This window comes from Colias eurytheme, chromosome 27 (genome assembly GCF_061535395.1).
Source record: "Colias eurytheme isolate Ceu_HAF_F1 chromosome 27, ilColEury1 Martin Lab GWU primary, whole genome shotgun sequence".
NCBI classification, from domain to species: Eukaryota; Metazoa; Arthropoda; class Insecta; order Lepidoptera; family Pieridae; genus Colias; species Colias eurytheme.
In genome coordinates, this window is record NC_143006.1 from 5058048 (window position 1) to 5572181 (window position 514134).

General features: G+C 33.4%; 20 protein-coding genes, 2 long non-coding RNA genes and 1 other non-coding gene across 39 annotated transcripts; 12 read left to right on the top strand and 11 right to left on the bottom strand.

The window, feature by feature from the left end:
* Nucleotides 1-14870: 14870 nt before the first annotated feature.
* Nucleotides 14871-177283, top strand: LOC149896897 (serine/threonine-protein kinase MARK2-like). Of its 14 annotated transcripts, XM_090117108.1 has the most exons (23): nucleotides 80205-80466; nucleotides 103737-104616; nucleotides 145435-145534; nucleotides 145908-146056; nucleotides 146728-146835; nucleotides 147254-147376; nucleotides 147956-148091; nucleotides 148592-148727; nucleotides 150505-150689; nucleotides 153020-153132; nucleotides 154535-154631; nucleotides 157242-157355; nucleotides 160081-160154; nucleotides 160451-160507; nucleotides 161728-161855; nucleotides 163169-163360; nucleotides 165941-166068; nucleotides 166588-166699; nucleotides 172812-172883; nucleotides 174355-174414; nucleotides 175729-175834; nucleotides 176440-176599; nucleotides 177144-177283. In XM_090117108.1, exons 2-23 carry the CDS (start codon nucleotides 103813-103815, stop codon nucleotides 177200-177202), a joined length of 3213 nt encoding a protein of 1070 aa, XP_089973234.1. In that variant the 5' UTR covers nucleotides 80205-80466; nucleotides 103737-103812; the 3' UTR covers nucleotides 177203-177283. The 14 variants fall into 14 exon arrangements, with proteins under 14 accessions (XP_089973231.1, XP_089973232.1, XP_089973230.1 ...); XM_090117105.1 differs by lacking the exons at nucleotides 80205-80466; nucleotides 103737-104616; nucleotides 163169-163360 and adding exons at nucleotides 14871-15111; nucleotides 64863-65431; XM_090117106.1 differs by lacking the exons at nucleotides 80205-80466; nucleotides 103737-104616; nucleotides 163169-163360 and adding exons at nucleotides 14871-15111; nucleotides 64871-65431.
* LOC149896898 (uncharacterized) lies at nucleotides 31423-37378 on the top strand. The gene has a single exon (XM_090117117.1). The coding sequence runs from the start codon at nucleotides 31771-31773 to the stop codon at nucleotides 32725-32727; it is 957 nt and encodes a 318-aa protein (XP_089973243.1). The 5' UTR covers nucleotides 31423-31770; the 3' UTR covers nucleotides 32728-37378.
* LOC149896899 (E3 SUMO-protein ligase ZBED1-like) lies at nucleotides 52808-55052 on the bottom strand. Its single transcript, XM_090117076.1, has 2 exons — nucleotides 54879-55052; nucleotides 52808-54520 (listed from the first exon to the last, which is right to left on the bottom strand). The coding sequence occupies exons 1-2, from the start codon at nucleotides 55050-55052 to the stop codon at nucleotides 52808-52810; spliced, it is 1887 nt and encodes a 628-aa protein (XP_089973202.1).
* Nucleotides 177284-182316: 5033 nt separating the features above from the next.
* LOC149896900 (uncharacterized) lies at nucleotides 182317-203255 on the bottom strand. The gene is made up of 6 exons (XM_090117093.1): nucleotides 203078-203255; nucleotides 199823-199865; nucleotides 199298-199354; nucleotides 190466-190555; nucleotides 185684-185812; nucleotides 182317-185339 (listed from the first exon to the last, which is right to left on the bottom strand). Exons 2-6 carry the CDS (start codon nucleotides 199823-199825, stop codon nucleotides 182328-182330), a joined length of 3291 nt encoding a protein of 1096 aa, XP_089973219.1. The 5' UTR covers nucleotides 199826-199865; nucleotides 203078-203255; the 3' UTR covers nucleotides 182317-182327.
* Nucleotides 189765-189836, top strand: TRNAA-UGC (transfer RNA alanine (anticodon UGC)). The gene has a single exon. It is a non-coding gene; the product is annotated as a tRNA-Ala (tRNA).
* LOC149896902 (uncharacterized) lies at nucleotides 196106-197210 on the bottom strand. Its single transcript, XM_090117298.1, has one exon. The coding sequence runs from the start codon at nucleotides 196864-196866 to the stop codon at nucleotides 196108-196110; it is 759 nt and encodes a 252-aa protein (XP_089973424.1). The 5' UTR covers nucleotides 196867-197210; the 3' UTR covers nucleotides 196106-196107.
* A 6698-nt stretch (nucleotides 203256-209953) lies between the features above and the next one.
* Nucleotides 209954-210788, bottom strand: LOC149896903 (uncharacterized). The gene is made up of 2 exons (XR_016458281.1): nucleotides 210445-210788; nucleotides 209954-210177 (listed from the first exon to the last, which is right to left on the bottom strand). It is a non-coding gene; the product is annotated as an uncharacterized LOC149896903 (long non-coding RNA).
* Nucleotides 210789-211130: 342 nt separating this feature from the next.
* Nucleotides 211131-212393, top strand: Dhps (Deoxyhypusine synthase). The gene has a single exon (XM_090117299.1). The coding sequence runs from the start codon at nucleotides 211266-211268 to the stop codon at nucleotides 212376-212378; it is 1113 nt and encodes a 370-aa protein (XP_089973425.1). The 5' UTR covers nucleotides 211131-211265; the 3' UTR covers nucleotides 212379-212393.
* Nucleotides 212394-212919: 526 nt separating this feature from the next.
* Nucleotides 212920-257617, top strand: LOC149896905 (uncharacterized). The gene is made up of 3 exons (XR_016458265.1): nucleotides 212920-213159; nucleotides 235698-235724; nucleotides 257552-257617. It is a non-coding gene; the product is annotated as an uncharacterized LOC149896905 (long non-coding RNA).
* Nucleotides 257618-257658: 41 nt separating this feature from the next.
* LOC149896906 (tyrosine-protein kinase-like otk) lies at nucleotides 257659-270320 on the top strand. Its single transcript, XM_090117077.1, has 16 exons — nucleotides 257659-257680; nucleotides 258248-258363; nucleotides 258944-259094; nucleotides 259442-259585; nucleotides 260761-260806; nucleotides 262362-262492; nucleotides 263528-263671; nucleotides 264422-264547; nucleotides 265445-265552; nucleotides 265966-266102; nucleotides 266772-266900; nucleotides 267440-267636; nucleotides 268350-268461; nucleotides 268849-268944; nucleotides 269444-269569; nucleotides 269852-270320. The coding sequence occupies exons 1-16, from the start codon at nucleotides 257659-257661 to the stop codon at nucleotides 269981-269983; spliced, it is 1917 nt and encodes a 638-aa protein (XP_089973203.1). The 3' UTR covers nucleotides 269984-270320.
* Nucleotides 270321-281003: 10683 nt separating this feature from the next.
* On the top strand, nucleotides 281004-281900 carry LOC149896907 (U-megalopygitoxin(8)-Mc8-like). Its single transcript, XM_090117336.1, has one exon. It carries the CDS (start codon nucleotides 281013-281015, stop codon nucleotides 281898-281900), a length of 888 nt encoding a protein of 295 aa, XP_089973462.1. The 5' UTR covers nucleotides 281004-281012.
* Nucleotides 281901-284433: 2533 nt separating this feature from the next.
* LOC149896908 (protein sine oculis-like) lies at nucleotides 284434-315263 on the bottom strand. The gene is made up of 7 exons (XM_090117142.1): nucleotides 315108-315263; nucleotides 304567-305206; nucleotides 295321-295531; nucleotides 294439-294566; nucleotides 292970-293074; nucleotides 290119-290177; nucleotides 284434-285548 (listed from the first exon to the last, which is right to left on the bottom strand). The coding sequence occupies exons 2-7, from the start codon at nucleotides 304669-304671 to the stop codon at nucleotides 285407-285409; spliced, it is 750 nt and encodes a 249-aa protein (XP_089973268.1). The 5' UTR covers nucleotides 304672-305206; nucleotides 315108-315263; the 3' UTR covers nucleotides 284434-285406.
* A 17548-nt stretch (nucleotides 315264-332811) lies between these two features.
* On the top strand, nucleotides 332812-334238 carry LOC149896909 (uncharacterized). The gene is made up of 3 exons (XM_090117313.1): nucleotides 332812-333310; nucleotides 333437-333498; nucleotides 333573-334238. The coding sequence occupies exons 1-3, from the start codon at nucleotides 333036-333038 to the stop codon at nucleotides 333611-333613; spliced, it is 378 nt and encodes a 125-aa protein (XP_089973439.1). The 5' UTR covers nucleotides 332812-333035; the 3' UTR covers nucleotides 333614-334238.
* Nucleotides 334239-335934: 1696 nt separating this feature from the next.
* Nucleotides 335935-354877, top strand: LOC149896910 (regulator of chromosome condensation-like). The gene is made up of 14 exons (XM_090117127.1): nucleotides 335935-336089; nucleotides 336372-336467; nucleotides 340981-341092; nucleotides 341436-341523; nucleotides 342651-342830; nucleotides 343393-343524; nucleotides 344073-344169; nucleotides 345250-345387; nucleotides 345967-346123; nucleotides 346461-346582; nucleotides 347689-347846; nucleotides 349144-349302; nucleotides 351434-351485; nucleotides 352442-354877. The coding sequence occupies exons 2-14, from the start codon at nucleotides 336377-336379 to the stop codon at nucleotides 352732-352734; spliced, it is 1779 nt and encodes a 592-aa protein (XP_089973253.1). The 5' UTR covers nucleotides 335935-336089; nucleotides 336372-336376; the 3' UTR covers nucleotides 352735-354877.
* A 1284-nt stretch (nucleotides 354878-356161) lies between these two features.
* icln (chloride nucleotide-sensitive channel icln) lies at nucleotides 356162-364493 on the bottom strand. Its single transcript, XM_090117185.1, has 6 exons — nucleotides 364187-364493; nucleotides 363764-363904; nucleotides 362931-363026; nucleotides 360974-361104; nucleotides 358885-358998; nucleotides 356162-358064 (listed from the first exon to the last, which is right to left on the bottom strand). The coding sequence occupies exons 1-6, from the start codon at nucleotides 364306-364308 to the stop codon at nucleotides 358033-358035; spliced, it is 636 nt and encodes a 211-aa protein (XP_089973311.1). The 5' UTR covers nucleotides 364309-364493; the 3' UTR covers nucleotides 356162-358032.
* Nucleotides 364494-368275: 3782 nt separating this feature from the next.
* LOC149896912 (catalase-like) lies at nucleotides 368276-371419 on the bottom strand. The gene is made up of 2 exons (XM_090117261.1): nucleotides 371030-371419; nucleotides 368276-369758 (listed from the first exon to the last, which is right to left on the bottom strand). The coding sequence occupies exons 1-2, from the start codon at nucleotides 371162-371164 to the stop codon at nucleotides 368328-368330; spliced, it is 1566 nt and encodes a 521-aa protein (XP_089973387.1). The 5' UTR covers nucleotides 371165-371419; the 3' UTR covers nucleotides 368276-368327.
* Nucleotides 371420-376857: 5438 nt separating this feature from the next.
* LOC149896913 (catalase-A-like) lies at nucleotides 376858-387106 on the bottom strand. The gene is made up of 3 exons (XM_090117114.1): nucleotides 387014-387106; nucleotides 379097-379345; nucleotides 376858-378690 (listed from the first exon to the last, which is right to left on the bottom strand). Exons 2-3 carry the CDS (start codon nucleotides 379232-379234, stop codon nucleotides 377260-377262), a joined length of 1569 nt encoding a protein of 522 aa, XP_089973240.1. The 5' UTR covers nucleotides 379235-379345; nucleotides 387014-387106; the 3' UTR covers nucleotides 376858-377259.
* On the top strand, nucleotides 387069-430342 carry LOC149896914 (uncharacterized). 2 transcript variants are annotated; one of them, XM_090117115.1, is made up of 6 exons: nucleotides 387069-387381; nucleotides 422520-422676; nucleotides 424751-425273; nucleotides 426644-426706; nucleotides 428861-429022; nucleotides 429923-430208. In XM_090117115.1, the coding sequence occupies exons 1-6, from the start codon at nucleotides 387183-387185 to the stop codon at nucleotides 430016-430018; spliced, it is 1200 nt and encodes a 399-aa protein (XP_089973241.1). In that variant the 5' UTR covers nucleotides 387069-387182; the 3' UTR covers nucleotides 430019-430208. The 2 variants fall into 2 exon arrangements, with proteins under 2 accessions (XP_089973241.1, XP_089973242.1); XM_090117116.1 differs by lacking the exon at nucleotides 387069-387381 and adding an exon at nucleotides 410008-410165 and having other exon boundaries at nucleotides 429923-430342.
* LOC149896915 (uncharacterized) lies at nucleotides 405543-408615 on the top strand. Its single transcript, XM_090117330.1, has one exon. The coding sequence runs from the start codon at nucleotides 405548-405550 to the stop codon at nucleotides 407720-407722; it is 2175 nt and encodes a 724-aa protein (XP_089973456.1). The 5' UTR covers nucleotides 405543-405547; the 3' UTR covers nucleotides 407723-408615.
* A 3188-nt stretch (nucleotides 430343-433530) lies between the features above and the next one.
* Nucleotides 433531-440770, bottom strand: Fib (rRNA 2'-O-methyltransferase fibrillarin). The gene is made up of 8 exons (XM_090117259.1): nucleotides 440612-440770; nucleotides 438407-438607; nucleotides 437770-437857; nucleotides 437075-437177; nucleotides 436138-436308; nucleotides 435480-435601; nucleotides 434760-434883; nucleotides 433531-434118 (listed from the first exon to the last, which is right to left on the bottom strand). The coding sequence occupies exons 1-8, from the start codon at nucleotides 440622-440624 to the stop codon at nucleotides 433960-433962; spliced, it is 981 nt and encodes a 326-aa protein (XP_089973385.1). The 5' UTR covers nucleotides 440625-440770; the 3' UTR covers nucleotides 433531-433959.
* Nucleotides 440771-441094: 324 nt separating this feature from the next.
* Nucleotides 441095-443758, bottom strand: LOC149896917 (uncharacterized). The gene is made up of 3 exons (XM_090117149.1): nucleotides 442490-443758; nucleotides 441606-441762; nucleotides 441095-441356 (listed from the first exon to the last, which is right to left on the bottom strand). Exons 1-3 carry the CDS (start codon nucleotides 442688-442690, stop codon nucleotides 441106-441108), a joined length of 609 nt encoding a protein of 202 aa, XP_089973275.1. The 5' UTR covers nucleotides 442691-443758; the 3' UTR covers nucleotides 441095-441105.
* A 156-nt stretch (nucleotides 443759-443914) lies between these two features.
* LOC149896918 (WD repeat-containing protein 43) lies at nucleotides 443915-452964 on the bottom strand. Of its 2 annotated transcripts, XM_090117148.1 has the most exons (12): nucleotides 452755-452964; nucleotides 452282-452590; nucleotides 451143-451309; nucleotides 450358-450609; nucleotides 449604-449754; nucleotides 448897-449067; nucleotides 448053-448177; nucleotides 447282-447410; nucleotides 446290-446412; nucleotides 445538-445653; nucleotides 444447-444525; nucleotides 443915-444352 (listed from the first exon to the last, which is right to left on the bottom strand). In XM_090117148.1, exons 1-12 carry the CDS (start codon nucleotides 452926-452928, stop codon nucleotides 444292-444294), a joined length of 1857 nt encoding a protein of 618 aa, XP_089973274.1. In that variant the 5' UTR covers nucleotides 452929-452964; the 3' UTR covers nucleotides 443915-444291. The 2 variants fall into 2 exon arrangements, with proteins under 2 accessions (XP_089973274.1, XP_089973273.1); XM_090117147.1 differs by lacking the exon at nucleotides 443915-444352 and having other exon boundaries at nucleotides 444400-444525.
* A 509-nt stretch (nucleotides 452965-453473) lies between these two features.
* LOC149896919 (uncharacterized) lies at nucleotides 453474-510465 on the top strand. 2 transcript variants are annotated; one of them, XR_016458264.1, is made up of 10 exons: nucleotides 453474-455544; nucleotides 459141-459214; nucleotides 496488-497655; nucleotides 498927-499110; nucleotides 500018-500222; nucleotides 501879-502111; nucleotides 504636-504850; nucleotides 505430-505532; nucleotides 506486-506554; nucleotides 508881-510465. XR_016458264.1 is itself a non-coding variant. In XM_090117094.1 (9 exons), the coding sequence occupies exons 1-9, from the start codon at nucleotides 453759-453761 to the stop codon at nucleotides 508996-508998; spliced, it is 4086 nt and encodes a 1361-aa protein (XP_089973220.1). In that variant the 5' UTR covers nucleotides 453474-453758; the 3' UTR covers nucleotides 508999-510465. The 2 variants fall into 2 exon arrangements, 1 of the variants encoding a protein (XP_089973220.1); XM_090117094.1 differs by lacking the exon at nucleotides 506486-506554.
* Nucleotides 510466-514134: the final 3669 nt, after the last annotated feature.

The window sequence follows — 514134 nt, forward strand, 5'->3', positions numbered from 1 at the left end:
CGGTATGTAGCAGTACAATTATTCGAGGAAATCGTCGTTTGTCAATTTGAGTTTAAATGGTGCATAAGGTTAAATATTTACGCAACCAGCTGCATCGTATTATGATGAGCGACGTTACCTTGGCGATTACAAAAAGCGGTAAATTGTGGTCCATCGATTACCGAACGTGCAACCGGCGTAACTGTGGTAACTGCATAGTATAAAGAGAGAAGTAGGCCTACTCCCGGCGATAAGGAGCGCACGGTACCTAAACTCGTGAGGCGCTGGGTTGTCACCTTGTCACATTGATATTTCAAATAATTGTATAAACAAACATCGACCGCTCACAGCAAAGGCACAGCCATCACGTGACCGGTACATGAGTAGGAACCGAGCGGCGTTGTGTGCGTGCGTCAAGCTTGCGTACGTACTTGAACGGGCGTGGCAAAGCGCTACGCGTATATTAACGGCGCGATTTACCTTTGTTCGAAGATATCTTACTTTTCTCTCTATACTATGTCTGCGGTAACTGTCAGCGGGCGGCCATCTTGTCCGGTTTCCCGCCAATTGGATGATTGCGCGGGAGAACCGGCCGGCTCGTGTCAAGGTGACGTTTGTATTATTTCGCTTCACCTTTGGGATTTTAAGGACGCATATACAAATTGACGCGCATCAATTTTACGTTTTGAGTCTTACTACTACACGTGCACGGCTCACACACACAGCGAAATGCGAGAAACGACGAAATTATGACTAAACTGACACGACTTGATAATTGAACTTATTTTTATTGCCATGTTTTTTTTTTTAATTTACTTTGATTTGTTTGTAACGTTGAATGGTCACAAAAGTAGATACCATTTACCTAATTTCATTGGACAGTGATTGATTGGTAAACAAGTACTTGCCAAAGTGTACTTCGAAGACGGCTACTGGAACTAATAGACGAGTAGAGCTAGGTATGCCGAGTTTGGGCTCGTTTTGTTAGTTACGTTGAGACCTTACCTCCGGACTTGATGGAGTGACCTGAAGGTGTACTTCGAAGACGGCTACTGGAACTAATAGACGAGTAGAGCTAGGTATGCCGAGTTTGGGCTCGTTTTGTTAGTTACGTTGAGACCTTACCTCCGGACTTGATGGAGTGACCTGAAGGTGTACTTCGAAGACGGCTACTGGAACTAATAGACGAGTAGAGCTAGGTATGCCGAGTTTGGGCTCGTTTTGTTAGTTACGTTGAGACCTTACCTCCGGACTTGATGGAGTGACCTGAAGGTGTACTTCGAAGACGGCTACTGGAACTAACAGACGAGTAGAGCTAGGTGTGCCGAGTTTGGGCTCGTTTTGTTAGTTATGTCGAGACCTTACCTCCGGACTTGATGGAGTGACCTGAAGGTATACTTCGAAGACTGCTACTGGAACTAATATACGAGCTGAGCTAGGTGTGCCGAGTTTGGGCTCGTTTTTTTAGTATATAATTTTGTTGTGGTATCAAATGCAAGTGGGTTTTCGAAAACTAGAAAGAAAATACTTTTATTTGGCACATACATATACTACTGATAGGTACTTGCAAATACTTTTTAAGTTCCAATATACTGAAACATTACTATAAATAAAATGTTGTGTGGTTTTATGAAACCACGGTAAAAGTGAAACTGTTCGAACGGTTCCGAACACTGCTTTGTGTAGCGCATGTCGCGTGCCGAGTAAGTATACCTACTCGGCAGCCGCGATACACGCGACATGCGCTACACAGACCAAAAAGTTTGAGACGATGTAATAAAAGTTTCACTTTAATAAAATCTATCAAAAATCTTATATCATACGTATATAATATGTATCTTTATTTATATCTAACTAGCGACCCGCCCATGCTTCGCATGGGTGCAATGGCACGGCCGCGGCGGCCGGCCGGTACCGCCGCAAACGCTACGTCCCGCAATTTTTAAATCTGTAATATCTTCGAAAATATTCACTTAAATCATACGGTGTAAAGGGCCATATAGATCTATATTAAATGAACAATGTATTTAAGGTATTTAATTGGTTAAGAATTAATGCTGTATTGGTTAAAATCGCTTCGAAAATTAGCCATTATTTGTCGTAAAAAGTAAATGACAAAAAAAAGTAATTGTGGGTTATCCATAAGAGATAGACATATACCATCACGGACTTTTCCGTAGACTTTTTCAATGTGTACAATACTTAGTACATTATTTTGATAGAACTCGTAGGGTTCAGCCTGCGTTTGCAATGTAAGCGGAATAAATGTTATTATTTACGACATCACATTAGAAACCTCAAAAATAACAGTACTTTTCCACTATTTAATGGATGTTATTATACATATAAACCTTCCTCTTGAATCACTCTATCTATTAAAAAAAAAACCACATCAAAATCCGTTGCGTAGTTTCAAATATTTAAGCGTACAAAGGGACATAGGGACAGAGAAAGCGACTTTGTTCTATATGTACTATGTAGTGATGATAGTGATAATATAATGTATCTATCTATTTATAATCAACTAGCGGTCCGCCCTGGCTTCGCCCGTGGTACATATTTCGCAATAAATATAAAACATAGCCTATGTTCTTTCTCAGGGTCTAAAGATTATCTGTGCCAAATTTCATCAAAATCGATCCAGTAGTTTATGCGTGAAAACCATACATACATACAAACCTTTCCTCTTTATAATAATACTAGCGACCCGCCCCGGCTTCGCACGGGTGCAATGCTGATACTAAATACACTACAGAAAAATTGTGAACGTTGTATAGGTATAAAAATATAGCGGCCCGCTCCGGCATCGCAATTCGCACGGGTATAAAATACATAGCCGGGCGGCCGCAAACGCTACGTCCCGCAATTTTTAAATCTGTAATATCTTCGAAAATATTCACTTAAATCATACGGTGTAAAGGGCCATATAGATCTATATTAAATGAACAATGTATTTAAGGTATTTAATTGGTTAAGAATTAATGCTGTATTGGTTAAAATCGCTTCGAAAATTAGCCATTATTTGTCGTAAAAAGTAAATGACAAAAAAAAGTTATTGTGGGTTATCCATAAGAGATAGACATATACCATCGCGGACTTTTCTGTAGACCTTTTCAATGTGTATAACTTACTTAGTACATTATTTTGATAAAACTCGTAGGGTTCAGCCTGCGTTTGCAATGTAAGCGGAATAAATGTAATTTTTTACGACATCACATTAGAAACCTCAAAAATAACAGTACTTCTCCACTACTTAATGGATATTATTATACATATAAACCTTCCTCTTGAATCACTCTATCTATTAAAAAAACCTCATCAAAATCCGTTGCGTAGTTTCAAAGATTTAAGCGTACAAAGGGACATAGGGACATAGGGACATAGGGACAGGGAAAGCGACTTTGTTTTATACTATGTAGTGATGATGCCCCTTTGCGTTGTAATTTTATAACTCAAGAACAGGCTCACCTATCCAAACAAAATGTTTAGGCTTTTTTCAGACTATTAAGTACATGGTTTATGTGAAGTTTGGTAAGGTAGAGTAGTGTATAGTATGGTAGAATAGGGTAAAGTAGTGTAGAGTAGAGTAGTGTAGGGTAGGATAGATAGGGTAGGGTTATGCAGGGTAAAAGACAAAAAAATGGATAAAACTCAAGAAAAACAATTCTTTTTAATTAATTCTTAGTTTTCATTATATTACTATGGCAATTTGATGAATGTTCCTGTAGTTCCATATTTCTTTTGAATCTTGGATCGGTCAATTCTGGAAGGAGGCTGTTCTTATAAAATCGAATTAAATGTGTCTTCATGTTCTCCTTCAAAAATTGATCGTCATATCTTTCCGGTTGCCCTTCGGGTGTATCATCACGACTACCTTCACGTAGCTCTAATCGTCTATTAGTCCCAGTAGCCGTCTTCGAAGTACACCTTCAGGTCACTCCATCAAGTCCGGAGGTAAGGTCTCAACGTAACTAACAAAACGAGCCCAAACTCGGCATACCTAGCTCTACTCGTCTATTAGTCCCAGTAGCCGTCTTCGAAGTACACCTGCAGGTCACTCCATCAAGTCTGGAGGTAAGGTCTCAACATAACTAACAAAATGAGCCTAAACTCGGCATACCTAGCTCTACTCGTCTATTAGTTTCAGTAGCCGTCTTCGAAGTACACCTTCAGGTCACTCCATCAAGTCCGGAGGTAAGGTCTCAACGTAACTAACAAAACGAGCCCAAACTCGGCATACCTAGCTCTACTCGTCTATTAGTTCCAGTAGCCGTCTTCGAAGTACACCTTCAGGTCACTCCATCAAGTCCGGAGGTAAGGTCTCAACGTAACTAACAAAACGAGCCCAAACTCGGCATACTTAGCTCTACTCGTCTATTAGTTCCAGTAGCCGTCTTCGAAGTACACATTCAGGTCACTCCATCAAGTCCGGAGGTAAGGTCTCAACGTAACTAACAAAACGAGCCCAAACTCGGCATACCTAGCTCTACTCGTCTATTAGTTCCAGTAGCCGTCTTCGAAGTACACCTTCAGGTCACTCCATCAAGTCCGGAGGTAAGGTCTCAACGTAACTAACAAAACGAGCCCAAACTCGGCATACCTAGCTCTACTCGTCTATTAGTTCCAGTAGCCGTCTTCGAAGTACACCTTCAGGTCACTCCATCAAGTCCGGAGGTAAGGTCTCAACATAACTAACAAAACGAGCCCAAACTCGGCATACCTAGCTCTACTCGTCTATTAGTTCCAGTAGCCGTCTTCGAAGTACACCTTCAGGTCACTCCATCAAGTCCGGAGGTAAGGTCTCAACATAACTAACAAAACGAGCCCAAACTCGGCATACCTAGCTCTACTCGTCTATTAGTTCCAGTAGCCGTCTTCGAAGTACACCTTCAGGTCACTCCATCAAGTCCGGAGGTAAGGTCTCAACATAACTAACAAAACGAGCCCAAACTCGGCATACCTAGCTCTAATCGTTTATTAGTTCCAGTAGCAGTCTTCGAAGTACACGTTCAGGTCACTCCATCAAGTCAGAAACTAAATATGAAATTTATAATCCCATAAGTATAAAATCTATAAATAAAATAAATGCGTGAAGGATCAAGTTTATTAGGTGAAATATTTTGTATTCGTACAGTGATCTTTTCGTAAACGAGGAGCTGCTTACAAGCGTCACAGTGTCTACTCACAACGGCGGCTGAGCGCAGACTAATCACTAAATTACTATAGTCCTTTTCATTTAGGATGATTCCTGTGACACTTCATCGTGTTCCGAATTACGTATTTTATGTTTAAAAAGTCAAAATAATTTTAGTGCATAATATTTTTATTTTATGGCGGCATTATTACCAAAAATATAAAAATGAAACATCTTAAGCTTATAAATCAAAAACAGTATTGTTTAGTTTAATATAATGAAAAATAAAATAAAATAACACAAAAATATAATACCTACGCAATTCGTGTACATGAAATGGATCGTTGAAAAATCATAGAGTTGGAAAATCATATAATCGGCGCCCATCTTGTGATCGTTTGTCAATCGAGTCAATCGTCTGTACGAGTACGTCAGCCTTGTATACAAGTTGCATTTTTATATTGATACTTTACGTGGTATTCTGTTATTTTTACTAATTGTTATTGCTGACTTTTTGTTGCTGTTGTTTGCTAAGCTTCCTTAGTTAATTGTTGACGAAATGCCGAAAAAACTAATTTTGGTACTTTATTCAAATCGATTTCATTTCCATATAGAATATTATCGATTATCGGAAACAATTGATACGATTTCAGTAACCGACATCTCTACACGTGTCAAAAATCGATGTGTCACAGAAATCATCTTAGGTGGAAAGGACTATAAAATATTTCATTACAAATTGTGTTGCAATAATTCAAGGTAGTGACAAATAAAATAACCCTTATTTCAATGCAATAAGTATCACGCGTTACAGCTAAATATGTGAAAAAATAAGATTTGATTTTAATTTTTTTCTCAGCCTATTTGTAATATTTTGATAGTTTTATCTAGTACCTTTTTGAGTTAGACATGTCTACTTACTTAAAATATTTTTAAATAAATCAATTTGTTTTATTAAATACAAGAAAAATGTTCGTTTATTCAGCACGATATTGTCAATTTTGGGTGAAGAGGCAACGGAAATTATTTTTTTCAATATTATAAACCAAAATTTTCGACTAAAAATATAGTACCATTTAAAGATTAAGGAGTAATCTATTTATGGTAATTATTAGTTAAATTTGGTTTTGTACTATTTCGCCGCAAAATGCACCGAAAAACTGCGTATTTTTGTCAGATTCGTAAACGCGTCCTTAACGTTGATTGTTATGGTATGTGTGTACTGTGTAGTGGAGAATGTTAATTTTTATTGTTATTGTGTCTAGTACTTGTATACTTACCGGCCGTTTGATTGTCAATTGATATAATAAAACCAGTTAAACTTGAACTTGTTAAGGTTTGGTTTGCATTTGGTTTGAATTAGTTAAGCCGGAACTTATGTTATTTGTAGTAAGCATTTGTAATTTAATTAATGAAATCATGTACATTCTTCCTCATAAATTTTTACGTTTATTTACGTATGTATGTACGTACTTAGAATAACCTAACTGTGCATCGATACGCCTAAATGTTTTATCAACAATACATTTTATGTACATTCATTCATATTTATTTCCCCGATCCTTAGAGAGCCGAAGAGCCGATATAAACACGTAGGGCTCAAGTTAAATCGATTATGTTTAACGTCTGAGGGAACCCAGCTACGTTGGAACGGCGGTAATCGAATGTAGGGCTGCGAAAATGGTATGTTAAATTTTATGAGGTTGCTTGAGGTGTATTTGATAAGAAATACTTTCTGTTTAGGAAAAAAAATAATTTCAATTTAGTAATTTCGGATTTATTCCGAGTCATTTCTGTTGACTCTAAGTCTTACTACAAGTTGTCTTAAAATAAAAAATACACGTTTCGTTCATTACGTCATAAGGTTTAGTTTTTACTTTTTATTTATTTTTAATCTTTATTGCATACAATAAATACAAATTTTACAAAAAGCAGGACATTTGATGCAAAAGGTGGTTTTATTGCTTATAAACAATTTCTTCCCAACAACCTTTTATAGTTAATTAAAAAATTTAATCATATATCGGTAAGTTTAACCCTTTAACGCGACAACCATAATTGTTATACACACATACCTACTCATTTCACCTTTGATCATACAGAAACCCTGATTGAGTAGCGCGTAAACTAATTCCTCTCAGTTTCGATTCGACATTCCCTTTGATGTTTAATCGATACTTAAAACTTCTGGATAATTGTTTAGGTGGAATTTGTGTTTAATGATAGTCCTAGTTTAGTTATTGTGTTATAATTTTAAACCTAAACATTTAATTTTTTTAGAAATTGGAGATTTTAACGGATTTTAAACGCGATTTATTCATTATGTATATTATTATCACGATGTTTCGCACACTTTGCAGCGAGTGTGGTCACGGGGAGACTAAGATGTTATACGTCTTATTATACGTTTTTTTTTTCAACTAGGTATGCTCATTTTGGAATTGACTTGCAATCATTGTTCTCTATAGCATTTGGATACCAATACTATATACCTACTTAATTGAGAAAAAATATGACGCAATCATAAAGGTATTATACTTCTTTAACCGTATTGCTTTACTCAAATAAATTATTCAATAATAAATTCATACTGACCGGTTACAGTCTTATTTTGGAAGTCGGCATATAAGCAAGTAAAAATATGTAGTAACTAGTAAGGTATGCGAAACTGAGAGAATCTCAATGAAATTTCATGTGAGTAATGTATACTGTAATTATTCGTTATTACGTAAATCGCATATTTCCTCCATACACGGTGAACACGTGTGCCAACATGATCGCATTGGCCTATATATGGGTTACCATAAATGCGTGATTCTTTAATTCCTGACACTAGATGGTGTTGAATATCATTTTTAATTTACTTTGAGCTTCTACTATTTATTGCGTTCCACCAAAACCAAATTGTAGTCCTATTTCTATATGCATAGAAAACGAATTCTGCCGGTGTTGTAGTTGAACAAAGTGTTCAGTGAAAGAGCAAGTATCAACTTTACGGATTACTAATTTGATGACATTATTACAGAATTTAAAAAAATTAAAGCCAACCCTTCAAGAAAGCAAGAATCAGCATTTATGTCATCTCATATATCTCAGAAACTTTCTTCCTTGTGCAGTTTAAATTACTGCCTCAAAAAATTCCGCCTACAGTCAATTGTTACTATCACGGCATAAAGGAAATCACACTAGCGCATAAACATCGTTAGATGAACACTTATCGTTGACAATGTTGACACCCCATGTTCTATTCGTGGACGTGGACCCTCCTTAACCTTGAGGCTCGTTAACGGGTTAACTGGATGGATGAACTTATATAAGCCCGGTAGTGAGATGATATGGTTATGAGGAGATTTGTTTGTGTGGTTTATGATCTCTGGTTGCATTGTAACTGTTTGATACAGTTCACCCAGAATACAGGTAAAGGTGTGGAATGTGGATGATATGTCTAACCTGTGCAAGAAAAAAATACTATACTTATACAATTTGGCTTATGGAAGGTACAAGGTATTTCTTTTTCTTTCAAGGCATAATATGTTGATATGGAGTTTGTGTTTTAGAGAAGTTACTTATTAAATCGTGGCATGATGAAGCGAAGCAAATAGATAATAATGTGCTTCATTCAAAAAGCTTTTGTATTCGTATATAATGAGTACTAAAATGATATAAAAATCTAATTAAGATGATGAATAGTAGGTAATACATGCTTTGATCATGGAAATGTATTTATAAGGAATCAAAGAGTAACGAATCAAATATATTTTTGACTCTGGAATGAATTGTATGACATAAAAGGTTATGAAAAAATTCAAAAAATTGCTTATTAATAAAGCGATGCCACTCAAGTTATAACACAGAAGCTATGGAACATGAAAGCAATGCAACATCGGCGAATAGAATTTTAATTAACGGAATATTTTTCAGGCGTATGCTTTAAACGACGGAGGTGAAGCATTCTTCGCTTTTTTGTGTTCGAGCTCTATGAGAATCTGGCGGCGGATATTGACTGGGTAGTGTAGTAAAGGCAAATACAGTAAAAGCAATATAAAAGGGGATAGTATGATGTATCTTCGTACTTGTCAGTATGTAGATTAAACTCGAGAAACGAGACGAGATAAAACTGATACTGTCTGGTGAACTGAAATAGTATGTATCTTGTGATCACATGATAATTTCGGGTTATCCCTTCTCGATAAGAAAGAAATATTATTGTATATTTGCACTATTCATATTATTGTATCTCTTTTATGTTCTTTGCAAAGAAAAAGTAATGCCCAGCGTTCAATTACCGTATCACTTCGTCTTCATTCATTTGTAAAACTTACAAATCAATCTAAATACTACAAAGTTACGTTTTACCCGCATGTTCATATTGCCATATTGACTAGTCGATATTTAATTAACCGTAGCTAGTAGGAAGTGGGAATGAATTTTGAAGGCTCCGCTCTGTTGTGCTTGGCACTCGACCAAATTGCTTTCGGATCATATTTGATACGATGCTAGCGGAACTGTCCTCGAGGTATCGGAAATAATGAGGGCACAAAAATTACGGGAATATAATGTAGCAGTTGGTGTCAGAAGTGGGATGGTAATGGGGATTTTAGTATAAATTTTGTGTATGGTAGAAGTATCACAGTAAAGGATGGTGTGCCAGATATAGTGGTGAAATGATAGTAGTTCTATGTTTATGTTAATGAGCAAAATATTTGAAATATATCACACTTGCAGGATAATTTTTACAATTACAGCAAGATCAGATAAATACTATTTAAAGTCTTTTGAAGCATGTCTTTAATACCTAATACTTTTTATCAGGGGTCTATTCTCCGTAAAAGGTCAGAATGATTTAAAACAGTACTATGACAAAGAACCGTTTAGATCTAAGATGTACGACGTCTAGGTATTTTAATATTCCGTAAAGGAGCACAACATTATTCCACCTGACGTTCGCAACGAAGACAAATATTTTGATACGCGACCAACTTCACGCCGGTCGCGTATTCTTATCACGTTGCAGTTGAATCGTGCCAGACAAATGCAGTTTCGAATTGTTTGCTAGTCTGGTGAAAAGATTGGAATGGCAAGGATTTGAAGACGTGGAATTGATTTGAGCTTCTTGTTTCGGATTATGTACGGTTGAGTTTACATGTCTAGTTCTTCTTATATTTAAATTTCGTAAATAAATATGTTCTATTTATAAATTACATTTTACAAAAATGTTTCGAAACATCACCTATACCTATAGGTTATCTACCTATAGGTATAGGTATAGGTACCTAGTGGATCTAATGCGGTAATTTGTATTTCAGAAGCGTCGATGTGATTATATTATTATGTTTTAAGGGTAAGGTGTATTGATATACTGTTGGATTCTTCAGTTACATTAATGTAAAGAAAATTAATACAGCGTACCTAATGCGATCACACTATACCTGTTTGAGTGTGAACTAAACGCAAAGGCTTCAGCGGAGGTAGTGAGGCGGTTCTGAAATATCGATGAAAGAATATGGTAACTTTATCGCTTCGAAGTTAGTGCGATCAATCCGTCGTTATCCAACTGGTGGTCAAATTATTTCGATGAATGAGTAGGTACCTATCGCTGCAAAGTTAGATCGATCCATCTGTCCTTCTCTATAGCCTATCCTCTCGACTCGTTGCAAAATTCAGAGTGGTCAATTTGACGTGAACTGTAAACAGCGCGAAGGTCGGAGACAGGATGGCTCCAATTATTCACTGGAGTGGCTTGATGGGGTGCCGATTGGATATCTAACTAGCGTTGCGTAAAGGATGGATTTGTTTTTGTTGTTTTGTTTGTTTATGTATTGATGTAATCGGGTGATTAATGCTGGTTCTATATAATAAGTATTCATAAACAGCTAATATGTAGAAAGATTTAAGAAATTGTTTGGTAATATGTTAGACCAAAATGGGTATGTTCCTAAAGGAAACTACAGCTTATACATGTGTTTATTGTATTATTATGTATTATCAGAGGAACTTGACAGATTGATACAGATTGCTCTAAATGTTGAAAATAATTCATCTTTCTAAATTACTTATCCACCACTAAAAGCATTAATATAATTGTAAATTCCTCGACACAGTAAAATGTTAAAGTGACGCGACGCCCTTTTGTTATTTGCTCTCGGAGCTTTTTAATTTATGTAACGAAGACAAATGAAGCTCAGCATTATGGCACAGTCGGCTACTGTCCATTAAGATGATTGAGCTGTGTGTTAAGTAATGATTTGTTGTACCTAAGATGTATTTATGATCGTTTACTTGGGTCTTAGCTAAAGCTATATGAGTGTGCTATATGAGGTAGGGAATTTAGTTGCTATTTAATACGCGTAGTGAGTTAGTGATCTCGAAGGACCAAAGTTGACAAACTATAAAATTAAAAAAACATATTTTAATGACGTAGATATTTCATTTTATTGAGGTAGATATATTGAAGTAGGTATGTAATAAGAAATTTTTGAATGTGATATATTAATATTTGGTGGATATAAAAATATTATTGTCGTTTTTAATAAAAGTAATATATAAATCAATGAAATGATTGTTATAATTATTATGAAATTAACTTTCAAAGAATTTATACAATAATAGCGTGTATGAATTTATTAAATTAATTATTCAAGTGATATTAAACTTCAATTGTTTAACTAATATGGCTTAGGGCCGATTTTTCAATGCTTGGATAAAACTTATTCGTCGAATAATGTATAAAACTACCACTTTAAAAACGTATTATAATTGCCCGTATTTGACAGTTTACGTGACATTTTAATATTATCGTGTAATACATACTTAATTGGACGGATAAGTTTTATCCAAGCATTGATAAATCGGCCCTTAATATAATAGATAATTATTACCTATTAAATAATGTATAGGGTACATAATCGATTTAAATATGAGGTAATGCGAGTTTTATTACAATTAAAAGAAATGAATTTAAAAAAGAAAGTAGTGTAGCGCGGACGTGCGAGCAATCGTGACTTCCGATACAATTGCGTGTTTTAAATTAATCATGCTAAAAACGTAAATGAAATATTTTTATGTTCCAGTACAATTTGTACTAGAACCGAAATTTAAAAGTGTCTTTAGCATAAAACAATTTAACTTGAGGATTAACACGACAGCGGAATGTTTTTCACTTGTACTGTGCAATAAATTTCGACTCGAATAATAACAGTGATGAACACGTCATTATGTACCTTCTAAGTAGACTGGCTAATAATCTACGTAATTTCCTCTATTGTCATCACAATCAAATACCTATATTTTTTCCCATTTTCGCAACATTTTTCATTGATTTTCATATTTGTTGTAGCGTAATTGCCGATTGGTAATGTCTTTTCAATTCGTACATTGCAATTGTCTTTCTTGGGATTAACGTACAAACAAAAATTTCAACTTTATAAGTATGTATAAGTATTAAGTATAGATTCTCAAAGCCTGTGTGAACGTTGAACACGATATAAGTAGACATCCAACGAAGCGAACGCAAGCAAATTGGATGAGCATCACAAAATGTCAGCAATTAACGCGCGCTCGTTTGTGCTGACTCGATTATACGTGTTTGGTGATTCGATTGTGATGAAATTTTATTTTTATTTTAATGTTGTTAAGGTGGTGATGTTAATAAGTACCTTTTGTATAGAGAAGGTTCTGGAGAATGTATGGAAGGAGAGAAGAGGTTTTTATAGGTCGATGTTTTGTGAAGGAGAAATGTTGTTCTATATGTTATTTGTTTATTTCTGTTAATATAAAATGTTATTACTAATTAAGTTAATACGAAGAGCTACTACTGATCATACTTACTTACTAGAGTGGCGCAGGGACCCAAAGTGAGTCTTGGCCTCCGACAATAAGAGCCTCCATTTGACTCTATCCTGCGCCATCTCTGCATTTCTAACATTTTTCGAATAAGTTAAGCTATATTATGATAGCACTCAACCGAAGAGGAACCGGGGCGATTGACTTGTGTCATGACCTTCTACAAATCTAAATTATTTGTTTAAACAAATTGAATTTAAGAATATAATATAGCGAGAAGAATGCTTTTTCATTTGTCTAATGGAATCACGTACATTTTAATACAAGCTTTAAAGTTTTTCATACGTGATATGCTAACATATATTTCAAAGAATACCTATATTCATTATTCAAATTACTTTCATATGTATTAAGAAAACTTCACATATAAAGTGCCTACCGTTCAATCTTTTCTTGATATTATATTAAAAGAGTAAAAGTGTTTCTTATCAATAATATTGGACGCAGGCAACTGTACATGTAAACAAGTAATGTAAACAAACAAACGATTAGCTGATATATCGTCCGATAGCAGACGGGTTTGACGCCGCCCGTTTATATCTCTGGTCGATGTGTAAATATACTGGCTGTGTCTCGCGGTTTTACATGTATAAGCCCTATTGGTCTTAACGTGATGGTATATAGGCTATAGCCTTCCTCAACTATCTAACAGTGAAATAATTTTCAAATCGGTCCCGTGGTTTCTGAGAATAGCGCGTTCGTATGAAAAAACTTCTGCTTTATATTGTTATTGCTTAGTATAAATATAAAGACGGGATCGATGTCTGTACATTGAAGGTGAACTAAAGTATTCATATAAATGTTATTAGTGTTATGTCGGTTCGTGTAACTTTGCCAGAGACATGATGATGATTGATTTATTATACGAAAAGGGTACACTATACATACCTACTATGGATATAATTGAAGTAAAAATAAATGTTTTGTTTTGAACAAATTCTAGGTTTGAGTGCTAATCGAAATTTTGATTGAGCTTTCACAGTTTTGTATTGCAGCTGCATAAAAATATGACGCGAGTTTTATAAAAATGCGCTATAGTAGAGCAAATTCTGTTTGATCTCTATTCCATTACATTGCTATATGAGACAGAGGTCATATTATATTTGTCACGTTTAAAACGAAGTGAAGCAAGAATATAATAATATACAAGTGAGATGTATGATTATAATTTTATTACTGGCTTTTCGTATCTTTCAAATTCAACCAATTATATACTAAACTTCATCGAGAATCACTATATCTTTTAGATAAATCGCATCAAAATTCATAGCGTAGTTTCAAAGATCTATTATACTTAGGGACAGAAAGACAGCGGGAAGCGACTTTGCTTTATATTATCAATTATGTAGTGATTTGCAGTAGCAATATTGCGACCGTTAAGCATACGTGATATAATTACGTGCAGACTGGTAAGATAAATATTTCTATATTACATACGAACGGATATAGAGATATATGTACCTACATGAAATTAGAGAATTACACAAAGGAACATGTTGTAAGGAAAATGTAATGTATGCTTCATTTATAAGACATTTTGTATGACAAAATCAACATACGATCGTATTCTGAGATCCAATACCTACTCTTGGTTGTTTAAAGACAATGAATTCGAATCAGTAAAAGTACATATCTTCAAAATATGTATGATAGCAATAACGTGGGGGCGCCCTCTTTAAGAATATTTAGAGGAACGATTCAAGAAAATGTAAGCTTTTGCAATTTCATTTTAAACTTTAATAATATTATCGATATGCTTTCCTAAAGGCAAGCTTGCACACGGAGTTTGGTGAACAATATTTGAATGGAAATAGCTCGTAACTTAAGAGCAACGAGATCTAAACACTGGGGCGTGGCATTCAATGTTTGGTACGGAATTCGGGCGTGTGCCGCACGGACCTTCCGCGCGCCAGCAGCGTCAGTCGCGTACTGAGGCGTTGGCGTGTTGCACGCGCGTTCCATACTCGCGATTTCAAATTTCGAACACGTGCTTCTGAAAAAAAGTGTTGTGAGTGCAGACTGTGGAATCCGTTCGAACTGAGTTCGATCTGTTTATTTTTTTTATGACAGTGAAGTGTAGTGTCCTTCCGACCAGTCTTTCATGAAGACCGACTCGAGAGTTTTAATATACAAGTGTTAAAAAAATATAGTTTGTGGTTTGTATTACATTTGTATCGTTGCGATCCTGTCGGACCGGTTCGTGCGGTTGTTATTTATTCGTACACGGATTAACGCGTAATGAAATTATATTTCATCTTTTAAAATCGAATGTTACTAGCGTGCGATGCGTTTCGTTTCATTGAGTTTCATTTATTGACGAAAAGGTCTACCTTATTTGGTATTTGCTCACTGTATCTTATCAACGACGTAATGTCTGTATTATCTCTGGTTTATGTGTACACAAATATTTGTCTATGGCATGTCCTGATAACAGCTATAAATGGTAATATTTTGATCTTGAATCAATATGATTTGTTGTATTTTTTAAGGTTATTTTCCGGGATATGTATGAAAACACGATTAAATGGGAAATTTCATATTTATTTGTCGTTATATTACTGTAACTTTGCTTAAATAACTGAGCCTATTATATAAAAGTGTTAGCATTAAATTTTACATCGAAAATTTTCTTTCATCTCGCTGAATCAACGAATCTTTATATTTATTTTATAGTTGAACTTTTATAAGTTTAATTAAAAATTCATTTTGCAGGGAAATCGTTGCGAATTATAAAGCTCTTTCATAAGCTGTTCAAGGCATTTCCCATTTAGATAACTTTAAATTATTCTCAATTAAGTTGATTAATAAGAGGCTATACGAGAAGCACGTGGAAATTAATAAGCAAACGTTTAGTCATTAATTACTTGTGTACTTAGACTTACTTAACTGTGCTAATTGGTTATATGCACATACATACACACAAACATACATGCATACGTATATGCATGTGTGCATGTGGGTACCTCGGCCTAGTTGGAAATTGAATTAAGTAGTATGTTTTGCATTGAAAGTAGATCGATTATGATTTAGATATGTGTAGTGATAATTATAGATATACTGGATTATCTAGTCTAGATATTGGTTTAAATGAGGGAACGTGATCAGTGGGTAGGATTGATATAGAAAATTGCTACGATTATTATTAATATCAAGAAGGAGAAATTTAAAAATAGACTTTTCAAATCTATTATTCAATGAGAGGTCACTTCCTGCTGCTGTATTATTTTACTGTATAATTACCAACGGTTAAACGTAGGTCTAAGGGGTAGGTAGGTATACTATCTTTACCAAAAATAACAAACTAAAAATGAATACAAAAACAGAGTATTAAATTAATTAAAGGAATGTTTTGAAAATAATACCAACATACCAGCTCGCAAAACGTATTATAATGTACCTATTGAGCTGTGAAAAAAGTTGTGCAGAAAACAGAAATCAATAAGTGACATATCACACTAGCGGATTGCGAGCGGTTTCAAAGCGGAGCGGGTGCGCAACGAATACGTTGCGGGCGCGCAACGAACACGCCGCGGTTGCGCAGCGAATTCGTTGCGGACGCGTGGCAGATGCGCAACGTTTACGTCGCAGTCATGTACACTCATTAACAAAATGGAATCCGTGCTGGTTGTTACTTATAACTTGTGATAGTATAATAATTATGAGATCATTATTTTTTACGAGTTTCATAACATGTTAATGTTTAGGGTATTGTTTTATCTATTAAATCTTGGTCGAAATGCAATCAGATAACTTAATTGCTCATTAAGAAAGTTCATTAGTGAAATAAATGTTAAAGCTCCTTAACTAAAACAGGGCTATCTTATTATTAGATAATTAATAGCAGTGAATAGAAAATTTTATCAAGCAACCAGCAACTCACTATCACTTTGCTCATAATTAGGTTCACAAAATCTCTTTATAACATACGTTGCTATGGGATAGATTATACTGGTCAGTCGTTACATACTTTTGGAATGTATGGTACATTCTAAAAGTCCTAGTAATTCAATTTTATAGCACCTTTTTTTAACAACTCCAGTTGTTATTACATCTTTAGTTAAGTAAGTGCATTTCCACAGTACGGTTAAAAAATTGAGTGCTACAGAAACGATGGAAATATTGAATGGAAGTTAGGCAAGGCGGAAGGGCTGGCTTTTGTGCGAGAGTATACAAAATGACGCGTCCGCAACGAATTCGCTGCGCAACCGCGGCGTGTTCGTTGCGCGCCCGCAACGTATTCGTTGCGCACCCGCTCCGCTTTGAAACCGCTCGCAATCCGCTAGTGTGATATGTCACTAATAGTTTGATATACAATGGAAATCGAATGGTCTGAACTCCAAAACAGAAATTAGTTGAGTAACTAAAGCGCTAAATTCAAAAGGACATTATGCAGAAATTCTGCGGAACGCGGTGCAATTGGGTTTTCCTTTCCCTATTTCTAATAGGCAATAATTTGTAAACTTTGTAATGTGAAGTTTGGGAATAATTAACACTAACTTTTGCTCGTGGCATCGTCTATAAAATAAGTATCTACATATGTATATTAATAAATGATCATAAGTATGTGTAATGTGTATCTAAATACATTAATTAAAGATGCGCAAGGCTTGTAAGGAAAAAAAACACGCATGTGCTTATTTTAATTGGAATAATAGTATGTGCGCAATCAATGCAATAGGCTATGTTTTATCGTTTATTTAAGTAAAAAGAAAAATGTGAGCTTAATATAGACTAGCAGGTACGTATACAACAACGTCGTGGAACAAATAAGATTTGTTTTCGGCGCGGCGGTCATAATAAGATTTCCTTTTGAAGGTGGAAAATAAGGAAAATGTTTTATACAATAAACAGTTATCTCTATCTCGATTATTCTAGAGCAAATGTTGTGGTTTAAAGTTAGAAAGAAAGAATCGGACAAAACTCGAACAAGTCAATAGAAAAGAATTGTGTAGTTGAGAAACGTTTGTAGTTGGAGGGATTTATTTTGTTTCGTTTGTACAAAGCTAAGGTACAAAAGCTCACGTGTACTAGTTTGAAATTTATAGAGAAATGTTTATTTTGAGAGAACTGAGGGGCTTTTATAGTTTTCTTTGCGAATTATTAGCACAGAGGCGTGTTAATTTGAATGATTGTTTTGCTGAAATAAGACTTCAGAATTAGGGTAATGTATACATATAAAACATGTTTTAAAGAGAAAAAAAAACGGTGCAAGGAATTTTGGACTTTATCAATGACTAGCTGCGCTTCGCGGTTTCATCCTCACCCGTTTAGCTCCGCTCCTGTTGATCTTAGCTTAATGATATAATATAGCCTATAAGCCTTTCTCGATAAATGGGCTATCTAACACCGAAAGAATTTTTCAAATCGGATTAGTAGTTCCTGAGATTAGCGCGTTCAAACAAACAAACTATTCAGCTTTATAATATTACTAGCTTTCCGCCCGCGGCTTCGCCCGCGTTTTCAAAGAAAAACCCGTTCCCGTAGGATTTCCGGGATAAAACCTATCCTATGTCCTTTCTCGGGTATCAAAATATCTCTATACCAAATTTCATGCAAATTGGTTCAGTAGTTAAGGCGTGATTGAGTAACAGACAGACAGAGTTACTTTCGCATTTATAATATTAATAGTATGGATAAATAATATCAATATATCAATGATTTCTTATTATCAGTTCAATGTTCACAATTATTGTATTGGCGATAAATATGACATTAAAAAAATAAATTATTTAATAACTGTACACCAGTCCGGAATACCAGGAACACATGAATGTATAAGGATCGCATGTTTATATCTTGATCAATATTTATCGTGATGATCGGCGTCTAATTCTGTATGTGCTATATGGTCGTATGCCGTACATGGAGGACGCATTAGGTATGCTAAGCGGCACCTCCTAATGCCCGTGGCGGCCATTTTGAATTACAATTGAGGGTTTTAGTGACTGCGTTTGTGCTAGCGTTAAGTGTGAATATGATTGATATTTTTGATTAATCTATGATAGGGTAATCAATTGGTAATTTATTTGCAAGGTTTTGCGTTTGCTATAGGTATATTTTGAATGATGTGGTTTCTGCTATGGATGATATACTAGCTGTGCCCTGCGGTATAAAACGCAGTGCTCCACTCCTGTTGATCTTATCGTGATGATATATAGCCTTATAGCCTTCCTCGATATATGGGCTATCTAACACCGAAAGAATTTTTCAAATCGGACCAGTAGTTCCCGAGATTAGCGCGTTCAAACAAACAAACTCTTCAGCTTTATAATATTAGTATAGATTTCATAGTAGGTATGTATAGATACAATTCGGTCGAATGTTATAATGTAGTTTTTTAGCAATTGAGTCTTTATAGTGACAAGGTCGAATTTACAGAATATCCTAGAAATAATGGATTCAAGTCAAATAAGTTTAAGCGTGCATTGTCAAGGCAAGGTAATTGATAACATGTTTAAATTAAATATGCCGACACAAGAGAAACATAATGATTGATGATATACAAACATAAACGTTATGTTTGTCCAATATAAGTGAACATATTTCCTCTGGAATAATATTATAAATGGCGCGAATAAAGTCGACGTCGCGGTTGGTATGTTGAGTTTAAAACATTTTTAGTCAGTACAAAAAACTAATCATTTTGGATACGAATACGCGCGCCTATATTCGATCTTTGCTGAGACAATAAGCTAGATTTTCATTCATAGTTCTAGTTTCATTTCTAAAGAAAATCTGGAACAAATTACATGATATAGTTTTAATCAGAAAGTCTGTGAGATAATTGAATTGAGGGGTAGGGGAGAGGTTATTTTGTAGCAAACTCGGGAGTCGGGAGGCGAAATGAAAAGCCTTGTCAGAACTCAGAATACAAAGTGTCAACTGTGTATGGTTATAACTTCGGCGTTTTCAACAGATTGTATGTATGGTTTTTAACACGCTTTTATTAGCTTCACCTGTATGTTTGTATGTAACCGACTCCTTTAGACTCGATTTTAACCCACTTTAAATTTCTAAACAGACATATTTAATTCAAACTTTGTACACTTATTAAGGATCGGTGACTATACAATAATTTCACGATTTTAAGCGTGTTTTTTTAGTTTTTTATGCAATATAAATTATTAATAAAGCTTTTATAATTATTAACAACTTCGTGGGATAAAAATTAAAAAGGTATAGTGACGATTAAACTAGTTAGTTACTATGTGCGGGGGTTATTGACCTTCATTTTTTTGACGATAATAAACATTTGCATAATGTGTGAACAAAAGATTATATTATGTTTATTTGTTACGTGAGGTAAATATTACTACCTATAATTAAGAATATGGGATTTAGGTAAATGAAAATGTTAGATACATATTTTTCTTCTTACTGGTAACTATACGTTATCTATACTTAATAATATATTATAGGAGAAGAGAAAGAAGAGTTTGTTTGAACACGCTAATCTCAGGAACGATTTAAAAAATAAATAATAATTAATTAATTATTTAATTTTTTTTATGGTCCGATTTAAAAAATTCTTTCGGTGTTAGATAGCCCATTCATCGAGGAAGGCTATATGTATAGACTATATTATGTATATCATCACGCTAAGAGGAACAGGAGCAGAGCTCTGCAGGTATGAGGTAAAACCGCGGGGAACAACATGTTCAAAACTTGTAATTCATTAGGGATAATGTACCTGTGTATAAAACTAACGTAATACTTGATTTAAAGTAAATATTTATAAGCTACGATACATATTATACAGTAGAGTTAAAAACACATAAACAAACAAGCCACTACTACGATATCTCATATTCTAATACGTTATTCAATACGGTCCTATAAACGTGCGATCGCGTATTAATTATCGAATTACGTAGTTAATAATTTAATATTGTTGTAATTAATGGTTGGCGCTATAAGCACCTATATATACATTATACGTGTATATATACAGCTTAGGTAATTGAATGCTTAACGTAGGTGTTCGGTGGTGTTAGGTGTTTTACACACTACGCTTGCTGGGAATATTAATGGGCAGGTAATATTATGTGGAATGTGTAAATGCCTTATGAAGGTCGTTGAGGCTTTGTATGTGAATTTGAACTTTGTGGGCGGATTATGAATGTAGATGAGTTAAAAAGAAGATTGTCAGATGCAGGTGCAGTTATAGTGTTAGTGGTAGATAGATCGTGTATTTGGTGAAATGATATTTTCAAAACTTATATGTCAGGCGTTACGTATGGGCTTTACCATTCGCTTTTAAGTAATAGATATGGTTTAAAGATTTTGATGTGTAGTGTAAGTATAATATGCTGTTGCTTCGCTTCGCTGTCTTTAATTTAATCAGACTAATGAATTTCGATGAAATCGTAAGAAAATACACACCTAATATGTACCTACATATATTATTTTCACAAATAACATAAATAATTTGTCACAATTACAGTTTTAGTATTTTTGGTTCCTAATAATACGTTGTTTACTAATTATACGTCCGTCTGTAATCAGCCTATCGCAAATAATAATAGGTACATTGAGGTCGTTAGATTTAATTGCGTCCTACGAGCGCTTACGTCACAGCATTGAGATTCAGCACCCATACATATTTTGTACTTGTCATTTGTAATATTATACACTGTGTTTACATGCAGCTTTGGTTTTGTTTTATTTTGTTCTGCTGTGCAGATCGCGTTTGCTTCTTTTTTGAATTATTCAACGTTATAAGTTATAATGTTGTTATGAATTAAACCGGTTCATATGGGAATATTCTGTTAATTTTATGTTTTATTCTTATGAAGATAATGTGAGATCATGATATTTATTATTTTTATCATGTAGATATTGTTCGGGTTAAATTAAATCAAAAATTCGTTAAATTAGTAATTTACGGAGGAATGATATTTATATTTGATACTCACACTGACTTTATTGAATTGTTTTAACAATAATTACTTATCTCTTTGTTAGAAACTGACGAGATTATATAATAGAGCCTCTACAACATATTCCTAAACGGTGCCAATCATTTATTGAAACCTTGATACATATAGTTAACGTTGCATGTTTTTAAAGTTTATTCGGCAAAATAACACTGCGCTTTTTCGATTAAAGCGAGCACGAAATTTTAAAAGGTCGCTTTTATATCTCAAGGCCTATGGCGTGGCTGATAGCATGCGGTTTTCAACGGGTGCCCTGGAGCGGTTAGTTCGCGAAATGGGTCGGTACTAGGGAGCCAAGTGTGTAGGTTTTGTATGATGATGGAGTGTAATGTATGTATGTTGGTAGTATGTTTGGAAGACGTTGGAAGAAAGGCAATGGAAATATATATAGTATTTTAAGGAAGATGTACCTGCCTACCTACGTATAGGTACACGTTGTTAGTTTTGCTCATCAATTTGGATCCTGTATTATTCGTTATTAGTTGGTTGTTCTGAAAGAAGGTTTACTAAGCGTAAACTTCAGTTTAGGTAACATAATAGGTACACATTAATAAATAATAAATATATTTTACTTTGTACGCAGTAAGTACGTACTTACGTACCTAGCGATTGAAAGATTAGTAGGACGATGTTATGATAGTTATAAGTTTTTTTACTTGATGTAAGATGAGGGATGTTTTTAAACATACATTAATTAACCGACTTCAAAAAAAAGGAGGAGGTTATCAATTCGGCCGGTATGTTTTTTTTTTTTATGTATGTACACCGATTACTCCGTGGTTTCTGAACCGATTTACGTGATTCTTTTTTTGTTCGATGCGGGATGGTGTCGAATTGGTCCCATAAAAATTTTATTCGGATAGGCTCAGTAGTTTTTATTTTATGAGCATTTTTGTCTGTATTTGTAAATGTTGCAAGTGCAAGTTTGAAGTCGGTTGTTTTTAACGCAGTTATTGACTTGTTATTTATGAAGTATTTGTTGAATAACATGATCGCTCTTATAGCGATTCTTAAAATAACGTAGTAGGTAATAAATTAAATTTACTTTTTATGCAGACAAAAAACAGTGTGTTAATGTTTAACTTCCTTGGTATATTAAAAAACAATGGTCTTGCTCATTCACTCAGTCATGAAAAACTATTGAATTGACCTTGTTTTAAATAAAAGGGATATATAGTTTAAATGTTAGGTATATAGCTAAAATGCGGTTCTGTCTGAGTATTAGAAAAATGGGAAAAAATTAATACCTATACGTTGAAGGTGTTTTTCTTAGTTTATTTTAATAACAGTAAAAACAAAGTTGTGATTATAATCAAATTCACATTTATGAGTGCTTTTATTTTATTAAATCTCACTGTTTTTTTTTCCGGAATTTGAATTGAGTAGAGTTAAAATAGAAATACATTCAGTACATTATTTTCAAAATTGAACACACGAGCGATGTCGCGTGTCACAGCCACTATACAAATACAGTCGTAAAGACACATGACCCACATTCGCCGTGCCCAGCAGCAGATGAATATTAAACTGGTTCTATTAACTCAATTATGCCATTCATTCCATCGTCGCGTCGCGGTCGTGTCGATAGCTGCATTGTGTACGGATGTTTCCGCGTTCACGACTGGTCGCGTGTGTTGTAGGTGTGTGGAGAAAATGTACTTTTATAGGGTTACTAGTTACTAGTAAAGAAACATTGCTTAGAGCAACGTAATACGCCTTCAAAGGTACAGCTGTAGGTATACCATACCAATACCATTTGGCGTTGAATTTGTAGTTTCTATTACGTTGCAAGATGAGATTGCACGGAATATAAAATAACATGTTGATATTACGATCAGACAACAATTTGGATAAAAGCTTAGTTTGTAAAGTTTTGTTTAGAAATATATAAATTAATAATAATAATAGTGGAGCTGTTGAGTTTCGTCTTGCAATGAAAGTCAACAACGGTTATGACTATTAATGAACCAATGAATTCTGAATGTCATTCAATTAAGTTTTGATTGAATAACATAGCGTAGTGTTATAATTTTGTTGATTATTCAACAATACTAATACGATTAATTAACAGATTTAATTGGTGGTCTGTCTGTTAATGGACTTTAGTGTGTTGTGGGAAATTGTAATTAGGTGCATGGTTTTGTAGCGTGGAATATTCATTTTCGAGCTTTATATTGCACTAGCTGCTCCGCGCGTTTTCACCCCCGTGGCTCCACCCCTGTTGGTCGTAGCGCGATGATATATAGCGCGTAGCCTATAACCTTCCTCGATAAATGGGCTATCTAACACCGAAAGAATTTTTTAAATCGGACCAGTAGTTCCCGAGATTAGCGCGTTCAAACAAACAAACAAACAAACTCTTCAGCTTTATAATATTAGTATAGATATTTGTTACAAGTGTACTTTGCAAATTCAAACACTTTTTTATTGATATTATTTTGATATTTTCGTAAAATTGTGTATATTTTAATTCATATAATCTTTCGATTCAAACTTACACTTGTTTATAATACTTATTTATATTTCATTTACATTTATACATTCCAAAACTAATTAATAATTTAAAGCTTAGAATACGTTCAGAACTTAGTCGTTCTCAACGGTTAATTAACATCAATTTCAACTCTCCCTGCAGACACATTAAAACAAACAACGGTTCATATTACACTAGAATCGACACATTAGCCGTAACATGATCTAGCACGTGTCAGTATCTCTCTTGTTATGTTCTTGTTTTACGCTGACACACAGAAGTTTTGTTTTGATTGTGAATGTTCAATGGAGTTGTAAAGACACAATTATAATATTGTCGGTCGGTTAGTAGAATTCATATAGTGAAGTTAATGTATAGTAACGGTGCTGAGTCATTGGTTTGTAGGAAATTTTAAACGATATGAATGTTTACATTATAATGTGGGTTTTCCACTAGGTATACAATTTATTTTGATATTTTGCTTTTTTGAGAGCTAAATTAGTGGGATGTGGGCCAATGGATTAAATTGATTTTATAAACCGAGCTTATCCTGTAAGCATGCCATTATTGAATATAATAGAAGAATCTTTGACAAACTTACTCTCCAGTAATTTAAGAAAGAACGATTTTAAAATCTTATCTCCAAATAAATCTTGCCTGCTTAGGGAATAAGGAAAAAAATACGCAGGGAAGGCATTGGAGGTATATACCTCACTGTTAATTTACCAATTTATGATACCACATATTTAACAACAAAATGCCTGGACTGTAAATAGCCTCGTCTAAGTTGAACTAATTACGCAGTATTTCTACAAAATAAATATACCATAACGACCTTTAGCGTCCCAGCTAAAATACCGTCTGTAAGCATTCACTAATCGCCTCGTAAAAAATCTGCTAAAAGTGTTTTTCCTACTTTTAAGTTTTGTGAGTCATAGCGAATACGTGATGAGATTTAGCTTTGTAATTGTTTATTTGTATGCATATTTAATTCATATGATGTTGTGTTTGTTCATAAAAATGTTCGCCTATGTATGTAGGTACATGGGTATGTCAACCTAATTGCTTGAAATCAAATTATTATATTTAGTATAGGTACCTATACACACAACAATGGGTCTAATCCTAGAAAATCGTATAAGGTACTTCAGTAAAGAAGGGTATGAAAACTCGAGATGTTTATTCGTTTTCTTCTAGAATGGTCAGGAGCTTTAAATATCAAAGGAAAAAGTCCTGAAGAACTTTTATGATTTAGTCGTCGAGTGCTCTAAAAGGTCTAGACTCCTTATTTCTTTATTACCACTTGAGTTCATCTTAACTACTTCTTAGTTCTTACCTCTAATAAAATACGGATAAGAAATGATAAAGGATATCTCTGTATTATATTTATTATAAAGAATTAAATATAAAGCCTTAAATAATGCTTATTACTTTTAGGAATATTCAAAGCAAATGGTTTCTGATGGAATTTTCATAAAAAAGAAGTACAAATTCTAAGTCGAGCTGTAAACAGCTTTCCCGTAAAAATGATTAAAAGTGTAAAAGCTTATTTTTAGAAGATTCCTAAAGAAATGATCAAGTTTTTCAAAGCTTATAATTAAAATAAGGTCTTTGTCACCCAGGACCAACGCGCAGCCGTTAATTAAAAAGTTGTTTTCCTAAACTCTTTGTTGCGTCCATTTCACTTATTAACTGGTCGATGACGCTCCTCCAGGGCGAGGGTGAACAGCTAGAATATTAATAGAACATGTAATTTGTAATTACTAGGAAAATTATTACTCTGTCGAGACGTTCGACGGTGAAATGTCCTTTCAAGTATGGAAATGTGCTCAATGTAGTCGAATATAATGATCTGATGGTACGTATTTGACTATGAATGTAAGTTATACATTTTCAACATTCATTCGTTGCTCAATATGAGAATATAATACACGCATAGGAATAGCTTAATCCGAAAAAATTTGCGACGCTCGAGAAGCTTTTTGTGAACGACATGGTCCTTCGAGACCGTTTATGTTTTATAATTTAACTTTAGCAATATAAAAGCGCTTACAGTATTGTACTACGTGGTCGGTACGAAGCGACGTCCGTAAAGCTATTTTACAATTTAAAAACTGCATAAATCCAGTAAGTATTTCAATTTTCATCGTTACACAAAATACGGGCGTAATGTTTGGCCATTGTTCGCGGAGCGTATTCAACGGGGACTGAAATGTTTTGCGGGCGAGTTGCGGAGATTTTTAAGCTAAACAAAATAAAACTGAAACGGGATTTAAATGAGTCGCAACTACTGCGCAAACAGACATTGCAGTTTTGTACATGTTTATACATAGATGAGTTTGTTTGGTTTGTTATAGTTTGCGTAATTTGTAGATGTAGTTGTAATGAAATTGGGATGGATTTCGTGGAATGCTTTTTAACAAGCTCGTTGATTACATCACATGTTAAAGCTAGTAATAGTGTTTATGCTAGCGTGTATGCATTCAAAGATTAGATATCCGTAGTTCGTTATGTCCTGTATCAATTTTGAAAAAGTTCATTTCTCGAATGATATACAAACATCTAATCATACTGAAGGTAAATTCTTTCTGCTACTGATAAACAATTTGATATTTAGAAAATAATTGTATACACTGTTATCTTGTAAAGTACAGGTACACAACATGTTTTATAGATGTACATAGAATCTACCCTGGAAATAGAAAAGCTTACGCCCGTTCGCCTATTTAGCTACAATGGCCAATGATATGGATAAATAGATATTCCCCACGAGTCCCCACTAGACGCATCCGTAGCCTTTGTTATTTTATCGTGGCTGGACGATACTATTTTACCCCTATAGCCTATGGCCATTGCCGGAAAATGTATTTGGTACAGCCAATAAGTTGTATTAGTGTAAGTTAGATCCGTTTTGGGAACAAGGAATTCTTTTTTATTTTTCGTTACAAGGAACAATGTATAATGTATGCCGATGGTTGATTGAATTATCAATTACATTCTGTAAGCTAATTAAATTGAATGTATTTCGCCTCTTATAAAAGTAGGGAATAGAAAGGTGTAAACTATATAGGTTATATTTAGAAAAGGTAAAACAAGGAACAATGTATCCACTTAGTTAAAAATGAGTAGGTATATTATTAGCAAAACACGAGATATTTACGATACGAAAAGTTTATTTCTAGATGTGATTTCTCATTCCTTTAGCTTCGGGCAAAGGTAGAAATTTAGATCAACGTTGTATACCTTAATTAGTTTATGGAGCAAGATATCATCTGTCAAATTAGTAAGTTCTAGACGTCGGTTAACTTTGCCATTGCGAAGTTAACGTTTGTCGACTATGATCGTTGCGTTGCGAAGTTCGTCTCAGTTAATAATATCATGTCTGATCTGAAAGGTTATTGGTTTAAACTTTAGGGTTGAACGGGGTTTCTAGAAATGTTCTAATTGAATGAATACAGCTTTGAAGTTGGTAATGAGGATGGAGGATGAGAATTTCTAATGAATGGGTATTGTTTTTGTGTACAGAATGTTTCAAAATATCGACATATTTCATGGCAAGTAATCAACCACGAGTCGACTTAGTTATCTAAAATCTGAAATCGATAATCATTTCACGATTCTTCCTTAATCCGTCTTTATGCGACACAGAATTTTCTCTTTTTGCTCACATAAGAGAGATATTTTATGTCGTCTACATTCCCTTCAATAAAGTACTTGTAACAATGAAAAAAATACATAATCCATACTAATATTATAAATGCGAAAGTAACTCTGTCTGTCTGTCTGTTACTCAATCACGCCTTAACTACTGAACCAATTTGCATGAAATTTGGTATAGAGATATTTTGATACCCGAGAAAGGACCATAGGACAGGTTTTATCCTGGAAATCCTACGGGAACGGGTTTTCCTTTGAAAACGCGGGCGAAGCCGCGGGCGGAAAGCTAGTACCAAATAAACAGTTAATGCACACGTTGAATATAATGCTTGCACAACATACGATGTTTCGCTATATCAACCTATAACGATTTTCAAACGATTAAAATGTTTGCAAACGTTGCGTTACGAAATATTCCACTGACAATAAATGAATAAATATCCTTATCTCAGTAATGCGTACATAAGTAATTTGTATAGCTACGCGCGCTTGCAATAAATATCACGAGGCGTACGTTTGTTCAGCTAAATTGGACGTTGTACGCTTCTTGTGAAAAGCCTTCATAATTCGGATGATTTAGGTTCATATTTTGTTTTTTTTGGTGTTATTAAAATGCAGAAGTCGACAGGAATATAACCGAATTTTAAAGTAATACGTTAAACGGTATGCTTTTTATGGTATGTGTTATTTGATTTCATGTTAAAATGAGGCATATTGGATATTTGCTATTATTTTAATCATCACTAAAAGCTTTCGCTTTTCAAAAAGACGTTTTTACAATGTTTATTATCATTATTTCATCACGAAAGCTACATTTTGAAATCGCTAATGCTACGTTTACCTTTTTATAGCGTAATCTGATTATACGCAATTTTGCACGATCTGTCGATGTGTAAGTTCAAAGAATGAGCTTATCAACACATTATACGTTGCGTTTATTTACCATTTTCTTTTTTATAGAATAGCAGATGAATTTGTCTGATTACATGATTGTTGCTACGAACGAGGAAACAGAAACTACTTTTTTTACTAGGGTTTCAGTTGATAAATTTCAAATTCAAATGATTAATTTGCAAATCTGATTACAAAGATTTCCAAATTATATGATTGATTTTTTATTTGATTTAGACTTTACATTTTTTTCAGCAATAATAATATTGTAATTATTGTGTGAATACAGTTGCAAATATTATGATACAAATATTCCTTAAGAGAAAAGACGAAGTTACATGAATCAACCTGTGTTACAATAAAACTTCCATTTATTCTTGTAAGTCCGATCGTCTTGTTACTACAACAATGTTATGAAAATCATCGTTTTTTGTTCGGTTCTCATTCCACAAGGTCACAAACCAGTTTCCATGGTATTTGAACCGACCTCACCACTTTTTATTTTATCGTAGCTATAAATTAACATAATATGAAAAATAGGTAGGTGTACACGTGAGCTTTTTTTAAGATAAAGCGTTCTATCGTTTATAGAATACATAAAGAAGTTAGTTTTGATTGAGGAAAGTTGAAGTATTAGGTATATTTTATGAAGTCACAGTTTATCGTCTATGTTTCCTCAATGTTTAATTAGATATGATACAAAATTGGGTCTTCAAGTTTTGGAATTTCCAATCCTATTATTTCAGTTCTTTTCTAGTAATCAATATTTAAAACGATGACACGACATGACACGAGTACATCGGGTTATCTACGCCTCGAATTCAATAGAAATTCTTATTTGATTATAGTACCTACCTACAATATTTTGTCCGCTGTCCAAACATTTCTCATGTACAATCTATCGTTAGCTTAATGACCATATATCAGGGTCCAGTTTGTAACTATTTAATAAATATCTTACCTCCCCAAATTCTAAACATTGTTAGCGTCATTCTTGCGTCCAACGCTGACCTGTGTCAACTTGTCGTGTTTTTCGACGAGGGTACGAATGTGGGTATTTGCTATTTTCGCCTGATATTGTGTCCAACTAACTGACAGTTATGATATCCGTCGATGTTGTATGAAATGGTTTGATATCAGACGTGGGATGACGTGATGTGATTGAATGCGTGATATCGCGAAGTTTGGATGTTGGATTTGTTGGACTAATAATTATGTTGTGAAGAATAGGGGTGTTATGTTGTTGGTTGTTAGTTATTAGTTGTGAAGTAATGTTGGAAAGTATGTGGTAGTGTGGTTATTGATTGATGTTGGCTCTGTGTTTGTTCTAATTAGTCAGGTACTTGGTAACTCATTATTATACGCGTAAGGTTTGATCGCAGGAATAACTCATTGATATGGTAGATGTATCGTTATTGTTATGTTGCATTTGTTTTTCCTCTAACAGGTTTCATTTATACAAGATATTTTGAAATTGTTTTTAGTCAGGGACAGATTTATAGTGAGGTGAAATGGATGTCTGTTTCCTTTGTTTCTTTAAACATTGAACTGAAAAATTATGCTTTATTCTAAAGTATCAGCTTGATCCTTCAGTATTATACAAGACATTCTATTTAAATCTATGGAGATTGCCTGTCAGTTCTTTTCGTATAAAAAAGAGATGTAAGCGCTTGAAATTTCTCTTTGCAATGTAAATGGTATTGTAAATTCTAATTACGCAATAATCTTTTGTCGTCTTTGAGACACAGGAGGCGTCTTTTGTCTGTCTGTTGTATCTATAATTTGTTAAGACATAGCTTTTAGTAAAAGACATTAAAGTTGATTGATCTCAAACGCATTGGTTCAGTAGTATTTGCGTGAAAAAGTGACAAACAACATACACATACATCCACCCTCACAAACTTTTGCGTCTATAATAATACTAGCTAACCGCCCGCGGCTTCGCCCGCTTTCTCTAAAACGATTTGAGATTTAAACTATCCTATCTCTCAAGTTGGATCGAACTGCACATGGTGTGCGAATTTTATTATAATCGGTTAAAGTGGTTTAGGAGTCCATTGAGGACAAACATTGTGATACGAGATTTATATACAGGGTGTAATCGTTAAGTGTGCACAGGCGATTTTTCCGTAAGTATTACAGATAACAAAAAACTTTAAACTGATATCGAAAGTAAATGGAAAATGACTGGAAAATATCCGGAAAATGCGACATTTTCACGCATTTTCCGGATATTTTCCAGGCATTTTCCGAGCATTTTCCACGCTTCTCCCGGACATTTTCACGCATTTTCCGGATATTTTCCGGACATTTTCACGCATTTTCCGGATATTTTCCGGACATTTTCACGCATTTTCCGGATATTTTCACGCATTTTCCGGATATTTTCCGGACATTTTCACGCATTTTCCGGATATTTTCCAGACATTTTCACGCATTTTCCGGATATTTTCCGGACATTTTCACGCATTTTCCGGATATTCTATAGTCTGTGGTCGTGACAGTTGGAGTGTCAGTTTAAGCTCCGTAAATTTTATATTATAAAAAGTATTTTATCATAGCTAGAAAGTTCTAAATGTGTATTTGAGTGATAATCTAACCTACTATTTAATAACGAACCGTATAAAACTTTAATTTATATACTGCATTAGTGTAAAAACGTTAAAAAGTGCCAACTGTCAAACAGCCGTGAGCCGATTTAAAATTCTCAACCGAACATCTGAAAGTGTGCTAAGTGCTAAGTACGATTTGAAGTCATTTATACACAATTTATATACAAAACGTTATAATCTGGGCCATCACGTTAATATTTTACATAATTAATCGTTCCTTCATCATAAATCGAAGCTTGAATAAACATGGCAAACAAATGCAACAGTTGTGGAAAGTTCTTCGGGGCGTCAGATAGCACAAAATGTAATAAATGCAATATAACTTACCACAGGCAGTGTAATCATATAAGCCCGTCGTCCCGTAATAATAACAAGTGGATTTGCAAAATATGTACTACTAAAACAACCTCTAAAACTGTTGATGATACTCAGCCTGAAAGCCAAGAATCGGATAACTTTGAAGATGTCAGCACCTCCCCACAGGGCTCAACATCTCTAATACAAGAGATCAAGCTTCTACGGTCCGAGTTATCCAGCTTCCGTTTAGAGATATCTCGTCTATCCACTCTGGTCTCCAATTTTGGCTCAAGGTTGGATAGTATAGAGGAACGCGTATCACATCTTGAATCTGAACCATGCATCGAGATCGGCCAGAAACAAGTTCAACAGAATCAGGAATCGATTGAGTCCCTAAAGGGAAAGCTGAACGACTCCGAACAAGAGAAACTACTATATGACGTTGAGATTACTGGTATACCTGAATCTAATGGAGAGAATCTACTGCACACCACTATCACACTTGCACAAAAAATTGGTCTAACCCTAGATGAGCGAGATATAGCGAACGCGCACCGGCGTGGGCCTAAGCGTCTGCCCGAGTCCAGCTCGCAACCACGTCCCATAATAGTACGTCTCACCCGCAGACCCTTGCGTGATAAACTACTACAGGCGGCGCGCGTGCGACGCAGCGCCGATACCAGCGGGACGGGGCTAAGCGGGGATCCATGCCGTTTCTACCTAAACGAACATCTTACATACGAAAACCGTAATCTTTTTTATCTCACACGGGAGAAGCTGGGACGCACCAAAAATTGGCGTTTTATATGGACTCGTGGGGGCCGAATTTACGCTAGGCAGGACAATAAATCTAAAGTTATCAATATACGTACGGAAGACGATCTAGATAAGGTTTTTCATATGTGAACTATTTTGATGTATGTTTTCTATCATTAATATCTATTTTTAATACAAGTCTAAGCTTTTATAGGTTTGTTTATTACTACCATAGTCTAATTAATGTATTTTTATTGTATAAACTTAACACAAAAGCTAAAATAACTTCTCTTAAACATGTTTACCGCTTACCTAGATATAAATATAATTGCACATATTATGTGACTCATTATCTGAGTTTAATTCTATTTTATGTTATAATTTCATTGTTTTCTTTAATAGTGTTATGTGGCAGTGATGTTTATTACTACCATAGTCTAATTATTGTATTTTTATTGTATAAACTCATCACAAAAGCTAAAATAACTTCTCTTAAACATGCTTACCGCTTACCCAGATATAAATATAATTGCACATATTATGTGACTTATTATCTAAGTTTAATTCTATTTTATGTTATAATTTCATTGTTTTCTTTAATAGTGTTATGTGACAGTGATGTTTATTACTACCATAGTCTAATTAATGTATTTTTATTGTATAAACTTAACACAAAAGCTAAAATAACTTCTCTTAAACATGTTTACCGCTTACCTAGATATAAATATAATTGCACATATTATGTGACTCATCATCTAAGTTTAATTCTATTTTATGTTATAATTTCATTGTTTTCTTTAATAGTGTTATGTGGCAGTGATGTTTATTACTACCATAGTCTAATTAATGTATTTTTATTGTATAAACTTAACACAAAAGCTAAAATAACTTCTCTTAAACATGTTTACCGCTTACCTAGATATAAATATAATTGCACATATTATGTGACTCATTATCTAAGTTTAATTCTATTTTATGTTATAATTTCATTGTTTTCTTTAATAGGGTTATGTGGCAGTGATGTTTATTACTACCATAGTCTAATTATTGTATTTTTATTGTATAAACTCAACACAAAAGCTAAAATAACTCCTCTTAAACATGTTTACCGCTTACCTAGATATAAATATAATTGCACATATTATGTGACTCATTATCTAAGTTTAATTCTATTTTATGTTATAATCTCATTGTTTTCTTTAAAAGTGTTATGTGGCAGTGTTGTTGACTTTGACTCTAGTTTCCTCAGTAATAAAAGCAAAAACAAGTTTCTGTATGCATGTTTGTATGGATACTCACATAAGGTAATGATTAATTTTTCCCTAAAAATAATTTCCATAATATTTATATTCTATGTATGTATTACTGCATTCTTATATTATCATCCTAATCTATATAGTATATTTACTTATTATTCTATACACCTACCCTATTTTATTTTTATTTTTTTCTCATTTAAAGATAATAATTGGTCTTCAATTGTAAACATAATCTGAAATTTGGTTTTTTAAATCCCGGATCTCTGGGTAATAGGCACGACGAGTTCCTCGTGGCGATGCAGCGCCATTCTGTTGATATAATGGCTATAAACGAAACATGGCTGAGGGCTGGTGAGGAGGGACGTGCTCCTGTTGTCCCGGGATACCGGCTGCATCATGTACCTCGACCAACCAGTGTGCGGACCCGCGGAGGTGGGGTAGGCTTCTATTTGAAAAAAGGGCTTCAAGTGCGTATTTTATCTAATCCCTCTCCATCTACCGTTGAACAAATGTGGCTCAAGCTTGTAGTACGAGGTAAAAATTTAGTTATAGGAACTGCATATCGTCCACCATGGTTGGATGCTGGAATATTTTTTGAAGCTCTGTCAGAATCTATCGGATCTTTTATCTGGTGCGACTATATGGTACTACTAGGAGACTTCAACATAAATATCTTCAACCCCTGTCACCCGAATTTTATGAAATTGGACTGTTTTTTAAATACCTACAAACTACAACAACATATATCTGAGCCCACGCATTTCACAGCCGAAACGGAAACATTGTTGGATTTAGTCTGTACAAACACACCCGTCTCACATGTCACAGTTGATTATATTGAGGCACTCAGCAATCATGCTTTTGTAACATGTGTCCTCAACATAACCAAAGAAAAAATGCAACCCAAACATTTTACATACAGACCGATCAAAGACATCGACAAGGAAGTCTTCCAACAATCTTTGAATAACATTATTTGGGATAACCTATTACAAATTAATGACGTCGATAATGCTGTTATTACTCTTACCAGTTACATTTTATCCTTATTTGATTTTTTTGCTCCAAAACGAACCATCTATATCAAGGACAAGCAATATCCATGGATTACATACAATTTGAAAATGATGATGAAAAGTCGTGATGAAGCTCATGTTACAGCGCGCAAGAGTAAACTTGATGTACACAAAAAGTTCTACACGGATCTAAAAAATTATGTTAAATTTGCAATTCATAGAGAAAAACAGGCATATTTCAATTCATATATAAATAACAACATAAATAAACCAAAATTCATGTGGAAACATCTTAAACAACATTTAAACCCCAACAAGAACTGCATCCTTCCAACACATCTTAATAACCCTCATAATATAAATAGTCATTTTCTAAATATCCCAGGCACTACTCAAGTTGATATATCAACCATCTCATTTTACAATCTTAATAGATATGGTGATGCTGTATTTGATTTTCAATTTGTCAATGAAGATATAGTCCACAAACATATAAAAGAACTCAAATCTCAAGCTGTAGGGATAGATGACATACAACTAGATATGTTACTACTTACCTTACCAAATACATTACCAGTGATAACACATATAATTAATAGATCCATTCAGACGTGCACCTTCCCGGAGTTATGGCGGCATGCCCTGGTAATTCCTAAACCTAAAATAAATAATCCTGAAAACCTACATGATCTACGTCCCATAAGTCTCCTCCCCTGTATATCCAAAATTATCGAGAAAATAGTTCATAAACAATTATTAGAATTCCTGGAGAGGAACAACATACTCCCTGATCACCAGTCCGGTTTTCGGAAAAAAAGAAGTACCACCACTGCACTCTTGGATGTAGTTGACTCTGTGATAGGAGCGCAGGATGAAGGAAAGGGAACTCTACTACTGCTACTTGATTTTTCACGTGCATTCGATACTATAGATATTACTTTGCTTCTCTCCAAACTAGCCTACTACGGATTAAGTGATAATAGCATCAAGTGGTTTAAAAGCTACTTAAGTAATAGAATGCAAACTGTGATGGTCACAAAAGAGGATGGAAGCAGGTTGTTCTCAGAATGTACCAGCATAGGAAGAGGAGTTCCGCAAGGATCAATATTAGGGCCACTTTTATTTATTTTGTACAGCGCAGATATTATAAACAACATTAAACACTGCAGTTACCAGATATATGCGGATGATGTACAACTCTATCTCTCATTCTATCCTAGTGAAACTATACAAGCACTTGACCACATGAATTCTGACATTAAGCGAATTGACTCTTGGGCACAAAAAAACTCCTTGATTCTGAATCCCCTCAAAACCAAGTACCTTATATTAGGAAATCCCAAAGTAATTGGAAAAATAGCTAACCACGATCCTGTCATAACAATAAATTCAAGAAAAATTGACCGTGTGCATGAGGCACGTAACTTGGGACTAATTTTTGACGAACACCTTAGGTTTGAAAAACACATTAACAAAACAATCTCCACCTCATTCTACAAATTAAAAATGCTTTATAGAATAAGAAATTATATCGAAACACCTCTACGCATTCAACTATGTGATGCTCTTATCCTCTCCAGATTCAATTACGCCGACACTGTTTATGGCCCCAGACTTCTTTCTCGCACACAAACAGCGATACAGCGTGTACAAAATGCGTGTGCGCGTTTTTGCTGGGACATCCCTTCAAGAAGTCATGTGAGCCCCTACCTTAATACCGCAAACGTCCTAAATATGAAAAAAAGACGCCAGGTACACTTTGCCACTTTACTTTTTGGATTGATGCAGTCGAAAATACCCACATATCTCTACGAAAAACTCGCATGGGTAGGTGAACGAAGTGCCTTAAACTACCTAACTAGGTCTGCAAACTGTAAACTATCCATACCCAAGCACCACTCAGCTGCATTCAAGGGTAGCTTTCGATACAATGCCACTAAGTGTTGGAACAACATCCCACCACCATTAACCAGTTTGACAAATATTAATAATTTTCGTTTTCAATACCGGAAACATATTTTAAAATCCTGTTCTAACACTTAGTGCATTTGTATCGAATTACACATTAAATATCTATTTTATAACATAATATTATATACGCATTTATTCTCTGCCTATCTATCGTTATAATTATTATTAACATTGTATACATAATTTCATTTTATTTATTTACATTATATACATAATTACATACTGATATTATATATATATTATATCTATCATATTAATAGAAATATATCCTTCACATAATATACTCATGTTAAATTTTCATTACATGTAATTCTAGACTGAAACTCCAATAGTCACTTGGGGTCACTGAAAATCAGTGGTGGTAAGGTATTAATCACCTTGCCATCATAAACTGAGTTGGCTCCATTTGTCAGGTCACTCACTGCCACATTACCTACTGTTTCTTAGGAATAAGCTTCTTCTTATTCTTATTATTTTTCTTTTATTTGTTTTTCCTTTGTAAATCAATTTGTAATCATGATGTGATTCTGACAATAAATGTGTTTATTATTATTATTATTATTATTATATTTTCCTGACATTTTCACGCATTTTCCGGATATTTTCACGCATTTTCCGGATATTTTCACGCATTTTCCGGATATTATCCGGATATTTTCACGCATTTTCCGGATATTTTCCGGACATTTTCACGCATTTTCCGGACATTTCCACGCATTTTCCAGACATTTTCACGCATTTTCCGGATATTTTCCAGGCATTTTCCGGATATTTTCCAGGAATTTTCCGGGAATTTCCCAGGCATTTTCCGAGCATTTTCCAGGCTTCTCCCGGACATTTTCACGCATTTTCCACGGTTTTTCCGGAAATTTCCACGCATTTTCCGGATATTTTCCAGACATTTCCCAGGCATTTTCCGGTTATTTTCCGGGAATTTCCTAGGCATTTTCCGGACATTTTGCGAGCATTTCCCGGGGATTTTCCAGACATTTACAGGCTATGTCAGGGAAATGTCCGGAAAATGCCTGGTAAATATCTGGAAAATACCCGGAAAATGCGTGAAAATGTCCGGAAAATGCGTGGAAATGCCTGGAATATCCCCGGAAAATGCCTGGGAAATGTCCGGAAAATGACTGGAAAATATCCGGAAAATACGTGAAAATGTCCGGAAAAACGTGGAAAATGTCACTTCAAATTTGCGAAGTAATTAAAGCAGAAAACAAAAAAAAAGAAAAAGAAAGCTAAAATTTTTCATATTAAATGTATATGGGATATTCATATTTCATACTTAATGTATGGGAGGGCTTAAAGATAATTTTTTTTATATTTCTCGATTTATTTTAAAAAAATTTATTACGGCCATTTTGCTCATTAGGTTAAGTACTTTCGATATCGGTTTAAAGTTTTTTGTTATCTGTAATACTTACGGAAAAATCGCCTGTGCACACTTAACGATTACACCCTGTATATTAAGATAATAAAGTAGGATAGTACTGTGTGTTATATTGTCCTCTTATGTTGATATATGATGTCATTATATTAATGATTGTTCAGCACATAGCGTGCTTCTTTGTTTAATATATGTTGTATGATTATAAGATAACTATTTGAGTAATGTATTGTTTCGAATAATACTAGTGATTAACTATGGGTTTACTTGTACAGTGATGTAAGAATGTTATTTGTAGGTATGGAAAAGTTTTTTTAAGGATTTGTCGTGCATTGAGAATAATCGTCATAAGTCAAGCATCTATTAATGGTAGTTTTAGGTTGAGTGTACTTTTATCATATAATAGACTATTTGGAAAATAATAAAAGCATTTATCTTACATAATATTTAATCAACGAAAACTACACAAAGTGATGAAAGTATCCAATTTTATAGTCATAATAATTTCATAGCAGACTTCAGCGTTTTCAAAGCAAATTACATATTTTCTCGTAAACATGTTGTTAGGCATTTTAATTAGCGTTTCAGTATTAGTCTATCAAAATTTGTCTGAAATTACATATTCACACAAAGGACGCGTTATCTTTTAAATTCAGGCGTTATTTCGTTTAACATGTACGTACGTAAGGGATGGTTTCGCTTGAATATTATTATTAAATATCAAGTGATATTATAAGAAATACTGTGAACCGTGATAGGGGAATTTCAACCGAGCGCGCGTCGAATTAAATTGCAAATATGTATTTCGATACGAAATGCTTGCTGGAGAACATCCAGCTAGCCTTTATGTTATGAACGTAATCATTAATTTATTTTAAACCAAAAAATGTATAAAAAATACTAAGGTACAAGGTTAAGGTGACGTGATAGTTTTCTTACTACATATAATCAAATATTTTAAGATATTTGAAGACTAAAACTATCTGGGTACCTATTTCCACATCAAGAATTATTATGTACATTGTTCAATATTGATCTCGAACATTCCATTCATTCTCATGGAAAATTTACTATAACCATACCATAGCATTCGAAATGCAGGCCAGTGATGTAATACAAGCATATAACCATAACTTGGGCGTGTAACCGTTTCGGTACATTCCGAGACGGGTGGAATCGTTCAAATATTTACGATTAGGGTACTTCTTGGTTATAAACTAGAAGTGCTCGTAAAGTATAGCTACGGTGGTGCTAGCGAACCTTATTTATAGCTCAGCCCAGTTGTGGGTTGCAGGTTTTATGTACGAGATATGATCGTTGAGGTATGATCGATTCGTGTTAGTGAATTGCCTTATAAAAAATGAGGGTAGGAAATATTTGATACGGTACAGGTTGATGTGGGTAGTGTAGATGTTTGAGAGGTTCTGGATTGATTACGGATGGTAAATAATGATCTCTTTCTAATAGGATATCAAAGGTGGATTACCTGATTAGTAATTCGACCCATAAAGGTAGCCAAAACATGTGAAATATCGACCACAAGGAGGCTATTTTTATAAACTGGAATATTCAATTGGACAATTTGTTATAATAGGTAACTCATATTATATCATTTAAATAGGTATCCATTATCGAGATACATTTGTTCATCATAACTTTTCTACATTTGAGCGGCGCTTAACTCAGCCTGCTTACCTTACACATAAAAAATCGGTAAAAATAACCTCGCACGTATTCCCCCTGCACTCAATGCCACTTCACAATTCACAATACGTGCCGTTTATTTAATTAAGAGCACCGAAATAAAACCTTCCCCGTGCTCTCGTGAATGTGGACCTTCAGCCGGACGCATAAATTCATATTTAGCGGGCCCGCTTCGTCCGGCCCGTCGTGTGACGTCACGATTCCAATGACCGTTGTTAAAAATGGCACTAATTTTTAAATTGTCAACGGACTCCGGAGCATTGAAGGATGGTGTGTTGGGGTTCCTTGATAATGGTTGATATTGGATTATAAAATTAAAAATACATTCTAGGTGGTAATATTTTATACTGGGTTGGAAGAAATGATATTTGTTCGTTTATGTCTTGCCACCCTATGTGTATTATTTAGGAAATGAATAAATACTTACGACCAGGTTAGTTCTAAAAGTTTCATTTAAAAATAATCATAATTCCGATTTTAAAGATGTGATTACATTGATGAACATCTTGAAAAGACTGAAACGGCGACGACGACGACGACATTGACGAACATTTTACGTTATAAAAAGGTATCATAAATACTGCCTTTAGCACAGTATCTTGTTGCACTTTGAAGTGACAATAATCTTTTTATCCAGAAAACCACAAAACGAATACAAACTAAGACACAAATACGTTTTCAACATCACGTGGATCGCACATAAGCAATCAACGTCTCCATTCACGGTGACGATATCGCATCTCGGAATAGCACTAGCTATTGTTAAACCATTTCCCCATTTAGATGTGCATTGTGACTTGTTGTATCACAATTGGTGCACTGTTGCTTGCTATACTATGTTTGTATGAAGCTTGAAGTCTGGTAGTTTTAACTAGGCAAGAAGGTTAGGTTATGTGATATCCATATAGTCCATATACCAAACCATATTTCTAATGTCAATGATTGAAACTTTAGCATGTGTGATATGAAAAAGATTATATTTTTTAAACGTGGATGATGATTTTAAAATGATACATATAATGTATGGTTTAAACAAGCTTTGAGTAAGAACTAATAAATATTGAAGGCTACTAATGTAAGACAATGTGTGAAATATTAAGATTTAACTTTGCCTCTTTGTTTGCACGTGGGATACCAATGCCTTCTTGTATGTTTAGTGCACAGTCACTTTCGCGTCAATAATAGTATTATAATGAGTGGGTATTCTATAATTGTATACTACAAAGGATTAAAATATTTCATAGTTTATAGACTCAAGCGGAAATACGCGTCAAGGGCGCGCACACACACACCAAGTTTTTGCACATGACAAATCAATTTCATAATGACTAATTGGGCTAAACGTTTTATTTTGACGGGCTCGAAAGTTTCTATTTTTGCCGTTGCGTGGGTAAAGAGTGCTATTTTCGTGTGCAGAAATTACGTCAAATGTGTGTATGTGTGTGTGTTGCGTGATAAGATTGAACTAGATGATACCGCGGTATTACTCGTGGTGGAATGGATATGGGTTTTAAATGGTAATTGGCAATGACTGTATTGATAATCGATAGATAGGTAGTATTTGCAATTGGTGACTTGCTGTTGCATTCAGATATTGTTTTTAAATTAATGAAATTGCGTTTTGTAAACATAGAATATTTAGGTTCATAAATGGTCAGTGCTCAATCGAAATGGATGTAGTTTTGGGTAATAAATGTTAATTGGAAATATTTGATGGTTAGTGTATTGATATGCATATAATGCCTTGCTAAATGCTGTTGCTTTAAATAATCTTTTTTAAATGTATAAAATGGCGTATTATAAGTATAGAATATTTAGTGCATAAATGGTCAATTAATGACCTAAGTCGAAATGGATATTACCTATATATCTATAGGTAATAAATGGTAAATTGAAATGATGGCTGAAGTGTATGCTATTTGCAAATGGTGCAATTGCAGGTAGATTATTGTTGTTAAACGTATAGGTAACTGAGTGTTATAAATCTAGTCTAATCTCTTATAAATCTGTATTTAGGTTCACAAATGCCCATTCAAACAAATTGTTGATGGTTTTGAAATAAGTGTTTCATTCAGCACGAAGGTCAGAGTCGTTACTCCGCCTTCCTCATTCCTATTTCGTAAGTTTCCCTTGTTTGTTGTTGTTGGTATAGGGCAATAATGTAATGATTGGAATAATATATATAAAAAATATTTTTCGCATACAATACATACTATCATACACGTTATCCATTTAAGAATATAACTTAAGTTTTTAAGGTGCAATGATGCACTGCTTTGAGCATAGTCAAGTGATTGTCTTGAACACATTATGAAGTTTACATGCAATTACACAGGTTCGATGTGTAATAAGAATAATATATTGGTACCTAAAGTAATGTACCTATTTTGTAACATTCCTCTAAGAGTGAATGAGACGAAGCAGCGATTAGTTTGATCACAGATTAAACAGTAATTAGCTATGCCCACATAGCATTACAAAGTATATGTCTCTACGCATTGCTATATTTCTGGCAGTCGATCATTCGCTAGTGATGAAGGATCTCAAAGGTCGAATGAAAGCGAATTCATCTTATGTGACGTCATTGTGTTATTTGCGATTTGGCCAAACTATTGTATATAATGGATAATTTGTTTCTGGCATAGTGAGAAAGTTGGAAGGAAATTAAGTGATTAGGAGTTGTCGGTATTATGTATACTTATTTAAATTACTTTATAAGCTTTAGGGTGACAAATCAACATCGAGCTATGCTGCGCTGTACTGCGCTGTGCTGTGCTGTGTTTCTTAAGCTACGTTTTTTTAACAATTAAACGATGCTGCGCTGTACTGCGCTGTGCTGTGCTGTGTTTCTTAAGCTATGTTTTTTAACCTTCCTATACTCGCGCGTTGGTCTGTGAGACCGACGAAACACATTTTCGTAATTATTTTTATGCAGGTAAATCCTGTGAAGTCGAGTTCCTTGCTAGTTTCCGGATTTGGGGCTAACTTCATTTTAGTGTAGGTCGCGTGGTCGGCAAAAGTTCACGTGTACGCGTGTATACGCGAGTATAGGTGCAAGTTTTTGTGTAAGTATTAATATTATATATTTTGTACATTTATATATTTTTTAAGACTTTGAATACTTTATGAAGTATGTATAGTAAAATATATGTATGAATGTTGCTCTAAATTACATTTTGACCAATTTTTTAGGCCATACTTCATGATCGATCGAACGATGATCAAATCAGATTGTTGCTGGAAGAAACAAGTTCTGGTTCTGCTATGAAGACGAAAATGACAGTGAGGTGGAAGACAACGTGGAGGTACAAGAAAAGACATACGACACCGAGCAAGACGATGACAATGAAGAGATATCTGAAGTTCCCGTGATTTTTACTTGGGAAAAGATGGACAGACAAGGCTCAAAACTAAGCCAAACATAGATAAATATGTGCTTTGATATGTTTATTATTATAACTTAGAAGTTTATTTTGTTTTGAAAAAGAAGTTCTGTTTTTAAAGTGAAACTTTTATTACATCGTCTCAAATAAATGTAATTTTTTACGACATCACATTAGAGACCTCAAAAATAACAGTACTTCTCCACTATTTAATGGATGTTATTATACATATAAACCTTCCTCTTGAATCACTCTATCTATTAATAAATAACCGGCCAAGTGCGAGTCGGACTCGCGCACCGAGGGTTCCGTACAAATAAGTTTAAAATTATTAAAAAAAAATATTATGTGATGTAACTAAAAATTTATGGTTTTCGTAATTTTTCCTTTATCTATGCTATAAGACGTTGCTTCGTACCAAATTTCAAGATTCTGAGTTCACGGGAAGCACCCTGTAGGTTTTGATTCCCTTGCAAGTGTTGAAAATTTGCGGCATAAACGGCTGTATCTTTTGATTGCGTTGGCTTAGAAGTTTGATTTTTTCACAGCTTCAAGGGACAGTAGACCTATAAATTTCAGTAATTGATATAAATTTCAAGTATAAATTTAAGGGTCTTGACATACGGACGGACGGACAGACGGACAACAAAGTGATCCTATAAGGGTTCCGTTTTTTCCTTTTGAGGTACGGAAGTCGGAACCCTAAAAAAAACTGCATCAAAATCCGTTGCGTAGTTTCAAAGATTTAAGCGTACAAAGGGACATAGGGACAGAGAAAGCGACTTTGTTTTATACTATGTAGTGATAAGCTCGACACAGCGCAGCATGGCAGAGCTCCATAAAAACATAGCACAGTTCGGCACAGCGCGGCTCAGCATGGCGGGTAGCGCCCCTCGCTCGAGACTGCTGCGTTTTTAAACAGAGCGTAGCCTCACACAGCGCAGCACAGCATGGTTTGTTTGTATCCTCATTAAAATATTAGACGAGCGAGTTGACCAAACACAGCACAGCGCAGTACAGCGCAGCATAGCTCGATGTTGATTTGTCACCCTTAGAACTACAAAAATGACAGTTAAATGATAAGTTTTATACGCAAGCAAAAATTTAAAACCCGTCTGAAAACCTAGTTAAATTAAAATTTCATGTAATGTTTACAGGGATGATAATATTCCCAAGAATTTTGCCGTTTCACGTTCAATGTGTCGTTTCACGTTATAGCAAACAGGCGATAAAACTCTCAAAGTTATTGTTTTTGTATTACAAAAATTCTTTAATAACAATGATCTGGGATTATTAACTATAATATGTTTATTATCTAATTCATTGTGTTATTTCACCACTCTTTAGTCTATTTAGCCATAAAAGACTCTTTTACCCAACGTTTCGAACAGAGCAGGCTCTTTCATCTATTCTATTCTGGTATAATCGAAGAAGAAACATCAAAGCTCCCATCAACAATGGCATTCGCTTCAGCACATTCTCGTTATCAATACAGTTTTTGTGCGCGACAGACTTCACGCTCGAGTTGAGACCTCTGATTGGAGGCCGGCACTCGCTTTGTGAGTGACGATTGGTTGTTACTTTTACGATTACGATTTATGTTTTTGTGTCGCCTTTTTGTGGTAATTATTGCTCTGGTGCAGTGGGTTTCCGTGCGTGAAGTAGGTAGATATTTAGAGGTTGAGAAAAATTATTGTGTGATTTTGAGAAGGATTATTGGAGTATTGGCAAATGTTTTCGGGGTGTGATAGGGAATATTCTGATAAACTATGTAGATTAGATGCGTTGTATTCTGTTTTATAGATATTTAGAGGTAAAGAACAAGTATTGCAGTTGAAAAAGGGTTGATTTTGATTTCTGCGGAACTGAAAGAATTATTTTATTTTAGGTGTGCAAAATAGAATAGGATATAGATGTAATTAGTGTTTAAAACTTTTATTACAAATTGCATTTCAATATCGAATTACAATCGGCGCGTGCGTGATTTTTCTATGTATTACAAAACAAAATAACGCAGTTCGCAGTTTAGAGCCATTTCGACACAGATGACAAACGGAGCGTAAAGTTTATAGGTATATGCTATAGGCATACTCAATAGCCTATGCCTATTTTTACTATATAATATTGTAAATACAAAGTGTGTTTGTTTGTCTTTCACGTCGTAATGGAGCGATTAAATAATATGATTTTGCTGTCTGTAGATTGTTAGATAGATATTTTACCGCAGTAAAATATCTCATTCCCATGCAATGGGATGACTACGCGTGCGAAGCCGCGGGCGGAAAGCTGTCTATGTACCTACTGTGATTGTATACAGGTATTCTAAATGCTCATTTACACTGTGTACCGAAACGGAATTGGGCTCTTCAAGGGAATTAAGGGATCGCTCCGCAGTGCGTTGATTAAATTATTTGTACGCAAACAGAAAAAGGATAGGATGCTAATTTTGCGAAAATTTTATAACGTTTTTCCTCGTTTCAGGCGGTAACTCATTCGCTTGCTTGGGAAATTGTAAATGCTATTTAGCTTTATGATAGACTTATATTTTATTTATGATGCAACCGCTTTTTTATTAATAATCCTTTGTGAAATAGAGCATGCTTGTACACAACGCATGTCGTGAGTCATTACTGGCAGTATACACATATTATTGCATTTTGTTACGATATAATATAATGTTCTGTTTGGACTTTAGATCATAATACTACAACTAAATGAGGCATAGTACGTCACACGTGGTTTACCTTTTAGGTTCTACAACATGCCTATTTTAACATGAAACCACTGAATTGCTTCAGCTCAGTGGTGCGATTATTACGCCCCATATTCATGGTATATGTTTACAATTTACAATCGTTACAATATTGAAATCATTGAAATAACGTCTCATATTGGTTGGGATGATTGTTTATTAATTCCGAAACAGAAGAAATTCGATTGCTCAGTCGGCGTCACGTATGGCCGAGATTGTAGGCGAAAGACGCGAGTTCGAATCCCGTCTCGCGATCGAATTCTCATTTTTAGCAGCAAAGTTGAATCAACATGTTGCATGGCAACATGCTAGTGTTGTTGTAACTTGTAGTCTGTTTTGAATGATGTCTCGCGAGAAGAGTCCACACTAAAAAGGAAACAACAATTTTAAGCAACATTGTTGATCAACTGTTGCTTAAAAAATACATTGAATTTTTTTGGCTCGGCTTTGGCTTTACTACAGCTTCAAAAAAGCTTATAATTCAATAATAAAATACGCTGTCAATTACCCAATTGTAAAGGCAGTAAAACGTTCGTATATTATGTAGTGTAAGTATGTATGTATGGTGATGAATGTTACGAAAAGTGATCATATTATTACAACTACAAGCGACCACTTTACCGCTCATTATTCAATTCCGTTTGCAAATTGTCCGAATTGTCGTGACATATCGCTCTTGGGAAGAATAAATGGGTATTTTTTTGTACGTTTATCCCACGGATGTATGAAGGGAATAATGTAATTTATTGTTATTTGTTAGTATATACCTACATACAATAGTAATGGTGTAAAAGCTTGATTAATAAAGAGTTGCTGTACACAGGTTAAGGTCTTTGATAGCAAATGTTTTAATCATTGTGCACTGTTTTACAGTATATTGTTACTTTATATTTGAAGGGCTTTAAATGTTTTGTTCATAACAACAAAAATATGATATGTATTTAAAAATGATAGCGTCTGGCATCACGTGAGGTCTTCAAAACAATATTAATCTCGAAGTCTGCAATACAATTTACGACACAAAAGTAATAAAAACTAGAAGTGAAAGTTTATGTACCTTTTTGTGTTGAATATAAATTGTATTGTTTATTATCTACATATTCATAAATTTTAGTTCTTTATTAAGCTATAAAAATTAAATATTACAAAACGTGCTTGCTTACATCTTAATATATATAAATCTCGTGTCACAATGACTCTCCTCAATGGACTCCTAAACCACTTAACCGATTATAATAAAATTCGCACACCATGTGCAGTTCGATCCAACTTGAGAGATAGGATAGTTTAAACATGTAGGTACCACGGGCGAAGCCGGGGCGGACCGCTAGTTTATATTATATAGACAGGTAATTATAATAGCTCTCGGTACCTAAGCATAAGTTCCTAGGAAGTATTTTAACAATTGCGACATCTAAAAATAAACTCATCAAGGCATTGTCGAGAGGCAATCATCGCTCAGTTTAGAGAATGAATAACGTCTATGACTTTGCACATTGTTATACCTACCTGTCTCTGTGTACTTACATGTTAGTCTATTTTATATGTTAGTGAACTTAGCAGATCATTTTTAGCAGATCAAAAAAAAAATGTGAGTTCTTATCGCGTGCATTTGAGTTCTACAGTTCCTGATACTTTTTAGAAATAGTTCTGGCGTTTTTACCTTAAAAAACGACATTTGAAAAAATGATCTGCCAACTTCCCGTAGCAGATCATTTTTAGCAGATAAAAAAAAAAAAAAATTGTGAGTTCTTATCGCGTGCAGTTGAGTTCTACAGTTCCTGATACTTTTTAGAAATAGTTCTGGCGTTTTTACCTTAAAAAACGACATTTGAAAAAATGATCTGCCAACTTCCCGTAGTAGATTATTTTTAGCAGATCAAAAAAAAAATGTGAGTTCTTAATATCGCGTGCAGTTGAGTTCTACAGTTCCTGATACTTTTTAGAAATAATTCTGGCGTTTTTACCTTAAAAAACGACATTTGAAAAAATTTATCTGCCAACTTCCCGTAGCAGATCATTTTTAGCAGATCAAAAAAAAATGTGAGTTCTTATCGCGTGCAGTTGAGTTCTACAGTTCCTGATACTTTTTAGAAATACTCGCGTAAAATGAAACACTAGAAAATTTATTTATGCCATATTTCATCACGCCGTAGCACCATGCCGTAGCAGCATGCCGTAGCATCACGCCGTAGCATCACGCCGTAGTATCATGCCGTAGCATTATGCCGTAGCTTCATGCCGTAGCATCATGCCGTAGCATCATGCCGTAGCACGATGCCGTAGCAGCATGCCGTAGCATCATGCCGTAGCATCACGCCGTAGTATCATGCCGTAGCATCATGCCGTAGCTTCATGCCGTAGCATCATGCCGTAGTATCATGCCGTAGCATCATGCCGTAGCATCATGCCGTAGCATCATGCCGTAGCATCACGCCGTAGCATCATGCCGTAGCATCACGCCGTAGCACGACGCCGTAGCATCATGCCGTAGCATCACGCCGTAGCATCACATCGTAGCATCACACCGTAGCATCACGCCGTAGCATCACAGCGTAGCATCACGCCGTAACACATGCCGTAGCATTACGCCGTAGCATCACAGCGTAGCATCACGCCGTAGCATCAAGTCGTAGCATTACGTCTTAGCATCACGTTAAGCCGGGTCCAGGTCGGGTTTTTTCAAATGTCGTTTGTTAAGGTAAAAACGCCAGAACTATTTCTAAAAAGTATCAGGAACTGTAGAACTCAACTGCACGCGATAAGAACTCAAATTTTTGTTTTGATCTGCTAAAAATGATCTGCTAAGTTCACTAACATCTATTTTATGTTGTGTGCTGAAATTTTGTATTCATTTAAACATTATAAAAAGCGAGTTTGTTTGGTTTAGGATACATAGTTTTGATACGGTAGTTTACGAGTCATTAATTAGAAATTTCGTAACTGTTAAGTAATATATTGTATATTCTATAGGCAATGAATAGGAATTAGGAACGTACTGATATAGGTTTGAATTATTTATTGGAAAACGTATGTATTTGCTGGTTATATTCGATAGTAGAATCGCGTTTTATAATATGTAATTCTTTCTACACGATTTATATTTTACTTTTAGGGCAGAATTCATATGTTCACATGTTCGTCGTTTTCCTCATATTCATTGAAAACATCCAAGGTTGGGTATTGTTTGTAAAAATAGCCCTTAATACAATGTTTCGATTATATGCTATTATTATTGAAATGATAAGGTACGTAGGCAATAGGCATGTCATTGATAGGGCTTGGCATACAGCCAGATTTTACGGTTTTCCTCTTATTTGTATTTAAATGAGTATGTATCGAAAGTATTTAGTTTTTCGTAGGGATGTGACCTCGATTCAGAAAAATCGATTACTCAATAATCGATTTTTTTTGTTTAGAAATAAATCGATTTGTGAAAAATCGATTAAAAAAAAAATAATCGATTTTTTTTCACCTCGACTTTTTATGCGAAAAAACCGAGGTACCGATGTAAGATAAAAGCCCCAATACTGGACCATGTACCAGTACCGGAACACTCCATGCATTTGTATATATTTGTGAATATAGATATACAAATATATGGAGTGTTCCGGTACTGGTACATGGTCCGGTATTGGGGCTTTTACCTTATTAGTGTAAATATATCATAAATATATTTAATTTAAATTTAATTCAAGTAAAAATTATTCAATATAATAAGTATCAAAAAATAGCCAAATGAGCTATTCTCAGATTTTATTAAATATTAACCCATTGACCACCGAGCGGCCCAATTCTCATTGGGCCGCTCGGTGGTCACATTAGATTTTCTATTGTGTCTGTGATTCCGGGGGCTAAGGGATTAAATCAGATTCGAATCTTCTCATACAAACTTTTAATACTCTTAATAACCTTAATACAGTAAAAAAAGTATTTAACAATAAGAGTAAAAAATGTAACAATTTTTTAGTCTCAAAACTAAAATACAAAGCACATCACTTGCAATATTCATTGTCTAAACTTACATTAAATGTAAGTTTAGACAATGAAAAAAAACGAATATTAATTGTTATTATCACAAATGATCAGTAGGTACGTAGTTTAACATTTGACTAAATTAATAATGAAATTAGCTGGTAAATATTAATAATAAATTAAACAAAATCTTGTTTAGTCTTAAAACTAAAAAATACTATAAACTTTTAGTTTAAATAATAAACCTAAAATAAATAATTGCCACAAATTCTTAGTATTACTTAACATTTGACTATAATCGTGGTAAAATAAAAATAAACCGATTAGTTTAAGTAGTAAATAAAACGACAATTGTTAAATATTAGTTAAAAATAAAAAAAAAGCTTATTCCAATCTTTGAGCTTCAATAATAAAAAAACTAAAATAAATAATAGCCACAAATGTTTAGTAGTCCATTGAATGAGTCCCTCCAAGGGGGGTCTAGAGTGCGTGAGTTAGTAACGTAAGATGTTTCTTCGGAAACATGTCAAGAGTCCCTAGGTAATAAACATACTAAAACCCCGGGCCACTAGGAGGAGCCCCGGAGTGGAGGGAGGGGGGAAATGGGTCCATTTTTTCATTTTTCGCTTAAATCTCAAAAACGGTACATGTTAGAGAAAAACTTTCAAGGAAAAATTGAAAGGCCATAAAATTATCTACAAGTTGTACCTGAATCATTTTTTCCTATATCCTACCGTTTCTGAGTTATACGCAGTAAAACATGATTTTGGCTCAAACAATTTCAACATCAATCGATCAAAAAATATTTATTTCTTCCAAAAAACTCAAATGTGCAACTTGTGACCAGTACTGATAGATTGCTCTTAATTAGTTCTATAATTGGTAAAATAAACACATTCCTCCATGGAAGCCTTTAGGAGGAATCGATTGTCAAAATATTATATTAGGGCAGTTTGAGTTACTGAACTTGATCTTTTTATTTTTTTCTTCCAAAAAACTCAAAAGTGCAACTTGTGACCGGTACAGATAGATTGCTCATAATTAGGTCTATCATTGCTAAAAATACTAGATTCCACCACGGAGGCGTTTACGGGGAATTGAATTTTATCAGGGTAGTTACGATACATGAACTTTTTATTTTTTTTCTTCCAAAAAGCTCAAAAGTGCAACTTGTGACCGGTACAGATAGATTGCTCATAATTAGGTCTATAATTGATAAAAATACCAGATTCCACCATGGAGGCGTTTACGGGGAATTGAATTTTATTAGGGTAGTTAGTTAAAAAGTTCATGTATCGTAACTACCCTAATAAAATTCAATACCTCCTAAAGGCCTCCATGGTGGAATCTGGTTTTTTTATCAATGATAGACCTAATTATGAGCAATCTATCGGTACCAGTCACAAGTTGCACTTTTGAGTTTTTTTGGAAGAAAAAAAATAAAAAGTTCAAGTATCGTATCTACCCTAATAAAATTCAATTCCCCGTAAACGCCTCCATGGTGGAATCGCGTATTTTTATCAATGATAGACCTAATTATGAGCAATCTATCTGTACCGGTCACAAGTTGCACTTTTGAGTTTTTTGGAAGAAAAAAATAAAAAGATCAAGTTCAGTAACTCGAAACTACCCTAATATAGTATTTTGACAATCGATTCCTCCTAAAGGCTTCCATGGAGGAATGTGTTTATTTTACCAATTATAGACCTAATTAAGAGCAATCTAACAGTACCAGTCACAAGTTGCACTTTTGAGTTTTTTGGAAGAAAAAAATAAAAAGATCAAGTTCAGTAACTCAAACTACCCTAATATAGTATTTTGAAAATCGATTCCTCCTAAAGGCTTCCATGGAGGAATGTGTTTATTTTACTAATTATAGACCTAATTAAGAGCAATCTATCAGTATCGGTCACAAGTTGCACTTTTGAGTTTTTTTGGAGAAAAAAAATAAAAAGTTCAAGTATCGTAACTACCCTAATAAAGTTCAATTCCCCGTAAACGCCTCCGTGTTGGAATCTGGTATTTTTATCAATGATAGACCCAATTATGAGCAATCTATCTGTACCGGTCACAAGTTGCACTTATGAGTTTTTTGGAAGAAAAAATAAAAAGATCAAGTTCAGTAACTCAAACTACCATAATATAATATTTTGACAATCGATTCCTCCTAAAGGCTTCCATGGAGGAATGTGTTTATTTTACTAATTATAGACCTAATTAAGAGCAATCTATCAGTACCGGTCACAAGTTGCACTTTTGAGTTTTTTGGAAGAAAGAAATATTTTTTGATCGATTGATGTGGAAATTGTTTGAGCCAAAATCATGTTTTACTGCGTATAACTCAGAAACGGTAGGATATAGGAAAAAATGATTCAGGTACAACTTGTAGATAATTTTATGGCCTTTCAACTTTTCCTTGAAAGTTTTTCTCTAACATGTACCGTTTTTGAGATTTAAGCGAAAAATGAAAAAATGGACCCATTTTCCCCCTCCCCCCACTCCGGGGCTCCTCCTAGTGGCCCGGGGTTTTAGTATGTTTATTACCTAGGGACTCTTGACATGTTTCCGAAGAAACATCTTACGTTACTAACTCACGCACTCTAGAACTTTTTATTCAATGGACTATAGTGTCACTTAAGATTTGACTAGAATTGAAGTAAAATAAACCGATTAGTTTAAGTAGTAAATAAAACGATAACTGTTCAATATCAACATAAAAAACGAAAACATAACTTTCTTCGAAGTTTGAATCAAATATATAAAAAAAAAACTTCAATAAATTATTGCCATAAGTCTTCTGTTAAAGAGTTTAACAATAATAATTTTGGTAATCGCTTTCCTAAAATACGATTTCGAGTTTTCCTCACAATATTCCCAGCCTTAGAAAACAACCTTTCAGCTGGTGCAGAAGTGGCCATCACTGAGAGGTGTTTCAGAGCCAAATCTGTTAACTTTGGAAAAGTTCCTTCAGAACTTTTCCATACATTGAGTGGGTCTACATTAAGATTAGATAATGGTGCCGCAATATATAAGTCCAGTTCTGTATTTTTGGTTGTTGACATGTTTGCTTCCATTATTTTTTCATGGTGTACCTGCCATATATCTTGTCTGTTGACAGTCACTTCTGATGAAACAGACGATTCAGAATTGGTCACCGCTAGAACATCATTTCTGATGTTCAAACTCAAACATCGGTTAGTGTAATTAATGGTTTTTGACAAGGATAACGGCTCATCTAAGTAAATTTTTTTAAATCTAGGATCCAAAAACGTTGCGACAGAGAAAAGGTGAACCTTTTGAATGTTTTCAAATCTTTTGATCAATTCCGTTTGCAGTGTAAATTTTAATTGAATAGCCAAATTACTATTTACCGTTGTTGCATCTAATACAGTTCTCAAACACTTGATAATAGGTATGGCTTTACTGGCTGTCACATATTTTTCGGCGCTCATTTCTTCAGTCACATTGTGAAAAGGTCTTAAAACTTTTTCTACTTCTTTGAGCACAACAATTTCGTTGGCTTGAAGCATTTGGGGTGCATTTGGATGTTTTAATAAAATAGTTCCTATTGCACTACTCATTATTACAAAACGTTCGATCATAAATAATTGTGAATTCCACCTGGTGGATACGTCTCCAATTAAATGCTTCAATTTTCCTTCGGGAACTTTTTGTTGTATTTGCAACTGTCGCAGCTCTTCAGCGCCGACGCCGCTTTGGTGAAACCAAGTCACGATTTTTCGAGCTTTATCTAAAAATACTTTCACTTCAGTACAGTTCACTGAATTTTCAACTACTAAATTCAGTGTATGTGCTACACATCGAATATGTTTTGCCCGACCAAAACTAATTTCAATAGCCTTAACTATGTTACTGCCATTATCAGTAGTGACACTTACAATTTTGTCATTAGGCAAATCCCAATCTTCACATACTTTGAGAATCATCTCCGATAAGTAGTCTCCGGTATGGTTCTCATGCAGCGGTTCACATGCGATGCTCATAGATTTCATTTCATAGTTTTCTACGAAGTGCACTGTCACACCTAAAAAACTTCTTAACTGCATGTCTTTCCATTCATCTATTGTGAGACAGACATTCTTAATAGATCTTAATTTTTGTTTGATGATGGCTTTCTTTTCTTCATACTTAGTGTCGATGAGATCTGTGATTGTTTTTCGACATGGAACCGTGTACAAAGGAACCACAGTCTTCATTAACTTTTTGAATCCTGTTCCTTCTACCATACTGTAAGGAAGACTGTCCCGACAAATCATTTCTGCGATAGTTTGAGTTATTTGTTTATTTTTATCGCCATTTGGAGCGTATGCTGAAACTCTCGAAAAAGCAGCTCCAATACTCGATTCAGCTCGTTTTGGCGTTGAAAATAAAGCTTCACTTTCTGTTGAGAAAGTTATTGATGGAATTTGCTGCACTCGTGAATTGTTATTTTCCAAGTTGCTAGTATCCTGAATAGCAACTTCACGTGAATTCTGTAGTAATAAAAATAAAAATTAAATTAAATAAAATTTTTTTCATTATTGCATAAAAATTACTGTCTATATCAATGTTTAAAAAATGAGTGATAGCTAAAAAATATATTTATAATAATATGCATTCTCGATTTCAGAATCAAATAAAGAATATTATAATAACAAATGCGTTGTTAATCTTTAAAAAGACAAGCTATTGTAGAGTAAGAAAAAGAAAATAAAATTTTAATTTAATTTAGGTTAAATGTTTGCAACTAGAACATATTAATTTAACTCATTATCTGAATTTTATAATTTGCTGTCGTAAGGGCTTTAATAACGAATAAATAATAATTTTACATTGAATGATTAGTGTTACCTTGTCAGCTTGTAAAACAGCGGAATGTTTCCGTTCCATATGCTGTTTCAAGTTTGTAGTGTTACTACAGGTTTTAAGTGTTTTTGGACAATATCTACATTGGGCAGTAGCATTATCTTTATTTATCTCAAAATAATTTCGCCAGCAACTATATGTTTTAGTAGTGGAAGACATTTTTTGATTTTTATGGTTAACGACCATTAACGACAATTATTTTGACAATTGACACTTCAAAACTTCAAAGATAAAAATCACAGATAAAAATAAAAACAAAAAAGATCACAACTAATTACTTATATTAGTATATACAGATGGCGCTGATTTTTTTATCTACTTGTTCAGTAAACTTACTTACCCATTTTTTCATAATACTGAAGTTTATCTGAAGTTAATTTTAAAGGAGATTGGTTACTATGGCACTTGGTATCGCAATCAAACTTATTGTGTCAAGATGAAATATAGCTCAATTTAAAGCTTGATGTTAGTACGTTTAGAAACGATTAAAGTTTTTATGTAAATGAGCCGCAGTTCGCGACAATATAAATAAAACAATAGTGTTATTCAACACTTTAAAAAAATACTTTATCGAGTTTAAACTAACGATGAACGTTAAGTTTTACATTTATTACATAGATAATATTTTAATTTACAAGATAAATGTGAAAAGTAAATCGTAATAAACATTATTTCAAAATAAATAACGTCGAACAATGCGTCAAACACAATGACAGATGACGCAGGACGCTTGCAAGAGAGATAGATATATGTAATATGTGTCAAAACAAAAACTTTTACTTTTATTTCTATTTATTCGGTATAATTACGACTTAATAGTGATAAATATGATCATTATAAATACAAATAGGAATTAACAATATCACGAATACGTGGCACAACTAAAATTTTACCGATACCACCCGTGGTCATTCTCCATTTTTATCACAAATCAATTACAGTAAAAAATGCTTCTAAAAATTTTCATTTGTACCTAATTTTTATTAATTTTCACATGTGAAATTTTTGAATTAAATTTTTTTTATAATAATTTAATTGCCATTAAATTTCATGAATATTTTTAGTCTGTCAACTTTAGTGTCATATTTTGTCATCCATCACACAGATAGCACTATTTACAAAAATCGATTTAAAATGTGTAATTCTTATACTTAATCGATTTATTAAAAATCGATGTTTACCATTAATAAAATCGATTATAAAAAATCGACAATGGAAAAAAAATAATCGATTAAAGTAATAATCGATTATTTATTCACTTCCCTAGTTTTTCGATTTCAGATTGCATACCTTTTTTCAATTAAACCAAACTTTTTCGAAATTTACAGTGAACAGAAAATATACGAAAATGTTATTTTTCTCGATAATAAAAATTCTATCTCTTCAGTTTCCTGCAGGTAGATCATTAAAATCCATTTTGAAGTACCTACCTACGTATCTAGATTGTGTTTTGTTTTTTTACAAACAATATTTCTCTACGCTTTTGTTTCAACGGGTACCTAGGTGTATTCTGTATAGCTAGAGGGCAGCAATTGAAGGGAAAATGATGTGTATTCAAGTGTATGTACCTATGTGTACAATGGAGGGTCCGCCACCCCGGGACGGACAAGTATAGTCGAGCGAGTCGTAGATATTAATAGGTAAAGTAGTGAAGGTTAGACCGGGAGATACTGACACAAAATTTCGAGTCATTTGTAACAGGATGGCGGTTCTACAGGGTTCTTAGTACGCAATGACAAAAAGAAAAATGATGGTGTGAACGCTGGTACTGGCGGCTTAGTCGCGTGGGCGTTAGTCGAACTCGTCGGAAAATAGCGAAAGTCAAACGATTTGTAACAGTATGGCACTTATTTTTCCTGTAAGTTTGAGGATCAAAGAATATAAATACAAAATTTCAAAGATCTAGGTGTTGGAAATCTTCACTTATATAAATTAATAATAAATTTATTTTTCAAGTATGACAGCACTTTTTCCCCCTACTAGAAGTATGGCAAATATAATAATGGTCACATTTTATCAAATACTCTCCAAAAAGCCAAATGCAATACTGGTACAAAAAGATAGGCGAAATAAAAAAATTTTGCAGATTTTCGGCGGTATGGCGACCATTTGGAATCGTCCGAAAAGTATGGCATGGCGATTTTCGTAAATGGCTGCACGACGATGGTTACCTGTGCAAAAGTTAGCTTGGTACAAATGGTTGAATAATTGTTTTTTTTAAATCAACACATTCGCGTCGGTATGGCGGGCTGTAAGTCATACCGGAAAAGTATGGCATGACACTACCGCCTACTTCTTTTTTATGGGCTATCGGTAAATTCTAAAATTTTTGTGTTACAAATCGTTTGACTTTCGCTATTTTTCCGACGAGTTCGACTAACGCCCACGCGACTAACCCACCAGTACCAGCGTTCACACCATCATTTTTCTTTTTGTCATTGCGTACTAAGACCCCTGTAGAACCGCCATCCTGTTACAAATGACTCGAAATTTTGTGTCAGTATCTCCCGGTCTAGGTAGGTAGGTAGGTGCGTTTGTAGGCGCGGGTGACGGGACAATACGAGAAAAACGTGTATGTAGATAAACTTATGTTGTATTGTATAAAAATTGAACTAAGGGTCCGGTTTAAAAATAAATCTTTCCGTGTTTGATTGCCCATTTATCGAGGAAGGCTATATATATATATATACCAACAGGCAACAGGAGCGGAGCCACGCGGGTGAAACCGCGAAGCGCAGCTGGTTAGGTATATTAGGAATATAATATATATTATTATTTTCATGGATTTACAAGTCTGAAATTACGTAAAATTACACACAGGTACACGCCTGGCGCTTTCAACAAAGTTAAGTCCATTATATTTTAAATGTGAATTTTTAGCGTGAATTTTTTAACCAAAGTTATTTTGTCATTCCGCGAATATCTCTGAGTTTTAAACTATATCGTGTGTTGTACAATTTTAATGAGTTAAAGTCGACTCACTGTTGACTATGTGTGTGTGTGAGTACGCACACAAACGATTAGTAGTGTGCGCGTAATAAGTCATTAAGCCTTTTGCTGTATTCCCTTTTTCTTTGAATGTAAAGTCTGCGACATTTTTTAGGGTTCCGTAGCCAAAATGGCAAAAACGGAACCCTTATAGTTTCGTCATGTCCGTCTGTCCGTCTGTCCGTCTGTCCGTCTGTCACAGCCGATTTACTCGGAAACTATAAGTACTACAGTGATGAAATTTGATGGGAATATGTGTTGTATGAACCGCTACAAAAATATGACACTAAATAGTAAAAAAAAGAATTGGGGGTGGGGCCCCCCATACATGTAACTGAGGGATGAAATTTTTTTTTTTCGATGTACATACCCGTGTGGGGTATCAATGGAAAGGTCTTTTAAAATGATATAAAGTTTTCTAAAAAACATTTTTCTTAAAGTGAACGGTTTTTGAGATATCAGCTCTCAAAGTCGTAAAAAGTATGTCCCCCCCCCTCTATTTTTATAACTACGGGGTATAAAATTCTAAAAAAAATAGAGGTGATGCATGCTAATTAACTCTTTCAACGATTTTTGGTTTGATCAAAGTATCTCTTATAGTTTTTGAGATAGGTTGATTTAACTGTAATTTATTATATTTGCTGCTACGGAACCCTTTGTGCGCGAGCCCGACTCGCACTTGGCCGGTTTTTTTTATTTTTTTTCTCTAGTAATGTCGTGCGCGGTTGTTAGTTGTTACTCTTTAGTTTTGTATTAACTGCTTTGTTTCTTTTATTTTACGGTTAGGTTAGAAGATGTTAGCTTTTTATGGAAGTAATGTGTGTAGGCTAATTTAAGGTGGTTCGTAGTAGTTTTATAGTCATTTTGGGCACTATAAATGTCGATAGATTACAACACATTAATCAAATTATGTTATATGTAGGTATACAACTTGTAGTTACTAGGTAGGTTTCCAATTTTCATAGTATGCATAGTAAATTAATCCAATAAACGCTTTGTAATTTGGGGAAATAGGAAACCCACTCTAATTACATAATGCATACTTAATTAATTAAATTCGGTTCCATTAAAAGGTACGTTGAAAGCATTATAGATATAGCGTTATCTCTTGATTTAATAAACTGCTATTTATAAAATAAAATCGTCAGAAGTAGACAATTTTCATTCATCAGGGTTAATTTCAAAGAATTCCACTCAACGGAAACAATATTGGAGTTTCCTTGCAAATTTTATCCCGTTATACGAACTAATCGCATTTAATTTGCATATTGTAATTGCTGACCCGGTAAAAAGTTTTATTATCCCTCCTCTCCATATACAGGGTGTTACACAAACATCGCTCTGTGTAAATATTGAAGTTTGGACTTTGGACTTTGCGAACATGGTTAGCAAAAGGTACACCCTTTATCGTGGATTAGATATTAATTAACGTGTGCGAGCTTTGAAGTGTATGCGTGATTTGGAATTGAGAAGGTTAAGGTAATGGAATAGTTTTCGATTGATAGACCACGACCTCTGTGGTTCGTAGCTTTAATTGAGTTGTTTGATTGTAGACTCTATGACGTAGGGGTTACGTTTGCTTATGAATAAACAGATAAAACTTTATAAAGTGACCTGGCTTTGATGATTTATAATTACTCCGCTCCTATTGGTCTTCACCTATGCTTGTGTATAATATTTTTGGAATACTCATCTCTTTTTACAAATAGTGTTTATGGCAATTAAATTGAGGTAATAGAATGAGTGTAATTTCATAGCAGTGTACACATTTATTTATTATTCAAACAGTAATCAATCATAATCCAAAGACAAATACCATAGTGCTACCCACTTAATAGTTTTCTGACATTTATGGTTTATTAATAAAGTACCGGACAAACTGTTATACGAGGTATTTATACCCGAAATAACGAACAAAGCTATTAAACATATATAGTCTATATGTTGTATTGTATTGTATAGTGTCTACTGTCTACACGCAATACAAATCTACTCTATATGTATTACTAGCTTTCCGCCCGCAGCTTTGTCCGCTTTGTCTAAAACCTGATAAATTATGCTACTAAAACTTACCTCTTGAAACACTATCTATTTAAAAACCGCATCTAAATCCGTTGCGTAGTTTTAAAGATTTAAATACATAGGGACACAGGAACAGAGAGATATATATAGGGACAGAGAAAGCTTTGTTTTATTCTAATATAGTGATGTAGGTACTCATTTGACGGTGTTATCACTTATCGCACATTGCCGAAACGTAAGTTCCGAGCGGAAACTGTAAGGTGGAAGCTATTTATTCTTCGGTAGAGGGACGCTATCTTAACGGGCCGCGGCGTTGGGTGGAGAAAATGATGCGGGATGCTGAACTACTTGAGCGTTTTTGTAGGCTTATCGAGTGGGGATGGAAATGTGTTACTTTTTTATAAGTACATAAACGTTTAAAGACTAAAGTATTCGTTTTAATATATGTTACATGTTGATTATTTAGATCTACCAGCTAGGAAGGTTTCGTTGGTTCATATAATATGAATTGGTATGAATTTGATTACGCATACGTAATTTTGGCTTGATACTTCTAGACATTAAATTCATACATATAAACAAAATATACATTTTATTAATGTTATTCTAATTAGTTTTATTTTAAATTGTTAGTCATAACTCATAGTTATCTAAACAGAGTGTACCGTGTACGTAGGTATGTGCTTTTTTAATAAATAAACATTAACGCCTTGACGACTATTTATTTAATAAAACCCGCACATTTAGCTAAAATCTTTTGCGCGTATACTTCTTACTTGAATAATAATAATATTTTCAACTGACAAGGTTATATTGTGTTTAATGAAGTAAATTATATTTCCTCAATTAATATACAATAACGATAATATTCAGAAGTGAACTTTTGTGCTTATTGCATTCATTTTTATTTACACACAAACAAATTATTATTATACAAGAATCTTATGATTTTCTTTAATTAAACTTTAATTTGTATATTTATATTTTACTAGCTTTCAGCCCGCGGCTTCGTCCGCTTTGTCTAAAACCTAATAAATTATATATTAAAACCTTCCTCTTGAATCACTCTATCTATTAATTATATAAAAAAACCGTATTCAAATCCGTTGCGCAGTTTTAAAGATTAAAGCATACATACAAGCGGACATAGGGAGTAGGGACAGAGAAAGTGACTTTGTTTTATACTATGTAGTGATACATTACATGAATGTAATTTATTTAATTTTTTTATTTTGTTAATCGTATCAATCACCTATAAAATTTAAGATTAATCCATAATAATGCACAACCAAAGGATATTGCGCAAACATATTTGCATTATAATCAATAATTGCATATCCGATTTGTTTCGTATTGCCCAATAGAGCAGTTCGAAGGTCGTATCGAATTAATTTAATAGTATAAAGCTTATGACTTTGTTCGTTTGTTTGTTTGAACGCACTGATATCAGGAATTACTGGACCGATTTAAAATACTATTCTTTCACCGTTGGATATGTACGTACGATTGTACGTGGTCCCTGATTACTACAGGGCCTATTGGCTACATAATATGTACCATAAGCAAAGCCAGGGCAGACAGCTAGTTGCCTTATAGGTAACAGGCAGATTTGAAGGTAGAATCGAATCAATACATATAATCATTCGCATGGGAAATGTGTTTTGCGTTTGAATCTTGATGTTATTGTTCCGTTCCCAGTATTTTGGTGTTTTGATTATTAATTGAGATTTGTTATTGTTTATTGTGTATGTATGATGATATAATATGGGTTTGATTTGTTTTGGATACTGGTTGATTGCTCTGTCAAGATGGAAAAGTCAGGCGTAGATTATACGAAGAGTATCATTTGTGCGATACTTAAAATCGATAGAAATCATGTAAGATATTCACAAAAAAATTGCATTATCGAATATCGTCAATATTTTCAGTATTTATTAATTTCCATAAATCACCTATTAATGAGAAAATTCTAAATGCATACGTATAATTAAATGTTATATCAATTAGGTAGCTATTCCTCCTTACTATATATAAATAATCCTACATAGGTATATCAGTAATAGCTAGATTGGTATATTATTAGACCTAGATAGGTACATGAATGAAACAAAACTAGGTCCACACATATAGCTCTAGCCGTGATTCATTGCGATATCAGTTGCGGCCCTCCACTTTCACTCAATTTCACTGCACTCGATTGATTCTTATATTGTATTGTAGATATAATAATAATATATTGGTTTGGTGATGATTGCTGTAATGTAGATGTGGGTAATGGTGTGATGAGTGTGGTCGAGGAATGGTTGGATGGTTGTGTAGAAAAGTAACTTGTACTAAATAATATATTGAGTTATAGAAGTGAAATTTAACCAATATATTTGTGAAAACCGTTTTGTATTTATAAGTGTTGTAATACTTAAAAAGCAGCTTGCAGCAGCATTATTATGTCAACTAAATAATTAAACATGTACATGTACATAAGTTTAAAATGATTGCATTATTTATTGATTCATAATCTATCGTCTATTCACCTCAACGAATCCTATCTTGTTGACATTCTTGGAGATTAACAAATTCATAAAGATTGATAAACGTAGGTATTGTTATCAGTAGTTTTAACTTCATGAAAACAATGAAATTATGTATGAATTTCAAATAGTTATTAGGTAGGTACCTACTCAGATACATAGAACTTATAGGCTACATTTTATCACCGTATAGTTACCGCCGTGGGCTTGAAATAGTAGCAGTAATTATTTCGGTACCAACATTAATTGGGTAAAAACTCACAAAACACCTCGCTAACATCTCACCACTACATTTACACAAGCAATAATAGGAAAAAGCTCAACAATAGGCCAAGTGAAGGTATTATTACGCGATGTGACTCATCAGCTGTGAATTGACCATTCGAACGGAACCAGTGCTTTGTTAAACGTTAGCTAACCGGTTGATTCATTTTGCTACCGGTTATACGATAGTTTAAAGATATGGAAACTTACTCATTACTACCTTTTCGGCTACGCATTCAAAGGAAAATGGAAAAAGGAGCGTATGCCACTCTCTAGCTTCATAAATGCCTTGGAGTCACGTAACTGTAATGGAAAATGAGTCAATTCTTTTGAATAATCTACAATATATTTAGGAATTAAGAATGATGATTTATCAGATGTAATTTCATAAAATTCCTTCTGTATTTTGCAATTGTAGAAAGATATGGTTTCCTATTTGCTTTAGTTTTTTTTATCAACGTCTATTTTAAACATATCGTCTAATTAATTAAGTCGACTTTAATTGATAGCTAATTGACGTTGAATCGTTTACACACATATTGTGTAGTATAATATCGTGTCTGTAGGTTATGTAACTCGCTTGAACAGGTTTTGGGTGGCGTTGCGCACGCGCCGCGTTTATACTGAATTGTGAATTATCTCTGTGTCAAATTTGACCTGTATTTTTTTGATTTCCTGCCATTTGTATGTGTTGGATTTTACTTTGAATAAAATGCAATGAAGGGTAATGTATAAGCATTATTTGATAACGAAAGAAATGCTTATCTAGATGATTTTTCAAAAGTCCTTTTTGTGAATATTTTTTTTAATTTCAATTCTTTTTGGTTTTATGTTTTTGTTCGTATCTACGACTACATCTTGACGTAAAGCGGATAAATATTTGTCCGCTATAACCTCTATGTAAGTACGATGACTAGTGCAGTTATAAAAAAAACGTAAACATTCTTTATCCATAAACCATTAGATTACTAATACCGGAAACAATCTATTAATATGTACGCGAATACATGGAAAATTGGAATGGAAATTTTTTGAGGTTTTTTCAGATGTTGTATGCAATACTTACATTTGTATGTGTATCATTTTAATACATTTATTATGAGTTATAACTAAATACTTTTAATAATATATTTATTATGATTACTTAATAGACTGATGTCTATGAATGAAAATCATTAGGTTTCAGTAAGTTTTTCCTTCGCAAATATGAATTAATAGGTATGTAACTATGTAGATTGTAGGTACCTGATGTAGACATATGTAATATAATAAATATATACCTACTTCTTTTCTATTACTATTAACAACCTACGAACATTCCTAACTAGATATATATTAGTATTCGATTTCTGTAAGCGTTAAATTTGTTGAATACCAAGCGATATTTCCGCAAGTATCAATGGAGGCGAGATAAAAGGGATTTTTGGAACAATTCGCCAAAAACAATATTAAGAACATTTTTGTCCCCTCGCTATTATGTAGGGACTAGGGAAATTCGTGTTATCGCGTTTTACAAAGGAAATACCGCGGGTCGCGCTCCAAAGAGGTATTCGTTTAAAATTCCTTCGACCCCGCCCCGCGTTTGTGATAAAATGAGGACGGATTGTTTTTTTAACAATATTAAGAGTAAAAAAATAACTTTAGGCGCAGCTCTACGTTATTTTTTACATAACTATAGGCTGTGTACTATGTCGGTCGGTTATGGACGTAGTAATAGGTATAGGAACAGGTAATAGAAAATGCAGTAGAAAACAACAAACGCGCTCATTGCTCATTCCGTTCCTCTATTACGCAAATTACGCTTAACCATGCTCAAGTGATTAATTGCTAAGACGTCAATCCGTAAGTGCGGCATTATCGTTTCAATAAAGATGACTTCACCGAAACATTGACCTTTCGCGGTAAGTCGGATCGCCCACGACTCGACACGCATCCTCTCTTATCATTCATACATCATTGTGATTCTCTATTCTAATGTCGCTGCGAATGTGTTAGTGTGTCGACGACGCTCGCACCGAATGGACGTGCGCACCTCGATCTAGATAAATAACAATAAATAACAACCATCTTGCGACTATTCGTTATTGTTTTTGCCGTATCCGAGCGATGTTTTAATTTCTTTTTCCACAACCGGTCCGACTCGAATAAGCGTTTTCGTAACAACCAGGATTGCAGTGACACAAGTGAATGGAAATAAAAATGGGTGTATAAACTGTGAATAGCAAACTAAACAAGTACCAGGCGAGCAGGAATTTCGAAGAATTCGGGATGTACGAGGTATCGTGCGTCGCCGGGAACAAAGTAGACGCTGCGTACGCAGTCAAAAGCTTATCCAACGTGATACCGCAGGGCATGGGGCACACGGTGTCCGTGCAGCGTCACCATGCGCACTCCCAGTCGTACAAGCACAAACCCGAACCGCCGCCGGTCAGCAAACCGGACGCGATCAAATCTCATGTGATGAGATTGTTGAAGCGTTCGAAGAGCCACACGCCCGCTACCAGGGCGGCAGAGAATCAAGTCGATCCGCGTGCTTTCGATCGACGCACGGTATTCTCGAAGCCGGTAGCGGATGAGCAACGACGAAGGCGGAATTCGGCGGAGCGGAGACGCAGTGCTGACAAAAGAGTTATGGTCACAATTGTCGATGGTCTCCCAGTTGTTGTGACCGGCCAAAATCCGCAAACTCAGCACCCGCCGCCCGTGACACACCATAGACACTCGCACAGAGACAAGGTAAGGATTTACATGTAATTTCAAAGACAAACACGTACGTTATCTGCAGGGCTGTGTGTACGCGTGATACGCGATTGTATTCAGAATGTTTGTTTATCAAGCGAAGCGTGTTTCTTTGCGTAATTATTTCTTAGTAGCGATCCAGTGACGAGTATAGCGTTGTAAGTCGTAAGGATGTATCGTATTGCATGTAGTGGTATGTACCAGTTAATGGTTGTTAGGCGTATATCAAGAGTTAATATGAATAGTGACATTTTGATGAAGGCCTATATATAATAAGACTGTTATAAATGAAACTGGATGTGTTTGTAAACAATAACACTACTTGAGTGCAAAATAATGGAAGTTGTTCTTCTATTTTCAACTCGAGCAACAATACGGGTAAATACTAACTCTAAGTAGGATTCAATTTGATCTTTATCAAAAGACTCGAAGCGCTCGTCTAAAAATAAAATACGAGAAAGATTACATATCATTTCGTTTAGTTTATTTGCATTCGTGTTTCGTTGTCTTTAAAGTGAATCGTCAATGCTGGAACTATTTATCAGGTAAATTGAATTTTTCAATGGCTCCCTGACACGACTTTAATTTTGATCTTAATACGTTACGTTTGAACCGGTATTGATGGTGTATTTATGGTGAATACGGATCGAACTTGTTTGGTTTTTTTTTTGTATTCATTGTACCATACTGGTTTTGTCGTAACTTGAAGTTGTTGTAATGTTTAGGATAGAAAATTTTATAGCAGTGGTGGTGTGCCGTGTGCCGTGTGATAGATTTTATACGGATCTAGTTAACTAGATTTTATAATGCAAATAAGTTCCGGTTCCGATTTTATATATCTATAATATAATAGTCCGGGATACATCGCCCATTTTTGCAAGTGATTACTATCAAGCTAATTTTTCGTGAGTAGCTTTATTTTGATGAGATGCCCAATAATTTCATGTACAAAACTCTCGATTGTGGTAGCTACCAGAGGAAACAAGGATAAAATATTTTGATTTGATGGTTCTCAAATATTAATTACTAACTGAATGTTTTTTTTTGTTCAGTCTCAAGATAATTATCTAAATTATTCGAAAAAATATTTGTCCTACAAAATCTATGGTTTGATCAAAGAGTCCCCCTTTCCAATGTGTATCGATAACGAAGTCATCATAAATGATTACTAACCAGCTGATTTTTTATTTTCACTTATTTAAATACTTATATAATTCAACAGACATATTGTCCTACAAATTGCGTAATAAATATTTGAGAACCGTCAAATCAAAAATTTTTATCCTTGTTACCTCTGTAAGCTACCACAATCGAGAGTTTCGTACATGAAATTATTGGGCATCTCATCAAAATAAAGCTACTCACGAAAAATTAGCTTGATAGTAATCACTTGCAAAAATGGGCGATGTATCCCGGACTATAAAAGTCGGAACAAGAAACGTTTCAGTTTTAATACGAGTGACGATAACTTGTAGAATAGTCATTTAAGGGCCGATTTTTCAATCCTTGGTTAAAACTTATTCGTCGAACAACGTATTAAACTACCATTTCAAAAATGTATTCTACTTGCTCGTATTTGACAGTTTACAGGTGACATTTTATTTATTGGACGGATAAATTTAACCAAGGATTGAAAAATCGGCCCTTATTTAAATAAAATATACAGAAATAAGTTTACAAGCAATCCTACCAAGAAATTACGACAAAAGGGTATCGAATATGATATCAATAAAATATAACAAATTATTATCTCTTCAACTTGGAAGTTTTAAGTTTTAAGTACAATATCTCAAAGTACTCAATCGTCACTCGGTTACGCGTAAATTTTTATCTCCATATCTAAATAAACGGTAATATTATACACACGTGATATCCATGTAATAAAAATAATATTAAAGAGCAGATGGTATATCGTTAAATTGTTGTTATCTCTATAAGATGAGTTTATATTTACACAAATATAAGCTAGTAAATAGTGTGAACTTTCTTCAAATATTGTACGTAATGTGTTTGACTTTGTTTATAATTATTAATTACTGTCTTTAGCGCTTCGTTAAGTGCAGATTAGACATATTTAAATGAATCTGTAGTTAATGTATCAAGCGGAGTTTTTGTAATTTTGTTTGATTTAGTCGACTTGGTGTTTATTTCATAAACTCATAGATAATGGCTGTTTTGTTCGTCTAGTAGGTAATTTTTGTATCGTCAATTAGTAAATCTATTTGGAAGTTTTTAGTAAATCAATAGGACATGTGTTGTTCGTATTATAACGATAGGCTTCTTAGTTCTTAGTGATACATATATGAAGCTTATCTAACTAGGAATGGTGATATATCACATGTACATACTTCTTATTATAAAGGGACTACATATACTGATATTATGTTCAGTTTATATGAGTTGGTATTTACGTAGTATTAAATCTGCCTTACATTACAACAAAATAACAATTTATTAAAAATACTAGTGTGATCGATTTTTAAGGTACTTAGCTACTTGTAGCAAAGTTGGTTCTGCGTTGTTTCATAAGCTTTTAGCGAAACTTTTGGTGCAAAAGTTTTGACTGGTGACATTGTGATGGGTGTTGGAAAATGTCTATAGAAATTCCGTATACCTTCCTATTTATATATTTACCCGTTCTTTTATATTCAATACTCTCGTTATTTTATATACCAACCTTTTTAAAATGCTTGCCTCGTACTGTATGATATGTGAATACTTTATAATTTTTTGTTGCTTTCTTTACCTATAATAATTATGTTCTCTCGTCCTGCACATGTAAAAATATATTTATATCAGCCAATTTTAAACGGCATCAAAAAACGACATATAACTAAAACGTATTTAACCTCAATGTGTAATATATAAAATGGTGCACATTTCGACCGTTTGTTCACAAATTGCCGTCGAAAATTTTTGTACGAATCGAGCGCACGGAACGTTGGACGCAGGCAAGCGAAATTCGCTTTGGTCAAAAGTGATAGTGTGAATAATTGATTGGCGGTTAGGGTTGTCACTTGTGAGATATTAATTAAAACGTTTCCTTATCTATATATTTATTTGTAACCTTTAACATATTATGAAACGTGATTTGCATGAATTTTGTTCATTTCATCGCTGAAGATATGCCTGAAATAAATGATAAAATAAGTACCCAACACAGCTTACAATAAATAGTATAAAACAGCTCAACTTTAAAACATGTATCAGCGCATATACATACATTGTAGTAATCAAAGTAAATACCCTTCAACTTAACTCACCATATTAAAATTAATAGCTTAGCTGCCTACGGGATACTTAAATTATTCTCCCATCCGGCAGCCCTGGCGGCAATCGCCTATTAATTCAGATTATATTGAGGAAGCATTCAGCCAACATTTTCGTTTTCAATACAGCCTCTCTGTTAATTGCACTGATTTCAAGTGATTTATTAACTTTGTGAGTTAAAAATATTGGCGCGCCAATTTGATTTCGTTTGACGAAATATTTGCGGAAGGATTTTTTTTTAATTGAGGTTTTTTGTGGAGTGGTGTAAAGTTGAATGGTATATGGAAGTTTTATGGCATTTCGTTTATTAAATTGACAACTTCTGTTGTGAATTTTAAACTGAATATATGTGATCAATTGTTTCACTGATCGATTTTCTTTAGGGACAAGTAGGTGATCAGCTTTCTGTGTCCTGCCAGACCGAGACATTTTTTTTTTCTTCGTCTCCACCGGGAAACGAACCCAGGACCCCTCGGTTCTACGCTCAAGTGCCAACCACTGTACCAAGGAGGCGGTCAAAATTTCAAATACACCTACTATAGATTTAGGTTATCATTGATTTCCACTAATTCCTCTTCAACTTATCGTCTAGGTATGTGTTGGTCGACTGGATATATCTAACGCGATTAGTAATACGACACTACCGGTACAAACAGCTGTGCGGCTTGATGCATCACGACCACACTAAGATGGTTCATTGATAAGCTGGACCGTGGACTTGACAGAATGACCAAGGTCATATACCTAGTAGTTTTCAATCTGCGGGCGCATGGTTATAGAAAATGAACAGTAATTGTCATATAGGACACATTTTTAATATGGTGAACTGTTGGAAATTATAAATTTAGGAGTGATTCAAATGCGTATCAAATTCAAATTATATTTATTTGCAAGTATGTAGGTACAAATTGATTTTGACTTTGAAATTGATTGACAAATTGATTGATGACTAAAATATTGTGTGGCTACTGGCAAGTGCATTCTACCTATTGATTCGGATTGAATATCGTAGTACATAGTAATTTTTAATGTCTAGTAGAGAAATTATTATTATCTACATCTTACCTACTAGAAAGTTTAAGGAAGATTTATAAAAGTTGTTTCTTCATCGTTTAGAAGAAATTTTGATACGATATAAAACTCACATTAAAAGATAATTTTTACCTACCCCCTATTTGTCGACTACAATGTGCTACAGTGAAGCGTGGCAGTATAAACAATATCATTGTTCATTAAAGAGTTCGGAAGTAAGAGTTACATGGCTATAATCTATTATTAAAGAAAAGTTAAGATCAATAGATTCGATCGTTCAGATCAAAGGGTGCGGTTAACAATTGAGTCACGATGCCGAAGGGGGGGGGGGGGATACACGCAATGCCTTTGTTGAGTTTGAGTACGACTTGTTGACTTGGTATCTACGGAGAAATGATAGCAGTACCTACTGCTGCTTCAAGGAAAGTTTGTTTGGTAAATTAATGTGTATCAATATTGGCGACGGTTTTTCTTAGAAATAAAATTTTGCAAAAAGTTTATTCCGAAATGTTTTTATTACTTATTAGTTTACTAAAATAATTATTTATAATTCGTTGTTAATCGAAACAAACTATTTTACATGTGAGCAGTGATAATAATGAGCACGAAAACGAAGATTAGGTGCAAAGTGCAAACATTTATGTTTTTCGTTATAAATAACTTAATCGAAAGTTAATCCCACATTTCAATCGGCCATGCACCACTATGCCCTAATTAATGCTAACATCCAGAATAGGTAACAGGAAACGTCTAAATATAACACGACACGTGCCGAAACGTATCGGTGCAAGGAACTTGGATGTTTGTTTGTTGAAAGTTGAAACTCTTAACTTTGTGTGTGGTTTAGCTATCTGGGTATGTAAGTGGGCCGCGCGGTTTCACCCGCAGACGTACCCGCGGGGAATATGAAGTATGGCTATAGCTCATGTATTTTCTAATCTACAATTTATATATTAATTACTGTGAGTCCAGTAGCTTTTCGTGAGAGTGTAACAAAAAATAATCAATGACAAACTTTTATTAGGAGGTAGGATTGTGTTCTTATTCCTAATTATTAATGAACAAGACCAAATGATTCACGTTTTAATCATTTTCCTGATCTTTTATTGACTGTATTTTTTTCATGCTGAGATGGTAAATAAGTTATCTCTTAATATTACGGTATTTCTATATACTAAAGAGTTGTTATTATTTTTTTACGTATTTTCCGCATACACAAAAGTAATTATGATACGCGATCATCGAAATAAATCACAGTTGCATAATCAAAGCGAAAATATAAATATACTCGACTTGATCCATTTTAGTTCGGTTTATATTTAGTCGACCGACTTGGTGTGTGTGTATGTGTGGGTGTGGAGGTGTGTATTGAATTATATATAGGCAATAGTGTGGGTATTGTTTTTATTGGGTTTCAATTATAGACCGGGAGATACTGACACAAAATTTCGAGTCATTTGTAACAGGATGGCGGTTCTACAGGGTTCTTAGTACGCAATGACAAAAAGAAAAATGATGGTGTGAACGCTGGTACCGGCGGCTTAGTCGCGTGGGCGTTAGTCGAACTCATCGGAAAATAGCGAAAGTCAAACGATTTGTAACAGTATGGCACTTATTTTTCCTGTAAGTTTGAGGATCAACGAATATAAATACAAAATTTCAAAGATCTAGGTGTTGGAAATCTTCACTTATATAAATTAATAATAAATTTATTTTTCAAGTATGACAGCACTTTTTCCCCCTACTAGAAGTATGGCAAATATATTAATGGTCACATTTTATCAAATACTCTCCAAAAAGCCAAATGCAATACTGGTACAAAAAGATAGGCGAAATAAAAAAATTTTGCAGATTTTCGGCGGTATGGCGACTATTTGGAATCGTCCGAAAAGTATGGCATGGCGATTTTCGTAAATGGCTGCACGACGATGGTTACCTGTGCAAAAGTTAGCTTGGTACAAATGGTTGAATAATTGTTTTTTTTAAATCAACACATTCGCGTCGGTATGGCGGGCTGTAAGTCATACCGGAAAAGTATGGCATGACACTACCGCCTACTTCTTTTTTATGGGCTATCGGTAAATTCTAAAATTTTTGTGTTACAAATCGTTTGACTTTCGCTATTTTTCTGACGAGTTCGACTAACGCCCACGCGACTAACCCACCGGTACCAGCGTTCACACCATCATTTTTCTTTTTGTCATTGCGTACTAAGACCCCTGTAGAACCGCCATCCTGTTACAAATGACTCGAAATTTTGTGTCAGTATCTCCCGGTCTATTATAGATTGTGTTTGGTATCGTTTTATATAACACTCTGGTGGCATTTTAATGTGTTAATTAAAAAATGTATAGGTTAGGTTGCTACTCGTATATATACATATAGTCTGTTAGAAACCGTTTGAGGTTTTTGCTTTGATCATTATTTGATATAAAAAAATTCTTGAAATATGATTATGTTTAATAACTTAACTGCATGATGCATCAACATAGAGTTTACACAGTTTGAAAGACATATTTACAACGTGTCCAATCTTTAAAATTACTTAGTTTGCTTTTATAGAAAATATCTTATATATAAAATTCTCGTGTCACAATGTTAGTCTGCATACTCCTCCGAAACGGGTGGACCGATTCTCATGAAATTTTCTGTGCATATCGGGTAAGTCTGAGAATCGGCCAACATCTATTTTTCATATGTACCACGGGCGAAGCCGGGGCGGGCCGCTAGTATAATATATAATTGTAACTTATTAGATGTCATATGACTGTTACTTTGTAGCAGGTACATCGTACAGTCGAATCTATGTGAATAAATATTGGAAAAAATCATCACGAGTTAAAATAAAGTACAGTTCTCGCCTGCTTTGTTTTCATTTGTTTTTGTCGTTTATCTTAACTGTTAAATATCCATTTTCATATCAGATGTTTTATAATATCTTATCGTATTGAGATGAAGATTGAAACCAAAAGATACCTTATGGAAAAGTTACCTTGATTAACTATGGTTTTTTTACTATCTTCCGTATCTTTGTTGGCGTTTATATCATTGATATATTATACTGAATTCAATGTTTAATGTTAAATAAAAATAATGTAGGCACCTATATAGAAATATAAAAATATATACCTAACTCAAAGGTGATCGACTGACGAACATACTGTCAGTGTACCTACAGTCTAGGAATCAACGCACAGCCCAAACCACTGGACGGATCGGGCTAAAGTTTGGCGTGCAGGTAGATGTTAGGACGTTGGCACTTGGCATTCGCCTAGAGAGGATTTTGAGAGGGTATAAAATGGGGAATGAAAGTTAGTACCATGAAAATTTATCTTTTCCACGCAGGCGAAGCTGCGGGCAACGACTAGTATAATTTATTACTTGATTCAAGTTTAACACGCGACCACGCGACCCAAATATAAGATCAATATAAACAAATTTTCAAAGGCGTGATAAAAGATTTCCTCTTATGGCAAATTTTATTTATTGTATTTGTATATCTTCTGTTATACGAGAGATAAGATTAGCAATTTCACAATAATAAGGATATTATTATATTATGTCGTTTAACATTACTTAATTTTATTTTATGTTACGAAAAAACTCAAAATATAAAGAATAACACACATTCTTCCTTTTTATTTATTGACCTTCGAATGAACGTCGAATTAATGGAACTTATTTCATAATTAGGTATACACTAGTATGTATGGAAAACTTAATATTAAGCTTATTTGTATACATTATTTTTCACGTGGTATAAAATAGATTGAGAGATTATTTGCATCCACTAGTAGCAATATTTACACGTGCAAAAGTTAGTAATACAGGTGTCGCCATCTAGCGGGCAATAGCGAGACTAATATACATGCAGTGGAGCGAGACAGGATAGCCATGTCTTTTAGATTGCAGACTCGTAGTAAATTTGTTTGTTAGGTAATAAGAATGGTACATAATACTTTGATATATAGGTTGGATAACTTGTAAACTATTAAAATATAAATGAAATAGGTATATAACGATTCTAATAATAAAGTAAAATAAAATAATATTTGTTGATATTTTAATTTGAATAATTATGGTATAAACTACTTATACAATATACATGTAACTAGAAAAGATGTTCATCTATCTTGAAATGAATTACAATGCAAATAAAAAATATATTAAATACATCTTATCTGTATTTAGTTGAGTTACTGCCCGCTAGGTGGCACTGGCTGTATCTTCCAATGTTCGTACAATATATTTTAACCACTTCTAATAAATACACATTTGATATTTGTGTTTAACTATTAACATATTTTTGTGATTATCTAGAATCTAGACGAAATAATTTTTCAGTACGCACATGCGTACGTTAATTTTTAACGTTTTTTTTGTACGTAACATGATTTGTTATAAAATGTTGTGTTATGATATAATAACAAACATGATTTGTTATCTTGTGTATTTATTATTTACATATTACATAATGTTAAATAAATACTTCAACACTACAAAATACAATTAATCTGCGTTCAACGTGGTTCAACTCTTAGTTGTTTAACTTCAAAACTAGATGGCGCTGTATGTATAAGGAACGGTATTGAAAATATATATTTTATGTTTTTTTTTATTAGCTGCCATGCTACTACACTTCCAAAGAGGCATAGTTTATAGATAGCAGTCTATATATATAGATAGCTGCAGGCATCTCTTAAATATATATATCGTAATATTATCAGCTCTTTGATTTTTTCTTGTCATGGAAAAATATATTTTTTCCCGGGAAGGCTCTTCCGATATAACTTCCTTCGTGCACTTGACAGGTAATTCAGATATATTGACATTTTGTGAAGAATTATCTTGTTAGAACGATAACACTAGAATAAAACGTGTGTTTAATCTTGTGATGGTATTTTTTTTAATAAAAATAAATTAATTTCCGGCGATGTTATGAGTTATGACAGAGAAAGCGACTTTGTTTTATACTATGTAGTGAAGGTAAAAGTTGTTTATAAGTTTGATTTCTAATTCGTACAGAAAAATTATTAACAATTAAATAAACATAATGGTCTAATAACGGACGAAATGAAACACGATTTATTCACGATGACCTCTTTCAAATGGCCACTCCTACATCTAAAAGGTTTTTTTAAAATCATTACTTTTAATTCGTTTAATTACACACACGGATATATGACGCTTTTGTGTTAGTAAAAAAATCCTTTATATGTATGTTCTCGTATTGTAGTGACAAGTGCCTTAAGGCATTAATAAGGTATAATATATTTGGCAACTCTTAAACGTGTTTCGGGATCTAGTTTTTGCCGACTTCCATATACGAATCACCCACATCCAGGTATGGGTTCAATGACACTCATTATGTATTGTACGTTATACATATCGATTATAGGCTTTATCAATTACAGAATAGAGTACTTTTTGCTGTGGGTATGGATGAGATAATAGTTTGTTATGGCTATCTTTAGATCGTTATATTAAATTGTATAACGTGACTTAAATTGCAGTTTTTTACGACTTTATGGGGCACTTGTCGTATTTTTTAGAGTAGGTATTATTTGATTGATTCGTGTGTATTATTATAGTGCCTATTTCTATGTCTGCTTCTCTGTACTATTTTACATTACTATAGTATATATGTATAATGGTCTACATGTTGTCTTCACATCCTAAACATAGTTAAGTGAAATTGAGCTCTAGATTACTCCAAGTGTCATCTATGTAATTATGGATCCAATTATTACAAATAGTTTTCAAACTCAAACTCAAACTCAAACATTCATTTATTCAATTAGACTACTATTTAGTAGCACTTTCGAATCGTCATTACATAGTATTTTTAACATTTACCACCGATTCGGAAAGCAGTATCTATGGAGAAGAATCGGCAAGAAACTCCATAGTTGCTCTTTTAAAATAATGTCAATAAATTTACATAATATGTAACTTATATCTAACTTCATAATATGCCAAAGAACTGTCCTGTGGTTTTTACGCGACAACCCTCCATGGGTCTTTATCGTCCATATATTCCTGAATACTGTAGTACGCTCTCTGAACTAGTACATTTTTTATGTAAGTTTTAAATTTAGAACTACTAAACTCTTTAATATTGTGAGGAATTCTATTGTATAAGCGTATACCTTGACCCATAAATGAATTTTTAACTTTAGCTAATCGGAAGCATATGCAGCAGAACTGAGCTTACCTGCAGCGGTATTGACATGGGCTCCCCACTGTAGTTTCTCGTCCAATGTTAACCCTAGAAATACAGTAGACTCAGTAGGATGCAATACCTCCCCGTTCAAGGTAATACCTCTGTTCAACTTTTTTACATAATAATAATCATTCGTCGTCAATCATCGTTTTTGTAATATTCATCGAGATATCGTGAACCTAATGATGTCTATTGTATTTTTTGTATCTGATCAATTTTTTAGTTCATTCCAAGTCTTATATATAACATTTTATTATATTGTACGTAGGTATAATCAGTTGACTGTGCGAACGATTTCAAATGTAAACATAACAAAAGCAAACAAACAGATTGATAAAAGCGAATGCATTGTCCAGATTGCGAGAGCAATTAGTGTTATCTGTACGTTTTGTTTTCTTATTTTGTGGTATACGTTCGTTTTATATTGGCGCCATTTTGTTTTCGTATGCCTTGTTTAGGTATACGGTTTTCGTTATTATACTATGCTATAGGTCGTACTTTTGGGATAAGTAGGTATATTAGCATAAATTATGTTTTTGGTAATCTTATATTTTTCCAAGTATGTATCTACATAATTTAGTTTAACAATATAAGGAAAAAAGATACTTATGTAGAGAAGGTTATCAAGTTGGGATTTACGATGTTTAATGTTAAATTTTATCTATTTATATTGACGGAAAAGATTTGAGTTTCTCATATCACCATCATCATTATAAATAATTGTATACCTAAACTAAAACTTTAGCTGGGAAGCGTGTTTTTGTCAAACGGTATTTTTTTTTTCAAATAGGTATAAAAACTCACTAAAATATCTCTATTCCTCTACTATAATATCTCTCCTATATTAAATTAAATCTTATAAGAACACTGTACCGAGTCACGGGGTAACAGAGACCGGTGCCCGCGATTCGGTATAACATTACCTGCGCCTGCGTCGCTCGGTGACTCATCTGTGCAGCTCCATTGGCGAATACGACACGAGAATATCGCACAAAACTTGTAACACGAGTGCTGTATGCTTTATAGGCAGAAGAAGTTGTTATAAATTATGTGTAAGTTTTTGTATCTACATTGAGAAGTTGTTTAGTGTAATTCAATATCGTATAAGGTATATTCATACTTTACATAATTTTTGATTTGTGTAATTTAGGGCCGATTTTTCAATGCTTGGATAAAATTTATCCGTCCAATAAAGTATTACACGATAATATTAAAATGTCACGTAAACTGTCAAATACGCGCAATTAGAATACGTTTTTAAAATGGTAGTTTTATACATAATTCGACGAATAAGTTTTATCCAAGCATTGAAAAATCGGCCGTTAAAGCAAACAAAGAACAAACTGACAACTAAATGGATTATATGTATCTTATGCGTTCGTACATAAATCATAATATCTGTTAAATAAACTTTTAAATTGTGCAAGGATAAATGTTCATTGTAGGATATTTTATAAAGTAATTTCACTCACACGAATAATAATAATTGATACATTAATTATATTAATTAAAACGATTTAATTACAAGCATAATAATCGTTAATTAAGAGTAATTGTTTCAGCCTTGGAACGTTCACTGTGTGGCCTCTCAAATAATTTTTATAATTTAGCTCAATTATGAAAAATAATAACGATGAAAAAGACACGTGGAAGTCAGTTATGAATTAGATACGTATATTTTCATTGAAATAAAATTTATTGTTGAAGCGTCACGTCGATTCGCAATAAAATCTATTGACTATCAATCGACATCGAGTGGGTTGAAGATTGACAACTGAGTTTTATTCGATTGTGAGAAATATGCATTATCAAGCTATAAAGTAATGGTGCATTGAATTTCTGTGAATAAGAAAAAAATATTATCAAAATTAGTCATTCAAGTAAGTACATTCTTATTTCGTACTACTGAGAGCGTAAGTTTCTTAGGATAATAATCTATTGTATGTTTTTAGGAAAAAATTCTCTTTTAGAACGGCTGATCGTATTTTGATGTGAATTTGATATTTTAACCGGAATAAGCGTATAGTTAGTTACCTATTCATTGTGTATAGGCTACATTTTTTATACCACGTGAAGTCATGAGCTAAATCTAAAAAAAATACAATTAATCTTGTCGGTTCTATTATAATGGGAATACGCTTTATTCATGGTCACGTGATCCTACGCTCAACAACCTAACCTAGATGTGCACTAAGAAATGAGACCTGTTTTTGTTTTAGCTATAATATGTAGTAAGTTTGAATCAGAGGTTGCTATCGTTTTTATCTTATTATTATTTTCTTAACAGTTTATGAATAATATTGATGTATTTTTAATCTCTTGTTTTTTATTGTAGTAGTGTTTTGATACTATTTTTAAAACATAGTTTTATGATATACGTTTATAAACATAATATATTTGTATGTTGAAGACCCACTAAAGAGTTGGACAGATTTTGGTGATGTTATAACTTTTTAAAATATTATTTGCATCCGATATTGTGACGTTGCCACACAATATTATTTTATTTCTGATATAATCCGAGTTTTTGTTAAAGTGAATAAAGATGATTTTCATTTTCGAAATGCGGTTTTCATTTAATAGATGCTGATTGCAGATAGTGTAAGAGCCTGTTTAAGATGTGTTGTAAACATAAGATTAAACAAAATAAAACGACACCGCCAGTTGTTATAGCTAATTTATAAAACACTACGTATAGGTACAATGTTCCAGGTAGTAGCTGATAATTAAAATGCACAATCTATGGACGCAAAAACCGGCTCCATTGTAAATTATAATAAAACATGAGTCAATGGCGATGCTCTTAGTGGTGTAAACGGATCTAAAATGTATATATTGATGTGAATATACAGGGTGTCCCACTATTGGTATACTAAGCGCGAAGGGACTTATAGTTTTGCATACACTGATGATGTAAAAAATACTTAAACAACAAAATTACGTAAAAAAATTTTTGCTAAATTTTTCCTGAAAATCCATGTTTTCTTCTCTAGCTTCACGCAGCCGGCATATACCGCTTCTCTAATGTGAGCATTTTGTCTATGAAAACATAATCTTAAACGATAGCTCACGTGCTGGTGGCAAAGTTGGGTGGATTGCTTGTTAAGGGTGTACGCATAGAGTTTTAAGAATTCATCTATCTGAAAAAAAAATGCGTCTAGAATTTTATAAGTATTTTTTTACGTACTCGGCGTATGCAAAACTATAACCTCCTTTGGGCTTAGTATACCAACAGTGGGACACCCTGTATAGTATCTAGTTTTTAGCTAGATTGTTTTTTGTATTGGGTAAACGAGATATAGTGGTACATTGTAGGCTAGCCGGTGATTTATTTCTGATGAAATGTGAGCAAGAGAAGACGCTTATTATTTATTAGATAAGTAAAATGTGAAATTAGGTAATGGTAGGTATATCGAGGTATGATGCTTGGAGGAATTAGATGATAGATCTTTGTGGTAACTGACTTCATACGATGCACATATTATTATAATTGTGTAAACTGAAGAAATGCTTTCATTATCGGTTAACAACTAGAATCCTGATTACAAAAAAAGTTTCTGGACAAATATTTCAGGACAAAAAGGAAGTTAACTTTTTATTGTATTTTATCTTCACATGAAGCAGGGTTCAACGATGTATCAGTCAAACCGTCAAAACAATCTTTTTTACCTTTTCACTTGTACGAACGTACATTAATTTAATTCCAACACTCGTCAGGCGTAACGTGCGAATGTTCTCATATAGTGTATGTATAAACAATGCAATGGGACCCATCAGATACCATTTCCCTTCCTAAAACTGCATGAGAACACGAAATGTTTTAATGTTATAATTTAATGGTTAAATTAATAGAACGAAGTACGTATGGTAAGAAGAAATGCGCAATGTTATGATAACATTTTTTTGTTTAAAGGCGATATGTTACCTGTCTTATTTTAATAAAGTAAGGTAAGGTAACTTCTCTATTAATATACGAGAAATAAATGTAACATTACATTCATGTAAAGTAATTTGTTTCAATTTAGTACGTCGTTAAAATATTTATTAACATCGCTTACACGATAATGACTATCGAAACCAACTTAACTGTTAATATATCGCTCTTCCTAGAGACCTACAATTTCGGCTTATCTTCACGTCATATGTGGACTTTTCTTTCGCGCCCCTCACCCCTTTCCCCCGAAGGCTGATAACCGGGTAGGCGCGGCGGCGCGGGCGCAACTACCTTCAGTCTCCCCACGGACGTGACGCGGAGCGCACGTCTCTCGTTAACGAGAATTTTTATTCCATCTCAAAAGTGTTGTGTTTCATAGTGAATGTGACCGCAGTTGCAAAGTGCAAAGGATTTCAGTTGTTCCAGTGATAAATATATAGTTTTCTGTGTATGTTCATTGTGTCGATACCGTTGCGTCTCGCTCCAGCGATTCGGTTAATAACTTAGATCTACAGTGACTGTGTAATAGCTTGACTAAGATTTAATACCGTGAAAAGGTCACTTACCTTGATCGTATGTAATTGAAGGGTATTATTGGTGACAGTTTCTGGTTTTGCTCAGGTATCCAGAGACACTACATCTGGGCATGTGTCTATACGATTGGCTATCAGTCTTTGTTTCAGGTTTTAGTAACGTTACTTGTTCAAAGTATTCAGTATGTTTTTAAACTCTTCATTTGATGAGAAATAGGTACATGTGTCGCAAAAGCAATGTTGGTACCTATCAAGAACAGTTATATTGACTCGCGAATTCAACTTGATCAATAGCGAATGAGTCATGTTCGATCATCTTGTCGAAGTATTGCGGCTATCGAGTTTTTTTCTATATAATTCATGCTTGAAAGATTTCGATTCGGCGCTCGTTGGAAGGTTTTGTTTCGGCCGAGTGAAACGGCAGCAATTGGACCTTGATATCCGGAGTTACAGTAACGAGCACAATGCCTGTTTGGCTGTTGGATTTAAATGTGCAATTTGTATCTACCTTGTAATGTTACCTACCTTAGGTAATATTGAGGTTTGAGGTAGATCGGTAAAGGTAATTTTAACTTTGGGAGTGTGGATTGCTTACCTTTGCAATGGATAGCATTGAACTTAGAAGTTGGAAACAAAGGCTAGCTCAATAGGACAAATGACTTTGGTAACAAATGGTATACCTATTACTAATGTTATTAACAATACTACATAAAGTAAAAAGTAAAACTGTCAGATTCAGCATTTAGTATAAACAAGATAAATCCAAGCGGATCGAGGTCACTATCCACCCTGCCCCTCGGGAAGAGCCTTCACAGTTGTATGGTTAAAGTGAAAATTCCCTCAACTTGCGCTCGCTGTATACGATCTGACCCAGATACCCGACTCGGACCGCGTCTCGACTCGCTGTCTGTCGGGGAAACTGGCTGTTATACTACCCCTTTATGTAGACACTCGTTGTGTACGTGCTTGATGTGCTGTCAGACACTTTTCTATTTGTTTGCACTATAGGCTATAGCAAAGGCTTAGCCTGAATTTTAGCGTGTAGAATGCAAACTTGCTTAAAATTTACAAGAAAGTGCTCTAGAAAATGAATGTTAGCATTGTGCGCGTTATTTGAATCATTCTCATTTCACCTGTTCACATATCTGCATTATCTACGTATGCACATGTATATAAATTTGTCCTATTTACCGAGCAAACATCACTTATTCTTTAAATGAAAGCGTTAAAGTTTACAATGGCGCGGACCTGATAATCACGTCTAAAAAAGTAACCACTTGTTTTCTTATCGTGCCGTTAAAGGATTTATCAGTCTTTGAAGCGATAACACCTGATAGTGATAGTGTGATAAGGTCCGTGTTTCATGGTGATGTCACTCTTTGGAAATTAACGTGAATTGATTTTAAGTTTCATATCTGTAACAACTTAAAAAAACGAGTCCAAATTCGTACCCTTGAAGCACTCCGGTTAAGTTGCGGAATATTGTTTAGACATTTACGGCACAAGTGATAAAATTAAATGAGTTTTTAAGCATTTGCCGATGATAAAATTTAAACGATGTTTTGTTAATGCTACAGCCAATACTATTCTAGATTTTATTATGCTTGCAGATGTTCGCCCAGTATTGTACTTAAAAGTAGAGAGCTTAAAATATGGTCTCGAATAAGTCCTCGCTCTGAGGTCAAGTTGACCTTAACACCGATAAGCTGCACGATATTATACTATTTATCCGATTTATTGTGGCAACGTTCAGCTTTTTTGCAAAGTATAATTCTTTCAGGCGTTTCATGGGATCTCTTCGATCGAAGGAATGCACAGGAAATGTTAGACTTCTAGGAAGACACGGAAAGGTTATTAATTAGAATATTCTACGGAAAAAATGTAAATCAATGACTATTGGCTTGATTCGTTTGGAATTTAAAGATTTTCCGTCATTAAAAAATCTAGTCTCATTTCAACTATGCGTCTATAAAGTTTTATTACTACAATCAATCAGGCATTTCTATCAATAATGGATTGTCTATAGAGTCTAGTTCTTCTGGTTTACACATGCTAGTGATAAATATTGAACATGTGTGATACAAACGTGATTTAATCGTCGACCTCGACTCTTGCACTTGATATTTTTTCGTCCATTCACTTAATAATTGGTCTCGGAAAATCTGTTTAGTGACGCTCGACTCTTGAGTCATGTTCGCCTCGTGACGATGTGATTCTTTGCGCACATTCTGTAACTGTTAAAACTGGTTTTAATGATGTGGAGGCAGATGTATACCTAATGTTTGGGGTACTAGAATTTAATTTTTAAAATTTTGTGTTGAAAGGTTTTTGAAATTATGGCGTACATGGAAATGGTAAAGAGATTATGATTGTGTGTTATAAAAAAATACATTAAACGAAGTTAAAATAGTAATATTCATAACTTCTGTTCACCATAGGACGTACATTATGCTTCTAAAGCCATAAACTTTGAAACTATGTACAATTTATTTGTGCCAATTTGCACACGAAATGTAATAGTCTAGTCTACGTCTTGGGCCGCCCTGTCGACACGTATTTGCGAACGAGACTCGAATTCAAATCAAGTCCATTATCAATAATTATATGCACGTTTAGTATGCTTTATTGTGGTGCTGACGGAAACTTGTAGAATGCAATTGTAATGCCACTGAATGAATGGCATGGCATAGCGGTGTGCGTTGTTGGTCAGTTTGAATGGTCCAGGTCATTGGTATGGATTGAGGCTTGGGAGGTATGTTGGACTTTGATTTGTTTGAATTTTCCGAGTGAGGGATTTTGAATGTTGATTGTGTTATCTTGAGCAAATAAATAATTGGTTAAGAAAAAAGTTCAATGATTGAGTTTGGTATACTGGAATTATTTCAATATTTCATGAATTTTTTATAGTATTTTCGTGGAGCTTAGTTTCTGAATACTGCTTTATTTTAATAACTAGGTAGGTAAACATTGCCTTTGTTGTATTTCTAAGTTCTAAATTCCAATATTGTGAGTAATTATGAAATAATTTGATTACATATGGTAGAGCTTTATTACAGTGCCTTATACCATCCTGTATTGTGCAAGGCACATACCTCTTCATCATTTAAATTGAATACATTTTAACAAACGCCAGGATTAGAACAGTTAATGTCCATGAAAACGAATCCGTAGCCGCTTTGCGGGTGTTTATTGCTCTCTTATCGAAGCGCTTATCTGATAAGGATGTGGAGTGATATACGCTATGTTGTTTTTGCTTTGTGTTATATTGTGTGGAGCAGGTGTTTTAATTCTCTTTATATATAAGAAAGTAAGATCTTTGAAAGGTGGATCTGGAATCACTTCATCACTATTTAGCACTATGGTACTAGCTATATTTAACTTGGTCCAGAATTTTATACTGAATTTTATCAAGCTTTAGGGTCTGTTATTATATGAGCTACTATAAAAAGTAGCTGTAACAGAATAAGGCAATCTAATAAGAAACTTTTGCGAAGTAACTCACAGCTGATCCTAACAATTTTATTGAATACTCAGAAGTGACAATAACTCGGCAAAGTTATAAAGTTGGTTATCGACGATCAAACGGCCTGAACATCTGTGACCTGCCCCCGTACCATGATGTCTTAGAGCAGTATTATTTCCAGTATGGAAACATGACAGCGCTATATAGATCGTCTAGTATCACTTTCTCATTCTGGAAATAATAATGCTATAAGACATCATGGTTATGTTCGTAATAAAAATATCGATATCTAGACGAATAACACTTTCACCGATAATTCTGAAGTATCATGAAAGTTTTATACAATACGTTCCGCTCTTTCGCAACACTTTAATGATGTCCTGCTCTAACACAACCAATTTTCGATGTGTCAAAGCGAGATGGTAGATAGGATTATTTTCTGCTCGATAGTTCGTTTCTTAACGGAAGGAGGCTGCGTGGCGGAAAATTGGCTTGTCAGCTTTTTTATTTTGTCACTTTAGATGTGTATAGGAAAATTTTTGGAATATTTTTCGTTATTTTATTTTATACTAGTGGTCCGCCCCGGCTTCGCCCGTGGTACATATTTCGCAATAAAAGGTAGCCTATGTCCTTTCTCGGGTATCAAAATATCTCCATACCAAATTTCATGCAAATTGGTTCTGTAGTTTAGGCGTGATTGAGTAACAGACAGACAGACAGAGTTACTTTCGCATTTATAATATTAGTATGGATGATTCATTTGCATGTACATATTGCCATAAACTTTTTTTTGAGTATGCAAATTAAGAAATAAGTCATTTCTGGACTTATTCATTCATCAATTTGATCAAAATTAACACGCGCGCAACAACAAGCTTCTTTAACTACAATTTATTAAGGAAGGATCGTTTAAGTTTCTGCTTGAGTTTTCAAACTTCTATCATAGTATTTAAAATAATTCGTATTTATTATTTACATACAATATATTACACAAGACTCGTATATTTTTCGTTGGTCAACATTTCGGTAATACGATACGCCACTTCGTTGGAATGCGTTTTGCGGTTCTCGACCATTTTATATTATTATATGTAAGTATAGATTATTAAAAAACCTATGATATACATTCGTTTCAGTTTACATTGCGGTCGTTGATATGCGCATTTGTATTATGTTATCTGCATTTTTTATTTGGTTCTTGTGTTACTTGCCAAGTGTGGTTGGGAATACTTGTATTTGAAATTTATGAAGTAGGTATATTGAATTAGATATTAACTAAATTTTGATAAATTATGTACTTAAATATTCCTCGAGAATTACTCTATCCACTGGGGAAAACAGAATTAAAATTGATGCAATAGTTTTTGAGTTTATCGCGATCATATAAACAGATGATTTTGTTGTAAAATATGTAGTTCTCTCTGTATTATTTGTCTATTATCCGAAGTATAAAATCAAACTTGAGAAAGTCATATACTGGCTTGTTTACGACATTATTTGGATTGATACTTCGTTAGCACTTTTACTAGGTTTAAGTTGGAACATGTTTTCCATTGGCCAATGATAAGCGTGGAAAATGACGAGCGCACTTTTACCGACCATGGACTATGGAGCCGATTAGAAAGAAAGCTGTTGTTACTCAGCACTATAATCTATATCAATTTTCTAAGTAATTATTTTATGCAGGTTAATGGCTAAGTTTCTCATAGTATAGACGCCTACAAACAATGCTTTTGATGTTGTGATGTTGGGCTGTAGGCGTAACGGTATTGTGATTTGTGACCCGTAGTATGGTTACATTTTAATTTGAAACGTAATTTTATGCATGTAATTAAAAGTTACGGTTTTAATGTGTTGTATGTTGGAGGTTTTTATAGTAAGTAATGGATAAAATTGTAATTGTATTCAATAAATAATTTGAGCATTAACGTGGTTTTAAGATTTTGTGCATAACTGCATGCAGCTAACGTCTAGTCTGTTAAAGAAGGATTTGTTAAGTCATCAACACTTGAAACAAAAACGAACTTGACAAAATTACAGTTTTTATTTATTTCTTTAGTCGTATTAAATTAAATCTCAAGCATTCAACGAATGAAATACATTTCCTTATCTCGCGAAGCAACGGTAACAGATTGTAACGGTATATTTTCGGTCGAGATTAATTGTAAACGATTCGCGACTCTTGATGGACGGTAAATGGCGGGTTTTTTATACCCAAAAGAAATGGCAGACTCTTGAGTTGGACAATTATTTTAGTATTGTACGAGTTTTTGCGGAATTTCGCGGTGAAACTGTTGTACTAAATACGAGTGTAATTACTTTGGTCTGCGGTATAATATTTTCCATTATTTGTGAAGATCATTTTATTTATGAATTATCGACTAGTCTTATAAAGGAACATTCTATATACAACAGCAATAAAACAAGAATAAATAATAATAAATATTTCAGGACAATTTTCACACACGGCACGATCTGATCCCATACTAAGCTTTCGCTTGTGTTATGGAAACCAGATGGCTGATAATCATACATATATAATTTTAAATAAATACTTATATAGATATTATGTAACACCCAGACACAGAGCAAACATCTATGTTCATCACACAAATATTTGCCCCGGGTGGGAATCGAACCCACGATCTCTGGCTTGGCTTGGAAGGCAGGGCCACTACCAACCAAGCCAACCGGTCAGTCAGAATAAATTTGCTGTTATAATATGTAATTAACTAATCAATCATGTAAATGGACGCACATACATACATACATAAGTGTTTTATATTATCATCACGACTCGCACACAATCTCAAGAACCAGTGGCCGTTACAAATAGTTTCTAATATCGATCTCGATTGCGTTTAACATTATTTTCATACCATATATAGTGAAGAATCTTTGAATATTATATAAGTAAATACGTGCATGTAATGGGTGAACAGTTTTATAATTGTTGGAAGAAGTGAGGGTAGTTAATATTAAATTTTAACTTGGTAGTTATTGGTAACCTTTACAGTTTACGTTGTCATACTTGGATGGTTGTATGATAGGGATGTCGGGATGTAGTTTTATTTATTACAACAGTTAAAAGCTAGAGAGCATTATTACAATAACAATCGAGTTTCTGAAAATTACGAATTGTATGTGCCTACTAAAGTAATACGAAAAGTTAGCAAATTTTTAACATATAGGTAAGGAATTGATGATAATTACTCAACATTTTTTTTCTTTTAATCCAGAAAAATTTTGGTATTATTTGTATTAAATATCAAATGTGATCAGTTATCAATCAGTCGTTTTTAAGAATTTAAGTAATGACAGCCCTAACACACATTGACACTCACGCGTTTATTGAATGTGCAGTTAGCGGCCGGTCGCAGCTTTCTATTTCGTTATGGTAATACTGGATCTCCTGCAGTTTCTAGTTTTTTTTTAACTAGCAATAATAGCCTGCCTGGATGTTTGTCTGGTGTGGATGCAGTCGTGGAAGTAAATAGGGCTGTGCTGAAAGTGAAATTTATATTTAAGAATACAGATTTTTTATAGAGGTTATAATATTATTGCATAGATATCATTTTTTGAAATATAAAACACGTTTTTGAAAACATACCGGTCATGAAGATTAGATTTAGAGTACCTATCTACTTTTATGAGGACTGAAAAGCTAGCTTTTTTATATATTTATTAGGTATGGTATAAGGAAAAATCAAATCATGACAATGATTTACTTGCTGACCGTTAACAAGCTGCTAAAACAGAGTAAATATGTACGTTTGTATGTGAATTCGCACCTAATTGTGAAACAGGGTAAATAATTAATGCCAAATATAAACTTTAGGCTGGTTACTCTATTAATAGCACGAAACCAATATATTGTAGAAAAATAAGACTTTAGAAATATTCGTATCGGTCATAAAAACATCTATCCTGTCATTACGGGAACAAGGCCTTACCTTGGTGAATAAAGTAAAACGAATGTCTAAATTAATGTTTAAAAAATTCAGATCTCGTCCATGCAGTCAGAATAGACAGTAATTAAAGAAATGAGGCGGGAGCAATCATGAAAATGAGGTAAATTACACTGAATGCGAACTTGGAAATACTTACCATTGTTTGAAGGCTTCGTTTATTATATAGAGTTGTATGTAGAAATATGTATAGGGCTGTGAAAGTGTAGGGAAGTTGTTTGTCGCATTAAGTACCTAGGTATTTGTAATTTGTATGCTGTGTGTTTCAATTTGGGGAAATACACGAGGTTAGAATGATTTGTGAAGATTGAGGTTAGAAAATGTGTTAGAATTTTTAATTATTTTGTTAATTGCGATTATTTATGATAATGTGATGAACATTTAGGAAATTAAGATGAACTTCGGGCTTGCAAATGAACGTTCTTTCTGTAACAAATATTGAGGGAAGGGACATTAAAATGATTATAAAGAATGTTGTGAACTTAAATACTTAAGTATAGGTATACAGAGTAATAAAAAGTTTGATAAAAAGCTCATAAACAGTTGAACATGGCCGCTGAAGCGAAACGCGCAAATTCTTTGTTATTTGTTACTTCTCGTAACAACAATGATTCCTTGGAACTCGAAACTTATCCAGGTGTCGCGTGAGCAAAGATGGTCGAAGTCTAACTTGACACAAAACAATGTTACGAACTTTCTAAGCCAGCTCCGTGGGCGAGTGTCCCACATATGCGATAGTATAGTGTGTGCTGCGGTTTTGTCGTTTTTGTATATCTAAATAAGCTGGATAGTTGAATGGAGTGGAGAGTGTATAGGTAATGTTTGTGGTCTGAACATCTTATGGGTACGATATTGTACAATCTTAATCGAAGTGTAGGTATGGGAGTGTATATTTGCAGATTTTATTTATTATTTATTTTTGCAGATATTATTATCTTAATCGAAAAGCATGAAAATAACTATTTTTAGATGTCATGTGAATTGCTAAAAATATGTTTGGTTATTCATATAATTATTCATGCTGTTTTTACTCGATTTAAATCTTAATCCAAGGAGTAATCATCCCTTTTGCTGTTTAAAACTTATCCAAATTTTCGTCATTCTTGTAAAATCACTTCAACATAAACAATAGGTACTACATTAGCTAATTACATCAATTTTGTAAACGATATGCTCAAATCCTCAAAATGTTACCTTTATATATTCGTTGGACGCTAATTACTCGTATGAAGAGCTTGATTGATTATTCAAACGGCGACGGGCGTTCAGGAAATCCTCTGTCATCCCTTCGTTAGCGGAATCCTCTGATAATCCTGTATGTAGGTACTTTTGTTAATTGAAAATATATCAGAGGTAATTATGGATAAGTGCGTAATATAATCATTAAACGTGTTAAAGATTATATTTTTTTATTAAACAAAGCATCTGTAGGTATTGCACGTTAGTTTTAATTAGGGTTACCAAAAAGAAGAACATTCAAGATATAAGCAATGGCGTATTTAAGCATTTGAATTCCTATCAAATATTCTGAAAAATTTATCTTTCATATGGCATATCAATAACAAATCTTATTAGGCATTGCGAAACAAAGCATAACATGGAAATCAATACAGATACACATAAAACTTCATTCAACGCGAGTAAAAGTGATGAAAAATAAATGAATGTGCACACACAGTGGCATATTATGTGATCTTCGAAGCATTGTTGTCGAAATGGGCTAAGTGTGCATAATGTGTACATACACTGTATACTGTATAGTAAATAGTAATGCTAATTGGGAGTTACACGAAATTTCCTGTCGACAATTATTGTGAACATTTTGGACGATTATTATAGTGATGTTGATGATGATGTGTCATGTAGGACTTAATTGTTAATGAAGGTAGTTTTTAGTGAAGGAAATTTTGTTTAGAGAAATGTGTAGTTTGCTATCGGTTGCTGTAAAATATGTGTTCATAAGATGACTTTTTAATAAAAGATAATTAATTTATAAGGTATTTATTTGTGGCTGGCCGCTGGGATGTAATTAAGAATTCACATTTCTATTCACAATTTTTCATTTTAGATAAACTTTTAATTTTAAATAAGATAGAGAGAATTACTGTCGCTTTCACAATGAAGGAAGGAATAAATATTAAACATGAATCGGTAATATAATATCGATAATAATCGATAATAAAATGAAATAATTGAATAACTCGCGCGTAATGTGCGTCACTTGTCCATTCCAATAATTGTTTTTTATCTCTATTTACACCAGGAAAATATTATACTTTCTAATCAATAAATTTCAAACATTGATTATTATTATTGTGCCAAAATTAATTGCATACACCGTTGCTACATTATTTAATCTAGTCAACTTTCACAAATTGAGATTTTTTATTGTGTCAGTTCTACGGCTTGGAGATTTAAATGAAGCTATGAAAGAAAGACATACATCTTCTGTATTATTAGCCATTATTTTAAATTATACTAGCTGTTGCCCGCGACTTCGTCCGCGATTTCGTCGTTTTAGGTCATTCGTCGTTTAAAAAAAATACGTGACACTTTATTTTTGAATGTTCTTAATTGTCTCTTATAAAATTTAACTACATTAAAATTGAACACTCTGAAAATCTTAAAATCGGAGAAAATTGAAAATCTGAGGAAAACATGAAGGAATGTGATTTAAATTCTACATTACTTAGTATTTCAAATAATAATCTAAATTAAATGTAGATTAACAGTTTGAGCGCACCGTTATAGAATATGTACCTAAGTATTAAATTACGTTAGTTTACATAGTAACAAAACAAAAACACGATGACTTTCTTTCGCGCTCGGTACCACAAACTAAGCATGTTAATGGTACGTGGCCCGCGTCACTTGACCCCCCGCGAGTTCCCCTCCTTTGCTATGCGAAAATACATTCGTCGCCCTGCTGTAGGAAAAATTGTAATACTGTGGCCTGGGCGTTATACACGCCCAGGGAGTTCCTGAGTGCCGATAGACGTCCGTCTATCGGCATTTATAACAAATATCACCATCTTGAGGAAAAGCTTCTAATGTCGATTTAAAACTGCATACATACGAATTAACCTGATGAAACATGTTCTAAAATTGTGAAATGAGTTCAGTTTTAAATTCGAGAAATATTGATAATTCTTGTATTCGACTATTCGTTGTAGTCGAATACAAAATATATTTAAAGAAACTTAGGTTGGCCTTCAGGCAAAAGGGATCCTATCAAATGGTAAACTTGACCTGGTATCTTAAAAGTAAGCATGAAAGGACCTTCTGATAATTGTTGAGCACCAAAGGATCATTTGAAACGCACTACTATAAGAGCGAATATTGTCTAAGAACTGTTTAGATTGCACGTCATGTTCCTCTAAAAGTAGTGATTTCAAAGGTTCCGGTGTCTTCAAACGAAAGCCGACTCCTTACTCCACTTTAAAGCATTACAAAAATAACATACTACGTTAATATCGCCTATACAGAAGATGATCTGTAATCAATTGTGAGGTTATAAGAAAACCCACTTTTATATTTGTCGGACCCCACCACCGAATTCGTAGATTGATCTTCTATGTTTACCTCTAAGTCATTAAGACTATGCGAAATCTGTCTGCAGTAAGAGGGGCCTCTCGCTATTCGTCCGTTTCCAGAGACCGAATAGTTTCAATTCTTAATCTTTCATTAAACAAACTTAATAATCGTTTTTGTCTCAATTAATTGTAATATTCGCGTCCCTACTCTAGTCATTGCTTATGCTCATGTTCATCTTCAAGAGATCGAATAATATTATGGTGCACCCTATCATTTGTCAAACGGTCTTCATATTGAGTAAAAGTTTCAGATTCTCGAGATAAAATGTGACGGCCGTGATCAGCTGTGAGACGTTATACCCTCTCAGTGAAGGTTTCGGTCTCACGGGATAGTACATGCCGTTCGCGGTCAGCTGTGAGCCGCAATTCTCGTTGTGAAGCGGTTTCAGGTTCTCGGCATAACACGTGTTGTTTTCGGCCTAGAGTATACCTCTAACGATTCTTGAGAACTCTTATTTCTCATTTTCTTAGCTTTGCTCGAATTTCGAGATAAAGATTTTTTAGGTGGCACTGATGCATGAAAATAAAAATTGAGTTAAAACGGACTGAGAGTGTTATAGACAAATATAATCAGAAAGCTTCGAACTCCTAAGCTATCGGAAGTTACACGTGTTATTGTGAGTCAACCATAAAAGATAGACATTTATGATGTCGGGAGATATTTTTTATATAATAAGGAGAACATTTCTTTCATACATGATTTCTGTGTAGCTTTAACCATTAAGGTTGCACACGCGACGAAAGCTTAAAAAGGGAGTTACTGCTCTGCTCAGGAATATGAAAAATAATTGTACCAAGTTTCGTTTAAATCCGTCGAGTAGTTTTTGTTTCTATACCGGTTATACGGACAAAAATTTTACTGTTTGCTTCTTTGGCATCAGTGTCGATCCCTAATCACCCCGTGATAGTTATTTAGGAAATATATTTCATGTACAGATTTAATATACCTAAGTATACATAATATATTTAGATTCCAATTTCCATGTAACGTTAAATTCGACTATACAATAACTAACAGACAACGCAGGTTACTCTCGTTTCCGTAAGTTGAGGCGGCTACATATTCGGTCCTCATAACATCACTTTTAGTGAACGAAACGACAGCGCGGTTTAATTCGATGCCAACACCATCAGAAAAAAGGAAATATTTTTAATTGTGAAAAAATATTATGATTTACACTATTTTAATATAAAATATATGGCTGTGAGTGTGTAAAAATAAATCCAGCTAGTTTCACATCACACTTATGTTTATAATTAGCTATACGACATGAAAATATACATATTAATTACCAAGCAATAATCATACAGGTAAATACTGAACAAAAGTATTAACAGTCAAAGTTTATTTTTACTAACATTTAACAACACCCATGTAAATGATGAAGAAATGATAATTATCAACGAACTAACCTTTTCTATAATACTTAACACAGCACATTTTTTAAATTATCTTACTCAACTCTGCTCAAAAATTTGAGGGTATTGTTGGAACTGTAATATGTCAAAACTATGATATATCTAAACTACGATACAACTTGCATGCGGAAATGCTCATTACAATCAGTGAATTTAAAGAATAACTAACAACAACTATTCAATTTTATTGAGCTGATGAATATCTTTTGCCTGGAAGAGATCACCGCCGCCTAATAAATATACTGTGTTTTCTTATAAAATCGTAACATAATTTCTTTTATCTACTAAATTTTAATAAATAAGTTCTTTTTGTTATTTTTATCTAAAAATGATCTTGAGCTTATATTAGGCAAAAGTATACATTAACTTTTTATAATTTCAGGACCGCACCTTAAATGGGGTGCTCGGAAAATATGCCTACGGATTATTAATAGAGAAATGATACCTACACAACAAAGTTATGTTGGTTCCATTTTATTTATAAAATATAATGAAAATGGGCAAATATAAAACATATTATGTAAAATGATTAAAAATAAATAAATGAAGCAACTACGATTCAAAGAAAACATCTTTTTCAGTGTGAAAATGCTCTAAGCAATCCTGGATGATGAGTAGGTATAATATCATGTACTCTCATCCCAGTACGGTCGGTACCTCGATAGCCATAACGATAAATATTATAATCAGATAACAGCAAAGTCAGAATAAAAATCATAACTTGTACAGTTGTGAGTGCAAAATTTATGTTTCATTTGGCAATAACATTTTTTTCGGTACTAAAACGTAGTAGTTTGATATGTGGTTGGCTGCCCCTCCTCTCCTTCCTGAAAAATATCCTCCAAAATTACCCGAGATACTTCCAATGATTGAACCATACGTTGGACATTAACTTCAGTCAAAAATTGACGAAGCGGATGATTACTAATTTCCACTTTATCCTTGCTGCCACTATCTTCATCATCAAATCATCAATTTTCAAGTGGTGTTGTAAAATTGTCAGCAGAAATAGTCTTCCAAAGGCGATATAATTTTATGAACATTGAATCTGTAAATAAAAAAATCAAACGTTAATAATTGTAAATCAATAAAAAAAGCTACTTACAAATAAAATTTTATCAACAAACTACTGTTCCCAACGCACCTCAAAATCTTGTAAAAGTCAAAAAGAATTCATCATTTTATTATTTCATTCTAAAAGTGTAATATAAAACCATTATAAAACCAATAAAAAACATGAATTGCTATCATTATAAAAATAAATACCTATAAAAGTAACAACTTACCTTTTGTGGGAACGCATGGTGAAAATTCACAAAACACGAAGATTGAATTTGATATTTTTGGTTTTATGACATTTATTTTAATTTTATTTATTTATTTATTCAAATGCTTTATAAATATAAATTTATAAATAATAAATTTATAAAGAATAGAAACATTCGATCACGAAATTATGTGGGTTCGAGTCCCGCCTCGTGATCGAATTTTTTCTGTTCTTTATAAATTTATAAAACACGAAGATTAAAAATGTAACCAATGAACACAATCAATATTAGATTAATTGTAATGGTGTCTAGTTTGACTTAAAATAATAAACATCTACCCTCACTTTTAAAAATGTAGTATATTCACACGAAATATAAGCGCACCTTATAGGGAAGGGAAGATATGGGTTAAAGAGTTAAATAAATAACATGATTATATTTAAATTATTAATTTTCAACAGTTGTTCAGTAGTGATAACATGTAAATTGATTTGATTTTTACGAAATCTCATAGATGGCGCTGTTTCAAATTTGTCTTTATACTACTAAATTCATTAAACTGTTTCTCTGCCCAAATTACGTAAATGACATAGTTTTTATTTTGTAAAGCTAGATAATAGCATGGCTTACTTGAAACCAACATTTAAACATGAGTCTTTAGATTGTACGCTGTCGTAGTACACGGAATATGTAAGAAAAATAAAGGTTCACAGCTCCTCCCGCGAAGGTGATATCATGATAATATGTTTAAACTATCCTCACCCGACCTCTTAGGAATATTCATGCAAAATTTGAAGTAAATCTATGCAGTACTTTCTGAGATTAGCCCGGAAATACATACAGACAAACAGACAAACAGACAAACCGACAAACAGACAAAAATTCTAAAAACTATATTTTTGGCTTCTATATCGATTATAGATCATGGATCAAGTATTCTTTTAAAAAAATATTCAATGTACAGTTTTGACTTTCCTACGATTTTATTATATGTATAGACAATGATATATTTTACATAAATGAATAATGGATTCTAATGGTAATTTAGACACTTGTTATCTTAAACATCAATTGTCTGATGTATCTTTTGAGTTTTGTGGTTCGTATGCATTATGTTAACGAAGTAAAATATGTACTAGCATTTTAATAGGAGCTTTTTTTATTATGATATGAGTATTGTATGTTGGTAGCATCGCGATCGTATACAAATATTGAGAAGACTCAATTTAATTATAAAAGTATATTTACTATCATACATTACGTCATATTACACGAGTTTTTCTTTTCAAAAACGTAACAATCAAACTAAAAAAAATAAAACGTCCAATTTCCCAGTTAAATTGTATGTTCGCGCTCTGTTTGCCGCAAGAGCGAGAGAGGTGCGTGCGAGCGAGATAGGTGTAGTGTCGCTTCGATGCGCGTGAGTCATGGTGGTTGCACCGGCCGCGGCCGGGCCGGCCGCGGCGCTTGCGCAGATTTATTGTATAGGGCGCATTTTGTACTGGGAAATGGTTGTAATGACGTTTAATAGGTAGTAGGTACAATAGGATTTAAAAAAAAACTCGTTTATTTGTTCTAAGTACTATAAATTTAGAAGTGCGTCGAGATATGGAAATGATATCAAATTTAGTTACTGAACTATCATAGATCTTATATTAATCGTAGTTGTGTGTTTTCTTATATTATGTAAACCTTGTGACTTTTCGTTCGTTTTATGTTACAAGAATGATTCGACAATTTAGGAAATACGAAAGTTTTATAAACGTAACTCGCTTCAATTTGCACGAGACTCGGATAATCTCGGATCGAGATGACTGCTCGAAATGTGTAAACGTGCCTCCTAACTTGTGTGTGAGTCATGCTGACAAGACGTACGTACTACGTATATGACTTGGAGTTAACAGTGGTAGTTGACGAAGTTAGTATTTTTATTATTAAGCTATTGCATAGCTTCTATCGCGGGCCTTGAGCGCGGGGACCGAATCGAGAAATTCCGTAACGAAAAAACCTCACGCTCCCCACTCCGACGGGCTCGGAGGTGTGGCTTGAAGGCATAGCATGCAATAGCTTTACTTTAATTAACCGATTTTAGAGATATGTTCCCGAAATAAGAGAATTTTTAAGTCTGTTTTCTCGAGTGAATTGTCACATTTCAAAAAGCCATGTTCAACATTATATATAGCATTTTCGTACATTTATGTACAAAAATATATGAGATCTATGTCCATTTACATGTAATTACCATAATGTACAAATTTGAAATTTTATACCGAAAGCGTGTAGTAATGAGTCATACATACAGACTAGACTGCTAAATAATTGTACGTTTGCGATACCCGAGCTTTACCGCCTACGCATTCATTGAAATGCCATTATAGGATCTATTACGCCGCGAAATGGTTAAAGCACAGTGTGTATGTTTTATTTTTTTACGTAGAGCAAGTTTTAATGATTATTATGATATAATTGCACTATAGGATGCGTCTATAGGTTTTTTGTTTTTACTTTTTACTTAATTGGTAGGTTGCGTTTGTTTTTTATATGGTTGGAAATTGAATGATAGAGAAGGAATGTTGTTTTTATGTGCCTAAAGATAAAGACACTTTTACATAAAGAAGGGATTAAGCTCACTGTAGTTTTTTAAAGTCAGACCAAACAAAACGAAAAAGGAAGAATATCGTAATGTGCCGGAAAGCATTTAATCCAAAACGCCAAGGAGAAATGACAAGATTTTTAAACCATTTAACATATTTAATGTGGCCAAAATAATCGCGAATTTGTTCCCACCGATTGAGCTTAAAGTCTGTACTAAATGACTCGGCCCCGGTAACGAGAGACGCGGCTTTTTGCTGCAAAAAGTATGAGAACTGGTTTTGTGAAGCTTTTAAAAAACGTACCTACTACGATGCTGTTGGTCCACAGAGCGTTTTAGTGTTGAATATGATTTTTGAAGTGAAACTTCTTTGGCATGGCAATATCGTCACGTTATGAAGTACGGCGACGATTTTGGTATCTTTGAATCTTGCCAAAGATAACTAACTTGTTTGCATCGATAACTTCCTACGATATTTCGTTTTAAATTATAAGTAGGTCAACTAATTTTTTTTATCGATCTTGCTCTGTAGAAGCATTATAATATAATACATATCCTTAGCTTGTAATGAATATATCACGTTCGAAATCACTTTTAAATATGTATCAAATTAAACGGCCAATTTGAATGCTCCATTTATAGCGTTCGCTAATTTGTGTGGGCGACAGATTATACGTGTAATCTATATTAATCTTAAATGGTTGGTCTATTCGCTTTTGTTATAAATAACCTATAGGTTTGTTGTAAGTGCTTTGATACCGCCCACGCTCAGCGTGGTGATGGTTCACTTATGATGATTTTTGAAGTGATTTTTTTTATAGTAAAATATTATGTATTTTCTTTGAAATTCCCTTTTTTAAATGTTTTTGAACAATGAGTGGTATTTTGACTGATATTATGTAGAAATTTCTTTGAAGTTCCCTTTTTTGAATCGTGCTTTAAAAAATTTATTTATTGAAACGTAATTTATGTAGTATCTGCAGCTATTAGTCAGATGTTAGAAGTATATTATTGATATTATTTTTCATACTTATTGATATTGTTCGTTTACGTTTATAACAACAATTAGTCACTAATGAGAGCATTGTTAAGTTTTTACCGTGTTTATTTCCATAACGTGTTGTTGTTACATGTCTCTCTACATTATACTTTTGATTTGTTCACGTTGTTGTAACTTTCGTGTTTATTGCTGCTAGTATTAACAACTTTCCCAAAAGGGAATTCAGTGACATGTTTATTATTTGACCTTTTTTCTCTTTAAATATTCTGTTAATTTAATAGTTTTTTTTTCATAAATTTAATGATCATAACGTGTTGTAAAAATATGTTGAAACATTAACAGTATCAAAAATAATTACTAAAATAGACCACTTGCAAAACGTTTTGTTCCGTTAGTTTGAATTTGAAAGTGGCTTACCTTGCCGCGAGAGTAATAAATTCAACAACAATTTCAACAGTTTAAATCTGCTTAACGGTAACGCTAACGCTTTTGCTACATTTGTGTCAATATTTAATGCGATAATTCCAAACAACATTATGTACATATTCACCTCCGTGCTAATTCTGAATGTCATCAAAACTATACACGTAAATCGCAAGAGAAATTTCAATTTTAACGACTAGGAATTAGGTCGCAATTCGTTTGAATAGATAAAGTATGAACCGTGCTCAAAATGGATTTTTTCTCTTTACGATTTCATGCAAGCAGACACCGCTGCCACGGCGGATACCTGCGGTCTGTTGTATTATAATATAAAATGAGTTTTATGCCATTGTAATAAGGTGCATAATTGCGTGCGTATAAATTTGCACGATTTTCTACAGCACGGAAGGCTTGAATTACCATTGGCTACTTTAAGTGGAATATGAGACGCGAGCGAGAGGTTATCAAAGTTGTTTTAGTGCCGGTTTTATTGTGTTGCTTTGCTAAAATTTATTTAGTTGCCTCATTTCATTCAGATTGCATTTATTGCTTTTAATTATACTGACTGGATTTTGTATGACTAGATTCTGGTCGATGTTTTGTAAAACATCATTCACTTCGGTAGATTTCGTCTCAAATAAAAAAAGTAGGTACATAGTTAGAATGAATCTGATTGATGAGTAGATACTAAATATTACATGTTCATTACGAGATTCATTCATAAGTAAAAACAGTTTACCTAAGTATACTGTACAAGAAGTTACATAACTATGTACTACAAATACTAAAATAAACGAAGTAAAAGACGTTTAGGTATGTACGTTTACTCAAAGAAACCATGAAATATTCGTAAAGTAGGTACGTTAAGATCAATAACTCTGACGACATTTCATTTACATAGAAACGTAAAAACGTCGCCATTACCTTGGCATTGGTAAATAAAACAAGTAAATAAAATAGCGAATGCCCCACTGACCTTACAAAATTAGAAATCTCTGAATATTATTTGACGATTTCCGCGCAGCGCTAAGTCACGCGAACTCAGATTAAACGGTTGAACTATAAAAAATATAAAAATAGACGTTAATTATCGCGAACGGCTCCAAAAATAATGTACCACGTGAGGAGGATTATATTTAGATGCTGTGAGCGGTGTTTGTTTTTATTATCGTCTAAGGAAAACTGTCTGTTTGAAGATTTTCCGTGCGTTGCTGCGGAGCCTCCCCAATTTGAGTATTAGGGTGCCTCCAGGGATTATTCTATCAACGATGTCTGATATTTCAAATCCTTTGTTCCGAAATGTTTTGCTGTGTACGGAATATACAGTTGTATATTAATCGCTTACATATTTACGTTTTTGTTCTAAGCATTAGGAGTTTTAGGACCATCTTATAGTTGGTTTAATGATGTCACCTAAAATAACTTTTAAAATACCTGATCAAGATGCTATACAAATTCCTACCAGTAAAACCTTATCACTGATACATTTATTTTCACTAAATCATTCCACTTATTACTTATCTGCTCACGGCATCATCTAAATGTTACGTTATTCAAATTTTCACAAATCCATTCGTGACTCACACCACTTGTTTACCACCTGTCGTTTCAAGGTCTCACACCTTAATATTTACCATATTACCTGTATCAGTCATCTGCTGTCTTTTTTGCGTTGGGAGAAGGTAGATTTTTTTATTTTGGTTAGCAGGGTTCAACATCTTTGTGACAAATTGTATTAAAGTTCCATGGGTATTGGAGATAAAACAAACGCAAATAATGCAAAAATTTCAATTGTTTTAAAGTTTAATATCCTCTTATGTTATAGTCATTGTGATTAAAAATTGGTATGTAAGATAGAAATGAGGTGTAAAAAATATCTAAAGGCTTCATAATAATAACTAACTGATTACCATTATACTACTAGTAGGCAGTCGTTCATTAATACATTATTTACTCTGTTCGTTAAATTTTCGTACTATAACATCGATTACAAAGCATATTATCTATAATATTTAGATTATTAATATCACGTGGTATCTTCACTATCTATTTTAGGGAATTGATAAGCTTATGAGTTTCTGATTACGAGAGCGCTATTGTTAAATTGATATTGGCTATTTGGATGTATTTTAGGCATTTTAATTTACTCAACTAGTCAATACATAGTTAGGTTATTTTTACGTTATTGCAGTAAATCAGTAATGAACACGAGGTAAAATATTTTTATTAGAATCCTTTCTTATAATATGTACTTCATAACTTTATACTGATTTAAACTTTATATACATATTGTATACATTATCTATCTTGTCGACAAGTGACTCCACACTATAATTAGTATTTCTATACATTTGACACTCGTGCTTAAGATACATTTTAATTAATATTCAAGTACACGATATCTACAACTAAAAACAATTTACAAAATTTACATACTCAAACGTCTCAAGTGTATTGGAACATTGTTTTGTGTCGCTTATTGTTTGTGCGTCCGTCCTTATTGGTTCAAGTGTCGTGGTGTTGGTACTCGTCCGTTACAGGTTCTACGGCTTTGTGTGCAGCTACTGTGGGTACACGGTGATTGGCTGGATCCCCTTTACTAACTATGCCCTGTCTCTCTCTTTCCAGATGTCCGGACGCTGGTGTCTCACTCCCGCCCTGCACTCCAGGAATGTCTATGCTTGTACCGTTCACATTTCGATTTCGATTCTTCATAATTTCCAATTCTTCTAATGTGCTATTGATGTTTACAGTTTCGAACGATTCTAATGCCAAGGTCGCGGCGGCTATTAGTCAGACATTATTTTCGAATATTCTTTTCACATTCGTCAAGGAAGTTGTCGTGTTGTGAAATGATGAATTGTGTATACGTAGATAAATTAAAAAAAAAATGCTGTAGTTAGTTTTTCAAGTTAATCAATTCGATTACCCAGGAGGAATATAATTCTAGAAGTGTATAAAGAAATGTATTAGTTTAGCTTACGGCTGTTTCTTGTAATGATTCGGATAACTTTTGTTTATTTTTTTCCTAACATTTGATTCCCGAGACTCGATTCTTATCGAATTACTTCTCGTTACGGTCCAATCGTTAGTTTACTCTTTGGTATATTTTTTGCCCTCTCACTGATTTGATTATATTGTTGCTAATACAAAATATTCCGTAATAATAGTTTATATTGTCAAATTATTTATGATAGACTACAAGCCCGCATATGAAAAAAATATGGGTCAAATGAACCACCACGGGACATATCTAGTACGAAAGAAGAGCAAAAAATAATAAGATTCATCACTATGCCGTCACTTGTAAGCTGTCCAACTGAGTGAAGATGAGAATTGAAAAGTACAGGTAGACTCGGTAAATTTTGGTCATATATTTTTGTACGGCATTCTTAACCATCGATAGATCCATTAAAAATAATAAGAAACCGCTTAGTGCCGTACAAAAATGTGGGTCCACCAAGTCGGAATTTTTATTTAATTTCCGAGAGTTACCGGGGGTAAATTTGGTCATTTGACCATGTACGGCATCTGTGTCATACTATTGCTATACTGCTTTTAATCCATTATTCCGCAACGCCGTACAAAAATCATGGGGACAAGGGGAAAAAATCGAGAGTTGTAATCCCCTCTCTTTCCCCACTCCAGGGGGTCATTTGACACAACACGAAATAAATTTATTTTTAAAGTATTTTATGCATAGATAATATTTTTTCATGTGCCGTACATTTTCGTTGGTTCAAAGGGGAAAAATCTGAAAAAGAAAAAATCCATATAACGAAATGTTTGCTTTATATTTTTCTTATAAAATATAAATATACATTAATATTAAGAAGCTCGAGGTGGTTAATTATCACCTTGGAAAGTCGGAGTCAAGTGGAATGGACTCCGTTAAATTGATGAACTAATAAAAAAGCTATGAACGAAAAGATGTGAATTATATTCAATCAGCCCATGAATACAGGTAAAGTCACAAGCAAATGCTAGTAATATATACATATTCAAAATGTACAAGTAAAGCGCTTTCAAATGATACCAAACACGGCATATTTATCTTAACTTTATTTTTTTACTCTGTATGTTTTGTCCGCTAGAGGGCGCCACATTTGTGAAACCCCATATAGCCTTTAGCTAGCTGGTCACTGATTATCCAGTGAACAATTCAGACGCTTCTAATGATATGTCATTTGTCGAATTCTGATAAGTAGTATAGAAGTTACGAGGGAATAGATGAACATACATACATGACCTGTCAAAACCATAACCCTCCTTTTGCTTTGCCGTAGTTGGGTACAAATATGTTAATGCCGTACTGTATCAAATGGCCATAAAGCACCCTTAAAATTGTAGCTTTCGTCGCTTTCATCAGCCTAAAAGATGTGGTCTGCACAAAAATGTACGGCATCGTTTTTTCCTAATTTATCTATGTTAATACTATTTAAAACAACGAATAAAGTGTAGAAAACTATTATATTTCATTAATCTACGATGTTTAAACTTTAACAAAATTTCTGGGTTTGCATTTCTCTATAACTTTTTTTAGAACGGTTTCTTTTGAACGGCAATACTATACAACAATTGAATTTTACAATATCATGTTAAAAAAAAAGTTCCCGTACAGGGTCAAATGACCTTACAGCTCTTTATATCAAGAATTCGATGAAATTAAGATGATTATTGGTATACATTTAAAAGAACAATTATTTTTTGACGGCATTGCTTTTAATAGTACTTTTGAGTGCTAGATAATGTTTTGGAACCGAAGCCGTACTTAGTCAAATGACCCCCTGGAGTGGGGAAAGAGAGGGGATTGCAACTCTCGATTTTTTCCCCTTGTCCCCATGATTTTTGTACGGCGTTGCGGAATAATGGATTAAAAGCAGTATAGCAATAGTATGACACAGATGCCGTACATGGTCAAATGACCAAATTTACCCCCGGTAACTCTCGGAAATTAAATGAAAATTCCGACTTGGTGGACCCACATTTTTGTACGGCACTAAGCGGTTTCTTATTATTTTTAATGGATCTATCGATGGTTAAGAATGCCGTACAAAAATATATGACCAAAATTTACCGAGTCTACCTGTACTTTTCAATTCTCATCTGCACTCAGTTGGACAGCTTACAAGTGACGGCATAGTGATGAATCTTATTATTTTTTGCTCTTCTTTCGTACTAGATATGTCCCGTGGTGGTTCATTTGACCCATATTTTTTTCATATGCGGGCTTGTAGTCTATGACAAATAACAGTCACTACAATTGCTCGTTAGCCACATCTGCAGCCATTGTCGCTGAATTTTTAATAAACTATTGATTAGATATCGCATATACAATGGTATCGAAGCAGTATGAACTCGTGCGTCAACAGAATTTTTGATGTATTAGTCTTATATGACGTCAGAGCTGGCCTGTAGTTTTCTGATGCCGCTGTTACCCATTGTGGTGTATTCTAAATGAGTTGTGTTTCGTATCGATCGCTAGGATATCTATCGATTAATACAAGCCGGTCACGTTTCTGATAGCCAATCGTATATTCATATCACCGACCTTGTGTTATTACATAAACCGTTCTTTTATAGGTGTACATATTATGAACAGTGATGAAAGTTTCATACATTGAACTAAAGTGATAATTATAATGGTATACTGACGAACATGGAGCGGAAGTTGACTCGAGAGGACTTTATGAGGAAGAGCTTCCGAGCTCCCCGGGTGTCGCCGGCCGCTGAAGGCCAGGCCACGGTTAATGGAGCTCCCCCACCCTCTCCTGTGTCTTTAGCCATGTTGGAAAGGACGCCACAACCACAACGCGCTCAGTACGAAGTTACAACTACGGGAATTGCTCCCAAGCGTTTGGAACTCAACAGAGCACATCCCATACACCTCAAATCTTTTCAACCAGAATCCGATGAAACCGGCCCCACTCCACCGTCAGACGATGTGCTCAGAAAACTCGAGCGGCAAATCGGTGAAATGGAACGCGGGCTGGAAAGAGCACAGAATGGAAACGTAGAAGTGGACGAAAGAGTGCGTTACGCCGAACACGAGAATCTTCTACGCACTGGAGTGTCTTCCGTCGGTGGCGGAGGATACTTACCAGCAGATTCTGATACAGAACACGATGTGGTACAGTTCAATAGGAATGAAACGACGCGTAGCAGTACAGGTGCGACTGCACCCGCGCCCAGACCTGGTACGAGATTAGCTCGAACGAATTCCGATACGCAACAGCATTCAGTTGCTGCTACCGCTCGATTGATGCGTAAACTGGCCGATGGAGGCACGAAAGACGAGAAAACTAAAGTGATGTCGAGGAAGGCGATTCAAGCAAGGATGGAGCAAGTTAAACGCTCCGTGGTTGGCACTAAACATGAGCACAGAGTGTTGGCCGAAGCGAGGGCGGAGCCTGCGGCCAGTAAGACGCCCACGTCGCCAGTCTCCACGCGTTCTACCACGCAGGTAATTTTGTGAATGTCCATTTGTGTTCGAGTAGGAAGTGCGGAATATTGTTTGATGAACTTTGAGATTTATTTGTAGGGATTATCTTTGTCAACATGTTGTGTTGATTGTTAGGTAATAAATAGGACATAATGTATAATCATGTTGTATACGAATTTGTGATATTGGAATAAAAGATAGTATGTATTCTAAATATACCTAGCTATTTACGGCTATTAGTAGAACATTAAAGTTTCTTCGTCACAAGTAAATTACTAATACGTCATAGTCATTATTATTACGTCAGTGAAGTTAGTTTAACATACGTATTTATTTGTTTATTTAAATATTAACGGTGATCGTGAACCAGGTAAAGAACCTATCATAAAAAATACAGCTATCTCACACAGTATAATACTCAAAAGTTTTATGATGTCCCTTATAGGTACGGTACGGTCGGTGTCGTGTTTCGTAATTTTACGACAAATATTATATGATTCCGTTTTATTTAGTGTTATTGTAGGCAGAGCCATGTGTGCTTGCGTCACTGTATGATGACTTATCGGTTACGAAAGACAAACAGCTAGGGGTCAAGTGTGACGATCCGTGTTATATGGTATTCGAATAATATAAGATTATTATGTTATGAAGTATTTTGTTTAGTTATGAATGAAATCTAGTATCTACGCATCTCGGTAGGTGTAGTGTTAAGTATGGATAGCGCTTGATAGACAAACATTTTGTATTTTTACTTGATAAGAAATGATTAGCAATAACTAATAAGCAGTTTTTGGTATTTTGTAAGGTTGTTTAAGAACTTCACAATTTCAACTTTTGCATACTTGATTAAATTTTAAAATCATACATTGTAAAAGAATATAACAGGTTGAATGAAACACACACACACACTTTCAAATTTATTCATTACTTATAATATTAGTTTATTTTATTAAATTTTTTAAGGATTAATAATTGAACATAATGATTTCGTGGTAGAATGAGTAGAATTCATACGGAACTGCTTATTTATATTTTTTTCCGTACAGAACCCTAAATAATGATTAATAGACACTCACATTTCAAAGAGACACACCGAACGGCTGGTCCGTAGTTAATGTAATTGATTGAGTGTGAACGCGACCTAATGGACGCGGGTTTGGTTCCCGGCGGGAGATAAAATTAAGTGCAGTGTGCTAGAGTGTGTGAATTTTGTATCGAATGTAGATATATTTTTATTTCTAAATAATTATATCTACACTAAAATTTGTTTCTATTTCATATCAATGGGATAAGACTATACTTATCTGATTTTCAATATTAATTCGCAAGTACCTATAAAAGTTACGTTATTCTGAGGGATTTAAAAATTAGAGAAAACACATAATATACCAGCTAGCTTATAATAATAATTTGATGCAAGAGAAATGAATGCACATAGATTTATTCAAGATTTAGATAAGCATTAAAGGTAGATTTAAAATTTAGATAATTAACCATAATTATTCAAAAAACACACAAGCACAGTTTTAAAATTTTATTCATATTGATTGACTTTGATCTCCTTGTGGTTTTTATTTCACTCGATATGCATATTAATTGAGTATTTATTTTCCTTTGCAGGTAAGAAGCTGTGGTTATTTCCATAAGTTTTATTTTTTATCTGTGGTAAGATGGAACACGTATGCACGCTCGTTAACAGGTAATGGCTATGTTTATTTTGAGAAACTTTATAATTGTGATAAGTGGAAAGATAATAAATCTATTTTCAAGTGTATCAAACATTTGCAGAAAGATTAGCAGATAAATGTGACTAAAAATTTTGTGATATTTCGTTTTATTATGAATATGCAAATTAATTGGAATAGCATCTTTTTTAAATAATTTAGGGTTAGAATAATTTGAAGCCTTAAAAAAATGGTTGCTCTTATAAATGTTCGAAAGGTTATTATTAGAAGATCTCAATTTATAGTTCTTAAAGTGATGATTGTCCATTTGTTTGTCAATAATATTCGGCGAACCCTCTTGGAATAAGTGGATGCTGCGGTCGATCCACTTTATAGTAGCGATAACAAATATAAAGATAAATTAAAAACAATATTTCAAACTATATAATAATAAGAAAACTTTTTAAATATAACCTACGTCACGGGGTAAAAATGTAGCTTTAAAAATATGCTTTAAAGTTTCAGGAATGTGTAAAATTTGTATAAATCATAAATAACTCTCTTCCCTTCATAATGTTAAGTAACAAGATGTAAGATAGATAAAATTAATACGTCCAAGATGTCCATGTTTAAAATCCACAATTCCCCATATACGGGCGCGTGGTGGCCGGCCATTTGCTGCGACCTTGATGACGTCACCGTCACACCCGGCTCATTATAACCGGTCCACGCGACGAGTGGTGTTTGACAAGAATGCGTATTATAATTTGTAGTGGACACGATGTAGTTAGGTTTTTAAAAGAAAGTAGATAGTCTGGTGAAGTTGGATGTGTAATTTCATTAGTCATTACTCATTATGGTGGTTTGTTTAGTAGTCTATATTAAGGTTAGATAATTTTCAGTAAATTTACGATTTGAAAGGTGTGAATCTCGAATACGAAAGTTTGGTTTGTTTTTAAGAGGGGAAATAGTAATTAATATAAGACAGAATTATGAATTCGAAGCGTGTTTGTATCTATTAATATAATGTAAGAAATTAATTCCAAATTTACAGAAATAGAAGAATCATTTTCTGATCTATTCAGAAGAATTAGGTATACCAAAACTATATGATGGATTTCGATGGCCTCTCAAATTTTCATTGTAAGGACCTTAACCAAATACATCATACTGTCATACTCATACACCCTTGATAAAGATAAACATTGAATGAACAGATCCAAAATAAGATTAGGTCTACGTAACGTACGCGCTGTCACGTACACGACGTGTCAAACTTAACTGGTTTATTTATTTATCCAATATACGGTATACCATATACATACATATAACAAGCGGCTAAACAACTCAGATATTTCGCAGAAAACGCCGAGAAGCGAGGGCGGCTCTAACCCATATTTATGGCTACATACTGCCGTAATATTATTATGGTATTCACGAATACTCTTGACGTAAGCGAAGCCTAGGAAACCCTACCAGTTGAAGTCGTTACGCTGTTACAAGCAGTGGCAGTGTGAAATGTAATAGAGCGAATGTGAGATTTCATACAGATTATATATTGTATATAGGGAGGGATAAGTGCGTGTGTAATCCGTTATGGTAATCCAATGCCAGTTTTGTGTGGCCGTGGGCAGAAGGCGATGGTTGGAGCCGGCATGGAAACGCAAAATGGTAAAGTGAACGACTTTGAATGTAACATACGTAGCACTGATTTTTCTTCATTACATACCTAGTAGTGTGAAATGTCCTATTTTGATGCGGTTTTTTTAATAGATAGAATGATTTAAGGCTGCAGTCTAGCAAAATTGCGTTTTCAACAAGTTATTTGACAATTTTTTCCCGGCTAATGAAATGATAAACTGAATTTTTTTTTCTTGTTTATCAATTAGTGTTATATACGCAATGCGCGTGAATTTTTTCACATTTATAAAGTTACTTTATGTTACCTTAATCAGGCCTTCAAGATAAGTCTCTTTCCCCCAAAGACATTTCGAGCTAAGTTTGTGCACTCACTACGTTGCAACCGATTACAATTTATACAATCTGATCAGCGCATTATTATCCTTATATAGTCGTTATTAAAAACTGCTGAATACAATTGCCGAAAAACTTATGATTTTCCTAATTAGAACGTTATAAATTCATTAAATTTCCCATTTTTTGCCTTACAAAATCTATTGATAAATACTGCTAAAAGTTATTTTTTCCATTAATTTATTCGAGTTGGTTGAAGACCAATGAGTATTAATCCTTTAAAAAAATTTTTTTTGAATTTTGATAATTCTTTAAATATTAAAAAAATATTTAAAATAATTAGGAAAAATCCTAGCGAATTTCTTTAGTCGCGCTCCTTGGGCCGGAGCGTTCTGACGTGTGCTCTACGCTCGATTTTCCTTCATACCGAAGTGAAAGTTGCTCTACTTCATTAAATTTAATATTTTTGTTAATTGATTATTTTTATCTTAGTTTTGTGCAAATATTCGTATTTTTAAACATTTGATTTCGATATGGAAAATAAACGAAAAAAATACGCGTGTAACTACTACAAAAAAATTTATCTTCGAACATAAAGTTAATGAAACCAAATAGATTGCAAAGGTGATTGGCAACAATTTCTTTATTTTACGGGGTGTCAGTAAAGGGATGTATATTTCTTTAAAACTAAAGTAAGCTCATAAATTTTCTTATAATATATTTTTTTTTTGAAGTTCCAAAAATGTTTATTTTTCGTTTGAGAAATACGAAATATAATATAAACTTGTATTGAGAACTTGAACTTCCCAAGTTCATCCGGGGAAATCCCCATACGGGGAAAATGATTTGTTTACTCCAAAAGGTGCCGTCGTTGCCGAGGTGTTTTAATTTTTTCTTCTAGTTATTTTCAACGTAGCGGCATGTTGTTTGATTATTAATTTTGTAACTTAAATACAGGATGTTGGTTTTATATTCTGATCTTACAGACGCGCTGACAAATTTAGTCCGCCATTTCTAGTTTAGTCCACCAACTCTAAGTACCAATATTAAAACGAATGGATTATCATCACATCATCAAAACTCAGATGTAATGGAAGATCACCATAACATAGAAAATTCAGTGGGTGTTGAGAACTAAACAAACACAAGTAACAGAGACGCGAAGAATAAAAAAAGAGGACGAAAACGATAATTCGTTGATGCTTTCCCTTTTCGACGTATTGTTAGGGTACATCACCAATCTGCAAAAAACAAAACTGATGATTCCCAATTGCTGATTAAAAATGAAAAACAAATAATCGACAACAGTGGTGAAAATTTGCTGATCACAATGAAACATCCTTCAGTGGTAGCAGATTTACTCATTTAAAATGTATCGGTGAACAGCGTAAAGGAGAGGAGGACAGGAAAACATTATGAATGTGGATGGTGGATTGTATACAGGGTGTAATCGTTAAGTATGTGCAGGCGATTATGACGTTATTATTGCAGGTATCAAAAAACTTAAAACTGATATCGAAATTACTTTACCTAATGAGCAAAATGACAATAATAACTTTTTAAAAGTATAACGAGAAATATCTAAAAAATTTACTGTATACACTCCCATATCAAAAAGGGAAAATGGGTTATGGGACTAGTAGAAGTTAAATGTCTAATTCCGGCAAAAGACATGAATGCGGAAGATGCGGTTAAAAATAAAAAAATTAATATTTGAAATACAATGCAAAAAATAACACTTTTGAAATACAAATAAGCAGACTTAATAAGCAGGCAACTAAACGTTGCAGAAGCAGAAGTCTGCTTATTTGCTGTTTGGACTGGAGTGAATCATTCGTTAAAAATAGAATATATAAAAAATTATGTAACGTTTAGGCAAAATAAAATGATGGACCATTATCAAGATTTTACATAAATTGCCTACTGTCAGAATTGATTGATTCGAGACTTCAGCATTCGATGCCCATCAAGGACCCATCCTATATCATTCAAGCGATTGAAAAAAAAAAAGAGATAAATCCAGTGCAACCGATAAAGCATCAGAATGCTAGCAAAAGATTTATTAGGTTTATCAATATAAATCTATATATTATACATAATATAATAAATCTGTAGAAGACGCGAAGACCGACATCCGCGCGGACGGAGTCGCAGGCGGAAGCTAGTCAGAAATAAATATCTTTTGTTTTCATTTGCGTATTTTTCTATTTTATAATTTTTTAACACAAACATTACATTTTTTTTATTATATACAAAATTTGTTTATCCGTTTTATTAGTTAAACTGAACAACTTTCACTAAGAAACTTAGGTCGAAAAAAATGTATAGAGTTATGCATTTTGTATGGAAAGCTTATTTTTTTTTATATTTCGTCCAAATTTCTTTGTAAAAGTTGATCAGTTATATAAACATGAAGTTGAAGATATCAATAGAAAGTATTCGCAAATTTTGTGTAATGATAAAAAAAATCACCCGGTGTAATTTTCACGAAAATTGTTTCAAATTGTCATTTTTGGTACTTATTACGAATATTAAATTATGCATACGAATGATTTAATTTTTAAAAATTAAGTGGAGCAACTTTCCCTTAGTACATTTGTATTATTTACATATAGGATGACAGGATGCATTTGTTTGCACTACTAGACCAAGCCCTTAAGAGGAAGGTTTTACTATATAAAATAATTGTTAGGTTTTAGACAAAGCGGGCGAAGCTGCGGGTGGAAAGTAATACATAGTTTAAAGTGTGGTGTGTTTAGAGCGATGTATTTATTGTCGTCAGATGATATAAGATGTTATTAAAATTAATGTTTATGAGAAGAATTTTTATATATTAAGTTTGGTAAGATTTGCGCAGATTTGTTATGAAGACAATTTCACTGCGTATTATCTTGTTTTATTCCATTATTTAAGATGAATTTTGTACAATTAATAGAAAAACGATATTATCGATTAGCAAAAAATATAATAAAGAATGTGAAAAAAGAAAGTAGCATTTCAATTAAAAAGTTGTTATAAAATTGCAGGAAAAGATTTATATTTCTTTTCCGTTACGTAAGTATTGTCTAAGTTGCAGATTGTAGAAGTTGGATAAAATATATTTAATCCAGTCTGTAGGTATTTATGCTCTACAAAAGGTGGCGTAGAAAATGTTTTGAAACGATATTGTTTAGGTATGAAAGGTTAATCAAAATCCAAGTTTTCGACCTTGACGGACCCAGGCGCTAGCCGCCATCTTGAATTAAAGGTGCTAAAATTAGGTATATTTTAAATAACTTCTCAATTGTTTACTAAATCACAAAAGTGTCTATGAGGGGTTCAAAGAAGACAAAATTACCTACATTTTTTTCATACATGATTATTCTGTAAGTCTTAAAGGTAAAAAGTTACAAGCGACGGAAATAATAATATTTACAGAAATCATATAATTTTAATTTTGTTTAAAAATTGTACAGCTATCATTTTTTAATTCTCTTTGATGGCCCGGGCTGGTTAATGGTGGCTTAATCTTCATTATCGTCGCTGAAATTTTCTGTTTCATTGTCTGTATTTTTAGTTTCCAACCATGAAATTTCGTCATCATGACCAGAAGAAATCGAAGACGCTGGAGCACGCTTTCTAGTAACTTTTTACGGAGGGGACATGGATAAGGAATCCTTAGAAGATATCCGATATGAACGATTCATAAAGTTATCAATAAAAAGTAAATTTAATCGACGAAATTTCATGGTTGGAAACTAAAAATACAGTCAATGAAACAGAAAATTTCAGCGACGATAATGAAGAAGCCACCATTAACCAGCCCGGGCCATCAAAAAGAATAAAAAAAGATTGCTGCACAATTTTTAAAGAAAATTAAAATTATATGATTTCTGTAAATATTATTATTTCCGTCGCTTGTAACTTTTTACCTTTAAGACTTACAGAATAATCATGTATGAAAAAAATGTAGGTAATTTTGTCTTCTTTGAACCCCTCATAGACACTTTTGTGATTTAGTAAACAATTGAGAAGTTATTTAAAATATACCTAATTTTAGCACCTTTAATTCAAGATGGCGGCTAGCGCCTGGGTCCGTCAAGGTCGAAAACTTAGATTTTTATTAACCTTTCATACCTAAACAATATTGTTTCAAAACATTTTGCTACGCCACCTTTTGTAGAGCAAAGGCTTTTACATTTCCCCACAGACTGGTTTAATTATGTATATTGTTTTGCAGTAAGTTTGACAGTTATCTCGCTCGCCAGTGATTTACAATTGATGGTAGCGGCTATTGTGATCGATTGTTGACCCGAATTAGTTAGGAGTAGAGGTTATATTGAATATAGATACATTTAAAGGTTATTGAAGTGAAACTTCTTTATCGGGGTTGGAAAAAAATGTAGTGTAACATTTTTTGATTTTTCGTTACGCGTGACATTTTTCCGTTACGCGCCATCTTTTTCTTTTCCTACCACGCGTGATTCGACATATTTCTGTAAAGTTGCATATAGTTAATTATTTTTTGAAAAATAAGGTCATAAAGAAGTTTCACTTCTTACGTGTGTACACTATTATAGTACACGCACACATTTTTTTTTATAATATTGGTTTGCCGTTCGGAGAGGTCTGTAAAGACAAAAATATTATGATGATTCAAAAGAGCTTCTAAAGTTGTTTATAGGTTTAAAAACATTTTTTGTTAAAAAGCACTCATAAATTAAGTGATTAAATTTAAATATAAATGGAAATAAAATCATCCATTCGAATAAGATAAGTGAGATATAATTTCCATTAACACACACACAATAAACTTTTCGTAATTGCTAAAGGTGAAAAGTAAAATCTTTTTATAATTTAATTGTACCTACGATAGAAATGCCGACATTTAAGATTGCAACATAACTGTTTAGTCGTTGGCGAATCTCCGTGATTGTATTGTACTAGCTGTGTCTTGCAGTTTTACCTGCATTCTAAATATATTTTAATTGCTGCTCTGTTCCTATTTGTCGTAGTGTGATGTTATATAGCGTTATAATATAACCGTTTTCGATAAATCCACTATTCTAAATAGAAATAAATTTCTATTCAAACCAGCATTTACGGATATTAGCTTCTTGACACAAATAATCTCTGCAGCTTTAACAATAAAATAATACCATTATAAACTACATTAAATTTATACTGGGAAGTGGTTTTGTATGTACATATACATATTTGGTATGCGGCTCCATTGAATTCGTAGAACTAATAATTCGGACACTCAGAAATGTATAGTATACACTACATTATATTATAGGGACTGTAATATAACAGTATCCCTAGAGGGAGGAGTGTGTTGATGCGCAAACCGGGTAAATAGGTCACTGTGAAGAGTTTTGTTAATTCAATTTAGAAAAAAGAAAGAAAGAAAGAAAGAAACATTTATTTGACTCCACAATATAAAATTTAAATTAATAATAAAAACACAGATAACAAGCAGTTTCAAACAAATAAAACTGTTAAATAAACGATAAACAAGTAAACAATTAAAATAACAATAGGTAACAAATTAACAATCTTATTAATACAATAAAATAAAATAAATGTGAGGAAAAGTAAGTGGAGCCAAACCAGGTAGCCACTCAGTATATGTTGCGACACAGTTGCAACACTGATTTTCAGTGGCCCCTCTCTGTAGTGATTGGAGCGGCAGTACGTTCGCAAATATATATTTTAATTAGAACATGTAAATAAAAAACACACGATATACATACACATAAATAAAATTCACATTTTTCAACAATAACAATACACAATAAATTAATTAATATCCAGATAAAATGATAATATACCTACATAATATAAAATACGTTAAGACCTAATGAGAAATACGCAACTAAGGTTGGATTTTGAACTCCTGTAACAGGTATTTTTTATATTTAATTTTAAAAGAGTTTAATGTGTTGGAGTTTAATATAGGTGGTGGAAGATTGTTCCAACACTTAGTTGCGGAGTATTTGAAACTTCCCCTGAAGGCAATTGTGAAACTCCTTGGCATGGCAAGTTTACGAAATGAGGAACGGGTGTCATAGGCGCTGCCCTCCCCCATCCAGGTTAGTTTATCGTATAGATATTTCGGGGCTTTCGTTATGTAATTTACTATATACTTTACTTAGAAGCTGTCTCAAACATAAGTACTTGATAAAATGTTCGGAAGAAAGTCTCTCTCAAAGTAATTTAGTAATAAGTCTAAGTATTAATAGACTTGATTTCAGAGGACGTTGACCTTATCAGTTAAAGTGAAATCTTCCAATCTTTACTAAAAAAAAACCGAAGAGTCTGTTTGTTTGCTGGAATGCGTTAATCTCGAGAACTGGTATGCTAGTCGCATTGAAAATTTATTTCAGTGTTAGATAGCCTATGGGCTATGCCTGGCTATGGCTAGGCCTGGATATATGTATCCAGGAAGGCCTTTATATCATCATGCTAAGACCAATAGGAGCTGATAAAACCGCGGGGCACAGCTTGTTTTTAAATCATATAAATTACAAAGCCAAGCAATAACTTATACGTGAATAAAATGAATTAATGTGCATTACCTTCTCATTTTGTGATTGCCCTTTACGATAGTTTTAAGATGACTTAAAGGTCAAGAAAGGAAAGCTTCAGCTTATAAGCTGGTAGCAGAGCTTCTCGATATATCACCGGGTTACGTAAGAAAGGGATCATAGGTGTATTGCCGGTGGGATTATAGTCAGGATTTAAAACCGTTGTTTTTACGACGGGAAAGGTTATGACAGGAATTTTTATCTAGTATCGGATATACGCTTGTAAAACGTTATTAAAAGTTGCAGATTTGATGACAATTCAAACTAAATATAGTCGATTGATATATGAAATAGAATATGTACTTAGATTGTTTGTAGAATTAAAATAGAGAATGAATGTCCAAATGTTAGTTAAAGAAGCTTAGCTGCATGATAAAATGTTTGAATTTGACTAAAAATTGTAGCTTGCTCCGTAAACCCTTCAACGGGAGAGATTATCACGACGTTTTCATGTCAATTCCGGCTACATTCGTAATATAATTGAATACAGCAGCGAACAAAAGAATCGGATTTTTAACCTTTATACAAACATAGGATTCTAACCCCTAAATGTTTGGTATTTGAGTGTATTTTCGTATGCTAGCTAACGCAGAGTTGGGACGTTTTACATTTGTTTTGCCGTTTTCAACCCCCTCGGTTCCGCAGTATCATTTCGGCTGTCGGGGGGTGTGCACGCGTTTTTTTGTAGCTCTTCCATTGTGATTATGGTGTTTGTGTGAAGTGCCATGGCTAAGAAACGGGTAAGCCTGGAACGGCTCTATGTGATTAAAGTGTTTAAAGCTATGTGTAATGCTAAATGGTTTTTTGAGTATTGTTGTTACGGATGTAAAGTTTCTTAATAATCTATTGGTCAAGCTAATGTATCAAAAACTAAAAAGTATTATTATAATGGCTAAATTTGAATGAATATATTTCATGACGCAAGATGCTTAACCAAACTGTAATCATTAACTACTGACATAACCTCACTGAAATTATTAAAATATAGCAGATTAATAATTAAATTATACGCAAAAACAATGTAAACATAGTTGTTTATATAATATTATGCGATACACGCAATATTTGACTAAATCTCAACGGCCCTTCCGTGTATTTTATGACGCCATAATGTGAAAAAATTAAAGCAGTCGACTGAATATTTTTATTACAAGGGTTGATAGGCTGAGATTAGGGTGGATTAGCATATTGTAGTGCTCTAAGAAAAACTGCTTGCGAAGTAAAAAGCGCACTTTATTAGCATAAAAGTGTTTTGGATAAAAGTGCATTAGAGCTATTTATAGTGAGTAGAGAAGTCATTGTATGGATGACTTAAGCTATCAAATAAAATTATAGATTAGCAAAAAATTGGAAGGACTTAGTCAAATTAGTGAGGCATTCTTTGAATTAACAATCCTTATTAATATAAAGTAGGTATTACATTGTCTGTTCGGTATTTTAGAAGGTAATTTAGATCCATTTTATATAGATGTAGACATGGAACATTTATCCTATGTTTTTCTACATTATGATGACGAAATCAAGAAAGAAAACATGAAATAAGAGCTGATAAATTAAAGCATATTTCACTACAAGTAAAACTAGCTTTATAGAGACATGCATTATTTTAATTAGCCAACAAATTGAACGCTAGAACGAGCGTGGTCTCGAACAGACTCGACTCATTTACAAAGTTAACCAGACGTTTAACCGGCTGTTTAAATATATGTATATATACTTAGTACGAACGACGTTTAACCAACAGTTAAAATAGAGATACGATGTTTAACGGGCAGTTAATATAATGATACTACGGGCGAGACTGTAAAGCCCTCACTAACGATACTCGTAGTTTATTTTATGCGGCGTTTCGGTATAAAAAGCTCATTATATTTTGGTTTTTAAGCTTCCATTTTGTTCCTGATTAAGTAAAGTCTAGACGCGGAGGTAGCGATGCCAAAATTTTGTTTTATTTAATTTGGTGAAACTGTACCTTAATTGTATAGATTTTGAGTTGGTTTTCTTTTGACGATGGGGATTGCATTGTAAAAAATTATAAGGACTATTAATTCGTTGTGCAAAAAGTATTTCTTACAAATCGTAAATCGTAATTATATTAAAATAGATTGATAAATAAAGTATCTTCTTTTGTATTTTATGGTGCCAAAATTTTCTTTACATTGTTGGATGGATACGAAGTTGAAAATTTCTGTTATACAAAAACACAGACTGGAAAAGTTGTTTATTTATGCGGAAAATGGTCGATCAAATGGTGTATCATGTATCGCTTGATTAATTGCAGACGTGTTGTTTATCTCAAATGGGTTTTGGGATATGGATCGCATGATGAAATACGGCATAGGAAGTTTCATAGATATTTGAACGAACAATAGACTAGGATACGTTTGCTTGGACTTCCTAAAAGGGAAAACAAGAGATAGAAAAGTAATTTCCTTGTTTTATAGGTTTTTCCTGTGTTCAATTTAATGTAGGGTAGATAGATTTTTTCTAAATATTTAATTTTCGTTTTAATCTTATAATAATTAGGAAATAAAAATACTTCTCGTAATCGTGAAACAAATAAAAAGATCATGCATGCTGAGCACACGTGTCAGAAGTGAAACTCCTTTGGCAAGATTCACCAAAATCGTCGCCTTATGCCATGACGCGACCTTTTTATTTTACTCCCAACGCGCAATTAAGTAGTTTCACTTCAAAATCTATTTATTGTTATGTCGCTATGATGATCATCTGCCCCCCTAGACAAGTGGCTTTCTATTAGCGTAAAGTTGAATAGAATAGATTATGAATGTATGAGATTGACGTAATCAATCGTCGTCGTCGTCGTAATCAAACGTCAATCTCTCATACATTCATAATCTATTCTATTGAACTTTACGCTAATAGAAAGCCACTTGTCTAGGGGGGCTGTTTACCTCGAAATCGTTGAGATTAAACGTGATTAACATTACACATAGGTACCTATAGTATATAATGTGAAATAAATAAATGGGCTTATCTTACGTGATTACCTTGATGTATATGCTATACAAAATGCAATAAAACATGCCGTAAATGGCACATAGTAATTCAGCTAAAAATAAACAAGTGGCCGGTAAATGGTTCTCAATAGTCAATAGGTTAGTAAGTCGATCGGAAGCCTATGCAGCCCGGTTCGCTTGTGAGTTGTAGACGTAGTAACTAGGTATTAGTTTACTAGCTGTGTCGCGCGGTTTCACCCGCGGGTACTAGTTAAATGTTAACATTATTATTTGTTTCACTCTTAAATAGGAATATGCATACATATATAGGAAATATTATTCAAATTATTTTCAAAACCACAGTAGCTTTCCGAGCGCGGCTTCGTCCGCTTTGTCCAAATCTTTAAATATAAATATGGTAAAACCTTCCTCAAGAAAAGCTCTATCTTAAAAAAAAATGCATCAAAATCCGTTGCGTAATTTTGAAGATCTAAGCATAAGCATAAGCATAAGCATACATATAATGTGTTTGTGTATTATTGTGACATTATAACTTCTTTAAATTTCACAAAACTAAAAGGAAACATGTATTTGTTTTACTAAGAAGTAAGAGCCGATTTCAACACTTGCTGATAATATCCCTGATAGCCTATTTGACGGTTTTTGACGTAATAATTTCTAGGAATATATTTTTTTATGTTTGTTTCCTTTTTGTCTTTGCTAGAGTAAAATAATTTGACAATACCAATACAAGTTGCCTTGACTTTACAAAACATCTTGACTTCTTTTTAATTTCAGTGATATTAGGTACCTGCCTATGTATATACTATGTATACTACTTACTAGATATAAAACTCAATAATGTTAAGTACACATACAATAATAATAAGTGCTCTAAGTATATGGTGATATTGAAGACTTACAGTGCAAAAACTAAAAATATTTAAAGATTTATAAACTTAAAATTATGGCATTAACTTTTATAAACTTTAACGTGAATCTGTGACGAATAGAAGCTGCTTAAAAACAAGGAAACGTGTGATGTAAAAATTATTATTATTGTGTTATAAAATCGAATCGTGCGCAGCCTGTGTTCAATGTTAGAGTGAGCGAGCGACATGGGGGTGAAGGGACGATATCTGGTAATTTTTTTAGATGCATGCACATAATAGATTGGTTTTTTTAGTAATAATATTTTAGGGTAGATTTTTTTTGTGTTTGGTTAAAAGATTTTTTTTGTGTCATTGATAACATTCAGTTTTTAATTACCTAGGTGTTTAGGTGACTCAATTTTTCTATTATTTTGTTTTTTATGTTTTAATAGTAGATATCGTTTATGAAATGAGAGAAATATTAGATATAAAGTCGTAGCTGTCTAATATGTGTAGTATTATATATTACCTAAATTTATAAATTCTATTATTATTTATTTTTAAATTCATTTGTGTAGGAATGCGGGTAATATATTTTTTATTACAAGTTAAGACTTAAGAGATTATGCAATGAAATCATCATCATCATCTTATGATCATAAGAAAAAATGACAGTGTAATATTATTAGAATAAAAAATAATATTAGAACACAGTAAAACATATTATGCTAGGTATTTCTATTCATAGATAGCGTGGGTTTATAAAATTGTAAACTGTGAAGATAATAGGTAAGCTTATTATAAAGAGACACGTAAACAGTAATCCTCCACATTGATTGTTATTCAATATAATAAAAATAGTTGAAAAAAGAAACACGCTTTAATAAGATAAACTCATGAAATCATTGTAGGTATTGTCAGCGATACGATCCTTGATAACTGTATAAAAATGTTTAATATTATAGTTTGTAAAATTTGTAATGGTACATAAAACTGTTAAATAAATAAATAAATAAAAGTTTGAATTAAATATGTCTGTTTAAAGTGGGTCAAAATCGAGTTAAAAAGGGTGGGCTACATACAAACACACAGGTGAAGCTAATAAAAGCGTGTTATACACGATATTTTAAGCGAAAAATATATGCAAACTATACATTTTCCTACAAATAATATATAAAAACTTGTGTTCAGTATCAAATCGCGTGTTGTATGCTAATTAATGTCGAGCCGGAGTTCCACGTTTTTATACATTTTTACACGTACACAATAATTTCTCAGGAATATTACGTAATATCGTGATGGTAGAGTTCTTTTCTATGGAGTTGTCTGGGTGATGTTTTGTAGATGAATTAGTTTTTTGGGAAATGGATTTAGAGCCATAGTTATGGTTTAAATTTTAAATTGATTAAATGATGGTTGATCAAAAAAGAGCTTTGATACAGCGCTATTAAAAAAATGCTAGAAATAAATATTCATGTATTCCACATTAAAATCGTATCATAAATATTGTTACTGTAGCAGATGTTAAATAATATCTAGGACTAGCTTCCGCCCACGACTTTGTTCGTGCATCCCCGTTTTTCCCAGTTCCCGCAAGAATTTCGGGAAATCCTTTCTTAGCGGATGCCTACGTCCTAACATCTACCTGCATGCCAAATTTCAGCCCGATACGTCTAGTGGCTTGGGCTGTGCGTTGATAGATCACTATATCAGTCACCTTTGAGTTTTATATATGTACATAGATATATTGTATTGTATGGTCTTTTGGCTCTGTTTGAGTACCTTATGTTTCATTGAATTGTCGATTTCACTCTTTAACTAAAAATCTTTTAAATAGCAAATTTCCGTATCGAATAAAGCGGAAGACGCTGAAATAAACAACCAAACGCACAAAGCGCAAACGATTGTCTATAAAACAAATAACCAGTATATAAGAACAATTAATAGGTAATAATAATATAGCCTTGGTGCATTGATTGCGTTATTTACTGTTGATCAATATTATTGTGATATTACGTAAGTTTATTATTTGTAGAGTATGCGAGCATGTATTAGTAAATACTGCATAGAGCAATTTTGAATGCTTGGAAATTGACTGTGTATATCTTTGTTTAATAATTTAGCAATGAACACTGGAATATGTTAGGTATATTGTAATTCTTCATAGGTATACAAATAAAAAAAATGTCATAACTCCGAAAATACGAAAAATCGCATAACATACATAGGGGTGATTCGGATAGCCCTCTAGGTCCTCTACCTCCCAGCTTCCGTTCATCACTACTTTTTGGGACACCCTGTATATTAGAACTTGGGAGTATTTTTTAAATGTTTCATTCAAAAAAATTAGCGAGCAATAATGATACTGGTAGTTTATATTATAAAACCGTAAGCATTTTATGTAACAAATTATATATTATACAAGTTGTGCACTGCGGTTTTACCCGAAATATATATGGCCTAAAGCCTTCCTCGATTAATGGACTATCTAACAGTGAAATAACTGTCCAGATCGGTCCCGTGGCTCCTGCGATTAGCGTTTTCAAGTAAACAAAAGAACTCTTTATAATATTAGTATGAATAAACTACTTACTACAGAGAAAAGAAAGATAATGATCCCCTGTGCAATTCCCATCCCTCGCGTCTCGATAATGGCGGCAAACGACTAAACGTCTCCTTTGTGTCTAATAGCTCACATTCATCTTAGGATTATACCCTAGGTTAGGTTCCTAGTGGAAAATGTTACAGTTGAAAGTGTGTTTTTATACTAGTTGTGCATGCAGTTTCGACTTTCTATTCATAGTGTTGTACCTGACTCCGAAGTGTATACCTAAATATTAAATCATAGTGTTGTACCTGACTCTGTAGTGTATACCTAAATATTAAATCATAGTGTTGTACCTGACTCCGTAGTGTATACCTAAATATTAAATCATAGTGTTGTACCTGACTCCGTAGTGTATACCTAAATATTAAATCAGTGTTGTACCTGACTCCGTAGTGTATACCTAAATGCAATATTGTAGCTACATGAATATTTTTTTTTTGTTATTCATAATATTGAAAAAAATATAAAGCTTTTTGCTTTTGCTATAAAACGTAGCAGTTTCGACTTTCTATTCATAGTGTTGTACCTGACTCCGAAGTGTATACCTAAATATTAAATCATAGTGTTGTACCTGACTCCGAAGTGTATGACCTAAATACAATATTGTAGCTACATGAATGATTTTTTTTTGTTATTCATAATATTGAACAAAATATAAAGCTTTTTGCTTTTGCTATAAAACGTAGCTTTATTTTTACATGATTCCTTCGCATCATGGCGTGATGATAAATAGTTTATAGTTCATATCTTCCTTAGGAATTGGGCTATCAAATGTTATAGTTATATATCTGACTGTTACATAAGTGCAGCGAGTGATATCTTGTAAAGAAAAAAAAATTTCTCATTCATATTATGTTTTATGCTGATTCTTAAAAAAATATTTAAGAGCTAATCGTATTAAATTGTTAACTTTTGTTAATTACTATTTGTAACATTTTCTTGCAATTGTATTTTAGAATTGTACTTTAGTTTTGATTAAAAAGGAATTAGGTAAGTAGGTATATAAGTTACTTTCACTCACATTTCATCTCTATATCCTATTTAGAAATTGTAGAGGAACTAAGCTATAAATAACATACGAAACGTGTACCAAAAACAAAGTCACCCAGTTATAAAAACAGAACTTAAACTAAAAATAGGTTACCACCAAGCGAAAAGTTGAAAGCGCTGTCTCGTAGTTAGCACGCAAGTATAGCTTATACCATAGTATAAAGAGAAAAGTAGGCCAACTCCCAGCGTTTAGGAGCGCACGGTACCTAAGCTCGTGAGGCGCAGGGTTGTCACTTGTCACGTTGATATTGTAAATAATTGTATACAAACACCGACCGCTCACAGCAATGGCGCGGCCCTCATGAGAACTGTCCATGAGAAGGAACCGAGCGGCGTTGTGTGCGTGCGTCAAGCTTGCATACGTACATGAAGGGGGGCGTGGCCAAGCGCTCCGCTTACATACAAACGGCGCGATGTACCTTTGTTCGAAGATAACTTACTTGTTCTCTTTATACTATACTTATACTTTATAGTTAGACATTCAGATATGTAGGTCACCTAGACAGGCTGGATCGCGTGGGAACACGGCAAGATGGTTTTGTAGCGCGTTTGGTTGTATATTGTATGTTAGATGTCCGCCCGCGTTGTTTAAAACTTGACAAATAAAGTTTATAATAATATATATTAAACACTTGACCGTAATTTGAAGCTTACTTATTGAGAAGGTACCTAGCTTTTTCCGCCTATTTTCCCTCTCTTTCTCGTTGTATATATGCTATCTCTCTCGCACACGGCACACCTCCCACCAGGTGGCGCGGCCGGCGCACGATAATGTGCAGGCGCTTGATCTTCTTCATTGGCGTCTAGCTTCCGCCGCGAGAAGGTTGTCTACAAGACTACAACCTTGGTGCTATTAAGTATTAAGTATTGCTTAAAGCAAGTGCTAAAAGTGTTAAAAAGTGTATCCCGTCGGATCGGTACAGTGAGTTATTTTTACATCTATTCTAATAATATTTTACTTAAAAATGAGTAAAAATCTTTAAAGTCAACGGTATAATCGTTGGACTTTATTTAAAATGCTGAGGTTTTTAATGAATCCTTCAGCAATAGTTTATTTTTCAATATGCTTAAATACTTAATAGCATGAATAAAGATATTTAAAATTAACGATACAACCGTTACATTTTACTTGAAATAGTAACTTTTCTTTTGAAATATTTCATTATGCAATATGTACTAATTAATATTTGAATTTTTAATACTGTGAGTAAAGCTATTTTAACGGTGTTACCGTTCGGCTTTACTCGAATCGTTAATATTACTTTTGTGATTATTTGATATTACTAGATATATCAAATACCCTCTCTTGTATATAGATATTTTTAATATTTTATTTCATTTTTAATAATGTGTTTTTATTACAAGGGTACAAGTGAATTTTTCGTGGAAAAATTACAATTAATACTTAGTATGGATATGAGCCAACTCAAAGCTTTACAGGCATACAATCCATTGCTACGACTTTATTACATTGTCGTTATCGCTAGGAACGGTTCGGAATTCCTATCATAGTTTATTACTAAAAATTATCGAACGAGATGAGTCAGCTCCAAGAAGTCACGACATGTCAGAACACGTTGTGATATTATTTTATAAATCGTACGGGAGTTACCGCTCAACTGAATAATGATGGAATTCGCTCATGTATAGTAGATACGTACCATGAATGTTCCACACATTCAAAACTATCCGTAGTCTATACGTGTCCTTTTATGAGTATTATTCTGATCCGTTTTTATGTGAAAATAGACATATTACACACGGCTAATTTGATTGAAAATTACGTTTCCTATGTTCAAATGATGCAACTTTTTTGTTAAAACGAGTAAGTACCAAAAATTTTACAATTAAATTCTTTGGTTTACTGAACTTGTGCTGAAAGGGTTATCGTATAATAATTATCGAGATATCTTAATATAATTAATTAGATTTAGATACACTTATTTCAAAGGATTTACAATTCACTTCTAACGTTTTAGAATAATATTATAAACTTGTACACCTTGACAAAAAGTAAAAAATTGCGGGTGAGTGGAGATTATTTTGTGCAATTAAATATTATAACGTCCTACGACGGTATGGTTGCGTTCGTAAGGAATGTTAACGGATATAAAGCAACTAAATGTTACATCGATTGCATGAACAAAAATAAATATGAATCGAAGTTCATTTTAAAATTTAGTGAATTGATTTGAATTATGAATTTATTAAATGTCGCTAACATTGGAAAATAAGTTAAAGGACCTTGTTAATTGCTATATTATTTAAATGATTATTTACTGCTATTTTTATATTAGCACTAAGGTGTATTCTTGCTCGAAGCAGAATACATAAATGTGGCCACTACTCCTCGCAGGGGTTAGCCAGGTCAAATTCACACTCGCAGGGTGTCTCTTAAGCATTTTTTGGCAGGCCCTACTTATTTCTAGTTACAAACATCCCTCGCGCAGCTGTCGCTCGCAGGGAAATGGTGCAAATATATATCGGCCCTCGCGGGGCTTTGATTACAATCGTCCCTCACGGAAAAGATGGTGCGAATATATATCAGCCCTCGCGGGGCTTTGATTACAACCGTCCCTCATGGAGAAATGGTGCAAATATATATCAGCCCTCGCGGGGCTTTGATTACAACAGTACCTCACGGAGACATGGTGCAAATATATATCAGCCTTCGCGGGGCTTTGATAACAACCGTCCCCACGGGGAAATGGTGCAAATATATATCAGCCCTCGCGGGGCTTTAATGGCGATTGGTGCAAATATACAAAGGATTGATCATTAAAATGATCATAGATATTTGCTTTTGTCAACGAGGACCCACGAAAGAAGTTTTGGATATGACCGTATCGGATCTTCACTCTTCTAAGGTAGGTAGAAAAAGGTTTTGAAATCTACTTCACAGTGGGCAGTATAGTAAATGACCTAATAAATACAATAAAGGTTAGATACGTCAAATAATGGGCGCATGAAATTGATACTTCGTATCCTAAAAGTTTACGCTTCAGGAATCAGGAAACCACCATTGGTTTACCAATTATGGAAATTGGAATTGAACAAATTGTATTTACCAATGCAAAGCCTAATCACAACAAAGGAAGGCGAGTCGGATCAAATATCATCTCGCAGATGATTTGTGGCGGTGGTTTCGAGGATTGTCACCAAGCCTTGTGTCAACGGTATGTTTGGTATCGTAATTAAATGGCACTAGCCGACCAATTTTCATATACAAACATCGGAAGAGATTTTTTAATCGCAAAGCGATTGAATGTAACAAATGACGATTGATTACGTATAGTTGACCTCTCATAGGCCTATTTTAGTTGCCCGGTCTTGTAGGCAATTTATTTGACTCGTTTTTCAACCCATTTGACCTCATTATTGCACCCATGAGACTTTTCTTCGGGGCTCAAACAATAAATCGCTGAGGGATTAGGATAATCGTTTGTTAGACAAGTTTTTTGTCATCCCACCAGGATTATTATATTGTATAATAAAGTTATATACAACTATTAACGTAAAACGTTTAAGTACTCAACGAATGCTGAGAATACTGACTGTTGAGTTACATAGGATAGAGGATAAATAACGGAAAGTCAATCTTTCCAAACAAAAGCCTCTTATTATTAGATATTACTTGGAACCCCTACCCTTAACGAGAAAGCTCTGCCAAATGACTTCTCATTTCTTTGCTTTGAGGGGGGGGGGGGGGGGGCAATAAATGAAATGTACAGGCTATACGGCTTTTAAAATATAAGTCTGGTAATCGAACTAAACCTTGCTGGTTTAGTTCTTGCTATATCGCTATCCGTGCCTGCTTCTCGTGTTTACGGGTGAATTAAGTTTATCAATAGTCATAAATGCAATGCTATTCAGAGGATATACTGCATTTAAAACATGACAAAGTCTGGTAAGCGAACTAAACTTTGCTAGTTTAGTTCTTGCTATATCGCTGTCCGTGGCTGCCTCGCGTGTTTACGGATGAATAAAGTAATGTCCTGTCTTCGCATCCACAGCTAACTGTCCTATACTGTCATAATCTTAACACAGATTCATTCGACATAGCTCCCCACGAGCTCAGTTCTTCATTTTTGCACTCGCACAACTGTGGACAACACAAGAGCAATGCCTCCATTGGTAGCAGTCACAATCAAGGGATAACTAACCTTAGGCTAGCCATATTACGGATGTTGGAACAACCGACTATATTCAGGGCAATTTTCTTTGTTCAGTGTAACGTTTAGACTGTCGTAGCATTCCTACGGAACAAAGATGGGATCAGATCTGCATCCTTAATGCAGTTAATCGAAAGGAGATACTTTCAGACGACGATAGTATTCAAAACCCACCATATTCCTTAACATAATAATGCATAGTTAAGCTTATAATCTCTCTTGCCATTATGTCAGTTAGAGACCTGAACGACGCGATAGAGTACCGCTATTTCAGTAGTAGTAACACCTAGAAGGGTGAAGGTATTCTGGAAAGCGGAACTGAAGGCCCGGTCAGCAGCATCAGCCACCTAATAGACAGTGTTCAGTGCTGCACCACTATAATCTGCAAAATGACTCTGACGGTATGAAAATGTGGAGTACATTTTCAAAATATCAAATGATATAGTTGGAATAAAAATCCTATTTGCCTCCGTCTATCCAAAAGACATACGGAGTAGCTAGTAGCAGTTGGTTGAATTAGAATAAAGTAACTATAGTTAAAATCCTTTGTTACTGACTGGATAAATTTGGCTCTTTTCCTATCTGACGTTCATATAGCTGTTGACTGCCTAGTGTTGTGCACAAACACTATTATTATAAACTAGCGGTCCGCCCCGGCTTCGCTCGTGGTACTTACGTTTTCTCTACATAAAAACCATCCTCGTACTTCAAGGAATATAAAAAGAATTATCGAAATCGGTTCAGCCGTTCTCGAGTTATGCGCTTACCAACACATTTTGCGATTCATTTTTATATAAGTATAAGAATAAGAAGATAAGTCACGTTATGTAGTCCCGAGGCTTTCGGTATATAAGTTCTGATGTAAATCATAATTATATCTTAAAACCGAATTGATTAAAAGTAACGTACTTGGCTGTAGTAATTGCAGTTTTGGGACACAGATAAGCTCCTTATCATTTTAGTCTCTTAAGTTCAGTATATTTGTTTCCAGTACAGAGTTTATGACCTATCAGTTTTAAATAAATAATTCATGCATTGTACTGAAAGTACTAGCCATGTTTAGATTATGATTGGTGGCGTTGGCTCTAAACATTAATAGATACCGCACGGTTTGGTTGGATGTTAAAAATCTGTATTATAATTAAAACCGTTTACCTGTTTTGATATTTTATTGCCTTATTCAAGGGGTGACCTTTTAAATTTATTTCTGACCCCAAAAGTAAGGACCAAGTTCTCTTCTTGTCCGCTTGTAGCAGGTTGGGTTAAAACTGTGTGAGTTGAGACAGGTGGTAATTCTATGTTAAGATGATTCAATTGTGCTTCTACAGAGTTCTAATTGAATAAATAAAGGTTTGAGTTTGAGGTATTTTTGCCTCGTCGGGATCAGCTGTTGCTTCATTTTGTAAGTAACATCTAAATGCGTAATTGAAAGTCGTTACTGGCGCTTTCGCAGATTTACGCTAAAGATAGTGAAAATTGTAGTAACTTTAACTTTTCAAGCCCAAAAGGTTAACTAAGGTACGCTTGAACCAATCTCATAAGTTCTAATACTTTTAATCATTATGATTAACTTTTTGGTTCTTATTTGATTAACTTTTCATCTGGGATTGTTAATATAAATAATATAAAAATTTGTGTGATTTATTGGTATACTATCTGCACACCTTACTCTTTCAAATAAAGAAATAAGTAATTACTTATGTACCTATTCAAATTCACATTGGCGTCCATATATTGTACACCAGGTGGGTAACAAACAGGTCTCAATAAGTAAGCTTCAAATTACGGTCAAGTGTTTAATAGCTGTGTTTTACCTGAAAATAAAACACATATTAAATACTTACCTATATTTGAAGCTTACACTTAACGTCCACCTGTTGAGGATTTCGACTCAATGAAGAAGATCAAGCGCCTGCACATTATCGTGCGCCGGCCGCGCCACCTGGTGGGAGGTGTGCCGTGTGCGAGAGAGATAGCATATATACAACGAGAAAGAGAGGGAAAATAGGCGGAAAAAGCTAGGTACCTTCTCAATAAGTAAGCTTCAAATATAGGTAAGTATTTAATATGTGTTTTATTTTCAGGTAAAACACAGCTATTATGTACTAAAACATTGTTCGAGAACCATGTAATCCATTTGTGATAATAACAAATTAGATTCTTGGTATAGACTATAGAGCCACACTATCACATCGGTGATAATGCAATGAAAATCGGTGCAGTAGTTTTAGACTTTAAATTTTAATGTTTGTCGCAACCAGACAAACGTATGTACTGATATGTTTTATAATATGTAGTGATCATTGCAATTGCTATTTACCTTGATCATTCGTTTTGGTTGTGTTGGTTTTGCACTATCTAGTTGTTAATGTCATAATAATGAGCGAAGACATTAAATGTATCATAGTAAAGTTCACCACAGTTTACATAAATATTATTATGTAATATCTGTGTCCCGCGGTTTTTCCTGCACTGCTCCGCTCCTATTCGTCTAAGTGTGAAAATACATGTCTATAGTCTTCCTCGATAATTGCTCTATCTAACAGTAAAATAATTTTTCAAATCGGACCCGTGGTTCTTGAGATTATCGCGTTCTTGAGATCTTTGTATTGACTCTATATTTTCTGTGTGTATCATCATTTCGTAGCTTTTAAATTACAAGGTTGTTTTCAGTTTATCCGATAAAACTTTGCTCGGTATTTCAATTTTTAATCGTTATAAATACTAAATGAGACACCTAAGCACTAACTCCATCTAGATTCTATATTATAATATGCTCTAGGTATTATAACGACTAACTAGGTATTATTTCGTCTAACGTGCCAATTAGCTGAGGGTCGACGGTAACGACGAGTGTTAGGAGTGTGAGGGCTCGTCCCTGTGCGCTAGTTGAGTATTGTGTGAAATTTGTGAGAGAAAATAACTGTTTTAGAAATGCGTATTATGTAGATGTACTTGTATGATCTAGGTAAGCTTTGTGCCTATTTATTATTCATCTAGCAATAATAGATAATGACATGTTTGAATTACTTAGGGCTGATTTTTCAACGCTTGGATAAAACTTATCCGTCCAATAAAGTATTACACGATGATATTAAAATGTCACGTAAACTGTCAAATACGGGCAATTAGAATACGTTTTTAAAATGGTAGTTTTAAACATTATTCGACGAATAAGTTTTAACCATCTTAGGGCCGATTTTTCAATGCTTGGATAAAACTTATTCGTCGAATAATGTATAAAACTACCATTTTAAAAACATTCTAATTGCCTGTATTTGACAGTTTACGTGACATTTTAATATTATCGTGTAATACTTTATTGGACGGATAAGTTTTATCCAAGCATTGAAAAATCGTCCCTAAATGTTTGAAGTAAGTTATTACAAACATAAATATTCGAAAATAACCAATTATAGGTACGTACATCATTAGAAGCACTTTTGAAAGTCAAGTTATTTCTCCGTGCACTGGGCACGTTGTATTTATTTATTTGCGCGGGCGGAAAGCTGGTATCAAATATCAATCTATAATTATCAAATTTCTACGGGGAGAGCCGTGGCAATGACTAGTTTATAAGAAAAGTATTGACTCCGGGGCGTTTACCGTGGCTCAGTATTGCTAGTTGGTCACTAGGTTACTCACGATGCAGTATCGATTATATAGAATTTCATCTGCAAACCAATCTACTTCTTGGAAGAAATAAGATGTTCTATTGTATGATTATTTAGTTTTATTGGTCTTTGAAAATAATAAATAGTTTATTACTTGTTACTCGAATTCATTACTCGAAATTATTACTCGAATTTTTTTTATCCTGAAATTCAAATTTAAATGTTTTATTATTTTGCATAATGTGATTTGTAGTTACATACTGACCATTTATAAAAGTAGAGCTTCACAACATTCAATTAGTTTTAAATTTTCAATTCCTTGTAACCTTTGTTATGTTTACGTACAAAAATATAAATTAAAATTAAATTATCTCGATAATTAATTGAAATTATCTCACAAAATGTTAACACTTAAAACATTCCGACGATGACTGCTGATTGACGATAGGCCATTTACGTTCCTCATTAGAAACAATATTCAACGCTTTGGAAATGTAAATGAAGGTAAAGCACATTATACTCAAAAGAAAAGGTTATTTCGAACAGCATTACGCGAAAAAATGAACGTTTTTTTTTCTCTCTCATTATTGTTCTATGGAAGTTTGCAAGCTCTTAATTGAAGAGTGCGCTAACTGCCCCCCCCCTCCTCCCGGCATCCCCCCCTCTCGTTTGATACGCGAACGGGTCAATGATCCAGGGGTAGGTTGCAATGGATGCGGCAGTTTGCAATTAGAGAAGGAAAATGCGGTTTTGGTTGCGTTTTGTTTTTGTATTGTTTGTGATGAGGTATTGATAAGTTAGTTATGTAAAGTTTGATGAATGTACTTTGTACCTAGGTACATATTTAGATTGGCAAGCAGTTGAAGTATTCGGATATGTTTTTAAACGTTTTTATTTGGTAGTTTTATAATGTATCAATAGAGAAAACTTAAAAGGAAGTTTAAATTTAAATAAAATTAATTTTTCAGCTAGTTCCTCATCTTGAATTCACGTTTAATAAGGATTTTATTTTGGACATTTTGAAATAGGTCATATTTTTTTATAAGATTTATATGTTGACGGTACACCTTAAAGTTAAACCGTCGTATTTCGCGACAACGGCTAATACACCGATACTGTAACCGCGTACCCTTTGTTCGAAAACAATGCGGTATCAATATACAGCACGGCGCGACCCACTCTGCAAGCTTCCCACCGCGCGGCGGATATCCGGATAATTACGTATCTCCGGTACCGTTCGCAACGAAAGTTTTGTTCGAATTTTTTTTTTGTTTTTTTTTTTTTGAAGTAAAACTTCTTTAGGTGCGTTGAGAGTAAAATTTCAAGGTCGCTTCATGGCAATACCGTCATGTCATGGAGTAAGGCGATGATTTTGGTATCTATGAATCTTACCAAAGAAGTTTCTTTTTTTTTATTAATGTATTGTTTGCGTGCACTTTTTGATGTTTCATGGTAGAGTGGTGAGGTGTTTTTTGAAATTGAAAAGATAAAGTACCTATCATTAGGGTTTGATTGCTTTGTAAATTGCAATGTATAATTTGTATGTATGATGATATAATAAAGCAAGAGTTGTAATATAGGTAAACGAGTAATAATTGCGGAAATGTTACTCAATGCAAAAATAATTTTAATTTACTTTGGCCTTGCGAAAAGAGGTTACATTTTTTAAAGTGAAACTTTTATTACATCGTCTCAAATTTTTTGACATGTCGCGTGACGGTCGGCTGCCGAGTAGGTATAAAGCAGTGTTCGGAGTCATTATCGTACAAATACGATAATTTTGTGCCTAAGTTTCACTTTTACCGTGGTTTCATAAAACCACACAACATTTTTCGTATAACGTAGCTGTAGGTAAGTGATGCAGGCGTGAGTCATATCTGCAGTAAAAACTAAATTATCGCGTTGTGTACAAAGATAACGTATTATTTAATGTGCCGGTAGTACACTAGAAGAAAGCTCGTAACAATGTTCGCAACGAAAATAAGGATTTAAGGGTGAAACATTGTAATTACCTGTCACTGTAAACTAGGAGGAACGCGTCCATATTTGTTTGGTTCAATGTAGATATTTGTTGACGTGTCTTTTTAAGAAAAATACAGAAATTGCTAAGCGGATTTCGGACGTAAAATTATTTTATATTTTGTTAAGATAAATTAAATTGTAAACCGAGCCAGCGCAAAAATATAACTCAAATAAGATGTAAAATTTCAACTCCATACCAATTACCAACATATCTTTAACTCAATAAGTTAATTAATTGTGTGTCAAGCGTGCCGTTACAAAATATTTATTATAAGAAAAAACAGCGCCTGTGGAATATTTTCACATAGAGCTCAATATTATAACAAATTACTCATGAGATAGCGATTAATATTGAGATTTTATTAATATACCTACACCTTGATTAATATCGCCTATCAACTAAAGATTATTTTAAACTTTATTTAAACACCGTTTAAAGTATAACGCCGTTTAATAACAGGAATGGTGAAGATTTTAATTATAGATGGCGTACCTTGTCTTTGATGAGTTAGTAGCTTAATCGTGGTTTTACTAAGTCCATACTAATATTATAAATGCGAAAGTAACTCTGTCTGTCTGTCTGTTACTCAATCACGCCTGAACTACTGAACCGATTTGCATAAAATTTGGTATAGATATATTTTGATACCCGAGAAAGGACATAGGATAGGTTTTATCCCGGAAATCCTACGGGAACGGGTTTTTCTCTGAAAACGCGGGCGAAGCCGCGGGCGAAAAGCTAGTAGTCTATAAAATTGTATGATGGTTTTATCTTAAAACGTTTTGAACGAAGGTTCTCATGGAGGCTTGATGTTAGGATGTTGGTTAAACTAGGTTTAATATGGAAGGGTTGTTGTTAACGATACATTTTAATTTTGTTTTAAAATAGTAATCAGTTATAGCGTGCTACCATAATTTGACTGTGTTCGTTTTATTTTTATTGTTAATTTAAATTAATATATAATGTTTTTTTCTTTACAGGTAAGTCACCGAGAAAAGTGCACGTATTTCTAACATGGATAAAGGTTGGAGTATGAAATATACATTAATATAAGATTATGGCCAGGTTTGTATGTTATAGATTAGTGAGTATTTTTTGTATTATCTTTATTTTACATCAAATATTATCAAATTTTAATTTTAAATGCTCTACATTTTAATTTAAGTACTAAAATAAGAGAAGAAGAATATAAGTATTATTTTCGTAATATGCAGCCTATAACACGTTTCGTGACAAAAATGCATATGACATCTTGAAGTGATTGCATTTTTTATCGATTAATTCAAATCTCAAACCTATTTTTAAATGCATGTCTTATATCGTAAAATTAATAATAAACGTAACAAACCAAACTACAACATTCTCTCATAGTCCACTGAATGAGTCCCTCCAAGGGGGGTCTAGAGTGCGTGAGTTAGTAACGTAAGATGTTTCTTCGGAAACATGTCAAGATTCCCTAGGTAATAAACATACTAAAACCCCGGGCCACTAGGAGGAGCCCCGGAGTGGAGGGAGGGGGGAAATGGGTCCATTTTTTCATTTTTCGCTTAAATCTCAAAAACGGTACATGTTAGAGAAAAACTTTCATGGAAAAGTTGAAAGGCCATAAAATTATCTACAAGTTGTACTTGAATCATTTTTTCCTATATCCTACCGTTTCTGAGTTATACGCAGTAAAACATGATTTTGGCTCAAATAATTTCCACATCAATCGATCAAAAAATATTTCTTTCTTCCAAAAAACTCAAATGTGCAACTTGTGACCAGTACTGATAGATTGCTCTTAATTAGTTCTATAATTGGTAAAATAAACACATTCCTCCATGGAAGCCTTTAGGAGGAATCGATTGTCAAAATATTATATTAGGGCAGTTTGAGTTACTAAACTTGATCTTTTTATTTTTTTCTTCCAAAAGACTCAAAAGTGCAACTTGTGACCGGTACAGATAGATTACTCATAATTAGGTCTATCATTGCTAAAAATACCAGATTCCACCACGGAGGCACTTACGGGGAATTGAATTTTATCAGGGTAGTTACGATACATGAACTTTTTATTTTTTTTCTTCCAAAAGACTCAAAAGTGCAACTTGTGACCGGTACAAATAGATTGCTCATAATAAGGTCTATCATTGATAAAAATACCAGATTCCACCATGGAGGCGTTTACGGGGAATTGAATTTTATTAGGGTAGTTAGTTAAAAAGTTCATGTATCGCAACTACCCTAATAAAATTCAATACCTCCTAAACGCCTCCATGGTGGAATCTGGTTTTTTTATCAATGATAGACCTAATTATGAGCAATCTATCGGTACCGGTCACAAGTTGCACTTTTGAGTTTTTTGGAAGAAAAAAAATAAAAAGTTCAAGTATCGTATCTACCCTAATAAAATTCAATTCCCCGTAAACACCTCCGTGGTGGAATCTGGTATTTTTATCAATGATAGACCTTATTATGAGCAATCTATCAGTACCGGTCACAAGTTGCACTTTTGAGTCTTTTGGAAGAAAAAAATAAAAAGATCAAGTTCAGTAACTCAAACTGCCCTAATATAATATTTTGACAATCGATTCCTCCTAAAGGCTTCCATGGAGGAATATGTTTATTTTACCAATTATAGAACTAATTAAGAGCAATCTATCAGTACTGGTCACAAGTTGCACATTTGAGTTTTTTGGAAGAAAAAAATAAAAAGATAAAGTTCAGTAACTCAAACTACCCTAATATAGTATTTTGACAATCGATTCCTCCTAAAGGCTTCCATGGAGGAATGTGTTTATTTTACCAATTATAGACCTAATTAAGAGCAATCTATCAGTATCGGTCACAAGTTGCACTTTTGAGTTTTTTTGGAGAAAAAAAATAAAAAGTTCAAGTATCGTAACTACCCTAATAAAATTCAATTCCCCGTAAACGCCTCCGTGGTGGAATCTGGTATTTTTATCAATGATAGACCCAATTATGAGCAATCTATCTGTATCGGTCACAAGTTGCACTTTTGAGTTTTTTGGAAGAAAAAAATAAAAAGATCAAGTTCAGTAACTCAAACTACCATAATATAATATTTTGACAATCGATTCCTCCTAAAGGCTTCCATGGAGGAATGTGTTTATTTTACCAATTATAGACCTAATTAAGAGCAATCTATCAGTACCGGTCACAAGTTGCACATTTTAGTTTTTTGGAAGAAAGAAATATTTTTTTATCGATTGATGTGGAAATTGTTTGAGCCAAAATCATGTTTTACTGCGTATAACTCAGAAACGGTAGGATATAGGAAAAAATGATTAAGGTACAACTTGTAGATAATTTTATGGCCTTTCAACTTTTTTTTGAAAGTTTTTCTCTAACATGTACCGTTTTTGAGATTTAAGCGAAAAATGAAAAAATGGACCCATTTCCCCCCTCCCCCCAATCCGGGGCTCCTCCTAGTGGCCCGGGGTTTTAGTATGTTTATTACCTAGGGACTCTTGACATGTTTCCGAAGAAACATCTTACGTTACTAACTCACGCACTCTAGGACTTTTTATTCAATGGACTATCATGAATTTGCCAAATTCTCTTTTTCAACTCTTCAATCAACCGGTAAATAGCTAACGGACGCTGTATCATTCTCTATACTAATTATAAAGAGGAAAGGTTTGTATGTATGTATGTATGTATGGTTTTCACGCATAAACTACTGGACCGATTTTGATGAAATTTGGCACAGATAATCTTTAGACCCTGAGAAAGAACATAGGCTACCTTTTATTGCGAAATATGTACCACGGGCGAAGCCGGGGCGGACCGCTAGTATAGAATAATAATAATAATATTATCATTAACAAGGAAAGAACGATGCACGTACTAAACGAGCAAAGTTTAATCTCAAGACGCTCGTTAGATTTCGCTAATCTCCTTGGTGTCATCGTGCCCTGGTATCTAGTGAAGCTAGTTACATACATAACGTTAGTGTTGTATGGTTTTGGATGATGTGCGGATGTGATGATGATGATGATGATGTGGTGATGAATTTATAAGATGGCAATTAGTATTTTTAACACGATTTCATGCTATCACAAACAAACTAAGGGCCTCCTAATAGCAAACAATGTAGAAACTTTGTTCAAATATTGTCACTCCTCGAGAACATTTCAACATGCTATGTTCTAGCTAGGCACATGTTGGTGCTAAACAAATTTATGTTATATGGAGATTTACTTTATACAACTTGAGGATGTATCATATTATTATTAGGCATATTTACAAAGGATAGTTATGTACATAGTTGTTAAGTTGGGTGTTATGTAGCGGTTGATCCTTACAGAAGTTTGATATCGTTGTGTATATACTATATACATAGTTACTAAAGTTCGCACATGTGAGACATTGTAGGTATAGGTTTACAAAGGAAACATGTATAACTTGCTCATATGTTGCTTGAGATGTAGTTATGTAGTTCTTGTCTATTTTGAGGTTATAATTCACATAGAGCAAAAACTTTAAGATTCGCAATGTTAAACTGTATATAGGTAGCTCTATTTATACAGGGTGTACCAAAAAGTAGTGATGAACGGAAGCTGAGAGGTAGAGGACCTAGAGGGCTATCCGAATCACCCCCATGTATGTTATGCGATTTTTCGTATTTTCGGAGTTATGACGTTTTTTTTCAATTTTTCACCTATCGCCGAGTACGATGATATTTTCACTCATGCTGACGTCAATGATTGCGGAAGATGCTTGATTTTTTTTGTGTGCTAAGCTGAAAGATAGGCCAATTCAGTATGGTAACATTTACTATCGTTAGATCTTTGAATGGAATAAAAAAAAGAATTAAATGGCAAGAAAGATAAAATTACCCAGTATGTTCACCACTTCAAGGGCCCGTAAAAAAATAAAATCACATAAAAAAAGTTTTCCGTTTGACTTTTAAAAACTTGCTCTATCTATCAGATAGCTACCCTGAAAATTTCATTTACTTATTCAGAAGGCTTCAATAGAAAAATTTAAATCTAAATGTGGTAAGTGCAAAAATTGAATTAACATGATGATCATTAAAACCAATAAATAGGTGTTTAATTACCAGAAATTTTTAAAATAACCCCGCTGTTGCTCAATGCAAGTGCGACATCACCGTAAAAAGTTGTCTTTTAAATGTCTGAATGCCCTTTTTAGGGTTCCGTAGCCAAAATGGCAAAAACGGAACCCTTATAGTTTCGTCATGTCCGTCTGTCCGTCTGTCCGTCTGTCCGTCTGTCACAGCCGATTTACTCGGAAACTATAAGTACTACAGTAATGAAATTTGATGGGAATATGTGTTGTATGAACCGCTACAAAAATATGACACTAAATAGTAAAAAAAAGAATTGGGGGTGGGGCCCCCCATACATGTAACTGAGGGATGAAATTTTTTTTTTCGATGTACATACCCGTGTGGGGTATCAATGGAAAGGTCTTTTAAAATGATATAAAGTTTTCTAAAAAACATTTTTCTTAAAGTGAACGGTTTTTGAGATATCAGCTCTCAAAGTCGTAAAAAGTATGTCCCCCCCCCTCTATTTTTATAACTACGGGGTATAAAATTCTAAAAAAAATAGAGGTGATGCATGCTAATTAACTCTTTCAACGATTTTTGGTTTGATCAAAGTATCTCTTATAGTTTTTGAGATAGGTTGATTTAACTGTAATTTATTATATTTGCTGCTACGGAACCCTTTGTGCGCGAGCCCGACTCGCACTTGGCCGGTTTTATATCATTTTTAATGGTTTCTTCTGCTACTATGAATTTCCGGGTTATTTCGTCCAAATCGTGGCATTCTCTCAAGTAGCCGAGGTCTTTTTAGTATTCCCATTGAAACAAATCAATGGGGTTTAGGTCGAGGGACCGTAGAGGCCAGGCTTTAAGGCAGGCGTCACCGGCGCATGCGCAGGCTGCAACGACCAATCCATCTTTCAGGGTATCTTTGCCCTTTAGCCTGGCCTGCTCGGTCTCCGGACATAAACCCTATTGATTTTTTTCCGTGGGGATACTACAAAGACGAGAGACTGCCACAATTTGGACGAAATAACCCGGAAATTCATAGTAGCAGAGGAAACCATTAAAAATGATAAAAGGGCATTCAGACATTTAAAAGACAACTTTTTACGGTGATGTCGCACTTGCATTGAGCAACAGCGGGGTTATTTTAAAATTTTCTGGTAAATAAACACCTATTTATTGGTTTTAATGATCATCATGTTAATTCAATTTTTGCACTTACCACATTTAGATTTAAATTTTTCTATTGAAGCCTTCTGAATAAGTAAATGAAATTTTCAGGGTAGCTATCTGATAGATAGAGCAAGTTTTTAAAAGTCAAACGGAAAACTTTTTTTATGTGATTTTATTTTTTTACGGGCCCTTGAAGTGGTGAACATACTGGGTAATTTTATCTTTCTTGCCATTTAATTCTTTTTTTTATTCCATTCAAAGATCTAACGATAGTAAATGTTACCATACTGAATTGGCCTATCTTTCAGCTTAGCACACAAAAAAAATCAAGCATCTTCCGCAATCATTGACGTCAGCATGAGTGAAAATATCATCGTACTCGGCGATAGGTGAAAAATTGAAAAAAACGTCATAACTCCGAAAATACGAAAAATCGCATAACATACATGGGGGTGATTCGGATAGCCCTCTAGGTCCTCTACCTCTCAGCTTCCGTTCATCACTACTTTTTGGTACACCCTGTATAGTAAAGCTTTTTCTTGGTGTGTTTTAATAAGAGCGAGGCAGGTTGGTTTCATTGTGTATTTTCTAGTTTATCTTACAAAAGACTTTTATCAGGACCGTGCGTGTATCTTGTTATTTCCTTGCGATTAAATTGTTACACAACAAGCGGACCCGAGTCAACTTCAAGCGTTCGCATGAAATTCATAACGGTTGAGTTTTTTTCACGCCCTACCTACAGGGTGTTTCTTGGTCCAGTGGTCAGGGTGCTTTTTATAGCACCCTGTAGATGTGTACACCTACAGGCCAGTCGGCCGTCGGTGTTCGATACATCGAGACATTGTGATGAACGATTTTTAAAATCGATTCTTTATTCGTAGCTTTGGAAGCTATATATGTGGATTCGGTTCGGTTCTTTGGTGATTTTGTGAATTGGAAAACGTATGAGAGATATTGATTATGCGCTAGTAGAATATAATCAGGTTTTATGTAATGGAGGCTTGAATTATACCTAAATAAAATTTAATTATGTTTTCTATATTCACTAGAGATGTCTATGGAAAATAGTGCTTCTAGTATTTTACACAGTAATCAGGGAAAATTGTTATTTCAATCAATTACATTCGAAAAATTAATTTATTGCTTTAGTCCCATTCCCATTTTAGGCTGCGAAATTTATAGTAGATAATATAAATGCGAAAGTTTAAAATTTAAATAAAACATTGTTAAAAATAGGACAAAGCAATTTTCCCCAAGTTAATATTTCTTGCAGAACATCAAGTCTTTAAATATTGCATCAAATTTTAATAAGCAAAGCAATTTGTTATCAAAAAAAAATTGTTATTTCTATTGTAATATCGTAAAATCATGACGCAAAGGCTTTGTACCACTCCCAGTGACCTAAAAAAGGGTAAAATAGAATATTAAAATAATTAAATAATTGAGAGGTTAATGAACGTATGCAAAAAAAGTCTTTGTTTATGTTTCCTCGAATCGATTGTCGAAATTTTAATGTTAATTGTATGTATTGCTTTATTTGTCTGTAAGTAGAAGATATGTATGTGTGTGTAATAATTTTATGTAAATTTGAGGTGTGAGTCAAAAGACAAATTGAAGAAATCACGTTATAAAATTCGTTTTATTGGATTATTAAGGGGCGATTGGTCATTGATTTTTGTAAAAGTTTATATCAGTCATAACAAAAGAAAGGGAAATATGTATTTAAGTTTTATGTTTTCAAAATTGTATTATGTATGTAGTTTTAGGTGCATTCGCTAGTTCTGTTGTAAAATGTTAATAGAGTGAATCAAATCTACCTACTTAACATTTTTTTTACTGCGGACAAAACGGGATTACGTTTTTTGCCTCGATTTTTTTTAATGTAATGAATATAAGTTCCTCTCCTTCTTTTGATTGAAATTATATGAGATAGCATAATCATCCGATTCACTTATTTGTAACAAACATTACACACACATGTAAACCGTTTGTTACATCTATATTCTATACATAATACATACAACATAATGCACACAAGCAAATGGTTTGTTGTATGCATAGAAATCTAAATAACAAGACACTAGAAGTCGTAAGCGTGCGTGACCTTGTCGCCACTCAGGTGATTTTCACATCACCAGTGCATTCGTCACTGTTCAGTTGCTCTGGAGACATATGAGTGTATACATGGTGTGTTTCAGCAATTCCCATTGCGGAAATTCTTCCACAAGTTGTAATTATACTTACTATTGGTCTTAGCGTGATGATATGTAGCATATAGCCTTCCTTGATAAATGGACTATCTTAACACTGAAATAATGTTTCAAATCGGACCATTATTTCCTGAGTTTAGTGCGAGCAAGCAGACTCTACAGCTTTATATATTAAAGTACAGATATATTTATATGAAACTAGAGGTCCGCCCCGGCTTCGCCCGTGGTACATATTTCGCAATAAAAGGTAGCCTTTGTCCTTTCTCGGGTATCAAAATATCTCCATACCAAATTTCATGCAAATTGGTTCAGTAGTTTAGGCGTGATTAAGTAACAGACAGACAGACAGAGTTACTTTCGCATTTATAATATTAGTATGGATTTGAACACGTGTAAATCCATATTATTTGAAAGTTTTCGCACGTGAACGTGATTACGTAATCGGTAATACGTAGTTTGTGGAAATTCTAACTTCTTATACTCTTCGAGTTAGGAGTTATTAAATGTAAGTATAAACTATAAAGTTTAGAAACCAATTTTGAAGCTTCACATTATATTTAACAGTGAGGAGGTTACTATGCATTTCTTAAAGATACGGAAACGTGTAATAATAAGCTTAATTCAGTAGTCTTTGTTTTCAAAAGTAGGGTTTTATATATCTTTCAAAATAAGAAGATATATCTTAAAGTAAGAAGAAAGTACAAATGCAAAATATGTATGTAGCAACTTAACTAAAGCCCGAAGTGAAATTGATAGTCTATATCCGATTAATAAAAAAATAATGAGTAATTTTACAACAATCGTACATACAAACGGCAAGGGAATTCATTCTCGAGTTATCAACAATATAATAGGTACCTACTACAACATAATGATAATTATTGTGTGTATAATATAAATCAGTTTTATTGCGCGCCCCGTGCGGCCATCACGCAGCATGACCCGTGTTATAAGTTCACTGTGTTTCTGTTGTTTTGGCTTTATATAGGATAATTGTTTTTGTTATGTAATTGTCGATATACAGTGTGTGTGTGTGTGTGTGAGCGTGCTTGTGTATGTGTGTGTACTTGTGACGTAGGGATTGTTCATATTGTGTGTGTGGACATGTGAGGTGAGGATGTGTGTTGTCCTGAAAAAACAATATGTATTTACTTATTAACGTAGCTTATTAATGATTAATATATATATATATAAAAATGAAACCCGTTTCGCGTTGTCACGGCATCACGTGTGAACTGTGAACGGCTGAATCGATTTCGATAATTCTTTTTTTATTATATTCCTTGAAGTACGAGGATGGTTCTTTAATGTAAAGAAAACGTAAATATGTACCACGGGCGAAGCCGGGGCGGACCGCTAGTTAATGATAAATAAACAAAATAGTAACTGTTGAAGACTGAAGTGTTGTTAATTGTTATACGGTTGAGTTTCGAGTATTCGATTGATTGAATAATATAAGAATTTCTTTTTAATTTCTGAAAGGAGAGGAAATAACAACTAAGTTTTATACAAAGCTCGAGTTTCATGTTTTTATTTCGTCCGTGCAGTTTTTTGTCCTTTCGTTTGTAAATGGGTCAACTACTGTGCTCATTAGCACTGTCTGTTGCTATGCAGATTGAAATACTGAGTTATATTTAAAAAATTCTTCCGTTTTATTTGTGAATACACTATTTTCCAATTTAATTAGTTAAACAGTATATCAATGTCCTGTATAGAGTATAGGCCTCTCCAAATTTTCGCATTTATATTATTCCAAAGATAAATCGTACGCAAGTAGGCAATGTTCTAGTAAAAAAATATTTTACATGTTATCATAAGGACCTTATTTAAATATCTACGTTATATTATTTTGTATAGGTTAGTTTAATTCATAATATCGCTAGAATCGCTTCATTGTCCACCTAAATATTTGTATCTGTGCAAGCAGAAACACGAAATTGCACTAAAATTTCTAATAATAAAACACAATATTAAGTTATCCAATTCACAGTTCACTGCAATGATTTTGAGATAACGATCATATCTGACCATAATAAAACTATGTAGAAGGAATGAAAAAGATCTAGTGCAGAAATCGCAAGTCGCAAGTAAAGTTAATATAAGAAAAAACTAGTCTAACATAGTCTCTAGCAATAAAGAATTGCCTGCTTGTAAACATAAGACTCTACAAGTATATCGGACACTGAACTAATACGAAGAAAGCAAAAGCTCAATTAACTAGAAGTAAGGAACTAGAGCAAGTAAACAACTAGCTCGTAAGTCACGTCGCAAGTCATAAAGTCGCGTAAGTCACAATTTGCAAGTCGCAAAGTCACAAGTAGAAACTCGTCAAGTCGCAAGACACAAAGGCACAAATAACAAATCGCAAAGTCGCAACCAAAGCTACAAAAATAAATCCCCAAACGATGCGAAACCGCGTGCTGCCGCTGCTCGCGCCGGTGTTCCTCTCGAAGCTGTGGCGGCGCAGGCGCAGGGCGAAGGCGATAGAGAAACTGCATGGGGTACGTTTGTGTTGGATGAAACATACGTAATAAATATGTTACATATAATGTTATGCAACATTCCTCGTCCTAGCACATTCCCCTATCTCGTACGCAAAATTTCGCTCCAAAATAAGATGACAATCCGCTGTATTTGTTTTGTAACTATATCAGTTAATTTAATAAAGAAAGTATAGCATACTTTTAAAAACGGATTTACACACGTTTTACATATTACAACATAGGCCATTACATCTTTAGCAAGACTGCTCGGAAGAAAAGAAATAGTGTTGCTTGTAAAATTTATCAATTTTATCACTAGTAAGAACAATTTATACATTCTACCAGTTTATAAGGTAAATAAATTGCATAGAAACATATTTTTCATACCATTAACATCATGGATTTAATTTAGTTACGTACAATTTTCATCTTGTAACATCTGTATTATCTAGATAATCTTGGATCGAAATGTAGGACGCGTTTACTCGATTCGAAGAGTCAGCACGGCCAGCGGCGATATCGATCGAACTTACTGTCTTTTTATTTTTGTTACATTATAAGAGTGACCCGTATTTCATAGTAGTGGTCGCTAGGGATATAGTTTATTGTTGTGTGTAGTAAGAAGGTAGATCAGTTGAGAGAATGCATGCGTTTTTAACCGACTTCCAAAAAAAAGGAGGAGGTTATCAATTCGGCCGGTATGTTTTTTTTTTTTTTTTTTTTTAATGTATGTACACCGATTACTCCGTGGTTTCTGAACCGATTTACGTGATTCTTTTTTTGTTCGATGCGGGATGGTGTCGAATTGGTCCCATAAAAATTTTATTCGGATAGGCCCAGTAGTTTTTATTTTATGAGCATTTTTGTCTGTATTTGTAAATGTTGCAAGTGCAAGTTTGAAGTCGGTTGTTTTTAACGCAGTTATTGACTTGTTCTTATTTCATATGAATAATAAAAAAAATTGGTACACATTTAGTTGTGAATATTATGTATTAGTATAGCTTTTTGCAAATATAATTACCGTAGCATTTACAATTTATGTATCACGTATAATGTAGGTAGGTACATTCAAATTGTTAAGTTGCTTTGAACTCGGTTTAGAAACTCGAAAAATTTGTACATCGATGCAGCTTAAATTTTAACAACATGAGCAAGATTTAATCTAGATTTTCTCATTTCTCATATCAAGGTACAGCTAGTATACTATCAATATTATATGTACTTACTATTTACTAAATAGGTTTGAAGTCGGTGCCAAGCGTTAAACAAGCTAGTCACTAATACATTTAACTAACTCCTAAGTGTAAACGGTTCTTATTATTTAGATGTGCTCTACTTATTAATAAGTATGTACATATATTCATTTGTCGAGTTCATTAGCAATTACTAAATTAATTATTTATGTTGACGTAGACGCTGATTTAATGACCTTATGTATAATTTATATGAAATTGAATATTGCACGTGTTTTGATATAAATAAACATTAAAGTGAATGATTTTTGCGTTGTTATACAAAATTATTAGTATTGCAATTAAACAGGTAATTATGACTAACTATACTAACAAAGGATTTTGTATTTGACCTCGCTTTTTTGACTTAAAGATGTTTTATACTAAAGTCGATTGTATTTCAAACATTTTGGGAGGGAACAAAAACTAACAAAAAGGAGGTCAAAGTCCACATTCTATCGTATTAGATTAGCAAATACAAGCAATATATAATTGAATAGAATGTAATAGAAAGGGGCTAAACGTCTTCAATAAGTTACCCGGGGTCGTTGACCCCGTGTATACCTGCGTAACGTGGAGCGTTGACCTCTCGCCTCCCTAGATCTTATTACTGACTTGTGTGTATGTTTGTATGTATGATTCGTTGTTTAGTGTATATTGTTTTTGATAAGTGTTATGTTTTAGGTGCTAGGTGTCCATCTAGTTGAGTGTTGTTTTATCGATTATAAGGCTTATCAATGGGGCTTATCTAAATCCTATTAAGGCTTCGGCAATTTAAGGAGACTATTTTATTATGATTTTTTGTCCAATAAGTGATATACCATGGTAAATCGTTGAATTTTTTTAACGTGACCCAAGTTCAAAAGCTCATGTCGGTGATAAATGTTTGCGGAAGCGTTATAGGCTGATGATTACAATGAGACAAACTTTTAACTTTAATGAGTTAAACTTTAAACATCACTTTACCCTTTTGATTACAATCTATAAGATAAGCATTTTAAATACTAGACAATTTTATACAAAATATTCGAATAAAACTTTACATAATAAATAACTTTTTTAACTCCCGACGCAAAAAGAGAGATTATTTATTATAAGTTAAACGTGTCTATCCGTGGTGCACTAGCTCCCACACGGATCAACCGATTTTTATTTATTTTTTGTCATAGATAGATCATTTTATCTAAAGGTGTCTATTTTTGCAAATTTCAGAGCGCGTCCGAGACGTCGGCCGGCGCCGGCGGCGGCGCGTCGTCGGGATGCGGGTCGCGGGTCTCTTCGCGATCGCGGACCTCCGAAGAGCCGCACATTGGTAAGTACACATAGCATTTGTAGCATTCACGTACTTATAAACGAATAGACTAATCACCCACAACTTCGGCCGCGTAGTCAGAGGAAATTCCCGATCCCGTGGGATTATCGGGATAAAAACTATCCTATATGTTTATACAATTTTGGAGAGTCACTATTGTTGTTTACTGCATGTCAGTGGTAGACAGCTTTTGTGAAAGACTTAAAAAAAGTAAAAAATGCATTTTATAGTGTTATAAATTAATTTCAGTGTGTACAAAAAAAAAAAAATAATTGATTATCCCGTACCGCGTATGAAGTTTGCAAGACAACATTTTGTTTCCGATTTTCCCCTAGCTTTATTTTCACTTATAAATTTTACTATACGTTTTCAGGCAAATACAAGCTGCTCAAGACGATAGGCAAAGGCAACTTCGCCAAAGTGAAACTGGCCAAGCACGTGCCGACCGGCAAGGAGGTGGCGATCAAGATTATAGATAAGACCCAACTCAACCCCGGCTCGTTGCAGAAGTTGTTTAGAGAGGTGGGTTTTATTTATGTGATGAATTAAATGCTAATTTATTGAGGCATAGCACAGAGGATATAAAAGCGAACATAAATAATGGAGGCGCAAACTATTCATCTGGGTATCTGGCAGAATTATCAGCGTTGTGGAGCTTGCTCCCACAACATTATGCTGAGCCAGGGCCTAATTGCAGCCAGTGCGCAACACACATAATACATTTGTGTACTTATAACTATTGTAATCTGTAAATTCCTTATTATTTTGTGTTATTTTATGTTTGTTTTCCCTTTTTTGTATTGTGTATTATTGTGTATGTTCTGTTGGTTGCTATAAATCTTTTGTATTATTATTATATTATTATTAAATATAGAAGATAGGGAAAAATATAATAATGGCTGTAGTTCGATTGTAGTTGCTAACATATGCTACTAACTTATAACCTTGTCATACAATCCAATGAATTCAATTAATACTTTGTATTGTTACTTTGATGGACCTGCATTTTAAAGTCGATTGTATTATTAAAAATTCCGAATATCGAAGGAATTCGTGAAAATGTTGGCATGTTCAATAATTCAATAATTATCAAGATACATATTAAGTATCACTTTAACCTATGACTAAACATTGTCTTCCCTGGCTTTCAGAAACAATTACATTACTAATACAGTATATATTATCAATTTCAGGTTCGGATAATGAAAATGCTGGATCACCCAAATATAGTGAAACTCTTCCAAGTGATAGAAACGGAAAAGACGCTATATTTAGTAATGGAGTACGCTTCCGGCGGTGAGGTATGTATATTAATTTCACAAGTAATTGTTGTTTGTTCGTAGAAACGGTTATTAACAATTATAAAGCAGTGTACATGCAATACACAATTATTTATTAGGTATAGCCTACTGTTTGTGTTCTGACATCGTTTTTGGTAAAATTATTATAGGATTTGTGGTCGGTTTTTATTTAGGTAATTAATTTGTTGTTTTTCTGGACACAATAAACAATACATTTCTTTAACTAGAATTCAGTTCTTTTTGCTTCAGGAAAAAAAACAGTTCACAAGTAGAATAAGGTTTTGTGAAAAGTGGTCCTTCGAGCCGGATCTGTAGAAACTTTTGACAATAAAATAACAATTTCATTTAAACGTACATCAGAAATATACAGTTAATAGTCTAATATCATTTTAAAATAATTTTCTAACAAAAATTCCAGGTATTCGACTATCTAGTACTACACGGTCGTATGAAAGAGAAAGAGGCTCGAGCGAAGTTCAGACAGATCGTCTCAGCGGTACAATATTGTCATCAAAAGCGAATCATTCACAGGGATCTTAAGGTAAGTGCAATAGGGTCGAAAATACCTTGAATGCCAGAAATGAAAAGTAACCTTAATTTCAATGAAATAAGGTTCAAAATTCGTTGATAGATAATTGTGGGCATATTGTTTCGATTTAGATATTGTATTATTGGTACTGTGGAAACTGAACTAAACAAAGATTGTAAAGGGGTTGTAAAAGTGATAAACTATTTTATATATTTATCAGGGGCTATAATTCTTATCGACACGGTCGGTGTAATAGGAATTAATTACGTTAATTCAACATGCAAACAAGATGCCAAAGTGGTTTTTGCAAAAAAATGCTGGTCAATTGCTTTTATTACGCTGTTTTGCTCACAGCGTATAAAATGAATGGTATCAAACATCACCAATCCATACTAATATTATAAATGCGAAAGTAACTCTGTCTGTCTGTTACTCAATCACGCCTAAACTACTGAACCAATTTGCATGGAATTTGGTATGGAGATATTTTGATACCCGAGAAAGGACATAGGCTACCTTTTATTGCGAAATATGTACCACGGGCGAAGCCGGGGCGGACCACTAGTATTCATATAAAATTTCACATTCCAGGCGGAAAACCTGCTACTGGACGGCGAGATGAACATAAAGATAGCCGACTTTGGTTTCTCGAATGAGTTCACGCCGGGCGCCAAACTTGACACGTTTTGCGGCTCGCCACCCTACGCGGCGCCTGAACTGTTTCAAGGTATGTGTTGCTCAAACTCAAACTCAAACTCAGGTATTAAAAATTAAAATTAAACTTGTTTAGGAGCATTTTTGGAGCGAAATAACATAGTTTTTGCTGTCTATCTTTTTAAAGTAATGATTAAATCGCAAAATACAGTTTTTTTTTTTATTGTAGGGTACTCAGAAAATTATTTTAAACTTCAATCATGTTAATTATTTCAGCATTTGAGTTCTTGTTCAATTTTTGCATAGATTTCATCTTATTACCTGTACCTTTAAATGTCACCTGTTTGTACACATTACAAATAATATATGTTTAAATTATTTTCAAGTACATAATAATATTTTCAAGCATCTGTTTTAATAGATAGCACATATTATTAATATTAAAACCGATTATTGCAAGCAATAAATACCACTTTTCTCTTATTATAACGTCGATATTGTTGTATTACTTTGCACACGTCATAATGTGTTGATTTTAATTGCTTCAAATTAAATTAAAATTTGTTCTTTCAGGCAAGAAATACGACGGTCCCGAAGTAGACGTATGGTCTCTCGGTGTAATATTATACACTCTCGTATCTGGGTCACTGCCGTTCGACGGGTCCACGCTGCGGGAACTGCGCGAGCGAGTGCTGCGCGGGAAGTATAGGTGCGTGTGTACAGACAGACAGACAGACAAGCTCAAAATTTTGTTTATTCTCAAACTCAAACATTTATTTATTCAACTAGCTGTTGTTCGCTTGCGTGGAAAAGATTAATTTTCATGGTATAAGTTTTCATCCCCCTTTAGGGGATTAATTTTCTAAAATCCTTTCTTAGGGGCCGCCTACGTTATGACATCTACCTGCATGCCAAATTTCAGCCCGATACGTCCAGTGGTTTGGGCTGTGCGTTGATAGATCACTATATCAGTCACCTTTGAGTTTTATATATATATATATAGATTAGACTTCTTTTAGAAGCACTTTCTAATCGTCATTACATATTTTTAACATTTACCACCGATTCGGAAAGCAGTATCTATGGAGAAGAACCGGCAAGAAACTCCATAGTTGCTCTTTTAAAATCATGTCAATATTACAATTTAATTTGACATAATATTTAACTTATATCTAACTACATAATATATCATAATATGCCAAAGAACTGTTCAGTAATTAATAAGACTTCTTCGAAAAACATTTTTAAATTGTCACAACGTAGTTTTACTATTTACCACCGATATACACATACACAGATATATGCATACGCATGCACGCACGTATAGGTATACGTGTACGCATAGATATGTGTGAATACACATACATATACGTATACACGTACCTACAGACGTATGCACTTATACATGCGCAAATGTATAACATACGCACATATGGCGACGTATATGTAGAGGAACAAACGAAATATACACTAGTGTCTAGTATGCATGTTTATATACATTTTATTATGTCAAAAGAGGCAGGTGACCGCCTGATGTTAAATGGTCACATAAACTTGTTACACGGGTAGTGTTATATCATTATATGTATTTGTCGGCCTTTTAATGACAAATAAGCAAATATGTACTCTTACACACAAAAGAGAACGCTCATGCACATATACCGTCATTCATACGCACACACATACGCATCTAACATGCGTGTGCAGACGCATGCGCGTATATACACTCATATATGCAGATGCGTGTGTGCGCACACTTGGCTTGATTTCTATCTGTTTTGGTTAGGATTTATACCAGGTGAAAGGTAAGACGTTAGACGAATTTAGACAGGAGCTTCTACTCATGAAACTGAACAACTTTTGTTCTACAACTTTGCTGAATTCGTAAAAAAAAAAATTGGACTTTGTAAGGATTATTTTTCCGGCCCAAATATCGACCAATAGAATTGCACCATTCGACGTCACGTGATACAACCTACATGGTATTATACTGATAATTTTTTGAAAATTTTCTCTGGTCGTTGACGTCAAACTGACAGGTTGAATTCAATTGTGAAATTATTGGCCGACATTTGGGACGGAAAAATAATCCCCCGAATACCACACGAGCTTCAAAATTATCTGGCATTTCCCTCAAGGTTCCCTGCAAACAAATAAAGTCGTCAAGTTTTTCAGGAAAAATTACTCGCGCTTCGCGCTCGTGATTTTTTAACCTTGACTAAAAACTTGACTCCTTCATTTGTTTGCAACGAACCTTTCGGAAAATACCCGATAATTTTGAAGCTCTTGTGGTATTATAAGTGAAACTTCGCTAATCAGCTGACCGATTTCCATACAAAGTCCAAATTTTTTTCTACGAATTCAGCAAAGTTGTAGAGCAAAAGTTGTTCAGTTTCATGAGAAGAAGCTCCTGTCAAAATGCGTCTGACGTCTTACCAGTCTCCCTGTAGATGTAAGTTTCAATTTTTTTTGTCTGTTTGTTACAGAATACCGTTCTACATGTCGACCGACTGCGAGAACCTGCTGAAGAAGTTCCTCGTGCTGAACCCGGCGAAACGAGCGTCGCTTGAGAGCATCATGCGGGACAAGTGGATGAACACCGGCTACGAGGACGACGAGCTGCGGCCGTACGTCGAGCCGCAGCAGGACTTCAAGGACCACAAGCGGATAGGTCGGTTGCTATGGCGACGCTCTGAGAGCACAAGCGACAAGTGGATGAACACCGGCTACGAGGATGATATCGACAAATACCTATATTATATCCCACGGGCTGAATGTAGTCTACTAGCTGTATTATATTCTACTAGCTGTCCCGGCAAACGTTGTTCTGCCTTGCTCTTATCATTTAACCCATTGAGCCCCGAACGGCCAGATATGTAATATATTATAATATTATTCTTATTTACAGGAAATAAGGAATAAATTAATATATTATTCTTATTTACAGGAAAAATATTATAAACATTGCTTCAAACATACATACACAAAAATGCCTTCAAGCATTGCACTTTGCGAAATTAGGATGTTTTAGCTTATCAGCTGTAGACAGTTGGAAGCTTAATAATGTTTTGCAAATAAAATCCATACTAATAATATTATAAATGCGAAAGTAACTCTGTCTGTCTGTCTGTCTGTTACTCAATCACGCCTTAACTACTGAACCAATTTGCATGAAATTTGGTATAGAGATATTTTGATACTCGAGAAAGGACATAGGATAGGTTTTATCCCGGAAATCCTACGGGAACGGGTTTTTCCTTGAAAACGCAGGCGAAGCCGCGGGCGGAAAGCTAGTCTTATTATATTTGTTTGATATGGAATTAAGTAAAGAGTATGATTATAAATTTTAAAATGCAGATATTTTTTTTAAACTGAAAATTACGAATAGTTTGAAATATATAAACTTTTTTTTGTCACTTACAGTGTAACTTACAGTTTTTATCGCTTACACATATAATTATGTGTTTGTTATGTAATTAATAGTGTCAAAAATAAGTAATTTACAATAAAAATATTACTTTTAACTGAATAATAATATGACATTGTAATTGAAACCAAGACCTTTGGAAAAAATTAAAAATAAATTTTACCTAATTCCATATCAACAACAATATAACATTAATTATAAAGATATACAATAATATGCATTTACCTATATAATATATTTATGTTGAATTTTATTACATTTCATGCGCCTAACATTATGGGCACAGCGCAAGTCGGTATGTTTGCGATCATTTTATATGTGTGTACGTGATACTCTGTCTTATTTGATGTTTTTTTACATTAAAATAGGTTTTTATCTTTAAAAAAATGTCGGAAATTTTAATAGTAGTAAAAAATATTTTCATAGTGATTAAACTTGTTCATCGTACATGTTTTGTACATTGTTATTTGTTGAATATCTTGGTTACTTCCTTTTGATTGAAAAAAAAAAATTAATATAAAATGACTAGCTACGCTCCGTGGTTTCACCCACGTGGCTCCGCTTCTGTTGGTCTTAGCGTGATGATATATAGCCTATAGCCTTCCTCGATAAATGGGCTATCCAACACCCAATGAATTTTTCAAATCGGACCAGTAGTTCTTGATATTAACGCGTTCAAACAAACAAACTCTTCAGCTTTATAATATTAGTACAGATAACTATTGAAAAGATGATCTTTTGAAACATTTCTTGTAAGAAACAAAAAAGAAATCTTGTAATTTTACGGTTGTTAAATATAAATATATTCAATAATAACAGGGTAATAAATAGTAATAAATTCTAAGCATTAAAAACTAAGACATCGATAAGACAGAGTTTTGGATGTTGTACAATTTTAGCTTTCATTTTGATTTCTATTTTGATTTTTTCCATATTTTATAAGCTTTTTTTAGTAGCAGCATGTTTGTAATGGCTTTATTGCCTTACATAAATATTTTCTATACTTTCAGTTTATTTTATAGTAAATGTTTTAGCACTTTAGCAGTCATGTGATATAGAATTTATGGTATTTCTTTTATGTGTCTTAAATGTTAATTTTAATAAGGTTTTGAAAGATAAAGTGTTTTCATAAGAGAAACTACAAAGGCGAAAGACGCGGGTTCGAATCCCAAATCGTGATCGATTTCTATTCTTTAAAAAAATTCTCAGAGAAACAAACATTTTTTCACAGTGAATCAATAACAAATAAAGTAATTAATTTTTTTTTAATATTTAGTTGGAAATGTACACCCATGTTTCCTTTTCAAATCTTGTGTCGATATTATGTATTTTGAATCAAATTCAAATTGTAATTATTATTATTATTAAGACATTGTTAGATGAAAATGGTAACTAATATTTTGTAAATATTTATTTAAAAGTATACTTAAGTATATCGAGATTTGAATTAAAATGATTCCTACTTTCAAATACTTTTAAATTTCTCATAATTCAGACTCTAAAATAATTTTGAAATAACACGTGTTCCCCACATAAAAGTATATTTTCTAACATATTATTTTTAATATTTACAGAGGCGTTAGTATGTTTGGGGTACAACAGGCAAGAGATTGAATATTCGCTAGCGGAGGCGAAATACGACGATGTTTTTGCGACGTATCTCCTGCTTGGAAGAAAGAGTACTGATGTGAGTAGTTTAATATTATTATTTAAATCTAGACAAGAAATTTGCCCCGGCTTCGTTCAGGCATTTATGCGTATTTCATACATATTTAGGTTTCTTTCTTTTGGATCAGTCTGTGTATTAAAAAATTCCGCAACAAATTTGTTGTATATACTATATAGTGTATACAACAAGTTAAGTTTACATAGCAAATCACCTTAGTTTAAAATGAAAAGATTATTTCTATTGTTACACATATACTATTTCCATAAGCTTGCTTAAATGGTACAAGTTTTTTATTAATAAAATGATAGATTTTTTTAACGAATGATTAAAAATAATTAAAAACGCAAAAGTGTTAAATAATTATTATCCTGATTCTGAGCCTGTTATTATTGCAACTTAACAATATTTTGCGCCAAGTACCATGTTGTCCATAATAATATGTTACTTTTGCGCATTATCATAATATAATATTTTGAATGATATGAGTAGTGTGTTATTATGATTTTTTCAATTAAATGATGTGTATAAATCATTGAGATAATATTACTACGTATGGAGGAGACACCAGGAACAAAATCTGTGCGCCATTTTTTAGGGTTCCGTAGCCAAAATGGCAAAAACGGAACCCTTATAGTTTCGTCATGTCCGTCTGTCCGTCTGTCCGTCTGTCCGTCTGTCACAGCCGATTTACTCGGAAACTATAAGTACTACAGTGATGAAATTTGATGGGAATATGTGTTGTATGAACCGCTACAAAAATATGACACTAAATAGTAAAAAAAAGAATTGGGGGTGGGGCCCCCCATACATGTAACTGAGGGATGAAATTTTTTTTTTCGATGTACATACCCGTGTGGGGTATCAATGGAAAGGTCTTTTAAAATGATATAAAGTTTTCTAAAAAACATTTTTCTTAAAGTGAACGGTTTTTGAGATATCAGCTCTCAAAGTCGTAAAAAGTATGTCCCCCCCCCTCTATTTTTATAACTACGGGGTATAAAATTCTAAAAAAAATAGAGGTGATGCATGCTAATTAACTCTTTCAACGATTTTTGGTTTGATCAAAGTATCTCTTATAGTTTTTGAGATAGGTTGATTTAACTGTAATTTATTATATTTGCTGCTACGGAACCCTTTGTGCGCGAGCCCGACTCGCACTTGGCCGGTTTTATTTGCTCTAACTAAGTTTTAAAAATTATTATCTAGTTAGGTACTTACCGATGAAAAGTTATGTTAGTCACTTTTCCGTATTATTTGTGCAATATCGTAACACAAACGAGGGCATATTTGATGCGTTTCACTTTAAAATAAAAAATGAGCGTGCAGTTAAGCCATATGGCTTATGTTGAGCGGAACATAAGTGATTTAGGCGGTGTCGTCTCCATATGTATATCTCAATGGTATAAATTGTGATTTCCAGCCGGAGTCGGACGGCAGCCGCTCGGGCTCGTCGCTGTCGCTGCGCAACGCGGCCGCGCCGCCGCAGCAGCAGCAGACTGCGGCCAATGCACACGCCGGTATGTATACGTGGGGTATACGTGGAGTATAAGCGGGGTATACGTGGGTATATGCGGGGTATATGCGGGTTATACGTGGGTATACGCGGGTTATACGTGGTTATACGTGGATATACGCGGGTTATACGTGGGGATGTACGTGTATATAACGCATAAATGTGGTCTGATGTAAATCACGTATATACTGACGTATGCACGTTTATAAACCATATTACTCACGTATTTTATGAAGGGATATAGAAGACGTGGGTATATACCCGCGTATCTGTATACTCGGGGGAGTATACGTATTTATATAAAATTTAATGCAAACAAAATAAAAATACAGTTACTAGTTAAGACAATATATAATTATTAGATTAAATTCAAGGATTCTTTTTTTTGTGTAATCTTGATAGCTTTTATTTAAAATATTAATTCTATGTTTTTAATTTTGGATTTTCGAAGAGAGATTTAAAACGTTAATTCAAAGTCAGGTCTATTTATGTATAAGGTATATTTTCATTTATTTTTGAAGTTAAACATTATTTAATAATATAGCATAGGATAATCTAGTCATACAATTATTTTACAAACTTACATTTATAAGTAATATTACTAGATAATAAAATTCGCATTGTAATATCGCTTAGGGGTTTAATAAAAATTAATTAATTGATTTTATTAATCGGGCTTCAAGCTTACCTAACAGGGCTACAAACTGTAGGCGAATAGAAGTATCATTTGAGGTCCATTTGTTATTTATTCGCTTCAAATTAAATGGATATAATAATTATGATAATTTAATACTGTTCATTTTTACCAATTTATTATAATAATTGTTTTTTTAAATGACGAAAATATCGTCCAATTTGCATCAAAATCGTTGATTTCATGCATAAATACCACAGATCATAATTAAGCTGGACAGGGCAAGCGCTTTAACTTCAATATTTCTTATATTGTATACGAATTTACAGACGAAACGTATTCTTATAGGTTCATTGTATTTTTTAATTTGATACGGGATTATGGATGTTTTTTTACATCTAATTAGGTATTTCAAAGTTTTTGGATTGATTTTTTTGTAATTAGACGCAAAAAATTGTACGGTCGGTCATGCGTTATCTAGTTACAACTATGATCTGTGTTTTTATTCACTTGAATATCCATTTAGTTCGAAGCAAATCTATACGCTTATTATTTTTATTGTCTATACAATTATGTGTGCTTTATCGTGCTGTACACCCATCACAAACTAGTGCTGTTGAGAACGGGCTTTAATAACGTTAACGGTTTTAAAGCGGGTTTTTTTTTGCGCGCAATACGTATGTCATGATGTGTGTTCCCGTTAACGATCGCGTATATGATCACAGTTTATGTTTAGTTGGAATTTATTTATTTGGAGAGGTCAAATGCGTTGGGATTAACGCGAAATAGTTTTTTTTGTCATTATTAGTCGTATCACATGATTCGAGATTGAGTTAACGATAGAGTATTTATTTTTTCTGAATAAAATTTGATTATAAAATTCTACGGTCAAGGTTGTTATTTTTATTATTATCATTTCTTCAAGTATTTGAATATCAAATTACTTAATATACTATCCAATCAGTGTTAACCCTTGTGACGTTTCGAATGTGTATTTTTACGATTTTTACACTTTTCCTGATTGTTGCACTTGTGTTGTGTATAGCGTGTTTTTTTTTATTCTTTCTATGTTAATTGTATTTGTATACAGGATGTGTAGTTTTGTGAGTGTCCAAGTTGTAAAAATCACTGTCTAAAATGAATATTTTTCTTTTGTTAGACAATTTTGCAGTGTTGAACTTTCCATACTTTCTTTAATATTATGTTGATACGTTGAAATAGCCGTTTTAAGCTTTATTAAATGTGTTTTTTGATCTTCGCTTTAATAAGTTTCGTCTCTGATGAATTATTGAAAGCTCATTGAGTTTTCAAGTGCATAGTTTGTAATATTTAAAAGTTATTATGCTTATTACCCTTCTATCTGGATGTTATCGCTCTTCCCATAAACTTTGTGCTGTAGTGTACTGTCATCGATTGCATTCTCTTTACTTAATTGTTCAGTTAATGAAGGTTTCGTTTGTACGTCGAAAGCTAAATACGTCGGTCAATAGTTGTGTAGGATGTGGATGAACATTCAAGACTTTCTACTGTGTAAATCACTACATAGTATAAAACAAAGTCGCTTTCTCTGTCCCTATGTCCCTTTGTATGCTTAAATCTTTAAAACAAGTTTCGCGCGGTTTGTGGTATAGTAGGCTATAGGCATCAACTCGTAAGATCTCGTTTGTCTTATACATAGTATGTAATTGTTGTTATAATATCTCGTATAATTCGTACTATCTGTTACGTGCGGTTTATATTATAGTAGGCTGTAGGTATCAACTCGTAAGATCTCGTTGTTTCACGCGGTTTGTCTTCTAGTAGGCTATTGGTAGTATCATATCTCGTATAAGTACTTTGTACTATGTCTGTCTCGTTTCGCGCGGTTTCTTGTATCACTATACCTACTGGCTATCGGTATCTCGTACGAGTACTTTGTACGGTGTGTGTCTCGTATTGCGCGGTTTGTGTGGCGTGTACGCTAACGCTGGGCGTGGGCAGGGCCGGGCTCGCCGTCGCACCGCGGCGTGCAGCGCAGCATCTCGGCGAGCGCGCGGCCCGCCGGCGCCGCCTCGCGCCGCGCCTCCTCCGGCGCTGAGGTGCTGCGGGCGCAAGGTAACACACCCCACACACCCCCCCACACACACCCCCCACACACCCACACCCCCCCCCCCCACACATCCCCACACACACCCCCCCCCACACCCCACACCACACCACACATATCCTGTGTCCTACACCGTGTTCGTATACGTTGACCTACATCCTACATCCTATACACCTCCTCTATACCCTCTGTATACTTATGTGTACATCCTGCATCGTACACCATGTATAACATGTCCCATATATATCGTCTTGTACACTACAAACAATTTACTCAGTATATACATATATATAGTATATAGTATACATAACGTAAAGTAAAACACTATCACACACCCACACATATTATGTACATCTCTGTGTGTAGCCTCGGCGGCCTCACATCCTACATCCTATACGTCGACATACACCCTACTCCCTGTTCATACTTATGTTTTTATTCTGTCCAGTATGTATTATATCGTACACCACAGTTTATATACACAGTATATTACATTGTACATCCTACACTCTGTCCATATACTTGTGTACATTGTGCATCCTATACACCGGCACACACCCTATACCCTGTCCACATATTTGTGTACATCTTGCGACCTATACAACCGAATACACACAACGACATAACACCTACAATATATAATATCTATATCCACACATATATCTCTTTATTCCATTTATAAGTTATACGTATCTATATCCATTTCCCTTCGTACACCTTCGATATCCAGATTACATACATATATACAATCTCGTACGTCTTCACGTATATACTGTGTATCGTATACGTATATATTTATGTACCTAATATGTATCTAATTATTACTGTACGTATATAATTACTATCGATATTTAAAACACGTTTTATAGGTTATATTATGATGTAAGCGAAAGTTATAAATCATATGTTTTATTAATGTTTATATTATATTTATATAGAAATTAAATCTACAAACAGCAACACATTTTTACGCTTAATCCTGCCTCATTTTCCTTACAAAACTCATATCTTTTCAATTCCCGATATTGCATGTATATGTAGCTTTTATTTGCATGTCTATATGTTTTGGGCATTTATGTTTTAGAGATTGAATTTTATGTATATTAAGGGTAAAATAGGGGAGGGTTAAACGTTATAGGTTTTTTTGGGTCAAAGTTTTGCGTGTGGTTCGTAAAATATTGTTGTATGAAAATGCATGAAAATTATTACGTTTTAAAGATACAGGTAAAATATAAGAATTTACTGATAAATGTCTTATTTGTGATTAACACTTATCAAGTAACACTAAGTTACATAATACTTATGTAAGAATGTTATTGAAGGGTCAGAAACACACAGAATTTCACTGTATAGCACTTTTTGCGATTTGGTATCACTGTAATTCACGACTACACTGTGTTGAAAACCGCATGATTTTGTGTTTAATTTATTTTTAAGTGTACTTTCGCATGAAATTTGTAATACCCTCTCTTAAATGCACTGCACTTGAAAGAAAATTTGTATCAAATCATTTCTAAATTGTTTTTTGCATGTCTTCGTAGAAAATGTAATGAACGGGTAGTATGCGGTATACGAACAATCTATAGTGTAGTTAAATATAAGCATGTCATACCTATGTGAAAACTATTTAAACGGATGGACCAATTTTGATAATTTTAACAAAACTAGCTCACAGTTAAACGGGCATGTAGATTATTTTTAATACATCACTTAAAGTCTAACATATATTAATTTTTAAGTACTATCATAGGTTTTAATTAGTATGTTACAACGTAGGTTATAAGTAACAGGCTTATATAGTTTAGTGTAGGAAAAGTTATAATATTTAGTTTATAAATCGTTAAATAAAAAGCTTTTCGAGAGGGTGTTAATTTAATAACAACATCACGCTTTGTGGTTTGATGCTTACTCAAGCAAATGTGGTCGTTTGTTCATTATTTATGACTTTTAAACAGCTTCTACAGGCACAACTTACTAAGAAAGTCGCTAGACTTTCTATCAATGTACTGACATTGATACTTGTTTAATAAAATTAATAAAATGTACTTTTCATTGTGATACAAATAATAGTAGCAAATATCCCATAAAACTACTATTTGTATTAATATTTTTTTTATGTCAGAGCAAGCAAAGGGGCACCTGATGTTAAGTGGTCACCACCGCCCGTAAACACTTGTAACACTAGAAGTGTTACAGGTGCTTTGCCGGCCTTTTATGGACAAATAAGCTCTTTTCTTGAAGGCCCCAATGTCGTAGTTGTTCGGGAACACGGCAGGTGGCAAATCGTTCCACAGTTATTAACAATGCAGATTTGTATTTGAGATCAGTTTTTGTAACTAATACTGTTTATAAATAAGTGAATAATGAGCAAACGGATTGACTAACAGGTGCTAACGCTATCGCTTTAGGCTATGTTCATATAAGGTTTGTAGTTTTGCTACTTACAGGTGTACAGTTAATAGTGTAAATGGTATGAAAAAAAACAGATTTTTTTTGTATTTTTAGTTCTATAATTTGGATGTGTAATTTATGATATATTGAATTAAACAGAAACTGAAAATGAGCATAGCCTTAATGTGTATTACATAATATATGTGTCATGTGCCTACGTATGTGTGGGTGACACTATACACCTTAGTGTGTGACACTTTACACTTAGTGAGTGAAGTGTCACTAACGCACTTTGCACTAAGAACTCTTTTAGTGTATAATATGTTGATTTTGGTGTTACAGTTGGCACAACCACGAGCGCCGCGAATAACACAACATCAACGGCCACCACGACAACGTCCAATTTCAAAAGACAGGTAATTTATAAAATATCTTATCGATTCTAGAAATATGTAATTGAGTTTGTGATAATGAAGAAAGGTAGTAGTAGATGATGGTAGTTGAATAAAGGAATTTCATATACAAAAAAATATGTATAAGTTTTCTTAGTACTTTTAAATTTGACAACATATTAAAGATGTTTTACCAGTACTCATTTATTACAATAGGCTCTGAATTAAACTATAGTTAGTACTTCATTTAGTGCAATGAAGTTCTCTTTTTTTAATCATGAAAATAATGATTTTAATGTTACCTATTTATTAAATTTCAGAACACAATTGACTCGGCGTCTATCAAGGAGAACACAGCGCGTATAGCGCAGATGCAGGTAAAGTTTGTTTTACATATTGTTTTTATGTCAATAATCTATCAAAATATTGCAAATTTGTGCTGCCTATAAAAATCATCATGAAAATACTTATATATATATATACCAGCTGATTGGTTATTTGATCCTTCGAACTTAAAGCGGATTACTGGGCACTCGTTTCTTTTATATTTATAAAATTAAAATAGGTCCGTAATTTTTGTACTGTAAAAAAACAGGGCGGATGAGTTTTTTCTTTTAATTCTAATGTTCCTGTGGGAATATCGGTATTGAAAAAAGCCTAGGTTACTTCTTATAACAACAGCTATCTGTCTATAAAGTCCCGTCAAAATCGCTCCAGCCGTTCCTGATATTGGCCGGAACAAACAGGCTGACAGACAGACGAAAATTGTAAAAATTACTATTTTGGTATATTATGTACGGTGTATATATCCTTATTTAAATATTAAAACAAACATTCCAATTTTATTTTTGGTATAGATATGTACAACAATTACAAATGGACACGACAGAAATTAGAATAAATTATGCCAATGCTTACCTGGGACATTTATTTCCTGTGTACACGTTCGCTTACAATACGTTTATTTGGGAACCAATAAAAACAAATCTTCTATATACAGTGTAAACTCTATATAACGTCACTTAAGGGACCGTGCATTTTTCGACGTTATAGAGAGTGGTCGTTAAATGGAGAGAAAGGGAAAATTACATGATTGGTCCAGAGACAGGAATATTATTTTGACATTGCCTATGAAACCATGTTATCATCGCTTGATCAAGGTCTTCATATTGAGGTTTCTTCAATTTTTTGGCAGATCGTCCATCTTCTTCGGCATGCAGAATTTTTTCTTTATTTTTCTACGTCTGCATTTCTGAGAATCTTCGGTATGTCAGTAAAAAAGAATGTAAAAAACTACATTTTCATTGATTTCGGCAACTTAGTCAGTACTTCCTAGTCCTAGTTCCTAGTTGTAATGTCTTATTGTGGTCGTTAATTAGAGTGAGCGTGATGCTATATGGAGTGTATTATTGTATAGACAACAATATAAACCAACCAAAGTCGAGAAATCTTGACGTTATACGGAGTTTGACGTTAAATGGAGTGTCGTTATATATAATTTTGGCGGGAGGCGGAGAGCGTCCGTTCTGTAGCGTTTACCTACTATTATGTATTCTGTGCCGCTAGTATAAAATAATGAACAGCGAACGTGTGTCAGGTGCAGGGCTCGCGGCCGACGTCCGCGGCGCCGAAGCTGGAGGCGCGCGCGCGCACGCTGACCGCGCAGCCGCGCCGCGCGCACCACGACGCGCCCGCCAAGCTCAGCCCGCCGCACGACGCGCCCGGGTCAGTATACACGTACACGTACATACACGTACATATACGTACACGTACATACACGTACACGTACATACACGTACACGTACATACACGTACATACACTTACACGTACATACACGTACACGTACATACACGTACACGTACATACACGTACATACACTTACACGTACATACACGTACACGTACATACACGTACACGTACATACATACACGTACACGTACATACACGTACACGTACATACACGTCAACGTACATACACGTACACACACCTTATATATGTAGCGTACACGTTTATATACACACATGTATACACGTATATCTACTTACCGTAAATAATACGTGAACTTACACATTATACATGACATATACACACCGCACATTGTGATATACACATAACGCAAATGATACGTTACGCTACATATACCGTACACATTATACATGATACGTGACAACGTACACTGTATACACACATGGCGTACATCTACGTGACATACATGCAACACACACATGATATATTATAATATCATACACCGTACACGTACACAAATAACGTTCATTATACTTAGCAATATACACATACACATGATACATACAGGTGCTCAGTTCTTTACAAACACACATGATCAATGTGCATGTGAACAGTGTAGTTTGTATACACATGTATACATTCACATTGACACATTTTCATAGCAATAAATAATATAAGTGACAAATTGACCGAATATAATAATCTACTGACTTATATTAGCATTGATTGGATAATTAGTATGTGTTCTGTGTCACATTGTTTTCTGTTTATCATTCAAAATCATGTAGATTGTGGAATAATTGCATTTTTTATGTAGGTAGGTAAAAAAAACAATAATTATTAATGAATATTTATTTACATTGTACATATTATATTTATCACATTCTTATATAGGGTTGACTGTATGGTATGGTTCTCTTGAATTAAAAATTTAACGTTTCCAAAAGCATGTTAATAAAAATTCATTATTTACGTACATTTTTTTTTATTATATATTAAAAGTTATGGAGTTCATGTAAGTTTACGGCTTTGATTTAAAATTTCTAGTTATTTTATGTTACTCCTTACTTTTTTTAATGTTTAATGTTCTTTGAAATTACACCTTTCTCGTAATAAAAAGTAGTCATTGTTTGACCATATTATTTATTTATACACACAAAGCTGTTAACTTACATGATACCTATACACCAATATATACATAATATATACGTATTCGTACACATACATATACGACATGCAACGTTAACGTAACGCGTCGCGGCAACTAACGAACAGCACGCGTCCGAACAGCGCCCCCCAGTCGGACGGCAAAAACGCGGCGGGCGCGAACGGTTCGAACGCGGCGGGCGGAACGACCGTCGCCACGACGACTACAACCAAGACGCACGTCAAAAGTGCGTCGATATCGTCGAGCGCGGGCGTGCAACCGCTCACTGAAGCTCCACACAACGCGTCCGCGAGAGACTTGGCCACTAGACAGAGGTAGGCGGGCGACGCACGAGCGGTTCGAACGCTCGTAAGAGCGAACGATAGTTTGGGATTTTTTGCGTGCTTTTTTAGTTTCAGCTTTGTAGGGAAGTTTGCCACACATTTTGATTTTGCTACGTTTTACGAGCGATTCGTTTTGAGTTTTTTTTTTGTTTATTTGTTTCGTTTGTAGGATGGGATTTTTTGCGGTTTCAAAATTGTTTTATGTTTGTAAAACTTTAGTAAGTTTACTTGCCTTGATGTAACATGACATTCCCATCCAATATTAAATTTCTGTATTATCAGTGTTTAGATCATCTAAGCCCAAAGGCCACTTTTCTTCTACTTCACAAAAGTATTTGTGAAGTTTCAAAGCTGTATTTGTCACGTAAAAAGTCCCATTGGAATTTTTATTTGTATAAAATTTTGTTATTTCAGCACTAAAGCGTGGAATTTATTTTAATAGAGCACAAATTACTTGTTTTGTATGACTTAATGATCATGGAATGTTTTCAATTTAATTTTGTTTTCGAAATTATTAAAATGGATGAGTGTTTATATGAATTAAGATGTTGTTACATATTTTTATTACAATAAAACATTCCATGATATTACCCTTACTTAGTTTTTATATTGAGTTGTGTACACGCTTATGGTTTTTCAAACACGTGCTTTAAAACACTGCGTTGTTTTTTTTATCGATTTCTTTTGTTAGTAAATTACTTTATTCGTATTTTTTTAGTGCTGGTTCATGCACTTATGATCTATGATATGTTATAGTTTAGTAAAATAGAAATTAAAGATATTTTATTTCCAAGTTCATCTCCGAATGTACATGTTCATACATGTATAGGTATATGCATAAATACATGTACATAAAATATACATACATAGGTATACGTACATATGTATACGTGAGTATACCTACTTAAAAAGTGGGTTATACAAAAAAAATTGTTTAAAATGTGGATTGAAATGTCTTTAATTTCTAATTTATTTTTCCATTTGAAATACATATTTTAAAATTGTCGCCTTGTTACCAATGATAGTTGAGCACATAGCGTTTCTTATAGATATAAATAATGGATTACACAAACTATTATAATGTGGAAAGAGTTAGAGCTGTCAAACATCTATCTATCTCTTTCTGTTAATCTGAAAAGACAGATGTTTGGCTGAGAGCTCATGCTATCTCTTTCACTCTCGTACTCTTATTTTGATGGGTTTATTCAGTCCATTTTTCATATCTATAGCAGATTTTAAATTATTAATCCTATGTGCTTTTTAGTTTTACCACAACCGCTTCCAGTATAAATAATTGTGATCACATTTTTTTCTTATATAGACTTGGAACTTAGTTGATATTCATTGTTATGTATTGCGTATTGGACATAAATAATATTTTTTTATTTGTTTAATTGCTTTTGATACCTAATGCGCAATGATAACCGTAAATGCACTGACACCTTTTGCCCTGTTTTGTCGATTTGAATCGAACAATTATTAGAAAATGTTTGTTATTATATATTTTATGATTGTTTTGAACATGGAACAATTGGAAATTGTCGAAATTTTGTCAGATAATCTCCAATATCTATTGTATGATTTGTCCTTATTACTCGTATGTATCTTAACATTTAAATAAACGAGACAAAACATTCAATAGTTATTGGTTGATTATTCTACGCCCATGTCGAATGCGTTTTTTGCTTTTTGTAATAATTATTCGTCAAAATTTTGTTTATATTCAATTTTGAAGTGAAAATTCTTTACGCGCGTTCAGAGTAAAATTTCAAGGTCGCATCATTAAAATACCGTCACGTCATGGAGTAAGGTGTCGATATCATTGAAGCTCCAAAGAAGTTTCACTTCTGACACGTGTGCTCGGCACACACGCTCTTTTTTATATGAACACTTACAATATTTCTTACTACAATGCACAATATTTATTATGTAAATAATTTTTATAACTCAATTATTCCGCTTTTTAGTTGGTGTTATGGTTTTCTTAATAACAGCATGCGTAGTAGCGTGTTAATCGTAGATTTTATATATTTAGTATTCGATTAACATATATTTTATTATAATATAAGTATAAGTATTATGATATACCTCCTATTTATTAATGTTTATTTCATTAGAATTTATTGAGTATTATGCATGAATTTATTAATCAATTCTTCATAATAAAAATTTTATATTGTAATCGTTCTTTTCTGAGGTAGACCTTAAAATTTATCAGCCTTATCGAGCCTTAAAAATACATGAAAAATATTTTCGCTGTTGTATTTATAATTTTTCATCAAATACTTTCAACTGTATTATTTCAAAACTACGTGCATATTATTATTGTAATTGAAATACTTTTTTCCAAAACATCACCAACCTCATTTTTTTTCATGAAAAAACATGTATAAACTCTAAAAAAAGCTAATATAAATATGAAAATAAAATGTAAAACACTATCAATATAATAAAGTACCAATAAACAGAAATAAAGCTATATAAATGTGAAAATGAACACCTATAATCTTTAAAAAAATAATAGAAATGTAAAAAAATATACTCAAAAGCACGATAAACATATATTTACAGCGTAAACTCATCTCTAACACCGGTATCGGGCGGCACGGGCGCGGGCGGTGCCGGTTCCACGCGCCGCGACTTCCCCAACCCGCTCGTGTTCCCCCGGAACGTGCCGTCGCGGTCCACCTTCCATTCCGGTGAGTTTTATATACGTACAGGTACAGGTAGGTACAGGTACAGGTAGGTACAGGTATAGGTATAGGTGGATACACGTATACGCTTGTCGTACATGGGTATATGTGAGTATACATAAATGCATAGTAAAATGTACAGGTACGTGTGTATTTATACACATGTTCACTTATGCCTTAAATATATGTTAAGTGTTAACAGACTTACGTAATATAGACTGGTAAATTATTAAATTATGTTTAGTGTAATTTGAAGTTACACAAAACTGTTTTTATGCCTTTATGTGCAAAATAACACTTGTTTACAATTAAATTAACTGTCTCTATTTATTCTTGTATTTGTAATAAGTAATAACACTCGAGTGAGTTCGATTCGATCCAATTTCAACCTCTTACAGTATTTTTTTTACGAATTTACGCTCGATTCCTTCAAATTACTCCCGCTTACAATAAATTCCAACGTATTTGACACTTGAAACACGAACATTGAGTGCAAATATGAAATTTCGCGTATAAAACTTGTAGGTCAGACGCGGTCGCGCGGCGGCAGCGCGGGCGGCGCGTACGGCGACGGCGGCTCGCCGCACCAGGCGCGCCCGTCCTTCTTCAGCAAGCTCTCCTCGCGGTTCTCCAAGCGGTGAGTGTTGTGTACGCGCGTACATGCGTGTACGGGGACGTACGGGGACATGTACGGGTATATTATATACGTGTACGTGTACGGGTGTGTACATGTACGTGTGTATATGTGTATGTAAATATTCAACATAAATACATTTACACACAGAGGTAAAGGGATATATAAATTATAAACATACACACACACAAAATATACATATATGTACATAATACATAATATTATATAGAACATATCATGCATAGACTGGGATACATAGATACACACACAATAAAGTAGAGATAAAAATATGTACACAGTGACACGGACACATGGTAATATTAAAATGTATATATGTATTAAAATTATATCCATATGTTTGCGTATGTAGAATAAATAGACATACAAATATGTAAGAAACGTAATATTATTATATTAAAACTCACTTGTAATTTTACATTATTACATTGTAGATTGAAAATAGAAATATTTTTGAGTGTATTATATTTCTACAAGTTGTATAATGCATGTCGAATCATCTCTAATTTTGTCTTGTTTCCGCCAAAGTAAAATTTAAATAATTCGGTTTATTAGGCTCAATTAATAAAGTATGTATGCACATACAGATGATCAGATGAATTATTCTTGTTTATGTTTTGTTGAAAATTTTAGCATTTTATACTGAGACAATAATACATTTTTATTAACCAATATGCATTACTTGCCATTGCGAATAACATAATATCATTCAGTTGTCTTATATTTTAAATTAGAATTAATAATTAATATAATATAACAATTTATTAAATTTACTAAATGGTAAAAAAAACATGTTTTAGCATACATACATAATCTACATATTTAATAATCTCATGTAATAACTTCATTACTGTAAATTTAATTGAAACATCATATGAAAACTTATATTCACATCTTGTAAAATACTTGTCACTAACAACACTAAAATTAAATTAACTGTGATTAACATTTTCATTAATAACTGTTGTAAATACTCATTTAGATGTAAAAAAAATAAAAAATAACACTTTTAAGGTACACTAAAACACTTAACACAATACAAGTGTTTGTAATTTATTAGGTACCATAAATATACTGTATTATTTATTGTAATCACTATTATTATAAATTATTAATAACTTTCCACTAAAAACAAACATGTTATAACAGATTTAACTAAAATACCTTATATAAACACTAAACACTATAATAACAGTCAATAAATAGACACTTAACACTTAAAAGTTAAATTTTTATAGAACTGTCTCTGTCCCACTTATATAAGATACATATTGAAAGACAGAGACAGCGCTATATGAACCTAAATCTAATGGAACACGAAACATAAAAATTCGTGTAAACCATTTTTCGTTCATTTTACCAAACGCTTCAGCTTATTCATTTAAGTAATAAAATATCACCTTTTAATTAAATGACATTTAAAAAATATATTTTTGTAATTTTTTATGATTTTTTTTATGAATTTAAATGTCATTTATTCATTCAAAACTCATGCATCATTCACCGCATCGCTTCAATGTTAGCAAGCTTACAGCACTGTCATGATCATTTCACAATAAACAGTAAACATATTATGTAATATATAATAATAATAATAAACTGACGCCGAAATGGCAGTAATTCTTAACTTTAAAAAGGGTTGTGGAAAGACTCGTTGAATGAGAACAGTTGAGCTTCTTTGACTGACTTTTTTTTATTTTTTCAAAAAAGCTCGCATTCTTTATTATTTTTTCTTTATATTTTGTTGTTTGTAAATAATGAATTGGACACAAAACGTAACACTATATGTCACTATCACCAAGGATTAACCATACGTTTTTGTCTCGCCATACAAGTCATCGTTTTGTGTTTTACTTTGTTTAATTACTTATTAAAATTTTATATTTATGCTCAAATTGTCTCCCTCTAAATATTCCGAGCTCCATCTTTTTTTGTTTGTTTTTTTTTTTGGTCTCGCGTCAATACAGGGGATGCACGATGCTACCTATCTCCCGTGACGTACGCACAACGATTTTTTTGGTTTACGTTTATCGATAATTAATCCCAACACTACTATATAGCGTTTTGATATAATACGATTGAAATACACATTCATTATTGCCTTGAAGTTCCTTCATTAGTGATTAGCAAGCATGCTGTTATCCCCGTTCGAAATATCGAACGCTGTTTATACATAATATTATATATTTTTTTATTATTTCGGCATAGGCTAAGGCATACGTAGACGCAATGCCTCCATGCTTTTATTGTTGTAGCGCTTATAGTTTATCGATGTAAGTATTTACCGGTTCTTCGACGTATGAGATGTACGGATTTGCAAAAAATAAAAAAAATATCGATATTCGTGCATCCCCGTGACTAGTGCGACGACTAACCTAACCGTACGCTTCTACTAATTACAGTCGATAATTCACCGGTTTTTCTAGCAGCTTTATAGTTTTTCCACAACCCTTTTGTCAGACGTTTTTTTTATTACGGAGGGAGTTAGTGTTGTGCATCTATCTATGTTTCGGCGCGAGAATTTTTTAACGGTTTTTTTATTAAAAAAATTAAATAAAAAGAATGAAAAAAAAAAGTGGTGGTGATAATGAGCCGGAGATGAAGAGGGGGGCGATTCGATTTGATTGGTCGTTTCGCTTACCCGTTCCGTTCTACGCAGGTTGAATCAGAACCCGTGAGGCGTTGCCGCGTCGTCGAGGCGACGTTGCCGGCGTAGAGAAGGATGAACATGTGCAAAATTGTTATGCTTAATTTATAGTTACGTGTGGTTGTTACTGTTCAGTGTTTCAATGAAGAGTTTCTTCTATTTTTTTTTTATTATTCAATCGCGAAACATACCTTTTTGGATCATAAAGGATACGCGTTTCGTGACCATGTTTCAGTATCTGATTTAATTGATGTTTTTTACGCTCTTTCCTCTTTAGTTTGTTCATTTTCGCACTTCATACAAAAGACGCGGTGAAATTTCAAGTATTACTAGAGTTATTGCATGTTTTTTCGTTAATTCTATGCGTTGAAGTAAATTGATCTTTATTACACATGCGATAAGGTACACAATTGAAGTGCGGTAAAGTGAGAGCCATCATTTAGTGCGCTGAACAGGAACATTTTTTTTATATATAAAATAGATTTGTTTATTAATAGAGAGGAAATTGTTAACAATTTTTTATATTTAGATGTAAGACGATGTGTGAACGAAAAACCCATGAGAGTTCGGATGGCGGTTTTCATTAATTTTTTTTTATTGTCGCGACGACATTTTTGCCTACATGTTATATTATTAGAACGTAATTAGTGTACCGACATTTTTACGAGATTTTTTTTATAATATTTTGTCATATATATTGAACAGTTATATTGGAATGTATTGAAAAAATGTGAAAAAATAACAGTTAAATTAATTTTTTTTTGATATAGCCTTCCTATTACTTACAGATTTTTTTCTATGTCCACATCAAAAAAAAAATAGATAATTATTTTTTTAAACGATTTAACAAAATAGTTCTAATGATATAATATGTAGCAGAAATCTAGTCCCGTCGCGTATCGCATTTCATCGTAGCTCTTAAGGAATTCGAGTTTTAGAAAACGAATTTTTAACATTCCAGGGTTATATTTAGTTCACAATACTAGCACAAATCATATTTGTATGATTATTAGAGAATAATTACAATTTTTTTCGTTCGTCAAAATGTATTCGAGACAGTGTATGTTTGATGTTTATTATATAATTAATTGAAATAGTTTTTTAGGCATTATTTTACTGATGTAATTTCATTTTTTTTCACTCCTATAACTAATGACTGAGATTCGAATTCAACAGAATGTTTTGGCATTTAAATGTCAAAAAATATAATCATTTTTTTTTCTTTTTGGTTGAATTTGGAACTTTGTAGTGGAACTCGATTGGGACGAGAATAGGAAGATTTGAATTTTGTAGAGCGTCAGCTCTTTCGCACGTTTCATTGACGCGCGAAAAGATGGCGCGCAGCAAATTTGAAATTCAAACGTCTCGACCGACACATTTATCATAACAGATAATTAAAAAAAAGTTAGCATATTATTTAATTAACAGATGACTGCATCGGACTTACGTAGACTATATCTATATTTTTTAATAATAGTTAAAGTTTTGAGTGAGATAGCGGTATGTAGTGTTAAGACGACGTGGCCCAATATCGGTACAAATACTCAGTAGGTATTACCTATAAGAAATGCTAGGGCAGACCCCCATTTATTTTCCTATAGACCTAGTTTTGGGCCGAATAGAAATTTATATGATACATATAATATATATATTTTTTTGTTTGGTTGATAGTGATACAGTTTTTTTTTGTAATACGTAATTATTATAAAGATCATTGATTTTTTTGGTTTTTTTGAAAGATCGATCCTCAAAAATTATAAATAAAAATCTTTTTAATATTAAATCACTTATAGTAAAATGGGCAAGTATAGTAAAATATATTAACTTCTATTTTCGTCTAAATTATTTTTGATTGATGAACATAAAAAAATTATACTATTTTTCGTGTATTTTTCTCAGTATTTGTGCTTACCCTTTTAGGTAAAGATATATTTTCAATCAATGTACATATAAAGTACGTGTAATAAGATTTTGTGAATGACATCCTTATATTATATAAGATAAGACTATCATTTAGGGTATCTTGTACATAAAAATATACATATATAGAAATCATCGTAACTCTTTGTTTTTAATAGAAACTCTAACTGTAAGAAATAAATACTTGATTTCAATGTTTATTTCATTTACTAATTCATTATTTTTTCGGTTTCGCTTGCAGTGTATTTTTTTTTTCGTAATGCATAAATTGTATAACATATTTATGTAAAAACGAGGTGCTTTTTGGTTTAAAAATTATGAGTCGGTATTCATGAAAGTATTTAAATTTTGATCTTAAAATTATGATTGATTTGTATTAGACAACTTAATTTTGACAGTTGAGCTTATATGATTAAAAGTATATAATGATATGATTTATTTTTTTATTTTTTACTGAACTTTGTATTTCAACTGCAATAGAGTGTACGCACGTATATTAATTTAGAATTTTTTTGAGTTATTTTCAATGGCTATTACATGTTTAAATTAAATCGAAATAATATGCAAGTTTTTGTTTCGATCCGTCCGTCAGATTGTCCAAGTTCAAGTGATCAAGCAGAAAGTTCTTTAATTTTGTTTTTATGTGAAATAATGTTTTATTCACCAGAATATAGATATAAAAGCAATAAAAAATTTATAAGGGAAAAAGTATAGACATCTCTAATGAAAAGACAATACTTTCGATTGAACATCATTTAATTTTTAGAAAAAAGGCGGTATTATCATTTTATTATATATGTACATATATTTTTTTGTTCTTCAGTCTGGTATTATAAACGATAAAAAAGATATATATTTACAATTAAGCCGTTTCTCTAGTTGATCGAAAATTCCACTATTTTCACATAAAAACACACAAAAAATAAATTCATAATGGCTATGACTAATTTTCTATCTCTACGAAGATAACTTTTAAATTGTAACACTGCTTGTATTATTATTTGCATTTAGCTATTTTATATTGTGATTTGTTAATTTCACAATCTCGATTTTACAGCAAAATGTATGTGAACAATTTTTTTTTGTTGAAAAAATAAAAAAAAATGCCGTTTTCGATATTGTGAAATTGTAAATGCAGATGGTTTGTAAAGCAATATAAACTATGAATGTGTAACTCAGAATAATCAGTTTTTTTGGAATATTTTTCTGTGTTTTATTTTATGAGCCTTCTCCTTAAATTAAGGTACATTATGAGTTTCTAGAAATTTATTGTTCAAATCGTTCATCGATTAGGATTTTTTTAGTTTTTTTTTTTTACTTCAATGATAATAATTAATTCTATTCGTTTTGCAACGATATTATTCTTTCAGTGTAAGGAATAAAGATTCGCAATTTTTATTACGTATTAAAAAAGGGATAACCTCAATATTTCGTAGGTTATGGGTTATTAATGCAGTTAACTACAAATAAAACTATATATTTATGTAAAACAATGATATTTTAGCTATAAATATATATAAATACCACCAGTTTGTCGGTGTTGGGCGATTCCACTGGCCGTCAGAAACCGCGCATATTTTCCTCTCTGGATATACAAAGGAGGTATACATACGCGAAGTTTTTTTTTTGCAATTTAATTTGACCCGTTTTCTAACCGTTTTTTTTATCATGGTCTAATCTCGTGTGGGGCATTTGTGGCAACATTTTTTTTATTTTTTTATTGATGATTCATGCATTAAGTTCAGTTTAAAATACATTCAAAGATGAATGGAATATTTAAGATTTTTTGTTTTTTTTTTTTGTGGGGAAATAATTTTTAAATCAATAATTTTTAGTATACAGCCACAAGTAAACCACATTGTATCGATTGCACCTTGTTGAGAATCCGTTTGTTCGTTTTTATTAATATTGTGTTCCAGCCGATTGTATTTTGAAATTATTATTAATTATTATTATCTATATTATATTTCATGTAATATAGATGTATTTTTTAAACATTTTGTATTCTATTATAATAAATTTATATTAAAACCCATCATTTACTTTACACAATAAATAATTTGTCACGTTCAATATATAACATACTTATAACAAATGAAACTACATACATATTTTAACTTTGTTTTAAATCTATATATTATGCCATTTGTTTGAATTTTACAATATCTTTAGTTATTTTGTTTAAATATATTTTGCACTCATTATATAAGTTACATACATCGGCTGGATTGCATTCGTCAATAACCTATCGAGATACTTATTATTTATTTTGTTTTTTTACTTTTTGGAGTTTTGAAACAAAAAAAATAACCGTGTGCGTGTGTTGAGATCTTGCGTTCAAGTGGATTGCATGAAATCATGATTTACTGACAACATTAATTACTTGAATAACATTTAATATTTATTAATAAGTTTAGATATTCAAGTTTAATTTAATATTTATTATGAATAATTTGTGAATAAGTAAATTTATATTATATTATTTGCAAATTTTATACGTCTAGGTCCCAGAAAAGAGTTTTTATATGAGCATAAGCGTCAGGGTAAATTTTTACGTATTTGTTTTTAATTGAGGGTTTCATTTTTAACAAAACATTTCATTATAAAACAATAGATAATGATTTCTTAGTATAATACTGATATCGTATGCTAAGAGGAAAAAGCTTTGTTGTCTCTTTCGCACTTTAAAACTTAGTTTAAGAGTGACAGAGACAAACATTAAATTAGGTGAATTAAGTTTTTAATAAGTACAGGTGAGTGTAGACGCGTCTGGCATGTTTTGTGACTGTCCGTATGTAAGTTTGCTTGCTTCTGTGTGCTTGTTTTACACATTTTGTTTTTTTTTTCATTACGCAAGGGATGTTATAACAAGCTATTACCATGCTTATTGGCGCAATATCATTTATTTTATTATTATTTATGACACGAAGAAGAAAAAATTGATAAATATAATTGAAGTTTTTTTAAATTATGTGTTGTTACAATCGATAATGGCTTGGTACAACACTATTCAACGCATCGACGGCCCCTCCCTAGCACCCTAGTGTTAGTTTTTATGTTTTTCTGTTTTTAGGCCTATGGATGGTACATCCCCGAAGCATGCGGTAGGCGCTAGTCCGCAAAATTTGCTTGGGTAATTATTCATATGTTCATTTTAGACCCTTTGATCTATATGTTGTGAATTCGATGTTGTATGGTCGATAGTGGATGGTATACATCCGTTGTATGCATCACTAGTGAGGTGAAAATATCACTAGTGAAAAGTACATGTCACTTGTGAAACATATACATAAATAGTAGATGTTTTTCGATAAATTGTTGATTAGATTAGATAAGTGGAATTTTTGATTGAAAAGAATAACGTTACAAAAGCGTACATGTTTTAACTGAAAATGATGTTTAAGATTATTAATTTTATTATCCTGTTACCAAGTTAGCTACTCAATAAAATACTTACTAGAGTGGCGCAGGGGCCCCAAGTGAGTCTTAGCCTCCGACAATAAGTCCTCTATTTACTAATTAAAATAGCAAGATAAATTGTTAACTTTTTCTAACGCTAATCTATCAAAATTTCCACTCAATTTCTAAATTGTAACTATTCAAACACGTAGCACCGTTGCAAGTAGTTGATATAGAATATAGTATAGATATACAGATAGTTGATATAGTATTGCTTCAATAACATATCATAATAATTGTGTACTTAGCGCGCATTCATTTCATGTGTTGGCACTTAAAACTCATTTGTGCGGCTTGTAAACTAATAATACTGATCAGAACACTAGAAGCCTAAGGGAGTTTCTGACATATGCTAATGTAGTTTAACAGTCTTGTGATAGTCATTTTTTAGGCTTAGGTCTTAGAGATTAGGCAAATTATGTGTAGCAGAGTTAATATCTATTGAGATATATTGGAAGTCTTGTTGGAACCGACAATATTTCAGATTTTTAGTATGTAGTAATGTAGGAAAAATGATAAAAAATAGAATCAACTTGACAATTTAGTCACTGTCAGATGCTTAATTTCAAACATACAATGCGTAAGCCTCATAAAACTAAAAGTTAGGATGTTATATGTTCAATAAAATAATTATTCAGAATTTAGGGAAGTCTTTTTTCGTCTTGTTATCGGCTTTTAAACCCAATTTCATTAGTAAAATAAGCACTATTTAAAACTAGATTGTCTGTTAAGATTTTTAGGCTATTGCATAGCTTCTATCGCGGGCCTTGAGCGCGGGGACCGAATCCGTAACGAAAAAAACCTCACGCTCCCCACTCCGACGGGCACGGAGGTGTGGCTTGAAGGCATAGCATGCAATAGCTTTACCGCGGCAGTCCCCGAGTGCCACACGTCTTTTTTTTATATATTAATGAAATTGGGGTTAAAGATTTCAGGAAATAAAGGAGAATCAATAGTTTTATTCAAAACGTTCAAAATCTAATTACAGACAGGGTACAGAGGAACAAGTGAAACCCCGTGTTTTGCGGTTCACGTGGAGTATGAAGACCACGTCGTCGAGGGATCCCAACGAGATTATGGCTGAGATACGAAAGGTGTGTGACGTTATTTTTTTTCTAGTTCTATGATGTATAATGTGTTCTGTGGTCAAGTTTCAAGTTGATCAGTTTAAGTGTAATTTTTGTATGTTATGTCCAAGCTTCAGTTTTAAATTTTACTTTGAGTTAGTACGATAGAATCTTCATCATGCAGACGTCGATCAAAACGCACTTTAGTGACTATGAGAAGTTAGGGACTTCCAATAAATTAGATTCAATTTAAGAGCTTTCCAGAATTAAATAAAATTCTGGAATGTCTATTCAAAGTATCAAATATTTCTCGTGACATATTATTACAGGTCTTAAATAAATCACGTGAAGTAATTCATGTCAAATACATATTGTAGTGAATACATACGTTACATACTGACATCGCTAAAGTACTAAGTACATCCGCCATCCTGTTACAAATGACCCGAAATTTTGTGTCAGTGTTTCGGGTCAAGATACTGTAATATTTTATATTAGAGAATCTTAACATAAAATATTATAGTATCTTCACCGTGTGTGACGCGCTTAAAGCTGACAGTGCCCTTGCTTGTTCCGTCACTTACGTAGAAGTGAACACATAAACTTGCTAAACAAATTCTGGTGTAACTCAGGTGCTAGACGCTAATAACTGCGACTACGAGCAGCGCGAGCGTTTCCTTTTACTGTGCGTTCACGGCGATCCCAACGCGGACTCGCTCGTGCAGTGGGAGATAGAGGTGTGCAAGCTGCCGCGTTTGTCGCTCAATGGTGTGCGCTTCAAGCGGATATCCGGTGAGTGGGGGATAAATACGTGCATATTTACAAGTTAGGGAAGGTTAATGTTAAGAGTATTTTATAGTTGAATAGTTTGTTGGTGAGAGGCATGCTAATTTGGAATAAAACCACTATCGTATAGGAACACTCAAATGTGTTATGTAATTTGATAGAATGCGTTTAGCAAATCGTCAATATATGAACATCCAGACATGCTAATGTAATTGGATAGATGTTAACAAGACGTGTATCGCTTAATTCTAATTTGACAGAAGACGTAACAAGACATCAATAAATGAACATGTGACGGCAATTTGATAGAACGATCCGAGTAAATCATCAATATAAATGAATACCAGAATTTAAAATTATACCGTAATGTTTATTTGGGTATATGGTCTATGATGATGGACATAATGTCTCTGTTTTCGTGTACTGATTTAATGTCTATCATGAAATTTTTCTTATTTCACTTCATTCATTTACAGTTTATATATTGTACCGTACGATTTTATGTCAATAAATATACTTTTATTTATTTATTTCGTATTTTGTCACCCAGGTACAAGCATCGGCTTCAAGAACATTGCGTCAAAGATCGCGAACGAGCTCAAGCTGTGACTGCCCGGGCACGCCCCGCGGCGGCGCCGACCCCTCCCCACCTCGCCACCCCCCACACTCCCGCCCCCCTTGCTACCCCCCCCTCCCGTGCTACTCACTCTGCACCCCCCCGCACCGCCCCCCCGGGCAGACAGCCTGCGCCTATCAGCAGATGATATGGTGCTGGTAGCGAACGCGGGGTATCGTACACGGTCGGGCACGCTCGCGCATTACCTGAGTACAGCGTGTCCGTTAACGTTCGAGCCGGTGCGGCACAGCGCCAGTGCGCACGCGCTGCGACGCGACCGCGAGCCACCGCGGCCGCCGCACGACTGGCTGCTCGAGCCCATCCCGCCGCCTGAACACTTCGACTTTTGAATTTCGAACTCCGAATTTGGACGGCGTGTATATGTGGCCAGTTGTGATCGCTCTTTTTTGAATTTCGAATTTGTGGCGCGGCGGCGTGTTTCTCACGGATTTGGTTTCGCTACGGTTTTTATTAAGCTATTGCATAGCTTCTATCGCGGGCCTTGAGCGCGGGGACCGAATCCAGAAATTCCGTAACGAAAAACCTCACGCTCCCCACTCCGACGGGCGCGGCTTGAAGGCATAGCATGCAATAGCTTTACCGCGGCAGTCCCCGAGTGACACACGTCTTTTTATGTTGGGCTGTTCTATTTAAATTTGTTGAGGGCGAGCGCGTTCCGATTGTGAATACGGTTTTATATGAATGTTTTCTGTACTATGCACACGAAGGCGGGCGATGGATATGTTTGCACGGGCTTTATCGAGTTAGTATCTGACAGATAGCGATAGCGCACATCCCGAACTAGACACGAGATCGGAACGCGCCGCGCCCGCGAATTGTTACGGTTTTGTTTTTTCTTTCGAATTTTAGCAATAATATTGTTAAACACACAAAGGTGACGCGTCCGAGCGTCGCGCGGCATAGAGTGCGAAGCGTAGCTCTATGGTATACTCTATGGTTAATCTATAGTGAATAAATAATAATCATCGACAAATATAATTTAGGTGATAACTTTTTAATTTACGTTGGACATGTGTAAATAATTCAGCGCGTGATATATTTTCATCTTTACACATTGTTTTATTTCGTGCGTCGACATGTTTTTAATATTTTTTAACGATAAAATGAGAAAGAAATAAATAATTCACAATTTAATATTAAACGGGCGTGATTTACGATGTGCCAAGATGGATCTGGGGCCGATGTGTTTTCGATCGATGCATTATTATTATATTTTTTTTATTAGTTATTTATATGCTCTCAATGAAACAACGCCTTTGTAAAATATCATCACTGTGAAGATCACGTGGTTTTTATTATTTTTAATTGTAGATAAGTGTCGGTCGAGCGGTGGAGACGGGATGCATTAGTAAATTTATTGAAAATTTGAAACATCATTCGTTTAAAAGACATTTTTACAGAACAAAACAAAAGCATCCAAACCTTCACCGGACGAGGCGTAATTTTTGTGCTATCGCTTAATTATTATTATTAATTTTACGTATATTAAATAATGTAATAATGTACAAAGTGGGTTCGCGCTCAAGATACAAGTTTTAGCTTAGTGTTAATTGTAATTTTTTTCCAATCTAATGAGAGTTAATAAAAAAGGAAAATGCAAATGGCTGTCTGTTGAAATGTAATTAGGATATCATATTACACTTTTGCTACTGAATTTGAATATTGCTTGAAATGTTGTAAGAGAATTATTGATAAACAATTTTTTTGACGTCACTTTAGAAGTTCTTACGAATTTTATTTGTAAAGTAGTTACAATTTACGAACTTGTTTTATTTGTATTTAAATTTGTTAAAATGTTTGACTCTATTATACTCATTTTTTTAGTCAATGTTTTATTAATTCTGATGTGACGCCAAAAAATTAAAACGGCACTCAATCCCGGTCGCGAATGGCGCGGTCATGAACAGAAATAAGTTAACTATTTGACTGTGGTTTTACAATATTTATTTTCAAGATGGCGCGCGTCATTCGCGCTCGAATTTTGAAAAACTAGTTTAAATCTGTGTGAAAATGGTCGTTTATACGCGATCGCATGCACTCGTCTCTTTCTAATTATAAGGCTGAATTAGAAAGTGTCAAAATTGTTTTCTCATTTGTAGAAACGGGCGACGATTCAACTCGGCCGCATTATAGGGTGACCAGTTTATTAGTGTAATGTGATGGAAGTATTATGAACTTTGTAGTTATAGCAATAATGTTCATCATGATTGTGTCAAATTTTATTAATTTTTTTGTTGTAGCAACCCTGATTAACGGTGCGTTCAGCCTTTTTGTGATTTCGTGTGATGTTTTCGGAGTTTTTTTTTTTTCGTTTCATTTTTGTCATTATATTATTGTGTGTGATATGCATACTTACTAGATATAATTAAACATAGGTTTGTATGTATGTAGCCGTGCGGCGATCGCGTTTTTTCTAAATAATCTTAATTAAGCGTAGTGTTATACTTTTACATGAAAATCACAAATCTGACACGTCGGCTTCGTATATCGTGACATTCGTAATATATTATATACCAAGGATTTTATATTGTTTTACTGTATACCTTCTTGTTCCCTTTTCATTTATGAAATGTGTACATTCATTTTATATCTCGAATATTCCTATTTTTCGTATGTGCAATTCGTTATTTATACTCTCTTGAAAATGTATAATAAAGGTTTTTACTGAATTTTTCGTCTTAACTTTTTTATAATTTTAATGATCTCGGAGACATTACAAAAAGTAATCGTGCCATGATATTTTAGTAATAAATATACAAAATGAATAATGTAGCTCTATGAATGAACTATTATGAATTAGGAAATGCAAATTTTATTTATTTTAACGATACATTATTAATCCGGAGATTTGGTTTTATATTGGGAAGTATTTTGCCGAATTTTATTTGAAATCTTAGATTTTAATGCAATTATACCTCGAGTTTTTGTACAGTTAGCGAAAAAATGTTTAAATTTTAATTTTTAATGCAATAAGATGTCGCGATACGCGAAGCCGTAACACATAATAATGGTTACATACTGTAGTTATATATTTATATATATGAGCTTTGGTTTATATAATTTAGAATAGAGTCGACCGTTCCTGTGGGTTGGCTGCGGCGTTTGTGAGATATTCAAGTGGAAATAAATTTTATTTTTAATTCCAATGCTGTTTTTTCTTTACCCATATCCTTATTTAATAAGATCCACTTAAATGAATTAATTACTTTAACTAAAAAAACTGAGCGACGGATAATGAGATACTGTTTTAATAACTTGAGCGGTATGAATTTTAGTAAGCGACAAATATCCTATAACAAACGACGAATATTGCAAATTGAACTCTGTCGGCTGTTCATTATAGTATTTTTCAAAGTGATTTTTGTATTCGAAACACCTCATTTAAGATAAAATGCCGCTCATGGTATAAATAAATCATATTATATCATAGCATACAGACTCTTTATGAAACTGCCCAGGTTCTGTAGTGCATCTGGCATGTTTTTGGAGACGAGGGTCCCGGATTTCATGGCCATAATGAGATCTCGAATCGCAAATTTTTGGGAGAGAATGAGACGCTCCAGTAATAGTATTCTGGTGGCTGTCTCTAACTTTTATGACAATCCTTTACTTCTGTACTGGTGCAAAGTTCATTCATCATATTATGCTAGGGATAAACCTATAAAGCCAGGAAAAAACTATAAATGATGCTCTAATTATTGTCTTTAATTTTTTGTATTTTATTTTGATTGTAATTTGTAACTTGCATATGGGAAGGGACATTTCCTGAAATAAAACAATTTTATTTATTTTATTTTATTTATTTATATGCCAAATATTGAAAAGATGTAGGACATAATGTTGTAGTTAACTCAATCATATAAGGTCGTTCAAATGTTATGAAGTTGCTGAACCAATACGTAATGCTGCTCAACTGATTTTGATAAGTTTCGCTGTGAGATACTTTTATTTTTTATAAACTGTACATAATTTTCATTTGGTTGAACACACTTAGGTATATAAATTCCATATAAAAGTAGAATGATTTTGATTCGAAATCGTGATCGAATCTAGCTGTTTAATGGCTGCTTTGATTTTAAAGCCTTAATTGAATAATGATGTTAAGTTTAATAATATGATCACCTATTAAAAGTGTTTGGATTTATTGAAGTTGTCTATTGCATTTCTTGGAATAGTAGATAAGAAGTTACATATGCAATTCGAAAAATCAGGCATCTCACCTATGAACAACATACAGTTAGATTAGATTACTTCAGCTACTTTCACAGTGTCCATTGAAATTTTGTAGGGTAGGATAGCCGGTAGTAAAACCATTCTTGTGTTACAAAAAAAAATTCATAGGTTCCACGTAGGATTTCTCAAAAAATATTGCTATTCACACGCATATTAACCATATGGTAGTACTATTTGATTGAATTTTTAAGGAATAGAAAAACCTATCTTTTGGCGAGATTCGAACCCGCGTATCATGGAACTTTCGGTTTTATGAGCCCTATATTTACGAAGTAACTATTCTCTAATCTGTGCCTATATGGTGAACCATCTGATTGTTAGTTATTTCCAACAATTCACACATCTCAACCAAGAACATAATTTCAATTTAGAATTACTTAATGAAAAATTTTAAGGCTAATATTCTGTGAATGTAAATGTGATTTTAACATTACGCTACCGGCTACGACCAATAGGAGAATGTTGCAAAATCGGGAATAAAATATTCCTTGTTTGAGTGAGTTTCAGAGGTGATGTTGTATTACTAGTAATTAATACACACATTAATTTTATAATTTTATTTTCAACAACATAACATATTTGAGCATTAGTTTATATTCATAATTCATTTTGTCATTACAATACCTTACAATCTACTTTGTTACAAACATTTGTATTTTCTTACAAGTACAGTATTTTAAAATAAGTTACATACTTAACATCGAGATATATACTTAATAACTAAATTATTTACTAGAAATAACATTATATTAAAGCTTTTTAAAGTCGAAGTATAATTATTGGCGATACTAAATTATCACATTAACATAGCGATGATAAAGTTCTATAACAAATTAAGTTAAATGCGAATTATTTTAATTTTGGTTATTGTTTTTTATTTATCGGGTTTCCATCTAAATCGACTTCTGTACTGGGAACTAAAGGTGGTTTGAAGCCGCCATATTCTATTCGTAAATTGGTCATTTTAGGAATTCTATCTGTTCTTCTTTGTCTATCAAATTCCTGATTTCTTTCCCAAGTGAAATTATATTCTTTCCTTGGTGGAGGTCCGAAATATTTTTGATCATTTGGAATATTATTTGTTGGTAAATTTGTATTATTTGTAGCATTAATGTATGTGTATGACGAAGCGTATTGGTTGCCCCATAGCGTGGAATAAACGGGTGTTTTATTCAAACTTTTTAGATATTCATCGCTAGCTTTTTGTATTTGATAATTTCTTTGAGATTCAGCTTGTTGTTGCGTTTGGTAATTTTGATTACTTTGTTGCGTTTGATAGTTTTGATTCGTTTGTTGTAATGTGGATACTTTTTGTAACGGAATATAGTTTATATAATGTGCTCCATTTTGCGTATATCCCCCATTTCCATAGCCATAATATATCGTCGGATCTATTTTCTCAAATTGGTACGGAAAATCCTGTTTTTGTTCTTTTTCCACGGGATATGGTACTTTAACTTCTACGGGGTAGGGTACCCTTTTTTCAACGGGGAACGGGTTGTCAACGTATTTCGTAACTATGACTGGTTTTTCCACTATTTTCTCCACCACAGTTTTAACTGGATAGGGTACTTGGATAGGTACTTTTTTCTCTACAATGTGATCTATATGCACTGGATAGGGTACTTTCTTCTCGACTATTCTGTCCACTGGGTACGGTTTGGGTACATGCACTTGGTAAGGTACAGGGTGGGGTACGGGCACTTTTATATGTCTTTCGACTATTTTTGTCACTGGTTTTTCCACAATCTTTTCTACGGGTACAGGAATCCGCCTTTCCACTGGGTAGGGCACAGGTACTTGTACTTCTTGAGGTACAGGGTAGGGTACTTTCTTTTCAACCGGGTAGGGTACAGGGACTTCTTTGTGAACGATCTTTTCTACCGGTTTTTCTACTGGTACCGGTATGTGAATATGTTTTTCGACCGGAATTGGGTATAAAACTTTATGTTCAACGGGAACTGGGACAGCTATAGGAGTTGGAACCGCTATAGGATGTATAACATTTTTCTCCACAACTTTTTCTACCGCGTAGGGTACATGAACTGGTCTATCCACATATACTTTATGTTCGACAGGATAGGGTACACGTACTTCGACAGGATAGGGCTTTAAAACTTCAACAGGGTACGGTTTGTCGACGTATCTAGTAACTTCTACGGGCTTTTCCACAATAGTATCGTATCTAACTGGATACGGTACTGGTCTATCGACCGGCACTTGCTTGACCACTTCTACTCGTTCGGGATAAGGGACCTTCTTCTCTATATATCTATCTACGTATTTTGTTACTGGAACCTCTTTTTCTATTATAATCGGTTGTAATACTTTGTCGTTGTTGTAATTTTGATTAGATTCGTACGAATTTCTAGGATTTGACTCATTTGGTTTTATGATAACTTCAGTATATGAATTACCGGCTCCATCGCTATCGTTAGATTTATCGTGATTTTCTTGTGAATTGTGTTTTTGTTGTTCTTGTTGATTTGTTTCGTTTTCTTGCAATGACATATATTGTTCGTATAATGCTTTGGCATAGTTTGGTGGTCGTCTATCGTTCATTCTGCCTTCGTCTAAATATTCATGATATTCAACATCATTTATATGTGTTATTTCTAATGGTATCGATTGTTGTATTTCTATAATGGTTCTTTCTTTTTTAGGAATTACAGTTTTGGGTATATTTTCGCTTTCCGAAATTTCATAATCCTCTTGATTATTATCATTTGTATCATTATTAAGAAGTCGTAAAGCTACTGTTATTGGTGTTAAATAGTTTTGACTTATAGGCCTTGGTGTAATATTAACCAAATTTTCATCATTATTGTTAGCGTTGTTTTCGTTCAAACTATTTTTAACTGCTACTAATTCGTAACCGTTTTCCATATACGGTACCATGGTTGAAATAAAATTATTAATAGCTTTGTCTTTGAAGCTGTCATTATTCGAATCCTCCACAATTATTGGTGTATTGAATTTATATTCATCGATTATATGATTTTGGTTTCTATTATTATAGTGTCGTGTCTTTGTATTTACAATATTCCCATACTTAGTGGAGACAGTATGTTGATTTTGTGGTGTAATTCTTTTAGAATCAAAGTAACCTTGAGACCTAGCACTGTATCTATGACGGGGTTTAATTAAATCATCATTTAATGAATAAACGGATCTTTCCACCGCATGATTTATTTTCAAAAGATCTTCATTCGATATTAAGTCTTGTGTAGAAGCTACTAAGCGTGATATTCCTTCTTCTTCAGTAAATGTAATTGGTCTAGTTGTTGTTGAATAAGTAAGTAATCTTTCATTTCTTTCGTTTGTAGGTGGGTCTACTTGAAAATGAACCGTACCGCGATACGATAAAGGCGCATTTTCTTTAGCACCAAAATCTCCATGTAATGTAGTGACGTCATTATTTGGAATCTCTAAGTATTCATTCGATTCGTGTGTATGTTTCGTTTCATCGTTAGTGCAATTGTAATTTTTAAATACTTGTACCAATTCAATATTTTGTTTATCGTTTTGGTTCGTATTGAATTTTGTGTTTTCTGTATATCTATTTTCGTTTATTTGATAATTATTATTGGGAACATTTTGAACATTATTATTTGCATTGTGTTCTACGCGGAAGTTATAAAATTCCGATTTAGGTAGTTCGTTATAAAATAAATTGGAATTAGGATAATTAGGATATTGTATATTTTGTAATTGTTCTGGTATTATTTGGAATACTTGGTTGGATTGTAGGGTAGGAGCCGGAAATTGAGTTTGTAGAAGAAATATTTCTAGCGGATTCTGAGCTCTGAGGTCCGAAGTAGCGCTTGCTTCTTGCGTCTCGTTGGGTATTTTTGAACTGTAGGCTTGAGAGGTTATCTGAAAAAAAGTTTTATTTAGTATTAAATTTCTTGACATAATTCTAATTTATTGGTGTGAAATAGATTTTTTTGTATGAAGTTTTGCTCATCTACACAAAGATAACTAAACCGATTTAGCTGAAGGTTTGGTAGGCAGATAGATTAAACTCACAAATAAGAAATGTAAACAATCCTTCTATTGTCAGAAATAATGTAAGTGACCAATTCAACGATAATATTATAAATGATAAGTTTTTTTTTATTGGTTTAAAATGAGTGCTGATGTGATGAAATAAACCAAATTCTGTTATTGACTTTGAACAAAATTAACGAAATAAAAAAGCATTTATCTATAATATTTACCTGATCCAAATCAATAGCCCTCTGTCCCAAAGCAAAATTGGACGTATGTGTGTGGTGTCCATTTGTGGACAAACTGACTGCGCCGTGGTAGCCGCTACCATCGGCTATGTATCGTACGTGTTGATCTGACTGTAAGGATAATATATACATAAATATAAGTATATAAATCTATACTAATATTATAAAGCTGAAGAGTTTGTTTGTTTGTTTGTACGCGTTTATCTCAGGAACTACTGGTCCGATTTGAAAAATTCTTTTGGTGTTAGATAGCTCATTTATCGAGGAAGGCTATAGGCTATATATCATCACGCTAAGACCAACAGGAGCGGAGCAATGCGGGTGAAACCGCGGGGAACAGCTAGTAAATCAATAAATCAGATTTGTTTAAGTTCTGTGAAAGAAAACAGTAAAGGTAAGAAAATACCAAAAAAGTAAGCTATAGATATCAAATAGGGTTCTCTCTATGTCCTCTGTTGGTGTTGTCTCTTTATCATCGGTTAAAAAAAATTAATAAGAGACTGCGTGAATAATTTAAGAGACGAAGAATTTAAAAAGGTATATTAGCTAATTTTAACAATAGATGTACAGGGTGTCCCACCGTCGGTATACTAAGCTCAAAGGAGGTTATAGTTTTGCATACGCTGAGTACGTAAAAAATACTTATAAAATTCCTGCCTAATTTTTTTCAAATAGATGAATTCTTAAAACTCTATGTGAACACCCATAACAAGCAACTCGCCTAACTTTGCCACCAGCACGTGAGCTATCGTTTAAGATTATGTTTTCATAGACAAAATGCTCATATTAGAGAAGCGGAATAGGCCGGCTGCGCGAAGCTAGAGAAGAAAATATGGATTTTCAGGAAAAATTTAGCAAAACATTTTTGACGAAATTTTGTTGTTTGTCTTTTTTACGTGATCAGTGTATGCAAAACTACAAGTCCCTTCGCGCTTAGTAGGTATACCAATAGTGGGACACCCTGTATATTTAGGTACAGTTTTACCCATAGGTTTGACCTTTTACTCGACAAACGAATCTCTTGTTTCTAAGTTATCCTAGTTAGTTTTACTGCGCAAAAGTAGAGTAGGTAGGTACTTTCAGTCGTAATACATTTATCAATTTAAATAAAAACAATGCTCATTCATCTGCATGACTATCTGTCTGTGTGGTGTGTTCAAGTGAGTCTCCGAAAACGCTTTACCGATTTTTAATAGAATTTCAAAACGTTTATCTCAAAGAAAAATGAACAGATTAACGTGTCAAGAATGCAGTAAAACACATACCAATGCTATTAAGTTGATTACAGTACAAAAAAGCCTTGGCCATAGCCTTTTTAGCTAAGTCCCTTGCACCCGTTTTTTCTTGTATTGCGTATACAATGTTATAACTTGTTATTTGCTGAGATAGATTTCACATTGATTTCTCTGATTTTGTATGTTATATCAATCAGGAGCAACAGGTAATTTTTATCTATACATATTTTATATAGGTCTATGTCCTATACATACTTATTTTATCACTACCTACATCATTATTATAAAACAAAGTCCTTCGCCGCGTCTATATTATTATGTCTGTTCGCGAACCTAGAGACAAAAACTACTGCATCGATTTTCATTCAGTTTTCACTAATGGATAGCATAGTAGGGAATATTTAATACTAATTGTTAAGTTTAAGATTACGAGGGCGAAGCCGTGATACATAAATTTCGCTGTTTTCGTATCAATTGTTACTTATGAACTAATTGAAAAACTGATTCATGATAATAATTTGTCTCTGGTTTAATCTATAGGTACTAATATTACAAAGCTGAAGAGTTTGTTTGTTTATTTGAACGCGCTAATCTCAGGAACTACTGGTACGATTTGAAAAATTCTTTCGGTGTTAGATAGCCCATTTAACTAGGAAGGCTATAGGCTATATATCATCAAGCTAAGCTCAACAGGGGCGGAGCAATGCGGGTGAAACCGCGTGGCACAGCTAGTATAGAATACACTATAAAACTGAAGAGTTTGTTTTAAGGGGACAATGCGCGTAAACCGCGGGGTACAGCTGCTGCTAATTTATTATATAGTTCTAATGTCTATTAAAAATAAAAACCACATCCAGATCTGCTTAATCCTATAGGCATGACGTAACATACACACTATCACTTTCGCTTTTATTAACAAAAGAGGAAAGAAAGGGAGACACTTTTAATTAAAATATTAAATAGAGCAGGCTCCAAGGAGATGTTCGTTTGCAAAAATCGCGGACCTAAATCTGACTTCTGATATATATTGTATAGATCCCAGACATCCTATAGACAGATGTTGCCAACCAGTTTTGTGGTCCCCCTGCCCGCACCCCGGTAATTAAATATGGCATACAAAGAAAAAAATAAAAATTTCCAAAACATGCCGTGTGGGGTATCAAATGAAAGAGCTTATTGAGTAGATCATGAATATATAGCATACTATATACATTTCTTACACTTTCTCTAAGATTTTTTAGAAAATTTACGAAAATGGTCCATTTTTGAGTTAACTTTAAACCACTATAGATTGAAAACTCATCAATATATTTTTTAAATTATTATTTTAAATAATTAACAACAGTCCATTGTTTATGATTCAATAGTTCGTAATATAATATAAGTGAGCTATGTGGTGGATTTGATGAAAATAACTATATACTATATGAACTTGAAAATATACTCGCCATCTTTGAATGCTCCCCCCACTCCCCCATGCACTTATTTCACTGTACGAAATATTGAATCGTAAACAATGGACTATTGTTAATTATTTAAAATAATAATTTAAAAAATATATTCATGAGTTTTCAATCTATAGTGGTTTAAAGTTAACTCAAAAATGGACCATTTTCGTAAATTTTCTAAAAAATCTTAGAGAAAGTGTAAGAAATGTATATAGTATGCTATATATTCGTGATCTACTCAATAAGCTCTTTCATTTGATACCCCACACGGCATGTTTTGGAAATTTTTATTTTTTTCTTTGTATGCCATATTTAATTACCGGGGTGCGGGCAGGGGGACCACAAAACTGGTTGGCAACATCTGTCTATAGGATGTCTGGGATCTATACAATATATATCAGAAGTCAGATTTAGGTCCGCGATTTTTGCAAACGAAACTCCACTGAGAGTCCGGTCTAAAAAAGGAAATGTCTTTTTTAATTGACAATTTTCAACGCGTTTGAATGTCAAATATATTAAACGGTATTTGTATGATTTATAATGTGTTAAATGATCCGAAGCGATACGCGCGGTTTAACAGTTTTTGTTGTAAATTTCTAGATGGCTATCACTTCCCGGTGAACTAATCGTTTTGTGATTAGCCGTTGATTAGTTGTATTTAATAATTTCGTTAAAAATTATGAGTTTCTTTATTTTACATTTACCTGATTGTTTATGTAAAACATTCAGAATAAAAACAATCCTATTATTTCTCTGTTAGTGTTCGTCTTTGTTTATTTCGGCTTGAAATGATTTGATGTATAAATTCAGATTTCAGAGTAAGGCTAATAAAATGTAATTAATGTTATCCTACTAATTATTAGTATAAATGCGAAAGATAGTGAGGATGTGTGTGTGTGTTTGTTACTCTTTCACGCAATTACCACTGAACCGATTACAATGAAATTTAGCACACATGTATAGGGTAACTTGGATTAACACATAGGATAGGTTTTATCCGGGAAATCCCACGGGAACGGGTACTATGCGGGTTTTTCGCGGGTGGAAAGCTAGTAATATTATAATGTAATTACGAAAAAAGATGGTTTGCCGGTACTAGTTAACTGTACTACTGTTGAAATATAAATAGGATTCATAATTTTTTTATTTGTGGACCACCTGATATTTAACATTATTTAGATTATTATTTTGTTAGTTTATAGTCATTTATTTTGAAATTTTTGTAATGTTTTAAAAGCAAAAATCTAAATATGTACTAATTGTAACTTAAATTTGAATGTAACACATGTTCATTAAATTCTATTGTTTTAGTAATTACTTAGTTAGGTACTATTTTATTAATAACAAATTGTAATTTAATATTCCGATGCTATAGATATAGGGGATGTAGCTCAGTGGTAGAGCGTTCGCTTTGCATGTGAAAGGCCCCGGGTTCGATCCCCGGCATCTCCATTTTTTTAGTAGGGTTAATAACGTTTTTCTTAAACATAGTAAAGAATCATCTTTTTTTAAATATCTTTCGGTTCTTTCTTCATTTTATTTCGAAAACTTGTTTCATAAATTACTTGGTTGTTTAAGGATATAACATTATTTTCTATTATAGTCAGCCAAAAATTTAAAATGCCCATGTGTTTTGGTCAGTATCGTACACGGTACAAGTCCTACTATAATATTAAAAATGCGAAAGTTAGTGAGGATGGTTGTGTGTGTGCTTAGATTACTTAATGATCTAAGTGTGTGACGTATGTGCATGTTTTACGCAAATACTACTGAACCGATTACAATGAAATTTAACATACATATAGAGGGTAACTTGGATGGACATAGGATAGGTTTTATCCCGGAAATCCCACGGGAACGGGAACTATGCGGGTTTTTCTTTGAAAACGCGGGCGAAGCCGCGGGCGGAATACACATCATTGCATCCATAAATATAAGGAAATGTAATAATCTGTGTTATAAATATACACATCTAACCGTAATATCCAATAATTAATTTGATTTTTTTTTATACAGACAGATGCTTAATTATATAAATAAGATATAACATTGTATATAGGAGTAAAAGTATTTTAATTTACCTCAGGTAGTTTGACGAAATAATGTCCCACAGTTTGCGGCCCACTCGTCCTCATGTCCCAGCCCCATTGCGCGCCATTTTGGATTTGGTTCTGAAATAAGAAAATCATTTTAGATTAGAATAATGTTCCAAAATTACATTTTAAAACACGTTACGAGCATTTTACTGTGACCACTATTTTTTCGCTCAATGATTTCCCACGGGAACGGGAACTATGCGGATTTTTCTTTGAATACGTGGGCGAAGCCGCAGGCGAAAAGCTAGTTGTTTAATAATATTATGTGGTGATATTCATACACAAATTAACGTGGGAACGTTGTTTTAAAAATAATAATAGTTTAAAAAAACTAAAAAACACGCTTTTTATAGAAAACCGAACTAAAAAATAGAAAATTTTATCAAATTAGTGTATTGTCATCGGTCCTCAATAAATATACAAAGTTTGAACGAAATCTGGCCGTTTAAAGTGGGTCAAAATCGCGCCCAAAGAAGTCGGTTACAAACAAACATATAGGTGAAGCTAATATAAAGCGTACATGTACATAATAGTACATAATGTACATAAAACGAAGTCACTTTTTCTGTCCCAATGTCCCTTTGTAACTACGCAACGGATTTTGATGCGGTTTGTTTTAATAGATAGAGCGATTCAAGAGGAAGGTTTTTGTGTATACTTTAATATGTTTTAGCACAGACTAATAATAATATACTACGTATATAAGTACGGTTTTAGGCAAAGCGGGCGAAGCCGCGGGCGGTAAGCTAGTACAAGATAAATCTTTAATTTCCCGCCAAGCGTGCATGTACTAATCACAGAAAGTAGGCTACACCATTCTTTTTATATGGATTATTGCGTAATATAATAGAATCTGGTTCATTTGATCTGACATAATCCATAAAAGAGAGAGGCCATTAATCTTCCATAAAAATTGTTACATGTGTTTATTGCTTTTATGATTAATAAGATATGATTATATTTTTGTTTTATTATGTATGTAAAAGGCGAAAGTTTGTAAGGATGTATGGATGTATGGATGTTTGTTACTCTTTCACGTAAAACCTACTGAACCGATTACAATGAAATTTAGCACACATATAGAGGGTAACTTGGATTAACACATAGGATAGGTTTTATCCCGGAAATCCCACGGGAACGGGAACTATGCGGGTTTTCCTTTGAAAACGCGGGCAAAGCCGCGGGCGGAAATCTAGTAACCTATAAACTATAACCACCTTTGAGCTTAGTATACCAACAGTGGGACACCCTGTATGATAAAACGTTAAAATAAATGGTATGTGGTATATTTTCTTTGTCAAACCACTCTTACTGATATCTCTATAAGGCCAGCCTTGCTTCCTGTATCAAGTTAATAAATAACTTTGTCTGTAAATAAAGTAAAAAATATAAGAAAGTAACAGTATCTGGTTACACAAGTTTGTAGTTTTAGTTTTTGATATAATAATCTAATATATAAAATTCTCGTGTTTAAAGTCACACTCCGAAACGGCTTGACCGATTCCCATGAAATTTTGTAAATTATATAAAGTTAAGTTGTTAGAATCTTATTAACCTATGATTAAATTATTTTTAATAATGTATCCCGTGGCTCTTATTAATTTATAATTTAATTAAATTTTAACCAAATTGGTGCAGTAATTTTTGCATGACCGAGTATCGAACAGTTCAACATTCATCCTACAAAAGAAATGGTTTTCTTATACGAGATTTGTTCATATACGACTACGAGAGAAGTATATTTTCTTCAGGAAATCTATTTTACAAACTTTATCTTAATCTGCTTAACGGTTTAGATATGAAAAGGTGACAGATACACTTTCCCATTTATAATATTAATATCTATAGTTATGTAGCTATACAGGAAGTTTGGTTACATAAAGCTCGGTAAAGCTCGTGAAAGTTTGCCACAATAGTAGGCGTATAGATTAAGTTATATATTTTAACTTTAAGCTAGCCATTCTACTTATAAATTCTATGGTTCAATGGATGTATTATTTAGATAACAGTTGACTTAAAAGTAACTTAAGTAACTTGGTTGTTGTGAAGTCCCGTGTCCCTTAGTGGGGTATGGGGCAGATGCATTATACATCTGTTTCACTGATCGATTTTCTTTAGGGACAAGTAGGTGATCAGCCTTCTGTGTCCTGCCAGACCGAGACATTTTTTTTCTTCGTCTCCACCGGGAATCGAACCCAGGACCCCTCTGTTCTACGCGCACGCGTCAACCACTGTACCAAGGAGGCAGAGTTTATACATTGCTACGTAAAGGGCCGCTAGATCGGATACCGGTTCTTATATAAGAGTAAAAGTAAATCCACTACAATTATCGTTATTTATTGCATAATATCGTTTGAATTGTTTATTTAATTAGGGTGTCTAATTTGTCGGATCTAAAGTTGTTAGTTCAATCAGAGATTATAAGTATTGTTTTAGTTTAAGGATATTGAAAAAGAGTCTATCTATGTATTTTTTAATGCCTAGATTAAGGTTCGTAAAAGGTCTTATTAGTTAGTTATCTATATAATAATAATAATAATAATATAGCCTTTATTCAGATCACTTAATACAATGTTTTTTATACTTATGTAAAGAACTAACATTAAAATCTTAAACTTAATAGATATGATAAAAATTTAGACTAATATTTGTTGTTTAGTTATCTTTCCTAGATCTGTTTGCCAGTCGGCAAAGGCCTCCTCCAACCTCTTCCATTCCTTTCTTTCTTGAGCCACTCTGTTCCATGTGGCTCCTGCCACTTGTCGAACGTCATCGTCCCACCTTTTCTGTGGTCGGCCTCTTTTCCTTTTACCTTCCCTAGGGTACCACCATGTCACCCTTTTGCTCCATTTGTCGTGTCCTCTTACCAGGTGACCAGCCCATCGCCATTTGAGTCTTTTGATTTTGCTTATTACATCGGTAATTTTCGTTTTGTTTCTAATGACGATTTTTTTAATTCTGTCGGACTTTTTAATGTTGAGCATGCTCCTCTCCATTGCATTCTGGCAAGTTGCCAATTTGTTTGAGGTGGCCTGATTCAAGGACCATGACTGACACCCGTACGTAAGGACAGGTAGTATGCAGGTGTTAAAAAGTTTGCTTTTTAGGTTTATATGGAGCTCTTTATCTTTCATAGCCTCTCTTAAACTCCAGTATGTTTTCCAGCCATTTGTAATTCTTCTGTCCACTTCCTTCTGCATAGGATCTTTTAGAGTTATGAGCTGCCCTAGATATACGTACTCGTCTGTATAGCTGATTTGAGTGCTTCCTAGATCTATAGTATGTTTGTACCCGTTTGTCATCACCCTAGTTTTTTCCGGATTCATTGCCAAGCCTACTCTCTCACTTTCTTTCGCAAGTTCCTTTATCATTCTGGTTAGGTCTTCTGCTGTTTTTGCCAGTAAAACTATGTCATCAGCAAATCTTAAGTGCGATAGCAGTTGACCGTCTATATTAATTCCGAGATGTTCCCAATTGAGTCTTCGGAAGATTGATTCTAGCACTGCGGAGAATAATTTCGGAGATAGAGGGTCTCCCTGCCTTACGCCTTTTTCTACTCTGAAAGGAGTACTTTTCTTTTCTAGTTGGATTCTTGCTCTGCTGCATCTATATATGTTTCTTATTAATCGAATGTACTTGTGCTCAATTCCTTGTTCTAGTAACGCTTCCCATATTTTGTCATGTTGTAGAGAATCAAATGCTTTACTATAATCAATAAACGCAATGTAGTATATGAGTTGGTATTCATTGTATTTCTCCAGAATTTGGCGCACTACGTGAATGTGGTCGATTACTGAGTAGTCTTTGCGGAATCCTGCTTGCTCTATAGGTTGGTTTTCGTCTAGGGTCCTTTCGATCCGTTTTAGGATAATTTTAGCAAAAATCTTATATACATTCGACATAAGACTAATAGGGCGATAATTTCCTATGTCATATTTATCACCTTTCTTATACAGTAGGATGATGTGAGACTTAGTCCATTGCTGGGGGATGGTTTCTGTATTCAAGATATCATTGAACATATCTGTGAGGATAGGTAGCAGGATCTCTTTGCTATATCTTAAAATTTCATTGCTTATGCCGTCGGGCCCGGGTGCTTTCTCACTCTTTTGGGTATCGATAGCCTTACTGACTTCTGCTTGGAGAATACTAGGGGTGTTCGAGGTCTCCACTAGATTGATTTCGGCTTGTGTAGTGTTGTTTTGGTAAAGTTTTTTGTAGTATGATGTAGCTGTTTTTAGAATGTCAATTCTGTGATGATCAAATTTTCCTCGGTCGTCTTTCATTTTTACAATCCAGTTCTTCGTGCCAGTCAATTCTTTGAGTGCTTTTTTAGTTCCACCGGTTTTCAGTATGTAATTTTCTATCGTTTGCATCCTTCGTTGTTTTCTATCCTTTCTAATACTTTCATTGATATCTTTGCTGATTTTGGCTAATTTCTGTCTTCTATTTTGAGTACTTCTTTCGTTAATAAGGTGATTTCTTTCTTCTAGGAGTTTTATAGTGGCTGTTGATAGTATTCCTTTTGAATCAATTTTAGTATCTGCTGTGAGTTTAGTTTGGGTTTTGATAATATTCTCTATATAATTGTATTTATCCTGGGTTTTTAATTCCTTAGTATTCTCTTTGAAGTCTTTTAGTTCAGCTCTTAGGGCTGTTGTTATTTGCTCCAATTGCTGTTCGTTGAGTTTTGCGTTTCTTGAGTCTTGTCTCGGTCTAATCTTCTTTGGTTGATTTATTTTGAGCTCAGTTCTAAGTAGCCTATGGTTGGTATTGAAATTAAATCTTTTAATGACAGTAAAGTTTGTGAAGTAGCTGTTTCTGTTGGTCATAATGAAATCAATTTCATTTTTTGTTTTACCATCCGGCGAGATCCAGGTCCACATGCTGTTTCGGTTCTTCTTGAACATAGTATTTAAGATTGTTAACTTGTTTTCTAGCGCGAAGTTTGTAATTTTTTCCCCATTTCTGCTTCTAGTCTTGTTACTATATGAAAATTGTCCTAGTATTACGTTTTCTCCTGGGCGTCTTGCTCCAATTTGGCCATTGAAGTCACCCATGACTATAAGGTTTTTATGGGTATGCTCTTGAATGGCTTCGTTTAAATTATGGTAAAAGTTATTTATCGTTTCTAAATTTGATTGCTCTGTAGGTGAATATATTTGTACAATAGACCACGGTTTTTTATATCCTGGTAGTTTCAAGTTCATAATCGCTATCCGTTCTGAGATTCCGATGAATTCTTCCACGTATTGTTTTAAGTATTGTTTAATAATAAATCCTACCCCATATTGGCCTTGCGTCTCCCCTATTTGATATAGTAAAAAGTCTGGATGACAAGTAATACTTTCGCCCATTCTTCTCACTTCGCTCAAGCCAATTATGTCCCATTTGATAGATTTTAGCGCATATGACAGTTCCGTAAGGTTTTCTTCTTTTCCCAAGGTGAGGACATTGAGGGATCCTATGTAAATTACTGATTTTTGGTGATTGTTGTCTTTAGGGGTTGGAGGGTTGTGGTCGCTTTCCCCCTCGAGGACCAGTCGGCTTGGGGGAGTTCGTTGGTTTTTTGTTTCTTTATTGGTTTCTTTGGTTGGTTGTGGTTTCCGTTTGCCGTTCTTTAGTTGCTATTGGTTTTTATTAGTATTAGGCATGTTCGAAAGGGAGCTGGATCTATATCGCATTAAATCAAAAGCATTAGTCCTGTTTGTCTTCGTTGTGTTTAGGGTTTGTTGCTTTTTTGGTTGATTATTATCTGAGGAGGGTGAAGCGGATATTTCCCTTTTCCTTTTCTCTTGGCTGTAATTGTTCTCTTTTACAATTAATTTATCATATTTCAGATACGCTATGTTGCCCTTTTGTCTCTCTTCAGTTAACTTGGCTTGCAGCTCTTTTCTTTTTTGTAACACATCCTTCGAATAATCCTCCGCAATGTATATAGTTTTTAGTTTTTTTTTACTTCTGATAATTTCTGTCTTTTTCCAGTTGTTTATAAATGAACACAGTACCGGTCTCGGTTTACTGTTCTCTCTCTTTCTATTTCCCAAGCGATAAATTTTGTTGATATCGTATTCTTCTATTTTAATATTCAAATCTTGATTGAAGGTTCCTTTGAGCTTTTGTATTAGTTCATAAGAGGATTTTTCGTTTTCTTCTAAGCCGAATATTATAATATTATTGTTTTTCTCAGCCCTCTTAAGATAATCTACTTCTTTTTCCAGTTTTTCTATTTTAGTTTTCAGGTTCTTATTTTCTTCTATAATAGGGATTAATTTATCATCCATCTTTTCCATAATGCTATTTGTTATAGAATCTTTCAATTCAGCATTTTGACTTTGCATCTCTAATTTCATTTTTTCGAATAATATTTGAAATTGACCTTCCATCTTATATTTTTTTTTTACTACGTGTAATGAGACGCAATAGTAAAAGATAGTAGAAGATATTTTTCACAATTGGCAACACTGTTTAATATGTCAGATCTATTGACGTTTGCTACAAGTGTCACTGAGTGAACGATTTTGTTTTCGTATTATCTAACCTCTAATCCAATAGTTGATATTGTGGTTGTAGATTCACGGTGATTTCCAGTAATCGCACTTCACTGTATGTTTTTAATCGCTTCCAAGAGGTCCCAGTACTGTATCGACGAATACTAGCAACCAGAAATTACGTTTACTATTTTATTTCGCTTAATTTCCCTCGGAGTTTATCACTGCGGTGTTTACAGTTCTGATGCCGGAAACGGAACTCCACGTTAGTTATCTATAGTCTATACTAATATTATAAAGCTGAAGAGTTTGTTTGTTTGTTTGAACGCGGTTATCTCGGGAACTACTGGTCCGATTTGAAAAATTTTTTCGGTGTCAGATAGCCCATTTATCGAGGAAGGCTATAGGCTAAATATCATGAAACCGCGGGGCGCAGCTAATAAATAATTTGGAAAATCCAAAAGTGCACGCCTCATATTTTTTTTTAAATAAATATTTATTAATTATTATTTTTGTTTCTTTAATAACAATTAAACCACATCGAATCAGACCCTGAAAAATGAAAGGGTTCTATTCCTGAGCATACTCAAGCGTAAGAGAAAAAAAAAAGACTCGATTAGTAAAGTATTTCGGTCGCTATCGTGTTAACAAGAAAAAGGATCCGCACATACAGACACACGGACGTCCAAGACAGAACTTTTTTAAACTGTTTTTTAACTAGTTTAAATAACAAAAATGACATCAAAAATATCATGAACGTTAAGAATAGTGTTTTTTCTTAATATGTGTGTGTATGTTTTATCTTACAAGTGCAATGTATGATACATAAAGACATTTTAAGTTTGAAAAATCAGATGTTTTGCGCGAAGTGACAGTAGTACCCACCTCAACGCTTCGCTTATGAGGCGTGCAATAAATAAATTCCATATTTACTACAAATTCTATGAAGTTATGTATGAAATATTGTGTTACGTGTATCGGAACTTTAACAATGGAACCGACATCCGATTTAAGATTGTGTACCACTACAGATGTGATGCTATAAAAATATATGTCCCCGAGAAATAAATTGTACAAAATTAGAAATAAATAAAGAAAATGTATATGAATTACGTCCAGCCTTTTCAGGTAAATGTTGTATTAGTTGAATGAGTTAATTTACAATTTTTTTAACAGAATATAAAAATAGTTAAATAATACTAAGTATTATTGATTGTTTAGTTACGATAACTACGGACAGCAATAGATAATATGTATATTTAATTATGTTTTACTTATTATCTAATTATAAAAAGAATTCTTAATTATCTATGTAAAATAAAACGATTTTTTTTGTTTCAAATAAGTTTCAAATACACTAAATATATTGATCATTGAACATAATCACCTCATACAAATAATACCGTATAGTATTAGTCAGTGTAAGCGTGCGTAAAAGCGAATGTAAAGCTATAACTAAATATAGCATAGCTTTAAGTGAACCTAGACTTTATAGAAAGCATTTATTTCCTATATTTTAAACAATAGCAGCTATGGCTATTATGTCGCAATTCTATTTGAGAACAGCTGTTAATAATTAGTGGGTGTTAACAGTGATAAATTTCTATGGTACGGCTACACAGAGATAAGTTGAAAGTATAGGTTTTATGTTTTATGGTACGTCCATGCAGAGCTAAGAATTACTATTAATTGACAAATATTCTATGTTTTATTATACATAATATAAGTTACCTAACTAGGTAATTATTATTTATTAAGTAGATTCCTGATTCTTAAAATTCCATATCAAGTATTGATTTTCGAGATATCGCGTATGGAGAATTTAACCTATGGCACTATGGTTGCTTGTGCGGTATTATAACTGTAACATCTTTGGTTGTAATTTAAATATAATTAACTAGCTTTCCGCCTGCGGCTTCGCCCGCGTTTTCAAAGAAAAACCCGCATAGTTCCCGTTCCCGTGGGATTTCCGGGATAAAACCTAACCTATGTTACTCGTGGATAATGTAGCTTTCGAATGGTGAAAGAATTTTTAAAATCAGTCCAGTAGTTTATGAGCCTATTCATTACAATCAAACAAACAAACAAACAAACAAACAAACAAACAAACAAAGTTTTCCTCTTTATAATATTAGTGTAGATTACTATCCACGTTGTGTTATTGCTGATATTTGTGTTTTTGGTTATTATTATAAATGTAACTAGGTACATAACAAACAAGAAATTCATTACTTACCACTTATTTGTTAAAACCTACTTATAATTCTCCTTAAGTATAACAGACAAACATTTAAACTAAATTAATATTTATTAATACAATACTCACCCCCTGGTTTGTGTGTGCGTAACTCCATACACTAAGCGTAGTCAACACACCGAGCCACTGAAATATATATTATTTAGTCAGTAAATAATCTATTATTATGTAATACTGAGAATCGCAATACAATAAAACGTTTTAAAAAGAGTGTCATGGCTTCAAAACATCTTCAAATTTTATTCAACGTGAAGAAGCCTAATAATAAGTAATCACTGGACGAAAATTTCTATCAAGTGATAAGTATTTTAGAAGTTAGGTAATATGCTGGAGCCGAATTATAAAAAATATTTTTTGCCTAGTGTGCCTATTTAGGCACACTACAAAATATATGAATCAAATTGATTATTAACCACTTATCGCCACGTTCACAACTTACCGTTCGTCTGTTAGAACTCTAATCTAAAGTCTAAATATTATACTAATTAGATTTCTAGATTATTTAAATAAAACAACAGTTGTAAAATAAATTTAGATTTTTCATTAAGCACTCTACATGACTAAAAAAGCAACGAAAAAATTAGAATAACGTACCATGACACAGGCTACAGTTGTTGTTCTAATCACTTAGGACTACCTGTAACAAATGCAAAAATAATTAACGAAAAATATTTTGAAAACACCAACAATTTTATATATTTTATACGCGGCATGTCATTTGCCGCCATTAACAATAAAGAAAAGATTTCATTAAAAAAAAGAATTCGCATTCTTTTTTTCGAATCTCAATCTCGAAAAGAATTCGAATGTTAACTTTTTTTGGCGCGCTTTCATACACCACAGAGTAAATAGCTATAGAACCATTATAGTATACTCTGTATGTATTGCATAAGTCACGACTGACCACATGCCGGAGTAATTCACCATATAATGTAAATTTTCTTTATCCATATAAGTGTAATTAAGTCACTCTCACACGTCATTAACTTAACGTTCAATGTGTTGTGATTAATCTAATCTATTGCATACCTATTACCTAATAGTTGACGACTTGAGGAGTGATTTGTTTTAACTCAAAAACTATTTGGCTGATTTTAGAAATTATGTAATCATCGTGAAGCTGTATCTTTTGGTGAACTTAGATACATAGGTGGTTTATTCGTTTTCAATTTATTTACCAATATTCAATAATGTGAAAATTGAATACCAAAAAGTAAAAAATATACTAACAAATAAACACGCTTTTTTAACTATGTTTTTTTTGTAGTTGATACCGGATCATTTAATCATGAAGAGAATGTATCGAATGATCTAAGATCGTGACTGATCCATTATAAAGTTTAAATACAAACATACAGTTGAAGCTAATAATAAAAAGCGTTTTAAAGGAATCCTTGAAAATTAATAAGGTAGGTACCTACTGAAGTTATTTTTGTTACCATGTCTCAAATTTCAAGTTTCAACCAGTCAAGTGTAGCAATAATTAGGTCATAACGTGGTCATAACACATTTATCGCTTTCTATTTTGGCTATTCGATATTAAGCTATTCAACCGTAGCCTAGGTCTTAGTTATCTAGTTACAAGCTGTAGAAATCGATGGAAAATATATTTCGACTTGCTTTTTAATGGTGCATTTAAATGTAGATTATGTTGAAGATTTCTTGAGATTTAGGTATGACTGTTTTTATTGTAAGTTAATAGATATTCTAATACGTCGTAATAGAGCTGTTTTTCATTGTTATTTGTGGCCTATATATCACATACATTATGTACTAGAATTATAATATGTCGGTAACTACTGCTATTTTTTCATATTTTTTATTCTTTGGTCAAATTGAATTAATGAAAATAAAGACAAATTTATTAGAGCTACATACTCAGCATATAGGTATGTGTTATTTTGGTAGACCAAATAATATGTAAATGTTTATAAGAACAGTTTAAACTTGAATTTTGAAAATTTGAATTTTTTAATACCTATTATTTTATTTTACCAGCCATTTAAATTCATATTATGTAAATGACCAAAACAAAATTTGCGTAAAATTTAAATAATAATTCCATATGTTGAGTTTCGATTAATTTTGAATATATGTATAGATATTATTTTCTCTCTTTATTGTTTTCTTGGAAAAATGCAAATGCAGTTAAAATGACGTAATAACATGTTTCATGAAGGAGATATGAGATGCATTTCCTAGAATTACCACATAATCTAGATGCAATCTGTGGAAAATTGAGTGTTGCTAGTTTTTGTTAACACACGGGAATCATATGTCACAAGATATATTACACTTACTTACATCTATACCTACTAATTATAAAATTGGAGTGTCTGTTTGTTATAAATACTTAACCGCTTTTTACTAAATGCATGTACACAAAAATGGTAATTTTTACAGTGTTTTTCTGTCTGTTTGTTTAATACGGCTGGACTGATTTTGATGGGACTTTCACTGACAAATAGCTGATGTTGTTATAATACTATGTTATTGCTTAAGATAATATACCTCCTTCTATATGTTAATATTATTGTAAGTTATCAATTAAGATAGTAATAAGTACTTACATGTACAATGTATATAATATGTATTTCAAAAAAGTATTCCTAGATTCTTCAATATATACATTATTTTGATTGACGGTAGTCGGTAAACGAGTGTTATAAAATATAATATATCACTTCTGCTTATTAAGCAGCATAAATCTATAATTACCTACAGTAAACATTAACGTTATCATAATATCAAGTTTCTGAACATCAATTAAACGAATTTATCATCATTAATATCTAAGAATTACGTCCGTATACATTTTCACGCAAGTTGTCAGCGAGTTAGTAATTTATAAATATTTATATTATGCGACACAATTATGTCATAATTTAAGTGATCAATTTTCAACACGCAATTCGGAAGAGGCGTGTGCAATGTTGCATGCGTGTTTTTGTAGATTGCTTCCGGATTTTATAGTCTACGCTACGCTCTGTTATCTATTCCTTCAATTGTGTCATAAATCATAATGTAGGTATGTGAATGTGACATAGTTGGCTTGGCTGTATTGTGTGTTACCTTCGTCTGTTTGTTCGAATTTCAAAATTGGATGGAATGCGTTTGAAATAACTACTGCTGTTAATTTTAGTACATATACTGTTTGTCACACTTAGGATTACGAGTCCTATGTATCTTATGAGTTATTAATTGAGTATGTAACATGTATTTGTTCATTTATCATTCCTGCGTGACATAGGTATAGTATTTAAGTTTTCATCCCGGGTCAACGGTCAACCCCAAACCAAGATGCCCGACGGCGCTGGTGTGTTAAAATTATTTTTATGTATATACGACATATTTTCGAAGAATTACTTTATTCACAAAATTTATTACTTACTAACTATATAAAAATATTTGTATGATCTAATATTTATATTCGCTGTCCCAAATACTCAATGTTTGTTAATAGGTACCAATCATAATCCTAAGTGGAAAGGATTAAGGGGTTTACAGGGGTAATATTATAAGTTAGCACAAAATGAGAAAATGAATACACATAATATGACTAATATTTACGGTACAAAAAACATACATACGGTCTACCTAATTATGCATCATTAAACAAATATTTTTAGGATTTTAATAGCTATTTTATAGGGTTAAAAATTAAAATAAATAACTATAAATTCGGTCTTCTCCACAATAAAAAAAAATACATTTATTATTCATCCTAAAAATAAGTTAAATTTATGTAATTTATATTATTATTTTGAAATTATGTTGTTAAAATAAATACAGAACTTTTATATAAAATAACCAATATTTACAAAATATATCTAGTCTCAAAATACTTACAATTAAACAAAAACGCGACACAAGTATAAAATTAAATAAATAATCAAAACTTCACACACGTTTTTGAACGCACGCTTTTTTATCTATGGCGAACCTTTCGCTTTTCGCGCGCAAACTGTACCAGGGCGCTAAAACAACTGACAATTTTACACTGCAATTTTCGTTCCCTTTCCAAGTGAAGTGAGAGTTGGTAATCTAGACGTTGGATATTAGGTATCTCATATCTGTTAATAATAATTTAAGTAAATAGATTTCTAAGTTCATAGAAGGGATATCGTTATCATATTGAATTAAAGTCCGTCCTGATTTTACGCAGATATTTTCAACGGAGGAAAATTCACATAGCAAAGAGTTTAGTAGGATAATCTATCCTACTAAACCTATCCTATGCTATCCTACTAATATTATAATTTATGAAAAGTTTGTGAGGATGGATGTATGTGTATGTGTTATATGTATGTACTATGTATGTATGTTTGTTACTCTTTCACGCAAATACTACTGAACTGATTACAATGAAATTTAGCACACTTAATAGAGGGTAACTTTCGGAAAACAAATATGAAATAAGTGCGCTTTTTATATAAAAAATAAAAAAATCGGTTCATATGTTATGTTCATGACGATTATAAAGATAAAAAATGAATATAAACAATCAAATAAGGTGTGGAACTTTTGTGGAAATATTGTATGGGGAATGGGGATCTGCCACCGAGCCGTAATTTAAAAACGAACGACGCCGCGGGCGAAATGCTAGTATGATCTATATGTCGTGGCCATATCGTAGATTTGCTCATTTCATGATATGATCGATCATTTCACGAAATGGTCGCATTTCATGAAATGGCCAACATAGTTTGATCAGATCGTTAAATCGTCAACGTTTCACGATTTGGCCATCCACATTTGGCCAGATCGTATAAAATATAAAGAGTCCATAAAATATCAAAAAATTTCAGAATATTCTAAAAACTTGTTTAACGTCATTTAAGTTAGTGCCGCGGCAGCGGCCGGCGAATGCTAGAAGCAAATCGTTTTTGCTATAAAAAACATTTAGGTTAGGTTAGGTTAGACTTTGATAAACAACGCACGAGCTGAGCGAGCAAAGCGAGCGTGCCGCGGCAGCGGCCGGCGAGTGCCAGAAGCGGATCGCTTTTTAAAAAACAAACAATTATAATACTATAGTAGGATATATAATTATTAAATATATATCCTAAAAGAAAAAAATGCGTCTTAAATTATTTTATTTAAGACGGATTTTTTCTTCAATACATAATATAAGATATCCACATTTTCCATAGTACTCGAACCGTCGTAAATTCTTTGCTATGACTTTCTTCATATTGTTATTACTTAAACGAATTATGAAGTTTTTAACTGCGAATAAATAAATTTTCGCCGGCGGCCGCCATCTTATCACATAAACATAGAGCTAGCAGCGCCTCTACCAATGATTAATGTAACTATTTTACGATATGATCAAATAATTTTGATCATTTCATGAAAAAACCGCGCGTTTAGTTGGCCATATCGTGAAACGATTTCTTATCATTGATCTGCTCAAGCCACATCATGATGTGGCCAAACTAAATCAACAATCATATCATGAAATGAGCAAATTTACGATATGGCCACGACATATATATTATTAAAGTTATAAAAAACATCACACATACATCATGTAATCTTAAAACGTAAATAAACAACTTTTGCTTTCCAAAACCTGTTGGAACATCAATTTAGTAAGTAGAGTACATTAAACTTGTTTGTAATGTTTGATTTCACTACAGATTAAAAATATATCTATCATTTGTGTAGGTAACATACCTACACGTTTTTAATTTTTGTTTATATTAATTGTGACTGCTTCGTAAAATAAAAAATAAAAAATTATCAACTTTTCATGTAAAAACCGTATAGGTGTCCCGTGTCGTAGGTGACGTGGGAACACTTTATTACTTTATGAACTAAGTTTGGTTGTTAATTGTTTTTTATAGACAAACATAATTTTAATGAAAATATATAAAGAATTTTTTTTCTTTCGTTAGAAACGAAATCGCTAGCAAAACAAAAAATAACATTTCCTGGTAATTTTAATTCCGTAGTTGTTACTGGTTGTACGATAAATCAAAACATTGAGTACTAGGCGATCAGGCACTGATGGAAGGTAGAAAAGCCACTCTGCATATTTTGTGTGCAAGGGACTTTATTATTTTATAATAATAACAAGCGATTCCTGGTAATTTCGTAGGTGCACGGTAAATCAAAACATTGAATACCAGGCAATCAGACACTGAAAGAAGGTAGCCTTCCTGCATTTGTCGCATCATTCGTGGGCGGTGGGCCACACTGAAAGTTTTGCGACTCAAAATTGTATAATATTATATATATTTACTGTCTGTTAAAGTATTCTCCGTTTCATTTAAAACACTTTTTCATCCGTTCAAACCATTTCTGGAAACATGAGGACCATTGGTCCGAGGGTATGTTATCTACGTGCTGTTTGAAAGCAATCACGGCCTCTTCTGGCCACGTAAATGTCGAACCACTCAATAGATTTTTTTATTTTTGGGAAAACGAAGAAATCGCACGGTGCTAGGCCAGGACTGCGTGCGGCATGGGTCACATATTATGCTCTATGTTTTCAGAAGCCAAAATGACTGTTTTGTTCGGGGTGTGCGCCGAAGCACTATCATGGTGCAACAAGATACGACTTCTATAGTCGGATTTTTAATTAGACGAAGCCAACTGACGTTTACTGTGTTGTCAGTTTTTGATGAAATAAAAATAGCGTTGTCAGTTGTCACAAAGTGAATCATTGAAAAATCCGACAAAAAATACACCCAAAAGCTTGTAAAAATAAAAAGCGCTTCCTGGTAATTTTGTAGATGCACGATAAATCAAAACATTGAGTACCAGGCGATCAGACACTGAAGGAAGGTTGAAAAAGTCTCCCTGCATTTGTGTGGAAGGCTATTTATCATATACAAATTGTACATGTAGTACGCTTGATGTTGTATAAGTTAAACGCGCGTCTTTCCTTATTTATTTTAGTCAAATATGAATATTTTACGGCTAAATTAAATCGGTATTTAGTTGTTTATTTTTGTCCTGTGGGCTGGGAATGGCTTAATCTTATGCAAACTGTAAAAAAACGCAATTATCATACCTACTTACGTCTGTATGCAAAATTCTATAGATTTCTAATCAAATTAGTATCTATTAGCTATTGAACAAATAACAAGTACTCAAAGAATAGTGTAGGTACTAGGTAGGTAATATGTAGATTACTCTACATTAATGCACACACTTACATAATATCAACAATAACATATTGTATTACTAAACGCGTGTAACATGATAAATAATAACATTTGTCATTCTAAAATCATAGTACATACCTCGTAATTTGCATGAACGTTCTTCCGTAATTTAAGTAAAATTTCAAGATCACGTCCGCGTCATGGTCATACCGCCATGGAGTAAGGCGACGATTTTGTTATCTTTGAATCTTGCTAAAGAAGTTTCACTTCTGCCACGTGTGCTCGACACACACGCTCTTTTTTTAAATGAGGCATTTTACAAGTTTATTACAAAAATGACATAACAAAATATTTTGCTATACATAAAATGGGTGGAGTCGATGCTTCAAGCTCCGCCCGATGTTTACAAACTACCCCGTAACTCATAACAATGTACCAGGCTGTCATGAATTCGAAGAGCACACGTAGTACAGCGAAAAAAATTATTGTTTACAAAATCACTGGAAATGCAAAACAATGTATCAGGCTTGCATATATTGAAAGAGCCTTAGGGAAAGAGCACGTTCACTTACTTACACGCGTTTCTTTTCCCGCGTTTAACCTTACTACGGATCTACAGTTTTAGCCTAAGCTACAAAAATATTTTTTTTTTCACTAGCTTCTTACCGTGGCTTGTCAAAGAAAAACAGCATATTTCCTGTTCCCGAAAACTTCCGGAATAAAACCTATACATATTTGAAGGTGCCGAATTTCATCCAAATCGGTCCAGTGGTTAACGCGTGAAAAGAGACAAACAATGAAAACTGCTATAATATTATTTCTCTGTAGAAACTGCTCTCCGAGGTGGCAAAATTATATTAAATTTTTCTGTATTTTCATGATTCAATAGCGCTTCTATTAGCGCGAATTATTTAGTGGAGATACAAAAACCTGTGCAAAAACAAAAGATAATCAATACATAGTATAAAACAAAGTCACTTTCTCTGTCCTTATGTCCCTTTGTATGCTTAAATCTTTAAAACTACGCAACGGATTTTGATGCGGTTTTTTTTAATAGATAGAGTGATTCAAGAGGAAGGTTTTAGTATATAATTTATTAGGTTTTAGACAAAGCGGGTGAAGCCACGAGCGGTAAAGCTAGTCCATCAATAAGATAAAAAGACGACAGATCAAACCCGCCAATTCACATTTGTATGTGAATAGGCACTTGAAAATGGCTATTAAAGTTTTAAACGGGAAACACCTGCGGATATTCACCTATGATCCACATCAATCATTTTACTATCCAAGCGAAATGAAACAAGAATCAAATACATATAGCTATTACATAAATTTTACATCCGGACGGTATTACAACATAACAATTACCTTGGTATTCGTTACATAATAATGGGTTCTGTGTACAAAATGATGAACAAGACAGCTCACATGTTAGTTAGGACTATAAAAGGAAAAAAAAACATATATATATACAGATTAAAAATCTAGGTCATTAACTAACATTATCGCACATGAATCATAAAAAAATGTTTATTTTATTAAATATTAAAATTATTGTAACTAGTATGTTTAGTGAATTTATCACTCTTTTATTGAAAAAAAATCGAAAAGGCCCTTTTCTGTGTGGGAAAGTTATGATTTTTACGATTTCAATGCAACCTAGACTTGAACAATTATTTTAATTCGGGTTTAACAATGTAAAAAAAAAACAATGTAACAAAGGAACCGACACAAACGATAGCTATAAATATAAACTATGTACAAAAAATATTTAATAATCTTTTTTTAATCGCCCCTTAATACCTAAATAATTGGTAATGTTTAAGAAGTTTATTTTTTCCATTACTAACTTTAAATAGGTAATAAAGAATCTATTTAATAATTTATAATACTATGACTGGCCTACGTTTTCCACCCCTAAAGTTCAAAAGGGTAGATCGTAATTCGGCGTACCTACGGAAAAAGTGTAACACTTATAGAGAAGAATAAAACATTTTCTTACGCTTTAATAACCTCAATATATACCTATAACAATTTCACCAGAGTCCATCTCTTCCTCATACTAACAACTTGACAAGTAACCATAAGTTAATTGCGGAAATGACAGGGCCATTACGTATAATATGTAACACAAATACCATATAAATAAACGACGCATGTCCTGCGTAACCTAAATTACACTTATGACATAACTAGTATAAGGTTTACTTGAAGATAAAAATAGTGGCTTAAAGTTTCAAACTGCTAATTGCGTAACGTTCACAGAAACCATAAATGCTGTTGCTTTAAATTGGAAGTGTTAATTACTTGATTTGATGATTTTCGATAATAGATACAGATACATAAAGAGTTTAATAGATTTTGAATAAGATTTTATCGTTGCTTAAATCGTTTATCTAGCGATATATAGCGGGTCGTGGCCACAGGTATAATATGTTCGAATCCGTACTTAAGTCTTTAATTTCTAAATATAGGTACCTATGTACTTAACATTGTAATACCCTAAAATGAAACAAATTATTAAATACATAAAAAAGCCTTTCCTATCAAACTTAAGTAATCGCCAAAAAGGTTCCTTTAGCCATTTTATAGTTATTTTAGTGTTGTAAAAAAACTACTGTAGAGATTGTGTTACTCTGAGGTGTTACTACTAAATAAATACTACTTTTACTATGCTTTGCTTTCTTCTCTAACTGAAAAAGAACGCTAAAATCAAAAGCAGACAATAGGTATTATTAAACAGTGCTTATCAAAAAGTACACGTGGTGGCTGGTGATCACGTCTTAATAATTTCAAAACACCTAAATTGATAACAATAATGATGAGAGAATCATGAGAGAATGGACAAATTAATGTAGAGAAATTTTGTAGTTAGGTACCACTGTGGGTACCACTAAACCGCCCGGCTCGGAGCAATTAACAAGCCTAGAGAAGTAACAATTAATTGAACGTTTCTTATATAGTGGCTCTCTTTTATTCAATACCCTAATTAATGCGATAGAAAGAGACAACACACTGTTATCTGCTTGGCATTCAAATCCACATGTAGCCACTTTTTGTTCTAAAAAGGTAGTGCTTGCCTTTACTTTATCGAATACTAAAATATCGATAAATAAAAAAAATAAGTTATAAAATTGCTTGAAGATAATTTAAGATTCGTTTAATTTGGAATTATTCATTTACGATGCGTATTGACTGCCTTGCATTGTATGGTAGTGGTATTTATAAAAAAATATTATTAGGTAGTTATTTCGGTTTAGGTTGTTTTTATGGTTTCGTAAAAAGGTACGTATTTTTTCCTGTTTTCATAGATTCATTCATAGAATTATACGGAACCCTTCGTGCGCGAATCTGACTTCCACCTAGTTGATCTTTTTACAAATCAATAGTCGTATCCTACTAATATTATAAAAGCAAAAATATATAAGAATGGACATATTTTGATACTCTTTCACGTAAAAACTACTGAATGAGTTTTTATGGAACTTTACAATAATTATATAGTTTAAACATCAGAATAACATATAAGCTACAATTTACCACAGGAAAATAACTCATTCCCACAGGAAAAAATTGGTACAAGTTTAAAATAAATTGCTTCAAATAAAACAAATAAACATTTATTTTTTTAACAACATTTTATTTCGATACTTAATTACCAAATTACAATATTTATTATTTAAAATAGATGCCACCTTAAACTTGTGGCACAGCATCTCTGCAAAGCACTTTACTTTTCTTCCCGTCTGATTCGAAATGATTTGAACAAGGCCGAGAATGTTTTGAAGGCTTCCAATTTTTCCTCAAACATCTTTTAATTGTTCTCAAGCCAGAAACCTGCAAATAACAATAAAATCCATACTTAAATACCTTTTATTTCTCCTAACCTAAAGCAGTCATTATCAATGAAGTACTTCGTTCCTACTCAAGTATCGATAATTGCACAACACTATGGAAGTTATATTTTGCATTTTTTCTAAAAACTAAGCTGATTATGATTTCATTTCAATGATTACGGTTAGATAAAACATAGATGATTAAGAAAATAAGGTAAATTAACTTATTTATCATACAATTAACAAAAAAATTGATCAAAACACTAACCTGTGAAATGACAAATTTCTATCTTCGTCCGATTTCACATTACTACGGCTTTTACAGCCGTAAGCAACACAAGCCATGGTATCTTTAGTCAATTGTCTTTTCATAAAATAACAAATTAAACTAAAACACTCGTTTTTCACTTCAAAAATAATAATTAAAATCACCATGCGTCCGTGACCAGACTGGTCACTGAAACAAATTGACATGGGCACATGTCATTTCAAACTGTCGAACTGACATATATCTGTCCTCTTTTTTCGCATGACATTTTGCCATAAGCCAAAAAGGCCAAACTAGTGCTATATTGTTCAATTAATTGTTACTTCTCCAGGCTTGATAATTGCTCCGAGCCGCCCGGGCCCGCGCAGTTTTCAAAATGGAATTCCTAGACAGGGTAGCCATATAGGAAATTAAAAGCGTCAACGATTTAATTTATGTAAATACGTTAATATATTTATCTTAATATGAAACTAGTTTGTAAATTACGTGAAATTAAAAAAAATATCACTTTAATTGTATATACCTACCTATTGTTTTATAATTATTTGCCAGCCCGGTATATATTTTTATTATTTTTGTTAATTGCAATATTTATATCAGTGTCTTAATTGAAACCTGATATTTATGTCAAGAAAATGTCATCTGTCAGTGTCAGAACCAATTAAAAACAATTTTCCAATTTTCTTTTCATATTCCCACTGTGATTCCCACTATTGTAATTTGTATCTCAAAAAGATAAAGCAAAGTGCTTTTATCTTGTGTACAAACACTCTGTCATGCAATTTTAAATCAGCACTTATAGACAAAAGATAGAAAACAAAATGGATGTTCCAAAAATTGAGAAAGCTAAATTCCTTGCGCCCGAAGTAGCTGTAAGCGCTGTTCTTGCACCAAGTCAAGAACTACCTGCAGAGACACCAACAGTAGCAGGCTACGACTGGGAGAATGGCACCGATTATAACAAAATACTGGAAAGCTACGCGCGCTCTGGCTTCCAAGCAACCAGCTTCGGCAAAGCCGTGACAGAAATCAATAAAATGTTAAAATGTCGTTCCGTACCTCTCACTGAAGAAACGTGTGACCCATATGAAGAAGATGTATTCATAAAAAAGAAGACGAACTGTACTATTTTCTTAGGATACACTTCGAACATGATTTCGTCAGGTTTGCGTGATACAATACGATTTTTAGTTAAGAATAAACTCGTAGACTGCATTGTGACTACCGCTGGTGGTGTCGAAGAAGATTTTATTAAATGCCTTGCTCCAACTTATGTAGGAGACTTTAATTTAAGTGGTAAACTATTAAGAACTCGAGGGATAAACAGGATTGGCAATTTATTAGTGCCAAATGACAACTATTGCTTATTTGAAGAGTGGGTGACTCCACTACTAAATGAAATGCTAGATGAACAGTTACAGGATGGTACTGTGTGGTCACCGTCAAGGATCATAGCAAGATTAGGCGAAAGAATCAACAACGAGAGCTCTGTTTGCTATTGGGCATGGAAAAACAACATTCCGATCTTCAGCCCAGCATTAACCGATGGATCTTTAGGCGATATGATGTATTTCCATTCTTATAAACGACCAGGACTCATAATTGATATACTGGGAGACCTCCGCCGGTTAAATACAATGGCTGTTAAAGCTAACAATACAGGTGTTATCATTCTGGGCGGAGGAGTCATAAAGCATCATATATGTAACGCCAATCTCATGAGGAATGGAGCAGATTACGCTGTATATGTAAATACAGCAAGTGAATATGATGGCAGTGACTCTGGGGCGAGACCTGATGAAGCAGTGTCCTGGGGCAAGATACGGCCGAATGCAACACCAGTGAAACTGTATGCTGATGCGACGTTGGTGTTCCCTCTTCTAGTCGCTCAGACGTTTGCCAAACATCATTTTAGCAATAAAAAAAATGTGTAAAAAACATTGATGTTTTATTTTACTGATCCATAATAATGCTGTTTTGATATATGTGATTTTAATTTAATCGAACACCACATTCTAAAACGTAGATACATTTTTTTAGTTGAATATTAATTAGTTTTCATTGAATAACAAGTATTCATCAAGGTAGTTGAACAACTCAGTCTCAACAAAAATTTAAAACTTGTAACGCCATCTATTATCAAATTTCAATATTTCTTGAAAACTTTAGTGCAAGTGACATCTTACGTCATTTTGAAAACAATGTACATATTAATTATAAAATATTATATATTTCAAAATTTTGATAAAAATTGTATAATTTTAATAATTGTATAATTTTGTTTCAAATGCTGGTAAGTTTTTATCACAGGTTTTTATTGTAACTTCACTTTAAATACTTGCAATGTGAATGACCTGTCAAAGTACGCAGTGAAGTTGCCTGCTGTCTGGCGACCATAAAACCTTTCAATGTGTGGGTATTGATACAAAAATGTGAGCCTGTGTGCTGTCTGTGAAAGCAGTTTTCGAATTCAAACTTCAAATTTCAAAAGCTCACTCAGTTCGCGTCGCTTGCTGGCAAAAGCTGCGGAGTCTGGAATCGGGTGCTCACTGTTTGTGCTTACAAAATGCAACTTCCAAGCGTCTTCTAACATAAAAATGTCTATCCAAGCACTATATTCGATTGTTTGATCTCGAATGTGGATGTTTTATTCAGCATAGTGTACAAAAATGTGTTTATACCGTGGTGTCTTATTCGTTTTTCTGCTTGTAACCGGTAAGTTTCATCCTTAGTCCTGTGCTATTTTTAGGTTTACGGTCATTCGAGGCAGATATTAATGAGATTTTGTTAGGATATGTAATTCGTTGCACGTTTTCGGTCCCTTTGATGTTAGAATTGTTTGTTTGATGTGCCGGATACGTATTGCGGCAAACGACATGTTTACGATTTCTTATTTATTTTAAGTGTTCTGTGTTCGTAATTTGTACATTTGCTTTCTTTTTGTTTAAATGACTTATGTTTCCTTGCATTTCCTTTCTTATTGTTATTCAAAAATAATTTGAAAACTTATAAGATTTAAATCGAAATACCTACCTATGATAAATCACGATTCGTGTATGTTTACGTACTTTTATAATAATTATATGTATCTATTTAATATAGGTAAGTATCAATTTATCGAATAATCTTATCAATGATCTACCTTTATGATATCACTGTGCACTACTTATTAAATACCTACATATTAATTATTATAAGGTTATAGGTAATAATAATTTTGGAGTATTTACCAAACTTAAACTCAAACATTTATTTATTCAATTAGACTTCTTCTAGAAGCACTTTTGAAACGTCCTTAAGTACATATTTTTAACATTTACCACCGATTCGGAAAGCAGTATCTACGGAGAAGAATCGGCAAGAAACTCCATGAAACTACCAATATAGTTTATAGGTAATTTTCCTAGTAGAAAAAATAGTAGACCATATATTTAGAACTGGATGGAAACATGTATAATGGATTACTATCCTAGTGTTGAAATTCTTCTTCTTTTCTTTGTAAATCAAATGTTCCGTCTTGTATTAAAGGCCTGTTTAAAAATTAAAAATATAAAATAACAAGAAACACAGACCCCAAATGGGTTTATAAATCTCACAGATAATTAAAAGTTGTTCTATGAAAGTAATAGATTATGTGGCAAGAATAATTTTACATAATACTAGCGGTCTGCCCCGGCTTCGCCCGTGGTACATATTTCACAATAAAAGGTAGCCTATGTTCTTTCTCAGGGTCTAAAGATTATCTGTGCCAAATCTCATCAAAATCGGTCCAGTAGTTTATGCGTGAAAACCATACATACCTACATACATAAAAACCTTTCCTCTTTATAATATTAGTATAGATAATATTGTATTTTACGGCTTAAAGTACCAGCTTGCAGCACAGGTCAAGTAAAGGTTTAACTTGATTGCAGAAGTCACAAAGGGATAGATATAGATGCTGATACAAAACTCTTTCTAAACCTAAAAGTGATTAAAATAAGATAAATTGTTTGTAAAATAAATCTAATCGATAAATTTTCAAAAGAATTATTAATGAATGTTGAAACAAAAAGGTTTTGTGCTAAATCCAACCAAAAAACTCTGATACAATTTTGACATAATATTAAAGTGAAACTTTTATTACATCGTCTCAAACTTTTTGGTCTGTGTAGCGCATGTCGCGACCGTCACACGACATGCGCTACACAAAGCAGTGTTCGGAACCGTTCGAACAGTTTCACTTTTACCGTGGTTTCATAAAACCACACATAATCTTTTTTAAGTTGGAAATAGATTATAAGATTTGTGGTACAGCATTAAATATAATTTTATTGTGAAACATTACTAAAGGGGGGGTTCTAGAGTATAAATACAAGCCATTGTGCTTCTTCTGTCTTCGTAAATTTTACATAATTTAAGTGAAATAACTTTTATTATGGTCTGCAACTACCTACATGGTCACTACTTATGTTAATTGTATTTAAGAAAATAATTATACTTATTTTTGAAATAGTGATCAATTTTTTTTTTATTTAATACATACTTTAAATATTAATTAAACTACCTGACTCGACATTGTCGTATGTACACATACCTACTATCAAACGCTTAGTTTATGATCATACTAGCTGTGCTCCGCGGTTTCACCCGCATTGCTCCGCTCCTGTTGGTCTTAGCGCGATGATATATAGCCTATAGCCTTCCTCTATAAATGGGCTATCTAACACTGAAAGAATTTTTCAAATCGGACCAATAGTTCCTGAGATTAGCGCGTTCAAACAAACAAACTCTTCAGCTTTATAATCTTATTAGGCCAGTAGAAATCGACACTAAAAAACCCTAAATTCGCAAAGCACGATGTAGATTTGAATTTTTGGTATGTTGTTTGGATCAGTTAGGGTGATGTAAATCCCAATTTGCAACTTCGAAAAAGTTGTGCTCGCTGCGCACCACGTGATAAACTGCGAAAATTTTGGACTTTTTTCACTTTTTGCTCTAAAAGTCATAAACTATGCGTTTCCGACAAGTATGATTCAGTACATAAATTAAGGTTATTAAATTTGCAACAATTTAAGCCTAACCGCAGCTCTCTAAACCTTATAACGACTAAACTGTGGCCATTCGAAGATGGTTCATTTTTCCGGAAATATTGAAATTTTTAGTTTTGCTCCCGTTTGAAGCAAAATATTGGCAAAAACCGCTCGTTCTATGAGAAGTTCGTATAATAAAGTTGTAGTGCATTTAATTTTCTTTCATAAGAGCATAGAACAAAGTCTGTGAGACAAATAGTTCACTCACAATATCTGAAAAACAAAAAGAAGGTAGAAATAGATTTTTAAAGAATTGAAACTGAGGGCATATAAAATCATAAAAAGGATAATACTTTTTCATTTGCAGGATAGGTAATTAACAAAATTACAAAGATAATTAAATTTGCAACAATTTAAGCCTAACCGCAGCTCTCTAAACCTTATAACAACTAAGCTGTGGCCTTTCAAAGATAGTCAGTTTTTCCCGAAATTTTCAAATTTTTAGTTTTGCTCCCGTTTGAACCAAAATATTGGCAAAACCGCTAGTTCTATGAGAAGGTCATAAAATAAAGTTGTAGAAAATTTAATTTTGTTAATTACCTATCCTGCAAATGAAAAAGTATTATCCTTTTTATGATTTTATATGCCCTCAGTTTCAATTCTTTAAAAATCTATTTCTACCTTCTTTTTGTTTTTCAGATATTGTGAGTGAACTATTTGTCTCACAGACTTTGTTCTATGCTATAATGAAAGAAAATTAAATGCACTACAACTTTATTATACGACTTTCTCATAGAACGAGCGGTTTTTTCCAATATTTTGGTTCAAACGGGAGCAAAACTAAAAATTTGAAATTTTCGGGAAAAACTGACTATCTTTGAAAGGCCACAGCTTAGTTGTTATAAGGTTTAGAGAGCTGCGGTTTGGCTTAAATTGTTGCAAATTTAATTAGCTTTGTAATTTTGTTAATTACCTATACTGCAAATGAAAAAGTATTGTCCTTTTTATGATTTTATATGCCCTCAGTTTCAATTCTTTAAAAATCTATTTCTACCTTCTTTTTGTTTTTCAGATATTGTGAGTGAACTATTTGTCTCACAGACTTTGTTCTATGCTCTAATGAAAGAAAATTAAATGCACTACAACTTTATTATACGACCTTCTCATAGAACGAGCGGTTTTTGCCAATATTTTGCTTCAAACGGGAGCAAAACTAAAAATTTCAATATTTCGGGAAAAATGAACCATCTTCGAATGGCCACAGTTTAGTCGCTATAAGATTTAGAGAGCTTTAATTAGGCTTAAATTGTTGCAAAATTTAATAACCTTAATTTATGTACTGAATGATACTTGTCGGAAACGCATAGTTTATGACTTTTAGAGCAAAAAGTGAAAAAAGTCCAAAATTTTCGCAGTTTATTATTTGCGTATAATCTTTTTTCCTACTTTCCCAAATTTTGTAATTTTGTTAATTACCTATCCTGCAAATGAAAAATTATTATTCTTTTTATGATTTTATATGCTCTCAGTTTCAATTCTTTAAAAATCTATTTCTACCTTCTTTTTGTTTTTCAGATATTGTGTGTGAAATATTTGTCTCACAGACTTTGTTCTATGCTCTTATGAAAGAAAATTAAATGCACTACAACTTTATTATACGAACTTCTCATAGAACGAGCGGTTTTTGCCAATATTTTGCTTCAAACGGGAGCAAAACTAAAAATTTCAATATTTCCGGAAAAATGAACCATCTTCGAATGGCCACAGTTTAGTCGTTATAAGGTTTAGAGAGCTGCGGTTAGGCTTAAATTGTTGCAAATTTAATAACCTTAATTTATGTACTGAATCATACTTGTCGGAAACGCATAGTTTATGTCTTTTAGAGCAAAAAGTGAAAAAAGTCCAAAATTTTCGCAGTTTATCACGTGGTGCGCAGCGAGCACAACTTTTTCGAAGTTGCAAATTGGGATTTACATCACCCTAACTGATCCAAACAACATACCAAAAATTCAAATCTACATCGTGCTTTGCGAATTTAATGTTAATTTCCACTGGCCTATTATATCTTATCTTATATATAAAATTCTCCTGTCACAATGTTAGTCTGCATACTCCTCCGAAACGGGTGGACCAATTCTCATGAAATTTTCTGTGCATATCGGGTAAGTCTGAGAATCGGCCAACATCTATTTTTCATATGTACCACGGGCGAAGCCGGGGCGGACCGCTAGTATTAGTATAGATTTATATCGTTTACGTTTTCAAGTACCTACCTACGATTCAAAACGGATTTTATTCGTAGTTTTCCATCAACTCCCTTAATTTTTCCTTTCATACAAACCTTCTGACAATAGCAACCGCAACAAAGAGAGATTTAGCTAAATCGGTTCGTTCCATGGAAAAATAATATTCTTCGAACTGAAGTCGTAACTTGCCTGTGTCGGTTCTTAGAAATGTAACGTTGGAAAGAAATGAAGGAAGGTATAATATGGGTTCCTTGTGACCTTGATTTAAGGTACCCTAAGGGACTTTTTAGTTGTAACACATACCTACTGGTTAACAACCGCAGCTTTTTCCGTGCGATTTGAGAGAATTTTCTTTTATTGTATTTAATTTTTGTACGCAAATAGGTATTTTATGCACTCCATAAAAATGGGTACACATACCTATTGGAGATTATCCGGGAAAATCACGAATTTTTTTAATCCATAGGACAAAAATATTATCTAACTTTAACTTGAACAGACAGTTTATGTTAATATTCATGTCACGTACCTATCTATCTGTCTGTCTTTTTCTACGTTGTAAAGGAATACAGACTAAAATTTGGGTACATACCTAGATACCTACTAGATATAAGATACCTAGATAGTGAGATTTCATAGTGAAATGACAAAGGATTATTAATGCTTTCAACCAGGGACTATGCGAGTGAACTCACGTTAATTGGATATATTGATCACTAATATGTAGGTATATCCTTACCTCATACCTTCCTTGGTAGATATATTGGTTTAGGATTACAAACAAATGATCGAAACTTAATCCATATAATATATAATAGTTATTATAAATGCGAAAGTAACTCTGTCTGTCTGTCTGTTACTCAATCACGCCTAAACTACTGAACCAATTTGCATGAAATTTGGTATGGAGATATTTTGATACCCGAGAAAGGACATAGGATAGGTTTTATCCCGGAAATCCTACGGGAACGGGTTTTTCTTTGAAAACGCGGGCGAAGCCGCGGGCGGAAAGCTAGTAAAATATAAGTTGATAATCATTTGTTATAGATAGTTCTTTCAGGAGTTGGTTGATACAAAAAGAAAAGAACAAAAGGTTATACAGGTTTGCTGAAAGAAAAACAGTAAAAAGAAGATACTACGCTGAAGGAGTCACTCACGTTTATGCAAATAAAAAAAATAATACATACGGTCTATTGTACATTTAATATTTACTATCTTTTACTATTTACTATGTTTTAAAATGTCATGTCTCATGACGTGATTGTTGCTTCCGAATTGATTTTTTTTATTGCATGTGCGTAGATATTTTCCCGAAAAAGTTCTTAGCTTAATTTGCCTGTCATTTGAAATTACGATTTACGACTATTCCGTTATCCAATATAAGTATAGATAAATGTAAAATAATTGTTAAAGTACACACATATTAGTTTAAAACACTAATGACTCATGGCACTAAAATAAATCACGCACCCCTCGAGAACTACCCTAAAACAGAAGCTAGACTGAACCCAGACGTACTAAATTAAAATTAATACCAAGTTTCGAGTGGAACCTAAAATCTAAGTAGATTTTGTCTGGAATTATCTTAATTTGTTTTGTTAGAAATGGATTAAACGTATGTCTGCAAAAATTATCTTATTTAATACTAGCTTTTCGCCCGCGGCTTCGCCCGCGTTTTCAAAGAAAAACCCGTTCCCGTAGGATTTCCGGGATAAAACCTATCCTATGTCCTTTCTCGGGTATCAAAATATCTCTATACCAAATTTCGTGCAAATTGGTTCAGTAGTTTAGGCGTGATTGAGTAACAGACAGACAGAGTTACTTTCGCATTTATAATATTAGTATGGATTAATAAATAATTAATTAATTTAATTTAGATGAAAATGTATTAGATAATGGAGTTTAGCTGTTTTAGCTCGCTATTTTAGAATCCTATATTTTTTGCCAGTCCTCGTTATAGGTATACATTTTTGACAAAATTAATTAGGTCTTGTTTGAAACAACAAAAAGTTAACATTCATTTACAAAAACTTTCGTATATTATTTACTAGACCCTGTCCTTTTATTTCACATCTTTTTAATTTTATTTTCAAACAAAAACTGGGTTGCATCACACACATCTAACTACCTACAACTTTTATTTTTTATTGCCTAATCTATCGTTCGGTTATGCCGTTTCAGCATCAAAACGAAACATACAAACTTACATATTTTGTAATATTAGAACCTCAATTCGTAGTGACTTGTAGAAGTCTGTTATGAAACTCGATCGTTAAAATTAAATAATACCAATTATTAACAAAACAACTGCCAACTGCAAGAACAATACACAATTATTTTTATTAACAGCTAATGTCATCTGATATTACAATTATAAAACAATAGGCACTCGACACGACGCTGCGTCAGTGAATTTGATTAATACAACAGACAACAGATTTGTGTGAATAACTCTTGTGTGACTTATTAATATCTATGTATACTACCTGTGATACTACTATTATAAAAATGGCGAGTTTGTATGTTTGAACGCGCTAACCTCAGGAAGTTGAGGACCGATTTCAAAAATTTTCTTGAATTTCATCATTGGATATGTAGGTACCTACGTAATTGAGTACTTTAGTTTATTATTAATCTCAGAAGTTGTTCAAATTAAAAACGTATTTTATTGTTGAATAGATCATTTATTAAGAAAACAAGCAATTTAAAATCACGCATCAAATCATCATTCGAGAACAAGTCAATGAAACTGATTGAAAATTATATGGGAAAAATATTTTTTTTCCCAGAAACAAAAGCTTATAATATACTGTACTAGACATTTCTATTTATCAATAACAATTGCCAATATATATTCCACTTTCAGATTTTATGCTCTTGGCAAAAAATTGATCATATACTTACTGTTATAAGTTTTCATTTGTCTATCTATAAATTCGAATCATGGAAAAATGTTGCTTGCCGGTTCTTCTCCGTAGATACTGCTTTCCGAATCGGTGGTAAATGTTAAAAATATGTAATGACGTTTCAAAAGTGCTTCTAGAAGAAGTCTAATTGAATAAATAAATGTTTGAGTTTGAAATGTTTACAGAAGGGGCATAAATTTCGCGTGTTTAAAATTTTTAATGTAGGTATGTCTCTTTGAAAGGCTCTGTAGTGTGATTTGTGAACGTTTTGATGGATTTTAGCATGATTGTCGTTACATTTGTCTTTAACCTTTTGACCGCCAGAGCAAAAACGCATCGCCGTGCCCTCCACGCCAAGCCACAAATTCAATGCGATAACCTTGAAAATAGTAGGGATTCCAAAATGTTATCGATAAACATAATAATTCACGTCTGAATATTTGAATAAACAGCTTATAACACAAAAATAATATTTATTTAACCTCATCTCCTACTGTAAAAACTTAAGACCACATTTATAGCAACTATCAACAAAAATAATCAACCTTTTGAGATACAAAAATACATATAAAATTGCAGCAAGTTACAGCACTATTCTCTATCAGTTACGCCCCATTGGCATGTATACATGCCAATGGCGCGGGCAACCATCCTTTTTTTTATAATCTCTCGCTTCTGATTAGGGATGTGTAGCTGTATATTATTATAACTTATCGAGTTTATTTATTAAGTTTATATGAACTATAGGAATTATTGTGGAGTGTTTATTTGTAAATATCAAAACAACTATTACCTTTAAATAAAGGGAATTGCATTAAAACTACATATTTATTTTCCAATCATTTAGTTTAATACTTGAGTTATTACAAATACTAATTATATGTAGGTACCTATTTAGGTCAATTACCATATTTTGATATGACATAGCGACAATTTGTATCATAAGAATATCTAATATAATAATAAATATATATAGAATATCTTCTGTACTATAAAACTCTTCACTTGCCATTTTTGCGATTATAATATTGGTAGATACCTACTCGATAAAATATTTTTACAACTTTCCGCACTTAACAACACGGCACGCGCTTACGACGTCACCAGTCCGACATCTATTCATGTCAATGGCGCAGAAGGGATTGCATATCGATACTGTGCTAGGGATGCGCATGATTGGCGAAAAGGAAAATATTCAAATCAACAATATCCACAATATAGACAATATGGTATTATACCAAAGAATGTAGTATTTACCTTTTTTCTCAGTGACTAAGCTTATATATTTTTTTTGTAGTAATTACAAAAATTAAGCGAATTAGAGTAATTTCGCTGAAATTTTAATGAAGTTACTTGAATATTACACTACATCACTAGTAGGCACGTATACATGTCATTGGCGCGAGAGAACATGCTTTTTTAGCCATTAATTAAGTTATTTTTTGTCATCAAATATTTGAATAACTACTTGGCAATTTTGTTTACTGTGTACAATTATGTAATAACTGGGGATTCAGTTCATAAACTGTATAAATAAAACACGTAAAAGTAAAGGTTTAATATATTTATTTTGTATTTATCTATGATCTGTTTCTTGGCATGTATAGGTGTCGTTGGCGCACAGGGCACGATTGCGCATGACATCTATAGATGTCATTGGCGTTCAAAAGGTTAAGGGGAGAGTGAGATTGAGTTTCTATATCTATCTTCTATCTATGACTTCTCTAGATATATAAAACTAGCGGTCCGCCCCGGCTTCGCCCGTGGTACATATTTCGCAATAAAAGGTAGCCTATATGTTCTTTTTCAGAGTCTAAAGATTTTCTGTGCCAAATTTCGTCAAAATCGGTTGAGAGGTTTAAGCGGGAAAGCGTAACAGACAGACAGACAGAGTTACTTTCGCATTTATAATATTAGTAGGGATTCTCGTGTCACAATGATAATTATCCTACTCCTTCGAAACGAATGGACTGATTCTCATGAAATTTGTGTGAGGTAGGTAAGTCTGAGAATCGGACAGCATCTATTTTGAATCCCCCTAAGTGATAAGAATAAGAAAGACCGTTTGCCGGGACAGCTAGTAATAAAATACGCTGTGCCTCGCTGTTTTATCCGCAGTGCTCAGCTCCTGTTGGTCTTAGCGTGATAATAATTATATAACCCATAGCCTACCTCGATAAATGGGCTATCTAACACCGAAAGAATTTTTCAAATCGGACCAGTAGTTCCTGAGATTAACGCGTTCAATCAAACAAACTTCTCAGCTTATAATATTAGCTTAGTTATAAGATTAATTATAATTAACTATTATGGCACTCGAAAAAAATGTATTCGTTACGTCATATGTTTCTAAACAAAGTCGCACGCAAAACTATTACTCAAATAGGAATATAGAAGAAAAAAACCAACGTATTTGCGAAGAATAATTTTCCAGTAACTGCAATGTAAAGGTACATTTATATAATGAAGTTTTTAATGTAAAGCGTAATGCATGTGCTGATGAGATCTAGTGAATGGAAAAATATATGTATTTTAATATCTGCGCCATTTTAATTTTCTTGCGGTTATGTTGGTATTGAGTATGTGGTTGTTTTACTTTGCTATGGTTATAGACTATAGTGCAGTGGTTATGAAATGGAAAGTTGGGTCGTGAATACGAGTATTGGTTCGTTTTTGTTAAAATTATAAATAGATCGACAAATTTACTCAAGAAAGAATTAGGTATGAATTTCGTGCTTAAAAGCAAGAAAATATGATGACAAAATGTTAGAACCGGAAAATAATGATATACCTAAGGGACTTACGGCACTAGGTACTATAGTTACGTAGTACTATTATTTATTCTGTGCTATAGCACTTTAAAAGTATAAAATAATAAAAATACGGTATAACAACGCTACTTACCGAAACAGATGTGAAATCCATCCATCCATACGTCATAAGGGGATACATTTCACTTGTTAAATAGGTACCAATTTTTCCATAGAACAATGTATCGAAGTTATAAGTACCCCCAAAAATCGTGATGTAGATAAGTACTTGTAGCGCGATTTAAGTGGTCGATTTGGGGGTCCTTTATATCTCGAAACATAGTAAGGCAGTTTTTGTGTTTAAACAGTATTTTTCACAGATGTTCGAAAAAAATACACTAGGTAAGGTAATTTTTGTGCTTAAATTTTTTTTTCAGACGTTCGCAGAAACGTCGGATGTTCTGTATTTTTATACTTTAAGGTTACAGTATGTAAGAACCCTTAATGTTTTCTAAAATACCTCTTCACTTAGTTAGACTTACTTCTAGACTTCAGTGACCGTATCTTTATATTAATGTTGGTCGGTCTTTTTTTTTGGACGTATTTCAGAGTTCCTTATTCGTGTATTTATAAGACACTATTAAGATATATATAGTGTCTCAAAACGAACAAAAATACTATTACTTATAGAGTAGGTAGCTTTATTTTGCTCGTTGTTAGTAGAACATGAAAAAAGCACGTAAATATTTGTTTGACCTATAACTATTCAAAAAAATTGAAATTAATCATATTCTGATAATGCTGAAGTTAAAAAATTGGGTTCTAAATTAAGATAAAACATGAACAAAACCAGGTAAAAAATAACAGCAGGGGATGGGAAATAATTAACAAAAATTAATGACTTTCGATAATCAATGTGGGCGTTGAAGAATTTGGTTTTTCGTTATTGCATTGTTGAGGTATTTTTTTTTGATTAAAATATTGGCAAAGGTTTGTTTTTTTAAGGTTTTTGTGCGATAGTATTCCAATTTAACCTCAATTTTTTTGCGAAAACGTAGCATATGTCCTTTTAGCATATCTTTAGGTAAACTAATATTATTAATTAGTAATACCTACCGCAGTTCAGACAGTAAAAATAATACTTATCAGATTCACTTTCCTAAAAACGGCTCTAATCTCTAAATTGGTCACCACAACATTTATTCTCCTAGAATATGTCATAACAATAGAATCCAATCCCCATCAAAATATAAAAAAGGCACACGTATCCACGCAGATTCTATTCCGAACTAAAAGCGGCTCCCCGTAGATCGGTGAACTCGACGTTTTTCGAAATTAGCCAGGCTCTTAGTAAATGAGAAGTTTCAACAAAAACCTGCGGCATGAACGCTCACCTGTCTCTAATTGGGATGTTCTAGAACTATCGAGAAGCCTGTGGTATAGTGGTTAAGGTGTTCTACCGATTCGATTCCCGGTGGAGACAAAAATGTATTTTATGTGCTTTAAAATATGTACAGGGCAAGGCTCGGTCGCGATATGAATATGCTATATTGTTTTTTGTTTTTTATTACTGTAGATGTATATTTAAATATGTGTATGATAAATGTGTATTATGTTCTAAACACTGGGCTAATAATATAATGAAAAATCGCGTCCAAAATCCGTTAAGTCTTTAATTTCTAAATGTATAATACTCGCGTAAAATCAAACACATTGAGCATTTAGCTGAGGAAAACGTTTGTATTTAAATTTCTGTAATCATGTATTCATTTAATTGGTTTTGGCAATAAATACCTTTACTTTCTTTCTTTTTAGAACTATTGAGAATGTTCATAGAAGGTAAAAGGTTACTGTGAATGGGTTCTGTGTTTTTGTTTTATGGTTCGATTTCTTTATAAATGTGGGTAGTTTTTGAAATTAGATTGTTTTTGTTTAGTCTGTGAAAAGGTTTCTTTTTCATAAACTGGACTTGGAGATAGGAAAGTCAGTGCTGTTTCTTGAAGAATTAAGTATAGGGTTTTAATAATCAAAAAAATACTGTTACGCGTGATTACGCGCAGTGTGGAATCGGTTTTATAAAACATCTCTTTTGTTATAGTATAAAATTAAGTTTAATTCTGCGAATAATTTTGTGAATTAAAAGAGCCACGTACGGAAAACGAAGTCGACTATAACATGTAGTTAAAATATAAATATGCCTGTATTTCCTTTTTCCTCAGTATTTAAGATTTTATTTCATTTTACATACTTTTCATCATGAGTTCTGACCTACTTAATTATAGCCTTAACTGCTGCTCCAATTAACCGTAAAAGAGCTTTAGAATGTTTTATAGGACTAAAAGAAATTACATACTAGGATATTACGAGTTTCGTTCAGTGGTAAAGCTCCCGTTTCTAGTTATTTTTTACTAGCTGTGCCGCGTGGTTTCACTCGCGTGGCTCTGCTCCTGTTGGTCTTAGCGTGATGATATGTAGCCTATAGCCTTCCTCGATAAATGGGCTATCTGACACCGAAATAATTTTTCAAATCGGACCAGTAGTTCCCGAGATAAGCGCGTTCAAACAAACTCTTCAGCTTTATAATGTTAGGATAGATGTCGCTCATAATTGTCATATCATATTTCTAATGTTTTTAAGGGCTGATTTTTCAATCCTTGGTTAAAACTTATTCGTCGAATAATGTATAAAATTACCATTATAAAAACGTATTCTTATTGCCCGTATTTGACAGTTTACGTGACATTTTAATATTATCGTGTAATACTTTATTGGACGGATAAGTTTAATCCAAGCATTGAAAAATCGGCCCTAAATGTAATTCCGATAAAGAGCCGAGTTTAAGAAGACTTTTCCACCAATGATGTGCGAGGATGTCTAGCGAGTGTTTGCAAATAACCAATCATATAGCTTCATTTAGTTTGAAGTTAGAAGCGTTTAGCGTTTGAAGCGATCCTATTGGTTATTTTCAAACACATTCCTCGCTACACATACTCGCACATTATTGGGGAAAAGCACCCTTATCTATACATTTAGCTGTTTCAAATAATTTCAATTGTTGATTAAACTTGAGTTTACATGAGCCATGCCAATATTTTAACTTTGGTTTAAACTTTAGTTTGATAATTGAACTCATTTATGAAGAATTCATTTTTTTCAAGTTTTCAAATTTACGATACCAAGCGGAGACATTCCAACCAAAAATCATAATCTGTTCATCCGGTCTGGAGTTATAAGTGGTGTAACTAACACGACTTTTAAAATATAGACTGCAATAAACTTCACATCTTAAAAATCTTTATAATTGTGAGATTCTTATGAATAAAGACATGAGAGATGCTCAAAGCTTACGGGTTTCCGCCATTTTGAACTCGGCTACGGAAAGAGGAAATAACAAGATATTTTAACAAGGCAAGCTTTTTACGTTTTTAACTAAGTTTTTACTTGTATGGAGATTGTTAATCTGGTGAGGGATAATGAGGAATTTTTTTTTGCTAAATATGTATTATGGTTCTTCTCCATAAAAGTTTGTCCTGTTGCATAATAGATAAATTATATAAAACTTAAAATAATTCTGAATTCCTGGATAGTAGATGTTATTCAGTTCATTGGTTTCTATGAAATTTTGTGTCCACAGTTAAATCTCTATATATAAAATTGAATCCATATTTCTCTTGGTCACGGCATCACGCGTGAACGGTCGGACCGATTTCGATAATTATTTTTTTATACTATTCCTTGAAGTACGAGGATGGTTCTTATGGAGAGAAAACGTAAACATGTACCACGAGCAAAGCCGGGGCGGACCGCTAGTACATTATATAGCCTAGATTTGTAGGTAAGGATAATTTGTATATACAATGTACCTACTATGAAAAAATACACATTATTCTACTATGGCGATGAGATTGAGATTTTTTCTACACTTCCTTTTTATTTTCATTTATTTTAATGCTGATATTGCCACTGCAAATTGCCTTTGAAGTTTGAAGTGTTAAAAGTTAAAAGGTATAATAACCTAAAAGTAATTCAACAAAGTATAAACATGAGTGGATGTAATATAAAAGACATTTTAAAGACATTAATTCATACTTTTTAGTTTTTACATGGTCTAGTTTTCGTCGTTCTAATAACTACTGGTACCATATAATAACACATGCTTTGTAATGAAAATGTTAAGATTACAGCTATTTTCGCCACAGTAGTTTTTTAATTATGTTTCGTACGTGTAATACGAGAAAAAGTAACTAGTTATTTACTGCACTGTGATATTTTGGCCTTCTTTTAATTACTAGGCCTTTTTACAAAAACGCAATATGCTCCTAAATACTAGTTGTACAATATATTTTATGTTTATTTATTTTCGACACAGGAAAAGGTTTAACATTTGAATGTAGTTGTTTTAGGTGTTAACATTTATTTTACTTTTTTTGGGCGAACCAATTTTCATTCAATAACTATTTTATGAAAGCTGGCGTTTATGTCCTATATTTTAATAAGTACATAGTTTTTGAGTAATTACTCTGAATAAAGCGAACTCTTCGTATCAATTACTTGAAGTATTACATTCAACAATTTCATTTTTTGGAAATTTCATTTCCAAAAACGACGGAAATTTACCAATTCATAGCGTATTTTTGAAGTGAATCTTATTTAGGCGCGTTGAGAGTAAAATTTAAAGGTCGCGTCATGGCAATACCGTCACGTCATGGAGTAAGGCGACGATTTTGGTATCTTCGAATCTTACCAAAGAAGTTTCACTTCTGACACGTGTGCTCGGCAAACAAACTTTTTTAAACTTAAAAACTTCTTGTAGTACTGTCATACTGTACTTACCTATTTGTCTTACGAATTGTAACACTATGACTGTACCCCGTGTTTGCTCCACGATGTTATCAACATGATAGCTACCCCTGCTAAGGGTAGGGTGTACTAAACTCGACATGTTTACGAGCTTTGCGCAACCCCTGGTTTTGCTTGCGGTTTAAGGTTGAAATGGTAGCGGTTTAGTTGTAGTTTTTAGTATGTTTTGTGTGATTATATTGAGATGATATTATAGAATGTTGGTCTGGGTATCTTTGCTATCAATTACATACTTAAACGTCTTAAAATATTCCTATACCATTGTTCGCTGGTTGCACGCGGCACGCCTCAAAAGCGAAAATCAAGTTTTTTTTTTTAACAAAAGTAATCTCTTTTGATTTCATATAATAATAATACAGTGGGAATGGATCAAAATATTTCATTTGATACAAACCTAAAAGTAATGATAATTAATAATTATCATGAAACTTGTTATTTAAAAGAAAATCCATTTTCTTTAAAAAAATGCCGCTATTACAGATATCTAAAATTAAATAATTAATCAATCATAATAATCTCTAGTATCTTATAACTTGGACCACACAGTAAACCACGCAAAATCTTTCAATTGCCACCCAAAAACCTGCCTTAACACCTACATTTAAGGTTCAAATTAAAATAAAACCCAAGTACGATCAGCATAAAAGGTTGTAAGTGCGTTTGTTTTTAATTTCCCCGTATTGAAGAAATGCTGTTTTTAACTCGAATCCAGTACTCAGATATAATTCTTGAAAAATGTACAAGTGAATTAGTTTCGGAGTCTTTCTTATTTAAATATATTAATGTTACTTTTCGTTGAGGGTTACTTGAAGGTTTTAATGTGAAAGTGGTTTTAGGGAAATTATGGAAAGGAAATCTTCTTGAATGATTGTTTTTTGTTAGAATAATGAGTAATAAATACATTTTGTGTAGTAATACGTTAATCTATACGAATATTAACCACTTAACATCAGGTGGACCACAAGCTCCTTTGCTTGCTCTGACATAAAAAAAATACAAATAAATATTATAAAGTTGCAGAGTTTGTGTGTTTGTTTGTTTTAACGCGCTAATCTCAGGAACTAGTGGTCCGATTTGAAAAATTATTTGTGTGTTAGATAGCTCATTTATTGAGGAAGGCTATAGGCTATATGTATATATCATCACGCTACGACCAACAGGAGTGGAGCCACGCGGGTGAAACCGCGGAGCGTAGCTAGTGTAGTATAATCGACTTGCATATTATGCACATAATATGATAACAAGAGTAGGTACTATGGACTTATGGACCTTTTTCTTTTTCAATGTTGGTAGTTCTATTAACGGCTGTACAGGTACATTTTGATTTCGAAATAAAATATGATATTTTTTTATTTTTTATACATTTGTATTTTGTACCTACAAAAAAAAATTGTTCAAGAATTTCGATTGACTTTTACTTAGATTTACGATACGGATTAAGGTTTAAGTGACGTGATTAAGTTCCGTCTAGGGGAGATTTGAGTGGAGTCAAGTCTGGGTCCGATTAGTACCGAAATAAGTTATATTATGTTACAATTCAAGAAATGAAATGTGAATATAAATAAATATTGTATGATAGGTACTACTATAGTTAAAACTACCTACTATGGTAATTTTCAATAGTACAAACTAACAAGTAGTAGTAAAAATGGCAAAACTGTCAAGGGAATATTTGTGCATATGTAACTTAATCATTTTAATGCATTATTGTTTATTATTTATTAATTATTATCAACAAAAAATCTAATTGTTATGACTCATAAGAATTAAAAAAATGTTCGCGACGAATATAAATAATAATTACATTAGTCTCTACAGTTAATGATCATGAAAGGAAGTCATAACTTAAATGATAATATGCTATTTAATGAACTAACAAGCTAGCTATAGCTCTCGGCTTGACTTGTAAAACTTCAATGGAATTACATACATAAAATCTTATATATAAAATTCTCGTGTCACAATGTTAGTCTGCATACTCCTCCGAAACGGGTGGACCGATTCTCATGAAATTTTCTGTGCATATCGGGTAAGTCTGAGAATCGGCCAACATCTATTTTTCATATGTACCACGGGCGAAGCCGGGGCGGACCGCTAGTAATTTATAAAAATGTTTTGTATACAATTATGAAAAGATTTTATAGAGTCAAATACATCAATTATGCTGAATGTATGTAACCTAAAGTTAAAGTTAAACAAACCCATAATCCGGATCTGTTCAGGGTAAGAGTGAATAGGCTCTTTCTAGGCAGGCATGCCCATTTATAGACTGCATCACTACTTACCATCAGGTAGGATGCAGTCAAATGCCTGGCTATTCTTCTTCTTCTATCTATCTATAATATGTATAAAAATGAATGGCAAAATGTGTTGGTAAGCGCATAACTCGAGAACGGCTGAACCGATTTCGATAATTCTTTTTTTATTATATTCCTTGAAATACGAGGATGGTTCTTATGTAGAGAAAACGTAAACATGTACCACGGGCGAAGCCGGGGCGAACCGCTAGTCTTTAATAAAAAAAGTAAATTGGTTTCAATAACAAACATATATATTTTTAAATACCTTTACAAATTAAAACATTTTAATGAAATGACGTTCCTGTAAAGGAATGTAAACCCTTTCAACATACTAAAAAATGAACTAAAAATTGTTTTTCAAGAATATTCATCAACGTTTGTTAATATTTACACACACTTGGCCGATAGCGTCCATTTCACTTTAAACTTTATAATTTCGTAACTCACAACCGTGTAATGGAACGTCCACTGCTGTACGGTGTGCAGAAAAAAGTAAAGTGAAAAAAAAAGTATATTTAAAGCATGTTAGTATACATTTGTTTTATCGTTAGTAAGAAATATGTATTTTAGATGGTGTTGTTAACCTAATAAAATGTATTTTAAAGTCCTTGTTTATGTCTTCTGGTGAATTAAGATTCAGTATACAATTTCCTAATTTAAACGATTTTCTTTGATAAATGTTTTCTTTTCTATCTACGCCATCAATAATTTTATGCACGAATCAGCAGAATTATTAAATAAATTTGAATTAGAAATAATGCACCCTTTTACTCCTGAATTATAAATCAAATGTTGCTACATAAATACGATACATCTACTTTAATAATGTTTATTTCCTTTAATATTTTTATCCCAAACTACCCTTCCCATATAATATTTTTTCTGCCGACCCTACACGCAATTAAGGCTAGCCGCTAACGAATCACTCGAGCGCCCGGCCTCATTACGTGTGTGCTCCAAACTGAAACATGTTTAATGTAAACGAAATGTTTTAATAAGTGCTGAATTTGCTGACGGTACATATAATGGTGGTCAGTGGTGTGTCAACACTTTAGATTAATATTTAAAGACATAAATAAATACTTATATAGATAACTAGCTGCGCTCCGCGGTTTCACCCGCGTGGTTACGCTACTGTTGGTCTAAGCATGATGATATATAGCCTTCCTCGATGAATGGGCTATCTAACACCGAAAGAATTTTTCAAATCGGACCAGTAGTTCCTGAGATTAGCGCGTTCAAACAAACAAATCTTCAGCTTTATAATATTAGTATAGATTAACACCCAGACACCCTGCAAACATCGATGGTCATCACACAAATATTTGCCCTGGGTGGGAATCGAACCCTACACTACCAACCAAGCCAATCGGTCAGTCAAAAGATCGGATTAAAAGAAATATTTAAACTAGCTGGCAAACTTTCTGCCTTACTCTTATCATTTAGGATTGAAAATTAGACCCCGATATGCAATTATGCACACAAAATTTCATGCCAATCGGGCAAGTCGTTTCGGAGTCTTCACAATGTGAATTTTATATTTTTAAATGTTTCACCAAGGCTTTATATTATAACTAGCAGCTCCGCGCGGTTTCACCCGCGTGGCTCCGCTCCTGTTGGTCGTAGCGTGATGATATATTATATAGCCTATAACCTTCCTCGATAATGGGCTATCTAACAGCGAAAGAATTTTTCAAATTTGACCAGTAGTTCCCGAGATTAGCGCGTTCAAACAAACAAACAAACAAACTCTTCAGCTTTATAATCTTTAATATATATAAATCTCGTGTCACAATGTTTGTCCTCAGACCTCAATGGACTCCTAAACCACTTAACCGATTATAATAAAATTTGCACACCATGTGCAGTTCGATCCAACTTGAGAGATAGGATAGTTTAAACATGTAGGTACCACGGCCGAAGCCGGAGCGGACCGCTAGTATTAGTATAGATTTAGAACTCAACAATCTGATGCTTTATAGTGTCTTTCTACACACAAACATACAGTCATTTCAGTATGCAGCTTGTTTGAAGTTTTCATCTTCTCTTATCTTCTATATCGCAAAATGTGTTGGTAAGCGCATAACTCGAGAACGGCTGAACCGATTTCGATAATTCTTTTTTTATTATATTCCTTGAAGTACGAGGATGGTTCTTATGTAGAGAAAACGTAAACATGTACCACGGGCGAAGCCGGGGCGGACCGCTAGTTATTTTAAAAGTATTTTTTACATCGGTCTATTCTTTATCTTATAACTAGCTTCCGCCCGCGGCTTCGCCCGCTTTGTCTAAAACCTAATAAATTATATACTAAAACCTTCCTCTTGAATTACTATTATATCTATTACAAAAAACAGATCAAAATCCGTTGCGTAGTTTTAAAGATTTAAGCATACATAGGGACATAGGGACAGAAAAAGCGACTTTGTTTTATACTATGTATGTAGTGATGATGATTCTAGATACATACAAATAGGAACTCTGTCGTGTAGATATTTAAAATAATATAAAGAGGATGAATTTCTTTGTCTGCTTATCCTTTAGTATTTGACCAAAAGCATCAAAACATTATTTCATAAAATGCCAAAGCATTGAAACTATGATAAATTATTCTAATTTTCTTTAAAGCAAATGTTGCTACTTTTTATATACCTATTTATTAATTAATTAAGTAAAAAATCCTTTCAATTTATATAATAAAACATCAAAAGGTAAATTGAATTTAAATGTTTACAAAAGCTCGGTTCTCGTAAAACAAACAGAATATACGCTAAATGTTAAAACATTAAGCGAATAGGCAAATACATGAATGTTATTTTAATTGAAGTTAATATTTACTATGTGTGTGTTTTTTAGATATTGCACGCCTCATAAGCGAAGCGTTGAGGTGGGTACTACTGTCACTTCGCGCAAAACATCTGATTTTTCAAACTTAAAATGTCTTTATGTATCATACATTGCACTTGTAAGACAATACATACACACACATATTAAGAAAAAACACTATTTTTAACGTTCATGATATTTTTGATGTCATTTTTGTTATTTAAACTAGTTAAAAAACAGTTTAAAAAAGTTCTGTCTTGGACGTCCGTGTGTCTGTATATGCGGATCCTTTTTCTTGTTAACACGATAGCGACCGAAATACTTTACTAATCGAGTCTTTTTTTTTCTCTTACGCTTGAGTATACTCAGGAATAGAACCCTTTCATTTTTCAGGGTCTGATTCCATGTGGTTTAATTGTTATTAAATAAACAAAAATAATAATTAGAAATATTTATTAAAAAAAATTATGAGGCGTGCACTTTTGGATTTTCCAAATTATTTTAGTAATTCACTCACGTTTGGTTTGATACGCTTATATGCATTTAAACTAGCTGTGCCCCGCGTTTTTATCGCATGCAAAATAAAGTAGACATAAACTACGATAACATGGCGCGCCCCTCCAAAATTCAAAACGTTTGAAAGTATTTGTGAAAGTATTTACAATGCACCACCAAGATTCACAACGCATGTGTGCGTAATGAGACGGCCGTCAAACAAAAACGAATCCACGGATTTGTTGCTCGACTAGTCACGCTCTAATCGCTCATTATTATTATGGTCCATTGAAAAGTTACATTTGGGGTTGCATTTTTTAGAGGACGCAATTTTATTTTTTTGATGTGTAGGGGTGGTCAGTGTGAAGCTATCACCAAGTTTGTGGGGTCGCCACCCTTGTCCCACGGCCGCCATCTTGAAAATAGCGGTTGATATGGTTTTTACGATATATCTCTTAAACTATTTATTTGATAAAAAAAAAATTGTTTACATTATTTGTTGCAAATTAAATACTCTACAACTTTGATCCTGCAACTTTTTGTCGTAGAACTATAAATAAAAAAGTTATAAGCGAAAATGTTCAGAAATTAGAGATATTTATATTTCTCAATAAAACTTTTTTTTATAATTTTACGTAGAAATGATATTTGACCATTTTTGTAGATTGTTTTATGAGGAACAACTTTTATAAACAACATTTTTTCATTAATTAAATAGCTAAGGTTTTACAGCGCTCCGAAGTGAGTACTAATTTTCAGTACTCTGAACTATACAGTATACTTATATTATGTGTGTACTAATAATAATTTGTCATCAGTAATGGTTTTGTTTGTTATTATAATATTTTTAATAATAAATTTTGCAATATCACTAATAATTAATTATTGAATCTTTTCCCCACCACCCAGGAGGTAGAGTCTGGAAGCGCGACTTTTTTTTACGTCGAAAAGCAGGTCTGAAATGTTCTGCAGTGTGCTTCTATTGTTCTGGAGTATGAGAAAAGAGCCAATAGCCAATATATGTATAGTTAAGAGTACTGAAAAATAGTACTCACTTCAGAGCGCTGTAAAACCTTAGCTATTGACGTTATGAAAAAATGTTGTATATAAAAGTTGTTCCTCGAAAAACAATCTACAAAAATGGTCTGATATCATTTCTTCGTAAAATGATAAAAAAAAGTTTTATTGAAAAATATAAATGGCTCTAATTTCTGAACATTTTCGCTTAAGTATAACTTTTTTATTTATAGTTCTACGACTAAAAGTTACTACACCAAAGTTGTAGAGAATTTAATTTGCAACAAATAATGTTAACGATATTTTTTTATCAGTTAAATAGTTTATGAGATATATCGTAAAAACCATTTCAACCGCTATTTTCAAGATGGTGGCCGTGGGACAAGGGCGGCGACCCCACAAACTTGGTTTTAGCTTCACACTGACCCCCCCTACACATCAAAAAAACAAAATTGCGTCCTCTAAAAAATGCAAGGTTGGGGCTAAAAAATGTAACATTTCAATGGATCATTAGTAATGGCGCTGCACTGACGTATTCTATGAAAACGACAAGTGCGTTGTCTTGGGCGCTCGGCAACTTATGATTAGTTGACACTTGACCAACAAATCTGGACGTAAAGTACTAAAGACGAATACGTACAACTACATACAAACTCCTTCGTAAGGATGTCTCTACACACATTGAAACAGTAATTTGGAGGGGCGCGCCATGTTATCGTAGTTTATCTCTATGTAGTTCTATACCTACCTTATGTACTGTTCTGATATACAGGGTGTAATCGTTAACTGCTTGAGGTAAATCCTCATAATTGTATTTTAAAAATTTTATTATTTGTTTCAGGTTTCGACGCATTTGCTAGCGCGAGTGGTAAGTTAATATTATGTACCTACTTACTTTAGAATATAAATAACTAGCGGTCCGCCCCGGCTTCGCCCGTGGTACATATGAAAAATAGATGTTGGCCGATTCTCAGACTTACCCGATATGCACAGAAAATTTCATGAGAATCGGTCCACCCGTTTCGGAGGTCGGAGGAGTATGCAGACTAACATTGTGACACGAGAATTTTATATATAAGATGAATCGCAATCAGTGCTGGTAAGCGCATACGGCATAACTCGAGAACGGCTGAACAGATTTCGTTAATTCTTTTTTTTATAATATTCCTTGAAGTACGAGGATGGTTCTTATGGAGAGAAAACGTAAACATGTACCACGGGCGAAGCCGGGGCGGTCGGCTAATCTTATATATAAAAATGAATCGCAAAATGTGTTGGTAAGCGCATAACTCGAGAACGGCTGAACCGATTTCGATAATTCTTTTTTTATTATACCTATTCCTTGAAGTACGAGGATGGTTTTTACGTAGAGAAAACGTAAATATGTACCACGGGCGAAGCCGGGGCGGACCGCTAGTATTAATATAAGAATATGAATATTCCTACTGGTAGGTATTATTATAGGTACATGAGTATCGCCCGGATTATACAGGTTCAATATTATGGTATAACACTATACAATACACAGGTTTGAACTACCTTTTTAACAATTATTATACGAATCAGTTTAGCCGTTTTTAAGTGACGAAGTCGGAAGTGTACGTTACTTGTTCATAGCTGGGTAATAATAATAATTAGGTAATAAGTGGGTAAAGTAAATTTTAATCTATTTTTGTTTCGATTTATATCCAAATAAATTAAAATTTAAAACGATGGTACCTACTTAATAATGGAAAAAATATTCTAAAAATTTAAATATATACCTCACGTAATTTGCCACCATCCACCTTATATTTTAGAAAAATCTAACGACAGCTCTCAAACTATGTATAATCGATCGAACCAAAAACATAACCCTGCCCCACGCACTCGGTTAAAAGTACACCCCAACCTTCAAAGGTTATTTTATTCAATGTTCTTCGTCAAATAAAGGCGTCTGTTAAATTCTAGCGAAAGCCCTAAGATTGGAACTTGCTTGAATGTTTTTGACCGGCGGCGACCTTTGTCATAAGTTCGTATAGTCTAAGAGCCAATTACTAGTTTTATTACATGTATTAAACTTGACTTTGTAAGTTTGTTGCACTAAGTTCGAATGTGTTTCGAGTTTGATTTGGACTTTATGTGTGGTTATATTGTTTTGGTTAAGTTAATTGTGTCTAAAGTTTTAGAGGGACCACATTTATCTAAAAATACGTAGAGCTTTACACATACTAGTTCAAGTATAAGCTATATTATTGAGTATTTTTACGAACCAATGCGATGACATGACAATCGAATAATTCAGTTTTTTCGAATATTTGCTTCATCGTGATAGAAGCTGAAATAGGACATCAGCCCCCCTAGTCAAGTGGCTTTCTGTTAGCGTAGCGTTCAATAGAGATACGTTTATAGAGAGTAGATACGTTTATCTACAGCCTACGTCAATCTCATACATTCGTAGTCTATTCTATTGAACGCTACGCTAACAGAAAGCCACTTGACTAGGGGGGCAGAGCGATCAAATCAATCAAATCAAGTAGTCTTTATTGTACACCTATACAGAAAAAGTAGTACAATAAAAAACTGAGGGAGTCGTTTGAATGTGGATTCCACGGTTATATTACCGTCAGAATAAAATCTAATTGAAAATCGATTACAGTTTATATTCCTACTTATTATGGAGCTCTTTAATGCATAAATAAATGTGAACTTAAATCGAATATAAAACAACTTATTAAAATTATACGAAGCAATAAAATTAACAACCGGAATTCGGATATTTTATCAGCAACTCTTGCACTAAATGTCACTCAAAATAATAATGTCGCAACCAAGTTGTTAGGGAGCCAGGTACAAATTTGGTTAACTATTTCCTCTCAAGAGATAATTCGTCAGACGCATGAGAGTATAGTATTATAAAGCCTCGTGAACGTCAGCTGGCGCTCGGTTGGAGGGGTGAGCGGTTGTAGCCTCCCACGCACATAGGAAAAAAAATACATTTATTCATTCATTTCCTCTCAGCTAAAAATTTGTCAAATTGTAGCTAACCCAATATCTCAACGAAAAAAAATAGTCAGCTGGTTACAACATGGTGTATTATACGTCAGCTGGTGTCTCGAACATGAAAGTTAAATTTAAAGAAAAATTTATTTTCCGTTATTTCCTCTCAAACAAAAATTTACCTGATGATAGCTTATATGTAACTGTGGATAAATATATATGTCAGCTGGCTGTATCTTGGTGGAAAAACCGTCAGCTGATACGGGAGGCTACAACCGCTCTTCCCCCCAACCGAGCTCCAGCTGACGTTCACGAGGCTTCATAATACTATACTTTGATGCATTTTACTAATTACCGCTTGAGAGGAACTTGGTCATAAAATCTGCTGCTGGCTCCCGGACCAATAAAATTATTATTTGTAGTGATAATAGTAATGTATATTATAATTATGTAGTATTTTTATTTTATAATTATAATATATAACATTTTAAAATATTATATGTAATAATTGATATTAATAACGAGCTCATAACGGCGCAGTGGTTATTGCCTCAGTAACCTAGATGTCCCGGGTTCAATCCACAGGATATGATAAATAACCTAATTCTTCATCAACCTTGCGGCTTCGCCCGCTTTGTCTAAAACATAATAAACTATTATTATATACTAAAACCTTCCTCTTCAATCACTCTATCTATCTATCTATCTATTAAAAAAAAAACCGCATCAAAATCCGTTGCTTAGTTTTTTGCGTAGTTTTAAAGATTTAAGCATACGTATCCATCCATCATATTATTATGTATGCTTAAATCTTTAAAACTTAACTACTTTAAACATAGGGACAGAGAAAGCGACTTTGTTTTATACTATGTAGTGAAGCTATTATATTCTATTCAGTAGAAAAATAAAAATAAATATCTATCTAACCAATTACTTAAAAAATTCTAACTCGCATCCAAGTTCAAACAGAGTATCTGCGCTTCGAGAAAATAAAAAAAAATCTATTGTCGTTTCTTTTTTTACAAAATGGCCGCTCTAAAAAACGCACGCATTTTAATGAAAAGCACCATATTGTAACCGGGCCCGGATATTGTTCTGACATAGCTTTGTGCGTTTAGAAATTGAAGAATTGTACGATAAATATTTGAGTTTTTTTTTCTTTAGTGTAGGCAGAGCGCTTGAGAAGAATTAGTTTTGATGATTTTTTTTTGTGTGAATGGAGGGTAGATGGAAAAATCTGAAAAAATAAACGCTCGTGGATCGAATCTAAGATGATTTTATAAATAGGCTATCACTATCTCTACTAGAGAACTCTCTTGTTATAGCTGACTCGACAAACGCTATCCTGAAGGCGAGATATGAGCTTTTGTTTTCAAATTTTCGTTATTGAAGTGAAACTTCTTTATCGGGGTGGGAAAAAAATCTAGTGTAACATTTTTTCGTTACGCGTGACATTTTTCCGTTACGCACCATCTTTTTCTTATCCCTACCACGCGTGATTCGACGTATTTCTGTAAAGTTGCACATATGTAGTAAATTATTTTTTGAAAAATAAGGTCATAAAGAAGTTTCACTTCTTACGTGTGTACACTAGTACACGCACACATTTTCTTTTTTTAAGTCTCTAACGTTCTCTTCTGATTATAACAAACTTTGACGCCATCTTGACCGTTGAAGGGATGTCTATAATATTTTTTGTAAACATTTTAAATGAAATAAATGATATGTATGCGAGCATAGCTACAGAAATAGAGCTTCTATTGAATAGAAACGAATTTTCTATACATTAATATTAAAAGTCTTTGATTATTGTAACTTCGTAAAGTTCGACACACACTTGGCAATTTTTATAAGTAGGTACTCTGTTACGTGAAATCTTATATTTTATATAAATGAATACCATTCAGGTAGTCTAGTCGTATTCTTGCATTTAATTATGAAACGCCACAGAGTAACCTCATTCATGTTACGGTACTGCTAATTAGTTGTGCTATTCACTATACTGGCCTTTCAATTAGACTGTGGCCTTCTTAATTAATCATTAAGGTTGAATGGTCTATGTTTCTTGTGTTTTTGGTAAGTATTTGAGGTTTATGACTTAACTAGCGATCCGACCCGGCTTCGTCCTTGGTAAGTTATAGGATAGAACTCAGGGATCGCGTACATATCCAACGGTGAAAGTTCAGTGGTTCCTTGGATACAAACAAACAAACTCGTTAGATATATATTACTGGTGGTAAGTAGGATAAAAACATATAAAAATTGTGTGTAACTCAGGAATAATGCAGCTTTCAGCCGGTGAAATAATTTTCCATTTCGGTTCAGTAGTTTTTCAGTTATTTCGTTACAAACAAATCTTCTTCTTTGTAATATTAGTATTATCTACGATGGTTTGAAATTAAGTCAATTGAGAATCGAAAAATATTGTCTAATTCGCACGAACGAAGTCGCAGGCAGTAAGCTAATTATTGATATACATAAATAGTCTATAACAATATTTTTTCTTATAAAAAATTTTACGTCATGTACGCAGTACGGCTCCTGAGACACAGTATTTAACTAATTCAGGAGCCTATGGATTCATATAATATAAGCTGTACCTATTTCTTTATGGCAATAAAGTTTTTTATCATTATTTTATTATTAATATTAAAAACTTAGTGAACATGTTTTCAATTTATACTGGGGCTGAAATTTGAGTCTTGTTCATTGGTCAGTGAAGCCAATAATAATATTACTTGCAATATTTGTAAATAGAATCTGTTATTAAAAACGTACCTACCTTTCTCGTCGTCTCGAATAAAATATTAAAATAAAAAATGTCCTGTAATATTTTTTCTCGATTTGAATCTTAAAAGATCCATATTTATGTAAAGATGAATTTCTAAGTGTCCTGTTGAGACTGGAAACTGGCTGGGCATGCTTAATGGCGGGTTTTTATTGAAATTAGTGATGCGAAATCTATCGATATCGATTGATTAAAAGTTTTATCGTGAAAATATTGAAGGATTGAATGTGATTCGGTGTTGGAATTAGCATTTTGATTATAAAAAACTTAAGGATAAGATTTAGGGAATATTTATAATTTAAACAAATATGTAGTTATGAATATTATTAGACTATTTATAAATTATTCTTAATTTGTAATTTAAGAACATATAAAATAGAACATTTTGGCAAACTATATTCATTTTTAAGATGATTTATTTATTTATTAGAATGACGAATTTTTTTTAAAGAAAAAGTCAAACACACTCATTAGGTTACCAAATATGGATTAATATCTGTATGAAAAATAATATAGGTGAAGTCCTTATGTTTGGAAATACACTAAAATAATGGCCTATCTACCTATCACTATCGATATATTAGAATGTCGCGTACATCACTACGTCATCATCATCGACTAGTCTAGTGCCACGCTTCGTCGCCTCCACCCATGAATACTGGAGCGTTCTTTTGTATCATCTATCCCTTTCACATTTCAATAAAACGAGCAGGATAGTCAACACTCCAGTATGAAGAGGCATGTTTTCCCGCTATAATAGAGGTGCATTTTCGTTATCTGTGCGATTGCAAATGCGCGCTTGATTGGTGACAGATTAAAAAAGAAAAGCAAAGTTGATGAAACTGGCAGGCGATAGCTTCCCCAACGCTGGTGGCGGTTCGGAGGGTCGTGAAATGGTTTTGAAACGTCATATTTTTTTACAAATGTGCACTCCGTTTGGAAATGGAAAATGTTTAGTGTTTACGCTTTGGAAAATACCTTCGTATTGAATGTTGTAGAATCTTTGAAAAGTTTACAGAATAGAAAAAAATACAATCGTTTTGTGCTACATATAAATTGACATTACAGCTTCAATGGCCACTGGCCGGACAAAAATTTGGAACGAAAAAAAAAATCTTGGAAATAGAACGTTCAAATATTCAAATCCGCTGTTGCCAGCTTTTGCCGTAGCATGAATGTCGACTATTGATGGCCCATTGTGTTGCCGTCGCAAAAATCCGAATAATTGATAAGCCCGCGATTCACGATTCGTTATTAGAACATTCGCGAATGTCTGGACCGTTGGTTCTGGCGTTCCTTTTTCGAATTTTTATTTGTCTTTGCTTTGGCGGGAATAGTTTTGAGTTTGGATTGTGCGGAAAGTTTGTGAGGTATTCGAATGGAAAAGTTTTGTTAGGCCTGCGTTTTGAGTTTTCGGTTCGGTTTCGAGTGTGTTCTTTTTGCTGGGAGCGTTTGGAATTATTTAGAGCTTCGCGTACTTGGCGATTGTGTGTACTTGGCGATTGGAGTTTAGCGTGTATGGCAGAGTTTGTTTGTATTGTAGAGTACTAGCTGTGTACCCTGGCTTCGCCTGTGTTAGGTACCTACATACACTGTTGAAGATTGGTGACAGGTGAACCAACTCAGAAGCTTCGTGGGCACTTTGCTGATGATCATCACATGATCAAATGCATAGTTTGCGATTATGTGAAATTACCTACTTACAGATAAACATTATTTTTTTAATTTTTAATATTGGAATCTAAATATAAAGATGGAGTATTTTATTTATGATTGTTTTATTTCATTTGCACATTTTGTTTTATAAGTTTGTATGTATCAGTATAACAGTATTTTATATTACATTTTATTAAACAACTAGCGGTCCGCCCCGGCTTCGCCCGTGGTACATATTGACGTTTTCTCTACATAAGAACCATCCTCGTACTTGAAGGAATCGGTTCAGCCGTTCACACGTGATGCCGTGACAACGCGAAACGGGTTTCATTTTTATATACATACTAGCAATGCCCTGCGGTTTCACCCGCATAGATAGCGATATCGTTACAGTGAAAAGTCTACTATAGGTCGGACTATAGGTTTAATTTTTCACCTTTCCCAAAATCACCTTTACCCCGTCACGCACTACGGCCTTTTTTTTTTTTTTTTAGTGGGGAAATCTTTCATAGATACCCACGGCCTCCAGGGGAGGGGCCGTGGGTTATGTCGGATTCCTACCGACCAAAACCCCAATGTGTTCCGTCAAGACGCATATTGGTAGAATTCCTCCGTGACCCCCGCACTACGGCCTGCTCGAACAGTATACTATTTTCTGTAGATTGACACTTTTAAAAATTCGTTATATCTTTTGAATGGAATATCCAATTCTTTTCATTTAAAAAGTATTTTGCTGGTATTGAAACAGTCTATAATAAAACATCATTTAATAGGATAAGGATTAATATATGTGTATGGATAACATGGTTTGATTACTGTCGGCACTTCTATTTACTTTGAAAACGTAAAAAAGTTGTTGTAGTAACATAACTACTGAAGATGGACATATGGTATCGCGGACTTTCTTGTAGATATTGATCCATTCTATAATACCGTACAACATTTTTTTGTTCTATCTTCAATAGATTCCGCAGCGCACGCGATGACAGAAGTTTTATTGAGGATTTTTTTACACCTTGGGTTACATTATTGCATTTTTGGTAAGGATCTCTAATTTTTTTGAAAATGCAATATAACCTATGTTGCTCAGTAAAGATGCAGCTTTCTAATGGTGAAAGAATTTTTTAAATCGGTCCAGTAGTTTTTGAGTGAAAACCATACATACATACATACATACATACTTACAAACTTTTCCTCTTTATAATATTAGTATAGATATCTATACATATAATAAATCTGTAGAAGGGTCAATTCTGTACATTGAAAATATTGAAAAAATAAATAGCAGGGGGTGTTACTGGATCGATACCAAACCCAAATATGTGATTAAAAAAATTTTTGTCTGTCTGTCTGTCTGTCTGTCTGTATGTTCAGGCATCACGTAAAAACTAACGGTTCGATTTCGATGAAACTTGGTATAATTATACCTTATTATCCTGGGCGTAAAATAGGATACTTTTTATCCTGGAAAAATACGTAAAAAAAATTAATCTTAATTTTTCAGTTTTATCCATAGACGTTTTTCTGTAGAACCGCGAACACACGTTGCGTATTATTATAGGCCTAGCCGTATTTGGGTCCAATAGATATTTATAAGATGTCATTGTCAGAGTTACTCAAAATGGAGAAATAAACCACCCACGCCAAGACCGACATCCGCGCGGACGGAGTCGCGGGCGGAAGCTAGTATAGAATATAACTTACTATTTTAATTAGTAAATACATAGTTCGTTCTGAATGCCGTAAGCTATCAAGTGAACAACATAAGCACAGGCAAGTTGAACAGTTTCGCAGTTCACGGTTACAAAGTTATCGCTAAGTTATTACCAAGCGCATCGAAACATAACGTAAGTTTGAGCTGGGGGATAATTTACAAACCGCTCGAGTTTGTATCGCATACGAAATAGTATCGCATGCGACATTATGTCGAGCGACAAACGAGTCACAGCTGGAACACAATTACAGTATGTATTTACATAATGACATGGTGTTGTTACATTTTTCATGAGTAATTTAAACAGTTCCTGCGTACGTGTGACGGAATTCTTTTGTTAGACGAGTGAGAATTCTGTTTAAATTTGAGGTTTTTTAATGTTTCTTGTGTTTGTATATACCGCTGCGTAAACTGTTATAGGCATAGGTCCTTTTATTTTCTCATATTGATCGCTATTATAATATTTAGAAGTACTTTAATATTTACATTGTATCTATACATAATCGATCTTCTGATTTCCTATTTAAAAATTTTCTTTCACTATTGAGAATTAATATTATCCGTGCAAAAACATTTTAAATACATTATAAATATCAACTTCTATAAAAGCTACTAATTAGACAAAATATTAAAAGACATTATCAAGTCTAGCAAATTGCAAAAGTTTAATTTATTACGAAAATTGTTTTAATTTCAATTGTAAAATCAAAATACAAAGTAATATACTCACAATACAATAATAAAACTTTATCGAAATACAAAAAGAGAAAAACAGTTTTAGGTTGGTACATATACTAAACTCGTAAAGCGACTGCGCGCCGTATTTAGGTCGGCGCGTGACTGAAATGTGCAACTACCCTCAATTCGGGTGTCTTATGTTTATCTTAATAGCCCCCCTGGTTGACACGTGGTTACGGCGTTTTTGTTTTATTGTATTGTTATATGTAGAAAGTTATAGTATGACAGTTTTGTAAGTAGGTCCATACCTTCCCCGATACTTAATTATTACATAATAATTGTAATGAAGTTGTGTTTAAGTTTACTTGGTGTTAGGTTTATGATCATTTGTCTTATAATTTAGTTGAGTAGGTACCTAGGTATCCTACTTCCTAGCTCTTATATTGAAAATGCGAAAGTGTGTGAGAATGGGTTTTTGATAGGTAGGTATGTATTCTTTCACTGGAAAAACACTGAACAAATTTTGACTATATTTGGCAGTGATGTAGTGTATATACTGTATTAAAAAACACATTTAGCTAGTAATTTATATTAATGCGATGTCACATGCGTAATGCGCATTTATATAAATAATAGATTCTTTACAATCTTTCGTATGGGGTAACATTTTCAATCGACTTAAAATTTTAAAACTTTATGTTCAAAAATTTGATATTCAACCTCCACTACATCACAAGACATCTTTGACTTTGTCATACCGTCTCCCTATACCTGCGAAACGGATACATTTATATCGTATCAGCTATATTGACGTTCATCACAGTGGCAAGGCAGACAGAGGCATTCCCATCACGAAACTAATATTGCTACCGTCTGACTTCAAATTAATCTTTGCCATTTTATATACTAGATGTGCACGTGACTGCACTTGTTATTTTGTTTTATTAACTGTCGTTGTTCCTCTGCAAACGATGAAGAGATTTGAATATAATTTTTGTTATTTGAAATGATTATCATTTTGTGGCTTTTTTAGTTTCTATTTATATTTTGGAACTAAGTTCCTTATTTTTAACGTACATATACGGACTACGGTAGGCACATGTGAAAATTGGTAAACTATTTATATAAGTACTGATGGTGTCGTGGCAGAACAAAGTTTACCAGGTCAAATAGTATATATTATGTATTACTACATACTTAGATTATATCTTTGGAAGATTGACACAGGCTAAATTTGAAAAGTTAATACTATCTAACAAAAAGGTTTAATTTACATTAAGAGCCCTTCACACTCGCTACAAATCGGCGTTATATAAAATGGCTGCCAAATCGTAAGATCTTCCATTACACCAAGTGACTGCTACAATAGTTCGCAGGGACAATAGCCAAATCCTTAATTAAAGCTGATAATTAAACCCCCGAACCCCTCGGCCCTTAACTTCAGGGCTGTCAGTTTTGTGTTTTTTAATTGGTGATGAACAGAGGTGGCCTAGTGATGAGACATAACACATCGATCAAAATAGTCCGTGATACAGTGGTTGCTTAGTGATTAAAGCTTCTGACAGTCGATCTAAAGTCAACGGGTTCAAAGGTTGTAAATTGAAGTATGTGAATGCTAAAAACGAATTTAAATCTTCAATTTGTCTGTTATGTATATTATCGGAAGTGGCGAAGAAAAACATTGTTCATCACCGGTGAATAAAAAAACTTGATGTCGTTTTACATCTTCCAACCTGGCTAAAAGGATTAAACAGAAAATGCATTTTCAGATCTGTGTTTGATTAAACGCATGTATTGAGAAACGAAAGATTATTCGATTTAATTTTATAACATCTTATTATATTTTATTCCGACACTACGTACGTTATTATTTCTCTATGTTTTTTTTTTTGTAACCACATCAAGAGAGTTTATTTCTAAACAATTTCCCGCAACTGACAACCCTGATTCAAGTGTCATTTTGACAGAATTGGAGCCCTTAATCGCACTGCTTTATTGTTTAAGCTCTTAATTAGTGCAGTCGTAAAAAATTTAACGACTTATTTTCATTTATAGTTCGAAGCACGCTATAGTTACAACTAGGGAGTTATTTCCCTCGGGTAAAGATATGTATATAACCAGGGTAATATGATTTACATAATGAACTTAAATTCTACGGGTTTGATTGAAAATTTTCAAAAATGGTTTGGATAGATATATGACGACTTCATCACTACATAGTATAAAACAAAGTCGCTTTCTCTGTCCCTATGTATGCTCAAATCTTTAAAACTACGCAACGGATTTTGATGCGGTTTTTTTTAATAGATAGAGTGATTAAAGAGGAAAATTTACTATATAATTTATTATGTTTTGACAAAGCGGGTGAAGCCGCGAGCGGAAAGCTAGTTTATGTATAACTTCGAGAATCGTTCGTTCACATATATAATGTGAACGAACGATTTTGAAAAAGGATTTTCACCTCTTTCAGTTTTGTTCTGTCACGGAACATATTTATTTTCTAAAATCTATACGAGGTAATTAATTCATACAATATAAAGGCTCCAGAAATTGTAAGCGTCAATGGACAAGACAGAGTGTGATGAAAGCATGATGAAAGGCTAGTCATTTTCTTAATTATATTCACACACCAGGAAAAATCTTTCTTTTTAGATAGGTTTACTATATCTAGATAAGATAGAAAATCGTATTCCCAAACGTAACAAGTATATTTCTAATCGAATTTTTTACACCATAATATTGGATCAATTCCCATACAAGTACACCACATTGTTATTTCTATAAAAAGTCAAATAAACCGTTGACAAAGATTTTGAAGAGTTCTCAACAGTCCTTAGCAAGAAGTAAGTAAAATATAACGATGGTCATCCAGACCGGTTAGCTTTGCCAATACTTATGCAATGGTATTTTAATTGATTCTAAGGCATCCAGGATTCTTCGTTCTGAGAAATGCTTTCTTGTGATTTGTAATACAATATCTGTATGTATGTATATAAAATGCCCATGTCACAGTTCTTGAAAAAAATTATGATATAAGTACTTGAAATTATTTTTTTTATGTATCAAGGTAATTTTGAGAACAGATCGTACCTACCTACAGCTACCATTAGGTAGCTGTACAATTTTATATATTAATATAAAATTTTAATTGAATCAGGCTAATAACTTCAAAAAAAAATTTGTGCGTGTACTAGTGTACACACGTAAGAAGTGAAACTTCTTTATGACCTTATTTTTCAAAAAATAATTTACTATATGCAACTTTACAGAAATACGTCAATCACGCGTGGTAGGGATAAAAACAAGATGGCGTGTAACGGAAAAATGTTACACTAATTTTTTTTCCAACCCCGATAAAGAAGTTTCACTTCAATTAATTATTGTAACTTAGTAAAAATAGTTGCGAGTTATGTACTAGGACAAGTCTACATTCTAGAGAAAATCATTGATGTAGAATACATGGTAATAATGACCGAATTTATGTTTTTTTTACATAGAACATAAACTTTACAATTTTATGTTGAAATACATCGTTGTTCATTGCTGCAGTGTATTGAACGCACATTCACAAGGTATGATTTTTTCATACAGCAATACTGCAGCGTAAAATACCAAAAGTTACGATTTTCCTGTATCCATTGGACGCTAACAGTATCAAGTCAAATATTTGAAATCTCAAGTAACACTCTAATCTAATAAAATAGCTAGACGTAACGTTTCCAAAGCGAATTTCACTAGGGGGTTGCGCGCCATAAAATTTTACGACCGCGTCACCATGGCAACGCCGCCATTATTTAGTACCACAAGTCGCCGCGTGGCGCTAGGAGCCAAAGGAATGTTTTTCGTGACATGTCAGGGCTGTATGTAGCAATATGCAAATGTTTAAAATTGCATTGTAGATTTTATAATAGAGGTACCTATACAAAATATAATATATATAGGATAGATACAAAATATAATATAAATATAATATAGTATAGGATCTAGTTTTCGGTTTTAAGCAGATTGTACGTTGATACGTTCAAATTTATTACTATTGATTCTTTCAAATTCATTCATGCAACATGAATCTGCAGCTGAAATTACCTAATCCTTGTAGAAATGCAATATGGAAACAAAAAGATAATAAATGGACCACATGTTGAAAAATGTATTAATTAAATTTGTAAACATTTTTCTTTTATCGATTTAAAATAAAAGTTAATAGAAGAGAAAAATTATATGTATCACATGTCTATGTAAGTAATTAAAATTTTCATTGACAAAATGTTATGAATAACTTACAACTTTTTGTTTCATTATGTGTAGGTATAGGTAATAAGGTACCAATTAAAAGGTTTATTATAGACATTTTCACAAGATTATATTATGCTGTTTTAAATTTATTATGATTTTAAATTCTAGAGAGTTTCTATATATGTAACTGTAATTAAATAAGTTATTTTATTTATTTTCACATACAAAACTAATAAAATAAGTTACTTATTAAAGTGAAACTTTTATTACATCGTCTCAAACTTTTTGGTCTGTGTAGCGCATGTCGCGTGTATCGCGGCTGCCGAGTAGGTATACCTACTCGGCAGCCGACCGACACGCGACATGCGCTACACAAAGCAGTGTTCGGATTCGGAACCGTTCGAACAGTTTCACTTTTACCGTGGTTTCATAAAACCACACAACATTTTTTATAACTAGGTCGTTTATTCACATTTTGCGACTGGAAAATATGTTATTTTAATAAAATGTTTCTCTGTGGCTTTGTAGAAACTGTTAGTTATTTTTATAAGTGGTTTTTGAACGGCACTGCAAAAGCAGAGCATGTATGACTTATTATTAACTAGCCTGCGGCTTCGCCCGCGTTTTCTACAACTTTTTATATACATAGGTACTAAAACAATCCTCAAGTCTACGCTATCCCTTAGTGAAAACTGAATGAAAATTGGTGCAGTAGTTTTTGGGTTTATCACGAACAGATAGATAGTCGCGAAGAAATACCTAGTAAATTGGTTTGTAAGCTTGGAACTTTATGTATGTGGCGGTCAATAACCGTGCTATCGAAAGGTATATTATGCTTTGATAATATTAATTTATTGACCCATTTTTAATATCCTTCAGAAATAGAAAACATATTTTGTTTGTATAGGACCAAATTGTGTTATAAATTATAAAGATTATCCTATCGCACTTCCTTAGTAGGTATAAACTTAACATTTTCGGTATAATATATTATATAAAATCGAGATCGGTCAGTAGTTTTTATGTGATAGACAGATAGAGCGACAAATATACAAATTTTGATTCATAATAGGTACATACAAACATTTAAGAACCAACATTTTTATTGTTATTGGGTGGGGCCATAAACAAAGAACATTTTTATTGCAACACACAATTTTTCTTTCGTAACTAGAAGCTCCTGTAAATTAATAAACATATTTTTAACCACACTTTCAGAAGGCCTTTTGAAGCATTTTGTAGCCAATTTTTTTATAAGCTAAATAATAACAAATTTTATATATTACTTGGTATAAGTATTCATATTTCTATGAGATATGTTCAAAATCAATCGATAAATACAATTTTCACAGTTTCTACGCTATAAACGAACATACAAACGAACTTTTAGGTTACCTATCTTAATCTCGAATTTTAATATTCCGAATATCATAATCCAGAAAACGTTTGGACATTTTTTCATAACCCCGAATTTTAAAATTTCGAAGTTTTGTTTGCCATATAATCGCAACTCCGAATTTCATTTGCCCATTTCTTTATTTGTACGACGTTTTACAATCCAGACGAATGAGTTCCAGACATACGAAATCTAAATGCACAAAATCCAGATGACCGTAATCCATATGCACGAAAGCCAGATTTTTAAAACACAAATTTTTGAAATACAGTTAATTGATATCCAGACAAACAATGTCCAGATTTTTGAAATTCAAATAAACGATATCCAGCAAAACGAAATCCTTCCAGGGGGTCGCAGCACGAACCTAACCTAACCTACTGAATAGATTTTAACACTTTAACCTTTCTGTAATGGGCAAGTAAAATAATAGCGAGTCGGTTCTGGCACTCGCCGGCCGCTGCCGCGGCACGCTCGCTTCGCTCGCTCGGCTCGTGCATGGGGGGTCACAGTTCAAACCTAACCTAACCTACTGAGTCGAATTTGACACTTAAACCTTTCTGTAATGGGCAAGTAAAATAATAGCGAGTCGGTTCTGGCACTCGCCGGCCGCTGCCGCGGCACGCTCGCTTCGCTCGCTCGGCTCGTGCATGGGGGGTCACAGTTCAAACCTAACCTAACCTACTGAGTCGAATTTGACACTTAAAGCTTTCTGTAATGGGCAAGTAAAACAATAGCGAGTCAGTTCTAGCGTGGGGGTCGTAGTTCAAACCTAACCTACTGAGTCGACTTTGACACTAAAACCGGTCTGTAATGGACAAGTAAAACAATAAATTTACTTACTAACAATGTTTATTTTCAGTCGAAAGTAAAGGTATAATCACGATTGTATGGAAATCAAATAAAAAGTTTATGAAAATCTGGCAATAGTTTATCTGTTATATGATTATATGGGATCCAAATAAAAAGATTATGAAAATTTGGCAATAGTTTATTTGGAAAATGGTACGATGGGAAACAAAAAAAAGTATTCTGAGAATCTGGTATAATGAGATCTGTATTATGAGAATACGGGAAACAAAAAAATACTTTTTAAAAATCTGGAAATTGATTCATCTGGGAAATTAAAAAAGGAATTTTAAAAATTTGTCATTCATTACATCTGTCTTTTAAAAGTTCTAACAACCGTTTTCGGGGTTTTAAGATTCGGGTAATAGAAATTCGAGTTTTTAGTGACATATCACACTAGCGGATTGCGAGCGGTTTCAAAGCGGAGCGGGTGCGCAACGAATACGTTGCGGTTGCGCAGCGAATTCGTTGCGGACGCGTGGCAGATGCGCAACGTTTACGTCGCAGTCATGTACACTCATTAACAAAATGGAATCCGTGCTGGTTGTTACTTATAACTTGTGATAGTATAATAATTATGAGATCATTATTTTTTACGAGTTTCATAACATGTTAATGTTTAGGGTATTGTTTTATCTATTAAATCTTGGTCGAAATGCAATCAGATAACTTAATTGCTCATTAAGAAAGTTCATTAGTGAAATAAATGTTAAAGCTCCTTAACTAAAACAGGGCTATCTTATTATTAGATAAATAGCAGTGAATAGAAAATTTTATCAAGCAACCAGCAACTCACTATCACTTTGCTCATAATTAGGTTCACAAAATCTCTTTATAACATACGTTGCTATGGGAGAGATTATACTGGTCAGTCGTTACATACTTTTGGAATGTATGGTACATTCTAAAAGTCCTAGTAATTCAATTTTATAGCACCTTTTTTTAACAACTCCAGTTGTTATTACATCTTTAGTTAACTGTTAAGTAAGTGCATTTCCACAGTACGGTTAAAAAATTGAGTGCTACAGAAACGATGGAAATATTGAATGGAAGTTAGGCAAGGCGGAAGGGCTGGCTTTTGTGCGAGAGTATACAAAATGACGCGTCCGCAACGAATTCGCTGCGCAACCGCGGCGTGTTCGTTGCGCGCCCGCAACGTATTCGTTGCGCACCCGCTCCGCTTTGAAACCGCTCGCAATCCGCTAGTGTGATATGTCACTTAATAGGTTACCGAACTTTTAACTAAAAGCTAGAAGCGGTTGAAACACAAATATTTGCCTGTCTCTCGACAACTGAGCAGTGATCGGGTGATAATTGACGGTCGTGGGTTCGATACTGACTGATGTTTACCAGGCTTGTACGGTGTCCATACGTTTGGCATTTTGAGGGACTTTTTGGGACTGTTTTTTTTGTCAAGTCAAAGGCTTGAAAACCTTCCTTCCTCCGCAATCTTTTTATCCTCCTGCATTCTTAAAAGGCCGGCAACACCTTCACAAGGAAACTTGTGAAGGCTCGTGGACAATGGTGATCGCTACCGGGTGACCGAGCAGTCCATTTGCAAGCTTTTTTATAAAAAAAAAATAACCTCATAGGAAGCTTAAAGCTATTTGTGGTGGGAACACAAATATTTGTCTTTTTCTCGTATAATGAGCAGTGATCGGGTGATAATTGACGATCTTGGGTTCAATACTGACTGATGTTCATCAGGCGTGTAGGGTGTCTGTAAAATTGGCATTTTTTTTTTGCAGTTTTGTGGGACTTTTCTCGTAAGGTTGCATGCTATATTATTAAAACTGTCCCTGAGTGTTTATTTTTTCGGATATTTTTTAACACTCGTAATTTCCACTCGTTGATCATCCACTCATTGCCTGCCACACTTTTGGAAAACGGATAAATGTATGTTCCTTAATCGTAAAAATAATTCCGAATTAATTCAAATGAAATTTGATATACACAATAGCTCCTTAATAATCTTTAATTCGCTATCCAATCAAGCTAAACCTAGAAAAACTAGTACCTATACTAATACTATAAAGCTGACGAGTTTGTTTGAACGGGCTAATCTCAGGAACTACTGGTCCGATTTGAAAAATTATTTCGGTTTTAGATAGCCCATTTATCGAGGAAGGTTATAGGCTATATATCATCACGCTAAGACCAACGGGAGCGGAGCAATGCGGGTGAAACCGCGCAGCACAGCTAGTCTAAAATAAAACAACACCCATAAGAAAAAACTCATACACCGTTAACTGAATAAAAATATGCGACAGTTAACTAGCTCCGGGCTACACTGGGGTCGTTAATTGCACCATTGTTGGAGCCTAGACCCCGGCACGATGTGCCCCAGTAACTAACCTTTACGGAAACTTCTATTCAAGAAAAATGCCTTCCACTATAATAGAATCTCATGTTAACATCGCGATGGTGAGATTAATTCATTGTTTGTTTATTGTGGATAACAATGGCGGAATCAGCAACGTTTTTTATAGTGAATTGTATTTATGCAATAGTTTTATACTGTATTTGTATGATGGTAGATTTTTAGTTTGTTATACAACAATATTTTATTGTGAATGATTGTTGGCATGCGAAAACAATCGAAATGGAGAATAGTGGCTGCTGCTATTATAAAGCAGTATTTAATTAAGCAGTTCATACAACTTTGTTCAGAACTGACCGCCTCCTCGGTACAGTGGTTGACGCGTGAGCATAACACCAAGGGGTCCTGGGTTCGATTCCCGGTAGAGACGAAGAAAAAAAATGAAAAAACGAATCTTTTTCATATTTTTTTTTAACGGTCTGGTAGGACACAGAAGGCTGATCACCTACTTGTCCCTAAAGAAAATCGATCAGTGAAACAGATGTATAATATAATGCATCTGCCCCTTACCCCACTAGGGGACATGGGACTTCACTTTCATACAACTTTGTTCAGAACTATAAAATTGTTGAGAACGTTAAGGCAGAAAATAATTATAGTAATGCACACGTTATGGTTTACGTAATTGACTCAAGAAAACATTATCCTATCCATTTGAAATGAATGTATGAAATAATTTAATACGCGATTATCACATTTGCACAATCACAGCACATCAATAAACAGTTTTCAACGGTATATATTTAACTAACGACCCGCCCGCGGCTTCGCCCGCTTTGTCTAAAACCTAATAAATTACATACTAAAACATTCCCCATGAATCACTCTATCTATTAAAAAAACCTCATCAAAATCCGTTGCGTAGTTTTAAAAATTTAAGCATACATAGGCACAGAGAAAGCGACTTTGTTTTATACTATGTAGTGATTTCAATTCATGTAATAAGTAAACAACCATTACATACGTTATCATTTCCAATTATACGAATCTTCATAATATGACTACAATTTTAATCATAAATAATAATTTATTTGTCCTGCAATTAGAAGACGTGTGGTCATTCACTGGGAACTCTTTGAACGAACCGCCGAACCGCATCTGTTTGTGTTCAGCTATCGCGCTCATATCAGCATTCACACTTTGTTATTAAGTTAGCGATGAGAGACTAAACTGAAGATTTATATAACTTCGTCCATAGTAGGTATGTATGTATGGTCATTTGTAGAGCCAAAATCACAAAAAAAAGTAGATTAAACCAGTATTATTTTTTCAGTATGGGAAAGTGAAGACATACTTAAGCGCGTCACACGCATCCGGTATCAGCGTTCGGACCATCATTTTTCTTTTTGTCATTGCGTACTAAGACTCCTGTAGAACCGCCATCCTGTTACAAATGACCCACAAAATACCGGATGCGTTAAGATACTGTAATATAAAATATAACAGTATCTTAAGATAAAATATTAGGCGCGGGACATATACAAGCGGCGCGGCGCGCATCGGGCGCACCGCGGGCGCGCCAGCCGGCGCGCCTCGGGCGCGCTGCCGGCGCGCCTCGGGCGCGCTGCCGGCGCGCATCGGGCGCGCTGTTGGCGTCCGAAAATGATATTTATATAGAGTGGTTAAATGCATTTTCTTCATGCATAATTTAGTAAAATTATGTTTTTTGTGCTAAAAGAGATTTGAAAGTAACGTTAATTTGAAAGTAACGATTTTGTTTTGATAATTCCTTGTAAGTAAATAGCGAGGATAACCCCACGATTGCAAATATATCTTTGTTGGAAATGTTGGAATTTACTTGGAAAATTTTATAGTACCTACTTTTAAAGTAATTTTAAAGTAGTACTGGTGTAATGATGGAAGAAAAGAAGGTTAAAATAACACAAAATTTATATTGTACTAGCGGTCCGCCCCGGCTTCGCCCGTGGTACATATTTCGCAATAAAAGGTAGCCTATGTTCTTTCTCAGGGTCTAAAGATTATCTGTGCCAAATTTCATCAAAATCGGTCCAGTACCTAGTTTATGCGTGAAAACCATACATACATACATACATACATACAAACCTTTCCTCTTTATAATATTAGTATACTTAGATAAAATATGGTTTTCAAACACAGGTTTACATTTAAACCATATAAATCTTATCATTAAAATCTCAGTTTAAAAGTATTTACAGTACTGATCATTCCACAATATTATTACAATTACAAATAAATAAAAAACACAATCAAAATCAGGATTATCTTTATTTCTGACATTGTAAATACATGGGAACTTTCATTATGCTCTTCTTCATTTTCACTTTCCCTACTGCCATCACCTGTGTAAATAATTTCATCGATTAATTCAATTCACCTTTAAAAACAAAACGAAGAAGGGTATGTAATAGCAGCTCTATATAATTCCACACAGAGAGAACACATTTTTGACTGACAGGCTACCACCCGATTTGTTTTTGATTGTGTATGACCGTGAATTGACCTCTATTTGGATGCGATGGGGGAAGCGCGCCTGCGGTACGCCTGCGGTACGCCCGCGGCGCAACCGTGGCGTGCCGCCTCGTCGCCTTTCCAAAATTCTTTCATACAAAATGTATAAGAAGGACGTGGTGCAAAACAGATTCAAGAGGTGCGCTTATGGCACGCCCGCGCCCGCGCCGCTTGTGTTTGACCCGCGCCTTATAGTATCTTCACCGTGTGTGACGCGCTTAACTTAATTAATGACGTATATAGCTTTGTCATTATTCCACAATCGAGTTATTCTGCGTTAAGACAACCCCTTATAACCCCCTATAGCCTATAGACGTTTTCGTAAAGAGAATTATAGGCTAAAAATTATGTTTAAATGATAAGTCCGCCGTATCCGCCGTTATACTATATCACTTTCAAAGATTAAATAAAAAATAAGATAAATCCAGCGATACATCTGAAGATAAGATTTCAACTAAATAACCAAATAGTTTACCCAAATAGTTAGTTTAGTGCTAGTAAAACATTACCCTCCACAACACAATCGGTTAAAATCGATCCTCACCAGCCGAAACCGGGAGCAGCAAGTTTATTTAAGTAAAGATAAAAGAAGATCTTCACCCCAAGAATAGCGATCCTTTGAAATCACCGACAGTGTGTGTTTATCAATTACATTAGGCCCGGTTTACACTGGCCGGTTGTTTAACCGTTTGTCCGTGTGTACTGGGTCTATTTTGGGATTTGTTTTATTGAAACTTGCGAGGTAGTTTTTTCGTTCCCAAGATTGTCTAGAACGAAACTTGTATGATAATGTACATGTCTAGGAAAGGTCTAGGAATATATTTTGTTTCGCTACCCTTCAATTTTATTGATGAAACACTATTATGAATTTTTAAATGTGTATATCATCTACAGACCGCCGCGCCTCCTTGGTACAGTGGTTGACGCGTGAGCGAAAATCGATCAGTGAAACAGATGTATAATGCATCTGCCCCTTACCCCACTTGGGGACATGGGACTTCACTTATATCATCTACAGACTAGTTAAAGCACGACCGACGAAAATTCATCTTCAAAAGAAATAGGTATTTTTCCCGTTCCTGCAATATTTTTTATTGACGACTACGCTATGAAATACAAAAACGAACCCACCTGAACCTGATATAAGCTCTTTGAAACTCTTCAGGTTTTTTTTTTGTTTATTGTACAATATGCGCTTGGCCACAATCTCGCCTGATGGTAAGCTGAGATGTGGCCTAAGATGGAGCGCGCTTCCCTAGAATGTACCTGTTCACTCTCCTCTTGAAGACATAATGTGTTGTACGCTGCGCCCCGTTGTTTTACCCCCATTGCAACTCTCCTTTTGGCCTTAGCGTGATGGTATATAGCCTATAGCCTTCCTCGATAAATGGGCTATCAAACACTGAAATCATTTTTCAAATCGGACCCGTAGTTCCTGAGATTAACGCGTTCAACCAACCCAACAAATCTTTCCAATTGGTATAAAGCATAGATATGAAATTAAACAGGTTATATTTCCGTTTTTCCAGATGCAGCTCATCATTTGGCACATAAGATCCATGTTCATAAGACGAGAAGACATCGCGCGGCTACTGGTATGTTAAATTATTATCTTCTACATATTTTCTACTTGACCATGATTGGAATAGAATCTAGAAGTAATAAGCTAAATATTGCAAAATATAAAGTTGAAAATTGTCTTTCTCTCTTCTTGTGTTATCTATTTTCAGCGATCTCGTTGAAAATAAGTGCAGTCAGATATATAATTATAATATTTTGTACATTGCGATATAAATGTTTTGAAACTGTTGTTTATGACACCACCGTTTTAAGAAGTTGTATGAAATACTAGCTGCGCTTCGCGGTTTCACCCGCACGGCTCCGCTCCTGTTGGTCTTGCCTATAGCCTTCCTCGATAAATGGGCTATCTAACACCGAAACAATTTTGCAAATCTGAGTTTCTGAGATTAGTGCGTTCAAACAAACAAACAAACTCTTCAGCTTTATAATATTAGTATAGAATATAGATCGTATAGATTATTGTATATTCTTTGGTAGTTACTGGGTACTATAACATGGAAACAACATTAATATAATTTAGTTTAGAAGAATAAAACATACCAAATAAGCAGTTATTCATCTTACCTTTAAGTTTTTTTTCACACCTCGAACAAATTGGGCAAATAGTGACCTAACTTTATAGAATTGCACTCTTTTCTCGATAGATGGCGAGCTTCACTTCGAACCGGCGCCATATAACAAGAAATTGGAGCTCAACGGAGTCGGCAAGATACACTGTAAGGTGGCTGGTGGTGTCGCTCCCACGGTGCAATGGTTTTTGGTAAGAGAACTTAACTTTAACTCAAACTCAAACATAATAAATGTTTCAATTAGACTTCTTCTAGAAGCACTTTTGAATCGTCATAACATATTTTTAACATTTACCACCGATTCGGAAAGCAGAAGGAGAAGAACTGGCAAGAAAATCGCTCAATTTATTTATTTATTTAAAACACACACTAACATTACAGTTTCCCAATAAGATAGTTATCATATTACATTTTATTTTTACAACATATGTAAAATAATGATGAAAATATAACTACTCATTCGAAATAAACGTCTGTATCGGAATATATCAAGATCAAAAAAATATTAGACGTGACAGACGTATTAGTACACCGTAATTCAGTAAAATCCTATAAAATAACACATCTATTATTTGTTAAAAGCTAATTCATAAAAAAGTACCTGTAAATTAAAAAGCGCTAAGAAAAGAGAAGAGTTAAACAACCGACTTAAAAGTAGTTCCATTTTTAATTTCAAGGAAATACCATATAAACAAAGCAACTATTAAAAATCTGAATCAGTAGTAGAAAAAAAAGAAGCAGTAGATAAACTTGAAAAATAATCAATTCCAGAACGACTCAGACGCGCTTCCCGAAGGCGTGACGTCATCGAACGGCACGCTCCTCATAGCGGAAGCGAAGCGGGAACACGCGGGACAGTACACTTGCAAGGCGGTGGATGGCGAAAAGTCTATTGCGGCCAAGATCAGTGTGGATGTTGTTGGTATGTATGTATGTATGGAGTGACGTCATCGAACGGCACGCTCATTGTGGAATCTCTAAATAAATAAAGAAAAAATGGAGACAAGTATTTTATGAAAAAACTATGTAAAACATTCTTTAAAATAAATTAATTGATTTCAAAAAGTAAAAAATGAAGTGTCGCTATATTATATCATATGTATTTTATTTGTAAAAAGTTTGCTTTACTTTGTATTGAATATCGTATCAAAATTCTAGCTCAATCGATGTCCAATTGTTTGTCCCAAGTGCCATCTAAAATCATATCTCTCCCATACATACTATTCAAACAGATCAAATTAATTTATTTATTTATTTATTCATCCGCAGTGGCCCCGCGAGTTCTAGAACCGTCGAACGGGCAACAGATACACGTTCGTATAGGCGACAACATATCGCTCAACTGTCGCGCCATAGGCGACCCGCCGCCAACTGTGCACTGGGATAGGAACAGGACCATATTAAGTAGCCAGAGTGAGTATTTATTTATTTATTGTGATGCCAGAATACAAACAAAACTTATTCTAAAAAAAAGACGGGTTGGAGTGCCGGCAGAAGTGAAAACTTGATTATTAACGTTCAGCATGTTTGATATTTTGGAATGGTATCCGTCTTACGCATGGAATATAAGGGCTAAAAAAAAAAAAATACATCCGTCTTACGCTTTTTCGATCAGGCCACGTGTCCTGACGCGAGTTTAAGATTTTATACCCAACGCCGCTAAAGAAGTTTTCACTTCAAAAACAGAACAGAAGGCGACCTTATCACTTAAGAGTGAAGAGTATATGTGGTAAAGTTATATGGGTACAGGTATACGTGCGTATAGGCGACAATATATCGCTCAACAGGAATAGGACCATATTGAGTAGCCAGAGTGAGTATAAGTGCTAAAGTTCTAAGGCAACAGGTAAACTTGCGTATAGGCGACAATATATCACTCAACTGTGCACTGAACAGGACCATATTGAGTAGCCAGAGTGAGTATAAGTGATAAAGTTCTATGGCTACAGGTAAACGTGCGTATAGGCGACAACATATCGCTCAACTGTGCACTGAACAGGACCATATTGAGTAGCCAGAGTGAGTATAAGTGATAAAGTTCTATGGCTACAGGTAAACGTGCGTATAGGCGACAACATATCGCTCAACTGTGCACTGAACAGGACCATATTGAGTAGCCAGAGTGAGTATAAGTGATAAAGTTCTATGGCTACAGGTAAACGTGCGTATAGGCGACAACATATCGCTCAACTGTGCACTGAACAGGACCATATTGAGTAGCCAGAGTGAGTATAAGTGATAAAGTTCTATGGCTACAGGTAAACGTGCGTATAGGCGACAACATATCGCTCAACTGTGCACTGAACAGGACCATATTGAGTAGCCAGAGTGAGTATAAGTGATAAAGTTATAGAACTTTATCACTTATACTCACTCCGGCTATCTATACGCCCTTTTACCTGTAGCCATACTGCCATAGGGTTACAGGTAAACGGGCGTATAGGTGACAACAGCATATTTATCGATATCTGAATCTGTATCAAATCCGTATCAATCTGCAGCAACTCAAACATTTATTTAGAACAACTTATTTGGAAAAAGTTTTTTTTTTTAATTCAATTTAATTTATTAATATTTAACAATTTCAGATGAGGATGTTGAGGTAGAAAATGGAACAAACGCATCCACTGCAAGGTGAGTTAAAAATAAACCTATAATAATAACTACTAAAAAGTCTAAAACATTATATGTATTAATATTATTTTCCAAGATTCACCTTTCCTCATAAAAAATGTTATAATAATCGGTAAAGTAGCACTACTTTGTTCACAAACAGTGTGACACGATGATCCTACAGTAGTAAATAATAAATATCATTGATTGGAAAGTGTGTGTGTTAGAAAGTCCTACTTACACAATTGTAAATTGTTTGCCAATGCAAAAGAGTGATTTTATGGTATAATTTTTGTATCATCTTTTTTTATCGTCAAATATCTCAATTCCATAGGAATTTTCTTTTACTATGCGTACAAAAATCTGCTTTTTTCATCCAAATACCTTCAACCAAAAAAATCAATTTATATGTCGGAGAATTTAAATAACTCTCCATAATCTATACTAATATTATAAAGAGGAAAGGTTTGTAATTATGTATGTATGTATATGGTTTTCACGCATAAACTACTGGACCGATTTTGATGAAATTTGGCACATACAATCTTTAGACCCTGAGAAAGAACATAGGCTACCTTTTATTGCGAAATATTTACCACGGGCGAAGCCGGGGCGGACCGCTAGTTAATTATAATTAGGTAGATATGTGAAATAATATTAAATAATGACTCAGTGCGCACACCTTGCGCGGTCGATGGTAGTACCGAGACTATATCACAGTATTACCATTATTTCCTACAGTAGTGCGACGAATGTACTTGTGCAGAGAAACGGAGGGGAACTGGCGGGGGTCGGGCGACGCGGGCCGCGTAAAGCAAACACGCTTAGTTTGCTTTACCTAGCGCGAAAGGACGATGTGTAATAATTTTATTATACATAGGTACTTACATATTCTATTATGGCGCGCACAAACTGTTCGGTTTACGGATGTAAATCTACATTGAAATCCCAGAAGGAAACAATATTTCAGAAAGATTGTATTAATTGTATCTGTTGAATTAAAATCAAAGCTATGTATATGTTGTCCTCATTATTTTCTAATCAGATTGTACATCCCAATGCGAATGCATTACTTAGTTACATGTTATAATATACAATTAAGAACATCCAAAAATAAAGTGTCCACGTAAATAATATTTAGCAGTGCAATATCTGTAATTATATATTAATGAACAAATAATTACATCAGATTTAATAATCGCAATTATTTTGAATGTACATATGAATAAATGATTTCATCATAATATTAATAATCACAATTGTTTTATTTCCCATTTGTTGCAACCCTAGCGTATTTTCGTGTGGCAGCGTAATAACCTACGCTGGCGGCGGCATCGCGCGACATCAAAGGCGATTCCTTACTGTAGGAAATAATATTGTAATACTGTGACTATATCATCGAGCTACTGACTCAAGGAATATAAACCATAGCATGGCCCGTAAGCCCATGCATTTCATATCAATTCAATATCGACACTATGTTGTACATCATAGAGTACATTGTAATAGGAAGGTATAGCCACATAATAACTACTCTGTTACAATTCTCTCACATATACATAATTTTATTTCCCAGAATACTCCTCCTAACGAACGGTACGTTACTAATACGTAATGTGACGGAACAAGACGCGTACCGATACGGATGTACCGCGGGCAGCGCCGCGGGATTGTCTAGAGCTGAATTGGAGCTTATTGTTCATACAGGTAAGTTAAGTTTAAGAGGAGGCTCCCTAAATTTTATGTGAATTTGCATTAATATTCCGAAACAGTCACACATACAATCAAAATGGAACTTTAGTATATGATTTATTGGGTCTTTTTCTTTCTATGTACAAAACAGTTACGTAATTGTAACATTTTCGCTCGATTCAAACTCAAACTCAAACTCAAACATTTATTTATTCAATTAGACTTCTTCGAGAAGCACTTTTGAAACGTCAATACATATTTTTACATTTACCACCGATTCGGAAAGCAGTATCTATGGAGAAGAACCGGCAAGAAACTCCATTCATTTTTTTATTCAAAAATTATGCCTTTTTTAAGGATTATTACGTTTTATTTAAGATTTACTTGGACTTTATGTCTAAAATAATGTTGACAGTAAGAAAATATAGTTTACTATCCAATGCCTAGATATTTTTTGTCTAGATCAATAATTATTACTTTAGTTTAGTTTGCGAGCTTGAACGCGATCAAAGAGCGCACGCGATATTCAACTTTATTACGGCTGTGTTAGCGTCTAGCATCGTAGCGGTCTAACCGGTCTCTCAGTGCCAGAAATTACTTCAGAGTGCCTGGTCTTAAGTTAGAATTTTTTCGAGTAGTAAGTTAAGGTATAACTAGTTATGTTCAGAGGTATTTTTTTAACATGGACAATTTTTTTTCAGTAAATCCTAGTGTGATTGCCTAGTTGCTTTGTATATTTGAAACTTTTTTGAAATATGTACATTGTACATATATCAGCTCTATCATATGTACATATATCAGCTCTAACACTTTTTAAAAATTAATATCTTTAACTATTGCTATTGTTGTTTTAAATAGTAAATACACATAGTGCTGTAAGATATCCTTCCAATAAACAAAAATAAAAAATACACCCTACAGATCCGAAATAAAAACAATTATCTCTCAGATATAATGTAACTTAACTAAAAGATTACTTTTCTAGAAACTTGATACTTTACCTATCACTAAAAACAACGATTTTATAAAATTTTATTATAATTTCCCCAGAAAACGACCTCCCTTCACAAGAATCGACAGGAGTGGCTGGCAAAGCGGTTCTCGTCTCCATATCAGTGGCAGCAGCATATATGGTGCTAGTGTTGGCTCTGATGGTCTACTGCAGGAGAAGACGGCTCAAGAGACGGCAGCGGGGTGAGTAGACCGGTCTTTTGTAACTGCTAGCAAGAACTGCAAAAAGAACTAAACTCACAATTGCCTTTTAAAAGGTAATTCATTGAAATTAACACCTTATTTCGCTGCAATAAGGTTTAAAGTCTATCGTATCTTTATTTATCCGTAATCTTTGCCTAATAGATGCGTTGGCAGAGTTTTGTTTCAGACAATTCTTGAGCGTGGTTTTGAGTATAGTTGTTTATTGTACGTCAATGTAAGGAATGTGCAGTGGAGGATAAGGGAAATGAATAAATAAAAATTCATCGACGGTCACACGTCGCTATAAAAACACTTCGTCCAATTCGAAATCGAAATAAAATTCATATTCTCCTTTTTTGAAGTCAGTTGAAAATTACATTTTACTACTGTAGACGTTTAATTTTCTAAAGCTTTAAAAATTAGAAGAAGCCTAGTTTTTCAGGAAACTAAAAACTCTTAAACTCATTATAATCCAAGAATTTCCACCAAAAATTAACTCTTTTAAAAAAAAGCCGGGTTGCACTGGGGGAGTGCCGGCAGAAGTGAAAACTTGATTATTAACGTTGAGCATGTTTGATATTTTGGAATGGTATCCGTCTTACGCTTTTTCGATCAGGTCACGTGTCCTGACGCGAGTTTAAGATTTTATACCCATTACAGAAAAAGTGCTCAACGCCGCTAAAGAAGTTTTCACTTCAAAAACTACTAATCCTACTAACTAAGTAATATAATTATTAAATAATATTCCAGGTGAAAAGGAAGAGTTAGAAATGGTAGAAGGTCGAGAGAAGTTAGTAGAAGATGGGGAAGATAAGAAAGTGCCGCAAAATGGAGTTCCCGTGCATAATGGCCGACTTTTGCATGAGAGGGATAGCGGTATGTATCTGTCAGTCAGTCAGTGACTTAAATATAAATAAATAAATAAATATTTCAGATAATTTTCACACGCGGCATGATCTGATCCCATAGTAAGCTTTCGCTTGTGTTATGGAAACCAGATGGCTGATAAATATAGATATATAATTTTAAATACATACTTATATAGATAATTAACACCCAGACACAGAGCAAACATCTATGTTCGTCACACAAATAATTGCCCCGGGTGGGAATCGAACCCACGACCTCTGGCTTGGAAGGCATGGCCACTACCAACCAAGCCAACCGGTCTGTCGATATATCGAATATAAAGGATCACTTGTGTATCTAATATCTATGGCTAAAATAGATTTTTTTTACAAAATGTAATACATGATTATTAATTAATAAACATTTTTCCAATTTTTTCGTAATTATTAATTAGTAAAAAATGGATATCAAAATGTACGACTAAAAAAAGAGCGTGTGTGCCGACCACACGTGTCACAAGTTAATCTTCTTTAATAAGAAGTAAAAAGATACTATTCGCCTTACTCCATAACGTGACGGTATTTCCATGACGCGACCTTGAAATTTTACCCTCAACGCGAAGTAGTTTCACTTCAATAATATATAAATTTATTTTTCCCAACGCAATAATTTTTGCTCACCCACCTCCTTTAAATGTGTTTCCCTGTTCAAATTAATGGTTGTCTGGAAGAGATCGCTGCCTAGCGATAAGGCCGCCATTTGTACATACTTGCATCTGTTTGTCTTTTTCTGTGTCTTATGTAAATCTTGTGTGTGTGCAATACAGAATTATCTAGATAGATAATTCTGTATTGCACACACACAAGATATCTATCTTTTTATTTTATCCAGATAGATAGATATCTATCTTTTTATTTTATCCAGGCGCAGACGATTCCGAAGTATCTTGTATGTCAAGAATGTCAAAGAAATCGGGGCGATACGATCAATTGTCAATACCAAAGTCTTTGATCACGGAACAAATTATTTTGGGTATGTATTTTTGTCGGAAATTTTATCAAATCTGATTAAATTTTTTTGGAATTGATTTATGATGTTGTTATTAACCGAAATAGCCAATTTTGTGTTCTTTATGTTTAACGTATATCATTCAAAAGCTAGACAAACTTTTTTACGTATTTTAAATCTACTTTGTACTTTAGACGTTCGCGTTGTAAATGTAGGATGTATACATAGTATAAAACAAAGTCTGTCCGTCCCTATGTATGCTTAAATCTTTAAAACTACGCAACGTATTTTGATGCGAATTTTTTAAATAGATAGAGTGGTTCAAGAGGAAAGTTTTAACTTTTATTGTACATATTTTAAGTTTTGTTAAAACAAAAAAAATGAAGTGCAGACAGGTTGTGAGGTCTAGATTTTAAGTAATATTTATTCATTAACAGGTCGTGGCGAATTCGGTGACGTTTGGTTGGCCAAAATAGATTTATTGCAAGTGAAGAAATTGAGAAATAAGGACGACAGTGACACGGAAGCTAAAATCCGACCGATTTTGGTTAAGGCACTTAGTACTAAGGATGAGGTATGTATTTTATAAGGTTTTTGTTATTTTAAGGTTTATTTTTATGTTAGTGAACTTGTGTATAAATTAAAATTCTGATATTTTTTTATACGGTCGTTTATATATTATAAATGACCGTTCTTTTTTGTTTAATGCGCGAAATCTATAAAAAAATCTTGTAAAATGTCGTCTAATGCGCGTTAAGAGTCAAATTTCAAGGTCGCATCATGGCAATACCGTCACGTCATGGAGTAAGGTGACGATTCAAAGATACCAACTTTGAATCTTGCCAAAGATGTCACTTTTGACACGTGTACTTACACACAGACTCTTTTATTTCTAAAAAAAAAAATGTTTGTGTACACACGTAGGAAGTGAAACTTCTTTATGACCTTATTTTTTCAAAAAATAATTTACTATATGCAACTTTACAGAAATACGTCGAATCACGCGTGGTAGGGATAAGAAAAAGATGGCGCGTAACGAAAAAATGTTACACTAAATTTTTTTCCAACCCCGATAAAAAAGTTTCACTTCAAAAAAGCACTTCATCATGAATAAATTTTCAACTACTTTAGGACTTTTTTAAAACTAAAGGTCTCCATCTTATTTTACTTATCATAGAGATTTTTTTTGCCACCATGTACATAAATATTTTTTCATACTAAAATTAAACATTTTTTTTTACAGACACAATTAGCAGAATTCCGTAGACAACTAGAGTTATTCCGTAATGTCCGACACGAGAATATATCTCGTATTTTTGGTTTATGCAATGAATCTGAACCGCACTATATGGTATTGGAACATACGGACTGGGTGAGTTATCTATCTTAATATGTATATATAAATCTCGTGTCACAATGTTTGTCCTCAATGGACTCCTAAACCACTTAACCGATTCGCGCACCATGTGCAGTTCGATCCAACTTGAGAGATAGGATAGTTTAAACATGTAGGTACCACGGGCGAAGCCGGGGCGAACCGTTAGTACTAATATTATAAAGCTGAAGAGTTTGTTTGTTTGAACGCGCTAACCTCAGGAACTACTGGTCCGATTTTAAAAATTCTTTCGGTGTTGGATAGCCTACTATATAGATATAGATAATACTTTTTCATTTTTACAAATGATCAAAATTTATAATACGTTCAAAAATACATTTTTATGGCAAAAAAGCGTCGTTTTTTATTTGTCGTATTTAGCAACTCAGGGTCCCAAAACACAAGTATTTCACTTAGTTTGGGACTCACTGTCGTACCTACATTAATTGTAAAATATAAATGGACAAATAAATTTATTTCATTTTATTGAACTTACAAGCATTCGATACCTAATGCAACAAACATTTAACCTACAGGGTGATCTAAAAACGTTCCTAATCGCGACCCGCACGGACGAAGAGAACGCAGAATACGTAGCGCGAGTGGGCTCGTCCCACGCGTTGCCCAAACCTGCCCACGCTGTCCCACCGCTGGGACACTTGCACAGGGCAGTTTTGGGCCAGCAACTAGCTAGTGCGGGTAGCAAGATAGCCAGCAAACGGGCTACGCACCGGTGAGTTTATATATGGGTTGGTAGTAGCCCTGCCTTCCAAGCAAAAAATATTTGGAAAATATTTGTGTGATGAACATAGATGTTTGCTCTATGTCTGGGTGTTAAATATCTATAAAAGTATTTATTTAAAATTATATATGAATGTGTATCAGCCATCTGCTTTCCATAACACAAGCGAAAGCTTAGTATGAGATCTGGATCGTGCCGTGTGTGAAAATTGTCCTGAAATATTTATATTTATATGGGACAGGTGGCTCACTGTCCCACTGCTGGGACACTTGTTTATCTATATATTTATCTATAGAAGAGCAGAGGCTAGCCTTAATTAAAAGGGTTCTCTTCCAGACTAAACACTGTGTAATAGTGGTACAAATACATAAACATTTTAAAATTGGCTGCATAAAGCAATGCGAGATCAATTCCCGAACGAAGAATTTTTATTTGTTAAATGCAGTTAAGTATGCAGTTTTAATCGATGACCCATGTCGTTAAAAAAAATATTCATGTCTCATACTTTCAAACGTTCCAGTTCTGACCCATCTAAATGTTACATCCTGTATATTTGGCACCAGTTTTGTAAACTTGGACAAAAATCTATATCGCTCTTAATATTTTGCAAGGAAAAAAATTTGAAACTCAAAAACACGTAAACGTAATTACCTGAAAAATTATTTACCTGTACACATAACTAAATTACCTATTACCTCTTTCAGTGATATATCGGCTCGGAATTGTCTGATCACATCGCAGTTGCAACTCAAGCTATCTTTCCCAGCTTTGTCTAGAGGCCCACATTCACAGGAATATTATAAGATGCACGATCAGGTAATTATAATTATATCTGTACTTATACTTGTACCTATATCTGTCACTATCTATTGATATCTGCATCTACATATTTATCACTATAAACCCGAATACTTCCCGTTCCCGTGGGATTTCCGGGATAAAACCTGTCCTATGTGTTAATCCAAGTTACCCTCTATATGTGTGCTAAATTTCATTGTAATCGGTTCAGTAGTATTTGCGTGAAAGAGTAACAAACATACACATACTTACATTCATCCTCACAAACTTTCGCATTTACAATATTAGTAGGATTATTTTATAATTGTGTATATTAATATGATAACATACAGGCTACCGCACAAATGTTCCTTATATCTATAATAACGAAATAAAATATAATTTTTCATACATAATAAATTTCAGGTGATACCGCTCCGTTGGTTGCCGCCAGAGTCTGTTCTAGAAGGAGATTATTCGTCTAAATCTGATGCTTATATGTTCGCAGCTACTATATGGGAGGTAATAATAATAATCTTAATATATATAAATCTCGTGTCACAATGTTTGTCCTCAATGGACTCCTAAACCACTTAACCGATTATAATAAAATTCGCACACCATGTGCAGTTCGATCCAACTTGAGAGATAGGATAGTTTAAACATGTAGGTACCACGGGCGAAGCCGGGGCGGACCGCTAGTTATTATATAAAAATGAGTTTATTTTTTTTTTATTATAATATACTAGCTGTGCTCCGCGGTGTTACCCGCCGTGCTCCGCTCCTGTTGGTCTTAGCGTGATGATATATAGCCTATAGCCTTCCTCGATAAATGGGCTATCTAACACTGAAAGAATTTTTCAAATCGGATCAATAGTTCCCGAGATTAGCGCGTTCAAACAGTCAAACTCTTCGGCTTTATAATATTAGTATAGATTAGCTTTTAGAAAAAGCGGGCAAAGCCACGGGCGGAAAGCTAGTTTATTATTATTTGATTATATTAAAATTTAATTGATTTCAGATTTACACAAAGGCGGAGTTGCCATTTGCGAAATTGAACGATAACTCAGTGCTAGAGAGAATCAAAAATGGTTCCCTCGAATGGACGGTCCCGGATTCGATGCCCGACAAATTGGGAGCGCTGCTTGTAAGCAAAATATGTTTTATTTATAATAAAAAATTAAAAAAAAATTTTTTTTGGAGTGAAATTTTTTGCTTAAAAAACTTTTGTTTTGATGATGATTGAAGTGATAGTTGATTTTTTAGTGTGATTGTAAAAAAACAAATATATTTTTTTTAATTTGAACTTGAAATTACAAAAAAAATACTAAAATTGCCTGCTTATTCCCATGAATTATCATTATATATTTGTATTATTTGCGTTGAAATCTTTAAAAACTAATAAAAAAATAATATTTTTTTATCACAGAAACGTTGCTGGAACAAAGTACCGACAGACAGACCTCAATTCACTGAAATATTCGAAGAAATGACGAATATAGTTCAAGAAATAACCGCGGAAAATGGATCGCAACATTCAAAGAGCGATTTGAACGAATGAACGGTTAAGTTACAGTGACCGGTGACGAGAAATGGATGGGTAATCGGAGTTTCTAAATAAATATTACGTTTTATAAGTATTTAGAATGTCACGTATAGGAAGTAACATTTTGCACTCAATTGTATTTGTCAATTGTAAATATCGATATAGGTGGTTAAGCAATGTTACGCGCGGTTATATTGTGGATGGGTGACCGATGCGTAGATACAATTGTAACTTGCAGAATAAAATTATATTACATAGGAATGTATGAATACACTTGTCGCGTTTTGGCTATCTCTACCAGACAATACTGTGTGCAATGAAGATATTTTAAGTTTTTAATAACTTGGTTTGAGATAATTAGATTGCATAGAAAATGTATGAAACACTTGTCACTTTTTGGTTATCTCTACCAGACAAGACTGTGTGCAATGGAAATAATTTAGTTTATAAATAAGTTGGTTAAGCAACTATACATCAAGTCCAAAGTCTGATGGGTGACCGCGTTTCAAAACGCCGGTTAGTTTTAATTACAATTATAGATAATAACTTTAAATTTTAACTTTGACGTTTATACAAGCTTAATTATGAAAGTATTTAAAAATAATTGATTCACAAGAAATCTCATTTTATTCGACATAAGACTGTATATTTCTTAAAATGTAGGTACGGTAAGTTATGGATTTTTTATTTTACTAGTGGTGAGCCCCGGCTTGGTCTGTGGTACATATTTACGTTTTCTCTGCATAAGAACCATCCTCGTACTTCAAGGAATATTTAAAAAAAAGAATTAACGAAATCGGTTCAGCCGTTCTCGAGTTTTGCGCTTACCAACACATTTTGCGATTTATTTTTATTACATGGAAGATTTATGTTTTTGCAAATGTCGCAGATAAGTTTTATGTATTCTACAATATCATGAAATTATACAAAACATAATAATTCAAAAACTGCAATTTATAAAATTGAGTGAATAAGTATGAAAGTAATAAAAAAATGTGTGCGTGTATTAGTGTACACACGTAAGAAGTGAAACTTCTTTATGACCTTATTTTTCAAAAAATAATTTACTATATGCAACTTTACAGAAATACGTCGAATCACGCGTGGTAGGGATAAGAAAAAGATGGCGCGTAACGGAAAAATGTCACGCGTAACGGAAAAATGATATACTAAATTTTTTTCCAACCCCGATAAAGAAGTTTCACTTCAAAAATAAATAATGCTCTGCAGAAGTTATTCATGTATAAACATAATTATGAAAAAAACAAGTGATTTACATATAAATTTTGTGTCACTATGTTTGTAACCAAGTAATAACTTCACCGCTAACGATTATTAAGACTTTTTTGGGTAAATTTGCGGCTACAACAAACAGCTATTATATTATACATATTTGTATTTACTATTTAAAAAAATCCATAACTTACCCATATTAGATTTTTTTATTTATTTAATAACTCAGCCCCCGGAACCATTGTGTCTGGGACCGATCGGACCGCTTGGGGCTCAATGGGTTAAACATGTCCTAGTTTTAGTCATTTTGATGCATTTACATTTTGTATTGTATTTTATAAGTTTTGTATTCTAGATTTCTATAGCATTTAATAGTTTTGTAACAATTATTACTTACATTTTTATATACAACTAGCTTCCGCCCGCGGCTTCACCCGCGTGGTGTTTTGATGAAAGGTAGCCTATGTTCTTTCTCAGGGTCTAAAGATTGTCTGTGCCAAATTTCATCTTAATCCTTTGAGAGGTTTAAGCCGGAAAGCGTAACAGACAGACTTTCGCATTTATAATATTAGTAGGGATTTAATTTATCATATACAGCCTGATTTTTAATGAGATTTTTAATAATTCGTGGGGTAAGTACATAAGTTAATATTGTTAAAAATCGATCTTTCTTTCACATATATTTTAACGTCGATGTTAGAAACAATGTATAAATTATACCATATTTGAAGAAATAATTATGTAAGTGGTTATGACTTCTTTTTGTTTACTAGAAGATTTTCTGAAATAATCATTTAAAAGATCACTCTGTATATGTATTTTTTTAATATTAACAACGATAGAATTCATACAAAAATATACATTTTTGAAGTGAAACTTTTATAGGCGCGTTGAGAGTAAAATTTCAATGTCGCAATACCGTCACGTCATGGAGTGAGGCAACGATTTTGGTATCTTTGAATCTTGCCAATGAAGTTTCACTTCTAACAAGTGTGCTCAGTACACACGCTCTTTTTTATTATTTAGTGGTTTTTATAAATTATAAATATCTCATATAAATATAAAATTAATTATGCTATATTAAGTAAAAGCAATTTAAAAATATACAACGAGTATTATGTAGTTATTAGTTTTTGTATGTTTTAAAACGATTTAGTTTCAAAACGGCTAATCGGTTTTTGATAAAACTTTAATTTAATGAACGTTAAATCGATGTCAATAAGAAACGGGAATCGTTTTAAAATATATTAAGTGTATTCTTGTAGATTTTGCATTTATTGTAGATTGTATAAGTTGTATATTGGTTATACTGTGTTAGTGACTTGTATACTTATAAATAAGTTGTATACAACACTTTTATATACTTTTAATATTATAAAGCTAAAGAGTTTGTTTGTTTGTTTGAACGCGCTAATCTCAGGAACTAATGGTGCGATTTGAAAATTTATTTCGGTGTTAGATAGCCCATTTATCGAGGAAAGTTATAGGCTATATATTATCACGCTAAGACCAACAGGAACGGAGCAAAGCGGGTAAAACCGCGGGGCACAGCTAGTTACATAATATTTTCACTATATTTATTATTTTACTGATATTTAAAAAAAAACTTATAAATAATGGCTTTAAGGAAAATAAACTAGTCAATTCGAAAGAAATTTAATTTAAATATTTCGTTTAAATTTTATTGAGTAAATCAATTTTGATGATTTTCCTTATATTGAAAGTTAGTGTTTCTCATGTCCCATTAATTATCAAGATTTTGCTTATTAATATTTGTTGTTGACTCCTGTGAAAATGATACAAAAACTTAATAATTTTTTCAGAACATCTTTTCTTAAAAAATAATTGATGTAAGCACTTATTTTTAAGTTAACCAAGTTAAAAATAAAGTATAACCAATGTACTTAGACATACTTAGCTTAAGATAAAAACCGTCAGCTAAATGAAACTGCCAATCTGTATAAAGTTTAGCGATTAAGACTGATGAATAGCCATTTTAGTGTAACTTTGTGTAACTTAGTGATACTCTAGTGTAAGTTAGTGTTATTTTAGTGTAACTTAGTGATACTTTAGTGTAAGGTGTATCGTCCAAAATTTGTGAAATCTCTCGTCCTATTCGAATCGAAATTATGTAGGTACGGTCAGCAAGTAAATGCTTTTTAGATTTAATTACTTTTTAAATATCTTATGAAAATTGTAAGGCCTATTATTGATTTGATATATGTAGTAGGTATTGGTGTTTTTTTGTGTTCGTCTTTTAAAAAATAGAATTTTTTTACACTTTAATTTCCATGTATATTGATGAAATTAATAAAACAACTATTTTTTTTATTAATTTTAAATCAATAAGTAAATTGAAAAAAATAATCTTTTTTGGAAATTACTTTCTTTAAAAAAATGTGTAAAAATAACATTTCTGACTGTACAGATTAGTTTATATTTGGCTAAAGTCGTGGACATTAGGGTTTATATTGTACATTCTTTGATACCAGATATTGCATTTATAGGTTTTAAGTAGGTTATCTAGGTTTCAAATATATAGAAATAGTTTGTAAGTCGCATCGTATTTATCGAAACAAACTATACTCTAAAATCATCGCGCGTAGATGATTTTAGAGTATAGTTTGTTTCGATAAACATTTTAGCAATGATATTTTAAATAAATGTGTAGATAGATTACCAACACAACATTGGATCTTCAAATGGTACTTACACTAACGCACACACGATTAGACGTTAAAGTGAGATGGCATGATTCAAATATCGTGAGCAAAAAAGAGACAACTGAAGTCGTCAAAATCTGGCTAATTAGCCACATTTTGACATTTCCGGAGTGCTTATAAGCAATCTACACGTTTATACTTTTAATATCATTGCATTTTAGGATTATGTAGCCAAATATAACGAAACAAAATATTCATTTAGTGAAATAAAAAACAATTTTCTAGTGAGTCTATACTTATAAGCTCTGTGACAAGTGTCATTCAATATGAATTGTTTTTTTGCCGCTCGTACTGTATGTAGAGTTTACAAGTTTTAGACAGAGCAGGCAACAAATTAATTTATACCGGATTTGGATTTTATAATAATTACTATCTCCATATTTAGAAGTCATTAAAACATAGATTTCGATTAAAAACGACAGACTTATCGAAAAAGTAATTTTAGATGTAATGAAGTCATAAAAGTGATCTATTCAAAAATCAGTATGAAATCGATCTCAACATATAGTTTTCTCTATTACACATTGGCGATAGATAGCATGCTATCTCGTTCGCACTTATCTCTTACGAAAATATGTTTTTTTTTTTTATAATTTTAGTATTTAATTCGACAGCTATTATTTTAAATAGAATTTAGTATTTAATTCCTAAAATAATCATTTTTTATATGACTGATACACTTTGATATCATTTTTTCATACGACATTTTAGATTTAGTATGTGTAGGTTGTATTTACAGTTAGCATTTAGTTTTTAGGTTATATACTCGGATATAAGTCAGTTTTAAACTGATAGTTTTTAGTGCCAGATCTTAGTAATTAGGTTTAGTTAACAAGGGGGCGTTCAAGTATTACGTAACGGCAATTTGTTGGGAGGGGGGGAGGGTGTCTCGTAATACGTTACTACGTTTCTGCGGTACAGAAAAAATCAGTGTGTTACAAGGGGGGAATGGGGGGGGGTCAAAAATTGATTTACGTAATACTTGAACGCCCCCTAATCTGTAATTGCAATTAATATTTTATTCGTGGACATAGAAAAATGGGATTTTGTGATCCCCATTTTTTTAGATTTTATTGTAAGATGTTCGCTTGTATTCATTATTTATTTTTTTACTTATGCTCAAAATTGATGAATATGTCAAGAAATAAGGGCAAAATATCATTTATTTATTATGCATTCGAACATTTTTTGCGATGGTTTCAAAATAAACAAGGTCAACACATTAATAAAAAAAATATTGCATTTAACATTTTATGTATTGGATTAAAATACTTATAACCAAATAAGTGTATAAGCGAATATTTTTATTAAAAAGTCAATTTGTACTATTCATTTAAATCTAGTGATAAATTTGTAAAAATGTAAATTTGGCCAATTCGTATCGATGTGCTTCGCTCGGTATTTCATAAATTTTATATCGGCTTGTAATTTTATCTTTTTGTATTATGTCGTATTTAATTTAGTTTTAAGCGATTGTAATCTTTATTTAAGTCTTCGTTAAGACTGAATATTGTATGATTTTTTATATATTTTTAAATAACTTCGTATTAGAAGTGATTGATGAAGGAATTTGCATTGCGAGATTTTTGTAATAAATATTAATCGATGTATAATGGTGTTTTATTTTTTAAATCCTATAGTTTTATTTATAACTAGCCGCGCTCCGCGGTTTTACCTGCAGTGCTCCGCTTTTGTTGGTCTTAGCGAGATCATATATAGCCTGTAGCCTTCCTCTATAAATGGGCTATCTAGCACCGAAAAATTTTTTTTGTGACCAGAAGTTCAAGAGATTAGCGCGTTCAAACAAACAAACTCTTCAGCTTTATTATATTAGTATAGATAGATACATACATTTTTAAATCATTGGCTTGTCTTTTATTTTCTATTTAATACTCAATCTTACACTTATTATTTGAATTAGTTTGAACTACATGACCAAAAATACTGCATGTTTGAGTACTGGGTTCGATCCCCGGTTAAGACTAATAAAAAAATATCTATGTACCTACACAAAAGAAAATCGATCATTGAAACAGATGCATAAGCATAAAGCGCGTTACACACGGTGAAGATGCTATAATATTTTATCTTAAGATACTGTTATATTTTATATTACAGTATCTTAACGCATCCGGTATCAGCGTTCGGACCATCATTTTTGTTTTTGTCATTGCGTACTAAGACTCCTGTAGAACCGCCATCCTGTTACAAATGACCCACAAAATTTCGCGTCATTTGTAACAGGATGGCGGTTCTACAGGGGTGGGTGGTACGCAATGACAAAAAGAAAAATGATGGTCCGAACGCTGATACCGGAAGCGTTAAGATACTGTACCTAATATAAAATATAACAGTATCTTAAGATAAAATATTATAGTATCTTCACCGTGTGTGACGCGCTTAATGGATGCGTATCTATTAGGTACTTACATAATATATGTTTGGGGATATATTTTTCAGGAAACAAATAAAAGTCGCTCAATGATTCCAAATAGTTTATTCAATAAATAACATTAAAACAAGTTTATTCTTCGACTTCGTCCAGGTTTCCGATTTGCGCGTACAATTTCTTCTGAACAGTGAAGAGCTCAGCTACTTCATTTGGGTCCCCCGGAATCTATAAGAAATAATATTATTAATCCTAATATAGAAAATAGTAGAAATTCTATATATTCTGTATTATTTTAGAAGCACGAAAGTTTCATGGTTTGTAAAACCTTATAAATTGTGTAAAAAACCACAATAAGACCTTCCTCTTGAAATCTATTTAAAACCCATTAAAAATTGGTTGCGCAATTTTAACGACCTAAGATCTATCTCTTTTATACTAGGTACCTACCTATTTAGATTATATTTCAATTTCATATTTGACTATATGACTCTGAACTTCATTGCACCGAAAACTTGTGCATTTACATCAATCGATCATAGAGCTAGAGCAAGAGCATTCTTTCGTGATCTTTTAGTGTAAACGAAATCTCGTATTCAGTACCTATTAGTTGTTCAGTATTAGAACATTACATAATCTTTAAGCACTAAGAACAACAAAATAATCTGTTCGCCTCTATCTACGCCTAATCTCTACGCCTGTTTACACTAAAAATTAAAATAATTTGATATAGTGATTAATGGGGTTAGAATGAGCATTCGCTCGTTTGATGTAAATGCATGGTTACAGTCAACCCAGAAATATATAAGTACAACTCGACCAAGCTAAGTTTGCACCTCGCGTCGATTACGTCACACTGACGCTTACGTACGGTCTGCAAAAAAGGATTCGCTATGACTTAAAATAAGTAAACAATTAATGTTTGTTAGACTTTGCGCATTTATTGTTTTGTTTGCAGTTTGCACCTCGTGCAAACTTAGCTTGGTCAAGATATAATGTAACCTTTTCACTGCCATAACACTTCGGTTTCCCCGGTCTGAATATACACAGGCGCTGTTTATGATAAACCACCTGTAATGTAAAATGTATTAAGAAAAATATTAATTTAACTATGACCTTATCTCACCAATAGGTCCGTGTAGTCATCAAAATATAGGTACAAACTACAAACACATAAAATGAAATGTAGGTAAGTACCTATTTACAAAATAGTGTAAAAGAAAAAGAATTTATATAATCCTTCCATGTATTCATTATGATTTAAACTGTGGAGTTTAAAATATATGAACACTGAAGAGAAATATATACCTAATACTAGCTTTCCGCCCGCGGCTTCGCCCGCGTTTTCAGAGAAAACCCCGCATAGTTCCCTTTCCCGTGGGATTTCCGGGATAAAACCTATCCTATCTCTCAAGTTGGATGCACATGGTGTGCGAATTTTATTATAATCGGTTAAGTGGTTTAGGAGTCCATTGAGGACAAACATTGTGACACGAGATTTATATATATTAAGATATGAATAACCTACTTACGTTATGTTTTATTAATTTTAATTATTTATTTTAATTAACTTATAAATTATTCTTGAAACAATAAAATAAAGTTGAAACTCACCTTTGCTGTTTCGAATGGAATATTTTCAAAACTGGTCGCTTTCTAAAATAAATAGAAAATAATATGTCTACAATAATCCTACTAGCAGGGCTTTCTTTATTAAAGGGACATTATATCCCGTACCTATTGCTCCGCTCCTGTTGGTCTTAGCGTGATGCACAGAGCAAGTAATATGCGTGATGATTATATGCGTGCGTGTATAAATATAATATTGCCTTCCTCGATAAATGGGCTATCTAAAACCGAAAGAATTTTTCAAATCGGACCAGTAGTTCCTGACTTAGCGCGTTCAAACAAACAAACTTAGCTTTATACCAAATATTTAAGTACTACGAAGAATTTTTAAATCATGTTTAACTTACAACGTAAATTATTGCTAAAAGGCAAAACAACAATTTGGTCACCGTCATCATCTTCAAACGCAAATTGAGTTGTTTAATTCAACGATAGAAGATTATTTTATGAATCGTAACGAATTTTGCAATTACATTGCTTATTTCATGCTTTCTCTTCAATATAACTATATGTACCTACAAAATATTGCATTTTCAGTTTATACTTTTTACTAGCTGTGCCGCGCGGTTTAACCCGCAGACGAATCCGCGGGTACCTAAAACAAGTATTTGTGAGCTCATGAGTCATGTGTTATTCACCTAAAGATCCATCCAAATCCGTCCAGTATTTTTTCGTGATTTTTTCTGACAAGCTTTCGCATTTATAATATTAGAAAGATAGTATGTAGATACTAGATACTATTGGACGAAATATACCTTTTGACGATCGACTAAAGATCCTATGCTATTTAAACAATTGTTAGGTACTTTCATTCTCATCATCAAAAAAAAACACTATGTCACCTATAATTTGTGATTATGCTAACTCAGAAATTTTAATCCAATGTCAAGCAGTCCAAAGACCAAAGTGTAATTATAATTTGTAAGCAATCTATATGGGAAATAAATAAAACGAACATAGTAAAGTAAGTTTTTAATTATAAAAAAACATAAAAAATAAACATAGAAAAATAAGTTTTAACATAAAAAAAAACATAGAAAAAAAAAAAACATAGAACATAGTAAAATAAGTTTTTAATTATCCTTCCCTATTACTTTTAGGTACCTTTCGTTAAATCTACGTAGAAAGGTACCGCTGTTCCTATGTATGGAATAATTTTGAAAAAAAACATTTGACATTTATTTTCTTATAGTATCTCAGGTAACTACTTAACTACCAAGAAAATAATTGTATACGTAGTATATTAATATAAGTCTGTGGTTTTAATATTCGTGACACGAAAAATAAAACAACCTCTCTTCCTTGCATGTTTCATTATAAGCTTATAATATGAACATAGAAGTAACACGCGCTCTACAGCTTCCTAATAAATAGGTACCTACTCTGAAAAGCTGAAATAGTAGGTACCTGCTTCGAGCAATCCACTATGCACTCCAAAACGGATAAGCCTATTTGAATGTGATTTTACGATTTAAAAGGTTTTTGTGATATGCAAAAGTAACAATTTTAGATATGTATAAATCTTTTTTAAGTACATAATCAAAATAATGAAGTAAAATGAAATAGCTGGTCGAATCTATATTTTTCCTTTACCTGTGCTATGCCTATATGCCATTGCTTTTAACCAAATTTCAAGACTCTGTGTTCAAGGGAAGTACCCTGTAGATTTGATTCCTGTGCGAATGTCGAAATTTGTGAAAATTTTCAGCATTTACGGCTGTGATTGAGTTTGCTTCATTTGCTTAGTTTGATTTTAAAGTGAAACTTTTATTACATCGTCTCAAACTTTTTGGTCTGTGTAGCGCATGTCGCGTGTATCGCGGCTGCCGAGTAGGTATAGGTACCTACTCGGCAGCCGACCGTCGCGCGACATGCGCTACACAAAGCAGTGTTCGGAACCGTTCGAACAGTTTCACTTTTACCGTGGTTTCATAAAAGCACACAACATTTTTTTTCACAGCTTAAAGGGACCATAGACTTGATTATTGTATTTTGTATATGTACATATTTGTATTATAGAAATGGTAGAAATTATTTAAAAGATAAAAGTTTACATAAAAAATCTGCGAGTTGACAAAATATAAAACATCACGTCAACACAAAATCGCAGGTTGCTTATTTCTTTTTGCTCTCAATACAGTTAATGTGTGTTACAGCACAAATGTTTATTTGGACTATTTTGAAATATCTAGGTTTACGACACGTGTGTCTATAAATATAAGGTGTTTTTGTTTGTTATTAATGTCACATCACTCGAGAAATCCATAAAGTTTATAAGTACATAAATTAAGACGTTGCAGTGTAAGAGTTGATGGTGTCTTATACCGCTAAACTAATTTATTCATGCTAGTTCAATATGTGCATTCTAAAAAATAGCTGATCCCATCTGTATGAATACAGATATAGATTTTGGTCTGAAAGAGCACAGACAACATAAAATCAGAACTACGCGAGTGAAGTCGCGGACTCAAGCTAGGTATTTATTTCTTTTCACTATAATATAATATTATGAAACATACCTATATGTAATTGCAAACAAAGTCGCGGGTAAAAGGCAGTTTGTTAATTAAAACAGCATTTCTATGTCTGTTTATTTGACCTAGATTTTTTCACACTTTCAGAAATTCTATGAAGAGCCCAGAAGTTATACATTACCTGCAACAAAAAATGCGTAATTTGCGAAAAATTGTGTATAAATACTTCATTAGTTAGAGAAATCAATATTCGTGAACTATCTTCGGTTTCGAATCTCATCTGTAAGTAATCACTTCTTTTAAATATATCTAATGTATAAATGTTTTTACTAATTTTTAGAATTCTATACACTGTTTAATATTAGAATATTGTTTAAGTCAAATTTCACCCTTAGATTTGTTTATAATTACTGTCTTCAATCCGAATATTTGCACGTTAATAATTTTTTTTGTCCGTTTAATCGATAGGTATGTATTTCAATGAATACTCACCCATCAATGTTTTGGCAAATTTACCTTGTAACACACACCATATCAAAATAAGAAAGTACCTATTTACAAAATGAACACATTTTTTCCTTTTCCAGAATCTGAAAATGGCGTTCAAATTCGTGCTCCTCGTGCTGCCAGCGCTCGCGCTCGCCAAAATAGACATCGAACTTTCTGGAACGTTTGAGAAGAACCTCAACCTCGCCTTCTCCGGCCAGGAAATTGACGTCATCAGCGACACAGAGCGGGAAACCTTCCAATTGACAGACAGCAACTTGAAGAAAGGCGCCGAATTGTACTTTGGCCAATGGCCAGACGACATTTTCGTAAAGAGCCCTACACCTTGGGGTGATCTGTACAGGTCCTACGGGTGGAGACAGGTTTCTAGAACCCTGGTGCCCAAACGAGGTCGCGTTTTATCTATGACAACACAACCCCAGATTGTAATGCAACAGATCTTCGAAAACAACAGCTCTAAACCTGCTTCCTTCAACGTGGGCATCTCACAAGCCGTCCAGAACACAATGAGCTCATCCTGGAGCAAATCTGGCGATTTAACCGTTGGCCAAGAGATCAGCTACGACTTTGACATCGATTTCGTCAATGTAGGTGGTAAAACGTCCTTGGAATTCTCTTCCTCATGGGGAACGAACTCCGAAAAGTCACAGACGATTACCGTCGGTTCTGAATCCCATATGGAGTTAATGTTGACTCCCGGACAATCTGTTTTGGCCGAATTACACGCTACAAGAGGTACTTTGAAGGTGGAAGTTGAATATGAAGCCAGTTTAAGTGGATCCCTCGCTGTGAACTACAATGACCAGTACAGAGACCATCATTTCTGGGCGTTGGATGTCAGAACTGTTATGGCAAAAGCTGGTCTGAACAACGCTTTAATCTCTAAACAAATTATGGAAATCGGCTTCTTCACTAACTCGAAGGTTGTTGTGTTCGATAGGAAGTTCAACACGAAGATCATGGATGTTGTTGTTTGATTTGTAAATATGTAATAAATGGTTTGAATGTGAATGAATTTTTATTTAACGAATTCCTATTTATTAAGTACAGATAGTATAGTCCTACTTCCTACTAATATTATAAATGCGAAAGTTTGTGAGGATGTGTATGTGTGTTTGTTACTCTTTCACGCAAATACTACTGAACCGATTACAATTAAATTACACATATAGAGGGTAACTTGGATTAACATAGGATAAATTTTATCCCGGAAATCCCATGGGAACGGGAACTATTGGACAAATCTGTGAAAACGCGGGCGAAGCCGCGGGCGGAAAGCTAGTATTATATTATCTGTGGTACAGATATTTGATGTGAAATTAACATAGCTTCTTTGTTATAAAGAATTACCTACCTATGACACTTCTCAAACTTTTTTATACATATTTTTTTACACAGTCGGGTAAACAGATAAATAAAACACCATTTATAACAACACACTTTCATTTAAAAATTCTAATCTATGTTACATTGTGTATTATCTTTACATAAACTTAAATAATATTTAAATAAATAACTAACTTATAACTATTATTATATGATAATATAAAATTGACTGACGATCAAACATTTGACTGGCAGAAATCGCCTTAGACGATAAGGCTTTTTACACTGTGTAAACCTATAAATTTTTGAAAGATTTATATTATTGTAGGTAATGTAGTACATAAAGGATAATTTCCTTTCCTACCAGGTTGCCTGGCAGAGATTGCTGTGTAGCAATGGCCTTTAGTATCTTATTAATTTGTACGACATTTCCTACATTGTTTTGTATAATTTTCCTACATTGTTTTGTTGTAAACAAACAAACAAATAAAAATAATTTTGTTTTATTTAATGACGTAAAATAATAATTATTGAAGATATATTTAAAAATAATGAATAATAATATTTGATGACTTGCATTTAACAGCTCAGTAATTAAGTTTTAATCGTCAGTCAATATAACATAAAAAAATTATATTACCTTAATTACTGTACATAATAAAGTAAAATTATCGTTTTTTTGCGAAACATTAATATTTTTTAATATACCTGAAAAATAAAGAATGACGATAGATTTATTATTTTTATAGTTTATACAAGTAAATGCTGATTTTTGTGTTAAATAACAGCCATATAGACTACAGGCCCATGTTGAAAAAGTTATGTTTCATTTGAACCACCAGGTGACCTATCTAGAACGATATAAGAGCATAAAATAATAAGATTCAGCACTATGCCGTTACTTGTCAGCAGTTACAAGCTTAGATAGGTCACCTGGTGGTTCAAATGACCCATAATTTTTTTCAACATGGGCCTGTAGTCTAATATTATTCAATTACCTTCGAGCACTCGATTGAATTTAGAGCATATATTTTAGAGTTATCTTTTTGTAATATAAACCAACAGTCAAGTGACAAGTTTCCAAACATTGAAATTGTTGTTATTTATTTTATTTCTGTTATATTTAAGTAGTAGTTAGCAATTTAGACAAAATTGTTCATTTTTAAATGTCACTTATTACGCACTAATTAATATTTTAACAATTGTTTTAATGTATTGCGTTAGGCAGTTAGTGTTTTCATTTTATTCGATAAGACTTAAGTAATATCTATACTTACAATATCTATAGGAAGCCAATAATCACAAAATCAGACTACTTTCATTTATTTATGACTATTTTTATATTTCCTAATGTATCAAAAATTAACTGAAAAATACCTTATTTAATTTTATATACAGGGTTACTTGTAAAACACCAGCAACATCACAGGACAAGATATCTAACATCATAAGTAACAACATTTGTTCTACGACTTTTGATAATTTGTTAGATTTTATTTTCATACAAAAATAAATACTTATTCATTTAATTTTCCGTTTGAATATTATAAACTCTACGCGCATCCCAAATATTACGTAAACAAGAAGCGAACGAGAGGGGGAAGGGGGCGTCGCGTCGTCCTTTCGATAATGAATAGAACATAGACTTACAAATGTTAAGAGAGTACAATAAAAGCTAAAAAATCATTTAAAAATAATTTATTGCGTTATGCAAATAGTCGTAGAACAAATGTTGTTACTTATGATGTTAGCTATCTTGTCCTGCGAGGTTGCTGGTGTTTTACAAGTAACCCTGTATAATAGAATAAACAAATGTTTAATTATTTACATCAATTATATTGTAAACATAATTAAAAGTACACATATAAAACATTTTGAATTTATTTTGTTTGAAAATTATTATTAAAAAACAAACACAGAAATTACCGTGAACACAAATGATTATATTATTTTATATTAATAGTATAATATTAATTTGTACAATATATTTATATTATAATTAAATTAATTTAAAACTATGAATATCTCGAGGGTTTTATATAATAGTTGAAAATATTTGTTAATAAATAAAAATCGTATTATTTTTAACTAAATGTGGTCAAATACAAAAGTTTGTACGGTCAATACAAAAAATATTGTAGCACAGTGTTAATAAATGAGAAAAATACAATTAAATTATTCATTTAAATGAATCATTTTGAATCAAACATATATTACTTTGTATAGTTATAACAGTCAAATACAAAAGTGTATACAATTATTGTACTAGGTATTTAGTACGATATGCTTAATATTTGAGTATATTCGATGTTAATGGTCGAATACAATCAAATACAATTATTGTATTATTCACGTAGTAATATAGGTATTAACGAATACGAAGTTATTTAGTATTGAAGAAGGTAAAGTGATGTTTGTAACAGCCTTATATAACATTTTTTTGTAGCATCGTGTATCATGTATACATAATAAGTGTCTAAGCTGTGTGTGTTTGTAATTTAAATTTATTACATATTCATAACTATCTGAATACAAAAATTCACGGTCAAATACAATTCCTGCTAATACAACCAAATACAAAACGGTCAAATTACTATTTGATTTTGTATTTGGTTGTATTGTAGCATTACGTACGGTCACTTTTATAATACGGCAAAACAGCAAGCTCATTATTACAAATATAACAATGTTTACAGTTCAATACAAAGTTTTAGTACGGTCATGGCTTTGTATTTTACGGTCAAATACAAATACAGAATACTAATATTAAATAGTTTTAGAACGGTCACGTATGCTGATAGGGTAGAGGAGCCAGAGGGTGTTCATATAGCTCTTAAAAATCCTTGTTCATGTGAATTATCATGGAAATACCAAACAGTCGCATACACAAATGTTCAAATACAACTTTTTCTTTCAAATACAGGTGTTTTACGGTCAAAAACAAATCCTGTAGTAAATATTATAAAGTTTTAGTATAGTCACGTATGATGATACGGTAAATGAGCTAGCGGGTGTTCGTACAGCTCATTAAAATCCTTGTTTATGTGAAATATTATAAGTACAAAAAAGTTCAAATACAACTTTTTTTTCAAATACCTACAAGTGTTTTACGGTCAAATACAAATCCTGTGATTAATATTAAATAGTTTTAGTACGGTCACGTATGATGATAGGGTAGATGAGCTAGAGGGTGTTCATATAACGCGTGAGGGTAGATCGGTGGTGCGTGTGCGGGGGTCACGTGAGGGGCGTCACTGTCGTCGTCAGTTGATGAGTCTAGCTGCTTGTCTGGGCCACCGCTGGAATTAAAAGTATTCATTTATTATAAGTAAGTTAGCTGGAAGTCATGAAGATATACAGAAGATCAACATCTTTTTTTGAAGAAGAATGCCCACCTTATATTAACATGCTAATTCTGTATTACTCTACCACGTGTTATGGCGAGTTATTTTAAAAGCAGCATTGATAAAAAGGGGTATTTTTCAATCTTTCTAAATTCAACAGTCAACGCCTAAATACAGAAGGCTTACGGTCAAATACAAAGATTGTTTCCTAAATATGAAATACACAATATTTTATTTTGTTTAACTGCAGATTATAAATAATTAGTATAAAAGTAGTTCTCATTATTTGATACAGCTGAACCGAAAGTTGCGTTATAAATTGTAAATGATAAAATAATAATAGATATATGTTTTTTTTTTCTTTTTACATCCGACAGAATATCCAGTGCAAGTGATTTTCAACAATACGCAATAATTATGTACAATCTACGCAAAATCTTTTAATTTCTACCTGAACCCATTAGGCTGAATTAAATCAACCGTGAACACCCTGTATGTAGAAACCCTGAGCGTATTGGATTTCGTTCAATATAAAGGTACAACAGAGACAGCCCGCCCCCTAGTAATGCGATATGCGGGTCTGTCATAGACGTGATAGAATTGGAATAGACAATGTTGTTTTTTTTTTAATTTTTTGTTATACAGGGGGTTTGGGAATAATTATTGAGTGCTTTATTTTTTCATGAGAATTTTACTTTATTTATTTAAGCTTTATTGTTTTAGATAAATTACAAATTGAGACTTAACCTAGCATACGGCGGCCTTATTGCTAAATGGTGAGTTCTTCCAGACAACCGGTTATACAGAGAGAATTAATTAAGTAAAGGATAGGAATAGGGCAGATCACAAATAAATATATACATCCCTACTATAATATTTTATATGCGAAAGTAACTGTCTGTCTGTCTGTTACGCTTTCCCGTTTAAACCTCTAAACAGATTTTGATGAAACTTGGTACAGACATCTTTATATCTTTAGAGACATCTTTAGACCCTGAGAAAGAACATAGGCTACCTTTTTTTGCGAAAAAACACCACGCGGGCGAAGCCGCAGGTGGAAGCTAGTCCAAAAATAAAATATACTTTCTTTCCAGGTAAAACTTTAAACTAAAAATGCGATTTCTTCAACAAAATGACGCAATCCATTAACAAATTACCTATGCCTCCTGATTTTCTATACAACCAAAAAAACAAGCCAACCCTGGTGGCCGAGTATGTCTTAAAGCAGCGGCCCGTAAATTTTCACTTGATTGAGCGTGAATCGGATTATCAGAATTAGATGTATTGAAGGATAGATTAAAAAAATGGAGAAAAAAGTTTTTAATACAATGTGGCGCTTGTTTTTCTTTTTTTTTTTTTGAAAAAAAAAATGTTTTAAGCGTTTGGCGATTTCTTATCTGTTGCTTGTTCTTTGTTGATTATTTATTTGCCGCATTTCTTTGTTCGAGTGTATTTTAATTTTTATGTAATTGTGACGTAGTCGGTATAGCCGAAAACTATAAGTATATTTTTCATCCCCTTTTTCACCATTTACAAGTTTATTTTCGCAGCAATAACAATTAAATATTTCATCTATCTTTTTATGACACTTCATCATAAATCATAATCAGCTGCAGCAGTACAATTAATGCTAAAACAATCACATAAAAATTACTATCGACTTCAAAATTTAGCATGTCTGTATTTCGCGACCAAAAAGTACATAAGCCCGATTTTATCTATCTATACATGAAAATTCATCCACCCCCATTCAGCAGTACAAACATATTATGATAAACAGACATACAAAACATCAAATTCAAAACATTATTAACACATTATTTAGCATTACATTTTCGATAACAAATTAAAACATTGTAACCGTAAGTGCGAGCGAGAGGGTACGTTAGAGCGGGACGGATATATGTAACTTGATACTACCACATCTGCGTCTAAAAGCGTCCAGGGGCGTATTGGGAAATATTTATTTTTCATATTTTAAAAACAATATGATTTTAACAACTTTGTTAAGTTTAAATGTTTTTGCAAACATAATATTGTATATGTAGTTGCTTACACGTGGTTGTTTTGTAATTCTAAGAAAAGTAGGTATAAGTTTTAAACAATAATTTCGAAAACATAAAATATCGTAAAGAATTTACATTTGTAAAAAAGCTAATTAAGTAGTAACCCTTTTAAAAGTCGCTCAACTATATGTTATAATAATTACAACACTAGTAAGTACTAGTTTTTGAACGTAACATAAACTTAATTGAGCAAAGTAAAATAATCAAAATTTATTTCATATTTTCGTTTATTTAGAACCAACTGTAAACCAAACTTTTATTACATAACTAATATCTACACTACATAATAATAATTATTAAATAGAGAAAATCGCAAACACAGACGGACAAACCCACGATCTAAGTTTATAGTCACAGCTGACTGACTCAATATCACACATTTATTACAATTTCGACTCTATTCCAACTGAATAGGGTATAATTTCGTTTGAGTGTTATTTGTTTGACTCAATACAATATGGTTATTGGAATATCGACTCTATTTTAAAAGTAAATAGGGTATAATTTAGTTTGTTTGTCGTTTGTTTGGCCAAAGTATCATGTTACGAAGCCAAAGTAATGGTTGAGTAAATTCGTATACTAGTTATAGGCTGCGGGTTCGTCTGTATACATTGTTTAATCAAGGGCATATTCAGTAATGTTATAATTCTAAAAATGTGTGTTGGTTACATTTTCACGTGTAGATTGTAGCATCGTTTTGGATGAAATTTGGAATGAAAATAGTTGAAGACCAAGTATTAAATATATAATTATACTTAAGTACTTATTTTTCAAATAAAAAGGGGTTGACATAGAGAATATAAGTTTTTGTTCGTAGTTTTGGTGAATCCGCGGGGAATATCTATAGTCTTATTTTTTTTTACGGAGAATTTTGTAAGGATGGATATTTGTTACTCCTTCACGCAAAAACAACAGAAACAGTAGGTATTTTTGCGATATTATCTTGGATAAATTTTCTTCCAAATACGTTTATACTGAAAACTTATAACAAGGGATTCAAGTAAAGATTTCCTTATTGTTTACATACAGGTAGTGCTCAGAATAAGCTCATAAAAATCTAGTAATTTGTATCTATTTTAAAGGACTAATCACTAATGGATGATTCCTAATATAAAAATCTGATATACAGGGTGGAAGGTTAAGAGGGGGCATGAAGGGCAGGTACCTTAACCGTTGTAGCTACATGAAAACGTTCTTAGGAGACTATCCTTAAATTCTTGAGAAATTTTAATCTACATTCACAGATTTTTGAAAAAATGTACGGTCAGCAAGGAAATCAAGCAAGGAATAAGGTACCTGCAATATTTCTTCCTTGTCTCATCCAGTTCCTCCATGCCATTGTAATAACACAATCAGTAACGCGCATTCCATTAAATATCTGGGCGTAATATTGGATGATAAGTTAAACTTTGAAGGCCACATACATGCAACAACTGCAAGAGTTCGTAAACTAATATACCCCATGAAACACCTACGCTCTGTCGCTAAATACGAGTTACTCAGGAGAATATATATAGCTTTATGTGAACCTATAATTAGTTATTGTATCTGTGTTTGGGGTGGATGTGGATCCTCCAAATTATTGGTTCTGGAAAGAGCACAAAGAGCTGTGTTAAAGGTTATGCTGCATCTCCCTATCCGCTACCCAACTGACTTGCTTTATAAGGAGACTGGATTGTTGAGCGTCAGAAAATTATTTATTCTTAATGTAGCATTACTAACCCATAAAAATATTATCTCTTCAAGTGATCACGCTAACTTACTCAGCAATAGAATTTATAAAATTCCTTTACCTCAGGTTGCTACCTCCTTTGCCAAACGATTTAGTCAATTCCTACACCCGCTTATATATAACCGCGTTAACCAGGCATTGCATTCTATTAGGCAGAGTGGTGTCGCAAAGGCCAAGAAAATTATTAAAAAATGGCTACTCTCTTTGTCTTTTCAACAAACGGAAAATTTGATTAGGTCTTTAATGTAACGCTCTTACTCACAAGTTTTACCCCCAAGCATTTCTTATTCAGCACACATATAAAAAGTATCTATTTATTTATATTTTTTATTTTGATATTTATTCATTTTTTTGTTCATTTAAGTTTCATCTAATAGTATAAATCATAAAGAATAATATATCAATTGCAATTTATTCCTAAAACATTAATAAATCGACATTTCATTTACATCCATGTCTAGTTTTGTTTGTTTCTTTAAGTATATTTTGTATTGATGCTCACAATACAGGCCACGAGTCTAGTGTGGGCATCTTGGTTCAAATGATGTATAGAGTATACTACATATTTACTGTGCTAACAGCTTTATTGTAATAAGTTCAACGAGATTGTATGCTTGATTTTTGAATAAATATTTTTTACTTTTTACTTTTTACTTTTACCTGCCCTTCATGCCCCATCTTAACCTTCCACCCTGTATATGGGAAAACTATACACTAAAAATCTTACCTATCTTTGTGTTCAGCTTGTCTGTCCCTTTGTCGCCTATTTTTGAACCAATTTGACACCTGAAATAAAAAAAAATATCATTTTATACACAATCTTATTATACAATTACTCATATGAATTTTAATGAAAGAAAAAACATTTATTTATATGCTTAGGTTATAAGAATTAATTAACAGCCCATATATTATGTTCCCAGTGCAAGGACGCATTCCTCCAGCCATGTTGGCAAATTGTTCTTTCTTATTTTGACATACCTACTGAATACTTTTGAACTTTTTTTTTGAAATTTTTCAAAAGATTCAAAGGAATTTCGTGAAAATCTGCAAAATTGTTAAAGTTATCGTCGTATAAAGGCGACATTTTTAATAACTTTCAACTATGGTGAGTGGATTCGAATACCACCTTAAGAGGCCGTATCGATTTTAAGAGTGATTTTGACTTGTTTCTTTAATTCTTTAGGAGCTCGTTTAAAAAAACTAACTACTGTGTTTTATGAAAGTAATGGTATAATTTAAAATTCTCTAGAATATTCGATTATATAGATCTGCCGTAACAACGTTTGCGCTCCCGTAGGTATATAATCGAAAAAACTAGAGAACTTTAAATTATTCCATTTCTTTCATAAAACATATAATATGTTTTTTTTATTGCAAATTTTTAAGCATTAACCTATCATTTAGTGTGTATTTTTTATTTGAATTTTTCAATAAAAGTACTTAAATTGCCTCGAGCATATTTTAGGATGTCTCAGTGTCTTTACTGTTGTATATTTTATATGAAAACTTCTTCTATTAAATTCCGTGTAAACTACAAAGACACGAACGTCCCGCATGGGAAAAATTTAAACACGCCTCAGGTTATTGGCTATTAAACAAACTGGACAATGAATATCAATAAATTGTCTCGAAAGCATTTTAGATATTGAATGAATCTTTAATTTAAGATATCATCACACATTGTTAGAGATAAACTACGATAACATGGCGCGCCCCTCCTAAATTCAAAACGTTTGAAAGTATTTGTGAAATTTATAATAAATAATATAATAATATAATAAAATAATAAAAATTAATAATTTAATTATTATATTATTATAAATAATAATAATATAATATTTAAATATTTGTATTTCACTACACACATTGAAACAGTAATTTGGAGGGGCGCGCCATGTTATCGTAGTTTATCTCTACTAATTTAGTTTTGATAAACGAGCTTCTAAAGAATAACAGAAACAAGTCAAAATCACTCTAAAATCGATACGGACTCTTAAAAATAAAGAAAATTTTCGTGTAAAAGCTTCCTAGATGGCATTACAGTCTAAAATATGTATTTATTTCTTACTAGCGTTCCGCGACGCGGACGGCTTCGCCCGTGGTACATGTTTACGTTTTCTCTCCATAAGAACCATCCTCGTACTTCAAAGAATATAATAAAAAAAGAATTATCGAAATTGGTCCACCTGTTCACGCGTGATGCCGTGACCAAGGAAAACGGGTTTCATTTTTATATACATAGACCTATAAATTCTATTTTAGTATTTGTAATATTAAGTAGTATTTAAAATTAACTTGTGGTCGAAATTCGACCAGACTAACGCCTCTCACTAACGTATCACTGCACGTATCGCGTTGAAACACATTCGACAAATCCGCATTGTGATATGGGCACAACTATATAATATGTATGATTACCAATTACATTATAATTAAATATTATATATACATACCTACTAGCTGTCCGCCCCGGCTTCGCCCGTGGTACCTACCTACATGTTAAAACTATCCTATCTCTCAAGTTGGATCGAACTGCACATGGTGTGCGAATTTTATTATAATCGGTTAAGTGGTTTAGGGGTCCATTGAGGACAAACATTGTGACACGAGATTTATATATATTAAGAAGATGATTACCAATAACATTATAATTAAATATTATATACATATACATAAAACATTATTTACTGTTCAAATATTATAAACAAGTAGCTATGCTCCGTAGTTTTGCAATGCGGGTATAACCACGGGAACAGCTAGTATAATATACTAGCTGTGCTCCGCGGTTTCACCCGCATTGCTCCACTCCTGTTGGTCTTAGCGTGACGATAGCCTTCCTCGATAAATGGGCTATCTAACACCGAAAGAATTTTTCAAATCGGACCAGTAGTTTTTGGTATTAGCGCGTTCAAACAAACAAACTCTTAGACTTAGATTAATAGTAATTAAAATATTATATGAAACATTTTCACAAGAAATCACTAATACATAATGTATATAAACAAAGAAATTTCCTTTATTTTTCCACAACTGTTCATCTTGCGGTGTAATCCGAGACTCGCCTACCGCTTCCTCAAAACCGAAGCTATTATGTTACAGTAGGATTGACGTTATTTTTTATTAAATACTTATACTAAAAATATTGCTCATTAATAATATTGTTAGTAATGATATAAAATTGAAATTAATTGTGAAGGTTTTTAGAATGTTTTATTCAATAAAATTTGATCCATAAGGTCTAGTTTTATTTTGATTAAATATTATATTTTGACTATTTCCAATTGCGGCTCGACTCGACCTTTTCCAAACCAAAAATTAACCAATTAGGTTAATTTTTTAAGTATTTTCATTATAGGTTCTTATGAAGAGAAAACACGAAAAAGGGGCAATAGGGCAGAATTGTGCTCATAATTATTTAATAATGCAACATATAAATAACCTTTTTAGTTACCTACCTAGTTTATTATTTTACATTCTGTCTCCCTGATTGGCTGAAGTATTTGAAACAATTGACCCGTTTTTAATTAGACTTTCACTGGATATTTAAATAAAAGGTTTTTTGCAAATGCACTTACCTGTACAGTAGTTAAGCCAGTGCTTTCGGCTAGTTCCCTTTTCTCTCGAGGCGAGGGGTACGGGTTGTGTAGGTACCAATCTCGTAACACTGATCTTGACTTTTCCTACATAAAACATTTAAAATATAGATAAATAGGGTTTAATGTTAAACTTTATTTAACACTAGCGGTCCGCCCGTTTGCCCGTGGTACATATTTCGCAATAAAAGGTAGCCTATGTTCTTTCTCAGGGTCTAAAGATTGTCTGTGCCAAATTTCATCAAAATCGGTTGAGAGTTTTATGCGTGAAAACCATACATAGGTACATACATCCATACTTAATAATATTATAAATGCGAAAGTAACTCTGTCTGTCTGTCTGTTACTCAATCACGCCTAAACTACTGAACCAATTTGCATGAAATTTGGTATGGAGATATTTTGATACCCGAGAAAGGACATAGGTTACCTTTTATTGCGAAATAATATGTACCACGGGCGAAGCCGGGGCTGTTTTCATGCTATTTGTGTCGGCTATAGTGAAAACGTTGTGTTATGAGAACACTTTTTAGAAATAATTATTTTTCATAAAGTGCCTATACTACGTAATACTATCATTCAATTATTTATCTAAATAAGATTTTAGGTGGATTTTAGTATGAGTTTGATGGCGATGTTATATAAGCTTCTTGATGATGTTTCATAGATTACCATAAATTACCGAGAAAACTTTACAATAAAAATGGTTAGGGAGCCAGGTGCAAATTTGGTTAACTATTTCCTCTCAAGAGATAATTCGTCAGACGCATGAGAGTATAGTATTATAAAGCCTCGTGAACGTCAGCTGGCGCTCGGTTGGGGGGGTGAGCGGTTGTAGCCTCCCACGCACATAGGAAAAAAAATACATTCATTCATTCATTTCCTCTCAGCTAAAAATTTGTCAAATTGTAGCTAACCCAATATCTCAACGAAAAAAAATAGTCAGCTGGTTACAACATGGTGTATTAAACGTCACCTGGTGTCTCGAACATGAAAGTTAAATTTAAAGAAAAATTTATTTTCCGTTATTTCCTCTCAAACAAAAATTTACCTGATGATAGCTTATATGTAACTGTGGATAAATATATATGTCAGCTGGCTGTATCTTGGTGGAAAAACCGTCAGCTGATACGGGAGGCTACAACCGCTCTTCCCCCCAACCGAGCTCCAGCTGACATTCACGAGGCTTCATAATACTATACTTTGATGCATTTTACTAATTACCGCTTGAGAGGAACTTGGTCATAAAATCTGCTGCTGGCTCCCGGACCAAAACTCTTTCGATCGAATTTAATGGCCAATCTAGATTGTGAATAACCAACTACACAAAAGGTATATTATTATAATTCTATCTATTATTCCTAAGTGGAAATAGACTGTTTTCTTTGTACTTTAATAAATTTTGGAACAAAACCGTGGCGAGCATTTAGTTTAAAAAAAAATGAGATTACCTTAAAACAATATGAAGTTTCTTCACCATCCCATATCGTTCTCGGTAGAGGGAATTTACGACGAACACGATATTTTCCAACCGCGCCCAGTGGCCTCCCTCGAAGCCGTTCTGCTTCCATATAGTGTGCTAAAAGTATTGAGAATTTATTATTAATGATAGCAGAATGTTAATTTTATTATAATTGGCTTATATGTTATTCTGTTACATTAGCTATGTCACTGCCAAGTATCATCAAAATCTGTTCAGTCGTTTTTACGTGATAGAGCAATAAACATCAAGAAAATATACTAACAGAGAAGTTTCTAACTCTGTATGTTTGCAAAAGTGCTGATCGATTAAGCAACATTTTAAATTATGGTTTACTAGCTTTCCACCCGTGGCTTTGCCCGCGTTTTGAAAGAAAAACCCGCATAGTTCCCGTTCCCGTGGGATTTTTGCGATAAAAACTAATCCTATGTGTTAATCCAAGTTACCATCAATATGTGTAGTCATGCTATGTTAATGTGCACACTAAAATAGCCTCTATCCACTTGCCTTTCAGCTACAAGCTCCGCAGTTAAGCATGATTGTGAACACTAAAGATTGCTTAACTATAACCCAATAAAATGTTTGTCCAAACCGAAATTTGCACAAAATAGCCCTAAACAACATACCTTTCAGCCACAAGCTCTGCAGTTTCGCATGATTGTGAGCACTAAAGTTGTGCGACTCTAACAATCGGTATAACTCCTTGAAGTTGCCTCTGTGGAAGGCGACCATGGCCTTCGCTTTGAGGACGGATTCATGAGCGTGGAGACGCTCACAAGCGGGCAGCGACCAGAGAAAACGACCTAGCCTATTTATGATAGTGTGCATGCTAAAATAACCCTTAACAACCCACCTTTCAGCCACAAGCTCTGCAACTTAGCATGATTGTGAGCACTAAAGTTGTGCGACTCTAACAATCGGTAGAGCTCCTTGAAGTTGCCTCTATGGAAGGCGACCATTGCCTTCGCTTTGAGGACGGACTCGTGAGCGTGGAGTCGCTCACAAGCGGGCAGCGACCAGAGGAAACGACCTAGTCGTTCTATGTTCCCGGCTTGTTGCAGTACCTGGGGGAAATTTATTTATTATTTATGACATTTATTTTTAGCCAAAGTTAATTCGAACTTTTACTATAACTATTAATACCAATCTATACTTATATTATAAAGCTGAAGAGTTTGTTTGTTTGAACGCTATAATCTCGGGAACTACTGGTCCGATTTGAAAAATTCTTTCGGTGTTAGATGGCCCATTTATCGAGGAAGGCTATATATCATCACTCTACGACCAACAGGAGTGGAGCCACGGGGGTGAAACCGCGCGGAACAGCTATAGTATATTATAACTAGGAAAGGAACAATTTGTTTCTCTAATTAATCTTTAAACGTTAAAGCTTTAATTCGGCAAATTAAAAAGTAGGTAATCCATACTAATATTATAAATGCGAAAGTAACTCTGTCTGTCTGTCTGTTACTCAATCACGCCTAAACTACTGAACCAATTTGCATGAAATTTGGTATGGAGATACTTTGATACCCGAGAAAGGACATAGGCTACCTTTTATTGCGAAATATGTACCACGGGCGAAGCCGGGGCGGATCTCTAGTGGAATTATAAATGATAAATTGACTTTTAAATGTCCCTAACTTATCATCAAAATTAAGCAGGGTGGTCAATACTTAGTATTAAGTTATTTACGCACATGTGGCTTCGTCCGGTTTTTTCTTTGGCCCTAAACAAATATTACATTTCGCCAGTTTACTTTGTGAATATTATTGTGTGTGAATTTGTGAATCTGGAAGGTTTAAACTTTAAATATTAAAAATAAATGATATGTAAATAAATGAAACTTTAAATATTAAAAATAAATGTAATTTGAGAAGGAACCATTATCTACACTAATATTATAAAGAGGAAAACTTTGTTTGTTTGTTTGTTTGTTTGATTGTAATGAATAGGCTCATAAACTACTCGACCGATTTTAAAAATTCTTTCACCATGCGAAAGCTACATTATCCACGAGTAACATAGGCTAGGTTTTATCCCGGAAATCCCACGGGAACGGGAACTATGCGGGTTTTTCTTCGAAAACGCGGGCGAAGCCGCAGGCGGAAAGCTAGTTTTAAAATAAATGTATGTAAACTATCTCTAGTTTAATACAATGTACATATATATACTACATAATATTCAGAAATGATGAAAAAGATTTAAAGTAAATATGTACCACACGAAGCGCGAAGGGATTTATAGTTTTACATACATTGATCACGTAAAAAATATATATAACCTCCTTTGAGCTTAGTATACCAACGGTGGGACACCCTGTATAGGTAATATCTACCAATGTAAAAAAAATACGTTTCACCTAATCTTCTTATATATAAAAATGAATCGCAAAATGTGTTGGTAAGCGCATAACTCGAGAACGGCTGAACCGATTTAGATAATTCTTTTTTTATTATATTCCTTGAAGTACGAGGATGGTTCTTATGTAGAGAAAACGTAAATATGTACCACGGGCGAAGCCGGGGCGGACCGCTAGTTATAAAATAAATTTACCTTGCCTGGTTTAAAAAAGAGCGCGTGTGCCGAGCAGACGTGTCAGAAGTGAAACGTTGGCAAGATTCAAAGATACCAAAATCGTTGCCTTACTCCATGACGTGACGGTATTAAAATGACGCGACATTAAAATTGTATTCTCAACGCGCTTAAAGAAGTTTCACTTCAATAAAAAAAAAGAATGGATAATATTGAATTATATTGCATCATATTATAACACACTAGTGGTCCGCCCCGGCTTCGCCCGTGGTACATATTTAGCAATAAAAGGTAGCCTATGTCCATTCTCGGGTATCAAAATATCTCCATACCAAATTTCATGCAAATTGGTTCAGTAGTTTAGGCGTGATTGAGTAACAGACAGACAGACAGAGTTACTTTCGCATTTATAATATTAGTATGGATTACGTATTAAAAATTGCATAATATAAAAACTTTTTTCAAGTACGTACTCGTATTAAATAGAGAATCACCTCTTAACACCACTTAACTGTACAATCAACAACCTGTCATTATCTATCCGACCGTGCAATCTCACCCCAAGCGGTACAGTCCTTTCGTATATCAGCGGTGATTATACAAAATGAAACCATTGTGTGGGGTTGTTATAAATAATTATCTGGTGAGAGATTAGGGAATAGTTATCTGCTTCTGAGGGATTTAAATATTTTTTTTCTGCAAATTACATTAATAGTAGGTATAATTACTATAGTATAGTAGGGACCTATTTATAACTAGCGGCCCGCCCCGGCTTCGCCCGTGGTACATAATATTTACGTTTACTCTACATAAGAACCATCCTCGTACTTCAAGGAATATAATAAAAAAGGAATTATCGAAATCGGTTCAGCCGTTCTCGAGTTATGCGCTTACCAACACATTTTACGATTCATTTTTATATATAAGATTAGTATAGTAGTGAAGTCCCGTGTCCCGTGACCTTGGGGTAAGGTGCAGCCGGCAGATGCATTATGCATACCTACATCTGTTTCACTGATCGATTTTCTTTAGGGACAAGTAGGTAATCAGCCTTCTGTGTCCTGCCAGACCGAGACATTTTTTTTCTTCGTCTCCACCGGGAATCGAACCCAGGACCCCTCGGTTCTACGCTCACGCATCAACCACCGTACCAAGGAGGCGGTCACTAGTAGGTATAGTAGCTACCTATTATAATACCTATCTGTGGTATTAGATAGTATCCAACATGATTTTGCTAATGGTTTTGCAGTCTTTTTAGGGTTCCGCATCAAAAGAGTAAAATGGGACAATAATACTTTAGACTCCGCGGAATATTATATTACTAGGACTTCACTGTCTGTATGTCCGTCCGTCTGTCACCACTCACCAGGCCGTATTTCATTAGCCTTGATAGAAAATTAAAAAAAAATATAAACTGTGTTATGTCTATTTAAAGTTTAAACATGCTTCGGGCCGATTTTTCAATCCTTGGTTAAAATTTATCCGTCCAATGAAGTATTAGACGAACATTTTAAAATGTCACCTGTAAACTGTCAAATACGGACAATTAGAATACATTTTTGAAATGGTAGTTTAATACGTTATTCGATGAATAAGTTTTAACCAAGGATTGAAAAATCAGCCCTAAATATAAATAAATTCTGAATAAATGAATTTTTTAGCTTGTTTTAGTTTTAGTTTTAAACTTTAAAACAAAAGCATAGTAGGTAGGTATACCTACTCGTTAAAAAGTACCTACCTAAATCTGTTTTCAAAAAGACCTTTCAAAAATATTAATTTTCGTCTTAAAAATTAATAATAAATGAACATTGGCAGACCAACAGACGGGAAGTGATAAGGGTTAAATTTTTTCACATTATTTGTTTCGTGCCCAAAAACTACTGAACCGATTATGACCAAACTTTTTTCAAATGCAGGTAAAATTAAATAGTGAAAGTATCACGAAATATTCATTGTTTTTGTGGAAACAATGGACATACATACAAAAGCTTGTAGGGTGGTTATCAATTTTCGGCTGCCGTCAAATCTCATTATTTTTAATACAGCCCTGTATTAATTTTAATGCGTATAATTATATTAAGGGGTGGATTTTGGGGGAGGAATAGATCTGAATAAATATTATTAAGAGTACAAATAATGTCCCTATGCATATTGATTCTATCTTTAAAAAAACTAAACCAATATCTCATTTTACCCATTTACACAAGAAAAAAATAATTTGGAAAATCCAAAAGTGCACGCCTCATAATTTTTTTTTAATAAATATTTATAAATTATTATTTTTGTTTATTTAATAACAATTAAACCACATCGAATCAGACCCTGAAAAATGAAAGGGTTCTATTCCTGAGCATACTCAAGCGTAAGAGAAAAAAAAAGACTCGATTAGTAAAGTATTTCGGTCGCTATCGTGTTAACAAGAAAAAGGATCCGCACATACAGACACACGGACGTCCAAGACAGAACTTTTTTAAACTGTTTTTTAACTAGTTTAAATAACAAAAATGACATCAAAAATATCATGAACGTTAAAAATAGTGTTTTTTCTTAATATGTGTGTGTATGTATTATCTTACAAGTGCAATGTATGATACATAAAGACATTTTAAGTTTGAAAAATCAGATGTTTTGCGCGAAGTGACAGTAGTACCCACCTCAACGCTTCGCTTATGAGGCGTGCAATTATGTTTTTCGAGTTGTGTGATTGCTAATAGAAAAATTAAAAACAAATCAGTTTACATTATGTTTATCTTATGATTAACTAGCTTTCCGCTCACGGCTTCGCCCGCGCAGTCAAAGAAAAACCCGCATAGTTCCCGTAGCCTCCTTTCTCGGGTATCAAAATATCTCCATACCAAATTTCATGAAAATTGGTTCAGTAGTTTAGGCGTGATTGAGTTAGACAGACAGACAGAGTTGCTTTCGCATTTATAATATTAGTATGGATTATTAACATATTTTCATTTATTGTTTCTTTTCTAGAAATAGCTGCAAGGACAATCAACATAAAAATGTCAAAAATTGTCTTATTCATTTGGCGATACTTAATAAATTCTACTGCCTACTACAAATCTTATATATAAAATTCTCGTGTCACAATGTTAGTCTGCATACTCCTCCGAAACGGGTGGACCGATTCTCATGAAATTTTCTGTGCATATCGGGTAAGTCTGAGAATCGGCCAACATCTATTTTTCATGTGTAACACGGGCGAAGCCGGGGCGGACCGCTTTAGCGGCTTGGCTAGGTAGCTTCCAATTGCTCTCTTGGGTAACTGTCTTGCTATAAAGGAATAGGCCAATAATGCACTGTTTCGAAATATAAACGGTGTAGTGTGTCGCTACTTATAGTTTGTATGTCATATTTATGTATTACTAGCGCTTCGCCCGTGGTACATATGAAAAAAAGATGTTGGCCGATTCTCAGACTTACCCGATATGCACAGAAAATTTCATGAGAATCGGTCCACCCGTTTCGGAGGAGTATGCAGACTAACATTGTGACACGAGAATTGTCTTATTCATTTGGCGATACTGAAATTCTACTGCCTACTACAAATAATATTGTAATATTGTGCTACTACTACATAAAGACAATAAACTACTAAATACAAATGACCCAATCCCAGGGTAAATGTTAATAAAACGAAATAAATTAAAAAAAATTGTTATTAACTTGGTGATACTTAAATTCTACCTTAACTAAGTGATTATAAAAAACTATAAACTACTCTATCTAATTTACCCATTATCTAGGGGTAAACCTTATTAAAACTACCCTACAATTATGTGTGAAACCGATACCGTACTTAGGGGTTGGTAAGTGCAAAATCATCCCTAATAGTGAAAATAATTGATAGAAAGATGCTATTTTTTGTAAGGTCCATTAGGGGTTTGAATTCTATTTTTTATTTAGTACCGAGTACGGTCTACATTTTACCTCGTACATATTGTAATTTTTTGAATTATTATAAATTATATCTCACAAATGGTTGCTGTATGTAAGGAAAAAATATATCTCCATTGATTTGATTAACTTTCGTGATATATTTATCTAGGTACAGGAACAGAATGAGGAGGAATACCTACGTAAAAATTAAATTCGTTAAAATTTTTCTCTATTTAAAAATCAAAGCGTTTGAGCCTTTTTAATTTAGCTTTTTGCTATACCTAAAGATACCTTATAACATAATATATGATATTAATATGTACTACTAGCTGTGCTCCGCGGTTTCACCCGCGTGGCTCCGCTTCTGTTGGTCTTAGCGTAATGCGATATAATATGCCTTTAGCCTTCCTCGATAAATGGGCCACGTAACACCGAAAGAATTTTTCAAATCGGACCAGTAGTTCCTGAAATTAGCGCGTTCAAACAAACAAACAAACTCTTCAGCTTAATAATATTAGTATAGATTAGAAGACATCAGTATTTTTGGTTATTTCGTTTTAATCAATCATAAATGTTCAGTAGAATCGATATCAATTATGCAGGTTACATACTATTCGCTTTCCTGCAATTTTCATTTTAATTGCTGTCAAATATCTATGGATAGACAGAATTAAGCTGTAAAAATTTAATTAATAAAGATAATAAATTTTTGAAAGGATGGCAATTTATTTTTAATTTATCTTTTTGCTATAAAGATACCTTACTACATTAATTAATTTTACTGTAACAATAAAATTAAATTTTGCACAGTAAAATAAAATTCAATACACAGGAACTACAGTATTCCAACCCGCCATTTTGAATCGCCTTGACTACCAGTTTCTAGACGGATATCCGGTTACAATGGCGGGCTTTGCCTCCCTTTACTGTATAATTATAAGTTTTTTAATCTTTAATAAGATTTTATATTGTTGGAAGATAATAATTGGATATAGTACCTACCTATACAGAGTGTCCCACTGTTGGTATACTAAGCTCAAAGAAGGTTATAGTTTTGCATACGCTGAGTACGTAAAAAATATTTATAAAATTCCAGGTGCAGTTTTTTTTCAAATAGATGAATTATTGAAACTCTATGTGTACCATAACAAGCAACCCGCCTAGCTTTGCCACCAGCACGTGAGCTATCGTTTATGTTTTCATAGAAAAAATGCTCACATTAGAGAAGCGGTATACCGTATATGCCGGCTGCGCGAAGCTAGAGAAGAAAACATAGATTTTCAGGAAAAATTAAGCAAACAATTTTTGACGTAATTTTGTTGTTTAAGTATTATTTACGTGATCAGTGTATGCAAAACTACAAGACCCTTCGCGCTTAGTATACCAACAGTGGGACACCCTGTATAAGGCACAGATAAAAACAATTTTGTTTATGCTTACATTGTACGAAAGATTAGTCTGTTATTATATTCAAAATGCATGTAAGCATTTTGATGGTGTTTTCTTAGTCATTGATATAAGCAATATTCTTAGAAGCGGAACACACGCAGTTCTACAAGTGATTCAGTACTTAGTATTTTGTTTTGGAAAGACTGACCCCACGGTCAGTCAGTAAGGGAAGATATTATAACTTTATGATATGGGTTTCTACGAAATACCTTAATTTAAATCTCGCATGTTTTAAAACGATATTTCCATAGGTTCGTAAATTTAGGAAATTATTCGTTAAAATCGTATGAAACTTGCTAAAAAGTTTTATCAAGAGAAACTACTAACTCAGGTCCCGGAATCACAGACACAATAGAAAATCTATTGTGTCGTGGACCGATCGGGCCGCTCGGGGCTCAATGGGTTAAGAACGAAACTTCCTAAAAAATGATTGTAGGTACGTGTTATGAGGTGTTATGGCATTTACGATTCCATATTCAGACATGGCTCTACCATTCAAAATTCAGATTTGAACTACAGAGCCAAAATTTTTATTGATGTTTTTGAAGTGAAAAGGCGCGTTTTGATGCGCTTTTTTTTTCAAGAAGAAAATTTTAGCACACATATAAATTGTTAGGTTTTAGACAAAGCGTGAGCGTGAAGCCGCGGACGGTAAGCTATAGTATTATATTATAAATCTTTGTTATTCTACCACGAAACTAAACTAAAAGCATCAGCTAATAGTATCTACTATTTAGTAATCTATTGCTATAACAGCCGAAGTGCTTATCTAATTTAAATATAATTTAGCATCAGTACAAATATAGGTGGTCTATTTTTACCTAAATATTATTCCCGGTGCTTTTCTATTTTTTATCGCGTGTAATACCGCAAAGAGCAAGTTATTGATAAAAATACTTTGTTACATTTTATTCATTGTTAATAGGTATAAATTTAATCACAATGAAGATAATTCTTCTCGTTATATCTATTTTTCATACCAGTGCGCCCGGTGATAAGAGTACCTAAGGCAGGACAACGCTTGCCGAGACAGCTAGTGAAGTTCTACGTGTTCGCTATTCCGAATCAATCAGTATAAAAAAATACAATTCATAAACACTTGTAAGCTTGTAATAGTTTACCCTTTACAGTTTACATGACTAGGTTTCAGTTCGACACAAGTTATTAATCATCATCATTAGCCCATATACATTCCCACTGCTGGGACACGGGCGTCCCTAATCCCTATGAGGGTACAGGCCATAATCCACCACGCTGGCCAAGTGCGGGTTGGCGGACGTCACATGTCGTCGAACTTTTGATTTTTCGACATGACGGTTTCCTCACGATGTTTTCCTTCACCGTTCGAGCAATGCTGATGTTACAACATGCGCAGATAAATTTGAAAAATCATTTATTTCCTGTACGCTCGCCTGGTCTCGAACCCGATTATCGATTAGAAGTCCGAGGTCTCACCACTGAGCCACCACTGCAAGTTATTAATAGGTTGAGCGATAGAAAACAAATAGTGCGACCAATAAATGCCAATGGTTGCTATAAAATCTTTATTTAGCAGCTGTGGTGATAAATAAAGAAATAAAACAACGTCCACGTTTCGGAGAACGCAAAAATAAACAACGTTTGGATTTATGACAAAGTTTACTAGTGTACGCGCGCTCTAACACTTTGACGTAGTTTGACAAATTGCAAATGAATACGCGTTCTATTTTGGTGATGCGTGTGATTTTGTTGCAAAGTTTGCGAAAATAAAGATTTGTCGTTTGGATATAGGTACATAACTTTTCAAAAACGTATGAAATTGAATAGGTAAATAGGTAGGCGGTTGGTAAGCGTAGGTACCAAGATTTAGCAAGAATTTAAGTGCATAAAAGGTATGTGAATTTCAAGTACCTATAGCTTGTGAAAATAAACTACGCAAACTACTCACTAAAATAAAGTTTTTAAAGTTTCACATGTAACTTGTGAAGATTGTTTGCCTTGGATTTTGAAGTGATGGGACGAAATTATTTAATTAATTAAATTACTATACAGATTTTGACGTTTTTTATAATTTCTTACAGTTTGCAAATGGAAAAATAAATTGACAGTGTAGCTAAAAAATTACAACGTGAAAATGTATTGAATAGAAATGGTACTACTACTTCAAATTCATCTGTAAAAAAGACACCACATATTTGGTATAATGCATTTACACAAGATCATTGCCATAAAAAAATAGATCACCAACCTCACATACGCACGCGACTTGCTCCTGTGTGAAACCGAAACTCGGCAGGGGCGCGTCTCTAGGGGGGGTGGCCTCCCGCTGGCCCCACTCCGGGCCCCCCAGCATGTCCAAATGCTCGTCCCCGGCCACTTTGACACCAATACGCACTTCACTTGTAAACGCTCGCCAAATTGGCGCCAAACTTCAAATGTCTTTTCTTTTTTTAAACTGTCATTTTTAGCGCGCCATTTTTTGACAGTTATTTTTTTTAATTAAGTATGATTTTTAAAGCTGGGCTGTTTACAAACCGTAATGGTAGTACGGTAAATATATACGTGTTTGTTCTTTCACTGTTTTGCTTTTATAGTCCACTTAAACAAAATTAAACAAAAGGCGGCAGTCCCAAGAATGTTCAAACAAAACGATTACGTATTTGCCTTTATATTTAAAGAACCAGAGAGTTTTAAAGCTGTTATATCAATATTTATTAAGTTTTAATGGACACTACACCCAGTCTCTATCTGGTCATAATCACTCATTGAAATTAATGTTTTTGATCGCGCGTGAATGTAACGCTTTATAAATTGTTTATGAACACTGCGATTTAATTTTTCTCTTCTTTTTCATTTTAATTACGGCAACAAATCAGCGATTACTGCGTCTGTAACAAAAGGATAAACAAGTTATTTTTACGTGGAAATTGTTTAAATAACACTTTTATAAACACTGACAGATAATAAATAATTGTGGCAGGGGATTATGGTATTACGATGAAACGAATGTATTTAAAAATGTTTGTTATTTTTGTATAATTTATAGTCCTTTCCTTAGGTCCTTTCCACCTAAGATGATTTCTGTGACACATGGATTTTTGACACGTGTAGAGATGTCTTTACTGAAATCATATCAATTGTTTTCGATAATCGATAATATTTTAAATGGAAATGAAATCGATTTGAATAAAGTACCAAAATTAGTTTTTTCGGCATTTCGCCAACAATTAACTAAGGAAACTTAGCAAACAACAGCAACAAAAAGTCAACAATAACAATTAGTAACAATAACAGAATACCACGTAAAGTAACATTATAAAAATGCAACTTGTATGCACTCGTACAGACGATTGACTCGATTGACAAACGATCACAAGATGGGCGCCGATTATATGATTTTCCAACTCTATGATTTTTCAACGATCCATTTCATGTACACAAATTGCGTAGGTATTATATTTTTGTGTTATTTTATTTTATTTTTCATTATATTAAACTAAACAATACTGTTTTCGATTTAAGAGTTTAAGATGTTTTATTTTTATATTTTTGGCAATAATTCCGCCATAAAATAAAAATATTATGCACTAAAATTATTTTGGCGTTTTAAACATAAAATACGTAATTCGGAACACGATGAAGTGTCACAGGAATCATCATAGGTGAAAAGGACTATAAATAAATAATGCTTAATGGTAAATTAAATATCAACACACGGTGAAAGAACAACGAAAGATGTCATATAGGTAGGTATTCAGAGAAAACGGGATCATATACCCTTCTGAGTTCTGGCTAACATTGAGAAACACCACACAAAAAAAAGAAGGTATCATGTACATCGAGAATTGGCAATGGTAAATTGTGATCTACTTATAAAATAAGCACTTCAATCTACAATTAGGTACTTACTAACTACCTATATCGTAGTTGCATTCATGTATGTTATTCATGTGGCATGTTATGTAGGTATGTCAAGTAAGAATTAAAAAGTAATAAATACATTATCTCAAGGCCCATTCTCGGCCAAACAAATGTTTCATAATTAACGAAACGAGATAATAATAAAAAATAAAGGAATAAAATATAACAACTGTCATGAGTCTATAGTCTATACTGAGTCTGTATATTATGTAGAATAAATAACAACAGACAAAGACATAGGTACTATGAGTGTAGAAAGAAGATTAATGAAAACAAATGAATTATAACAAGTTTTCCAAGATTAAAATGTAAAAACATGACACATGTTTTTACATTTTTATGTAGACTTGTAAAAAAAATTTTAAACTATCGAGAGGCTGAAAGTGCAATGAACCCTGCTAGTTCGAACGTTTAGGAATTCAAAATATGTCCACATAGTTTTTAATTCAAAACACAAAAATACAGATAATAAATGAAAAGTATTTATAATGCACGCACGTGAAGTATTACCGAGATCTAAGGACAGACAACAAAAGATTTACAATACATTCCTTTGGAGAAAAATACAATTTCTTAGAGGCACCCAAATTTTGTCGTATTAATAACTCACGATATATCTATCTCGCTCGTTTATAAGTAATTGTGGACGTGTGAAAGAGATGGGCGAGGTAAAGGGGCATAATGTTAAATGTTTGGTGTTTTAAGTAATTTTTATCATCGACACGATCTGTAGGGAGGCCCTGGTGATGTATGGACTTGACGAGTTGGCTAGGGATGTGCGTGATTATCGATAATTTTGGTCGATAAAAATCTCGATATCTAACAAAACTAGTTTTAATTTATAATTTAATAGATAAGAAATGATAGAATTTAAATTGTTGATTCATAATCTATTCAAATTGGAAAAAAAAATTCACGACATATTTACATGACATTTTAATTAATTGTATCCATTATTTGACCTGAAGAATATTTAAACTAAAGTATTTGTCTTAATAAAGATGTTCATTTGCATTAAAATGAGATTAACAAGTTACACTAAATGTAAATTTTAACCGATTAATATTTAAATAAATATTTTTAGAGATATCATCATAGTTCATTTGTTAATTGGCGTAGCTGTAGGTACTTGGTATGCATTTATGAATGAATAGTTATGAGTTATGACATATTACAATAATTTATTAATTTATCATATACTAAAGGTACGCCCCGGCTTCGCCCGTGTTTACGTTTTAAATAAAAAGAATTTACGAAATCGGTTCAGCCATTCTCGAGTTTTACGCTTACCAACACATTTAGCGATTCTTTTTTATGATTTAGATTTGATTGAGTGAAACTGAAAAACAAAGCGGTACAAAACAGCCCCTGTCGAATACATAAAAAAGCAACAGTTGTATAAAAAGGTAGATAAAGCTCCGTAAATACGATTTCTATCTAATCTAATCAGTTAACTTAAGTACTTAATATGTAGCCTACTGTAGACATCAAATAAAAATACTAATTGAAAATAGTAGTTTCACATTATTCCGCCTCAAAACATAGGCCAGGATTATAGAAGTAGAAATAGAAAGCGTTTTATTTGCCACCATGATAAAAATATAAATCTAGTAATATAGCACACAAAACAGAAAATAAAAAGATAGCAATGGTGGCAAAAACGACTCCCGGTCAGCAAAGCAGCAACCATTATTTAAAATATATATGATTAGTTGGTATAGAATAAAAGACCTTATAGAATAAAACTTTAAAAGGAAGAAAAATTATTGCAACCTCATTCTTACATACTTATATATTTACGTAAAGTTCAGCAAACGAAGCAGACTTTGCCATACTACTGTATACAACAAAGCAACACAACATACACACACATTAGAATAACACAGATTTTCATCATTCATCATCATTTTTTTCTCTTGACTTGGAGTAAAAAGTAGTATCTATTATTAAGTCTCGATATTCGAGTAGGATTCGAAAACTTTCCAAAACAAATTAACTGATTGTGTTCCTACTTCGATTAACATTCCAATCCTTAAAAGCTAGTATATTTAGTTATTTTATCATGAGGGACAAGATATCTAATAGCCAATTCATGGATGTGAAATGGCATTCAGCCAAAATAGTTTTGTATACCTAATATTTGTAAAAATATCACATTCAACCTATTTCTTATTTATAAACCTACTTAAGACACCTACGTGTCTATACAATATATCTGCCAATGACCCTATCTAACATTTCTTGCTGAATAAAATCGATCTATGAGTATTTTCACATATTATTGCCAAAATATCGCTAACTAAGATCGCTAAGTATTGCATCTGGTTTCCAAAGATCAACCATGTTGTAGATTATTGACATCGAGTCAATGATATTTGCAAAGTTGGAAGTAAATAGGAAGTAGGAACCGCCATTCAAAACTTACTACACAAACACATATACAATATGTAGAGACCTACAAGACTTGTTTTTTTAACATTTTAACACGAAGATAGTATGGTGAACGGTCTGCGTAATGTGATTGAAGTATGACGAACGATTTCCTTATTTTCAATAACTAACTACTGATTAGTTATATAGGTAGCTGTGCAAGGAACACGATCATAGAAAACTTTCACATTTCATTAAATTAAATTAAAACTCTAAAATCAAAAATATTTTTCATTCATTCATTAACATAATTATACATATAAGATAAATTATAGCAATCAACCCTAAATATAAACAATATTCTAAAACTATCGACATCACATCCCATCACTATTGCCCCACGTGGCGTGAGATCCTTATCGCGGGCACCAGCTGTAAAACACAGGATTTATCGACAGATTACTGCACCACGATAATGGAACAAATCACCTCACTATTAGTGATGTACCTTGTTATTTCAGTTATGTCAAGATAAATCCTAAACGGTATGACATATTTGAGTTAAATTAATTAATTCAGATGTTTTGTATTCCATATAAAAATACGGAATAAATTTTGAATAATTTGGTTAAACTTAGTAGCAGAAGAAAATGAGGCGTGCAATAATTTAGATGAATCGTCAAATCACCTATAGTTTACGCATATCATTTTGCTTTAAATCAGAATACCTAATTACAAGTACATTTTACTAACAAGTAACATAATTTTGATTCAACATAGGAAAAATATTTTAAACGTCCATTTAATTTATAATATATTTAATTTATGCTACATACCACACATTAACAAAAAAAAAACAATTTAAAAAAGAACACCAACATTGACATTGGTAGCTGGTCGCAATTAAAAAAGTAACCATAGACAATAACGACTTCAAAAACGTCAAATTCAAAAATCGAATATGACTTTCCCTCCATACGGACAGATTATATCGCGGACCGTAAAAAGGTTTTATAAGTATTAAATTTATAAAAAGGTATAAAATGTATAAAAAGGTATTATATGGATGAAAAAACTGTGGGGGGTTAATTAACGAGCGTGTAAGACCATATCTCTACGAGTTACGATTGGCTCAACCAATAAAGATTGTAACATTCAGAACATGTGTTTAAATATCGATAATTTTATTCGATTAATGGAATCGTGAGGACTCATTTTTGAATAGTTACGGTCTACCAATTTTTGTTGCTACTTTTTTTGAAGTGAAACTTCTTTATCGGGGTTAGAAAAATTTTAGTGTAACATTTTTTCGTTACGCTTGACATTTTTCCGTTACGCGCCATCTTCTTCTTATCCCTACAACGCGTGATTCGACATATTTCTGTAAAGTTGCATATTATGGTAAATTATTTTTTGAAAAATAAGGTCATAAAGAAGTTTCACTTCTTACGTGTGTACACTAACTAGTACACGCACACATTTTTTATTTTTTTCATGTGATTAGCATTTATAATAAGATTTTGCTTTCTCTATCAATTTTGTACTTCTTAGAAGGACATGATATAATTAGAACTAGAATTTTAGTAAATACAAGTGTGTACTATATTTAATACATGTACTTATCTGTTAGTCAGTTTATGCTTGAAAGGTTAGTCAAATATCAATTCATTCCAAAACATGCACGCATAAAATATTTGTATGATAATAATTTGATAACTTAGGGCCGATTTTTCAATGCTTGGATAAAACTTATTCGTTCGAATAATGTATAAAACTACCATTTTAAAAACGTATTCTAATTGCCCGTATTTGACAGTTTACGTGACATTTTAATATTATCGTGTAATACTTTATTGGACGGATAAGTTTTATCCAAGCATTGAAAAATCGGCCCTTAGAATACACAGATAATATACCTAATACTATACGTACTTGATTAGAACGAAGATATTTATTATGTTTGAAAAATAGCTTAACAATTTTGCAGAAAACTTGATTCCCTTAAAAAATAATATCTAGAATACCATTGTACCTACAGATGATGATTATATCCTATCCTACTTTAATATTATAAATGCGAAAGTTTATGAGGATGTGTGTGTGTTTGTACTCTTTCACGCAAATACTACTGAACCGATTACAATGAAATTTAGCACACATATAGAGGGTAACTTGGATTAACACATAGGATAGGTTTTATCCCGGAAATCCCACAGTAACGGGAACTATGCGGGTTTTTCTTTGAAAACGCGGGCGAAGCCGCGGGCGGAAAGCTAGTTGATAATAATTATGATAGCCATTTAGGACATTTGCAAGCAAAGCTCGATCTAGCCAGACTGAGACCTAGCGGCTAGCTGATAGATTTCCTTACCATATCCAATTTATAATGTACCTAGTTTAGTTTTGAGTATCGTAGGTATCAATGTATCATGAAAATCGGCTAAGCGGTTTACGTGTGAAAGAAACAAACATTCATCCATACATTCTTACATATGTACCTGCCTTCGCGTTTTTAATTTTAATTTCTTCCTATTCCTAACAATTTCCAAGTTTAAAAAAAGAACGTGTGTACCGAGCACACGTGTCAGAAGTGAGACTTCTTTGGCAAGATTCAAATATACCAAAGTCGTCGCCTTACTCCATGACTTGTATTGCCGTGACGCGACCTTCAAATTTTACTCTCAACGCGCCTAAAGATATTTGACTTCAGAAATATACTTTATGGAACAAAATGAAGTGTGATATATTTTCACACTATCATGTTAAATGTCGCCCCCGCTACGACACTAAAAATAACTAGCTGTTACACGCAGCATCGTTCGCCTTTTGTTTTATGTCTATTTCTATAATGTCTCTGGCACAGACATGTATATTTAAGTAGACAACGCAAGTACCGCGATCTGTATGAAAACCAAGCGTGTCATATTTTTTGTACTGACCTTGACGCGTTATGACGTCACGAGCGCTTTTTAGTGATGTTAATTTCATTTTACGCTAAATCGATTAGGCCGCCACTCGCGCGGCGATTTTAGTATCGTCCTATCCCATCGAAGTAAATCGAAAGAAATCAGATCAAACTAGATCTATGTCTAAGAGGTAGTCAAATAAATGAATCGTAATCGATTACTAAATCGATTCAAGACAGAAAAATGATAATTACCATAGACAGAGGGATGATAAAATAAAGTTATAAACCTTTTAATATTCTAACAAGTAAACTAATGTGTTTTAGCCTTTTCTTACATATGCCCATTGAGTTACCATGTACTACGTACTAGAGAGGCCATCGAAAGAAAGTAATGAAACTGTCAATCAATCAATCTTTATGTCCCGTTGCATCGATCCATTTTCCTTTTATGTTCGGGTTACTTGGAAAACTGAAAAAACAAACATAGTCTAAGCAATAAGGAGTTTTCTTAAAAAACTCCCAAGATGACACTTTAACTAATGGCGTCCATGTCATAATATTTATTTTTAGTACCTTTGTATTAAAATACTTAAAAGTTCTAGGTCAAGTCGTATTAAATGACAAAAAAATCTATACCTTTTTTTCTGAAAAATTGCTCCTTCAAATTATCATTTTTCTGTTCGATTATAAAATCGATTAGAATCGAGAACTGTTGCATCAAATGAACATCACTAACCACAAAATTGGACAGAAAAATGAGAACAGAAAAATGAGAAGACGCTATTCATTGCTTGTTATCATACGACGCGATCTTTACCGTGCCAAGTAAAAGCCGCAATGTATTCCGAATCATTTCGTATGATTTGGTATCCGTGTTTGTCACGATCGTTTTCCACAGATATTCTTTATTTGATTTTAAAATAAATAGTGCATATTCTGATTAGAAAATTACTTACCGGTGGAAGGAAACATCTATGCTAACTCGGCCACTCACAGCTGTGGAGTTTCTACAGTTTATAACGGCGCAATTCGGCATTTTACTTTATTCAGCTTCACGTCTTTCCTTGGCGAACTGCAAGCGCGGACTGAGTGTAGGCCAGCGTCAAGTAAGTTTCATAAACTTAGTTTGGACACGGGAAGTACATACACTCGCTTAGTCTATCTTGATACATGTCTGTGGTCTCTGGTCTGTAATAATATAACCTTTTTAATAATAAAATTGTAAAGCATTCAGATAGATAGCTAGGTAGATAAAAAAAAATGTGTGCGTGTACTAGTGTACGTACACGTAAGATTTTAAACTTCTTTATGACCTTATTTTTCAAAAAATAATTTACTATATGCAACTTTACAGAAATACGTCGAATCACGTGTGGTAGGGATAAGAAAAAGATAGCGCGTAACGGAAAAATGTCACGCGTAACGAAAAAATGTTACACTAAATTTTTTTCCAACCCCGATAAAGAAGTTTCACTTCAATAATAGTATAATATTGCACGACTCATAGGTAATGCAAAGCCAAGAGAATGCTTTTCTAAGTCTGCAAATCATTTTATAGATAACTAGGTTTCCGCCCGCGGCTTCGCCCGCGCAGTCAAAGAAGAACCCTCATTGTTCCCGTTCCCGTGGGCTTTCCGGGATTGCGTCATTTTCCCGGGATAAAAAGTAGCCTATGTCCTTTCTCGTGTATCAAAATATCTCCATACCAAATTTCATGAAAATTGGTTCAGTAGTTTAGGCGTGATTGAGTAACAGACAGACAGACAGAGTTACTTTCGCATTTATAATGGATTTAATCAAGATTATTACTGTAACTGGTAAAAATTTATTCAAGAAAATTAAACAGGAAAGAAATGTAGAAAAAGAAAATTCCCGTCAATCAATACTTTTTAACCGTCTTCAAAAAAAAGGAGCAGGTTATCAATTCGGCCGGTATATATTTTTTTTTTCAGTTCAGAGTTCAAACACGATAGCTTGTGTAAAACCATTAATAAATTTTTATTAGCTTTAGATCTATGTAGGTACTTTGCGTAGCTAGGTCGTCAGAGAGATACCTACCCACTACAACAAAAGTGTAGCTCTTTTTTAATCATAAACGATGTATAGTTATGAAGTAGGTACCTATATGGTAGAGTCCACACAGAGTAGGTATGAAAAATTCAGTTTAAATAAAATCTATACTAATATTATAAAGCTGAAGAGTTTGTTTGTTTGTTTGATTGTTTGTTTGAACGCGCTAATCTCGGGAACTACTGGTCCGATTTGAAAAATTCTTTCGGTGTTAGAAAGCCCATTTATCGAGGAAGGCTATAGGTACATCATCACGCTAAGACCAACAGGACTCAGGAGCGGAGCTTTGCAGGTGAAATCGCAGAGCACGGCTAGTCTATACAAATATTATAAAGAGGAAAGGTTTGATTTTTTGTTTGTTTGTTTGTTTGTATGAATTGAATAGGCTCCGAAACTACTTGGCAGATTTGAAAAATTCTTTCACTGTTGGAAAGCTACATCATTTCTGAGTGACATAGGCTAGGTTTTATCCCGGAAATCCCACGGGAACGGGAACTATGCGGGTTTTTTTTTGAAAACGCGGGCGAAGCCGCAGGCGGAAAGCTAGTAATGAATATTCGTTGTGGTTATTGGAAAAAAAACGCACTTATGCCTGACCTTTCATTATGGTAATTATGATTTTCAATTTTATACGTGCAAAATTTTAAATTGTAGTTTATGTGAATCACTTGGAAGTTGGAGCGCATTTTTAAAATCCGGTCGTTCAGAAAATTACGCGAAGCATAATGTTCAAAAGTTACGCGTCTTATAAAACGAATTTTTTTATGAGCTTACTCGTAATTGGGAGCAAAATTATTTTGAAGATTTTATTTTATCATATTATGAAATCTGTAGTGGTGAAGTGTGTTTGTATGTGAAGGCTTAAAAAGTAAAAACACTCGGTGTTTGATTGTTGGCCTTTGCGAGCTATTTTTTGGAAATTTATCGATTGAAGTGGTTGAATTTTGATAGGTTAATGGCCTAAAATATATCTACATAAAACAGGTTGTATTGCATAGTTCCCAGTACCTAAAGTAAGTACCTATCGTCTACGGTACGGGAATCCGTCGGCTAAAACTAGTCTCACAATAAATTAATAAACATTAGGTATATAGAGCCACAGCTCTACATGAATTGAAAAAATTTTTGTTATCACTTTTGATAATATTTTTTGTGAATATTGTGTAAAATATTGCCTTGAATTCTTGCTTTTATTCTTAAAAACTTTAAAAGGAGCCAAAATTACTACCTACTCAATTACTCAAATGTGGCACATAGCAATCATGCAAATAAATAAAAACTCTAAAAAAAATACTGGCAACAATAACCATTTAAAAAAGTACGAGGTTCGTAAAAGTCTTCAACATTCACGTAATTCGCAGTACCATAAACGGAGAGCTGCACAAGACGGGATATAAAATGAAATAAAAAATAATAAGGAAGACCGCTCGTGGCATACTCACACTAATATGCTACTCTAAATTAAGACCAGACTCGCATCAGAAGCTTTAACAAGCTAAATGCTAAAAATAACCGCTTACCACGACGAAACAACCTAAATACAATCCAAACGCGTTTATTCTTTCAACATCTATTCACTGCTGCACTAAACAATATCCGAACACAAAACCGATATTCCACTAGTACATTTGAAACAAAACGATTTAAAATCCTTGTAAGTGCAAGAGCGTGCGCACAACACGAAAGCAAAAATGGTACTGGATAGTGGATTCACTCGAAGTTCCGTTCTACATCCTGATTGGTCAATTGTAATGAAGAATTCAAATGGACCAATGGAATCGCTTCTTCCGGCGCGAAGGTCCCGCCTTGTATTGGTTGTTTGACTGGTTCGCCATTTTAGCTTTTCTAAAACAATTGGACTCGTTAAAGTAGGCGTACTTTAATGATTTCGGAAAAGATATTTCGATCGTGTTCTACCAGTACCAGCTGATATTATTAAATCATTGCTACGAAAACATAATGATGTAACGTTGATGGAAACGTCTGTTTATACGTTGAGAGCTTACTTATTGTAACATTGTCTTACGTTTAAATTTTTATTTCTCGAAATTATTTGGGAGCTTTTTTGTTATTTTGAATTGAGAACAATTCATTGTAGATTGACTGGATTATCATGTTAGGTAGTTTCAGTTAAGAGTAGGTAGTAGATTAACATCTTAGTCTGAAATAATTATTTTGGCCTGTGAATAACATTTGAAATCAATAGGATGTTACAGTGTTTATGTGTAGGTACCAACGTATGTAAGTTTGTATTACTTATAAACAGAAATAAACTTAGAATACCAAAAGCACCTAGGTATAATATTTACTTATTTGTAGGTATTGTACCTACCTATTGGAGAGTTTATTTTGTAGGTACCTTAAGTAGATTCTTTCATTGAGTTAATTTTTTTATTAAACTCCATTGAATTAATAATTAATATTACTTGTACTTATACGTAGTATATTATTATTAGTCTGTGATATTACCTATTATTTGTTATTTTTTACAGACAGATAGGTATGCTAAATCTAGAAGTTGTTAAACTGACTGTAAGCTTTCAGCTTGGAATTTAGGAATTTTAGGAATTCCTAAAAAATTTTTAGGAATTTTAGGAATTTAGATAAAGCTGAATGGCTTAGTGCAGTAGTTGTGGCTTAGAGCATGAAATGATTAAACCAACATGGGTGATGGTGATTCACTAAAAAAATTAAAAAATCTTAACCTCACTCCTATGTCTGACTGACTTAGAAATAGGTAAATAGGAGTACATATACCTATTATTAGATAGGTATGTAGAGTGAAGTGAGGTAATTATTGTTTTTTTTTTTTCATTAATGAAGTGTTTGTACGTTTGTAGATATCTTTTAAATAAAGGTAAATCAGGTATTTATGAGAAACTTAACTAAAACCCGATCAAATTGTTGTTAACTAACTACAGAAACAATTACGAAGCGTTGTTCCATCCATAATTCCAAAATTGAAATATCTCCAATCCGTTCAAAACTCGAAAAACAATATCCAGCCTTATTAAGACGTCGTTCTTAAACGCCACATGTTCAAACAAAGTTAAAAGCATACCAAAAACATGTCCCATTAACAAAGGCGGGACCATAGTTTGCTCATTTTAGTCCATTCTTTATTAAAACTAACCAAAAAAAAGAACCACAGTCCTGTCAAAATCGAAATGTCATCTGTCAAACGACATGAAACCTTTTTGGTTGGTAATACGGAATGAGGCGGGAATCGAAAAAGTTTGTACTTGTTAATCCATTGAATACGGTTATTATACGCTTATTTGGCGCCTTTTGTGAAGTGCCTTTGTGTGTGCCCTTTGTTCGATGACATTTGGCGGTAGACATCTTGTTTTCACTGTCAGAAATACCGGTGCCGTTTTGGGGTTCTGCTGTTAAATTATTAATGCTTAACAAGATATCACCTAAATTCACAATGATTTATTATGATACAAACGTTCTGTTATAAGTAATTAGGTAAATATAATTATCATCGTTACATTGTGAAAACAGTTTAATTCAAAAATAATGCGTTAAATTGTCTGCAATTATTAGGCAGGTATTGTATGTTACACTGTGATGTTACAGATTACAATTTTGACGGTGGGTGTGAGGTGTCACAAATAAACATAAACGGATGTCGATAATACTTAGCAATGCATTGTTCATCATAAATAAATAAATAAATAATAAATATATAAATATATCATAAAAATAATATATATAATATAAATATATCATATGCTATAGAAATACATACCGCGCAGTAGGTAAGTTAAAATAATATTCTACAGAACCCACACACAATAAACCAATTCTACCAGTCAAGTATAAACAATCTCTCATTGAACGATCGTTATCGAGATAACATATTTGTACATACTTATCTGATTTAAATAATTGCTATTGTATTGTAAGTACGCTTTTGACATGCTTTGAAGTTTCAAATGGGGTGTTACTTGCTTCTTATCTTGGGATGCTGAATTTGTACTTGAGAAATGTCAAGAACTTAGTGGATATTTTATTACTTTCTTTATTGTTACACCATCGTAAATCATATCCTTAATACCTATGTTCAATGTTCATATTTAGGAACTTACGTACTCAGTACCTACCTACTTCGTAGTTAAGTATTTTTTTTTCAAACAAGTGTTTATGCAACTATGTAGGTAGGTACTACCTACCTACTGGTACTATAGTAGGTAAGTAGATATTTTAGTATGATCACATATAACTAGGTAAATCTATACTAATATTATAAAGCTGAAGAGTTTTTTTGTTTGAACGTGCTAATCTCGGGAACAAAAAAAAGCACCGAAAAATTATTTCGGTGTTAGATAGCCCATTAATTGAGGTAGGCTATAGTAGGCTATATAAAGGTCATCTCGCTAAGAGTAAGAGCACTGCGGGTAAAACCGCGGAGCACAGCTAGTAGTATTATTACAAAGACGTAGTTAGATATCTATACCTATAGGTATACGATTATAATTCAGCTACTACAGATCATTGTACCTAATTCAAATTAATAAATTCTGTCAGGAATGCGTCTGTCACTAGGGCATGCACCCGGGTTTACCCGGTTCCGAAAAACCCGGGTAAACCCGGGTTTTTTGATGATCTTGAGAACCGGGTCTGAATAGTATGAAACCCGGTTCTCCCGGTTCCGACCAAAATATTAAAATATAAAGTATTATTTATATTTTGCTGCATTATTTTAACAAATTTATTGTATCAGGCAACGTCAGACTCATGTGCATCGAGAATTTTCGTGCCACGCCTCAAACACAATATACAGATACATACAGTAAGGAAACTTCATACAAAATGTTCGAAATGGCTCCCCCCCCATCAAGCGTGTTTACAAGGGTATTGAGGGGGATCGATAGTAGCGGGTGACACATCCACAGATTTTGAATATAGTATGGAAAAAGTTTAAAGTGATGTCAATTCACATTAAATAAATATCGATTGTTTCAGTTTGTAGCCCTTTCAATAAATATATTTGTAAATACCATATCTGACTACAAGTTAAAAAGAGACTATTTTTTAATTTCTATAGATATGGCAGTATGAGTTTTATATTATGTTGACATATTTTCTATCAAAATGATAGCTACAAATAGTACCTATTAGGAGTCCAGTCTGTTTAAAGATCGCATCTATTTTTTACGCAATCTAGAAGAGCACGAAAATATAAAAAAAGGAAACCTTAAAAAAATCTTGTTTAAATTTATGTGCATAATTACGTTAATATTAGGGAAGAAAAAGATAGATATTATAATTATTGTATTTTTATCGATACGTGGCGTCTCCACTTTGTCAAGCACTAAGCCTGTCAAACTATTTTCTTTTTCTTCCTAAAACAAAAAGGTAGAGGTTCTATGCTCGTATAATAATAATTTTAATTTATTTTTGCATATTTTGTGTTTTTTAATTTAATTTAATTTATCGTTTTAAAAATAATTTAGTAGGTATACCTACATACAAGTATTGTAAATTCTGGTTTAAAATAATTATTGAATATATGTATAATACAAATATCAAGCATTATAAATAATTTAGGTACATTAAATAGCCTTCGGCGTCCATAACAAAACTAGATTTCGAAATATAGCACTGATAAAAACGTATTTACTTTTACAAGCTGTATTAATTCGGATTGTTTCTTCTTGTAAATTCATATTTAGGCTACACCATTTTTGTATTTTAACGGGTTTTAATCTCCAAATTACCACAAAATCAACTGTGAAAAAAAGCAAACAGAAATATACAGGCCGAATTGATAACCTTCTCCTTTATTTTTCAAGTCGGTTAAATATCAAAAAGTAACAGCCCTATAGCTATACGTCATAATTTCATGGGGGGGGCTTAGTTTCCTAACTGTATGTACGTAGTATATATCTGTCAACTGTGCCTCAAACGTGGCTCCGATTGGTTGTCTAACCTTAGATGCTATAAGTTTCCTACGGTTGTATTACCAAAAAAAATTAGGCTTCGAAAATGACAAAAATTAGGCTACAGAAATATTTTATTAGATTTCTCGTGAATTTGAAAAGCTGTTAATTTTACTGATTCATATTTAATGATCCAGTCATGTTTTTGTTTTTGGTATCAAGCTGAAATTTATATCGAATACTCAAGTCTTCGGTCCCTTTTATGTGAAAAAGTCGAGCTCACAAGCCAACGCATCAAAAGATACAGCCGTAAATGCTGAAAATTTTCGATAATTTCGACATTCGCATGGGACTCAAAACCTACAGCTGGGTACTTTTCATGTTTTTATGTGATATCACAGACTAATAATAATATACTACGTATAGGTACAAGGTGATATTATGATAACAAGAGCGCCGAGACAACCGTCAAAACGCTAAGGAATACGCTATCGATACAAATTGACATAAGCGTATGATGTTTTGCTTAAGGATTCGGTCACACTACCAACGACGACGACGACCACGAACAAAATTTTCATCCAGTCGAAATTAAATAAATTGTGCAAAACACAATTACAAAAATTTTTTCGAGATCAATGGATAAAAAAATAGGTTTTTCGTAGAAACGGTAGCTCCTAGAAAAAAAATTATTTAACCTTTTTTATAGATAATTTTATGATGTACAATTTTGGTTCCAGGTGATTGTATGATAAACTTACCGTCTCGGCGAAAATCGCAAAAAAAACTATTTTTTTATTAATTGACCTCGAATTAATTTTTTTCCGAGTACCGTAATGACGGGAGATTTAAATATTTTATTTTGAATAAATTTTGGCAAGATTTGAAATTTGGTCGTCATCGTCGTTGGTAGTGTGACCGAACCATTACCAAAATATCATGAGCTTATGTCAATAATTAGCGTTAGGCGTTAGCAATTTCTATTCCTTGGCGATACTGACGTTTGACTAAGGGCCAAGGTACTTTTATAAGACTGATAAATAAAGAGAAGTATTGAAATTTTGTTTCTTTATTAATTTAATAAAATAAGACACAAGCCGCGTAAAATAAAGGCCTATCAGGTACTTTTACAGTTACTTTTGTTTCATTTCGTATTTTTTCCGAAGTATTATAAAAGAACCGGGTAACCCGGTTCTACCCGGTTCTGAGCTCGATTTGGAACCGGGTTTCAAAAACTTGGAACCGGATCCGGTTCTGCATGCCCTATCTGTCACACTCTGACGCCTCTCACCCGCGTCCGCGTTCCACTGCACGTATCGCGATGGAACACACATTCGACAAATCCGAATTGTGATACGGGAACCACGATATATGTAGCCAAGCGATACGTGGAGGGAACACTCAAATATGTAAATAATAATGCGTATTAATATAGGCATATGACATAGCGACCGAAAGTAAAAATTCAGTAACGAAAATACCTAACACCCCAAGCGGCACAGCGATGCGATGCTATGCAATAGCTATACCTGTGGGTATAGCTATTGCATAGCATTGCACCGAATCACCGAATCTCTATGGCTTATAGTCTGTCCACTATAAGAATTGCTTTTTGACAGCTCGACGGGTGAGACCAGAAGTGATGTTCAAAAGATTATCGATTGTGATACCATTTCAATTATAATTTCAAAATATTATCATAAATCGAATCAGGTACGTAAATAATAATTACAACGTAAACGTACTAATAAGATATGTAATAATAAGACCACATATCTATGCATTGTATGTTAAAACTAAACTAAACTAATATTTTATTATTTATTGGTTTCTATCTTACAATTTGGTTGTCTTTACGTTTAAATTATATAACATAATAGAAGAGTTTTTCTGTATCGGATATATTTTACAGAGTATTTCTATCGATTATTTTAATCTATCGACCCATCATTGAATAATTCTGTGTAGGCATCACTAAGTGGGCGGGACCTGTCCATGAAGTACGATAATTATTTGTATGAAATCTTAACATAGACAATACAATCCTACATGGGCGTGAAGCTGTCAAAAAGCAAATAATATAATGGACAGAGTATAGGCTATACCGCGGCAGTCCTCGAGTGCGACACGTATTTGTAAAATTTCACCTCAGTCGACTTGTTTGACTTTCATTATAATATTCATAACAACCTAATTTTATTTAAATTATAGAAGTCTGGTTCATTTCGCTGAGCATAGAACCTTTGAATAAGAAGATACATCTAAATCTCGTGTCACAATGTTTGTCCTCAATGGACTCCTAAACCACTTAACCGATTATAATAAAATTCGCACACCATGTGCAGTTCGATCCAACTTGAGAGATAGGATAGTTTAAACATGTAGGTACCACGGGCGAAGCCGGGGCGGACCGCTAGTAGTTATATAGGTATTCTAAGCCTAGAACCACAGATTACTAATTTTCAAGAACTCAATTTTACTTCAAATTCAAATTTCGAAAACCACAGATAACGAAAACGATCCTACTTTTTTTTTTAATCGACGCAATGGAAATATATCTGTCAAAACTCGAAAGTAGATTATAAGTTATTGTCAAACAAGGAAAAGAATGCAGTATAATGATTTCAAAGCCTGTTATATTAGTGCAATATTTTTTGTGGCCATTAATTTGAATGGGGTGCCGACAATATGCTTAGTAACGATGTAATGATGGGAAGCTTTGTTGGTTACTGGGGTTCCGTGGCAAAAAAAAAATGTTTTTGCACGCCTCATAAGCGAAGCGTTGAGGTGGGTACTACTGTCGCTTCGCGCAAAACATCTGATTTTTCAAACTTAAAATGTCTTTATGTATCATACATTGCACTTGTAAGATAATACATACACACACATATTAAGAAAAAACACTATTTTTAACATTCATGATATTTTTGATGTCATTTTTATTATTTAAACTAGTTAAAAAACAGTTTAAAAAAGTTCAGTCTTGGACGTCCGTGTGTCTGTATGTGCGGATCCTTTTTCTTGTTAACACGATAGCGACCGAAATACTTTACTAATCGAGTCTTTTTTTTTCTCTTACGCTTGAGTATGCTCAGGAATAGAACCCTTTCATTTTTCAGGGTCTGATTCGATGTGGTTTAATTGTTATTAAATAAACAAAAATAATAAAATTAATAAATAATTATTAAAAAAAATTATGAGGCGTGCACTTTTGGATTTTCCAAATTATTTTTTTTTATTATTTGTCATGTAGCAATGGGATAACGAGGTTTCGTATGCATAGGTACCTACTTGTTTTACATGTAGAGTTATCGATAAATTAGTTACGTACCTACCTATAGTACTTACAGATTAAGTACCTAGGTACCCCATATAAATAAATAGATAAAGATATTATGCAATCCTAAAATATTTACTATTTTATTTTATTTTATTTTATTTTATTAAGGCTCATTAGCAGCAGTACATCGATTGTTTTACATAAAAAGTACACAAAAAATATAGGACATGATGTACAACTAATAAAAAATGAGCACTGCATGCACTACAAAAATTAATTACATTAAAAAAATAATAATAATATACACATTAAATACATTTTAACTTAATAAAATACATTTTAAAATAGTCACTAGACAAAATTAAAATAACAATATAATAATCAAAATGGAATAAAATTAATTGAAAATTAAACAAATAAAATTAAAACGTTACTTTAAAAATGACTAACGACTATACTACGAGAAATAACAAAATAGTTCAGTTATTACAGTCAATCCGTTATAAAATTGTATTCTATATATGTAGTGTATATTATAAAAAAAGAGCGTGCGGAGCACACGTGTCAGAAGTGACACTTCTTTGGCAAGATTCATAGATACCAAAACCGTCGCCTTACTTGGCGTGACGATATTGCCATGATGCGACCTTGAAATTTTTCTTTCAACGCGCTTCAAAAAAAACTCTACATAATGTATCTACTTATGTGTACACCTATACCCAATTTTCACTATCGTATTTAACAATTTAATTCATATAAAAATCCACATAGGTATTATAATACGGAACCCACGAAAACTGAACGCACCCTATCCCTAGCCAAGTCTAAACAATATTGACTTTACAAGGGCGTGCTACACATTTCAAGTGTTATACATTAGACCCATTCATATTTTACTTATCGATTTTTTTGCTCATGATAGTTCTCTGGAGAAGGTAGGTATAGATTTAGAATAATAAATAAAAAATGTAGATTTATTATATATACCTTGGTAACTTGGTAACCCACTTTGTCTAAAACCTAATAAATAATGTACTAAAATCTTCCTCGAGAATCAATCTATCTAGGTATTAAAAACCGCATCAAAATCCGTTTCCAAGTCTTTTTAAATATTCGCACAGCGGCTTTTTTTTAATAGGTACCTACTAACTATGTAGGTGGGTATACCTACATGATTATTAATGCATTGGTTCGTCAAAATTGAGAATGCAAAAACTTTTGTTACCTACCAATTAGTCAATATCTACCGTTAAAAATATAATATATCGCTCTGACTATCTTTCACCATCTCCAGTTTCGCTCTATATGCGGTTATATTATATACTTTTTAATTTTTACACATTCAATGAGAATTGGCGGGAAAACGAAATCTTCTTACTTTTTAAGTTAACTTCATAAAATTATAGATTTATGAATTATTCATAGTTACACGTGTTGCCTATAGGTAGGTAGGTAGGTATGTACAAGACTTGATGATTGATCTGATAACAAAGCCTTGTGTTTTTCTTTCGGAAAATACCATTTAGTAGTGGATAGGTAGGTACCTACATATCAAACGTAAAATTGAAGGTCAACAAACATGTCCCTTGGTTAGATAATATTGAAAAATAATATGCTCCGTAGTACATACGATTTATTAAAAAAAAATAAACAGCATTTTTCTTTCCACACAGCCAAGAAGCACACAGCACACATCAAAAACGGAACGTCAACAAACATGTGCCTTGGTCATTTTGGAAAAATTAAAAAAGCAATATCTTTACTCTTATCTGTGCATCGTAGGAACATTCGAGCCGGGACCACCGCGCGGTAACGTGACCCCGCCGTATATAACCATACCACCCGCTTCGAGAAAGCTACTTATATTTTTATTGTCTTAATTTTTGAACATTCACGCCTCAGTTTGACTTGAATTGCTGGTGGATTTATCGGTTTTTTAAGGTATATTTTACGGTTATGATCCGTTATCTAGATATTAGTTATAATATACTTGTGTTTGTTTATGATACAAGTTACTTAGTTACCTACATAAAAATAATTGATATCTACTTAGAAGTCTGGTCGCGATTCGCGAAGCAAATATTTAAAATTATGGGTTAGTGATTCTAATAATGTTATTCAAATTTCCGTTACCTATATAAAATTATCAATAAAAAAACCTTGAACATAAAATTTACCTACCTACAAAAAATATTAATATGTAAATTCTATCAATAAGCTATAACATTCATGTTGACAGCGGCGGCCTTAGGGGGTGGCGAACAGGGCAATCGCCCGGGGCCTCGCTCTTGCAGGGGCCTCGCGCAACAACCCACCCAAGCAAATTTAAAAAAATGAAAATGTGTATGTTCATGCGTGTGTATGAAGGAAACGACGATATTATCTCGGTGCTGAAATACATAATAGAAAACAAATTAACTGAAGTTTACCCCACTATCAAAATAGTCCTGAGAATTATTAATATAATAATAATACACCACACCTGTGACAGTTGCGTCTGCTGAAAGGAGTTTTTCGAGGCTTAAAATTATTAAAACATATTTTAGTGGAGTGCCTGGAGCATTCAAAACTGTATAACCTCGGATTAGAGTTATATAGTGAACTAGCGACCCGCCCCGGCTTCGCACGGGTGCAATGCTGATACTAAATACACTACAGAAAAACTGTGAACGTTGTACCTATATAAAAACATAGCGGCCCGGCCGGCCGGTACCGCCGCAAACGCTACGCCCCGCAATTTTTAAATCTGTAATATCTTCGAAAATATTCACTTTAATCATACGGTGTAAAGGGCCATATAGATCTATATTAAATGAACAATGTATTCAAGGTATTTAATTGGTTAAGGATTAATGCTGTATTGGTGAAAATCGCTTCGAAAATTAGCTATTATTTGTCGTAAAAAGTAAATGACAAAAAAATGTTATTGTGGGTTATCCATAAGAGATAGACATACACCATCGCGGACTTTTCTGTAGACCTTTTCAATATGTATAATACTTAGTACATTATTTTGATAAAACTCGTAGGGTTCAGCCTGCGTTTGCAATATAAGCGGAAAAAATGTAATTTTTTACGACATCACATTAGAAACCTCAAAAATAACAGTACTTCTCCACTATTTAATGGATGTTATTGTACATATAAACCTTCCTCTTGAATCACTCTATCTATTAAAAAAAACCGCATCAAAATCCGTTGCGTAGTTTCAAAGATTTAAGCGTACAAAGGGACATAGGGACATAGGGACAGGGAAAGCGACTTTGTTTTATACTATGTAGTGAGTAGTGATGAATTAATATGATCGATGTGGGATATTGTTTTTTAAACTATAAATTGCAATGTTTACCCAAATTTTTTTTGTGCACTCCATTGTTTCGTTGTTTAAAAAAAAATGTTATGAAAAATTAATGTTTGACCATATATGTATTTTCACTTTAAACAGTATTTCTTTTTTTTTATTCGAGTAGACATATTATAGGAATATTTTTCAAAGATACCTGTGTATAAAAATAGCAGTGTATAAATTATTAGTACCTGTGTAATTTAAAATTATTTGTACAAAATCTGTTTATTTAAATACATTACAATTACATTGTTGTCTACATAAAATATTTAGTTGAAATGATAATATCATCGTGAAAGCGTTCTATTAGTCGTTTTTTAATAGTTTTTTCTATCGGGATATGTTCTGTAGTGATGACGTTTTTCAACTCTTGCATGGTAAATTGGCAATCATCATTCTCTTCTATGTAGGTACTTGTATTTTTGCTCAATTGCTGCATCTACCATTCTTAGATTTACATATTTTATTTTCAACATTACTGAGGTGAATTGAATTTTTCAGCAAATTATAACAATCCGAATGATATTTTGCTGCAAGTGTCTCTTAAGTCGGTTATACCAGAAATCCTTTTCTGGATATCTCGATAGTAAATTCGTGATGGATTCATTCAAAATTGAAGTGTTGATGTATGAAATCTTACTAAGCCGGCATTTTTTTGTATGGAGATACTACAAAGACCTCATCTACTCGAGAGAATGCCGCTGGGAGAAATTTGGACGAATTAACCCGGAAATTGAGAGTAGCAGAAGAAACCATTAAAATAATAAAAGGGCATTCAGACGTTTAAAAGACAACTTTTTCCGGTGATGTCGCACTTGCAGTGAGCAACAGGGGGGGCCATTTTGAAAATTTATTGTAATTAAACACCTTGTAATTGGTTTTATTTTGTTTGCATTAAAATTTTGCACTTACCGCTTTCAATTTTTCGAATGAAGCCTTATGAATAATAAAGTGAAATATTCAGGGTAGCTACCTCATAGATAGAGTAAGTTTTTAAAAAGCCAACTGGATATTTTTTTATGCGATTTTATTTTTTACGGGCCCTTGAAGTTGTGAACATACTGGGTAATTTTATCTTTCTTGGCATTAAATTCTTATTTTTATTCCATTCAAAGATCTAACGATATTTAAATTTTACCAAACCGAATTGGCCTATCTTTCAGCTCAGCACACAAAAAAAATCATGCATTTACCGTCATAATTCACGTCACCATAAATCAAAATCTCTACGTACTCGGCGATAGGTGAAAATTTAAAAAAAAACGTCATAACTCCGAAAATACGAAAAATCGCATAACATACATGGGGGTGATTCGGATAGCCCTCTATGTCCTCTACCTCCCAGCTTCAGTATATCACTACTTCTTGGGACACCCTCTATGGTCAAACATGAATTTTTCACAATGAAACAATGGAGTGCACAAAAAAAAATTGGGTAAACATTGCAATTTATACCTAGTTTAAAAAACAATATCCCACATCAATCATATTAATTCATTCACTATAACTCTAATCTGAGGTGAAGACCCCCAGACACTATATTATTTGAGGAATTCGATGACACACGCTTTCAGCCCTTGCTATTCTTTCAATCGAAGATGACGTAGCTCATTCGTTGGATTATTGTGCTTTAATTAAAGATTTTAGCCTTAGGAAAAGCCGCAAACATCAATTTTTAAATTTATCATCTCTGTATTTGTTAATTTGGTAAATCTTTCTATGTATAAATATATAAATATTTCAAAACTCAAATTTTATTCATTTGTATAACTTTATCATTTCTCCTCAAACATGACAAATACCTAAACCAAACAACCAGACCTACTTTCGCATCACATACATTTCACGAAGAGCAAAGGGCCTCGCAAAGGGCCTGCCGCCCGGAGCCTCGCAATGGGTAATAGGCCGCCGCTGCATGTTGAATATAAAGAGCCTTCAAGCCATGCTTGCGTCAAGTGGCTTGCACAAACAACGCGTTAGAAAGAGACGGTTAGTTCTTAATGGGTGAGAGAGAACACTATATTTTAAGGCACAGTTTTAAGGCTTTCAAGGTAGGCGGGGCTTTAAGCGACCACCCACCATTTTTTAACGTTTACTAATGAGCGGGAAAATTTTATTTTGTTACTTGTGAATTGTTATTTTTAACGGATGCCTTGTTGCTTGTAGTGGGAACAGTTTTTATAGGTGTTTAAAGAATATTTGCGTAAAATGAAACATGGATCCTATCTTGAATCTAAAGTAATTATCTACATATCCTAGATTCCAATAATTTTCTATTCTTAGTGTCTTTGGAAGAGCGATAATTAATAATTACTTATACAATTATTAGAAGTAGATTAGTGGTAATTAATATTTATTATTTATTTATTAATTTAACAATTTTATGTAGGTACCTACCTACTTACCATTACAAATTTGAAATTACAATACATAATAATTAAAAGAAATGAAAAACATGCATTGCACATAAGGCAACCTTATCGCTTATCAGCGATCTCTTCCAGGCTATTATTATAGTTAGTTAGTGAAGTCCCGTGTCCCCAAGTCCCAAGTCCCCACTTGGGGACATGGGACTTCACACACTCAACTGCAGAAATACCCTTGACTTTGCAGAAACATTTTCTTTTTGCATTCTTATAAAATTTCAAATTGGAAAAAAGATTACCTATACCTACCTACCTATCTAGGTTCCTATTGGTACGGGAGCTATTAACGTTTTAAAAAAAGTCATTAGTATTAGTATAGTTGGGTTTTTGATATACCTACCTACTGTTTCTCTTGCTATTTCGGTTAGAGTCCGGGCTGTCTGGCTGGCGGTAGTGGTTGCGTTTATTAGTGCGCACAGGAAAATATCCGTAATTTAAAGTCATTTATTAACGCGTAATTTTTAATCTTTTGCCTTTAGATAGATCCATCAGATATAATTTTTTTATTGCAAGACGTTTTTTTCGTTGTTAAATAGGTGCCATACCTACGCAATTTTTTATTTCAAAATAATTAAAATGTCATCGAAATAAGTGAAATTACATCAACAGGATATTGTTAAATCTATGTTAGATCTACACCCAAAATTTCCCAGATACAAATCCTATTCATCAATATAAATTTGTTGATAAGTAGGTAGGTATAAAACTCGAGAATCGCAATCTCAATGTAATTTTAAAAGTGCCTACATTACGGAAGGTACCTGTGTAAATACAAAATTTTAAATTACCCACAATAATTTGATAGAAAACAATATAAATGCTAATTCTGTAATGTTTGGTAAATTGGTTCATTTTTGTACCACTTCGTACCATCTACAAAGATAGCTGTGATGATAGTCTATACATTTTTAACAGTAGGTATCAACAATTGCTGTTGCCTGTTACCATTAATCTTCAAGGAGGACACATCCCGCCTTTTTTCATATTGCCACTGAAACGATTTCTAGACCTGGGAATGGGAAGCTGGGATCGCTAGTGGATGGATGCAGGATGCAGAATTTTATAAAAGTACTAGTGGTCCGCCCCGGCTTCGCCCGTGGTACCTACATGTTTAAACTATCCTATCTCTCAAGTTGGATCGAACTGCACATGGTGTGCGAATTTTATTATAATCGGCTAAGTGGTTTAGGAGTCCATTGAGGACAAACATTGTGACACGAGATTTATATATATTAAGATATGCACAGAGCGTAGAGCACAGTTCTGAGGGTTTGCACCAGGAGAGGCAAGAGACTTCAGACCTTGGCGCCCCCCAGAATTTGTCGCCCTGGGCCATCGCCCCATCACGCCCCAGCCCCCACCCCGTATCGCCAGCAATCTCCAGTCTCCCCTACCTATTACATTATTACATGGAATAACTTTTTACTTCAAAAAAAAAAATAATAGCCTATCCGTACTAATATTATAAATGCGAAAGTAACTCTGTCTGTCTGTTACTCAATCATGCCTAAACTAATGAACCAATTTGCATGAAATTTGGTATGGAGATATTTTAATACCCGAGAAAGGACATATAGGCTACCTTTTATTGCGAAATAGGTATGTAGGTACCACGGGCGAAGCCGGGGCGGTCCTCTAGTCTATACTAATTTTATTAGAGGAAAGGTTTGTATGTATGTATGGTTTTCACGCATAAACTACTGGACCGATTTTGATGAAATTTGGCACAGATAATCTTTAGACCCTGAGAAAGAACATAGGCTACCTTTTATTGCGAAATACACGGGCGAAGCCGAGGCGGACCGTTAGTTTATTATAAAGCCATAGATTTATTTGTTTGAAGCATGGTTTGAGGATTGAACGAGTTAGTATCACTATACTATTCTTTTTCCAATAATCTATATATATAAAACTCAAAGGTGACTGATATAGTGATCTATCAACGCACAGCCCAAACCACTGGACGTATCGGGCTGAAATTTGGCATGCAGGTAGATGTTAGGACGTAGGCATCCGCTAAGAAAGGATTTCCCGAAATTCTTGCGGGAACGGGGAAAAACGGGGATGCACGTACGAAGTCGTGGGCGGAAGCTAGTTAGAAAATATATTTCCGTTGGATAGTCTGTTCAAAGACTATTATACAGTTTACACTAGCTATGCAATTTTACCCGCATTGATCCGCTCCTATTGGTCTTAGCGTGATGATAAATAGCATAGAGACTTCCTATTTTTTCAAATCGGACCCGCCGTTCTTGAGATGTGCGCGTTCAAACAAACAATCCTTAATAATATTCTGATTATTTAATAGGATGGCAATATTATATTAATCCAAATACTTAAGTTATAACTATAATTTAATACATACTTCAGAAGCATTTTCAGTTTTGATAAGGTTTTCGTCGGTTTAACGAGATATATGTTGCGACGCTCCCTTATGAGTTTTGGTCATTATTTTTCACTCGTAGACTACAAATATGCTACAAATTATAAACTTGACCATCCATAAGATGTATAGGTAATGTTTCTTCAACTCATGCTTCGATCAAATAGGAACTGGGGCCATATTATGACCTCCTATTCCCAGTATTCACGTGGTTTACACCATGAATTGAACTGACTGGCAAATTCATACCTATAATAGGTACCTACCCATGGCTCGACCGCCTCCTTGGTACAGTGGTTGACGCGTGATCGTAGCACCGAGGGGTCCTGGGTTCGATTCCCGGTGGAGACGAAGAAAAAAAAAAGTCTCGGTCTGGTAGGACACAGAAGGCTGATCACCTACTTGTCCCTAAAGAAAATCGATCAGTGAAACAGATGTATAATGCATCTGCCCCTTACCCCACTAGGGGACATGGGACTTCACACACTTACCCATGGCTGGTTATTGCGATCATAATAATATGAGTTTGCCAATCAGTTCAATGTGGTTCAATTCACGGTTGCATGGAAATACGACGTCATAATATGATCCCTGAATGGGTAAAGTAAAAATTCAAATCCAGTTTATGTAATATTCATATGAAATGGGACTAACGATAGAAAAGAGTTACAGTAGACTTTATTTTTTTCATTTTGCGTAAAAGTAAACGACCGGTGCGTTTAGTTGAAAATAATTAATTTTATAAGATTTACAATATGGTGATCATGGACCAATATACTCAAGTGGACTACCAATCGCCATACTAAAGATCGTAACACTAAAACTTCATATGATGGTGATCCATGAAATCTAAAAAAAATGTGATGAAAAAAGTGCAAACGTACGTACGTACCCATGAACTATTTATGTAGGTACTATCATGTGTAGTAGGTATAGATATTTCTTATTTTTTAATTATTTAGAGCCATTTTAGAGCATTAAACCAACTGCTCTAAGTTTTTTAAACTGCGTAACTACTCTGTCAAAGTTTTAAACCATTTTTATAAATTATTCATGTTTTATAGTAATTTACAATTATGTCCGCTGTTTTGAACTTTATCCCTTCATATCAATTATATCGTCACGTGGAACCTGTACCGAAATCACAGACTAATTTTTTATCATTTATTTATGGGCAAACAATTTTCATGGCAAACAGAATACTTAATCGTAGCTCACGAAATCACAATTCTTATAAGAGTGCATAAAAGTGCCGTACCTGTAGCCATACTCCTATTCTGCATTTTCAAATTCGCGTTTAGTATTCACATCGGAATTCGACAATATATTCAACGAACATTCGTATAGTGTGTTAATAATGTGAAAAATTAATAAAAAAATATACCGGCCGAATTAAGAACCTCCTCCTTTTTTTGAAGTAAGTAGGGTAAAAAGTGACATAAGATTATACGATAAATTCAGTGAGACAGATGTATAATGCTCTATAACACCCCCCCCCCCTCCCTCCCCCCCCGCTTTGTGTTAATATACTTACGTTAAGAAAATGTGTATGTATATTCTTTATTTGCATACAATTCGGATATCGCAGATCCATATTTTGTTAGTAAAATAAAAACCTAAGTAACTATTAGTGTTAGTAATTATATCTAAAAAACTAAAAACTAAGTCCTAATAACTAATAACTAAGTCCACCATAGGACACTCTACGCATAGACAAGTCGCTTTGATGCAACAAGTGTACGCACAAAGTGTCCCATGATGGGCGCACTTACATCCTCCGCAATGGTCCTTATTATACTGTTGGAACTGCCCCGCACTCTCCTTAAGGTGATGAATTAATTTTTCTAACATTTACGGCCCTTTTTAAACCTTCGTAATGTTTATATTATTAAAGTTGTCGTGATGAAAATTCTTGACAAGAAAGTTCAATAGTAACACAATACGTCTACCGTTTTAGAAACATGATTCCATGATATTTTCTCGATAGAAAAAAAATACAAAGTTCTCATTGTTATTTTTTATTAATCTCTAGCATCTTCAAAATAACAAACGTAAAGTTACGACTTTTTGGATATTAACTATAAAATATACAACCTATACGTCTACCGATTTAGAATTTTGAAATATGCGATGGTTTTTAAATAAACAAGAAATACTTGAAATTAGCGCGCGACCAGCCAATATAGCGAGAGCCGCCCTGTATCTTCCTACCCCGATCGCTGCACGAGTCATTCCCGCTACGGCCGTCACACGGGGAACTTGTGTCGCTCGCGCAATCGTAACAAAGGGTGACAACACGATAAGACAAAATGAGACAAATGGGGACAATAAAGAAAATAAGAAGAAGAAACATAAAGGTTGGAGGAAAAAGAATGCTTACAATTGGAACAAATTAATGAAGTAAGTTGGTTTTATTTTAAATTTGATGATAATGGTATTATAGACGATGTTTGATATGTACCCCTGTTTTAAGTAAATAACGAATGTGTAAGGTTTTTTCATTTATAGCATAGATAATCTTTTCAGAAATCCGGAATCCAGAAGGAAAATAAACCCACTGATTGTTCACAATGTGAACCCACTCCTTCGTAAGTACCTTTATTCAGTCAAAAATGTATGATATCAACGCTCTACTGGTTTTATCGCATGATTCCATTTTTAGCAAAAAGCAACAAAGTGCAAAGAAATAAAAAATCATGGTGAACTTAGTGGAAGTATGGTGGACTAAATATGGAACAGGAGCTCATTGGAGTAGTATTATATTTAAAAAAAATACGAAAAAATTTCAAGAATTACATTTCTTAGTGGGTGGTAGATAAGTATGTTGTATAAAGAAATTGATTTTGATATTTATTTCATTTATACTTACTACACCTGTGCGGGAAATTGCTTAGTACTAAAACAGGTTTATATTCATATTTACATAGTAATGTGAGTTTTCATTTCGAAAAATTTTGTGTAAGTACATATATTAAATTGAGTTCCTGGGTGATCTGGAAACACAATTGGGCCCGGAAGATGGCGCTGCAGTCACTCCTCCTAATCACATGAACCGATTTGGATGAATATTTGTGTGCACATTTCATTGTTGTGGGATGATTGGTTGATTCGTTTTCACATTAGCTAATATTAGTATTTTTGTTGTAAACTTAATTTAATGTTTATAATACATTATTATTGGTATAAATAAGCCAGTGTTCGTCTCACATTGCTGTACCTGCCTACCTACCCTACCAGGGCCTAACTTTGTTCTGGCTATTTTATTTTGATTATTTGTAATGAATAATTACAATTATAATAGAGTGCAAAAAATAAATACTTACATGCGTCAATATATTTTGTGTTTTTTTTAAACAATTTTTTTATTTAAAAAAATATCATTCCGACCGCGGCTTTGCCCGCGTGGAATTAGGTTATATCGTGAATCCTGTTTTATCCCACAGAAGTGTTCAGTTCGGATAAAAAGTATCCTATGTGTAAATCCAGGCAATTAGCTATATTTTATCAAAATTGGTAATGTAGTCTTGACGTGATTAAGTAACAACTAACAAAAAAATATACAAATTAACATCCAAAGTTTCGCATCAGTTTTACTGTATTAGTGATATCTTCCACTCTTGACTTTGACTGAGAAGAATTAGGGTTTATAAGTTCTTTCAGAAATAGTACCTTTCATTTCTGGGCATGATGTAATATCTACGTCAGCATCAAATTCTATCTAAATCAATTCAGTAGTCCGCGTTATTGAGTACCATTTCATTTTTTCAGAGTAACAATATTTTTTGTTATTTAAAGATTATTTATAACCTGTATTATTTTGTATTAAAGTAAACATTACGAAATAATAATAATTATTAATAATGTCTAAGTAGTTGTTAAAAAGAAGATTATTTGTTTATAAGCAAGAAAATAAAACCAATAAAGCAACAATTAAATAATTATGTATAACAATATTATAACTGTATGACGACTCCATACATGTTTGTCCCGAGTCGGCCAGCGGCAGCGCGGCGAGTTTGCAAGAATGACTTCGCGCACACCCGCGTTCGCGATAGCGAGCTATTAGACTCCGCCCGCCAAGCAGTGGATTTTTTTTTGTGTATCGTCTTAAAAGAGAAGCTGTTTGTTTGCGAATGACGGCCCAGAAATCCGATGTGTGTGCTTGAGCGAACATCCCGGAGGCGCTGCAGAAGCGTGGCAGTTTCAACAGCATTCGGAAGGCATTATTAAACAGGACACGAAGAGCATATAGCGATCGATCCTCATAGCTGGCCCATAGACTGCTCGTGTAGAGATTCTGACAGAACACCTTAAAAAGCATTATTTTTACGTCCTTACTACAACGAGCAAATCTACGAGCCAACATATTGGCTCTAACCGCCAACGCTCGTCGCTCCCGCTCAATGTCCACATTGTCTCGGAGGTCATCGGTAAGCATACCTATGCCCAAGGTATTTAAATTGTTTAACTAAATAGCAAACTACACCTACAGTTATCTGACACTACGTTTACATCTTTAGTGTTAACTTTATAGTGGTTCAAAGGAACGCAAGCGAAGCCGCGGGTGGAAAGCTAATCTAGTAATTAATAGAATCTAAGTCAAGCCTAGGTACTATAACGTTCTTCTAGTTAACTAGTAGATGATAGTTATTCACAATATTATTTTTTCAGTAATGTATGAAGGGCATAATCATAAAATTCTTCTATATGTGCTTACTTTAAATAATAAATTACTCTTACAATCGGTTTAAGTTACTACAGCATGTTAAAAACTAAAAACTATAATTTCTGAACAAATTCGTATTTGATATCTCTCGATCTCTATCCATTTGATACATTTATTATAAAACATAAAAAATATGAAAAAATATAAATAAAACAATAATGAACAATGTGTACATATTATGTTGTACAATATTCTTTCGCTGTTGAAAAGCAAATTCAAACATATTTTATAGTCTGTGACAATGACATCACTGAACTTTAGTTATCTATGGTTTTATCTAATCTGTGGATTGGCCGCTGTCGTTTTTGTTCGTACATTCGTAGCCAAGCGAAGCGAGTTTTGGAGATGTACGGGATTTGCACTCTGTTGAAATAATACGTCATCTCGTATTTTAAAGTGATTTCATTTACTCATTTGTAATTTGGATTACTAAATCTAATATATAAAAAGCCAGTAAGTAAATAATTTAGCTTCGGTGCAACGTTTTCTACCTTTGATTTGGATGCGTTGTTTGTACTGTGTAATGCTATACAAATGCATAATATAACCTATCTGCGCTTTGCATAAATCTGTGATACCATAGCCTTGTAATTGATGCAGATGCAGGCAATGTGGAAATAAAACGTTAACGCGATTATAGAAGCTACGAAAACGTCATCAGTGCGAAGCGTTCGGACTGCGTAAATTTGCCGCGCTCCAAATCTGTTTACTGACGCGTCCATTACAATATTGCAGACATAATGCCGGCGGCTCGGGGTGTTAAAAGGACGGCATCCAAATCGTCTGCTGCAGCAGCTTCAACGGGACCGAAAAATAAGAAAAAACGCGGAGGTGAGTTTACAAATGTAGCCATAGCACTTGTTTTCTTTACATTTCTACGACGTCAATGACCTGTCAAACCATGATGGCGGGAAATGCATCTCCTATACTTCGCTTAGATTGGCGCCTTTTTACATTTTAAGCGATTTGTTTACATTACAATAATCCTATAATTAGCACATTATGTATGAAGAGCTATTAATTGCCTCTAATGTATTATATATTATTATTTTGTTACGTAAGCGTCGGTTCTTAGTGGAATATTTTGAGGTTAGTCGAATTATCACCGCTTAGTTTAGGTACGTTCTATTTTTTGCCGATACTTTTGAGTATTTGCGTCCTTCGCAGTTATCAATATAAGTGCCTGTATCGATACTGAATGGAAACAAGAATATTTATCTTTATGTTCTTTAATAATTACGAATTGTATGTTTGATCAAAACAATGCTATAATTATATATTTATGGAAAATACCATGTCGATGACCTTCGCCGTAATGTAATGGTTTAATGACATATTATAAAAAAAAAACTATAATGCAATTATAATGTGAAAACATAAGTTAGTAAAATCTAATTTTCACGAATTAAACTTATATATTTAATATATTAAATTATTATAATAAGACAAGAATAAAACGAATCATACAATTTGTTATTTAATTAGGTCTTGAGTAATTTTGCATATATATCATGGTGATAACTATAAACTAATAAATATAAAATTCACAATACTTAAAGAAAAATAAGCATTTTGAGAATATTTACTGCATGTGATGTAAAATTATAGTAATCCTAGAAAATCTTTTTTGTTCACACTTTTGTTCACATTTTAAAGTATGTATAATTATTGAAACAGTATTTTCTAGTTTACATTATCTACCTTATATGTAGTATCTTATCTCAGTACAATAAAATGGATGAAATTTAAACAGAATACTTTTTGTCTACGATACTGACTTTATTATCCAAATATGTACTTTAAATTCACGACAACTGCATAATCCTAGACGAAATGTCCTTCATTTGACATCTAAGTCCTGTGCAACTCCCACAAGTTTTAGATTAATGTTCATTACTTAAAAAGGTATCTTGCACAAATAAAACTGATAATTTATTGGAAATTAGGTCATTTCCTAAATTTAAATATTAGTATGTATGTGTTGAATCATTTTTAAAGGACATTCAGAAACCGTGTTAAACTTTACACAGTTTTAAACACTTTAATATACACTACTAGCTGTGCAGCCTGGCTTCGCTTGTGCTACATTGTCAAAGATTGGTTGTACCAACTCGGCAAGCTTTGTAGGCTTATGCACAACACTCACAAAGCATAATTGTTATTATACATAAACTACTCCGTTCCTATTGATCTAAGCGTGATGATATATAGCCTTCCTCGACAAATGGGCTATCTAACACCAAAGGAATCTTTCAAATCGAGCCAGTACTTCCTGAGATTAGCACATTCAAACAAACGAACAATTCAGCTTTATAATAGAAGTATAGATTTAAACAGAAATATTATCATAAAGGATGATAAAATATTACACAATCAATAAAAATACATATACACACATGATAACAAAACCTAACTAATAAATGACATTCGCACATTAAGTTTTCTATGTAACGAACTCTATCTATGTATATAACTCAAAGGTGACTGATATAGTAATCTATCAACACACAGCCCAAACCACTGGACGTATGGGGCTGAAATTTGGCATGCAGGTAGATGTCCAATAAGAAAGGATTTCCCGAAATTCTTGCGAGAACGGGGAAAAACGGGGATGCACGTACAAAGTCGTGGGCGGAAGCTAGTATACAATAAAATTACTCTGTTATTTCCATCATGTATAATATTTTATAAATCTACACTTCTACACTAATATTATTAAGAGGAAAACTTTGTTTGTTTGTTTGTTTGTTTGATTGTAATGAATAGGCTCATAAACTACTGGACTGGATTTTAAAAATTCTTTTACCATTCGAAAGCTACATTATCCACGAGTAACATAGGCTAGGTTTTATCCGGGAAATCCCACGGGAACGGGAACTATGCGGGTTTTTCTTTGAAAACGCGGGCGAAGCCGCAGGCGGAAAGCTAGTATAATATACATCTCAAATAATGTATGTAAAACATTTGTAATATACGTCCATTATTTTTCATGACTTGTGATTGTATAGGAGTTTAATTTTATCTAACTACACTCACCGGCACGGAATCTTGGCCACTTACAAATTTGCCGATAAAAAAAGTTTGAAGTGTTTTTCACGATTTTTTTGTATGCAGATATGTTAACATATTATTCCTTTAATTTTATGATAAGAAATCATTATGTTTGAGAATAATCTTTTACCACTTTTTAAGATTTAGTCGAAATTTGTCATTTGTGCGGTTAAGCCGAAGTTACGAATGGTTCGTTTTAAACTTTTTACGATATCGTTTATGCCGTTTTAAGATATTGTTAGTGTTGTGCTGTAGTCAATGATCATAAAAAACAATAAAAAATGCCGATAAAATCTGAACAACCTGCACGGGCCATCAAAATGATAGACCAATGACTGCCGCAACATAAAGTACCTAATGTACAGTACGTACCACGTTCAGCGATGCACTATGTATGGAGAATATACCAGGAGACTGGCAGCTATACGTGCAGACCAGAAAATGGACGCATGAGGTGCACATCAGCTCGAGAAGACCGGTTTATTGTTCAAAAGATACTCAGAAATCACTTTCTGACAGTTGTTGAGATACGCCATCGGCTCAAAAAGACCAGGACAATAAATGTGAGTGAGCAATCGGTGAGAAGACTAATGAAGGAAGTTAATTTAAAGGTTTGCAGACCAGCACGCCGTCCAGAACTCTTCAGACATCACAGAGAAGCACGTCTTCGTTTTGCACGAGAACATGAAAACTGGACCCACAGCCAGTGCTCTCGTGTGGTGTTCACAGATGAGTGCCAAGGCACTCTTCGAGCTTCTGATAGCCAAGAGTCAGTATAGAAGAAATGAGAAGAGAGATTTTCACCCATCAACACAACTCAAACGGCGATTTTTCATGGAGGCTCAATAATGGTATGGGGAGGTGTAAGTTCCGATGCTCGCACGGAGTTAGTTATCGTAGATAATGGCTTTAATTTGATCAGGTACATCGAGGAAATTCTCTAGGAACATGTTCAGCCCTATTACAGGTTTATCATTGAAGAAAATTTGCTACAAATACACTATTATGCACGTCCGCATGTCGTGCGATGCGTTTAAGAGTACCTTCAAGAGGTTATTATTGAAAAATTGTAGTGGCCAGCTCGTATCCCGGATCTTAATCCAATAGAACACATCTGGGACATGCTTAAAAGAAACATAAAGTTTGATTCCAACTCACAACCAATGTTGGATGAGCTTAGAAATACAGCTGGGGCCGTTTGGTACACTATAGCTTAAGTGGACATCAATAATGTCTTCTAGAGTATGCCAGAAAGGATGCAAACAGTGTTTAAGGCAAGAGAAGGAAACACCCAATATAACAAGGTTAAATTTTTTTTATGGAAACGCTTTTTTCTAATTTTTGTGCATTTTTTAAGAAATCATTTAAATTTCACAGGAAAAGCGTAAATTCTTCTTTAATTCATATCTACGCGGTAGTACTTCTTATAAACTTCAAATTATTACTAAAAGTTTGTAAAAACATTAAATTAACTAGTTTTGATGAATTTTTTATTGAATTTTGTAGTAGAAAAGAAATAGTGTAATTTTTCGCAGAAATTTGAAGTGGCCAAGATTCCGTGCCGGTGAGTGTATGTTTACTAAATCTTTTTCATTGCGATCTGAGTACATGACTTTACACTTGAATAAAACATATTTGAAATAAATGTTATGAAGACATTTTCTATTGTTGTTCAGATTTATCTGAAAAATTACTCTAAGCATTTTTTAAACTTTTTTCTGAAGAAATAAAGAAATAAATATACTTTATGAAGCTGTATTTAATGATCAAATGTGTAAAAGGGTTGGTACTAGTTTACCTGATAATAAATTGTAAATAAATAAAACTTAAAATAATATAAGATCTTTTCACAAAACAATAAAACCATATCACCAACTAGCTGTGCCGCGCGGTTTCACCCGCGTGGCTCTGCTCCTGTTGGTCTTAGCTTGATGATATATAGCCTATAGGCTTCCTCGATAAATGGGCTATCTCACACCGAAAGAATTCAAATCGGACCAGTAGTTCCCGAGATTAGCGCGTTCAAACAAACAAACTCTTCAGCTTTATAATCTTAATATATATAAATCTCGTGTCACAATGTTTGTCCTCAATGGACTCCTAAACCACTTAACCGATTATAATAAAATTCGCACACCATGTGCAGTTCGATCCAACTTGAGAGATAGGATAGTTTAAACATGTAGGTACCACGGGCGAAGCCGGGGCGGACCGCTAGTATTAAGTATAGATTACAAAGTATTCCACCAAACGTCACTAAATATTATCATTCATAATCATATTATCATTTCAGCGATACAGCTAGAGATACCAAGCGCTCCGAAACGGCGTGGTTGTGTGCTTACGTGTGGTCAAGGAGACGTGGGCCAACTGGGTTTGGGGGAAGATGTCATTGAGACTACCAAGTAAGTTATATCCTACTAATCACTACATAGTATAAAATAAAGACGGGTTGCACTGGGGGAGCGCCGGCAGAAGTGAAAACTTGATTATTAACGTTCAGCACGTTTGATATTTTGGAATGGTATCCGTCTTACGCATGGAATATAAGGGCTTAAAAAAAAACATCCGTCTTACGCTTTTTCGATCAGGTCACGTGTCCTGACGCGAGTTTAAGATTTTATACCCATTACAGAAAAAGTGCTCAACGCCGCTAAAGAAGTTTTCACTTCAAAAATATTGTACTATGCCATGATAGACATCAATCATGGAAGAAATTAGTTTCATTAATTTTTATTTTCTATACAGATTCAAGGTGGTATCGGCCTTGGGGAGTAAAATCGTGGATGCGTGCGCGGGAGGCATGCACACTATAGCACTCGATACAGATGGAAAGGTATGTTATTGTATTAATCTTGCTACTTTTTAATGTGAAACACCATCAAAATTGGTACATCATACATAAGGTACGTAAGGAAATATACATGTCAAGTAAACACACTAATTCAAAGTATAACAAAGTCTGTATTGTCTGACATTGATAGCTACGAAACTAATTATTCCAAAAAACTTAAATAGATTGAAATAAAGACTTTGGATTTTAAATGCTGTTCACTGTAAAGCATCAAGCATCTTTGATAAATCGTTAAAATGACTGATTGAAAGAGATGGACTATTTCTAATTTAGTGTCATTATTTAGCTAATATTTTTATAGTAAGATATCTTTTTTTTTTTCAAACAATATTAAAAGCAACTAGATGTATGTTTCACATTAAATTCTTCCGTATTTTATCTCATTAACAAAAAATTTAATTATATAGCTATTTGAAAATGTAAATGTTTATAAATGTTGATTATATGGTAATTATTGTTGTAATTACCAATAATGTTATATTAATGACTTCTCTGTAGAACTCATTTTGTTATTTAAAGTGAAAAATTTTTACTTTATATGATTTTTGTTTTTAATTTAATTACTCAGATCTTCATAAATAATTGGGTTCACTACAATATAATGTTCATGTATGATAAAATAAATTTGTCAAAAACCTATTGATATATGCATTGAACAAAATATGTTCTACTATGAAAGTTATATTTAGAGGGTAACGTAAAATTACTTACTTGTCTTGAAGGCTAGATTGTTATTAATAATTAATATACAAAGAAAAAAAAATACTGTAACAACTGATTATTTTTATTAACGTAAACCCCTTTTAATATGGATGATTTTGAAATTGATATTTTTGTTTTATGGCATTCAAATGTTTTATAAATATAAATTTATAAAGAATAGAAAAAATTCGATCACGAGGCGGTGTGTCCCTTAGACACATAAAACTGAAAAAATAGAATAAATTCGATCGCTCTGGCGGGTCACGAGTGGCTGGGTTGGTCAGGCATCCGCCCCGGAATGGCGCGAAAGGATGCGGGTTCGAGTCCCGCTGAGTGATCAAATATTTTCTATTCTTTATTAATTTATATGGATGATTTTCTTGAAATAAATGAATTATTATTAACAGGTGTGGACGTTCGGTTGCAACGACGAGGGAGCCCTAGGGCGCCCGACCACCAACGAGCAGGAGGAAGGGACTCCGGCCCCCGTGAAGCTCCCCGCTGCTGCTGTCAAGATATCCGCTGGGGACTCGCACTCCGCAGCCCTATTGGAGACCGGGGATGTATACGCTTGGGGATCTTTTAGAGTGAGATATTGTTAATTGTACATAATGAAGACTTTTTATCAAGAAAATATACATATTATACGGGAGGGTGCGTTTAAGGTGAAGTAAAAATTATACAATTATTGATTTTGTAAAAAAATATAGTATCGAGTTTCAATTTAACTCGAACTTAACTTTAAAAATTGATTATGTACAATATTAATGTGGCTTTGTATATAAATTTAAGCAAAGCCGCGACCAGAAGCCAGAAGGTAGTTAAAAAAATCATTTATTACAAGTACACAAGTTTAGAAATAAAACAAATTTTCTTTCCACAACTTTATTAAAATTAAAAAAAAAGCCGGGTTGCACTGGGGGAGTGCCGGCAGAAGTGAAAACTTGATTATTAACGTTGAGCATGTTTGATATTTTAGAATGGTATCCGTCTTACGTTTTTTCGATCAGGTCACGTGTCCTGACGCGAGTTTAACATTTTATACCCATTACAGAAAAAGTGCTCAACGCCGCTAAAGAAGTATTCACTTCAAAAAAATATAAACCTAATATGTTACACTTAAATAATATTACAATTTAATATTTTCAGGACTCCCACGGCAGCATGGGTCTCGTAGTTCGAGCTCGTGAAGGCAAAGCGTGTAAAGAACCGCAAAAATTGACGATACCGGAAACAGCAGTGTCCATAGCTTCCGGCGGCGACCATCTTGTTGTTTTGTCTGTGAGTTTGTCTTTTTATTTTATGAGAGCTTCAAAGGAAATGATCATGGGAATGTCATTTTTCACCATGATAAAGAGTAAGTGCTAATTTTCTTCATACACAAAAAAAGCATATAATTTCAGCATGCACAATGTGCATACTGAATTAATATGTACATAAAAATACTTCTTTAATCATTACTATGTTAATTATTATCTGAATATGTACCTTTTTCCCTTTTCCTTTCCAAAAAAGTATGCAACTTTTTTGTCACATAATGCAACATCAATACAGCACTTGAGCTATGGCTTAAAAAGTAGTGGTGAAAACACTGGCCATTTTATTTTTCCTTAAATTACAAATGAATATTATGAAAAAAAGTTATACTACATAAAGTTTATATATTTGGGGAAACTAAAGCTTGTGTTGGTTCAAATCTGAGTTACAGCCTTTAGAATCCCCTCACTTCGAACATTTACTGCGTATAAATGAATTCTATTCTATTCTACTCTACTGTTTATACTTTATACACAAATTTAAAATAAAATAATTTAAATACAATTTTCTAGGTGACCGGAGCAGTATACACAATGGGTTGTGGTGAGCAAGGGCAATTGGGCAGATTGGCTCAAAGATCGGCCAGTAGAGATGCAAGACAGGGATTTAGTGAGTATTTTAATATTAATTATGTAATATAATATAATTATCTATTTGTAAAGACTGTTCAGCCATTCTTCACTACATAGTATAAAACAAAGTCGCTTTCACTGTCCCTATGTCCCTATGTATGCTTAAATCTTTAAAACTACCCAACGGATTAGGATCCGGTTTTTTTTTTAATAGAGTGATTCAAGAGGAAGGTTTTAGTATATAATTAATTAGGTTTTAGACAAAGCGGGCGAAGCCGCGGGCGGTAGGCTAGTTAGTTATAAGTTATAAATAGTAACTAACATGACTTACTTTTACTTCCTACTAATATTATAAATGCGAAAGTTTGTGAGGATGTGTATGTGTTTGTTACTCTTTCACGCAAATACTACTGAACCGATTACAATGAAATTTGTACACATATAGAGGGTAACTTGGATTAACACATAGGATAGGTTTTATCCCGGAAATCCCACGGAAACGGGAATTATGCGGGTTTTTCTTTGAAAACGCGGGCAAAGCCGCGGGCGGAAGTCTAGTTCGTATATAAAATGAATGTAAGTATCTATGCGTCTGTTTAATCTTCAAAGCTTGAGTTTTGAGCATGCACATTCAATTCATTCATTGGTCATCAAGCAATTATAATGAATATTGACAATATTGCAATCAATCATCACTTATGTTCATAATTTTTATACACAATGTCAAGTAAAAATAAAAAAAATAGTGCAAAGTCCTTCCATCTGTATAATTGAAACTTGGTTAAGTATGGAAATGAACAGTGCTTTCATATCACCATCCATTGTTTTATTATACGTTTTACACAAGCTTGTTGAAATTGAAATTACTTCAAAAATTAATTGAACTTTTTGACTTGTTGGCGTCATAAATTGAAACAGAGCCACCTGGCAACACTGTTATTCGGGAAGACATCTTTGATTTACATTTTACATGGCATTTTATACAATCCTTTTGTTATCCTACTTTTTACAAAAATATATAATTGATATTAATTGCTTTCTATTATACAACCCGACATACATAAGAGGTCAAAAATCAAATAAATAAATAAAATAAAAAAATCGTTTTTATCACCAGGTGCTTTGTTGGTGCCATCAAAGGTGACCCTAAAAGCTGTAGTGTCCCACATTTGGGCGGGATACCACGCTACATTTGCATTGGACGCGAATACTGATAAAATGTTCGCTTGGGGGTTGAATAATTATGGCCAGCTCGGTGAGTTTTTTCTTTTATTTATAAAAAAAAAATCTTTATTTGAATTAATACATAAAATTGTCATATTGGATTGGGGTTCAGGCCCCCTTACTAGGTATAACCTGTATTAAGGGGACCTGTTCCTTCCCTAGTATTGATCTCTTGCATGAATTAAAACACAAATTTAATTTATATTTAACTAGATAATTTGCTGACTTGACAGGCATTCTGTCTCCGCAAAAACTGTTAAACGCGTGAGGTTTTAACTTAAAATATGTAGTCGGATAATAGAAATCTTCTTTGTATTTAAATACAATAATATTTCGCAATGCCCAAATTATATGTCATTATGTTACATATGGTATATCAATGTCAAATATCATCAAAATCAGTTCAACGCTTTTACCATGTCAGAGTTTCAACCATAATTTAAAAAAATAAAAATCGTTTCTTTGTTTCATAACACAGTGTACAATAAGCATTGAATACAATAAAAAGAAGTTGCATATTATAATAATTATGATTAATGTTTGGATAATCGATTTTTCTTTCAATATATCCGGTTTTTTTTACATAATTGTTATTTTTTATCATCAACAGGTGTAACAGGCGAGAAACGCCGCGTGGCACTATACTCTCCTGCAGAATGCGATGCTTTCCCACCTTCAGCGACCGCAGTTGCCGCGGGACAACACCATTCGCTTGCGATGGACGCCGCGGGGAAAGTTTATAGCGTGGGACGGAGTGAATATGGGAGGTGGGTAGAGGAAAATTGCGGAAAAGGCAAAAAAACGGCTAAAATTGGGAAAAAATCACGAAACTTGGGTAGAAATTGCAAAAAAAAATCGCGAAAAAATGTGAAAAAATCACAAAAAAACGTTAAAAAAAATGTAATTTTTGTGAAAAATTGGGTTTTGAAATGGATGAATACGCTTAGGGGTAAAAACATTTTGTGAAATCTGGCAGAATTCAATATTATTATTATTATATTTTTTGAACATACATTTACAAAATGTCATTCAATCAATTTTTTCATACAAATTCTTTCCATACCTACCCACACACATACATATAAAATTTTCCACACATTACAGACTGGGCCTCGGCGACAGAACGACAGACGCAGAAACATTGGAGCCAATACCGAAGCTACAAAATAAGAAGTGCGTCAGTATAGCCGCCGGTACGAGCAACTCTTTTGCGGTCACTGATTCCGGTATGTTTTTATTTTAAATATTATTTATTTAGGGCCGATTTTTCAATGCTTAGATAAAACTTATCCGTCCAATAAAGTATTACACGATAATATTAAAATGTCACGTAAACTGCCAAATACGGGCAATTAGAATACGTTTTTAAAATGGTAGTTATGGTACATTATTCTACGAATAAGTTTTATCCAAGCATTGAAAAATCGGCCCTTATTAGTATGGGGAATATGATTTTTAATAATTTTTGCGTGTACAATAAAATTTGCTATGTGATATAGCAAATCATATTATATTTTACAAGAACAAAATTTAGAATTCCTCCTAAATATCTAAAAAAAAGTCAAAAGAATAGAAACAGTTAAAATTCTTCAATAAATTACACTAGTTGAAGCATCACTTGTATTAAAAGTTGGCTGTGTGCATATGTAGGATAAAGTACAGTGATGTACTAAATAATTATAATTATAGAAAACTAGATTTCCGCCCGCGGCTTCGCCCGCGTTTTCACATCAAACCCGCATAGTTCACGTTCCCGTGGGATTACCGGGATAAAACCTATCCTATGTGTTAATCCAAGTTACACTCTATATGTGTGCTAAATTTCATTGTAATCGGTTCAGTAGTATTTGCGTGAAAGAGTAACAAACACACACACATCCTCACAAACTTTCGCATTTATAATATTAGTAGGACATCTCATAAAATCTGCATACATCCACATATTTTAAAAAAATCTGCCTTTATCATATTTGATTTAAATAATCGGCAGATTGACTGCCAGTCACAATTTATATCATTATAAAATGCTATATAGTATATTGTCTATTATTTTGAGACACTATTTTTGTTTCTTTTGAAGTGAAACTTCTTTATCGGGGTTGGAAAAAAATTTAGTGTAACATTTTTTCGTTACGCGCCATCTTGTTTTTATCCCTTACACGCGTGATTCCACGTATTTCTGTAAAGTTGCATATAGTAAATTATTTTTTGAAAAATAAGGTCATAAAGAAGTTTCACTTCTTAAGTGTGTACACTAGTACACGCACACATTTTTTTTTATGATTATCATTATTATCTATACTCTAAAGGATATTTCGTTTTTTTTTCCCAGGCGAAGTGCTAGCCTGGGGCATGGGCAGCGAGGGCCAACTCGGCACCGGGTCTACATCAGACGCGATCGAACCCACTGCCTCCGTGTGCGTGGGGCTGGGCAACACCACCACACCGCTGCGGATATCGGCCGGCGGGCAACACAGCGTGCTGTTTGTGGTGAGATTGTAGCGCTCTAGTAGCTGGGGAGTACATCGGACATCGAACCCACTGCCTCCGTGTGGCTCTGGGTCAACAAAACCGTAAATTCGTACTAGTAAACGAAGAAAAATATGGAAAAAGAGCGTGTGTGCCGAGCACACGTGTCAGAAGTGAAACTTCTTTGGCAAGATTCAAAGATACCAAAATCTGTGATGGTATTGCCATGACGTGACTGAAATTTTACTCTCAACGCGCCTAAAGAAGTTTCACTTCAACAATAACAGACTATAATTATTGTATAGTCTGTCCACTATAAGAATTGCTTTTTGACAGCTCGACGGGTGATACCAGAAGTGATGTTCAAAAGATTATCGATTGTGATACCATTTCAATTATAAATTCAAAATATTATCATAAATCGAATCAGGTACGTAAATAATAATTACAACGTAAACGTACTAATAAGATATATAATAATAAGACCACATATCTATGCATTGTATGTTAAAACTAAACTTAACTAATATTTTATTATTTATTGGTTTCTATCTTACAATTTGGTTGTCTTTACGTTTAAATTATATAACATAATAGAAGAGTTTTTCTGTATCGGATATATTTTACAGAGTATTTCTATCGATTATTTTAATCTATCGACCCATCATTGAATAATTCTGTGTAGGCATCACTAAGTGGGCGGGACCTGTCCATGAAGTACGATAATTATTTGTATGACATTTTAACATAGACAATACAATTATACATAGGCGTGCATCTGTCAAAAAGCAAATAATATAATGGACAGAGTATAGTGTACAATTTAATAATATTCATACATTATATGAACAGCTCTAAGGTACCTTTTATGATTAAAATAAAAAATAAATAATTAAATAATAACATATAAATATATTTATTTGTATATTAAATATTTATTATTTGTGACATAATTATTTATATTCATTTATTATAAATTATATTCAATATTAACGCAAAATGTACCTAAATGTAATGCACCATCAGTGAAAAATATTAAATACTAGCGGTCCGCCCCGGCTTCGCCCGTGGTACATATGAAAAATAGATGTTGGCCGATTCTCAGACTTACCCGATATGCACAGAAAATTTCATGAGAATCGGTCCACCCGTTTCGGAGGAGTATGCAGACTAACATTGTGACACGAGAATTTTATATATAAGATGTAATCTGATAGCTATAAGACCGGCCTCTATACATATTGTAATATCGCTCTTATTTTGTAATCCTGTATTTTTGTTAAATAATTTTTAATTCATTCATTCAATTTCCTTCCAGGAGGATAAATCGCCGCAAAAAGAGAAAACACCGCAACCGGAAGAGGAAGTGACACCGTCGGATATAGAAATGGCGGACAAACCGAAGGCTAAAAAGGCGAAACAAGAGCAAGATGAACATATATCGTCGACCAGTTCGCAGAGCGAGGCTAAAGTTGATGTAAGTATTTGAGTTGGACTCAAATTTGAGTTTGAGTCAAAAAATTGAGTTTGATTAATGTTTAGTAAACTATAAACTTACCATGATAAACTATTATTAGTTAGACTCAAGTATATGTGAACTATGAAATCGTCATACTCAGATGTTACTATTAAAATTGAGTTAAACTCAAGTATATTGAAAGTATCACTCACTATGCTAAACTCAAGAAATTGAGATAATCTCAGGTACATTTAATCATAATTTTACCATACTTAAGTGATTGGTAATTTTTCCACTCAACAATCTTGAAAATCAATTTTTAATATTGATGGTATTACCACAAAACAATTTAAACACAGTCTAACTTTAAACCAGGGATCTGTCACTTTAATAGTTGTCTATGTGACATACGACAAAACCAACCAGATTAAGGGCCGATTTTTCAATGCTTGGATAAAACTTATCCTTCCAATAAAGTGTTACACGATAATGTTAAAATGTCACGTAAACTGTCAAATACGGGCAATTAGAATACGTTTTTAAAATGGTAGTTTTATACATTATTCGACGAATAAGTTTTATCCAAGCATTGTAAAATCGGCCCTAAAGAGAACCCGTGCTTAAAGTTTAACACTGTCTAAAGTTTTTTGTGGTAAGACAGTTAAAGTTTAAACCCTAACTAAAAAATATTTTTTTTATCTAAGATCTCTATGAATAACACGTTTTGGGTTAAATGTTAGAATTTCAGGATTTTAGGGCTGATTTTTCAATGCTTGGATAAAACTTATCCGTCGAATAAAGTATTACACGATAATATTAAAATGTCACGTAAACTGTCAAATACGAGCAATTAGAATACGTTTTTAAAATGGTAGTTTTATACAAGCATTGAAAAGTCGGTCCTAAGCTGCTTAAGAATATTCTCTTTGTATATTCTTCATTATTTTTATTTTTTGTTTCTTCATATCTTTTAATTGAATGATGAACAGAAATTGATAAAATCATGCTATATAGGGCGCTAAAAGAAAGGTGGTGAACAGTTCCAGCTCTACGAATAAGAAAATTAAGAAACAGAAGAAATAGGTTTCTTTATATTTCTTTTTTTTATGTTTATTTACTTTAAAAAGCAGATGATTTTTCTTTTCAAAACAATTTTTGTTGCTATGCGTGTATGCCGAGCATACGTGTCAGAAGTGAAACTTCTTTGGCAAGATTCAAAGATACCAAAATCGTCGCCTTGCTCCATGACGTGACGGTATTGTCATGACGCGACATTGAAATTTTACTCTCAACGCGCCTAAAGAAGGTTCACTTCAAAAAAATAATATAATTAAATCATCTGCTTTGTGGGAATTTGGTTTTAAAAATTAGAAGGGAACGAGTCATGTGGTTGTTTTTTTATTTTATTTTCAAAGCATTCATATGCATTTCTTTATTAAAAAAATATAAATTTTACAATTAAAATGTATTATTTGCATAAAAAATGTAGCAAACATAATTACATAGGTAACAAAATAATATTATTCAAAAAAATATATAGTAGTTTAGTTCAGTTATAAAAAAATGGTGGTGGTTTAGTTTAATTTAAAAAAGTAACTACGGGTTTTATAGTTTGTGATGTCTTGCATCATTGAAGTTTTAATTCATATACTGGTATTTTTAAACGTAAAAGTTGAGCCCAAAAAAATAATATTTTATTTAAAAATATTGGTATATGGTGTAATAAGTATAGTATAGTTCTAGTATATAATATAGTAGAGCCATTTTAATAGGCAACATTTGACAGTTCAACAAAATTCAACAATGTAGCCTAGTAACGACGACATAGAATAACATGATATTTCGTTTCGTTAGAACTGCACATTTGCTGAACTTTTTTCAATTACGATTACATATTTATAATAATAATCACCGATACAAACCATTCTAAACATAATAAACAAGTTCGATTGACAAATGTTTCAAGTCCGTATCGATTAATTCACTTTAATCGATGTTTTTAAGCAGGTTAGCTCTCTTCGAAGATAAAATTGATAGACGTCAAATGTTGCCTATTAAATTGGCTCGACTGTAGTATGTAGTATCTAGTATGTTTTAGTAGCATACTTATATTGTATCAAATTTTTAATTTATAACATATAACTTTCAGAAAATTAACGGAGACGAGAAGAAGGAGACACCTATGGAAGTTGACGAAACTGGTAAGTTTTATTACTAACTAGCTTACCGCTCGCGGCTTCGCCCGCTTTGTCTAAAACCTAATAAATTATATACTAAAACCTTCCTCTTGAATCACTCTATCTATCAAAAAAAAACCGGATGTATGAATAATGCATCTGCCCCTTACCCCACTAGGGGACACGGGACTTCACTTTAATAAATTATATACTAAAACCTTCCTCTTGAATCACTCTATCTATTAAAAAAAACCGCATCAAAATCCGTTGCGAAGTTTTAAAGATTTAAGCATACGAAGGGACATAGGGATAGAGAAAGCGACTTTGTTTTATACTATGTAGTGATTACTTAATTATTATCATTATCTATATATGTATATAAAATTCAAAAGTGACTGATATAGTGATCTATCAACGCACAGCCCAAACTACTGGACATATCGGGCTGAAATTTGGCATGCAGGTAGATGTCGTAACGTAGGCGTCCCCTAAGAAAGGATTTTAGAAAATTCATCCCCTAAAGGGGTAAAATAGGGGATGAAAGTTTGTACGATGCAAATTTATCTTTTCCACGCAGGCGAAGCTGCGGGCAACGGCTAGCTTATAAATTTGATAAAATACTTTTTGTTGTTGGTCCTAAAGTGAATATGAGTTTATTATACGGCTATTGCTACTTATTGCCAAAAAATGACTGTATATCTATTGGACTATTAAATTAATAAGTCAAATTAAAAAAATACTTCATTTAAGTTTTTATTTAAACTATGGATTAATAATAATTGGAGATAATGATTGATGTGTGTATAAATTCAAATTCGTCCATTATCCAGTATAAGTAAAAAAAAGTAAAAACACTTTATTGTACAATGCACACAAAAATAACATTTACAAAAATAGTAAAACTAATGGACAATTTTTTTTTTAAGTTTTACCAAGAGGCAAATAAAACAACTGTTAACCATTAAACATTACATTCACAGATAAATCTGACAAATCACAAGACGACAACAAACAGACAGACGAACAGAGCGCAGAGGAAGTGTCTGAACAGGAATCCAAACCCGAGACCATGGACACATCGAGCCAAGGCACCGTTGACAGCGAACCGGATAAAGTGGAAAGTGTCGACAGTGTCGAAAGTGTCAAAAGTGTCAGTGCGGAAAGTGTCAAAAGTGTCAGTGCGGAAAGTGTAAAAAGTGTCAGTGCGGAAAAAAGTGCGGAAATCAGTGAAAATCCCGAGTTGAACGGGACGGAGGCTGTTGACACTGCGTGATATTTTCGTAAGTTTAGTTATATGTTTGAATAACTTAATAAGTTCGTACTTAGTCGAGTTGGGCTTACTATTGTAAGTGTCAGATGCATAATGTTTTCTTGTCGACTGCGTTCGTCTGTATGTCGTTGGGAAGCCACAAAATCGATGGTCCGGTGTAAATAAGCGATGAGTGAGATAGATTTCTATATCATCTATTTATATATTTGTAAATAATGTCGACGTAAGTGAGAGCTTGCTTCGTATATTTTAATATAAACAACCTGTAATTCCTGTGTAAAAATATCATATAATTGTGTAAGATTTGATTTGCGGTGAAAAAAACGTTATAAAATGTTTCATGACGTAATATTGGGTTTAATTGCAGATATTTTTAAGTTATGTTTTTGAAATATGTATTGAAAATTAAATGTATAAGTCAATTTTAAAAGATAAACTTAAGTTTGGAACCAAATGTAAAACCTAGTATACTAATTTATTTGTCTTTAAAATTCTAAGCATTTGAAAACAAACTGCTGCGAAATGTATTTTTTAAATTTTTTGTATCTGTACGTCACGATTCAGGAAATTCAAATATTTGTTTACCCCTAAGTTTTAAAGGTATCTTGGCAGAATGTTTGCCGGATCAGTTAGTTACAAATTAAAAATATTTGCAATTAAACTCAATAACTGCCATGATAAAAATTCAAAAATTGATTAAAAATATTTGTCTACACAATTTGGCCTGCAAAGAGAATCCCAGAATATTTTTAAGATAACAATTTTGGTGGTAAAAGCATTTATTTTATATATTTGTTAAGATTTACATGTAATGTCGTCAATTCTATTCATGTCACATACAATTCTAATGTCAATACATAGATTTTCTGTAAAATAACCTATAAGTAATTACATCATAGACAAATTTTTCCCTCTCTCAATAATAGATTATAGACTTATTAAGTTATTTAAACATAAAAATATTTATAATTCAATTTGAATTGAAGTTTGCGTTAAGTTTACTTTAGTTTTGACATACTTTTGTACTAAAGAATTATTTAATACTAGGTTTATTTAACTGTTACTAATATCTGACATAAAATTATGAATATTGACTCTATATTAATTAATTATTTCTAAAAATATATTTGGTTCCGACTACTGATGAAATTAACTTGAATAATATTTATTAAAAACTAAAATCCGTTTTATTTATTCCAACCCTATATATAAAACTTGTATTAGTCGTAAAATATGTCGAAAATAATGTGAATTTAACAATGAAAAACATAAAATGCCTGTAATATAAAATATTTTTACATGCGTTTAAAAGTTTTCAACTTACCAAGTTGATTTGTTCGAGGCCCGTCATGAGTTCCCTAACTTTAAGTTAACATAAGTAAATGGTTGTTATACTTGCGTATTTTTATTGTACGGACCTCGACAGCGCTCAAATGCGGTCACGATTACATAATTTATTATATATTTTTCGTAAAAAAAATATTTTTTGACTGATTATTTTTCTATGTATTATAATTGAGCTAAATGACAATATATATTCTAACAATGTTTAGGCATACATGTCTATGTCTAAAATAATATGAAAGCATTAAAAAATGCACATTTTTAGTATCAATTATCTTTAAATGGTGGCCAAAAAACGTTTGAGTGTTTTCTTATAAAATGGCTTTGTAAATGCAAATTATATTATGTTCGTGGCCGTAAGTGTAGTTACATTATGTAACGGACTTTAGGTGAGGTTGTTAGGTTTTATGGTTAATAAATAAATAAATTAAATATAAGCGAATATAGTATGTTGTAAGCGTGGATAGTATGTTACGTGTTAGTTTAGTATTTTTTGTTCTATCGCTATTATTCTATAAAACCATCGACATAATATATTATCTGTTTAATTTTTTTCGTTTTTTATCTGTATTTCGAATTTAAATTTGAAATAAATCAAATTGCGTTTATGGAATGATAGCGATACGACTGAACCCCTAGTATTTTGTTGAAAATATCTTTATTTTATATAGAAGAAATGTTTTCTCCTGTGCATGATTCTAAAAAGTACAAAACGTACGTCTCTGTCACGCAATGCTATATTTCTTAATTGTTAAAATATGATTATAGTGTATTGTGTTTTATAATAAAATTGTAGTGTAAATTTGTGTTTTATTTCGATTATTTCTTACACAACCCCTCATACACCCCATTCTGATATGCAAAATGACTTCCTTGTCCTGAATAATATAAACGTCAACAGATCTAATAATATACTCTCCCAATTTAAAACTATTCATGATACTTTCACATGTAATTAAAAAAGACATTTTTTGAACTACTACTGACTCGAAAGTTTGATTACGACTAACGTGTGTGATGACGCTTAAGCGTATACAAACACGCACTGCGGTTGGCGTTTTGCTTAACCCTTGGGTATCATCCGAATATTCTATCTATTATTTTGAAATTATTTTTTTTAATCATGAACAATGCCAATGTTATTATAATAATGTGAATATATTATGTAGTTAGCTGTCCTATCCAGCAATTTCATTTATCAGCATCATCATAACATACCTATGGCTATGGCGAATAGCGAGTGCAATTGTAGGGAAAGTTTACAAAAGTACCAATCGACATTTTTGTATGACGCCGCAAGTCCTTGCGCTAGTAGAGTCAACTAAATATTATATGAAAAAGGAAAAATTGCAATTTTATAGTATTATTAAAACTGAATGTGGGCTGGAACATTGTACGATCCGATGCGCAGGAAACACTTTTTAAGCATTAGCGGGACGTTATGGGACCTGTGCGCACCCGCACTCGCACCTGCGTCCTGCACCTAACTTGCGAACCGCCATTAAGTTTGAATCGTGAATAGATTTTAAAAAAATTCGAATAAATAAATCAACATATTTTTTCCTTGCTATCCCCCATGCATCTACCATTACCAACAATACTGTAAGGAAAAAAAAGTTGGGCGTCTAGTCAAAGCTAGCAGCTTGAAAGTAATAATTACTGATGAATAGTGTACCAGGGATCCTGTACTATGCGAACTATAATATGATACAAAACATAAGCCTATTTATCACCATTTCATTAATGTTCGGGTGGTTTTTGCTTTTTTTTAGTTAATTAACGTACTGAATCACAAAATCATGTTCAGATCGTAACCGATTTTGTTGCTACCGGACTATTCATTAGAAATTATTAGGCTGGCGCCTGCTTTTGGAATACCTGTCTTAATTCAGATTCTTAGTTTATTAATGATATCAATTTTGCAGCACAACTGAGGCGGTTCATGAAATATGATTTTAATTCCCGTGTGGGTGTGTTCGTTTTATCGAAAAGTATGGAAAGGCGTGCCTTCTGAATACGTAATCATATTTAAACAAGGGTGCACATTGAAATAAAGGTTGCTAGTGTTAGAATAAAACAACAGAAATATAATAATGGAGTTTATTACGAAAATTACATCTAGGTTTTTGGAATACAAATACTACATTACTAACATTTGAGCGATACAATTTCAAACGTTTTCTTCACGTAAATAGTCACTCGTTAGCAAAATAACATCAATCAGTATTAACATACATATATTTACCTTATATATGAATCAAACTTCATATTTCAAACAAAAATAGTACGAATCAAGCCTTGACGTACAATATAAAAATACTCACAATCACGCTAAAAATGTGTCCGAAGCTTGACTCTGCCTATACGTGTATTAAGCAGAGTTTTCTAATAAGCTAACAATAGACTTTGAACATTACAGCGACGAAATAAGGTGTTAATTTCAATGAATTTTTTATACAACGCCGCTCGGACATTTTAATACGTAATTGTGAGACTAGTTGTTTATAGTACATCAAACAATCAAACAAAAAATCACACATTTCGTTAAGATTTTACCAATTGATATAATAGTCAATTATATATATATCTTATTTCATTTTGTCAAACTAAAATGACAATGTTATACAATTTTAGAGGTTTTTAAAATTCAGTTCACATAAATAAAATGTACTACAGACTACATACAGACCAAAAAAGAGATACAGCTCCTTCTTCGCTAAATCAGGCGAACTACAAATCTTAAGTAATAATCGAGGGCTCTTAAACTTAATAATTAAACAGCAAAGTTTATTAACATCAAGTTGTTTTTGTATTAAATAATGTGTAAAGTTTTATAAATATAAGGCAACTTGTAAGAAAATTAACCTCAAAATACCTAAGTCTAAAAATCAGTTTTAAAGTAATTTATTCAGTTGAAAATTGAATAGAAAGTGATATATTATTGTCAGTAATATTGAATCTAATAAAATTATTAGAGGATTCGGGATATTTTCACATAGCCATTGATTTTACTTGTCGAGATCCATATTCCTGAAAATTTGGCAAAAAATTATATAAAATATATTCGTATTCGAGTCTTAGTTTATTTTTATATGCAGTAATTGCAACTGTGTCTAATTTTTTCAGATGTATAAAAAAATGCATTTTATACAAAAAGTTTTTTTTTACATCACTAATTGGAAAGCTGTTTTCACATTCGTATTCATTTATGTATCGACGATTATTTTGAAGTGAAACCTCCTTAGGCGCGTCGTGTATAAAATTTCAGGTCGCATCATGGCAATATAGTCACGTCATGGATCGACGATTTTGGTATTTTTGAATCTTGTAAAAGTAGTTTCACTTCTGACACGTGACATAATACAACTTCATGAACTAAAAACTTGTATCTTGTACCTAATATCTATCTTTTTTTAAAATAATGAATACGAATATTACTTTAATAAGCCAACTGCACCTTTACTTTTCTACACAAGTCAATGAACGGACGCCAGTGCGAACGCAGCTTTATATTATGATTCCTAACAGTAGTTGGAATACATTTAACCTTTAATATATTACTATATTTCCGCCTGCGGCTTCGCCCGCGTTTTCAAAGGAAAACCCGCATAGTTCCCATTCCCGTGGGATTTCCGGGATAAAACCTATCCTATGTGTTAATCCAAGTTACCCTCTATATGTGTGCTAAATTTCATTGTAATCGGCTCAGTAGTTTTTACGTGAAAGAGTAACAAACATACATACACATACATCATAATCAATACCATCCTCACAAACTCGACTTGAAAAAATTGACTTTTTAATTGAATTTTTTATTATTTATTGAAAAAAAAAATTATTAGTTAAATGCATTCCAACTTAAAGTTTGGTAAAACATACTTGCGTACAAAACACACGCTGTGTTAATATTAAAACCAATATTTAATTGTAATTTATAATTAACATTAAAATTAAAAATTAATTCCGCTCCTTGTCCATGTCTTCACAATCTGAAAATAAAAAAAATATTTTAAATATATTTATGAAAACTTTTTATAGTGAAACTTCTTTATGCGCGAAGAGAGTAAAATTTCAAGGTCGCGTCATGGAGTAAGGTGACGATTTTGATATCTTTGAATCTTGCCAGAGAAGTTTCACTTCAAACACGTCCTCGGCACACACGCTCTTTTTTTGGTAAATATAGATGATTCTAATCACTACATAGTATAAAACAAAGTTGCTTTCTCTGTCCCTATGTCCCTTTGTATGCTTAAATCTTTAAAACTACGCAACGGATTTTGATGTGGTTTTTTTAATAGATACGACTGATTCAAGAGGAAGGTTTTAGTATACAAGTAGGTTATCAGCCTTTGTCCTGCCAGACCGAGACATTTTTTTTTTCTTCGTCTCCACCGGGAATCGAACCCAGGACCCCTCGGTTCTACGCTCACGCGTCAACCACTGTACCAAGTCTCGGTCTGGCAGGACACAGAAGGCTGATCACCTACTTGTCCCTAAAGAAAATCGATCAGTGAAACGGATGTATAATACATCTGCCCCTTACCCCACTTGGGGACACTTCACTTGGACTAAGGACACATTAGGCCTAAATCTAGATTATAATTTATAACAATATATATGGCATATATTATATATATTATCGCATGGACATTATTTAGGTGTCGCTGAAAATCAGCTCTGCAATGAAGGCCTATGCTTTTCATTGCAAAATGCTGAGCGGCAATCCTTTAAAGAGTTTATTTATTTTTTATTATTATTATATTATATTGTATATTATATAGTGCATATATTAGGGCTAAATCACCTCACCGTGATAATTAGACGTTCCATTAGTGTTCTCAATCCTCAGTTGTTGTAACTGACTCCTTGCGGCTTCCTCTGGACTTCCCTCACTCTCCTCTGCGTCTTCGAATTCCTCTTCTCCTGGAAATTATTTTTAAATAAATAAACAAATAAATAAATAAAAATGTGTGCGTGTACTAGTGTACACACGTAAGAAGTGAAACTTCTTTATGACCTTATTTTTCAAAAAATAATTTTACTATATGCAACTTTACAGAAATATGTCGAATCACGCGTGGTAGGGATAAGAAAAAGATGGCGCGTAACGGGAAAATGTCACGCGTAACGAAAAAATGTTACACTAAATTTTTTTCCAACCCCGATAAAGAAGTTTCACTTCAAAAATGTGTTTTTTTTTGCCTGCCTGTTATTAATTCTTTGCTGGTTGGGTTACCTGGAAGAGATGGCTCTGTAGCCATAAGGTCGCCTATTGTGCAATTTTTGTATATTTTATTTTTTTATGTGTCTATAAATACTTTTAAAAGGTTCCCTCAACTATTTTTAAATAGGGAAAATGTATTTTGACGAAAACAAAATCGGGTTTTTACTGTCACATGTTCATGTTTTTTTGTTTTTTGTTTATGGCCGAAGATTTAAAGTGTATATAAAGACTCGCTTTCCGCCCTAGCTTCGCTCGGGTTATATTAGAATACATAATATTGAATAAATAAACTAAGTATTCAATATTATGCATTATCAAACTTTCCTCTTGAATCACTATCATCAGCTATTAAAAATCCATCAAAATGCGTAAAAATCTGAACAAACATAGGGATAGACGAAGCAGAAAGCAAATTTGTTTTATATTAAGTATAACATTGCGTTTGATACGACAGTTATAATTCAAAAACAGCTGAACAGATTTAAATGATTTGAATTAACCCGTGACGCGTCCGGCGCACAGCCGGCACCGATCCCGATAGTGTCAAGGGAGTTCACGAAATCTAGCTTTTTTATGACTACCGAGTTTGAAAATTTTATTTACCCTATTGTTCTATAATTATATGCCATGTATGATATATTTTTGGAAAGAGGAAGAAACTAGTTATAGCATAAAAATGTAATCATGACTATATATTTTTTCTATAAAATTATAAAAAATTGATTTTCTTTTGTTTTAATTTTAATTGCTTACATACTAACACTTACATGATAATGCTGAGTCATCAAATGATCATATTCACGTTTTCATATCACTACACGATTGCCAAATACATTCACTTATATTTTCACACATTTAACACAACGTATTTCACTATGAATAATAACAAATCTCCATTATTCACAAACAAGAAAAAAAGCGCCATTTTGCGTCTTCCGCACTGAAAAGTTGAGACACTTTTTCACTGAGTATTCTTCAAATATCCCTAAAACCAATATCATAAACGTATTCTACGTAAAATTTCCAGTAATATACGTCTCAATTATCACTCATCTAATTATTCCTCTCGGCATAATTCACAATCCAAATATTCGTTGAACAAGACAAATGTCACAAACTATGGCCGATGACGCAACTCAATCAATTACTTCACTTTTTTTTTTTATTTTGTGGTTTTAGTCTTTATTGCCAGCGTCGGAGTCGTACCGATTCGAATTAAAAATGTATAAGGCATAGACAAATATTTTTTATACTGGAAACATTCACTTGTAAGCAGCTACAGGTGACCTTCAAAGTCATTGGCCGCGTTATGAACAGTCGTTGTTACACAGGACGCTACAGTACAGTTTTAGTTATGAGCAACCGCCTGTTCATAGGACGCGTCACGGGTTAAGATAATAATTTGTTAAAACTACAAATAATATCTACCCGGCTAGAACCAAGGGGAGCAGCTATTAATTATTCACCAAAAAAATATGCACAAAGAAATAAAAATACACAAACCTTCATCAAAATCCTCTCCATCCATGTAAGGGTCTTCACCGTCAACATCCTGTGGGTCGGGGTGTAGAGCCTGACCCTGGCTCATCGCGGAATACATCGGCTGTAGGTCATGCTCGTTGCCTGGGACGAACCTAACGTTTTGCAGTTATTTATTTATTTATTTATTTATACCTTCATCAAAATCCTCTCCATCCATGTAAGGGTCTTCATCGTCAACATCCTGTGGGTCGGGGTGTAGAGCCTGACCCTGGCTCATCGCGGAATACATCGGCTGTAGGTCATGCTCATTGCCTGGGATGAACCTAAAATTTTGCAATTATGTCACACCCCGGACACTCCATACAAAATTATCGTTTTGACAGTCACACTGTAGAGACTGCAAACGTGTGTGTTAACGCTTTATGGTTGGCACATTTGTGACTAGCGTAAAAAAAAAATCGCGTTTTTCTTATGAAATACATCCGTAAACAGCACAATATCTAACCATTTTCTACGAAAAACGATAATCACAAATCCAAAATAATAAAATTACTTTAAGTCAATTTGATTAATGTTGTCTTCGTTGCGTATCGTCCTTGCAGAAAAATATGGCCCATTTTAATCACGATCGTGCGGGGTGAGGTAAGTGTTTAATTTTGGCGGGAGGCGGAGAGTGTCCGTTCTGTAGCGTTTAGCTACTATTATGTATTCTGTGATTATGTAGAAATACTGTCAATATACTACATGCTTACAGACCAAAAACGCTCTTTGATCGAAAAAGTAAACCACAACATGTTGTAGCAATGACAAAATGTTGATTTACATTCTGTAGAAACTGCTTTCCGAACCGGTGGTCAATGGTAAATCTATATCTATACTAATATTATAAAGCTGAAGAGTTTATTTGTTTGTTTGTTTGTTTGAACGCGCTAATCTCGGGAACTACTGGTCCGATTTGAAAAATTCTTTCGGTATTAGATAGCCCATTTATCGAGGAAGGTTATAGGCTATATATCATCACGCTACGACCAACAGGGGTGGAGCCACGGGGGTGAAACCGCGCGGAGCAGCTAGTACATAATAATAATTCAATAGAAATCCTTTTGGAATAGATACATGTTTGGGTTTGAGTTTTGAGTATAAATAGAACATATCCAGAATCTACAAAACTGTTACTATATAAAAATTAATCAACATCAACAATCAAATTTGACATCTTTTCAACATGCCATCTACTTTTTTTTTTTTTTTTTTTTTTGTGTGGTGTCTCTCAATGTTAGCCAGAAGGGCTTCTACATTTTAACGCGGACGCGGGGGTGAACTGAAGGTTCACCCTGGTAGCGACATGCACAAGGGCGTCCCCCCTTGACGGGGACCACGAACCTCGGCTTGAGCTGTCGCTTGAGTGGAGGAGGCCAGAAGGGCCCTAATCGGACGGGATGCCATCTACATAATACATTTTATCTTTGGCAGTGAAATTTTTATAGTTAACTAGTGGTCCGCCCCGGCTTCGCCCGTGGTACCTACATGTTTAAACTATCCTATCTCTCAAGTTGGATCGAACTGCACATGGTGTGCGAATTTTATTATAATCGGTTAAGTGGTTTAGGAGTCCATTGAGGACAAACATCGTGACACAAGATTTATATATATTATAAGATACTAGCTTTCCGCCTGCGGCTTCGCCCGCGTTTTCAAAAAAAAACCCGCATAGTTCCCGTTCCCGTGGGATTTCCGGGATAAAACCTAGCCTATGTCACTCAGAAATGATGTAGCTTTCCAACAGTGAAAGAATTTTTCAAATCTGCCAAGTAGTTTCGGAGCCTATTCAATTCATACAAACAAACAAACAAACAAAATATCAAACCTTTCCTCTTTATAATATTTGTATAGATAGCCTATAGGCCTCTTAGCCTATGTGAACTTGTTGAAAATAGTATTTGTTTCAATGCATGTTCTCTAGTTTGAACCATGTGTAGGTAACTAAATGGAATTTTTAAACTTATAATTAACTAATGCTCAAAAAGTTAAACTATTTTATAATGCCAGTGCCCAGTAGCAATTATTTTCCTATATTTTCTCAACTGTAAGATGCACTGCAGAGTACAGTATTTAGTCATATTTTTTTATCACAATTATAATTGTTTACCTCAACTGTGTGATGGGTTGGTCGTCAGCATCAAATTCTTCGTCATCATTCTGACTATCACTTGTGTCACCGCCTCCAGACTGGTTTTGGGGTAATCTGAAAATTGTTGCACCACTTTTGATAAAGCATTTATTTTTTAGTTTTAAAGTAGGGATAACAAATAAAGTATTGTATACTAGCGGTCCGCCCCGGCTTCGCCCGTGGTACATATTTCGCAATAAAAGGTAGCTATGTTCTTTCTCAGGGTCTAAGGATTGTCTGTGCTAAATTACATCAAAATCGGTCCAATAGTTTATGCGTGAAAACCATACATACATACATACATACATACAAACCTTTCCTCTTTATAATATTAGTATAGACTATAGATATAGATGTCGCAGGCTAATGTATAATCACGCCGTTTTCAAATGCTTGACATTTTGTAATATGCTGAGGATTTACTTTTTCCAAAATTCTACAAAAGACGGTTGCAAGCTCCTATTTCTGTGATGTTTTAAAAACACGAACCTAACCTAACCCATCCCCTTATCCAAACGAAATATTTCTGATAATGAATTCTCTCTGAATATAATTTGCCTGCGACAGATACATTTTATGTGATGTTTTATGACTACATAGTATTTTAAACAAAGTCGCTTTCTCTGTCCCTGTGTATGCTTAAATCTTTAAAACTACGCAGCAGATCTCAATGCAGTTTTTTTTTAACAGATAGAGTAATTCAGAAGGTTTTAGTATATAATTTATTAGTTTTTAGACATAGCGGACAAAGCCGCGGACTGAACGCTAGTTTATAATAAATCACAGATAAATATTAAAATAGATGACCTTACCTTAATTCATAATTCAGCACCATATACAAGGCTGGGCTCGGCTCTCTCTGTATGGCATGTAGTGATATACTGGGATATAGCAGTGATATTGTTGGTGATATACCACCAGAGGCACCCACTCCTCCGCCCCATAGGACATTACTGAGAATTAATAATTATTTTTAAGATATTTTTTTCTTAGGTGACTTTTTGGGGTGTTTTAAAGTAAAAAATTCAAGTGAAGTGAATTAAAGTAAAAAATTAAAACTGATTTCACAGGTGATGACGATAAATTAAAGCAGCAATGATGGGTACTGTGTTTCGAAATACAAATTATAATCTCAGAAAATTTTCAGGAATTCGAATTTCGAAAGAAAAAAAGTCCATTCATTATCCATCCAAACAAAGAATATTTTTTCTTATTAAAATTGGAATTATACTTACTTTTCTGTTATATATAACGTAGCTGTACCTATTTCTTGATCGTTTATGAACAATTTAGTTGATGGTGTTTGTAAAATAATGCCTTCTACCGGCACAGAAAATGTTGAAGATACCACAACCATTTTTAATGAGTCGTATTAAGTTTCAAATATCGATAGTTTAAGTTGTTAAACACGTCACTGTAATGCAACTGTGACTAAAAAATATTAAATGCTAAAATAAACTCATTTGGAATCAGAAATAGAAAGAAAATAGTACAATTTCACAAAAAAACACGTTTCGCGCATGCAAATAACACAACCACAGACAGTAGAACAAGTATTAAAAAATAAAATAGTGACTTGAGGCATAGACAAAACAATAACTATTCCAATTTCCAGGAGTTAATTTAATCCTGACCTTAATTAATTGTAATTAATATTCTACTACTGCTGATTTATACTATTTTATTTTATAAAATGGGTGATTATTACTTATTAGTCCAATTCGCATTTTTATTAAAAATATACTTTTCTTCGTCTGTGGTCATCTAATTGTCAAAGCAAATTCGTTGACGTTTCTGAAAAAAAAATGTAAACAACGCACAAACGTGTTTTGAATTTTCACTCGCAGCGCGTGTCACTTGTGACGCTCTTTTCTTCAAATAATATTTCTGAATATATTCGAGAATAGTACAATAAAGTAATTTTCTAAAGAAATATGTGTAATATGATGTGATTAAGAATTACTATAAATTGTATAACAGATAACTCAACAAGCAATTTATGTAAAACAGTAAACTTTGTAAACAAAAGTTTTCATTCAACTTTCCTGGATATATTTTAGTAAACTTTTCAAAATACTTTTCCGAGACAACACTTTTGTGTACAATGTTAAAGTGTTAAAAAATTGTGTGTTTCCTAATTTTAAAACACGTTATTAACAGCAATGGAGATTTCTAAAACAAACGTGTTTATCAAAGAAGAAAGTATGCAACAAAACAACAAACATATTTTAGAGGCTGATGTAAGTAACTTTTATAATTGTTTTCTTTCAGATTAATTAATTACCTTTTTACCGAAAACGAATTGATATTATAAAATATTATATGTTTTTATTTACTTTATGTGAAATAAACATAGTATTATATTCATAGATAGATATAGAAATTATTTCCTATATCCAAAATTTTTTATCAGCCTCTTCATGGTATTGGTGATGACAGCACTGAGAAATACTACAGACTGAATGATACAGTATTTGCTGAACCAGTGACAGTAAATGCTGAACATTTATCAGATGGTAAGTAAACAGACCGTTATTCAATAGCTATAGATAAGTACAGTTCGATTCAAACTTAATGGCGGTTCGGAAGTTAGGTGCAGGTGCTAGTGCAGTGCGCACAGGTCCCTTAACGTCCCGCTAATACCTAAATTTTTTTTGCGCACCGGATCGTATGATGTTCCGAGCCGCCATTAAGTTTGAATCGTACCGTACTTTAATATTATACTTTTATGAAATAATATTTTTTTTTAATAATCACATATTTGTTTGTCTTAAAAAAGTGTACCTAGTCATTTGGAAGATATGCTCATGCTTACATATTTTTTAATGTATATATTAATTAATTTACTTAAGTACATAGTGAATGAATTCTATTATGTATTTTATTCTTGTTCAGGTAAAAAGGAAAACGAGTGCCAATTCACATTTATGGATAAAGTAATCATACAGAAGAATCCTAAAAAGAAATATAGAAAGTTTCATATTGATGTTGAAAAATCTAGTGTGACATGTCCACAGGTAAGTAAAAAAAATTGGTTGTCTGTAAAGTCGGTTTACTGACGATAGTTGAACGTCCGATTGTGCTTCTTTTTCGCTCGTTCCGCCCTCTCGCTTGCACTTTAAGCCTTACATAGAACGCCTCAGAGCGAGGTAACGCCGCATGAGTCATGTTTTTTCGTGCGTGCAGCTGGCTATCGAATTATAAGACTTTGTCACGTCAAAAACCGCATCAAAGTCCGAAGATTTAAGCATACATATGGACATAGGACCAGAGAAAGTGACTTTGTCTTATAATATTATGTTGTGATATTTTGTTAGTTATATACATTCGTGTATTTATTTAACAAAAGATATATTTACTTAAACTTTGCAACTATTTATTTATAGGGAATTTTTCAAACTACAACTTTTATTAAATGTTTAGTAAAAAAACAACAGATTAGTAAAAAAACTTGAACTCAAACATTTATTAATATGTATTCAGTTTTATAGTATTCAAATGCTTTTTAAATAATTTTTTATAATGAATTGAAAAAATCAATCACCGCGGGATTCGAACCCGCGTCTTTCACTTTTCTGGGGTGACGCCTGTTCTCTCGGCCACCCATGTTCTCACCAGAGCAGTTGAATTTCTTTTACTCTATCGGCTTTATGTGCCTTAACTTGATAGTTGATACTTAGATTCTTTATTATAATAAACTGTAATATTTGTATGTAATAATAAGCTTTATAATTTTTTTTGTAGGAAAACTGCGGAAAAACGTTCAAATCGCAAACGCTTCTCAAAGCTCACATACGTAAAGTGCACTGTGCAGTTTGTATGTTTGTCTGCGACGTGTGCGGAATGTCGTGTATGGCTAAATACTTATTGATACGGCACATGGCGGTTCATGAGAAGAAGACAGTCCAGTGTCCTGTTTGTAAGAAAATGCTTAGTGTTAGGACGAGGTAAGTTTGTAACTTTTAAATTTAATTTATATGTATTAACTAGTGGTCCGCCCCGGCTTCGCCCGTGGTACATGTTTACGTTTTCTCTACATAAAAACCATCCTGGTACTTCAAGGAATATAATAAAAAAAGAATTATCGAAATCGGTTCAGCAGTTCTCGAGTTATGCGCTTACCAACACATTTTGCGATTCATTTTTATATATAAGAAGAAGAAGATAATTAATATGAATAAACATCAAAATCAGTTCAGCGTTTTATGTGTCAATATGTAATAGGCATACTGGAAATTAATTGTCAAATATTTTAATAATTTCTGATTTTTTTTAACTTTATTGTCCCTTTTTTTAATCACAAAAAACATAGTATTAATAATAATAAAAAAAATATTTTGGTATTAAAAAATTCCGAATCTGTATCGAAAATATATCTGTATATCTGCTCAAAAATATAACTGATATCTTCCCAAAAAAAAATCCAAACCAAACAGCCTGTATGTAAATTTTTGAAATTTCTATATTTGTTGGAATTCAGAATAAGTAATTATATTGGGGCCTTTGTTAATTGCTAACCAGTTTTTGACATATAAAAAAAAATGCTTGTCCTTCTTGCACATGAATTAAAAGAAGATATTATAATTCATTAATTTACACCCTATTATGGTTTTTTTTTTAACGTGATAACGTTTTTAAAATCGTTTTAGTCAGGTGACATGTTCAGAAACTTGTGTCACACCAAAACCTCACGAGCGCGATCGCAGGTATAACGAGAGAGAGACGGACCGATCTCCCGTCTCATCTCGAGCGTTGCCACTGCAATAAGTTATCATGTAAACATCTCGATCGTGAACCTACTTTACAAACAACCAATTTTTTTTATTATACTTGTAAGTTATCGTAAGACCCATTTTGAATATGCCGTCTGAAACATGTGTAACTAAAACTAGAGCTTGTCTAAATATTATCAATATACAAAAATATCTGTCTGTTTTTTCAATTGAGAGTTGTATGTAGTTAATTAACGGTAATAATAACAAAAGTTAAAAAATGTAGCATAGTTTATGTTCGTCTGTGTGATTATATTCGTATATATATTTTTTTTGTTTTTTACGTAAAAAAATATAGGTATTGATTGACAGAAAAAATCTCGTAAAATGCAGAAAATCGTTATTTTATTTTCTTATTATTCTGTACTTTATAAAATATGTAAAGTCTACTAGTATATAAGTTAACTAAACAATACTGGCTAAGTCTGGAGAGGAAGGCGTCGATCGTCTCTAGCACAGGTATGTTCCTAGTTGAGGCGATCGTCGTGTCTAATTTGTTTTTGTATTCATGTATTGTTTCGAAATAAACGATTTTTATTATTATTATTATTTTAATAATATTGTAGTATCATATCATTTAATAGAAAGCCATGAACACTGATTATTAAAAGTACATTTTACAAGCTGGTTCCCTCTGGTATTCTTTTAACGCTTGATACACCCGACTCCCAAGATCCCGGTCAATTTGTGTAAATATTTTAACAGCTCTCTCACGCAGCAGTGGTGTAGTTGGACCCAGGCTATCTATAAGATTGCTCATAAAGCGTTCCTTCTGCCCGTCAGACATTCTTCGATACCGCTGACGGACTTGTGCTGTATTATTTGGTTTCTTTTCGACAATCTCTATCAATTTCGATCTGTTTATATCCGTATATGCTTTCGGTCCATTGAAAGAGTTGGGATAATAATTTGGAGTGTCTCCTCCATTATCACCTACAGGTGGATTTCCGTCTCTATTATAATTGTTGGCTTCGATCGGACTATTAACTTTGATCTTGTTGACGTTCACACCTAAACGGTACAATTGAGTGTCTCGATAGGCGAAGGTTCGCGCCTCGAAAAGTTTATCTGGAGCTCCGTCTATACCGGGTACCAAATTGCAAGGACAGAACGCCATTTGTTCTACATCTGCAAACTGGTTGACTGGGTTTTTATTTAGAACCAATTTGCCGACTTCTGTGAGAGGATATTTGTCTGTAGGCAGTTCTAATGTCACATCAAATACATCGATGTCACTGTTCAATGCTTGTTCTAAAGTTAGTATCTGTAGGGAAAATGTCCAGCTAACCTGCCTTCCACACGCGATTGCTTGGTACAAATCTCTACTGAAATAGTCGGGATCGGTTGCTTCCAGATATCTAGCCTCTTCTGTTGTTATACTGGCTATCCCTGCATCGGGGTGGAAATGTAATCTAGCGAAGTATATATCACCTTCTTTGTTCTGCATCTGGTATGTGTGTATGCTGAATCCAGGCATATGACGATAGCCTCTCGGTATACCATCATCAGCAAACATAGTAAAGAACATGTTTAACGCTTCAGGATGGAGCGTTAAGAAGTCCCAAAGCATATTGTTGTCGCGAAGACCGGTCGAGGGGTTTCTGTGTTGACAGTGGATAAATGTAGGGAACAGAATCGGATCCTTGATGGCAAACATGGGACTATTGAAGCCCAGGAAGTCGAAATTGCCTTCCTGCGTGTAGAACTTCACGGCGAATCCTCTCCCCGCTCGGTTTATATCTGTGCCGCCCCGTTCCACAGCAGTTGGCGAGAATCTCACAGCCACTTGGGTTTTCTTGCCGATGCCGTTGAGGAAATCTGCTTTTGTGAATTGTGTTAAATTATTTGTGACTTCTAGATACCCAAATGCACCAGAGCCCTTGCCGTGAACGACACGTTCTTGGATTCTCTCCCGTGTAAAGCGAGTCAGGGAGTCCATAAAGAAAGGGTTGTACATAAGGTTTTCGTTCAATGTAGAAGTGTCGCGGCTCTCAACTGGTGCGCCACTGCTTGTGGTTAAACGAGTGCATACGCCCTGTAAATAGTAAAAGTATTTGTATAAGTCTTTATAATTGATGCCAAAAAAAGCTGGAAATTAAATAGCAATATCAAATAATATCCTATATTTGTTTGGTTGAGGGTATGAGGCAGTCATATCTTCTTGATCGATTACTCCATAGATTAAAGTATTAAACTATCTAATCATTACCCAACAAGCAAAATCATTAGTCTCCGACTCAGATCGTACTCTCATTTTCCAGTACACCAAAAGGTTATCACAGAATGAAATGAAAAGGATTAATAAAAATTTGGCAAATCCAAAAAGTGCCTACCTACCTACCTACCTACTAGGGAAGCGCGTACCATCTTAGACCACATCTTAGCTTTCTATCAAGCGAGATTGTGGTCTAGCGCTTCCTTATCTACAGTAAAAAAATAAATAAATAAATAAAGTTCACGCCTCACACGTTTAATACTACAAACAGGAAATCTTTATTTTACATGAAAAAGTAGAAGAAATTTAAATTCAATTTTTGCGGTCATTAAAAAATATCAGCTTCAGGAAAAGAAGTTTTCTATAGAATGGGCAAGCGACAAGAAAAAATGAAAAAATTAAAATAGAATGGGGAACTATTAGAATTTGAAAAAAAAGTTGAACATCGCAAAACAAATATTTTGTCACATATATATAAAGCATGGGAAAATTCAAAGAATGCTTTAGGGATATTCTGCGACCTTTTTAAGGCTTTTGATTGTGTAGAACATTCCACTCTATTACGGAAACTAAATTTTTATGGTATTAAAGGTTACGCTCAGGACCTCATAGCTTCATATCTTCAGAACAGGGTACAAACCGTTGTTGTTAATGGAGAGAACTCGCGGTGCGTCGATTAACATAGGTGTTCCGCAGGGGTCTATCTTAGGACCGTTTTTGTTCTTAGTGTATATTAATGACCTACCTTATTATCTCATCCTTAGAATAAATGGACAATGGACATGTTGAAAAAAAGATTCAACTTATTTGATTGCCTAATTTTTTTTCTAACAGACGTACAGACCAACGGACAGCATTGATATTTTTTTTCATTTTCTACCACATCAATTAAATTAAACAAGTTAAAAACCAGTCTGTAGTCACAACTGAAGTTCCTAGTCTTTTCACAATTACTTTATACAAAAAGTTTATAAAATAATTTTGATCAAGCCCCGGACGGGGCACGGCCCGGAGCTTTCCATCAGGCGAGATAGTGGTCAAGCGCTTTGCTATCAAAAAATAAAAATAAAAAAAATAAAAAAAGTACTCACCTCTGTTCTCTTCTTATATAATACAATTTGATCTCGAATAGGGTCTAGTGTCTCGTAGCCTTGACATGACAGACTAATTAGCAGTAGAAGAAAAGTTTGTAGTTTTTGATTCATTTTTGGGATTTTCACCAACATTGTGACTAACGGAATGAATTAAATGTGCTATCGCCTTTGTTATTTATATGTTTGGACATTATGGATATGTTACGGGCAATGTGATTAACAGGGCATTATTAATAAGGGCCGGCCATTATTAATAATTCCCCACAGATTGAAGTCCGTGTAATAAGTAAGTGATTAAGATAACTTGATTTATCACTTGGACTGGAGTATGAATAATTCCCTACTTATAGCTGGACTATGTGATAAATTGGACTGAATTGTGATCGGTTACTGTGTAGTAAAAATAAACAGGAGCCCAGCCAGCCAGCTATATGGATCCCTGGCCGTCGAACCAATCGTGTCGTCAGACGACAGACCGGCCTTTCAGCCCCTCCGCGTCCAATTGGCTTCACTCAGAGTACACGAGTGCACTCCAAGCTACTGAGCCCCCCCGGCCACGACAAGGCTTGGAACTGATGGGGGGGAGCCGAACCTAACCCACCCCAACAAACTATAAATAAAACTATAAAAACACTTCAGTTCACCTATTTTCATCATCACTCATCAAACATTGTAGAATAGAATATTATAATACTTGCATAGTACAGAATTGTTATAATATTCAGGTATATAAATTGTATCAACGGACGGATAAATGTCTTATATATCTATAGATATATATGTCTATATCACAGGTCATTTCCTAGCATTGGCAACCTATTGTTCAAATGTCGCAATTAATTGTACCTACGGTTTATTTTTTACTTATATTTAAGTTATTCCATAATTACGTGTATATTTTTTGTTGTCAAATAAAGAATTTATTTATTTATTATTTTATTACTTCACCCAAAATGGGCATTGTTCATAATGATTGGGAATTGGGAAAGTGATTAATCATGCTATTAATTACATAGCCCAATTGAGTAGACTGTAGTTATGAATTCAGACCGGCCATTATTAATAATGACCGGACTTATAAAATTGCCCGTAACATAGATATATATATACAGACAGGTGTTCAATTATTTTATTGTTAGGAAATAAGTACTAAAAATAGTTTTTAGTATTTCGCTGTTATCTGAGCAGTAAATAATGTTGATATTGATATGATTAGATAATTATTGGTCTTGATATGAATATAATGAATATGTCAGAGAACATGAACCTTTTTTTTTCTTGTCAAAAAAAACTATTATGTATATTAAAAAAATGTTTACAGAATTAACTTTATAGCAGCGTTATAATTCAAGTTTTTATTAATTAAAACGCAGAATAACACGTTTTATTAATTATTATCAACTCATCCTAAACACAAATACATATAATAAATATAGAAAAGTGAAATTGTTATAAATGAAGAATTTAAACCTTCTTACAAATGGCCATGTAGGCAATCTAAAAATTTGCTTCCATAACGAGTTGAAGCAAAAAAAAACACCTACGTATAAAATAATGAATAGTGTCTCTTTACAGTGATTGTTTACAACAATTCATTGACAGAGTGAGATAGAAAAAAAATATCAAAATCAGTTTATAAACGACGAAGTTATCCGCGAACACACATAAAAAATATATAACTACGGTCTAATTGAGAACCTCCTCCTTTTTTTAAAGTCGGTTAAGAGCAAGAATAAGCGTCGGCGCAAACGGGCAAACGGGCCACCAACCGCAGCCACTAGTGGCCAGCGACAGCCACTTAACACATTTTTTCATGTATTTTGCAAAGACGTACCCAGTGTTGCCCACACCGCCGTAATTACGGTAATCAGGAAAGATTTACCACCCTCCGTAGGATTATAATTAAATAAAAATTAAAAATAAATAGGATTAAAATTACGGTAGCAAAATACACCGTAATACGTAGCTGAAAGTTTTGTTTGTTTGTGTGACTTTGAACGCGCTCATCTCAGGAACCACCGCGACCGGTCCGATTTGATAAATTCTTTCGGTGTTAGATAGCCCATTTATCGAGGATGGCTATGGGCTATATATCATCACGCTAAGACCAATAGGAGCGGAGCCAGGCGGGGGAATCCGCGTTTAATTCCGATCCTGAACATGCTACTAAATAAACACGGTAATTTTACCGTATTTAAAATCAAGTCAAGTCGAGTAAAGAAGCGGCCGCGGCACGGCCAACCTTCCTACTAGTCCTATCCTACTATTACATATTAAAAATGCGAAAGTTTGTGAGGTTGGATCGGGAACTATGCGGGCGAAGCCGCGGGCGGAAAGCTAGTCCTATATAAATTATTACAACATAATTTCGGAAAATCTATCGTATTTTTTGAAGAATTCTACCTTGCTGGATTTCAAACTTGACGGACTGTTCTGTAGCGGTGACGACCACTCGCTACAGAACTGTCCGTGTCAAAATATATTTTATTTTTTTATTATTTTTGTTTTATTTATTTATATTAGGCAGCATTGCCCATATATTGTTAGTAGTACTTATTCTAGTGTTAGTAAAATATAACAAAATATATTTCTTCAGCTTCGCCCGCGTTCTCAAAGAAAAACTAGCAAAGTTCCCGTTAGTGTGGGATTTCCGGGATAAAAAGTAGCCTTTGTCTTATTCTGGGTTCAGCTACCTAAATACCAAATTTCATTGTAATCGGTTCCGTAGTATTTGCGTGAAAGAGTAATATAAATATACCCTCAAAAACTTTCACATCACTACATACTATATACTATACTACATAGTATAAAACAAAGTCGCTTTCTCTGTCCCTATGTCCCTTTGTATGCTTAAATCTTTAAAACTACGCAACGGATTTTGATGTGGTTTTTTTTAATAGATAGAGTGATTCAAGAGGAAGTTTTTAGTATATAATTTATTAGGTTTTAGACAAAGCGGGCGAAGCCGTGGGCGGTAAGCTAGTTTATACTATTAGTAGGATGCTTGACTGTTGACTGAGTTTTAACTGGAAAAAAGTTAGCGGCGAAAGTTATTTCTTTATAATTATTTATATCTCAAAAAATGTTCCTTAAATGGGTCATCCATCAGCATTAGTAATTGATCCACTTCTTTAATTATTATTAGTTTATTTATAATTAATTAATTTAAAAAATCCAATTACTGAAAACTTGATTTGCCTATAGAATAAAAAAAAATTACTTTTCATACTTTACATTTTTTAGTTTATTTCTATCTAAAAAGTTCCTATGATAAAATAATCAATCGCTGAAAATTGTATAATTTTATTTAAACTTCTAAAAAAAATCTTTAATTGTTTTAATCATCAGAAGAAAAAAACAACAAATATAAATATTTTTATAGATTCAGCCCGCGGTTCCGCGTAGTAGGCGCCTATGTGACGTAAAAGCTATAAGAATATAATCTATCTCTGATTGAAAGGTAGGCAAGTTTTATGGCATTCAAAATTTTCCCATTTATATCAATGATAATATTGATAGCGCTCTTAATTTAACGATAAAATTATATTTTAAAAATAAAGCAAATGATGAACTTAATTAATTACTTTTATAATATTTTATCAATAGGATTAAAGTATTAATAGGTACTCATTTAATTATCAAAAAACGATCAAAACAACACAAATAAGATAACTCGTGCATTCACTCCTACCACTCGAATAGTTGTTATGATCGTCATTTAAATAACGGACGGCAGCAGTTGCGCAGCATTCTTGTCTTGGCTTTGGTCGAGTAAAGATGTCTAAGAAATATAATTGCCATTTTGCTGGCTAGCTAAAGTTAAAAATTCATTTATGGGTCAAGGTATACGCTTTTACAACAGAATTCCTCATAAACTCAAACTCAAACTCAAACTTAAATTTAAAACTTTTATGTAAAATGTTTTTTAAAAAATGTATTAGGTCAGAGAGCCTGTTTCAGCATTAAGAATATATGGAAGATGCAAATCCATGGTGGTTTGTCGCGTAAAAACCACAGGACAGTTCTTTGGCATATTATGATATACATACATATTATGTAAATAAATTCTAATATTAACATGATTTTAAAAGAGCAACTATGAATTTTCTTGCCGGTTCTTCGCCATAGATACCTACTGCTTTCCGATTCGCTGGTAAATGTTAAAATAATTTGGAAAATCCAAAAGTGCACGCCTCATAATTTTTTTTTAATAAATATTTATTAATTATTATTTTTGTTTATTTAATAACAATTAAACCACATCGAATCAGACCCTGAAAAATGAAAGGGTTCTATTCCTGAGCATACTCAAGCGTAAGAGCAAAAAAAATAATTTGGAAAATCCAAAAGTGCACGCCTCATAATTTTTTTTTAATAAATATTTATTAATTATTATTTTTGTTTATTTAATAACAATTAAACCACATCGAATCAGACCCTGAAAAATGAAAGGGTTCTATTCCTGAGCATACTCAAGCGTAAGAGAAAAAAAAAGACTCGATTAGTAAAGTATTTCGGTCGCTATCGTGTTAACAAGAAAAAGGATCCGCACATACAGACACACGGACGTCCAAGACAGAACTTTTTTAAACTGTTTTTTAACTAGTTTAAATAACAAAAATGACATCAAAAATATCATGAACGTTAAAAATAGTGTTTTTTCTTAATATGTGTGTGTATGTATTATCTTACAAGTGCAATGTATGATACATAAAGACATTCTAAGTTTGAAAAATCATATGTTTTGCGCGAAGTGACAGTAGTACCCACCTCAACGCTTCGCTTATGAGGCGTGCAATATGTTATGACGATTCATAAATGCTTCTAGAAGAATTCTAATTGAATGAATAAACGTTTGACTTTGAATTATATCAGTATTTTATCACGGAATACTAATACGCTCTAACATTTATGCTAAATTTTATTAAGATCTGATTAGCCCCTTTTTCTAGAGGAGCAACAACTAATAACCATCCATCCAACGTTCCATCCAAACATACATTTATACAACATACATACAGATATGACATTACAATCTTTTACGAAACATCCAACTCGCACTTGGCCGTATTTCCATCCAACGCTCGACGAAATGCATGATTTATGAGTCAGATTGAAATTCAACATTATATATCGAACATTGCAAGTATATTTTTATTTTTTATCAATTATTTATATTCTATAAGAATTCTTTATTGTCATTCAATTCAATTGACATTGAAATCGGAAGATTTGATAATGTCATAATCTTGGTCATAATTAATTATCAATTATCAATTAACTAGCTTTCCGCCCGCGGCTTCGCCCGCGTTTTCAAAGAAAAACCCGTTCCCGTAGGATTTCCGGATAAAACCTATCCTATGTCCTTTCTCGGGTATCAAAATATCTCTATTCCAAATTTCATGCAAATTGGTTCAGTAGTTAAGGCGTGATTGAGTAACAGACAGACAGACAGAGTTACTTTCGCATTTATAATATTAGTATGGATTAATTATAATCAATATTAAAAACGGATTACACTAAAAATCATAGATAATATAATACTCTACTCTAAAAAATGTCTTTGAGTTAATAAGTAGTAAATTTTAAAGTATTGGTAATTGGTTAGATTTTAATTAATTTTCACTGTTATCTAAGACTAGCTGCGCTTCGCGGTTTCACCCGCATGGCTCCGCTCCTGTTGGTCTTAGCGTGATGATATATACGTACCGAAACAACTTTTCGAATCGGACCATTAGTTCCTGAGATAAGCGTTCGAACAAACAAAAGAACAAACAAACTCTTCAGCTTTATAATACATATTAGTAATAGTAATAAATAACATCCTATCATGGTAATTTATAAAGTAATTGGCATTATATTATAAATGTTATCAGACCAATTTTGAATATTATAGGTACTGTCTGATGAAAATGTTACACGTGTACACTGTAACTAGAGCAAGAACAGATACTTAAATATATAAAAAATGTCTGTTTGTTAAACTTGTTGTTAAACTAGATGAAAAACTATTAACGGAAATTAAAACAAAATTATTAAATAATTAAACTTTGTGTTCTTCTCTGCCTGAATGAATTCCTCATTTTTTGTCGTTAAAATTTGATATATTTTAATGACTGAAGTAATTAATGATACAACAGAAAAAATCTTGCAAAATGCATTAAAAATTTGAAGAACATTTTATTTGAATAGTTGTAACATATGATTGAAGCCATGAACACTATTTATTAAAAGTTTATATTACAAGCTGGTTCCCTCTGATATTCTTTTAACGCTTGATACACCCGACTCCCAAGATCCCGGTCAATTTGTGTAAATATTTTAACAGCTCTCTCACGCAGCAATGGTATAGTTGGACCCAGGCTATCTATAAGATTACTCATAAAGCGTTCCTTCTCTCCGTCAGACATTTTTCGATACTGCTGACCGGCTTGTGCTGTATTATTTGGTTCCTTCTGGACAATCTCTATCAATTTCGATCTATTCATATCCGTATATGCTTTTGGTCCATTGAAAGAGTTGGGATAATAATTTGGAGTGTCTTCCCCGTTATCACCTACAGGTCGTTTTCCGTCTCTAATATAAGTGTTGGCTTCGATCGGACGATTAACTTTGATTTTATTGACGTTAACATCTAAACGGTACATATGAGTGTCTCGATAGACGAAGGTTCGTGCTTGGAAAAGCTTATCTGGAGCTCCGTCTATACCGGGTACCAAATTGCAAGGGCAGAACGCCAGTTGTTCTACTTCTGCGAACTGGTTGACTGGGTTTTTATTTAGAACCAATTTGCCGACTTCTGTGAGAGGATATTCGTCTGTAGGCAGTTCTATTGTCACATCAAATACATCGATGTCACTGTTCAATGCTTGTTCTAAAGTCAGTATCTGTAGGTAAAATGTCCAGCTCACTTGCTTTCCACACGCAATCGCTTCGTACAAATCTCTACTGAAATAGTCGGGATCGGTTGCATCCAGATATCTAGCTTCTTCTGTTGTTATACTGGCTCTACCTGCATCGGGTTGGAAATGTAATCTAGCGAAGTATATATCACCTTCTTTGTTCTGCATCTGGTATGTGTGTATGCTGAATCCAGCCATATGACGATAGCCCCTCGGTATACCATCATCACCGAACACAGTAATGAACATGTTTAACGCCTCAGGATTGAGCGTTAAGAAGTCCCAAAGCATATTGTTGTCGCGTATACCGGTCGAGGGGTTTCTCCGTTGACTGTGGATAAAAGCAGGGAACAGAATTGGGTCCTTCATGACAAACATGGGAGTACTGAAGCCCAGGAAGTCGAAATTGCCTTCCTGCGTGTAGAACTTCACGGCAAATCCCCTCGCCGCTCGGAACATATCTGAGCCGCCCCGTTCCACAACAGTTGGCGAGAATCTCACGGACACCGAGGTTTTCTTGCCGATGCCGTTGAGGAAATCTGCCTTTGTGAATTGTGTTATATTGTTTGTGACTTCTAGATACCCCGTTGCACCAGTGCCCTTGCCGTGAACAACACGTTCTTGGATTCTCTCCCGTGTTAAGCGAGTCAGGGAGTCCATGAAGAAACTGTTGTACATCAGGTTTTCGTTCAATGTGGATGTGTCACGGCTCTCAACGGGTGCGCCATTGCTTGTGGTTAAACGAGTGCATACGCCCTGTAAATATTAAGTGTTAGTATATAAGTTTATCAATGGATGCCAAGTAGTTTGAAGGGTTAAGAGAAAACTGGAAAGGGAAAAAATAACTACGTTTGTTCATTATTAATAGGAGTAGTTTAAAAATAATGGTAATGTTTTAATAGGTAATATTTCTAATTGCATCTTTTTTTATTTAAAAGCAAATGTGTTTTGTAAGAAATGATAAAACACGTTTAAATTTATTGCATTTTGCTTAAAAAAGCTGGTAATAAAAATCTATTTGGCAAAATTCAAAGATACCAAAATAGTCGTCGTACTCCATGATGTGACTGTATTGCCATGACGCAACCTTGAAATTTCACTCTCAACCCGCCTAAAGAAGTTTCACTTCAAAAAATTACTAATAAGTATTTTAAGTACTTACCTCAGTTCTCTTCTTGTATAATAAAATTTGATCTCGAACAGGGTCTAGTGTCTCATCGCATTGCCATGACAGACTAATTAATAGCAGTATAATAAAAATTTGTATTTTTTTAATTTTTTTTAGAATTTTCACCAACATTGTGAACGGAATGAATAGAATTTGCTATCGCCTTTGTTATTTATATGTTTGAAAATTACTTATATACATACAGGTGTTCAAATATTTTATTTAGTTGTCAGGAAATTAGAACTAAAAACAGATTTTTTTTAGTATTTTGCTGTTATTTCAGCAGTCAATAATCTTGATATTGATATTAAAATAATGAATAGGTATGTCAGAGAATATGAATCTTTTTTTCATGCCAAAAAACAATAAATTGCCTTAAGAGCGTTCATGCCCTAGAATCTGATTGCCGGAAATGCTGATTTCAGAACTACGAAAATAATATGACTTATTAAGTTTTTAGTAATTATATTTATATAATATTATTTGTAACTTCATAATTTGTTTCTTGGCTGAAAAAAAAAATCTACATTTTGAGTATAGTTTGCCCATTACAAAGGTTTTTTCACAGGACATTTTTGGAATTCATGGTCGAAGCTTTACGCAGACGCTTTAAAAAAAAAGACGTGTGGCACTCGGAGACTGCCGCGGTAAAGCTATTGCATAGAATCGAATATTTGTGCCGTAGGAGTGGGTGGTGTTAGGTTTTTTTCGTTACGAAATTTTTACATTCGGCTGCCGCGCTCAGTCTGAGATAAAAGCTATGCATTATGCAATAACTTAAAAATCGTAGGTCAATTTTTATTTTTTATATCCATATCAATAAAGAACTCTTACTTGTTAAGAAACATATTATAATAAACGGTAAATAAGGTCTCAATAACAAAAAAATCTGAGCATGTACATATTACATAAAAAGGTTGTTACTGGGTATTCCAAAACTTGAAAAAAAAATTAAAATAGAACACTCTATGTTTTCACTTTTTGATATTTATTATAATAATTAATAGTTATACGTATATAATGTATTCTTTTAGTGGTTCCGTTTATATTAAAATTGATAAAAACGTAATATATGTTTCCACTGTTATCAACTCATCCGAGACAACTTTGTGGCGTTCGTTAGCACAGTTTCGTGTAGAAAAAAATGAAATTTAAAATTGTAATTTTCCATTAAGATGCCAGTAGTATATATATATACAAATATAGTATACTAGCGGTCCGCCCCGGCTTCGCCCGTGGTATATATTTACGTTTTCTCTACATAATAACCATCCTCGTACTTCAAGGAATACAATAAAAAAAGAATTATCGAAATCGGGTCAGCCGTTCTCGAGTTATGCGCTTACCAACACATTTTGCGATTCATTTTTATATATAAGAAGAAGAAGAAGAAGAAGATAGTATATAAACTCTTATTATTTATTATAGTTTATACGTTAAAACCAATCATAATTTCATACAGTTTCTACCGTTTCGTAGAGGGCGTTTATTTTGATCTAAAAAGTTCCCATGATAAAATAATCAATCGCTGCAAATTGTAGAATTTTATTTAAACTTCTAAAAAAATCTTTGTATTAATTAGGGATGTAACGATACCGATACCGATATATCGGTATCGCCGATTAGAAAACAACCGATATCGAAATCAAATATTTTAAAAAGCGCGCCGAATGAATGAGGCGGTAGGCAGCCCGCGCGCGGACACTTTGTTTTCTGAATAAAAATCTACCAATAGTAAACTTTGATTTCTTACTGACTTTATGTAATACTTTAACTGACTTTGTAAAATGATATTACTAAATTAATGTTTTCTTTGTTCTTTGAGTTTGCATTTTTATTAAAAAAAATACGATTTACAGTCGAGTTGTGTAGGAGTTGTCGAGTTGTCTCTGTTGGTGTAGGTAACTTTTATGCATAATAAGTGCATAATCTATAATTTATTTACCAAGCTATCGATATAAGTATTGGTATCGGTATCGCCGATTATATACAGTAATATCGGTATCAGTATCGTATCGGCAAAATCATCTATCATTAAAACTAGTAATGTAACATCACTAGTTTTAATAATCGGAAGATAAAACAAACAAATATAAATATTTTTATCAGATTCAGCCAGCGAGATATATATGTAATATGTATTTAGATATAACTTAAGATATTATATGAATATAATCTTTCTCTGATTAATATTTAGTTTTATAGCAAAATTTTCCCATTTATATCTATGATAGCGCTCTTGATTATATTTTAAAAGTACCTATATCAATTGGATTAAAGTATTAAAAATCATTTAATTATTATCAATTAATGATCAAAACAACACAAATAAGATAACTCGTGCGATCACTCCCACCACTCGAATAGTTGTTTTGATCGTCATTTAAATAACGGACGGCAGCAGTTGCGCAGCATTCTTGTCTTGATTTTGGTCGCGTAAAGATGTCTAAGAAATATTATTGCTATTTTACTGGTTAGTTAAAGTTAAAAAATTCATTTATGGGTCAAGGTATACGCTTTTACAACATAATTCCTGATAGTATTAAAGAGTAGTGCTAAATTTAAAACTTTTATAATAAACTAGCTTCCGCCCGCGTGGTGTTTTGATATAAGGTAGCCTATGTTTTTTTCAGGGTCTAAAGATTGTCTGTGCCAAATTTCATCAAAATCGGTTGAGAGGTTTAAGCGGGAAAGCGTAACAGACAGACAGACAGAGTTACTTTCGCATTTATAATATTAGTAGGGATGTATTAGATCGGAGAGCCTGTTATAGCACTAAGGAATATATGGAAGATGAAAATCCATGGTGGGTTGTCGCGAACCACAGGACAGTTCTTTGGCATATTATGATATAATAAGTAAATTAATATTGACATGATTTTAAAATAACAACTATGGAGTTTCTTGTCAGTTCTTCTCCAATCTCCATAGATACTGCTTTCCGAATCGGTGGTAAATGTTACAATATGTAATGACGTTTCCAAAGTTCTTCTAGAAGAAGTCTAATTGAATAAATAAATGTTTGAGTTTGAATTATATCAGTATTTTATCACGGAATATCAATACGCTCTAACATGTATGGTAAATTTTATTACCATCTGATTAGCCGTTTTTCTAGAGGAGCAACAACTAATAACCATCCATCCAACGTTCCATCCAAACATACATACAGACAATCTTGTACAGAAACATCCAACTTGCACTTGGCCGTATTTCCATCCAACGCTACTTACCTATCAGTTTTAATTATGTCAGCTAAGTTAAAGCAATTCAACTCGACTTTATCCAAGTTCTATCTATACATTGCTTCTTCAATGGGCAAAGTGCAATTCTGTGTACGTTGTAATTGAGCAATGTAATGCATGTATGTGTTTGTATCGTGTTATAAAGGTTGGGTTTTATTGATCGATAGGTGATGTTACGTTGAAGTATTTGCTTGTAGTTTTGAGATGTGATATGTAGAAAGATTCGTTTTATATATATGTTACCGGAAATGTATGTAATCCGTCATTGTATACAATTCCTAGGAAATGTATATGTCGTGGCCATATCGTAGATTTGCTCATTTCATGATATGATCGATCATTTCACGAAATAGTCGCATTTCATGAAATGGCCAACATAGTTTGATCAGATCGTTAAATCGTCAACGTTTCACGATTTGGCCAGATCGTTAAGGGGGCGCATAAAGCAAAATAACCAATCTTCTATTAGATGATACGTGTAATATTCAAGACCAAATCTAAAAAATAAAATATATATCAAACTAGATGATATGTTCAACGATTCTGTTTAATCAAAAACATAAAATATTAAAATTTACTCGATAAAAAAAATCACCAAGTTAGCTCTAATTTTCACACTTTTACGTTTTCTACTTGACATGGTAATACTTATTATGATTTTTTTTTCATAAACAATTATATTAAAACATTTGCAAGATATTTGTCAGAGCATTTTGTGTAATTACTTTTAGTTTTGGTTTTATCTGCGATAAACCACTTTTGGCGCTCTTTTTTTCTCGAGATAAACGTTTGGTTTTGTCACGATAAAAGTGACTAAAGTTTAGTAACTTTTATCGTGTTAAGTAAGCGCAACCCGCGCTTAATGTTAAACCCTGTCTAAAATTGTTTGTGGTAAGACCATATTATTATGTGTCTAATTTGACGGGATCAATGTACAATGTAGTGACTAATACATATAAATTGTCCACAGTCTGTCTGTACATCTCCGTTCACATACAAACACAAGGACACACGAGTGTGACATCTGCCAAAGGAGGTTTTTAAGACAATCCACGATGAAAAATCATATGAAATTCGTGCATAGGAATGGTGATATATCGTGCGACAAATGTATGGAAAGGTATGTAATTTATTAATTAGTTTTTGTTCCAAAATAAGAGCATATAATAGATTTGGTAGGTATGTTTAAAATAATATACTCGCCGGCATTAAAATTTAATCACCAAGTACTATACCAACTTTACAAAGAAATGCCTATTAATTAAAAAAAAATGTTGTGTGGTTTTATGAAACCACGGTAAAAGTGAAACTGTTCGAACGGTTCCGAACACTGCTTTGTGTAGCGCATGTCGCGTGACGGTCGGCTGCCGAGTAGGTATACCTACTCGGCAGCGGCAGTCGCGATACACGCGACATGCGCTACACAGACAAAAATTTTGAGACGATGTAATAAAAGTTTCACTTTAAAAAACAAATATTATAATACATAGTATCGGTGGTTATTATTAAAAATATGTAATGACGATTCGAAAGTTCTTCTAAAAGAAGTCTAATTGAATAAATAAATGTTTGTGTTTGAGTTCGAGTTTGAGGAAAATTAAATGGAATCATAAAAAAATATATTATTTTATACTACTGAGGGCCGATTTTTCAATGCTCGGATAAAACTTATCCGTCCAATAAAGTATTACACGATAATATTAAAATGCCACGAAAACTGTCAAATACAGGCAATTAGAAGTTCGAGTCGGTTAAAATGGTAGTTTTATAAATTATTCGACGAGTAAGTTTTATCCAAGCATTGAAAAATCGGCCCTTAGTGACATACGCTGTATGTTTTTAAGATAGTAAATAAATAAAATTTATTTTTTAACAGGTTCAAAACGAGGTCCGAATTCACGAGGCACAAATGTTGATATTTGAAATGTTCAAGTTAGAGGTAAGTGAAGTTATACAGGGTGTCCCACCGTCGGTATACTAAGCTCAAAGGAAATTATACCTTTGTATACGCTGAGTAACTACGTAAAAATACTTTTAAAATTCCAAATGCATTTTTTTTTCAAATAGATGAATTAATTCTTATAACTCTGAACACCCCTAATAAGCAACCCGCCCAACTTTGCCACATTAAAAAAAAATAATTATTCTAATTACAATCATCTTTATTTACCAAAATATAGAACCTTTTTATTTATAACAAGTTATTATTTGAGGTGAAAAATATACAATAACATACTTAGTCCATAAATTATGATATTTTGGGAATTTTTTACAGCAAATATTTTATTAATTTTCACGCATGTTTAATTATATTAATGTTATTCTTCTAATATATAAAATTCTCGTGTCGCGGTGTTTGTACTTCAATTCCTGCGAAATGGCTTGACAAATTCTGAGAATCTGACATCTATTTTTCATACCCCTAAAATATAAGGTTACATCATCAGCCCATATACGTTCTCACTGCTGGGACACGGGATCCATGGGAACGGGAACTATGCGGCTTTTGACTTTTGAGTCGATTTGAAGAATGAAATAACAATTTTTTTTTATTTTTAGTTCGATTTCTGGTCGAAGCAAGTGAATTTTCGAAAATCTTTGCAGTTCTCTTTCTTTTTAAAAATAAAAAATGCTTCCTTTCAGCAAAATTTGCAATCTTCAGTATATGAAGTACCTACTTTCCCTCCAGGGCCCATCGAAAATTTCCACACTGTTTTATAGCCCATCTATAAGCTTAGCATTCCTTGATAAATTGACTAACTGTGAAATTATTTCTCAAATCGGACCCGTGGTTCCTGGTGACAGTGGATTAGCGCGTTCAAACTAACAAAAGTCTTCAGATTTCAGGTTAATAGTAATAATATTAGTATACCAAGGTTGTACTGTTGTACATATTTAATTATTTAGATGTCTTAAAACTATACTGTAGAGCAATATTTTAAAGTTCTAATAAGTAAGTAGCATTTCGTCCACGGCCTCGCATAGTTTAAAGTTTAAACCTTACTACTGAACCGATTACAATGAAATTTTGCACACATATAGAGGGTAACTTGGATTAACAAAAAAACACGCTTAAACTCATGAAATTATTGCATTGTCACCGTACTTGATGAGTGTACAAAGTTTGAATTAAATCTGCCCATTTAAATAGGGTCAAAATCAAGTCGACACGTCATATATTTGAAGCTAATAAAAGCGTGTTAAAAATGAAAATTGTTGCATACATTTTTGAGTTTATCGCGAACAGACATACAGACAGGACGGAAACCTTTGTTTCATAATAATATGTAGTGACTAGTGATATATCATTATATGCGTGTTGAATTTATTAATCAAGTATAAATACAGTATTCCTATAACAGACAATTTTCCTTTTTAAAGTCGACTAAAAGGAGCAATTTAGAAAATTATGATTTCTCCTTACAAGCAATAATTTAATTCAAAGAAGCTTGAATATAATGAAACTATATCGTTGATGATAATGACATTCATAGAATTGCAATAAGCATGTAATATACTAATATAAGTGTGTAATTTTTAGAATTTTATATCTATTGATATAGGAACTATTTTAGCTTGACAAGTGTCTTGGTGCAATGGTTAACGCGTGAGCGTAGAGCCGACGGGTTCTAGGTTCGATTCTCGGGGACAATAAAGTCTCGGACGCGTATGAAAATATGTTATTAGAAAAAGTTAAAGAAAATCGATCATTGAAAAGATGTGAAATGCATCTGCCCCATATCCCAAAAGGCGACACTTTTAACACGGTTATATTAGCTTTGTATGTTTGTATGTAACCGACTCCTGACTCGATTTTGATCCACTGTAAACGGACAGATTTAAATCAAACTTTGTACCTAATTTCGTAGGTTTATCTTAGTTTTTTTTTAACTATAGGTATATACTAATTATTAGTTCTGACGCTACCATTACATACCTGCTTATGTCGTAAGCAATATGCTGTAGCCTGTAGGTGTAGATAACATCGTCATGTTATGTAAATATAAATCAAGACAGATAAAAATAACCTTTTTTGTTTACTTAGGTATAGGTATACCTAAAGGTTATTTTTATTTATAAACTAGCGGTCCGCCCCGGCTTCGCCCGTGGTACATATTTACGTTTTCTCTACATAAAAACCATCCTCGTACTTCAAGGAATATAATAAAAAAAGAATTATCGAAATCGGTTCAGCCATTCTCGAGTTATGCGCTTACCAACACATTTTGCGATTCATTTTTATATATAAGAAGATTATAAGCTTCGTCTTTAGATAAAGCAAATTATAGTTTTTCTAAGGTCAATATTTCACCATAATGCATAAATAAATTACCTAACTACATAACTATTATAAAAATTACATTTTAAAGTACATAATATATAAGAGCGTTTATATACGATAAATTAACTCCTTTCCTCTTGGTAGCGATTGTATGACTCAACTTGTTCTATATAATTTTATTTTAAATCTGTCATTAGTCATTACATTCTATGCAGACGTTTTTACATAACTATAACTAATTTAATTTAACTTTTCAATACCTTTTTCGCATATTTAACAATTTAAACATTGTTTGTGCGTTTTATGCGTTCATTTGTTGAATAAAGATTTATTAGCCGCTTATTTATTTATTAGTACGAGGAAGATATCGCAACAAGCTAACACCTATACTATACGGCGAGGCGGCCATGTTGCCCGCTGCGCCTTCCTAACCCGCCAGTTTCACGCGGGCATTCGGACGCACGTATCGCGTTCCGCGTTCGCGTCGCGACTGACGCAACTGAACCAGCCGCGTTCGAAATTCGAAAATTCGAATTTATATTTTTTTTCCACCATGGTCCGGACCAAGGACGGCGACGGCGGCATAAAAAGTTGCTCCATAGTGTCCGAAGTGCAAAAGAGGCCGTGTCTATTCGATACCAACCACACGAACTATGGAGATAGAGCTGAAAAATTGCGGTGCTGGGAGGAAGTTTGCGAGAGCGTAGTGCCTGGCTGGTTCACGCTGCCGGAGACTGAGAAGCTGGCGGCGGGTATGTTATGCTACCTTGCCCATTTGCGGATGTATGTTGGCGCGGGCAGCGCGTGCGGTGCCGGCGACACGCGCAACCGGTCGGGTTGCACGGCGCGTTCGACTTGCGTGCTCTTTGTTCGGTCGGGATGCTTTCGAAACGTACCTAGTTCGAATTAACGTGTGCGCTAAGTAAAAACACGTGCTGTTTGCACTTTATGAAATTTTTATAGCGGCCATTTTGTTATCTAAATTTGAAATTCATTTTCTATAATAATTGTACAGGTCAATATTGCAAGGTTGTTGTGAGAAAATATAATCGATTGTTTTTCCGTTTTGGAGTTATGCGGCATGATTCGTACGCGCTACAAATATAATTTATCGGCCGATAACAAGTAGGTATACATAACAATATGGTGCCTAGTTATCTTTGCGGTGTAATGTAGCGTCATCTTGCAGTACAATTATAAAATCCATAAAGCAAATATTTTGAAATTCGAATATTATTTAAATTTTAAACATGAGCGAATATTTTGAAATTCGAATATCATAGACAATTCGAGAGCTACAATTTTTTTACAAATAAAAAAAATATTAAGTATAGTGATGTAAACGTTCTGAAATCCGCACAGTAATTTGAAGTGAAAGGAAGTAAAATAATGATAATAGATTTACACGCGGGCTGAGGAAATACCCGTTATGTAGGTATTAATTTGTGTCTTAGTGTGTACGTGGTCTTTTGTCACGTACATATTTTTATACATAATAAAAAAAAAATATTTTTTATATTTTTTCATTTATTCTTGTTGTTTATGGAATGGTTACATAATAATTATGATAGTATATTTATTTTTAAAGATTAAATGGATAAATTAGTTATTCATAATAATTTTAAAATTTAAATGAATAATTATTTGATATCCTGCAAATTTAATTATTTACCTACTACTTATTAGTTATGAGTAGATAAATAAATTATATGGTTATATTCTAACAAGAATAAAAAATGCACCTTGCATCATTTTTCCGTAACAGTAAAATTTTATAAGTAATAAATTCGTACAATAACGCTTAATTGTGGCTTAATTTCGTAAATAATTCAAATAAAAATATAATAATTATATATTACTAGCGGTTCGCCCCGGCTTCGCCCGTGGTACATGTTTACGTTTTCTCTACATAAGAACCATCCTCGTACTTCCAGGAATATAATAAAAAAAGAATTATCGAAATCGGTTCAGCCGTTCTCGAGTTATGCGCTTACCAACACATTTTGCGATTCATTTTTATACATAAAGATTAATTAATAATGGCCTATAAAATGGCTATTAAAAAATCATAAATACTAGGAAATTTCTTTGTTAGTTTGGCCATCTATCACGACGCAAATCGCAATGGTGCGGCACATTTCTGGTTTATGATAATAATCAAAAGTAACTACAGCTCTATGAAAATTATATAGAATTTAATTATCTAACGCACCGAAAGAACAGGAAAATTCATTTTATTGCTACGTCATGTGTTTTTTAATTTATTTTAGAAACATATTCACATATGGAAATCCCAATATATGTATATAGCTACGTACCTATACAAAATTGAAGACATTTTCCGCGCGAGGCAGCTCGCTCTTCTTGGACGTGCCTTTGCTGAGAAAAACGCGGCCTATTGAATACATATTATATTAATTAACACATAATTAATTTATAATGACAATAAAAAAAATAAGACGGGTTGCACTCCGGGAGTGCCGGCAGAAGTGAAAACTTGATAATTAACGTTTTGGAATTGTATCCGTCTTACGCGTGGAATATAAGGGCTAAAAAAAAAAACATCCGTCTTACGCTTTTTCGATCAGGCCACGTGTCCTGACGCGAGTTTAAGATTTTATACCCAACGCCGCTAAAGAAGTTTTCACTTCAAAAAAACATTAAAAATCAGTCAAGCCGTTTTGTTTTTGACAGTATTTTGTTGTTATTTCTTTAATAAAATATGAAGTTCAATTTATAATATTACGGAGCGTGCAGACTAAATTCTAATCTTTATAAAGAACTAGGGTACTTTTCTTGGCAAGTTTTCAATAATTTTCCCCCAAAACCTTATTGCTATAAGTTAGAAAAGACATTTAAAAAAATAAATAATAGTTATGAATACGATCGATCAATTTAAGTGATACATATACTGTATAGTGTATTATGTATACTACATAATATAAAATATGTGAAAGTCTGTTGAATTTGATAGTTATCTTGATATTTCTTCTATAATGAAAATGCTGTCTAAGTACATAATATGTTAGAATTTAACAGTTGGAATTTGAATTTAAATTTAATAATTGAAAAAAATAATGGTAAAATTATTATTAAACACAGCCCCTTGTCCTTTCGTGAAAAAGTGCCTATGTCACTCTGTAAAGATGTAGATTACTAAATTTGAACAAACTTCCAAATAGGTTCAATACTGTATCCAGATATAACTATAACCTTGAGTCTTGACACCAGGGTAATGAGGTCAATACCCTGGTGAACAAATCTCAGCTTATAATAGTAAAAAGTATTAGGAATAGCACACCAGCATATTATTGCATTCGACACTGACTGATAGACAGGGGACTGACGAATTACCGTACTCATAAATTTAAATTCTAGAAACTCACTAAGACATCACTTTAGGAAGACTGATAAACTTTCTGTATTGTCACATTACATATTTAATAACATTTTATATGTACACGTTTAAACCGACTTACACCCAAAATATAGGTGATACATATTTTTATGACCACAGTAAGAAAAATAACAAGCAGGGTAAACGCTTTAACAATAGAATTCCTTATAATATTAAATACTAAATAGTGCTAAACTTGATTAAATAAATGTTTGAGACGGAATTTGATATTTTTGTATATTGAATGGCTTCGCTTCGATTAGACAAAGGCGAGCGTTCAGTTTCTGCATTCCACTTTCACTTAAAAATGTACAGTGCTGATAATTTATTTTAGCTTCGTCCGCAGAAAAATCCAAATACCACGGTTTATCAGTTGCAAAAGTCTGTTTTTAATGTTTTACTTGAAAATAACTTTTTATCTTTATTTAAAGAGCTTAATCACAAAAAGATTATGTTGCTCAGGCTGCAGGCACACACATTTTAATTTTATTAAGCATATTTAAATAAAACAATTTAAAATATGATTAAATTCATTGCATTCTACACGTGGGAAAACAAATGTTTAAACGGTGTTATTAAGAAATTATACTTCAACATAAATTATAAACAAGGATGCAAAAATAACTTTGGAACTGCAGGCATGAGTTGATCTCGTGATCTCTGTAGGAGACTGAAAAGTTATTTGCTGACTTTCGCGGTACTAATCGGTACGTATGTCACTTGATTTCTGCAACTGCAATGCCCATGATGACAATTGCAATGGCAAATTGAAATGTGTGTGTGTGTGTACTTAATGCATATTTACATGTATTTTTTATATTTTTAAAATATTACCAGATGTTACATCTTCGCTACTTGGTGTTATATAATATGTACCTACTAGCTTTCCGCCCGCGGCTTCGCCCGCTTTTTATAAAAGCTAATAAGTTATATATACTAAGACCTTGTCTAACTCGTCTTGAATTTTATGTATTAAAAAACCCGCATCAAAATCTGTTTCGTAGTTTTAAAGATTTAGGCATACAGGGATGGAGAAAGCGACTTTGTTTTATACTATTTAGTGATTGAATATCTCTATGATTATTGTATTTGCAATAATCTTACTAATATTATAAACGTGACTCCGTTTGTAACTCTATCACGCAAAACAGCTTATCAAATCTATACATATATGTATAATTTGGTACTGAGATAGATTTTAGTCTGGATTATATACTACTTTATATCTCGGTATTTTGGAGGGTTCTAGCACCGGTTTTGATGTCATCATCATCATCAGCCCATTTACGTTCCCACTGCTGGGACACGGGCCTCCTATGAGGGTACAGGCCATCCATCACGCTGGCCAAGTTGGCGGATGACACGTGTCGTCGAACTTTTGATTCTTCGACATGTCGGTTTCATCAGGATGTTTTCCTTCGCCGATCGATTCAAAGTCCGAGGCTGGCTCACCACTAAATCCATACTAATATTATAAATGCAAAAGTAACTCTGTCTGTCTGTCTGTTACTCAATCACGCCTAAAGTACTGAACCAATTTGCATGAAATTTGGTATGGAGATATTTTGATACCCGAGAAAGGACATAGGCTACCTTTTATTGCGAAATATGTACCACGGGCGAAGCCGGGGCGGACCACTAGTTAAATATATATTATAGGTATCTTTTGTTTATTTTCTGTATATTATTTTAATTAAGAATGTTCATTCATTTCATTCATTCATATAGTTATAACAATAAAAATAATTGTTGTGGTGTAGGCCTATGAGTCAATTTGTTCGTATAAGGAAACAGCTTGATTGCTTACGTCACGTTGTCATTTCTTTTCAACGGTGAAGATTTCGACACTTGTTCAAAGTTGATACAAATTTTTGTGTGGAACAGAAATGAGGAAACTTAAGTCACGTTAAAGATGAAAGGTACTGAGGCTTTTCTTGTTACTGTGTACATAATTTATTTGTTACTAGCTGTGCCGCGCGGTTTCACCCGCATTACTCCGCTCCTGTTGGTCTTAGCATGATGATATATTATAGCCTATATTACTCGTGGATAATGTAGCTTTCGAATGGTGAAAGAATTTTTAAAATCGGTCCAGTAGTTTATGAGCCTATTCATTACAATCAAACAAACAAACAAAGTTTTCCTCTTTATAATATTAGTGTAGATTAAGTAAGTATGTATAATTAAAGACCATTCAATTATATTATCGATCCAGCTAATACTTCAGTAAAATAACATCGAATCTACCCTCAATTTTCATAATGTGATGAGAATGAAGTATGTATCTATGTTTTTAGTATGTTTTTATTTTCAGTACATACGTACGTATTACCTGTGTCAGTCCCCTGCCAATCAGGATTATTCATATAAAATTTACAAATCAATCAATAAAATCAATGGATAGGTAATAAATAATAATTAATTTATCCCCCTTAAAAAAGAAAGTGTTAGATATGTTAGATTGTTTTTATTTATCAGTTAAGTTTAGTTCCTTTTTTGGTTTTATACATTTTTTACGTGTAGTATTGAGCAATATATTTTTTTTCATGGTCTAAAAACTTGATCCTTCGCTTATTACTTGGCTTATGAATTTTATAAAAATAGTAAATTAGACTACCTATGTAGTAAAACTAACATTTTTAATATTAATTACAATACCAAGTATTTATTATTATTTATTTTATATATCACTATCACTACATAGTATAAAACAAAGTCGCTTTCCCTGTCCCTATGTCCCTATGTCCCTATGTCCCTTTGTACGCTTAAATCTTTGAAACTACGCAACGGATTTTGATACGGTTTTTTTTAATAGATAGAGTGATTCAAGAGGAAGGTTTATATTTATAATAACATCCATTAAATAGTGGAGAAGTACTGTTATTTTTGAGGTTTCTAATGTGAGGTCGTAAAAAATTACATTTTTTCCGCTTACATTGCAAACGCAGGCTAAACCCTACGAGTTTTATCAAAATAATGTACTAAGTATTATACATATTGAAAAGGTCTACAGAAAAGTCCGCGATAGTATATTATGTCTATCTCTTATGGATAACCCACAATAACTTTTTTTGTCATTTACTTTTTACGACAAATAATGGCTAATTTTCGATGCGATTTTAAAAAATACAGCATTAATCCTTAAGCAATTAAATACCTTGAATGCATTGTTCATTTAATATAGATCTATATGGCCTTTTACACCGTATGATTTAAGTAAATATTTTCGAAGATACTTATTACAGATTTAAAAATAATTTGGAAAATCCAAAAGTGCACGCCTCATAATTTTTTTTTAATAAATATTTATTAATTATTATTTTTGTTTATTTAATAACAATTAAACCACATCGAATCAGACCCTGAAAAATGAAAGGGTTCTATTCCTGAGCATACTCAAGCGTAAGAGAAAAAAAAAGACTCGATTAGTAAAGTATTTCGGTCGCTATCGTGTTAACAAGAAAAAGGATCCGCACATACAGACACACGGACGTCCAAGACAGAACTTTTTTAAACTGTTTTTTAACTAGTTTAAATAACAAAAATGACATCAAAAATATCATGAACGTTAAAAATAGTGTTTTTTCTTAATATGTGTGTGTATGTATTATCTTACAAGTGCAATGTATGATACATAAAGACATTTTAAGTTTGAAAAATCAGATGTTTTGCGCGAAGTGACAGTAGTACCCACCTCAACGCTTCGCTTATGAGGCGTGCAATTGCGGGACGTAGCGTTTGCGGCGGTACCGGCCGACCGCGGCCCGGCTTTCTATCTATTACCGTGCGAAGCCGGAGCGGGCCGCTATGTTTATAATTTTTATATACAACGTTCACAGTTTTTCTGTAGTGTTTTTAGTATCAGCATTGCACCCGTGCGAAGCCGGGGCGGGTCGCTAGTTTAACATAATAGAAAAAAAGTCTGAATTTAGAATTTAGTGAATTAAATTGACGGTTATTTTCCACTCAGTAATAAACAAACAAAAATATTTTAATTTGTATTTTTTTTTTCATACTTGTTATTTTTCTCCAATAAGTATATTATTCTGTGAAAATAATTAATATTTGCTTTTGAGTGTGAATAATATTAAAAAAACGATTTGATATACATTGGTTAAATTTTAATCGTACTTTTATATCCGCACTTCGCAGACTTGTATTTTATTATGCTGGTATGTTATTAATCATTCATATTTCATATTTAATAAAATATTATATTTAATAATGCAAATGTAACAAAAACAAAGAAATCATATTAATTAACGAGATCAATGGAACAAATAAAACTGGTTCATTATTGCATAATATTTTAAAATGTATTGTTTTGTATTTTATGAAAATATTGATACATAAGTATAGTACTATAAATACCCTATATTATGTATTTATATTTATTATTTAACAAACAAATTAATAATTAAAAAAAATATTTTGTTATTGTCATCTCATTCTCAATATCATGCCTACACAAAATAGTATTCAACAAAAAATATTCTCGAAAAACATCACGGTATCAACCTAATTAAGGTAAAAAGCCTGTTTTAACACTATTATAGGTATCTTATACATTTAATTGTGATTTGTGACTCACAAGTTCTAAGCTTCGTCCAAAAATGAAACGAGAATACAATTTTTCACAGTGACGCAACGTTTAGAAACGACGTTGGAAATATCAAGTAATTCTAATTAGATTACTATATAAATGCTTACTGTATTATTATTCTACTGCAGTATTATATTCTTGTTCACTTTTGCCGCATACTTCGTTCGTAAACGCTTACATATTTATTATTGTTTTTCCACGTGTAACAAAAATATTCCAGAATGTACGAAAAATTCCAAAATTGATTTATCCAACGTTCTATGTTCGAAATTTAATTTTTTCAATCTGTAGAACTGGTTCGAAATTGTTAAAAATTTATAAATCGAACAGTCATACTTCAAGCCGCGTTTAACCATTATAACATTAGACAAAAACAAAACAATTGTCTATACTCCTTAGAAACGTAACATCGTTACAAATGTACCTATATATTCATATCAATATGAGCTCTTGACAAAAAAAACTTCAACATAATAATTATGTAATATCGTGTCAATACGCTTTGTACTCAACGTGGATACAAAATTATGATAAACATACATTGCTGGTTTTGTATATGTGAAGTAGCCGCGCTCTCTAGTTGGCGTAGTAATGTATTAACACAAAGGAGTCGTGTCGTGAATTATTTGTGAGAATGCATTGGTATATGCGGTATTCGTGACTCAATCGACGCAAGGGGCCGCACCAGCCCGAAGCAGTTCTGCGATATCATATTTACGACTAAATAAAGCGGTCGAATATCCATTGCGTATTTGTTCTATGTGATATTTGAACAATATCATATTGAAACTGCAATGTACGTTGTATTAACGAACATTGTCGTTATAGTATAATTTATTTAAAAGATACGTAATCTTGCTGTAGATTTTGGAATCGGTTTTGATATTATTCTATCGTATTCGTAGATGGGTGTACTATGTCCTATGGTTTAACCTTGTTTGTTCATACAATATATTATATAATTAAATAGTCATGTAATTTAAATTGATAAGCAACTAGTCGTGATATAAAATTTGTAGTTTTATTTTTACAAAAATATTTGTTTATTTTAGGCTAAGTACGTATAAATTATTTTAATATAATTATTATTTGTTGAATAGGTCAATTTACAAAGCAAATTATTATTGCGTGCGAAACTTGCTAGTTTGCGCTGAACAAGATGGCGGCAGCGTAGTTCGCGCGTTTTTTTTATTTATAATTTTAATATGTACAGTTTTAAATAACCTTTGATAGTCATAATGGATGCAAAATGTTTTTATTTTTTATAATTTATCTAACCTCTTTGCTCTTTGTTATAAATAAGGTTAGGGAAATAAGATTTCTCACTGTTTTAATATTGTTAGGATGTTGGTTATTTTTTACATAACTACTGCAACGAATTGTTTGCGGGTGATAGTTTATGTGATTAGATATTTTAATTAAAATTACTTTTCTAAAGAAGCTTAAAAATAATTAATATCTACATTTCTAGGCTAAAATTATCTATTTATAGTGGAAATATTAAAATATTATTACTTATTAACATTATATGTATAATTTAATTTAGAATAAAACATTTATAACTATTGATCTTTAGAAAATTTATTATTTCTGAGTAACTGGACAAAATTTTATTTTTATAATTAGTCATTAAAATAAATAATTTCAATAAAATAAAATCTAAATCACTGCAACGAACGTTATGGCAATACAGATGTGAATAAACCGGCCAAGTGCGAGTCCGTCTCGCACACGGTTCAGAAATTTCAAGGTTTTTACTTTTTAGACGGATAGTATTTAAAAAAGGTTAGATTGAAAAATGATTGGCGTAAAAGCTAAAGTCTAGTTATATGGTATACTAGTGGTCCGCCCCGGCTTCGCCCGTGGTACATATTTCGCAATAAAAGGTAGCCTATGTCTATTCTCGGGTATCAAAATATCTCCATACCAAATTTCATGCAAATTGGTTCAGTAGTTTAGGCGTGATTGAGTAACAGACAGACAGAGTTACTTTCGCATTTATAATATTAGTAAGGATGTATCATTTTTATAGACTAAATAATTATTAAAAGTCTTCTTAATAATATCAGTAAGTAATTCTTCCTTCCAAGTACAGTGGTAATATGCATTTGCATTGACCCGAGTTCGATTCCCGGTGGAGACTAATATAGCATTTGGGCTCTGGCTCAGGGAGCAAGATAATCCCTTTGACCTTTAAGAGAAATGAAGGCCAAGAGCGACAAAAGAAAGGTTGAAAGAAAGAAAGATATATACAGACTAGCGGTCCGCCCCGGCTTCGCCCGTGGTACATATGAAAAATAATTTGGAAAATCCAAAAGTGCACGCCTCATAATTTTTTTAAATAAATATTTATTAATTATTATTTTTGTTTATTTAATAACAATTAAACCACATCGAATCAGACCCTGAAAAATGAAAGGGTTCTATTCCTGAGCATACTCAAGCGTAAGAGAAAAAAAAAGACTCGATTAGTAAAGTATTTCGGTCGCTATCGTGTTAACAAGAAAAGGGATCCGCACATACAGACACACGGACGTCCAAGACAGAACTTTTTTAAACTGTTTTTTAACTAGTTTAAATAACAAAAATGACATCAAAAATATCATGAACGTTAAAAATAGTGTTTTTTCTTAATATGTGTGTGTATGTATTATCTTACAAGTGCAATGTATGATACATAAAGACATTTTAAGTTTGAAAAATCAGATGTTTTGCGCGAAGTGACAGTAGTACCCACCTCAACGCTTCGCTTATGAGGCGTGCAATAGATGTTGGCCGATTCTCAGACTTACCCGATATGCACAGAAAATTTCATGAGTATCGGTCCACCCGTTTCGGAGGAGTATGCAGACTAACATTGTTACACGAGAATTTTATATATATAAGAGAATTTTAATAATATAATACTAATATAACTATGTAGATGTATTTGAAAATTACAAGGTCGCGTCATGGAAATACCGTCACGTCATGGAGTAAGGAGACGATTTTGGTATCCTTGAATCTTGCCAAAGTCTTTTCACTTCTGACACTTGTGCTCGGCACACGCGCTCTTTTTTTCCCAAGCGAACCCGGGGCCAGTGACTAAGTGTATAGATAAATTATGTAGTTTAATTATTTTTACACATTATTAATTTTACACCATACACTGCTTTACATGGTAATACGAGATTGTATTCCTCTCGCTCTAATAGCGTACGAGTGAAAGAGACGTCAGACGACAATAGGTTTCTTTTTCTACTGACGCGGCGCGTTCCGAATTTCTGGCAAAAGTACAGGTACTTACTACTTAAGTACTTAGTTTATAAAATTTATAAAATCCTATTATAATTTAAATTATATTTAAAACACTTGCATTTTATATTTATCCTGCCTGGAAGAGATCGCTGCTTTAGCGATAAGGCCGCCTTTTTGTACGTGTTTGTTTGTATGTGTTTTTTTTTTGTTGTTTCCTTGTTTTTGGTCCAAATAAAGTATTTTCATTCATTCATTCATTTATCTATATAGAATTCAAATTTCAAAATAGATCCTAACTGATATTATTAATTATTATCGATGCAAAAGTAGCCGACTGTCTGTCTCTTCTTGATGCCGAAACCTATGAACCGATTGGTATGAGTACACACGAGTCACGACACAGATAGTTTTCGAATGAAAATGAAATGAAAATGAAATGAAAATGAAATGAAAATGATATGAAAATGACATGAAAATGAAATGAAAATGAAATGAAATGAAAATGAAATGAAAATGAAATGAAAATGGAATGAAATGAAAATGAAATGGAAATTTAATGAAAATGCAAATTTTATCCATACGTTTGGACTTAAATAATTAGGTTGCTAGTTTACTACTAGTTTTATGTAAGCGAAGCCGCGGGCTAGTTCTAGTCTACCTGATTCAGATGAAAGTACGTGAACCATAGAGCTTAGATGCGTTGCGATCGCAGCTATCCTGTATTCATTATAGCAAAACCTTTTTATTGATCTGTATCAAGTTCCCTGTAATTACTAATTTTGTAAATAGAGACTATTGAGATAAAACACTAACAGTAAAAGAAACTAAATTTGTGTAACTGCATAGTGATGTACATCATCATCATCATCATCATTTAATTATTTATTTATACTTTATTGCTCTGAAAAAATTACACATTGAGACTTAATCTAAGATACATTGTAACAAACGGCGGCCTTATCGCTAAATAGAGATTTCTTCCAGACAACCGGTTGCGCAGAGAGAAATTAAGTAAATCATCATCATCATCAGTCCATATACGTTCCAACTGCTGGGACACGGGCCTCGACCTCCTATGATGCTAGAAAGGGCTGCATTAATAATGATGAATTTCTTAAAATAGATAGATTAAGAATTTATGACTAGCAAAAATCGTATTATCACTTTTTTATTAAACTAGCGGACCGCCCCGGCTTCGCCCGTGGTACATATTTACGTTTTCTCTACATAAAAACCATCCTCGTACTTCAAGGAATATAATAAAAAAAGAATTATCGAAATCGGTTCAGCCGTTCTCGAGTTATGCGCTTACCAACACATTTTGCAATTCATTTTTATATATAAGCATTGCACGCCTCATAAGCGAAGCGTTGAGGTGGGTACTACTGTCACTTCGCGCAAAACATCTGATTTTTCAAACTTAAAATGTCTTTATGTATCATACATTGCACTTGTAAGATAATACATACACACACATATTAAGAAAAAACACTATTTTTAACGTTCATGATATTTTTGATGTCATTTTTGTTATTTAAACTAGTTAAAAAACAGTTTAAAAAAGTTCTGTCTTGGACGTCCGTGTGTCTGTATGTGCGGATCCTTTTTCTTGTTAACACGATAGCGACCGAAATACTTTACTAATCGAGTCTTTTTTTTTCTCTTACGCTTGAGTATGCTCAGGAATAGAACCCTTTCATTTTTCAGGGTCTGATTCGATGAGGTTTAATTGTTATTAAATAAACAAAAATAATAATTAATAAATAATTATTAAAAAAAGATTATGAGGCGTGCACTTTTGGATTTTCCAAATTATTTTTTTCTCTTACGCTTGAGTATGCGCAGGAATTTTTCAGGGTCTGATTCGATGTGGTTTAATTGTTATTAAATAAACAAAAATAATAATTAATAAATAATTATTAAAAAAAGATTATGAGGCGTGCACTTTTGGATTTTCCAAATTATTTTCAACTTGCACTTGTTAAATCATTACTTAAGCAATACTCAGATTTGAGTTCGAACTCAGTGACAGATAACGCTCCGTTAATTATGTTCATTAGTGATTAGTTAAGTAAGTATTAATTAGGTTTAAATTAATTAACCTCTCCAAGTGCGGTTAAATATTATGTCTTTATTGACTTCCTTTTCGTAAAAAGAATAGCTTTCTTTAAATATATATGTATATATTTAAAAAAAATGTAAAAATGTAAAATGCTAGTACTACATACCTAGTTTAAAACAAAGTTGCTATGGCTGTCTGTCCGTCCCTATGTAAGCTAAATCTTAAAAAATATGCAACGGATTTTGATGTGTTGTTCTTAATAGATAGACTTATTTTCGAGGAATGTTTTAGTACATAATTTATTAGTGGTAACGCCAATATAATTAAAATAGTAAATGTAGAAATTAAACGTTTATTATTTGTGGTGTGTTCCTTCATCCTTCCCTACATACGAGCACAACCAATCACCGCGTGGTCACTAACCACGTGACACGTCCAATAAGACGTGAACGCGACGTGCGTGTCGCTGGAGACAGTCGAGTTCGCTCCGTTCCTTCGCGAGGTTCGGGACTCAACCACCGCCGGAGAGCTTCCACGAGGCTCTCTAGATCATCAGGCATTGTGCCCTTGTAATATCACCGGGGTATCCCGTGCCCCGGCCCTTGGTCGCGCTCACCGCCGCGTGTGTGTTTGTGTGGAGTGTGGGACTGGACGCCGTTCTTGCCCGCCGCGAGCTGGAGGACCCTGACCGCGTGGCGGCGCGGCGCGTGTGTTCTGGACGCTACTCCCTCCGACGAGGTACGTGCCGTGTGTATCCTGTCTATCCCTCTTTGCTAACACCACGTAGATCTAAATACAGTCCACTTTCATATCGAGAAATATATTTACGTATATTTTTATATTGGCGCGACCATTGAGTGGTACCTTCGACCCGGATAGTAACCATAGAGTGGTCACTTCGAGCAGGATAATACCTGATGATTCCACCGCCCTTATTAGGATACTCATTGTGTAGGACCTAATAAGCGATTAAGTAGTAGTATCTTCAATGCGAAATACTATTTAATATACCGCATATAATAGAACGACAATGCGTCTTCTACTATTCATATAAAATATATTTTAAACCCGCCCTTATTAGGATACTCATTGTAGGCCCTAATAAGCGATTTAATAGTACATTCATTGTGAAATAACTATAATATACCGCATAGATCGACATTGCGTCATCTATTATTTTTTGCTTAAAATATATTTTATTCCGCCCGTAACATTAAGTTACGCGTATATTATTATTAAAATAGTTGGTAAAACTGTACATTATAGGGCGTGGAATTTGGGGGTAGTGGGGGGTGGAGAGAGGGGGGGTGGGTACTAGGAACTTCCCCTGTAAAGGGGGGGGCGCGAAAATTAATAGTTTTCGAGATATTTACAAATTAAGTTTTGGTCCGCCTAAAGCAAAGGGGGCGCAAAGTAAGGACTTAGAAAATTTTTGATCTAAAGTGAAAATTGTATAGGAATCATAAAATACATAATTTTTATTCAAAACGCTAAAATAAGCATGTTTCGACGGAGCCCCGCTTCGCGGGGCTCCTATTTCTGTGTAGTTTTTTTTTTAAAGAAACCTAACCTAACCTAACCTAACGGCTAACCTAACCTAAACTAGATTTTTTTTTGCGCGTCGACGGAGCCCCGCTTCGCGGGGCTCCTATTTCTGTGTAGTTTTTTTTTTTAAGAAACCTAACCTAACCTAACTTGATTTTTTTTGCGCGTCGACGGAGCCCCGCTTCGCGGGGCTCCTATTTCTGTGTAGTTTTTTTTTTAAGAAACCTAACCTAACCTAACCTAACCTAAAGGCTAACCTAACCTAAACCTAACCTAACGAATTGAGGGTGAATATCTCCGCCATTTTTGATTTTAGAGAAAAGTTGTTCCTATAAAACATGCTTATATTAGCGTTATCTTTACGATAAAACAATAATAAATAGGTGTTAAAATGACACCAACTCCATCAAAAGTCCTGCGCCCCCTTTGCTTTAGTCCAACCCAACTAGCTTTAGTGTTAAAAGGTTATCTAGTAATCCGAATAATCGGACGATTAAATTATTTTATTCATCCGGTAATCGGACGACTAATTTATTTTATTCATCCGTTTAGCGGACTACTAGACACTTCGATTAATATTTTTGTTAAATTATAAATTGCGAATATTAATAATTTTATTTTATTTAATCTATTTTACAAAAACTATACTTAATAATAATTATTTTTAATGTTGTTGTTAAAAAATATACAAATTTCATAAATAAAATTTAAATTATAATTTTTTTTTTTTTGTTAGATAGAAATGTTTTACCTGAAATGAAACGCGTTTGACAATCGCTGTAGGTCAATTTGACACTGTCATAACAGTAAGTTCGCATTTCAAAGATAAAATGGAGTAAAATTTTCCGATTTTCAAAAATTCGTGACTCAAAAACAAAAAGTTTTCGCGCTGTGAAATTTCAGATTTAGGTTCCATAGGACAATAGCTAACCACAAAAAAAATTACGACTCTCAACTCCACGCCCTATAATGTACAGTTTAGCCAAATAGTTAATTAAAACTATATTCATATCGTTTATCCGCAGTTATAACGCTAAAATCATTATAAATCGAACATATTTCATCATATTTATTTATCCGCTACCCGCGCTCGAAATTTATAACGTTATCTAGGTCATTCCGCGAGCCGCTGTTATAATCCGACCATATTGAAAATTCATACTCGGTTCATATTACGCTTGCGTCGCTGACCTACTTTATTTAGTCGTATTACTTGTTATTGTAACTTGTATTGTAACATTCTCTGTTTGAATATATACTTTTGTTATTAAAAATGCCGCCTAAGAAAATGACTAAGTTACCTGATAGTGACGCTTCGGATGTTAATGATTCGGAAGATATAAATGATTCGCAGCTATCCATGTTATTAGCTAAACGCGAAGTTATATTCGAAATGGTGCAACAAATGTATGATTTGTCTTTAAACGTTCATAACAACGCCTCGCTTATGGAAAGTTTCCTTGACGAGTCCGCGCAGATAGAATCATTACGTGAAAGATTTGAAAAGTGTTTAGACGAATACAATACTCGCTTATTATTATTAACACCTACCGCGAAACCTGATTATAAAAGCCTCGTTGCATTCGAGTCTTTATATAGCAGAGTTATAAGAATTAAATCGCAATATTCGCAACCAAGTCCGTCACACGGAGATATTAATAATTTGCATAAAAATAGGCCTAAATTGCCGCCTATCGAGTTGGTACCATTTTCGGGTGATATTCGCTCATTTCCGCTGTTTCTTTCGAATTTTGAATCAGTTGTTCATAACAATCCCGGCCTTACAGATGCCGAGCGTTTATATTATTTACTAGGTAAATTAACGGGGAAGGCCACAACTGTTATAGCTGGTATAACCCCCTCCGCTGAAAATTATAATTTAATTTTACAAACTTTAAAAAATAAATATGATGATAAACGTATGTTAGTTTCCGCGTATTTAAATCAAATGTTTGATTTTAAACCTTTGCTTTCTCCGTCCGCAACAAACTTTGATTTATTTACTGATAACTTTATTAGCGCAGTGCGCGCCTTACAGAATATAAAGTTAGATAATATTACAGATTTAATGATTGTTCATATCGCGTTGAAGAAGTTAGACTCAGATACTGTTCGCGCTTTCGAGACTAAGTTTGGTAGTGAAATGCCTACTTTTGATAACTTAGTTCAATTTATTCAAACTCGTGCGAAGGTATTAGAACGCATTCATCCTTCCACAAATTCGGGAATAAATAAACCGCCTCGAAAGAATAATTATAACCGCAGTTTAAATAATACTTCTTCCGCACCGCCTAAGACGTATCAGTCTTACGTAACAACCGCTGATTCCGCATATAGTTGTCTTTGTACAAATATAACGCATCAACATTTATTTAAATGTTCAAGTTTTCACAAAATGAGTCCGCAGGAACGTTTGAAATACGTAAAGGATAGAAACGCGTGTATAAATTGTCTCAGTATAAAACATCGAGTTTCTAGTTGTTCGTCTAATTTTAATTGCCGCATTTGTAAATTAAAACATCATACGATGTTACATTTGAAACGCGAATCTTCCATTCCCGCGCCTGCGTCTCACCCCCCGCCGCGCAGCACACCGCCGTTGCCTGCGCCGTCCGCGTCGGGCGAGTGCGTCCGCTCCGACATTGCGCTATGTACCGCTAGCTATACAGCTGATACTGATAACGCATTTCAATGCAACGCGCCCGCGAATAAACAATGTACTATTTTATTATCAACCGCTGAAGTCGTATCTTATAATTGTAAAGGCGAACGGCTTGTTATTCGCGCGCTTTTAGATTCCGCTTCGCAAAGTCACTTCATTACGAATGAATGTTGTGAACGTTTAGGTATTAAACCGCAGAAAACCGAACGTACTATTATTAAGGGGTTCGGTGGTTCAGAAAAAATTATAAATAGTAATTCCGTAAATATACAATTTTATTCGCGTCTTGACAACAACATATCTTTTAATATTTCTCCGCTAGTTGTTGATCATGTTATAGACCGGGAGATACTGACACAAAATTTCGAGTCATTTGTAACAGGATGGCGGTTCTACAGGGGTCTTAGTACGCAATGACAAAAAGAAAAACGATGGCGTGAACGCTGGTACCGGCGGCTTAGTCGCGTGGGCGTTAGTCGAACTCGTCGGAAAATAGCGAAAGTCAAACGATTTGTAACAGTATGGCACTTATTTTTCCTGTAAGTTTGAGGATCAACAAATATAAATACAAAATTTCAAAGATCTAAGTGTTGGAAATCCTCACTTATATAAATTAATAATAAATTAAGTTTTCAAGTATAACAGCACTTTTTCCCCCTACTAGAAGTATGGCAAATATAATAATGGTCACATTTTATCAAATACTCTCCAAAAATCCAAATGCAATACTGGTACAAAAAGTTTGGCGAAATCAATTTTTTTTGCAGATTTTCGGCGGTATGGCGACCATTTGGAATCGTCCGAAAAGTATGGCATGGCGATTTTCGTAAATGGCTGCACGACGATAGTTACCTGTGCAAAAGTTAGCCTGGTACAAATGGTTGAATGATTGTTTTATTTAAATCAACACATTCGCGTCGGTATGGCGGGCTGTAAGTCACACCGGAAAAGTATGGCATGACACTACCGCCTACTACTTTTTTATGGGCTATCGGTAAATTCTAAAATTTTTGTGTTACAAATCGTTTGACTTTCGCTATTTTTCCGACGAGTTCGACAAACGCCCACGCGACTAAGACACCGGTACCAGCGTTCACACCATCATTTTTCTTTTTGTCATTGCGTACTAAGACCCCTGTAGAACCGCCATCCTTGTTACAAATGACTCGAAATTTTGTGTCAGTATCTCCCGGTCTATTACGGATTTACTACCTACCGCTGTTATAGACACTTCTGTCTTATCGCATATTTCGCATTTACCGCTCGCAGATGAGAGTTTTGGTACACCAAATAAAATCGATTTATTAATCGGTGCTTCTCTGTTCCCTCATCTGCTTCTCCCCGACGTAGTTCATGCATCTCATGACTCGTCGGCGCCCGCTGCATTGCGCACGGTGTTAGGCTATGTAATAATGGGTTCAGTACCCACCATACCTAACACACATAAACCGCCCTTGACGTGTTGTCACGTTCAAGAGACCGCCGCTATTGACTCGTTAGTCAGGCGTTTCTGGGAGCTCGAGGAGCTTCCTACCGCACCGCCCGTTCAACATCCCGATGATGTTGAATGTGAAGAATATTATAAATTAACTACAACCCGCGATCCCGTGAGTGGTAGATATATTGTTTCGCTTCCATTTAAGGACGATTTCTACACTCTCGGTGACTCATTTAATATTGCCCGCAAGCGTTTCATGTGCCTCGAAAGAAAGCTACAGGCTTCACCTAAATTAAGGTTGGCATATGATGACGTCATAAAAGATTATCTAACGAAAAATTATATTTCACCCGCGCCTCCGTATGATCCGCGTGACCCTACACCTATTTATATTATACCGCATCACGCTGTTCTGCGCGAGGATAAATCGTCGACTAAGCTGCGCATGGTTTTAGATGCTAGCATGCCAACTTCTGGAAGCCAGCGTTCGTTGAATGACCTTCTGCATGTTGGGCCGAATTTACAAGGCAATTTGTTTACAATAATTTTAGGTTTTCGTCTCCACGCGATTGCCATGACCGCCGATTGCCGCCAACAATTTCTGCAGATATTCGTGCGTGAGTTTGATCGTCGTTTTCAATGTTTTTTATATCGTTTCAGCCCGCAGGATCCGCTGCTGCTTTATCAATTTAATCGAGTTTGCTTCGGCATCAAGTCTAGTCCTTATCATGCACTGAACACGGTAAGACAGCTCGTAGAAGATGACGGCGCGAAATATCCGCTCGCGAGTGGCATTGCGTCTTCCTCGTTGTATATGGATGATATCGCCTTCTCTATTCCCACGGAATGTGAAGCAGTTTCCGCGTCGAAGCAGCTCATCGATTTGTTTAAGGGAGCTCAGTGGGATCTTATTAAATGGAATAGTAATAGTAAAAATGTGTTAGATAATCTTCCCGCTTCGCACAAACTTTTACCCTCCGCGGTGGAGTTTGATAAGACCGTGCAACATAAATTACTTGGTCTGCATTGGTCTACTGTTCATAATTGTTTTTATTTTAAAATTACCGCATCCGCCGATGTGATGTGCACTAAGCACTCCATCTTGTCAATTGCCGCCCGCCTGTGGGACATGATGGGCTTCGTTGCTCCCACAGTCGTGTATAACATCCCATCAGATAATTTCTACCATATTTCTGGTATTGAAATTCCCGCTGACGTTCTTTCGCGTGGCATTATGCCACAAAATCTCGTACCGCACCCTCTGTGGTTCCACGGACCCCAGTGGGCTCGTTCGGACCCATCTGAATGGCCTCTTAGGAGTCTCGATGGTGAGTCTATTGCAGACATTCCCGAACGAAAATTATTAGCACACACTGTGTGCCCGCCTATAAAGCATTGCGCTTTATACGATACCGCCCTTCGCGTCTCGTCGCGTCGTGTATTTTATATTTATAGGTTCCTTATATTATTAACCCGCCGCGGTGTTATGATGACCGTAGAGGAACCTAATTTCGCTGAGAATAAAATTATTCCCGCCCTGCAAAATAAATATTTTGCAGAGGAGTATTATAATATACTCTTTTATAAATTTTATTCGCAGGCTCTCAACCGCTTGAGGCCTTTTATTCGCAACAGACTTATCCTCATCGGACGTCTAAGCGATTCCGCCCTGGAATATGCACATAAGCATCCAGTGATATTACCGCGCAATGATCACAAAATTATCATGATCATTGACTATTATCATATTAAATATATGAATACCATAACGCATTTGTTTCGTGTTATTTTAATTACCGCGCTTTTACTAGCATTACCCGCGCCTCGAGTCAAATCTGATCACGTCAGTTTGCTTGATAGGCATTCGCTACTGGACAAGTTAGTTCAGTCGTTTTGGAAACGTTGGAGATTGGAATACTTACACGGTTTGCAGGTTAGGCAGAAATGGAATACGCCTTCCACACCTATTACTCCTGGAACGGTCGTGGTTGTGATAAATTATAATACACCGCCCCTAACCTGGCGTTTAGCCGTCGTAGAGAAAGTACATCCTTCAGAGTACGACGTCGCGCGCGTTTGTACAGTTAGAACCGCTAAGGGAACTTACCTTCGCCCGGTCGTTCGTTTATGTCCGCTTCCAAGACAATAGTTATACCGCATTAGTATATTACCGCAGTTAGTTAAGTTTAATTTTAAGTTTTGCACCGCTTTCGTTTATAATTTCTTAGTTATAATACCGCCGTGACTTTAGGAATTTTTTATACCCCGCTCGCTTTACGCGATCCTAGAGTCATAGAATTTGTTAGTTGTAATACCGCCGTGACTTTAGGAATTTATATACCCCGCTCGCATTACGCGATCCTAGAGTCATAGAATTTGTTAGTTATATTTCCGCCGTGACTTTTAGGATTTTTTATTATCCCGCTCGCATTTTGCGCTCCTAGAGCCATAGAACTTGTTATTTATATTACCGCCGTGGCTCTTAGGACTTTTATCAACCCGCGCGCATTATGCGATCCTAGAGTCATAGTTTTTCGCTGTATCTTATGATTGGTTTTAAATGGTGACCCATTTAGGGCGGGTGGATATGGTAACGCCAATATAATTAAAATAGTAAATGTAGAAATTAAACGTTTATTATTTGTGGTGTGTTCCTTCATCCTTCCCTACATACGAGCACAACCAATCACCGCGTGGTCACTAACCACGTGACACGTCCAATAAGACGTGAACGCGACGTGCGTGTCGCTGGAGACAGTCGAGTTCGCTCCGTTCCTTCGCGAGGTTCGGGACTCAACCACCGCCGGAGAGCTTCCACGAGGCTCTCTAGATCATCAGGCATTGTGCCCTTGTAACACCACCGGGGTATCCCGTGCCCCGGCCCTTGGTCGCGCTCACCGCCGCGTGTGTGTTTGTGTGGAGTGTGGGACTGGACGCCGTTCTTGCCCGCCGCGAGCTGGAGGACCCGGACCGCGTGGCGGCGCGTGTGTTCTGGACGCTACTCCCTCCGACGAGGTACGTGCCGTATGATCCCGTCTATCCCTCTTTACTAACACCACGTAGATCTAAATACAGTCCACTTTCATATCGAGAAATATATTTACGTATATTTTTATATTGGCGCGACCATTGAGTTTTAGACAAACCGGGCAGAACCGGGTCAAGCGGCTAGTATAGGAATATATGCGAACGCAATATTCTAGGAACTATTAAAATAAATTAAATTTCATCCGCTGTATCTTGGTAACGAAATAATTTCTCATTTCACTAATTATATTATATTGGAAACGCGAACGAGCATTGTTTTTTTTAATGAGCCATGTATTAAACATTTTTCTTCTCATACACGCTATTATTAATTTCACTTTTATGTTTTATTTCTCTTTTATATTTATCATATTATTATAGCGATGAAAACGTATTCTTGTCTGGAAGAAATTGCTGTGTATAAATAAGGCCCTTGATACGTCTGTATGTTATTTTGTCTATGGCAAATAAAATATTTTAACGCTTTAATGTGATTCAAAGAATAAAATGAAATTAAATAAGCAGTTTCTTTTATAAAATATATTATGCTTGCCACAAAAGTATGACCTTTTTCTCGAATATATAAGTTATGCAACAGTATAAAACGAACATGAAAAAATTACTAAAATACAAACGGGCAGACTTCTAGAAAATCATAAACCACAATTAAAAACTCGGTAAACTAATTGAATGAAGTTGTAATAACATTTCTTCCAGACCCATTAATATGGATCTATTTATAAGCGGAGTGTATTAAAAATGTCTAGAAATTAATGCGCATCTGTCCTATGCAACGCAAGGGAAGACTGAGTGATCAGTGAAGCCTCTCATTCGCGCGGCAGCCGCGCTCGCTAAAGCGCGGGCATTTTGTAACGCGTCTGTATAATAATCTGTGTTTGAGACAAGTGGCTATGGAAACATGCTATACAGCCAAAATTGTGTTCTATCGAAAGTGTTTTTTTTTAATTGTGTGCCAACTTGATTTTGTTTTTAAATTTGTGGCGTTCTATTTTTAAACAATTTAATTTTTAATAATACATTTTAGCAACTTCTTTTATCAATTATCATATTACTTGAGTGGTATTTATATTACTGCTCGTATTTGACCTCATTATTCGTGCGTTATTTATTTTTCTTTCATTGCAAGTTGGTATTTTAGGACATGTTTTGGCTCGGGCGGAGTTCATTCATTCTTTAATGTAATTTCGAACGCGTCTTACGTTATTATCATTAAATACACATTATTATTATCAATATTACTTCACGATACTGTTATTTAATCTGCATTTCTAAACCGAATTGTTTAAAAATAGAATCCTCAGTGTTGTTTGAAATATAACGTTTGCTAGTGACGTACTAGTGAATAATAGTTTTTATAACTTGCATATTATTCGAAGGATATCTAAATTGTAGTTTTTGGAAAACGAACGCTATTCGAATGTGAACAAAATTGAAATTTGCAGTGGGATTTGTGTGGAAATTTAATAAGATTTTATATTATAATATTTGGACGGTAAATGATTTTCACATAAAAACTTGGAGTTTTTAAGGTCGCCAACAAATGGGTAGGTATTTTATTTTATTTTTTATTTACGTTTCATACATGGCAACTTGCGTGGATACTAGTTATTCTCAAGGACATGCAGAATAATCGAAGGAATTTCAATTATTGATGTTACTAAAATAATTTAACAAAATGGAGTCTTAATTTGAAACGGTTATCATATGTATTGTTTTATTGATTAGTATGTAAGACGCGATGCGGGTTGAGTTTTGGTGGTGTATTTTTTTATTATAATTAGAACATACCTATTTTATATAATTACTTAATTCTTGTGTAACTTATAATAATTGAGTAATTTATATGGTTGTTACTAATTTAAGTAATTTATCACAAGTCATATTACCTACTAAATTGGTAGTATCGAGTACCTAAAGGCTTTGAACAGGTTTTTACTTTTTATTGTTCTTTTCGGTATAGTTACAATGCGGTTATGCTATGGAAATATTTTTTTCTAATACTTAGTCAAAAAAAAATATCGAACGTACCTATTATAAATAAACGAAATCAATTGAGATTTGAGCCATTCTCAGGTGTTGGTAATTGTTTTTTTTTTAATTGAATAGATTCGTTTGTTTCTACATTATTATTTAGGTAAACTGTACATAAATTCAGAATTTTTACGCTTTATAAATAAATATTTAATATTATGTTATGTGTTTATATGTATAATAATATGCGTCCTTCATTTAACTTTTATAAAAGACTAGAGGTCCGCCCCGGCTTCGCCCGTGGTACCTTCATATTTCGCAATAATAAGTAGCCTATGTCCTTTCTCGGGTATCAAAATATCTCCATACCAAATTTCATGCAAATTGGGTCAGTAGTTTAGGCGTGATTGAGTAACAGACAGACAGACAGAGTTACTTTCGCATTTATAATATTAGTATGGATTATATATTTGAAGTAGGCACCTAACCAGTAGGTATATTATGTAGTTTGATCTCTCCTTTGTGATTATGATTATTATGATTATTTTAAGACCAATTTATTATGGTTAGTATTCATAATATTATTGTTGTTTCTTGCTCGTTTAATGAATTACCTAATAATAAATAAATTGAATGGATTAGTAAAATGTTTTGTTTATTTAATCTATTAATGTATTATTGATTGCATACACTTATAATAAGAAGTTAATATAATTGAAAAAGATAAGTACAAAATACAAGTTGCAATGCCTTATGCATTAAGTACCTATTAATTTGAAAAAAAGAAAAAAAAATGACATTTAACATTTGCATTTTTACTCAAACAGATAAAAAAGAATATACCTATAAGTAACAATAGTCAATACTTAAACCAAGAAATTACTTAACGATTTAGTTCTTCAAACTACATAATATTGACTTAAATAATTAGGCTTGTCGATTTACATAAATGTCGTTTATGTGTCTTAACTCTTAAGTCAACGCGTGAGAAATAAGAATAGAACGTAGGGTTCGATTACCGGTGAAGCATCTAACATTCTGTAGATAGTTTCTGTACTGTTGGTAATCTGTTTACTGTGACTATTTTCCGTCGATCACCTTTCAGTGAAGGGGTCGTGTGTATTGTGTGTACATTAATAAATGACAATTTCTACATTTCTTCAATTTGTAAACATATTTTTATGATACCAATATCGTCGCTTTACTCCATGACGTGACGGTATTGCCATGACCTTGAAATGTTAATTTCAACGCGCAAAAAAAAATCTTCCAAAAAGGAAGGTAGATATACAGGGTGTCCCAAAAAGTAGTGATATACTGAAGCTGGGAGGTAGAGGACTTAGAGGGCTATCCGAATCACCCCCATTTATGTTATGCGATTTTTCGTACTTTCGGAGTTATGACGTTTTTTTCAATTTTTCATCTATCGCCGAGTACGATGAGATTTTTATTTATGGTGACGTGAATTATTGCGCTAGATGCTTGATTTTTTTTGTGTGCTAAGCTGAAAGATAGGCCAATTCAGTATGGTAACATTTACTATCGTTAGATCTTCGAATAGAATAAAAAAAAGAATTAAATGCCAAGAAAGATAAAATTACCCAGTATGTTCATAACTTCAAGGGCTCATAAAAAAATAAAATCACATAAAAAAGGTTTTCCATTTGGCTTTTAAAAACTTGCTCTATCGATCAGATAGCTACCCTAAAAATTTCATTTTATTATTCAGAAGGCTTCAATCGAAAAATTGAAATCTAAATGTGGTAAGTGCAAAATTTTTATTAACATGATGATCATTAAAACCAATAAATAGGTGTTTAATTACCAGAATTTTTTTAAAATAGCCCCGCCGTTGCTCAATGCAAGTGCGACATCACCGTAAAAAGTTGTCTTTTAAATGTCTGAATGCTCTTTTATCATTTTTAATGGTTTCTTCTGCTACTATGAATTTCCGGGTTATTTCGTCCAAATTGTGGCAGTCTCTCGTCTTTGTAGTATCCCCACAGAAAAAAATCAATAGGGTTTATGTCCGGAGACCGTGGAGGCCAGGCTAAAGGGCAAAAATACCCTGAAAGATGGATTGGTCGTTGCAGCCTGCGCATGCGCCGGTGACGCCTGCTTTAAAGCCTGGCCTCCACGGTCCCTCGACCTAAACCCCATTGATTTGTTTCAATGGGGATACTAAAAAGACCTCGGCTACTTGAGAGAATGCCACAATTTGGACGTAATAACCCGGAAATTCATAGTATCAGAAGAAACCATTAGAAATGATAAAAGAGTATTTAGACATTAAAAAGACAACTTTTTACGGTGATTTCGCACTTGCATTGAGCAACAGCGGGGCTATTTTAAAAAAATTCTGGTAATTTAACACCTATTTATTGGTTTTAATGATCATCATGTTAATAAAAATTTTGCACTTACCACATTTAGATTTCAATTTTTCGATTGAAGCCTTCTGAATAATAAAATGAAATTTTTAGAGTAGCTACCTGATCGATAGAGCAAGTTTTTAAAAGCCAAATGGAAAACCTTTTTTATGTGATTTTATTTTTTTATGGGCTCTTGAAGTTATGAACATACTGGGTAATTTTATCTTTCTCGGCATTTAATTCTTTTTTTTATTCCATTCGAAGATCTAACGATAGTAAATGTTACCATACTGAATTGGCCTATCTTTCAGCTTAGCACACAAAAAAAAATCAAGCATCTAGCGCAATAATTCACGTCACCATAAATAAAAATCGCATCGTACTCGGCGATAGATGAAAAATTGAAAAAAATGTAATAACTCCGAAAATACGAAAAATCGCATAACACACATGGGGGTGATTCGGATAGCCCTCTTGGTCCTCTACCTCCCAGCTTCCGTTCATCACTACTTTTTGGGACACCCTGTATAGACTAATCAATATAGATGAAAAGAAAATGGATCAGTGTAACAGAAACGCACCTGACCTAAATTATGTTTTCAAAACAACACGATTTAATGGACAGTATAAAAATGTAAAGATATTAATCCGATCTCGATGGATATAGCGTTTTATGCTTTTATCTATACTAATAATATAAAGAGGAAAAGTTTGTAAGTATGTATGTAAGTATGTATGTATGTATGTATGGTTTTCACGCAAAAACTACTGGACCGATTTCAAAAATTCTTTCACCATTAGAAAGCTGCATCTTTACTGAGCAACATAGGCTATATTGCATTTTCAAAAAAATTAGAGATCCTTACCAAAAATGCAATAATGTAACCCAAGGTGTAAAAAAATCCTCAATAAAACTTCTGTCATCGCGTGCGCTGCGGAATCTATTCAAGATAGAACAAAAAAATGTTCTACAGTATTATAGAATGGATCAATATCTACAAGAAAGTCCGCGATACCATATGTCCATCTTCAGTAGTTATGTTACTACAACAACTTTTTTACGTTTTCAAAGTAAATAGAAGTGCCGACAGTAATCAAACCATGTTATCCATACAAATATATTAATCCTTATCCCATTAAATGATGTTTTATTATAGACTGTTTCAATACCAGCAAAATACTTTTTAAATGAAAAGAATTGGATATTCCATTCAAAAGATATAACGAATTTAAAAGTGTCAATCTACAGAAAATAGTAGGTATACTGTTCGAGCAGGCCGTAGTGCGGGCGTCACGGAGGAATTCTACCAATATGCGTCTTGACGGAACACAGTGGGGTTTTGGTCGGTAGGAATCCGACATAACCCACGGCCCCTCCCCGGGAGGCCGTGGGTATCTATGAAAGATTTCCCCACTAAAACAAAAAAAAAAGGCCGTAGTGCGGGACGGGGTAAAGGTGATTTTCATGTGATTAAAAATTAAACCTATAGTCCGACCTATAGTAGACTTTTCACTAACGATATCGCTATCTATGCGGGTGAAACCGCAGGGCATTGCTAGTCTGTTATAATTAGTTTATTTTTTGAACCTTTAATATCAATTTCATATGAAATTTTCATTTCTATATCAATCGCCAGTTATATTTGCCTTTGCGCAGTTAATAAAATATATTCGATTAGCCATAATATTATTGTTATAATACAGTTGTATCCTTTCTTTCTTCCTAGGTACCTACTCTAATTATAAATTTCATCCAAATCGGTGCTGTGGTTTAGGCTATGAAAGCGTAAGCGAGGCAGACTTTTATATTTATCTGTAGAAATTTAAATGTCTGTTTGTAATAACCGCATTTTACTAAATGCATATTACGAATGTATACAATGTCATATACCAAGGTAACTTTTTTTTTTCAATTTTCTTCAGTCTGTATAGTGTTCCGGCTAATCTCTGGAATTGCTGGACGAACGGTAATTTCAATTATAGAGCTGATGCAATAAGGAGAAACTTGTGCTATTTTTATATTTTGATCATAAGAATAAGAATTGAAAGGAAAAACTCATTTTTCGACTGACCGGTTGGCTTGGTCGGTAGTGGCCCTGCCTTCCAAGCCAGAGGTCGTGGGTTCGATTCCCACCCGGGGCAAATATTTGTGTGATGAACATATATGTTTGTTCTGTGTCTGGGTGGGTGTTAATTATCTATATAAGTATTTATTTAAAATTATACCTATGGGATCAGATCAGAAAATTGTCCTGAAAATATTTATTATTTATTTATTTGTATTATAATAAATTAAAATATTATAATGAAATAAATTTTTTTGATATTAATAACAAGGACTTGACCCTTTACATAAGTTTAACTTCCAAGTTTACGTGTAATGTACGGTGTCGTGTATAAAATATGTACGCTTGCAAGTTATCGATTTTGTTACCGGCACAAAATTGTTTGTGAACTTGAAGGGACTGGAAATAAAGTTATTATTGCAGTTGAAGATATAATAGAATGTATTGTGAATTTTATTTTCATTGTCATTTCTGATATTATATTGTAAACTAGCTGTGCCCTGCGGTTTTACTCGCATTTCTCTGCTCCTATTGGCATTTAATAATAAATATATAAACTGTATTATTTTAAAACTATTTTCAATAGGTATAGATTTTTTTCAATTTCAAAAATATACATTTAGATTAAGGGCCGGTTCCACCGCTTGCTGGTAATGTCCCTGATAAAGTCACTTTTGCCTTTGCAAGTATGTATTGATGTTGAGAATTATCATTTTAACTGACAGATAGCTAAAGAGTAAATATCCAGTAGTTCCAGTAGTTACAAAATTTTACTTTTTTTGCTTATTTAACTTTATTTACACTGTAGCTTTCAAGTTTCAAACTATCTCTATAGCAGATTTAATCCAAAACGGTTCAGTGGTTGAAGCTTGAACACAGTTAGGTACTTTAGCATTTATAATATTAGTTAGGACTAGGATAAGTTATTACATATTATTTAACAATTTGACATGATTGTAAATAGAAGTTATATTTCCATTTTATTTGCAATCTTGTTCACGTTGATGTTTCGAGCGGTTTACAAGTGGGCGTGGTCACATAGCATGCTCAACTGCGCATGTATGTTGTTACAATGAATCGGGATTTAAATCCGTTAAAAGTCTCTATGTTATTTGCGGTTTTATATTACTTTAGACGAGGAATTTTGCAAATTATATTAGTTGATTTAGGGCCGATTTTTCAATGCTTGGATAAAACATAATCATCGAATAATGTATAAAACTACCATTTTAAAAACGTATTCTAATTGCTCGTATTTGACAGTTTACGTGACATTTTAATATTATCGTGTAATACTTTATTGGACGGATAAGTTTTATCCAAGCATTGAAAAATCGGCCCTTACCTAATACTTCAAGTATCTTTTTAGTTTTTGACTACGAAAATAAGCATAGTAACTTATTAAGTAATCATTGCTTTCATATTATAAATGCAAAAGTATGTTTGTTCGTATTTCTTAGTGAGAAGACTAGATAGTGATATAGGCTAGGTTATACAGCGGGGAAACATCGCAGTCCCTTGTGTTTTTTCCTTTGAACAGCTTGTAAGAAATAAATAGATTGGGTTTTGCTGTCCCAGAAGACTTCACCGAGAATCGAACTCAGTACCTCTCTTTTACAACAATCAAAGAAAGAAACAAGAATTATTCCAGACATTTCTTTAATGTCTATAGTAGGTATGCTAATTAGTAATTATCTACACATAGGTCACACCCCGGACACTCCATACAAAATGATCGTTTTGACAGTCACACTGTAGAGACTGCAAATGTGTGTGTTAACGCTTTATGGTTGGCACATTTGTGACTAGCGTAAAAAAAATTCGCGTTTTTCTGATGAAATACATCCGTAAACAACACAATATCTAACCATTTTCTACGAAAAACGATAATCACAAATCCAAAATAATAAAATTACTTTAAGTCAATTTTTTGATTAATGTTGTCAATCTTCGTTGCGTATCGTCCTTGCAGAAAAATATGGCCCATTTTATGTCTGATCGCGCGGGGGTGAGGTAAGTTTAATTTTGGCGGGAGGCGGAGAGTGTCCGTTCTGTAGCGTTTAGCTACTATTATGTATTCTGTGACATAGGTATAAGTTTATGTAACCAGTTTATGTAATAACAACTTCTTCTGCCTTATATCACTTGAAATGAAAAATAGGTGTTGGCCGATAGGCACACAAAATTTCTGGAGAATCGGTCGAGCCGTTTCGTAGCAATATGGTAACTAACATTGTGACACGAGAATTTTATCACTACATAGTTTAAAACAAAGTCGCTTTCTCTGTCCCTGTATGCTTAAATCTTTAAAATTACGCAATATGATGCGGTTTTTTTTAAAGATAGAGTAATTCAAGAGGAAGGTTTTAGTAAATAATTTATTAGCTTTTAGACAAAGTGAGCGAAGCCGCGGGCGGAAAGCTAGTATATCCTAGATTTTCAAATACGTAATGCATACAATAAGATGTCACAGATTAAACAAGAAAAGGGTATTTCATAGGCGATCTATTTTCAACAAAATTCCCTGAATACTCTATCGATGCACTTCGAGACCTTGTAAAGGGAAATTCATATTATTCCCGGGTAAATCGGTTTGTCCCTGTGTTCACGGCACGTGTACTTCTGTTCGCGGAAACTCTGTAGTTTGTTTTTTTTATTTTTTTTTTATCGGATTGCGAAAAGGGGTTTTCGATGGATGTGTATGTTTATTTTTGTTGTTTTTTTGTTTGGTGTTTTGTTGGGAGTAGCTCTTGTTTCTAGAGGTGCTTTATAAATAAGATTTTTTCCTGTTTTTAGGTTATTTATTGTACGTATTTAGTGTCGTTTAATGTGATAGCTGTGTCCCGGGGTTTTACTTACATTGCTCCGCTCCTGTGTAGCGTGATGATTATCTTCCTCGATAAATGGGTTTATTATACATTGAAATATTTTTTCAAATCGGACCCGTAGTTCTTGAGATTAGCGCGTTCAAACAAAGAAATGAACAATCCCTTCAGCTTCATGTTATTGGTATAGATAAGTTCATATTATCCATAATTAAACAATTATAATATTATTTGTATTTCGTTTATACAACTTTGATATTGTATTGATACATACCTACATACAAAAGTGTGCGCTCAACGTTTTCGATTGATGGCCGTTCGCAACAGATTGTTACATCCACAGAACAGTAAAAACATATAGAAGTGCTATAATGTCATAATTAGTATGAAAACCAGTGTCGCCAAACCCACACATTTAAACCGATAGTTATACAGTACTCTACAAGTAAACTATGCTTTTGATTGGACAGCTTAATTTGAGTAAAAACTGACTTAGGTTATAAATTCAGCATTTCAATATGTACCCTAACGCACCATGTCACGGTTTATTTTAGTATAACATCCCTAGGTATATAAGCTGTTTTGTTTCTCATTGAACAGAAATTCCAAATTCGAAAACATTCAGCTACTCCACAACAGAGGGCGTTAGTTTTCGATAAATATAACTTTGAACCTCAACACATAGAAATATGGTTGAAATTTGTGTCACTCAACATTAATGACATTAACTTGATATTTATCTGATGCTATGCCCTGAGGGATGTCAGCCTTGTTATCGATAATTCACAAATTATCGATAACAAGGCTGACATTTTTTGTGTATTTTTTTCTTTTTTCTTTTATATGACTATAGTATAATGTGTCACATTATGGTGTATGTTTATTACTACTAAGTACGTCTTTTTATATTATTATTATTAAATAAAAAACGGAATAGAATAATATTAATCTATATTTACAAAATACAAACAGAAAATATGCATTATTTTAAATCTTGGAACTGCCGTAGGTTTGCTGTATCGGTGGCTTTTGTTAGACTGCTTAGTGCTTAGTGCTGTTCGGTATCCAGTTAACTCGTCACGTTGCATTTATCCATTTCTCTTTTAAATTAGCCTCTTTGGGAAATCTATAAATAAATTGGACAAATGAAAGCTAAGGAAAAATAAAATAAAATTTAATATTTATAATGTTTGTCTTTTCTAAAGTATCGATACTGTCGATATGCGCCACAAGCATCACTAAAGCGACATTCGTTTGTTTATTGCAATAATATTCCAGAAATTCTTGTTTGCTGTTCAATCTATAATAGTACTAATTTCTTACGGTTTAAGGTTCATTTTGACTAGATATTTGTATACAATTTTGACAAATTACAAGCGAAGTTATAACATAAAATAATAAATGTAAAATAAATAAAAATAAGACTTACCGGTGGTATGAAATGCCTCCATTGCTGATATTATTTCGTCTGCTATCATTTTTGCACTCTAATACCGAACAACACGTCCTAATTAATGAATAAATATGGAAAAAAGGTTTGACAGCTGACAACCGACTCGAATATTTTTCTGCGCACAACTGAGAGCAAGTTAGGTGATCTTACCTTACAAGTGACACGTGGGCCACGCCCACATCACACTTCTATCTACTTTACTGTTCTGTGGTTACATCCGATCCCTATTAGTTATTACACGTTTTACAAGTTTAATTTATTCTTACCCAACATACAAGTTTATCCGTACATCAAAGTTCATCCAAATGAGTTCAGCAGTTTATGAGAGACAACAGAGTTACTTTCGCATTTAAAACCTAAATAATATTAACAACTAGCAGCACGCCCCGGCTTCGCCCGTGGTATATGTTTACGTTTTCTCTCCGTAAGAACCATCCTCGTACTTCAAGGAATGTTATAAAAAAAGAATTAACGAAATCGGTTCAGCCGTTCTCGAGTTATGTGCTTACCAACACATTTTGCGATTCATTTTATATTATAAAGAATTAAAAACATACGTATGGATATCCAGTTTTTTTTTTTTTTTTTACATACATATAAAGGATATTATGTAATGACTAATCTTCTTATATTATCTAAAAATGAATCGCAAAATGTGTTGGTAACCGATTTCGATAATTCTTTTTTTATTATATTCCTTGAAGTACGAGGATGGTTTTTATGTAGAGAAAAGATGTGTTTTTTGTACCACGGGCGAAACCGGGGCGGACCGCTAGTATAAAAAATAATTAACAAACAAAATCGGTCAGATGGATAACCGTTATAAGCATGACATAGATGTTTATTAGTTCTAAATAATAAAAATATTTATTCCAAGTAGGTACACATTCTGATAATAATGTTTTTACTTTTTAACATTAAGTACATTCAAAAAATAATACAATATTGACTCTACACTATTTGCACAGATAAAAAATACCACATTTAATATATTATCGTGTATCGATAGTGCTGTGGCCTGTGATACGCACCTGCCCTGTGTTATATAAAGTAATGGTGCGTCCACATAGGGCTAATGTGAAAATTAAAATAATAAAAATGATCGACTTTTTTATGGTAATTTTTTTTATTGTGATGAATAAAATTTAATTTAATGTAATTTGTTTTGGTCATAATATATCAGATTAAAAGCCCCTTGTAGCCCCTGTAGCCCAAGTTGTCTAAATCTATAAAAAAAAAATTTGTTCGATAATCAGTGGGTTATTGATTGAACTGTATCATTTTATTGTCAAAAACGTTTTATTAAAGTGAAACTTTTATTACATCGTCTCAAACTTTTTGGTCTGTGTAGCGCATGTCGCGTGTATCGCGGCTGCCGAGTAGGTATACCTACTCGGCAGCCGACCGTCACGCGACATGCGCTACACAAAGCAGTGTTCGGAACCGTTCGAACAGTTTCACTTTTACCGTGGTTTCATAAAACCACACAACATTTTTTTTAACTAAAGATTTCATAGTAATATAATTGTAGAGCTAATGCTCGTTCGCTAATATTCGCTGGCTCCTTGTGAACATACCATTAAAGGACTAAATGAATAAATGATAAGAAACATTAACGGTTATTTTAGGGACTTATATTTAACTGGATATACGTTGGTATCAAATCACAATGGTTACTAAATGAGCTCCCGTAAACACGTGGTGCAAATGAATTAATTTATGTATTGTTTTAGATACTAGCCACAATTTGTTAGTTTGATTATCTCTATTGTACCCTCGGGAATGATGTGTTGTTTGTGATGTGGCTTGTATTAGTTATGTAATGGATTTATTTTAATTAAATCGCGATACAGGCGGAGAAACTTAGGTTTTAGTCAAAGACTCTCGACTAAAAATCAATAAAAATTGATGAAAAATATTTCTGGAACACTATAACCCAGTGTAAGAATATTTATAATATATAAATCTTTATAAATAACTAGCTGTGCTCCACGGTTTTACCCGAAGTACTCCGCTCCTATTGGTCTTAGCCTGATGATATATAGCCTTCCTCGATAAATGGGCTATGTAAAACCGAAAGAATTTTTCAAATCGGACCAGAAGTTCCCGAGGTTAGCACTTAGCGCGTTCAAACAAACAAACAAACTCTTCAGCTTTATACTATTAGTAGGTATAGATGTTATCCACTGGGGATATTTGATTTTGAGTCCGAGAATCAGTTTCCCACTGATGTCTATATTATAAATTTATTGTTGTCGACACTTTTGATTTATGGAAGGCATTTGATGTCGTTACGTTGGATGCGTTTGTTACCTGTCGTCTTGTGTCATACCTATATTTATATAGTCATCGTGTTCTGTTACGTATTATAGTGTTGTCCACGTATAGGGATGATCATAGGGGATGATGTATCGGTAAATCGGTGTTCCCGTATCAAAATTCGGATTTGCTGAATGTGTGTTTCATCGCGATACGTGCAGTGGAACGCGAGGAGAGGCATATTTACATTTAGTTATTATATTTAAATTAATATATTGCACCGTTCAAGTTAAGGCTCTTTCGTGAAAAAAAGTGAGAAAAGATTTATTGCCAAAACACTAAAATGAGTACAAAATAATTTAAGTTTAGAAAACATAACTTAAGTTATGAAACATAGCTAGCATTTGTTATTGGAGATACTTTCAATTTCATTCGTTGCCATTGAAATGAATAATAACAGCAAAATATTGTAGTATCCCACCACTCATATTACGCATAGCTTTTAAAATCTGACACTCCAGATTTAAATGAATCAAACTTTTTGTTTAATTTTCAGTTACTTTTATCAATTACTATATAAGTAAATTATTATGAAGTTCTTTGTTAAAAACTCAATATTTTTTACACAAACATATAGCCTTGACCAATGTTACCAAATCAATTGTTCTAGATATGAGCCTACCTTCTTAAATAATAGTATGTATGATTATCAACTTTATAAACTAACTATTTGTTTGGATTAGGTCCAAATAATCTAATTCTAAACACTCTTACTAAAGCTCAACCTAATTACCTTTTTGTCAAACTGAAACCTTTTTTTTAGTCAATTCGACTTCTTTAGGCGACTTAAAAGAAGCACTTTTGAATCGTCATAACATACTTTTACACGTAGTATATTATTATTAGTCTGTGCTTTTACCATTAATAAAATTAATAATATCTAATTTTACAGGTAAAGAGGTGCAAAAGAGGTGGCGGTCAATACGCGATTCGTACACGAAAGCGTACAGGCAAGGCAAGTGCCCGCCGCCGGAACACTGCGCGCCTGGCAGCCGCAGATATCAGTACCACAGGCAGATGTCCTTCCTGCTGCGCGCGCTGAAGAACAAGTGAGTGATTTGTATGTGGTGTCCCGCAGGGTTCAACACTTGGTCCACTGCTATTCATTATAAATTCAAATTCAAAATTCAAATTCAAATTATATTTATTTGCAAGAATGTAGTTACAAATTATAGATGTTTTTAATTACAATATTATGTGGCTAATACATTCTACCCATTGATTGGGTGTGCAAATATTGAAAAAGAAAGTTGATTAGTCTAATTATTTAAATGTACACACAATTCAATTTTCACAATTACGCGAACGCACTACGATTAACACGATTATATCACACACTTATCACACACAATTCAGTTTACACTACTTAAAAGTCATAAATTCTTCAATGTCATAAAATTGTTTCACCATCAACCAGTTCGTCAGTTTATTTTTGAAAAAATTTACTGGTAGTTCCTTGAAATTGTCCGGTATTTTATTATATATTTTAATAGCCATAAATATTACACTTTTTTTAGCTTTGTTAATTCTACACGTTGGGAAATGTAATTTGTTTTGGTATCTTGTCAACATATGCGAATTTACTTCTCCTTTCTTCTTAAAGTATTCCGGGTGATATTTTACAAATAAACATACTTCTCTTATGTACATGCAAGTTAAAGTAAGGATCCGTAATTTACTAAACAGAGGTCTACAACTGTCTCTTTGGTTCAAACCGCACAGAGCTCTGATACATTTTTTTTGTGAGACAAATACCTTCCGCACATCACAAGATTGTCCCCAAAGAATGATTCCATACGAAAGTACAGAGGAAACGTAGGCATGATAAGCATTTATTGCTGCATTCATAGAAACAGTATCTCTTAAACGCCGTAATACGTAAACGAAACGATTAATTCTGTCACAAACGTAATCAATATGTTTGTTCCATTTTAGATCTTCATCCAACAAAACACCCAAGAATTTATGATGATCTACTTGTTCTATTACTTGGTTATCACACTTTATATATGTGGATCTGTATGTGGTGAACCCCAAGGTTCGACACTTGGTCCTTCGCTATTCAATATCTGTGTGAAATGCACTGGGTGTCCCACAGGGTTCAACACTTGGTCCTTCCATGTTATGTTGTTATGTCCTGTGTTTAAATGTAACACAGTATGTATTTAACATATCCGCATTTCAAATTAGGTACATACTTTATAATATTATAATGTGTTTTATCAGGTCTTACCACGAGTGTTGCAATTTTACTTTGTTACATTACACATGTACACATTATCATACTATTTTTTATTATTTTATATAACTATATAATAACTACAAAATTTATAGCCAATTAAATACCAATATTAAAATTAGTAGAATCTGACCTCAAATAGACCTCTCATACTTTTAAAAACGTAATTTCCTCAACTATGAATCATATTTGAGGATATTTGATGATAGATCCTATATTCGTCATACATTTTTTTGAATATTCGTTTATTTCATTTACTATTTCATCATTATTATTCATGTTAATATCGATTAAATTGATACCTATTTATGATACAGTTCCCAGAAAAGCTTCATTTGAGCTTATAATTGTTGCATCGATTCTGGAAATCCTTGTTAGTATTGTGTTAGCCTTAATAATGTTGACCTATTTAGTTTAATTGTACCTGTGCAGTGTATCGTTATTTGCAATAATATTATAAAAGAAAAGGTTGTATTTTGGTTAAAATTCAAAATTGTTATATAATGCAAATATGTATACTTTGTATACCTACCTCTTGATTGGATTGCATTTTAAAGGATTTTTGAATTGGAGCACATAATTTAAAAATCTAAACTCGAAAATTTATTGCATGTTCTACAATTTTCGGCTTTATCCCTATATATTAAAAATTTAATAAAGAATTAAAATAATATAATATGTATAAGCATATTGAAAACTTTTTGCATTGAATTGTTCTTCTCAAATGAAGCATCAATAGGTAGTTAATACAAAAAGTTTTATTTTTCATTTAAGTACACCACACAATTCTACCAAGTTAACTTATTCCCTTAAATTATGTTTGCATTCCAATGTATATTAAGTTTATTAATGATTCACTACTAATATATTGTATCCCCTTTCAGAAAACCACGCTACTCCCAAGACAAATATGAGTCATTTTCGGAGATCTCAAACTCGCCTCAACACCCGGCACCAGAAGAAATGCCGCGAATCAAGCACGAGGCCATAGACAAACCGCTCGATTTAAAAACAAAACCAGACCCGCCAGAACGGCCAGAGACAACAGACAAGTGCAACCAGACCATAGACACGGAGAAGAAGCTGGAAATAAAGATAGACGCTAACAGCATTCTACCAGATGACCATTTTAATGATGACAAAATGTTCATGAATTCTCTATTGCCACTATTCAAGAAAATGGATGATGACACTCGACTGTTGTGTCGTATTGAAGTGTTAAAGATAATAAGATACGCGTTGCAGGGGAACAAATGTTTCGAAGCGTTGAAAATGGCGGAGGATAGCTTTTTCAAGAATCGTATTAGTGGAATACTGTCTAAGGAGGAAGTGATAAATAAAACAGAGTCGACGTTGTCTATGACAACGCGCTCGGCGGATGGCAGCCGACCGGTTAGAAAACGGCGGGTAAGTTTAAAAAAAAAAATTTTTTGAAGTGAAACTTCTTTAGGCGCGTTGAGAGTAAATTTCAAGGTCGCGTCATGGAGTAAGGCGACGACTTTGGTATTTTTGAATCTTGCTAAAGAAATTTCACTTCTGCCACGTGTGCTCAGCACAAACGCTCTTTTTAGGGTTCCGTACCTCAAAAGGAAAAAACGGAACCCTTATAGGATCACTTTGTTGTCCGTCTGTCCGTCCGTCCGTCCGTCCGTCTGTCAAGACCCTTTTTCTCAGGAACGCGTGGAGGTATGAAGCTGATATTTATATCAATTACTCAGGTCTACTGTCCCTTGAAGCTGTGAAAAAATCAAACTTCTATGTCAACGCAATCAAAAGATACAGCAATTTAAGCTGCATATTTTGAAACTCGCAAGTACTCGCAAGGGAATCAAAACCTAAAGGGTACTTCCAGTCGACCTAGAATCTTGAAATTTGGCATGAAGCAACGTTTTATAGCACACATAAAGGAGAAATTCCGAAAACCTTAAATTGTACGGAACCCTCGGTGCGCGAGTCCGACTCGCACTTGGCCGGTTTTTTTTATATTAGGTATTGATTTTATTTTTTGTATGTAACCGACTCCTTTAGACTCGATTTTGACCCACTTTAAACGGACAGATTTAATTCAAACTTTGTACACTTATCAACAATCGGTGACAATACAATAATTTCATTATATTATTATCGTTTTTAGTCTTTCTATAAACTATTAAGACAAGCACAAAATATTATTCAACTTCAAGCTATTATTAAACTTAAAAATAAATTGCTACTGAAATATGACATTTTTGATTTTACGATGCACACATAAAGCAAAAAACTGTTCAATATTCATCGTACAAATTTTACTAGAAACTTAATTAAAAGGTGAGCGAAGTAAAGGAAAATATGTTTTATTAAAATGAAGTGAAGACACATATTAGTTTGTAGAAAATTTTACAATTTTTTCTTTTCATCACGAAATAATATTTAAACTTACCAGAGAAACTAATTATATTTTTTTTATGTCTAAACACTTGTCGCTTACAAAAAACATGAAGACATTACTTGGTTAAAATGTTTTTAACGGTATAGGGGGCGTCCATAAATTTTGTGAGTGGTTTTAGGGGGGAGGGGGTCGAGTCCAATCTCATTTAACCTTACGTTGGGGAGGCAAATATTTCGGAAAATTGAAATCTCTCTCAACCTCACGTAATTTATGGACGCCCCCTAAAATAATTCATAAAATCGGTCGAGAGTATTATTAATTTTAATACAATTTAAAACCAACAAACATAGTTAAGATTTAGATATACATACTATAAAATAGATTGTATAATTTTATTATATTTTTGCAGCTACGTTCACCATCACCACTTCCGATGCCGCCGAAACGTAGAGGCCCCGGACGTCCCAGAAAAGTGAGTTAAATAAATATCTTAATATATAGATCCGCCTTCGCCGGAATGTTCATTACTTACAACTACTGTATCGAATCCTCTTCAATCCCAAAACTCCTTCTTACCTAAAAGACCAGTTCCAATTCCTGCACTGTGATAACTATTCTCTGCGATCTGTGGACAGGTTAGTGCATGGGCGTAGCTAGCCATGGGCACAGGGTGGGGCAAAAAAAAAAGCGGCCAAGTGCGAATTTTATTTTAGTGATGTGTACATTTTTTAGGCCTAACCTTGCGTTTTTTAGAGGACGCAATTATGTTTTTTTAGGTATATGTAGGGGGGGGGGGGGGGCGTCAGTGCGAAGCTAAGCGAAACGAAGAAAAAGTTTTATTGAAAGATATAAATAGCTCTAATTTCTGAACAATTTCGCTTATAACTTTTATATTTATAGATCTACGACAAAAAGTTTCTGCACCAAAGGTTGTAGAGAATTTAATTTGCAACAAATTATGTTAACTATTTTTTTTTGTTTTAATCATATAAATAGTTTAAGAGATACCTATATCGTAAAAACCATTTCAACCGCTATTTTCAAGTTTTGATTCCCTTGCGAATGTCGAAATTTGCGATAATTTGCAGCATAAAACGGCTTCTCATCTTTTGATTTAGATTTTTTGACCGATATCTATAAAACTATCCACTTTAGGGCAAAAGTTACATTGACTTTTTTGTAGAAAGTCGAATTTCGAATCTTTTATATTCTGTAAACTTTTTTGTAAAACTCACTGCTTACGGTTTATGGACTATTTAATGAAACGGTTTCTCGTTTTTGGCTAATAAATCGTAAAATATTGGATTAATCAATAAAATGCATGTACGTCAACTTTCGTTTGAAATTTTTCCTAGTGCCCATATTTTTTGAGTTGTTGTACGTTCAATGTAGAAATGCCGCCGCTCGGTGGGTGACGTGGCAGGCCAAAAGTTTTTTACGGATGTAATGAAAACGAAGAAGAAATTTCCAATGCAAGTGGATTTTTGCCGTTTTCGAAACGGCAAAATTTTAGATTTTTAAGCTATAGCATAGCTTCTATCGCGGGCCTCGAGCGCGGGGACCGAATCGAGAAATTCCGTAACGAAAAAACCTCACGCTCCCCACTCCGACGGGCTCGGAGGTGTGGCTTGAAAGCATAGCATAGCACTACAGTATGAGTTTATGTATGTATTATATTATGTAATATTTTATATGTATGTATTTATTAGAAATCATATATAGCTATGTGTGTATATATTTACATATATTTATATATTACTAGCGGCCCGCCCCGGCTTCGCCCGTGGTACATATGAAAAATAGATGTTGGCCGATTCTCAGACTTACCCGATATGCACAGAAAATTTCATGAGAATCGGTCCACCCGTTTCGGAGGAGTATGCAGACTAACATTGTGACACGAGAATTATAGATATATTTTTATTTATTTATTTTTTCTTTTTTTTTTGCACTTCTTACCTACCTCCTCTTTCACATTATTACTCCACACAGTAGGTTGCCTGGAAGAGATCACTCTTAAGTGATAAGGCCGCCTTCTGTGCTGGACTAGTTATAAGTTTTTATTTTAAGGATTTATTTGTATGCCAGCACAATAAAGTGTAAATAAATAAATCTCGTGTCACAATGTTTGTCCTCAATGGACTCCTAAACCACTTAACCGATTATAATAAAATTCGCACACCATGTGCAGTTCGATCCAACTTGAGAGATAGGATAGTTTAAACATGTAGGTACCACGGGCGAAGCCGGGGCGGACCGGTAATATTTGTATATGTAAGAAGAAAATAATAATAATAATTAGACATTTTTGAGGTCATGAGTATACAAAAATTTATAGAGACATTCTTGATGAGGATCTATTTAAATTACAATTAAAAATTAAAATTTCTAATGCAAGGAAATACTAACTTTTTAGAAAGAATTTTGCAATTATATTATGCTTGATAGAAAACTTTTGACACTACTTTAAAGTTTTAAATTACTATCGAGTTGGAAGATATCGAGGTGTTGTATATTTTGTATGTTAAACGCAATCAAGTAAAAAAAAATCATCAAAAAATCCAATCTTATAAAATTGAAAAAATATTTTTTTTTATAATTTTTAATCAAAATTTTTACATTCCAGATCCGTCCACCGCCTTCCGACTCTGAGGAAGATCGTCCCAAGAAACAGAAGAGCTTCCCAAAACTAAAAGTTTCACCAATTGAGGTCAATCTCACGCCCGATGAAGATTCCTTGAGCAAAGCTACAAGTGTTGCTCAATTGTCTACTCCGTTGTTTATGAAGGTAAGTTTTACTCAAACTCAAACTCAAATGCATACTCAAACTTTAGATTCAACCGTAACTAAATATTTCAATTTCCCCATGAGATTTTAAAACTAAAATCAGGTTGTTAAGAAATTTAGTAGATTGAAAATTCACCATTTTATTTTAATACTAGCGGTCCGCCCCGGCTTCGCCCGTAGTACATATTTCGCAATAAAAGGAAGCCTATGTTCTTTCTCAGGGTCTAAAGATTATCTGTGCCAAATTTCATCAAAATCGGTCCAGTATCTTATGCGTGTAAACCATACATACATACATAATTACAAACCGTTCCTCTTTATAATATTAGTATAGATTATGTACTAGTGAAATTGTTATATCACTGCTTCGACTGTACACCTGCAACATACATATTCAAATATTATATGTCAAAACACCAAAGTAATAATCTCTTTCTCAAATTCATACTAACAAATATTAATTTTTATAAACCTATCACCGATTATTGTATAGTAGTTCTCTGTATAAAAAATTAAGTAATATGTTTTTTTAAAACGAGCTTTACGTAAAAATTTTTAAGATTAGAATCTAAATACTTAGTTGCTTTTATTTTATTACAAGTATATATCACTACATATTATAAAACAAAGTCGCTTTCTCTGTCCCTATGTATGCTTAAATCTTTAAAACTACGAAACGGATTTTGATGCGGTTTTTTTTAATAAATTCAAGATTCAAGAGGAAGGTTTTAGTATATAATTTATTATGTTTTAGACGAAGCGAACGAAGCCGCGGGCGGTAAGCTAGAATAGAATATATATAAATAACTTTATATGCCTGATATCGTTACCAATTACCATCACGTTATTCAAAACATTCGCAGTTAATAATTATATTAATATATAAATTATATTTTTTCAGATGTATAATTTGGAGCGCTCCAAGCCAGCTACTAACATGCAAGTGTCAGTCAAAACTGAACCAATCGACTATCCCGAGGCAAACTATTTAATTTAAATTAATTATCTATGCACACATTTAAAAAATAAACATTGTCTATGTCAACTTCTATATATTTATGATTAATTCTATATTATTTATGTTTTTGGTCAGAAATAATTGTCTATGTCATGTCATATTATATTTTATTATTTTATAGATATTATGTTTTTTTCCTTCTTGTAGAAGATTTTTTGTTTGTTGCTGTTTAGAAAATGATGTTACCCATTTTAAATCTCGTGTTGAATTTAAAATTATAAAAACTTGATGTGTAGAAAAATATGTGTTGTAGTAAAATCATGATGTGTTTCGCGCCAAAAATTAGAATTTAAAATGGCGGCCGTTAACTTTATTTGAAAAGAAAAAAAGCGGGAAAATTGCAAGAATAATATGAATATTATAGATAAGCCGTCATTTTTAATTCTAATTTCTTGCATATTTATAATTTATACGGGTCTATCAAATGTGTAAGAAACGAATTTATCAAATATTCAATAAAATATCTATTATAAATAAATTAGATGTCTTGTGTATGTAGTTCGTTTTACTCATTTTTATTGTATTGACAATTAATTTACGTGTTTATGAGTGCTCCTCTTTAGTTTATTAGTTACAGAATGATTGTGATATATTTTTAGGTTATTCTAGGTAGTATTTATAATTTTAAATGCTTGTAAAATCTATGTGTATACGAATATTTGGTGTTGTGTGATTCATTAACTATTAAATAGTAAAACTGTTGTCGAAACAAAAAGCATTTCTAGTTTAACTAAGTTAAGTTTTAGTTAGTTAGGAATTAATTAATAAATAAAATAATAGTATAGAAAAAAGTACAGCGAGGGTAATGGAAGTATTTTTGGCGGTTTTACAGTATTTGATATATTTCGTAGAAAATATTTAAATAGAGACCAAAACGGCGGACCTAAACGGTAAAAATTATAATATAAAAGATTTTTACATGAAAATTCGAGTTTGAAAATGTGATTGATCTCTTGGTGTGAAGCTGTACTTTATATCTGAAATATTGATGTTTTTACGATACATTCCAAAATGTAAGAAATTTTAACTGTCTTACAAGTATGTTATGTAAAATGAATGTGATTTTATTAAATAAACGAATAAAATGAAACATCTCTTTTATTTCCTACTTCCTTTTTTTATAATATGTATTTTTTGTTACCTAATCTACATTAGGTGGGTACATGTACACTGTATCATACGAAAAAACTCAAAATCGATTTCATAAATTATTTCACTATTAGTTCATTTTTTTCGTGATGCAGCGGCAGGATGAATTAACCTCTACGTAGGTAATATTCCTGTGATTAATCTTGCTAGTGCCGTGTGCGAGCAAACTACAATTTATAAACTACTAGCGGTCCGCCCCGGCTTCGCCCGTGGTACATGTTTACGTTTTCTCTACATAAGAACCATCCTCGTACTTCAAGGAATATAATAAAAAAAGAATTATCCAAATCGGTTCAGCCGTTCTCGAGTTATGCGCTTACCAACACATTTTGCGATTCATTTTTATATATAAGACTATTATTACTTTTAATTTACTGTATATCGTCGAAGAATGATGATCTAAGAACTGTATTGAATATTTTTTTATCTAATTTTGATAGGCACACTGCCCTGCATCACGCTTGTCAATGTGGATTTACGCACTCAGGCGCGTACATCACAGTTGCATTGTGTAGATTCACTCAGCTTGAAGTCGCCCCGGCTCTGAGTCATTTCATTCAAGATGCTCCTCTAAAATAACGCATGGTTTTACCATAGTCCATAATATAGTTACTACAAATACTACAAACCATACAAACTATGAATAATTACGCTCGAGCTCGGTGGTACGTCTCGCGTGTGGATGCGTTTTCTGCAGTATATTTTCAGTAGTATTAGAATACTCTTTATTTTCTGTATCGGAACTGTGCGACAGTATACAGGGTGTCCCACTGTTGGTATACTAAGCTCAAAGGAGGTTATAGTTTTGCATACGCTGAGTACGTAAAAAATACTTAAAAATTCCAGACGCATTTTTTTTTCAAATAGATGAAATCTTAAAACTCTATGTGTACACCCATAACAAGCAACCCGCCCATTTTTGCCACTAGCACGTGAGCTATCGTTTAAGATTATGTTTTCATAGACAAAATGCTCACATTAGAGAAGCGGTATATGACGGCTGCGCGAAGCTAGAGAAGAAAACATGGATTTTCAAGAAAAAAATATCAAAAAAATTTTAACGTAATTTTGTTGTTTATGTATTTTTTACGTGATCAGTGTATGCAAAACTACAAGTTCCTTCGCGCTTATTATACCAATAGTGTGACACCCTGTATAGGTATATATTGTGTGGAGACAGAGTAAGATTGTGGGTATGACAATTGAAATTGGGCAAAATATGGCAATGCCGTCATTATTGATTATAGTCCGGGATACATCGCCCATTTTTGCAAGTGATTACTATCAAGCTAATTTTTCGTGAGTAGCTTTATTTTGATGAGATGCCCAATAATTTCATGTACGAAACTCTCGATTGTGGTAGCTTACAGAGGTAACAAGGATAAAAATTTTTGATTTGACGGTTCTCAAATATTTATTACGCAATTTGTAGGACAATATGTCTGTTGAATTAAATAAGTATTAAATAAGTGAAAATAAAAAAATCAGCTGGTTAGTAATCATTTATGATGACTTCGTTATCGATACACATTGGAAAGGGGGACTCTTTGATCAAACCATAGATTTTGTAGGACAAATATTTTTTCGAATAATTTAGATAATTATCTTGAGATTGAACAAAAAAAAACATTCAGTTAGTAATTAATATTTGAGAACCATCAAATCAAAATATTTTATCCTTGTTTCCTCTGGTAGCTACCACAATCGAGAGTTTTGTACATGAAATTATTGGGCATCTCATCAAAATAAAGCTACTCACGAAAAATTAGCTTGATAGTAATCACTTGCAAAAATGGGCGATGTATCCCGGACTATTAATGTTGTGTGATGTGGCGTGCCAATCGCCGATATGTTTTTATTTTTTTGTTGTGAATAAGGAAGCGCTTGACCACAATCTCGCCTGATGTATGTTTTTGGCCGAATGATGATGGTCAAAATGTTTTGAAATTACTAAATATGTTGATGAGTGGATATTGATATTCCGATGTCATGGCATCATTTCATTATATAAATTTAACTACATAAGGACTGCGTATGTTGTACATATGTGTTATTTCCATTATTCTTTATTACATGGTTTTTATCAATATTTTCGATTGCTATTAGAGAAATGCACTTTGAAGTTTTCTAACGACTCCTTTCTGTATACGTGGGCCATGAAATCAGTGTTGTTAATTAGTTTTAGTTGTGTGTGCAACGCTATTTTTTTACAAACTTTCTTCAGTAGTTTTTTAGTGTGTAATGTCGTCTAATTTTGTGTGCAATTTAAAATGTAGTTTTTAAGAAAGGTTCCTTCCTGGTAGGGTAACTTTTTCTCAGTGTGAATAAATAAAACGATAGAATCATTCTTATCATATATTCATCATCAGAACTTAACCTAACTTACACTAACATATCTAGGCACTTAACAACTTAAATTGGTCACATGTATCATACAGTCACCTGTACATGAAAAAATAGACTTTTGAATTCATTATACATATGTATTGTATTTTTGCATTAAAATATACAATGCGGACTTTTTAACAGAAATGCCAATCATTTTATAAAGATTGTGAAATTTTAAAGAATGGAAAAAGTCGAAGCCCGGCAAAGCAAAAGACGCAGGTTCGAATCCCGCCATCGATTTTTTTTTCCATTCTTACAAAATATTAGGAAGCATTTATATGCTATAAAACTCAATAGGTATCAAATTTTAAACGTTTTCAACAATCTGACGTACAAAAAAACGGAGGTAATAAGTCACAGAAAAATTAGAACTATATAAAATTTTATTTCGCAGCCCTAAATATGCCTACTACTACGGCATGGTCTCTCTCGTAAGGTTCCAAAGTTAGTTGTTCTTGTGGTTTTAGTTTTTCCGCTGCTAATCTTTTTACTTCCGCTGCAAATACTGCCTCAGGTTGTGCCGTTGAATCTATGCAAGATGCCTGAAAATAGTATTTTTGTGATTAATTTTAATAAAAAAAGGGATTTTTAATTTAAATTTGGATGGTAACTCAGTGAGAGAGTTCAATTTTCAACATGAAATATTTAGCACTTTTTTATCATCACGGTAAAGGTTGTTTTTGTGGGGATGTTTCTAATACAGTTAGTAATGAGTTTATTTATGTTATTGTTACATGTTTTAAAATCAAGTTTATACCAACAAATATAGCATTTTGGTATAAACATGCTTTACTGCATGTTAATTTTAAAAATATATTATTTTAATCAAATCAAAACTATAATCATATCATAATAAATAATTACTATTTCTAGCCTTACATTTCAATTAACAGTAATAAAAACAACAAAGTTCCATCCAATAGTATTTAAAGACTAGCTGCTCCGCGCGGTTTCACCCGCGTGGCTCCGCTCCTGTTGCTCGTAGCGTGATAATATATAGCCTATAACCTTCCTCGATAAATGGGCTATCTAACACCGAAATAATTTTTCAAATCGGACCAGTAGTTCCCGAGATTAGCACATTCAAACAAACAAACAAACAAACTCTTCAGCTTTATAATATTAGTATAGATATCACAAACATCCACCTAAGACATAAACAAAAAAACTTCAAAAACCTCACCTTAATAGAAATAACAAAATGTCCGCCATTCTTGAGAAAATGTTGAGCGTTCAAACTGACAATTCTTGCTTGATCTGGTTGAGCTACATCGGCAAATATTACATCAACCATACCGACTAACATTCTGAAAATAATTATTATATATTTATTATGTTTTTTCGTATTATTTTATGTTTTATTTAATTTTGTATTAACGTCAGAGAGAGAGTTCAAATTTGTTTCAACATGACAGATTTAGTTCATAGGATCTTCATCATTTTGAAATTATATCAATTATTTTAAAACTATTATTATGACATTTTTTTTAACAATTTCGTATATTTTAATGAATTATTGTGTACTACGATCAAATCTTTTTATATAAATTTTGATGAAAACGTCCGAACAATTTTTCTCAAGTAATAACTTGTTTTACTTTAAAATTATAGTTAAAAAGCTACTTACCTATTTGCTTATCTAAAGAAAATATGTTTTTTTTTTGCTTGTTTCACCCACACAATATTCATAATTATAAACTAATTATATTCATAAATAACTAGCGGTCCGCCCCGGCTTCGCCCGTGGTACATGTTTACGTTTTCTCTACATAAGAACCATCCTCGTACTTCAAGGAATATAAAAAAACAAAGAATTATCGAAATCGGTTCAGCCGTTCTCGAGTTATGCGCTTACCAACACATTTTGCGATTCATTTTTATATATAAGATTATATGTTCTTACCTATATTTAAGTGGATGTCTAGCATCTTCGATAATTGGAATAATATTAGTCCTCTTTTTAGCTACATTTATTAAATCTCTTCCCGATCTATGTGAAAACTCCACTGCATATACCAGTCCTTCCTGTAAAACAAATATTTTATTTATTTTTCATATTTAGAGAGTTTTGTTTGTCTGTATGTTTGTGTGTCACTCAGTATAGTGGGTAGTGATATGCATAGTCATCACGATTAGGTCGGACGCATGTTTTCATCATTTTAATTATTAAAGAGTAGATTTTGATTGAAATTAAGAGTGAAAATTATGTTCAATTTTAACTTTTTTCAGCATTTTTTATTACTTGTATGTCATTAAAATACAATAGTGTGGCTTTATAGAATATTTAATCATTTATAAAGAATGTCTAGTTAATAATATTGCCCTTGTTTTCCAGTTTAAAAATAAGTATAATCAACATATTCTATCTGTAAAATTATGCTATATTTTTTCAAAATATAAGATAAATGGGCTATCTGACACCGAAAGAATTTTTCAAATCGGACCAGTTGCCGAGATTAGCGCGTTCAAACAAACACACTCTTCAGCTTTATAATATTAAGTATAGATTAGAATGCTATCAATTCATATATTTCGTTATACATTAGTATAAATAAACTCACCGGTCCAACAATATCGGATACATGACTAACTGTAGTACCGCTAGCCGCACCCAAATACAAGACTCGCTTCCCCGGCATTATATGTATTCCGTCGACCCCCCCCATAATGGCCGCAGCCAACTTGGAACGGAACGGGTTCCACACTCTGTATTCCACCTTTTCACCATTCTCCTGGAACCGTGGAACGGTTTAGAATTTGGTGGAATTTTGAAAGTTTTGTTGGATTTTAGTGGGTATTGTCAGAAGTGGGTATGTGGATCTGGTCTTCATGAATAGGTCCAGATTAGAGGGACCACAATCATCATTTAGATATTCAAATTTTATTTAATTAAAAACTTGTTGTTTAAAGAACATTGTATTCCATTTGGTAGAACTATGTTTTGACAATTTAAACATGCTTCGTCTAATTATGTTTATCTAGCTTTCCGCCCGCGGCTTCACCCGCGTTTTCAGAGAAAAACCCGTTCCCGTAGGATTTCCCGGATAAGACCTATCCTATGTCCTTTCTCAGGTATCAAAATATATCTATACCAAATTTCATGCAAATTGGTTCAGTAGTTCAGGTGTGATTGAGTAACAGACAGACAGACAGAGTTACTTTCGCATTTATAATATTATAGTATGGATTTCTGATTAATGAAATGCCTAAATTCCTATATTTAAAATAGTTTTCTAAAAACTACTTTCTTTTGTTCTAAAAGATTTGAAAACAAAACTTGATCTTGAGTAAATTTTGATCTATTGATGAAATTAAAATAGTTTACATTGCATTACATTTATATGCATTTGCATTCATTTCATAATAATGTCACACAAAAAATCTACTTAGTACAATAATATAATACGAAAAAAGTATACATTTATCACAAAAAGAAACCTACAAACAAGTTAATCCTCTACGGACTTAACTTATGTAACTTAAACATAACTTACTAACCTCAACGGATATTCTCTTTTCGCCATACACTTCACTACCGGGCACCAAGTTTTTAGTAACAAGCGCATCTTCCTTACCACGAGCTACGAAAACACCCGCGTGTCTGTAAAAAATTTTTTTTTTATATTAAAAATACGATTTTTAATAAATTGTAGTTGTTTTAATGTGTTTTGTGATCAGTAAATAAAGTTGGCTTCAAGCGTTCGCTTTCAGAAGAACGAAAGTTATTTGGGTAGCATCATTTCAATATTTTAAAACTATTGTTACAAAAATTTTACCTATTGTTAATTCAGAAAAAAATTTTAATGTCAATCTAAAATAACAATTTAATGCTGCAAACTATCGCCATATTGTTTGGCCAAGACAAAATTTTGTAAATAGGTCCAGTTGTTCTTGAGATTGACATGTTCATAAAATGAAACAGTATGAAATTGATATTTTTAGTTTTATGGCATTCAAATGCTTTGTAAATATAACTTTATAAAAAATAGAAAAATGGCGGGTCACGAGTGGCTGAATTGGTCAGGCATCCGCCCCGGAATGGCGCGAAAGGATGCGGGTTCGAGTCCCGCCTCGTGATCGAATTTTTTCTATTCTTTATGAATTTATATGAAACAGTATTTTTATTCTTTCACATGCTTTCAACAGTTTTTGAGTCATATGACTGAATATATAAATTTAATGAAATAACATACCTATGGGGTTCGACAAAAACTTGCTTGCCACCCTTGAAGCCCCCGCGGGCACCACCACGACCCCCCCCTCGGCCACCACCCCCACGGCCTTAAAATGTTACATTTAATTACATTTTCTATATAAATGATAGTTTATTTATTATAATAAGTGATGTAGTCAGAAGTGGGTATGTGGTATCATAGTCTTCACGAATAGGTCGAGATTAGAGGGACCAGTTTATCATCATTTTAATGTAAAAACTAAATTGTGTGGTGCTTGACTAGAGATTATTACAATTTTGTACAATTCTATAATTAGAAATTGTCTAAAAAAAAAAAGAAAAAAATTGACTGTTAAGAGAACAAGTATTATTAAAGTTCATTTATATCAATAATTTATATATTAACTTTACTTTTACAATTTTACAAAAATATTAAATAATAAGATATCATTGAGATAGTAACTTAAACTGCGGCAATCCTTGAACAGTCTTAGAGCCATATATGTATAAAAATTTATTTAACCAATTGGCTTAGAAAGAAATAAGAAAAAATAATTTCTACTTTACAATTTTAAATTTAAATCCATTCAAAGCACCACACACTAATTTGCCATTATATTATGTATTTACAAAATTAATTTAAAATCACTACATACCACCCCCTCCTCGTCCACCAAACTTGCCCCCACCGCCCCCGCGCTTCTCGAACTTCCCCCCGCCGCCCCCGAACCCACCCCTCCCACCGCCGCCGAAACCCCCGCGACCCCCCCTCCCACCACCCCCTCCCCTCCCGCCTCCGCCCCCGCCGCCGCGACCGCCGCGGAAACCGCCTCTACCGCCGCCGGGGCTGTTGAATTCTGGAAAATAAACATTAAAAATTGAGTAAAACTTTATGCATATTGTTGAAATAAATTGGTAAACATTTGTTGAGCAACAGTTGGTAAACTTTGTTGAGATTTTTGTTACTTTTTAAGAAACAGGATATAAACTATAGTATGCATCAAATATAAGTACATTATAGTCTGTCCACTATAAGAATTGCTTTTTGACAGCTCGACGGGTGATACCAGAAGTAATGTTCAAAAGATTATCAATTGTGATACCATTTCAATTATAAATTCAAAATATTATCATTAATCGAATCAGGTACCTAAATAATAATTACAAAGTAAACGTACTAATTAGATATGCAATAATAAGACCACATATCTATGCATTTTATGTTAAAACTAAACTAATATTTTATTATTTATTGGTTTCCATCTTTCAATTTGGTGGTCTTTATGTTTAAATTATATAACACAACAGAAGAGTTTTTCTGTATCGGATATATTTTACAGAGTATTTCTATCGATTATTATAATCTATCGACCCATCATTGAATAAATCTGTGTAGACATCACTAAAGTGGGCGGGGCCGGTCCATGAAGTACAATAATTATTTGTATGACATTTTAACATAGACAATACAATCCTTCATAGGCGTGAAGCTGTCAAAAAGCAAATAATATAATGGACAGAGTATAGTCCCAACTTCCAGTTCAGTTGAAGACATACAAATCTCCTACATGATCATATTATCCATAATTATCAGCTCTTAAGCTTTTGTTGGAAATGAAATGAAGAATATATTTTAATTTTCCCTCAATGGTGGTAGCTGAACAGTTTCCTAACTGGTTTATATTTGCTATCGTTTGATCAATCTTTAATTACTAAGATCACATGTGAATCTCATATTGAGCTTGCTCACTCATTAAGTATTTTATCAAGATTGTATTTAAGTTAAAATAAATAAAGTATGTACATTAATTATAGAATTAAATCAAACTGATCAGTTTCAGTGTGTGTGAGAGCACCACACAGAGAAAATGTGTGATAATTTTGTTGTGGATACTATATTCTATTATTACCACGTGTAAGGCCATGCGCAGACGACAGACTATCCGTGACGCACTTTTTAGTCTGTGAAAATAGAACCTATGAAATTATATGCAGTAACGCACACGACGCGCAAAAAGTCCGGCGCACAAAAAATCCGTGTAATTCGGGCAGACCGCACCGCGCCGCTCCGCACAAAAGTGTGTGAAAAGAATTGAACGTTTGCTTCAACGCGCGCTAACGCAGACGGCGCACACTTTACACGATTTCCATAGCGTCTACGTCCCTACAGCTCTGCCGACAAAATGATCGAAGATGTGCGTCGTGTGCGTTGAGTCTGTGAAAAATCCGCGACCGACTTTTTGCGCGCCATGCAGACTTTTTGTGCGCCGCAGACTCGATCGCACAAAAAGTGTGCCGTCTGCGCAGGGCCTTATTGTTGTTAACATAACAATATTTATACATAACATAAAATCTTCATCAACAACTATAAATAGTGTAGAAATTGTGAAATTTAATAATTATTTACAATAAAAACTAGCATATTAAACCTAAACACAAATGTGTATGAGGTTATAATGCAAAATGCGTTGTAGATTATATCATGCCTCGACCCTCGTGGTTTTTTATAAACCACGCTCTACCATGGAATTGTAATTTAAACATTACCTAAAATCAATTATTAATTTTAAAAATTAATAATTTGTAAAACAATGCCAAATATAATTGGGCATTGTTTTACAAATAATTATTAGTTAGTTCTGTCACTATCGAGATTGAGGTTATGTTTGAAAAGACCATGTGGAAAGAAACTAACAAAAAGGGCATATATTTCGCTTATAAAATGAAAGACCTACTGAAGAGCCTTTAAGTTAAAATATTTTGAATTAAATATAGAAAAAAACTTTAGTAAAATTTTAAAATTAAGCACGAGATGTCACACGCGGTGAAGCCGAATACAAAAATTAAATATAATTTCTTACCTGGTTTACCCATTTTTCTTTTGAATATCTGCTTTATTCAATTAACGTTTATTTCAAACACTATCTATTAAAATCAAATAAAAAACCAATTTTAACAAAAATAGGGCGCAGCTCAAACGGCCCGCGCCGTGTTGCCGCCGCCGGAAATGAAGCCATTTTGTAATCGTCAATCCTCCACACTGCCGTTGTCAGATATCGGGGTGACCATGTAAACGTAAATATTTGCTAAATATGGATACAAGTCTTTTTGCGCATAAACACTGTAAGCTAAAAAATAAATTAGAATAAAAATAATATGTAAATCATTTTTTACGAGATTTACTTTTATATACTGAACCTCTAAAGGGATAAATTCATGTACAGTATAGTCTTATCGACTTCTTTTCAATCTATGTATTGAATCTTAATAGAATTAAAATGTTTGTTTTGTGTATTTGTTTTAAACGAATGAGGTTTTAAATAAGAGACACATGCATTGATCTACAATTTTTTTTCTAGTTATCACCATGTAAAACATCATCAATTGGCACAGTTATTCTAAATTCACTAAACTTAACATTCAGATCCGATCGCTGAGGAGTACAGCACATAAACCCTACAAAACATAAATCTTCTTCTTTTTTTATAAAAGGACACAATCTTAGAAGCGCCCACTTCACTTTATCGATAGAATATTTAATGCAAACTATATTTCCAACACTACTCAATTTCAGCCAAAATTTCTTAGGATTGCCATTAAAAATACCTGAAATACAATAAGATTATTTTTTAAAATTTGTTTAGTACACAGAATAATAAAATTTTAGAGCATAAGTTTATGCATATCTATCATAATATGAAAAAAATTGAATAGCCCGCGTCTTCAATATGCTTTTATCTCAGAGCCTTTTATCAAAATTCATTCAGCCAATCTTTAATTACTGACTATGAAACATCTATCAAACTTTCCCATTTTATAATTTTGATACGATTAAAAATTAATACATAGAATTACCGGTAGCCCAGTCAGATACACCATTAGTTAGCACACTGCTAATCATTGCTTGCCCATCAGTGTATTCTATTCCTGTTTTAATCCACTGCTTTTCATTGATGTACAACATAAGACCAGCTTGGTCGTATAGTGATGCAAAATCTGCTTCTATGCAAGCCTGGATAAGAATTTTTTTAATAATAACTGGACTAAATATATATTTATCTAAGTAGGTATATAGGTAGTTACTTACATAAATTATAGCAACACGTTTTTTGAAAAAAATCAGCAAAAAATAATCTTCAACTACTTATAGATAAACTATAGAAGACGATTTGCTTTTCGCTCTTTGATTCAATTTGAATATTTGAAAATAATTACTATTTTAAATTTTCTGTTTTATTTCATGACATGTGATCATCAAGTGGAGCGCACTTCGTGAAAGCGTTCTAGATATCGAATCTAGATTCTAGATTCTAGAATATATAATTTAATAAACCTAGACCACAGAACTATATCGACAGTTCTGTGACCTAGACAGTAGACTGCATTATGATAGTATACTACAAAAATATGTTAGGTAGCATGATTTGCAACTTAGTCTTTAAATTAAAGTATTCTTCAGCAATACCTATAACAAAAATACGTATGTACTTATATTAATTTGACCAATTAACTCAATGAAATCATGGGTCGACTATGGTTTTTTTTTGTCGCAACCAGTTTTACAGAAAGTCACGCTGTAGTGGACACAGGTTTAATTTCTTTTTTGTTTTAACGGGTTATACAGTTATACACTATATTTTATAAGTATTTGTGCATTTATTTAATTAAACTGGTTTAAAATAATGCCTAGGTTTCTATTAAATTAACAAATGCAAGTAAATAAATGTATTTTAACTCACCTCAAAAGTGAAATCGTCTTTAATATCAATCCCAAATAAATGGCCGGTATTAAAATGGAAATTGTACCAAGTGCCTTGCCAAAAATCAGTTTTATCATCCGTAGTTACTTTAAGAACACTATCACATAAATTCCAATTTGTTGGCTCGTTTAGCCAACGAAAATGGTCTAGTGTTATTGATTTGTAATCTTTCGATTCCATTTTAAAATGTAAACAAGAGTAATCCGTGCCTTACTGTCAATAGTAATGATTTTGTAGATGTTTTACAGATGTATACTGAAGTGTGTTTATGTAAGCATAACTATAATATTATTTTGGTATCAGATAAGTTCGAAAGATGATATGCACTGGAGATAACGTGGATTTCTATGAAGTTATCAAATTGACATTTTGTAATCACCTGCTAGGTTTCTTGTGTAGAAAAATAGGTCACGAATTGTGGTTCTCGCTTAGGCTATAAAGGAGCCTAATATATTTCGACATATTCACGATATATTATATTACTTACTCCACACTTACTCTGTGGTCTAGGTTATAGGATTAGATTACCTATAGATAGGTATAGGAAGGGTATAGGTACCCTAACCTAGGTAAATGATAACACTAAAACTGGGAAAAATTGGTACCTATTATGTATAGGTAATTTAGACTTTATATGAATCTATCTTATAAATAAATAATAATTGATAATCCACGAATAAATTAACGTGGTTGATAGAAATATATTTTTTGAAATTAGCCAATTAGGTATCTTTAGGTATATTTGAAAATCTAGAATCTATATAACTAGTTACCTCATAAAAATTATTAATTAAGTAATTAAATGTGAGAATTTTTATAATTTCCTTAAAATTTAGGATCACAAAAATTATTATTTTTTGGATGTTGAAATGAAATTTAGGTATAAATGAAACTATTTAGGAATTACATTTCATAATTAGTAATTACCAAGGCATTATAGATATTTCATAATCATAGCATTTTGCCCGCGCTCGTGCATTTCAATTTTAAATATTTTATCGTTTGACTAGTCACAAGATTTAATTTAAAAAATTCACTTTGCATCAATTTTTTTTTATTCAGCCATGGCTGTCCCACTGCTGGGCAAAGGCCTCTCTTGCATAATTACGTACACTAAATGTTTGTTGGACTCTTTGTAATGCAATTTTAATTCTTTAAATAGTAGAGAAGTACTGTTATTTTTGAGGTTTCTAATGTGATGTCGTAAATAATTACATTTTTGCCGCTTACATTGCAAACGCAGGCTGAACCCTACGAGTTTTATCAAAATAATGTAGTATTGTACACATTGAAGAGGTCTACAGAAAAGTCCGCGATGGTATATACTCTTATAGATAACACACAATAATTTTTTTTTGTCATTTACTTTTTACGACAAATAATGGCTAATTTTCGAAGCGTTTTTAACCAATACAGCATTAATCCTTAACCAATTAAATACCTTGAATACATTGTTCATTTAATATAGATCTATACGGCCCTTTACGCCGTATGATTTAAGTGAATATTTAATGTAATATCTTCGAGATATTACAGATTTAAAAATTGCGGGACGTAGCGTTTGCGGCGGTACCGGCCGCCATTGCACCCGTGCGAAGCCGGGTCGGGTCGCTAGTTACAAATAAAACAAACAAATAAAATATATATTTTATTATCATTCGTCCGACTGATCACTGGCTGACTCATCACCATCCTCCCATTCCGCTTCATCACCACTCGATTCGTTGTAATTTTTTATCAGAATTAAAATAAAACAAACAAATAAAATATATATTTTATTATCATTCGTCCGACTGATCACTGGCTGACTCATCACCATCCTCCCATTCCGCTTCATCACCACTTGATTTGTTGTAATTTTTTATCAGAATTAAAATAAAACAAACAAATAAAATATATATTTTATTATCATTCGTCCGACTGATCACTGGCTGACTCATCACCATCCTCCCATTCTGCTTCATCACTCGACTGTGACAGTTGGTCTACTTCCATCTCTTCATCGGAGGAACCATCTAGAAAATTAATAAGTTTTGTTCATTATTTATTACTTACTCTTAATTTTTTTATTGAAGTGAAAACTTCTTCAGCGGCGTTGAGCACTTTTTCTGTAATGGGTATAAAACCTTAAACTCGCGTCAGGACACGTGACCTGATCGAAAAAGCGTAAGACGGATACCATTCCAAAATATCAAACATGCTCAACGTTAATAATCAAGTTTTCACTTCTGCCGGCACTCCCCCAGTGCAACCCGGCTTTTTTACTGTAAATTTTTACTCCTTGGATATTAATATTGAACTCATGTGGGAAAACGCAATATAAAATTTACTTTTATTGTTTATTCTTAGTAATATTATAGTTGTAACATTTTAAAATTGTTATAGAAATACATATTTATTTTGAATATATAAAAAAGAGCGTGTGTGCCGAGCACACGTGTCGGAAGTGAAACTTCTTTGGCAAGATTCAAAGATACCACAATCGTCGCCTTACTCCATGACGTGACCTTGAAATTTTACTCTCAACGCGCCGAAAGAAGTTTCACTTCAACTTTAATATAAAAAAAATGTGTGCGTGTACTAGTGTACACACGTAAGAAGTGAAACTTCTTTATGACCTTATTTTTCAAAAAATAATTTACTATATGCAACTTTACAGAAGTACGTCGAATCAAGCGTGGTAGGGATAAAAACAAGATGGCGCGTAACGGAAAAATGTCACGCGTAACGAAAAAATGTTACACTAAATTTTTTTCCAACCCCCATAAAGAAGTTTCACTTAAATAATCAATAATTAAAGTTCTTTGGCATATTATGATATATTATGTAGTTAGATATAAGTTATATATTGTGTAATATTGACATGATTTAAAAGAGCAACTATGGAGTTTCTTGCCGATTCTTCTCCATAGATACTGCTTTCTGAATTGGTGGTAAATGTTAAAAATACTAATGACGATTCCAAAGTGCTACTAAATAGTAGTCTAATTGAATAAATGAATGTTTGAGTTCGAGTTTAATACACACCTTTATAGTTTAGCACTGCTTCTTGTTCCGTTGGTTCGTTTGAGTTAGATTTGCGTTGCGCTATCGTTAACTCCAATCTGCCTTTTAGATTTAATAACTGGCACAGATTTGATCGTCTGGAAAATATAAGTATTTTTATAAAATGTTGTTTTGCATTTAGGGACTAAGGAAATCTCTACGAATGTTATAAAGGCAAAACTCTGCCTGTGTTTCATCTAAAACTCTGAAACGATTTTTATGCATAGAAATAGATAAGGAATTTTTGGCTAATTTCCTAGATTTATAATTAATTAATTAAGGCTAACTTTTTTAATTTAACCTCCAAGATTAAAAGCCAAAATTTGTAATTTTTTTTCCAAGCTGACTATGTTCGCTTTTTGTATAGACATATTTTTTTTTCTCTTGATTTATATAACGACAATTAATAATATATTGTATTTTGAGTTAAGTATATAAAGAGGGGCTATGGGAGGGAGGGCTCTTGCTACGATTTACACAAATTTAAGTTCTCCAACCTCCGATTTATATACATACTAGCTTACCGCCCGCGGCTTCGCCCGCTTTGTCTAAAACCTAATAAATTATATACTAAAACCTTCCTCTTGAATCACTCTATCTATTAAAAAAAACCGCATCAAAATCCGTTGCGTAGTTTTAAAGATTTAAGCATACAAAGGGACATAGGGACAGAGAAAGCGACTTTGTTTTATACTATGTAGTGATTACATATTCGTCTGTATGTTCGTACTCACCTATGTGTAAATATAGCCAATAGCTGTGTAACTTGGTCCGCAGCTTTTGCATTCATAGATGCTAATAATAATGCTGAATGTGACTTTAATAACGCAGATACCCATGTACAAACTGCTGAACATCTAGAAATTAAGAAAGAAGAATTATAATTAGTTAAAAAAAAGACGGGTTGCACTGGGGGAGTGCCGGCAGAAGTGAAAACTTGATTATTAACGGTGAGCATGTTTGATATTTTGGAATGGTATCCGTCTTACGCATGGAATATAAGGGCTAAAAAAAATCCTTCTTATGCTTTTTCGATCAGGTCACGTGTCCTGACGCGAGTTTAAGATTTTATACCCAACGCCGCTAAAGAAGTTTTCACTTCAAAAAGAACTAAAAAGAATTATCAGGAAATAAACCTGACAAGACGACTGACGACAAGAATATATCGTGTATAAATGTCGGCCTTATGTATCAAAGCCATCTCTATCGGGCAACCTTCAAGTAAATGGCAAAAAATATACCAATACGTTCAGAAAGTCAATTTCTGAATGATTCACGATAATAAAAGAATTAGCAGGTGAAATTAAACATTATAATATAGTATTTAGTTGCCTTTTCTACAACACAAAATAATTAAGTTCCTGAATGAATGTTTGTTTTTGACGTGACAACGTCTTATAATCCGATAGAGCCGGCTGCACGCACGAAAAAACATGACTCATGCGGCGTTACCTCGCTCTGAGGCGTTCCATGTAAGGCTTGAAGTGCGAGCGAGAGCGCGGAACGAGCGACAAAGAAGCACAATCGGCCTTAAGACGTTGTCACGTTCAACTATCGTCAGTAAACTGACTTTACAGAACACAATTTTTTTTAAATTATTTTGCGTCTTGAAATACTACAGTTAAATAAAACAAAATTTAAAAAATACAGCTAACCTACTTTCAACATACTTAATAATTCTTATTCATAACTTCAGTTGAAAATAAAACACATTTCAAATACTCACTGGCTAGTCTTCTTAGTGGCCATATCGACTAATTTCTCTAATAAAACTGGCACATATTCAGCGGGAAGCGAACTGACTGTCCTCGAGGCTACTGCTATATCGTCCTTCTGTAGTACCGTTAGTATTAACCTGAAAATTATATTAGTATTAATAAACTGATAATCAAAAAGTCTTATTAAATAAATAATTTTTCGATTTTGTGGTTGACATTGATATCTTTTAAGGGTAGAAACCAAGTAAAAACTAATGCATATTAACTACGGATGTTTATATTGAAATTAATAAATTATTATTAATACGACTGTATTATTATAAGATGCTGTAAGTAATTTTTAACAAGAAATTCTGTTCTAGGGACAGATTTGAGACAAATATATATTCACATAAATATGCATTTTTATGAAATGTATTAATTAAAATATACATATGTCTACACATTTATTTATTTGAATATACAACTAACATATTAAATGTCATTTAACTTATTAAAAAGGGATCACGGATAGCCAAGAAGCCGATTTTGCAAAAAGACGCGGGTTTGAATCCCGTTTCGTGATTAATATTTTCAATTCTTTAAATATTTCTCATTCATAACGCATTTGAATGCTATAAAACAAAATATTAAAATAAATGTGGTGGTAAATGTTAAAAATATGTACCTATGACGTTTCAAAAGTGCTTCTAGAAGAAGTCTAATTGAATAAATAAATGTTTGAGTTTGAGTTTGAATAATAAATACATATTTTTTTAAATTTAAAAATATTAACTCACCCTTTATCATCCGAATGCAAGGCCTGTATCAACAACTTGTTTAGATTGTGACTGACCGGCGCTTTACTTCTGCTATTTAAGTCCAAGGCTAAGTTCTGTAACCTGGCTTCCATTGTTACTTCTACCTGTAGGAAAATTCATTAAAATTTAAGAAAATTGTGGAAATATAAGTGAACCATTGAAATGTAAGACGCCTTACATTGAATAAATAAATATTTCGGGACAATTTTCACACACTGCACGATCTGATCCCATACTAAGCTTTCGCTTGTGTTATGGAAACCAGATGGCTGATAAACATACATATATAATTTTAAATAAATATTTATATAGATAATTAACACCCAGACACAGAGCAAACATCTATGTTCATCACACAAATATTTGCCCCGGGTGGGAATTGAACCCACGACAAGTGGCTTGGAAGGCAGGGCCACTACCAACCAAGCCAACCGGCCAGTCGCAAACATTGAAAAGTTAAATTTCAACAAATAGGGTAAATATAATTTTAAAGCATGCGTGTACCATGTATGAGTGTGTGTATTGCATGTGTGCATACGTCTGTGTGTGTAATGCATACGTGTACATAGTATGTGAATTTCATGCGTTTGACAACGACGACATAAACGACGTATGTGCAGGTGTGTATTGCATGCATGCATACATGTGTGTGTACAGTGTGTATTGCATGCATGCATACAACAGGCTCGGTTACATGTTTTACACACACATGTATGCATGCATGCAATACACACACATGTTTGTGTCTGCATTTATATAATATGTATCTGTATATGTATCTGCGAATATGTGATTAGTTTAACAAGTTATAACTATAACTTACAGAAGCGCCAGCCTCCGGCCGTTTTCTACTAACACCTCCCAGAGGTTCAACATATTTAACGTCTGAACTTTTGGCTGATCTTTCTTTGATGGCTTCATTACTTTTTGATTGCTTTTTCGCTTCCGCCTCCCCTCGTATTAAAACTTGCGTTTTTGATGAAGGGTCTGGTGTCTGCAAAAAATAAAATGTACTTGTAATTTAAGGGAATTTAAAATCGTAATCTTAATGCTAATTTTAAAAAGCCCCAAAATTTTAATGAATCCAATTTTCTATGTAGTCATTTACTTGTTAGTTGTTACAGTGTTATTTCAACTATATATGAAACTATCTGCTCCGCGCGGTTTCACCCCCGTGGCTCCTCTCCTGTTGGTCGTGGCGTGATGATATCCTATAACCTTCCTCGATATATGAGCTATCTACACCGAAAGAATTTTTCAAATCGGACCAGTAGTTCCCGAGATTAGCGTGTTCAAACAAACAAACAAACTCTTCAGCTTTATAATATTAGTATAGAATTTCTTTATAATATAAACATTTTGATTATATACATAAAATCATCAAGCCGCTATCTATATACAAATATAATTTGCTATCAAACTTACTATTTTAAGTAATTTCTGAAATTTCGTGCGTGTTATAGATAATACACAATAAAAAAGGGTAACTTATAGTAAAAAAAAACTAAACAACTATACAATAATACATACCACTCTCTCAAACATCATCGCAGGTCCATTCATATAGCCCAAGAGCACATCACCATTATTCGGCAGTCGACAACAGGCAAGTGGTAGAGGATGTGCATCAGACGTACTTATTTGTATCGTGACGGATGGTTTGATTGGTTTTATTGCCGTTCTGGAATATGTAAAGTTATTAGATTATGAAGATATGTTAAGTATGAGAATATTGTAGTTAAATATGAGAAGAAAAAATCATTAAGAAAAAATATATTACATGATTTAGGGCCGATTTTTCAATGCTTGGTTAAAACTTATCCGTCCAATAAAGTATGACATGATAATATTAAAATGTCACGTAAACTGTCAAATACGGTCAATTATTCACGTTTTTAAAATGTTAGTTTTATACATTATTCGACAAATAATTTTTAACCAAGGATTGAAAAATCAGCCCTAAATTTAGCAGTATTTTTTTACTTCTAAATGTCTAAGCATGAAATAATTCAATTTAAAAATGGTCAAAAAAGCATGAGTTACAATATACATTGCTCATAAATTTCATTGCTTGTAATTTTTGGTATTTAACTAAACTAAAACTTTGAGTTAGTATAATAAATCACTAAGATTGTTTAACTTTAATTAAATACATGAATGTATTTAAAAAATCATAAAAATATGCCTAGAAAATAAAGTTCTGAGTCTGTACACTGTATGCTTTATAACTTTTAAAAAATTATGGTATGCAATAAATCAATTACTACAAGCATTTAATACATACCCATTCAACATATGTCCATAATAATGTACAACACCGCTCCTAGTAGCAGCCACGATCGCCAATTTCTTCCCATCCCCCTCGCTACTCATATTAATGTCCACAAACTTAGGCGCGTCTTCGAGCACGAAATTATAAGTTGGCAACGGTATTGTACTCGGCATTTTGCATATTTTCTTCTTGGGTGTGTCTGTGTCTCCGTTTTGTTGTTCGTTCTTTATCGTTATATCCCAGAAGCCTAGGATTCTCTCGTCTCTGTGGAGGGAAAATATTTTGTTATTTACCGTTTAAGTTTCCTGTTTTACTATGGCTGCCACTTTCAGTTAGTAAAATATATGTGCATTTTTCATTTTTCCAGTTTTTATTATGCTTTAACAAGTTATTCAAATCATCTCATCTTCACCAATGTGTTGTTAAGCAAAATAACTAAAACACAATGTGTTTTTAAACAGACATAGTGGAGTTAAATACCTATATCTATACTGTTATTATAAAGCTGAAGAGTTTGTTTGTTTGAACGCGCTAATCTCAGAAACTACTGGTTCGATTTGAAAAATTCTTACAGTGTTAGATAGCCCATTTATCGAGAAAGGCTAGAGGCTATATATCATCACGCTAAGACGAACAGGACCGGAGCGCGTAAAACCGCGAGGCACAGCTAGTTAGAAATAAAATTGTCTAATAATAGAATCAAGTCAAGAGCCATAGCAGATAAGGCAGCTCATTGCTTTTTTGTTTTTACATGATTTATAAATTGTTCCTTAACAAACATCATATTTTAAACTTACTGTGATCCCTCCAACAGCCATGTAGAACTACCCAACGTCGCAATACGTAATATATTCTTATCCGAGGTCATTGAACCAAGCGTTGTTAGTATGGAACACTTGTTTTTCTCAAACTTCCATAATTTCATTTTAACTGACGCTACCACCATGTAATTCACTTCTGATCCCTGTAAACAAGCATTTTAGAATATTTAAGTGTTTAACTATATTGGTCGCCTTGGGACATTCTTATAGTTAATAGTAATATCAAATTAGGTATAATATTTTGTGTGTTCATAATAAGTTATCTATCTATATGAAGACTATACATTCAATTTTTAAGTCTTAAATTCTATTTAAAATAAATAATTCATATTTGACTACAAATCTTCAACAATCACTGTTTAATTTAATAAAAAATGGTTCAGATGTTGCTGTAGAGACTGATATAAAGATAAACAAACATTATCTTCAAATATCCTATGACATTTCATATTTTCAGTATAAAAAACAAGTACAACGCAATACTATGTTTGCAAGACTAATACACCAACAAAAATCGATTTTAATATCAATATAAGTTAGAACATAATTAAACACTTGTTATCCCTCTTTACCTACCTAAAAGAAAAATCTAGAATTACAATACAATACAATACAATACAAAATTCTTTATTTAACTCATGGACGTATAAAAAAAGACGGACGCCGTATTACGAACAAACAACGTGAAGCCACCATAGTAAGCTAGCGATCGTGTAAAGACAATAAACACGCACACACTCTCACCATAGTAAGCTAGTCGGCCGCCATTACGTCGTGAACTACCGACTGATTAACTGCGTCACTGTTTCACAAAAAATATTTAAAATGCCGTCTTGCGTGGTTAAATGGTGTCGCAACAGTACAATTTTAAATAACAAAACACAAGGGATTACATTCCACAGGGAAGCAAGTTATTTCTTTTATGTTTTAATGACAAAATTATTACGGCAAAATTTATAGAAAAAAATACAGCCGCCATTGTCATCAGGACAGCTGTTGCCATGGCAACATGGCACACACACATGGATGTTTCGCCGCCATAACTAGGCTTCACTCAATGTTTAGGCGATATACCGTCCGTCTTTTTTTATACGTCCATGATTTAACTGAATTACCTGATTATGTGGCACTATTTTGATAACAGATGGCTTTTTTGAAACTTTCTTAGCATCCACAGATAATAAATTATATGTATGTTTAGCAGACGACGTTCTAATGTCCCATTCGGTAACAACTTGATCAACAGAGATGCTGAATAAGCCATGATTTCTATGCCAGTCTAAGGATTCGATTTTCTTTGTCCCTTTTTCAATAACAGTTTCAACTTTTGCTTGCGCCACTGAGTATAGGAGTATCTTTCCGTGTGTGGTACCCAATGCTATGCATTGTGAAGCTTGTTTGTTGTTTGACTTCTTTTGAGGACCCTGTAAGGTTATGTTATTATTTTGAGATTTGGATGATAAAAAGTAACTTAAACAACAGTATTATTAATATGAAAGAATATACAATCAAAGGTTAATTATTCTTGAATGTTATTGACAGTTATATAAATAAATTTTAACGTTAAAAACCACGTGTTGTTACTTACCGAATTTAAACTTATGTCTACCCATTGTAAACATGTCGGTGGAGCTGATAAATGGAATTCAGGAGTATACTCCTGTTTCAGGACATTTGTTTCTGTGTCCCATATTTTTAATCTACCGTCATTACTTATTAAAGAATAATATTTTCCATCTCCAGAAAACGCGGCCTCAACCATGTTTCCGAACTTTTGACGTTTATGCCTTCAATTGTCTGACGTCTGACGTTGATCATAGCGATTTATTGCCATGTACATGATGTCAACGTTCCATTATCTCAAAAAATGTCGATCACACATCACACACACACTCTTGTGCCACCATCAAAATTTATCATCTGTAACGAATCAAGAAAAAAATCTAAGTGGTGGCATAATTCTTTCACATAATATGTCATTTGTGAATATAAAATATAAGTATGCGCTAAATGTGTTGTTTGTTGATAGAAAATAAAAGTGGATTTTGCGTAAAACGGACTATTGTAACTGTGCTGCCTCTTCAAAAAAATTGTAATAAACACTAATAATTAGGTTTTGATTCGTTCTTTTGTTTGAAATAGAGTTTAATAATAATCACTTAACTTGTTTATGTATCTATTTTATAAATTTTTAAACGCATTATAAATTTTATCTATGTCGAACAGATGATAGAATAGGTATTTGACTTAATTCTCAGTGTTGCCATGTAGAGGGAATTAGTTGTGTAAAAATAAAAAGTTATCTTCCCTTTTTGGTTGTACATTCGTGCTGTCATGAATGTTGTCGTCGCTCGGTTCCGTGGTGTCTAATCGCGATCGAGTCGATTCGCGTACGAATGTAGATTTTAGATTAATTTATTTTTTTCAACGCTCTCGTTCCACTTTTTAATATTTCTTTGTTTTTTTATACTGTGCTAATAAGTGCTGTGATACGCTAATTGCTTTGCAGTGAAACAAAGGGCACCCTTTTCGTGTTCAAACGAAAGCAATCGCTTTATGAATATGATGTCACTGTTATTAGATCCTTGAATAATGAGTGTAAGTGTTGAAGACGTTTCTAGTCCTTTATCCGAAGGACAGAGTAGTGTTTTAGAAGTGGGTGATAAAGTAGAATGTGAAGTGAAACCTGCTGATAATGTTGAGGAAGGTCAGTCAGAGTCTTCCGCCCCAAAACCGCATCCGATGGCGTTCACGGTCGACTTTGGGGAGGCGAAGAAATTCGACAACCGTAGGCTTGAAGAGCTAGCGAAAAAGTCTCAAGCACGACATCAAAGAGTGCAGTCTATGTCTGCTAGTGTGCCCAAGTCTAGCCCTATCTCGCAACGGCTGTCGATGAGTGCTAAGCTACCGCGAAAGGCTCAAGGCTATAACTCGGAAGGCTATTTTTCCTCCGACCAAGAAGACGGTGGTTTATCGGGTTCCGTTAAACTCAGAAGTAGTCCACTAGCACAAAACACTGACAAACCCATCAGCTCAGTTAACCGCCAAGTGAAATCACCCATAGATATATTCCAGCCGAAATATACGTCCAAAAGTCCCATTGTAGATAGTATTATGTCGAGAAGTGAGAATTTTTCCACACGTCAAGCTCTTAACTTGCCGTTAAAAGCGAACAGTTCCTATTTACGAGACGTCCATAAAAGTCCCAGTTATGGTAACCTTGCTAACTATCAAAGACACCCAATGGCAGATATAGTTGATCACAGCCCTGAAGGTGTCATGCTAACAGACATATCCAGCCCTGAATTAGATATATTAACACCTGACAACGGTTTATCTACACCGGAACCATCGAAAAGTCCCATATCTCGTAAATTAAGAGCGACATCAGAAACGCCAGATTTGTTCAAGAAATGTCCGCCTAAACCCCAGTTGTACATAGATGATGAGGACGATAGACAATCAAATAACTCCTCTACGGGTACATATACAATAGAAGGTGATAATTACACTGAGGAGCAAAAAGCTAGAATGAGTATAGATAGAACATTTGGGACACATTATCTCAATGAAGCAATAGAGGAAAAGTTGAAGCGTAGAAGCCTAGAAAGCAATCCCGAGCTTATATTCGACTACACAAACCCCGCTGTCATTACAAAAGAGCCCAGACGAGATCTGTGCTTGCGAAGCGCTTTGCCAATCACAAAAAACATAGATCTACCTAACAAAATGACGAAAGACAAAAACGTTTTAGAAATATCGTGCTGTTACGAATCACCGTCAGAGAGCGATCTAGCCGCACAAACGTCGAAACAAATCAAATCGACGCGTAGTTATTTAGAGAAAATAAAGAACAGGGTACGGAATATTACGGAAAAGACGTTTTCGAAATCACCGCCAAAGCATGGAGAGGAAGGTGATGTCGGTATGTTCACATCTGTGACGACGTCGGGCATTTTGAGTTCGAAATATCCGATAAAAGTTGAAATACCCAGGCGGAGGAGGTGTAGCCTAACAAAATCGGAAATAGACCAGACTGACTACATCCATCGCTTATCTAGAGAATCCTCTGTCCCTGTATCATTACCTAGCAGTAAGAATATTCTAGAAGAAACGAAATTCGAGAGTACAGCTTTAAAGAACGCGCAAAAGGCGCTACAGGCTGAGAAACCTGACCTATCCCCAGAGCAGGTTGTTAATCAGCTGTCGTATTTAAGTCTGAATAGATGTAAGGGTGACAAAACTTGGATACAAGACTGGGCTGACAGTGTTAAGAAGTACAATAATAATACAATCGCTAACGAGTCCGGAGATCTTAATAGTACATTTTCGCTAGAAGATCGTCCACCGATAAGCCCCAGACTTCATCCTACTAAACGTAAGTTAATTATTTATTTTCTTTAGTAATTATATCAAATAAATTTGTTTATTCGTAATTGTTTTAATCAGTATGAGTAATGATAAAATAATTGTATATGTTATCTATATAAACATGTAGAAATAAATACATTTAAGGCAAGTTTTGTTTGTACATTAATGAATGCATATATTTTTTAACTAATTATTACTGATAGTTAATATCCAAGTGAAATTTGGAATATGAATTGACTTTAAAATACTAATACCCTTACATATAATCTTTAACATAAAAAATTTAATGTTTATGTATGGGACATGGGTAACTAAAAACAATAAATTTCCTTTTTAAATAGTTGTAAACACAAAATATGATAATTTCCAACCATAAATTAATTTTCAACAATGTATCATAAAGAAACACTTTTTTCATATTATTCATAACTAGTGGTCCGCCCCGGCTTCGCCCGTGGTACATATTTCGCAATAAAAGGTAGCCTATGTCCTTTCTCGGGTATCAAAATATCTCCATACCAAATTTCATGCAAATTGGTTCAGTAGTTTAGGCGTGATTGAGTAACAGACAGACAGACAGAGTTACTTTCGCATTTATAATATTAGTATGGATTAATGTAAGACACTCATGCAATAATATGAGTTTAAATACATGACTATACAATCTAATATAAATATTTCCTGTTATATAACCTAGCTACTCCTCCTACTCTGCTCAGTTGGACATAGAATTAAAATTTAAATGAAATATAGCCAAAAATATGATATCACTCAGGAATAAAGTAGCTATCTGCAATAGAAAGAATTTCCCAAATTGTATAAAAGTTTCATAATCTATTTGATACCAGTAACAAATAAATAGAAATTAGAAATATCTTCTTAGTATAGAACAAAGATTATAGTCTGTCCACTATAAGAATTGCTTTTTGACAGCTCGACGGGTGATACCAGAAGTGATGTACAAACGGTTATCGATTGTGATACTATTTCAATTATAAATTCAAAATATTATCATAAATCGAATCAGGTACGTAAATAATAATTACAACGTAAACATTCTAATAAGATATGTAATATTAAGACCACATATCTATGCATTTTATGTTAAAACTAAACTAAATTAATATTTTATTATTTATTGGTTTCTATCTTACAATTTGGTTGTCTTTACGTTTAAATTATATAACATAATAGAAGAGTTTTTCTGTATCGGATATATTTTACAGAGTATTTCTATCGATTATTATAATCTATCGACCCATCATTGAATAATTCTGTGTAGACATCACTAAGTGGGCGGGGCATGTCCACGAAGTACAATAATTATTTGTATGACATTTTAACATAGACAATACAATCCTTCATAGGCGTGAAGCTGTCAAAAAGCAAATAATATAATGGACAGAGTATAATAATTAAAAGATCAAATAATATTTATCCATGCCAATTTTAATGTCTCAGCAAAAATATCTCAATACATTCAGCTGTTTTCGTGCACAAAATTTGCAATCATTCAACCTCCCTTTTTCATATTTTGTGAACTATTCCATTTATAGTAATAGTAGAATAAAATTGACAGGAGTATTTTACAATTTTCACATTTTAGTAAATATTCCTTTAAAATGGATAACGCAGATAATTCTTGACTGACCGGTTGGCTTGGTTGGTAGTGGCCCTGCCTTCAAAGCTAGAGGTAGTGGGTTCGATTACCACCCGGGGCAAATATTTGTGTGATGAACATAGATGTTTGCTCTGTGTCTGGGTGCTAATCATCTATATAAGTATTTATTTAAAATTATATATGTATGTTTATAGGTTTCCATAACACAAGCGAAAGCTTAGTATGGGATCAGATGGTGCTGTGTGTGAAAATTGTCCTGAAATATTTATTATTATTATTAATTCTTCCAAATCTTATTAAAGAAATCTCACTTGATATTTGAAACTAAAAGTTACTATAATTATGCTTGTGATTGCGAAAACACCAATAATACTTAAAAGCCTAAAAATATTAAGTCTAATACGTACATAATATATTTTTTCCTTATATTGTTATAAGAAAATGTATCACTCAGGATACAAAAAATAAATAATTATTCATGCCTCATGGCCTAATTTAATTACTAAGAATATATTCAAGGTCTAATTATAAATGTTAATATAATATTTATGCATATATATTATCTACTAGTGTTCTAAGCATTTTGTATCTTCTTTATTTAATAAATTGAGAAATTTAAATACTATATCAAAATATGAATTTAAATCCAAACTTAAAATATATTTATTTGTATAGAACATATTATGTAAGTATAGATTGTTTTTACAGAAAATAGAAATATTTCAGATGTTAAAATTCAACTTTTCCAACTTTTCCAACAAATATTAATTGAATGTAATTTTAAACACAGATTTAAATATTCAATGTAATCATATTAAATATTGAATATTAGCACAAACTCGAAATTCTGTGAATTTAGAAGTTCGTAGCAATTTCATGCAAAATCTGCTGATCCAAATTTGGAGGAAATTTTTCACAGAAGTAGATTATTTAGAGTGGAGTATACACTACACTATTTCTAATCAAAGTACTTATTTCTTCATGAACAATGCCTGAAACAAGTACCTATTAAACGAAATAATTCTGACGAAACTATTTATTGCCTTGAAAAGTGTTAAAATTTCATATAAATGGAGAGTGAAGATGTACAGGAGTTATATTTTGAGCGTAAAAGAGACAACTGAAGTAAATTCTGGCTAATTAGCCACATTTCAACGTGCAACTAACTTATCTTCACCTTTCTACATAATTATAATATTATTGCTGAGATAGGAAAAAAATATCTAAGGGCGCTTTCAAATAATGCGTTTACGCGTTTATCCGGCGCCGCACAGAGCCTTTTTTATGTAAAAAGAGGATCGTCCGTGCGCCCTATGTCTAAAACACCGCTTCCGTACCGCGGCCGTCCGACACGAGACGCATAAATTGAAAGCGCCCTAATAAAAATAATTTATTAACGATTTTTAATACTCATTAAAAACATTAGACATCTTCTGGTCAAACAAGGATATTTTCATATGGCCGTGAATATTAGCGTCAATGTATTATGTAAATATTGTAATTTAGCGATGAATATGACTCGAGAATTTCAAAACACGTCTCTTTTGTTTTCTGTTAATATCAAGGTTATGCTTATTACGTAATACATCGAGTTTTGGATACGAATTTTTATTTCTATGCTAAGATATTTTAAGTTTGTGCTATTCTTATATTTTAAAATTCTATTTAACTCAAAACTATTTAGGTAACCGATTATGAAAGTTCAGTTTAGGTACAATCGTCCTGAATGATTTAACGTATATTTTTTATATTCAAACCGGGCAGAGTGATGGCAAACAGCTAGTAAAACTAAACTATAAAAACTATAAAGTTGTAATAGGTAATTTGTGAGCGTCCCATTTAATATGTTCAGCAGTATAATACGATAACTAATTTGTAATTTTGTCAAGCAATGTAAAGTTGTCAAATATTAAAAATTTGTAAGCGTCACATTTAATATGTTCAGCAGTGTAATTCGATAATTAATTTGTAACTGTGTCCAGCCCGCAGCCCGCATGGCGGCACACCCACAAAGATACCGAGCCCCGTCGGGACCCTGTTACACCGGAGGACACCGGTGAGTACACAGTTTTGTATTAATTAATTTATGTTACACTAGATTAGGAAATAACTATAATTATAAACGTTGTAATACGTTGTTCGTTCTTGTTAATGTATTTTAATTTGTTTTTCGTGACATTTTAAATAGTTATAAGCTATTAAAATGGATGGAAAATTAGTATTTAACATCGAGATAGAATGTACTACGTACTAGAGAGGCGATCGCTACTACACTCTCTTTAACACGAGCTAGAGGTAAGAATCACAAGTCTCTTTAGTCTGTGTCGGACTGTGCCCCCCGCTTGCCGCGTCAACACGTGTTATTGCTCTGTTCAAAATGCCTTCGTGTTTGCTTAGATATTGTTTTAAAAGTTCCCATAATACAAACAAAGCCCGAGGAGTGACTTTTCACCAGTAAGTTTCCTTATTATGAGTAAGTCATGCATTTTACTAATATCGTTATCATTTTGCGAAAAATCACCACGCGTTCTGCGTTTCGCGCCATTTTTCATAGACTAACAGCACAGACGTGACACTATCGATGAGTCTGTTAAAAAAATGTAACTGGATTTTTTTAACTATGTATATACAATATCTACTAGGAAAGATTACCGTGGTGTAGTATCTAAATATTTATACTTTTACCCGACTACGCAAAGTAAAACGGTAGGTTATATTAAGTAATATTTATTTATTTACCTATTTTTATTTATTAAAAAAAGGTTAATCAACAGTTGTTCCAATAGGATTTATAAATTATTATGCACAACAATTATGTACAAATAAACACAACATTCACAGAAACTAATACAGTAAAAGTTCCTTAATCGCGCTTCCTATTCGACCCAATTTCTATATTCACGACTAAAAATTTTTTTTATTCGCGGATTTAATAAGTACATACATAATAATAAAATTATTCCAATAGGTATCTTACCCAATATCCTTGTCAAATGGACTAATAAGAAAGTAAAATAGATCGTATTACAAGTTTGCCTAAAGTACATAATATTATGTTCTTAAATGATATCGCCGAGGCCTTTGACACAAGCCGCCTTTGTCGCAAGCCACCTCTGAGGCGATTGATGTTTTTGAGAATGTAAATAAACAGAATGGAAGCAACCTTATAACTCAATAAATAAAGTATATTTTTAAATGTAGTTCCGTTTATAGTAAAGTTACAAAAATTGTGATCGAGTAAGGGGGCGTCCATAAATTACGTGAGGTGTTTTTTAAAATTTTCTGCACCTCCCTCCCCCCCTGGTGAGATGTCGTGAGAATTTATTCAACCCCTCCCCCATCCTCAAATCTCACGTGAGATTTTTCAAAATGTGAGTTTCTTATACGTAAACGCCATCAACATTGAATCATCGTATCCATTTAATTAAGGCTATTATAAACCAATACTCCAAAATTCGATTACATCATGAAGCAAAAACTGATAAAACTATTGATTACTACACAAAACGACAAAAGCTTACTAAATTGATATTATTTAAAGGAAATTAAAATACATAGTTTAATATAAAATCCTCGTTTTATTAATTCCCTAGTATCAGTACCACCAGATAGTACCGAGTAAACAGATTGCACAATGTGTCGCATCTGCACGCATTGCTTAATCTTTGAACTTGAAGCCACGCCTCGCTCGTTCCACACGTACCCCACCACATCGGCCGCGCGCAATGTTTTTGTTTGGAATAACCCCTCTAGTACATATATCTCGATGGTATTTAAGTAGAGATACGTTAGTCGTAATTTTTATACAGTTGAATTGTTTATCGTGATTTGTTTAATAGTTATTTTGACACGCTCGCTGGGTGGAAAGTAAGTCAAGTTACTTGATTTATGAACAAGTAACTTATCTAACTTTGTATCGTGTATATAATTAAGTGTAGATATTATTTGAAAGTAGTCTTAGTCTAGTATTATACTGAATTTGATTATAAAAAATAGTTATACTAATTGAGCTCCGTTTGTAGTAAAATGTTCTAATCTAAGCACTGTAAATAAGTTTTAAATGGATAGAACACTTGTATCATGCACAGAAGTGATTCTCACTGCCCTACCCCAAGTTTATCTATATAATTAATTTATGGTGCCAGAATAAGTGCTTCAATTAAGATTTCCTTGGGGTGTGGAACTTATAAATTAGGTAGGGTATTATAAATAAAGAGTTCACTTCTTAAAGTATTGAAATTGAAGTCGAAAACTTACGTACTCACGTCTCAATAAAAAGAAAATTAACATGAAATAATTACATTATAAACTACGACCTTTTAATATGAATAAACTTTGTTATTATGTGATTTAATTACATACTTTGTCACATGGATAATAATTTTCATATAATAACAATGATTTCAAGTCACGACATCCATTTTCCTTATAACTACTGTATGATGCTCATTGTTCGATTAATTCTTATATAGCATAATGCAATATATAGGTATGTATACTGTATAGTCTTATGTAGTAATTACTGTACATATAATAAACTAATTAACTATAATTCTGTCTGACTGAAAAATAAATTTCATAATGTTTAATTATCAAGTAGGTTGAAATACTTCTGAAGCGTCGTTTGTCTAAAACTCAAATTATATTCTAAATCCTTCCTCAAGAACCTATATCTATTAATAAAATACTGCTTCAAAATCCGTTGCGTAGTTTTAAAGATCTAAATATAGGGACAGACAGACAGAACTCGACTTTGTTTTATACTATGTAGTTATATGAATTTAGCTGAGGTTTTTGTATGCTGTACATACGCTAAAGACTGACTGGGTTCGCGTTACTTACTGCGAAAGATGATTTGTTGGAATTATGGAAGATTGGGTTATTCCAAAATCATAAATGTGGATTCCAGTTACCATGAATGTGATTATAATAATTAATAAACACTGTATGTAGGTTCAGTTCTTACGTGATTTTTTCAATTTATCAATCTAACGATTGATGAAGAATTCACAATTTTCATAATAGGTATTGTTATTGTTTATAGGCTTACGTTATATATTTTGGTTGTTTATGTTTTCTTAAATAAAATAAGTTCTAAAAAGTTTTAATCATTTTTTTAAGTAAATAATAGTCGCAAATATTTGATTTGAGTTTGCAATTAAAGCAAGTTAGATAATTAATTTAACGCGAAAGTGAGTCGTGGTTTACTTAGCTAATTAAGTTACGGGTATTATTTATTTTTTAGGTTAAGTAATGCTAAGGCCGTCAAGTGAGACTTGTAAGTTGGTTTACGCGTTCAGTAATGATTTTTACTGTTACTTCAAAGAAAATATTATATTGAGGCTTCTTGTGTTTGAAAATATGTTTTTGTTAACTTTTAATTGTGTGAATGTGATTTATTTATGATATCTGTAGTTTGAGGACTATTATATTTTTATAGATTAGAGAAGAATATTAAATAATAGTTCCTTGATTGCAACCTGGGTTTGATTCCCGGTGGAGACGAAGAAAAAAAATGTCTCGGTCTGGTAGGACACAGAAGGCTGATCACCTACTTGTCCCTAAAGAAAATCGATCAGTGAAACAGATGTATAATGCATCTGCCCCTTACATGGGACTTCACACTTTTTATTGCAACAAATTGTATGAAATAAGAAAAAAAAAAATAATATTTGAATTGAACGAGTTATATTGATAGAAAAAACATTTATCTCAGATAATTAACTGTGGCAATTACAGACAAGTATATTGAGTATATTGCATGTGTATAAATTATTATTACAAATTCATTTATGCATCATGTTAATTGGTTGGCTTAATTTACATGACTTACATTATAACCTTTCGAAACGAAATGAAGCTAATTAATGTTATAGACAGGTGGTAATAACGAGATGTAATTTTTTCATAAGAACCTCACGAATTCTTCTATTTCAAGGTAAATTTACGTGAACATTAATAAAGATTATGATTTTACCAAGCTCAAAAACGTTGCTCAAAACATCACTACATAGTATAAAACAAAGTCGCTTTCCCTGTCCCTATGTCCCTATGTCCCTTTGTACGCTTAAATCTTTGAAACTACGCAACGGATTTTGATGCGGTTTTTTTAAATAGATAGAGTGATTCAAGAGGAAGGTTTATATGTATAATAAGATCCATTAAGTAGTGGAGAAGTACTGTTATTTTTGAGGTTTCTAATGTGATGTCGTAAAAAATTACATTTATTCCGCTTACATTGCAAACGCAGGCTGAACCCTACGAGTTTTATCAAAATAATGTACTAAGTATTATACACATTGAAAAGGTCTACAGAAAAGTCCGCGATGGTATATGTCTATCTCTTATGGATAACCCACAATAACTTTTTTTTGTCATTTACTTTTTACGACAAATAATGGCTAATTTTCGAAGCGATTTTAACCAATACAGCATTAATCCTTAACCAATTAAATACCATGGATACATTGTTCATTTAATATAGATCTATATGGCCCTTTACACCGTATGATTTAAGAGAATATTTTCGAAGATATTACAGATTTAAAAATTGCAGGACGTAGCGTTTGCGGCCGCCCGGCTATGTATTTTATACCCGTGCAATGCCGGAGCGGGCCGCTATATTTTTATACCTATACAACGTTCACAATTTTTCTGTAGTGTATTTTAGTATCAGCATTGCACCCGTGCGAAGCCGGGGCGGGTCGCTAGTCTATAATATAACAATTAACAATGAATCCCAAAATGTGTTGGTAAGTGCATAACTCGAGAACGGCTGAACCGATTTCGTTAATTTTTTTATAATATTCCTTGAAGTACGACGTTGGTTCTTATGGAGAGAAAACGAAAACATGTACCACGGGCGAAGCCGGGGCGGACCGCTAGTACTAAAATATAATCACTATAGATTTGTCCTATTTGGTTTATAAATGTTTTTCAATTAATTAATAGTAACACGTTGCTTCTAAAATGCATTATACGGTTTTTGAGGTTTTTAAATAAAAAAATTTTAACACGTTCCCTCTAAATTGCACTGCAGTGTAGATAGTGTGACCTCGACCTAATTGATAATATATGTGGAGTGTGCTTTTTATTTTATCGTTAAAAATAACGGGATTTTGTGTATGCTTTTTAAATTTAACAGTAGGTACTTAAATGCGGGTGTGGTAACCGAATTCTTATCAATAAGGTTAAATATGAGTAAAACTAGCTATCCGCCCGCGGCTTCGCCCGCTTTGTCTAAAACATAATAAATTATATACTAAACCCTTCCTCTTGAATCACTCTATCTATTAAAAAGACGGGTTGCACTCAGGGAGTGCCGGCAGAAGTGAAAACTTGATTATTAACGTTGAGCATGTTTGATATTTTGGAATGGTATCAGTCTTACGCTTTTTCGATCAGGTCACGTGTCCTGATGCGAGTTTAAGATTTTATACCCGTTACAGATAAATTGCTCAACGCCGCTAAAGAAGTTTTCACTTCAAAAACCGCATCAAAATCCGTTGCGTAGTTTTAAAGATTTAAGCATACATAGGGACAGAGAAAGCGACTTTGTTTAATACTATGTAGTGATGTTGTGATTTAGTTCTTCATTTATACACGTAATATGGTAGTTAGCTATATTACAATTTTATAAAAATTTTCTTTTTTAATAAATGTCTTTATTATAATTTACTGGTCTTCCGCCCGCTTCGCTCGTGCAGTTCAATATATCACGCGATTGCAGATAGGCGTACAACATCCCCTCTTTTACCCCTTATAAGTTTAGTATTTTGATAAAAGTAGTCAATGACTCTCCAAGGTTAAGCTATCTGTAGAGTCAAAATTTATCAAAATCTATCAAGCAGTGTTTACCTATGAAAATGGGACAAAAAAAGACTTAGATCAAAAAGTATCGCTTTAAACGCAAAATGAAGCGATATGATTGGTTCTTTACTAAACACATCCCTCGCTAAGCACCCTCACAAATGGTGCAAAAGCACCCTTACTCTTTTTTGCCATTTAAATACATAACTATGGTCTATGGATGAAGAGAGTTTCTTTTAACATCGCACAAAAAAAAATAAGAAATAGGTAGTTCCCGCCCTGTCTCTGACCGGGTTGAGAAGCTAGTACAAAAAAAATGTGTGCGTAGTACACGCACGCAGTGTACACACGTAAGAAGTGAAACTTCTTTATGACCTTATTTTTCAAAAAATAATTTACTATATGCAACTTTACAGAAATACGTCGAATCACGCGTGGTAGGGATAAGAAAAAGATGGCGCGTAACGGAAATGTGTCACGCGTAACGAAAAAATTTTATATTAAATTTTTTTCCAACCCCGATAAAGAAGTTTCACTTCAAAAAGCGTAGGTTAAATTAAGTGGTATGCGTAGTGAAAGATTTTAAAATCAGTTGTAGTTCAGTAGTTCAGTAGTCTAGAAAATACTAAAACAAACTCGAAGAACTCAAAAATTGTGTTCTATAATAATCTATTTATAATTTTATAGGACACGACCGGAATGAAGAGCTTGAAAATGTTCTCAATGTTTGTGCCTCTGGATCAAGACTGAGATTTTAGCGTTTTGTTAGTTATTTTTAAAATAAATTTTGTTCTACTTTTTGTGTATTCTTTAGTAGAATTGCGGGTATTTTTAGATTTAAAGTCTTGCGTATCTACGTGCAATACACATATAAATAAATACTAGAAGTATTTTTAATAGTATTAAGTGGGTCGTATTCAAAAATAATATCTTACTAGCTTTCCGCCCACGGCTTCGTCGGCGTTTTCAAAGAAAAACCCGCATAGTTCCCGTTCCGGTGGGATTTCCGGGATAAAACCTATCTTATGTGTTAATCAAAGTTACCCTCTATATGTGTGCTAAATTTCATTGTAATCGGTTCTGTAGTATTTGCGTGAAAGAGTAACAAACATCACACATACACATACATCCATCCTCACAAACTTTCGCATTTATAATATTAGTAGAATAGTAGGATAGGATTTGAGAGTGTTCACTCCACGTATCGCTTGGCTACTATATCGCCGTTCCCGTGGCCCTATCACAATGCGAATTTGTCGAATGTGTGTTCCATCGCTACGTGCAGTGGAACGCGGCGCGCGGGTGAGAGACGTTAGGTTAAGGGGGCGCATAAAGCAAAATAACCAATCTTCTATTAGATGATACGTGTAATATGCAAGACCAAATCTAAAAAATAAAATATATATCAAACTAGATGATATGTTCAACGATTCTGTTTAATCAAAAACATAAAATATTAAAATTTACTCGATAAAAAAAAATCACCAAGTTAGCTCTAATTTTCACACTTTTACGTTTTCTACTTGACATGGTAATACTTATTTTGATTTTTTTTTCATAAACAATTATATTAAAACATTTGCAAGATATTTGTCAGAGCATTTTGTGTAATTACTTTTAGCTTTGGTTTTATCTGCGATAAACCACTTTTGGCGCTCTTTTTTTCTCGAGATAAACGTTTGATTTTGTCACGATAAAAGTGGTTTATCGCAGATAAAACCAAAACTAAAAGTAATTACACAAAATGCTCTGACAAATATCTTGCAAATGTTTTAATATAATTGTTTATGAAAAAAAAATCATAATAAGTATTACCATGTCAAGTAGAAAACGTAAAAGTGTGAAAATTAGAGCTAACTTGGTGATTTTTTTTTATCGAGTAAATTTTAATATTTTATGTTTTTGATTAAACAGAATCGTTGAACATATCATCTAGTTTGATATATATTTTATTATTTAGATTTGGTCTTGCATATTACACGTATCATCTAATAGAAGATTGGTTATTTTGCTTTATGCGCCCCCTTAAAAAGCCGACTATTGGGTTATCCTAGTTAAAATATAGCCTACTAGATTTACACTTTAGTCAAAGGAAATTCCCATAGGAATAAGATGTTTTGTCGCGGTAAATAGTAGCCTATGGGCTATGTCCAGAGGCGGCTCGTGACAAAATTTTATGGGTGTTCACTTGAAATAAAACACTGAAAATACATGGTGTAAATCAGTACAATTTATTACAAAAAAAATTACTTATAAAGGAAATGCATACGTCTTTCTTTTTGGTGTGCAAAAATATCTATAACTTTTTTGTGAAAGTTAAAGCAATTTGAAATGCACCACAAAATACGACACAATCCATTATCCTTCGTAAAATATGTCGACGATGAAGTGTCAATATATGCTAACTACAAAAACTACATTTTTCAGTAGATAAAAAAAACGTTTTATTTCTTTTTCGTCACCGTTTTTGATTATTATTTTAGCTTACGTTCATTATCAAAGGATATTAGATATCATGGAATCATTTATTAAATGTAACTTCACAGCTTTTTAAAAAAACATGCAGATATTAGATATTGCTTGTAATTTTATTTAAATAGCAAGCCGTATTTTTGAGATACAATTTATTGCCAATATACTTAGAAGAAATTGTTCTAAAGATTACAACATTTTTTTTTATTTTAATATTAGGTTTTTGTATCAATACTATAGTAAAATGTTGATTTAAAATCCTGTCACTACACGTGATTATGCTCGAAGATAGTGGTTTTAATATAAAACATTATTTCAATTTGTTCAACTTCATATGGACGAGATTTTCTTGCTGCTTTAGTTATAGTGGCATAATCACTTGGAACGTAAATTTCTTGTTGGCGTTCAAGTCAAGAAATATAAGATACAGCTACATGAACAGTGAACACACGCCAGAGCACAACAGCGTCGAAGATTTACTCATCTTCACGGACGGGTCCAAGACTGAAAATGGCACGGGTGCTGGGGTCTTCTCTGAGAACCTAAACATTAACATCTCGCACCCCTTGGGACCCCGTAATACAGTATTTCAGGCTGAATGCCTAGTACTTCTACTTGCAGCTTCAGCCATAATCAAAAGGAATGTAACAACTTTTCGATTCGGATCCTATCATATGCAAAGCATAGGATAGCAAAGCAGCACTCATGACTCAAGGCAATCAAAAGCCATGAAGTCACTTCAGGGTTAATTCTAGTGTTACCTAGCCCTAACTAGGGTATGTGATCTGGGAAAGTCCCTAGTACTACAATGAATAAAAGGACACAGTAACTCGCGAGGAAACGATGCTGCTGATATATTAGCCAGAAGGGCATCTGAAACACCGGTCATGGGACCTTTTCCAATTATACCGCTACCTGCAAGCTGGATCCGGCTGATGATTACCCAGCTCACTAGCACTGCACAAAAAGCAGAATGTTCAAGCAGATCTGACTGCAAGCATGCCAGTGAAGCCCTACCAAACATTGACTCTAGACTTGCTCGGATTCTCAACCTACGCAGAGTGCAACTACGTGTAATAACAGGGACCCCCTCACAGGGCACGGCCCTTCAACAAACATTTCTTTAATTTAGGAATCACAGACAGTCCGCTATGCAGAGCATGCCTGGCGTCTGAGGAAACGGCAACCCACGTCATCATGGAATGTACGGGGGTTGCGGAGTACAGGGCAAGACACCTGGGTCCTGGGTCTCCCGGGTCCCTCCCTGAAGCCTTCGGGCACCCTCACAAGCTGCTTGGCTTCATGTGCTCGGGTGGTTTCAGTTTTAGCTGGTTTCCCCCACCTCCCTCTCTCACGCAAAATAGGCGCTTGACCTCGAGTTGCGGAGAAATGCCCGTATATTATTATAAGTTGGCGTTCAATGGTACTATGAACTGAATCGCATTCTATTTGCGTGTGACTGGGTTCTCAAAACTTTTGAGTTATAGTAATATTATACTTTTTACTAAAATATAATAGTGCGTTCGACATAACTGCGTTGCGATTTTGGTGAGTGCATCCGTCAGAAAATATAATAATAGGCAGCTGTTGGCTAACACAATGCTTTTCCAGGTAATTAATTACAAACGAAACAAAAGTGCTAGACGTCAGGTCAGCAGCTGTTTCGTCAAACCAGTAACATGTACAATGCTTAGTAATTTAATTGACTCTACGAACAATTTGTTGGTATCTTTACGCGCATAATGCGATGGTGGTTTTGGAAAAGCATCAAAAAACTCATCAAGAATGGCAATTTTTCGATGGTTTGTTGAGTTTGATGGAGAAGCACGTGTTAGGATTAGGATACTTTCTTCTTGGTTTGAAAGCATGCCAAACTCACCACTTTTAACCCAGGAATAAACTGTAAATGAGCCCAAGGAAAGCGTGCTTAAAAACATGGAGCAGACGCGTCAGGGTGTAGTTAGAATATATTGCCAGCAAAAATGACGCAACTTTTGTTATAAGGTATTGCTACACTTTAATATTTGCTCAAATTGACTGTTTACAGAGAAATGACCTTTATGGGCCTATGTATTACTCTATTTTAAGTACGAAAATGCAATAAAACGAAAATCGCTAAAATGTTAGTTAGGAGGTATTGATACTTCATCGTCGATGTCTGTTTTCATCGACACGGTCATTGAACTCGCGTATTGACTTTCGGTACGCGGAATCTAGTGCTTTACGAATGTCTTGTCGTCCGATAGACGCCAATTGCAGTTCATTCAACAAATGGTACCGAGATTGTGAATGTTTTCATGTTTTTTCATCTTGATTGAAAGATGAGCTAAGTCGTCAACGCCCGTTTCAGTCCAAGCACTCTCACCTCCGCCGGCCGCGCCCGCTTTAAATAAAAGACACGGAAAACAAAATAGTTTGTTGCTTTCATCACAACCACACAACCACGGTGTTTTCACATATTGTTCAGATTTAAACACACGCGTATATGTTTTCGTTTTTGTCGTACATTTTTGCATAAGATCATGTAGCGGTCCCTTAGCTTTACATTCAAGCCGAATTTGTAACGTTTTATCACACTTTTTAATGAACGCCACATTATAATTATTGTTCATTTTAACACTCACAAGTAATACTGATAACTACATGCTATTTCAACACGTATTTTATAATTTTAATTAGAAAATTGCAAGAATCGCGCGCGTGCATTGAAGTTGACTCGAGTGTTTGTTTATATTAAAGAAGTGGAAACTGGCAACGTCGCGCCGCGCGCGCAATCACTGTCCTGCCGGGCGGTAAAAACGAACCGGCAACGTTTGCAGGTGCGGCGCTCCGAATTTTGCTACTTTTCCATAGAAAATCTTTTGTTTCACGCGCAGGGCTCTGGCAAAACCCTCTCTTTCACTCCTATTGGATTTCGTATTAGGAAATGTACTAAATCTTTTTTCATTGGAGCGCAATCGTGAGCGCACTTCTTCGCGCGTTACATAATACAGTAGGTATTATACAGGTGTATGGGATGATGGAATGATGGATATATTCATTGGTATTAACAGTAGTTTTAAAGATTACGATTGATTTTAAATTAAGGAGTATGATTTTATTATAATTATTTATGGGAGTTCACTGCACCAGCGCTCCTTAGGGCGAGCCGCCTCTGGCTATGTCACTCTCTAGCTTCTATCTCCTCCATAAAATCGATCTGTTGCGACGTGAAAGAAGGACAATCATACAAACGCACATTTAAACTCAAACATTTTTATTCAATTAGACTAATATAAGTCATCATCGTCATCATCGGGATTTTACTAGTTGTGAAGATCATCATCAGCTCATATACATTCCCACTGATTGGGACACGGTCCTCCCATAAGGGTTTGTACAGGCCATAATCAACCACGCTGGCCAAGTACGGTTTGGCAGATTCACATTTCGTCGAACTTTTGATTCTTCGACATTTCAGTTTCCTGTCGGTGTTTTCCTTCACTGTTTAGAGCAGCTCATAATGCTCGGTTTTACGTCAAAATTAAAAATATCCAGCGCACATAAAACAGTACAAAGGGATAAATACAAATAGTTTAATGTTCGAATTAACACTGGGCTATTTATCCGCGACCTTGCCCCGAAATAATGTGGCGACCGTGCCAAATAATTTGTAATGCCGTTTATGATCTTTCTGTATATTAATTTATGGTAGCTAGGCACGTGGTATACCTTAGTGGGAGTTTTTTGTAACTGCTGCAACTGGGAGAATATTTTGTGGGTAAGAGAGATTAGTTTGGCTTGTCTGTTCGCTTTTTTCCTGGGGTTGCAAATTTACACGACTTGCTGGGTATTTTTTGTGACTTAAAATGCTGAAAATGCATTCGTCATGATTTGAAAGCATGTAAAAATACGGTATTGAGTAATTTTTAATGTTTGTTTCTGTATATTGGATTACAGGGGGCAAACGGGTCACCTCAAAAGACGTCTGGTCAAAAAGATTATACCCGTTTAATTCATTTTTTGTGAAGTTTATACGGTAATCAATCCCTTTTTGAATTGAATTAAGTTATAATATTTTAATTACAGGACACATATAAGTTAAGACCAATAAGATTATAAAGAGAAACTAGATAAGTCTTTTTTGGATGCAAAAAAAGTGTGGAAGAACAATAAACATATTTTAACTTTTACCGTATCGTGTAAAACCACGAAGAACAGCCTATACCTACTATTCATTTCTTGAAGCATTTGATAGTCTATCCAGGCATCTATATCCGTGTGCTTGGTATTTATTTTAGCTACTTTGACTCAGTACGAAATGTCGGATTAAATGCACTATTTATATAAAATAACGTGTGTTGACTGACCGACTAACTCTCTGAAACTTTTGTACTGGTTTCGTCAGAATTCTACAAAGAAAGACATTTGGACCCAATTTTGACCGAAATACTTGTTCGGTCTTGATATTTAAGATGATCTTGTAAGGGAGTAAGGGACCATTAATCTTCATTACATAGTATAAAACAAAGTCGCTTTCTCTGTCCCTATGTCCCAATGTATGCTTAAATCTTTAAAACTACGCAACGGGTTTTGATGCGGTTTTTTTTAATAGATAGAGTGATTCAAGAGGAAGGTTTTAGTATATAATTTATTATGTTTTAGACAAAGCGGGCGAAGCCGCGGGCGGAAAGCTAGTAAAATATAAATTATCATACGTGAAGCTTCTTTGTAAGACAAATAACAGGAAATATTGAAGTAAAGAACTTCCTGTATGTATAAGGGTGCAGAAGGGTGTCAAGGATTTTGATCTTCATTTATTGGTGCGTAGATCATTTAGTTGTTTTATTTTTCAGTAGGTACACGATAGTTTTCGAAATTTGTTAGTAGTAACTATTTGTATAAACCTTTGTTATTTCAGCCTATAATAAATTTTAATCATATCGATTCACTCATGGGTCGTCTGCCCTATTGTATCAACAAAGTTGACATAAAATTTTACAACAAAATGGAATAATAGAAAATTAGGATCAACACGTATTTAATTCGAAAGTTTCACTTTTTTCGGCTAATCGTGGTCACGGGCAAGCCTTCAACTGAAATACCTCCAGCTTGGAAAGGACTCGTTTATATACCTATCACGTACAGCTGCATACCGATGAGTCAGTCTGTCGAAACTCGAAATGTGCAGCCGTTGCGTAGCTATGGAGTGACTGTTGAACGAAATATTTTGGTTGGCTATTTTCTATTGAAGTTTATAGGCAGTTTAGTTGAATGACTGAATTCTATATTTATGTTTCGATTACGATGAAAATGTTACTGAATATTAAACTGCAATTGTGTCTCAAATCTGTAAGACCTATTTCTTAATATTATGTTGAATGTTAAGAAAAAAGTTTAGCAAGATGAGTCCGCTTAATAGCAGAAAAAAACTATACTTTGTATGAAAACTATTTTTTCTTTAAAATTTCCTGCACAAACAAAATGAAGTCGAAATCAAAACGCTGTAACTAAGATTACTAAATATGTAGTTTAAGTTCAAATAAAAGCGCAATAAGATAAGTTGCTTGATTACTTCTTACGAAAAAAACAATTCTTTTTATCTTTAATATTTAATATATAAATCTCGTGTCACAATGTTTGTCCTCAATGGACTCCTAAACCACTTAACCGATTATAATAAAATTCGCACACCATGTGTAGTTCGATCCAACTTGAGAGATAGGATAGTTTAAACATGTAGGTACCACGGGCGAAGCCGGGGCGGGCGGGAGTATAGTAATATATTCTTTAATAAGATGCCTGTGTGATTTTCTGTGACTAATAGTAGCCTCTTCTCTAAGCTCTGTCTAGGTAAAGGGGCTATAATAAAAGTGAAATGTATGTTCCACTCCAAATAGTTACACGCTTGCATAATTATCTACTAATTAATGGTTGAATATTGTCGGTTCTCATTGCTTTTATATACATGGGAGTGAAATGGTGAAGGGAAACTTCTAAATGCTTTAGAGAGAAATTTGAAGTGATTTTGTCGAAATTTCAGTATCTCATGATATTTTGAGTCAATTAAGGCGATTAACACACGGCACCGCGCACCGCGGCGGTTGGCAGTGAATCCCTACGAGGAACGGACCGTTCGACCGCGCGGTCGGGCGGTGTATGTGTGTTTGGTATCAACGGATTTAATAGAAGCCAATTCAACTTGAGAACCGCTTCACCGCCAACCGCGGCGGCACGCGGCACCGTGTGTTAATCGCCTAAAGTAGTACCGTAAAATACCTACCGTATTAGGACCTAGTAGAAGGTAATCTAACCAATTTTTATAAGGATTGTTATATCCAGTGATAGGAATTTAAATATTATCAAACGCGAATCTTAAGTTTCATCATAGTTTATATTTTTATTCAAATCGCTTTAGTTCGCAATATAACATGGATTTAACTCGAAAAAAACACCTTACCAATAATTCTTGTTTATGTTTAGGTAAAAAGCCTGATTTAAACCCGTTAAAATTATATAAAACATAAACTAAATAATCCGCATTGCAGCTTCGCGAAATTGTCACGAGATATATCATTATGCAAGTGCACTTGCCAATATCCTGTGTCTAAATGTGGAACAAGTGTTACATATTATTATGTATGTATAAGTTTTATATGCGTTATCTATTATACTAATATTATAAAGCTGAAGAGTTTGTTTGTTTGAACGCGCTAATCTCGGGAACCACAGGTCGGATTTGAAAACTATTTCAGTGTTAGATTGGCCATTTATCAAGGAAGCCTATATGATGTCATCACGCTTAGACCAATAGGAGCGGAGCAAAGCGGGTAAAACCGCGGGGCTTTGTTTTGTTTTAAATGGATTAATATTTTAAAACAACATGTAGTTAATCCTAATCTTTTGCCTGTTTATGTACAAATGCTCAATAAATTTCCCCGAATTTTGATAAACAAGCAGATAGGACCTTGTAGTTGAGCATCATATATTATGATATGCATTAATTATTTCGTGTTTTTACCTTTGTGCTTTAACAAAAACGTTAAAAAAATTGCCGAATTAGACGAGCCGTTCTCGTCTTGACGAGCCGTTCTCGTCTTTTACGCTTATCAAACACTAGCTGTGCCCCGCGGTTTTACCCGCTTTGCTCCGCTCCTATTGGTCTAAGCGTGATGACATCATATAGCCTTCCTTGATAAATGGCCAATCTAACACTGAAATAATTTTTCAAATCCGACCTGTGGTTCTTGAGATTAGCGCGTTCAAACAAACAAACTCTTCAGCCTTATAATATTAGTATAGATTAAATTATACATTTTCTAAGGTTGAATAATAAAGTGTAGCTTCAGCTGAAGTTAAAACAATGCATGTGCTAAATCAATATTTCTTGACACAGATGGCGTGTGTTAAGGATGTACGCAATGTTGTCGATATTTTTTTAATACATTTATCGACTTATACGATATTTGATTACTTTTGGAATTTAGATTTGGACCATTCTATTTTATGATAATTTTAATGATTTATTATTGTAGCATAAGCACTCATCAATTAGTCGCTACAGTTACGAGAAAAACGAAGATTCGATTCTTGCCCCGCGAGTAATTTTTGACCTACTTTTATACAGACTAAAAATGTATTGACTGTCTCTTACAGACTACAGTCGATGTGAATATAATATTTAAAGTTATTATTTAATACAGGATGCTTACGAAGTTTATTGCGTTTGTGATTATGCTTGTCCGTTACAGTTAATCATATTTCCTCAGACATTCTCCTCTTATATTGAAGTTTTTCTCAAGGATTTGAATGTAGTATACCTACGGTTTGTATCCTTGATGTGGTTACAAGTATTTGATACATGATAGTATTGGATATTTATTATGTAACACACGATAAATAATTAAACATCTAATATATGCTGATTTTGTCATTATCATAGATACATATGATTTGAAAGCTGTTTAATAATGATAAAATTTAAGTATACATATTTTTAGTTACTAATTTATTGAATAATTGGCAAATACAATTTGAGAATATAAATCAAACGGTCTTCATGTTTTAAAGAAAAGTTGTTTAAAAATAAAATCTATCGATAGTCGATGATATAGAACATTCCACAACACTAACTTTGTGTCATCAACTGACTACAGAGTATACATTCTTATGGTAATGTTTGATTCACGTTTTGTCTTGTCTGTCTGTGCTAATTGTCTGATGTAAGATTTATTTTAGTTGTGACGTCATATGTTACACCTGTAATAATTGTTTTGAGTAATTTATGCAAACATTTTGTCGTATTTTTAAGTATGGCGAATTTGTCTTTAATGTCTTAGTTTTAAAGTAAATTATAAAATATCATTGCACAGAATATCTCTAATTATTTCCCAATAAAATTGGAATAAACGAAGAATTTAATTCGTAAACTTACCATGAAACTTCTATTTGAAAATGAAAGTTCCACTGTTCTGTGGAAAGTTCTAATATTTTTAAATGGAACGATGACAAAGCCGCGTCTACACCAAATATAGTTCAAATAAATCGTGTGGATGACGCATAAAGCACCGTACCATAGCTGATCGTGCATTGCACATTTTTTGCGCGCGAAAGCTTGACAGGTGAATCACGACCGCCATCTTTTTGTCGGACAAAAAAAAAATATGTTTGAATTTTTTCGGTTTAAAAAGTAAAAGGAAGTTAGAATGATGGAAAATGTACCTATTGTTATATTTTATAGAAATAAATGATGCTGCGAATAAATCTGAAATGTTATATTTAGGTCAAGTGGTTGCTTTGACATCCAATAGGTGTCAAGTATTGACAAGGCCTTAATTATTGTTTGATTTCATTGAGTAGAATAGAAGACAAGAGATTAGAGAAGAAATAATTTGGTATTGAAAACGCCATGGAAGCACATTTCACTTAAAAATTAGTAGTCAAAACTAGTTTTTCGGCCACGGCTTCGTCAACAAATTGTAAACCTACCTTTTGAACATTTATCTATTTAAAAAAACCGCATCAAATCCGTTGCGTAGTTTTGAAGTATTTAGCATACATAGGGACAGATAGACAGACAACGGCACCGGCAAGCGACTTTGTTTAACACTATGATGATTATATAGTATGTTTTAAAAGTAGATAACACACAATATAAGCGTTATTAAATCAAGCAATTCATTAAATCAACTTTAAACAGCATATAAATACAGTAGGATAGTGTGGGCGAAGCGTGGGTCGGCTTGACACATCCGTGTTAATTTATTGTCTTACATGTGTGTTAGTTTATGTGATTTATACTTTAATTGATTGTTTTTATAGTATTAAATTGGTTATAAATGTAAATAAATAGATGATATAATATTTTATTTGACGTGAAACTTCTTTAGGCGCTTTAGAGTAAAATTTCAAAGTCGCGACATGGCAATACCCGTCACAGCATGGAGTAAGGCGACGATTACGGTATCTTTGAATATTGCCAAAGAAGTTTCACTTCTGACACGTGTGCTCAGCGCATACGCTATTTTTTTAATAAGTGCGTGCATACAAAACCGCGGGTAAGCAGTAAGCCAGTGTCAAAATGTATGGAAAAATACACATTTTTTGGTCACGTCAGATTCGTTTTTGACCATTATGTCATAGATGTAAATGTTCTACGTGTAATAAAAAACAGGTGACGTCGGAGGCTTTACATTAGTCATTTATATGACATTTAAACTGAATTTACAACGGTTACAAATGTGTTTCCGTCACATAAATAACGAAGAAAATTGCATACACTTTCTCTTAAATGTACATACGAGTAATTTCTAGAACAATAAAATGGTTTTATGTTTATATTTTTAGTTAAAAAAAAAATTATGATTAAAAAGCCGCTTTTATTTGTTTCCCTTGTCGTGTCAAAATGGTTATATCGATTTTAATAAATAATATCAAAGTACTTAAAACTAAAAAAAGGGCTAGCTACAAACAGGGAACTTAATAAGGTTCGCTTGCGATAACTTGAAGTGTGCGAGAGGAAAACGAAGGGTTGAAAGCACATAATAATATTATCTTATATATAAAATTCTCGTGTCACAATGTTAGTCTGCATACTCCTCCGAAACGGGTGGACCGATTCTCATGAAATTTTCTGTGCATATCGGGTAAGTCTGAGAATCGGCCAACATCTATTTTTCATATGTACCACGGGCGAAGCCGGGGCGGACCGCTAGTAATATTATATACCTATAATTATTATTGAGTTGTATGACATAATGTAACAGGTAAATAATTATTATGTTAGTATGTTGTTATTGTTAAGTCTTTAGTTACAAGATTTTGAAAAAACTCAACTTTAGGATCTGTAAAAAAAAGTTGTCTTTGTATTTAAGTGCAATAAATAACTAAACCTGTCCGAAGGAAATATAAACAGACAAAATATTCACATTAACAGGATAAATATCATTGTGAATGATAAACGATGTGCGTTACCTACCTGACCTACCTTATTATTTGCAGGATATGTGTGAAATAGTACTGTTTGCAGATGACACCTCATTAATTTTTAATGTGGATAGACATGACACAAATGCTGACGAAGTAAACTCTGCTCTTTTACGCATATCCAATTGGTTTAATGCTAATAATTTACTATTAAATACAAAAAAAAACAAATTGTGTAGAATTTATCCTCCCAAATGTAAAAAAGGTGAAAAGGAATATTATTTTAAACGGGGAGGTATTATACCCTGTGGAATCGACTGTTTTTCTTGGTTTGACATTAGATGAGAAGCTTCAATGGGGGGCCCATGTTACCACCACCGCTGCTAAGCTCAGCTCAGCTGCATATGCAGTTAGAAGAATAAGGCATCTCACCGATGAAGAAACGGCTAGATTGGTTTACTTTAGCTACTTTCATAGCATAATGTCCTATGGAATTCTGCTGTGGGGCAGGGCTGCAGATATAGAAACTATATTTATATTACAGAAAAGAGCCATACGCTCTGTATATAATTTGCGTGCTCGAGACTCACTAAGAGATCTCTTTAAGAATACTGGTATCCTTACTGTACCGTCGCAGTATATATTTAATAATATTTTATATGTACATAATAACGCTTACTTACACACAAAAGTAGGAGATAGACATTGTTATGACACAAGAAACAGAAATAAAATTGAAATGCCATTTTTCCGGCTAGCTAAAGTTAAAAATTCATTTATGGGCCAAGGTATACGCTTTTACAATAGAATTCCTCATAATATTAAAGAGTTTAGTAGTTCTAAATTTAAATCTTATATAAAAAATGTACTTGTCAAGAGAGCCTATTACAGTATTAAGGAATATATGGAAGATAAAAACCCATGGAGGGTTGTCGCGTGAAAACCACAGGACAGTTCTTTGGCATATTATGATAATATATTATGATATTACTTAGGTAATTTGTAAAATTGTAAATCTGACATGATTAAAAAGAGCAACTATGGAGTTTCTTGCCGATTCTTCTCCGTAGATACTGCTTTCCGAATCGGTGGTAAATGTTAAAAATATGTACTTAATGACGTTTCAAAAGTGCTTCTAGAAGAAGTCTAATTGAATAAATAAATGTTTGAGTTTGAGTTTGAGTTTGAGTTTGAGTTACCCAAAAACGGAATTAAAAAACAAACTAAAGTTGCCATAAATTACGCCCTAATTTCGAACTAATGTAACATAAACAATAGAGTAGTTATAGTGATAAAGTGCATAAACAAAGTATAAAGCATAAACAATAGAAGTGAGACGTGAAATCTGGCGGAAGCTATCCTGGTGCGCAGGAGAGGGCAACGCTCTATGAGTCAGTTACAACCTTATGCGATGATACACGGTCAGCGGTGACGTATCATAATCGAGTGTGTGGTGTAGACTCTGCTTTATGGAACGTTTCTAAGGGATGTTTAGTTTTTAATTCTCTATGGTTATTTTTTTTATTTAAGTACGAAATTTAAAACTGCAATGAAATTATTTTTATTTCAATTTCACTTAAATTCAACTTGGAAAATTAGGAATTATTCATACAGGCGTGTCGGAAAATAAAGAATTAAACGTTATTTTTGACACTTTTTTTTAACCTTTTGAAAAATAAGTGCAGCTGATTATAAAATATGTCGAAATAACAAAGTTCGAATTTGAAATTTTAAATGCATCTGAGTTCGGCAGTTTAAATTGAGTTCAAGGATAATGACTGCAGTCTGCATTACAATTTACAATATAATATCCGAATGTTCATACAAAAGATAAATTTTGTTTTAAATTTAATACTTTGTCTAAATTCTGCGCAAAACTTTAAATGGAGCCATACGGAGCGGAGGCTTCCCTGATTAATTTTATATAAGTATACGTCTGACCTACTTTCCGTATTTGTTACCAGACTGTAGGCGGCCATTTTTTTGTTGTAAAAATATTTAAATTTCGAACCGTTTAACCATTGACATTCACATATATAAATCATCGAGTTAAGGCTAAACTTGTTTTTATATATGGCAATTTTAACGCAGTAGCGGACTTCCGTATGCTATAATTTATAAATAAAAAAATAAATTGTTAACAGAGTTTTGGTGTGAATTAGTTTAGTTACAGTATTTTTAATCTCAGTGCTTTTTATTTACTCGTAATTATAAGCGCTTTATTTTGGCCTTAGTCGTAAAGGGTTCCGCAGTTTACGTGAATTTTCAAGTTTAATTGAACAACTTTTCTCATACAATACGTACACGAATTATTATGTGCTATTTCTTTAGATTTCAAGTAAGAAACAAAGAAAAGTCTTGCCTTATTTGAAAAATTAGTAATAGCAGCCATTTTATTGTACGTTAATTGGTGCATTCCTAGAATTTTCCCCTAATAGTTGAAGTTTGATGTCAACCAATCAAAGTTCATTGCCTCCAATCGATTTCCAATTTAACTTTAAAAACACAACAGCTAGAAACAGGATATTTTTAACCTTAAACACTTCGTGATCGATGCACATGCATATTGTATTGTACAGGCGCCATTAGCCTATCCATGCCTATCCTTTGTCGCTAAAACAAAATGGCGTCACGATTTGCATGGCGCGAAACGAATTCCGTTTGATTACTTCACGACTCGCATAGTTACAACATCAACGATGCAACACGCTAAGAACACATTTGCATAGTACTCTAAATGAATGGTAATGTGCCTTTATTTTAGTTATCTTTAGTTTATTAATAATCTGTTGCTATTTTTACAATATTTTGACGTTTGGCGCCAATTGTGATTTTGTTTTTTTTTTGGTCTTGAACTATTGTCGATTAGTGCTATACATACTCAGAATCTTTTTTTAACATGCTTTTCTTAGATTCGCCTGTATGTTTGTACGAAACCGAATCCTTTAGACTCGATTTTGACCCACTTTAAAAGGACAGATTTAATTCAAATTTTGAACACTTACCAAGGATCGATGAAAATACAATAATTTCATGAGTTTAAGCGTGATTTTTGACGGTATTTATTATTTTTCATGTATTCTGTTTAAATAAATTCATGAATCTTTTTTTTTCGTGTTGTAAGAATAGTGTGTAAGTACATCTGAGAATCATTAAAGCGCACCGCGCGATCTGCATACAAATAACATAAATATTCAAATGGCAACCCCGTCTCGGAATTCTTCGTGAAGTTTATACATCCATTGTACATATTATCTGTCTATTTATCAAAATAAGGAAAGGATGCAGATGTGCTTCGAATATATTGTGGTAAATGTTTAAAGCAAAAGGAGTATTTGCACAATTTGTATGTATTTATGTTGTGTATGTAATGAGTGTTAATTTGGTCTGTCGTTTCGTTTGTATTCAGTGGCCATACTGTATTGAGTTTTGAGAAAAAATTCCTACACAAAACTGTATACATTTTACTAGTTAAAGTTTAGTTAAAAATAATCTTCTAATACTTAGGTATATAAAATTCTCAATGAATGTCACAATGTTCGTTCCCATACCCGTCTGGAACGGCTTGACCGATTCACATAAAATTTTGCGTGCATATCGGGTATGAGAATCGGATAAAATCGTATGATTGAGATTTTTATTAAATTGCAGTGGATAGATGCAGTCTGTAAAATTCATAGAAAGCCTGGCTGAAATAGAAAGCGATCAAGAACAATATTGAAGAACATAATATTTATATCATGTAACCAAATTGCGTGACTTTTTATTCGAATTTGAACGTGTATTATAACGTTATACAATAATGTAGATATCCAGAAATGATATACCTATCTCTAGTATTTATTATGTTTCAATTTACCCCTAATCATATAATACTTTTAAATCAATACTAATATTATAAAGCTGAAGAGTTTGTTTATTTGTTCGAACGCGCTAATCTCAGGAACTACTGGTCCGATTTGAAAAATTCTTTCGGTTTTACATGGCACATTTATCGAGGAAGGCGTTAAATTATATCATCACACTTAGACCAACAAGAGTGGAGCTCTGCGGGTAAAACCGCGGAGCACAGCTAGTCGATACATAAATTTTAAACTATCTACAAACCACAATTTGTCTCTTTCCTTCCATATAAGAAATAACTAGAAAGTGAAAAAGAGAAAGAACATTGCTTTAATTGGTGTCAACTGTCAGATAGAACAAAATGTCAATGTCAATTTATTTTTTATATTGAGGTCATTGCTTCTTCGTTGGGAAGTGTCATAGACTAAAAAGGGGAAGTAGAAACCATTCTAGTTTTATTTAATTAAAAAAGTACTACGTCCGGATATAATATTATGTAGTTCATAATAATAATCACTACAGAGTATAAAACAAAGTCGCTTTCTATGTCCTTATGTATCCTTAAATCTTTAAAACTACGCAACGGATTATGATGGTGTATTTTTTAATAGACAGAGTGATTCTCGAGTGAGGTTTTAGTTAATAATTTATTAGGTTTTAGACAAACGGGGTGGAATGCTAGAGACATTATCTATACTAATATTATAAAGCTGAAGAGTTTGTTTGTTTGAACGCGCTAATCTCGGGAACTACTGGTCCTTTTAGAAAAATTTTTTCGGTGTTAGATAGCCCATTTATCGAGGAAGACTATAGAGTATAGGCTATATATCGTCACGTTAAGACCAACAGGAGCGGAGCAATGCGGGTGAAACCGCGGGGAACAGCTAGTATATTATATGACCGTTGAAAAACTACAGAGTATTTAGTACAAAATTGGCAATATAACATGGTCATTAGTTTTACAGAAAGTGCTTTCAGCTGGAAAGCCTAGCTTGGAAACGATCCAACCGTCGTGTATTGATTGGAAGGATCGAGTATGCAGTATGTCGGTAAAACCGGGTTTAAAACGGGTTTTAAGGATAAAAGATTTTTAGATAAATTCTGGATTAGCTATATCATCAGCAATGTTAAAACTTAAAATGCAAGATAAAATATTAAAAAATATAATCAGCGTTTTGTATATGGACCTTTTTAATTATTGCAAAGTTTTCAAAATCTGTTTAACCGTTCTTGAGTTTTAAAAAATGTAAAGTATAAACGTAATGAGCGTTCAAACTGATAGTTTTTTTAGAAATTAACATGCAGATTGATAACTTTTTTGGGAATAACACAAACCTTTATTCATATTAAATTTATATTTCACTAGCTTTTGCCCCCGGGCTGGCTTGCGTTTAGAAGTATTATTATAAATTAGGTATAGTTTTTTTTTTAATATCTTAGATAATATAGGTATGAACGTCGTGTAGGCATCCGCTAAGAAAGGATTTTGATCAATTCTCCTTTCAAGATATGTATGTATTAAAATAAAAAAAAAACTATATTTATAATAGATATACATATATATTATATACCATTACCGCCCCTGCATGCCAAATTTCAGCCCGATACGTCCAGTGGTTTGGGCTGTGCGTTGATAGATACCTATGTGAAGTCAGTCAGTCACCTTTGAGTTTTATATATTACTAGCTTTCCGCCCGCGGCTTCGCCTCTGTTTTCAAGGAAAAACCCGCATAGTTCCCGTTCCCGTGGGATTTCCGGGATTGCATCATTTTCCCGGGATAAAAAGTAGCCTATGTCCTTTCTCGGGTATCGAAATATCTCCATACCAAATTTCATGAAAATTGGTTCAGTAGTTTAGGCGTGATTGAGTAACAGACAGACAGAGTTACTTTCGCATTTATAATATTAGTATGGACTAGCGGTCCGCCCCGGCTTCGCCCGTGGTACATATTTCGCAATTAAAGGTAGCCTATGTTCATTCTCAGGGTCTAAAGATTATCTGTGCCAAATTTTATCAAAATCGGTCCAGTAGTTTATGCGTGAAACCATACATACATACAAACCTTTCCTCTTTATAATATTAGTATAGATGTATTTAGAAGATTTGGCCATTTCATAGCCAAAACGGTCGATCTCATATTTAGCTAAAAGTTCAAGACCAAATAAGTTTTACGGTTTTTGTTTTATACCGTTTTGATATACTAGTGACCTAGAGAACGGCTAGATGGGGAATGATGTGATTGAACTTTGATATTAATTGTTGTGTTGTTTGTAAAAGATAAAATAGTGTAGTTATTGAATTGAAACTTCAATAACTGCTATTATAACCATATTGCTCACAAAACCCAACCAGTATGGATAAATTGCATGACTTTGCAAATAGACATTAATTTTCGAAAGCGCACTATAAGCTACGCTTTCTTGGTTCCAGATAGTCGTTAAGAGCCCCTTGTACTGAAAGTTTAGGCATTTTAGGCACTGAGATGGCTCGCGCCCGCGTTGCGCAGGAGCCGGCGCGGCATGAACTCCGGTGACCTATGAAGGCGGGCGATTATGCCACAGTATAAATAAATCAGTAGTTCGATTTTATTTGCTATCGTAGGAATGTTGTTGATAAATAAATTTACTACTTATCCTATACCATTAAACGAGCAATATTTGCATATTTATATATTTGTTTGTATATATACAGTGTGGAAATTTTCGATGTGCCCTGAATGGAAAGTACTTGAAATACTAGGGATAGCAAATTTTTCTGAAAGGAAACATTCCTTTTTCAAATTTTATTTTATTATTCAAATCGATAGAAACAATATAAAAGATAATTTATTGTTAATTTCTCGTAAAAATTTTTTGGTCTATTTTATACATACATTTAAAGTTTAAAATGAAACTCTCGTTCTGGATACATTAATTTATTTTCTTCTGAAAATATTGGTAATAATAATTAAAAGTAAAACAAATAAAAAAGGCAAAATAATAATTGAATATAAGTATGTAATAAGTAAGTTAGTGTATTCAACCAACTTAAAAAAGTGTGACTATTTTACAACAATTTGAATAATAATCAATTAATGATTTGTATTATTGTATACAATATCGAAGCTTTTTAAGAAATGTATAAAATACTTTTTTATGAATTATTATTAATTATTATCATACATCATAATATTATGTTACCGGCAATATATTAAACCCTTCTTAGTAAATGTATGTTATTCCGAGAAACGGTCGGAATGAAATAAATTATATTCGTCACATTACCTATGATATCTTTAAATCTGAACTTTTCCTAAGTAGCAAATGTGGGTGGTTTTTGGGCTAGCGATTAACCAATATGAGGTCAAAACTAAAATCCAAGATGGCGCCGACGAAAATTTGAAATGTTTTCGTCATGGGTGTCATTTTCAAAGAGTTGGAGTAGCTATTAATCAATATGAGGTCAAATCTAAAATCCAAAATGGCGCCGACGAAAATTTGACAAAATTTCGTCACGGGTGTCATTTTCAAAGAGTTGGAGTAGCTATTAATCAATATGAGGTCAAATCTAAAATCCAAAATGGCGCCGACGAAAATTTGACAAAATTTCGTCACAGGTGTCATTTTCATGGTTTTTGGGGTAGCTATAATTAACCAATATGAGGTCAAAACTAAAATCCAAGATGGTGTCGACGAAAATTTTACATCTTTACGGCATGAGTTTCATTTTCAAGGTTTTTGAGACAGCTATGTACAAATCCCCAATGTTACCGTCGATAATTTGGTAAGTATATTTTTCTTACAACCGTTTACATATTTTTCGAGCAGAATTCAGAAACCTTGAAAATGACACCCGTGACGAAAAGATGTAAAGTTTTCGTCCGCGCCATCTTGAATTTTAGTTTTGACCTCATATTGGTTAATAGCTACCCCAATAACCATGAAAATGACACCCATGACGAAAAGATGTAAAATTTTCGTCGGCGCCATCTTGGATTTTAGTTTTGACCTCATATTGGTTAATAGCTACCCCAAAACCCATGAAAATGACACCCATGACGAAAAGATGTAAAATTTTCGACGGCGCCATCTTGGATTATAGTTTTGACCTCATATTCGTTAATAGCTACCCCAAAAACCATGAAAATGACACCCATGACGAAAAGATGTAAGATTTTCGTCGGCGCCATCTTGGATTTTAGTTTTGACCTCATATTCGTTAATAGCTATCCCAAAAACCATGAAAATGACACCCATGACGAAAAGATGTAAAATTTTCGTCGGCGCCATCTTGGATTTTAGTTTTGACCTCATATTGGTTAATAGCTACCCCAAAAACCATGAAAATGACACCCATGACGAAAAGATGTAAAATTTTCGTCGGCGCCATCTTGGATTATAGTTTTGACCTCATATTCGTTAATTGCTACCCCAAAAACCATGAAAATGACACCCATCACGAAAAAAGTCAAATTTTCGTCGGCGCCATCTTGGATTGTTGTTTCATAAAAATAATATTTGTCATACTCATTGAATACAGATCAACCAACATCATAATAGTCTTTCTACTAGTACTTCAAAACTTTGCCGCTATTCCTATTCAATAACCCATAAAAAAGAGGATCTCAGGCAAGGTAATTTTTAAAACATAATTTTAAATCACTACATAGTATAAAACAAAGTCGCTTTCACTGTCCCTATGTCCCTTTGTACGCTTAAATCTTTGAAACTACGCAACGGATTTTGATGCGGTTTTAATAGTTCTTTCGATTCCCGGTCGAAGAAAATGAATTTTTGAAAATCTTTGAATGCAGTTCTATTTCTTTTTAAAAATAAAGGATATTTGCTATCTCCAGTATTTCTAGTACTTTCACCCAGGGCCCATTGAAAATTTCCACACTGTATTTACAAACAAATATATTAATATGCAAATATTGTTCGTTTAATAGTATAGAATAAGAAGTTAATTTATATTTACAACAATAATCCTAGGATAACTAACAAAATCAAACTACTGATTTATTTATACCGTGACATGCTCGCCGTTTTACTCGCCGCTCGGTTCTAATACGCGAGCGGCGACTGCAACGTGGTCGGGAGCAAAACTAGCACAGGTCCTCCTTCGATGACGTCCGGCTGGACTCTGGCGGCACTGACGTGGTGCGCGCGAGTCGTATTTTACGTATTATATTTTATATAGAAAAAAATAAGGGCTAAATTAAAAATCTATCCAAAAATTTCCCTGTAAAACCTGATTAGTAAATGAAATGTCAAATTTTCATAAACATAGCGTTCCCCTAATTCTCATAAAACTGATTATGCTTTTAAAATCGATGTTACTTCTGATTTTTTTTTGATCGAGTCAAATGTTTAATATTGTGTTTTTATCCAAAAAAGTCACTAGATCAAACGTTTATCTGTGCTATATATTTTTTTAGGATTTTAAATATGATGATTTCTATCCAAAAACCATGATTTAGAAACATACATTTCGGAGCAGGGCCCCTTAAGTGTACGAAAAACAACTTTATAGTGCATTTATAAGACATATAAATCTGCATAATTATATGTGTATGGAAAGCTATGGACAAAGGTCAGTTAGACGTAAAGAATATCGCGTATTAAAGTTAAAAAAACAGTTTTTTTTATGTTTACATAAAAAACAGTTCGCTCTATCTCGTATAAACAATAACATTACCTATTTGCACAACTAGAAGGCTTTATCGCTCAACACTAAATATCAATTCTATGATGTAGGCTATCGAAATTATACTATACTGTTTATAAACAATGTTTATTTTGATACAACTAAAACAGATAAACATAATATAAACTGTATATTTAATTAGTCATACGCCCCTTTGTCACTATACATATGTATAAAATATTGTGTATATTGTGTACATATTATTGAAAGAAACGTAGTAAAATGTATATTATACATGTAATAAAGAGGGAAATTTAATGCCCGCCATTCATTCATTTCTTCTATTTTTAAAGACTACATAACAATGCACTGGTTGTTAACCAAAGACAAAAGATGGGCAAGTGGCTAACAGTGCGTGCACCTGTCGTGCCGCCGAACCGTGACGGTAGTCTGTGGTCTATACTCTGTGGTCTATACTCTGTGGTGGGAGCGGATTTGCTTTTTTTTATTTCTTGGCGCGAATTGTGTTTTTTTTTCTTCATACCAAAAAGATTGACTATTGCCAGTGTTGAGTGTATTTTTTTTCTTTCGCGCAAATTGTGGTTTCGCGGCCAGATTTGCAAATATATGTATTCTAATTTGGAATTTTAAAAAGACAATCGAGTAAAGGTCAAAGGACACTCATTAGTCATTTCATTACATGAAATATGTGAACATGCTTGTTCTAACTGTGCTTTTAATTGTAACTAGCAATTAACATAAATTGTTATTTAATGTCCATATGTCTGATACGTAATAGCTTTATTAGTTCATGTAATAACAATTGAGGCAACGAACTGCATATGGCGGGGAACTTGATACAGACAGAGATAGCAATAGTGCGAGCGGGACAGGTGTGCAACAGATGTGGTTTGCGGTTTTGCGTTTGATGGATTAATTTATAGTTTCTATTTAATTATTTAGCGTTATATCATTTGAAACACTATAATGTTTGTTTTTATAATGCGATGATATAAAAATCTATGAAATTATAGGAAAAATACATACGTATATGGATACGTAGCTATATTTTAATTAGGTACTTGTACGTTGTGTGTAAATTGTAATAAATTATTATAATGAACTAGCGGTCCGCCCCGGCTTCGCCCGTGGTACATATTTACGTTTTCTCTACGTAAAAACCATCCTCGTACTTCAAGGAATATAATAAAAAAAGAATTATCGAAATCGGTTCAGCTGTTCTCGAGTTATGCGCTTACCAACACATTTTGCGATTCATTTTTATATATAAGAAGATTGATAAATTTATATAAATGACAAAAAATAATAAAATAAATGACGTTTCGTAAGCTACATAACTTATGCGTGAAATGTCAGTTTGACATTGTATGACATGTCTTGTAAAATAAAGAGGTAAAATATACATACAATTATATAATTACTGCACTTAATTTAAATAATTAAGCTAATTGAAACTTTTTGGACGTCAACGAACCCAGTCACAATCCAGTACTCACATAAATTATAATATTGATTTAATTACATGTATAATAATTAATAATAATGTATGTAATTGTGTTGATAACCTACTTTTCACTTTGCATAATATTTAAAATAATCATATCTCCTAATTGACAGCCTGGGCATGAAATGTAAAGTGGCATTCATAAAAAAAGTAGAATATTGTATTTTTAAGAAAATTATCTACGCAAAACCAAAGATTTGTTCATTTTTTGACAATTTTTCCATATCTCCACTCATCTTAAAAAGTGCTCCATTTGCGAAGTGCACCAGTTGCGAAGTGTACCATTTGAGAAGTGCACCAGTTGCTAAGTTTTGAGCATACATAATTTGTATATACACAAGTTGAGAAGTGTACGTCTAAACAGTGTCGCTTTATGGCGGCAGGATGTATCGCGTTACGCTTTCTCTTATCCCATACACCACACCTGTAACACTACACGGCGATGGTTTTGGGGTGCGCAGTTTGAAGGGTGGGGTTGTGACGTCATGCAAGTTACAGGTTGTTTATGGTTAGGTGTTGGGTGATTTTAAATAGTTTAGCACATTTAGAGAGATAGGTAATTAAATCTAGTGAAGAGTAAAATGAAAAGTACCTATATCTACAAAAATATTGAAGTGAAACTTCTTTATCGGGGTTGAAAAAAAATTTAGTGTAACATTTTTTCGTTACGCGTGACATTTTTCAGTTACGCGCCATCTTTTTCTTATCCCTACCACGCGTGATTCGACGTATTTCTGTAAAGTTGCATATAGTAAATTATTTTTTGAAAAATAAGGTCATAAAGAAGTTTCACTTCTTACGTGTGTACACTAGTACACGCACACATTTTTTTTATTTAGACTTCATCACGCTAAGACCAACAGGAGCGGAGCCACGCGGGTGAAACTGCGTGTCACAGCTTGTCAGATATAAAATAAAAATAATTTGGAAAATCCAAAAGTGCACGCCTCATAATTTTTTTTTAATAAATATTTATTAATTATTATTTTTGTTTATTTAATAACAATTAAACCACATCGAATCAGACCCTGAAAAATGAAAGGGTTCTATTCCTGAGCATACTCAAGCGTAAGAGAAAAAAAAAGACTCGATTAGTAAAGTATTTTGGTCGCTATCGTGTTAACAAGAAAAAGGATCCGCACATACAGACACACGGACGTCCAAGACAGAACTTTTTTAAACTGTTTTTTAACTAGTTTAAATAACAAAAATGACATCAAAAATATCATGAACGTTAAAAATAGTGTTTTTTCTTAATATGTGTGTGTATGTATTATCTTACAAGTGCAATGTATGATACATAAAGACATTTTAAGTTTGAAAAATCAGATGTTTTGCGCGAAGTGACAGTAGTACCCACCTCAACGCTTCGCTTATGAGGCGTGCAATAACAATAAACCTTTAACTGTTAACAGTTATTTTAAAATCACTAACACTTCAATTTTATTACCACGCATTGTTGAGATCTAAATACATAAAGAAACTATATCTATCAAAATAAAAAAATAATAAAATTTATTATCTGTTAATTAATTCAACAGAACGATAAAACTTTTTATAGTCTATCATTGCTACTATAACTTTATGAATGCCATAAACAAAATTCTATATTCGTCTATGATTTATGGTTTTTGTAAAAAGTATGTTTTATTATAAGTTTTAAATAGTAACCTAAAATGAGATTTTATATTTATATCTAGGCGTTCTGGCAATTTTGTTAACCATTATCAATTAGGGGTATAAGCGTGAAAATTTCATAGTAATCGGTCTAGCCATTTCGTAGGAATTTAGTTACAAACTTACGAACAATGACACGAGAATTTTATTATTATAGATTATGATGTGTTACGTATTTGAATGTTTATGTGTGTTGCACTTTCACGCAGAAAGCATTAAACCTCTTTGATTAGATTTTGATGTGCGTGTAGATTATGATTTGAAATGCCATATAAGCTTGGCATAGTATTATAATGAGTCTTCATAAAGTGAACTTTAGTTATAAAAACTTGTACTAAGAATCCTACTAATATTATCAATGCGAAAGTTTGTGAGGATGTGTATGTGTGATGTGTTCTGTCTGTTCGGGATTAACTCAAAAACGACTACTTCTATTCTGTTTTCACCAACAGATAGTGTGGTTGTCGAGGAAAATCTATACCTACTAATATTATAAAGCTGAAGAGTTTGTTTGTTGGTTTGCTTTAACGCACTAATCTCAGGAACCGCGGGTCGGATTTGAAAAATTATTTCACTGTTAGATAGTCTGTTTATCGAGGAAGGCTATATGTATATGTCGTGGCCATATCGTAGATTTGCTCATTTCATGATATAAGATATCCACTTTTTCCATAGTACTCGAACCTCTTCGTCGTAAATTATTTGCTATGACTTTCTTCATATTGTTATTAAACGAATTATGTATAAAGTTTTTAACTGCGAATAATTAAATTTTCGCCAGCGGCCGCCATCTTATCACATAAACACAGAGCTTGCAGCGCCTCTACCAATGATTATTTTACGATATGATCAAATAATTTTGATCATTTCATGAAAAAACTGCGCGTTTTTTGGCCATATCGTGAAACGATTTCTTATCATTGATCTGCTCAAGCCACATCATGATGTGGCCAAACTAAATTGGCCATTTCATGAAATGAGCAAATGTACGATATGGCCACGACATATATATATCATCACGCTAAGATCAATAGGAGCAGAGAAATGCGATTTTATTATACAATTTCTTAGGTTTAACATCGCAGGCGGAAAGCTAGTTAAGATTAGGTAAGTACTATAATGCATCTACGGAGGCTGTATGACATCATATACAAACAATGAGTCGAGCATGATTCACTCTCCATTAGGGAATGCAATCCGGATTACCCGAAATCCGATAAATCCGGATTTTGCTCGAATTTAAATAGGCTCTTAAATCCGGATTTAAAGAATGGAATCCGGATTTTTCGGACATATTAGCACTGTATTACAATATTTATAGGTTCTAATGTTTCTTGCGTTAGACGATAGATGGCGATATAAGTGCATCCCGTTCCCGCGCAAGCAGTCGAATTTGGCGCGAATCGCGACACGTCGCGAAGCGGGCCTAGAAATAATACGTTTGAATTTAGATCTTATCACATTGCATTACTGTTGACTTTTGTTTACAACAAATTATCACCATTCGAAGCGTCGCGCGTCGACTGGAACGTATTTCAGCTTACGCAGCTTCGAGTATTCGAGTGAAGACAGGGCACAGGGCACAGGCTAAGTAATGGAGTAGCTTCCATTTATAATGTTTTATTTTAGCTATGATTAATAAGTATTTTTTTTTAACTTTGTAGAATCTTGTTTATTGAAGTTATACTTTGTGTGTAGTTGTGTTCATAAAAATTTGAATTTTGTTATTACTGATTTTGATAAAAATAAGAACTCTGATGGAAAGACTGTCATCATCTATACTTATAATAAATCTGTAGAGAGGCCAATTCTGTACATGAAATATATTTAAAAAAAAACTATGAAGGGGTGATAAGGGATCGCTACTGATGCCAAAAATGCAATCAGTAAAATTTTTGTCTGTCTGTCTGTCTGTCTGTCTGTATATTCGTTATAGAAACAAAAACTACACGACGGATTTTAACCAAATTTGGCACAATTATTCTTCATACTCCTGGGCAGGTTATAGTAAAAGAATCATGTAAATCGGTGTAGAAACACCAAAGTTATACATGAAATACGCTATAAGTCATCGCGCGTGAATACAGAATCATGCAGCCATAAGGATTATTTTTGTGTATCAGTTGCCGCGTTCGACCCGCTTCGCGGCGGGAGCTATAAAAAGGCGGCGGGTCTGCACCCGTTTCGCGTTGTCACGGCATCACGTGTGAACGGCTGAACCGATTTCGATAATTCTTTTAAAGTGAAACTTTTATTACATCGTCTCAAACTTTTTGGTCTGTGTAGCGCATGTCGCGTGTATCGCGGCTGCCGAGTAGGTATACCTACTCGGTAGCCGACCGTCACGCGACATGCGCTACACAAAGCAGTGTTCGGAACCGTTCGAACAGTTTCACTTTTACCGTGGTTTCATAAAACCACACAACATTTTTTTTCTATTATATTCCTTGAAGTACGAGGATGGTTTTTGTGTAGAGAAAACGTAAATATGTACCACGGGCGAAGCCGGGGCGGACCGCTAGTTACTAATAAAGAATGAAAAAGCAAAATAGGATTTTGCTTACTGATTTAGAAAATTGAAGCTGTTTCGTTTTAATATGTTTGTATATGATGAAAACTCTGTTTGCAATTTATGTTGTTTCTATTATCTAAGAAAATATTAAATGTTTTGTTATAATGTTTATGTCTGATGGATGTGACAAGGAGTCTGCTTTATGTTTTTTCTTTACCAAAGTGTAAAAGTTTTTATTTTATTAGAATTTTAGAGTTTGTCTAGTTAATTTCTAGGTATTGAAAAATATAAATACATTTGATTTAACTAAGATTTATGTTTTTTATTGATTTTACATAATAATAAACGTTTCAAACGGAAAAGTCAAATTTTTCATTCAAAATCCGCTAAATCCGGATTCTCCGGATTATTGTATAAATCCGTTTTTCAAAATCCGGATTTTGTAAAGTAAACGGATTTGCATTCCCTACTCTCCATATATGTATGAACTTGACTTGATGTGTCCTTACCGAAAAGGGTAATGGTTAAAAATAGTCGATCTTGAGAGCATTTTTAACTTTTAAATTATTGGTTATGTGGATGCAATTTTGTAAGGCGTTTTTTGGTGTTTTGGACTCATAAAAACTACAGAGTTAATATCTTGGTAATATGTATTGGTAACATTAGTCAAAAGTAATTTGGACATGAGGTTATTGTAATTTAAATAATTGTAACGTTTTGTAAAGCTGTTTGTTACTCAATCACATATAAGAATGGATAAACAGATTTCGAAAATATTTTGCTTAAATATAGAGCTCTTTCTGAAACATGATCTTCAACTAAAGTCGCGCGTGTTACCGCAGACTAGTACATAGTTTTTTAATATTGTTTTAAAGTGTATTCCTAAATTTAATTGATTTAATACTAAATTATTTTTATTTTTAACTTAAAACATCGATACTTAGGCCATTGTATGTAAGTAGTAGGTAAGGTAAGGTACAATATACTAGAAAGTCCAGGAATCTTACCATGTTTAAGCGAAAGTACTAAGTATTAAGACACAACACTAAACCCTATCTCAGATTTAAGACTAGACTTTCTAACCTTGGTTAACCACGTCCAAGACGTTATTTTGTAACTGCTCTTTGTGGTCGTATGACCTAAAATGTCTAGATGCTGCGATTACTATAGTTTTCCGCCCGCGGCTTCGCCCGCGCTTTCAAAGATAATAGTTCTCATTCCTGTGGTATTTCCGGGATATAAAGTATGCCTATGCCGTGTTCCGGGTTTTCTGTAGCTACCTACATACCTAACAAACTTCATTGTAATCGGTTCAGTAGTATTTGCGTGAAAGAGTAACAAACATACATACCATACATCCCCACCCACAAACTTTCGCTTTTCTATATAGTAGGATTTTGTACATTATATACTATAGTAACTCTGGGTAGGTTTGAAACTTACAGATATCGATAAAACTTTCCAAAACGATAGATCTATTTGAGTTAAGGTTGAATAAAAAGAAGATGAGAACATCTCAAATATAATAATTATGCAAAACATGCATAAAGCCTTTTTTGGACAGTCGGGTAAAATAAACTTTGCCACAAATATTTTTTCCGATTCTGACTTCAAAACATAAGTATGTGAACCGGTGTTATTTTAATAAAGATATGTAAATCTGTGATTACATTCCTGTTATGAAGGTACGCAGTGCCAAACAAACAAAACCATTTTGTTTAGATATAAGTTAAATATTATGTAAAATTAAATTGTAATATTGACATGATTTTAAAAGAGCAACTATGGAGTTTCTTGCCGGTTCTTCTCCATAGATACTGCTTTCCGAACCGGTGGTAAATGTTAAAAAATGTTATGACGATTCAAAAGTGCTTTTATAAGAAGTCTAATTGAATAAATAAATGTTTGAGTTTGAATTATATACTGCAGATGGCATGAGACATAATTCTAAAATTACACATAACATGACCATCCATTTATGAGTCATTCCAAATATTAAAAAAATTGTTTGTTTATTTATAATTTAAATTTACCACAGATAATATAATACCAAATAAGCTACGAAACTAACTACGAAAGGTACTGATTTTTAATATATTTTTTCCAATAGCTACTTACATTACTCTTGAGTTATTCTCTGTATCATATTATTATACAGATTATTAAAAAATAACAGGTTCTCACCACAAATTACATAATTGTTTTATACCAAAGACAACGCGTGACCGACGGTAGTTTGATTTTTATTACGAAATACTTACATTATACAAGACACGCTGGACACGGAAGCTAGTTTTGAATGTTATTATAATTCTATATAAAAGCCAATAAAATAATTTATCTTATTTATAATAATATTTAGTTGTAGTGGAAGGACAGGCACATAATAATTGCAAAGTAAAATTAATTAATACTACCCATAATGGTATAAAACAAAGTCGCTGTCTGTCCGTCTACTTATATCTTTGAAACTACGCAACGAATTTTCATGTGATTTTTAGAAAAGAGAAGAAATTTTAGACAAAGCGGGCGGAGCTGCGGGTGGAAAGCTAGTTAATTAATATTTAATATAACTACTAGTACCTACATTGATGAATTTGTAAACTACTGTAGGAGCCGTGGGTTATGTCGGATTCTTACCGACTAAAACCCCACTGTGTTCCGTCGAGCCGCTTTAATGATGGGGCCGCGGGTATTGGTTGGAATTTTGTAAATTACCCCTACAACCTACATTTGTAAGCTATACCCCTCGCAAATAGGTACAATTATTTTAGCAGTTGATACAAGTTTATGGTTTAAACTACTGTGCTCATGATTATTTATTTTATTGATAACATACAGTACTATTATGTTTATACCTTATCAATTTCAAAGGAACCGATTGACCTTGCTCTTATCAGTCATCTAAATGCATTGATAAGCTTTATTGATATGTACGACTGAATGCGTGTGAAAGTAGTTCGAAGAATAAGTCGGAAATAAAATGATTGTATTGTTTCTTTATGTTATTGCTATTATAATTACAATTGAAAAGAGGTACTTTATACTGTAATTTATATATCGAGTAGTAGAGATGCAATTAATGACATAATTGTTTCAAGAAAACGCATTAAATGAGAATTATTTCTTTTCATACTTGTAGTCTCAGCAAATTTTTTTACCATCTTTTATATTTAAAAACAAATAAACGTATTACAAATTTTTGAAGTGAAACTTCTTTACCGGGGTTGGAAAAAAATTTACTGTAACATTTTTTCGTTACGCGTGACATTTTTCCGTTACGCGCCATCTTGTAAATAAAAGTTGCATAATATAGTAAATTATTTTTTTTAAAAATAAGGTCATAAAGAAGTTTCACTTCTTACGTCTTAATGTACACGACATTAAACTTCGTAAAATGTGAAGTGAACTTCGAAATGCGTATATTTCATGCAACTAATATTATAATTTCCTTGTTCCAGGATCTCATTCCACCACAAGACACGGAGTCGTATCTTCTAAAAACGCAGAACGCGATCACAAATCTACAAGCAAAATTGCATTCAGCTAGAAACAGCAATGCGTCGACAATCCCCTCACAACTTACCACCAGCCTCATCAGTGAAAAGACGATCGTATCCCGTCTGCCGCTCTCCCAGCTTAGCAGATCAAACTCCCTCAACTACCGCTTACGAAGGAAAGACAACGGCAGCGACAGCAGCCCCCTACGCAGCCCGGGACACTACGTCATCACCGGGTCATCGAAAGTTCCAGAAAATTCTAGAATCCTCCTCAATTCAGCGTCCCGATCTCTCGACGCGGAAGCGCGAAGAGATTCCAACATGAACAGTCCAAGTTCAGACAGAGGCTTACTCAGCAACAGTTCAGATGACAAAACACTATCAAATCGTCCACCATACGACGTGGACACTATTCTATCACCGCACAGGAAAACGCACACACGGCACAGATCTTTCGGCGGCAGAAACACAGAGTTTGTCGATAACAACAACGCAACTCAAGTTTGTCTCAAGACGGTATTGAAAAACAACGCCTTGGATACCAAGGAGTATAGGATCGATCAAACTCGTAGTCAAGGCGAGAAGAAGCACCAGAGAGTTTTGAGCGATAGTAAAGCTAAACCGGCGTATAATAACGCCGCTTTTGGCTTGTCAATCAGGCGGTCCAGTTCTTTTAATACGGTCAACAAAAACAATAACATCATCGATCCAAGATTGGTGTCGAGAAGATCGAGTGGTCAGTCAGAGGAATACAAAGATTATTCGGACGAATCGGACAACGGCTCGTTCGATAAATCGCAAGATATTAGGTACAAGCGGCAGATCACTAGGGGCAGAATCGATTCGCCAGATTTCAAATCGATAGCTCCCGCCAATTCGCCGCGATGTCCGAATACGCCGGAGATGCAGAGGAAATTCGGGCCGGGATTGGTCAGGAATTCGGTGCGAGTGACCAATAAGGAGCGAGTGGTGAACACGCGCATGTCTGAACCACCAATGGGGAGAGAGGAGCGCGCTAAACCGACCAATCATCAGAGTAGAAGAGCGGCTGAACCAACGCGGCAAGCTGTACTGACTAGGCTCTCGAAATCTAGATCGTCTACGCGGGAACCACAGAAACAAGATAAAGGCAATTTTTTTTTCTAATTTCTAGTTGACAGAGTTAAAAAAATTCGTAGTGTACAAGCGAAAAATAATTGCTACACTACTAAAAGTACCTAGTCAATATTTATATACCTACACATAGTTATATACTACTAGCGGTCCGCCCCAGCTTCGCCCGTGGTACATGTTTACGTTTTCTCTACATAAGAACCATCCTCGTACTTCAAGGAATATAATAAAAAAAGAATTATCGAAATAAGTTCAGCCGTTCTCGAGTTATGCGCTTACCAACACATTTTGCGATTCATTTTTATATATAAGAAGATTTAACAGACAACAAGCTTGATATATCCAATGCCAAGCCAATTTCAACATTATTACCGCTATATAAGAGCACATAAAACTAATAGAGCACATAATACTAACTACTAATATCGCACCTTAACTTTCCGATTTACAAAATCCTACTAATCTATAATATAAAAATGAATCCCAAAATGTGTTGGTAAGCGCATAACTTGAGAACGGCTGAACCGATTTCGATAATTCTTTTTCTATTATATTCCTTGAAGTACGAGGATGGTTCTTATGTAGAGAAAACGTAAATATGTACCACGGGCGAAGCCGGGGCGGACCGCTAGTAATATTATAAATGCGAAAGTTTGTGAGGATGACGTGTTTGTTATCTACTCTTTCACGCAAATTCTACTGAACCGATTACAATGAAATTTAGCACACATATAGAGAGTAACTTGTATTAACAAATAGGATAGCTTTTATCCCGGAAATCCCACGGGAACAGGAACTATGCGGGTTATAATTTGAAAACGCGGGCGAAGCCGCGGGCGGAAATCTAGTCAGTTAGTAAATGATTATAATGCTATTTACACACAGCATAATAACCATAAAGTGCAAGACATTAACCAAGAACCATAAACAATCAATTTATCGAAGGACCCATTGTTTTTGCAATCATTGTCTTTGATTTTATTGTTTCGAAGTACTTTAAGATCTTTTGTCTTTTATTTTGATTATTGATAAAGATTTTCAATAATGGAAATGCCTAAGGGAAATGCTAATCGTATGATTTATCAATCTACATTTCCGCGACTCTGGAATAAAGTATGTTATACACAGCATAATCACTACATTCTAGAGCGTTTCTATTATTTATTTTATCGCTACTAAAACAGTATCAAAACAATCCAGTAAGATATGATCACAATATTCTCATAATGGTCAAAGCTTTTCCAACAAAAAAAAAAATATTAAAAACATTTTTTTTTTCAATTTCAGGTCAAAAGAAACCAAACCAACACCGTTCGTCATCAGCTCTTGCTTCAAAAGAGATAGAGTTTTCAAATTGGAAGAAGAGGGCATCCTACGACCCTATGAAAGCCGCGCAGGCAGAGAGAGAGAGAAAGAGACAACAGATGGCGAAACGGCAGGAGTGTAACAAGGATGACCTTAGTTCACCTAGGTATGTTTTACTTTGAACTTTATTTTAGAAGACATTATTTGGAAATAAAAGAATATTTGACTTTGATTTTAAATGACAGCGTGGTAAGGTTGGTTTTCCACCAATAATGTGCAAAGAAATGTGTTTGTAAAGAACCAATCATATCGCTTCATTTAGTTTGAATAGTTTCGCGTTTGAAGCGTCGATACTATTGGTTATTTACAAAAACATTCCTCGTTACACATCCTCGCACATTATTGGTGGAAAAGCACCCTTATGCAGGTATAAATATTGAGTTGATAAGAAATTAAAGATTTATTTGGACATTTTTTAATTAACTCTCCGACTATTTTATTTTCTGTTATTTAGTTTATTATGTTCCACAATTTGTTTACTGATATTAATATACATATCAATAAAGTATTCCTCTTTTTTAACAAACTTTTCTTAACAAGTATCGGTTATGATACAATAATTTCATGAATATAACAAATTATCTTAAACCAACAAAAAATAAATCAATAAAGCGTGTTTTTTGAATATTTTTTAACTATATTTATTACTTAACTATGTAAATATTTGCCCTGGTTGTCTGGAAGAGATCACTTACAAGCGATAAAGTCGCTGAATAATTTGTACTCCTTCTTTATTTGTAAGTAGCAGTAAAATTTCCTCTACAACTACATTGAAGTTTTAAATCACTACATAGTATAAAACAAAGTCGCTTTCTCTGTCCCTATTTCCCTATGTTCCCTTTGCTTAAATCTTTAAAACTACGCAACGGATTTTGATGCAGTTTTTTTTAATAGATAGAGTGATTTAAGAGGAAGGTTTAAGTATATAATTTATTAGGTTTTAGACCAAGCGGGCGAAGCCGCGGGCGGTAAGCGAGTAAATAAATATTGGACAAACTTAATTTTTTTTTCAGCCAATCATCACCAGTCCACCGCTCCCAATCGTTCCACACGACGAACATAGCAGACCTCACCCTGGACTACTCCTCCGAGGGCACGGAGGATGATCAGCTCACATTACCAATAGATCCCATGGTCACATCCACACATTCGGACATCCTGGATGTGAGGAGACGGGTGAACGATGTAGTGGGGAGGGAGTATGTGGCTAATTTTAAGGTGAGAAAAATGTGTATATGTGGGTAAGAAGTGAAACTTCTTTATGACCTTAAAAATTTCACGAGTACGGCGTAACGCAAAAATGTCACGCGTACGGCGTAACGCAAAAATGTCACGCGTACGGCGTAACGCAAAAATGTTACACTAAATTTTTGTCCAACCCCGATAAAGAAGTTTCAATTCAAAAAGAAGTTTCACTTCAATAATATGCTCAATAGTATTTTTGAAGTGAAACTTCTTTATCGGGGTTGGAAAAAAATTTAGTGTAAGTAACATTTTTTCGTTACGCGCCATCTTGTTTTTATCCCTACCACGCTTGATTCGACGTACTTCTGTAAAGTTGCATATAGTAAATTATTTTTTGAAAAATAAGGTCATAAAGAAGTTTTACTTCTTACGTGTGTACACTAGTACACGCACACTTAATTTTTGCATATGTATACGTAAAATATATTAAAATTTAACAAAAAATAGGCGTAAAATGTTTCTTATTTAATAAAACAAATATAGTCTACTATGAAACAAATGTTACGAGTAAGACTTAAAATATCTACAAGTAGGAGATTATAATCTATTTTTTTAACCTAGTAATCTATACGTCATATAATAAATCTGTAGAAGGGTCAATTCTGTACATTTAGTCCGGGATACATCGCCCATTTTTGCAAGTGATTACTATCAAGCTAATTTTTCGTGAGTAGCTTTATTTTGATGAGATGCCCAATAATTTCATGTACGAAACTCTCGATTGTGGTAGCTTACAGAGGTAACAAGGATAAAAATTTTTGATTTGACGGTTCTCAAATATTTATCACGCAATTTGTAGGACAATATGTCTGTTGAATTATATAAGTATTAAATAAGTGAAAATAAAAAAATCAGCTGGTTAGTAATCATTTATGATGACTTCGTTATCGATACACATTGGAAAGGGGGACTCTTTGATCAAACCATAGATTTTGTAGGACAAATATTTTTTCGAATAATTTAGATAATTATCTTGAGATTGAACAAAAAAAAACATTCAGTTAGTAATTAATATTTGAGAACCATCAAATCAAAATATTTTATCCTTGTTTTCTCTGGTAGCTACCACAATCGAGAGTTTTGTACATGAAATTATTGGGCATCTCATCAAAATAAAGCTACTCACGAAAAATTAGCTTGATAGTAATCACTTGCAAAAATGGGCGATGTATCCCGGACTAATTGAAAATATTGAAAAAATAAATAGCAGGGTGTTACTGGATCGATACCAAACCCAAATATGTGATTAAATTTTGTGTTATTTAAATTAGTTAACGGTATTTTTATGACTTTAAAGCTTAGGAAGGAATAAATATAAATTTTGCTTTTGTAATAATTTTAATATCACACATTACACATTAGTCATTTTCGTATTGACATAACTAAAGTCACTATTAAAATATATACTATACTAGGTTTCCGCCCGCGGCCGCGGCTTCGCCCTTCATAAACCTATAATAAAACCTATCCTATTTCCCGGGGTAAAAAGTAGCCTTTGTCCTTTCTCGGGTAAAATATCTCTATACCAAATTTCATGCAAATTGGTTCAGTAGTTAAGGCGTGATTGGGTAACAGACAGACAGACAGAGTTACTTTCGCATTTATAATATTAGTATGGATTGATTCCAGGTGAACCAACCAGACAAGAAACACACGCGCAAAGCAAAACCAGATAGAGATAACCTGGACAAGCGGAGGACGTTCATCCTGGACAGTGACTCCACGACCAACGGCAGCAGTCCCCGGAACAGCTCCATATTTAGCCAGGAGAAGTCTCTCACGGATACAGAGGGAGAGAGTGGGACAGAGAGTGCCCCGGTTGTTATGAGGCAGAACAGGCCGCAAGTGCAAGCGAGACAGAGGTAGGGGTGGAAATTATGGGGAGAAAACTGGGAAATAAATAAATATTATAGGACATTATTACACAAATCGACCTAGTCCCACAGTAAGCTCAATTAAGGCTTGTGTTGTGGGTACTAGGCGACGATAAATATTTAATAATAATAAATACATATATAGATAACACCTAGACCAAAGAACAAATAATCGAGTTCATCACACAAATATTTGCCCTGACTGGGGATCGAACCCGGGACCGTCGGCTCAGTAGGCAGTTACTTTACCACTGCGCCAACCGCGTCGTCACTTTCAATTGTACATGCCAATTTCATGGTGGGAAATAACAGCGGGAAGTGGGAAATTTTTGTGGTAGATGGTGCAGAGTTGGTTGTAAATTGCAAAGAATGCAAGTACCAATATTTAGATTTTTCTAGGATTCTTGTAATTTTGAGTTTAATGCAGTCGGAAAAGTACTCATACATACAGGATTAGGTTGAATTAAGATTTTGGAAGATTTTTCTAGTACGAATTTCGAGTAATAACAAAACCAGGAATAACAATGTACCTATTAGTATTTTTTTTTCAATAAATGGTGCATTTATCGAAGTCTACAGCATATGTCTAAACAAATAACGTTACTCACATCATGATAAGTTTATTATCTGTAGGCATATTTCAAAACATAGCCCAAAAAAACCTACGTATAATTTTCTTTTTATAAAAAAAATGTGTGCGTGTACCTAGTGTACACACGTAAGAAGTGAAACTTCTTTACGACCTTATTTTTCAAAAAATTTACTATATGCAACTTTACAGAAATACGTTGAATCACGCGTGGTAGGGATAAGAAAAAGAGGGCGCGTAACATTGAGATAGAATATGGAGCAGACACCACGAACAAAATCTGTGCGCCAAGATGGCGGCGCGGGGCGCGCGAATGACGGCTAGACAGTCATAGATTATGCGATGTCACTGACTCACTGCTATAGAGGCGACACTTTGTTTCTTTCTGTCTATTTTATTGGGTGCCACTCCTTACATGCACGTTGACTTGAAATTTTCTTTGTACTTACTTAATATTTATTTTAGATATAAACTGACTTTACTACGCGGGGCTAACAATATCTGGCATATAATATAGGATGAGGAGGTTCAGTCAGGGCTATGGGAAGTTTCATACCTTTCAAATTGAGCCTTTTTTAGAAAAAAAATAAAAGCCGTGTAAAAATTGTGTTTATTTATATTTAGTTCATCATCCTCAGAACATGTTCCCGGCTCAGAAATTGCTTGTATTGTTCCAGTACTATTGTAGCACACCTTCGGCTAAAATAAATATAATAATAATAATGTTAGTGATGGCTAAAAAAATATTTTATTTGTTATACAAATCCGTAAAATTTTATTATTATTACTAACATCAATACAAGGAACAGCAGACTTCTTTAGAATACGCCTTCCCGCTTTTGTGGTATATTTATCCTCATCGCGAAAATGCAATGAACAGACGCAAGTTCTATCGGATGGTAACCAGGTTTCTTCACTGCGGTTGTTTTGGACAAATTTTATCCACTTTTCCCTTTCTTCACGGCCCAGACATGGAAACCTTGAATAGAAAAAATATTAATTACTTATCTCTGAACTAGCGGTCCGCCCCGGCTTCGCCCGTGGTACATATTTCGCAATAAAAAGTAGCCTATGTTCTTTCTCAGGGTCTAAAGATTGTCTGTGCCAAATTTCATCAAAATCGGTCCAGTAGTTTATGAGCCTATTCATTACAATCAAACAAACAAACAAAGTTTTCCTCTTTATAATATTAGTGCAGATAAATAAATAATAATTAAATTATACGTTCAAGTCAGTAGCTTATACAATATCAATTAAAAACTTGATTAAAATCAATTAACAAAAAAAAATTGGTGATTAAGTAATTGATTTTCATATTTCATGATTTCACCTTTTTCAATTAACAACCAGTCTATGCTTTTCTAAATATGTAAAATTATTATTTTATACTATAAAAATATACGCCAGCAAATATTACTAACAACACTTATTTCATGCCCAATGTCATATCTTAAATTTTTAATCTATGACAAAATGTCGCTCGCCAAAAATTTTGCTCTAACTAAGTTTTAAAAATTATTATCTAGTTACTTACTGATGAAAAGTTATTCCTTTGCACTTTTCCGTATTCTTTGAATTATTTGTGCAATATCTTAACACACACGTAGGCATATTTGATGCGTTTCACTTTAAAACAAATAAAAAATGAGCGTGACGTTCGCGCCAATGAGCGAGCAAGCGACTGAGTGCAGTTACGTCAGATGACGTATGTTGAGTGGAACATAAGTGATGTAGGCGGTATCGACTCCATATTAATATTATCTCAATGGCGCGTAACGGAAAAATTTCACGCGTAACGAAAAAATGTTAAATTTTTTTCCAACCCCGATAAAGAAGTTTCACTTCAAAAAATCTTCCTTAACTTCTATAAAAAACAAAGATTCAAATACTTACATACCTACTTATTAAAAATATACATTACAGGTACAGTGGTGATTACTCAATGTCGTCATCAACAACTTCAGCGAGCAACAAAAAGCCAAAAGAGATACAACCGAGATATCTAGACATATCCAAATATAAATCGGAGAATTCGCCGAAAAACTTCTTAAGACGGGACCCGAGTAAAACATATGTAGGCGTTCTTAATAATAACGAGAAAAACGTTAGCAAGGGTAGCGCTCAGCATTATGAAATGGGTAAGTTTAAACTAATCTTTATATATAAAAATGAATCGCAAAATGTGTTGGTAAGCGCATAACTCGAGAACGGGTGGACCGATTTCGATAATTCTTTTTTTATTATATTCCTTGAAGTACGAGGATGGTTCTTATGTAGAGAAAACGTAAATATTATGTACCACGGTCGAAGCCGGGGCGGACCGCTAGTTATTTATAACATTAATTTCAAAAGAAAAAAAAAATATAGTAATTCTAATTTTTGTCACTGAAAAAATCGGTAATTTTATTACGTACTTGATAGATTTTGAATAGCGTTAAGCTACTATATTATGTATTCTGTGTTTTGAATAAAAAAAGTTTGTTCAATATATCATAAATAATTTGGCGCCAGAATCCGCCATCTTACTTTTTTTTAAAGTTTGACATGACAAATGTCACTTTGACATATTAGACGTAGGCAAGACGTAGGTATTTAAAGTAACTACAATAATCAAATCTTTTACGTAAAAATGTATTAATTTTAGAGCATATCAAAAATTTTAATAATAATTTTTACGTTTAATTTTACACTACGTTTAATTAATTAATAATTTGCAGAACAAAAGAAACAAGAGTTAGAGAAGTGGAAACGAAGAGCGTCGTACGACCCGCGCAAGGCCGCGGCGCTCGGCAAGTCCAAAACACCGCCCAAGACTGCGAGGTGAGTTAGCACTCAAACTCACACTCACACTCAAACTCAAACTCAAACTCACACACTCACACTCAACTCAACACTACTTAAATAAACATCAGTCATATTCATTTTTAAATTTATAATCTTTAAAATTAATAATTGGGTTCGAGTCCCGCCTCGTGATCGAATTTTTTCTGATAAATTTATATTTATAAAGCATTTGAATGCCATAAAACCAAAAATATCAAATTCAATCAGTCAATATTCAATTTCAACTGAACGTAGAAAGTTATGTTATTGAAAAGAAATGAAACCTTTACAACAGTTTTGCAAGTTCGAACTCAAACTCAAATCAACATCAAATGCATTTTATTTAAAACAGACTCGCAAGTTGAGCTCAAACTAAAGTTCCTGTAAATTTTTACATCACATCTTAAGTATTTCGTTCAAAATTTCGTTGACTATTGAGCAAGCCTAACCTGGCCTTAAAAAAATTGTTTTATTTTTATTAATATGTACATACTTTATGTCGTCTATGGTTATTTTTTAGACTTATAAAAATCATTCAAATTGCCATATTTGTGAAATAAAAGTTACATAAATCCAATATTAGAATTAACTTGTTTATTCATTACATATTTAAAGTCCATTTTACAATTAGGTATTGTATTTGCTATGAATCAAAATATAAATATCTGCATTTTAATTGTAAAAATGTATCTGTAGATATAATATTATTAATACAAGATTGTAGTATACTTTTATGTTCTTATGTTCAACTATTACTTGCTTTATACAACCTACTTTAGTTGTTTCTTTTGTTTCTATTATTTTTTCCCTTCTTTTGTGTTATAAATTTCGATTAAAAATATCTGGTGATTAATCCTTAGAATTAGATTATACCTAAATAATAATATAGAGAAAAATGAATTGTTAATAATAAAATAAATGTTTAATAAATAATATCTTGCAAATTTTAGAGCGTGACAGTTGCCAATATGCATGCAATTTTGGCTAAAGTGCCACGGCGGCCATCTTGTGTAATTGAGGTTAGTTATAGGTCAAATTGACATTTCGAGGGAAATCGGATACTCGTACTTACTAATCCGCACAAATTTTAATCGCAATGCTTATTAATATTTTTGCTATTCAATCCGCTAGAGTGTGGGTTTATCATATTTTCTAAACTATGTAAATACACAAAAAAATGTGGTGTTGATTAGTGATTTCTTCATGACATTTTTCAAATTAAATCACCTTTTCATTGGCTTTCACCATTTCAGGAGTTCTATCATTATGGTTTTAATTTAATATTTATTTGTATTTTATAAATGTATATATACTTAATATGTTGTTACCTCGTGTCGTTAAGCTTATAAATTCAAAAGAGATTTTTCGGAAATAATGTTTTTAATACAGACCTAGTTGACCAAAATTGAAGACGATAGAATCAATAAAAAAAAAACGTAATGTGTTGCCATTCTGAAAAAATCTCTTTTGTAAAAATATATTTTATTTAATATGTCTAAAGCTCTTTGTACATACGCCTAATCTTAACAACCTTGTCAAACTTATTTTTTTTAATCTATCTTATTTAACAAATTCATGGTGTTATTTCATACTATTATAAAGAACTAGACTCACAATCACGTTTAAATATGTTCTAATACATGAACATTTTTACTTTTTTCACCGAGAAATACACACCGTATTCTCAAATTTTCAATGAATGTTTTTAACGCTTGGCAGACATTTTTGTGAATCTTTTTATAGGTGGTTGTAAATCTAGTTGTTTATAACACTTCAATGATCAATTCTAGTTAACTTATTAAATGGGTCAATCAATTTTTAAAGGTCCCGATCATAATTTTCTCGTATTTTTTTTTTACTTAATTTTCAGCATTTTACTATTTCATTTAGAAGATAATTCTTCGTAGATTAAGATTATATAGGCAGCAGTGATGTTGATTAAATACATTTGTGGATTTACCTTCACGAACCGATCTATTCACGGGAAATAATGTCCTTTGGACAACTTACACAATAGTACTTTTTTAAATGTTAAATTCCCTTAAGAATTAAAACAAATTCTTCTAATATTAAATAATAAATAATATTTTGATATTTGTTCTATTTACACCCAAAATACGAAATATTTTTATTAAAATTGAAACGAATGATGTCTTTTGAACAACCAAATAATGTTTCATATATAAAAAAGTTTCAGTAAAGCGGAAATAGTGATATTTTTTACAAAAAAACTATTAAGGCGAGGTTGTTACGTATCGCATTATTGATTTGACTTAATTAAAATGAACTGATTCTCGATATAACTGAATGAATGAAGTATAATGTGATTTTCATATGGGGACATCTTAGTTGTAGTAGTAGCGTCTTGATTTTTGAAAAGTTAAAATTACAATTAAACTAGACATAAAATCGCGTAATAAAAATGTGTTCCCGAAACAGCCGAGTAATAAACAAAACATGAACTATTTAACTGTTAAAGTATAAGTTTTATATAATTATTGTCCTAGGGACAACCAAATTGTCCATGGTACAACCACTTTGGTTGGCCCAGTGACTGGTTGTCGGCGGGACATTTTTAAAATTTTGAGCCGCCAAGCAAATACTATTGTTATTTTATATATTAATCTCAGCTCACACTAAATTATAGACGAAAGCGCATCTCGTGTAGTATAATTGATAACAATGCATCAAGTACTTATGTTTTAATCACAGTTGTCTGACGGACTGACAATAAAGCCACCCCACACTCACCAACATCGCTCGGACGACTGTTGCCGTGATTTTATACAAATCAAAATGGCGTTTGAGCCCGACAGTTAATTATTGTGTTTAGCTTGTTGTTTAGGAATCTACCGCGCCATTTGTGTTTTGTTTCCATAACTAAATTACGGTTGTCTGTGAGACCTGTGCCATGTAGATGATTTATGGGGACAAAAGTAAAATGCCTGAAAATCGTATTATATCCAATAAAAAAAAAATATTTGTATGTTTTTATGTCAATAATCATGAACTGAAACAAGAAGTGTATTTGGTATTTATGGTCGTGAGAGTATGTGTTCGTGATGCGAAGTTTGTTAATGCATTGTAGCTTGGGGACAAATGTGATAGTACTGGAAAATTGCATTTAGTCTCTGGACAACCATGAAACTACGCACAAATTAATAAAGCAAGTAAAATATTGTTCACAGTAATGTTAGAAAATATTAAGAGGAATATAATTAAAACCAATTTAACTCTTTATGATTTCATGTTTATTAATTATCGTTCAGGGACATGATGCGTGTACCGTCGGACCATTAAAAGTTGATCGACCCAAATATTAACATAAAATTATGACTTTTCCAGTAACGTCTTACGCTCGCAGTCATTCCACGGGCCGGTTCTGTCGCCGAGCGTGCGCTACCAACCTCCGCCCGGACTCATCCACGAGTCTTACGACGCTTCTAGCGATAACGACTTCTAGGCGAAAATAATAAATAAACGCCAATGTGATAGTGTTGTGTTAATTTATTTAGTGCGTGTATCCGAACGTGTTTCGCTTTATCTGTCCTCTGACGTAGCTGTCAGTTTTGCCGCCGATTTTACGCAATATGAAATAGGGATGCTGCAATCTTTTTTTTTTATTACATCGCACAAAATATGCAATATGCGTGCACGTTTCTTTTTATTGTATAGTATTTACACGGTTGATGTATCGAATGATTTAAAATACGGATAAATTTATGTTAAGATTCGATCTTAAATATACATTTCAGGTATATGTAGGTATTTAATATATTGTAGTAGGCGTCCGATAATAATTGATGCAGTAATGAATTTGTAGATTATACTCGCTCATATCATATACATCGATTTATTTCTTTAATTGTACTGATAGCTAGATTATTTTACTTAGTGCAATAATTATACATCACATCATTTTTAGTCTTAAAACACCGAGTTTATTATCTATTAAGTCACTATTGATTAGAATATCGCGCTACTGCCATTGAGGTACTATGTACTACGTACTAGAGAGGACATCGCTACTACACTATTTGTAACACGAGTTAGAGCCAATCGTCTCAAACCAATTTTTTATGTCATAGGTTTTAATTGATAAGTTTATTCATATTTTTTTAATAAGATAAACAATATTTTTTTGTTACATTGATTGGTTTTAATTTATAAGTAATAAGAGGCAAAGTGTATGGCCCACAAGCCGCCCCGCGCCGCGGGGTGTTTGATTTTGTTCGTGGTGTCTCCTCTATACGTAGTAATAATACCTCAATGGCTACTGCAAACTTTTTCTTATATATCGACCCAAAAGTATCAAGTTTACGGTAACTTGGATAAGTTTTTAAATTATATTTGGCTTAATAACGATGTCCATACGTTAAGAATTTACAACTTGCACATGTTCCGATTATTGTAAAACATTTTATATTCCTGTTGTAAGCTTAGAAAATTGTCAATGATTTATTTTGATGCGAACAATTTATATTTTTCTATTTAAAATTCAATACTCAGCCGAAAATGAAGTATAATTTAGCTATGTATATGTACTCGTGTTAGAATTGAATTAAGTAAGTACATACGATTCTTTTTTAGCTTTCAGTATTTTTGTACAAATTATTATTTACATTATTATCTATTATATGAGATTAAATATATTTTCTTTTTATTTTCCCACGGGAAATAAATGCAATTTTTATTTGTGCTAAATTGAATAAATTATTTTCCCGCCTAAAAAATAACATAGGTCTATCTTTTTTGTCATGTCTATAAAAATTAAAAAGGTAGAATTTCAACATAAGCCTGGCCTTTGTATTAATTCGTTGTTAAATTATTATTGTATTCGCTGTAAGCGTAAGTAGAAATTTTGTAATTGTATCAATGTTAAGCATTTCATAATTGTTTAAAAGGAAAATAAAAGGAAATTGGAAATGAATTTTTGGTTTTTATTTAGCGTGATTGCGCAATCCAACCTTACCTCCTACCATCTTTACCTCCTATCCAACCTTACTAACAATCCTTATCCTCCTAAGGGCCGATTTTTCAATGCTTGGATAAAACTTATCCGTCCAATAAAGCATTAGGTACACGATAATATTAAAATGTCACGTAAACTGTCAAATACGTTTTTAAAATGGTAGTTTTATACATTATTCGACGAATAAGTTTTATCCAAGCATTGAGAAATCGGCCCTAAAATAAGCTACCTAACAAAATATGAAATTTTGTTTTAAAAAATCCTTGTTTAAAATACATTAAGTAATTGTGATAACCGATCGCATACGTAACAAACATATGAATATATCCAAACATGCACAAATATGTACTCTAATATCAGACGATCCAATATGGCTGACATGTAGAACCAAAGAGGTCCGGGTTCGATTCCTGGTGGGAATTAACAATAAAAACAATTGCGGTCTGACAGTGCACAGTGACACACAGATAATATGTAAAACTGATAGCAAATAATCGGGCATTGAACACACGTAAAAAAGTCGCAGCCAAATTTAGCATCTATCTCTACGTTCATACGGAAAGGCGATTTGTCGAATCTTATTTTCATCGGAAAAACCGATTGTTGAATTCACATAACACATCTTGCATTGCGAATCCTGCAAAAAACGGATTCAGTACCTAGAGAAAATCGCGACACCGTGTGGACATAGGGTCTGGCATAGGTAAGCCTCGCTACGATAATGCTACTAATTCTTGTCTTTTCTTGCTGGCCAATTTGTACGATTTCGCCGTTTACAAAAGGCGTTGTCTGCTTACAAACGTTCGTAGTTTTATATTATGCCGATACATTTAAACACATATATACCAAAAATTTCATTACTTATATAATATACCAAGAATTTGGAAGCAGAAATTTATGGACAATATTTACGAAATTGAGAAAAGGTTGAAAAATATGTGGTTCGTTTTTTTTAAACTACACAGCCGTGACTGACTGAATTGAAATGAATTTTCTGCATTACAAAACTGCGAGTGTTTTTAATTTAACCGCGCCGTTTGTACATGACGAAATCATAAACACTGCTTCATCCACCACATTTTGTCGTTTACAAAATAAGGATGGCAGTCGGTTTATCGAGCAAAATAATCATTTTGAATTCTGATGAATTCTAACATTTACATGTGTATGATTCCGTGTTTTTCATGAACTTTTGAGGCTTTGAGCCATGATTAGAGCTAATGACATTTTTTTTTCTATTTGGTAAGAACTATGTTATGTAGGTATTTTTTTCTGCTTTATATAGACAACTTACAAATGTCCCATTTGGTAAGTATTTGAATCGCGTATCATGTATGTTACCTAATACCTACTTGTATTCTGTAGACTGTAGTATGTCATTGGTAAGGAAGTAAAGGTATTTGTACGTACGGTATGTTTACAGGGAAGTAGGTAGGGGGTGGTAAGGTCATAAAATAAAACAACATGACATATACATTAATTTATCATTTATTTGCGATAACCAATACACTTCGCTCATAATACTTTATGAACTTTACAATTTATCCATTTATATATTAATATTAATTTATTTTATATCTAACATGTTTACATTTCCATATTTTGAAAATAAAATGATTTGCAATGTAAATTAATTTCGTTGTCCTTATTTAAATCCAGTACAATACATAATTAACAATTACATAAAAGGATTATGTACCGTGGACTCTTTTAAAGTATTTTTTACCTAAATAAATATTTTTCATCTCTCATAGCAAGGGAGCATAGAGTAACAATAATTATAAATTGTCTCTGGTTAAGAAAAGGATAAGTTTTCTATAACGTTTTTAAAGTAATTATAGAAGCTGTTCAATAACAACCGCTATTTTATTCCTAAACTTAATATTCTTAGGTACAAATTAACATATAACTCGATACATTCACTAAATACTCTACTCATTTATCTAATAATTTTATAAAACAAATATTGACAACAATAAACTCATTTTATAATATATTTTAGTGCGTCGTTGTAATTGCGTAGTATGAAATCGTATGCATGCAAATCTATTAATTAAATTTTGTTAACATCGTGAAAATGGTATTTACAAATTGCCATAATACTATACTGGCATCGTTTTGAATAAAAATTATAAAATAACGTCATAGTTCGCCATTACCTCAATGCACTATATATAAAATTATTTTTATTTCATCTTTAAAATCTCCCACAATGTATGGTAATTGATACTTAAATTAAATCACTTCTCAGCTTACACAGTTGTCTCTCATATATTTTATATACACAGAGACAATAAATTATAAAAGTAACTTACTTTTAAAAACATTGTGAAAAAGCTACATCGAAAATTAAACCTGTACAATTATCTATTTGAGAATACTCCTAAAAGCAATGTTATTGTGGCGTTTTAACTCGATTTTTTGCTGATATAATAATAGAAATAAAATGGCAAGGGATTGCATAAATACATATTTCAATAGTTTAAAAATTGATGGTATCGTTTACGATTATTGATTGTCGATGCTTTTAAAAACACTGCAAGGAATGTTTTCCCGACGCGCCAAATTTGAATTTGACAGATAAAAAAAAGAATAACATTTTATAGTCACTTAAAAAAAGGAACTGTAATTCTTTCAACCGGTACTACGTCTTAATCACAACCTTCGTAAGCAATATAACAAAATAAATATTACATTCTAAAGGATATTAAAATAATTATTATATTGAGCAATATGAAAGTGACGATAAAACGTTATTCATGAAATTGCAAAATAATTTTAAAACGGTAAATGTAAAATTAAAAAATTATAGCTATTATATTAATTATCTGTTCAATAAAATGTTATTGATAGTATAGATAAAAAATATTCTTAAACATTTAAATAAACTTATGAATAAACTTTACATTAACGGTTCAAAGTAGATTGCCAAATAAATAATTTATTAAAGAAAAAGATTTTGTATACTTATACAGGGTGTCCCGCTTTCGGTATACTAAGCGCGAAGGGACTTGTAGTTTTGCATACACTGATCACATAAAAAATACTTAAATAACAAAATTACGCGAAAAATTTTTTGCTAATTTTTTTCTTAAAATCCATGTATTCGTCTCTTCGCGCAGCCGGCATATACCGCTTCGCTAATGTGAGTATTTTGTCTATGAAAACATAATCTTAAACGATAGCTCACATGCGGGTGGCAAAGTTGGGCGGTTTGCTTGTTGGGGGTGTACACATGGAATTTTAAGAATTCCTCTATTTAAAAAAAAATGCGTCTGGAATTTTATAAGTATTTTTTACGTACTCAGCGTATGCAAAACTACAAGTCCCTTTGCGCTTAGTATACCGAAAGTGGGACATCCTGTATACACCAAATTTTTTTAGTTCTTACACAATAATATTCCTTAAAACGATCGCAAAATAAAAAACGTTAAAAATAAATTTGGGAGATAGGAACCGTTGTAAATTAGGAACCAAATAACAATATGACATTCATCTAACATTAAACATTTCAAAATTAATTTATAATTAATACGAATAGATTTTGTTTGGAAACACCCCAAAATAACGCTATACCCTGTCGTTTCATGCCTCGAAATAAATAAATGCTTGGAGGCTTGAAATTTG

What these genes read in the sequence shown, in the direction of transcription:
- LOC149896917 (XM_090117149.1), bottom strand. Translation starts at nt 442,690, where the DNA reads ATGGAATCGAAAGATTACAAATCAATAACACTAGACCATTTTCGTTGG. An exon ending in AAGACGATTTCACTTTTGAG is followed by an intron (nt 441,763 to 442,489) that starts GTGAGTTAAAAT and finishes ATTCTTATCCAG; the next exon opens with GCTTGCATAGAAGCAGATTT. An exon ending in TGTATCTGACTGGGCTACCG is followed by an intron (nt 441,357 to 441,605) that starts GTAATTCTATGT and finishes ATTGTATTTCAG; the next exon opens with GTATTTTTAATGGCAATCCT.
- Fib (XM_090117259.1), bottom strand. An exon ending in TGGTGGACGAGGAGGGGGTG is followed by an intron (nt 437,858 to 438,406) that starts GTATGTAGTGAT and finishes TAACATTTTAAG; the next exon opens with GCCGTGGGGGTGGTGGCCGA. An exon ending in TATCCGATATTGTTGGACCG is followed by an intron (nt 435,602 to 436,137) that starts GTGAGTTTATTT and finishes TTTGTTTTACAG; the next exon opens with GAAGGACTGGTATATGCAGT.
- icln (XM_090117185.1), bottom strand. Translation starts at nt 364,308, where the DNA reads ATGGTTGTGGTATCTTCAACATTTTCTGTGCCGGTAGAAGGCATTATT. An exon ending in ACGTTATATATAACAGAAAA is followed by an intron (nt 363,905 to 364,186) that starts GTAAGTATAATT and finishes ATTAATTCTCAG; the next exon opens with TAATGTCCTATGGGGCGGAG. An exon ending in GTGCTGAATTATGAATTAAG is followed by an intron (nt 363,027 to 363,763) that starts GTAAGGTCATCT and finishes AACAATTTTCAG; the next exon opens with ATTACCCCAAAACCAGTCTG.
- LOC149896899 (XM_090117076.1), bottom strand. Translation starts at nt 55,052, where the DNA reads ATGTCTTCCACTACTAAAACATATAGTTGCTGGCGAAATTATTTTGAG. An exon ending in CTGTTTTACAAGCTGACAAG is followed by an intron (nt 54,521 to 54,878) that starts GTAACACTAATC and finishes TTATTACTACAG; the next exon opens with AATTCACGTGAAGTTGCTAT.
- Dhps (XM_090117299.1), top strand. Translation starts at nt 211,266, where the DNA reads ATGGATGTTCCAAAAATTGAGAAAGCTAAATTCCTTGCGCCCGAAGTA.
- LOC149896915 (XM_090117330.1), top strand. Translation starts at nt 405,548, where the DNA reads ATGGGTTCAGTACCCACCATACCTAACACACATAAACCGCCCTTGACG.
- LOC149896897 (XM_090117108.1), top strand. Translation starts at nt 103,813, where the DNA reads ATGGAGCGGAAGTTGACTCGAGAGGACTTTATGAGGAAGAGCTTCCGA. An exon ending in TGCAGAAGTTGTTTAGAGAG is followed by an intron (nt 146,057 to 146,727) that starts GTGGGTTTTATT and finishes TATCAATTTCAG; the next exon opens with GTTCGGATAATGAAAATGCT. An exon ending in CCGCCGCACGACGCGCCCGG is followed by an intron (nt 161,856 to 163,168) that starts GTCAGTATACAC and finishes GCGTCCGAACAG; the next exon opens with CGCCCCCCAGTCGGACGGCA.
- LOC149896908 (XM_090117142.1), bottom strand. Translation starts at nt 304,671, where the DNA reads ATGCTGGGGGGCCCGGAGTGGGGCCAGCGGGAGGCCACCCCCCCTAGA. An exon ending in AAGTCGCGTGCGTATGTGAG is followed by an intron (nt 295,532 to 304,566) that starts GTTGGTGATCTA and finishes AATTTCCCCCAG; the next exon opens with GTACTGCAACAAGCCGGGAA. An exon ending in GCAGAGCTTGTGGCTGAAAG is followed by an intron (nt 294,567 to 295,320) that starts GTGGGTTGTTAA and finishes CAATACTTTTAG; the next exon opens with CACACTATATGGAAGCAGAA.
- LOC149896900 (XM_090117093.1), bottom strand. An exon ending in ATTTCGTCAAACTACCTGAG is followed by an intron (nt 185,813 to 190,465) that starts GTAAATTAAAAT and finishes TTATCCTTACAG; the next exon opens with TCAGATCAACACGTACGATA. An exon ending in GGGCTATTGATTTGGATCAG is followed by an intron (nt 185,340 to 185,683) that starts GTAAATATTATA and finishes ACTTTTTTTCAG; the next exon opens with ATAACCTCTCAAGCCTACAG.
- LOC149896918 (XM_090117148.1), bottom strand. Translation starts at nt 452,928, where the DNA reads ATGGTTGAGGCCGCGTTTTCTGGAGATGGAAAATATTATTCTTTAATA. An exon ending in GCCACTAAGAAGACTAGCCA is followed by an intron (nt 446,413 to 447,281) that starts GTGAGTATTTGA and finishes CTTAATTTCTAG; the next exon opens with ATGTTCAGCAGTTTGTACAT. An exon ending in TTGGCTATATTTACACATAG is followed by an intron (nt 445,654 to 446,289) that starts GTGAGTACGAAC and finishes TATATTTTCCAG; the next exon opens with ACGATCAAATCTGTGCCAGT.
- LOC149896912 (XM_090117261.1), bottom strand. Translation starts at nt 371,164, where the DNA reads ATGTTGGTGAAAATCCCAAAAATGAATCAAAAACTACAAACTTTTCTT. An exon ending in TATATAAGAAGAGAACAGAG is followed by an intron (nt 369,759 to 371,029) that starts GTGAGTACTTTT and finishes TACTATTTACAG; the next exon opens with GGCGTATGCACTCGTTTAAC.
- LOC149896902 (XM_090117298.1), bottom strand. Translation starts at nt 196,866, where the DNA reads ATGGAAGGTCAATTTCAAATATTATTCGAAAAAATGAAATTAGAGATG.
- LOC149896910 (XM_090117127.1), top strand. Translation starts at nt 336,377, where the DNA reads ATGCCGGCGGCTCGGGGTGTTAAAAGGACGGCATCCAAATCGTCTGCT. An exon ending in TTTTGCGGTCACTGATTCCG is followed by an intron (nt 346,583 to 347,688) that starts GTATGTTTTTAT and finishes TTTTTTTCCCAG; the next exon opens with GCGAAGTGCTAGCCTGGGGC. An exon ending in AGAGCGAGGCTAAAGTTGAT is followed by an intron (nt 349,303 to 351,433) that starts GTAAGTATTTGA and finishes TATAACTTTCAG; the next exon opens with AAAATTAACGGAGACGAGAA.
- LOC149896919 (XM_090117094.1), top strand. Translation starts at nt 453,759, where the DNA reads ATGAGTGTAAGTGTTGAAGACGTTTCTAGTCCTTTATCCGAAGGACAG. An exon ending in TGTTACACCGGAGGACACCG is followed by an intron (nt 459,215 to 496,487) that starts GTGAGTACACAG and finishes TCCTTGTTCCAG; the next exon opens with GATCTCATTCCACCACAAGA. An exon ending in GATGACCTTAGTTCACCTAG is followed by an intron (nt 499,111 to 500,017) that starts GTATGTTTTACT and finishes TTTTTTTTTCAG; the next exon opens with CCAATCATCACCAGTCCACC.
- LOC149896898 (XM_090117117.1), top strand. Translation starts at nt 31,771, where the DNA reads ATGGCAAACAAATGCAACAGTTGTGGAAAGTTCTTCGGGGCGTCAGAT.
- LOC149896914 (XM_090117115.1), top strand. Translation starts at nt 387,183, where the DNA reads ATGGTCCGGACCAAGGACGGCGACGGCGGCATAAAAAGTTGCTCCATA. An exon ending in GACTGAGAAGCTGGCGGCGG is followed by an intron (nt 387,382 to 422,519) that starts GTATGTTATGCT and finishes CTAATTTTACAG; the next exon opens with GTAAAGAGGTGCAAAAGAGG. An exon ending in GCCCCGGACGTCCCAGAAAA is followed by an intron (nt 426,707 to 428,860) that starts GTGAGTTAAATA and finishes TTTACATTCCAG; the next exon opens with ATCCGTCCACCGCCTTCCGA.
- LOC149896906 (XM_090117077.1), top strand. Translation starts at nt 257,659, where the DNA reads ATGATTGGAATAGAATCTAGAA. An exon ending in CCACGGTGCAATGGTTTTTG is followed by an intron (nt 258,364 to 258,943) that starts GTAAGAGAACTT and finishes AATCAATTCCAG; the next exon opens with AACGACTCAGACGCGCTTCC. An exon ending in ACAAATTGGGAGCGCTGCTT is followed by an intron (nt 269,570 to 269,851) that starts GTAAGCAAAATA and finishes TTTTTATCACAG; the next exon opens with AAACGTTGCTGGAACAAAGT.
- LOC149896907 (XM_090117336.1), top strand. Translation starts at nt 281,013, where the DNA reads ATGGCGTTCAAATTCGTGCTCCTCGTGCTGCCAGCGCTCGCGCTCGCC.
- LOC149896913 (XM_090117114.1), bottom strand. Translation starts at nt 379,234, where the DNA reads ATGTTGGTGAAAATTCTAAAAAAAATTAAAAAAATACAAATTTTTATT. An exon ending in TATACAAGAAGAGAACTGAG is followed by an intron (nt 378,691 to 379,096) that starts GTAAGTACTTAA and finishes TAATATTTACAG; the next exon opens with GGCGTATGCACTCGTTTAAC.
- LOC149896909 (XM_090117313.1), top strand. Translation starts at nt 333,036, where the DNA reads ATGCGATGGTTTTTAAATAAACAAGAAATACTTGAAATTAGCGCGCGA. An exon ending in AATTGGAACAAATTAATGAA is followed by an intron (nt 333,311 to 333,436) that starts GTAAGTTGGTTT and finishes TAATCTTTTCAG; the next exon opens with AAATCCGGAATCCAGAAGGA. An exon ending in CAATGTGAACCCACTCCTTC is followed by an intron (nt 333,499 to 333,572) that starts GTAAGTACCTTT and finishes TTCCATTTTTAG; the next exon opens with CAAAAAGCAACAAAGTGCAA.